General features: G+C 40.2%; 5 protein-coding genes and 3 pseudogenes across 7 annotated transcripts; 3 read left to right on the top strand and 5 right to left on the bottom strand.

The window, feature by feature from the left end:
- Positions 1 to 30,845: 30,845 nt before the first annotated feature.
- LOC130884342 (F-box only protein 9-like) lies at positions 30,846 to 33,041 on the bottom strand (annotated as a pseudogene).
- Positions 33,042 to 46,885: 13,844 nt separating this feature from the next.
- Positions 46,886 to 87,711, bottom strand: C11H1orf185 (chromosome 11 C1orf185 homolog). Its single transcript, XM_057785444.1, has 6 exons — positions 87,677 to 87,711; positions 84,370 to 84,614; positions 58,116 to 58,221; positions 56,689 to 56,818; positions 52,422 to 52,458; positions 46,886 to 47,271 (listed from the first exon to the last, which is right to left on the bottom strand). Exons 1-6 carry the CDS (start codon positions 87,709 to 87,711, stop codon positions 46,886 to 46,888), a joined length of 939 nt encoding a protein of 312 aa, XP_057641427.1.
- A 3,022-nt stretch (positions 87,712 to 90,733) lies between these two features.
- Positions 90,734 to 91,384, bottom strand: LOC130883882 (nucleoside diphosphate kinase B). Its single transcript, XM_057784697.1, has one exon. The coding sequence runs from the start codon at positions 91,287 to 91,289 to the stop codon at positions 90,831 to 90,833; it is 459 nt and encodes a 152-aa protein (XP_057640680.1). The 5' UTR covers positions 91,290 to 91,384; the 3' UTR covers positions 90,734 to 90,830.
- Positions 91,385 to 99,896: 8,512 nt separating this feature from the next.
- LOC130884542 (U2 spliceosomal RNA) lies at positions 99,897 to 99,992 on the top strand (annotated as a pseudogene).
- A 40,996-nt stretch (positions 99,993 to 140,988) lies between these two features.
- Positions 140,989 to 141,270, bottom strand: LOC130884399 (NADH dehydrogenase [ubiquinone] 1 alpha subcomplex subunit 2-like; annotated as a pseudogene).
- A 29,255-nt stretch (positions 141,271 to 170,525) lies between these two features.
- Positions 170,526 to 175,814, bottom strand: Cdkn2c (cyclin dependent kinase inhibitor 2C). Its single transcript, XM_057783468.1, has 3 exons — positions 175,179 to 175,814; positions 174,587 to 174,726; positions 170,526 to 171,277 (listed from the first exon to the last, which is right to left on the bottom strand). Exons 2-3 carry the CDS (start codon positions 174,713 to 174,715, stop codon positions 170,900 to 170,902), a joined length of 507 nt encoding a protein of 168 aa, XP_057639451.1. The 5' UTR covers positions 174,716 to 174,726; positions 175,179 to 175,814; the 3' UTR covers positions 170,526 to 170,899.
- A 10,966-nt stretch (positions 175,815 to 186,780) lies between these two features.
- Faf1 (Fas associated factor 1) lies at positions 186,781 to 497,525 on the top strand. 3 transcript variants are annotated; one of them, XM_057784435.1, is made up of 19 exons: positions 186,781 to 187,264; positions 227,637 to 227,705; positions 250,483 to 250,529; positions 266,380 to 266,582; positions 274,993 to 275,084; positions 281,521 to 281,612; positions 297,235 to 297,340; positions 335,820 to 335,906; positions 374,537 to 374,632; positions 386,464 to 386,590; positions 387,504 to 387,567; positions 388,470 to 388,551; positions 405,740 to 405,894; positions 426,764 to 426,900; positions 435,495 to 435,583; positions 464,525 to 464,605; positions 466,143 to 466,220; positions 474,643 to 474,858; positions 495,388 to 497,525. In XM_057784435.1, the coding sequence occupies exons 1-19, from the start codon at positions 187,220 to 187,222 to the stop codon at positions 495,469 to 495,471; spliced, it is 1,950 nt and encodes a 649-aa protein (XP_057640418.1). In that variant the 5' UTR covers positions 186,781 to 187,219; the 3' UTR covers positions 495,472 to 497,525. The 3 variants fall into 3 exon arrangements, with proteins under 3 accessions (XP_057640418.1, XP_057640417.1, XP_057640419.1); XM_057784434.1 differs by having other exon boundaries at positions 464,495 to 464,605; XM_057784436.1 differs by lacking the exon at positions 266,380 to 266,582 and having other exon boundaries at positions 464,495 to 464,605.
- A 15,330-nt stretch (positions 497,526 to 512,855) lies between these two features.
- Positions 512,856 to 515,676, top strand: Dmrta2 (DMRT like family A2). The gene is made up of 2 exons (XM_057785049.1): positions 512,856 to 513,411; positions 514,613 to 515,676. The coding sequence occupies exons 1-2, from the start codon at positions 512,856 to 512,858 to the stop codon at positions 515,665 to 515,667; spliced, it is 1,611 nt and encodes a 536-aa protein (XP_057641032.1). The 3' UTR covers positions 515,668 to 515,676.
- Positions 515,677 to 566,415: the final 50,739 nt, after the last annotated feature.

The following is a 566,415-nucleotide window of genomic DNA, read 5'->3' as shown; positions in this document are numbered from 1 at the left end:
GAGGCAGGCGGATCTCTGTGAGTTCTAAGGCCAGCTTGGTTTACAGAGCAAGTTTGAGGACTGACTCCATAGCTACTGAGAAACCCTGTCTCGAAAAAAATAGCTTCTCCTTTATCCTTTCAGAATAAAGTCCACACTCATTAATGACACACCCGACCTTTCCAATCTTTTATCCTCCCAGCATCACACAGCCAAGAGATTCTCCGATTGTTCCGTTTCTTCCCCATCCCACCACCCTAATCTGAGCTACCCCAACACTTCTGTTTCCCCGCATTCATCATTGCTCCCACCCCACCCTTTGAACGTTTGAGGTGGTTTTTGTTTTTTAATGCCATATAATTGCATTTGAAATATACAATCTTGCGGGGCAGTGGTGGCGCAGTCCTTTAATCCCAGCACTCGGGAGGCAAAAGCAGGTGGATCTTTGTGAGTTTGAGGCCAGCCTGGTCTACAAGAGCTACTTCCAGGACAGCTAGGGCTGTTACACAAAGAAACCCTGTCTTGAAAAAAATAAAGTAAAATGATAAAATCTCCGATGGCTTCTCAGTACTGCCCACAGAATAATCTCAAGAAATCTCTATCAACCCAGGCAGTGGTGGCACAGGTCTTTAATCCCAGCATTTAGGAAGTAGAGGGAGGTAGATCTCTTGAGTTCAAAGACCCAGGCCAGCCTGGACTACAGAGTGAGCTCCAGGACAGCCAGGGCTACACAAGAGAAACCCTGTCTTGAAAACAAACAAATGAACAAAGAAATATCTATCTCATTAGCAGTATTGCCCCCTCTTTGATAAATTCCAAATGGCCAACGTGCTTTTAATTATACCAAAGACTGCTCCCTCTGGCTGGGGTTTCCACAGATAAACTACTCCTGACCACCTACCTCTCAGTGGGCTAATCATTATTCTCATACATGCTTCCCGAACTCAATTTCATTTCCCTTGGGAAGCTTTTTCTGACCCTCCAGTCTGGGTTAGTTGTCTCCTGAGTTCGCAGTCTGTGCTTTTTGTTAGGTGGATCAAGCGGAATTATCTGTCCCTTCCCTGGGTAAGGCCTGGCTTGTTGCCTCTGCAGACTCTTCAGCATATGCAAAGAAGACCGATGAGGGTGTTCTCCACAGTCCTTCTTTCAACAAGAAGGCAAGGGTTGACCTTGACCTGTTTCAATTCACCTTTATTGATTTATTATTATTCTTTTTGTCAGGCCCTAAGCCAGCACAACTGATTTGTAAAACCTGGCTCGTGCCTGGTAAAGCCAGGTTTATCAAGAACAACAAATAAATCCCTCCCCTGAGGTTTGAAGGGAAGTCTGTCCAATGATGTCATTTGGGCGAGCAAAGGTCAGAAAGGATTTTGCGAGATAGTACTGTGTTTAATGGGTAAGTCCCAAACCCTTTTACTTTCAATCCTAACTCTACAAAATCACTAACTCAAAGTGCACACAGATTCTATGTTAACAGCAAGGGGTGTTGAATGCCTGTAATTCAAGCATTCAGAGGGATAAGGCAGGAGGATGGACAATTCAAGGCTAACCAGTGCTACTTAACAAGAAAATCTTGCCTCAAAAAAAAATTTCTGTATTCATTTTTTAATGTGGAGACAGAGTCTCACTATGTAGCTCTGGCTGTCCTGGATCTCCCTACTTAGACCAGGCTGCCCTGGAACCCAGAGATCCACCTGTTTCTGCCTCCCAAGTGCTAGGCTTAAAGGTCTGCATGACCACACCTGGCTTCTGACCAGTTTGTTTTAAAGACGGAACCATGAGCTGGGCATGATGACACATGCCTGTAATTCCAGCACTTGAGAGATGGAAATAGATTCAAGCTCACCTTCTAATTCATAATGAATCCCAGGACAGACTGGGCTACAATGAGAACCTTTGGTCAGTAACTCATCCCAACCAAAAGATAGTCTCACTAAGTAAGTAGCTCAGGCTGGCCTGAAATTTCACATTGTTTTGCCTTTTAGCCTCCCCAAATCCCAAATCCTGGGATTATAGATGTGTGTCCTTACATCCAACACTCTTTGTCTTTAGTATATGTTTTTCTTACCTTGTTCCTACAAGTTTATGTGTGTGTTTGTATATATATATATATATATATATATATATATATATATATGCATCATATGCCATATATGTGATCTATAAATATATACTCACTTCATAAAGGTACAGTCTTAGGCCCATGTGTCTGGTGAGAAAACTGGTGTGTGTTTCCTTTAGCCTACTACCATTTCAATTAGAGAACAGTACTAAAATATTAGTCACCCTCTCGCTTGGCAGAAGTTCAAGACAGGTGTTAGTTACTAGTAAACCACCACAGAGAAGATGATTTTGCAACAGCAACAGCACCTATAGGAAAAGGAAAAAGAAATGTAAGCCTGGTGTATGGTGCAGACCTAAATCCCAATAGTCGGGATTGCCATGAGTTCATGGCAAGCCTGGGCTACATAAGGATACCCAATCTCAGAAAGGGAAGAAAGAAGGGGGATAGGGAGAAAGTGCTAGCTTCGCAAGCTTGACAACCCAAGTTCTATCTCTGGAATCCACATAAAAGTCAGATGCAGAGATTCAGTGATGTAAACCCAGCACTCCTCCAATGAGATGAGCAGCAGAAACAGGATAACAAGGAAGCTGGGGTATGCAGCCTGGCAGCCGTGAAAAGGAGGAACCTGCCTCAGCAAGGTGGGAAGCAAGACCGGACTCCCGAAACTTGTCCTCTGGTTTCTGCAGGCTCGCTGTGGCGTGTCTCACATGTCAGACACAGACACGATTTTTTTCCCCCCAAGACAGGGTTTCTCTGTTTAGCCTTGGCTATACTGAAATGCTCTCTGTAGTCCAGGTTGGCCTCAAACTCCCAGAGATTTTTCTTCCTCGGCCTCCTGAATGCTGGGATTAAAGGTGTGTGCCAGCACCACTTGGTAACAATCTCATCTTTTACTTCAAGTGTACAGCCTTTCAGAGTGCCTCTTCAACAGCGCATATATACAGCTTAAAAATGAAAAATCTTTTAAAAAAAAAAAAAAACAACTGAGTGGTTATTGATGTTGGTAATAAACCGCATATTCCACTTAAGACCAGAGCGGGGTTGGAAATTCCTTTCACCTACATGATGTCACAGCCATGGTAAGGTGACAGCACATTTGTGATGATGCTGTGTATTATCACCTGCTGTGTGGTCCGTCCTCTAGTGCAGGGTCATGCACTCTACATGGTACTTCAAACTAGCAGCTAGGTTATGGGTGGGTCTTTGCATCTCTTATATTTTTTCTTCTTTTTGCTATTTTAGAAAATACTGCCAGGCAGTGGTGGAACACACCTTTAATCCCAGCACTCAGGAGGCAGAGGCAGGTGGATCTCTGTGAGTTCGAGGCATGCCTTTAATCCCAGCCTGGTTTACAGAGCGAGTTCCAGGACAGCCTACCTAGTGTCTGCCCTAATGTGTTAAACTCCCAATGTGCATAGCCTCCAGGTAGGGTGGGACAATGGGATTAACTCCCTAAATTGGTGTTTTATATCCTATCTAAACTCCCTTCACTAATCTGCTAAATTTAGAGATACTACCTTCTCCTCTACATAGATGGATCAAAACCAGCTTACAAAGAATGAAATGGAGACTTATTACTTATTATTAATTATGAAAGTTTGGCCTTAGCTTAGGCTTGTTTCTAACTAACTTTTTTTTTTTTTTTTGGATTTTCGAGACAGGGTTTCTCCGTAGCTTTTGGTTCCTGTCCTGGAACTAGCTCTTGTAGACCAGGCTGGACTCGAACTCACAGAGATCCGCCTGCCTCTGCCTTCCGAGTGCTGGGATTAAAGGCGTGCGCCAAGACAGGGTTTCTCTGTAGCTTTGGAGCCTGTCCTAGAACTAGCTCTTGTAGACCAGGCTGGCCTCAAACCCACAGAGATCTGCCTGTCTCTGCCTCGCCTCTAGAGTGCTGGAATTAAAGGCATGTGCCACCACTGCCCTGGCCAGGTTAGCTTTTTATTAACCCAATCACAGTGTAAAGGAATGTTCCACAACACTTCTTTTTCCAGATTTATTTATTTATTATGTATACAGTGTTCTGCCTGCAGGCCAGAAGAGGGTTCCAGATCTTATTTTATAGGTGGTTGTGAGCCACCATGTGGTTGCTGGGAATTGAACTCAGGACCTCTGGATGAACAATCAGTGCTCTTAACCGCTGAGCCATCTCTCTAGTTCTCCACCACACTTCTAAACTCAGAAAACACTACCCTCTAAAGTCTGTAAATACAGAGTTTCCTTGTTCTACGGGTGGCTTGTGGTCAGATCTCCTCTCCCAGCTTCCTCCTCTTCCAGTGTTGGCTTTACTAAGGATCCATCCAGAGCATCTCTACCAGATCTGTGACCTTTATTATTCAAAACAGTCGGCCTGTGAGATGGTTCAGCTGGTAAGGTGCTTGCCACCAAAACAGATCCCCAGAGCCCATGTGTTAGAAAGAGAAAATGAACCCCCACAGGCTGTCCTCTGACCTCCACCTCCACCATAGCGTGTACAAACACACACACACACACACACACACACACACACACACACACCAGGCTAATGTGCTGTACCCCACAGGCTGGCCTCTGACCTCCACCTCCACCATAGCGTGTACAAACACACACACACACACACCAGGCTAATGTACTGTACCCCACAGGCTGGCCTCTGACCTCCACTTCCACGATAGCGTGTACAAACACACACACACACACCAGGCTAATGTGCTGTACCCCACAGGCTGGCCTCTGACCTCCACCTCCACCATAGCGTGTACAAACACACACACACACACCAGGCTAATGTGCGGTACCACACCAGCTACAGCCTCATACAGCTCATGATTTCATGATTACTACATCTCTCGATTTCATAATTTTCTCTCCCTCTTGCCTTAATCTCCTGTTGTTCAAGCACACAAAACCCATCCCAAATGTTACCAGCCATCACCGAGTGACCTAGAAATGAGTGCGCTCTGATTGAGAGGCTGGGCATGCACAAGTGACGCACACCTTAGTCCTAGCTATTGGGAAAGCTGAGTCAAGAGAGCTGCTCCGGCTTAGGAAATCCTGGTCAGCCTAGCAAACTCAGCAAGGCTTCCATTTAAAACATGACCGAGGACTGCAAAGGTGCAAAAGTCAAAGACAGCTACTGCTTACTAATCAGGTCAGTCCTGTTTCTGCATAGCTGCCAGGACAGCTGTGATCTTGGAGTAGAACAAAGGGGTGGAAATCAATTAAAGATCTGCTTCACTGAAGGCAATGACACTTAACAAAACCAAGAAAAAAAAAGACCCTATGTTAGCTATAGAAAACGTTTCTTTGCAGAACTATGGATTAAACCTAGGGTCTTATGTATGCTGGGCAAGCACTCCACCATTGAGCTACATCTTTAGACTTTTAAAATTATATTTATTTTCTCCACCTGCACTCAGGAGGCAGAGGCAGGTGGATCTTTGTGAGTTCGAGGCCAGCCTGGTCTACAAGAACTAGTTCCAGGACAGGCTCCAAAGCTACAGAGAAACCCTCTCTTAAAAAACCAAAACCAAAAAAAAAGAATTTGGAGACCATCCTGGAAAGCATTGGGACTCTACCTTGACAAACAAATGCCAGGTGTGGCACTTAGGAGGCTTACAGGACATTCCAGCTTCATAGTGAACATGAGGCCTTCCTGGGCTATTTGAGACCTCCGTCTCAAGCAAAACAACCCAAGTGAATTGTTTTGGTTCATACCTACAATCTCAGTACTCATGAGGCTGTGGTAAAAGACAAATTTTGGCCTACCTGGGCTACATAGTAAGTTCTAGGCAAACCTGGGATACAGCGTGAGATCTTGTTTCCTCAAAAACCAAATAACAACAAAAACAAAATGACAAAAAACAGCCAGTCTTAACGGGCTATGTGAAAACAGCAGGGCCATCTGGGGAAGCTCCACGTGAGCTGACTGAGGAAGAAAATCACCCACCAGAGCGAATCTTCAGTATGGGGAAGCATTCCTGTTCTGGAAGCAAACAGGTGTCAGGGCTGAGTTTCGAGGCTTTTAAGGATGGAGCTGCAGGCTTGCTTGGGAGCAGTGTTGCAGTTGCATGTGGAAACTCTGAGAACTGCTTAGAGAAAACCCCAGGGTCTCCAAGCATATCGATGAGTACTCAATGCCCAGGCACATCAGGAGCCACAAGAAGTCTCGAGCCAGCTCCTCCGATATCTTCTGAATTGCTATGCTTGTGAGAAGGAGGGACTGTTGTTTAAAATGCACATTTCAAGAGCTTGGTTATTAGCTGGGTCTGTTGGAGCAGCCGTGTGAGTCTAGTTACTCAGTGGCTGAGGCAGGAGGATTACAAGTTGAAGCCCCGTCTGTGCTGTGACAGTGAGTTCAAGGATAGCCTGACCAAGGCTCTGAAAGAAAGCCCATCTAAAAATAATCAAGTCTGGGGCAACCCACTTTGAGATTGGGTCCCTGTGGCACTCTCTCTGGCCTCAGGAAGCTGCTTCTCTTCCTCCGTAAACTCTGCTTTCCTACCTTAAAACAAAACAAAACAACAAAACAAACAACAAGCCAGATGTGTGATGTACACACTAGGAAGTGGAGACAGGACCGATGGAAGTTCAAGGTCATCCTCAGCTATACAGCCTGGGCTACATAAGATCCTACCTCAAACAAGGCAGCTGGAGGTACAGCTCAGAGGGGGGTTAGCAGGTATTAGAACCCCCCCACCACAGTCACATACTTTTTGCTTTTTATTGAGACTATTCTAATAAATTCTTCTATGAGTGATGTTTATTCCAGTACCAAAGCTGCTGTTTCTACACCCAGCCTACCTCTTTTATCTAACCATAGATCAGGAGTTGTGTTAGCTTTTAGAGAGGCCTGTGGCTCAAGGAGGACCCTTGCCCGGGCTTTTGCTGCAGTGGAGGGGGATGCTGGAAAGACGCTGATGCAATTCTGGAAGCATTGTGACATCTCTGACTGTATCCGGAACTTTGTCTGTGGCCGGGTGAGGTCACCGAGGTATGAATGCATGGTATCTGGAATAAGACACTCAAGAGGTTCATCCAGTACAGAGGACTCACCGAGGTGAGGAGGCAGCAGTGTTTGTAAACTATGGATGAGGATGATGCTGAGCTCCCAGGAGAGGTTTCTTAGCAACTGGCATGGGAGTTGACGGGAACAGGAACACAGCCACAGATGGGAAGGGGAAAAGTGAATGTCTGAAAAAGACAAGTCCCAAGAAAACTCAGAGAAGAGTTGAGAGGAAGCCTTGTAGACTTGAGTGATCTCCTCAAGAATTGCTTCAAAATGAAGACTGTGGGTGTAGCCTGGTCGTAAAACACTTGTCTAGCGTGCCTAAGGTTCTGTCTCCAGCCCCGCAGGAACAACAAAGTAATATGGACCCTGATATGGAAAGATTTTTTCTTTTATTGTTGAGATTATAATTACAGCAATTCTCACTTCCCCTGTCCCTGCCCAAGTCCTCCCATATGCCCCTTCTTTTCCTCTTCCTAATTCATGACCTCTTTTTTCATTAATTGTAGTTAGACAGTATATGTATATACACATATATTTCTAAATGTAACCTGCTTGGTTTGTATCATGTTATTCATGTATGTTTGCAGGGTTGACCACTAATTGGTGTGCTCTTCCCCATTTTGCCCACTCTCAGCATTCCTTAGTTGCTCGTAGCTCTTTGTGTAGGGTTGAGGACTCATGGGCTCCCCATCACACCCCACCCACTTTGGAATGTCTATTGTTGTCCTGGTTCAGCTCATGTTTAGGCAGTCATGTTGGTGATACTTTGAGTATAGTGTCGGACATTCCTAGGAGACACAGACTCACAGCAAATTCTCTTAAACCCCCGCCTCTGGCAGTCTTTCCCACCGCTGTTCTACAATGTTCCCTGAGCCTTAGACGTATAAGAGTATATCCATTGGGACTGGGCTCTGTAACATTATAATTTGACTGGGCAAGGGCTTTGACTTATTCACTACTCTGTCTTCAGCCTTGCAAATAGTGTCTAGCATCGTTATAACTATGGATATTGTTATGTATAAACAAAACAAAAATATCTTGGGATGTGTTTATTAAATTTTATTATGTTTTATGTGTATGAGTATTTTCCTGTATGTATATCTGTGCACCACTTGTGTGCCTGGTGCCTATAGAGGCCAGAAGAGGACACTGGATCTCCTGGAACTGGAGTTACAGAATACCGTGAGCTGGCACGTAGGTTCTGGGAACTGAACTTGAGTCCTCTGGAAGAGTAGCCGGTTAACCTCTAAGCCATCTCTCCAGCCCTAGGATGTACTTATTCGAAGAATTCAGAAAAGGAAATGCTATGTGTTCTTTCTCTCATTGAAACATTAAGGAAAGGACACATACATGTCCACAGAGACTGGGATTTAAGAACTTACAGAGAATAGTCAACAAAATAATGGAAAGAAACAAAAAAGGCTCATCTGATAGGGAGCAGAATTGCTAGCACTGTGAACCTTCCTCCCAAGGATTATGGGTTCAAAATGTGTTGTGCAATGACAAAAACATTAAAAAGTCATGATGCAGGTATGGGTGGAACATTATGTTTGTTTGCCAAACTCGTTCCTGACAAATGGAGCTCTGTATTCCAAGACGGGAAGCAACAGTCCTCGAAGCTTTCAGACAAGATATAAGCTCAAGATGTAGAATGATTTGCTTAGTGTTTGAGCAGTAAGTAACAAAACACATTAGAAAGACAGGATGTGGGGAGAAGAAATGGAAAATAGCCTCCTGCCTGCGTCCACAGGCTCTGCTCTGAGTTTATTAATGGAACACTAACAATGAGGCACGCCAGCACATTGAGCTACACAGTTTATATGTGCTGTAAAGGTGCCTGGCTCAGGGAACGAGAGGCAACTGCAATTCAGAAGTTATTCTCCAGACTCCTGAGACTACCCAGAGGGCAGAGTCTGCCCATGTGCCCGCTGCACGCTGTTCCTGTTTCTACAAAGGCATTGTAGAATATGGCAGAGGTCCTGCCGTGGGTAATAGAGCAGGCTGCTCATTAGTGTGTTGGGGTCTAACCCCTTAGCTGCCACAGAACCACATGAAAAGCTATGACTAATATATGTCATACACAGCCCATTTTCTAGCCTTGCTCATATTGTTGAAAGATAGTACTTTGGGTGTTGGTACACACACAGGACAGTTCATGATTTGATTGTAGAAGTAGCTGTGGGCGCTTTCTGCCACTCAGCTCCCAGCCACCTGCCCCGAAATAACAACACACAAATTGTATTCATTTAAACACTGCTTGGCCCATTAGCTCTAGTCTCTTACTGGCTAACTCTCATATCTTGCTTTAACCCATTTCTAATAATCTGAGTAGCACTATGAGGTGGTGGCTTACCGGGAAAGATTCAGCATGTCTGACCTGGCGGCTGGCTCCATGGCATCTGACCCAGAGAGGAGAGGAAGGTTGTTTTCTAATTTTCTGAGAAATCGCCACACTGACATCCAAAGGGGTTGTATCAGCTTGCATTCCCACTAGCAATGCAGAAGTGTTCCCTTTTCCCTACAACCTCTCCAGCATAAGTTGTCATCAGTGTTTTTGATGTTGGCCATTCTTACAGTTGTTAGATGGAATCTCAGAGTTGTTTTGATTTGCATTTCTCTGATGACTAAGGATGTTGAATATTTCCTTAAGTGTCTTTCAGCCATTTTCAATTCCTCTGTTGAGAGTTCTCTGTTTAGTTATGTACTCCATTTTTTTTATTGCATTATGTGATCTTTTGGTGTCCAATTTCTTGAGTTCTTTGTATATTTTGGAGATCAGACCTCTGTCTGATGTGGGATTAGTAAAGATCTTTTCCCATTCTATAGGCTGTCGTTTTGTCTTGTTGACCGTGTCCTTTGCTTTACAGAGCTTTTCAGTTTCAGGAGGTCCCATTTATTAATTGTTTCTCTCAGTGTCTGTGCTGCTGGGGTTCTATTTAGGAAGTGGTTCCCTGTGCCAATGCATTCAAGTGTACTTCCTACTTTCTCTTCTATATGGTTCAGTGTGGCTGGATTTATGTTGAGGTCTTTGATCCATTTGGATTTGAGTTTTTATACATGTTGCTATCCAGTTATGCCAGCACCACTTGTTAAATATGCTTTCTTTTTTCCATTTGATATTTTTTGCTTCTTTATCAAATATCAGGTGTTCGAAGATGTGTGGATTGGTATCCAGGTCTGTATTTCCTGCTTACTGAGGTGAAATTTCTTCTTCTCAGGTCTCTGATGGTGTTGATGACCAGGCGAATGGTAGCTTTGTCAGTTTGACAGCAGCAGCCGAGGCTTCAGCTGCCTTCTCATTCTCTTCATGGGTAAGAATCAGGGCTCAAGTCTCACTTTCTTAGACCTCCAGCTGAGAAAGACACAGTTTACCTTGCTACCTGACTCTAAAAATAGATAAACTCACAAAATTGGTTTCAGAATAGCTCTTTACTATTCATTTAGAGGAATTTGCTTTACTGTGGCTGCTGTCAGTGATCAGCCACCTCTGTCTCGTGGTAAATAATAACTGGAATAGAAAAAGGTTAAAGTTTATGTAATTCTAAAGGTATAAGAAAGTGACTTAAGGTATATAAAAAAGGAAAAGTGTAGCCGGGCAGTGGTGGGTGCACGCCTTCAATCCCAACACTCAGGAGGCAGAGGCAGGCGGATCTCTGTGAGTTTGAGGCTAGCCTGGGCTACAAGAGCTAGTTCCAGGACAGGCTCCAAAGCTACAGAGAAACCCTGTCTCAAAAAACAAAACAAAACAAAACAAAACAAATTCCTGTAAGGTTCAGGGAATTGGCTTGAATCCATCTCTCACAGATCAAATGGACTCCAGATAAGTACTGTCTATCAACAACAGCCTGTCTCCTACCTACCTGTTCCCAAGGGTGGGATCTCCTTCCTTAGTTTTAGGACTTCCCTCTTCAACTACCAGGAACATGGGCTAAAAGTTTCAAATGTGCACCTAAGAAACTATTCCCCTAAGCTCCTCAACTTTACTTCCTGTCCCTAACAGATGTTCCGGCAGATTTCCAATCAATCGAAGACTACAAACTGCTCCGACTGCTGCCTGAATATCCCTAGCCCCAGATGGTCCTGCAGAGCCTGAACAGCAAGAGAAACAGCCTGCTTTTCCTGGACTCCACCATCATTCCAGCTTTTTGGTTTCCTAACAACGACATCCCAGTGCCAGCAAGGAAGTAGTCACAGACGATCAAACCCCTTGTCATTTATTATTGTTAAGTTTATTTATTCAAACCTGGGACAAACAGCTGAGGTAACTACTTAACATATCAAAGCGTACCTGGCTGCCAGGTTCTCCCAGCACCCCTCAGTCCTAACTGTTACTGGTGTGGCTGCAAATCCCTTCTCTACCACAAACTCTCCAGCTCAGGGGCTCTTCCCTATATAATCCAGATCTTGGTTTCCTACCCCTTTTTGTACCTTTGGCCTCCAGGCTGCTGTACCTGGTTCCCTTCTCTCTCTTCTCCTTTCCTCTCTCTGTCTCCGCAATGGCCCTGCTCAGCCTGGTCACGTCCCCTTTCGACTCCCAGATGTCCCTGTGTCTATTTCTGTTCTCCCTTTATAAAGCCACAATAAACTTCCTCCTCCACCATACCTAGGGGCAGTCATGTCCTTTACTTTTTTTTCATTCAAGACCCCGTTTCAAACACACACACACACACACACACACACACACACACCAATCAAGCAAAAGAAAACCTCCTAAGACCTTAGGGGTACTAAAAGCAAAGCTGAAGACTGTGACTTGTGCCCGTGATGCCTCCACAGGGGGATCACTGTTAAGTGTGAGACCATCCTGAGCTATAGAGTAAGATCCAGTCCCCAAACAAGTAAAGATCATTTCTAAACCAATTCCAAGGAAATAGTGTAAGGTTTTATGTGCCTTAGAGACCCCTCCTGCTAAGCGACCTGGCATCTCCTCGGTGTGTCCCCACATCAGCTCACAGGGCCCATATTGAGACTGTAAAAGACATTGATGTTTTTTCACCCCCTAAGTTAGTGGAGTGGAGTATATTGATATGCAGAAACTCCCCGATTTTTAAAAAGAACTCATTAGTTCCCTCTGAGACCCACAGACACAATACAAAACAAAGAGGTTTCTGGACCCCCACCTACAGTGGCCAAAACAGACTGTAGAAGTACTCAGTGACAAAAACCGGGCTGTTTCTTAAGGGAATGGTGAGCGACTCACAGAGCCAAGTCCAGTCACAAAGGCTTATTCTTAGAGAGCAGAGAGCCGCTGTAATTAAAGAGCCAGCCGGCAGATCTGGCCAGACTTCAGAATGTCTTGTTTCTTTGTTTAAATTTACTTAATTTGTTTCCATCTTTTCAGTGCCCAGGACTAAACCCAGGATCTTGTGCCTTCTAGGCCAGCTCTACCAGTAAGCTAACTCCCCAACCCCTATTTTTTTTAAAATAATAATAAAAAAATTGTTTTTTTTAAAAAAAGCAGTGTGTGTGTGTGTGTGTGTGTGTGTGTGTGTTCAGAAGACAACTTGCAGGAGCTGGTTCTCTTTCCACCATGTGGGTTCTGAGGATTGAACTCAGGTCATCAAGCTTGGCAGCAACACCCGCTGAGTCATCTTGTTGTTTGCCTAAGTTTGCTTTGGAAGCAGGCTATCAGTGTAGAACTCACTAGGCAGGTCAGAAGGCCTTTGAACTTTTTGAACTTGATGAAATCCTCCTGACACCCTCTCCCTTGTGCTGAGATTGTCGGTGTGTATCACCATGTCTAGCAATAGATTAAGGAAAGTCTGCTGAGTGTTAATGTACTTTAAATTTTAAAAAATTTTTTTAGTGTGTGTGTGTGTGTGTGCACTCACGCGTTTGCAGGGGTTCACGGAGCCAGAAGAGGGCATTAGTCAGACCATCTGGAGCTGGAGTTATGAGCGGCTGTGAGCCACCACGCATGGCTGTTGGGAAGAGCAGCAAGTACTCTTTACTAGTTAAAGTTTGTGTTTTCTCCCACTACCCTCCTGAACCGGAGTGTGTTAATTACTCTTTATCTTACCTCTCTCTCAGAACTGTAGTTTGGTGTGCAAAGAGAGGTAGCATCTCTTTAGTTCAGTCTTGTAGCTGAAAGGGAACATACTCACCAAGTACGATTTTAGGAGCTGTGTCTGGACCCTAGCCCACATGGTAAGCTACAGACCTCCGTCCTGAGTCTTCTGCTGTAGCTGACTGTTCTGGGTCTTACTGGGCTGGCCTTCTGAGCGGAGTGAGCTTTGCTTGTGAAAGATAAATAACGTGATAGTGTGTGGGGAGAGGGTGGAAGTGGCGAGACATGAAAGATAGCAGGACGCTGGGCAAGTTGGGACCGTGTATCTTCTCCCCCTCCCCCCACTTTTTTTCTGTTTTTGACCGAGTCTCATGTAACCCAGGTTAGCCTCTCACTTGCTATGGGGCCAAGGCTAGCTTTTAACTGTAGATGCTCTTGCCTTCATCTCCCAAGTGCTGAGATTAAAGGCATGGGCCACCACATAGAGTTTTGTCTCCTACCCTTGAGTCTGGGTGGTTATGCATGGCTGAACAGTCCAATCTCAAATAATCCAGGGACTGGCAACTTCTACTTCCTGAGAGCCCTGAACCATGCACTCTGCTGCAGATCCCGTTAAAACTACATGTATGGAGAGGAGGTGGTCAAATAAAACCGGTTTCCTAGTTATTTCTGCTTCCGTGCAAAGCAAGGAGATACTATGGAATAAATGACACTGAGTGACCCCATAACATCTTGACTGTTTTGGAGGGAACAGCATATGGAGCACACGGGGAGAGAGCGGTGGGTTGTTGTTGGGTCTCTTTAAGAGGACTCCCTGTATCCCCATTGACTTCATAGTTGATTGGCCTAATTCATTGAATTCCTGACCCACCCCCAAGCTCAGAGAGCCCACTACCTTCTAAACTCCATAAAGAACAGTCCGTGTTCCGAAGGTTCCCATAGATCTGTCTCAGCTTCCCCTGGTGAGAACGGCCAGTTTTAGAGGAGCTGATCACTGGAAATCTGTCTGAGCACATCAGTCTATCAAACTTAAGAATCTTTGTTGCTTAAGAACCCTGGGTCTGTTTCCACTCTAGGACTATTTCCCCAGATAGGGCACGATAAAGGGAAGTTGGTGAACTTGTGGGTCATCTTATCTTGTTTTTGATATAGGTTACCATGGTGTAGCTAGCCCAGGCAAGCCTGTAGCTCATTCGGTAGCCCTCTTCTGCCTCTGCCTCCAGGCTGAGCACAGCACCTACCTTCTGAGGGATTTCCTAACTTTGATCTACAGCTCAGTGCATCTGGACATTTCTCAGATGACAGGAATATGCATAACTAAGAACTCAGTTTTATTTATTTATTTATTTTTTTGAGACAGGATCTCACTCCATAGCTAAGGCTGATCTCAAACTTGGTACTCCTCTGCCTCTTTTCCCAAAGCATTGAGATAGCAGGTATGTGCTTCCAGGTCCAATTGCAATGCATGTTTCTGAAATAGGTCATGTGGTTCAGCTTTACATCTAGTTCCTCCTTTATGTGAAGAATTTGTTTCTCAGCTTTTGGCCCGATCTAGCAGAGTGTGTGTGTGTGTGTGTGTGTGTGTGTGTGTGTGTGTGTGTGTATATATATATATATATTCATTCTCATCAGTTTACTAAATATAAAAAAAAGCCTGGTTTATACTGTTGAGGTATAAAATAATAATACATGAGACACTCAGAACAATGTCAGGCAGACACTGAATTGGAGCTCAGTGTCTCTTTAAGAGGACTCCCTGTGGGGCTGGAGAGATGGCTCAACAGTTAAGAGCATTGCCTGCTCTTCCAAAGGTCCTGAGTTCAATTCCCAGCAACCACATGGTGGCCCACAACCATCTGTAATGAGGTCTGGTTCCCCCTTCTGGCCTGCAGGCATACACACAGACAGAACATTGTAATTTTTTTTTTTTCTTTTTGCTTTTTCAAGACAGGGTTTCTCTGTGGTTTTGGAGCCAGTCCTGGAACTAGCTCTTGTATACCAGGCTGGTCTCGAACTCACAGAGATCCGCCTGCCTCTGCCTCCCAAGTGCTGGGATTAAAGGTGTGCGCCACCACCGCCCGGCGCAGACAGAACATTGTATACATAATAAATAAATATTTTTTTTTTAAAAAGAGAGGACTCCCTGTGTCCCCGTTGACTTCAATTGGAGATTGAATATATATTCAATCTCTGGCTGTCCTGGAACTCTCTATGTAGACCAGACTGGCCTGGAACCCACAGAGATCCACCTGCCTCTGCCTCTCAAGTCCTAGGATCAAAAGTGTGTGCCACTATACCCCGCATTTTAAAAATATTTAATTTTTAAATTTTATGTGTATGGGTGTTTTGCTTACACGTTTGTCTATGCACGTGTGTGTGCAGTGCCTACTGAGGTGAAAGTCAGATCCCCTGTAACGAGATAAAGACAGGTGTGAGCATCCAGGTAGGTCCTGGGAATCAAGTCTGGGTCCTCTAGAAAAACACACCATGCTCTTAATTGCTGAGCCTTCGCTTCTGCCCCATAAAATATTCTGATTTCTGGGCAAATGGAAGATTGAGTTGACACATTTGCATCCAGTGTTTCCCATAGTCAAAGGTAAAACAAAACCCTTAACTATGTATCCTTGTCTGCCCACAGGCGAGTTTTTGCTACCTTTTTGGTCTTCTCTGTTTATGCCTCCTCGGGTGTCCCTTTCCTTTGCTCCTACTTTCTTAGCTTTGAGTCATATTTCTTTTCTCTCTCTCTCTCTCTCTCTCTCTCTCTCTCTCTCTCTCTCTCTCTTTCTCTCTCTCTTTTTGAGATAGGGTTTCTCTGTAGCTTTGGAGCCTTTCCTAGAACTAGCTTTCATAGATCAGGCTGGCCTCAAACTCACAGAGATCTTCCTGCCTCTGCCTCACAAGTGTTGGGATTAAAGGCATGCGCCACCACCACCAGGCTATATTTTAAAACTTTGTTGTTTCTTTTGTAAGCTTTGATTCATATTTCAAACTCATTAAAAACATTTATTCAAATAGCTTGAAGTAGTGCTGGCCTCTAAGTCTAGTTCTGTGGGAGGTGGAAGCAGGAGAATCAGAGTTCAAGGTCATCCTTAGTGACTAGCAAATTCAACCCTGGTCCGGGCTACCAGAAGCCCTGTGGCGAAAAGGCCAAACAACAAACAAAACTAAACCTCAAAGGAGGAGGTGAAGGGCCTGGGTAATTTGTTTGAGGTGACTCCTTAATTTAGCAAAGCTTAATTGGACCCAGTTAGACTAGATGTCATGATTTTTAGGCATAAGCAGAGACAGTCAAACTGGTTCTATAAGAAAGATCTGAAAAAAAAAAGATCTGTAGTTGGGAGGTGGTAGGTAGTGCACACCTTTAATCCCAGCCCTCTAGAGGCAGAGACAGATGGATCTCTAAATTCGAGGCCAGCCTGGTCTACAGAGCGAGTTCCAGGACATTCAGGGCTACACAGAGAAACCCTGTCTTGAAAAACAAAAATAAAAATGTAGGCCAAAGGCCATTTTTAAGGGAAAACCAGAACAAACCCTATATGCAAATGTTGGAGGATTTGAGAGTTCCCTGTGCTCTAAGAATAGCATTCAGAGAAGCTAGAATCTAGGGAGCCTTGTGTGAGTGGGTGCAGGGGGTGGTGGTAGGGCAAGAGGGGGAGAGATGACGATAGTCGTGGGGTGCTGGACATGCAGTTCAGGGCCAAGGACCCGAGAACCCTGAATGCTGGGAAACGTAGTTTGGACTTGGCCCAGGTGACAGTGGGGAGCCACCGAAGCAGGTTTCCTTTTCCTCTGTGTTTTTCATCAGGAGTGACACAGGTGTGTGTACTGAAAAGGACCATCTGGTGGCAAGGGAAAACAGATCAGTGGAAGAGATCAGAGGCAGAGACAAGGTAGTTAGAACTGGGCCACAGGGACTTCGTAGGGAGGCTTGGACAGGGATGCTGATGGCCAGGATGGGGAAACGTGAGCCAAGGACTACAGGATTCAAGCTTGTTTTCATACCTAATATCTATTTCTTCTTTCTTTCTTTCTTTCTTTCTTTCTTTCTTTCTTTCTTTCTTTCTTTCTTTCTTTCTTCCTGTCTGTCTCTCTTCCTCTCTCTCTTACTCTCTTTCTTTCGTTCTTTCTTTTTATGGTTTTTGAGACAGGGTTTCTCTGTAGCTATAGAGCCAGCCTTGGAATTTGCTTTGTAGACCAGGCTGGCCTTGAACTCACAGAGAGCCATCTGCCTGCCTCTACCTCCATGAGTGCTAGTATTAAAAGCGTGTACCACTACCACCCAGCCCAATATCTGTTTTTTTTTTTTTTTTTTTTTTTCGATTGTTTTTCAAGACAAGGTTTCTCAGTAGTTATGGATCCTGTCCTGGAACTCGCTCTGTAGACCAGGCTGGCTTCGAAATCACAGAGATCCGCCTGCCTCTGCCTCCCAAGTGCTGGGATTAAAAGGCATGGACCACCACTGCTGGCCCAAAATCTATTTTTGAAGTGTGAACCTAATTAGTCTTATCAATAAAAAACAAGACTCAGACGGATATCAGAGTAAAAACCTGAAAGATTAAAGAACTAAAGAACCAGGAGCAACCACCAGTTGCTTCCTTCCTCGTTCCTGAGTTGGAAAGGCCTCAGATCCTGTCTCTGTCCACCTTATCACTTCCTCTCTCCATCTCCCAAGTGCTGGGATTAAAGGCATGAGCCACCACCGCCCACCTTCTAAGGTTAACTCACTCTCTGATCTCCAGTAAGCTTTATTTGTCAGAACGCAAACAAAATATCATATAACATAATTTCTATAGTATTTTTTTTGGACAGCGTCTTTGTATGTGCCCCACGTAAGCCTTTACCCTTTGATCTTTCTGCCTCCATCTCCTTAATGTTGGATTTACAGATACCAACTAAAGTCCCTGGAAGGAGACAACACCTTACACGAAACACCTTCTGAAGACTGAGTAACTTATTAAAAGCTCAATGACCTGGAACTCACTGTGTTAGCCCAGGGTGGCCTTAACTATCTGTCGTCTTCAAAACTTTCAGCCTCCTGCATTCTGGGATTCCAGGCCTGGCTCAAAAGGCTCAATTTCCTCAGCTGGGAAGTCAGACTTCCTGCCTGTAACTCAGTATTCTCACAGAGCATCCCAGTTTGCTTTCTGTTACTGTGATAAAACACCGTGACCAAAAGCACCTGGGGAAGAAAGTATCTTTGGCTTACAGGTTGAAGTCCATCATAAAGGAAAGCCGAGGCAGGAACTCAAGCAAGGCAGGCCCATGGCACAGAGACCACAGAAGAGTGTTGCTTACTGGCTTGTTCAGTCCACTTTTTCTTCTTTCTTTCTTTCTTTCTTTCTTTCTTTCTTTCTTTCTTTCTTTCTTTCCTTTTGGTTTTTTTTTTTTTTGTTTTTTGTTTTTTGTTTTTTGTTTTTTTTTTTTTTTTTTTTTTTAACAGAACTTGCCTCAAGTTTATTTGTAAAAACAGCATAAGGTCCTGAACATCTGCAAATACTGTGTAGGTGTTCACACCAGTCCATCTGTTTTCACATTGGCAGACTGAGACCTTTTTTATGGGGCCTTCACAGGGGCCTGAGCACCTTTGGGAGCCTGAGCTGCAGCTGAGGCCTCTGCCTTGGCTTGAACCTTGGGCTTTGTTTTTTGGAGCCTACGACCCCTGGCCATGTAGCTTCTAATCCGCTTCCCAAGCTTGGGGTGAGCAATTAAAGCCAGGCGGGTGAGTTTGCGGGTGGGGCCCTTTGGCACCTTGGGCTTCACCACCTGGGGCTTCACCAGGGCCTTGATGGCCTCCGCACGTGCGCTCATGGCCTTTGCATTATTTGCCTGCATCTTCTTCAGGCCTTTCTTGTTGTGCTTCTTGGCAAAGCGCATGTTCCTCAGGAACTTGGGGTCAACCCCCTTGAGAGATTCATATCTTTGTGACCGGGGTTTCTTGATGCCATTTCTGTGCCATTTCCGGGACTGATTATGTGTGGTGTGGTTCTTGGACTTGGCCATGGCTGGACTGTAATCGGCGGCTCTCCTTTTGGTTTTTTGAGACAGGGTTTCTTTGTAGCTTTTGGAGCCTGTCTTGGAACTCACTCTGTGGATCAGGCTGGCCTTGAACTCACAGAGATCCTCCTGCCTCTGCCTCCTGAGTACTGGGGTTAAAGGCGTGCGCTCCCACAGCCCGGCTCAGTCTGCTTTCTCATCCCACCCAGGACCACCTGCTCAGGAGCAAGTACCACTGTGCTCAGTGGGCTGGGTTCTCCCATCAGTCATTAACCAAGAAAATGCCTTACAGACATTATGATGGAGGCTTTTGCTCAGCCAAAAGTTGTCTTCTCAAATAACTCTAGCTTGGCTGGGTCAAGTTGACAACAACAACAACTAACCAGGATATGAGGAAAATCAGACACAGTAAGGCCAGTAAAAAAATATACTTACGGGACTGGAGAGATGGCTCAGAGTTTAAGAGCATTGCCTGTTCTTCCAGAGGTCCTGAGTTCAATTCCCAGCACCCACATGGTGGCTCACAACCATCTGTAATGAGGTCTGGTGACCTCTTCTGGCCTGCAGGCATACACACAGACAGAATATTGTATACATAATAAATAAATATTTTTAAAAAAAGAAACATACTTACTAGTTTTAATCCTTCTGTGTTTTCATAGCCTTATATTTGTCATAAGGGGCCTTCCGTAGGCAATTCCATTATTTCTAAATCAAAGCCAGACTCCAGCTGTGTTTAAAAGCTCTTTTTAGATTTATTTACTTTATGTAGATGAGTCTTTTGCCTGCCCGTATATATACATGTGTCACATGCAGGCATGGTGTCTACAAAGGTCAGAAGAGATACCAGACCCTCTGGAGCCACAGGTGGTTGTGAGTCACCATATTAGGATAGGGAATTGAGCCTGGATCCTCTGTAAGAGCAACAGATGCTCTTACCACTGCGTGATCCATCTCTCCAGAGCCCTCCCAGCTTTGTTTTCAAAATGGATTTGTTTTAAGGTTCAGAGATCAGGTGTCTTGATACCAACTTGTAGTTCCAACTACTCTGGAGGCTGAGACAGGAGGATCACTGGAGTGCAGAATTTCTAGGCCAGCTGGGGCAGCATGACAAGACCCTGTCTCTGAAAAATTTTTTTTTTTTTCGAGACAGGGTTTCTCTCTAGCTTTGGAGCCTGGCCTGGAACTAGCTCTTGTAGACCAGGCTGGCCTCGAACTCCCAGAGATCCACCTGCCTCTGCCTCCCTAGTGCTGTGATTAAAGGCGTGCGCCACCACCGCCCGGCTCTGAAAATAAATTTTAAAAGAAGTCCATGGGAGACCAGAAAATAGAGCCTGACCCAAATAGAACAGAGCAAAGGCTAAGACAAACTATGTTAGCCGTTAAGCAGATCCCTGGGTTGACACACCGTTAGAGTAGCCCTCCTTATTCACAGCTGTAATTTTATCGTGCAGTCAGAGCATGCCCAGAGGTATGTCTGCCCATCACTCTACTCTCCACGACTGTAAACAGACAAGTTTGGGAGTGGGCTAACCCCTATATGAATTTATGGGGTTCCCGAATAAAAGGCCCATGCTTCCTTTGTTAGGGAGAGCATTGCTTTGGAAACGATTCCCCGGCTCTCCTTGTCTGCTCTTGGAAGCACATTTCTGCACTCTCAAGTCTTGGCTCTCCTCACTTTGACTTTGCCTTTTCAGGCTGTGAACCTGTTGTATTTGCTTCTAATCCCATATCACATGGTTTCGAGCTTCAAAATCAAACCAGACCGGAGAAAAAGAAACTTGCTGACATCTTCAAACTGTTTACATGAAATCAATTTCCCTAGAAACTCTCTGAAAGAGTTGTTTAGAGGCTGAGCTAACCACCCCTTTCTCCAGGAGACAGACCTATCAGATCTACCTCAAGGGAAAGCCGACAGGCCCACCTTTTGCCACTGTCTTCCCATCCTCTCTGTTTGAGTAGTTGACAACTCTTCAGTAACTACTTGGTTGCTAGTTTTTCTCTCCTGCAGATGATGCGAATTATTTTAAGGGTAAAGATTCACTGTTTCTCAGCTGGAAGTTGTAGAACTCATGTGTGATCGATCCCGGCACTTGGAAGGATGAAGCAAGAGGGATGGAGGCCAGCCTGGGCTGCATAGAGAATTTGGGGCCAACCTGACAACTTGTTTAAAAAAAAATCTGACAAAGTTTATAAATATCATTAGGGGCTGGAAAGATGGCTTAGTCCTGGTCATTCTTCCAGAGGATCTGAGTTCAATTCCCAGTTGGTGGCTCACAAACATCTGTAACTCAGTCCCAAGTGACCCAATGCCCTCTTTGACTTCTGCAGGCTCCACAAATACATGTAGTGCACAGACACACATGTAGACAAAACACCCATACACATAAAATATATCCTTAAAATTAAAAAGTAAATATCACAGTAACATTTTCACATATAATAATACTTAAGATAAAAGCTGAATCCTGGGGCTAACGAGATAGCTCAGCTATTAAGCGCACATGATCTTGAAGAGGACTGGAGTGTTCTGATCCCAGTACTCATGTCTGGTGGCTGCCAACAGCCAACAGCCCGTAACTTCCAGTCCCAGGGCATTTGATGTCTTCTGACCTCCTAGGGCACTGCATTCATGCACACAAATCTCCTCAACAGACACACACCTAAATTAAGATGAGACAGGGCACGTTGGTGTACATCTCAAAATGAAATATAGAACATGGGCATGGTGCTGAACTTTAATCCTAGTACTTAGGAGGACAAGGCAGTAGTATGCTGTGAGTTCAAGGCCAGCTTTGGCTATATAGTATGTTCTAGGACAGTCTAGGCTGCAGAATAAGATGCTCTCCGAACAAACAATAAACAAATACAAGACGGCTGGGCTATAGCTCACTGGTAGAGTGCTTGCCTAGCTTGGGAGACTCCCAGTTCAAACTCCAGTATTAGAAATAAGAAGTTGTGGTAGAACCTTCTGTGGGAAGCCGTACAATGTCAGATCCAGTAGACACTAGTATAATCCTTCTGGAATGTAGAAATCTTAATTGAGACATAAAAATGCTTTCATTCTTAACTGGATGCTCAATTAAATTTTTTAAAAGAATTTTTATGATTTATTTAACTTTATTTTATGTGCGTTGGTGTGAAGGTGTCAGATCCCCTGGAACTGGATTTACAGACAGTTGTGAGCTACCATGTGGGTTCTGGGAATTGAACCCTGGTCCTCTTATCCGCCAAGCCATCTCTCCAGCCCCTCAAATAAATTATTTGGAGGGAAATATCAATAAACAAAATCTATTATTCATTTTATAAAAAAAATTAGTTACAAAGCAACAACCCCAAATTGCTGAACTTAGATTCTAGCATATCCAGTTAGGGATATTATACGGTAATTATTTTAGAATGTGCAATGCTTTAAAAATAAAATATAACAATTGGTGCAATGGAAAGGGCATGAACACACTAACACATGTTCACTGTGGGTTAGCAATGTTAGCTTTACTTGCTTATAAAGTACGCAAAAGGAAAACCAGTTGTGTCAGAGAGATAAAGTTAAATTATTTTTGCTTTTCTTTAAAAAAAATTCTTTTATGTTGTCAGAAGAAATGTTTTTATAATTAAGAGAGAAAGAAAGAAAAGAGACCCCTCAAGCCTAAATCTGACAAAGATCATAGCGGTTATGTCTCCCAGGCCCCTTAGATGAAGATGAGAACATCTGAGAGCCCAGGAACAGCCTCGCTTTGATGTCCGGGTAGACTAAACAACCAGATGTTCCACTGAAGTTTTCCATTTCCCTCTGAAAGGCTGACATTCTGTAGCTATAGCCTGAGTGTATAACCCATGTCAGTTTCCATAAGGTTCAACGACTCGCTAGCATGGTCCCACACAGCTGCCCTGGCCTTTTTCTTAATGCTCACAACAGCCGTCTAGAATTCGCTTTTAGCCATGAGTGTACCTAAGTCTTTGATTGTTCTTCATTACCTAGAGGATGAAGGTTCGATTTAATCCTTTGTCCTGTGGCTCCTGCTGACTTTTCATTGCTTCTCTTCCCCACAAAGTCTTCCTATTGTAGACGCTAGGAACATTCTCTGACCATAAGACACATGGTTCCATTAGTACTGGTAGTCACGGCTCCCGCTCTTTAGGGGATGGCATTCCCACGATTCTCCGAGCTATTGGAGGTCAGAGGGCCTGGGCTTTGTGTCCATTGGCTCTACTCCCGGTGGCATTTTGAGCTCCATTTCTCCACCGAAGAAAGGGAGAAATTACATATCTTGTCTCAAGTCACAAACAGGAAGAACAGAGGCAGGGTTTAACCCTGTCGATCCCAACGTCTGACCTTGGTGTGGTGGCACGTGGCTGTAATCCCAGCATTGGGGAGCTGAGGAAGGAGGAACACTCAAATTGGAGGCCAGCCTGGTCTGTAGATAAGACATCATCTCAAAAAAAAAAAAATTGTAGGTATAGTTATGCCTGACTTTTGCCTCTCTACTTTCTCCTTTAAAAAGGGACATGTTTTTTAAAATTTTATTTATTTAGTCATTAATGTGTATGAGTGTTTTGCCTGTGTGTATGTCGTATGTGCACCTGTGTTTGCCTAGTATCTGCAGAAGTCACAAGAACTGAACTGAACTGAAGTTATTTTGGTTGTGAGCCATCATATGGGTGCTGGAAACTCGGGTCTTCCCAGCCAGTGCTTTTAACCATTGAGCCACTTTTCCAGCCTCCTAAATCTTTCAAAAGAAAAAGAAAAGAAAAGAAAAGAATATAAGCTATGAATGGTAGAGTTTTATTCACAGTACTGGGGAGGCAGAGGCAGGTAGATCTCTGAGTTTAAGGCCTTGAACTCACATAGATCTGCCTGCCTCTGCCCCTCCCAAGTGCTGGGGTTAAACGGTACAAAACCACACCTGACTCAAAGTTTAATTTTTATTTCTACTTGGAGAATTATATTGTGCATAAAAGTTTACAAGTAATAGCTTTTATTTAAACTTTTTCCAGGCCGGGCGATAGTGGCGCACGCCTTTAATCCCAGCACTCGGGAGGCAGAGGCAGGCGGATCTCTGTGAGTTCGAGACCAGCCTGGTCTACAGAGCTAGTTCCAGAACAGGCTCCAAAGCCATAGAGAAACCCTGTCTCGAAAAACCAAAAAAAAAAACCAAACAAACCAAAAAACTAAACTTTTTCCAGTATTGAAGAAAAGTTGCCTTGATGGCGTATTAAATGTAAAGCTGGCAGACAGGCTGGGTGTGCCTTTAACCTCGGCACTCCAGTGAGGGAACAGGCAGCTCTTGTGGGTTGGAGATCCCTGATCCCCAGAGTGAGTTCCAGACTGGTCAGGGCTACGTTTTGCAACTCTCTCTTAAAAAAAAAAAAAAAAAAAAAAGACTAACTAAAAAAAATGACTAATACTAATTGCTTGGAAGGTAGTTAAATGTTCCTAATTGAAACCTAACCTTTAGTTGCTGCCTTACAGATGTGAACCAGTGCTCACTTAACCAGTATTTTGTATTTTGTTTCATTTGGCACTGCAAGCAAAAAGTCATGAAATCAACATACCTGTGTTTTGTATGGTATTTCAAAAAAAGAAAAAAAAGCCACAAATCAAAGACTGGTCATATAGCTCAGCTAGTAAGGACACCTGTCTTGGAACCTGACAGCTGGGTTTGATCCTGGGACCCACAAGGGGGAAGGAGGGAGAGGATGTTATAAGTTGTTTCTTATAAGTTGTTTCTGGCCTTCATGTGTGCATAATAATAAATTTTAAAAAACAGAAACTGGTGGCTAGAAAGATGGCTCAGTGGTTGAGAGCACCGAATCCTCTTTCTGAGGACCAAGGTTCGGTTCTCAGGCCCCACACGGCAGCTCCAGGGCTATCCAACATCACTTTTTGAACTTCTTGGGCATCAGACACCCTCATGGTACACACACAGACACACATACGGGTAAAACACCCATACATATAAAATAAGTATATGAAAACACCCACAAACAAAGTATGATATATTATCAATAAAGTATAATCTGCTTTTTAAAACTATACTTTTATTATGAATGTATGTGTGTGGGGCAACTGGAGGCCAGAAGAGAATTCCTTGGAACTGGAATTACAGGGGGTTGTGAGCCACCTGATATGGAGGCTGGTAACTGAAACCCAGTCCTCTGCAAGAGCAACCTTCTCTATTAGCTGCTGAGTCATTTCTCCAGCTCAAGACTGGGACCTTTATCCTCTGATTTTGAGAAATGCTGCTTTATTCCCAGACGTGCAAACGAGAAAGTACGTGGCTCTCTTATCTGCTAGCAGATAGTATGTGCCCCCTGGGAAGGCAGCTCAAGGATACAGTCAATATTTATAGAGAGGCACACCTGAGGAGCAGTAGAGAAGCCCTGATTGAACTGCTCTAGGGTTCATGCTTTCAATTGCATTTGCCAAAAGAGTCTTTCCTTGACTAACCTAATTCGAATTCATTTTCTATTACTTGCAACAGAATGGATCCTAATTTGAAATACAGATGTATACAATGTTTCAACTTCCGTTTTCCCTTCTGTTCCCCCTTTCCAGAAAGTGAGGTGGAGCTAAGACCTGTGTTCAAGGAGACAAACAAATTTATTTATGTATTTGTTTGTTTGTTTGTTTTTGTTTTTTTTCGAGACAGGGTTTCTCTGTTGTTTTTTGGAGCCTGTCCTGGAACTAACTCTTGTAGACCGGGCTGGTCTCGAACTCACAGAGATCCACCTGCCTCTGCCTCGCGAGTGCTGGGATTAAAGGCGTGCGCCACCACCGCCCGGCTGAGACAAACAAATTTAAAGAGAATCTTGACAGTAGATGGAATAAACAAGCTGGTGACCTCAGGGCATGATTTCACTAGGCTAAGTTTCCAACTCATGAAAAGGAATTAAAGAAAAGCTTAGAGGTTGGTGTGATGGTGCACGCCTTTAATCCCAGCACTCCAGATGCACAGGCAGGCAGACCTCCAAGTTCCATGCCAGCCGGATCTGAAGATCCAGTTCTGGGACAACCAAACTTAGGCAGTGAACCATTGAAAACAGAAAGCTTGTGAAAATGTATATGAATAAGGGGCCATGTTCCAACCCCAGTAAGCAGTCTAACTTGGCAGCTTTGTCCACATGGTTCTGAGTTTAGAGTCAATAATAGAAGAAAGGTTTTATGGAATCTCCCTTGAGAATAAGGAAAGCCACTAAGACCGGGCACACATGTATCAGGGGTGCCCCTGCATGGAGGCCAAGAGAGGCCGCTGTGTGAGGGTGAAGTCTGAATTGCCTTGGAGAAGGGAAAATGTCAGGGATGTCAGAGCCCTCGGACACCTGCTGAGGAGAGCTGCTAACAAGGAGTGGAACCAGCCCAAGAGAAAGAAGTGTGTTAGAGTCAACAAGGCTGGAAGGAGTTGGAGATCTGAAGAGTTGACATCAGACATGGGGACGCAGAGTTTGGAGTTTGCTTTGGTTTTCGGTCCTGCTTTGGTCCAGTATTTCCTCACTATGCTCCCTTTCTTATGCTTTGGAACGGCAGTGCCATTATATATTGGAAGTATGTGATCTGTTTTTTTTTCATTTTGATTTTACAGAGGATTACAGTTAAAAGATTGCATGAATCACAGAAGAGACTTTGAATTTTAGACTTTTAAACAAGTTTGAGACTGTTATAGACTATGGGGACTTTTAAAGTTGGACTAAATGCATTTTTGCATTATGGTATGGATTCAAGCCTGTGGGGGCCAAGGAGTGGGGCCTGGAGCTTTGAATAAAATGCTCCCCATAGGCCCGTAGGGAGTGGGGAGTGGCACTATTAGCAGGTGGGGTCTTGTTAGAGAACATGTGTCACTAGGGGGGTGGGCTTGGAGGTCTCAGAAGCTCAAGCCAGTGTGTCAGTGTGCCACAGTCACTTCCTGCCACCTGTAGATCCAGATGTGGAACTCTCAGCTACCTCTCCAGCACCACGCATGCCGCCATGCTTACTGCCATGCTGATAATGGACTAAACCTCTGAATTGTAAGACATTACAATTAAATGTTTTCCTTTGTAAGAGATGCTGTGATCATGGTGTCTTTTTACAGCAATAGAACCCTAACTAAAGCACCCTCCCTCTCTTGCTTCCTCCTTTTCTTTCTATGGTGCTAGAATTGTACCAAGGGCGTTGAGCATTCTAGCCATTGGGTTTTATCTTCAACCATTTAAATTTTTCACTTACATTTATTTATTTATTAGTGTGGATCAGGGGATGGGTGTGCTACAGTGCACATGTGTAGGTCACAGAACAACTTGTGGGAGTTGGTTCTCTCCATCATGAGTTTTGGGGATCAAATTCAGACCATCAAATTGGTGGCAAGTGACTTTACCTACTGAGCTAATTGAACAGCCCCCCTTTTAAGGTTTTTGATTAATTTGTTGCAGTTTGAGACAAGATTTATCTGTACCCAGGACTAACCTCAAACTTGTGGTAATTCCCCTGCCTCCTTAGCTTCCTGATTGTTGGGGTTACAAGCAAGTACCACTATGCCTGACTTGTTTAATTTGTATATATATATATATATATATATATATATATATATATATATACATAATATCTATAGATTAGGTCTTGCCAATGTTGTCCTTGAACTAACTCTGTCACCCATGCAGGTAGGCTTTGAATTTGAAATCCTCCTGCCTCAGCCTTCCTAGTAGCTTGTTATAGTTCTATACTGCCAGGTTCCTTTTCAAAATACTTTAATTTTTTTTGAGACAGGGTCTCTCTTTGTATCCCTACAGTCCTGAAATTCACTCTGCAGATTAAAATATTATTTTACTTTAGAATATGTTTATCTGTGTTTCTTTGCAGGTGCCTTCAGAGGTCAGAGGCATTGGAGTCCCCTAGAACTGGAGTTATAGGTGCTTGTGAGCCCCCTGGCATGGTACTGGGAATGGAACTTGAGTCCAAGGAGGAGCAGAAAGTGCTCTTAAGCACTGAGGATCTCTCCACTCCCACCAGAGCCCTTCCTTATTTTTTAACTTTTGAAACCGGCTCTCACTCTGTAGTCCTAGATGGCTTAGAACTCACAATGTAGATCAGGCTATCCTTGAACCCATAGAAATCTTCAGGCCTCTGCTTCCAAACTGTTGGGATTAAAGGTGTGTGCCAACATTCCCAGACATCAGGCCCATTTTTATTTTTATTATTTATTTACTTTTTAATTGATTTGGTTTTGTTTTGTTTTTTTTTTTTTTTTAAAAACACACAATTCTTTCTCATTTTACATACCACTCCCTTTTGGAGTGGGGTCTACAGTCACAAGGAGAAGCTGCACAAGGGGGAAAACATGTTTTTCCCACGGAGGCCTATGGATAACAGCTGGAGTAAACTCACTTCTATCTCATACACCCGGGAGAAACAGGAAAACACATTCCAAGGACAACTCTGTGCTTTTGAGGAAACTGAGGTCATAAGATTCTTGTTTTCTTGGAGTTTTCTGACAAGCATTCATAATTGTTCTCACATGATTCTGTTCTTGAACCATGTCCCAACTACTAACTAGGGACAAATAGTACTTTCCTGCAGACGTCTGCCCGAATATGATCTCAATAAATCTAAATAAATAAATAAACAAATGATCTCAATTGCATTTAAAATTCCTTTGGCTTGCCGGGCGGTGGTGGCGCACGCCTTTAATCCCAGCACTCGGGAGGCAGAGGCAGGCGGATCTCTGTGAGTTCGAGACCAGCCTGGTCTACAAGAGCTAGTTTCAGGACAGGCTCCAAAGCCACAGAGAAACCCTGTCTCGAAAAACCAAAAAAAAAAAAAAAAAAATTCCTTTGGCTTTTGTGGCATGTTGTAGCACTGTAATTACATTTATTTTATCTTCAGCAACATAGACATCTCAGGTGTCAATATCTCCCCCACTAAACTACCAGGCTTTTGGCTTTAGGAGATGATGTGTTGGCCATCTTTCTCCAGAGAGAGCAGGTTAGAGAAGAGCCAGGAGGTGACTTGTCAGAGCCCATAGCTGTGAATCTGGTCAGAGTTCGAGCCTGTTCTCACTCCTGCAAGGTTACAACAGGAGATTTGACCCAGGGTGTGGCTGCCTATAAGACACTTGGCCTAGGGTGTGGTTGCTGCACATCCTGCCTAAACAATGGAATACTCAACTCAAGATATTTTAGGTATCAAAGAGATAATTTCTGTGTTTGTTCTTTGTATCTGGTAAAGAAGTCTTTAGCCTCCCCACTCCTCTTTTGGAGTGGGGTATATAAAGTGATTTCTTAATTCACTGGGTTGCGATCCTGACTATTCTGTGCCTCTGTTTATCTTTTGTATCTCTGTTTGGTCTGTCGAACGTTTCTAATCCACTTGCCTTTACCCTGGACCGTACCAACCCATTGAGGCTGGACCCTGACAGATGGTGCCGGATGTGTGGTCAGGGATACAATGGTGGGGAATATGATGGATCCGGCGCATGAATATCTCACCGCAGGTGTAGAGGTGAGAAGTGAGCGCTCAAATAGATAATCAAAGTAGAAAAGCAGAGAGAAATATCAGGAGTAAAAAAATTTGTAAATAAAAATTTGTAGATATGGGACAAGGAAAGAGCAGAAAACTGTATGTACACTTACTTGGGTATATTTTGATAGCCAGAGGAACGGGGGTGGAGCCGAAACAAAGGCAGAGATTTTTAGATTTTGTAGATTTTGTCAATCTCCCTCCCCCACGCTGGCGGCGCAGCTGTGGCTATTTTCAGGCTGCTCCTGGGCTCAGAGAAGGTAGAGTGGTGTGCCCGCGCTGTGGCTGACTTTCCAAGCAGCTGCCACCACCGCTGGCCTTCAGTGAGACTTCCGAGGTCTCCGAGAGCTGCCGCACAGCTGCAGTCAGTCTTCAGTCTGCAACCGTACCGCTGAGCTGCAGAGAGTGGACGGCGCCCCGCGCGGCCCAGCAGACAGCTGCTGGCCAAGATCTCTGGTTCTTGGCAGGATGGCCTAGAAGTGGAGAATGCAGCTACCTGCCCTAGCCTAGCAGACAGCTGTGGGCCACAGCTTCAGGGAGAAGGTGGGCTGCAGGGCTGTCTGGAAGCTGCCTTAGGTGTGGTTTTAGGGGACCTCAGATCAGGCAGTGTCCAGATAGAGCAAGCCCAGGGAAGAGGAAGGAACTGGCATTATGCTAGAAATGCAGAAGAGTGAAACGTTGGACTAATGAATGCAGATCAAAGAGAGATGCCCAAGGGAATCCCCTGCTGGGAAAGGAGCAGAGGGGCCCAAGTGGGGCGACCCAGCAGTCTGTTCCCCTACAAGAAAATCTGTTCAGGACCTTTGCAGAGCACCCCAAGGCCATGCGGGCTCTTCTCAGCTCTTCCACCTACACAGTTTTAATTCTTGGCTCTCCCCACTGGGGTTTATGGACCTTTACCAGAAGGCACTACAGGATTTTTTTTTTTTTAAAGAAACATCTTTATTGAACAGTTTCAAACAAATCCAGACCAGGCTTCACATTCTGAGTCTGATCCAAGGATACAGGTCATGTGGGAATAAGTACTCTCCAGGGTGCTCCCTGACATATGTGTGTGTGCGGGTGTACATGGCAGATCTGCTCGGAAACCTGCTGAAAAACCCGATTTTAAACCCCACACTACGGTTTACTACAACATAAATGTACTTAACAACTTCTAATTTCAAAACAAATTACTCCAGGAATCAACGACCCTTTAAATAAAAAAAAATAATTTATGCTCTTCTTAAAGGAATTCCAACAACTTAAAATAGTTCCAACTCCATGTATGTACCTATAACTCCGTATGTGTACATATAACTCCATGTATGTACATTATAACTTAGGGATTCTGGCGCCCGGCTTTGCCCATGCAGCGGCGGCATGCTGGCGAGGCTCTACAGGGGCCTTTCAGAGAACGCACTCTGGCGAAGGACAAGGGGGTGTACATCTTGTCAATCGCAGAAGCACTGACTGCAGTCTCACCAGTTGATTTGTATGGAACGTGACAAGAGTGGTGAATCCAGATGAGTTTGTTGAACCTCTGGTGGCCACTGGAACACAGTGCAGCCCCACATGAAAACTGTGATCTTCTTGTACAGGAACACGACGAAAATGTCTGTACTTATAGTCAAGTGGTTCATCTTCTTTTTTCTTAGTTACTACAGCGAATACTTTGGTCTGATTGCCTGCATCTTGTGACAAGCGATAATGACCCAGCAAAATTGCATCTGTTCTGCTGTTTGTTCCTAGTTCTTAACCGGGAACAATGGACTGTGGCTCCTCGGGGGTTGCCAATATCAACCCATGGCCATCCGGAAAGAATCTTATGTACCTGTAGTCTTCCACTTGGTGCCAGGCTCTATAGAAACCATCCAGAGACTGCTCTCCCTGGCGGATATATGTGGTTTTACTGATGTACACGCCATCAAAGCGAACATGAGGCCAGTCTAAAAACATCTCTCTCCAGGAAGAGTACAGGACGAGTTTACACAGCCTCTGCCCCATACTTTCAAGCAACCCAGACGCCGTATTTCAGGGTCTCTGGCACAGATACAGAATCCCCTGCACACCAGTGACAACTGTTCTAACGCTCTGAGGTCCAAGTCACTTGAAATCACCCATCGGAAGATATACATCACGACCTCCATAGGCAGGACTGATATGTGAGTCTGACTGGTCTCCAGCTCAGGCTGACACAGTTTGAACACAGACTCCTGGAATGTGAGCTGCTGCTGGAAGTCCGACAAGAGACCCACCATCTTGCTGCCAGAGTCATTGTCTTCTATGTAGCTGTTTCCAGCACCATCACCATCTGGAGACCCGGTGTAAGTAATCTTGAACTCAGTATCAGGTACAAGTTGCATAGCTCTATGGTAGAACTTGATGGCTTTATAGAGAGCTCCATTTTGTTCTTTTTTTTTTTTGGTTTTTTTTTTTTTTTTTTTTTTTTTTTTTTCGAGACAGGGTTTCTCTGTGGCTTTGGAGCCTGTCCTGGAACTAGCTCTGTAGACCAGGCTGGTCTCGAACTCACAGAGATCCGCCTGCCTCTGCCTCCCGAGTGCTGGGATTAAAGGCGTGCGCCACCACCGCCCGGCTCCATTTTGTTCTTGTACTGCTTTCAGGAAGAGTTCTCGAGCCTTTTCTTCCTTTGCCAGTTCCTGCCTTCCTTTTGGTGTCTGCAGCTGCTTTCAGTATGGAGCCTCTTCCTGCTCTGCAAGGCCGAGTTTCTAAATTACTAGAACCGACACCTGGGGCAAGTTCAAACATCCACTGAGCTCTGAACATCTGGAGCTGGGCCTGCAGGTCTCCCTCTGCAGGCCTCTCATTTTCATCATCAGCCACGCTGACGGCATCAGAATGACAATCTTCCTCCGCTTCTGCCTGCTGATCTGCTCTGTTCTCTTCCTCAGGGTTTACAGCTTGCCAATCCTAGGGTTTTCCTTGTTCTTGAGCTTCTGTTTGTGTTCATATTTAAGTTCTTTTATTAATGACTCTGCTTGTGGCACTGTAGGATTTTTACTGGGGAGAAGCAGCAACACTTTGCAAGGGATCTTTGCTGCTCTTGGAGAGACTGACACTGATTTTGAAGGAGAAATCAAGGTTATGACTGACTCACCTAATAGAATTTCTGGGGTAAAAAACAGGCCAGAGACTTGTACAATTAATTTTACTTCCTCAAGTGCAAACTAGAAATCAAGTTAAGAGAGATGAGAGAGGATGGGTTGGATTTGATTCATTGATGCCTATTGGCTACAAGTCATAGGTCCACAGCGACCGGAATACGCTTGTTTATAAATGGAAAAAGCTTTTCTGGTCTTCTGGATACTGGCGTGGATAGTTCTGTTATAACTACCAGTCAATGGCCTTCAAGGTGTCCTTAAATGGAGACAATTGCATAGTTACAAGAGATTGGTCAAACTCAAAATCCTGAGCAAAGTATTGATGAGCTTTCCTGGAGAGATGGACAGGGTCATGAAGGGACTTTTTGTTCCTATGTAGTTCTTCACTTACCGGTAAATTTGTGGGGCAGAGACATTATGGTCTGAATGGGGGTATATTTATATAGCCCCAATACAGTTACTGCTAATCAAATATTCCAACAAGGATTGTTGCCCATTCAAAGGTTGAGCAAGGAGGATGAGGGAAAGATTGATCCTATCATACTTAGCAAAAGGCCTCCCAGGGCATGATTAGGGTATTTTTAGAAGTCACTGAAAAGCCTGCACTCCATGCAGACCCAATTATTTGGAAAAGTGACAAGCCTGTATAGGTAAATCAGAGGCCTCTAAAAGAAGAAAAATTGCAAGCTGCTCAGCAGTTAGTACAGGAACAGCTGGATAATGGTCACATTACAGGCTCCATTTCCCCTGGAATTCTCCGATTTTTGTGATAAAGCAGAAATCAGGAAAATGGAGATTGATAAAAATTTAAGGGAGGTTAATGATCCCATGTACTTGATGGGAGCTTTACAGCCTGGGCTTCCTTCTCCTACAGCCATACCAAAGGATACCTATACAATTATTTTAGATTTAAAGGATTGTTTCTATACCAACCCTTTGGTACCACAAAACTGTCCAAAGATTTGCATTTAGTATTCCATCAGTTTATTTCAAAGAGCCCATGAGAAGATATCAGAACATCTAGCCTCAGGGTATGGCAAACAGTGCTACTTATGCCGAAAATTTGTGACTCAGGTTATGCAAAATGTTAGAGATCAATTTGTCTGTATTCTGTCATTTATATTTTAAATAAATGCTGATTGGCAAGTATCCAGGCAGGAAGTATAGGGACAGCCAGGCAGGAAGTAGAGGTGGGTAAATGAGAACAGGAGAATTCTGGGAAGAAGGAAGTCCTAGTCTGCAGTCGTGACTCAGCCACAGAAAAAGCAAGATGTGATTGCCTGGCCGAATAAGGTATTGAGCCATGCGGCTAACAGACAAGAATAATGGGCTAATATAAGTTATAAGAGTTAATAAGAAGCCTGAGCTAATGAGCCAGTTTATAATTAATGTAGACCTCTGTGTGATTTCTTTGGGACTTAATGATTGCAGGAGCCAGGCAGGACAGAAACACCGACAACATTGTATTATTCATTATATGGATGATATCTTGCTTGCCCCCAAAATGAAGGTGTTTTGCTTGTAGTATATGGACAGCTTCAGCAGAGTCTTGCCCAGGCAGGGTTAGTTATTGTCTCTGAGAAAGTGCAAAGTCACCTGCCTTTTCAGTATTTAAGAATATGCTGTATGGGGCTGGAGAGATGGCTCAGTGGTTAAGAGCACTGGCTGCTCTTCCAGAGGCCCTGAGTTCAATTCCCAGCAACCACATGGTGGTTCTCAGCCATCTGTAACGAGATCTGGCGCCCTCTTCTGGCATGCGGGCATACACAGAGGCAGAATGTTGTATACATAATAAATAAATAAAATCTGTTTAAAAAAAAAGAATATGCTGTATCCTAAAGAAATTAAACCTCAGAAACTGGAAATTAGGGAAGATAGCTTGCAAACTCGGAATGATTTTCAGAAATTATTAGGACATATTCAGAGGCTGAGATCCTATTTAAAATTTCCTATGGGTGACCTTGAGCCACTCAGTGAGATTCGTAAGGGAAGCAGTAATCCCGGTTCCCCCAAGCACCTCATAGATGCTGGAGCAGATGGAATATGCAATACAGAATATGCAATACAGAATAAACATGTAAATTTTTTTCTCCAGGTTCCACATGAATGGGCATTCAATGTGACAGGCAGGAGGGCGGCTCCCTTTCTGGCCACACCCCATTTCAGACGAATGGCTCTCCGCACCAGACTGGGTCTCGATGCGTGGCGGGGAACCCGCTTGTGGCTACACTGCACCCAGGAGGTGCGATGACAAGCACGTAAATTATATTAATTATGATCAACCTTGGCAAACATATATTTTACCTACAAAACTTAGCTCCATGGCAGTATTATGGCAAAACAGTCCTCTTTTATGGTTCCATTTTCCTGTTTCACCAGTCAAAGTAAACCCTTATTTTGAAGTAGTAACTTGTTTAATACAGAAAAACTGTATGAAATCTAGGCAACATTTTGGTAGAGAACCTAATGTGATCAATGTTCCTTATACTAAGCACTAAATTGATTGGCTATTTCAAAATAATGATCATTGAGCAATTGCATCTGCTCAATTTGTAGGTCAAATTAATAAACTGCTCAATTGCTGCAAATTGCACAAATATATTCCCCCCCCCTCGCCAAATTGTAATGAAAGATCCCTTAAAGGATGCTATGCTAATTTTTACAGATGGTTTCTTTGGTGGAGGAGCAGTCTATGTTGTTGACGGTAAAGAACATGTAGGACAAACAGATCTGGCCTCAGCTCAGCTGAGCTGCCAGCTGTTGCTGGAGTGTTCCATCTTTTTGCAAGTAATGCACCTAATTTATAAACTGACAGTCATTACATTTTTAAAGCTTCTCATGTAATAGAAACAGTTTCCTGCATTGGAACTAGTAATAATTAAGTTAAAATGCTGTTCCAGCAAATTCAAGATACCATTCATCAAGGAAAATCTCCATGTTTTGTGGGTCATTTTAGAGAACATTCAAATCTTCCTGGCCCATTGACTGAAGGTAATGCTTTAGCTGATAAATTTACTCGATTGCTTTATCTCAGCTTGAGCTTGCTCTGCTATCACATGTTTTACATCATCAAAACAGTAAAAGTTTAAGAAAAATGATTTGGATTAGCAAGAAAAATTGCTCGTCTGATTGTTAAGCAGTGTGATACAGACTCATAGTATTTACCTGTACTTCATCTTGGGGTAAATCCTTGAGGCCTGCTTCCTAATTATTTATGGCAAATGGATGTTACTCATATACAAAATTTAGAAAATTAAGATATGTGCATGTGACAATCAATACATATTCAGGTTTCTGGATGGCCTCTGCACAGACTGGAGAAGCCTCTAAGTATGTGATAACTCATTGCTTAAAGTGTTTTTCATATATGGGAATTCCTAAAATCATAAAAGCAGATAGTGTATTTGGATATATTAGCAAAGCATTTCAGCAGTTTTGTTCCTAATGGACTATTCAACATAAAACAGGAATTCCCTATAATCCTCAAGGACAAGAAATTGTGGAGCATGCCTATGGCTCCTTGAAAACCCAACTTCAAAAGATAAAAATGGGGGTATTATACCCTCAGTTACAACATAATGCCTTAAATCATGCCCTTCTTATTCTAAATTTCTTGAATGTGTATTCCTATGAACAATCTTGGCATGAGAGCAAGCACCAGAGCGACCTTCTCTAAAGCAAAATTGAAGGACCCTTGCACTGGAATATGGAAAGAACCCAATCCTGTTTTAATATGGGGTGGAGGGCATGTTTGTGTTTTTTCACAGGAGAATGAAGCTTGGTGGCTTCCTGAACGTCTGGTCTGGCGTGTGAAGCAGAAGAATAGCAGCCCTGATGACCCAGAAGCTACTGAGGCCTTCCCAGAGGAGTTGGAGTGAGATTGCTGAACTCATGCTCCTGACCCTCTGATGTCATCAGCTTCAGTCTGAGAATGAAGATTGTGGTGATGGTCGGTGATTCCCAGCTTCCTGGTGGACCTACTGCATAAACTTCCAGGCCTTAGTGAGTCCTATATACTTTGGAGCCAGTCCAAGAATGCTGACTGAGTGTCTAGCCGTGTATCTACCCCGTATCTTGGGGCATAGAAGTTAACTATGGTGTTCAATCTGCTGAGGACCTGGGAACTGGGACCTCAGAAATTTTCCCTCTGGGGAAAAGAGACTTGTTAAAGCAGTAGAACACTATTATGGAGGCAATGTGTGAAAATGAAGAGGAGTGGCATGTAAGTGTTTGCTGCTACTTAGAGACTGGGACTGAAATTACCTGGCGCGAGTGAGAAGGAAACACGGAACACGCAGCAAACCCGCTTAGGAGTTTATTAGAGGGGGTGTGTACAGGCGTGGGGAAGTCAGTGTGCAGAGAAAGGGGGGGGGGCGTGCATCCAGCTTTTAAAAGCTGCTTAGCGCATACACACAGGGGGTTGACATGACTACGTCATACACAGATGCACACAAGGGCTTAGCTGAGTCCTATGTGGATGATGCAACCACACCACACCTGGGGCCATTAGGCACTTCTGCCTGAGGGCTTGTCCGCACATGCATGGCCCTAGAACTTGGAGGTGTCAGCCTTATTGTGGCTGAAATCATAACAGGGACAGTTTGAACTTATCTTCAAAAGTTAGGAGCAGCAATGCAATTGGACTGTAGGAGAGAAAACATGACTCATAGCTTACCCATCACAGAAACCTTTTCTTGTTTTTTGATTGGAATGAATTTATGAGAATTGTAACTTGACACATTGTGTATTTATTATTAATTTTCATACTAGAATATTATGGTATGGGCCTGTTAATGTTTGTAACTACTTTGGATCACCATGGAGATGTTCCTTGTCAGAAAATGGTTAGAGCTTATCTGAGAAAAATGTCACATGATGTCAATGAGTCCTTACATTTGATATGTTTAATAAGACAAATTTGGATTTTAATGCAGCTAAAAACTGTTAAAGACTCCTAGACCAATTTAAAAAGGCCATCCCATCTCGGTCATCCTCTACTCCCTTATTAGGAGATATTGTGGCCATAGGGACATGTGTATCATTATCTGCTTGCTTATGATTGTCTAGTTATTTGTGAACTCTCTCGATGGAAAGTTGTCTCAGAGGAGCACAGCATCAAGCTATGCACCCTCCTTTAGCCCTTTATTACCAGAATATGGTAATCAATGATGGGTAAGATCTTTTTCCCTCCAGGAAACTGGAGACAGAACCATTTCCAAGGGTGTTCTCTGATTCCATATGCATGCCATTGAGAGTGTGCACCTGCACACACAGCACACACATATACACCACATGCACATAAAACAATGCCTTCATATTAAAATTTATGTTCTTAATGAATAATTTCAACAAATGCCAACAAAGTTTATTTATCTGGCTGCTGGCACAATGAAAAATGAATATCTGAAAAAAAAAACACTCTTATTTTATTGTTTGTTTTTTAATTTTTTAAATTTTTATTTATAATTTTTTTGGTACAAAAGTCCTCTTAAAGATCAAATGGCAGTCCTTGGGAGATGCTTCATAGGTCTGGCTTTCAGTCATTCTCAAGTTCCAGCCATGGGACCAAAATTAGTGTTCTGTGCCATGTAGCACAGGGTCACTGGTTTCATGTCATGGCTTAGGAAAACACTGACATTCTGGTTTCTGTGTAGTAAGCCTTACCTTGAGCATACAAGCAAAAGGGGAAAAAGAATAGCAAAAAGGGGAAGAGGAAGCGCTTTTGTTGTTTTGAAGATAACAGACTGAAGGCAAAAGAACAGAGAGCTTCAGAAAGATCAAGGACCGCACTGCTGGCTGACTGCTGGCTTTTATGCACTATAAAACAACTCTATACATAAAAAGAAATATATATTTCTTAATCATAACCCCATCCAAACCATGTATCTTCTTTCAGTGTCCAAAGTATACCTTAGCATTGACAATTTACCCTAAGGGTCACAACTGCTCTTAAGGACGGAGCTAGGTGTCCTCTCGTCCTCTCTGAGGCAGAGTAGTACACCACAGCACAAGGTATCCAATTTAAAGACTAATTGTAAAGAAAATTCTTTGGGAAAAAAATTGAAAATCCATTAAGCTGAAAATCTAAAGTTAGTTCTACTTTCTAATAAAAAAAATACATAAAAGTACATCATCAGAATGAGGAATTCTTATGCCAGTTTGTATTGCAAATTTTCCAAATAATGCATCACACATAAACCCAATCTGGATGTCAATTATGGATACAAACATAGTTTGAGGGCTTTGTGGGGTTTTTTGTTTGTTTGTTTGTTTTGGTTTTTGTTTTTTGTTTTTTTCCCAGACAGAATTTCTCTGTGGCACTGGAGCCTGTCCCGGAACTAGCTCTTGTAGACCAGGCTGGCCTCAAACTCACAGACATCCGCCTGCCTCTGCCTCCCGAATGCTGGGATTAAAGGTGTGCACCACCACCACCCGGCTTTTTTTTTTCTTCTTAAAGGCAGTAATTTTTCTGAAATAGTTAATGCAACTGTTGCTAACACAATAATAGTAGTACTCCTGGCTTCGCATACTAACCTGGACTTCTGACCAAGTGCTGATGAGCACAGTAAGGGAGGTCACCAAAAACCTAAATCCACTGTCAGTCATGTCTAGTCTTGTACCCTCCATTCTCCTTAAGAACGACTATTGTGCCGGGCGGTGGTGGCACACGCCTTTAATCCCAGCACTCGGGAGGCAGAGGCAGGCGGATCTCTGGGAGTTCGAGGCCAGCCTGGGCTACAAAGGGAGTTCCAGGACAGGCTCCAAAGCTAGAGAAACCCTCTCTCAAAAAACCAAAAAAAAAAAAAAACAAACAAAAACAAAAACAAAACCCCCCAAAAAACAACAACAACAACAAAAAAAAGAGACAACGACTATTGTAAAGATCCAAAGAAATACTCCCATGCCTCCGTGAGCACCAAATGGCTGCTCTGTTGCTGCTGCATTGCCAGCAGAGGGAGCCCTTGCTGCAAACCTAAGGCTGCCCCCACAGACTTGAAGGGCTAACCGCCTGTGGAAGGAGGGAACAGACAGAATAGAAGGGATCAAGTTTCAGGTAGGTTGGATTTACACTGTGTTGGGAATCAGGAATCGTTTCCCTCTTTCTTCTCTTTATTTTTTTTATTTTTACATTTTTTTATTTTCTTATTTTATGTAAAAAAAGTGAGTGTTTTGTGTTTATGTATGTTTGTGTGCCAAATGTGCGCCCAGTGCCCTCAAAGACCAGAAAAGGGTGTGGGAAACCCTGACTAGAGTTACAGACAGCTGGTAGATACCTGCTGGGAACTTAACCTGGGCCCCAAAGAAGAATAGCCAGGGTTCGTAACCACTGAGTCCTCTCTCCAGCCCTGGCATCTGTTTCTTGAAAGATGATGTTAGTTACAAAGGGATAATGTTAAGTTACAGGTATTTTAAAATAGTGTTTGTAAATGAGTGTGTGTGTGTGTATTACATAATTTATAAACATGTAATAATGTGCATATGTATGTGTGAATATATACCACACACACACACATATATAACTAATATAGTTTTTGAAAAGCCCTTACAAGCAACAACACAATAAAAAGCCTTACATGCTGCCGGGCGATGGTGGCGCACGCCTTTAATCCTAGCACTCGGGAGGCAGAGGCAGGCGGATCTCTGTGAATTCGAGACCAGCCTGGTCTACAGAGCTAGTTCCAGGACAGGCTCCAAAGCCACAGAGAAACCCTGTCTCAAAAAACAAACAAACAAACAAACAAACAAACAAACAAAGCCTTACATGCTGACACAGTGATCACCTTCCCTCTCTCCCTCTCTTCCCTTCTTTTCTATGGACAAGAGCTGATCAGACAACCACATAAAATACCAGGACACTCTGGCGATAGCTCTACATTACTCAAAATAGAACTGTCTCTGGTGTGTCCTCTGGCAACTCCAGTTGTAGCTGTGCCCCATGTTTGCATGAGAGCTGATTTGAATTCTCCAGTGACGCGAACATTTGAGAGCATTTAGTAGTCATCGTCACTGGTTCCCAAAGTTGTAATGTAGGTGAGATTTCCCTGGGGAAGCTGCCGAAATGAGATTTCTGGGGTCTGTTCTCAGACACTTGGTGCTGGGTGACGAAGGTCAAGGACCTGTTCTGTTGTCTTTGGTTCTGCGGATTGAACCCAAAGCCTCATTGGTACTATATGTGAAACAAATTACTCTGATACTGTACTGTGGTATAATCCTTTTGTACACTGTGAAGATTTGCCATTGTGATGGGTTTAATAAGCTGACTGGCCAGTAGCTGAACAGGATAAAGTTAGGCAAGAAAGGGAAACTGAGAATGATGGGAAGAAGAAGGGCAGAGTCAGGGGAGACACCAGCAGATGCAGAGAGAAGCAGGATGAGCATGCCATATTGAGAAAAGGTACCAAACCATGTGGCCAAGAATAGATGAGAAATACAGGTTAATTATGGAGCTGAGCCATCTCTCAGTCTGAAATATGGGTTAAGTATCATAGTTAGCTAGTAACAAGACTTAGCTCTTGGCCAATCATTTATAAGTAATCTTATGTCTTCATGTTTGTTATTTGGGAGCAAGTGGTCAGAGCAGGAAAACTCCACCCACAGTATTGAGCCCAGCTGTAGTGCAAGTCATAGTGGCTTTTTTCCCAAAGGGCACAGACCAGAAACTTTGGTGTCAGCAGCCTGACTTCTGAAGGCATGTAGGAGGCATGGGGCTGGGGGGATGTGACTGCCTCCATTTATAAGTTCAAAGAGTCACCAGGAACCCTCAGGAGTCTCAAGGCATGAAGCAGAGCCTAGTAGGAGAGAAGCCAGTCAGGTTCCTGGGTTTAGGGCTGATATTGAAATGACTTAAGACTTCAGGAAATATTGGGATATACTGGATGCACTTTGCATGTAAGAAGGACATGGATCTGGGGGAGCTAGAGGAGGAATGACACTAGCTATGTATTTATGGCCTCAAATTTGAAATCCTCACTGCCAATGTCTTGATGGCTCTGTCCTCATGAATGGGATTAATGAAAAAGACCCCACAGCCAGGCATGGAGGCATACTCTACAATCCTGGGACTCACCAGGTGGAGGCGGGAATAGCAGGAGTCTGAGACCAATCTGGGATACAAAATCTGTTTGTTTTTTAAACAAAGGCTCTAGAGCAATGGTTTGAGTGGAGGTCATGACCCCTTGGGGTCAGACAACCCCTAGGGTCACCAAAGACCATCAGAAAATATATATTTGCATTATGATTAATAACAACAGTAAAATTACGTAGTAGTAATTTTAGTACTTAGTAGCAATGAAATAATGTTATGGTTGGGATCACCACAGCACGAGGAACTGTATTAAAGGGTCGCAGCATTAAGAAGGTTGAGAACCAGTACTCTAGGGGCTTGGGATGTAGGTTGGTGGTAGTGCACTAACTTTGTGTGCCCAAGCCCTAGGTGTAATTCCTAGGACTGGGGAGGAGGAAGCGTCAGCTCTTGAGTCTTCAGCCAAATGCAGATGCAAAAAAAAAAAAAACAAGACCTCTCTCTCTCTCTCTCTCTCCCTTTTCTCTTAGCTTGGTAGTACTGGGCATTGAATCCAAGGCCTCACACATTCTAAATACATACTCTACATTGGGCTACACACCCAAGCCTAAGACAACTTTCTATAAACCAGAAGCATATCCTTACTGGCACCTTCTGCCCATGCCCTGGGAGAACAACATTTATACTCATTGTAACCACACAGTCTACATGGTTTCCTTATGGAAACCTGAATGGACTAAGACAGTCTCTATAATTTTCTTAAAATGTCAGCATGGGCTCGTGGACTCTTTTTTTTTTTAAATTTTTTTTTGTGAGACATGGTCCCACTACACAGCTTGACTTGCCTTGAGCTTGCTAGGTAAATCAGGGTGTTCTTGAACTCATGGAGATCTGCCTGTCTCTACCTTCTGAGTGCTGGGATTAAAGATGTGTACCACCAGGCCCCATCTGGATTCTTCTTCCTCTTCCTCTTCTTTTTTGTTTTGTTGAGACAGGTTTCTCTGTGTAGCTGTGGTAGTCTGAAAGTAACTGCCCCCATAGGGAGTGGCACTATTAGGAGGTGTGGCTTTGTTGGAGTGGGTATAGCCTTGTTGGAGGAAGTGTGTCACTGTGGGGGTGGACTTTGAGGTTTCCTATGCTCAGGATATCGCCCAGCATGTCAGTTGACTTCCTGTTGCCTGTAAGATGTAGGACTCAGCTATTCCTCCAGCACCATGTCTGCCTTCATGCTGCCATGTTTTCCTTCATGATGACAATGGACTGAACCTCTGAAATTATAAGCTGTCATCTCAGTTAAATGTTTTCCTTTATAAGAATTGACATGGTCAATAAAAACCCTAAGATAGACGTTAGTACCAGGGACTGGGGTATTGCTGTGATAGGCTGGACCACGTGCTTGTTTGGAGAAATTGGGACATTGGGACTTTGGGTTAGGAAAGCAGTGGATGCTTTAAGCACTGCTTAATGGGCCATACTAGTAGGAGCATGGAAGACAGAGGCGCTAAGAGTTATTTGAATGACAAGGACTCACTCAAGAGGTTTCAGAGGAGAAGAATTTTAGGATGTTGCCTAGAGATCTTTCTTGTGATATTTTGGTAAAGAAAATGATTGCTTTTTGCTCTTGTCTGAAGACTCTGCTGTAACTGGGTTTTTCTTTGAGTCGCCAGCTCACAAACAGTGACATGGAGACTTCTTTAATTATGAAAACTTGGCCTATAGCTTAGGCTTGTTCCTAACTAACTCTTATAAGTTAAATTAATCCATTTATATGAATCTACATTCTATCACATGACATTAACTCTCTTGCATCTTGCACCTCCTGTTTCTTCTCTGTGTCTCTGGGTGTCACAAGCCTAGATTCCTCCTCCTCTTCCTTTTTCTCCCTGGAAATCCTATACCTTCTGCCTAGCTATTGATCATTCAGCCCTTTATTAAACCAATTAGAAGGTGCCTTGGCAAAGACATATCTTCACAGTGTACAAATATTCTGCAACAGCCTGCCTTAGGCTAAAGTGAAGAATTTTGAATTAATTCCATTGGCAGAGGAAATCTCAAAACAGCCTAGTATAGACTCTGCCATGTAGATATTAGTGGTAACTCTAAAGAAGATTTATAATGAAAAAGAGCAAGCTGAGCATGGTAAATTACAAAATGTAAGTTCTGAGGAGAAAAAGAGCACCAGGAAGTGGAATAGAACTAAATTATGTGTTCAAGGAGATAAATGGATTAAGAAATGGAAAAAAGAGAGTGGTGACCTCAGGGGAAGATCCCACCCAGGTAAGTTTCCAACTTGTGGAAAGGAATTAAAGAAAAGCTTAGAGCTGTATGTGGTGGCACACACCTTTGATCCAAGGACTGGCAAGGCAGAAGCTGATGGATCTCTGAGTTTGAGGCCAGCCTGGTCTGCAGAGCAAGTTTCAGGACGGTCAAGCTTAGGCAGTGAAGGACAGAAGGCTGGTGAAGATGTAACTGAATGAGGGACCATGTTCCAGGACCAGTAAGCGGAAGAGCTTGGCAGCTTTGAATACATGGTTCTGGCTTTAGAGTCAAGGATAGAAGAAATGAGCTATGGAATTTGCCCCATGCCTAAAGCCACCAGGTGTGCCTGAATGGAGGCCTAAGAATGAAAACATTGCATGAAACTGTGAAGTTGAATCCTGGGTTGCTTTAAAGACCCCAAGATGTTGGAGATGCCAGAGTCATGGGAAACCTGCTGAGGAAAGCGGCTAACAGGGAGTGGAACTAGCCTAAAAGAAAGAAATGTGTTGCAGTCAACAAAGAACAACAGAGTTGGAGATCTGAAGAGCGTTTTGACACCAGACATGAAGAGGCAGAGTTTTGAGTTTGCACTGCTGGTTTTTGGTTTTGCTTTGGTCCAGTATTTCCTCACTATGCTCCCTTCCCTATGTTTTCGAATGGTAATGTATACTCTATAAAATATGGACAAGATTTTGGAAGTATGTGATCTGCTTTTTGACTTTGATTTTAATGGGGATTACAGTTGAGATTGCATGAATCTCAGAAGAGACTTTGAACTTTTAAACGTTGTTGAGACTGTTAAAGACTATGGGGACTTTTGAAGTTGGACTAAATGTATTTTGTATTATGATATTGTTACAAGCTTATGGAAGCCAGGGAGTAGAATGTGGTGATTTGAATTTAATTGACCCCCATAATCTCACAGGGAATGGCGCTATTAGGAGGTGTGGATTTAGGACTTTTCTGCTGCCTGCAAGATGTAGGACTCTCAGCTATTATTACAGCACCACATGTGCCTGCATGCCGTCATGCTCCCCGTTGTGATGATAATGGACTGAACCTCTGAAACTGTAAGTCACCACCTCAGTTTGATGGTTTCCTTTGTAAGAGTTGCTGTGGTCATGGTGTGTCTTCACAGCGATAGAAACTCAAACTAAGACAGTAGCCCTGGCTGTCCTGGAACTTGCTCTCTAGACCAGGCTGGTCTTGAACTCAGAGATATGCCTGCCTCTGCCTCTGTTCCCCAAAGGCTGGGATTAAAGTTGTGTACCACCATAGCTCTGCATTTTGGATTCTCTTTTTAAAAGATTTTTAATTATGTGTATGTGTGTGTGGCGGGAGAAGGGCAGGGCTTTGTGTGCCTCAGAGGCCAGAAGATGATGTTGGATTTCCTGAAGCTGGAGATGTGGGATGAGCTGACAGTAGAGCAGCTACAGTATGAATATATAGGTTTCTATACATCAAAGAAAATAAACAAATGTACCATTGTGAGCCACAGGATGTCGGTACTGGGAACCAAACTTAGGTCCTCTGCAGGAACAGGAGAAGTGTTAACTATTGGACCATTTCTCTAGCCCCTCATAGAGTATAATTCAGTATGTTATTATATTATAAACTGCTGCAATGTGCATGATAAGCAATCATTTAAAATTATTATTTCATACATGCCCTAATTTGAACAGAGGAATCTTGTCAAAGTGGCTTAGGTGCCTCTTTGGCTTGGCACGAGCAATTAATAAGCACTTTGCTCAAGAGGAAACATGCTAGGCTTGCTCTCTGCTTTCTTTGGTCTGGCTATGCTAACAGCCATTTCTTAACAGAATGTTGTAGTGGAAACAGTTTTCACCAAGATCTGAGCATTTGCTGTGTTCATGGTCACTGGGATGAATTATCAGTATAATAGATCCAGTATGGATATATGGGTTTATATACAGCAGAGAAAACAAACATTAAACATACATATGCACACACACACACACACACACACACCCTGCTACCTCTAATTCCAGTCCAGTGCCACACAACTGAGTCCTTTTGGATTCTGCTTTGTGTGATGGTCAGTGCAAGTCTCTCTTAGAAACTGATACATGAGATGAACTTGAAATAATATTTAAGAGCCAGCCATGCAAAACTCTAGAAACAGATATTGAGAGTCAGAAGGAAGAGCAAGCCCAAAACCCGAGGCAGAAATAAAAAGCGTTGGAGAAGCAGACCAGCCAATGTGGCCAGACTGTGCTGACTTTCCAAGGAGGATGGTTTGCAATGAAGTCAACCCATCAGGAAGGAAAGGCTGAAAATGAAACTACGTATACAGAGCAAAGACGCTTAGTAGTGCTTTAGTCAACTAGGAAGATGCCGGGTGGTTTTAAGAGGAGGCTGTGGTAACTTTGTTTCAAAATACGACTGTGGTTATTGCATAGAGTAAGCTGTTAAAGAAGCAGAGAGAAGGTGATGAGACCTGCAGTCATCTAGGTAAGAGGGAGGACACAGATGGGAGCAGCAGATGACACAGAAATAGAATAACAAATCGATGTATCCGAGGGTAGAGACGCACCAATTCTGAACCCTCAACGGAATTCTGGATGTATATGTCTATTGTGTGCTGTCCTTGCCTTAAGTTCTGAAGCCGAGACACTGAGGAAAGAAATAAATGGGCAGGAGAGATGGCCCACTGTTAAGAGCACCGGCCGCTCTTCTAGAGGACCCAGTTCAATTCCCAACACCCAGATGGCAGCTCACAACTGCCTGTAACTTATTTCCAGGGGATCTAACACCCTTACACAGACATGCATGCAGGCAAAACACAAATGCATATACAATAAAAATAAATAATAAAAAATAAAAGCCAGTAAGGGCTAAAACCACTTTATGGTAAGAACAAGAAAAGCAAGATTAGTAAGGACTTGGTAGGAGACTAGAAGCTCGTAAGTCAACTTTAACTTCTGATTTCACTGTATAGCAGGCTTCGAGAGAAAAGATTTATTCAGTATCACATGGAAGGTTGTGTATGCCAGCCTCTGTGTTTCTTTGTGAAAACATTTCCTTAGTGTTTTCTTCTTTTTGAACGTCACAAAATGTCACATTCATTGTGTTTCTAGGCCATTCTTCTAATGAGATACTTGACAGGTATGCTAACACCTTTTCTGCTAGAGGTTCCCCAAGTAAAGGCTCTGGGGGAGTCTTGGCTTCTAGAGGGTAATTTGAGAACCACTCATCAGCTGCTTCCATGCTTCGGCTGCAGTAAGAACTAGGGATGGACGTCGACAAGTTCACTGTCACACTACTGCCATTTTCTACTGAGAGCATGTCAGGGGACTCTCCGTCCACAGGGTCCGGAAGGCAGAGTTCATCTTTAGAATTGACTGCTGTTAAGAAAAAAAAAAGTCTGCTGTGAATATTACATATTGACAAGTCAAGTCTTCTGTTTCTTTGAGACAGGGTTTCTTTGTGTAGCCCTGCCTGTCCCAGAACTAGCTCTGTACACCGGGCTGACCTCGAACTCAGAGATTGCCTTTGCCTCTCAGGATCTGGGATTAAAGGTATGGACCACAATGTGTGACTTTTTCAGAATTACTATGCATTTATCTGTTTATCTATTTACTTATTTATTTTGCTTGCTTTTTTTTTTTTTTTTTTTTTTGAGACAGGGTGTCACTGTGTAAATCTGGCTTTCCTGGAACTAGATCTGTAGACCAAGCTGGTCTCAAACTCAGAGCTTCTAGTACTGGGATTATAGGTGTGTGCCACCATGCCCATCAGATAAACCAAGTCTTAATTAAGAGTTTTTTTAGGGCTATCATGGGTAAGACAATGCTGGAAGAGAAAACACAAAATTACTATCATCTTTACAATTTTAAATATATTATACTTAAATATTCTAATCCAGAAACATATTCTAATTAGGTTAGAAATCTCAGTTCTACAATATACTTTTAAAAGTTTCTTGAAGCTGAGTGGTGGTGGCACAAGCTTTTAATCCCAGCGTTTGGGAGGCAGAAGCAGGTGTATCTCCAAGTCTGAGGCCATCCTGGTCTACAGAGTGGGTTCCAGAACAGCCAGAGTAGTTACACAGAGAAACCCTGTCATAAAAAGAAAAAAAGTTTCTTATACCACTGTAGAAAACCAGAGTTGTGGAGCGCAGGCCCAGCGGATACATCTATAAAACTTCCGAACACCGTGGGAAAGGGAATGGAAAGATTGCCAATACCAGAGGAAAGCCCCACAAGGCTTCAACTCTACTAAAGAGCTACTGGAAACCGGGGAAAGCTGGGAGAGGCATCAGGGGTCTTTCCCAGGGAAGAGCACACATTGGTTGTCCAATATCAAATGGTCAGCCCTGGAAACATACATACAAGTAATGTTATAGGGACTGAACAGGCTGTATTTAGGACTATACACGCACACACACACACACACACACACACACACATACATACACACACACACAAATATTTGCTTGCAATAACAAAGAAAAAAGAGGTCATGAATTTGAAGGAAATTGGGGAGAGGTACACAGGAGAATATGGAGAAAGGAAAGGGAGAAATTTAACTACGGCTCAGCGGCTAAGAGCACCCCCTGTTCTTGTAGAGGACCCAAGTCTGTTCAACAACACTCTTGTTATGTGGCTTACCCCCACCTGCAACTCCAGCTCCAGGGCATTTAACACCTTCTGGACTTCTTGGGCAACTGAACTCACTCACATCTCCCTTCCCCTCCCCATTAAATTTTTATTGAGACTGGGTCTCTCTATGTAATTTTGGGTGACTTACTGGACTTTAATTACGTAGACCTTTCTGACCTCTAACTCAGAGAGATCATCTTGTCTTCCTCCCAGGGTAGCTAGGATTAAAGCCATGTGCCACAAGCCTGGCTTATTTATTTATTTGTTTTTTAACTTTATTGATTCTTTGTGGATTTCACCCTATGCCTTCTGATCCTACTCATCTCCCTGTCCCCTCACATTTGCTCTCTGCCCTTGCAACCTCCCCAATCCAAGAACACTAAATTTAAAAGAAAAAACCCCAAACCAAACAAAACAAAGTAACAAAATAAAAACAAAAACAAACAAGGAGAAGAATCTGGTCGTGGAAGCTATATCGTGGCCCCTTGAGACACAGTTACTCTAGTCCATGCATTTTTTCTTGCAAGGGTTCATTGCCACGAGTCATCGGTCTGGCTTGAGGCCTCTGGTTTCTGCTACACTACCTATAATGGGCTCCCACTGGGGCTCCTCTTGGACAGCCTGTTGTCCTGTGTCATGGAAATCCTGCTGTTTTGGATTTGTAGGTCTGTCCCTTTCACATGCTCTGACAGTTCCTGGATTTCAGTGGATGCTGGGTGTAAGCCAACCCATAGCCCTGGGCCTGGGTGGTAGCTGGGTTGGTCAGCCTGCCAGCTTTCTCTTGTCACTACCCAGGTGAGCTCTCCAGCACTGCCCAGGCTGGCTCACCCAATGCAGCCTACAGCAAGGAGCTGGCCCAGTTCTTTTGCTCTTGGGCCCCCAGATCGGGGTCCCCCACATTCACATCACCAGGACCAGATTACTGTTTTGCCCAGGCAAGGTGCAGGGCCCTCTCTCCAGATTGCTGTAGGGGGCATATGAGGGAGGGGTGGGGTCACCTCTAATGCTCTAATGCCCTTAGGGCTGGCTCACCTGCAACAGAATCAGCTCTAATGTGGTGTCCAGGCAGGGTGCAGGGCCTGCTCTCCTGGGTCCTAGCTCTCTCACTCTCGTGACCCAAGCCAGCTCTCTCATGAGAGCCACAGAGAACAAGGGGCAGAGAGGGAGGAGGACATCTTCCCCTCACCCATGCCACTGCATGGAGGGATGGGATCAGCTCCCCGGTTCTCACTTGTGTCCCTAGCAACAGGGCTAGCTCTAGCATGCTGCCCAGACAGGAAACAGAGGCTTCTTTCTCATGCACTGCAACCAAGTGAGGGGCAGGGCTAGCACTCTGACTCCTGTGACCCTAGGACCAGCTCTCTCACCTGCCGTGGGTGGCAGTGGGTGGGTGGGTGGGGAGGGCATCTCTCCTTCACTCTTGCCACCACATGGCAGACAGGGTGTGGTGGGGTCAGCTCTCCTGCTCTTCTGGCCCCAGGGTTGACTCACCTGTGTACCCCAAACCAAAGGGTCAGCTCTAGTGTGCTTCCCTCTAGTGAGGTACAGGCCTACAGTGAGGGGTGGGGCCATCTTTCCAAGTGCAGGTGCGAGCACTTTCCTGAGGGGTTGGACCAGTTCTCCTGCTGCAGTATCCTGTGGAGGTCAGAACCAGCCATCCCAGGACCAGGGAAGGGCAGGGCTGGCTCAGCACATGTGTCCAATGACTCCGTGCTAACACTGGCCATGAATATTACCACAGACCCAGACATGGCCTTGGGCAGCAGCTTGGGTCCAGATGTCATCATGACCTCAGTGGCAGCACGCTCTCTTCCCCCAGCAGCAACATGGTCACTGGGCATTATCATGGTACCAGGTGGCTGGCCAGACTCCAGGCATCCACAGAGTCCTTGGTATCAACTGGAGCCCTGGACACCACCTCAGGACCCAGACATGGCCTTAGGCAGTGGTCCATGCCGGATGTCTCCATGACTCCAGGTAAAAAAACTTTCACAGCTAAAAAATTTTTTTAAATGATTTTTAGTTGAATATTACATTATTTTTAAAAAAATTAACGAGCAGGATCATAAAAAAATAAACAACAACAACAACAAAGCATTTGGTCCACAGAGAGTGGTAAGAGCCCAAGCACAAGATGGTTTTCTGCCAATAACAGTAGAAGGCATTTTTTAATTAATTAATTAATTTATTTATTATGAAACAGAGTCTCTCTACATGGCCGTGACTGTCCTGGATCTCAGTATATAAACCAGGCTGGCCTTAAACTGACAGAGATCCTCCTGCCTTTGCTTCCTGAGACTGGTATTAAAAGAGTCTGCCATTTTTTTTTTTTTTTTTGGTTTTTCAAGACAGGGTTTCTCTGTAACTTTGGAGCCTGTCCTGGAGCTAGCTCTTGTAGACCAGGCTAGCCTTGAACTCACAGAGATTATTATCTCAACAATTCTTCAGGGTAGTTATTGCTGGTGACACTTTATAAACAAGCACACAGCTACACAGAGAACCCCTCCATCAATTAGACACAAGGTGTATTTCAATGGTTAAGAGCACTGCCTGCTCTTCCAAAGGTCCTAGGTTCAATTCCCAGCAAACCACATGGTGTCTCACAATCATCTATGTTGAGGGAGCTGCGGGCTGCATTCCTGCCACCCAGTTCCTGGCCGCCTGGCTAGCTTATGCCCCAAAATAATGACACACAAACTGTATTCATATAAACACTGCTTGGCACATTAGCTCTAGCCTCTTCTCATATCTTGCCTAATCCATATTTAGTAATTTGTGTAGCACCAGTCTTACCGGGAAAGATTCAGCATGTCTGACCTGGTGGCTTGCTTCATCGTGTCTACCCTTGAGAGCAGTGGCATGGCGTCTGCCTCACTTCCTCTTCCTCCCAGCATTCTGTTTTGTTTACTCCACCCACCTATGTTCTAACCTATCAGGCCAAGCATTTTCTTTATTAATTAACCAATGAAAGCAAAAGCTATGTGACACTCCCACATCACATCTGTAATGAGATCTGGTGCCCTCTTGAGGAAGAGACCTGGTCAGTTGTCCCAACAACTTAGACCTTGAAACCCAATATGGACAAGTTCAAGAGAACCGCCATATATGGGCTGCCCATGTGTGTTTCCCTTGCAGGCTTCCCATGCCTGCTTCAGCACTGTCAGGGCATTCATTTCATTTCATTCAGGGAGCTCATGCTTTTCATATTAGACTACATGGTGGACACTTTAAAATGGTGTTTGTTGCCGGGTGTGTTGGTGTATGTTGCAGTCCCTGCCCTTGGGAGGCCAAGGGAGAACAGAGTTTGAGGCCATCACTCCAGGCCAGTGAGGGTTAAATAGTGAGATTCTGTCCCAAAACAAGACAAACAAACCCCAAATGGAAAACAACATAAAAAACAAGTAAAGCCCCTTAAACCAAAAAGTTAGGTTTTTAAAAATGTCACAAAATTCTTAAAATACATTTTATAATACTTTACTTGTTAACTTTTATATTTTACATATTATATTCAAAATTTTATATTCATTTCTAAAACTGTGTAGGACAAGTTTTGAGACATAAGGATATGGCATGCACGTATAAATGGCTACAAAATATTCAAGGTTTTTTCCATTCCCTGACCCATCCCAACCCTTGGTATCACTGCACGGTCACCATTACGATGCCTTTGAATTCAATTAAGAAAAAAATAATTTCATATTTTAAGACAGGTTATTACATTTTCTTCTTAAAAAGATATGCCAATTCACAAACTACTATATTGATATTTCTTTTAAATTTTCATGAAATATAAAATAAATAACATTCTAAGAAAGAATCTCCTTGTTGTTTTAAGATTTAAGAAAATATTTGCTACACAAATACTTCTAACAACTTATTGAAGAGAAAAGTACCTTTCATTTGTGCTCCTTCCCTTTCTCTGTGTTCCACCTACATAAAAAAGTCATTTGCATTATTTAAAAATGAAGGAAATTTGTATAGTTTCTATATTTATACATTTATACTAGTAAGAATTGCAATATTACACGTTTTGATAAAAAATGTTTCTTTCTACAGTATGGGAAAGAAAACCCGAGGGCTGGAGACAGACTTGTCGGTTAAGAGCCTACACTGTTCACTATTTCTTTTCAACTCCTATGGCGCCTGATCCACTCCGAGAGACTGCATCGTCCACTCATGAGGGTGAGGCTCCTGTGGGGGCTCCACCTCCTAAGGCTTCTGCCACCTCAGGGCTGTCCCCGGAGGGCCCGTCTTCCAGCCCATGAGCGTTTGGGAGCAGGCCACATCTAAGCATCGGCAGCGGCTCAACTACATCTCAATTAAGCTGTTACATGCAGAACAAAGATGTTCTGAAAATAAAGCTTTTCAAAGAGAAAGCAGATATGATCCTTGAGCTCTAGTGTTAGGATGGATTTTGGAACATTTTTCTCAACAGTATGGCCCAAGAAATAACAACAGAACTTATGCTTGCCAATATTGAAAACTTTTATAAAACTCTGTTACAAGGGTGAAAAACTCACCAAGTGAGATTTAAAAACTGAAAAGCAGGTCAGGTGTGGTGTACACTTTTAATCCCAGCACTCTGGAGGCAGAGGTAGGTGAATATTTATGAACTCCAAAGTTCAAGGCCAGCCTGGTCTATATAGCGAGTTCCAGAACAGCCAGAGCTACTTAGAAAGACCCTGTCTCAGCCGGGTGGTGGTGGCCCGTGCCTTTAATCCCAGCACTCGGGTGGCAGAGGCAGGCAGATCTCTGAGTTCAAGGCCAGCCTGGTATAAAAGAACTAGTTCCAGGACAGGCTCCAAAGCTGTATAGAAACCTTGTCTTAACCCCCACCCCCAAAGAAAGACCCTGTCTGTCAAAAAAGCAATGAAAACGGAAAAGCACGTAACCAACAAAGGACTTGCATCCACAATATATGAAGAATACTTCATTTCAATGTTAAGAAAACAATCCAATTAGAAAATATAACAGATTTAAAGAGATGTTTTACTAAGAGTATAGATGGTAAATAAAAATATGAAAAGATATGCAAAACCATTTCCTGGGAGATTAAATTGAAACATACTTTGTTGTCTTACACAGAGAAGGACGTAGATCTTGCCTTGGTGCAGATCACTTTTGACTGACCAGGGTGGTGGCTGCCGAAGGCTGGGGTGGCTGTGGAGACTTTTCTCTTTTATTCTTATATTACATTTGTGGTGTGTGTGTGTGTGTGTGTGTGTGTGTGTGTGTGAAACTGTACACCCGTAGAGGACACCTTTTGGGACTTGATTCTCTCCTTTCACTGTGTCTATCCTGGGGATAGACTGGCTTGCAAGCATCATTACCCACTGAGCCATCTTACTGGCCCAAAACTTCTTAGGGTAAGATAATGAAGGGGCAGAGCGGTGGAATGTTTGCCGCGCATGCGCAAGGCGCTAGATCAGCACTGAACACACTCATGCTCGAGCGTGCATGGCCACCCCCTCTACGACCGTGCTGGTCCCTGTAGATTGACTCATCTTTTCATGAACTCTTTCTCTGTAGCATGGAGAACTTTACTTTGTTGCTTCTCTGTCATCTAAGTTTATATAATATTCTGAATTCTTCGTTGTGGTTTCAACAATGTTCATAGCCTCTACATCAGAAGTAATCCCCATCTCAAGAAGCCACTTAGGAGAGATTCTGGATTATAGAGGACTAGAAGCTGCCTCAGCGTGACCAAGTGAAGAAGAATCGTGATGTGTAAACACAGTGTGTTCCAAAGACGGGAGCTGAGGGAAGAGCTTCAGAAACCCACAAGAGATCTAGCACAGCAGTGGAGGTCAGAGAACCAGGAGGAGGAGGCAACAACAAGAAGGCCAAGTCCAACACAGTCATCCAGGGGTCCTGTTGAAAAGCCACTGGCTTCCCTACTCACAGACCACGCCCACAGCGCCCACAAACCTTGAAACTGGAGGCTTCTTTTATGGGATAGGTCAGCAATGGGAAGGCATTTCCCTGCCTTGGAGGGCTGAGGCTGGTGTCATCTTTAGAGAGGACAAATGGTTTAAAACTGAGCTGCCGTGGGGTCTAATTATGTCAGCCAGCCTGAATTCAACCTGTCACAGCCCCAGCCTGAGAGACAACTGTAGAGTGTGGGGGGTATGCACATGGAGAAGCCCCAAGTGCAGGCGTCCGCTAGCTCCACCATTGATCCCTGGGAGCAGGTGTCATTGATATAACTTTGAAGTCAGTGGGTGAACCAACTCCTGGAGTCACCTCTCTGCTGTGAGGGTAACTGCTGTACAGTCGGGGTGCTTTGGAATTCCAGCTACCACTTTTCTAGAGGACTCAGGTTCCCAAGTCAAGCGACTCAGTAACCGCCTGTAATCCAACTTGAATCCTCTGGCTAAGACCTCACACATATGTGTGTCATACACATATGCATGCACGTGTATGCACACACAGACAATTAAAGGTTTAATTTAATTTAAAAATTTGTGTGTTTACCTGTCTGTATGTGTGCAGTATGCACAGAGGCCATAAGAGGGCACTGGGTCCCTGGTCCTCTGCAATAGCATCATGTGCTATGCACCATCTCTCCAACCCTGCTAAAGGGATTTTGAGAAGATGGAGATAGGTTTGCCTGTGTGGAGCTCAGCGCTATGGGTGCTACCCCTACCTCTGATGAAACAGGCAGAAAGAAAGTAGTCAGTTAGAACATTCACCAGTCTAGAGGTTATGAACTGGGGACTCTGGGGATGGTTGCAGACTCTGTGCAGCTCGCAGACTGAGAAAGGAACACTGCTGACGTGCAGACGGCCCTGGTTGACATCAGACATTTGCACAGCACAGGCTCCTCAGCACCAGCATAAATCATGGTAAACAGAAACCAGAGCCCATGGTTTAATGGGCCTCAGTAGACCTAGACACAAATTCAGCGCCATAGGTCCTTAGTGAACTGTGCCGACAGTGAGTGGTCTCTCGGCATCTCTTTCAATGTGAACCTAAACACAGTGACAGCAGCCAGTGCTGAATGTGGATGCGTGGTGAACTAGGCACATGACTGCTGAGTTCAACTTGAATTTAAGTAACGAAGGCCTGCCGTCCTATCTGTCACCAGTCTTTATCTCCGAATGCTGTAAGACCATTGATTAATTGATTTAACTCAGCTATATTTTCAGTTTCTACTAGACTTTGCCATGCTCTACTTTGTCCTTATGATGCTCTTTTGACACATGACATTGTTAATTGTGGTCTGCTTTGCTCATCAATACCATATAAGCACCTTGAAAGAAGGGACAATATCTTAATCTTCCCAACAGGGGAGGGGCAAGATCTTCAAATTGATTTGGATCAGTAGCTCTTTACCAAATTGAATTAAATTACACTTAACTGGTTTGAACCGGCTATCTGGTTATCTGAGCATTTCTTATCTCCAAATTTCTTTTCCTTTTTGTAGTTCTGAGAATTTTGCAGGCACCCCCCCCCAACATGCCATTATCTTCTTCCTTCTTCTAAGCCACTATGGAGAGTGTAGGGTTTTGTTTGCTTGTTTTTTTTTCCCTGAAAGGTATATAAAAGCAACTGGAGACAGAGTTTATTTTCATTTAATTTTTCTGTTCTTTGTTTTAAAATCTATTTATTTATTATGTATATAGTATTCTCTGGATTCTGCCTGCATGTATCCCTGCAGGCCAGAAGAGGGCGCCAGATCTCATTACAGATGGTTGTGAGCCACCATGAGGTTGCTGGGGGACTGAACTCAGGACCTTCGGAAGAACAGGCAGTGCTCTTAACCACTGAGCCATCTCTCCAGCCCAATTTTTCTGTTCTTTTAAAAACTTTATCACCCTTCAAAATATAAAAGAAAACCATCTCTCCTATTGTATGAACTTTTGGTTTGGGTAATTTAAAATTTGGTGCCAGGATTTTTTTTTTTTTTTTTTTTTGGTTTTTGAGACAAGGTTTTCCTGTAGCTTTGGAGCCTGTCCCGGAACTAGCTCTTGTAGACCAGGCTGGCCTCGAACTCACAGAGATCCGCCTGCCTCTGCCTCCTAAGTGCTGGGCTTAAAGGTGTGCGCCACCACCACCCAGCCTCACGCTTTTGTATCTTAAACTAAAACGTAACAGTGGACATATTAGCCTCCTAATAGAAAGATAACTTGCTAGTAAGGATCTTCAGGGAGACTCTACCTGCGGTTGAGATTGGCCAGTGTGAAAGTTTCGGGAAATGAAAACAGACTGAGGTTTAGCCTTCTGTTTGTATAGTCTTTGTTTCAGTTTTTCATCAATTGATTTAATGTTGGGACTTCGAAATAATTCCCTGGAAAACATTGTACAGAAAACATTATAACACAGGAATCAGATTATATGATTATATATGCTTATTGAGATATTGTCTCTAACATTATACATAGGAGTTTGAAATCAGCATGCTGTAGACCTTTAAAAATAGCAGTTTTTTTTCTTTTGTTTTTGTTTTTCGAGACAGGGTTTCTCTGTGGCTTTGGAGCCTGTCCTGGAACTAGCTCTGTAGACCAGGCTGGTCTCGAACTCACAGAGATCCGCCTGCCTCTGCCTCCCGAGTGCTGGGATTAAAGGCGTGCGCCACCATCGCCCGGCAAAAATAGCAGTTTTTACACAACATAGATCTGATTTCATTATGTCTACTTGCCATAAAATATAAACTAGCTAATTATAGAAAGTTAGCATTTACGGTTTGAATATTGCTGAGTTACTTATATACTACCTTTTGGTTATGAGATAATCAACTTCATTGCTAATTAGTCTTTTCTTTCTTTTTTTTTTGTTTTTTCTCTTTCTTTTCTTTCTCTCAATTTTTTTGAGACAGGGTTTCTCTGTGTAGCTGAGGCTCTTCTAGAAGTCTCTTTGTAGATCAGGTTGACCTCAAATTCAGAGATTCACCTGCCTCTGTCTCCCAAGCGCTGGGATGAAAGGTGTGTGCCATCTGCCTGGCTTAATTAGTCTTTTCATAAGTCGGTTTGTAATGAAATAAATGAACTCATTGGTCCCTTTTGACACAAAGAGGACAGAAACTGGATTGAAAATAATGATACGTTGGGAGAGGACCTGTGATCTTTTATTATCCCCACAGTCACAAGCAAGTGGGGGAGGCTTAAAAACCACAAGGTGCTTAGGGAAACCTCAGCAGATCAGAAAGAAATGTCAGGCCAGTTTCTGAGGTGGCAATTGTCATAAAAGGGATCAATCGAGGGCAGAGATGACAAACTAGGAATTGTGGGCTAATGTGAATCTAAAAGCCGATTTAAAGCCCAAAATGGGAATGCCTCGTTACAGTTGCACGTGCTGGCATAAACTAAGTGGCAGAGCGGAAGATTAGCTGTAGAGAGTCTGAAGTCAGATGAGACTAGCCAGGGAGTGGTTGTTGAAAGGTGACCTATGGCAGCCGGGCCATGACTCACGCCTGTGTATTGCTCTAGTCCTTCTTTGGGGCGATTTAATAATGCACATGAAACCTTTTCCAAGCCCCAGATTATAGAATCAATTCCATCATAATGATTTGAATTTAATAGCCGTGGAAAGCCCTTCATTGAATTTTTAACAACAAAGACTTAGACAAACCTTCTAGTAAACCTTACCTTCGTTTGCAGATCAGGAACCACAACGCAGATGACAAAGCTAAGAAACCAATTCCCAGACTAATGGCACCAGCAGCCAGAAAATAGGTTAAGAAGTTAATAAAACCTATACAAATAAATGGTAAAATATCATTTCATGTACACGACTCAATTCTCTAGGTAAATAAATGAGGTGATGTTTACAATGATATAACATATGTAATATTAAGATTGACAAAGAAATCGGGGAACCTGAATTCTAGTCTATACAATCCAAGTAACCTGGAAGACCCAGAGTTAGAAAACAACACAGGACACGTCATAAGTAGAACTGGGAAAGCTTGCAGGGATCTCACTTTAGAGGTGGCAAAATTGAAGCCCATGTAACAGAGGTAATGGAACCAAAGCTGTACAGCAATTGACACCAATGTTCTGATGGTTTTCTATTTTCTTTGCTAGCAAACATCTCCCAGCACTCCCCAGGCAGCTCACAACCATCTGTAAAGCCCAGCTCCAAAGGGTCCTGCGCACCTGGCCTCCAAAGCTATCTGTTGCACCTTCACATACCCACAGGTAGGAACACACATATCTAGATAGAAAAGAGAAAAATAAACCTTGAAAAAAAACATTATTTCTTTTAGGGCTTGGCATGGTGGGACATATCTTTAATCCCAGAACTCAGGAGGATGAGGCAGGCCACTCTCTGTGAGTTTGAGGCCAGCCTGGTTTACATAGTGAGTTCCAGGACAGCCAGCATTATGTACAGACACCCTGTCTCAATAAAATAAAATTTAAAAAATTTGAAGTTTATATGTATTTATTTAGTGGGTTTGGTGATGGGTTCTCAAAGAATAAATTAGAATATTATGATTAAAATAAAAAATAAATAAGGAAAATGAAAAAGATAATATAAACTGTTGACAGGGGAACAGGGATCTGAAGTCTCGTTCACTGCTGGAGGGAATATGATTTAGGGAAGCTCTGGGAAACTGGCTCCATTAGCAAGTTGAACAGGTACACAGCTGGCAATTCAGCATTTCCTCCAATGGGCGCATACACAATTCAAGTCCACATATGTGCCAATAAAATCTGTAGCGGGGTGTTTAGAGCAGGGTGATTTGAGGTAGCCCAACACATTTGGGAAATGCACAAAAAAAAGTCAGTGGCTGAATGGATAAACTTAAAGATAGAATTGATGAACAGAAACAAATATCCCAGGACAATGGGGAAAGAATGAACTATAACTGTGCACAACAGGATAAACTTCACAGGTAAAACTCTGGGCAGCAACAAACATTCAGGCACAGATATCAAGGGAAGCATGGCAATGCTGAGTGTGTTCTGTTTCTTGACTTAGGTATGAGCACACACATGCACACACACACGTGCACATACTCACACACACACCACACATGTATTGAGACTTCAGCAACCTCAGCACTCAATACTTAGCAATATGTCAAATTTATGATGGGCATTATCTGTGGGTGAGCAGGAGAAATACACACTGATTTTTCAGTGTTCTATCCTTCAAATGATACATAGTTGCTATGATAAAAATGTTCATTTAGGAGATTGCATGGGTATTTGTTATTGTCTTTTTTTCTACTTCATTCATTTGATTTTTTTCTCTACTATTTAGAAAGTATAAAAATAGGATGTTATAAATTTTGAAATAAAAACAAAATATTTATATAAGGAAAAATATCAATGGGCTGTTACTGGGAACAGGCTTATAGGAACTTTTCTATACTACTGAATTCCTTCCAGTGGTAGAGGGCTTGACTAGTATAAGTAAGGTCCTGGGACAATCTCCAGCAATAGAAAAAAATTGAGACTCAGGGGAAAAGTAATAAAATTGACAAGTTTATAATAATCTTATAGCCAAGTGAAAAAATTGAAGCATAAATTAATATATTAAAAATGAAGAAAGAAGCCGGGTGGTGGTGGCACACACCTTTAATCCCAGCACTTGGAAGGCAGAGGCAGGTGGATCTCTGTGAGCTCAAGGCCAACCTGGTCTACCAGAGCTAGTTCAAGGACAGGCTCCAAAGCTACAGAGAAACCCTGTCTTGAAATATCAAAAACACAGCAAAAGTGAGAAATAAGAAAATGCTATCAATAATAAACATTAATAAATTTAAAGTTTACTTAAAATACAGAAATATACCCCCAAAAAATGATTTCTACAAAGTGAATGAAGAAGTGACAGAACCTGCTGGTCAGCGCTCCAACAGGGAATGTTCCCGAGTCCTGCGGACTTTCTGATTGAAATGTGGCTAGTACCAGCCCCACAAAAGCGACACAACACCAGAAGGGCGACGATTCTTGTATGCCGCGGGAAAGGCGTTATGATCAGAAACTGAGTGGCTGCGATGGACAGACTAAGACTATGTTCTGCAGAATGGTTAAAACCGCACGAAGATTGTGCTGAGCCCGTCTGCAGGTCTATGAGGGCACTGGCGAGTAAGAGATGCGAGCCCTGTGAACCGGAGGCTAAGAGAAAGGAATCCAGTTCTAAGATGACTTCGTTAGGAAGACAATAAAATCAGGAGCTTTTACTCAAAATAAGAAGAAAGGGAATTAAAAAAGAAAGAAGTCACAGAAAACCCAAGGGAACACAAGTTCATTACATTGACTCAGCAGTTACAAACTTCCCCCAAGGAAACCGGTGGTCCCCAAAAGGTTACAATTTCTACTGTATACCCATGCTAGCATTTCTTATCTTATACAAGTTCTTCCAGAGAACAGAAAGACATTGCTGGCTGTTCCTCCAAACACATTTTCTTCTTTGTTGGTAAAACTAGTTTGTCTCAGCTTCCCATACCATTAGGTGAAACAATATGACAGAGTTCTGACCAATGGAATTCTAGGGCAATGATGTCATAAAAAACCTTCTGCAGCTCCTTCTTGGTGACTATTGTGGACAAGGTGATCTCCAAGGGAACTGTGGAAGTTGCAGGTTGATAGCATCTCCATCAGTCTACTGGATCTGACCACCATCATAGAAAATTCGGCCTCCCAAAATCTCATATTCTTTGCAGGGGCATGTTCTGTGTTCTCCAATATAGAATATAGACAAACAGTTGAAAGCCAATAAAATTTGGAAATGATACATTTTGAAACAACCTATGGGCAACAAGAAATTTTAAGGAGACAAAGAAAATATTTTTAATGAGTATAAAGAAAATATGATGTCAAGCCTGGTGGTGGTGGTACGTACCTTTAATCCCAGTATTCAGGAGGCGGAGGCAGACAGGTCTCTGTGAATTGGACACCAGCCTGGTCTACAAAGTGCAGCCAGGATGTTACACAGAGAAACCCTGTCCTCAAAACCAAAAAAAAAAAAAAAAAAAAAAAAAAAAAAAAGATATCATTCCATTAGTATATTTTATGGGGAAAAAGATTAGAGTTTTATTCTTGGTGAATTATAGAACCATAGTCTAATAATTTATGTGAGACAAACTCGAAAAATAAACCATTAGTTCTTTTTTTTTTTTTTTGATTTTTCGAGACAGGGTTTCTCTGTAGCTTTGGAGCCTATCCTGGAACTCCCTTTGTAGACCAGGCTGGCCTCGAACTCACAGAGATCCGCCTGCCTCTGCCTCCCAAGTGCTGGGATAAAAGGCATGAGCTACCACTGCCCGGCAAACCATTAGTTCTTTGGTGACATTTGCTTTGTCTGTTTTTGTTTTTTTTTTTTCTCCCTTCCTTTTTCTTTTTGAGATAGGCTTTCTCTGTGTAGTCCTAGCTGTTCTGGAACTTGCTCTGTAGAACAGGCTGGCCTTGAACTCAAAGATCTGCCTGCCTCTGCCTCCTGAGTCCTGTGATCAAAGCTGTACACCACCACCACCCAGGCTTCTTTGCCTTTTTTTTAAAGTGAATGAACTCAAATGAATTACATAGCCACTCAGTGAGCTCCTTCTGCTATTTCCTGTGCATATTCTTTTGACTATAAAGTTTTCAATGCCATCTACTTACTATTTCTAATTTCAGAATTATCGCATGCTCCCTAATTATGTGCCTCTGCTTGCATCTGAAAATGCTATCAGTCTCTTTTTCTTTTCTTTTTTCTTTTCTTTCTTTACTTTTTGAGATAGTGTCTCACTGTGAAACTCTAGTTGGCCTGGAACTCTTTCTATGTAGACCAGGCTGGCCTCAAAATCTCAGAGATCTACTTGGACTCCAGAGTGGTGGGACTAAAGGTGTTTTCCATCAAGCCTGGTTAGAAATATTTTTAAAGTAATTTAAAAAATTATGTGAATATTCATGAGACATAATTTACATATGTGTACTGTGGAGGCCCCAAAATGTGAGCCTATTTCCACCCTGTCTGATGGTCAGAGAGTTTGGAGGTTGCTCAAAATGGTTGACAAGCATAACTGCAGGTACAGACTCAGGGTATGATTACCTGGTTCTTTTGACATTAAGATGGCTCATAAAAGGAGATCCATTCCATCTTGACAGATGGTCAGGATATGCAAATGTACTTCTGTTCCTTCTTTTGTAATTATGAGTTCCTGGGAAGTGACTGCCTTCAGGATACTTGGTCTATGGTAGCTTTACTGTCTGAACAACAAAACGCTAATGACTTGATGTCTCTAAGTGTTAAAGCAATTAACTGTTTGAGTTGTCCTTTGAATTATGTTAAAGAAGTCTTTTGTTGCCTTCTTCCCCCTTTGCATTAGGGTATAAAAGTATATGGAAAATTAAACACGGACGATTTCAATATTCACTGGAATGCCCTCCTAGTACTATTCTATGGTTTCTGCTTTATTATTTTTCATGCGTCTCTGTATTCTTTACTTATATTTCTAAATCCCCACAGCCCTACCCTGGCAAGAGTGTTTTTGCTGAGGCTGGTTCTCGACAGTGTACCATGTGTATGTGTTGTGGGATAATGGTCTTGTACCCTGTAAAGATTTCTGTATTTAATAAAATGATGGGCATTTTAATTTGGTTTGATCTGACCTACTTGGGTTTCTTTGTGCCATTGGAACCGCCTGTTTTAGGATTTTTTTCCTAACAAGCTTTACTTGGTTTAATAAAATGCCGATTGGCCAGTAGCCAGGCAGGAAGTATAGGCGGGGTGACCAGGGGCTCAGTCTACAGCTGTCATCTAGACACAGAGGAAGCAGGATGAGAATGCCTTGCTGATAAAAGGTACCAAGCCCATGTGGCTAACACAGAGAAGAACTATGGGCTAATATAAGTTAAAAGAGTTAATAAGAAGCCTGAGCTAATAGGCCAACCAGTTTACAATTAATGTGGACCTCTGTGTGTTTCTTTGGGACTGAATGGCTATGGAACTGGGCAGGACAGAAACCTCTGTCAACATGTGTGCAGGAGCTTACAAGCCAGATAAGGGTGTCAGATTGATTTCCCTGGAGCTGGAGTTACAGGTGGCTGTAGGCCATAGGGTGTGGGTACTGGGAAATTTAGGTCTTCTTGCAAGTGTTCTTACCTCATCTCTCCAGACCCCCAATTCTACAAATCTTATAGTTATATTGGCTGAGTAAACTTATCCTCAAATTATTATAGAAGTAGATATCTGAACCTTCCTTCCCTCTTAAAACAATTCTTCAATAACTTGGGGACAACTGCCTGAACTTATAGGCAACACTAAGATTTTTACAGGGGATGCATCTTTCCAGTTCACCAAATTGTTCCTCAATAAAATTCTTCATGAGGAATGAGTAAAATAATTTTTGAACAAGAAGAATGCGTTGTCTGAACATGATGGTTCAGGCCTTTAGTCCCAGCAGATGTAGTCAGAACTCTGTGAGTTCAAGGCCAGCCTTGTCCACATAGCGAATGAGACCCTGTCTCCAAAGGAGAAGTGGAAGAGGTGGGCAACATGTTTCCTTCCACATTTTGCCTTGTAGGAGACTGAGAGTGAAGTTTTACTTTAAACATCTGTAGATTTTTCTGTCTTATAAATTGTTATGCCTATTATTCATCTTGACTTCTTACTGTATTTTTAAATGTCTTCTTTAAGTTTGGTTACATTCCAGACATAAGAAGTATTGGTGAGTGGGGAGATGGCTCAGTCAGTAAAGTGCTCATTACATAGGGCAGAAGGACCTGGGTTTGGAGTCCAGCAGCCATGACAAAAGCAGAGTTCCACAGTATGCACATGTCATTTCAGCACTGTGGTGGCAGAGGCGGACTCCCTGGGCTTGCTGGCCAGTCGGGTTAGCTAGCAAACAAGCTCCGGGTTTAGTGAGAGACCATACTTCAAAAATTCAGGTGGGTAGTAACTGAGGAAGACTCTTCACATCAACATCTGACCTCTGCATGTGTGCATGTACACACACACGCACGTGCACACACATGCACACACACATGAGTGTGTACACACACATGCACGTGCACACACACACTCATGCATATACACCTAGACTCACATATGCATACATACAACCATGCAAAGAATGTCATATGTGTTAAAGACAATGTGCTACCTTCACCATCATAAACCAGAAAGGAGAGCTCAATATTTATTATGACCAAATTAACATTTATAGTTACAGAAAATACTATCCATTTCCCAAATGGATCATGTAGTAGTTTCTTTCTTTAGACCCATGTTTTCAATTTTAAACTGCATAGCTAACTCATCCTAAGGCATCGATTTGGACTTGGCATTGCATTTCAGTACAAGCAAGTCTTGTAACAGATGTCAAGACCTAACAATAACTCTTTGCCATTAAATGAAAGTCCAGACAAAGACACTACATTCCATATTCAATAACCAAACACTAGCTGCAATAAACAAAACTACAAAGAGAAAGTCCTCTGCTCAAAAGAAAATGTAGCGGTCATTGAAGCGCCTCCAGAGACTCATTTCTTCTCTCCAGAAGAGGCAAATATTAGTGGAATATGTACTGAACTGCATTCTGACTCTGCATCTTGACATCTACCTTGGGGAGATGCTTAGACCTAATGAGTTAAAATAATTAAATCTTGAAAGAGCTATTAAATATTTGTTATTAATCCAGTGAGAATAAAACCCAACTTTCTTAATTCTCAAAATAGAACACCCACTTTATTACCTGTGCATGTTCCATGTAAAATATACTGAGTTCCTTTGAGAAATAAGTGACTTTGTATCCTTGCCAGATCCTTGCCTTAAACGGATGGCTATCCAACCCTTTGAAGTCAGTGCGTGCAAATGAAATCTGAAGTATTAACTGCGCAATAAGTAAACATTACAAGCAGTAAATGCCCCTCTAGAAAGCGTATTAGTATGGCAATAGATTTCTCTTTCTAAAGAAATGACTCTGGGGGTGGGGAGAAGATGGTAGATTAGAGATGCCAGAACTTTCCTAGGTCTCCAGAATCTGAAATAAAATCTCAGGTACGCGACTGCAGCGAGGCAAGGATGGCGTGGAAAGAGGCAGGACAGCAGGAAAACAACAGACAGAGACAGGTGAAATCCAGACATGCCGGGCCCCGCAGCACGGAAGTGGGAAAGTGAGGGGAGCAGATAAACCTCCCTAGGCTCCACAGGGGCACAAGCCGACAGCTCTGCAGAAACGCAGGTCAAGAAAGGACTTCGACCAGGCGCAGCAATAGCAAGCGCTGGAGAGGGAGGCCCTGCATCTCCCAGCTTGCCCACTACTGCCCTGGAAGGCGATCATTCTTACACTCCTGGCTTTTGGTCAGGGAAAGCAGAAGGCCAAAAGGAGTGATCACTCGGAGCCTGGATGCAACCAGTACTCTGATTTACACACATCCCCCGCCCCCCAGACAGATCTACTTGGGCTGAAAATGTGAGTCTTTCTGAAGAGGGAACCTAGGGGTGATTATGTCAGGGCGGCTTTTGTTCAAGTTGTGGCAGAAGGAGGGATGATGGCCGCGTGTACTGCATGGGGCCAGGGCCCGCAGGATTACTCTTGACCCTCTGGTACAGATGGCACCGCCTTGCTACTTTCTATATTCTCAGAGGGCCCGAGAGACTTGGTGGAAAGTAGCTGCTGCTCTGGGTTTTCCGGGGCCAAACACATTCTGGCTGGTGGGAGGGGGCATCCAGGAGGGCCTGGGCAATGTGAGCTTTAGTCTCAGCTGGCCGGAGCAGTGGAGAGGAGCCGTTGTTTGCCCTGCACATGGAGAAACACTCATGAATTTAGCCTAGACACTGGCAGTCGGTGGCATGATCCTGCAGGAGGCCAGGGCTTTCCCTGCAAATATTCCTTAGTGGCATGATCCATTTGGATGGACATCAGAGAGAAAACAGCTGCCCGCTCCGACTCCCAGAAAGTACTTAAGGACAGGACTGGGGTGGAGGCAGAGACAAAACATTTCCACCCCCTTTCTCTTCAGCAAAGAAGAAATAATGACTTTTGTGTTTTCTTTCTGTCTAAATTTGTTTTCTTTCTCATTATTTCTACCATCACCCCATGTTTGTCTCTTTGTCTTTTTTATTATATCCATTTGTTTTATTTAAAATTATTTTTAGATTTATTATAGCGTAGGAGCGTTTTGCCTGCATGTATATATATGTGCACCATGTCCGTGTCTAGTGCCAGGGAAAGTTCGAAGAGGATTTCAAATCCCCTGGGACTGAAGGAACAGAAGGTTTTGAGCTGCCACGTGGGTGCTGGGAACCAAACTTGGCTCCTCTGAAAGAAAACAAGTGCTCTCAACCACGCTGCCTGTTCTCCAGCTCTACATTCATTTATTTTATTTGTGAGGGGTGGGGGAAGGGTTCAGGCACATGCCGTGGTGTGTGACGTGTGTGTGGAGGTCAGGGGACTGGTGTGGGAGGTCCTCTGTCTATGTGTTGCTTTTATTGGTTAGTGAATAAAGAACTGCTCCAAGCCTGCAGCAGTGAAGAACAGAACTTAGGTTGACAGGGAAAGCTAGGCTGTGTGCTGGGAAAAAGAAGGGCAGAGTTAGACACCACGGAGCCGCTGCCTGAGATAGCCATGCTGAAACTTTCCTGGTAGGTCATGACCTGGTGGTGATATACAGATTCATAGAAATGGGTTAAATTAATATGTAAGAGTTAGCCAATAAGAAGCTAGAGCTAGGGGCTGGAGAGATGGCTCAGAGGTTAAGAGCATTGCCTGCTCTTCCAAAGGTCCTGAGTTCAATTCCCAGCAACCACATGGTGGCTCACAACCATCTGTAATGGGGTCTGGTGCCCTCTTCTGGCTTGCAGGCATACAGACAGAATATTGTATACGCAATAAATAAATGAAGAAAGAAAAAAAAAAGAAAGAAAGATTTTAAAAAAAGAAGCTAGAGCTAATGGGCCAAACAGTGATTTAATTAATACAATTTCTGTGTGATTATTTCGGGACTGAGCAGCTGGGAACTAACTAGCAGCTTCCTCCAACAGGACAGCTTGCAGAAGTCAGTTCTTACCTTCTACCACATGGTTCCTGGGTATTTAACCGAGGCTGGCAGGCTTGGCAGCAAGCACCTTTTCCTACTAAGCCATCTCGCTGGTCCCCTCTTTCTTGTTTCTCTTCTCTTTCCCAGCATCTGTTCTTATTAACTATTAACATCTTTAGTTTGAATAATTTTTAAACATTTAGTTTATAAGTATTCTAACTCTTTTCTAACCTTACTGGGGATGAAGTTCATCTTTCTATTTATTTTTTACTACTTTTTACTATCTAGTTTGCTTTTGAATTAGTTTTTATTGCTGATGTGTGCTTTCTTTCCTCTGAGTTGCTGTGAGGATTGTGACTCCAAGAAAATGCTGCCCACTAAGGAGACCCTCCTAAAATAAACTGATATCATCCCAACAGATGGAACCACAATGTGAGATGCAAGGAATGCAAAAGGTAAAGAAATAGGACTCCTCCACAACCTCAGTAACCAAATTAAAAAGACATGTTGAACATTTACACAATGGAGTACTACTCAGTGGTTAAAAAAAGACATCTTGAAATTTGCAGGCAAATGGATGGATCTAGGAAAAAAACATATTGAGTGAGGTAACCCATAATCAGAAAGACAAATATAGTATGTACTCACTTATAAGTGGCTTTTAGACATAAAGCAAAGAAAAACCAGTCTACAGTCTACAGCCCCAGAGAACCTAGACAACAAAGAGGACCCTAAGAGAGACATACATGGATCTACATAGGAAGGAGAAGAAGACAAGTTCTCATGAGTAAATTGGGAGCATGGGGGTCATGGGAGAGGGGAGGGAGAGAGGAGAGTGGAGAAAAAAAGGATAGCTCAATAAAAACAATAAAAAACTATATTATGCAATATTTTATGGGCCATGTTTAAGATGTATAATACAATGTTGTAATATATATACATATTGAGAAAAATAATCACAATTAAAGTCAATTAACATTTTCACTCATCCATTCATTCTTCATATATAAATAATGTATAATAGAAAACCTATCATTGTAACAACTTTAAAGTACAATAAACTTTAATGATTTGAGGGAAAAAAGGAGATGTTGAAATGGTTGGACAAAACAAAGTCTAGATTTTAAAATAATGAAAGGTTATCTCAAAGAGTATTCAAACAGGTAGAGAAATGAGGTAAGGAAGTCTACTTAAAAGTTAAATTAGGCTGGGGCTGGAGAGATGGCTCATCAGTTAAGAGCACTAGCTGTTCTTCCAGAGGACCCAGCACACATAGCATCACACAATCATCTAACTCCTGTTCCAGGAGATCCAGTGTCCTCTTCTGGCCTCCATGGGCACGTCAAGAGCATTGCACATTGTGCAGACAAAATACCCAGACATGTAAAAATAAACAATAAATAAATTAACAAATTAATTAAAAAAAAAGAGTTAGATGAGAGTTACCTAACTGTCTTAGCTAGGTTTCTATTGCTGCAATGAAATACCATAACCAAAAAGTAGGTTGGGAAGGAAAGGGTTTATTTGGATTACACTTTCAAAACATAGTCAGAACAAGAACTCAAGCAGGCCTGGAACCTGGTGGCAGGAGCTGATGCAGAGGCCATGAAAGGGTGCTGCTTACTGACTTGCTCATCATGACTTGCTCAGCCTACCTTCCAAAGAACCCAGAACCGTTAGTCCATGGCACTGCCCACCATGGGCTGGGCCCTCCCCCATTGATCCCTAATTGAGAAAATGCCTTAAGGCTGGATCTCATGGAGGCTTTTCCTCAACTGAGGCTCCTTCCTCTCTTACGCTCACTTGTGTCAAGCTGACACACAGAACCAGCCAGTACAGTGGCAAGATGCTCCGACAGGCAAAGATTCTTGCCTCATGTATGCCCCTCCACATCATACACACACACAACACACACACACACACACACACACACACACACACTGATAATGTTTTTCTTCTAAGAGCCAGATGAGAAATCCAACAACATGGATGAGCAATTCAGTAAGGAAACTGAGATTCTGGGGAACCCCGTCTAAAAATTCTAGAAATAAAAATTCAACAAATTAAAAATTTAAAGGGACAGTAGAAATCACAACATATCATTTTAAGATGAAGAAAGAATAACAAGGGTTGAAGACAAGATCAAATAGTTCTGACAGCAATACAAAGAAAAATATTATACAACTTTCAAGAAATCATGGACACTAACCTAGAAACTTATGAAGTAGAAGCAGGAGTGATATAAATCCTAAAGGCAAGGAAATCTTTTCAATATAATTATAGCAGAAATTTCCCCAAATCTAGGAAAGGACATGGCCATCCAAGTACATGAGACATTTAGAATACTAAATAGATATAACTAGAAAATAACTTCACATCACATTTTAGCTACGCTACCAAGAGTACAGAGCAAAGAAATTCTATTGATAGAAATAACTTTAAAATGCCAAATAAACTACAAAAGGAAAATTCATCAGAATTACAGGAGACTCCCAGAAAAATATCCTAAAAATCATAAACCATAGAATAATATTTTAAGCACAAAGAGTAAATAATTATGAACAAAAGTTACTCTATCCAGTGAAGTTATTCTTCAAATCAACAGGAAAGTAAAGAACTCCTAGGATAATCACAAAATAAATCAATTAATGATATTGTAGAAGATATGTAAAGGAATTCACACAGATGAAGAAGAGAGACAGTCACAAGCAGGTGGCTTCCCTAAAGAATAAATTACACAAGAAGAAAGTATGAATAACTGGGAACTATGAAATAACCGAATTAGGAAGTTCAACACAATAACACAGGAAACTCCTAAGGCAAATAAGGAAGAAAAGAACAAAGTGTTTGAATCAAGCAGAAAACAACAACAAAACACTCTGCACACTTACAGGAATTAGCAAGCCTCTCAATGGCAACTTAAATCTAAACAGCCTTCACTCTCCAATTAAATGACACAGACTGAGTAAATGGAATAGAAAACAAGGGCCAGTCGTTATTTGTTGGCAAGAAATGTATTTCACTTCTTGGCACTGTTTTGGGAGGTTTAGGGAGTGTGGTCTTGCTGGAGGAAGTACATCACTTGGGGCAGGATTTGAAGTTTCATAGCCTTGAATCATTCCCAGTTGATTGGCGGTGTGAGCTCTCGGATCTCAGCTTCCTGCTCCAGCTGCTATGTCTGCTGCCTGCTGCCATGTCATGGTGTCTTTGCCATTATGGACCCCAAGTCTTCTGTCGTCTTCTTCTTCTTCTTCTTCTTCTTCTTCTTCTTCTTCTTCTTCTTCTTCTTCTTCTTCTTCTTCTTCTTCTTCTTCTTCTTTTCTTCTTCTTCTTCAATTAGTTAATTTATTATGTATACACATGCCAGAAGAGGGCACCGGATCTTATTATAGATGGTTGTGAGCCACCATGTGGTTGCTGGAAATAGAGCTCAGGACTTCTGGAAGAACAGTCAGTGCTCTTACCCTCTGAGCCATCTCTCCAGCCCCAGACTCTTCTTCTATATGTTATTGTGGGCATGATGTTTTATTGCAGCAATAGAAATAGTAACTAACACAGACAAGGGAATGCTACATGCTAAGGGTGGAGCCTGGTGCACTGAAGACCAGTCTAAAGGAGAAAAACAACACCACAATCCTACTTCACATGGCACCCAGACACACATGCAGGCAAAACTCCCACACACATAAGATAAAAATAAATAGATCTTTGGAAAAAGGGAAGATTATGGCTGTGTGCCAAAGGAAACATTTTTGTATATGGAAGGGGAGTAGGATAATTGTTAATTTATCCCATAATGAAGTCTCTGCAAGACTGCATCGGAGCACTGGACTGAGCTACCAAAGTCCGATTGAAGAGTAGAAGGAATGAGAATATGAGCAAAGAGGTCAAGACCATGATTGGTTCACCCACTGAAACAGTCTACCTGAGCTAATGGGAGCTCACTAACTCCCGCCCGACTGGGAAGGAACAAGCATAGGACCAAACTAGTCCCTCTGAATGTGGTTGACAGTTGCATGGGGCAGACTGAGGGGCCACTGGCGATGGCACCAGGATTTATCCCTACTGCATGTATTGGTTTTCTGGGATCCTATTCTCTTTGGATGTATACCTTGCTCAGCCTAGATATAGTAGGGAGGGCCTTGGACCTTCCAAGAAGCAATGTGCCTTACCTTCTCTGAGGATTGGAGGGGGTGGGGTTGGAGTGTGTCTGGAGGGAATAGGAGGAGGGGAAGGAGTGGGAACTTGGATTGGTATTTTTAAAAATCTAATAAATTAAAAAAAAAAAAAAGAAGTCTCTGCAGTGCCTGAGGTACATGAGGCCGACAATGAAGAGAGTCCTGGTACATAGTTTCAATGGCACAGTGTTACTGATTACTGCCCTTTACACAGGCTACATGGTCCTGATTCAGTTTGATGTTTTCTGCAGGTTTGTTGTGTATGGCCTTTCTTATGTTGAGGTATTTTCCCAATATTCTGGGTCTCTTCGGGACTTTTATCGTGACAAAGGGATGCTATATTTTGTGAAAGGCTTTTCTTGCATCCATTCAGACGATAGTGAGACTTCTGATTTGCAGATGTCAAGTCATCCCTGTCTGCAGAGATGGGAAAGGGAGTTCCAAGCAAACGAAACTAGGAAATAAGCAGGCATCGCTTTTCTACTCTCTGGCAACATAGACTTCAAGCCAAAAGTACTCAGAAGGTCATCCAATGTAGGGAACAACCCATCAAGAGGACATTACAGTTCTAAATATGTATGCCCTGAACATGGCTGCATCCAATTTACAAACACTACTAAATATAAAGTTACAGATTAACCCCAACACAGCAATAATGGATGACTTTAATTCTCCACTGTTCTCCCCCTTCCCCTTTCTCTACGTTCCCTCCCCTCCTCCCCCCTGCCCCTCCCTATCCCCCTCCTCCAGCCTCTCTATCAGTCTGTCTCTGTCTCTATCTCTCTTCAGCAGGCTCTGGTTATGTAGTCAAGGCTGAGCTTAAACTGGAAACGCTCTGGCCCAGCTGGCTCAACTTTTCAGTTTGGTCACTGTTTACCGAATGGCATCCTTCTAAAATGCCTTCCACCCGGTCCTCCTTCATGAAAGAGCGCCTGTTTTTAAGGTTGTGGTAAAATGCTACCTTCTCTACAAAGCTACCCCAGTTTAAACAGTTGGAATTAATTCAGCCTCTCCCCTTCTCATCTCTACAGTTTATCTAAGGCGCCATCAGCCTATCTCTGAGTACCAGCTACTCACAGTCACAGAAAACCAGAACTGGAACCTGAAAGGCAGTCTGGTCGCTTCTCCCTTAATTTCAGCTGGCCTCCTCTCAAAACCTCCTAAATAAACACACAGTCTACAACTCACGGCACAGCTTGCTCGGTGGACTCGGCTTCAGGGAGAATCCACAAAACCTCACAGCAGTCGGAATGTTTACTCTTACACTCCCTTCCCGTGAGGAAATGAGTTTTCCCAGCCATGATGATCTCGCCCACTGGATGGTAAAGGTGTTCCGAGGTGCGGCTCTGTATCCTCCGCGGTGTCCAGATTGCACCAGAAATGCTGTGTTCAAGGAAAAACAAAATCCCCTCCAGCATAGGAGGAGGCTAGCGTGGACGTGTGCGTGCTAAAGCAGAGTCAGCCAGCGATGGGTTTGCAGTTTATTCGAAAAGCAAGGGAGACAAGCACCATTTTAGCATTGAAAAGGATTTAAAATTTAAAACCCTGCGGAGAAGCCTGTGAGCATGGTCACAAGGCAGATGAGTGTTATTGACAGAAGTTTAACCTTTGCTGTAAGAGCTGATTTAATTTTTTTTCTTAAAATTACATTTGTGTGTGTGTGTGGGGGGGGTCAGTGCATGCTTTAGCGCAGGTGTGGAGGTCAAAGGACCACCTGTAGGGGTCTGTTCTCTCCTGGGTATCAGATTCAAGTCATCTGGCTCAGAAGCAAGCGCTTTTCTCTGCAGAGGCATCTCACTAGGGTTTGTTGATTTTGTTTTGTTTTTATTTTAATATTCAAAAATAAAATAAAAATATACAAGAAAAAAATAAAATTATTTCTTCCTTAGGGCAGGAGAGTCGGTAAAGACTGTGGTTTGATGTCTTTAGGAAACCGTAGTGTACTTGTAGTGGAAACTGTAATTTGACGTGGTGAAGGGGAAGCAGTTACGGCTACTCTGCAATATGATGCCCAAAGGACGACGTGGATGAATCTCACAACGAGAGTCCCTTGCAAGCTGCTTGCTCAAACTCTCACTTCAAGGAGTCTCTACCATTTACAGCCCTGTCATGAATCATGAGTCTAATTGAAGGAGTTTGGGCAGGGGGAAACACTTCCATCACTTTTCCCGCAGGAGAGGCATAAAAGCCTCCAGTGTTCACCTTGTTCTCACAGTGCTCCGGGCTAGGAACGGGAAAGTAATGTCTCTAGAAACCTAGGTGTGTGAGCTAGCTCCAGTCACTGTCGCGGATACTCGAGAGGAAGGAATTGAGGGGGGACTGTGTTTTCACCTCCTTTCAGGGTCCTTGAGTCACAGGGACCATCACTCTAGGCCTGCACCACGCCGGAGCATCAAGGCACCAGGATGTGGTAGAATGAAACTGCCCAGTGGGTGGGAGTCAGGTGGGGGAGGTGGGGAGAGGGAAAGAGGGGTGGTATTTTCACATAGATGCAATGCCAGCTTACATTATTTGAATCTGATATGATAACTTGAATATGATGCTGACCGTAGATCAGATTTATACCTGTGTATTTTGTTTCCTTTTCAATTAAAATCCAGGTATCTCTTTTTGAAACTCCACCAGTTATCAGTTTCAACATTTCACAGGCAACTTCTGATCTTTCCCAGCATTTTGGCTTTAGCAACTATGTTAGGTAGCTAGTTGGCGCGCTTACAAAATGTTCTGGAGTCCATCACACGGCTGAGGTTCAGTCTCATTCTGTGCTGGTTGAAAATCAGGTTCAAAGGCATAAGGCTTGTAGTGTTGCCTGAATAAATTCTGAAGGTGCTGCTTTCTTTCAGTCTCTAAAATAAGTTGAGTAACCATTCCAATGAGCTTACTTTATCCCTAAGTTCTTTACCTACTAACAAGCAAGTCTGCATCTGGTGTAATTTGACTCGAGTTTTTGTTGATGTTTTGTCCATAGAGGTCAGGAGGACTGAAGGACATTCAGTAATATTTGCATTTTGGAAGTCAACTTTGGTAATTTTATTTTTCTGTGACAATTTGTCAGGCGTTTCTTCCATTAAGCTACTTGCAGGGCTCGGCGGCAGAGGGCTGGCTTGGTGCTGGATGAGAAGCGTCCCTTGCAAAGCTGTGTGTATTGAAGGGGATCCCCAGCCCTTGGTGCCAGTGAGGGGTGACTGGATCATTACGCTTCTGTCTTCACCAGTGATTTAATCCATTGATGATCTATTGATGAATTCATAGCTAAATGGACTGCGGTGGAGGAAGCAGGTCACCAGGGTGTGTTCCCCTGATGCTTCCTCTGCCTCTCTGCCACCTTCTTCTGTGGCTTCCCAGTGTCCTGCATCAGGATGCTTGGACACATAAGCCACAGTGCTAAGGGGTGACAGAATGACCACAGACCGACATCTCTGAAGCAGACATCTCCCAGGGGCTTTGTCACAGCAGAAGCAGCAACAGCAGCAAATTGAATACACTCGTGGGGGTGGGACCTTGGGTGACCGTGGTGCGACTCCCATCGCCTCAAACAGTAAAGACCACAGTCCTTCATGACATGTTTATATAAAACACTGTGAGCTTCCCCCTTTATTTCCCCATTTAACACGTATAACGGTTTTGAGGGAAGTGACTGGGTACATCATAAGCTTTTAATGCTCTCAAACACCCCTGAATTTGAGTTAAAAATGTTAGCTGAAAATGAAGCTATTTAGTTTTCACTGTAGGTTTGAAATAATTGTTTCTGACATTCTGGAAAAATTGGCTCCGTGGCTGAAGACAGTTGGTGCCAAACCTGATGAGTCCAGTCTTTTAAAGCCACGTGGTGAACAGAAGAGCCTACTCCCACAAGCTGCCTCTGATCGCCACGCGTGTCTGTGGTATGTTCACACACCTGCCCTCTGACCTCCACGCATGTCTGTGGTATGTTCACACACCTGCCCTCTGACCTCCACGCATGTCTGTGGTATGTTCACACACCTGCTCTCTGACCTCCACGCATGTCTGTGGTATGTTCACACACCTGCCCTCTGACCTCCACACGTGTCCGTGGTATGCCCACACACCTGCACTCAGAGAAAAGAAATAAACGTGATAAAGAACAGAGCCAGCTAAATTTAATGCTGAGAGATTTGCGGATTCCTTTTTATTTGTAAGGACTTTTCTTTCTTTTCTTTTCTTTTTCTTCTTTTTTTTGATTTTTCGAGACAGAACTTCTCTGTAGCTTTGAAGCCTGTCCTGGAACTAGCTCTTGTAGACCAGGCTGGCCTCGAACTCACAGAGATCCTCCTGTCTCTGCCTCCAGAGTGCTGGGATTAAAGGCGTGCGCCACCACCGCCCGGTTGTAAGGACTTTTCTAAATGCATCCACAAGGTCATACTGTCGATATCTATTAAAGTATGTTCAGCAGATATTGTTGTCAACCACTTTTTTTTTTTTTTTTTTTGGTTTTCAGAGATAGGGTTTCTCTGTAGCTTCAGAGCCTGTCCTAGAACTAGCTCTTGTAGACCAGGTTGGCCTCGAACTCACAGAGATCTGCCTGCCTCTCCTCCCGAGTCCCGGGATTAAAGGCATGCACCACCACCACCCGACATCAACCACCTTCTTTTACAAATTCATTATTATTATTATTATTTTTTTTTTTAAGACAGGGTCTCTCTACATAGCCCTGGTTTTCCTGGAACTCACTCTAGTCTAGACTGGCCAGGCTGGATCATCCTGCATCCACCCAGAAACTGCTGTGGTTGCAGGTACACATGACACTGCTTTGTAACATGTAATATGATAACTTTACGTTCTGTCACTTTTTATATTACCTTTTTGTGATTAAAGGAGAATTGAAATTTTTATTGTTTATTTTCTGTATATATACATTTGTTTGTTTCTTTGAGACAGGTCTTCCTACTCAGAGCAGGCTTGCCTTTCATCCTCCTGCCTCAGCCTCCTGAGAGATGGGATCACAGGAGTTCATCATTCCATCTGGCTCTGGAAACAGATGTTTTCATTGGTATTTTCTTTTGCTTGCTTTCCAGTTTCTAAACTATTTCTAAGGAAAGGTTTTGTTAACAATTCTTTACTTCATCTCATATTTTGTGTTGCAATCCCTACCTGTTCTAATAAAATAATCTCCCAATCTTTAAAGAATTTAATCTTCGAATAAAGTAATTCAGCTTAACTCTGATCATTAGTCCCTTTTATTTGTTATGAAAAGTATTATAAAACAGAACCAGAACATAACAAAGCTGATGTTTTAAATCACCTTGCTTTCAATATTAAATAATTAATTATTGTTATATTTTTATTTGAATTTTTAAAATTTTTTTTATTTTGTTTTATGTGTGTGGGTGTTTTGCCTGCATGTGAATCTGTGTAGCACATGTGTACTTCTGTTTGAGACCAGGAGAGGGTGTCAGACTCTCTGGAGTTACAAACTGTACTGAGCCACAGTAGGCATTCTGTATTGCCTACTTAACTATGAACAAGATATAGACATGAAATCAGACTGTCAGGCTGGAGAGAGACTCAGAAGTTAAGAGCACTGGCTGCTCTTCCAGAGGACCCAGTTAGTGCTATCAACCATTGAACCATTTCTCCAGTCCTCCTCCATTTGAAAATGACTTATTTATATAAGTTAAAAATTATATATATATTTGTCTGCATATATGTATTTGCACTACATGCCAACAGAGGCCAGAAGAGTCAGATCCCCTGGAACTGGAGGTACAGATGGTTGTGAGCTACCATGTGAGCTTTGAGAACTGAACTCTGGTCCTATGGAAGAGCAGCATGTGTTCTTAATGGATGATCCATCTCTCTACCCCTCTTTTAGGAAAAGTTTTTTTTTTTTTTTTTTTTTAGATACAGTCTCACTATGCAGCCATGACTATCCTGGAACTTGCTATGTAGATGAGGCCAGCCTCAAACTATAGAGATCCACTTGCCTCTCCCTCCTGGTTGATGGGATTAAAGGTGTGTACCACTGTGCCCAGTTATGATTATTTTTCTTAATCTGAAGAAATAGTAAAAATATTGGGAAAAAATCTAAACAATGTATAAGGAGATTAACTACATGTAAAATTTATCTCTTTTACGAAAGCCTTATTCTGTTAGTTTAATTAGGGAAGGTTGCAAAACACTGTCTCCTCAAATGGAAGCCATGTGAGGCCCTTGCTAAGCCGTGCAGTCTGAGGGGTTGGTGGGACGGTGTGCGTGAGGAGCTGAGGAGCGCTGTGCATGCCGGAGCCATAGCCCCCTCTCCTTCCTGTGCTGTTCTTTTCCCTCCCTCCCTCCCTCCCTCCCTCCCTCCCTCCCTTCCTCACACTGTTTCGCTATATAACAGTCCTGGCTGTCCTGAAACTCGTTCTGTGGACCAGGCTGGCCTCACTGCCTGCCTCTGCCTCCCAAATACTGGGATTGAAGGGGTGTGCTCCACCACCTCCTGGCCTATATTTTTCTTTTTTCCTTTTTGCATTTTCCTCTTAAGACATCTATATAACACAAAATAAAGAGTGAAAAGTTATCTCCCCAAATTATTGCTTGCACATACACACGTGAGCAGCTTGCGTGTGCGCACCCCCTACGCTTAGGTACCGTTTTCCCCGGAAGTGTTTGTTCTCGACTCTCAAGGTCAGCACTGGCCGCCTTCTATTTACTTCTTCCAGACCCTGGGCCGCCTCTGTCATAATAACAAGATATATTTACTATGGTTTGAATGGACCCACCTCCAATCTCACATGTTTGAAATTCAGCCCCTACCTGGTGCTTCTGTTTCCAGAAGGGCGCAGACATTTTTGGCCTGTGTGTGGCCTGGCAGAAATGAGCTCCTGGAGTGGGCATTGAAAGCCCTACCTGCTTCTGGTCCCAGCTCCGCCATTTTGCTCTTCATCTGCTAAGATGTGAGAGCTGCCATCCTGTGTGCCCATGTTACAGACGAGCTCTCAGTGCTGTGCCCCCGTGCCCCCCCGCCCCCCCTCCCCCGGTGGACTGTATCCTCTGGTACTGTGATCCTTCTGTCAGTTATTCTGTCACCGCAATGAGGGAAGTAACTAAGGCTGCACTTTAGGTGTTTAATGTCTTACTTACGCCTGGCCGCAGTTGTGACTATCCCAAATGGGAGATTTCAAGCCAGTCTTTTATATCCCCGGTTTATCAGAGTGCTTCATAGATTTTTCTTTTTTAAAAAGAATAATGTCTGACTATAGTCTATTGGAAACAATAAAAAAAAAAAACCAAAGGGGTCTAGGGCTATTGCTCCGATAAGGTGCCGGCTGAACAAACATGAGGATTGGAGAACAGATCCCCAGAACTTACATAAAGAGTCAGGCCACCTACAATCCTAGAACTCAACATTCAGAGACAGAGGATTCCCGGGACAAGCCAGCTAACCAGATTAGCCTGAACTGGCAAGCTTTGGGTTCAGGAAAAGATCCTGCATCAATAAACTACAGAGCAATTGAGGAAGAAACCCAACCTCGACTTCAGGCTGCACACACATGCATGCACACACACATACACAAAGGAAAGAAAGGAAAGAGGAGAGGAGAAAGAGGAAGGGAGGGAGGGAAGGAGAGAGAGATACAGAGAGAGACAGAGACAGAGAGAGAGACAGAAGCGTTGCATTTGTTAGTTTTTCCAGGAACTCGGGGGAAGAGGAAAGTCACTGACCTCAAAACCCCCAAACCAGTGGACTCATGGAAAGGGAGTTGAGAAAGCGGGAGTGCCAAAGGGTGCCCTGTGGTTACCTTCGACCTGTCAGGAGACCCTGGAGCAGCCAGTCTCCACCATGGAAAAGGAAACAGAGTCTTCCCCGCTCTCCCAGAGAGTTTGAAGTTTTCTAGGCAGCAGAAAAGGAGAAAGAAGGCCGGGAGAGGGCAGGGCGGGGTGCTGGGAAGATAACCAGGACAATCAGAAGGGCCTCAGAGTTGAACACGTTTGTAACTTGGCAGTGCATTCAAGACCGACTGAAAATCAGCCAAGACCGACCGAAAATCAGCCAGAGCCTTGCACCGGAAGCTGGCTGAAGGGGTGAAGATGTAGTCCAGGGAGGAAATGCCAGGGCTAGCAAGAGGCTAAAGCCAGTTCTTGTGGGCCGGAAACCTGGGTTTCAGATCGGAAACTCTTGTTTCTGGGGAATGGTTGGCCACTGTCCCTTGGCTGATGTAGAACGGAGGGAACCAAGACTCCTTCTCTTAGCCCTGTTTCAGTTCGCTCTCTGGGCTCAGGTTCCAGATAACCTTCCTTGGCTGCTCATCAGACCCAGGGGATTGTCCAGTCCTTCCAAGGCCCTGCCCTAGGAACTTCACCCTTGTCTCTCCTAGGTAATTTAATTAATGGCCAGAGTGAGGAGCTCTAGACTGGGTTCCTGGAGCGCAGGCATATTTTAGTCACTGCCATTCACAGAGTATTTTAGACGCATGCAATCACTTTGTGTGTGCATTAAAGTCCTGGGGGAAATAAAGGGTTAAACAGTTGGCTTTGGTCTCATCAACTCTGACATTAATCTCGGTAAGTAATTGTTTTTTTCAACCAACGTGTAACAGTGAACATCCATGTACCAAATCTTGAGAACATTAAATGATGCTTTTTGCCCTCAAGGAGCTCTCAAAGGAGGTAAAATACTCAATCTGAGCAAGTCACTTCACGTATATATTAGATTCCATTCACTAAACACCAACCATGTCTTAGGTTCTAGGCCGGGTGCTGGACATAAAAATGGAATCATTCTTTGTCCTAATGTCTGAGCTCACAGTCTTGGATGGAGGGTAAGACGGAACAAGGCAGACAATTACCCGTACAGGATGGACGCTGTTAAATGCTGCGGCTCAGGTTCAGCACAAGCAGAAACACAGGTACATGTGTTTACGGTTAGAGGGAGCTGGGAAAGCTTTGGGGAGGAGGCAGCGTGTGACGCAGGCCTCAAGGGAATGGGTGAGTTTTCGTGTGGGAACTCTGGCTCCAGTTTTGGTCCTAACAGACTTAGTTGAGAGGCTTTTACATTCTTTATTTTTTATTTTCTATTACTGTCCAGCTTACTTTGTCATCTACCCACCAACCCACTCTTGGCTTATTTTCTTGGAAGCAGCCTTGGCTAAGGTATAACACAAAAGAGAGTTCCTCTTTATTAAGGGGGAAAAACCCTAATTTCTACAGTATTTGTAAAAAAAAAAAAAGGGGGGGTGGAGGAATTTTCACTTTTAAGATTTTGTTTTAGTCAAGTTGACAAAGTACTGTGGCCCCATCCGTTAGAAAAAGTAAGCTCAGTATGTAGAAACAGATGTTTAAAGCTTGCCTCATCAAAATGAGATTCCACCTGCAACAGGAAGCAGAAAGGGATGCAGGAGAAACCCCGTGAGTTGGCAGTCCTCACTGTTGCCTCCCATTTCCTCAGGAATCTGTAGCCATGGGTGAAATCTTGCTAATAGGAATATGTTTCTGGTTTTGTCGTCTAGTGATATGAATTATCAGTACTACTGAAACACAACTACCCCCGGCATCTTTAAGATGGCAGTAGTCACGAGAAAACATTTTTCTCAAGTAGATACCTTAGCAAATAACAGGGTTATCTTAGACAGGGAATTCAGGACTGCCCTGTATTAGGGACAGAAAGGGACAGTCTGATGAACTCTGTTTCAGGTGCTTTACTACACATTTTAAAGGAACCCCGTAAAGGAGTAGCCTCTTTTATCGGTGAGGAAATCAAGGCTGAGCAATAAATAGCTCACCCAGAGTCATAAATAGATGGGCATCCTAAGCCATTTGTTCTTTCCACTGGGTAGCAGTCTTTCCAATAGTAGAAACACATGGTGGTTAAATTGCATGCACTATCAAGTGGGATCTTTCGGATACAAATCCAGGTCTGATTCTGTGGGCCTAGGCCCATGTCCCTTTTCCTTTATTTTTGACCTTTGCCTCTGAATTTACTTAGCCACAGACAATACGTAGGAGAACAGCCTGAATCTGGCATTAATAGCCATTCTGTTAGGAAAACATACAAACTGGTGAAAATACATGAACAGTTTGAATGAATATGGAAGACACATTAACTTTATTGCTTCTTAAATCTTATAATTTCATTCTGGAATCCAACACATTTTTGTTAGTTCCTTCCTTCTGTAAATGGAAGTTCTCATTATGAAGTTTACTTTCTTGTTGGAAAGGGAGATGATTAGGTAAATAACCACCGGTAAGATACATTGCACCTTGGTTGGTAATTGCTGGGTAGAAAAGTAGAACGGGTGTGGGAATTTCTGCAATTTAGAAAAAGGGTGACAAGAGAAAGCTGTAGCTGAGAGAAGTCGGAGACAGAGCCCTGCAGATGTCGCAGGAAGTATAATCCAGTAGAGACGTGGAGAGCTGAGGCTTTAAGGCTGCCTGGCTAGGAAAGAATCTGGGAGAAGGGCTAGTAAGAGGATAATGAGAGTGTCTCTAACCCGAAGAGCCTTGAGAATCTTACTAAGGGCTCTGGCTTTTGCTGTCATTGCTGAGGTGCCGTTGCTGGGCGGGTTGGTAAGGGGCGAGGAGATAAACTGCTGCAGCAACTGTTTCAGGGACTGGCGTCTGCTTTAGCGCACGCAAGCGACCACTTGTACCGCGGACGCCTATTGACTGTGGTTGGTTAGCACATTACCTCGGACTGGATAGTGAGACCCTTGCCGCCAGGTCTCCACGCGGAAGAAGCACATTAAAGGAGACGTGGAGCGTGCAGCCTAGTCCGCAGGCCAGCTACCGGCTGCTCATGCTACTTCAGAACTCCGTGTTCTGACTTCTGTGGCATGGTGTGCCTTGCTTCTTATTTAGAAGTGTGCCAAGTAGGCTGGTCGGCAGATCACGCCTGCATTTTCTCCCATAGACTTTCAGTGTGAGCAAACTGGAAATCATTGGAGAATGTTGAGAGGATAACCTTATCTGCCCTGTGTTTTAATAAGGTCGCCTTAGCTACTGTTTTCGGGACATTGGAAAACAGCATGAGAAGACGCATAGACACCATTAGGAGGTTATTGCATCAAGTAAGCTGGGTGAAAATCAGCAGGAGATTGCAGGGAGACTGAGTTCATGCTAAGACCTGCCTTAGATTGCCCCGTGTCCCCACCTGGATGCATCTCTACAACAACAGGTCATTGTTCTGCCCAATGTCACCAATTCCATCTATTTCTGTCTTTTCAAAACACCTCTCTGGGTCTTTGTGCACAGGATGATGACAGTTTTGCTGCTATTAAATCCAGAACCATCTCTTGTGGTGTCCTTATTCTTCAGCTTATGAGTAAGTATTCCTTGATAATAAGCCCCGTTGAGTTATCGTCTGTCAAATGTACCAGCTGTTTTCTACTGAGACCCTGACTAATAAGGTCAAGTTTTTAGTCTAAGATGCAATCAATGTTTTAAGTACCCCTATTAAGTCAACCTTGCTAATTTAGTCAATCCATGTGTAAATATTTGATATTATTGTATTTTATCAGGAATTTATCAGTTACTGACAAATTACATTAAAGTTTCCTGTTACTCCTGGGAACATCTGCTGTATATTTAGAAACCAGGATTCTCAACAGGAAAGAAAGGAAGTGGAGAAACAATACTGGGGCCTTATAAAAAGCTCGTAAAGATGATCCCTGACTTGTAATGGTTTGACACAATGATTTTTTTTTTCTACAGTGCCCCAAAACTGATTGCATTCATTAGAAACTGTATTTTGATCTTCGCCAGGCTGGTGATAGGAGATGCGATGATCTCATGTATTGGGCAGCAGCCATGAGCTGCAGCTTTCTGTCAGCCAATCCTCTATAGTGTGCTATGTTGCTAAGCTACTGGGTTTGGTGGACTGGATTGAGTATGTTTTGCCAACATCCAATGATTTTTAACAGCCTGTAATCGCCACACATGTTGGGCATATGGGTTCAGTTTGAACTCAGGATACTAGCATGAACTTTGGGCATAACACGTGTATATGTGTGTATCTTAGCTCTGCCCTCCAAAATAAGAATTGGCAGGCACCACAGCCAGATACTCAGACTGTGGTCTTCAACTACATTTGCTGCCTAAAGAAACCAGGGCTTCTAAGTGGTCAGCCCACAGCCCATAACCTGTGCCGTCCTGCCCGTCTGTTTAGCAAGGAAGCTAGCAATGAGTTCTAGAGTTAAAAGGACACAGATCTGGATGTGACATGGTTTTCACTTTCCCACATGTAGTGAACTGCGTTTCAGTGAGGTTTATAATCCCCCAAATCTCAACCCCACTGGATTTCGTGAATTGACAATGATAAAACATGGCCTGTGTTCAATGATAGGAGGCATTTGTGTTGCTTTGGAAGGCAAGAATTATGGTGTCTTTTCTAAACATATTCTGCACCATTGGGCGACCAAGTAACAGATGTGGAGAAGTGTCAATTTACTAAAGCATTTCAACAAGCAAAAATGCAATATTAAAATTAGACTATCAGGCTGGAGAGATGGCTCAGCAGTTAAGAGCACTGGCTGCTCTTCCATAGGACCCAGATTCAATTCCCAGCACCCACAAGGCAGCACACACCTGTCTGTAGTTCCAGTTCCAGAGGACCCGACACCCTTGCACAGACATACAAGCAGGCAAAACACTAATGAACATAAAATAAAAATAAATTATATGCTTATTAATGATAATTATATATGGTGATGCTGATGTGTCCGCTCAGAGAATAACTTTTGGAAGTCAGTTTTTAATATGGTTGATTTTAGTGCCAATTTGCCACAAATTATCATCACCTAAGCCGGGAACCTCACCTGAAGAAGTGTCCCGATTGCCTTGATGGATGCGCAAAGAGCCACCCTGAATGTGGGCAGCGCCTTCTGGTGGTGTCCCGGAATACCAGGACACAGCCAAAGGAAGAGCATCTCGCCTTTGCTCCCTGGCCTTCCCTCTTGCAGCAGATTTGCGCTGGTGCTGCTGATTCTTCGCTGATGTCAGAAACAGTTTCAAAACTCTCGCCAGCGACTCTCCAGGTGCCTTTGGCACCAGGTTGGGACTACTGAGGCACCAGCATGTGGACAAAGCAACTACCAGTTGTCTGTCTGCCCGTCCACTGGGAACAGCCGCTGTGGACTCCAATTGCTGAGACACAGGCCTCAGTGACCAAGCAACTATGGCGTTCTCAGTTCACAGTGGTGATTATGTTGTTACTATCTTAAAGGAGCCCGAAGGGGACAACTTTGATCTGAATTGCTGGAGTTGACTGGAAGGGTGGGTTTGAAGCTGAATATCAGACCAATTTTTTTTTTTTTTTAATGATCCTTAGTGTTTTGTCTGCATGAACGTCTGTGTGAGGGTGTTGGGTCCTCTGGAACTGGAGTTACAGGCAGGTGTGAGCTGCCACGTGGGTGCTGGGAATGGAACTTGGGTTCTCTGGAAGAGCAGTCTGTGCTCTTAACCACTGAACCATCTCTCCAGCCCCCAAGGCCAAATGTTTAACGCATAAATTTTGTAACATTAAGTATCTGAGTGGTGGCGCCAAGGAGGTAATTAGAAAAATAGGTCAAGAGTTGAGAGATCTGACTGGAGTGGAAAAAAAGAGAAGCCGCGAAAGCATGGAATCCTCAAGTTCTTTGTCCATTAGTGTGTTTCTATGAAGAGTATACGTCTTTTTTTGCCTAAAAAGAAATGGCGTTCACGTGAGGGTGTGCAGAGGAAAGAACCACAGGCTGAGTGAGCAGCGAGTGGAGACCCTGGGCTGTAGTAACCGTGTGACCTTATGCAAGTAACTGCTCTGCGTGTGGGCCTGCCCTAGACTGGAATCAGCATTTTCAAACCTAACCCCTGACCTAATATCCTGGAACACCCAGAGCTTGGGGAAACAGTATTAAAAGAGCTGGGTCAGAGGGAAAGCAGACACCAGGGCCACTGCTCTGCAGAGATCATCCACAGCACACAGCTGGAATCTGTAGGGAAATGCAGTGACCTTAGATGTCCCGGCTCAGGTCTGCAACCTTTGGGAAACCAGAGCTGGGAGACATCGTGGGCTTGGGAAGCAGAGGGAGAACTCGCTGTTTCTATTTGAGGGGCTATACACTGAGTTGGTTAACTTTCAACGGAATCCCATGCGTGAACAGTGGAAGTCTGCCTGCTATTTCCGTTCCCCTGGCACACACACTCAGTGTCAGCAGATTCATAGTGTGGCTGCAGCTTTCTGTCACATTTATGATCATAGCTTAGCAGCTTCCAATTCATGAAGATCAAGTCATTTCCAAACTTAGCCAACACAAATGCTGAATAATCTTTTACATATGTCATTCCTAACATGTGAATTACATGTATAGGGGGAAATTTATGTTAAAAATATGTGTACTTGTAAATTTGATAGGTTTCACCAAACTGCCATTGTAGGAGTGTTTATTAGGTGCTGACATCAGCACTGTGAGGGAAGGAACATCTGGCCACATGTTTACCACCTGGGTAAAAGAGTCAACCTTTTCCTTTGCTAGTTTAGGAGAAAACTTTCATCACAGTGTGGTTCTACTTAATTTTTCTCATTTAAGGAAGATTTTTTAAATGTGTATTTCTTTTTACTTGCATTATGTGTGTTCCTTGAACCCTCAAGAAGTGGAGTTAGAGACAGTTCTGCCATGTGGGTGCTAAGACTTGAACCCTAGTCCTTTGGAAAGCAGCCCATGCTCAGGGCTGCTGAACCATCTCTCTAGATCCCAGTAAGATTATTTTTTTAATGTATTTGAAATATTTCAATATTCTTCTTGTGATCTATCTGCTGCTTGAAAACTTTAAAAAAAACTATTTAATTTTATGTATGAGTGCTCTCTGCATGTACACCTGCGTGCCGGAAGAGGGCATAAGATCCCATTGTAGATGGTCGTGAGCCACCATGAAGGTGCTGGGAATTGAACTCAGGACCTCTGGAAGAGCAGGTAGTGCTCTTAAACGCTGAGCCATCTCTCCAGCCCCTGTTTGAAAACTTTTTTGCTTGTGTGTGTGTGTGTGTGCTGTTTGTTTTTTTCTCTCTGTAGCCCTAGCCATCATGGAATTTGATCTGTAGACCAGGCTGGTCTTGAACTCAGAGATCTGCCTGCCTTTGTCTAACCCTGGGAGTTCTGGGATTAAAGGTGTGCACCACCACCACCCAGCACTTGAAGACTTTTTGAAGAGAAAAAAGAGTTTCAAGGCATTTTAAAATGTCATAGACAATAAAATATTTCTATTATTCAAACTCAGGTTTTTTTTATTTTAAGAAAATATTTCAAAGAGAACTTAGGGAAAATTCAAGGACAAAGGTTAAAGTTCTGTAAAATCTTAGTTCAGTGACAATGCCCCTCAGGACCTGCTCAGCAAAGCTGCCATGAGAAGCCACAGAAATGGGTCTTGAAATTGGATAAATCTTTCTGAGGTGTGACCCAGCCTCAGGCATCGCATTGTAACAACACAAAACTGACCAGTATTACAGTCATTGCCAGAGAGTGATTAAACGTTTTTAAAGATTGTTTCTCAAAGCTTTTTCTTTATCTCTTAAATTTTTTTTAACATGTATCAATTCCCCGTGCTTAACAGATTCTACAGTTAAGTCATATGAAAGCAACAATGGCACACACGTAATTTCGTGTAAACTTTTGTCTACTCTGCACACTCAACTGCATTAGGTTATGATATCCATTTGATGTTTCTAGCACCAACTGGCCAGTTTGAGATTTTAAATAAACAGTTAACACAGAAAATACTTTAAAAAAGAAACACACCCCTGCCGAAGCTGGTTGAACCATTTATTTCTTTAGCTGAAGCTCTTTGAAGGAGAATAAGAAGGGTTACTTGCCAACATTATGTTAAGTTAAATGTCATTTTAAAGTTTTGCTTTTTAAAAATAAGTAACTTTCATTTATAGTGTCTCTCTATTAATGTTTGTATAGCCCAGCTATTTGATGAAACATCCACAAGATGGTGCCATGGTTAACATGTTGGCACAGGAATTTGAGAATTAAAAGGGGGAATACTTACACATCATTATTGGAAGATGGCCGTCATCCTCTCATGACTGTACTGTGACACTGCCCATTAGGGCATGTCAGACACTCAGAAGACTCCATTTCCTACCAATAGTTTTTGCTCTTTGCATCAAATTTCTCCATTGGGCCTATTAAGTAATCAAATAATATTCAAGTTGCTAAGAGACAGGAATTGTACTGTTCCTATTTGACAAATAAGTGAGTATATATTGTAATGATTTCTTGCTCAACCTTTAATGTCAGGATTAAAAATAATGTCCAACTGGATTCTTGCTCAGCTTTCTTTTCTCTTTAAAATATTTTTAAGATTTAATTTTATGTATATGAGTGTTCTTCCTGCATTATTTACTTGTGCCATGTGCAGGCCTGGTACCTGAAGAGGTCAGAAGAGGACGTCAGATCCCCAGAACTGGAGTTCCAGGTGGTTGTAAGCCGCCGTGTGGGTGCTGGGAATCAAACCTGGATCATCTGTAAGAGCAGCAAGTGTTCTTAAACTCTGAGCCCTCTCCCCAGCACCTCAGATTGCTTTCTTGTATAGCCCAGGAGCACCTGCCCAAGGGTGGCACCACCCACGGTGGGCTGGGCCCTTCCACATTAGTCATTAATGAAGAGAATGCCCCATAGGCCAATATGATGGAGGCAATCCTCGGTTGAGTTTCCCTCTTCCCAGGTGACCTCATTTTGTGTCAAACTGAAAAGCACTAGCCAGCACAACCACAATAGACAGAACCAGCATAGTTAATAGTGTAAAGCTATCATTTATAATTAATGATATATAATTATTAATCAAACTGAAACTGTTGCCAAGGTAGGTCAACATAGCTGTAGTAAGGATGGTGACATTAGTAAAACATCTACTGTAATTATTCATTATATTTATTGACATTTAATGTGTATGAATGTTATGGCTGAATACATGTCTGTACCATGTGCATTCAGTGCTCACAGAGGCCAGGAGGGCATCAGGTCTCTTGGAATTCGAGTTACAAAAGGTTACTAGCCACTTTGTGAGTGCTGGGAACTGAACCTGGGTCTTCCTCAGCAGTGTGGGCTCTTAACCATTGAGCCATCTCTTCGGCTCCTAATTTAATCAATTTTGTTTGTTTGCTTTTCAAGACAGGGTTTCTCTGTGTGACATCTCTGGCTGTCCTAGAACTCACTTCCAGGCTGTAGACCAGGCTGGCCTCAAACTCTCAGAGACCCACCTACTTCTGTCTCCCAAGTGCTGGGATTAAAGGGATGTACACCACCACCGCCGAGCTAATATAATCATTTTAAGATCATTTGCACGAGGGGAAATTTGGAGGGGATTCTGATTCATAAACAGGGGTCATTTTCAAAACAAGCCAGTGGTGTGCAGTGGGAATAAATTGAAATTTAGGAAGGCACAGAGTGAAAAGCGAGGAAGTGGGCAAAAGTAAAATGAAAATTCTGACGATGATGATGAAGTGTGGAAATGACTCTAAATTTCCGACAAACATTTCAAAGTTATTGCTTTAAAAAATTACTCCTGAGCCCTGATCTCTGCATGGTCCCATTGGAGCACAGTCTTTATTAGCTAACTCTGCTTGAGATCCGCAAGCATTCTTTGATTCTTCAGTTTTTCACCTGTGTGACACTTCATCATAAGATCTTTGCCAGTCCTTCTGTGCAACACTTTTTAAAGTGATTTTATTTTTAATTATGTGTATACGTGTGTGTGTGTGTCTCTGTGTGTGCCTATGTGAGTGCGGAAGCACGCAGAGTCCAGAAGAGAATATCAGATCTAGAGCTGGAGCGGCAGGAAGTTGTGAGCAACGCAGCATGGGTGCTGGGAATCAAAATCAGGTCCTTTGCAAGGGCAGTACATGCTCTCAACTGCCCAGCCATCTCTCCAGTTGGCGTGCGACAGTTGTCATACTTTCTATCTCATTTGTGTGTGTGTGTGTGTGTGTGTGTGTGTTTTAAGACAAGGTCTCACTATGTAGCCTTGGCTGTTCTGGAACTCACGTTGCACACCAGGCTGGCCTCAAACTCACAGAGATCTGTCTCTGCATCCTGAGTGCTGGGATTAAAGGCGTGAGCCACTACATCCAGTGTTTTTAACCTTTCTTGATACACTCTCAGATTTTAACTAGTTGCCTGCTTGCAAAATAATCGATTGTTTAAGAATCATGTTTCATAAATTCTGTTTTGATGAGGCAACTGTTCAGAAATCTTGGTTCCTTTTAGACATAGCCTGAACCCACGACCCTTTAATTACGGCCTCTTGTTCTCTTTCAATGGCTATAACTCCTTAATTATTATCAAATCATTGTTTACTTAACACAGACACAATTTTTGAAAATATAGATGAATTGATAGATAATATTACTTAGTATCCTTTTAAGAACTTTAAAATCTGAAATAATTCTCAAATTTAAAAGAATAGTATAGTCTTATGCACCCTTTATTCAAATTCACTATATGTAAATGTTTTGCTATTTTCATTATCTTTTCTGTTCTATTCCCCTAAAACCCTCCTCTTATGCTTGTGTGCATGTGTGGTGAGAGGGGGCTTAGGAATACACACATATTTGAACACATGTGTATGATGCTCTGAGTCATTTGAAGAATGAGACTTGCAGATATAATATCCTCAAATAGTTCTGTGTGTAATCCACAAGAATAAGAAAACATCCTAATTATACTCACAATTACCGACTTTAAAATAGTCAGTACTGATTCATTTGTATTATCAGTTATTACCTGTTGTTTAGGAATGTTTTCTGGTGTTTGCCATAATTTGGATATGGTGTTTGCTCCCACAGGATTTTTGTGCTGGAGGTTTGTTCCCCAGTGCGGCAGTATTGAGGGGTGGTACAACATAGTTTTTGCCATGCCTGACAACTCCCAAATCGGGGCACAGAGACTTCTTATTAATTATGAAAGCTTGGCCATAGCTTAGGCTTGTTACTAACTAGCTCTTACAACTTCAGTTAACACGTTTCTATTAATCTACATATTTCCATGTGGCTCATGGCTTTACCATCCTCCAGCATATCTTGCTCCCTCTGTGTCTCCTGGTGACCCCACCTTTCCTCTTCCCAGCATCCCCTGTGTCTGGCTATCCGACCTATACATCCCTTCTAACTAATGACTACTTAGCTTTTTTTTTTTTTTTCCAGTTCCAAAGTCTTTATTGTTTTAGAAAAGATGATCCATTCTGTGGAATGAAGAGTTGTGCCCAGGGATCCATCAGTAATGCTGAGAACCGTCCATCTCTACTCATATACCCAGTCATGAGCACAAGACTTGTAGTCAACCAGTTCTTCAGGCTTAAACCATAGACTGATCTCTTTCTCTGCACTTTGCACTGAATCACTGCCATGAATGATGTTCCTGCCAACTTGAATGCAAAAATCCCCTCGAATGGTGCCTGGCTTAGAATCAGCTGGATTGGTCTCTCCCAGCATCATTCGGCCTGTCTTCACCACATTGAGCCCCTCCCAGACCATGGCCACCACGGGCCCCGAGTTCATGTACTTCACCAGCCCTGGGAAGAAAGGACGGTCTTTCAGGTCAATGTAGTGCTGCTTCAGGTGTTCCTCAGAAGCCCGAAGGAACTTCATGGCCACCAGGCGGAACCCCTTCTGCTCGAAGCGCTTGATGATCTCGCCCACCAGGCCGCGCTGCACGCCATCTGGCTTGATGGCAATGAAGGTACGCTCGAGGTTGGCCATGGTCCGAAAGTTAGTTGGCTGGACGGCCAGTGTGAGCCATGAGCGATGGGAAGAAAGAGCAGAGGGACCACCAGGCGGGCGCGGGGCAAGGAAGGAGGGGTCCTACTTAGCTTTTTATTAAACCTATAAGAAGATGCCTTGGTAAAGATATGTCTTCACAGTGTAGAAAAAGACTATTCCACAACATTTCCCTCTTTTGTCTAAATAAAAAAGAAAGGGTTTAATTCTAACACTGTAAAATTATATACAATAAGAACAATTATCAAGTAAGAATTACATTCACAATGTCCAATCCATTTGTATTTTGCAATTTTGGTGAATCCAAAGTTCTGTACCTAGTTTACCTTCTATCATAACTAAGAAGAACTATGACTATCTAATCTTCAACTCCATCAAAGATCCCAGAAAGATATACTATTACCTAATTAAACAGGAAGTACAGAGCAAGCAACTTCCAAAACTAAAAGAAATGACAGAGAGAGCTGACTGCTTGGACAGTCACCCAAGGTTTGTCTGCAATGTTGGGGTATCTTCATCCTGCAGGCCTAGAATATCTGACAAACTTTTCTGTGAAGCAGGAATTTTGGGGGCGGGGGTTCAAGACAGGGTTTCTCTGTAGCTTTGGGGCCTGTCCTGGAACTTGCTCTGTAGACTAGACTGGCCTCGAATTCACAGAGATCCACCTGCCTCTGCCTCCCAAGTGCTGGGATTAAAGGTGTGTGCCACCACTGCCCAGCCATAGCAGGGATTTTTGAAGGACTTCCCCATCCTGTTTTGGTAAAGTCATGTTTCTTTATGTCCTACTGGTCCAGTTTGGACAGCATACTGTCATCAGTTGAAGCAAGGACAGTTTCTTGGGAACAAAAGCATATCCTCTCCCCCAACACAATACATTGTCCAACTTCCATTTTGAAGTTTTTAAAAAGTATTTTAAATTTTAAAGTATTTTAAAAATATATAGGTTGGTTTAATTTGGAAGTTTCCATAATCCAATGTCTCTCAGCAGCTATTTTTATACTAGCGTTTAAAAAATTCAAAGTTAACAAGACACAATATAGGATCCAGATTCCCTGTGTATTTTACATTCTTACATGCCTTATTTTTTATTGCTTTAGTCTCTTTTTATAGACTTTCTATTTACATTATTCATTTTTCTATGACTATAACCACTTTTTTCTTAAGCCTATGCACACTGTTAAACACACTGTAACCTGTTTAGAGGGTTTTCCCATCTGAACCTGTTTTACTGCATATCTGTAAACTTTTCTGTCTGCATGGGCATATCCTCAAACCTGCCACGTGACTTATTTTATGGCATACTGCTGGCTCAAGCATGCCAGCAACTGCTGGGAGACATAGCTTTGCACCACGACCAGCATGAGAGACATGAGACTGGGAAGTGATGCTTGGCTCTGTTTTTGTGTGTTTAGAACCCCTTTTAAAGCTTTCTTAGGTCTTATGTGGATATATGTGGTTGGATGTTGGGCACCATTTTGTAGTTGCATCTTTCTGTTGAGACTGCTAGTTCCCCAATTATGACACAAAGACTTATTATTTATGAAATCTCTATAACTTAGGCTTGTTACTAACTAGCTCTTACAACTTCAGTTAACACGTTTCTATTAATCTACATATTTCCAAGTGGCTCATGGTTTTACCATCCTCCAGCATGTCTTGCTCCCTCAGTGTCTCCTGGTGACTCTGCCTTTCTTCTTCCCAGCATCCTCTGTGTCTGGCTGTCCTACCTATACCTCCTTCCTAGCCAATGGCTGTTTAGCTTTTTGTTAAGCCAATAAGAAAGTGCTTTGGTAAAGGTACCTCTTCACAGTGTACAAAAAGATTATTCCATGACAGTAGAATGTAGGAGGAGGCCGCTTTGTTTGTCCCAGCTGCCCAGAACCAAAATAATCACACAGAAACTGTGTTAATCAAATCACTGCTTGACCCATTAGCTCTAGCTTCTTATTTCCTAACTCTTAAAGATTAATTTAATTCATTCATTTCTACTAATCTGTGCATCACCACAAGGTCGTGGTCTACCAGCAAAGTTTCAGCACATCTATCTCCGCTGGCAGCTCCATGGCGTCCCTCTGGCTCTGCCTTCTTCCTCCCAGAATTTAGTTCTGTCTTCCCCACCTACCTAAGCTCTGCCTTATCAACAGGCCAAGGCAATTTCCTTATTCATTAATTAAAAAAATCAACACACAGACAGAAGGACCTCCCACACCAGTAGAACCATTGGGAGGTGGAGTCTAGTGGAATGTGATTAGGTCATGGGACCAATAACATAGGAAGGGATTAATTCATTTCCCATACGATCCAGTTGGGTCTACAAAATTGAGTGGTTTTTGAAAGACTGAGTTTGACGTATTCTTCTAGTGCACTTTTTTGACAATGGAACACCTGAGGTTTATTTAACTCACAGTTTCAGGGACTAGAAGTCCAGATAGTGCCAACTCTGGCAAAGGTCCTTTGACAGATGGCAGAGTGCGTGCAAGAAGAAATCACACCAGAAAACAGGGAGGAGAGAGACTCCTATAACCCCCTCTAAGGGTACACCTCCACTTCACACAGTCACCCTTTTAGAACTTCTACCACCATCACAATCGACTCCCAGGCATGACACAACAGCTTTTGAATCCATAGCAACTGCCATTGTCTGTCCAAGGTCTTCACAAGGTCCAACCAACAGCACTCTGTCGTGAAAGGGAGAGGGACTCATGGGTTCCCACCCCTTCCAGGTGAGCTGTTGGCAGTTAATGATTGATGGGGAGAGAGGTATTTTCTTCAGTGGTGTGGCCATTGGTAAGGTACCCACGCTCCTATAAATAACCCTAATTAAGGTCATTGGCTCTCTCTGTCCCCCTCCCACCCTCTCTCTCACATACACATACACACAAATGTGAAAGTAGAAAGAAGGGGGCGAGTGGAGGAGAAGAAGGGATTCTTGGGAAAGGGAAGGGAACAAAAGAGGTCATTGGGATGAGGGTGGTAAATATGGTAAAAATATATTACATACATGTATGAAACTGTCTAATGAAGTCAGTTGTTATGTATTAATGAATACATGTTAATTAAATTTTTTAAAAATTTTCATAATTATCTCAATATCACTACTGTAGGACTGAGACTCTGACACAGGGGCTTTTAGGGGGCTCCACACACTTCCAGAAGGTCAAGGATTTGGAAGCTCTTTGTGGTTCTGGCCTGGGATTTCTTATGGAGTTCTGTTGAGATACTGATTTCCTGTATATTTGACTAGATCAACAGCATCTTCTAAGTGCTCATTTGCATGGCCAGCTGACCATTAGGACATTGCGGGGCAATGTTGAGGATCCTCAACCATCAACCATCAACGTTGAGGATAAGTTTACCTTATTTTCTCTCACCAACTCTAAGTAGTAAATTTTATTACTTATTGATTTGTTGGCTTTCCACTTTTCTGTCTATGTGAATCATAATTTATTCAGCTAACCTCCTATGTAATGGTGTGTGGTTATTTTCAGTATTCTGGGATAAGTAAGAATTATCCATCAATTCTCCAATCTCCATCTCTTCCTTCCTTTGCCTTCTGTTCTTTGGGAATTTCCATAGCATGTGTCTCTCAGGGCTGTGAGACTCTGTTCATTTTTGTTCTTTCTGTTTTTCAAAAGAAAACTTTCAATTGAGCATTTTCATATGCATAATGCAATGCAATTGACCCTCTCCAAATCTATACTTTTTGGTTCTGTGTTCTCAAACAACTGCAGACTGATGTCACCTGTACTGTATTTTCTTGGCAGCATTTTTCATTTAATCTCTAAAACAATGGTATAACGATCATTTACAAAGTATTTACATTGGATTAGATGTTACAGGTAACCTGGAAGTGATTTAAAATGTACAAGAAGAGGTACAGAGGATATCTACTAATGATATGGGAAGTCCTTCTGTATATGCGTTGCTTTTATTGGTTAATGAATAAAGAAGCCGCTTGGGCCTATGACAGAATAGAGCTAGGTGGGAAAACTAAACTGAATGTTGGGAGAAAGAAGGCAGAGTCAATGAGACACCATGTAGCTGCCAGAGGAGAAAGATGCAAGCTGCCAGTCAGAACCTTGCCGGTAAGCCACGAGCCTCATGATAAAATATAAAATAATGGAAATGGGTTAATTTAAGATATACGAGTTAGCCAGAAATATGTTTAAGTTATTGGCCAAATAGTATTGTAATTGATATAGTTTCTGTGTGGTTATTTTGAGTCTGGGTGGCCTGGAACAAACAAACAGCCTCTGCCAACATACTAATACTTTGCTGTATTACATAAGGGACTTGACCAGGGATGGAGAGATGACTCAGCAGTTAAGAGCACTAACTGCTCTTCCAGAGGACCCAAGTTCAATTCCCAGTACCCATATGGTGGCTCACAACTATCAGTGATGAGATCTTCTGGCCTTCAGGCAGACATGCAGGCAGAGCATTGTATACATGATAAATAAATCTTTTAAAATATTTATTTATTTATTATGTATACAGTATTCTATCTGTGTGTATGCCTGCAGGCCAGAAGAGGGCACCAGACCTCATTAAGATGGTTGTGAGCCACCATGTGGTTGCTGGGAATTGAATTCAGGACCTTTGGAAGAGCAGGCAATGCTCTTAACCACTGAGCCATCTCTCCAGCCCCCAATAAATATTGAGAGATAGAGAGAGAGAGAGAGAGAGAGAGAGAGAGAGAGAGAGAGAGAGACTTGACCAACTGTGAATTTGATCACCATGTGGGTCCTAGAAACAATTTCTTATAAATACCAAGGGACAACTAGATATGAGTCTTAAATTATTGCATAATTGTGGCCTCAGAAGGAGAAAAGGCAGAAAAATATTTTTAAATTAATGGTCAAGTTTTCCACATGTTTGATTAGAAATATTAATGTCTACATCAAAAAAGTTCAGTGACCCAGAAAACTTCACTGAGGTGGTATGTGCTCACAGACATCCAGGAAAACTTCACTGAGGTGGTGTGTGCTCACAGATGTCCAGAGTCCCAGCAATCTCCATCGAGGTGGTGTGTGCTCACAGACAGTCAGAGTCACAGGCTTCTGCAGCTCAGGCTTAGGTAACATGATTTTCTAAAATATTTTTAAACATTTGTTTCCAGATGGCTGTGTGTGTTGTGTGTGTTACTAATTACACCCAAGGTTGCTTTCTGAAGAGTGCAATATCTGCATATTTTGTGTGTAAGACACCTCTCCCTTGCTGAATGGCTGGTATTTTATTTTATTTATTTTTTTTCTTGAGCTGGGGATCAAACTCAAGGCTTTGTACATGCTCAGCAAGTACACTCTACCACTCATCCACATCCCAGCCCAGAGTCCATTTATGTTAATGAGTGACTTGGATGGGAGGCACCAACTAACTAATCTTTGGATTAGCTGCCTTTTTTTTTTTTTTCTGGCAGAGAAATCTTACTGAGAGAGGTTAAAGAAAAGCCTGGAGAGCTAACTGTCTTGCTTGAAGGAACACACACACATTTCAGTTTGTTTTTAAACTCCTCTGTATGAGTTTAGATTGTGGGCTATAGCCAGAGAGTCTTCTTTAGTGGAATTCTTTCATCTTTGCTTGACAGTTGGCCAGTTCTTGCTGGCACTCATCACGCTCAGTATCTTGCTACAAACGCCAAGCAATTGCTAATCCACATTTCACACTGGCACTTTCTAACCCTTCATGTTGATCTCCACATTCTATCAGCACATGAATCCACTTCCAAGATTTTAGAGGAAACTGTTTACTGAAGTAATTTTCCGTGTGTGATGGCAATCAGCTTTCTCTCATGGAGTTGGATCCTTCCATATACTGCCAGACTACTAAGATAATACTCAATATTTGAGTATTTTTGTTATGCATCACCTTTTTCTAATATTCAAGACTCCATCAATCAGGTTCATTCTTAACACACAAATGGCACTCAACATTTTAAACATGAAGAGATTTTTGTTTGTTTGTTTGGTGATATTTTTTCTTTTATTGAAAATAGATTTGTTTTTCAGATAATATATCCTAATTATGGTTTCCTCTCCCTCTGCTCCTCCAGTTCCTCCCCACCTCTCCTCTCATATGGATCTAATCCCTTCATGTTTCTCATTAGCAAACAAACAAGCTTTTAAGGGCTAATAATAAAACAACATAAGATAAAACAAAAACTAACACATCAGGATTGAACAAAGCAAAGAAACAGAAGGGAAAGAGGCCAAAAGAAGGCATAAGAAACAAAGGCTAACTCTTTCACATTCAGGAATTCCATAAAAACACTGAACTGGAAGCCATGTGTACACAGAGGACCTAGTGCAGACCCACACAGGCTCTGTGCATGCTGCCTCAGTCTCTGTGAGTTTATACGCATGTTGATCCTGTTGCTTTAGGGAGCCTTGTTTCCTCAGTGTCCTCCATCCCTTCTGGCTTCCACACTCCTCTTCTGCCTCCTCTACTATGGGGCTCCTTGAGTTCCTTGTGGGAGGAATTTAGTGGAGACAACCTGTTTCAGGCTGACTGTTCCAAGGTCTCGCATTCTCTGCATAGTATCTGGTAGGTCTCTGGATCAGCTGCAGGAGGAAGCTTCTCTGATGATGGCTGAGCAAGGCCCTGACCTGCTTCCCTGGATGAAGTGCTAAACATGAGAAGATTTAATACAGGGATGAGGCACTTAGAAAATGTCCGGAAGGCCATTGGGTTTCTTGGAATGATGACCAGCCTAAGTCTGAAGTGATAAACTGGGGACGGTTCCCACAAAGATCACCACAGTATCTGTGTTTTAGGTCACAGTGGTTGAGGGGAATCATAGTGGTAGAGCATTTGCCTGATATACCTGAACCCTGGGCTTGATCTTTAACAGTGCAAGTAAGACAGAAAGACAGAAAAATAATTTTTAAATTTTCAAATATCTCCTAATATACAGTGTGAGAGAATCAATCCAAATAATGTATCATAACCCAGTTGTTGTAGTTTAAAAAACAGCAGGAGAGAGAAAGAGAGAGAGATAGATGCTGTCATGTGACAGGGATCAAGTGAAGGTTTTTTGTTGTTGTTGTTGTTGGGAGAAGGGAATGGGAAAGAGGGGGAGGGAGAGACAGGCCTCTGGAGATAAGAGCAGTGGAAGAAAAGAAAAAGGAGGAGGAGAAGGAGGAGGAGGAGGAGGAGAGAGACAGGAGGCAGGCTGGGCTTGTCTTTTATGAGGGGACATAACGCATGTGTTATAGTAATGTAGAAGATTACTTGTCAGGGCCCTGAGCAGGCCAGAGTACTGCCTGAATGCATCCTGCTAGGTTCCCGTCATACTAGGACACACTAGTATAATGCCTGAATGCTAACATTCCTCCCTTCTGTTTATTATAAAAAGTGACTTAGGGATAGCAAGTGAAAGTGGGAAATGAAGGTGCCAGGTTCTTGAGACTGCTTCCTGCTGACCTGGGGGCATCACAATTTGGGGGACCAGAGAACGTTGAAATAGCTAGTTCTTTCACTTTGCTGTCCAGGCTCTATGAGACCATCTGGTGCCTCTTGGACCTGGGAAGATGCTGATAGAACAGAGGATAAAGTTAAAATAAATTTAGAGAAAAATTTGTCCTGGTAATTGAGGGACCAGGGAACGCTGGGGAGGTTTCAGCTACTGATCGCCAGTACTTATCTGGAGAGTGTCTGACAGTGCATCTGACCTATTCAACACGAATCCAAATCGACTCCCCAGAGCTTGCAGAATTCTTTGAGTTTGTGAAAAGATAAGTTTTAGACACATTAACATTCTCACCGTTTATAACCTATACTGAAATTTATATTGTAAAAACGACAGTATACACACGCCAGAAATGATTCTGGTTGAAAGCATTAACACTCTTTCTTCTATCCAGAAAACTGACCGATATTGTTAGCACAATGAAAAACACCTTTTATGTCTATAGTTAGAAAACAACCAAAGGGAATTTAAAATATCAATCTTGTGGCTATGACTGTATAGTGATAGTATGACATTCAGAACTGTGCCAGATCTGGATTAATTGCTTATCAGAATCCCATCGATTACTGTTAAGATCATGAACTTTTTGAGTCTTAACATAATAGTAGCATAGTGAGGGAAGGAAATCTGAAACATTTTGTTCTTTTTGCACATCTCAGATCACTTCCTCCTTATCACCAGTTAAGCCTTCCTATCTTCACAGAAACCAGCCTTATAGCACCTTCTGTCTAATTCCCCAGGAGAGACACCCGGTTCATCAGAGAGCAGTCACTGCGAAGCGAGTTCCTTTAAACAAAGGAATGGGAAGACGTTGCATTGAAATCTGTTTTGTGAGTTTATCTCTTTTCTGAATCTGATAAATTGTGTATTAGCTCTAGGAAGAGCAAGGCCTGTGACCTGAATTTTACTCAGAGAACTGAGAAGGCAGCTTGCCTTGGTTGCTGCTGTTAAACTGACAAAGTTTCCTTTAGCCTAGTCCTCAAACAGCTCAGAGTTCTGAGAAGGAGACGTTTGCCTGAGTTAGTGATTAAAACGACAGAGACTTACTTGCTAACTACCTAGACAGCCACCCTAGGGTCCTCCACAGTCACTGAGGGCAGAGGTCTTAGGGCAACATCAGTCTAGCTGTTCTCGGCCTTTTGGCTAAGACCAAGTGTAGTATCTGTTCTTATCAGCTTAATATCTGATATGTCCTCTGTCCGAGTCACGGAACCAATGTTGTGGTTTAATAAATGTTGGAAAAGAGACAGATGCCATCATGCGACATGGAGGATTTTTTATTAAGGGAAAGGAATGGGAAGGGTGGCAGGGAGACTGACCTCTGGAGACAGGAGCAACAGAAGAGAAGGAGAGAGGAGAAAGTGTGTGGGAGAGAGAGAGGAGAGAGGAGAGAGAGAGAGAGAGAGAGAGAGAGAGAGAGAGAGAGAGAGAGAGAGACAGGTGGGACTGGCCTTTTATGAGCAGGCCAGAGCACTGCCTGAGTGCATCCTGCTAGGTCCCCAAGGGGCAGGCTAGCATAATGCCTGAATGCTAACTTCATTAATGTGAACAATTTCTTTTTTTATGTATTGGCTGGAGCTGCTTTTAAATTATCTTTTCAATTTATTTCTGAGATTGTAATTTAACTACAAGGTTTCTCTTTTTCCCTTCCTCCCTCCAAAGTCTCCCACATACCTAGCTCTCCTTCAAATCTATAGCCTCCTTTTTCATTGTTATTGCATGTATTAATGCCTTTGTACATACATATATAAACAATATCTAACCAGTTGAGTTCAGATGGTACTACTTGTATGTATGTTTCTAGGGCTGACCATTTGGCACGGGACAACCAGTTGGCATGCTCTTCCCTGGGGAGGACTACTTCTCCCTGGGGAGGACTAATTCTCCCGCTCCCAGCTTCTCTCAGTTGCCTGGGGTTCTCTGTGTAGGGTTGAAGCCTCATGGGCTTTTCTGTTTGGCATGTTCATTGGTGTCCTCTTGGTCAGCTCATGATTGTGTGGTCTTGGTGTGAATTTATGAATATAGCTTCTGATGTTACTAGGAGACACAATCTCACAGCAGAGCCCCTGATCCGTTGGCTTTTTTTAATTCATTTTTTAAATATGAACAATTTTAATGCAAGTTTCTTTATACTAATAAGTTTAAATTATTTTTCAATTTATTTCTGAGATTGTAATTTAACTACAAGGTTTCTCTTTTTCCATTCCTCCCTGCAAACTTTAAAAATATGTCATTGGATTTGATTAGTTAATATTTAGAATTTTGCATCTATTTTCTCAGATGATTGGCCTGTAGACATTTATAGTTTACTTAAGATTTTTCTTCTTTTCCTGTGTTTTTTGAATGCTTTTTTCTACATGTGTTTGTATGTGTGTGGGTGTGCTGGCACTAAGAATCTTCTTCCACCATTCTCCATCTCATTCTTTAAGGCAGAGTTTCTCAATCAAGCCCAGAGCTCCCCGATTCAGCTACTCTTCATATACAGCTTGTTCAGAGGATTTGGTTGCTTGTCTTATTGCTGGGACAAAATGCCAGAAACAAACAGCTTAAAAGATGAAGTATTGATTTTGGCTCAAAATTTCCAGGTATAGAGATCATCATAGTGGCTGGGGTCTGTCTAGAAGCTGAACAGTTTTAGAGGATCAGAAAGGAGAGAAAGGAACTGAAGCAGGGCCAGGCTCTGACCTTGAAAATTCACTCCCAGCCTGAAGGTGGTGGTGCAGGCCTTTAATCCCAGCACTCAGGGAGGCTGAGGCAGGTGGATCTCTGTGAGTCTGAGGCCAGCCTGGTCTACAGAGTGAGTTTCAGGACAGCCAGCAATACATAGAGAAATACTGTCTCGAAAAACCAAAAATAAATAAATAAATAAATAATCTTAAAGCTCACTCCAGTTGGCTTATCTCCACCAGAAAAGCCCAACAACCTACCACAATAGCACCACCAGCTGGGTGCCAGGTGTTCAAACATGAGCCTACAAGGGGATGCTGCAGATTCAAATGATAATGGGATGCCAAAATGCCTTGCTGGACTAGCCTCATAAAGTATGTTATCTCAAATGATTCCGATGTTTTCAGTGATGTCTGAGTTCCTTTCAGGTTCTGAAACGAGTGTTTCCGTCTTCGTGTGTACTGTTGCGTCTCTTCGGTTCTACAGCGAGCATCTCTGGCTGCACGGTTGTCTGTTCTATTGTCCCCAACCTTCTCTCTTCACCCACTCATTATTTTTGTCACTATCAGCTTTCCACATTCTTGTTTGCATTTTAATATCTTTACTCACTTAGCCTGATTTCCAGGTTGTGGACTCTCTTCTTTTCAGGCAGCTGTGTTCAGTAAGATGGCATCTCACCCCTTCAACTGGGGTGGGGTTCTTAGAAAGCTATTGCTAAAAGTGGACTTCAATAAACATTTAAAGACAGCAGGGAAGCTCCATTTTGTCATGACTGTTTTAGATAAACACCGAGTATTTCAATCAATTATTACTGCATCAAACTAGAAAGGATAATTTGCTAAAATAAGAGAATCAAACATTTAAAAGCTATCAACACACTGTAACGGTGGTGGGCTGATTTCTGATAAGATGCAGTTTCATAAGGTTAAATAATTTTAAATTTATGTCCAAAAATCAATTCCATCAGTAAATTACAGTTACTAGCTATGGTGTACGATACAGAAAAATACTGGAAACTTCCTTTTATCATGATCTTGGTGTGAGTCTACAAGTTTTTGTTATCTAAAAGATTCAATGTTCATCCATATTTAAAGTATCTATCAGTAAATTATAATATACTCTGATGCGATGAAAAGGCTCCTTGCAGCAGTAAGCGGTCCTATGGCCATACACACAGAGTTAGCGCAAAGTGGAAGTGGCGGATTTTAAAAGGAGCGAGAGCACATGAAGGGGGAGGAGGAGCGGAAGCTTAGAGGGAGAACTGAAGGCGGAGTGGGTCAAACACATCATATGGATGTACGGTAGCCTCAATTAAAGAGAAAGGTCCAAAAATATCCCTTGAATGTAGAATTCCATTAGGACTGGTTTACTCTAAGAAGCAGGACAGACTGGAGCACGACAAGAGAAGAAACGGCTAAAAATTAAGGAAATTCCTTCATGTCCATAACGAAATTTTGACAGAAATAGAATGTTGGCTCGGAGTAGGGGACAACAATTAGGCCTTCTTCACGTTAGAGGGCCAGCGGGGCAAGAGAAAATTAAGGACAATTTTGTGTGGTGATGTAAGACAGAAGAAAAATACTTTAAAATCTTGAAGGAGCAACTCTCAGGAAAAAAAATCATTTCTGAAATAAAATTCATATGCATTCCCTGCCACTGGGAGTGTGAGCATGCAGTCAGCCATCGAGCCCTGAGGTACTTTAAAACTTCACTCAGTTAAAAGTTTCAAATGTATTCCGATAATAGATTACTTTCTGAAATCTTTTACTCCTGCCCCGCCCCCAAGCCCCAGACAGGGTTTCTCTGTATAGCCCTGGCTGTCCTGGACCTCACTCTGTGAACCAGGCTGGCTTAGAACTCACAGAGATCTGCTTGCTTCTGCCGCCCAAGTGCTGGGATTAAAGACGTGCGTCATCACCACCCGTTTCTGAAGTCTTTTTTTGTTTTGTTTTGCTTTTTTTTTGTTTGTTTGTTTTTTGTTTTTTGAGACAGGGTTTCTCTGTAGTTTTGGAGCGTGTCCTGAAACTAACTCTTGTAGGCCAGGGTGGCCTCGAACTGTGTTTGAAGTCTTAATATTGGGCTCTGGGAAGGAGCAGGGTGGGCAAGATCACAGACCCTGAGGCAGTGGGGCTGAGTCCTGGATCTGTCACTTGACAGCTCTGTGACCTTAGCAAACGATTTAATTCCATGTGGAGACTTGCCTTAGCAGAAAGTGTGTTTCCTCATTTGTCAAATAAGGATAATAGTGGTTACCTATGAGATTATTGTGGAAATTTGATGACTCGGTATTTATAAAGTTCTTAGAATATAGACTGGTGTATTGTAAGCAGCGTACAAGTATTCTTTAAAATAATGAGGATATTAGGATTGGAGAGATGGCTCAGCAGTTAAGAGCGTTGGCTGCTCTTCCAGAGGACTCAGGTTTGATTCCCAGAACCCACATGGTGGCTCACAACCATTCGGAACTCCAGAAGGGGATCTGATGCCTTCTTCTGGCCTCTGAGGTAAACCAGGCACACAGGTGGTGCACAGACTTATATGCAGGCAAGACACACAGACATATAAGCAAATAATTTTAAAGGAGTACATAAAGACTTTAAATTTTTTAAGAGCTTCTCGGGACTATATTCTGTATGTTATAAAATATGCTTGGATGTTAAAACACATTTAACTATTTAATATTCTAATTTAGAGTTTTCTTATTTTTAGAGCAAGTCTTGCCACAATTTAAAATGAAGAATAATATCAGTGAATTGATGATCGGGGTTACAGTCATGTTGACACACCAAAATTTTAGTGATACTATATTAGGTCATTGTCCCCCACATTTACTCTGAATCAAGCTCAGATTCCAAAGTATTTCTCCCCTATTTTAGGGCTCATCTTTCATCACTTTCTTTAGCTCTCCCCAATGCAGCAATGCCCTTGCCTAACCAGCTTGTGCATCTGGAATTGCAACATAAAAGTCCCCAAACAACACTTGAGAAACCATGATTTATACTTAATGTGTTACAGGTGGCTTCTTAGGAGAAATGCTTATTTCTTCTGTCATGAACATGATGAATGTCTAAATTCTCAGCTTGCGTTTCTTTTAAAAGTTTACTGTAGTTCATTTTCTTCCAAATTTGGTTTTATATACACAAGAACAAATTTACCATTTATATCCTAATAAAAGTAGGTGAATATTTTAAATTTCAACAAAATGAGTTCCTCCTTTTTAAAAACATCATATGTTTTTTAGACTAAACTGTAGCAGATTTGATTACATATTCTAGAAGTCATCTGGTTTTTAAGAAAAGTACATTAGATCACCAACAAAACCAAAAGAAATGCAATGAACCAGGGGAGCCCAGTGTAAATTACATCCGAGTAAGCAGCTACTGTAAGTTTTTAATTTTTAAATATGTATTGTATTTTATGCACATGAGTGTTTTGCCTGTATATATATGCACCACATGCATGTTTGGTGCCCTTCGAGGTCAGAAGAGGGGTCAGATCCCCTGGAATTGGAGTTACAGGTGGTTATGAGCCACCATGTGGGTGCTGGGAATTGAAGCCGGGTCCTACACAAGAGCAGCCAGTGCTCTTGTCCACTCAGCCAGCTCCCATCTACTGTCGGTTTCAAGATGGGGTCTGATTTCTGAGAAACCAACTGTCAGGCAATTTATAGTCTTTGATTCTAATTTCTTGGGGGGAGGGAGAGAGTTTAAAATGAAATGCAAACGGCAACAATCACGTCTTTAAACTATTGACCATTCTTCCTTTACTAGTTTAAACTTTACTTCAAAAATCAATGCAAAAACCAAGCACTTACAGAATCAGATAGCTTTGGAACGATACTGAGAACATCTCTTGATTTAAAACAAACATACGTTGCTTTACAGTGACAAAAGTAAGCTGAACTTCAGTGTACCTGCATAGGTCGTCAATGGAACACCCATTGTGTAAGTCAATAGTAATTAATTTTATAAATCCTATTGTGAGATCCCAGGGAAATGTTTTATAATAGTTAGATGAAAACAATTGTTTTCAAAGTTTTAGCTGTAATACGAGAACTTTAAACATGCATGAAGTGCTTTGTTGATATCCACGGGAGGCCCACCCTTTTCTGAATAGAAACAGAAAAGAAGTGGACAGGCTGGGGACATAGGGGAGGTGGGAGGAGGACTGGAAGGAGGGATGGGAAACTGCAGACAGGGTGTAAAATAAATAAATTAAACATATATAAACATGCATGAAAGTAGACATTTTTATATTTTTGAATTTCAACGTTATGGAGGTTTGAATATGGTCTCCATGGGCCCCAGGGAGTGGTACTATTAGAAGGTGTGACCTTGTTAGAGAAGCTATGTCACTGAGGGTGGGCACTGAGGTCTCAGATGCTCAAGCCAGGTCCAGTGTGTCTCTCTTTTCCTGCTGCCTGTGGACCCAGATGTGGAACTCTCGGCTACTTCTCCAGCACCGTGTCTGCCTGCATGCTACCATGCTTTCCACCACGACAATAATGGACCAAACCTCTGAACTGTAAGCCAAACCCAATTAAATGTTTTCCTTTATAAAAGTTGCGATGGTCATGGTGTCTCCTCACAGCAATAGAAACCCCTAAGACAAATACTATCATGTTCTTGTCCGCTGACCAAATGAACAATCAGTGCTAGTTTAGAAGACTTGTACATTTTACTGTTTTCATGGCTACCCTTCAGGACAGAGATTAGGGCTGTCCTTATCTTATACAGAATTAGCTATTCATCATTTAAATCAGTTGGTTACTAAAACGGTTTCTGGGGCTATGAATAATTTTCTATATTTGAATGTATTCCTGTAACTGACAAAGTAAAAGAAGTTCCATCTTTTTGGTATTCAAAGCAGGAATTTTGAAGTTGTGCCTTTTGAGTCTGTGAAACACACACATATGCACACACACCTACCAGGATTTTCTCTAACTTATCTAAGTTTCTTATGAAAATGCATACTGTGTCTACTTTAGATCAGACTCTATGTTATGCATTAATAATACTTAAGAAAACAGGATAACTATTTTCAAGACTTTATAATCTAGTGAGACTCAATGACAAAACCATTTGAGGGACTACTGAGATGATGCAATGGGAAAAGCACTTGCTGTTACAGTGTGGGGCCTGGAGCTAGATCTCAGCATCCATACCAAAGCCCGGGCCCAGTGTTCAGGGGCAGAAACCAGGTTCCCGGAGCAAGCGGGGTACACTAGCTGAATCTGCAAGCTGCAGACTCAGCGAGAGACCGTGCCTTGGCCAAGTACAGAGTCATTGAGAAAGATTCTGTGCTGCTTGGTTTTTGTCAACTTGACACAAACTAGACTCATTTGGGAAGAGGGAACCTCAATTGAAGAGTTGCTTCCATCAGATTGGTCTTTAGGAAAGTCTGTTAAGGCTATTTTTAAATTGAGATGGAGGGGTACAACCCACTGTGGGTGTTGCTAGCTCTGGGCAGGTGGTCCTGAGATGTCCATGAAAGCAGGTCAAGCAAGCCCTGGGAAGCAAACCAGTAAGCAGTGTTCCTCATGCTCTCTTGCCTCCAGGTTCCTGCACCGAGATTCTGATTGACTTCCTTCAGTGAGGGACTGTGACCTTTACACTAAAATAAATCCTTTCTTCCCCGAAGTTGCTTTTGGTCGAAGTATTTTATCACAGCAACAGAAAGCAAAGAGAAAGACAGATACCCAACATCAACCATTGGCCTCACATGCCCTCAAACATACGCACATCCATATATCTGCATGTGCACACACACACGCACACACACAACAACAACAACAACAAAACTTATAGTTTATGAATGTCATCTAGGTTGCTATAAAAAAACACATAGAAGTTCTTAATTGTGTTTGAGATGTTCTGGATGCAGTAATAATGATTGAAAGAAGATGTAAAATTTTGTAAAAATTTCTAATGAAAATTGAGGCTAAGTTAAGAGGATAATATAAGTATTCCAAGCTAACAGCATTTGCAAAAATCAAGGTGTAGGAGCATGTGGAGTGCTTTAAAGGACTTCATGTGCTTTGTGCAGCAAGTGCTGAAGAACTTATTCTGGAAAGACAAGGTCCGGTCAAGAAGCGTCTTCAATGAAATCCTATCTTTTACAGTTTTATTCTGGATACGAGCCATTTTCCAACTGTTAGTGCTGGTCACATCACCACTTTCTGTTGAGAAAAATAGAGCAAAATGCAGTAACTTCCCACCTCCGTGAATGGAAGCATGTAAACACACCTGCAGCAACCAGGTTCGGATACAGAACGGCTCTGGCATTCTGGATTCTCTTGTCCTCTTCCTTTCTGCCCCTTTAATATTTATTTATTTGATGTGTATGCCTGTGTCCGAAGAGCTATGCATACTCCACATGTGTGTAGGTACATGTGGCGGTAGGAAGAAGGGATCAGGTCCCCTGGAATTGAAGTTATAGGTGGTGTAAGCCTCCTGATGCGAGTCCTGGGAATGGAACCCAGGTCCTCTTAACTGCTGGACGATCTTGTTGTAATAAGAGCGGCAGGGCTGCGTCCCGGCACCCGGCCGCCCGCATGGCTAGCTTATGCCCCGAAATAATTACACCGGAATTGTATTCTTTTAATCACTGCCTGGCCCATTAGTTCCAGCCTCTTATTGGCTAGCTCTTACATATTGATCTAACCCATTTCTAATATTCTGTGTAGTACCATGAGCTGGCTTACCAGGAAAGATCTTAACCTGCGTCTGTCTGGAGTGGGAGAATCATGGCGACTCCTGACTCGGCTTCTTTCTCCCAGCATTCTGTCTGTTTACTCCACCCACCTAAGGGCTGGCCTATAAATGGGCCAAGGCAGTTTCTTTATTAAATGAAAGTAACTCCTCCATCACGATCTCTCTACTCCTTCATGCCCTTCCTTATCTACAGGAAGGAAGGCCGCCCCTCACCCAGACAGCCACTATTCTAACTTAAGATTGCCATGGTTTAGCTTCATCTAGTCATGTATTCTTTTCTTTTGGAATTAAAAAAAAAGTTCCTAGGTGGGTGCAGTGACTGAACAAGTTAAGGTCCTTGCTGCCAAGCCTGAGGGGTTTGATCGCTTGGATCTACATGGTGAGATGAGAGAGCTGATTATTACAAGTTATCCTCTGATCACCACACAAAGACCATGGTACGCCTGTGCGCACACACACACACACACACACACAGGCACGCACACGCACGCGCACACACACACACGTAAGTCAAGCATTTGTTTCCACATGCAGCCCAGCGTTCATGAGATCTGTACTACTGCTTTGCAGCTGCCCTTGTGATTTTATAGTAGTTTATTTGCCCACCTACTGCCTGGTATTCTTTGTCCTTTCCCGCAAGTAGATCTCCTAGTTTCACTTCTTGTTGCTGTGATTAAAATGTCCTGACAAAGGCAAATTCAGGGAGAAGGCATTTCTTTTTTCTTTTCTTTTTTTTCCAAACATTTTATTTTTATTTATTTTTTGCTTTATAAATAATACCATTCAAAATTTCCACCTCCTCCCCTCCTTCCCCCTCCAGTCCTAAGAGAAGTCAGGGTACCCTGCCCTGTGGGAAGTCCAAGGCCCTTCCCTCTCCATCCAGGCCTAGGAAGGTGTGCATCCAAACAGACTTGGATCCCAAAAAGCCAGAACATGTAGTAGAATCAAATCCCAGTGCCACCAATGATAAAGGCATTTCTTTATTTAGCGCATCAACTCGAGGCTATTGTTCACCACTGCAGGCTCCAGGCTAAGGTTAACCACTGCAGGCTCCAGGCTAAGGTTAACCACTGCAGGCTCCAGGCTATGGTTGGCTAAGATTCACCACTGCGGGGAGTCAAAGCAGCCTGAACCTGAAGCAGCTTTTCGCATTACAGCCACAGTCCAGAGCATAGAGAAGTAAACACACACATACCCATCACTCTCCATTCTTAGACAATCCTCCACAGACATTTCCGCAGGCCAACCAAATATAGATATTCTTTCACAGAGACTCCCTTACCTGTGGTTCTCAACCTGTGGGTCCCGACCCTTTGGGAGGGGATTAGAGCAACCCTTTCACAAGGGTTGCTTAAGATCGCGGGAAAACATAGAGATTTGCGTTACTATTCTTAACAAGAGCAAAATTGCAGTTATAAAGTAGCAACGGAAATAATTTTATGGTTTGGGGTCCCCATAGCATGAGGAACTGTATTAAAGGGTTACAGCATTACGAAGGTTGAGAACTACTGTCCTGGACTGTGACAAGTTGATAATTAAAAGCCTTTCTTTTTTGTTTAAACAGAAAAAGGGGAAATGATGGAGGAGGGTCATATGACTATTGGTTAATAAAGAAACTGCCTTGGCCCTTTTGATAGGACGGCAGCTTAGATAGGAGGAGTGGACAGAACAGAATGCTGGGAGAAAGAAGCAGAGTCAGGCAGTCGCCATGATTCTCCTCTCCGAGGCAGACGCAGGTTAGGATCTTACCGGTAAGCTACCACCTCTTGGTGGTACACAGATTATTAGAAATGGGTTAATCTAGATGTGAGAGCTAGCCAGTAAGAGGCTAAAACTAATGGGCCAAGCAGTGTTTAAAAGAATACATTTTCCGTGTAATTATTTCTGGGCATAAGTTAGCCAGGCGGCCGGGTGGCGGGACACAGCCCGCTGCTCCCCACTACTACAGAGTAGCTATTCTAGTAGATATGAATTATTGTGTCTTGATAGTTATAAACTGTATTTCCATGATGATAATATTGAAAATTATTGTTAATTTAGGTATCTTCCTGTAGGACGACCTGTTCAACTCTTTCATCCATATTAAAGTTTTAAATTGCCTATCAGAACTGGATAGGTGGCTCAGCAGTTGAGAGTACTTGCATTTACAGGGGACTGGAGTTCAGCTCCTAGCGTTCATGACGAGTGAGTCACAACTGCCCATAGCTCCAGCTCCAACAGATCCTCTTCTGTCTCAAGAAGGCAAAATGTTGCATGCTATCTTTCATATGAGGATCTGAATCTGGCATATTTGCTTACTATGATGATCTCTAGTTCCATTTTTTCTTCAGATAACATAATTTCATTATTCTTTACAGCTGAATAAAACAGATGTGTATATATACCACATTTTCTTTATTCTTTTTTATCTCAAATATTATGGAAATGTGAGTTAGGATTGAGTTTCATCATCTCCCATACAGAGATTCAATTCATCTAGAACTTTAAAAAGAACCATCGTACTCAATTGAAGCTATAATTATGTTGTAAATTTGGTGACTATATACAGGGGGACCTATTTTGGAATTCTGTTCTATATCATTAGTGGCTTATATCTCTACTACACCTAAGCCACAATATATCAATTGCTTTCTGAACTTATGGTATAGCATCATATATTGTCAAAAGACATATCATCAATATTGAAATATTGATATGCAACACATAAAAACTTTATGGAAAATCTTGAAGTCCTATTTTTCATAATGATCTTAGCTGTCTTGGGACTTCTGCATTTGCATATAAATTTTAGAATCAGTCTGTCAGTTTCCAAAATCTTCTAGGATTTTGATTGATGTTGTAACAGGGTACCCAACTGGTCCTTTTATAATATTGATTTTTTTCCCTTCTGTGAACATTTTTTTGTTTCCCCTAGAAATTTGTTCATTCAGTCAGCTATGAAGAGTCTTCCTGTGAGAACTGTACTGATAAATGGACCAGGTGTTACAAGCTCATCCATCACTTTACAGCTGGATTTATTTTACATACGTGCTGTCTATCATACGTGGTCATCTGCTGAAACAGGTTTCTCTGTACAGATCTTAGTTTTCAAACGCCATAGACACTGTGAACTCTGAACAGACTGGAGTTAGTTCCCTTGTTTTAACTAATAATCCTCAACTTCGCCACAAAGTAAAACACATAGGCCAAAGAGGGCACAACTAATCACGCATCTGGGACGGTATTGTTTTGTCACTTGGGGCTTTCGGATAGATGGGTTCAGGCCCCATTCAACCGTTTAAAGAGGGCTACACCATGAATATGCTATGTGGAAATTATAAGCTATGCTATTAATTTTAATCATCAGTAGCTTGCACAGACTCACTGTTACTCAGGGTTTAAAACCTGTTTCTGAATCCATAAGGAAGTGGCATGTGGACATTGTCACCTGTACTTGGGAGTGGGTGTCATTGAATACTTCGGCAGAAATGTCTGCTTTATAAAGAGCCACGGAAATTTTTAAATATGGCTTTAGTTGTCTTTTTAAGAATAACAAAGTGTGAAGATTATTAGATGTTTAAATCATCACAGCTTTGAAATTTCTGAGAGTTCCTAGTAGCACCGATTTATTATCCCTGGATCTTAAAGATACCAAGAATTTAAAAAAAAAAATACTGAGAAACTTGCTTTTCACGTTGTATGTCATAACTCAAATGCATCAAATTTTAACGAAAAATGTACTTTAATATTTTTTGAAGAATATGCTTTAATTAAATATACATTGTAGCAACATTCTGATGCTGGCAGGATGGAAGTCATTCCTGTTAAAAAGTCTATGTTTAAAAGATTTATTTTTATTTTATGTGTGTGTTTTGCTTGTGTGTGTGTATGTGCAGCCTGTGTTGGCCTGGTGCCCAAGGAGGTCATAAGAGGACCTCAGAGCCACTGGAACTGGAGTTACAGGTAGTTGTGAGCCATCATGTTGGTGTTGGGAACCCAACATGGGTCCTCTGCAAGAGCAGTAAGTACATCGCTCCAGCTCTCCCTATTGAGAACTATTAAAACTGTCTTAAATATGACAAGATGAGAAGGAAAATCAATCCCTTTGAAACAAAAAATTTAAATTAAAAATGTACTCAGTAGTTTTTTTTATTAACTGTATACATGTTATTACAATAAAATGTACACATTTAAAACACCCTAGGGCTCTTTTACGATAAAACAAGCAATTACATGATTTCTAATTTACGCTAACTTTCTAAAAACCCAGTCTATGGTACTCTCACTCCTCAGACAAGATCAATTCCTCTGGAGTGTGCACTTTCAGCGGCATTATTAGAACGGTTTGCAGATTAAATAACAGAAATGCTTCTTCTTGAGTGCGGAGCCAGTTTCACCTCCTGTTAGAACCAATCATCGCCATTCAGACATAAAAAACGGAATGTGTGGCCCCAAACACAGGTCTACCAGAGCAAGCTGACCGATACACACTGCAGTTTTAAAACTAAAGATTGTGTGCTCTCTATGAGGAGTTCCAAGCAGGCAGTGTCCAACAGAATCTGCTTTTCTGCCTCCTGGATCGTCACGCCCCTTGCTGGTGTTACAGGGTCTTGAGACTTTGGGCCCTTTCCCCTCTGCAGTCTTTAAAATCAGAAAGGGACATACCAGTGTTTCTTCCACACACAGCGCAGCACCTCCATTGTCCAATTCTCCACAACAGTTGGCTGCAGGAATAGGGTGGTCCACTGCCTCTTTGCAAAACTTTCCTATTCATCTTCAGCCATCTCCTGGCCTCTACTCATCATGTGCAAATCACGTTTATGGAGAAATTCCCCTACCTCTTGTGTACCAAATGGGAAAGACACTTCCTATCAATTTCAACCCAGCCTAAGGTTTTCTTGCGGAGATCAGACCACAAGATAGAACAACCAGAACTTGGATTTGGTTCATCAATTGTTTGCACTGCTCACCCAGACTGCTCCATAGGTTGACTATCTGGTGATATCCATGGTAACAGACTATTTTCTCACCTCTAATGGCTGCTGTCAACTTTCCACACAGTTAAATGTTGACTCTTCTTTTACATTCGTCATGAAACCCATAGATTCTGTCCAGTACAGCCATGGCTTTGGGGAGAACAGAATCTCTGGCTGTTTGGTGCTGTCGACTTGTAAGATGCAGTCTCCAGTGACTGTCTACTTTATCCCCAGAAACACATAGTGCTTCTTGAATGGAAGCCAAGCTCCAGGGAGAGAGGCAGACTGAGCAAAACCTCCCGAGACTTTACTCCCAGTCCTCAGATTTCATTCTTCTGGAGTGGAACAGCCTTACCTGGCTTGAACTCTCTCACTTCTTTTAAAATGCTTTAAAATTATATTTTAGTGTGTGTGTGTGTGTGTGTGTGTGTGTACATGCCATGGCATGCATGTGGGAGACAGAGGGCCATTTGTGGGAGTTGGGTTTTCCAGTATGGATCCCAGGGATTTAACTAAGATTCGTTGTGCTGAACCATCTTATAAACTCTGACCCTCTCACTTCTTCAGTGATGCTATCAATGCTGTGTTTGCCTGTGTCTGCCTTGCCTGTCCATAGCAGATACACCCTGAGCCACACCTCTACAGGCTGCTGCCGAAGACTCGGGTCAATACACAGAGATGGTAGTTATAGGTAGCAGGCCACTACTGCTGGGTCCTTGTCCCAGTCACCCTTGTCCCCTGCTTCCTCCTCACACGGGAACTATTAGTATCTTGTTTGGGTTTCTATTGCTGTGAAGAGACACTATGACTATAGCAACTCTTATAAAGGAAAACATTTAATTGGGGCTGGCTTACTGGCTTACTGTTCAGAAGTTCAGTCCATTATCATCAAGGTGGGAGGCATGGTGGCCCACAGGCACACATGGTGCTGGAGCAGGAGCTGAGAGATCTACATCTGGATCAGCAGGCAGCAGGAAAAGAAAGCAACACTGGGCAAGGCTTGAGCACTTGAAACCTCAAAGCCCACCCCCAATGACACACTTCCTCCAACAAGGCCACACCTCCTAATAGTGCCATTCCCTATGAGCCTAGAGGGGCCATTTTTATTCAAACTGCCACAGTAAGCTCTCCAAGGACATTCAGTTAAAGTCTTCAGCTTCTCTCAGCGACTGTTTGTGGATTTCCATGTTGAGATCTGTTTCACTTTTTATTAGATTTGTTCCTAGACAATGACTTTTTAAAAAAAATATTGTTAAGCTACTGTTTTATAAATTTCATTTTCCCATGATTTGCAGAAATATAGTTAATTTTCGTGTGTTAACCTTATCTATATTTGCCTTGCTAGTTTAGTCTTTAGACTTTCGATATCTGCATCATTATCTGTAAATAACATTTCACATCCTTTCCTACTTCCGTACCTTAAAAAACTTTACTATAATGTTGAGTAATGAATTACAGGAAGAAAATATTACCCCTATGACTTAGCTGTAGGCCTGATTACCCCAGCCTAAAAACTCAGGCTGTCAGGCTTGGCGGCAGTCACCTTTGGCTGCTGAGCCTTCTTGCTCTCCTTTAGTTTTCCTGAGACATAGTTTCACGGTGTGGCTCAGGCTGGACTGGAACTCACTACATAGCCCAGGCTTGCCTTGAACTCATGGTAGTCTTCCTTCTTCAGATCCTGAAGTATTAGGATTGCAAGTGTGTGCAACCACACATGACGAATTTCAGATTTAGTTTCTCCCTCCCCATTCCACCCCTTCTCTTGTTAGGGGAGTTTTTATCTTACGTGAGTATTGAACTTTATCATAATGCTTTTACTGTTGCTCTTGATGGTTAATATGAAGAAAACACCAATATAAGAAGAAAGCAAACATGGTTTTCTTCCTACTCGGTTAATAAGGTTAATCAATTGATTTCTAAAATGTTGAATCCACTTTGCTTCCTGAAATAAACCTAAATGGACCATTATGTATTATAAATTTTTCTTATTATTCGAGATAGGGTTTCTCTGTGTAGCAGTCCTAATTGTCCTGGAACTCGCTTTGTAGACCAGGCTGGCCTCGAACTCACAGAGATCCGCATGCCTTTGCCTCCCTAGTGCTGAGATTAAAGGAGTGTGCCACCACTGCCCGGATATGTATTATAAATTTTAAGTGTCACATTGTTAAATTTGTTACTTTATTTAGAATTTCAGCTTCAAGGTTCATGAGAGAAAAATGACCATTAATGTTATTGTCATATATTATCTTCAGCAACTTTAGGATTCCGGCTAATTGTCTACTGTTGGCCAAAGCCGAGCCAGGAAGTGCTTGTTATTCCACGATAGTCTGAAAGAAGTTGTGCTGGTGTAATCTCTCCTTCCTCGGTGTTTGGAGTGAATTTTTAGCAAGGCATTGCTGACCTGGAGATTTCTTTGTGGAAAGGGCTTTCATTGTGAGTGTAATTTCTTTATCCATTAAATATTTTGAAACTCTGCTATAGCGTGATATGAATTCAGGGGTTCTTGTGTGCTCCTTCTGGATTGGCACCTTCATCATCACAAGCTACCACTCTGTATCTATGAATAACACTTTTCGCTTTAAAGTCTCCTTTTTCCCCATATTAGCACAGCCGTGTTAGTTTTCTTTGGGTTGAGGTTTAGTTTCAGCTCTCTCTTTTCTCATCTCTGCACGCATCTTGGAAATACATACAATTACTTCTTGTTTTGCAGTAGTTTGGACAATATTTATCTAATATCAGTACTGACATACTTGGAGCTAATTTACCTAGCTGATTTTTGTGCTTTTGTCTCTGCTAATCTTTGCTTCTTTCTCCTCTCCCTTCCCCCTTCTTGATGAGGATTTTCAGTTGCATGTCTTTTTGGTATTGTTCTCATAAAGATCGCTTCGCAGCCAAATTTCTCAACCTCAGCACTTTGACACTCCGGGGCTACTCCTTTTGTGACACGATGTCCTTTGCATGGTAGGGCCTTAAGCAGCACCGTTGGCCTCTGCCCAGTAGCAGTGTCCTCCTTCCCTTCCTGTTATGCAAACTATCTCCAGATATTGCCACAGAGTGTCTGAACTAGCCAAATCAGCCATGTCTGAGAACCCCTGCTCCGGAGTATTGTCTGATGGTGTCAATCCCACCGGTAGAGAATAAGGCCACTGCCACCATTTAAAGACAGACTTGAAGCAAGCTTCAATTAAACCAGGTTGATAGACTCTTGTCAAGTCCAACTCTGGGTTCCCAGAAGATAGGCACGAGTTATATCCTGGAGAGGCTTCAAAAGGCAACCGCCACAAAGCCATCATATTTCCCATCAGGTCCAATCAGGGGCAAGCGTACACCTGATGTATTTCTTGCCATGTACCTCCCGCCGACATGTGATCAAGCACATGATGGTGGTAGGTTCTAAGGACCCTGTTTAGGGGAATGTAACATGGTTTTTTTTTTTTTTTATCTCCTATTAAACAATAGTCTCCAGCATTTCAGGAAATATCTGTCCTTGGGCAAGGGGCTTACAGGTTAGAGGCATTCTTTTTTCATGGATCTCTCAGACCTGGTAATTAAAATTTAAAATGTAACTTTGGCTCTCACGTTGGCTACACAAGGCAAATTGTATATGTAGTGTTAGTTTTTATGGTGCTCACATAAAAAGTACAAGCATTAAAGTAAACTAATTAGAACAATATTTCTTTTTTTTGACCACGTCTAGCCAAGTCATTATCACTTGAGTATGTAATCAATGTAAAAGTATTATATTTTATATTCTTTTCTTGTTGTATGACTTGGAAATTCTGTGTGTTTCATTCTTATTGTGTGCCTCACTTTGAACTGACCAGAGGGAGCAGCCGGAGGCTTGTGCATTTGAACAGCCAGTCTTTAGCGGTTGGTGCCGCTTTGAAAGGTTTTGAAACCTTCGGGAGATGTTGGCCAACTGGAGAAAAGAGCTTGTTGGGAAGTAGGCATTGAGAGTGACATTCTAGGCCCACCTCCAGCCAACTGTCTGTTTCCAGAGCTCTGACACAATCTAACCAGTCACCTCCCACTAACACTGCTGTCCCTGCAAGCTGTCCCCACTGCTAGGCCTTTCTTCACCTTGATAGACTGACCATAGTTTTCAAACCACGACCTAAAATCACTCCTTTCACCTTTTAAATGGCTTTGTCAGCTATTCTGTCCCAGTGATGACCAAAACAGGAAGATCAAACACAGGAAGTTGGTACTAATCAGTGGGGCTGCTGCTGTGATAAACTCATCCATGAGGTGTACAGGCCTTTGGAACTGGTTCGTGGGGGGAACGGGGCAAAGTTTGGGCTAGAAGATCTCTACAGTGCAAACAGAGCTAATGGTCACTCTGGTAGGAGCACAACAGAATGCTGGCAGAAACTCAGGAAGGACTGTGCTCTTAAGTGTTTTGGGGTGGGGGTAGGGGGTGGACTTTGATCCAGAATTGAGTTAGATGACTGTAGTAGGGGCTGCGGGCCTCTTCCCACAGCCCGGCTCATGGTTGCCTGGCTAGCTTATGCCCCAAAATAACGACACACAAACTCTTTTAAACACTGCTTGGCCCATTTCTGTTCATGTATGTAGCACCCCAAGGTGCGCTTACCGGGAAGATTCTAGCCTATGTCCATCCTGGGTCAGAGCTTCATCGCGTCTGCTCTGGAGAGGAGAGCATGGCGTCTGTCTCTCAGAGGAGCTGCCCTGCATCTTAGCTCACTTCCTCTTCCTTCCAGCATTCTATTCTGTTTACTCCACCCACCTAAAGGCTGGCCAATCAAATGGGCCAAGGCAGTTTCTTTATTAGCCAATGACCTTCCTCCATCAGATGACGTTTGTGTTAATTCCGGTAAAGAATCTGGCTGTGTTAAACCCATGCCCTGAAGATTGTGAATTAGGCTGAATTTTTAAGTGAACTAATTTTTTTTAAGCATTCAGGTTACGGTCTTGTTATCACTTGCTGAATTTAGCTTGGTTTACAGTGAGAGATGGCAGAAAAAGAGCAGAAGGGTGCAGGAAAGGCCCAGTTTGGTGCCTTTGGAAAGAGATGTAAACGATCGGAACTGTAGACAGTGCAGGTGGGAAGGAAACAGCTGTGGCTATAAAGATCTTAGTGCTAGTGAAGGGGTGGTGTTTGTGATATGGGGCGATAGGAAAGACGCCTTTTGCTTCCAATTTTCTGTTTAAGTTTTACCCTAGCAGGGACAGAAACAACTTAGGGAGGAAGGGTTGATTTTAGACCACACTTCAGAGGACACAGCCCACGGTGCTGGAGAAAGCTTGACCACAGAAGTGGTTCATGACCATGGCAATAGGAGTGTGGTTGGCTGGTTATGTCATATCAGAGGTCAGAGTGGAAAGCTTGGGGAAGAACCAGGGCCAGGCTATAACCAGTGGCCACTCCATAGTGACCACTTCCCTCAAAGAGGCTCCAATTCAAAACTTCTCAAAATGGCCTTTACCCGCTGGACAGCGAGTGTTTAAACACAATGGCCTGTGGGGAACAGTTCACACTAAAGCCATAGTATGCATAGCGTGTGGCTGATGGACTGCACAATGCTCGAGAGACTTCTTCATCCTTGATCTATTGTGGTCATTAGTAAATAAGGCCATGCTATAGTTTTGGATTTGAAATTCTCTCTGAAGACCTTGGCGGTGAATGTTCAGGCTCCAGCAGGGCACTCTGGGTGGGTGAACTGGGTTGTAATGCACAGAGTGATGCTGAGGAAACACCTGGGTCTTCAAGTAGCTAGTCTAAATCCTAGAGGGGAACACCTGTGCTGCTTCTAGTTATGGGACCATCAGAGACACCTGTGCCCCCTTTAGTTACGAGACCATCACCTTCTTTTCTACTTGGAAAATTAATGTGTCTGATCGGCCCGCAGGAATTTGAACTGGAATCAGACCCCAAAAATAAATAAATAAACAAACAAAGAGAAAGACAGGAAGGAAGGAAGGAAGGAAGGAAGGAAGGAGGGAGGGAGGGAGGGAGGGAGGGAGGGAGGGAGGGAGGGAGGGAGAGAAAAAAAGGTAGGAAAGAGGAAAGAAGGAAACATCATAAAGGACGTTCATCTGCATCTCCCCAGGGATGCCCTGGAGATGAAGACCTGAACCAGGCCTAGAGCCAGATTGTCCACCCACCATCCCATTAAAAAGAAAAAAAAGGAAATTCTTCTCTTTCTTCTTTCTTTTTATCATCCAAACTTAACATTTATTTATTAAATGAATAAATGAGCATCCTGAGATGAAGAAAAGCCAGAACAACAACAACAGCAAAAATATCTACATGAGAAAAATAAATCTTTTGTTCACCGAGATTTTTACAAGTTTGAAACATACATTTTAAAAATGATCTTTTTCTTCAATTTTGAGGCAATAATATGATTATACCACACACACATCCCACCTCCTGTTGGAGGCTATTTTCACTGAGAGTCACCATGTGTGCTACAAGCAGCAAGGCCATAAAGCCTGGCCTATCTAAACTTTTGGGAGCCTGCGTCCACAACAGTGTCTCCCGGGTCATGGGGCTTTATTTCATCTTGCCCTGGTGAGTTGCAGTCTTGCTTTGGTCCCATCCCTCGTTTCATTATTCCTCATTCTGAAATAGAATATCTAGCCTGTGCGATTCCTGTATCTTAGAAGTACCACTCTTTTTTATTTTTACAAAGGCTCACAGCTAATTTGTTTTGAGTCTTGGAGAAGATTGAAGGCTGTAACTTTTTATATTTTGTTTAACCATTTGAGAATAATTTAGAAATGAGCTAAATGCATTTTGCTCTGTGAGATGGACACCAGCTTGCGGGAAGCACGGAGAAACCCTACAGTTTGTAGCTTCAGTTTCTCCAAAGGCCACATGTAGTTTCAGTCTCTGGCTTGGCACCTTTGGGAAGAGGTACAAACTGGGAGAGGTGGGGCCTGGCAGGTGCGAGTGTCCTTGCAGGTATTTGTGAGGCCTAAAGAAAGTAGAAATGGATGGAACGCATTTCAACATAATGTAGGCAAATGCACAATAATTCTGTTGCCAGCATTATTCCAAATGGCCAAAAAGTCAAAGAATTTTCTCAAAAGCCAGGATAACAGTGCTCCACTCTCTCTGCTCTTATTCAACATGGTGATTGAAATCTTAGTTAGAGTCATACGACAAAAGAAAGAAATAAAGTGGGTAGTGTAAGAAAGGAAGAAGTCAAATGACTCCACTAGACAATTCTTGAATCTTATAAACCTTTCACCAAAGTAGAATACAAAATCAACATCTCAATATCAGTAGCTTTTCTATGTTATGCCAGCAGCAAACTTGCCAAGACACAAATCAGGAAAAAAAAATCCCATGTACAAGGTCTTTAAAGAAAGAAAGAAAGAAAAAAGAAATGAAGAAAAAAGAAAATACCCAACCAAAAAAGGAGAAAATCTCTACAATGAAAAAAGAAATTGAGGCAGATGTTAAGAGTATGAACAGGCCTTCCTTGCTCACGGTTTCACAGAATTGTGTGGAAATGTCTATATTACTCTAAGTAATACACAAACTTAACACAGCCCTCATGAAAATTCTGACATACTTCACATAATCAGAAAAAAAAACAAATTAAAAAACTCTACAGTTTATACAGAAGCACAAAGGCTCCAAAGAGTCCCAGCGAGTAAACAAAGAAGCAATGCTGAAACATCCCTGTACCCCACTCAGCACCGCGGCCAAAACAGACGTGAGGACCAGCAGAACAGAACGGAGGTTCCAGAAGAAAGCCCACGCAACTCCAGCCGTTCCCACACACAGTTTCTTTTTTTGTGTCATCAACCAGCATCCAAATCACAACCCAGAGACTTATTAGTTATGAATGCTCGGCCTACGTTAGGAGAATTTCTGGCTAGCTCTCTTTAACTTAAATTTACCTGTTTCTCTTCATCTACCTTTTGCCTGTAGCCCTCTTACCTTTCTTTCTGTATGTCTCACTTTCCTGCTTCCTCCAGTGTCCAGCTGGCTGACAGCTGCCTGGTTTCTAGCCCTGGGCATGTCCCTCCCTCTCTTTCTCCCTCTTTCTTTCCTCCTTTCTCTAGATTTCTCCTCCAACGTATTCTCTCTGCCCACCAGCACTGCCCATCCTCTCTCTGCCTAGCTATTGGCAGTTCAGCTCTTTATTAGACCAATCAGGTGCCTTAGGGAGGCAGGGTGAAATAAGTGTAACACATCTTTACGTAATTAAACACACATCCGTACATCATGAAACAAATGCAGCATAAATAGAAGCAACACACCTTTACACAGTAAAAGATTCCACAGCACAAACAAATGTAATACATCTGTACATACATAGTTAAAACAATATTCCACAACATGCATACACACATACACACACACACATACACAACCTATTCAAGGTTCGGGGAGATGTCTCAGTGAGTGAAGGCACTTATCACACAAGCCTGATTAACCGAGTTCAGCATAACACCTGAAACACAAATAAAAAACGGGATGCCATGGTACGCATTTGCAGTTCCAGCTTACGGGCCAGCTGGCCTAGAGGACGCCACAGGGCAGCAGCAACAAGAGAGGCTCTTCCTCGGTAAGGTGGGCGGTGAGACTCGACCTCCACACCCATGCTCTGGCAGGCATGGGGTCCCCACCACCACATCCTAATTCAAAATGTATCAAAGGCCTTAACTTAGACCTGGAACTGCTGCAGGCAAACATTGGTGCGCGCCATGACATAGACACAGGTACGGACTCGCTGAAAAGGGACTCCACGAACGCAGGAAATGGCGCCAAGAATTGGCGAATGACATTGAATTGTGTTAAAAGGCTCCTGCACAGTGAACGAACGAGCCAGGAGAAGAAAGAAACAGCCTGCAGAGAGGGAGACATTTGCCAAGCATGTGTGTGACAGGGGATTAATATCGCAAAGAACTTCAAAAATTAAATACCAGTAAAACAAATCATCCAATCAGTGAACTGACTAATTAAATTGAACAAACGACCCTCAAAGGAAGAAATTCAAATAGCCAATAAATATTTGCCAAAGTGTTCAACATACTTAGCTGTCAAGGGAAATACAAATTAAAACTGCCTTGAAATTTCATTTCACCCCAGTTAGAATGGCTATCATCAAGAAAACAAAAGGCAGCCAATACTTGCCAGGGTGTGAGGAAAGAGGAACCCTCTTACGCTGCCGGTAGGAGGATAAAATAGCGCAGCCTCTATGGAAATCAGTGTAGAGAGTCCTCAAAAACCTAAAAAAGAAATGTCCATAAAAATGATTCGGCAACAACAGTTCTGGGCATATACACAGAGGACTCTAAGTCAGCATGCTAGACAGATGCACGTATCTCTGTGCTTATTGCAATCCTATTCAGAATAGCCAAAATACAGAGTTGGCCATCCTGCAGATGGATGTTTGAAGGAAATGTAGAATACATGCACACTGCGATTTATTCAGATACTAAAAACGAATGAGATTATAAAGTCTATAGGAAAATGTATGGAATGGTGTGGGATCGTTCCACACAGTTAAATCGAACGGTACATTAAATGAAATAAGCCAGATTCAGAAAGACAAAGATGATGGGTTTTCTCTCGTATGCGGAACCTTGGTTTTGTATATGTGTATAAAACACAAAGTAGAAAGGGGACTATGAGAAAGATGGAGGTCCGAAGGGAAGGAAGAGGAACAAAAGAGCGGATTGTGATGTATGTGTCCTAATAGCAAAATGGGAGAGTGTTGGAAGAAAGGGGACCAACAAGAGGGAGAGTAGGAGATGGAGAAGGTAGTGGTGGGCAAATAAAGAGCAAAGTTTAGCAATTTATATGTATGAAAAAGTCACATTGAAACCCATTTCTTTGCTCACAAAAATAAAAAGTATAATTAAAATTATAATTTTCTGGAAAAGCAAATTATTAATTTATTAATTCTTTGATATCTCATACAATGTATTTTGATCATATTTACCCCCAGTTGTCGCCTCTAACTCCTTCCGGATTTATCCCATCCTCCTACCTACTCCAAATTTTGTGTCCTTTTGTGTTTTAAGAATTCATTAATTATTAATTGTGTTGCCCATATACTTCTGGGTGGGGGGGCTGTCCACTGGAGTGTGGTTGACCTATTTGGAGCCATATCCTCAAGAAAATCCACTCTTCCTCCCTCAGAAGTCATTCGCTGCCTTTAGTTGCTGGGGGAGGGGGGGCGCTCTAATGGATCCTTCCAGCTCCATGCTAGAATGTTGATCTGTGCGTACATTTGCAGCTGCTGTTGTGATTTTATTCTGGTCTTACCCAACCTCTGACTCATAAGTCTTTTCTCCTCCTCTTCCATGCTGGTTCCTGAGTCCTGGGAGGAGGTGTGATAGACGTTCCATTTGAAGCTGAGCACTTCCGTGACTCTCATTCTCTGCACGTTGACCAGTTGTGAGTTTCACAATGTCCTGCCGATAATTGTTGCAGCAAACTATCAACTTTAATATAACTATAAATGTCACAATACTTGTATCAAATATTTAGCATCTCAGGTTTTGTAACATTTGCACAAATTGTTCAACATTCAATTTTTGTCATTTTAAGTCTAAAATTTAATTGTTTTCTAGTTTTGTTACAATGTATTCTTCTGAAAATGCATAACTTTGATAATGAATTTATTTTTGTTGCAGTAAAATATTATCTATCCTTCCTACTACATCCTATTCAGAAGTGCAACTATTGGACTGGAGGGATGGCTCAGAGCTTCACAGAAGCTCCTCAGTTTCAGGAGGTCCCATTTATTAATTGTTTCCCTCAGTGTCTGTTCTACTGGGGTTCTATTTAGGAAGTGGTCTCCTGTGCCAATGAGTTCAAGTGTACTTCACACTTTCTCTTCTATAAGGTTCAGTGTGGTTGGTTTTACGTTGAGGTCTTTGATCCATTTGGACTTGAGTTTTGTGCATGGTGATAGGCATGGGTATATTTTCCTTCTTCTACATGTTGATATCCAGTTATGCCAGCACCATTTGTTGAATATGCTTTCTTTTTTCCATTTTATATTTTTTGCTTCTTTGTCAAAAATCGGGTGTTTGTAGGTGTGTGGATTGATATCTGGGTCTTCAAATCAGTTCCATTGGTCCTCCTGTCTGTTTTTATGCCAATACCAGACTGTTTTCAGTAGTATAGCTCTGTAGTAGAATTTGAAGTCAGGGATTGTGATGCCTCCAGAAGTTTCTTTATTGTACAGGATTGTTTTGGCTATCCTGAGTTTTTTGGTTTTCTATATGAAGTTGAGTATTGTTCTTTCGAGGTCTGTGAAGAATTTTACTGGAATTTTGATGGGCATTGCATTGAATCAGTAGATTGCTTTTGGTAAGATTGTCATTTTTACTATGTTTATTCTACCTTCCCAAGAGTACTTTCTGGTGTCTTCTTCAATTTCTTTCTTCAAAGATTTAAAGTTCTTGTCATACAGGTCATCCACTTGTTTGGTTAGAGTTATTCCAAGATATTTTCTGTTATTTGTGGCTATTGTGAAAGGTGATGTTTCTCTGATCTCTTTCTCAGCCCGTTTATCATCTATGTTCAGGAGGGATACTGATTTTTTTGAGTTAATTTTGTATTCTGCTACATTACTGAAAGTGTTTATGAATTGTAGAAGTTCCTTGGTAAAATTTTTAGGGTCCCTTATGTGAACTATCATATCATTAGCAAACAGTGAGAGTTTGACTTCTTTTGTCCAATCTGTATCCCTTTGATCTCCTTTTGGTGTCTTATTGCTCTATCTAGAACCTCAAGAACTATATTGAATAGATATGGAAAGACTGAACAACCTTGTCTTGTTCCTGATTTCAGTGGAATTGCTTTGAGTTTCTCTCCAGCTAGTTTGATGTTGGCTGTTGGCTTGCTGTACATTGCCTTTATTATGTTTAGGTATGTTCCTTTTTTCCCTGGTCTCTCTAAGACCTTTACCATGCAGGGGTGTTGTATTTTTGTTGAAAGCCTTTTCAGCGTCTAATGAGATGATCATGTGGGTGTTTTTTTTTTCAGTTTGTTTATATGGTGGATTACATTGACAAATTTTCGTATGTTGAGCCATCCCTGATTCTCTGGGATGAAGTCGATTTGATTATGGTGGATGATTTCTCTGATGTATTCTTGGATTCTGTTTGCCAGTATTTTATTAAGTATTTTTGTATTCATGTTCATGAGGGAAATTGGTCTGTAATTCTCTTTCTTAGTAATATTTTTGTGTGATTTGTGTGTCAGGGTAATTGTAGCCTCATAAAAGAGTCTGACAATGTTCCTTCTGTTTGTTTCTATTGTGTGGAACAATTTCAGGAGTATTGGTATTAATTCTTCTTTGAAAATCTTGTAGAATTCTGTGGTGAAACCATCTGGTCCTGGACTTTTTTTTTGGTTAGGGGACTTTTGATGACAGTTTTTATTTCTTTAGCAGTTATAGGTCTGCTTAATTTGATTATCTGGTCTTGATTTAATTTTGGTAAGTGATATTTATCCAGAAAATTGTCTGCTTCCTTTAAGTTTTTCAGTTTTGTGGAGTACAGGTTTTTTAAATATGGCCTAATGAATCCCTGGATTTCCTCTGTATCTGATGTAATTTCCCCCTTTTTATTTCTGATTTTGTTAATTTGGATATTCTCTCTCTGCCTTTAAGTTAGTTTGGATAAAGGTTTGTCTATTTTGTTGATTTTCTCGACAAACCAGCTCTTTGTCTCATTGATTCTTTGTATTGTTTTCTTTGTTTCTTTTTTGCTGATTTCAGCTCTCAATTTGATTCCTGCCCTCTAGTACTCCTGGGTGAGTTTGTTTCTTTTTCTTCTTGAGTTTTCAGGTGTTCTGTTAACTCATTAATGTGGGATTTTTACAGCTTCTTTATGTAGGCATTTAGTGCTATAAACTTTCCTCTTTACACTGTTTTAATTGTGTCCCATAAATTTGGGTATGTTGTGTGGTCATTTTCATTGAATTTTAGAAGTTTTTGATTCTTCCTTTATTTCTTCCTTGACCCATTGATGATTCAAGTGAGTTTGTGGGCTTTTTGAAATTAGTGTTGCTGTTGAATTCAAATTTTAAGCCATGGTGATCTGATAAAATACAAGGGCTATTCAAATTCTTTTGTATTTGTGGAGGTTTGCTTTGTTACCTAGTATGTGGCCAATTTTTGAGATAGTTCCATGAGTTGCTGAGAAGAAGGTATATTCTTTTATGGAATGTTCTATTATGTCTGTTAAGTCCATTTGAGTCATAACATCTGTTTGTTCTCTTATTTCTCTGCTAATTTTTTGTCTGATAAACCTGTCCAGTGGTGAGAGTGGGGTGTTGAAGTATCCCACTATAAGTGTGTAGGGTTTAATGTATGTTTTAAGCTTTAGTGGTGTTTCTTTTACATATGAGGGTGCCCTTGTATTTGGGGCATAGATGTTCAGTGTTGAGATTTCCTCTTGATGGATTTTTTTCTGTGACTAATATGAAATGTCCTTCTTTGTCTCTTTTGATTGATTTTAGTTTGAAGTCTATTTTGTTAGATATTAGGATAGCTACACCAGCTTGTTTCTTAGGTCCATTTGATTGGAAAAATTTTTTTCCCAACTCTTTACTCTGAGGTCATGTCTGTCTTTGAGGTTGAGGTATCTTTCTTTTTCTTTTTTTTTAAAAGATGTATTTATTTGTTTTATGTATATAGCATGTTTGCCTGCACATCAGAAGAGGGCATCAGATCTCATTACAGATGGTTATGGTGGTTGCTGGCAATTGAACTCAGGACCTCTGGAAAAGCAGTCAATGCTCTTAACCTCTGAGCCATCTCTCCAGCCCCGGGGTGTGTTTCTTGTATGCAACAGAAGGATGGATTCTGTTTTCATATCCAATCTGTTAGCCTGTGTCTTTTTAATAGGTGAGTTGAGTCCATTTATAATGACCAGTGATTCCTAGTTCCTGTTATTTTAGTTTTCGTTGTTGGTGATATTATTGTATGTGTTTTTCCCTTCTTTGGGATTTGCTGCTGTGAGATCATCAATTGTCTGTGTCTTTGTTGATGTAGCCAACTTCCTTGTGTTGGAGTTTTCCTTCTAGTACTTTGTGTAGGGCTGAGTTTGTGAATAGATATTGGTTAAATCTGATTCTGTTATGAAATCTCTTGTTTTGTCTGTCTATGGTGATTGAAAGTTTTGCTGGATATACTAATCTGGGCTGGCATCTGTGGTCTCTTAATATCTGCATAATGCTTGACCGGGACCTTCTAGCTTTTATTGTTTCAATTGAAAAGTCAGGTGTAATTCTGATAGGTCTGTCTTTATATTTACTTGGTCTTTTTCCTTTGCAGCTCTTAATATTATTTCTTTATTCTGTATTTTTAGTGTTTTGATTATTATATGGCAAGGGGACTCTTTCTTTAATCCAGTCTATTTGGTGTTCTGTAAGCTTCTTGTATCTTCATACACATATCTTTCTTTAGGTTAGGATTTTTTTTTCTATGATTTTGTTGAATATATTTTCTGTGCTTTTGAGTTGGACTTCTTCTTCTTCTATCTCTATTATTCTTAGGTTTGGTCTTTTTATGGTGTCCCATATTTCCTGGATATTTTGTATTAAACTTTTGTTAGATTTAATGTCTTCTTTAACTGATGGATCTATTTCCTCTATTGCATCTTTAGCACTCGAGATTCTCTCTTCCATCTCTGGTATTCTGCTGTTCATGCTTGCATTTGTGGTTCCTGATCATTTTCTCATAATTTCTGTTTCTATAATTCCCTCGGTTTGTGTTTTCTTTATTGTCTCTATTTCGGTTTTCAAGTCTTGAATCATTTCTTTCATATGTTTGATTCTTTATGTTGGTTTTCTTTAAGGGATTTGTTGATTTCTTCCAATGTTTTGTTTGTCTTTTCCTCCATTTTTTTGAGAGAATTTTTCATTTTCTCTTTAAGGGTCTCAAACATTCTCCTAAAGTTATTTTTTAGGTCATTTTCTTTTGCTTCATCTATATATGAATGTTCACATTTTGCTGTTGCAGGGCTGCTAGTTTTTGTTGATGTCATGTTGCTCTTTGTGGTATTGAGTATGCTCTTACCTTGTCTACCCATCTTTTCCTCTGATTGGTGTAGTTGGGGCTGTCTCTGGTGATCAATCTTCCAGATGCCAGTGAATCCAAGACTCAGATGGTTATTCCTCATGGTGCAGTCAGGGCCACAGTTCCAGTCACCCCAGAGGTCACTCCGTGTTCCCAAGGGGTACTCTGCAATCCCGGGGGTTGTTTGGCCTTGCTCCCACAGAGGTTGCTGGCTCAGGCCTGCTCTGGCGGAGGTCACTGCTTGGGCCTACTCCCTTGGAGGTTGCTGATTATTACCAGATCCACAGAGGTTTCCAACTTGGGTCTGCTCCATTAGCGGTGGTTCCCTTGTACCTGCTCTTGTGGAGGTCATTGCCTAGAGCCTGCTCCACTTGAGGTCACTGGCTCAGGCTTGTTCCCACAGATATGCCTAGCTTGGGCCTGCTCCCATGGAGATCCCTGGTTTGGGCTCAGTCCCACAGAAGTCTCTGGCATGGGCCTGCTCCCTCGGGGTAATCACTTCCTTGGGCCTTTTCCGGCTGAGGTTACTGGCTTAGGCCTGCTCTGGCAGAGGTCACTGACTCCTCAAAACTATGAATAAGTCTCTCTGTCATGATTTGAGAGTTGGTTGGTGGCCAAAAAGAAAAATCCTGTACAAAGATGTCCTATTTGTCTTTCATTGAGTTAGTGATGACTGTGCTGTCCTCGGCTAGTTTAAACTCGATGTCCAATGGTCAAGAATTTACTGACTACCCCAGGAACCCCTTTTCTTTTCTCTGACTTTGACATGCTCCTATGGCAAAACTAGTTACATCCAGTTCTCATGAAACAGAAAGTGTGGTTGGGAAGCACACAAATGCATTACTGCTTTTCACTTTTAATTTAGGAGCCCTTAGGGGTATCCTGAGTTTATACCACATTGTCGAATGTTTCCACTCTGCCGCTGTTAGAAACCTTTCCATTCCTTCACACTTTTAGTCTCTTGAGGTCCCTGACTTATCCTCTCGCTTCTTTCCTCCTCTGACTCTCGGCTGTGATTGCTGCATGGACTGAGCACACTATCAAGGCATCTAGAGGAATCCATGATAAACATACAGGTTTATCTGAGAAGGACCCAGACAATGCAAGATGAGTCAGAGATGTGGCTGAAGTCAAAGACAGGTTGTGAATACATGATGTGGGTACCCGGGACACCCTAGATGGAATGCCTTTGTAGTAATTACTATGTCAAGTGTGGTGCTATCTAAGAATATGAACAGTTACATTTGGAGTCAATACATTTCAGTGTAGTGATATTTTGCTTGTGTTTTAACAAATAAAGCTTGCCTGAAGATCAGTGTGCAGAACTAAGTCACTAGAGGCCAAAGAGTGGTGGCATCTTCAATCCCAGGACTCAGGAAACAGAGGCAGAGGGTTCTCTGTTAGTTCAAGGCCACCCTAGGCTATACAAGATTGAATCTGTCTAAAGAGAAACAGAGCTCACGCAAAGGTGATCACAGAACTTGGGATTCCACAGCTTTAATCCCAGCACTAGGGAGGTGAAGACAAGAGTGATATGGCTGGGCGGAGAGAGGAATATTAGGCAGGGAGCTCGGGGCAGTCTGAGGTTTGGATGGAGAGAGTGGCAGTCTGAGGATCACTTGGGCAATTTGAGAATACAGTCTGAGGAGACAGTCTGAGGACAGAATCACCCCATCGGTCTGAGCATTGGTAGAGGTAAAAGGTCTTTCTAGCGGCTGGTTGCTCTGCTTCTCTGATCCTTCAGCTTTCACCCCCTAATATCTGACTCTGGGTTTTATTTATTGAGACCAATTAGAATTCGTGCTACATTTCAGTGCTTGTCATTTTTTCTTCTCAAAAACAAATTCAGTTTCTTGTCTAGTTAGGATATGGTGTGAATTTTTATCACCCTATTTACTGCCTTTTGATTATATTTTTATGGAATTTATAGTCTATTTAGAGAGAAGAGGAAACTTACAGTTTCATTAAGTGTACAAATTGGAGAATGATTCAGAATAAAATAGAAAAAAGTCATAAGTTCAGCAATGTCAAGCTTCTAGAGAAAAAAATTAAAAATTACTAAAGTATATTTTCAGAGTACAGTGGTGGACAGCCACAGACTCAGATAGAGTCTGAGGTAGAGGGATCACTTGGACACGAGAGTTCAAAACCAACCTGGCCAACATAGTGAGATCTTGTCTTGAAAAAAACAAGAGTACTTTTTGTGAAAGTGTGTGTGTGTGCGCACGTGCATGTGCACATGTGTACATACATGCTCATATGTGCACCTGTGTGTTGAGGCTGCAGGGCACCCCCATGTGTCATCCTCAAGAACACCAGCCTCCTTTGAGAGAAGTCACCCCTAGATTTGAAGCCCATCAATTAGGCTGGACTGACTGGACAGCAAAACCCAAGGGATCCTCCTGTGTCTGCCTCCCCAACACCAGGATTATGAACACTCACTACCATGCCCAGTATTTTCAGATGTGTGCGTTCTGGGAACTGAATTCAGATGCTTGCAAGCAACAAGCTTCATTGACTGAACCATCTCCCCCAAATCAAGAAATCTTTGTCTTTACTTATGGATAGTTTTTTATCTAATTAAATCAGAATAAGTTTTTAGCTGTTTTAAAATATCTAATTGATCTACAACATTCATATTTAAGAGTTATATTATGATAATCCCAAACATGAATACATTGTATAAGGATCAAATCAAAACAGTAAGCATTTTCCCTTCCTCAAATGGTTCATTCCTATGTGATGGCAAATGTCTAACTCTTTTAGTTACTTTGAAATGTGTAGTAAATTATTGCAGACCACATTCAATTTTACTTTATTGTGTTATAGAATATAAAAGATAGTTATTCCTAATTTTATCTTGATACACATAATCCAACCTTTTTCATACTCCCCACCATTCCTAGCTTACATGCACACTGTTCTACTCTCTGCTTCTAAGTTATCAACTTCTGGGATTAACATATCAGAAAATACAGTGTTTGTCTTGCTGTAGAGGAAGCTTCTTTCATTTAACACATTTCTTGTTTCATCATATTCCTACAAACAACAGAATTACTTTTGTTTCTGTGGCAGAATATTTCGTTATCCATGTAATATGTACCGTTGTCCTGATCTATAAAATCCATTGATGGAAATCTAGGTCGATTCTGTATCTTGACTATTATGATTAGCACTGAAGTAAACATGCTTTCATTTCCTTTGAATGTGAACAGCAGTGGGCACATTATCATCACATAGGTAGATCTATGTTGAATGGTTTTGGTTTTGGTTTTGAGACAGGTTTCTCTGTGTAGCTCTGGATGTTCTGGAACTCATTCTGTAGACCAGACTGACCTCGAACTCAGAGATCTGCTTGGCTCTGTCCCCCAGGTGCTAGGACTAAAGGCATTTAACAACTGGCTGTTTTTCAGGTTTTTTGAGGAGCCTCCATAATGGCTTACTAATTTATACTCCTGAAAACAGTACTGGGGCTTCCTTTACTTGGTAACATTACATGTTGTGAATAATCACTCTAAAGATGGGATATGATATCACGCTGTGGCTTTGACTTGCATTTATTATTTGTTAAAACTTTATCATAAAACATCCCCACTCCCTCATTAATCCTTCAGCTATACATGTAGTACCATGGCAACAAGACCTATTTACTGGAGTCTAGCCAGGCCCTGGATCAGCCATCTCTCACGGTGCTGTACCCATACCCTCTTGACAGGCTTACTCCCATTTATCCAACAGGTTTACACTTAGCTGTGGAGCAGTACAAAGCCTGGGATCTCTGTGACCCTCAGCAGCAGCCAGCAGTGTGCAACCTGGGGCCCATGGTCCTCACTAGAGCAGGAGGCCAGGCAATGGAACTAGTGCATATGAGCCCTCAAGTTACCCATTTGTGTGCTCCCTGCCTTCATATATCTGGGTGGTAGGACACTGTTGTGAACACTTTGCAATATTGCTGATTGAATACACTACTTACAAAAGAAATCAATCAAACCAACCAACAAACAAAAAATCTTGTCTGTATGTGCTCTTAATATCTGTGTCCTTTCTCTAGTCCATAGTTTTGATGTTCTTTATACTGTTCTATTGTGTGTCTCTTTTAATGCTACTAACATGCTGTTTTGGTTACTGTACTATTGGAGCTTTTTATAATCTATTAAAAATTATGTTACTTTGCATATAAAATAATGGACTCCATTGCAATGTTTTAATTTTCACACATATATCATTACAGTTTCTTCCTATTTTGGAGGTTGTAGATGGGCATTACTTGTCCTGACTGCCTGATCCCAAATACCCAGCAGTTGCTTCCTAAATTACCACACAGAGCCTTAATATAAATTATAAATGCTTGGCCAATAGATCAGGCTTATTACTAACTAGCTCTTACATTTTAAGTTAATTCATATTCCTTATTTATACTTTGCCATGGAATGGTACTTTTATTAGCATGGCACGTTCATCTCCTGCTCCCTCTGCATCTGGCTGGTGACTCCTGACTTCGCCCTTCTCCTTCCCATCATCCTTGGTCATGCTGCCTATACTTCCTGCCTGGCTACTGATCAATTAGAGTTTTATTAAACCAATTAGAGTGACAAATTTTTACAGTGTACGAGAGGACTATTCCATAGCATTTCCCCTTTTTGTCTAGTTAAAAAGGAAGGTTTTAACTTTAACATAGTAAGATTATATACAGCAAAGACAGTTATCAAGTAAGAATTACAGTTACAATATCCAGTCTATTTGTATTTGGCAAAATTAGAGAAAATACTCTATTATCTATTTTTGTGAGTCTGAAGTTCTGTATCTAATTTATTGTTTATTGTAGCTAAAGAAAGCTATAACTATCTAATCTTCAACTCCATCAAATAAATCAGGGTGAAATGTTATCTAATGACAAAGACATTTCACTGCCTGGACAGTCACCAAAAGTTCCTCTATAATGTTGGGGCATTCATCTTTGACCTATAGGCCTAGTATATCTGTCATACTTTTCACAGAAGCAGGAAATTTTGAAGGACTGTCCTACCTTGTCTTGGCAAAGCTTGGTAGTCACTTTCTTCTGTGTTCTGCTGCTCCAATTACTGTCTGTCATAAAGAAAGCAAACTCCATATGGAGTTTCATCAATGCCCATCATCTTCTCTGAAGTAGATTGGTGCTGCCAGGAGCAGACATGTCTCACTGTCATGAAAAGTCTTAGATTATTAAACATATAAAATGCCAAATTCTGTAGGTCTTTGAAGTGTTTCAAGATTGTCTACCTAAATATATCTGTGTATGACCTTGAAAATATACCTAACATGACTACAAATTTGCTATTATAGATGACTGTATTTCTTAATTATACATTATATTTTTAAATGAGCTGCATAAACAAAATACCTTAAACAAGAGTAGAAATATACATATAATATAACAAAATTAACTTTAAATTTGTATCAATAAACTAAAATCCATAATATAAAATATTTTGAGATTAACATTTGCTTTTTGGTTTAAAGTAGATTCAATAATCTACCCTTCTACCCCATCATTTCTATATCATATTCCTCTTTGTTCTTTTAGAAAGAGATCACTGAATTTAACTCCTTTGTTTAGCTCTTTTTTTTTAATATAACCAATAACAATTTGTAACCAACTCCCTAAACAAATACACATAATTCATTTTTTGGGAATGTGGGTATATTTTGCTAGACTACTTCCTGTTGATTGGGGGTACTGGTAATCTTTGTGGGGTCCTTAGAAAATTTAGAATAATGGTTAAGTCTTGGCTAGAGTAGTCTGTGAGGCTGGATCAAACAGCCTTGAAGCTGTTCTGAGGCAGAACTCAGAGGAAACTGCAACATATGCACTGTAAAATATTGGATAATCTGGGTCATCCTCTCCTATCAGAGATTTTTCAGGGGTCTTCCTTGATCAACCCTGACTTTTCTTAACCTGGAGTGAATCCACAATCTCTCATGTCCTGTGGAAATAAAAGCAGAACCTCTTTCCCAAAGTAAGATATCTTTTGACTTAAATTTTGAAGTCAAGATATTTTAAAAATATATAAATTGATTTAATCTAGCAACTTTCATAATCAAATGTCTTTACTGTCTATCTCTGTGTTTTGCTGACCACATGAATCTTTCAACTGCTAAGAGACAGGGCTAAGACCAAAGCAGTGACTTTGGAGGTTGGCCCCACCCTATTCCTTGGTTTCTTTAGAGGCTCGTCTTATGGCAAAGGTACATTTACCATCAGCTCTGGAAGCTACGCTTACCTTTCCAACTCTGGGAAGTTTTAAGGCCCATGTTGTCAACAAATAGCATACCTCTGGCTGTCATAAATGCCACGTAAGTGTTTGGTTTTAAGACCTCTTAAAAGAGCTGTCCATTTTTTGCTGTTAGTACTGAGGCAGGAAACTGTCTCTTAAAGGAGCCATACCTCTGCTTGCTGCCAGCAAACAGAGCCCACCTGAGAAAATGCAGCTATCAAGAAGCTGTTCTTCACTCCGTTCTTGTGTGTCTAGAATCCCTTTATAAGCTTTGTCAGATTAATGTGAAAATTTTGGTCCCACATTGGGTGCCCTATGTAAACAGGCGTTACTCATCCCAACTGCCTGTTCCCAAATACCCAGCAGCTCCTTCCCAAATTACCACACAGAGGCTTAATATAAATTATAAATGCTTACTGGTGAAATTAGATTCTTATAAGCAGCATATGATTAATCCTTCATTTTGTGTATGAGTGTGTGTGTGTGTGTGTGCACGGTGTCATGGCACATGTGTGGAGGTCAGAGGACAACTCGTGAAAATTGGTTTTCTTTTTTCACCATGTAGGTCCTTGGGATGAAACTCAGGTTATTAGGCTTGGAAACAAGCACTTTTATTTACTGCGCCACAAACTGTCCAACCCCTCTAGCTCTCCAGTGTATGTGTGTGTGTGTGTATATGTGCGCACGCGCATGCGTTTTTGTGTTGCTTGGGATCAAACCCAAGGGCTTATCCATGTCAGTCAAGATTGTGCTCTATTACTGAATTATGCCTCTAATCCCAGAGGTGAATTTTAATGTTCTTTTAAAAACTTCAAATTGTTGTGTTGGGAAGATGGCTCAATAGGTAATGTGCTTTCTATGCAAGTGTGAGGCCTGAGCTCAAATATCCAGAACCCACACAGAGCTGGGCATGGCAGCATGCATCTACAATCTCTGTCCAGAAGAAAACAGAAGACCCCAGATACAGCTCTATGTTTGATTTTATCCTTTTACTTACTTGCAGAGCTGCAGATCAAACCCAATACATCTTGTCTACTAAACAAGTGTGCTACCACGGAGCTATACCCCAGCCCTGTCTTAAATTTCAAATTTTAAACACAAATAATTTTATGTGTTTATAGAAATGGTAGAATTAAAGCAACTGAAGTTCTAGTTCTTCTTCATTATGTCTATTGTCATTATTTGTATCAAGTTTACTATTCAAATGTGGAAATATATGGCCCCATAGTCATTAGAGACAGGGGATTAGAGTGTCTGTAATGAATGCAGACAATTCTGAACCATTATGAACTTACTCAAAACAAATGTGCAGCTTGGTATGATTGTGTTGGAGCCTGACTCAATTACTTCGATGTAGAATATATTGTTTAAATAATAAAAGGGGATAATTGGAAGTTTATGTATATAGTATTACAGTTCACAATGCACTGCACAATTGTCCAAAACTTAAACGAACAGAATATCTGGGGAGATTGCATATTTTGCTCACTGGTGTATTTTTAAATTATTGGTAGACGGTGTTGATATGAGGGCTCAGCATTAAGAACACTGGCTGCTCTTGCAGAGGACCTAGATTCAGTTCTTAGCACCCACATAGTGGCTCACATCTGTCCATAACTCTAGTTCCAGGGGATTCAATGCCCTCTTCTGACTTTTGTGGGTACCAAGTATACATATGCTATACATTCATACATACATACATACATATGTATATACATACATACATACACAGACAGGCATGCAGGCAAAAATACTCATATATGTCATAAAGATAAATCTTTTTTTAAAAAAAAAACCTATATCTATCTTTATTGGTTTTATTACTGTTTTTGTAGTTCCTATGCTTACATACTTAGAAGAGTTTCTTCCCTTACTGCCTTTATTCAGAACAGACAAAACCATGGTGAGGAGCATGTGACAGAACAAAGCTATCACCTTAGTGAATCAGGAAGCAGAGAAAAAAGAGGCAATCATGGGCATGGTGTTCTTCAAATGCACACCTCAAAGACCTGCTTCCTCCAACTAGGCTCTACCCTCTAACAGGAATCCATCCAAACACTTCCCACAGTCCTACCTCCTGGAGACCAGTCCTTCAGAAACACAGTAGTCTAGATAAAGGATGACGGCCTGGGCGGAGGGGAAACGACGTATCTAAACAGTGACATTCTACTCTTGGACCCTGAATCTCGCCATCTTCCTCTTCCATAATGCAAATTATATTTAGTTCATCTCCAAGAGTTTCCAGGTCCAGTGTTTCTCAAGTTCCAAATTCAAAGTCTCCTCTGAGACCCAAGGCAAAGTTTTAGATGCAATCCTTTGTAAAAACAAAACAAAAAAATTACATACGTATACAATAGTGGAACAGACCTAGGGTAAATACCATTTCAAAAGGAATGCGTAGGAGACTACCAAGGAAGAATCAAACAAAGCAAGACTAAAACCAAACATTAGATCTTACAGATCCATTTCACATAAGTCACATGGTAGTGTGACATAAGCCCCCAAGGGTTTGGGCAGCCCCGCCACTAAGGTCTTGTCTTCTACATGGTTTCTCTCTTGGGCTGACTTTCCTTGCTGCCTGTGGCTTTCCTTGATAAACATCTCAGGTTTCTTGGGGTCTCCATTCAGCTTCAGTTTTACCCTCACACCTTCATGCATTTCCATCTCAAGTGCTGCCCACAAGGCATCCCAACCATGCCACACACTGCCTGGCATCCTAGGCCTGTTTTTGGACTCTTGGTGGCAGCCCCTGCAACCCCACCTCTCAGATTCTGTATGCCTGTACAATCTACATCTCGTGGATGACATCAAGGTCTGCTGCTAAATCAAATGGTAGATGGACTCCCTTGTACCAAGGTTGCTATGGCCTCTGAGTGCCTACACAGCTGGCTCTAGGGAAACAGGTTAGGCTTTCCCACGTGAGGAGGGTGCTCTGGAGTGTTCTTCTCAAAGCTGTGTCTTTCGAGTGAGTTTACACATTTATAATCTTTAGCCTATGATGAATGAGGCCCAAGCAACTCTTAAGACAGCTCCAGAGTATGTTTCTTTTTTTTAATTAATTTATTTATTTATTAAAGATTTCTGCCTCCTCCCCGCCACCGCCTCCCATTTCCCTCCCCCTCCCCCGATCAAGTCCCCCTCCCTCGTCAGCCCTAAGAGCAATCAGGGTTCCCTGCCCTGTGGGAAGTCCAAGGATCACCCACCTCCATCCAGGTCTAGTAAGGTGAGCATCCAAACTGCCTAGGCTCCCACCAAGCCAGTACGTGCAGTAGGATCAAAAACCCATTGCCATTGTTCTTGAGTTCTCTGTAGTCCTCATTGTCCATTATGTTTAGCGAGTCCGGTTTTATCCCATGCTTTTTCAGGCCCAGGCCAGCTGGCCTTGGTGAGTTCCTGATAGAACATCCCCATTGTCTCAGTGTGTGGGTGCACCCTTCGCGGTGCTGAGTTCCTTGCTCGTGCTCTCTCTCTTTTGGCGGTTTCTCAGGAATTTCGGGATCAACCTACCCCTGGACCCAGCAATACCACTCTTGGGAATAGACCCAAGAAATGCCCTATCATACAACAAAAGTATATGCTCAACTATGTTCATAGCAGTATTGTTTGTAATAGCCAGAACCTGGAAACAACCTAGATGCCCTTCAATGGAAGAATGGATGAAGAAAGTATGGAATATATACATATTAGAGTACTACTCAGCAGTAAAAAACAATGACTTCCTGAATTTTGCATGCAAATGGATGGAAATAGAAAACACTATGCTGAGTGAGGTGAGCCAGACCCAAAAAGAGGAACAGGGGATGATGTACTCACTCATATTTGGTTTCTAGCCATAAATAAAGGACATTGAGCCTATAATTTGTGATCCTAGAGAAGCTAAATAAGAAGGTGAACTCAAAGAAAAACATATAGGCATCCTCCTGATTATTAACCTTCATCAGGAGATGAAAGGAGACAGAGACAGAGACCCACATTGGAGCACTGGACTGAAATCTCAAGGTCCAAATCAGGAGCAGAAGGAGAGAGAGCACGAGCAAGGAACTCAGGACCGCGAGGGGGGCCCCCACACAAAGTATGTTTCTTATTGTTTGCACAAAGTGGTGACCTGTTTGAGTGTTGCTGGTGTCTAAAAACTCTGCCTTCCCTAGCCTGACTTTTCATGGGTTCCCTTTTTAGTCAAACTGCAAGTTTTCAAATCCACCAATTCTGCTTTTTGTTCCTGATTCTTGCTGTAAGTCTGCCTGAAATAAGTAAGTAATAACCATGCCAAATCCTGAACACTATACTGCCCTGACATTTTCTGTACCAGTTAAGTAGTTCACAGCTTTAAACTCAATGTCCCACAAATTCTCAGAGAATGAGCAAAATGTGGACCATTTCTTGGCTAGAATGTAACATGATTAGTCCCTCTACCTGCTCCTAATAGAGTGCTCATTTTCCACTCAAAACCTCATTGCCTACATCTGATGAGCATTTAGGTCTCCTGAGATCACAGCAGAATCACTCAGCAAGCTTCACTTTTCAGTACTGTAAACATCTCTAAGCATTTCCAAATTCTTCCCACAAATCAGTCCAAAGGCATCTGAATCACACTGTCGGGAAAGGTCACAGCGATGACCCTACTTCTTAGAAGTAATTTTCAGTATTAGAAAGCAATTTTTCATATAGTGGCATATTATTTGTGTTTTAGTAAATAGACCTTGCCTGAAGATCAGAGTGCAAAGAAGCTACACTAACAGCATACAGGCCAGGGAGTGGTGGCACACACCTTTAATCCCAGCACCCACATACTAGTTAGCCATAGAGGATGGGTGGTGGTGGCGCACGTCTTTAATTTCAGCACGTGAGAGTATAAGATGGGAGGAGACAGGTCTCAGGCTCAACCTCAGTCTGAGAATTCATGGAGGCAGGATCTCCCATTTCGGTCTGAGGTAGAGGTAAGAGCCAGTGGGTGGCCACTTTGCTTTTCTGATCTTCAACTTGAACCCCAATATTTGTCTCTGGGTTTTTATTATTCATGCAACATTGTCACTGTGATGAAATAATGAGAGAGAGCAACGGAAGGAAGGAAAGACTTGTGGCTCAGTTTTAGAGGTTTCAGTCCATTGTCAATTGGCCCCTTTGATATCAACTGGTGATAAGACAGCAAGAGCATCATGGTGGGAAGTATGTGGTGGAAAAAAGCTGCTCGCCTCATCACAGCCAGAAGACAGAGAGAAAATGAGGTCAGGAAGTGTTATGTTCTTCAAGTACACATCCCCTAGAGACCTACTTCCTCTAACGAGCTCCCATCTCCTCAGGATCACCCGGTAAGAATTCACCAATGGATAAGTCCATCGTGAAGTCACTGTCTTTGTCTTACTCTGCTTTCTATTGCTGTGATAAATGCTGGGCAAAAGTAACTGGGGGGACAAAAGGCTTTATTTGGCTCACATGTCCCGATCAGTCTATGATCAAGGGAAGCCACAACCGGAATTGAAGCAGAAGCCATGGAGGAATGTTACTTGCTGGCTTGCTCTCCATAACTTTCTCAGCCTACTTTTTTTTTTTTTTAAATATTTATTTATTTATTATGTATACAATATTCTGTCTGTGTGTATGCCTGAAGGCCAGAAGAGGGTGCCAGACCTCTTTACAGATGGTTGTGAGCCACCATGTGGTTGCTGGGAATTGAACTCAGGACCTTTGGAAGAGCAGGCAATGCTCTTAACCACTGAGCCATCTCTCCAGCCCCCTCAGCCTACTTTTTAATATAACCCATGACTTCCTGCCCAGAAGCGGCACAGCCCACAGTAGGACCCTCCCAGATCAATCATTAATCAAGAAAATGCCCCATAGACTTGCTTTGGGGTCAATTGATGGAGGTGCATTTCTCAATTGTGTTCCCCTTTCCCAAAATAACAAAACAAAAATCAAGAACTAAACACAGAAAATCAACCAGCACAGCCCTCATGTCCCAAACACTTCAATAGCACTACCAGATGGGGACAAAATCGTCGGTACATAAGCCTTTAGGGAGACATTTCATATGTATACTGTAACAGAGAGGCAAACACCTGTCTAAAGTAAGAAAGTCAGTAAAGATGCAGAACCAGGCATTGGCATGTATGCCTGTGCATTGTATATGTGCCTGGCGCCCCCACCCCCAGGGGCCGAAAGATGGCATTGAATCCCCTGGAACTGGACCTATAGATAGTTGTGAGCTGCCAAGTGGATGCTGGGAGCAGAACCTGTGTCCTCTACAACAGCAGCAAGCACTGCTTAAGTGACCACTGGGCCATTCTCCAGCCTATCTTTAATCTTTCTGTTGTTGTTTTGTTTTGTTTTTCGAGACAGAGTTTCACTGTGTAACAGCCGTAGCTGTTCTGAAACTAGCTTTGTAGACCAGGCTGAGATCTGCCTGCTTCTGCCTTCTGAGTGTTTGGGATTAAAGACACGCGCCACCCCTGCCCTGCTCCTCTCTAAATCTTTTTTTTTTTTCTTTCCTTTTTGTACAGCACACGTTTTATACGGAACAGAAGAGCCCTTTCCCCCACATTGCATTCAGTCCGGTAGAGTCCAGGTTCTGGTGCTCTTGCTCACAGTCCTCATTGGAGACACTTCAAGCTTTGCAACTTAGCACATTCTCCAGGGCTCTGGTTACCTCATTAGCACTCAGGTTGTTGGCCAAAAGTGTAGCAGGCCCAGAGCTTGGGCTGTACCTCCAAACATTAGCAGGTTGGAATGGGCAGGCCGGGGTACGCCTTCTTCAGCGCCACATAACCATGCTGGATGCAATCCCTCACACCCTGGCTGCCCGGTGAGCACTGGCTAATTAAGGGATGTGAATCTCACGTAGCCCCAGCTTCTTACCGATCCCTCTATTAGCTGCAGCGGCTGCCATCTTTACTCCTCTCTAAATCTTAAGTGCTTCTTTTCTATGAAATAATGGCTCCCATTTAAAACAGGGAGATTAAATAGGATTGTGACTGTGACTATGAACTGGTACCAATGGAAAATATGCCACTTTATTATTAATGATAACAATAATTATACAGATTGGGCTGGAGAGATGGCTCAGTGGTTAAGAGCACTGATTGCTCTTCCAGAGGACCCGGGTTCAATTCCCAGCACCCACATGGCAGCTCACAACTGTCTGAAGATCCAGTTGCAGGGGATCTGACACCTTCACACCAATGCACATAAAATAAAGTTAAATAAACCATAAAAAATATTTTAAAAAAATAATTATACAGATTATTTGTTGAACACCTTCACATACTAGGCATCATGAAAGGCATTTTTTAAAGTTAATTTTAAATTGGAACAGTTTTAGATTTACAGAAAACTGAGCAAAGAGTAGTACAGAGTTCTTGGTAGAACCAGAACTATCCCTGATATCAAGTCAGACATTGCTACGACATGTTATTACAATTAATGAAGCAGTATGTATATTAATAAAAAGTTGGTAGTATGCTTATGCTTTGTTGTATTTTTTGCCTAATGTCCTTTTCTGTCCCATAAAAACTGGCTCAGCATCTTACATAATTATATTGACTTCCTGGGCTTCTTGGGTGTGAATGTTTTCTTGGATTTTTTTTGTTTGTTTGTTTTGCCCAGGCTCGAAATAACTGCACAGAAACTGTATTAATTAAATCACTGCTTGGCCAATCACTTAAGTGTATTGCTAGCTAGCTCTTACATCTAGAATTAACATATATATATATATTTTTTGGTTTTTCGAGACAGGGTTTCTCCATAGCTTTTGGAGCCTGTCCTGGAACTAGCTCTTGTAGACCAGGCTGGCCTTGAACTCACAGAGATCCGCCTGCCTCTGCCTCCCAAGTGCTGGGATTAAAGACGTGCGCCACCACTGCCCGGCCCCTATTTCTATATTTTATATGTTACAACAAGGCTCATTGCCTACCAGCAAGGTTCCAGCTGGCAGCTCACATCTTTCCCCTCTGGTGGCTACACGGTGTCTCTTTGACTCCACCTACTCTCTCTCTCCCTCCCTTCCCCCCCATCTATCTATATCTATATCTATATATATTTTGTTAAGCCATTGGCTGAAAGCAGCTTCTTTATTAACCAATAAAAGCAACACATATACAGAAAGACTTCCCACACCAATTGCCAGTCAGGTATTGTGGTAGTTTGAATGTAATTGACCCCCATGATCTCATAGGGAATGGCACTATTAGGAGGTGTGGCTTTGTTGAAGTAGGCATGGCCTTATTGGAGGACGTGTGTCACTGTGGAGACAGGCTTTGAGGATTCCTATGCCTGGGATACCGTCCAGTGTCTCAGTCGACTTCCTGCTGACAGTAAGATATAGAACTCCCTGCTACTTCTCTAGTACCAGGTCCGCCAGTACACTGCTACGTCCGCCAGCACACTGCTATGCTCCCCTTCATGATGATAATGGACTGAACCTCTGAAACTATAAGCAAGCCCCTCCACCAATTAGGTGTTTTCCTTATAAGAGTTGCCATGGTTATGGTGTCTCTTTATAGTCAATGGAGACAAAAATAGTATAAAACTTATATGAGAATTTGTCTAATTATTTTGTCAAGACAGAGTTCAAGGGATGCTAGAGAAAGGTCATAAATTTGAAGTCCCATTCTTATCACATCACTGCTGACTCTTGTGCTGATAGCAAGCACCAGCCTGAAGACCTGCTTATCAGCCTTTCTTACCGTTAAGGTCTTCTTTGCTCTTTCAATGTTGGTCTTTGTAAGGAGTGTGAAATTCAGCTCCCCTTCCTGTAAGGAGGACTCTATATCACCTCCCCTTCCTGTAAGGTGGACTCCACATCACATATTTGGAGTTCTGATTGAGAGACTGTCTGTTCCCAGTTACTTACCTACTCATCTATTATATCAATTTAGACTCACACTTATTTTTGGTGTAGGTTTGAAACCTAATACTATTGTATTTATTTTATTGCTCAAGTTGTTCCACTGCTGGTCATTGTCAATTCTTTCAGTTGGTCTGTGTGTTCCTTTGACCAAGTCCACCAGAGTCTGTGTTTCTCTTTGTTCAATAATTTCTTATTTTGTGATTCTGTGGCACAATCTAGACTCATCTGGCACATTTTCTGGTCCAGTCCTAGAATGAGTTACTTGTCCAAGAAGCCCTGGACCCGAGACCTGCTCATGTATGTGTTGAGAGAGGATTTTGTCTTGCCTGGTCCTGCAACCATCCAGTCCCAAAGAAATACACAGAGCCTAACATTAATTATAAACTAGTTGGCCTATTAGCTCAGGCTTCTTATTAACTCTTATAACTTACATTAACCCATAATTCCTTGTCTGTGTTGGCCACATGGCTTGGTACCTTTTATCAATGAGGCATTCTCATCTTGCTCCCTCTGTGTCTGGGTGGCACCTGCAGACTGAGCCTTTCCTGTTCTGGTTGCTCCACTATACTTTCTGCCTGGCTACTGACCAGTCAGCATTTTATTAAGCCAGTACAAGTGACAAATCTTTACAGAGTACACGATCATTGTCCCACAGCACTTGTGTGCTCATTGCTGCTCAGATATCTTTCTGCTAGGAACTCTTAGCGGAGAAAACAAAGGAATACACACACACTAACCCATGCACAGACACATATCTGTAAATGTTTCAATATGTGGCCATCTGTACCTACTTCTAAGTTAAATATGTGTTCTTATTTGTATCTCCCATACTACTGTATGGGTCAGTCTAGCCTGGTCCCCTGGCTAAGGAACTTTATATACATAGCTTTATTTCATTCTATGGGATATCTATATTTTGGGTTGGAGATTTTCCTTTTTTTTTTTTTGAAGACACTGTCATTTAGAGGTAAAACTAGGATCTGCTGGCTCTTTTGCAGATCTTCCTTCATTTGATTTCTATTTTTTTTCCTACTTTGTAAGCGTTCTGTACTGTGTTCAGAGATATGTTTGCACCGTGACAGAAGAGTGTTTACAAGTTAAAATGCAATGGAGGCATGTGTGTATTTCTATCACTGCTGCCTCTGTACCATTACCGCCCTGGAAGCTGGAGAAGGGAGTCACCACACCACTACCACACTGGGAGCTGGAGAAGGGTGCCCACCACACCACTATCACACTGTGGGATCTGGAAAAGGGTGCCTACCACACCCTATCACACTGTGGGAGCTGGAAGAGGGGATGTTTATTCCAGTGGTTTTTCTCTTAGGTGACAGGAGCAGCAAATGCAGATACAGCTGAAGTAGATAGAGTTTCTGCACAGAATTTAATTATCCCAGAGAATTACTTACAACAGCTGATGGGGTGGTGCAGTTGCTACCTTTTGGTAACAGCAGGAGAAAATCCAGTCTCCAAGCAGAGGAGACTATGTATATAGACCTGAACAAAGCCAGTGACCAGACTCTGGTTTCTTGAAGAGTTTAGAAGTAAAATAAACCAATAAAATTATATAGTCAGCACAGAAAAATGCTACCCAGCCCCCAATGGGTTATTCAATAGCAATGGTCAGCTCTAAAAATGTAAACACAAGCAACATTAAATGGATATAGCAGGTTATAATTATACATATATATGTATGTATGCATATAACTGTAATAATTAAAGAAAAAGTAAAAAAAAGAGAGACAGTGGCAAGGTAGGGGGTGGGTCTGGGAACAGTTAGGGGATAGTTGGGGGTATGGAATAAATATGGTCAAAATAAATTTTATGAAGTTCCCAAATTTCATACATAAATAAAAAGATTGCTTTTTTTAGAAAGAAAATTGATGCTCAGTTTTTAATTGATACTATTGACAAAACAATACATTTACGAAAATCAGTGAGAGAGACATTTGACCAGAGAGCCAAACCTGAGAGAGGAAGGTGGTAGTGAGAGGGGCCCTACTACGGTCACAGTGCGCGGCTTCAGGCGTGGACCCCTGACTGAGGCCAGTGCGTGATGACCACTCACCGCGGATCCATGCCACATCCACTCGGCTTTTATTAATAGTGGTCATGAAGCCTCTTTCTCTGTAGATGATTCTCAGATTCGTTCTTGGCATCTGGACGTTACAGAGAGGGATTCTGATACTCGGGCTTCGAGTCTGTTGGCGTGGAAGCGCTCACAGAGGTTATTGTAGCAGTCGACTTCCATCCAAACAGCTGCAACACATCTGGCTGCAGCATCTGCTTTGTGACATGAGGGCATCTGCCCTCCGTGACAGGCATCTTAAACTATTGGGAGAATCCAGTAACAGGTCATTTTGTCCCCTCAGACCAGCTCCTCTCTTTCTGATGTAAAATTCTGTCATCGTAGTCACTGTATGACTAGAGAATATTTGTCAGTCCAAAGTTTGAACTGAAATATGGAAAACAGGCAAGCTTTTAGAAATGTACCAAGTATGTGAATATCTCAGGAGAAAATTTTGCTCTCTGTATGAGAATAACTACCTATTTGTCAAATTTGAATGGTCTTGGGATAGACTTTATAGGGGTTTCATGACCAAACCATATAATAATTGTTTTAGAAATTCTTACTGGAGAACAAGTGAGCTACAACCCCAGAAGCATCATAAGAAAACAGTTAAGTATCATACAGTCTTAAATTTCTAATTACATTTATTTATTTTTATGCATGTATATATGTGTACACACACACACACACCACGGCTCACATGTGGAGGTCCGAAGACAACTTGTGGGAATTGGTTCTCACCTTTCATCCTGTAAATCCCAGGAATTGAACTCTGATTATCAGACTTGGCAGCATGTGCCTTCACCTGCTAAACCACCTCACCAGCCCTTCACACAGTTTAGAAGGCACACCAGGTCCATGCAACAAGCAGTCAAAAGGAAGATGAATGCATTGGTAGACTAGACTTCTGTGAGAAAGCTCTTCACATAGCTGTCACTTTAAGGAAAATAACCATTTTTGCAGGTGTTACACTCTCTATATATTTCAAGAAAAGGTGATAATTAGCATTTCCAGCAGAACAGCATACTTCCTACTTAGCTGAGATAACTGAATCTAACAGTCACACATACAAAAGACAGGTCCAGTAAGGCATCCCTTTCCGGGGTTTGAGAGTGTGCCATTCCACACACATTCTAAAATTAATTTTGTTATGGTAAGGCTTATCATTTTAAATTATTTTTATGTGTGTGAGTCTGTAGGTCTGCACATGATGGTAGATGCCCACAGAGGCCAGGATCACCAGGTGTCCCTGAGCTGGAGTTGTAGGTTGTTGTAAGCTGCCTGATATGGGATGGAACTCTGGTCATCTGAAAGAGCAGCAAACACGCTCAGCCACTGAGCCATCTCTCCAGCCTTCCTGGAGCATTGTCAGAGTGGCGTGAAGAAAGCTGTGTAAATTCACCACCGTGGAATTCTCCACTTCTACTAGACATTTAGGTAAGGGCGTGGCACTTTCACTTAAAAAGACCTCTTGCGCCGTCTTGTCTTTCAGACTAGCCTGAACTGGTCCAGGGGATGTGATGCCCTCTTCTAGCCCCTGCAGGCATTGCAGGCACTGCAGGCACTGCATGCACATGGGGCACACAAGCACACATGAAGGCAAAACACCCAGATCTGTTATTTTGGAGACAGGGTCTGTCTACATAGCTCTAGCTGTCCTGGAACTCTCTGTGTAGACCAGGCCAGCCTCGAACTCACAAAGATCTGCCTGTCTCTTCTTCCCAAGTGCTGGGATTAAAAGTGTGCACCATCCCACCCTTTAAGTTAAAAAAAAAGAAGAAGAAGAAGAAAAGAAAAAGTACATACTGAATAAAATGTGATAAAGCATGAAAGGGGAGGTGGAGTCGTACTACTCCAAGGAGACAAAGAGCACACAGAAGCCACCTGTTCACAATAGGTTGTCTTGTTGAAATGATCCTGAATTAAAGTTTGGAGATTTTGAAGTGACAGTGTTTTGATGTCATGCACACTCCACTAAGGACCAAATTATTTTCTGGAGGTCACTATTAATTGCATATCACCTCACTAGCCTACTAAAAAACTACTTAAATTTCTCTTGCATTCCATAAATGCTCCATAATTTCTTCTTAAATTTATAAAGACTATTAAGTGCTATGTCTTGTTGATGACTGAGCTAGGATCTCACTATGCTGTCTAGGCTAGTCTTGAGCTCACGATCCTCCTGCCTCGACTTCCCAAGTACAGGAATTAGAGTTGTGTATCTGTGTGCCCTATTGAATTTTTTTCTCATGTGTAAGTGTGTGCAATATATGCATCATGTATATGTGTTTGCCTGTGTGCAATTCCTCGATTGCTGTCTGCCTTATTCAATATACATTAACCAGAGAACTAGCCCATGTGGCTAGCCTAGCCGTCTTACTCAGGGATTTCCCTGTCTCCATCTTCCTAGTGCTAGATATCCCCAAGCAAAGCTACCAGCTGGGGACCAAGTGTTCGAACCCACGAACCTATGAATGTACTTTCCATTCATAGCATCACCCGTGGCAAGCTCTTCTACCGCAGAGCTACCTTCCCATCCCATTCATAAGTGGGAGTGCATGAAAAAAATACTTTGTACCTCTTATGAAAATTTTACTTAAACAGTTAAAAATTGGAAAGATCAACCATGCTCTGTTCACAAAACATTATGATCCCTTTGTTCTTTGAAAGGGATAGGGGAGCCGGTGGTTAAGCACTTGGGAGACACTGAATGTACATAAATTTACTCTTTTAAATTTGTGTTTGCTTATTAAGGTAATTGAGAAAGCCTTCAACAAGCATTGGTTCAACTTCTGAGTTTCTCTTCTAGCATGTTCACTTCTTCCTGTGAAAATGCTACTGGTTTTGCATGGGTCTGTGTTTGAAATGCATCATTTTGCCTACCTGGTAAAACAGAGGAGAGCCTTGGTTCATTCTTTCTGTTTCCAGAAGCCGAACTAGAGCCTACAACATGTCAGCTATCCAGTTAATACTTGTTAAGTAAGTAGATGTATATTTACTGGGTGTCCATCAACCTTGGTGTATAACATTGAACAAATAAACTCAATCATTACCCTTGTGTAGCTTTCTGTGTGCTGGGGGGAGGATAACCTTATTTAAGCAAAAAATTAAATTATAGGTAAAAGTTGGGAATCAGTTACTCTTTAGAGTTATGGAAGCAAATAGAAAGTTCAGATGGGGAATAAGGGAATAAAGAAGGAGGGATTGTTGCTCTCAAGGGCAAGCAGCCAGCACTCTGGAGCATTCACACGGCACTCAGCAGTTAAGTAGGGTCTGAATAGTTGGGCATCACCTGCATTCAGATCACACACTGAAGCAGTTTATATTAGCTAAAGCCCTCACACAAAGCTGGTGACGTAACCAGAAGGGTTTACGAGAGCTTATAAGGGGTTCGCTTACAGAGATGTGGAGGTGTGTGAAGATTTTCAAATCCAAACAGGTCTGAAGCCTAATAGTGCGTAGTTCTTAGCACGTGTGAGGTCTTGGGTTTAGTACCTATCACCAAAAACTAAAGATCAAAGACAGCCAATAGCTGTTAATGTCCTATAACCCTGACACATAGGCATGGCTAAAATTAACTGCACTTAAGAAACTTGGTTGTGAGAAGACAGCACAGACCACATGCATGTAATTGACATTCATGTAAGCAAAAATGAAGTCAGTGCTCCTGTCTGTATGGTCAGCCTGGGTTACAAACCTCACATACAATGAGTGGCGTTGCAGATAGTCGGAGGCAGATCATACATGTGTACTAAGGGCAAAAGAAGCACACCACAGATATTCTTTCTTGAACAGCAGTAATAATTTGTGTGTAAGTATAAGGAACCTTTCTGTTTTAAAGAGGTATACTTCTGAAATTTTGCATACAAAATTGTTGTAGTTAGTTAAGCAGTCAGGGTAATATTAAGGTTACTTTTTTTTTTTTTTTTTTTTTTGAGACAGGGCTTCTCTGTGTAACAGCTGTGGCTGTCCTGGAACTCACTCTGTAGACCAGGCTGGTCTCAAACTCACAGAGATCTGCCTGCCTCTACCTCACAAGTGCTGGGATTAAAGGCATGCACCACCACTGCCTGGTTGGTTGCATTTATTTTTAACTGATATCTAAAAGTACAAAATTATACATGCTAATGGGATATTTGTGGTGTTTATTTAAATGTGTAGATTCTGTATTGTTTGGTTCAGGGTGACCATACCTGTCTCCTCAAACATTTCCCTATGGTGAAAAAATTCAATATCTTTTCTCCTAGTCCTCTAAAATAGCTCACTATCATCAGCTACGGTCACCCTGCTCCAGTGCCCCAGACACTCTTGCTCCTTTCTCTGACTAAGAAATCACTGATCAATTTTCCCTATGCCCCCCCTTCCCCACATCCCCACCTTCAGGTAATGACCACTCTACTCTTCACGCTGAGATCAATATTTAGACCCCAGAGGTTAGCGAGATCATGTGACATTTGTCTTTTGTGTCAGGCTTATTTCAACTAATGTAATGACCTCACTTGCATCTGCATCAAGTCAGGGCGATTTTTATAAGACTAGGAACTGTGCCCTATATTTATGTGTTCCGAGTGAAGAAAACTATTCTCCTGGGATCTAGTGATGAAACCAGAGAAATCAGCAATAACTTGAATGGAAATTTAAAACTATATTTGAACAAAGGTGTAAATCAGATCTTGTTCTATGTTTTAAATCCACTAGTAGTAGGTTTCAAAACATCTTAGAAAAGTTAATTATTTCGAAGAATTTTTTATAAATTTGCATATGCCAGTCCATTGTCCTATCCCATGTGAAAAAATATTTAAGAATCTAACTTCTTTAAAAAAAAAAACGAAGTAACTTTAGTCATTAAAAATATCCATGAGAAAAGATTTTTTATTGATTGCATAAAGTAGGTTAGATTTGAAAATATGCTTCCCATGAACATATTCTAGAGCATCAAATGCACTAAACACTGGACTTGCTCCTCACCTTCCCCTTCCCTACCTCATTCCATATATGTATAGAAGTAGTTTGTATTTCTAAGAGAATCTAAGCAATTAAACAGCAATGCTACTACATTACAGAGCACGTCTGTTGTTTCTTTCTGGTATCTATTCAGATAGGCAATTTGGGTTAAATTGACTCAGTGCCTGAAGCTGAGCAGGACTCATGCTCAGCCAGACAAAGCCACAGTGGTTATTTAAGAGATCGTGGCACCTTGGATTAGAACCAGTGATGCTCAGTAACGAAGGTAAGCAGTCACCTGATTCTTAATACCTATATGTGTAACCTATGCACACCTAAAATACAGTCTATTTTCATGATGCAATCGGCAGTATTTGCTATTCTAGCTATAACAAAAAGAGCACACACATGCACACATGCATGCACGCATGCATGCATGACTAGTAAAAAGGTTGATTATCCCGAGCAATGTGTGTGATGGTAGGCTAATTAAGTGAGACAAGAAATGCAGCAGATGAAACAGGTTTTATGGAATAAAAAATTAAGAATTTAGCTTAGGGCATTATCGATTTTTGATGCCTGTTAGAAGCACAAAAAGAGACGTCAAATAAAGAGCTGTCCAAATGAGTTTAAGAAGCACCTACAATTCCTTGGGGTTGATTTCTAGTAGTAGAGTTGCTGGGTCAAAGGTTGTGTGCATGTTTCCAGTGTTGTCCCGGAGCCAGCTGGCTAGGACGGAGGGCACAGCAAATTGAACAGCAATGGAGTGTGCAGCCGTCTGAAGGAAAGCAGTCAGTTGGGAATTAAATGCAGCTTTGCTCCAAGAGTTACCTAAGTGATCTTTTACGATGAAAGAGATTCAAAATATTTTTTAAAATTTAAAAAATTAAAAAAAAACAGTATGAATGGGTATCATGGTTCGGAAAGATTTTTCCCTCTATCTATTAAGATAATCATGTGGCTGTATTCATATGTTTTGTTAATGTAGTGAATTAAAGTGATTGACTATTGAATATTGAACCAACCCTTGACTTTTGTGTAAATTTCACTTGCTCAAACTATGAGCAAGTATATTGCTGATATATATCCTTTTCAAAACAGGGCCTCAAGCTGTAGCCCAGACTGATATTCAGTTCACAGTCTGCCTCAGTCCCTCTCTCTCTTCCTCTCTCTTGCTGTCTGAGACTATGTAGCCCTGGCTGTCCTGGGACTCGCTGTGTAGACCAGACTGGCCTAGAACTCACAGAGATCCACCTGCCTCTGCCTGCTGGGATTAAAGGCACGTGCCATCACACCTGGCTTTGCCTTAGTCTCTCAAGGAATTGTCCACCATAACAGCTTCATAGTGCTGATATTCTATTTACTATTACTTCATTTAAAGCAGTACTTTTGGAAGTATTGTTTCTTTAAAGTTAAATAGTTCTACTATTACTTCTCTCTTTGTTCTGCTAAAGTCCCTGGCTGGCTACAGTAACTTAGAGGCGTCCCTGTTTAGGGGAATAAAGCCCACTACAGCAGAGAAGACATGGTGGCAGGTGCTTTCCTGGCAGAAGGAGTGTGCAGTGGAACACTGTATCTATATCTCAATGAATATGAAGCAGAGATAAGACAGGAAGTGAGCCAGGCTATGAGGCCCTCCCTAAGTGACCTACTTCCTGCAGGTAGGCCCTGCTTCCTGAAGGTTCCACAGCTTCCCCCTGTAGAAGGAGCTGCGGGCTGTGTTCCTGCAGCTCCAGCTCCTGGTCGCCTAGCTAGCTTATGCCCCAAAATAACAACACACAAACTGTATTCTTTTTTTTTTTAAGATTTATTTATTTATTTATACAGTATCCTGCCGATAGGCCAGAAGAATGACCAGATCTCATTATTGATGGTTGTGAGCCACCATGTCGTTGCTGGGAATTGAACTCATGACCTCTGGAAGAGCAGTCAGTGCTCCCAACCGCTGAGCCATCTCCCCAGCCCCACAAACTGTATTCTTTTAAACACTGCTTGGCCCATTAGCTCTAGCCCTTACTGGCTAATTCTCATATCCCGATCAACCCATCTCTAATAATCTGTGTAGCATCAGTCTTACCAGGAAAGATTCAGCATGTCTGACCTGGCGGCTTGCTTCATTGTGTCTGCTCTGGAGAGGAGAGGCATCGCGTCTGCCCCAGAGAGGAGAGCTATGGAGTCTGAGCTCACTTCCTCTTCCTCCCAACATTCTGTTCTGTTTACTCCACCCACCTATTTCTAACCTATCAGGGTCAAGCAGGTTCTTTATTGACCAATGACCTTCCTCCATCATCCCCCAGACAGTACCATCGTCTGGGACTAAGTGAAATACCGTAGGGGACACCGCATGCAAACCATGTGTGCTAGTTTGCTTTCTGTTACAGCTTTGGGAGCAGGGAGTTTATTTCATTTTACAGGTCACAGTCCACTACTGAGGGAAACCAGGGCCAGAGCTTGAAGCAGGAACCGCAGAGGAAAACTGCTTACTGGCCAATTTTCGTTATGTAGTTCAGGCCCACCTGACCAAGCACGACATTGTCAACAGTGGGATAGCCCTTCCTGTGTCAGTTACCAGCTGAGAACCCCACACACAGACGTGCCCAGAGGCCAACCCAATGGGGCGATTCTTCAGTTGTGGTTCTCTCTTCTCAAGTGTGTCAAACTGACAGCTAAAGCTTACTCTGATGCCATTCCACTAATGAAGCCATGTGTAGCCAAACTACTAATTCAATTTATTTAATAGCTATTCAGCAGCTTTGACTTTTTAAAACTTCCTCTTGATTCAGCTTCTACAATTTTTCTTTCAAAAATCAAGTTAAGAGCCGGGTGATGGCGCTGCATGCCTTTAATCCCAGCATTTGGGAAGCAGAGGCAGGTGGATCTCTGAATTTGAGGCCACCCTGGTCTACACAGTGAGTTCCAGGACAGCCAAGGCTACACAGAGAAACCCTGTCTCTAAATAAATAAATAAATAAATAAATAAGAATGGAAGGAAGGAAGAAACTTGTCCTTTTCTTTAGGAAGAATTTACTATTGACCAAGTCTATATTTTCCTTTGAATATCTATAGTGATAAATCTCTAAGCATTTCCACCCTGTATGTGGGGATGAAACTCAGGACCTTTTTCATGCTTGGCAAGAGCTATCCCCTCCCCTGCTCTGCTCTTCCAGATCCTATTTTAATCTATGACAGTTCTGGGCTTTTTCTTTGACAACCCTTTTTTTTGTGTGTAAAGAATTTGGTCAATTGTTTCATAGACTGTCTCACCATCTGTGTTTATCTGATGGCCTTCTCAAGATTACATTATACATTCTTGGTAAGACTATTTCACAAGTGACACAGTGCACTTCCCACTGTGTCACATCAAGAAGCACATGCCAGCAGTCCCAGCAGCTCAGGAACTAGGGCAGGAAGATGGCTTGAGACCAAGAGTCCCAGGCCAGCCTGGGTGACATAGTGAGACTCTGCCTGAAAAGACAAAAATAAAACAAGCACATACACAAAGCAGCTCGTCATGATGATGCTTAGCTTGGCTAGTTATAAGGTGGTATTAAAAAGCTCGCACCATTGTTTGTTTGCTTGTTTGTTTTATAGTGGTCTCACCATGCCGTCTTGACTGGCCCAAGACTCTATATAGAATAGGCTGACCTAGAACTCAGAGAGGTGAGTCCTGCCTCTGCTTCCCAAGAGCTGGTATTAAAGGTGTACACCATAATGCCTAGCTATCTCAATGGTTTGGGTTTTTTTTTTGTTTGTTTGTTTTGTTTAGTTTGGTTTGGTCTTTTGAGACAGGGTATAGCCCTGGTTATTCTGGAACTCACTTTGTACACAAGGCTGACCTTGAACTTAGAGATCCTCCTGCTTCTTCCTCCTGAATGTTGGCACTAAAGGCACATACTAACATACTACCACTCCGGGATGTGTGTGTGTGTGTATGTGTGTGTGTGTTGGTGTTATAGGCATGCTCAACCTAGCCTGGCTGAGGTTGCTCCATTGTAGTGATACATTTATTTTTCTTTGCAATTAATAAGTAACTTTAGGAGTGAGATTTTGAGATTACTTAAGTGCCCTGCTTCCCATCAAACTTTTACACAATGATTTTTAATGAAGCATTACATTGCTTGCTACAAAATAAAGCTGGAGAAGACAACTTTAACACATAATATTGGGAAAGCTGAATTTCCACATGTAGAACACAGAAATTAGATCCATATCTCTGTTTGTATAAAAACTAATTTGAAATAGATCAACAATCAGAATGTGAGATTCTATTCTCAGACACAGAAAAACATAGGGAAATGCTTCAAGACAGGCAATGGCTTTGTGACTGTACTCTCAACAGCTAGTAAAACAGTATCAGGGACTTAGCAAATGGAGGCAGAGGTTAAGGCTTAATGGTAGAGCACCTGCTAGCATGCACAAACTTGGGTCTGATTCCTAGCACATGAAAGAAAAGAGAGGAGGGGGAGAAAAGGGGGAGAGGGAAGTGGGGAGGACAAGACAAGTATGATGTGTGTAAAAAGTTCCTAACGCCAGAGTAGCACACCTGCAATCAGGGTGGCACACCTCTTCAAGTCCAGCATCTTGGGAGCCCGAAATAGAAGGATCACAAGTTCAAGGTCTGTATAGTCTATAGAGAGAAACCCTGCCTTAAAGAAATAATACCAAAATAATAAAACTAAAAGCTTCTGTAAAACACAGAAAATAATTAGAGCAAAGAGACATCCTACATAACGGGGAGAGGAACTGTAGCCAGCTGTATGACAGATTAGTGCCCAGAATGTATTATAAAAACTTAGAAAGCTAAACACAGAGAGAACAGAGAGTCCAGCTGATAAATGAGCAAATGATCTGAACACACAGTTCTTAAGAGAAATACAAGTTACCAGCAAAAACAGGGAAAATGTTCGCTGTCTTTAACTATCAGAGAAGCGCAAATCAAAATACAAGGGGATTCTATCTCACCCCAGTCAGAATGGCTGTCATCGAGAAATGCTCTTAAAGATACAGGAAAACAAAAAACAAAAACACACAAAAACAACTTTTTTTTAAAAAAAAAATCTCACCATGTAGCCCTGTCTGGCCTCAAACTTGCTATGTAGACCATACTGCCCTGGGGTTCACAGAGATCTACCTGCCTCTGCCTCTTGAGTGCTGGCATTAAAGATGCACCATCATGATCAAGAAAAGAAGAAGAAGAAGAAGAAGGAGGAGGAGGAGGAGGAGGAAGAGGAAGAAGAAGAAGAAGAAGAAGAAGAAGAAGAAGAAGAAGAAGAAGAAGAAGAAGAAAGAAAGAAAGAAAGAAAGAAAGAAAGAAAGAAAGAAAGAAAGAAAGAAAGAAAGAAAGAAAGAATATTAATATACTATACTGCTTGTGGGAATGTTGACTAGCAGTCAGTATCTTTTTCTCAGAAAATTAAATTGAACTATCATATGATCTGGTTATATTCCTAAGGTGATTAAAATGAATGCACAATAGTAGTGCCTGCTTACCTTTGCTTATTAGGGCACTATTGACAGTAGCCAAGTTATTAGCCAAGTTACTCTGTCTAGGTGTACATCGATGAATGAGAAAATGCATAAAATGTGGCAAATATACTTAATGGATTATTAATCGGCCACAGAAAGCAAAATCATACCATGTGAGGGAAGTTGAATGCAACCAGAGCTGGAGATCACCCTATTAGATGAAATAAGCCAGACTCAGAAAAATAAACACCATATATTTTTCTCTCTCATGCGTTAAACCAAACACAAAAGTAGATGGAGGACTGTTTTAGATTGCTTTTTGTTGCTATGAGAAAACACTGACCAAAACAAACTTAGAAAGGAAAGGGTGCATTTGGTTTACAGGCTGTAGCCCATCACTGAGGGAGACTGTGCTAGGCATTGAAGCAGAGACCATGTTGGAATGCTGTTTACTTGCTGCCTTCCTCTAGCTTGCTCAGCTACCTTTCTCGTACAGTGGGGTCCACATGCCCATGAATAGGATCACCCACAGTGGGCATGGGTGGGGCCTTCTCACATCAAGTGGCAAGCCCCAACATGCACATGCCCACAACCAAGCTGATGGAGGCAATTCCTCAGTAGAGTTTCTTCTTCTTAGGTGTGTCAAATTGACCCTTGAAACTAACTATGACAGGGATTATTTGGAAAGAGGGAGACCAACAGAAAAAGAAGTGAGGTACAAGCAAAGTGTGTTATGTCACAAGGAAACATTTTATGCAATTACTATATGCTAATGAAAAGCAATTTTTCTTGGTGTTAGGGAGTGAACTCAGGACCTCATGCATGCACGAAGCATCCACTGTACCACGGGGATACACTGCAGCCAAAATCTGTTTGGTCTACCATTCACCACTCGTTAGGCGTTCAAGGTGCATTCCTGAGTACCTACTGTGATGAGAATTACGACAGAAATGGGGGATGGTGAGTTATCCAAAAGGAGCACAAACCCTGCTGCCTGGGGAAAACCAATAAGGAAACAACAGCATCTTCTCAACACCCCAATGCCTCAAGGAGGATATATTAGAGCAGCAGACAACATATATCTGAATTATATATATATATATATATATATATATATATATATATATATATACATACATATATATATAGTGTATGTGTTTATTGAATGTGGTACTGCTATAAAAGGACATCTTTGCAAAAATATGTACATTATACATTGAGCATGTCCCCTCACAGTGTCCCTACCTTCCCTGTCCACTACTCCCTGTCCTGTTAGTCTTCTTTGTTGCCCTAGATAGATCTGCTTCAACTCTCATGTCGTAGTTAGACTCACAGTCTATAAAATCTATATCAAATCTGTGAACTACAGAACAGAGAACACATACCTGTCTTTCTGGGACTTATTTAATTTACTAGATATAACTATCTGTAGGTGCATCCATTCTCCTGCAAATGATAGAACTTCATTCTTCTTTATGACCAAAAAGAATCCCATTGTGTATATATACTCCAATTTCTTTATCGATTCCTCTGCTATTGGACACCTAGGGAAAATCTTCTGTAACTTAGCTGTGATGCTAATGCTCCTAACAAACACTGGTAAGTATCTCTTTGATATGCTGACTTGATGGTGTGTGAGCCTGTCTGGATTCTGTTGTTGCTAATTTCTTTGGTTAATTCCTCCAAATATATATATATATATATATATATATATATATATATATTACAGATAATATATATAATTTATTATGTATACAATATTTTGCCTGTGTATATGTCTGCAGGCCAGATCTCATTACAGATGGTTGCGAGCCACCATGTGGTTGCTGGGAATTGAACTCAGGACCTTTGGAAGAGCAGGCAATGCTCTTAACCACTGAGCCATCTTTCCAGCCCTTTATTCCTTCTTTTAAAGAAATGTCATGTAATACAAACATTTTAAAATTTATCCTCTTAGGCTGTACAAAGGTACTACTGGGATTTGAACTCAGGATCTCCCAAACAATATGGATTATCGATGCTCATAGTTGCCTCTCAGGGGCTGAGGATGGGCCCCAGTTGCTGAAGATGCCGTACACTTAAGATACAGAACTCAGTGATTCTAGCTGGAGCTGACCTGAGAGCCTCTTTCCTGCAGTCTGGCTTCTTTGGTTTCAGAAGATTGTATGCAAGCTATGAAAGGAGGGAAGCAATCAGACAGGCCTGCTTAGCTGCAACACTTTTGAACCTTGGCAACCACCACCATGGCAATATATGCATGGAGATGCAGTAAGTGGCACTCGCACTGGCAAACCTAGCCACCTCTTGAGGCCATGGGCTTTAGAAAAGAATCTACTCCCTCCATTTTGTTAAACCAGCATAATTCTTTACAGTGTTCTAAATCTTACCCTTATACCCAGAGATAAGTGTAGCTATCACCCCTCATCACTTCTTAAGGGGAGACCATCCCTGAAAACCACAATTAGATATAATGCAGAGATCAATAGATCACGGGTAGCCCAACCCCATGGATATATCTATATCACAACTCCTGCCTCCATGGCTCAGAGAACGTTGCAGAAGAGGGGATGGAAAGAAAGATTGTAAGAGCCAGAATACCAGGAAGTCTGTTGTGCAACAGCCTTTCCTGGAAATGGCTGCATAAACGATACTGGGACAATGGTAATAATATCAATGGCTATGCTAATGTGGAAGGGTAAACTTTTCATGGAGTCCCACCACTAGACAAAGAACTACAAACAACTAATAACTGTTGGAATGAGGAGTTATCCATATCTAGAATTAGCCTCTCCCATGCTTGTCCAATAAAGAGTCCTCAACCTTGAAACCATACACATTCCAACAACAGAAAAGTACTCAGCAGGATTGTGTGTATGAGTGTATTTGTGCACATGCATATGTATGTACACGTATTTAGTAACAATAATAATCAAAGAAAAAGAAGCTATCAGTATGAGAGTAGGGAGCATGGGAGGGGATTAAAGGTGGGGTTGGAGGGGAATAATGATGTAATTCTATTTCAATTAAAACAAAAAATATTAATAATGTGTACAATGCAGTGGTCTTAGCATATTCATATAGCTGGGCAGCAACCATTACTATCTAGTTCATTTTCATCACCTCTAAAAGGAACTTGTATCCATTCACAAGTTATTCCTTAAATTCCCTTCCCATAATATAACCATCCACTTACTTTTCTGTCTGTAGATTGCATTTTATGAACATTTAATATATGGGAGCCACACAATATGTGATCTCTTGTGTTGGCTTCTTTCACTTGTCTTTCACTTTTCAGTTGTTTCTCTGAAAACACATAGCGATTAAGGCTCATCCATGTGGTAGCATCTGTCTGTCCTTCATTCCCTTTTGTTACGGAGGATAGTCCATTGTATGGAGATATAGACATCCATTCTTCACTCCTGGTATAACTTTCTACTGATCTTCCTAACTCATGAACTATGTCCAGGCTTCATCAATGCAGCAGGCATTGGGGTTTTCTTCCCTCATGTTTTATATCTGTAGAATTCTTATATTACTTTCTTTCTCTTTTCCTCTCCTCCCCATCTTCCTTTTAGTCCTGAATATCCTGGAACCCAATATGTAGACCAGGCTGGCCTTGAACTCACAGAGATTCCCCTGCTTCTGGTCTCCCAAGTGCCGGAATTAAAAGCATGTATGCACCATCACTGCCTGACCTCTCATATTTTCTTAACAGTCAACTCTACATACAAAAAGTATTTCATATCAGTTTTGTTCTGGGATGATTTTGTGGTTAATCTTCATTTTGGTCCACTTGATTCGTGGAGAGTAATTAACTCTGCAAAAGGAATTTGGTTTCTTTCAGGTCCTTGTCAACTTTGCAAGTCGTTTGTTCATTTGCCTTAACTTTGCTGCTTATTCTATTGTACTCTGTATGTGGCAATTTTACAAAATGCTCAGTTTCTTGAGGGGAGACATGATACCCAGCTCACCATTATATACTCAGAATATAGAGCAATTATTTTAGGGGCTGGAGAGATGGTTCTGTGGTTTAGAGGGATTGCTGCTCTTGAGGAAAATGGGAGTTTGGTACCCAGCACCCACGGTAGGCTGGCTCTTAATTGCCTGTGACTCCAGGATGCCACAGGCTTCCCCATAGCAAACATGCATACATCCACACACAAACAAACACACACACACACACACAAATAAATAAATAAATAAATAAATAAATAAATAAATAAATAAATAAAATCTAGGAGCTATACTTTATACACAATAGCTATTCAATAAGTGTAATTATTAAACTGAAGCATAGACATATTGATCAGATGCATCTTAAGTTACCTGAAGTAGTAATTCTAAGTCTTAATTTAAAGCTTTATTAATTTAATTAGAATATTTGAAATTTGAAATTTTATTTATTTGTTTCTATTGTGTGTGTGTGGTATGCATGTAGGTGCGTGCGTGTATGCCACCGCACCTGTATGGCAGCCGGAGGACAACCTTGTGAAGTTTATTCTTTCCTTTCACCTTTTTGTGGGTTATAGAGATCAATTTAGGTCATCAGGCTTATGTGTCAAGCTATTTACCAACTAAGCCATCTCCCTGGTCCCCTGAATAATTTTTTCTTAGCAAGTGCCTCACTATGGAGCCTCCAACTCTCTGTGTTCCTGTCTCATCCTGTGTGCTGGGAATACATGCCCATACCACCACACACGTCTGTGTTACTTTGAACTGTGGGACTTTCTTTTCTTTCTGGCTATCATAACCAGATTGATGCCTCAGGAAACTTCTTTATTAGTAGATTTTTAGATAACTTTAATAAATACCGCTTAAAATAATTCGAACCCTGAAAAGTAAACAGTATCATGTCCATTTTGCAGATAAGGAAAGTAAAGGTCAGAAAGGCCAAGTAGCTATTTCACAGTGAGACAGGCAACGGATGCCATAATTACAAGTAGAGTTCATTTCACTGCCTGCTACCATGGATTGCATTTTGTAATGATTATAAAACTCTTTCTAGTCCTTGTACGACCAGTATCATAGTTACCTATTTCAAAACAATGAAAGATGCCATCCAAAATATTTGTATGTGATTTATTATAAAATGTCTGTCCATGTAGCCACTGTCATAATTTATCCATTTGTTAGGTCAAGGCACTCTGAGAGATTGCAAGACAATTATTTTGAGGTATCCAATAACAGGATATTTAAATCAGTATCATCAGCTTTCTAATAATATTTTCCCTAGTAAGACCACATTGTCGCACAATCCATACCTTACATTACCATGCACTTGCTTAGGCTTAACTTAGTTCCAGCTATGGCTTGCTTGCCATATAGAAACACTTAACCAAACAGTTTTTAAGTCCCTTGAGGTCAAGAATGGATTTCCTAGTTGTCAATGCTGGCTCATACCTATAACCCTGGCATTTGGGAACTAAGGCAAGAGGATTGTCACAAGTTCAGGCCAACCTGACCTACAAAGTAAGACTCAAAATCAAAACAAAAGCACACAAACAAAAAAGAATGTGTTTTTCTGTTGCTTGTGGTTTATTAATAATAGCTGTGGTTTATAAAGGGCTTGCTGAGGGGCAGGATCCCTGGAGAGTATTCTGTTATTTATGAGAACATGAAAACCTAGGGATTATTTCTTCCATTTTGCAGATGCAGAAAGCCTAAAGTCCCAACAGTGTAAGCCTATCAGGTGACCATGACGATGGGTTTATGATACATAATTATCCACCTGACTGATTTGTGCCAATTTAATGAAATTTTTTATCTGGCCACAGTATAATAGGAAAAAATAAGACACAAGTTTGAATCTTTGTGCTTATTATTAAATTATCAGCTTGTTTCTACAGAGAAGGGCTTACTTTCCATCAATTCTGGTTTTCTGGTTGGTAGAATGAGATTTTTTTTAAAAAAAAGAAGGCCCAACCCTTGTCTTGAAGGAGTTATGAATATTAAATAAGATAAAATAGATGCAAAATAAATATTCATTACTTACTTATGTGTTTCTTTTGTCTCGTTGAAATGTAAACCAAATGAATAAGTGAATAAATTAAGATTTTAAAAAAGCTGGGATGTGGTGGCACACACCTTGAATCCCAGAATTCTGTATGCAAAGGCAGGTAGATCTCTGTGAGTCTGAGACCAGCCTGGTCTAGAGCCTGAGTTCTGGGACAGCCATGGAGGTTACACAGAGAAACCCTGTCTCAAAAGCAAAAAACAAAAAAAGTTTAAAAATAAATCTACCCTGGGGCTGGAGAGATGGCTCAGTGGTCAAGAGCATTGCCTGCTCTTCCAAAGGTCCTGAGTTCAATTCCCAGCAACCACATGGTGGCTCACAACCATCTGTAATGAGGTCTGTCGCCCTCTTCTGGCCTTCAGGCATACACACAGACAGAATATTGTATACATAATAAATAAATAAATAATTAAAAAATAATAAAAAAATAAATCTACCCAAATCTCATATGTGTGTATATGTACATAATATATAACTTAGTAGTCTGCAAATGATGACACAATTCTGTATATCTCAGAATTTTATGGAGTGCTTTTTATTTGCAAATATATGCACAATTACATTGAAACAACCTCGGAGAATTCTTCAGAAAAATTGTTATCAGAGAGACCTAAGTAGAGGCCACTTAGTTTTGGATATTCATGTTGCTTTCCAGTAATCTTTTACTCTAATGGAAGGAGTTTTGAATAGTTCTCCTGAGAAGTCCTTCCCCTCCAAATGACAGATGATTTTTGTGTGAGGTGATTTTTCTGTTAGTTGATTTAATGTCCTTGTCATTCTGTAGCTTGGATTTTATGTCTGGTGCTTTGATTTTATTTTTCTTCAGTATGTTCTGTTGCTAAGTAGAAAATCCTCATTATGTAAAGACATTATGTCTTGTTTAAATTACATATATTTGAATTCAAAACAATGATACAAAATATACTTTGGGATAAAAATGATAAAAAAATTTATATCGATCCTCAGTATAATCTTTTCTGCTGAAAAAAAAGTGCTATTTTCCTTAGGGAGCACTGGTTGTTAAAATTTTTTTGTGTTGGTTATGCTACAAGCTCTTCCAATAGAACCTGATAAACAACAACAACAAAAAAATCAGAGCATTAGTGAGTTAATATTTTTGCAGATAATAGCCACATGTTTGAAGAAGTGTACAATTTCAATATTTAAAACAGGTTAAAATGCTGGCATTTAGTTAGTACTGTTATATACAATTCTCTATTATATTTTCACCTTAGGGTTTTTCCTGTGGATCTCTTATGGATTACTTAGTCTAAAATATTTTTCCTTTTAATCCTCTCTCCATTTGTCTCCTTGCTTTTCTGGCAGATTCATGTTAGATTTCAACAACTGTGGACACACTGGACTAGCTCGGAGCCATTTTGATTACTTTAAACAAATTAGCCAGCTTTAGCCAGTTCAGTGATCTCTCCCATGTGGCCTTATGCTGGCCTCACACACAACAGGCCTCTAAGTCTACTCCAGATGGCCAACTGCAACCACCAGGCCTTTCAGAATGGGGCTGAGCTTGTTAGTTTGGGACAGAATGTATGCTTTTTAGATGTAAGAAAGACACATATACACAGTTTATAGTTATGACTACGAAAAATAGTGTTTCTTTCTAAGGTGCATTGTTAAAGAATTATTCAAATGCAAACAGCAGAAAATCTCATAGGAAATTGAAAAACTGTTCATTTAAGAAAGTTAAAATTGCTTATATTTTTATAGTGATGTAATTTTTAAAAATTGGTGTTTTTTGCCCTGTGTTTTATTCTTGGACAAATATATTTTACTGGTCATCCTTTGTCCTTGATTTCGGATTTTTGTCAAATTTCCCTTTTTGCATAGTTAATATGTAATCTGTTACCATGTCTATCTAAAATATTGAAAATATCTCTTTGTCCTCATGTCAAAATTCTGGTTTTTTTGTACTTGTAATTTCTGAACTGTGAATGTTAAGTGGTTTTTTATATACTTGCCCCAAGACAAGAACTTCAAATAATAGCAGGCAGAACTAGGACTTGTTCAGCATTTCAGTTCTTAGACTTAACTTACACACTTCCCTGGATCAGTAATGAAAATGAACTTACCTGTAATGAAAAAACCAAAACCAAAACCAAAAACGATAAGCTCATACTTGCATGGAATACAATAATATAACTTTTAAATAAGTAATGTGAAGTAAATTGGTATTTTTTGTTCAAAATATCCATCTGCTCAGTGTAGAATTCTGGTAAGAAATATCTCAACATACACACACACATGTAAAAGTACTCATCTAGGACAGAACTAAAAAGTACTGCTTTGATTGTTTGCTCAGTTACCAACTATGTGCTCATAGAGAATATGTAGCTACAAAATATTAAGCATACGATTAAACTCTATAATTTATCTGCAGGGACCATTTATTTTTAAAAGCATCTGGGGCTTGATACTGGTACTTTTTGCGTATTTTCTCAATAATTATTGACAACTTCTTGAGACAGTCTGTAGACAGCCTGATTCTGAGCCAGCAGAGACTGACCTGCACAGCTTACATTGTATCTGTTGAGATAATCAGCGTTTTCCTAATATTAGGAATGTATTAAATTGCTTTGAAGACCACAAATTACATTTAATATATTCCTATATCTTGATTTTATGCTAACAAATTCTTAGCATATGTAAAATATTAACCACCCTTTGCAACCCCACTTACATTCAGGACATAAATACATGATTGCTAACTTAGTGTCCACACTTCTTACTCTTACCTTTTCTTCCAATAAAATACAGACTGAGCCTTTTTAGTCATAGGTCCACGGTAAATTTGGATTAATTGGAATAACAGCTACTTTTTAGCAGTACTAATTATAGTTTTTAAAGCTCAAGTGATTTTTAAGAAAGGGAAAAGAGACAGCCGAGGTAGGAGGAATTTTTAAAAGATAAAAATCTCTACCTACATGCTATTTTTTTGTTCATTACTCAAAATGTGAAGATGAAAGAGAGAGAGAGAGAGAGAGAGAGAGAGAGAGAGAGAGAGAGAGAGAGAGAGGAGAAAGGTTTTAAAGTTAGAAACAAACAAAATCATGATGCTAGTAGAGTAAATGATTTTTAAAAAATACTTTTCCTAATTATGTTTTACTTAACATTGAAGAAGAGACCCTGGGATGATCAATTTTTTTTCTCATGAGGAAAACAACATAAAAAGCTAAAAATACTGTACTACAGCATCTGCTACTGCTTATTTAAACAAAGAGAGAGAGTGAGAGAGCAGAATGTTGTTCACCATCATCAGATGCAGCTCAAATTAATAATTTGAACACTTGTCCTAATACTTGAGGGCTTTTATTTCACTGTGACTCTTCCCCACACTGTGAGATTCCTATTAATCTGAGAACTAACTATTCTAGGTCTTTGAGGTGGTTCTATTTATTAGACCTGTTCCGTACACTGACAAAGGAAGAACTGCATGTCATTTTTAAACAGCACATAAAAGCTGGCCTGCAGTGCCTGTCTGGGTGCTGCTGCATCATTGAAGACATCCACTTTTTGATAAAAACATTAAAGTGACAGGAATTATTTGGGCTCAAAAGGACCCCGCTAGTGCAGTCTGATAGTTCTGCACCTGTAAGGGAAGATACCTGACAGCTGAGCATGAAGTGCCAAAGGTGGGACTATTCCCAGAGAGCAGGGAGCTTGTTTTTCTTTTTTAATTTTGGGAAGTTGTGTTTCCAAAACACATATTCAAGACTCAGAGCAGACCTTTTTCCAGCCAGTGTACAAACCACACTGAGAAGAAACAGGGGAGTGGACAGTATTGTGTTATGGTTGATAATTTGGTTGCATTTCTAAGTTAAAAATCCGACATCAAAAGATGTTGGAATATTCTGCCTTTATATGTAACTTCCACCATTTACATAACTAATTTGAAAACCAAAGGCATAGAAATAAAATCTGTCAACATGACACTGCTCTCTACGTGGTTAAGATAAAGTTCCAGAGTTTTCTAAGAGACTTGCTGTACTGATGAAATATTAAAAGCAGAAGTCACTGGGTACAAATATCTTCAGGAAGAAATCTGAGTTTTTACTTAGCAACTTCAGAAACTGTCCATTATTTTCAGGTTAAGAGACAATATCACTTTAATTATGCCAATTAAATGTTTGTGTTCCCAGTAAATTATTTCTTCCCTGGCCCTGGTTGGAAGTAGAATTTTTTTTTCTGAGTACTCAGAAGAAATGAGGTGTATTTGGCTAGAGATTGGTGGTTTCTGACTTCCTCTCCCAAAGAGCTGCTGTTTTTGGCTGGTTGTTTTGTATTTGTGTGTGTGTGTGGTGGTGGTGGTGGTGGTGGTTGGGGAGTGGGGTGTGAGGGAAGAGAAAAGGGCTGTAGATACAGTTATTAAGTAGGCCTAAGTTAAAATTCTGCCTTGATCAGTGAGACAGAAACACGGAGGTTAGGTGAAACAGTTTTAGTATCTAGTACCTGTGTAATTTTTAAAATATACAAACTCTGTTTTCAGGTCAGGTTCCCCTCCTTCTATGTGCTGTTGTCTCTGGAAGGTTCAGAATCCATTTTAGAACACAGGAAGCAAAATATGTGAATTCCACTTGTGCTTTTGCAGGTGCTCTGGTAGCAGGAATAACCTTTGCTCACTTGCCGGCCATTACCAAGCTGGGCTTTTTTTTTTTTTTCTTAAATGTCTGGTGAGAATTTAAAGACAACACAGAAAATTCCAAATCACATTCAAACACCTAAGGTCCACACACTGTTTCTACACAGATGGCAAAATATTTCGCAGTAGTCTTCCTTTACCAAGACTATATCCAGATATGGAGGTTGGGAGAGAAGGATGATTCTTTTGAGGCATCGCTTAAGACTGAAAGAAAATAAAATTAAGACTCCTAGGTGTTCTTCTGCACACCTTCCCCAACCCTGAAGATCGCTATTCAGGCTGGGGTCTTTCCAAATGAACGTGCGTTTTCGGTTCCGGATGTCTAGTAAAGCACGGAGGAAAAGCAAAACCATGGGGCAATTTTGCGAATAGTCCAAAAGGTTAAGAAGCCAGAGAAGAATTTGCCTCTTAGCCAGGCTGGGAGCAGGGCTGTCCTCAGCTGTCATTGCCAGCTGAGGAGGAAAGCGCTGGCTTTGGTGGCCGTGGGGCACCGAGTGGGTGCAGCCCGTCTGCGGCTCGGGCCACCAGCTCACCTCCGTGGAGAGCCAGGCGCTCACCGGCCTGCTTGCCCCAGCTCGCGCGCCGCCCTCCGGCCGCAGCCCCGGGACCAGCACCATGCAGCCGGGTGGCTGCCCCAGGGCCAGCGCGGGGAGCTGGCTGTCAGGGTCGCCCCCAACTCCCTGGGCGCTGGGGCCGACCGGCTCCCCCTTCCCCGCTCCCAGCTCCCGCCTCCCGCCCAGCGGGGTGAGCCAGCTCGCCACAACCGCCGCGCGCGCACTCTCCAGGGCGCCCTCAAGGTTACCCGCGGCTGGGGGCTGCCGCGGACTGCGGCCACCGGCCTCCTCGCCGCTCTCCTCCCGTCCCTGGCCTTTTGCCGCCGCAGGGCTGTGGACTTTCAAGCCCGGAGCCGGGCAGGCTCCTAAAGTTCGGGGAGGGAAGTTGGGGTGGGAGAACGGCCGGCTCCCGTCCGGGCTGGGGGCGGCCTCGATGGCTCCGGGTGCCTGGGCACCCAGGTCAAGCGAGGTCGCGGTGGACCGGGGCTGTGGCTCGCCCAGGCGCTCTCTGTGCAGCGCGCTGGGCCCGGGGTGATGTGGGGGTTGCAGGAGCCCCAAGGGGCCTGAGGAGCCCCGGGGCCATAGAGGGGCAGAGACCAGCCGGCCTCCAAACCTGCCGAGGAAACTAACTAAATAAAAGGGACTGTTATTTAAGGCGCGGAAATTTGAAATATTTGGACAGGAAGAGAAGAGAAAAGAGACCTTTGCGAGGACCGGGGGGGGGGGGGGGAGGAAAAAAGTGAGCTAACGGTTTTGCAGCTCCCCCACCCCCACCCTCGGGCTTTTCTGCGCGCACAGAAGGAGCGCCCGGCACCAGCTTCTTCCTCAGCCAGAGTCTGAGTCTGGGACACAAAAGATGTGTTTGCAGCCCCTCCACAGATGCTGAGGTTGGCTCTGGGCGAGCTTTACTCCCATCTCAGGCGGAATTTTTGTTTTCTGCCTCTCACTAAGTGTCACCGTGGGACGGTTTGCAGGAAACAGCCGGGTAAAAGCATCAGTCTACACACACTAAGGGCTTTCTCCCCTGTACTCTTTTCATCGAGGTAGCTTAGAACAGCCAGGGAGGTTTTCAAGTATGACGCTTTCTCGTTCTAGCACTGCAATTCCCCTCCCAGTATTTCTTGGACCCTGGTGAAATCCTAAAACGCCATTCCAGCAACTGAAAACTTGAAAGTCCCCTGCCACAAATTCCAGCATCCAATATGAGCAAGATAAAATAAATGTATCATATTGCCAAATAAACTGTTTTCCCAGGAAACAATATTTTATGTATTTGTCAGGTACCCACAGTGGTGTGTGTGCGCGTGCTTGTGTGTGCGCACACTCAAGAGGTCATCACACTACTGCTTGAAGTTCATTAAAAACAAACAAACAAACAACCCTGTTGACTCACCAGAGAAATAAGAGGAAAGAGATCTTAGTGACTCCATTTTTAGAATGTGGACTGAGACCCCGTTAGGGCACAATCCCGCCCTCTTTTTGCAGGTGTAAATGGTTTTAGTTTATTGCACCCAGGCTGGTCCTGAGTTCCCCCCCCCCCCCCCCCGACATGGATTGAGGCACACTGGAGAAAACTCAGCTTGCATCTCTGCTTTATAACCTCTATCTTTGATATAGCAGGGTCCCCTGGGGTTCCGGGCACTCTATTCAATTAGATTTTTCATCCTTACTCTGCGCCTGAATAAATTCAGACTTCTCCCGACCTGAGCGCCATGCAATTTAGACCCCCATTAAGCTCAGTAGTGCCCTTCCCTTCTCTGCTTATTCAAGAGTTCTGAGTACTGTCGAGGTTTTTGAGAGATTGCATAGCTTTTCATATTTCCTAGAGGGGACCACATAACTCATTTCTAAAATACTCAGATTAGCAAAGCTACTTCCTGCGAGGAGTCAGGGTAATGTGGAGATGTTTTAATGCCTAGCAAATCTTAGCCTGATGAAGATAGGGCAGCCTCTCCTTCTGCTGTGCTCAGACCACCCGAGAACAAAGCAATTACAGTCCTTGTCTTTTGCTTTATGGACATCTCGTGCCTTTGTATTTGAAAGCGCGAAAGGTGATTTTACATCATGGGATAAAGTAAATGCTGAGACACAGTACGGGAGTCAATTAAACTGTAAATTTGGAATCACAAACTTTATGGTTGGAATTTGTAAGAAGGGTTTTAAAGCTCGACTTTCAGTAATAGTGCTACTCCTTGGAAAGACTCAGTTTACTAAAACTGTATGTTTTATATATTGAGTCTATTCTTAGAGATACTTTCCTTTTAGATCATCTCTACTTCTACCTTCAAAACTTTCCTAAGTTTAATGTCACCCTGCCACTGAAAATAAAAATAAACTCATGTAAAACTGCAGTTAAACGAGGCAGAAGTAAAAATCTTATTGCACTCAGTTTAGGAAATGCAAATTTTAACCCCACAGTGAAAATGTTTATGCATCTCATCCCAGAGTCTTTAATATTCTGCTAGAAGATATGCTATTTACAACCACTCGCCTGCAGCCCTCGCGGTCCTTGCTGAGGCAGACATCAGAGGCGTGCCCTTCAATAAACCTTCAAGTATTTTGTTCTTTTTGAATTGAGGGCAGAGAGCTTATGAAGCAGAGGAGGGAACTTCCACATAAAACATCTTTGTTTGTGTGGCAAATCATGACTACAGTATTTATAAATGTATAAATGGTGACCGCACTCAAATCCTTTGGAGACTCTCTTTAACTAATAAGGCAGCCTCACTACTAGATGTGAAGAAGATCCTTTTGGAAATTTGAAATGTTTAGTTTCCCCAACAATTTATTTTTCTAAGCTAAAATGCCCCCCCCCCAAAAGATTTTAGACCCATTTAGAAAAGAAGGCTATGTAAAAAGAAATGAAGTACCATACGGAGGAGTTGCTTATTAAGTACGGTCAAAGTCCCCATATTTTCACTCTGCAGACCCTAGGGAGTTATGGTCTTTATATACCTTTTGGTTTTTTTCTGGCTGAGTTTTTTTTAGTCTCCCATCATGAACACCGACATTTGTATTTTAATACTTAAATATTCTGTAGTTTTGCATTTTGAAACTCATGCGGAAAGGCCAGGGTTGGGTTGGTGTACTTGTCGCACAAGTTTGAGAAATGCATTAAGCAATTGCTTCATTTTTTTGACTTTAAAAGCCACCCAAGGGGAAGCGCTTTCGCAGTGGTTGCTTTCAGCACCGACTTTTTAGAGCTGGTGTTTGTTTTCAGATAGCTACTTTTGAAATCTCCCTTTTAGCTGGTTGACTTGATTTTGAGAAAAAAGGGAAAATTGGACATTACAATGAATTCACACAAATAATTTCAAGTCTGTTCTTCAAAAATGCTGTTCATATTCCTTTTTGAAGCCAAAATACTAATAAAAGAGGAATTAGTCAATAAAATATTGGGGGGGGGTGGCGCATGGGGCAGGAAAAAAGGAATAACGTCACTGTGACCACAATATAACTAGATTTCCACTGTGTTCTTTTCTAATGTTAAGACTTAAGAGTATTCTGAACTTTTAACATATTTCTTACAAAGTGGCAAGTTGTGTGCAGGTTATAAAGAAGTAAAAAAAAAAATCACAGGAAAATGTGGTCCTCTTCTGAAAATGTGCTTTAATTAAGCAAAGATGCATCAGGACAAGTAATGTTTACAACAAGGTCTACAGGACAGACGCTGAGACTGGCAAAGGGAAGCAAAGAAAAAAGTCACAGATAAAATATCCAGAAGAAAGGCAAAGCTATTTGCAATTACATGTTAGAAATCAGAATTTTGACAGTGAAAAAGATGTTTAAATATTTCATAAACTTGTAGTGAGATTTCCAATTAGGCAATTTCAAAGGATTTAGCTAGTTGCTCAAAATAAGAAAAAGAAAACAAGACCTTATATTTTAACAAGTGATAGTAAACCAGTCAGGACAGCCAACCAACTAACTGACAAAGTAAAGGCCACGTGCGAAAGCCCTCCCCACACTCACTGTAGATTTGTGGCTCCCCCGACCCCATTTGCCTCCATCAGGTTAATGACCTCATTTCTTCCATAGAACCTGGCCACGTCGAAGGCGGTGTCCCCCTTATGATTCCGATGCCCCACGTTGCTGGCTGTGTGCTTCACCAGGAACTCCACCACAGGGAGGTGGCCTTCTTTGGCAGCCAGGTGCAGGGGCAGGTTTCCATCATTATCTTCTATGTTAACGTCGGCCTGAAACTCCAGCAGAGCCCTTACAGTGTCCAGGAAACCTGCTCTGGCTGCATCATGAATGACAGCGAAGCCAGTTCGGTCTTTCAGATTGGGATTAGCACCTCTGAGTAGAAGTCTCCTGGCAATCTCCGGATTTCCAAGTTTCATAACCTAGGAAAGAAGTTAGAGATGGGAGAATCCCTCCAGCGCTCAAGCTGCAGCGGTCTTTAAAGACATCTATCTGCCCTGTCCTGACTGACGATCCATACCACAGAGTCTGAAGGGGGTGTAGCAGGAAAGTACCAGTTGGTAAAAATAGAAGAAAAATTACCAAAATTCATCTTATTGATGCAATATCCGAATTGAGCCCAGAGGTGGGATAAATTAATCAATAAACAGAATTTTTGCAACATGAATAAATTTGATGGCTAATTTGGTTCTTTATCATTCACGAAAACCTATGTAGCCTTTTTATTATTTTTTTCTTCTTGAATTCCCTAAAAGAAACATAATTTGGTATTTGAGTAAGGAGACTCCTAGTTGCTCATTCATGCCCATACAACAAACCTGCAGTATGGTTCTGGAAGATTAAATGGGGAAGACTTATTTCCTAATAGTTACTGAAAACAGATAATGTTGGGTTTCTTTAAACCCCCAGATAAGTGTCATTTAGTGTAGACCTGATCCTTTAGAATCTCAGAGTTGATATTTTCTTAAATGATTAGTTTTATAAGTTCCTTCCAAATAGGTAATGCCTGAAATTTTCAAGCATTGAGGTTTTTTCCTTACAGACTATAAATATTGGCTACTAGAAACATTCCACGATTAGAATTCATTTCAAATTACATTCCAAATTACAAATTCATTTCAAATTACAGAATATTGCTGAGTTATTAAGGTATTAATTAAACCACTGTGTTTTACGTTGCTTATTACACCAATTTGCTTCAAACTAAGTTGATGGTATGCCTTCTATTAGAGAGGAAATGACTGCATGGCTACCAATCTTGAAAAGAATAAAATAGCCATCCTACCATATCAGTTAGAAATTCTCAAAGATCGAACTAGCCTTCTGATATTCAAGTGAGCAAAAGCAAAAGTAAGACATTTACTGTGTGTGTTGGAACAGACAGCCCTATCTTGTGGTTTGAGTCACTTAATAATCAACTGGTGACCCTGCCGAATTTCCATTTGCACTCATAACATTTAAGAAGAGCTATTTGTAAGCTAACAGTGTTTTGAAAGCCAGAATATACTATCAATACTTTCTGTCAAGGCACAAAATAACTTACGTTATAAAGACTTACTTACTGTTATTTAAATGTATTATATTTTAGAAGATGGCTGTTACAGATCTCTCATCAGTAAAAATTATGCATAACAGCATTTGAGACTATAATATATATATCATTTACTTGTGAAACATTTTATTCTTATTAACATGCCAGAAAATTCCAGCATTTGAACTAGTTTCAGTTATATTTAAGTATATTCATATGAATCCAAGTTATATAATAAAAAGTGAGCTATTTACTAGACATTCAGTATTTATTAGAGTCAAAAAGTAATACCCTTGAAATTATGTACAAAGTTGATTTAATATCTTTAAAAGGTTTTTAAAGAATTGAAAATTAATAAAATATATTTATAATGAATATTTTATAAGTGTAAATTACACACTTTGTCATGATATTAAATTTCCTCTTTAATAAAATCCTTTCACCTTTTCATTTAGGGAAGTAGAAAAATGACCCAAAATTTATTTTTCCAGAACCCTCATGAAATATATTTTCTGGTTATTACAGTCTAATTTAATTTTTTGCCTTAGTCACATCTAAAGAGTAAAGGTGAGCAAAACAAGAAATAGAGACCTTAGATCTCTCAGAGCAGATGTGCGAGAAGAAGGCCTGTGATTATTCTGACTGCAGACAGCAGCGAAGGGGAAAGGCTTCTGCAGATGAGTAAAAAACATAATCACAGGTTAAAGTTTGTCATCCTTGGCAGAAAGTGATAGTAATATTACGAATATTTCTGAAGGAAGTTCTATCTGATGACACTATTTCAGAGTCAGGATTATGTATACTGAAAAAGACTCCTATTTGTGTGTGTATGCCTCATTATCTGTACTGATATTAAGCTATAATAAGTGGGTATTATCTAAGTTTGTTAATACAAACATAAGTGGATAGTTATTTTTAGATGCTTGTCAACATTTAATTATCTTAATTGTCCAACTGTCCTGTTTGTAAAAGATTCTGTACTGTCCTCTTCTGAACATGGATGAAGTGGCTCTTACGTTGTGAAACTGACCACTAATCTTCCGATTTTCAACAGCAAACCTTTCAGGATCTGGAATTTATGGCATTGCTACCATCACCAAACCAGAACACAAGTCTTGGTGAAACAAAAACAAAACCCTTCCTTATTTAATCTACCTGAATCAAGATAAATATTTTAGTATCTCTGCATAAGCTGTCTCTATAGTGAAAACTCTGCAAGGCCAGCTGTACTCTGATCTAAAGCACACAGCCCATGTGAACTTCCACTATGGCATCTCCTGACACTGACATTTCTAATTTTTAAAACAGAAACAAAGCTCTGCTGCCTTTACCCCAGTGGGTTTTCAAAAGCTGCTCGAGATAGGAAAAGCTCCCAGGAGCACCATCAGAACACAATGAAAGCAACCACTGGAGATCACTGTCCCACTTTTGTTTGTTTGTTTCTAAGCCTTTCAGGAAAGTTACATGACAACATTTAGAGGGGGAAAATATTATCAGGTACATCCTTGGCAGCTGGACATGTGTCAGTTGCTGCCTGTAAATCTAATTACTGAAAATTAGAGCATAGCACCGCATGACCACGGGGATAATCAAAACACTACTGCTCGGCTCTGGTTAGAAAATTCAACTTTTCATTTCTCCTCACTCCTGAAGAGTAGGTATGATGTCAACTGTGAAATGTACATCCTGTCCTGGTGCCCAGGCTATCCCATTCCAGACAAGGAAAGGTCGTTTGTTAAGATATAAAGCAGCTGAAGGGAAAACATACTTCCTAGTAGTCAAGGAAATTAACTTTAAAGTCAATTATTGGGTACAAAATAGGTGAAAACCACTATTAGCTGTGTATTCACTTCAAATAATAACCATAATAATGTGTTTAAAGAGCTATCTAAAACAACACAGCACAAAACAAACAGATTTCGACGCTAAGACTACTTTAAAATCTCCAATGTCACAAAAACATTTCAAAAATTATGACCAAACTTATGATTCTCTTCATATTGAGGATGTTATTGGATTTGACGAGTTTCTCCAAAGTACGTCATTTTGGGGAGTTGGATCCACTTAAAAGATATAAAATATGGCAACCAAGTAGGTTTTAAAACGGTGAAGATTTGTACCCCTCGAAACGGGAAAGTTATCACTTTAGAAACCCAGGCAACCTTAGTAACTTGTTTTCCCCACCTCTGTGAATACCAACCTGCAGCGCAGTTCTCCCAAATCCATTTTGAGCGTTGACGTTTACATTATTTTGCAACAAACTAGTAAGTTGCTCTAGGTCCCCCCTGGCAGCTGCGGACGCCAACTCGTTCCCCCAAGGCTCGGCCATTCTTTAGGGTCCTGACGATCGGGAAAAGACGATTAGTTGCTTCTCCTTTTCCCCTTTCCTTGGCTCTTAATCAGGCTACATGATGGCATCGGAGACTGACAGAAGGACTGGGATGGTTAATCTGGAGTAGAGCTTGGTAGTAAATACTAGTAAGGTCGGCCTGCCAAAAGCCCGCCCCTCGATTCACACGTGATTATTCAGCAAAACTGAGCCCATTGGAGAGGGGCTCTTCTCCTAGCTTTTTAGCTTAACCCCTAAGGATTCTGGCGATTCAACAGAGACACATACAGACACACAGGCATTCTTGATTAATTACTCTGGACGTGAGATGTAGGCAGAGCTGTCACGTACCTAAACTTCACAGCTCTGTGAGGAGGATGTGCGGAGACTTTAAGGGACTAGGTCAGCTCAGAAAACACTGCGGAAGAAAAAGTATTGGAGAGAAGAAAAGGTATTAACCCACCCTTGTTCACAATGGTGACTTGAGGCAGAACTTCAGGGGCAGGTCCTCCGCAGGACTCGCTTTCCATCCGTCTCGCTGAAGGGGGTAGTCCCGAGTGCTGCTCGCTAGGAGAGCGCCGCGGTGGCTGGATGCTGACGTGCTGGGGGGGTTAAAAGACGATCGCCCAAGGCAGACCGGAGCAGCAGTTCCGTGGCCCTCAACTCTCGGGTCTCAACGACCCCCCAGCGGGCTCGGCCTCTTCAAAAGAGCCCCCGGAGACCGACCGCCGGGCTGCCGAGCCTCAGAGGCCGTGGGAGCCGGGCAGGGCGCAGGTCTCCGGAGGCTGGTGGGCGCGCAGCAGACCCCCGCCAAGCCCGTCATGCCGGTCCCGCCGGGTCCCGGGGCTCCCGGCAGCCTGAAGAAAGTGCAGGGCGACGAGGGACGCGTCTACCGGGCTCCAGTCGCTGGGGCAGCTCGCCGTAGCATCGCGGCTGTACCGGGCCAGCTCGCCAGTAACTTCCCGCCTACGACCGAGCTAGCTCAGGCTCTCCACTGCAAGCGCTCACTGAGCGGTGGCAGTCGCCTCTACAGCGGTCTTTCCCTCTTGTCCGATTTTCTGGGAGCCTCCGGTGATGGGAAGGGTCCTTAGAAGTATGGGCAGTCGCTACAGTTCCCGGGCGCAGCCAATCCCGCCGATTTCTTGGCGTCCGTCCAGCAGCTGGGGAGCTCGGTGCCACTTGGTCAGTTCTCCGTGGTCCTCCGGCCTGTGTCCCTAGTCTGTGCCGCGGACAAGGCAGCGGCTGCCAGCCAGCTGGGTCCCCGAGCCGAATCAAGCAGCGCCGGTCCCTCGCGAGCCGCGGCTGACAGTTTCTTTTGTAGTCCGACTCCCCAAAATCTCTGATCGCTGCTCCCTTCCCGGCTACAGGCACTTGCGCGTCTTCCCTCTTTAGGATCTTTTCCTTCCCTCCCTCCTTTGCTTCTTTTTCCGCTGAAGCAACTGCTGCTTCGGTTGCCTCTGCAGAGACGGTGCCGGTTTCTTATCCCTTTTTTCCGACCTCATCAGCTTTTTTTGAAAAGAAAAAAATTGAGCGCTTTTTGAGTTGAAAAACCCGCCCCCATTTTAACGGCAGAGTTTTAAGGAGGCTCGGCCGAGTTAGCGCGCCGCGGGAGCGGGAAGGCCCGGCGCCGCCCACGCCCCGCCCTCCGCCCTGGCGGCGCACTAGCCGGCTGCGCGCTCGCTCCGCCCCCGCCCGGCCCGGCGCTCTCCTCGGCCCGCGCTGGGCCTGGGTCTGCGGGTCGGCGCCGCAGCTCCTGCCTGCCGGCTCCGCCTGCCGGCTCCGCCTGCCAACCCTGCCGTAGCGGGATCGGTGCCGCCCGGACGGGCCTGCTGGCTCGGGGCTGGCTGGCCGTCGTCGACGACGCCGAGCCCCTACCGGGAGGCATCCCAATGGTAGCAACCCAGCGCGGGCCGAGGCCCTAGAGGCCCCGCGGCCCTGCGGCTGACGGGCGGAGAGCACTCGGGCGCCGGCGGAGTCTCCTCGGAAGGAGCCGGGCGGCTCCACCGCCTCCGCGCTCCCCGGCCAGGTTCGCCGAGTTCGAGCGGCCTGGCCTGGGGCTTCCGCCTCCTCCGGGAGCGCGCTATGGCTGGACTCCTCTGCTCCAGCACAGGCCTTGGCACCTGTCAGGGCATTGCCAGGGCTGCAGAAGCGACCTGACTGACAGCACCAGACAGTGGAGAAGTCTTGTAGACTGAGTTGTAGGAGAACGGAAAGTATGTTACAAGAAATCATAACGAACTTCGAAGCCTTAAAGTTCTGGGATAGGTGGCGTCTGTTCTTGAGGGAAAGGGAGAACTGCGATTAATTTTAAGCAAAATTTACAATAAGTTAGAAATGTTTTCTAACAATGCTATGCCTTTGTTTTGGAATTTCTTTAACTAGATGGAGGCTTGGTTGTTTTTAGGTGGGGGTGGTGGTCTAAGTGTAAAACAAGTCTACCCCTATTTATTTCACATCCAGCACCAATTTTCTGTACTTTTGAGGTTCTCTTTTAGGTATGTGAGATTGCTGCCCTCTCTTCTTAAAAAGCAAACAAACAAACCAGCATGAATGTATGATGCATCCCGTGATCAAAATGAAACTAAGGAAAAAATGACAAGTTGTCTAATTAGAACCAGTCACGGCACATATATCCTCAAGCAACATCTGTTCCCAGTTCCATGGAGTAAAGTGGAAGTATTAAAAACAAGGCAGAGACATCTGGATAATCATCTCGAAACAGGTTGGCTGTTAGGGAAAGTTGAAACCAGCAAGAATTTGGCAGTGTTTCTTTAAATTGTTAAGGAAAAAAAAATCCGAGCTGTTTCTGGCATAACTAAAGCTGAATATTGTGAATCAGGCAAGAACAAAAAAAAATGAACTCCTTAAAAAAACAGATATTTTTAACATTATAGTATTTAGGATTCCATGCATACTGTACAATCGCTTATTCTGGGAACTGGGATAGGACATTGGCACTGTTAAAGTGATAACTGGCACTAATCCAACTTAGAAATATTACCTTCTAGAATGTAATGGCATCTTGCTTGGGGAAAACATGGTAATAAGAAAGAATAAAATTGTATGCATTCTGTAAAAAAAGGAGTGTACATGTGTTCTGACTTTCATCAAATAAAATATCTTTGCCAAATACCTGAGTAAAGAAAACTTATGGTTTAGGGTGCTTTTATCCAGCCTAGCCTACAGCTCCTTATGCATCTCAGACTGGTTTAGTACTTATAATGGCGCATCAGCCTGGTAAGGTTGGATTACAAGTATGCAACACTACCTTTTTGTATTAAGAGTTTTGTGCTGGGCGGTGGTGGCACACGCCTTTAATCCCAGCACTTGGGAGGTAGAGCCAGGCGGATCTCTGTGATTTCAAGGCCAGCCTGGTCTACAAGAGCTAGTTCCAGGACAGGCTCTAAAACTACAGAGAAACCCTGTCTTAAAAAACCACACACACACACACACACACACACACGGCCTTAAGAAGGAAGATTTTAACATCCCATTGGCCACAGGTAATATGTAAAGAAATAAAAAGCAGTTGGGAGGCCAGGGCCAGCAGAATTCTGGGTTCAAGGCCGGCCTGATCTACACTGTGAGTTCCATGGTAGGGCTACATAGAGATACCCTGTCTCAAAATAAATAAGTACATGAATAATTTAAAAAGGAGTTAAAGCAGTTTGATAAAATTCTGCTCTTCTTATGACTTCAGTTGCCCTTCTTAAAACACTAACTTTTTAGATTCATTTTAAAAACATATGTGGCCTACCATGAGAGGACCAGGAACCAGAAGCGGGTTACAACAGAGACCTAGGAGAGAACCAAATAGGACTGGCAAAAAAAAAAAAAAAAAAAAAAAAAAAATCCCTAACGACATTCTGCTATACTCATTAGACTGTCATCAGAGAGGTGCCACCCAGCAGCTGATAGAAACAGATGCATAGACCCACAGTCACACATTAGGCAGAGCTCTGGAATCCTGTGGAAGAAGGGGAACAAAGATTGTAGGAGCCAGTGAGGTAAAGGACACCACAAGAAAACCCACAGAATCAACTAACCTGGGCTCATAAAGGCTCACAGAGACTGAACTGACATCTGGGGAGCCTGCATGGAACTGACCTACGTCCTCTGCATGCATATTATTACAGTTGTGTAACTTGGTCTTTATGAGAAACTCTACAATGGGAGTAGAGGCTGTCTCTGACTCTCTTGTGTGCTTTTGGAACCCATTCATTCCTCTTTCTGGATTGCTTCATCCAGCCTTAATAGAAGAGGACTTGCCTGGTCTCACTGCAACTTGATATACGGTGACTGGCTGGTATCCATGGGAGGCCCTCTGGTTTCTGAAGAGACAGAGGAGGAGTGGATTGGGGTGGGGGGGAGTTTTGGGGAGGGACTGGGAGAAGAGGAGGGAAGGGGAAATTTTGGGATATAAAAACAACAACAACAACAAAACTTATGTGGCTGAGCAGTAGTAGTGCATGCCTTTAATCCCAGCACTTGGGAGGCAGAGGCAGGTGAATCTCTGAGTTCAAGACCAGCCTGGTCTACAGAGCGAGTTCTAGGACAGCGAGGGCTACAAAAGAAACCTGGTCTTGAAAAATCAAAAATAAAGAATAAATTTAAAAAATTGTGTGTGTGTGTGTGTGTGTGTGTGTGTGTGGACATACCTGAGAAGGCCAGAGGAAGGCAGTGGATCCCCTGATACAGCTGTGAGTTGTCTTACGTGGTTGTTGGTGGAAAACAAACTCTGGTCCTTTGAAAATCAGCAAGTGCTCATAACTGCTAAGCCTTCTCTGCTACCTCCAAACCCAAGATACTGTTTCTTTCTTTCTTTTTTTTAAAGATTATTTATTATATACATAGTGTTCAGCCTCCATGTATGCCTGCAGGCCAGAAGAGGGCACCAGACCTCATTACAAATGGTTGTGAGCCACCATGTGGTTGACTGGGAATTGAACCCAGGACCTTTGGAAGAGCAGGCAATGCTCTTAACCACAGAGCCATCTCTCCAGCCCCGGTTGCTGAGATTTGAACTCAGGACCTCTGGAAGAGCAGTCAGTGATCTTAACCTCTGAGCCATCTCTCCAGCCTCCAAGACACTGTTTCTTAGAAAAAATTGGTTTTGGTATTTTTGGTTTTGTTGATGCTTCAGAGTGTGCTTCCTCTGCCTACTGTGTGAACCAGAACTGGCAGCACAAAGTTAATCTAGGTGAGAGAGCTTAAATAAGCACAATCAATGAGCTGGGCAGTGGTGGCCCAGTGCTTTAATCCCAGCACTCGGGAAGCAGAGGCTGGCAGATCTCTGTGAGTTCAAGGCCAGCCTGGTCTGCTAGAGCTAGTTCCAGAACAGGCTCCAAAGCTGCAGAAAAACCCTGCCTTGAAAAACCAAAATAAATAAGTATGTAAATAAATAAATAAGCACAATCAAGTGCTACTGCTGAAAATCCTTCTTTCCTCCCCTTTCCTCTTCACATCCCTCCCTTTCCCCTTTCTTCCCCCTTTCTTCCTGTGCCTTCTGCCTCAGGCTTCTTAGTCCTTTCTGAGTTTTTTTTAATTTATTTTATTTTATTGTTTTTATTGAACTATACATTTTTCTCTACTTCCCTCCCTTCCTTCCCTCTCCCCTTCTCTCCTCTCCCATGACCTCCACGCTCCCAATTTACTCAGGAGATCTTGTCTTTTTCACCTTCCTATGTAGATCTGTGTTTGTCTCTCTTAGGGTCCTCTTTGTTGTCTAGGTTCTCTGGGGCCTTCCTGAGTTTATAGGCATGTGCTACCACACCCAGTTGCAAAGAAGATTTCTTACTTGGTGCGGGCTAGTTCACTTAGGTAGATTTAAAAGCATCTGTCCATTGTAAGCTCATATTCTAACACGTACTCGGAAGACTCACAGGCGCTCCATTACATCGAAGATTAACAGGTTTTCTTTTAACATAGTTGAGTGCCCCGAATGCTTACAGGTCACCTGCATAGTTGGATATCAAGTACTAAGAGCCATGGGAATCATCTTGCAGGTCGTACAGCAAGCATATGGTTTAGTTAAATTATTTCATGCTTTTCCCACATTGACTCCAGTCAGTGAAGAGTTTCTACATGGCTAGCTTTGAGGAATGTGCATGAGGTAACTATACTTTCTTGGTTTTAAAGTCTTTCTCTTTGTTGAATTTATAGATAACAGAGGTGGTCCCCTAGGGGGCCTTTTAAAACTTGCTTATACTTGTGGCTTTGGCATTTATTTCCGAGAGCCAGCAGGCTTTTCATATGAATACTTGAGGGATTCCTTAAAAAAAAACAAACCCTTTTATTTGAAAAGTAGGAAAAAATGCCAGCAAATAACTTAAAAGCTTAAGTTAGATTATGTATTAATAAGTAATGCTTGCAGTGTTCTGCATTTATTAAATGTGATACACATTTAAAATTTACAACTTTGAGAAGTAAATATAATTCTCTTTTTTAATGAGGGAAATTTGAAATTATGATTTAAAGTCAACAAATATAGGACTTGAATTCATATCTTTGGCTCCAAATCTTAGGCCATTCCCATTACTAAGATGTCCAGAATCAGGCTGGAGAGATGGCTCAGCAGTTAAGAGCATTGCCTGCTCTTCCAAAGGTCCTGAGTTCAATTCCCAGAAACCACATGGTGGCTCACAACCATCTGTAATGAGGTCTGGTGCCCTCTTCTGGCCTTCAGGCATACACGCAGAAAGAATATTGTATACATAATAATAATAATAAAAGACATCCAGAATCAGCCACTAGACTCTTAAGAATCACTGGATAGCCCGGTGGTGGTGGCACACGCCTTTAATCCCAGCACTCGGGAGGCAGAGGCAGGCGGATCTCTGTGAGTTCGAGGCCAGCCTGGTATACAAGAGCTAGTTCCAGGACAGGAACCAAAAACTACAGAGAAACCCTGTCTCGAAAAATTCAAAAAAAAAAAAAAAAAAAAAAAAAGAATCACTGGATAAACTACCTGTTTGATTACTAAGACAGGGATTCAAATTGGTAGTAATATTAGTTTCATGATTTACCTAATAAACAGAAAGCATTCTTTAAAAACTTCAGGTATCTCAATCAAAGAATCAAATTTAACACCACAGTAAGTCATTTGATAATACGAAGACCCCAATATCATGCGATGACAGGGACCTATCGCCTTTGAGTATTCCCACTCAAAATCCACAAACTCAGTATAGTCTCCCCTACCCCCTGCTCCCATGAGGGCTTCCCTTAACTCTGTACCATTCTGTCTCTTCTTCCCAATCCTGGGATTGAAGGCATGTGTCACCATGCCTAGCACACACTCAGGGTAAGTCTGAGGAAACATTAGGCAAAGCCAAGTTGAGGGACAGTTTATAAAGTTCTTGACTCTTCAAAAATATCAGGATCTGGGCATGTTATTGGTATGAATCCAAAATAATTTCAAATAAAAATTTAGTTAAATAGGGGCTGGAGAGATGGCTCAGTGGCTAAGAGTTCAGACTCTTCTTACAGAGGACCCAAGTTTGATTCCCAGCACCTTTGTTGGTTTTCTCATAACCGCCTATTAACTGCAGCTCCAGGGGAATCTGATGCCTCTGTGGATTCCTACACTGATGTCACTAGTAAAATAAGTGTTAATAATAGCAAAATAACTTATAGTTGAAAACTGAAGTTAAAACTCAAAAGAGTTATAGAAAGAGGTAGTACATGAAGTTTTTAGAAGATTGTATTTAAATTAGGCCAAAGTCTACTTTAGTGAAGTATGAAAAATGGGATTAAAAGGATTTTGCATACTGATGGAAAAAGAATTTCTATTCTCTTGATTTTTGGCACTGCAATGAAATTTTCTGAAAATGGAATTTTAGAAAAATGAAAAAGTGATTACTTTCTCATGTTAATTCAATGTTTTCCTTTCAAGTTTTCTGTTGTCGATGTTTATTCTGGATGCTGGTCATCTAATCATAATAGCTAGACCATAGGAAAGAAACAATCTTTTCATTTACTTTATAAACTTGACATCATGGAGGGTGGTACTGTAGGGAGTCACCAGAGAAACTGGGAAGAACATTGGTTTTGACCTAGCCTAGAACCCTAGGCCTTCTGCTTTCTGTGATGAACCTGGGCAAGTTCTTAACCTTTCAAGAGAAACTTTTCATTGGGTCAAATAGTTGCTGTAAAGACTGACTGAAATAAAGTGTATAATATACTTGTATGGAGAAGATTTTGGACAGCTCATTCAGGTTTCTACAGCCAAGTATTGGAAAAATAGTTCTGAAAAGTCGTATAAATATTCAGGCCATTTTTGTGTTCTTACTACACCGTAACATTGTTTTAACTTTCAGATGGAGAGAAGAGACACGGAGGGCAAGAGGGATCTGTGCAGTGTTTGAATGAGTTCTGAGGCAGTCACATGTCTTCCATAGAAAACACAACTTTTTTTTTTTGTTGTTTTTTTTTTCAAGACAGGGTTTCTCTGTGGCTTTGGAGCCTGTCCTGGAACTAGCTCTGTAGACCAGGCTGGTCTCGAACTCCCAGAGATCCGCCTGCCTCTGCCTCCCGAGTGCTTGGATTAAAGGCGTGCGCCACCATCGCCCCGCTCTAGAAAACACAACTTTGCAGCATTGTGTAACGCGAATTCTAATTGTTCTTAATAAAACCTTGGAGTCAGATGTAGGGGGTAATGTTGAAGATCAGAGAAGCAGAGAGGTCAGCCACTAGAGAGTTCTTTTACCTCTACCAATGCTCATACTGATGGGGTGATTCTGTCCTCACACTGTATCTCCAGACTCCATCTGTCTCCACAAAACCTCAGACTGCACTGAGCTCCTGTCTCCTTCAGTGTTATAGTCCTCTCTCCGCCCAGCCATATTGCTCCTGTCTCCATTTCCCCAGTGCTGGGATTAAAGGTGTGTGATCTCAAGTGCTGGGATCACGTTTGTGTGAGCTCTATTTCTCATTCAGACAGATTCAATCTTGTGTGGCCCAGGGTGGCTTTGAATTAACAGAGATCCCTCTGCCTCTGTCTCCTTAGTCCTTGGATTAAAGGTGTGTGTCACCACTCCCTGACCTCTAGAAGTTTAGCTCTGCACTCTGACCTTCAGGCAAGCTTTTGCTATGGAATATTATTTTAAGGTGTGTTACTTTTGCTTATGCTGTGGAAATTTGTTTAATGATGTAAAGATATGTTGCTTTTTTTTATGCTGCATTTGTATAACTCAGTGAAGCTGTGATTCTTTCCTGTCTAAAACGCCTGATGGTTTAATAAAGAGCTAAACAGCCAATAGTGAGGCAGGATCAAGGATAGGAGGGGCTGGCAGGCAGAGACAATAAATAGAAGAGAACAAGGAGAGGAGGATATCAGGAGCCAGCTGCCCAGCTACGTAACAAGTCATGGAGGAAGAAGAAAGGTGTAAAGAACTAAAGATAAACGCCCAGAGGCAAAAGGTAGTCCGTATAATTTAAGAAAAGCTGACAAGAAACAAGCCAAGCTGAGACTGGGCAGTTATAACTAAGAAGAAGCCTATGTGTGTGATTCATTTAAGAGGTGGTGGCAGGCCCCCCAAAAGAGTCCAAAGAATAAAACATTATACAACAAGATTTATTTGTTAAAACCATAAAATATCACTACAGGGTTGCACGAATGCTGGAACAGTTATTCACCTGCCTTTTTTTTTTTAAATTTTATTTACTATTTATTTATTTATTGCTTTTTGAGAGAAGGTTTCTTTGTAGGTTTGGAGCCTGTCATGGAACTAGCTCTTATAGACCAGGCTGGCCTCAAACTCAGAGACATCCACCTGCCTCTGCCTCCTGAATGCTGGGATTAAAGGCATGTGCCACTAATGCCCAGATTCACCTGCCTTGTTCTGAGGGAACACACTGATGGGGTAATTGAATTGCCTCTTTTATTTTGTTGGCATTGTGTTTCACCTCATGATTCCTATATGAAAATTTCAAAATCTCCCCCTTTGGGGATAGCAGCTAAAAAGACTATAGAGGTTTTTTTTTTTTTCTATCTTGTGCGCTCTCTCTCTCTCTCTCTCTCTCTCTCTCTCTCTTTTAAAAACAAGATCTTACCATGTAGCCCAGGCTGGCCTGGAACTCTCTGTGTTCTGCTTACTTCTGTACGCCAAATGCTAGGATTAAAGGCATGTATTGCCACATCAGGCACAAGAATTGTACTTTTTATTTGGGTGACCCTGTACATTAAAATACAGGTTATAGGACTGAAAAGATGGCTCACTGGCTTGGAGCACTTGTTGCTCTTGTAGAGGACCAGGGTTCTATTCCCAGCACCTATACTGTGTAGCTCACAACCATCCATAACTTCAGTTCCAGGGGTTCAGACATCCCCTGCTGGCCTCTAGGGGCACCAGACACTCATATGGTACATATACATACACACAGGCAAAACAGTCATAAAACAATTCTAAAAAATTTTAAAAAAGGATACAAGTTATAGAACTGTAGGCCAAATTATTTTTAGTAAAGAACCATGGAATACAAATCTCGGTGATTTTGGTGACCTAAGAGCTTTGTGCCTGCTGAGGTGCTCTGCTACCGCGCTGAGCCTCCAGCAAATCCAGATCTTCACACGACACAGCACACTTCTTGACATTTGAGGGACTGAATATGTAAGTCGGACTTTCTGTTTTTACTTGGATATATTCCTAGTTTAAGAATCTTAGTCGGTGGTGGCATACGCCTTTAATCCCAGCACTCGGGAGGCAGAGGCAGGCAGATCTCTGTGAGTTCGAGGACAGCCTGATCTACAAGAGCTAGTTCCAGGACAGACTCCAAAGCTACAGAGAAACCCTGTCTCGAAAAACCAAAAAAAAAAAAAAAAAAAAAAAAAAAATCTTATGCGTTAATTCCTTATGGTGACTTCATCAGTCCCTGTTTTTGTTTAACAGTTTTAGAGTTTAACAGACTTTCCAGAGCATGTATGTACCCTTTAAAAGTCTTTTCTTCTCTCTCTCTCTCTCTCTCTCTCTCTCTCTCTCTCTCTCTCTCTCTCTCTCTCTCTCTCTCTTATGTATACAGTATTCTCAGTACTCTGCCTGCAAGCCAGAAGAGAGCACAGATCTCATTACAGATGGTTGTGAGCCACCATGTGGTTGACTGGGAATTGAACTCAGGACCTTTGGAAGAGCAGGCGGTGCTCTTAACCACTGAGTCATCTATCTCTCCAGCGCCCCCCCCCTTTCCCCTTTAAAAGTCTTTAAGCTCCTACTATCTTGCGTCAAGATTGAGTATGTTCTGTCACCCTTCCTTTGTCCTGGATGGCCATTACAAACTGTCAGAGAATTCATAGATTTTTGGCTGTTTTAGGTACAGAGATTGCCAATTTCTGACCATATGTTGAAAATTTCAGTAATTATGAGTACTTACACAGTTTTACTTATCAGAATATTTTAAATAGTTTATATGAAACACTGTATTCGAGTTTTTCCATGTCTAAAGCATATTATAAATGCTCACATTATAGCAGTAGAAATAGTTCCCCTTAAATATCAATTTAAAACGTTCAGCATCCTTTTGAGGTCTGGAATGTCACCTCTCAGTTTCTAAGTTCCTCAGACACAAGGATGGCCCTCTGTATACTTCAGAGTTGGTGCCTGAGGATGCAGACTCAGGAAAAGGTTCCAAATCGGGAATGACAGAATTGTAAAGGGCTTTTGACCAGGGGGTTGAGAGTAAAAGACCGTATACGAGGCTGTATTTTGGTGAAACTGTCCGAGGAAAACATTCATGTTAGAAATTCTGCTTGTCAGGCGGTTTACGGGTGAGTTGGCTGGGCTGCGGCTGGATGTTTTGCTTGTGACTAACCACGTGAGGCGCCGAATCACATTCCGGCCGCGGCCAGGGGCAAGGCGGCACCTCGAGGCCTCAGCGACAACCCAAACCGGAATAACCTGTTGCGGGTCCTCCGGCTCCGGGGGACGCAAATCAGCTTCCCAGCCACCCAGGCCCGCGTCCCCGCCCGATAGCCGGGTGCCTGGCGCTTGACAGGAGGGCAGTCACGTGACAGCCGCAAAGCGCCGCTTTGCGACCTCGATGACAAGCAAAATGTGCGACAGCCCTGGCGTGGGCCAACCAGGGGCGGAGGCGGCGACCGGGGAGGAAGCGGAGGAGGCGGAGGCGGCTGTGGCGTTGGCCCGCCTGCTCGTTCTCTCGCTTTCCCCGCCCCCGCCGGGCTAGCCGTGGCTGAAGGGAGCCGGGCGCGCGCTGTCGCAGCCTGTCCTCCTCCCGGCCGGCGACGGAAGGACCAGCCCGGCATCGAGACCAGCCTCCCCGTCCCGGCGGCTGCAGCCAGGGCTCCGCGGGGCGCAGGCGGGCGCAGGGCGGCTGAAGGTTACCGAGTGCATGAGCACCTAGCCTCCCGCGCCGCCCGCCAGCCGGCCCTCCCGCCGGCTCTCCCGCCAGCCCCTCGCCACCCGGCGGCGGCCGCCTGTGCGGCCGCAGGAGGCGCCGTCTCGCTCCCAGGTGCGCGCTTCGTTCCCGGAGCCGCGGAGCTCGGCGGCCGCCATGGCGTCCAACATGGACCGGGAGATGATCCTGGCGGATTTTCAGGTGAAGTGTCTGGCTCTGCTCGCTTCCCACCTCCAATTTGGCGGCTTCGGGGTGGCGGCGCAGTGGCCTCTTCCTCAGCGTTTGTGTGAACACCGCAATGATTGTAATGTGGGCTTTTCTACCCAGCGTGGCTCAGGGTGTGTGTATATTGTGAACCATGGGGAACATGTATTTCATATGCTGTGTTTTGTGGGTGTGTGTAGAACGTGTTGAGTGAGGTTGAACGAGAATTTTAGGTTTGGGGATGCTATGATTTGGGGGTTACTATGTATGTGGGCTCTTTCTTAGTTTTATGAGGAATGTGTAGAATATGGGGTTAATTATGGGGTGTTTGGGTTGTTCCATGAGGAAGCTGATGTGTGTGTTGCTATGGGTGTGGTGTATTGTATGAAGTGGTGAGTGAACAGGCAGCGTGATGAGGAGGTGATGAGGCTAGCTGGGCTGTGTGGTCCTGTTCAAAGAGGGGTAAACAGTTGAGACTCCGCAGGCCTTGCTGGAATTTTTGGAGGGTGGCAAAAAAAGGAGGCTGCTGTGTAGTGTGTTCTGATGGATCTTTACACTGAACACACGCACTTAATAACCCCTTCATATTTGCAGCTTTCCCTCCCCTACAGACTTGAATCTTTCTTAGACAGTGTCTCCTGTGTAGCCCAGGCTGGCATCTGATTTGTTTGGAGTCCTTTCCTCAGGAGTTAATTTAAACTAAAGATTATTCCCTCACTGAACCCTCTGTAGTGGCACTAGCGTGTAAGTATCTCAGGGAAACCCTTCGAAAGTAGAGCCTTGTGTGCCTGGAAAGATTCGGGGTTATAAACAATAGCTTGTAAATGTTTTCTTTGTCCTTTGATAGTTACTGAAGAAAATATCTTAGTGCCACACACACACCGTTTGGCATTGCATTTGTCAAATATGGGTAGACTTTTTTTTTTTTTTTGCCAACGTTGGCATTACTACACAGTCTCTATGGGTATCACTTTTCTATTTAATGTTCTGATGACCATTTTCCAAGAATTTGCTCCTTTTCCTTCTCTAGTATCTATCTGGTTCACTAGGAATATGCTTGTGTGTACATTTTGACTGTTCTGTAACCTGCAAACTCAGAAAGGATGGTTTTAAAAAGAAGAGATGGTCATGGTATTTTGACATTTGTAGGCTCTAGAGTAGCTTGAGGTCTTTCATCTTTCTTAGACAGTGTCTCCCTGTGTAGCCCAGGCTGGCATTTAATTTAATACAGCCTTCCTACCTCAGCTTCCCGCAGTACTGGGATTAAAATTGTGATCCATCGTGTCCCCTTCTTAGATGTAGTTTTACCCAGTTTGTGTTTTGATGGGAAAGGCTCTGGACAGCAACACATAGTATAATTTACCCTAGCCCTAATGCGATTATAACTTTGTTTTAATTTTAAAAACTTTTAAAACCTCTAATAACTTGTAGCTGTCTTCTGTCATCTGCCAGTCACTATGCTTACTTGATTTTATTTTTGAGGCTGAGTTTCAAGATATGTGTGTGTATATACATATCACACACATCCCATATGATTGACTCTCTGGGGTTGGGATTACAGGAGTGTATGGCACCACACCTGGCTCACTATTAACTCTTTTTTTTTTTTTTTTTTTTTCGAGACAGGGTTTCTCTGTAGCTTTGGAGCCTGTCCTGGAACTCCCTTTGTAGCCCAGGCTGGCCTCAAACTCCCAGAGATTCGCCTGCCTCTGCCTCCCGAGTGCTGGGATTAAAGGCGTGCGCCACCACCGCCCGGCTCACTATTAACTCTTATATTAATTAAAGGATCGAAAATCTAGGGTCCTTGTTCTCAGAGGTAGAGTAATATTTTTGAGTCATCAAGACTTTTGGTTTGGAAATCAAAATGACTATATTGATCATTCTTAAATTTCAATAACATTTTCTTTCTCAGTCTTTCTTTACCTTTGAAAGATGGTTTTTTTTTTATTTTATTATTTTTTAAGGTGGAAAAGTGTATATTTAGAATTAGCAAGCTGGACGCAGTCTAGATGATCCCAGTTTTGTCGGCAAGATCCAGAGCATGATGATCAGGAGCCAGCCAAACATACGCCTTCTCTCCGTCAGGCCTTATGAGGCATTGACGTGGCCACATCAGTGTCGTACAGTCTTCACAGGCTGTTTGGTCCGGTGCTTGTCGGCCTTGACGTCCACGATGAACACAGTTGTGTTGTCGTCTTCTATCTTCTTCGTGGCTGACTCGGTGGTCAGGGGAATTGATGATGGCATAGTGGTCAAGCTTGTTCCTCCGGGAGTATTTAGGCTGCCTTCGTAGCCTCAGGGTCTTGGGCCACCGGAAGGTGGGTGACGTGCTGATCTTTTTGTTGTTGTGACCGCCTTTCAGCACTGCCTTGGCTTTCAAGGCCTTCCCTTTAGCTTTGGCTTTGGGAGGGGCAGGAGCTTCCTTCTTTGCTTTTGGTGCCATCTTGGTTAAAAGGAAAAATGGTTATTGGATTGTACCCAAGGCCTTGTGCATGCTATGCAAGAGCTCTACCACTGGTTTTCATTTCTTAAAAAAAGAATGATATTGGAATGATCTTATAGGCCAGTGATATATGTGCACTTTGGAAAATATAATTGGAAAAAATACTAATGGCATTTGGTGTGAACAATTTTCATATATTAAAAAGTTTACTTAGAAGACTTTGTACTTTAAGCACATTTTAATCCTTTGTGTGTTTAGGACCTAGGATCCTCTTACTAAGTATCACATTATTTTGTTTGTTTAGTCTTTTCTACTGATCATTGTAGTCTTCTGTATTGTAGATCTTTTTAGTATTTAAAAATAAGCAATTTAGCTGGGCAGTGGTGGCGCATGCCTTTAATCCCAGCACTCGGGAGACAGAGGCAGGCGGATCTTTATGAGTTCGAGGCCAGCCTGGTCTACAAGAGCTAGTTCCAGGACAGGCTCCAAAGCTACAGAGAAACCCTGTCTCGAAAAACCAAAAAAAAAAAAAAAAAAAAAAAAAAAGAAAAAAATTATCTATTATGAGAAAATCAAGAAATTTGTTGTAAAGATTATATGTCTAGACTTGGGAAATTAGCGCTGCCTAGCCTAGCTTGTGTAAGGCCCTAGGTTTGATACAAAGACGCCTGTGCATACATATACATGTACACCCAAACATAAGACATGACATATAAATTGTTGGGTAATTTTTGTTTAATTGAATACCTTCCCAAAGTGAATATAGTAAAATTATATTTTATTTCATGTACTTGTGAGAATCACTAGTACTGTGAGAAGCTAGCATGCCTGTGTAGAATGGACACAATTTTGAATTAAATTTGAAGAATATTTGCACTTGCTTGTTTAGTGTTGTTGTTTACAATAGCCAAAATATGGAACCTATAGAGATATTTTATTTGTGTTTTAATAAATAAAGCTTGCCTGAAGATCGGAGTTCAGATCTAAGCCACTAGAGGTCAGGGAGTGGTGATATACCTTAAATCCCAGGACTCAAGGCCACCCTGGGCTGCTGGAGGTTGACTCTCTCTAAAAAGAGAAATAGAAACTCCACAAAGGTATTCCCAGTACTCTGGAGTCACTGCCCTTAATCCCAGTACTAGGGAGGTGGATACAGGAGTGGTGTGGTTGGACGGAAACAGGTGTGTAAGGCCGGAGGAGATGAGAGCCTGGGGCAGTCTGAGGTCTGATGGAGAGCATTGCAGTCTGCAGTCACTGAGGTTAGGATTGCCCCTTTGTCTGAGCCTTGGTAGAGGTAAGAACTCTAGTGGCTTGGCTGCTTTGCTTTTCTGATCTTCAGCTTGGAGTCTAATATCTGTCTCTGGGTTTTATTATTCGTGCTGCAGGGACCAGCCTAGCTGCCCATGAGTGTCTGAAAAGTAAGGAAATGTGGTGTACCAGTGGAGTTTTAGTACCTTTAAAAAGAACGAATTGAAAAAAAGTTAACTCACTTTCAGACTATTATGTTGGACAAAATAAGACAGATTCAAAAATGCAAATATCATCTGTTTTCTCTACTATGGAGAATTTATAGGCATCTATGTTTATGTGCACATGCATACCATGAGATGCAAGAAGGACTATTTATGTGGTGGACAGGGACCTCCATTGAGAAGAGGGAAGGAGGGACAAATGTCTGTTGAGGAGGGAATATAGGCAAAGTCCAGTGCTGACTGTATGAGATTGTCAAGATGAAACCCATTGTTTTATGTGCTAATTGAAAAAATTGGAAAGGTTCTGGAAGAAATTATGATTTCATTAAGTTATATAAAGTTTAGTGAAGTTTTGAGAAAAAAGTCCTTCAATTGAAACTTTTACATGCATTTGAGTATTTTCTTTTTTAATGTTTGTACTTATTTAATTATGATTATATGGCATGAAGAAAGAAATTATATTTTAACAAGTCCAATGAAGAAAGCCTTTCTAAAACTCTTCCATTTTCTTTTGGGAAAAAAAAATCCAGATTTTGATCATTGCTGGATAATAGGTTATAAGTATAATGTCTAACTATGAAAAGCTTTTGGGAAAGGAGTTTTGATCTTTTTTGTTTGTTTGTTTTTGTTTTGGGTTTTTCGAGACAGGGTTTCTCTGTGGCTTTGGAGCCTGTCCTGGAACTAGCTCTTGTAGAACTGGCTGGCCTCAAACTCATAGAGATCCGCCTGCCTCTGCCTCCCGAGTGCTGAGATTAAAGGTGTGCGCCACCACTGCCTGGCTTTGATCATTTTGCTTAAAGAGAAAATGCTTCTTTTGGAATCAGTGAAATATTGCTCAGTAGCGGGTAGAAGATTATAGTTCATACTTACAGGGAGAGGATTGGGACATTATGGATAGGTGAACTTAATACAAAATAAATTGTCTAATTCCCATCCCTTCCCTAGTGCTTAGCTGCCATGAATAAGGCCCTAGGTTTGATCCCCAGCAGTGGAAAACTAGTGGAACAGAATTCCCAGTCCTTTCAACTAAAAAATTTAATCATGGAAAATACGTAACAATTTCCGTATTAATCACTTTCAAGTGTGCCTTTCAGTGGTATTAAGTATTCATAGTGCTGTGCAATCATCACTATTGCTCTTCTATCTCCACTGTTCTTTTTACCTTAAAACTGAAATTCTGTATATTAAATAATATACTCATTTCTCTTTCTTTCTGGCTGTGGCAACCAACATTTTCATTTTCTGTCTATATGGCAGGATAAGGTACCTTATTTAACAAGACTTTTACAGGATTTGCTCTTTTGTCACTGGTTTATTTTACTTAGTGTATATGCTCTCAAGGTTGATCCATGATGTATAGCATGTGTCAGAATTTTATTCCTTTTAACAGCCGAATAATGTTCCATATTTGGAAATGCCATATTTTGCTTACTCATTATCTTCTGTGATTCTGTGACATCATGAATAATGAATAATGCTGTGACAGTGAATGAAATATCTGCTGGAGTCCCTTACTGCCATTTATTTGGGCTATACCTAGAGCTAAAATTGCTGTATCTCATGATAATCTTAAACTGAAATAGAATTTTTAGTCTTTTTGAGGACCTGACATCTTGTTTCCTTAGCAACCATACCACAGTTTTTTTGAGTGGAGGCATCTTACAGGGTCTCCCTGTCCCAGCTGCAGCTAGATTCAAACTTAAGATCTCCCTGCTTCAGTCTCCATAATGCTGGGCTTGTAAATGTGGGTCACAATACCCAGTTCGGTTAGTTAATTTTAAATTTAACTCTGTCTAGTGAATTTAGAATTTGGAATATTTTGTCAAAAATGTTCATTCTGTTTGCATAGTATGAGTCTGTTAAAGTAGTGGTCGGGTAGTGTTTATGCTGTCTTAGCAGGCTGGGGCCACAAGAGGGTGTACAGAAATAGCCCGAGTTAAAAAACATACTCCTATGTTTTTATAACAAAGAGATGCAATCAGATGAAAAGTCCAAATCTTATTCTTTTATTATATGTGGTGTAGAGTTATTTGTTTGTTTTGGAGACAGGTTCTAATTATGTAGCCTTGGCTGTCCTAGAACTCACAGAGATTCGCCGGCTTCTACCTCCTCAGTGCTGGCATTTTACCTACCTGCCTACCTGCCTACCTGCCTACCTCTCTATCTAAAAAGACAGGCTCTTACACCTAACCCAGGCTGGCTTGGAACTCACTGTCACCCATACTGATGTTGAATTCATGTCAATTCTCCTACCTTAGACTTCCAAGTGCTAAGATTGCAAGGGTGAGCCACTGTGTCCTTCTAGTAATCGTAGAATTATTTACTATTTTCTATTGTATTATATTTTATTATTATTTTCTTTGCTTCCTTCACAAAACATCAAACAAACTTGACCCTGCTTGATTTGCTTACAGATGGGAAAATAGTTACTTAAAGCAATTACAATTGCTGTCAAATAATTCTAGTAATATTAGTTACAGCTTACAAAGTTAAAGCAGACAACCTCTATAGCTTTCATTTTATTTTGTTTTATGAGACTGAGTTTCTCAATGTATCTTTGACTGTCCTCGAACCTGCTGTGTTGATCAGTCTAACCTTGAATTCACAGAGATCCTCCTGCCTCTGTCTTTAGACATTAAAGGTGTGTGCCATGATGTTAGCCTTCCAGGTCTTTTAGCTTTTTGATTAATGTCATGTTAGAGTTTGTCTATAAGAAAAAGATTATAACTTTCTTAGAAATAAAAGATTAGTCTCATAAGTTAGTTTTATGTATTTTGGGAACACTGGTCTCATAAGTTGGTTTTCTGCTTATAGTTTTTTTTTTTTTTTTTTTTTTAAATTAGTGACAGAGACAGACATCATTGCTCAAGTGGGAAAAAAGCCAAGGGGCTCTTACTGGTTGTGATGTGTTGTTTCAGACTTTCCCAGAAAACAGATCTCTTCTTCTTGGATAAAATTTTTTTCTGAACTTAGTTGTTTTGATCAAAGATTTAGGGTTTTTTCTTTCTGTCAACTTTAACATTTATTTTGATGTTATATCTCTTATAGCATGACTTCTATTGCTTTATAAGTTTTCTCATTTTGGGACTCATATTTAATCTTTGATTTGCTTACATATTTCGAGTCTAGTGTTCTATGACACTACTCTATGGTGAGTCACACACGTGTTGTTACCACTTGGCCTTTCTAAATAGTATTTTGATCCTTATTTCTTTTTCAGTTTGACACAGATAACTTCTGCAAAAGAGGATGATATTCCTTGTGATGATGTAGATGAGGGTTTAAGCTAAGTATATAGGGGACATAGTTAATGCTGGAGGGATTACCTTGGGTGGGAGATTGAGTACTGTGGTGCAGGGTGTCTAGTTAACTTCTGTCCTTTGTTTCCTTTCTCTTTGTCCTTTGTCCTTTAGGGCTAGACCATACTGTTCTAGTGTTTGGGTTGTAGATTGTTGAGAAGATAAAGTTTTGGCATAGAGAATAAAATTTATTAGCGTGTAGTTAGAATATGACTTCGAGGTTCAAACTACTTGAATTTAAGTCATAGTGCTGCCACTCATCCATCTTGTGATCTTTGATGAGTTGTTTTATACATCTGCCTCAGTTTCCCAATATGAAAAATGAATTAACACGTGTAACACTATTAGGTGTCTGAAATAGAAAGTGTTTACATTCTGTTATTTTCATTTTGATAATTAAGTTTTGTGTGATAAAAAATGGCATTTATTAAATAGGGAATTTATTGGGTAAAGTACTACATACCCAAGAGTTTACACACACACACGTGTGTGTGTGTGTGTGTGTGTGTGTGTGTGTGTATGATGTATGCCACATTGTTTACAGAGGTCAGAGGATAACTTTCAGGAGTTCTCTCCTACCATGTGGGTCCCAGGGCTCCAACTTAGGCTGTCAGGCTTTGTGGTGTCTTTACCCACTGAGCCATCTCACTGAAATTCTTTTTCTGTAGTATAAGTCGGGATCCCTGAAACCAAATAGCGATGTCTGAGAAAGAACTCCTTGGGAGTCATAGCTGGAATTGTTGAGTTGTATTTTGGAGCTCTCATTTAGGATTCCCTGAAGCATTAATACTTCAATAGCTCCACAGTAAAATGAAGGTCCTGTATGGCTGCTAGACCATCAGAATTGGATGGGTTAACAAGAGGCCAGGATCACTAAAGTGAATCCCAGGTGTTGAGCATTGATCTTTTTATACTGTTAAAGTTTAATTTTGCTTTGATTTGATTGTGACTATGCCCTGGCTCTCTTTTTTTTTCCCTATTAATAAGAAAATGTCCTGATTATAATGTTTTAGTACAGCAGTAGAAACCCTAACTAAGACAGAAATTTATGTCTGAGGGAATTAATTTTTTATTGTCTATGGAACCCTCATTGATTTTTCCTTGAAGGAGATACCAGGCATGGCAATACTGATGCCCCTCTGCACCCATCCATAGCTCTAGACCTATAACCAGACTTAAGGCTAAGCAGGCTCCTAGAGGGGAGATAGAGAGCATAGTCCACGAGGAGGTTGTAGTCACAATGGAAAGTGTAGTCACAATCAAGGATTAGTGCTTCCTACCATATCTGTCTCTTTAACTCCCCTATATGGTCTGGACAGAAGGTGGATGGATCATGGAGAATGATAGTTGACTAACACAGACTTGATTAAGTAATACCTCTGATTGAGCTGCTGTATCAGATGTGGTGTCCTTACTTGAGTATGTTTAACATAGCTCCTGGTACATAGAATGCAGTTACAGATTTAGAAAATACTTCTTCTCAATATCTGTCCATAACAACCCCAGAAATTATTTGCTCTCAGCTGACAGGGCCAACAGAATAATTTCACAGTTTACCTCAAGGGTATATTAACTCTCCAGCCCTGTATCATAACTTAGTCCAAAGGGATCTTGGTTATCTGTCTCATGTACAAAATGTCATACTGGTTCACTATATTGACGACATTGTGCTGATTGGACAAGGTAAACAGGAGGTAGCAACTGCTTTGAATTTGTTGGTAACCTATATTTACGTCAGAGAATGAGAAATAAATCCAACCTCAATTCAAGGGCCTCAGTGAAATTTCTAGTAGTCCAGGGGTGTGGGGCATTCAGAGAGATTCCTTTGAAGGTGAAGGATAAGTTATTGCATCTATCCTTTCCCGGCACCAAGAAAGAAGCACAGTGTTGTGGGCCTGTTTGGATTCTGGAGATAGCACATTCTTCACTTGGGTGTGTTTCTTCCCTAAACAGCAAGGGTCTTGGAAAGCCGCCAGCTTTGTTTGGGTCCTGGATCAGAAGGCTCTAAAACAGGTTCAGGATGCTGTGGATACTGCTCTACCACTTAGACCATATGATCCTGGAGACCTGATGGTACTTGAGGTGTCATTGGCAGAAAGGGATGCTGTATGGAGCCTTTGGCAGGTCGTCATAAGTGAATAAAAAAGGAGACCTTTGGGATATTGGAGCAAGGCCCTACCATTATTTGTAGACAACAGTTTTCCCTTTGAGGAACAGCTCTCTTGACCCCTGCTTTAGTGACTGAATGTTTGACAGTAGACCACCAAGTTACTATGCACACTGAGCTGCCCACCGTGAGTTGGGTATTGTATGCTCCATCAAGCCATAAAGTAGGACATGTGCAGCAGAAATCCATTATCAAATGGAAGTGGTATATAGGTGATCAGGCCCGAGCAAGTCCTGAGTGCACAAAAAGTTACATGAAGGAGTTCTCCCAAATACCTATTGTTTAATGCTGTTAAAGGGCTTTCCAAACTTGGATCTATAGCCTCACAGGCTGTGTCCTATGATTGGTTGACTGAGGAAGAGAAGATTAGGACCTGGCTTGCATGATTTTTTTGCATGATTTGCAGGCACTACCAGCTGCAACATTAAAACTGCTTTCTGGGACAGCCCTGAAAGACACTGTTCTGTTGGGTAGAACTTTAGCAGTACACATGACTATACATTTGCTTGGAAGGAGAAATAATCAGATGCGGGATTGTTTACTGATTGATGGGCTATATATATAGCCAATCGTTTGACTGAATGGGCAGGGACTTGGAAAGAGCATGATTGGAAAATTATTGAGAAAGACATTTGGAGAAGTATGGATAGATATGAAGAGATTTGTGACCCATGTAAATGCTCATCAAAAGGTGCCCTCAGCAGGGAAGGAATTCAGTAATCAAGTAGATAGGATGACTCATTCTGTGTACAGTGAGCCTTTTCCCCTGGCCTTTTCTGTTATTGCCCCATGAACAAAGTGGCCATCCGGGAATTATTTTCTTTCTTTCTTTTTTAAGATATGTATTTATTTATTATGTATACAGTATTTTTATTTATATATTTACTATTTATTTATTGTGTATACAGTATTCTGTCTGTGTATAGGCCTGTAGGCCAGAAGAGGGCACCAGACCTCAATACAGATGGTTGTGAGCCACTATATGGTTGCTAGGAATTGAACTCAGGACCTTTGGAAGAACATCTCTCCAGCCTGGAATTATTTTCTCATAAAGTTTGCCCATAAGAGAAATGATTCCCTTTAAAAGAAAACCATTGCTACTGTCTTCAATAAAACAATACTTTTCTTTGTATGTTTTAGTATCTTTATAATATAAAATATTTGAGTGTTTCTTAGATAGTAATATATGGTTATACCTCTATAGAGTATAGTTGTCAGAGGGTGCATTTAGGTAGACCAGCTGGAGTTAGTATTTTGATTATTGTTCTCTGAGAAAGACAGTTAACCTTTAATGGAGATCTGTTTAGACTCCTGTCTGGGTTAAAAGTAGACTAGATGAAGTCAGATATGCGTCTAGTCAATTACTTGGTAGCAGTAGTTGAAAACATTTAGTTACAATGCATGTAGTCTATATTAGGAGTCAACAAACTATATCCTGAAAGCCAGATTACCACCTGGTTCCAAAGATACGATCCTGTTGGTACATACAGTCACTCATTTTTGTTTGTGTCTCTGTCCACTTTTACCTTCAGTAGAAGGGTGGAGCTAATTATATGACCTACAGTACCTGAAATATTTACTAAGTGGCTTACGGGAAAGTTTCCTGATGTAGATTAGTGGTGATTTCTTTCCCCGAGGGGACATTAAACACTGTCTGGAGATGTGTTTCTGGCATTTAGAGTATAGAGGCCAAAGATATTGTTAATTGTCTGTAAAGCTTGGGATATTCACCCACAATGAATTATTAGGTCTTAAATGTTGGTAGTGCTAAGAACTGATCTAAATCAATGGATCTCAATCTTTAGTGTGTACCAGAGTAACTTAGAGGGTTTGCTAACCCACGGGTTATTCAGTGAATCTGGGGTTGAATCTGCAAATTTCATTTGTATTTGATTCCTGGAACTTAAGAATCACTTGATCAAGGAAGACTTTTGAAATTGCATCCATGCTTTTCATTCTTTGATTTTATGATCCATTTCTATGATTTAGGAAAAAGGTGTATTCCTGTGGAGACTTGATACTACTTGATACTCTTCCTTTTGAAACGTTTCTATTTATCTCTTCTTTAAGAACCCATGTCGTGCCTCTGCATGTAACATTCACAACCTATACACCTACTGAGGCCTAGTAATTTATTCTGTATCTTGCTCATGTTTTTCTCTGTTAATTTTTTAAATGGTTAATGAAAACTTTACATATTTTAACCCATACTCTCTTCTTTGGGGGATTAACTATTTAGTTCTGCCTGTTACTATAGAAACTAGTAAGAGATATTTAGTGAATATTTATTAGAATAAGACTGCTATGAAAAAACAGTGTAGAACTTAAATTTTGTGTGTGTGTGTGTACTGTTACATATGTGTAGGTGTGTGGGCATGTGTGCATGTGGAGACTGCAGGACAACCTCAGATGTTGTCCCTCAGGTGCTGTCCATCCTTTTATTTATTTACTTTTGGGGACAAGTTTTCTCACTGGCTTGGAGTTGATCAACTCATTGGGCTGGTTGGCCATTGAGCCCCAAGAACCTCCTGTCTTCTCTCCAATGTGTGTGGCACTATTCCATGTTTTTTTTTTTTTTTTTTTTTTTTGATCTGGGATTGGACTCAGATTATTGCCTCATTAACAAATTATATTTATTAATTTTATTTTATATGTGTATGTGTCTTACATGTATGTATGCATATGTACCATGTGTGGAGGCCAGAAAGGGCAAAGGATCGCCTGCAATTGGAGTTACAGATGGTTCTGAGCCTCAATGTAGGAGGTGATAATTGAATTGGGTTCTTTGCCAGAGCAACAAGTGCTCTAAACCGCTGAGCCAGCTCTAAAACCCAAGCCACATATTATTTTGGTATATTTTAAGGATCAACTACTCATTAACATTTTATATAATAAAAATTTGAAAGGTAAAAATCGACCATATTTGAATGTGTTACATTGAAGGTTATAACTTCACGGTGACTCATATAGAAGTACAAAATAACTCACCTTTGGTTTAGCTTAATTTTTTCCCCATTTTTGCCTGTCTGCCTGCCTATCTCTCTCTCTCTCTCTCTCTCTCTCTCTCTCTCTCTCTCTCTCTCTCTCTCTCTCTCTCTCTTTGTGTGTGTGTGAGCCTACACATGCAGTAGCCATGTATATGGAGGTGAGAGGATGGATGACTTAAGGAGTCTGTTCTCTCCTTCTACTATTTAGGTCCTGGGCATTGAGCTCAGTTGTTAGGGTTGGTGGTAGAGCTTTACCCATTGAGCTCCTCTTGCTGACTTAGCTTTTTTTTTTTTTCTTTTTTAAATAAATAGGGGCTTGTAATAAGTATGGCAAAAATATCAGACGAGTCTCATAATTTTGAAAAACTTGAATTACTAAATTGCTGTGTCAGTTATTCTTGATTATAGTATCACTATGTAATTTTTTGTTTGGTACTATGCTTTGAGACTGTTGCCTGTGCATCCCAAGCAAAACTATTACTGGGTTGCATTTCTGGCACCAAGACTTTAAGGAAAATTCTTATGGCTGGGTGGTGGTAGCACACGCCTTTAATCCCAGCACTTGGGAGGCAGAGACAGGCAGATTTCTGTGAGTTTGAGGTCAGCTTGGTCAAAAGAGCTAGTTCCAGGACAGGCTCCAAAGCTACAGAGAAACCCTGTCTTGAAAAACCAAAAACAAACAACCAACCAACCAAACAAACAAACAAACAAAATCCTTATTTTGTATGATGTGTGCATGTATGTGTGTGTGCAAGTGTGTGTGCATAGTACATTTGCTCAGGCTTGTATGTGTGACCCCATATATGTGGAGGTCAGAGGATGCCTATAGGGAGTTGATTCTCCTATTATGGTAAGGCAGGGTCTTTCTTGATTTTTTTACATGCAGTGAACTTTAAGCTAGCTGGCTGTAGTGATATTCTGTTTGTAATCTAACAAATAAAGTTTGCCTGAAGATCAGAATGCAGAGCTAAATCACTAGTTAGGCATAGAGGCCTGGCAATGGTGGTGCACACCATTCCATGTACTCGGGAGACAGAGGCGCACTGATCTTTGTGAGTTCAAGGTCACCATGGGCTACACAAGATTGAATCTGTCTAAAAGAGAAACAGCTCACACAAAGGTGATCTCAGCACTTGGGATCATGTGCCTTTAATCCCAGCACTAGGAAGATGGACACAGGAGTGACATGACTGGGTAGAGAGAGGATGTAAGGCAGGAGACAGGAGCTCAGATGCAGCCTGAGGATTCAGTCTAAGAGGCAGTTTGAGGATTCAGTCTGAGGTTTCAGAGAGAGAGAGAGAGAGAGAGAGAGAGAGAGAGAGAGAGAGAGAGAGAGAGAGAGAGAGAGAGAGATTAATTATTAAGACCAATTAGAATTGTGCTATAGCTGGCCCATTATCTTTTGGCTTATTCTCCTGTCTCCTCCACACATGTTGCCATAGGAGTGCTGAGATCTGGTATACACATCATCATATCAGGCTTTTCTACTTGGGTTTAGGGGATTGAACTCAGTTCTGAGCCATCTCCTGGACTTCCCTTAAACTTTTTAAAGGTAACATTTTCTTTTTTGTGCTTTGTTTTTGGTATATGTTATGTATGCTTGTGAGTGCATACACATGCATATTTATTGTGAATGCCGAAGCATGCATGCTATGGCCCATGTGAAGGCTAGGGAACAGTATTCTTGCCCTCTACCTGTTGGAGACAGAATTACTTGTTTTGTATTTTCATACACCAGGCCACCTGGCCCTTGAGCTTCTGCCTCCACCTTCAATCTTGCCACGGGTATGCTGGAATTATAGGTGTATGGTTTGGTTTTCAGCTATATATGGGTTCAGGGGCTCCAAACTCAGATCCTCAAACTTGCATGGCAAGCATTGTAGCTACTTAATTATTTCCTGATCTCTAAAGTAGACTTATTTATTTTTTTTTTTTGAAATTTTGATTTTTAAATCAGAATTGTTCATCATGTTAAATATTAATCATTGACATTAAAGTGAGGTTGGCAGATAATTTCAAAAGGTAGTCTGGCTGAATTAACATAATAATTGCACCTGCCTTCTTATTTATTTGCGATTATAGAGGAATTTTTGAGCTGGAAAGAATAAGTGTAAATTGAGGTAAAGGAAGAAGGAAGAGTTTTAGGTTATATGTACCTGAATGGCTTTAGAGTTAGATTTCAGTCAATTTTAACCTCTTCTTTGCTACTCTCTGAATTATTTAATTGTTGAATTGTCAGTCAGAAGTGTTAGTGAGAGAACATTTAAAAGTTTTTCTTTTTGTCTTTGAGATTATAATATACCATCTTTTTTCCCTTTCTCCAAGCCATCTTATATATCCCTCGTTCATTTTCAGATTCATGACCTCTTTTTTCATTAATTGCTTTTTTATGTATATATGTTTATACATGTATATTTCTAAATGAAGTCTGCTCAGTCTGTGTAATATTCCTGTCATTTATGTTTTCAGAGCTGACACATTTGGTGTTGGGTAACCAATTGCTGTGCTCTTTCCTGGAGAAGACTATTTCACCAATTCTCAGCATTCCTTAGTTGCCTGTAGTTTTTTGTGTAGGGTTGAGGTCTCGTGGGCCGCCTTCTGTCTACTTTGACATGTCTGTTGGTGTTATCCTTGTTCAACATAGTTAGGGATTCATGTTGATGAGATTTTATGGGTGTAGCTTCTAACATTAGTAATGAGACACACTCTCATAGCAAACTCTCTAATTCTCTGTCTCTTACAGTATTTCAGTGTCCTCTTGCACAATGTTCCCTGAGCCTCAGGCATGAGAGTGTTTTGTAGATGTATCCATTGGGACTGGGCTCTATAACTCTGCATTTTGACAGGTTATAGTTTTCTGTAATGGACTCCATCTGTTACATGGAGAAATTTTCTTGGAGGGAATGAAGACTATACTTATGGGCATAAAAGGGCAAGTGTTTAAATTATTGTTATGAATTATGTTGGTTTGATAAAGTGATGGTTGAAGGTTTTCCTCCAAGATCCATGACTACATTGACATTTAGTAATTGGCTAGGTTTCCAGTTCCAGGTGTGGTTTCCCTCTTGTTGAGCTGGTTGAAAATCCTATTGAAGAACTGTTGATTACAACCAAGGCATACAAGGTAGTTTGAAAGTAAATGACCCTCAAAGGGAGTGGCACTTTTAGGAGATCTGGCCTTTTTGGAGTAGCTGTGGTCTTATTGAAGAAAGTGTGTTACTGTCAAGATGGGCCTTGAGAGCTCATATATGCTCAAGATACCTTCCAGTGTCTCAACTCACTTCTGGTTACCTGCAAGGTGTAGGACTTTCAGCTCCAGCATCATGTCTGCCTGCATGGCTGCCTTGCTTCTTGCCATGCCATATTGGACTAAACCTCTGTACTGTAAGCGAGCCACCAAAAATGTTTTCCTTTATAGGAGTTGCCATGGTCATACTGTCTCTTCACAGCAATAGAAACCCTAAGACAGCATGTGTGCCACTATTGCTGCTTTAGCGTTATTGTGCAGTGCTGGTCATTGTTATGGTTCAGAGGCATCCTAGCTAAGTAGGACCATTAGTTGCTTTTCTGCTTCAGACAACTTCATTGTGCCTTAAGATACCATGAAAGCTAGTCCTCAGGGAGGAGGCATTCATGTCAGTTCGTGCTCAGGGGACCCTGGGTCCTGTCTCTGAAGGGCACAATGTCTTTAGCAGTAGGGACTTACCTTCCACCTCTAGGGGGCAAAAGCAATGACCAATGTGTTTTAGGAGTTCCTTGGATAACCCTGACCAAACAGTTCAAAAGAGGGCTTCTTATGTCTGGTACTAGTATTTTTGTTAGGTGGTCTTTGATTCTTAGAGGGAGCCTTGTCAATCTTACGAGAAAAGTTCATTTAAACAATATGAACTGTTTATACACAGAATTAGGTGCATTATGTTTTTAAATAGTTAATACTATGACTCCTTATTGCTTTTTTCAGACTCCTTTTTGTTGTTTTACCCTCCTTCCTCCAGTATTTACGTTTGTTCTTTCTAAAGAGCCCCTCTTACCATTCCCCAATCAGATCATTTGTATCCCGCTAGTCTCTGTATTGCTCCCCAACTCTTTACTCTGACAGTGGTTCCTTTAAAGAGGAAAGTTTTCTTCTTTATCTTGTGTAGTCTTTGTTCCTGACCCAGTTTTTTTCCCTACTGAAAAGCAGTGGGTGAATTTGGTTTTATTTATTTTTTTGTGTGTGCACGTATGCATGTGAAAGTCCATGTGTGCCCATGCTCACACATGGGGAGGCCAGAAAAGGACATCAGGTATCCTCTTCTATCTTCTTCATTTTGTGCTTGAAACATAATCTTTTATTGAATCTAGAACTTAAGGTTTCAGCTAGAATGGCTGTCAGCAAGCCCCAGAACTCCTCCTGTCTCCATCCCCCTTACCCTAGCACTGTGGTTCAAGTGCATTTGGCCATGCCTATATACATACATACATACATTTCATGAAATTTTTTATTATTTATTTATTTATTTATTTATTTATTTATTTATTTATATATATTTTGAGATAGGGTTTCTCTGTAGCTTTGGAGCCTGTCCTGGAACTAGCTCTTGTAGACCAGGTCTTGAACTCACAGAGATCTGCCTGCCTCTACCCCTCGAGTGTTGGGATTAAAGGTGTGCGCCACCATTGCCTGGCATGAATAAATATTTTTAAACATGAATTCTGGGGATCTAAAACACCAAATATTCTTACCTTAAAGCATACTCCAATTTAGGTGTAGCCTTTTTTTTTTTTTTCTTTCCGAGACAGGGTTTCTCTGTATACAGCCGTAGTTATCCTGGAACTAGCTTTTGTGGACCAGGCTGGCCTCGAACTCACAGAGATCCGCCTGCCTCTGCCTCCCAAGTGCTGGGATTAAAGGCGTGCACCACCATCGCCTGGCTTACCCTTTGATTTTTTAAAATGAGGTGAAAATAAATTTAAATAATCTTTTAAGTTGTCAGTGGAGAATTATAACTTTAACTTCTAGCTTTGGACTGCTTTGAATGTACCTGATACGATGTTAGGCTCTTAATGTGTAATTTTTATAACAAATTTTCCCTGTGGTTCAGTGTTACAGTTCTCTGTGCTAGCCCAGTTTGCTTTTGTCTCTCTTTTCAAAGATCTCAACATAGTGAAAAGCTTTTAGAAAACAGATAATGGCTCCCACTGGAGTGAAGCCTCTTATGTGTATTACATGTGTATTTTCTACTGTAAGATACTTGCGTTCTCTTGGTTCTGAATTCTTTTCTGTAATGTAGTTCACTGCATGTGCAGATGGTCTACTTTATGTGGAAAGTAGTATACAAGAAAATGCTGATTCTCTGACCACTGGTATTGCTGTGGTTCATTGTTGATGTCGGAGTCAGTATTTTCTGCCAGTACCCATGGAATTGGGTGCTAAGATGTTACCTTGCAGGTAGGATAATTATTAGACCTTACAGTTCTTAAACTTGTGCCATTAAAAATGAAATTTTGACAGACAGATGACTTTCTGAAAGAAGAAATAGTTATAGTGTGTTTAGTTAACGGAATTTGGGGAAGCCCATGGGAATTAGTAGAGACATGCTTGACCAAATTATTAGGTTATTATCTAATTTGTTGACGAATGAGGATTTGTAGAGTTCTAGGAAGTAGATTCAAAAGCAGCTAGCTGTCTAAACATTCCTCTGGTTGTTGCTCACTCTTTTGAGTAGTGAATTTTTTTTTTTTTTTTTTAAACTCAGGGTAAGAGTAACAGCCAGTATAAAATTGTGTTTTGACCAGGCAAAGTGTTCTGTACCTATTCACCCGGAGTTCTAGATGTGTGTGTACTTACACTTGACTGTGAAAGGAGGTGGATTTACAACTTTTGTGGGCAGAGAGCAAATTTGGTAGAACTTTGGTTTGCCTGAGAGATGGAGTATAAAATACTTTGTTTCAGCATTTCTTTGGGGGAATATCTGACACTGTTGTATGACAATGTGGTCTGTGAATGTGCTGGGCCATATTCACAGTTGTTGTGGGGTGCGTGTATCCTGTGGGCTGCAGGTTGTACTTGCCTGGCTTAAAGCAAAGCCACTGGCTTAGTGGGGTCTTCCGTTGCAAAAGTCTTACCTTAAACCTGGGCCGGTTTCACTGATGGTGTATGAGGGCTGGAAATCGACAGTGCCTGCTTAGCTTCTGGATCTGCTGAGGTTGCATCAGCCATATAGATTAGTAATAGATGTAGTTGCTTTTCGATTGGATAGAACTCAAAGCTGTAGGTACTATAGTTACTTTGAAAAACTTAGTCTATTTCTGTTGACCGTTGCCTACTGCTAATGGTCTAACTACCTACTGGCTACTTGGAAAGCTATAGACTGGCAGATTAAAGGAGGTAGAGGCAGGAAGATCAGAAGTTTAAGGCTAGCCTCAGCTACAGAGTGACTTAGAAGCCATCCTGGACTATGAGACTTTGTAAAAAACAAAACGTAATAGAGCAAAGCAAAACTAAATAAAACAAACCATTTGTAAAGTTGTGGTAGGATTATAGGTTTGCCACCACACCTCCTGTTTCTTTTTCCTGAGATGGAGTCTTAATATTTTGCTCAAGCTAACCTCATATTCTTAGCTTCAAATGAACCCCTGCCTCAGCCTTACCAGTGGTGTGTCTGAACTGACGAGTCCTAAGATGATGAATGCTGTCTCCAGACAAGTGACAATGCTTGTATTGCTTTATGTGTTTTCTTATCTTTCCCTTACAGATCCACGAGGGCTTTATGCCATCTAAGCACTACAGCTTGATTAACTTTACACCCTCTTATTCCCTCATGATGGAGATTAAACTCCAGTATGACTTTCGGAGAGAACAAACAGTATTCAAACAGTTGCAGCATACTTTGCTCATCTCTAATCTTTTGAACTGTTCTAATTCAGTGAACTTCGTTAGCTTTCGTCCTCTACTTAAGTCATCTCTATAGAAATGTGCTCCATCGTATTTCCTTGGATTTCTGTATGCTTCTTTTCCTCTGACTCCTTTTTCTGAACTTTTTTCCAGTTTTAACTGCAGTCTTCTCCACTTTAAAATATTACCCACTGATCTTGTGTTCTGTTTTAGATGATTCCACATTTCTGTCCTTTTTTTCTTGTGAAAGTGCTAATGTACCTTTGTCTATTTGTCTTGTCCATTTCCCCTTCATTCCATCTATTTCGTATGGTTTTTAGGTAATCCTCTTTTCTTTTTTTTATTATTATTTTAGTTTTTGTTTTTTTGAGATATGATTTCTCTGTGTATTCCTGGCTGTTGTGGAACTCCTGTGTAGATCAGACTGGCCTCGAACTCAGAGATCTTCCTGCCTCCACCTCCCATGTGCTGGGATTAAAGGTACGCACAACCACTACCCAGTTTATGTATGTTTCTGGTTTCCAGAGGAGGAGAGCCTCATTTTCCACCCCTTACCCCTTGTTTTTTTTATTTTTGAGTTGGTATCCAAGCCCAGATGAAGGTTTAGGTTGTTGTAGAACTCTATATAACAGACCATCCTAAAACTCATACTCTTTTCTCTAGATGAGCACAGCCCCATTCAGCTCCTGTCTCATCTTTTAACCTCATACTAAAATGCCTATATAAAATAAAACAATATTTTTGGCTCTGATAATGCCAGTTATTTTGTTATTTGGCCTTCTATAGCCTATACATTTTTTGTAGTATATACTGTATGTATGTACTTTAGTAATATTTTGATGCTTGTTACAGATAATAGTAAGAACCTGGAAACAACCTAGATACCCCTCAACCAAAGAATGGATAAAGAAAATGTGGTACATTTGCACAATGGAGTACTACTCAGTGGTTAAAAAAAAATGACATCATGAAATTTGTAGGCAAATGGATGGGAGTAGTAAAAAGCATCCTGAATGAGGTAATCCAGACCCAGAAAGACATGCACAGTATGTATTCACTCATAAATGGATATTAGACACAAAGAAAAGCATAATCAGGCTACAATCCACAACCCTGGAGAAGCTAGGTAAAAAGGAAGACCCTAAGAGGGTCATACATGGAGTGCCCCAGGAATTGTAAATAGTTAAGATCTCCTGGGTAAACTGGGAGGGGGGTTAGAAGGGAGAGGATGGGGGATGGGAACATGAGGGATTTAGTTGGCCAAGTAGGGGGAAGGATGGAGAGGGAGAGCAATAAAAGATTTCTTGCTGGAGGGAGCCATTATGGGGTTAGGGAGAAACCTGGTGCTAGGAAAATTCCCAGGAATCTACAAGGATGACCCCAGCAAAGACTGAACTGGCCTTCCCCTGTAATCAGATTAGTGACTACACTAATTGTCATCATAGAACCTTCATTGAGTAACTGATAGAAGCAGATGCAATGACCCACAGCCAAGCACTGGGCTGAGTTTCTGGACTTCAGCTGAAGAGAGGGAGGAGGGATCATATGAGCAAGGGGGGTAAAGATCATGATGGGGAAAACCACAGAGACAGCTGATTTGAGTTAGTGGGAGCTCATGGACTTTGAACTGTCAGCTGGGGAACCTGCATGGGACTGAACTAGGCCCTCTGAATGTGGGTGACAGGTATGTGGCTTGATCTGTTTAAGAGGGGTCCTGGGAGTGGGACCAGGACTTATTCTGGGTGCATGAACTCATTTTTAGGAGCCCATTTCTTATGGTGGGATACCTTGCTTTGTCTTGAGACAGCAGTGAGGGTCTTGGTCCTGCCTCAACTTGGTATGTCAGACTTGGTTGACTCCCCAAGGGAGGGAGGCCTCCCCCCCCCAGGAGTGGATGGGGGAAGGAGATAGGGGTGTGGAAGGAGGGGAGGGAGGGAAACTGTGCTTGGTATACAAAATGAAAAAGTTTTTTAAATAAAAAAATATTTTGGTGCTTGTAATTTTCTTGAACTTACATCACTTCAAAATTTAGAGGCAGATTTTTCTAGCCCTCTTTGTCAGCTCCCAAATCACAACATGGAGATTTATTATTAATTATGAAAGCTTGACCTATAGCTTAGTCTTGTTTCTAACTAGTTCTTTTAACTTATATTAACCCATTTTTGTTAATTTACTTTCTGCCTCGTGGCTTTATTACCTTTACTCTGTACAGCCCATGCTGCTTTTCTGCTTCCTTCATGACTGACTGGCCATTCTTCACATCTCCACCCTTTCCAGCATCCACTCTTCCATGAAAATCCTGCCTAGCTGTTGGCCATAAAGCTTTTTATTAAACCAATTCGAGTGACAAATCTTCACAGTGTATACAAAGATTATCCCACAAAAAACTTTTGTATTTGTCAGGCGTTTATTATCTGCCTGTCTATCTTCACAGATTTCTGCATAGACATTGTCCGCGCATAGTCCTTTCTCATGTGTTTGTTTCCTTCTCTGTGTTTTTTATTTGTATATACACATTCTTTAATGTAGCTATCACATTACCTGGAAAATACTGGTTTGTCTTTCTTACTAATCTTTGAGTTACATACAGTGTAGAACTAGATCCATATTCATTTTGGCATATTCTTAGTGCCTAATGGTCTTTTTTTTTTTTTTTGTAAACACAGGGCATATTTTTACTGAATGTTCATTTGAACTCTAGTTAAGTGAGCTTGAATTAAGAATCAGTTAATTACTTGAAAGAAATGAACGATTTTTTTCAAATCCTGATTTTGTCATTAGCATGTAGCAATTTTAAGATGGGTTTGGTGGAATGTGCATACAGTCCTGATATTAGGAGGCTGAAGCAGGAGAACTATGAGTTCAAAGGCCAGCTTTCCCCACATAGCAAGTTTGAAGCCAGCTTGTGTTATGTCAGACTCTTTCTCAATAAAAGCAAAAAGTCAGAGCTAGAGATGTAGTTTAGTTGGTAGAGTGATTGACTAGGTTCCATCCCAGCACTGCAGGACGCCAGGTTGTGTAGTAGGTAGCACATACCTGTTAGACCCAGCACTTGGGAGGTAAAAGCAGGGGAATCAGAAGTTCAATGTCATTCTTAGCTACTTAGCTAGTAGCCTGGATTACTTGAGATTATGTCCCAAGAAAACAAGAAATAGATTGTGATGGTTAATATTGATTGTCAACTAGATAATGATTTAGAATTAACTAGGAGACAAGCCTCCTAGCACATCTAGAAAAAAATGATCTTAATTTAGTTAGCTTCTGGGCCTGCCTATGGGATATTATTATCATCTCAACTAAATTAGTTGATGTGGGAGGACTCTTTAATTGTGGGTGGTACAATTCCGTGGGCCGGGAGTCCTGGAATTCATTAAAACGAGAAAGTAAGTAGAGTGCCAGCACTCACCACACTGTGCTTCCTGTGATCCTGCATGCATGTAACCAGCTCCCTCTTCAAGATCCTGCAGCCATGACAGACTCTCCTGGTACTCTGTGCTAAAATTAGCTCTTCCTAAAGTTGATTCTTGTCATTTATTTTGTTATAGTAAAAAGACAAGGATCAACACAAACACAAAAAGCAAAGCCAGATAAATAAAATCAAACCAACAGACTAGCCAACCAAATAAACTTAAAACCCCCAGACAAGCTAGTAATGGTGGCACATACTTGTAATTCTAATACTGAGAAGGTAGAGGCTTGATAATTCCTACAAGGTCACAACCAGTCTGGTATGTATAATATTGATTTTAAGATAGCCAGGATATATAGGGAAGCCATCTCAAACAATAACAACAACAAAAACATAAGCACCCAAGAAACAAACAAAAGATGTGGCAGCGTTAAATTTGTGTCATTTGTATATGGAAATAAACATCAATTTGTTAGTTATTATTGAATGCTTTGAGACTTAGAGCTCTGTCATGTTCATCTCCATGTTGCTAGTACCTAATCTCTTACCTCAAAAATATTAAATTGAAGCCAGGCGGTGGTGGTGCACGCCTTTAATCCCAGCACTCGGGAGGCAGAGGCGGACAGATCACTGTTAGTTTGAGGTCAGCCTGTTCTACAGAGCAAATTCTAGGGCAGCCAGGGCTAGACAGGGAAATCCTGTCTTGGAAAACCAAAGGTGGGGGGTGGGAGAAGGAAAAATACATAAATAAAATAAAACTTGAGAAATTGTTGCTAACAGACCTGGATATCATAAAAATGTGAAAAGACCCTCTTTGTGCGGTAAAGAAATGATACTAGATGGAAATAGGATCTACAGAAGAAATGAAGATTATGGGAAATACCATAATGATAGATGGCAACAGTAGCAAAGGGGAAGGGCAAGTGGGTTTCTTGTATAGATTAGATAAAGGGTGTGGGACTATTAATTCAGGGTAGGCTGATAAGTTATGGGGGAATACTGTACTCATTTCAACAACTGCTTATAAGTAGAGATAGTTAAAAACTGGCCTGAAGAATGCAGATGAGAAATAGTTAAAAACAATGGATACCGTTCGAACATAGAAATACAAGATAGTAGAATTAAAATCAGCTATTTCATAATTGCATTAAATGTAAATAGACTAAATAGTACCAAAAAGATGAAAACAAAAGACATATCTTTACTGTTCACAAGGATTTGAAATATAAAAATCATTTTAGTTGAAGTAAAAAGATGGTAAAAGGTATACCCTATGGACGCTATTGTTAACGAGTTGGTGTGATTAATGTCAGACAAGGTAGCTTCAAGATAAGGAAGACTGCTAGATCTAAAGAAGTTCTGCCTTACTGTACCCCCCATGTCATACGATTGCTTCATTTTTATTACTTATAAAATGCAGTTAATATTTGAGCTATCATATTCAGTACTTAACAGGATTATAAAGTGGTTACTATTACCAGTGTATGGGTGAAGCTCAGAGAGTTTAATAGTTTTCTTAAAGTCGCGGAGCTAGTCAACTTGGTAAATTGCTTTTGAAGTCAGTTTCACTGTGATTCAAACTTTTTTTCTTTCTTTCTGAGACGGTTTATGGAAGTTAGGTTGGTGTTGTGTGACACTTTCTAGGGAGATGCTAAAAAACTTGTTTACATCAGATAGGGCACTGATGACAGACTAAAGCAGTTTTTCCACTCAAGTGTAGACCAGGGGGTTTCCTGGGGTTACTTACAGGAGTGTGGGTGAGGGGTTACTTACGGCAGTATGAATGACTTAAAAGGCAGTTGTCATTGAAAAACTCACCCTAGCTTAGTCAGTGACTCATGGAAGCTGCATCCCTGGAGCTCCTTGCATGACTTATAGGCAGATTGACATGGCAGAGTCTATACTCTCCAGCAGTTGTTATGGCTTATATAATCTTCAGGGAGGGCCTTGTGAATCTTTTTTTTTTTTTTTTTTTTTTTTTGAGACAGGGTTTCTCTGTAGTTCTGGGGCCTGCCTGCCACTGCCTTCCAAGTGCTGGGATTAAAGGCGTGCACCACCACTGCCTGGCAAATCTTGTATGTTTCAAGAACTTTCTGAAACTTGTGACTTTCTGAACCTCCTAAGTTTCCTTTGCTTCTAGGTCCCGAAAGCAGAATATATTGTGCGGCAGCCAGCTGGCCTCAAACTGTGCACCCTGTCTGTACCTGTAGAGTGCTATATAGGTTTTTGTTTGTTTGCTTGTTTTTAAACCTATACTTTAGCTGGGCTGTACCTTAGATGGGTGGTGGCAGTGCACTGCACGCCTTTATTACCAGCACTTAGGAGGCAGAGGCAGGCGGATCTCTGAGTTTGAGGCCAGCCTGGTCTACAGAATGAGTTCCAGGACAGCCAGGGTTACATAGAGAAACCCTGTCTTGAAAAAACGACCAACCCAACCCAAACCAAAACTATACCTTGTTTTTCTGAGAATATTCCTTGAATTATATTGCATTCCCTGCATTGCGTCTATATAAACACACCTAATTTGAGGAGCTTTTTTTGAAGTCACCTATCTAGTTCCTTATTCCCTTTTGGAGCTCTCTCCCACTTCTTGTATTCTCTCCTTCCCTCCCTCTCTCTGACAAGGCCTTATTCTGTGGAAGGTTGACTTTAGATTCTTAGATCCTCCTGCGTCTGTCTCTTGAGTCCTTGAATTATAGGTATACATCACTATGCCTTGTTGGAATCTATCCTTTCTATGCAAAAAACCAAAGAACTGTATTCATATGTCATTAATGAACATAATTTTAATTTTCAGTATTAGCATTTATGTTTTATTATTGCTAGTACATTTTGAAGATGTCCCTTTCCTAAATGCGGGAAATGCTGTTAATAACTACAGTTGCAATTTTCAGAGATAAATGTTAATTTGCTAACATTGTATTTAAAGTAAATTAAAGAAAAAGGCAGGTGGTTTAGATTGTTGGAGTTAACTCTGAATAAAGAAGATAGTAATATAGTAATATCCACAGCCTTCTGCAATCTTAATGAAATGTTGCTTAGCACAGTAGCACAGTTTTAGGGGAGTTTTTGAATACAGGGTCTCACTGTATAGTTTGGGATGATCTTGAACTTGCTATGTTACCACTGCTGGCTTTGAACCTCTTCAGCCTCCCAAGTGCCACCACATCCTCTACCTGTAAAGTTTTAGTTTATAAATTAGATTATGACAGTTTATTTACTCTGTACATTATGTTTTTAGTTTCTGTTTACAGTGAATACTTATAAGTTGTAATCTACAGTAGGTTATAAAAATGAGGTGTGTTGGCATTCGTGTAAGGAATCAGTAGATTAAAAGACCTGTGAAACCCCAGGACAGCAGCTTTCATTTCACCCTCTCATTTTAGCTCCTCTCAGTGTGCCTGACCATGGTGGACTTTCCTACCTTTTTATTACTATTTTTTGAAAGTCTTATGTGAAAACAAGTGTTTAATGAAATTTCCAAGAATTGTTAAATACTTGCTCCCTCTTGTGGATAGAAATGAGAATGTAAGCTTACTAAGATCCATTCTCTCTCTGTTGCTAAAAGATGTACAATCAGCGGTTTGTAAAACTTACCAAAACATTCCTGTTTTTGAGAATTATTAGTACAATTTTACCAACCTAATAATATTTTAGTTCACATAAACTAGTTGTTGCTCAAGTACTTTTTCTTTTAAAGAAAGGAAAGACTTTATAGTTTTCCAGAATAAAGTTTGTATAATAGTATAGTCACAAACCACATAGTGGTGTTTTGGCCAAGAACTAATTGTATACAATGATGATCCCATAAGAGTATAATGGAGCTGAAGAATGTGAAGCCAGATTTGCCCTGTTGGCCCGAACTTGTCAATCATGATTTGTTACTGTTTCAAATATTACTTAAGTTGCTGATACTTTCTTGGAGAATTTTATATCTTTGTTTATGAGGATGATTGCTATGGCTCTGGAGCAGTTCTAGGCCTGTCTTGTGCTGAATGCCACTGAGGTGAGACAGTGTACTACCAGAGCTGCTTGGTAGTACACCTAGACTCATTGCTCTTCTTTTTGGAGACATGACCCTGCTAATGGCTTCAGGCTGGTCTTGGACTTTCTTTGTAGCATTGGCTGGCCTCCGCCTGCTCATCTTCTTCTATTTCATAAGTGCTAGGATTACACATGTGTACTACCATGTGTGGTTTATGCTGTGGGAGGGATTGGTCCCAGGGCCTTATGTATGCTAGGCAAGCACTCTACCAATTGAGCTACGTCCCAGTCCCTGAGCAGACTTTGGAGAGTACTAATGTTAGCTATTTCTTCACTGCCTTCCAAATTTTGTACAAAATTTTCTAGTAGCGTTTCCTAACTTGAAAATGCCCAGGAAAAGAATTTTAAAAAATGTCCTCTTGGGGATGGGGAGATGACTCAGCAGTTAAGAGCACTTGTTACTCTTCCAGAGGATTGGGATTTGATTCCTAGTACCCATATGGTGATTGACAACCCTCTGTAACTCCAGTTCTAGGGGATCTGATCCCTGTGGGCACCAGGTATACATATGGTACACATACATGTGTGTGGGCAAAACACCCATACATAAAAACAGTGAATAAATTAATAAATAAATGAAAAAAATTACTCTCAGCTAAGTTCGTACAGTATAAGATCTCATTTTTCTAATTCACCCCATTATTGGTTAAGCCGTACCTCAGTTGCTTCTCTTATCACCCATAGCAGAGGCCGTGAAACTGCCATTGGGACTTGATTACAGTCTTATGATTCCATAAGGCCTACTCTCAGGGACTACATGCATCTACTGGTCCTTCAGCCACATTGTGGACTCTTTTAATCAGGGAAGTTTTTTTTTAATTTATTTTTTTTATTAATTAATTTATTTAATTATTAAAGATCTCTGCCTCTTCCCCGCCACCACCTCCCATTACCCCCCCTCCCCCAATCAACTCTTCCTCCCTCCTCAGCCCAAAGAGCAAGCAGGTTTCCCTGCCCTGTGGGAGGTCCAAGGACCACCCACCTCCATCCAGGTCTATTAAGGTGAGCATCCAAACTACCTAGGCTCCCACAAAGCCATTACGTGCAATAGGAACAAGAACCCATTGCCATTGTTCTTCAGTTCTCAATAGTCCTCATTGTCCGTTATGTTCAGCAAGACCGGTTTTGTCCCATGCTTTTTCAGACCCCGGCCAGTTGGCCTTGGTGAGTTCCCGATAGAACATCCCCATTGCCTCAGTGTGTGGGTGCACCCCTCGCGGTCCTGAGTTCCTTGCTCGTGCTCTCTCTCCTTCTGCTCCTCCTTTGGATCGTGAGACTTCAGTCCAGTGCTCCAATGTTGGTCTCTGTCTCTGTCTTCTTTTATCGCCTGATGAAGGTTAATATTCAGGAGGATGCTTATATGTTTTTCTTTGGGTTCACCTTCTTATTTAGCTTCTCTAGAATCACGAATTATAGTCTCAATGTCCTTTATTTATGGCTAGAAACCAAATATGAGTGAGTACATCCCATGTTCCTCTTTTTGGGTCTGGCTTACCTCACTCAGGATAGTGTTTTCAATTTTCATCCATTTGTATGCAAAATTCAAGAAGTCATTGTTTTTTACTGCTGAGTAGTACTCTAATATGTATATATTCCATACTTTCTTCATCCATTCTTAATCAGGGAAGTTTTTATTGTAGTCAATACTCCATAGAAGAGGGTTGCCTAGGGAGCTACTTCCTACTTCCATATGTCTTAGCTTTATTTTGAATGTTTTCTTACCCTTGGAAGAACGGGTATATTGGGATTGTCCTTATTGCGCCACTCTCAGATGCCTTAGTTGCATGTCTTAGAACGGGTCAAAGGTGATATGCTAAACTCCTCTTTGGTTCTGATTGTCCTTATTTGGGGACACTTGTGTTGCACAACTTTTCCTAGGGAGCTATGAGAAGTTAAGAATAGATCTGGAACTGACAGCAGATCAAGGAAATGATTCTGCTTAAGTCTCGCTTGGTAACTCAGTGGGTTTAATGGGGTTCTGGGAGCATGGGGACTCTTCAGTAGAGCTGCCTACAAGTTACACAGACGCTGTAACTTCCCAGTGTAATCAATCATTCAGTGATGCAGCTTCCATGAGTCATAGGAGATGAAGCTTCTTTGTGGCACAAAAAGCTGCTCTAGAGTCATCCATGCTGCTGTAAGTAGCTCCAGTGAACTGCTGGTTCATCAGCTAGACTTGGGTGGGTGTTGTCAGCGCTCTACTGACACGAACTTTGTTATGACCACCCAGGAGAAAGGTCGTGTAACGAGAGAAATATAAGTCTAATATCTGCCTCTCTCTTTTAGCTCATTTAGGAGGTCAGGAATGGAGAAATAAAAAGCTAGGTAACTTTATGAAGCAAACAATAAGGTAGAAAGAAGTTGTTACAGACAACCGCACTGGAGAAAGAGGGAAGGACTTGCCAGGAATTTCATGTATTTGTTTTGTGCACTTACCTGAGATTCTTGAAACTAGTAATTCATGTGTTTGTAGTTTTACAGAGTTTGGAGTATTTAAATAGATTGTCCTGGTTGAGTGTCCCTGACTCAAACAATCTACAATCTGATGTTCCACAATGTAAAATGTTTTGAGTGTCTGATGCTGAAGAGATTTCAGCTTTGGGACATACTGGGTTCTCAGAATAGGGATATTCAACGAATAAAGGACTTCAAGTATTAAAAAGTATTAAAGTAATCCTTTTCTCTTTTTCCTCCTCTTTTTGTCATTTGGCAAAATGAAGTGTGGTTAAATGTGGCTTAAATGTAGTAAATCTTTGAGATTTTTTTGTTTTGTTTTGTTTTGTTTTGATGCAGAAAGTCCAGTAGTTTTGGAGAAACGGTTTGATAGTAGGCTAGGTGTGAAGACATTAAGACTTATTGGTTTTAATCATATATTTTTGTTTAGAGGAGAAGGTAGTGTATATGAAAAAATGCATTTGATTGGCCTGTATGATTTTTGTGTTCTTATTTATATGCACGTGGTATCATAAGCAAAAGTTCCTCTTTGATGTATTTGAAAATAAATAAAAAGTCTAACTTTAAGATACTGCTAGAATTTAACCACAATTGTTAATATTTGGCTTTGATATTTCTGTGAAATGCATTTCAAGTAATGAAAAAGGTAGACACCTCATCAGAAATTCATAGTTTGAGCCTTTGCTTTCTAGACTTAGTTTATTTTTTATTTCAGTGATAATGTTCTGGGTAATTGACTTAGAATAACAGCTGCATAGGAAACAGATTTTCAAAAAAGATTTATTTTTATTTTATGTTTTGTCTGTATGCCTCTATCTGTACCATGTGTGTACATGATACTCACAGAGGCCTGAAGAAGGTATCAGGTTCTTGGGAACTGGAGTTACAAATGATTGTCAGGCACCATGTGGGTGCTGAGAATTGAACTATTCTTAATTGTTCAACCAGCTCTCTAACCCTGAGATGGATTTATTAACCAGAATTGTGTGTGTGAGAGAGACGAGGTGGGGTGTATGTTTGGGTATACAACTTCTTGTGTAGCCCACGCTGTCCTTGAACAGCCTATGTACTAGTCTTAAACTCTGACCCTTTGGTCTTGAACTACTGACCTTGAACTCCTGATTTCCTGCATCTACCTCCCTAGTGCTGTGATTACTTATTAACCAGAATATTACAAAGGAGTGGATACTTTTAGTTGAGCATATATTCATGATGCCTTTTTCCTGGTATTAACATACCAGAGAAACCAGTTTGGTCATCAGTATTTGAATTTGGTAAGCACTGAAGCAGAGTAAATTATCTGAATTGTTTTGGCAGATGGCTTACTCAGTCTGTGCTAAGTCTAGAAATTCCTCCTCCATTTCTAGTATTTGAATATTCATGCCATTCTTTGTTTAGTAATTTTTTTAGGGAGTTTTGTGCATGTGTGTGTGTGTGTGTGTGTGTTTGAGTGAGACTGGGGAGGGGGGTTGGGGGAAAGGGAAAGGAGAAAGGGAAGGGGAGAGAGGGAGTCTCATATAACCATATATATATATATATATATATATATATATATATATATATATATATATATATATATATATATATATATATATATAGCTTCTGGCCTGGAACTCTATATGGAGACTAGGTTCACTTTGAACTCAAAGAAATCCACCTGCCTCTGCTTCCAAGGTACTGGAGCTGAAGGCATGTGCCATCACACCCGGCTCTTTCTTAGCATTTCTAAGAAAGCTTCATAGTGATTATTTTGGAAAACAATAGACAATTTCTAATTTTATAATACCCTTCTCCTTTCCCTCCCTTTCTCTCCCTCCCCCCTTCCCCATTTCCTCCTCGGGTCCTGCCCCTAGCTTGTTATAAAGCAGAGAATTACTTCTGGTCCTCAGCCTTTACTTCTCTGGCACTGAGATTATAGGCATGTTTTTATTAAGAACGTTTAGAACTCGTGTTACAGTTCCTTCCTTCCTTCCTTCCTTCCTTCCTTCCTTCCTTCCTTCCTTCCTTCCTTCCTTCCTTCCTTCTTTCCTTCCTTCCATCTTTTTCCCTATACATTGCCAGTGCAGTATATTAGAAGATTGATGTGGAAATGAGCAGTGACACACTAAGCTGGGTAAAATTCCTACTGGTATAATTAATAATTTCTTTTAACAAGAAAACTTTTTCACTGAATTAAAAAAAGATAGTTACTTGAGAGTATGTACATAAAGTTGCCAGATATATGTACATACTGCCTCACTCTACTTGTTCTCAGACTTAAGTTAATGTAACTTAAGTATGCCTAATAAAATGTGGAGTTTAGAATTCTACTTGCTAGAAGGTAGGTGATACAGTTGTCTGAGATAAAGGATAAAAGCTGGAGTAATCTACTGTTGGAAGATGAGGGTCCCACAGTAAATGATACTGTGCTGCTCCACGTTGCCTCTTGTGCTCACTTGATAGTGACTTGGTTAACACAGGCCCAGCCCCTCTGCCTGCCTTTTCCGAGTTATCTTTTGAAATCATGTTCCCCTCTGTGATGGAAGCACTGACAGTCACATTCTTTTTGTACTGCATATACACTTAACTTCTCAGTATTTGGTATCCCTTGCCTATGTCTGAGTTTTTCTGTAATGTGGAAATTGCTAGCCTCCTTCTCTTTCTTTTTCCTTAATTTTTTTCAACTTTAATTTTTTGTTTTTGTCAATATGCTTTTTCTTTTTTGAAAGAGGGTCTTTCTATGTAGCCCTTGCTGGTCTAGATCTCTCTGTATTGACTAGGCTGGCCTTGAACTCACAGAAATCCCTGCTTCTGATTCCCAAGTGTTGGGATTAAAGGCGTGCCCCATTATGCCTGGCCCTCATGTACATTTATACTTTAACAAAACTGTATAGTTTTTAGTTTTCTAAGATGAATGCTTGTTGTCTTTTTTTTCGCCTTTTCTTTCTTGTCCCTATCTTTCCGAGCCACTTTTTTCCTCCTGTCTTTCTTGTTGTTTTTAGAATTCAAAATTGGTATTTGCCAATTATTATTTATGAGTGTTTCACCTGCATGCATGTCTGTGCACCATGTTTGTTTCTTGGAGGTCAGAAGAGGACACTGAACTCTCTGGGACTGGAGTTAGAAACGGTTGTTAGCTAACATGTAGGTGGTGGGAATTGAACCTCAGCCCTCTGGAAGATTAGCAAGTGTTCTTAATCAATGAACTATTTTTCCAGCCCCAACTATTATTATTATCAATTATGAGTATATGTGTATCTATGTGTGAGTGTGTGCAAGTGAGTGCAAGTGCCCTCAGAGGCAAGAACCATTGACTACTGTAGCAGGAGTTACAAGTGGTTTGTGAGGCATCTGCTGTGGAAGAGCAGTAAGTGGTCTTAATCATTGAGCTATCTCTACAAAACTCATGTTTTTATTTTTTTGATGAGAAATTGTTTTTAATGAATATGCTTTTAAAATCCTGTATTTGTACAAAAAAAATACTGCAGACTGTCCCACTGCATTTGACAGCAAATATAGTGTAATCTTTGGTTAACCAATTCTAGGAGAATGCTTCTAGAAGGCATTTATTCCACATGATAACCTTTTGGAGAAGCCAAGCACAATTAATTTTCATTTTTAAATATCTACAAAGTTTTAATTCTCCATTACACAAATAATTCCTCAAAATCTAGAGATTATTTAAATGTATGTCAGTTATTGTACAAATAGAATACACAAAAGGATCAAAAATATACATATTCTCTCAGCAAATTTTGTTACATAAATAAGAAAAATATATATAGCCGGATTTTCAAAGTACAATTTTCCTAACACTGTGTACAGAAAGTGCTCATGTTTGTTTAATCATAAAATTATGAGTCTTTCCTATCAAGAAATATAAGAAATAGTAAACATAATGAATATGTAATTATCTAGGTGTGTATTTTCTTTATATATTATTAGTCAAATGTAATTACTATTGCTGTTATCCTGTTCATGAAAAGAATGTAAATTAGGTACTTTGAACATTCATAAACAAAAACTATATAGAAATGATATGGTTTGCAATTGTAAGAATTCTTGAAGTTGTGTTCTAAAAGATCTTATAACACTTAAAACTATGTAGTTGTTAATTGACAGTAGCAACTAGTTTTAAAGAGGTACACTTTGTTTTGGGAAGCTGTGCATTATTTGTAATGCTCATAATTAAATTAACTAGATGGGCTTGGTGGCTCAGGCCAGTAATCCCCCCACTCAGGAGGCAAGAGGATTTCTTCAAGTTCCAGGTCTGTCTGACCTCAAAAAATCGATGTTTTATTTTTTTATTTTTTCCTCTTTTTTCATTCAGTGGCCTTGGTACATTTCTTTTTCTGTGATGGTTTCTTTTGCCTTTTCCTGTGAACAATAATTTCATTGTATTTTTCACTTAAAAATTTCTTTATTCTTTCCTTCTTTTCCTTCCCCCACCTCCCTGCTTTGTCTCTCTCTGTATGTGTGCGTGTGCATACATGTGTATTTGTGTGTGTGTATGTGAATGTATGGATGCATGGCACATTTCATGTGTGATGGTCAGAACCCCTTATGGGTGTTGGTTCTCTTTTTCTACTTCGTGAGTCCTGAAATCAAACTCAGATTATCAAGATTGGTGCCAAGCTGAAATATTTTACCATCTTGAGAACATACATTTTAGGTTACAGATGAAATTATATCCATATCAAGCAGGGTTTTTCTTTTCAGGAGGAGCTAATTAGTTAGATTATAGCAATATAGGTTCAGATTATTTTTTATAAAGATACTGTAACATAAACAAAAAGAGACAAATGCTACATGCTAGCTTTCTAAATCAGTGGTTCTCAACCCATGGATTTCGACCTCTGGGGCAGAATGCCTCTTTCACAGGAGTTGCCCAAGAGCATTGGGAAACATATTGACATTATGATTCATAACAGTAGCAAAATTATAGTTATAAAGTAGCAACTAAAATAATTTTATGGTCAAGAGTCATAACAAAATGAGGAATTGTAGTAAAGGGTTGCAGTACTAGGAATGTTGAGAACCACTGCTCTAAATACTTCCTTATTCTTCTGTTCACTTGTTTTCAGTGTTTTAAAGTTTTCTGTTTTAGGAAGATCAGATCTTTATTTAATTTTTCTCTTCTGGTTGTAGGGATCAAATCTAAAGCCTTGCACATAGTAGGCAAGCACTCCATTACTGAACTACATCCCCAGCCTCAAACTAAATAGTACATATGATAAATTATTTTAGTTTTATTAGAATATGCACATTCTCATAATTGTAAATACTTCCATAGACTTTGACTTACAGTGGATTTACCTAATAGGTTTTCAGCTTTTCCTTGGGTGATTTTCAACAGAAACTCTAGTTTGAATTTTGATCTTTTCTCATGCTATCTTTACATGGTTAGATACTTTTTCATGTTGTTGGGCAGCAAGCTGAAACTCCCAGTCAGCTATGTGGTTGAGTTATAACTAACTGACACTGTACCAAACACGGTCTTGCTAAGCTATAATATGTTGTAGATTATAGACGCATTTTGACATGGCATTTGCAGTGGGTATACAGGAATATAATCTCACTAATAAGTCTAGGAGCTTCTGTACATACACGTGTACATAGAATTTACCAAGTAAAGCACATATTAGTCATACTAATGATTTATCATATTAGTAAATAATACTTATAAATTTAGCTTACATAAAAAATGAGGAAAGTACTTGTCTTAGTTTGGGTTACTAGTGTTATGGTGAAACATCATGATGAAAGGCAACTTGGAGAGGAAAGGATTTATTTGGCTTATACTTCCACATTTGTAGCCCATCACTGAAGGAAGTCAGGACAGGAACTCAAACTCCATAGGCAGTAACTGATGCAGAGACCATAGAGGGGTGCTGCTTATTGGCTTGTGCATCATGACTTGCTCAGTATGCTTTTTTTTTTTTAAGATTTATTTATTTATTATATATACAACATTCTGCCTCCATGTATGCCCACATGCCAGAAGAGGGCATCAGATCTCATTACAGACGGTCGTGAGCCACCATGTGGTTATTGGAAATTGAACTCATGACCTCTAGAAGAGCAGTCAGTGCCCTTAACCACTAAGCCATCTCTCCAGCTCCTCAGTATGCTTTCTTATAGAAACCAGGACCGTCAGCCCAGGGGTGGTACTGCCCATAGTGAGCTGGGCCGTTCCATATCAATCATCAATTAAGAAAATGTCCACAGACTTGCTCACAGCTCATTATGGTGGTACTGTTTTGTCAACTGAGGTTTCTTCTTCTAGATCAACTCTAGCTTGTGTAAAATTGACATAAAACTAGCCAGCACAGTAGTCATAAGGAAGATATTATTTTTCACTGTAGGTAATATTCAAAGAAATAGAATAATTTGCTTAGGTTGACTGTTACACATTCCAAATCTTTATTTGTAGACAGAAGTTTCTGTCCCACAGCCATTCAGTCCCAAAGAAACACACAGATGCTTATATTAATTATAAACTGGCCTACTAGCTCAAGCTTATCATTAACTAACTCTTACAACTGAAATTAACCCATAATTCTTGTCTATATTTAGCCATGTACCTTGGTACCTTTTCTCAGTGAGACATTCTCATCTTGCTTCCTCTGCATCTGACTGGTGACTGACTCTCTGCCTTTCCTCTTCACAGAAATTTTCCTAGTCTGGTTGCCCCTTCTATATTTCCTGCCTTGCTTTTGGCCAATCAGTGTTTTATTAAACCAATACAAGGACAAATTTTTACAGTGTGCAAGAACATTATCCTACAGCATATATTTTTTCTACTGTGATAAAATAAAAATATCCCCTATTTACCTGCCACACATCCATCTATGATTACCATTTAACTCAGAAGATTACAAAGTAAAAAGAAACAAATCCCTTTAATTTCATACTTTAACATAAAGATGACATTAACTTAGAAAGCAAAATTAGTAATCCGAGTGAAAAAGAAACTGGTATTTCTCAAGATTGTGAGATGCAATTCTTTTTTAAATGTGAAATGAAGTCTTTAGTTTTCATTAAGTTAGTTTAGAGCCTTTTGGGTTTAAAAAGTTGGAAGACTTTTTCCCAGAGTATTTTTTTAGAGGCTTTATTATGCTGAAATACATTATAACTTTTCCAGAAATGAATCATTTGCCCTGAAACTTGTTTTTCCATGCATTTCTCAAATACTTAAAATTCTTTGACAAGTGTTGGAACTGTTCATAAGAAAGAATAAAATAAAACAAAATGGAAAATGTTAATGAAATAAAGTATCTCTGTAGACCATATTTGTTCCTGCCAGGTGCATGAGGCTTTCATAGAAAGTGGAACATCTTAAATATATATTTAATGTATATTTTTATATACTGAGGTATCCCAGAGTACTCAGAAGGAAAGCAGAACTTTTTTTTCTTATGTATATAATTATATACTGAGGTATCCCAGAGTACTCAGAAGGAAAGCAGAACTTTTTTTTTCTTATGTATATAATTATATACTGAGGTATCCCAGAGTACTCAGAAGGAAAGCAGAACTTTTTTTTTTTCCTTCCAAGCCAGGGTTTCTCTCAACTTTGGTGCCTGTCCCAGAACTAGCTCTTGTAGCCTAGGTTGGCCTCAAACTGACAGAGATCTGCTTGCCTTCACCTTCTAAGGGCTGGGATTAAAGATGTGCACCACCACTGCGTGGCCCAAGCAGAACTTTTAAGGAAGCTTCAAAAGCTTTCAGGTGCTCCTGAACAAGGCTCAAGAATATTTAGAGATATCCAGCATTCAAAATATGAAAAGGTCCAAATATTTGGACATAATCACAAGTTATCAAGCATACAAAGAATCAGGAAAGTATTAATCCATAATCCAAGAAATTCCCAATCAATATAAATAGGCCTATAATTATAAATAGACCTATAAATGATAGATTTAGTAGAAATGGTCATTGAATGGTACTGTATATATTGTTCGAGAAGGAAGAAAAAGTGGACCAGGAATATAAGTCTGGTAGAAATTGTGCAGTGTTTTGGATTTGAACCTAGAGGTAAGGATCAGGAGGAGATATGTATCATGAGAAATCGTGTTGTATGAACAAACTGACTTGATTTAACATTCTACACATATGGTATAGCACTGTCATATAGATGGTCTGTCATTGGCCAAAACACTGTTATGTGGTTAGTTAGTTTGTGTATATATGTATGTGTGTATGTATATATATGATCAGGCCATTTCTTAGGTATCTACATTGTGCTATAGTATTTTTATTTTATTTATATAAATTAATTGTTATATATTCATTATTCATAGTACTATACTTCATAGACAGTTTAATAGTGAAAACTGTTATTGAAAATATACTTTTTAAAAGCCCATTATATACTTTGGCCATATTTGCCACCCTCTCATTCCCTACCCTTAATCCTCCTTTCCTTTCTCCACCTTGCTAGTCTCCTCTCTTCCCCTTGTTCCCTTCTACTTTCATGTCATATATATAATATATAGATAGATATTTATATAAAGATATTTATATGACTTTATGTATCTGTAAAGAATTTTTGAACCAAAAAATGAGATAAAAATATGGCAGTTGTCTTTCTGTATCAAATTTAGTTCACTTATTGTTATAATCTCTAGATCCATTCTCCAGCAAAGAACATAATTTCATCATTTATGGCTGATGCAAACGCCATTGTATATACACACACCATCATTATATATCTACGCCACAGTTTTTTTAACCATTCATCGGTTGCCTTATATAGTCCTTCAGGTGTATACCCAGAAGTGGTATGGCTAGGTAATATGGTTTCACTTATTACTTATTACTTCTAGCATTATGAGTTGTCTCAGACACAGTATTTCACTCAAAACTAATGCTATTTCTGTGTGACAGCTCTGTAACTCAGTGGCCAGAAACCATAGGGATATTGAGGCGTTTCTCTGTGGTGGTTGATCCTGTTTAGAGTCTTTGTTTTGAAGTTGCATATGTATTTGGGATTGACTCCTCAATATTTGGTCTCATGTGTGAGTCATGTGTATTTATTTTACATCTTCTCATAGGATCTTAGAGATGCCTCCCCCCAGTCTATATGATGGCATGTAGAAGTGTAAGTAGAAACTCATGCTTTTGAAGACATGGTCAGAGTTACTATACCACCACATGCTTATTATAGTTTTCATAGGAAAGAGATCAAGTCATATATTCAAACTCAGTGTCAATGGAAAATAATCCTTAGTGAAAGGAACTAGAGAGTTCTATGGTCCTTATTTGTGGAAAGTTAAAGAACTGGGTTTAGTATCACATCTCTTTTGTCTTGTGTTCACTAGCTTCAGCCATTTGAGCATGGTGTGGTGTTTTAAATTATGTCCTCTTCTGAGCCTCTATTCAAAATGGATGTTGAGGTTACATAAAATTAAGAACTCACCACATTTTCATATTAAATGTTCATATTTTTTGACCCTGGACTGTATAAGATAAAGAAAACTGGCTGAGTACTAAGCATGCACACATTCCTTCTCTCTGCTCTTGACTATGGATGTGATGTGTGAGCTGCTCTGTGATCCTGGTTACTTTTCTGTCAGCTTGGCACAAGTTAGTGTCAAATGGGAAGAGGAACTTCAGCTGAGAAAGGGTCTCCACCAGATCCCCTCAGACAAGTCCGTGGGGGCATTTTCTTGACTGATGGATAGGTGATAGAGGAGGACCCAACCTACTGGTGGTAGTGCCCTCTGGACAGTCTTGGTTTGTATAAGAAAGGCTGAGCAAGCCCTGTAGCAAACCAGTAAGCAGTGTTCTCCATGGCCTCTGCTTTAGTTCCTGCCTCCAGGGACCTTGCCTGCTTGAGTTCCTGACTTTCCTTCATGCAAGGCAAAATAAACCATTTCCTTCTTTAAGTTACTTTTGGTCATGATATCTTTATCTCAACAATAGAAACAAACTACAGTATGTCTTAAATGTTTTCTCCCATGACTTTTCCTGAAGTGATGGATTGAGATTTAGGATTGTGATTAAAAATAAACTTTCCCCTAAGTCGCTTTTGTCTGAGTATTTTGTCACACCAACAGAAATGAAACCAGGACAGTATCTTTGAAACATTGATTTCTCTTTGTTAAAATGGGCATAATAGCTACTTCAAAAGGTTGTAAAAGGATTGAATGAAACGTAAGTTACTTGGCTCATATTGATTTGTTGACTTTTTATGTATAAGAATTCTAATGGAGCCGGGCGGTGGTGGCGCACGCCTTTAATCCCAGCACTTGGGAGGCAGAGGCAGGAGGATCTTTGTGAGTTCGAGACCAGCCTGGTCTACAAGAGCTAGTTCCAGGACAGGCTCCAAAACCACAGAGAAACCCTGTCTCGAAAAACCAAAAAAAAAAAAAAAAAAAAAAAAAAAGAATTCTAATGGACATATGTTTCATTTCTGTGATTATTGAGAGGATCAAAGGATAGTGTAAATTGACTTATGATAAATAACGTGCTAGTTAATTCCAAATATCTAAGTTTTATGCTGATGGTAACAGATTGTTTTTGAATGTTCTTTATGGCTTCATTTTCATAATTTGAGAATTGTATTACTTGAGTGTTCAGTATTGTGTTTGGATAGTTAAATTCTGTCATTTTGTTTTTAAGTCTTAGGGGAAAATAAAAAGGTCGATCTCCAGCAGCTGTTTCTGTGTTTGCTTCATGTGCTGTTCTTGGCTTTCACAGGGTGTTTCTGTTTTCATAGTTGGGGAGGGAGACAAGGTCTCATTGGGTAGTCTTGGCTGGCTTGGAACTCATTATTCAGGCCATGCTGGCCTAGAACTCAACAGAGATCTACCTACCTCTGCCTCCCAAATGCTAGGTTTAAAGGCATGCGCCACCATTCCTGGTCAAAATCTGCATTTATTTGTTCATTTGTGTGTGTTTGCGTTTTCTCACGCTGTGGCATACATGTGGAGTTGGAGGACAACTTACAAGAGTTGATTTTCTTTCCATAATGTGGGTCCCAGGAATTGAGCTCAGGTTGCCAGGGTTGACACCTTTACTGACTGGGTCATCTCTTCCCATCCCTGTAATTGTTAATATTTGCAAGTAAGACTTTTCAAACTCTTATGTATTAACTACTGAGAAGTATGAGCCACTTAATATCTTGACTTCATTCAGATTATATGCAGTTTAAATTATGTTTTATACCATTTATATTTTAAGTCTGACCTAATTTCTAAAATCCTAAAAAATGCATATGTATTTGGTTTTTAGGCATGTACTGGCATTGAAAACATCGATGAAGCTATTACATTGCTTGAACAAAATAACTGGGACTTGGTGGTAAGTACTTTATTCTTTGACCCGAGTTTTAACTTTATGAATTCTTGAATGGCCTTAATGTTTATGTATATTTATTGCAAGTTGTTTTTGTAATTATATCACTAAACTTTTATGTTAAAACTCTTTTATAGTAACATTTTTATAATTTATATTTACTGTATTAACATATTTCTATCTTACTAAATATAGCTACTCGTTTTTAAAATGTTTGCGTAATATTTCATGTTGTTGTAGTATAATAGTTTTACCATCCTTATTCTGGTGGGCATTTAATAGTGTTGCAGTAGTTTACAATATTGTAAACATTACTGTGGAGAACGTTCTTATATATGTGTATTATATATTTTAGTATTTTTTCTAGAAGAAACTGAATATATTCAATTTATGACTGAATTTTTGGGTCATATTGAATACTTTTAGGGATTCGGATACTTAAAGCCTAATGGACTTCTGGTTTTATTCATTTATGTTTTTGTCAACTCTGTGGAGATGACTTTTTTTTTTCTTAAATCATTGATCCTGCTGTCTCCTCCCTTCTATCTCTGTCTTTGTCTTTATTTCTTGGTCTTATCTCTCACTTTGTTTTTTATTTTGGTACAGGAAAATTGAGAAATATTTCTCCTGCCTGACCTGAATTCATGCTTTATAATTCCTGTTTTATATAGAAGGCATGGTAGAGATGACAGTGCCGTGATGGGGATAGGGATGAGGGGCAGCAGCATATTTGGAGTGATGCTTCTGGGCTACTTGTCTTGAAACCTTTTGCAATAACAAATATATTGTTTAATTTACATATATTTGAGATAGTCTTTTGGTCAAGCTGATAAAAATCACTGGGGAGGTTACAAAGCCCACTGAGTCCTCTTGGCTTTACCAAAGGGAATAAAGGAGAACCAAAAGGAAGACCAAGAGAGTGGGCTATATCAACCCTGTCGCGGTCCCCCTCGGCCAGCAAGAAGGACACGCAACACCGGAGCTCTTCTTGCTAAGCAGTTTATTCAGGACCTTGTTAACAATTGTAAAATCTCTCTCACTCACTCACTCTCCCCCTCTCTCCTCGGGCAAAACCTCCCAGCCATTAAGTAGGCATGGGCAACCAACCCCGGATTGCCAGGTGGGCACTGCCCATAAGATCCATGCATATGCAAGCAGCTGACAATCATTGCGTGATCAGTCAGGCCTAGTTGATATTAGGAGTTGATTATCACAGAGAGCACTTGCTTTCGGGATCGCGGAGGGCGGGAGCCAGCATCATCAGGTGCAGCTCCACGCAGCTCTCTACACATAGCCATCAGGTGTGACTCCACACGGCTCTCTACAGTTCCCCCTTTTTGTTTTGCAAAGCAACAGGCAAGAGTAGAGGTCTGATCTGTTAAAAATGGAACATGTACTAGTGTATGTCCAGGTGTCATCCACCCAGAGAACACTAGACCTGTCCGGTGTCTTTTTACAGAGGTGGGAGTTAGACACCAACCCACATGCAATCAGACTTGCTCTTCTTGAGGTTGATGTATGCTTACCTCAAGTGCAGTGCGCAAGCCTCTCATCCTGTGCTCAAATATAACCAAGCTTGAGGGGACTGTCCTGCTTCAATAGCCGTGAAGGCCTGAATGATCATAACTGCATTGCAATGCTATGAAACCCTTATGTGACAGACGCACCACAGGCATACCAGGGAGGCAAGCACCATTAAGCCTGCTAGGGCTCCTACTCCCGCCCACTCCTTCAGATGATCTATGGAGTGATCCAGGAGGATAGTCCTTCTGCCAGGCTGGTATCCATGTGTGTGGAGTTCACAGTCACTATCGCCACTCGTAGCTTCTCCAGTTGTTCGAATTCACCAGACCAATTACCTAAAAGATATCTAGACAATTCTTTAGACAGATTAGCTGCATGAGTCATATTGAATGCTGGTCACACACAGCCCCGGATGGATAGAAATGTCTGACAGACTAGGGTATGGACTTGCCTCTCTTAACATACCCCAGCTGCCATACCCCCGTGGCACATTCATTCTTGTCTGCTGAGTGCATGGAAGACACCTTCTCCCTCGTGCACCTCTTTGGCTTCCCTAGCAGCTCAGCTGATCCTGCTTCTGCTAAGTGACCATATGCTGTATTCTCATGGGTTGTCTGATCTTACACAGGATTTAAAGATAAATGCCCATGACAACAGGTGTTGAGATTGCCAGCAGTAGGGTTCCCAATTACCACTAGACCCAACCTCCCATTTGGGCTATGGTATTCTACCAACCCTTTGGCTAAAACAGTACACACAGGTACCTGCTCCTACAATAGGGCAGTCTCTTGATTTAAATTCGCTCTGTCGCAGACTCTTCAGCGGTGTGCAGAGCCTGAAACTGCCATTGCCTTTTCCTTTCCCTGCAGCTATGCTGCGTTCTCGGGCAGCCCTGTGGGGTCTGTGCTCCAGCTTGTCTCAGCTCCAGTACTTGTTGCATACTTCTGGCACTGCTGTGGCATCCGCCAGGCTGGACACCGACTGCTGAGGCAATGTGCCTTCCACCACAGCCACCTAGCAAAGCTCTGCTCCAGCTCTGCTCCAGTTGCCTTTCTGCCCCAACTGCATTCGTTCTGGGTCCAGACTGGTGCATGGAGTGGAGCGGAACTCAGGAAAGCAGGCTTGCTACTCTGAAGGGACCCCGCTTAAATTATCTTATGGGGAATTTGGACATTGTCAATCTCTCTGGCTACTTCCTGCTGAGCGGGGAAGTTGCATTCTTACTGCCATTTTCAGCCGCGCTGCTTGGAGGCAGGTCACAGCAGCGACTGGTGAGAGGCGGAGACTCTACCACCGAGCTGGAAGGTGGAGGCGTGGCAGCGCAGAGCCCAGCTGACCCCATCAGGGTGGGACAGATCCCGTCTCAGCCTGTTGCCTGGGGCAGGGACGGAGGTCCTGGCCAACAGATCTTATCATGGTTGTGCTGCCCTGCGCTTCACGCCCTCAGTCACACTCTGGGAGTGGCCTAGCGTTCTGGCCTTGTCAGTCCTCAAGGCAGGTCCTGGGTGTTTGCAGACCCTCCGCGCTGCCACAGCTGCTCACACTCCACTGCAAACTCAGGAGGTCTCGGTAATTCAAACCACATGAATCTAACTCCCTTCCTTAGCGTACCTTGTTCAGTGGCAAAATTCAGATCTCTACCAAGCTTGTCCCAGGATGACACACTAAGATTGCCAGAGACGGCAAACCAAGGAGCAATTGTGTCACATTCAGTCAAAAACCTTTCCAGTGCGCTCCATAACAGCTCGTTAAGAGCCAGAAAAATCAGGTGTGATGTTGAAGCGCCCATTCTAAAATCCCATTCTTTTATTTTCATTATAAACCGTCCACTATGGTCGTGGCCCTCACTTTAATCCATCTGCCTAATGTGTTTTCCCCCACTCAATTCAGGGGTTTATAAGATGTTTGGAGAATAAAGAGTGATTCTGGCTTTTTCCAGGATGACCGTGTAAGCTGTGTTAGTTTTATTCCTCGCAACTCCGTTCCAGCTGGGTTAGGGAATCTGTGTTGGACCCACATGAGCACCGACAGCGGCCCTATTACCCCCACTCTCCCTTCTACCGGCGAGAGCGGAAAACCCGCTTTTTTCGTGGATCCCCAGTCTTTACCTGAGGATTATACGGTGCACCCCGACTGCAAGTTCTGGGCTCCACGGAGAGAGGTTTGGAGGTTCCCCATACGCGGCACCACTTGTATTGTCCCCGTACGGGCCACCACTTGTCGCGGTCTTCTTGACCAGCAAGAAGGACACGCAACACCGGAGCTCTTCTTGCTAAGCAGTTTATTCAGGACCTTGTTAACAATTGTAAAATCTCTCTCACTCACTCACTCACTCACTCACTCACTCACTCACTCACTCACTCACTCACTCTCTCCCTCTCTCCTCGGGCAAAACCTCCCAGCCATTAAGTAGGCATGGGCAACCAACCCCGGATTGCCAGGTGGGCACTGCCCATAAGATCCACGCATATGCAAGCAGCTGACAATCATTGCATGATCAGTCAGGCTTAGTTGATATTAGGAGTTGATTATCACAGAGAGCACTTGCTTTCGGGATCGCGGAGGGCGGGAGCCAGCATCATCAGGTGCAGCTCCACGCAGCTCTCTACACATAGCCATCAGGTGTGACTCCACATGGCTCTCTACACAATCCTTGATATTGGAATTTACAGTTAGTTGGTACTATGTAATGCCGTAGGGACCTAAGTTTTTGTTCATCTCCTTTTCTATTGCCTACATTCATTAGTTTTAAAGTTTAAGATGTTTATTGGCTGTATGAATATTGTGTGTGAATATTGTCTTGACCCAGCCTTTCTAAAATACTGCACAAGAATTTTCCCAGATAACTCTGAATACATGAGAGGTGAGGTGCTGTCCATGTATTTCTGCCTTGCTTGATTTTGGAAAATATTATCAAATACTCTCTTTATCCTTCTCCTTCCTTCTCTCTCCCTTCTTTTCCTTCCTCCTCCCCTTTCTGCTCTCTGTTCTTTATTTTTTCTCAGGTTTTTGGTATGTTGAAACTAGGTCTTATACATAGCAGGCAAATTTCTTACCACTAAGTTAGGCCTACAGTCCTTTATTGTGTCTTTTACAATTTAAACTTTTTCATTTGAAATTATCTTTTAGCTGGCAATATGTCTTCCACTTTATTTTTATTGAAAGTTGCTGTACTTCTTTCTTTGGCTTGGTATATTTTTTTGTTTCTGCCATTTTTATACAGCATTCACTTATATATTGTGTGTATGCGTTAGATGAACCTTAAGAGTATGAAATAGCAATGGAACTTTTAATATGTCATACTCCATTTTCTGCATTTATTTTGTGTCTGAATTATGACTGCATTGGTTTACATTTCATGAATCTTATAGAACATTGCACATAATTTAAGTTTTTAACTTAGGATGTCAGTGTTTTAAATTTCATCTATCTGTCTGTCTATCTATATCTATCTATCTCTTATACAGTTTCTTCATTTCTGTGCATAATTACTAGAGAACTGTAAAGAAACATGCATTTGGCACTGTAATCAGGAATTGTGGTGAAATGGAAAACTATTATAATGAAAAACTTATGTATTGAAGGACCATTGAGTGAATGTCATGGATCTAGCTTTTTACTAGCTAATGATGATTTTTAAAAAATGTAACAAACTGGGTGTGGTGGCATATACCCTTAATCCCTTCTCTCAGGAGGCAGAGGCAGGCTGATTTCTGTGAGTTCAAGGACAACCTGCTCTAGGTAGTGAGTTCAGGACCAGCCAGGACAGGACAGTGAGACCCCCCCCCCATCTCTAACATGCAAGGGAAAAAAAATGTATGATCTCTAATAGACTTACTTTGTTTTCTTTGCTGTATTAGAATATTCACAACTGGTTATCTTATGAAGAATAGAAGATGAGTTAGTCCCCTTTGCAGTGCTGTGTCACACCTGAGACAGTCGACTGAAAAAGAAGACAGGTTTACTTGGCTAGCAATTCTGGAGGTTTTAGTCCTTGGTTGATCACCCTGTTGATTTTAGGTTTGTGATAAGGCAGTATACCATGTCAGGAGCACATTGCAAAAGAAGTGTTGTTTTTAATAGAATCTCAGTTGTTCAGTTTTTTCAATAAAGACTTGGAAGCCAGATGCTGGGATAAAAGTCTGCTAGCCCAGAGAGGCAGAGAAAGCACCCAGCTGAACTTCTCCTCAGTCCAAGAAACCTCATTCTCTCATGCTGCTTCAAACAAAAATCTCTGCCAACTCAGTGTCCCTCCCTTCTACTTCTGTGTATGTCTCTGGTCATCCTCATTTCTTTTTTTTTCTTTTTTTTTTTTTAATATTTATTTATTTATTATGTATACAATGTTCTGTCTGTGTGTATGCCTGCAGGCCAGAAGAGGGCACCAGACCTCATTACAGATGGTTGTGAGCCACCATGTGGTTGCTGGGAATTGAACTCAGGACCTTTGGAAGAGCAGGCAATGCTCTTAACTGCTGAGCCATCTCTCCAGCCCCCATCCTCATTTCTTATTCTCTGTTTTTTTCTTAATAATCCTATGTTCATTTTCTGTCAACTGGTTTCTTGCTTCACCTCTTGACCTATGGTTGACTTTATTTAATCCTGTTTATAATATTCAAGCAGAAGGCTCTTGGATTAAAGGTATGTGCTTGGACTGAGCCACATCACACAATCTTGGTGTTCACAGTGTTATCAAATGCCCTGCAACAATGAAGTGACTACCTTGTGTCATCTAAGGAATAAGGGGTGGTGGGCTGGATTCCCCATATCTCCTTCAAAGGTATATCTTCAACCATGTATCTTCCTTCTGTTGTGCTTCATTTTGTATAGGTTTCATGATATGCCACTAGCATCTTGGCCACCCTGGACTACACAAGATGGATCCAGTCTAAAAGAGAATTAGAGCCAGGTGGTGGTGGCTCATACCTTTAATCCTAGTACTTGGGAGTCAGACACTCTTAATCTAGCACTAGGGAGGTGGAGACTGGAAGGGATATGGCTGGGAGAGAGCAATATAAGGTAGGAGGAGGCCGGAGCTCAGTGCAGTCTAGGTGTGGTGGAGACAGATGCAGTCTGAGGGTTCTGTCTGAGGATTCAGAGACAGGATCAACCCTTTAGTCTGAGGATTCACTAGAGGTAAAAGGTCTCTCTAGTGGCTGACTACATGTCTTCTTTGATCTCTCAGCTTTTACCCCTAATATCTGACTCCAGGTTTTTATTAAAACCAATTAGAGTTTGTGCTACAAGATGCTCCCCGCCATGATGTTTAAGAGTTGCTTAGTTATGGTTTCTCTTCACAGTGATAGAAACCCTAAGATAGAAATTGACACCAGAGACTGGGGTATTGCTGTGATAGGCCTGACCATGATTTTGTTTGGAGGAATTTGGGTTAGGCAAACAGTGGAATGCTTTAAGCACTACTTTATGGGACATACTAGTAGGAACGTGGAAGACAGTGGTGCTCTTTAAGAGTTACTTTGCAGTAAGGAGCGGTGGGCTGTGTTCCCGCCCAGCTCCGCATGGCTAGCTTTACCAGAAATAATTACACTGAAACTGTATTCTTTTAAACACTGCCTGGCCTATTAGTTTTAACCTCTTATTGGCTAGCTCTTACATATTGATCTAAGCCATTTCTAATATTCTGTGTAGCACCACGAGCTGGCTTACCAGGAAAGATCTTAACCTGCGTCTGTCTGGAGTGGGAGAATCATGGTGACTGCCTGACTCGGCTTTCTTTCTCCCAGAATTCTGTTCTGTCTACTCCGCCTACCTAATTTTCTGTCCTATTAGAGGCCAAGCAGTTTCTTTATTGATTAACCAATGAAAGCAACAGATAGATACAGACACTCCCACATCATTACTTGACCTGTTGGGGGCTAGCCCAAGAGGTATCGGAGGAGAAGAATTTTAGTATGTTGTCTAGAGATTGTACTTATGCTACTTTGGTAACACAAAAAAGAATGTGGCTGCTTTTTGCCCTTGCCAAAGAGTCTGCCTGAGGCTATGGTAACGAGGAGGTTTGGATTCATTCCATTGGCAGAGGAAATCTCAAACAGCCTTCTATAGACTCTTGTATGGTTACTAGTGGTAACTCTAATGAAGATTTTTGTTGCGGGAGGTCCTTCCGCTCCTCCAGCCAATAGCCGCCGAGATACCAGCCCATTGGGGCGTGGTATCTTTCCCTTTAAAAAAAGCGGCTACTTCCCTCCTCTCTCTCTTTACTTCCTGCTCCGGTTCCGGCGACTAGACTTCTTCCTAATTGCGTGCGCAGAGGGCTGTTGTCTGGGACGGTGATCTGTAAGTTTATTCCCTTTTAAATAAATACCACCCTATTAATCACAATTCCAAACTGGTGTGGGATTGTTTATGACTTGCGCCTTCAGATTTTTGAAAAGGAGCATACTCAGCAAGTAAAAATACAAAATGTACAAATTGAATAAGGGAGCACCAGGAAGAGGAATAGAGCTAAATCCTGTGTTCAAGGAGCAGATTAAGAAATGGGATTAAGAGAGTGGTTGACCTCAGGGCAAGATCCCATCCAACTAACTTTCTAGTTTGTGAAAAGGAACCAATGAGAAGCTTAGAGCTGGATGTTATGGTGTACACCTTTAATTCCAGCACTGGAAAGGCAGATCCTGGTGGATCTCTGAGTTTGAGGCCAGCCTGGTCTGCAGAGCAAGTTCAAGGACAGTCAAGCTTAGGCAGTGAAGGTAACAATCAAACACAGAGAGCTGGTGAAGATGTAATTGAATGAGGGGACCATGTTCCAGCCCCAGCAAACAGCAGAACTTGGCAGCTTTGGCCATGTGGTTCTGGCTTTAGAGTTAAGGATAGAAGAAACGGCTTATGGAATTTGCCCCCTCAACTAAGGAAAGCTGCTGAGGACAGGCATGTGCCAGGGGTGTTGTGAATGGAGGCCCAGAGAGGCCATTGTGTAAAAGGTGTGAAGTTGGAACCTGGATTGTCTTGACTGCCCCAAAGTGTTGGAGATGCCAGAGCTGTAGGGTACCTGCTGAGAAAAGCTGCTAACAGCAAGTGGAACCAGCCCAAGAGGAAGAAGTGTATTGCAGTCAACAAAGTTGAAAGGAGTTGGAGATCTGAAGAGTGTTTTGACACCAGACATGGAGTTGGAGTTTGCCCATCTGGTTTTCAGTCTTGATTTGGTCCAGTATTTCCTCACTGTGCTCCCTTCCCTATGTTTTGGAATGGTAATGTAAATCCTATGCCATTATAGTCTTGAAGTATGTGATCTGCTTTTTCATTTTGATTTCACAATATTTGTAAAATATTTGTATTTTGCATTATGATATTGTTAAAGCACATGGAGGCCAGGGAGTGGAATGTGGTTGTTTGAATGTAATTGACCCCTATAAGCTCATAGTGTGTGGCACTATTAGGAATTATGGCTTTGTTTGAATAAGTATTGCCTTGTTGGAAGAAGTGTGTCACTGTGGAGGTGGTCTTTGAGGTCTCCTATATACTCAAGTCATGCCCGATGTCTCAGACCATTTCCTGTTGCCTTTTGATCAAGATGTAGCCAGCACAGTGTCTGCCTGCATGCCACCATGCTCCCCACCATGATGAGAATGGACTGAATGTCTGGAACTGTAAACCACCACCTCAAATAAATATTTTCTTTATAAGAGTTGCCATGGTCATGGTGTCTCTTCCCAGCAATAGAAACCCTAAGACATTACCATTCTAAAGGGAAGGAATCAGTGTATAGTAAAGAAATATTAGACCAAGGCAAAACTGAAACCTAGAGAGACAAACTCCAAATTCTGTAGCTCCATGTCTGATACTAAAAGGTGTAGGCAGCTCTGGACTTTTAGTTTTGTAGCCTGTAATATAATTCTCTCTCTAGGCTTGGATCCACTCCCTTTGTGCAACTCTCCTTGATAGATGTCTCCTGTCTCTGGCATATACAACATCTTGGGAGTCTCCATTGCAATCTAAGCTTCACTTCCACAGCTTTATGGAGCTGTATATCCAGGCTTCAGATAGGGACTCTCCTGTCATGCATTGCCCAGCCCCGTTGGCTCTTTGAAATCATGGTGGAAGATTTCACAGCTCTTTTACACATGCATTCTTACCAAGTGGATGACACTACCAATTTCAGCTGCCAGCTTGGGTTGGACTCTCACTCTCCTGAACCACAGTAGTAGTAGCTTTTTATTGCAATGCCTTCCAGGAGTTTTATGTTCTTTTTCTCAGGTTGGAAACCTAGCTAAGTACAGTCTTGCCCTGAGGGTACCTTTCTCTTCATTCCAATGCAGATCTAGCCTAAGTGGGAGCTTTTTATAACAAAGCCATTCTGTTATTATCCCATTAATTTGTTGTTCATCTAATAATGAATGGATCCACTAACAAGTACAGAGCCTTTAAGTCCCAGTCTCCCCTCTGTAGACCAGGCTGGTCTTGAACTCAACAGAGATCTACCCGCCTCTGCTTTCCAAATTGTCCTGAGCAGTTTGTAGTCCAAAGCTGATCTTTAGGTGATATTTTTCAGCTTAGTGGTATTATAGTCCTGGAGGAATCGTTGTTGTGGGATCCTTTCCTCCTTTTGAGACTTCAGAGGTAGCTTTTAGACAGTCTTGTTTCACTACAGAAAGCTTAAACATTTTAAATGTCATATGCAGCAGATCTCAAAGAGGTTAAAGGATCAATATTTGTTATGTACATCAAGAGTACAAAAACCTAATTCCTAGTTACCTGATAGACATCCAAACCCGAAATCATATACAGGAAGCTAGATGAAACTTTTTTCTAGAATTAGTTAGTACTCTATATGACCATTAATATGACAGAAAGTTTCATACACACACATATGTATGTATATATAAAAAAATCTTATAAATTTTGAGATAATTTATCTTAAGAAAAGCTTTAAGGAGCCGGATGGTGGTGGTGCATGCCTTTAATCCCAGCACTTGGGAGGCAGAGGCAGGTGGATCTCTGTGAGTTCGAGGCCAGCCTGGTCTACAAGAGCTATCTCCAGGACAGGCTCCAAAGCTACGGAGAAACCCTGTGTCGAAAAACAAACAAACAAACAAACAAACAAACAAACAAACAAAAAGGGCGGGGGGAGAAAAACTTTGAAGAATCAAAATAAAATCAAAGGATGATGATATTAGTGACACTGTATTAGTCCTTCCTTAAATATCTGTTTTTCTTCTGTTCCATATCAGGTGGCTCTTCTGACATGAGACAGAGTTGGGATTTCACTTTAATAAGCATGCTTGGGTTCAGAGAAGGAGAACCACACTCCAACTCCAAAGACAGCTTTAATCTTTAACTGGACTAGGAGTACTAAAAGACCATTTACATTTTATGTCTGGAGAGAACAGCATAAACAAACATTTCTTGGTTCATTATTTTCTGGATGATTTGTTAATTTTCTTCAGATTTCTCATTCAGTAATCTTCATATTCTTTTGGCAAGACAAAACAAAACCTTTCCCAAACCCTAATTTTGGGGAGTTTCCCTTTTAGCAAGTTATATCTGATCAAATGAAAAGCATTTTTTTAGTCACATCGGTTAGTGTTAGATTGAATGAATGGCCATGCTGTTTGATGAACCTCTTCTAATCAAGAGGGTGCTCTTGTTCAAATCGAACCTTTATCAACTTTGATGGTATCCATAGCCTTTCTTCTCCTGTGGAAACAAAAGCAAAACTCCTTTCCCAATGTAACACCTGTCCTGGTTTCAATTCTGAGGTTAATACATTTTTAAAGTAAACAGGATGATTTAATTCCATAGTCTGAATGTAATTTGTCCCCATAATATCACTATGAGGCACTATTAGGTGGTGTGGCTTTGTTGGAGTGGGTATAGTTGTATTGGAGGAAGTGTGTCACTGTGGGGTCAGGGTTTGAGGATTCTTATGCTCAGGATACCACCCAGTGTCTCAGTTAACTTCCTGTTGCCTGTAAAATGTAGCACTCTCAGTTCCAGCATCACAACTTCCTATATGCAACAATATTCCCCATCATAATGGTAATGGACTGAACCTCTGAAACTGTAAGCAAGCTTCTGATTTAAATGTTTTCTTTATAAGAGTTGCTGTATTCATGGTGTCTCTGCACAGAAATGGAAACTATAAGACCAGGGTCTGTGTGTAAAAAGTATGCCATGTTATTTATATAAGGCATTTGGGCTGGAAATGGGTGTCCTCCTGGAACCAAATCCCCACTCATACAAAGGGAGAGTTATATTTAATGTTATTTTATTTTATTTATTTTTTAGCACTACTTATTTAAGTTATACTTTAGAACACAGTTAAAAAACTTAAATGAAATAGCGGTTCAGTTCAGTGCAAGGAAATTAAGGACATTATGTTAATTCTTAAAGAGCTAGTATTAGTATGTATTGCTTTGTGACCTAAATATCTAAAAGAAAACAAAACTTTCAGTTGCTTATAAAATTGCTCATATCCATCAAATGCTGTGTAAATGATACATTTTAAAGCTTGTCAGCCTACACATTAGCTTGATTTTAAAAGTAGGCTTATATTTTCAGCTTGCCTTATGATATTCAATTTATTTCTGTTACTGCAAGTGATTTAAATAAAATATCAGTGCAGCAAAAAAGCCCCTGGTAGCCGGGCGGTGGTGGCGCACGCCTTTAATCCCAGCACTTGGGAGGCAGAGGCAGGTGGATCTCTGTGAGTTTGAGACCAGCCTGGTCTACAGAGCTAGTTCCAGGACAGGCTCCAAAACCACAGAGAAACCCTGTCTCGGAAAAAAAAAAAAAAAAAAAAAAAAGCCCCTGGTTCAGCAACACCTGTAAATGTGATGACTGGACAATTCTTTCTGTTGGTTCCAAAGATCAACTGATATGCACCAGAGTGTGCTTGGAGAAGAAAATAATATGTGGCAGTTAAAATTTCTATATAATTTTTTGTATTTATTGTCACCAATGTTTAAAAATACAGTGCTGCTAAATAATAATAAAATTTTAAATAACGTTTTAGCTTATAGTTCTTTATCTTTAAGTAAGATGTTAATATATAAATTCATATACATTGATATTTCTTAATATCTTGTTAGGTTCTGCTATGTTCATTTTTTTCAATTTTTTTTTGTTTGTTTTTTTTTTTGTTTTGTTTTTCGAGACAGGGTTTCTCTGTGTAGCCCTGGCTGTCCTGGAACTTGCTCTGTAGAGCAGGCTGGCCTTGAACTCACAAAGATCCATCTGCTCATGCCTTTCGAGTGCTGGGATTAAAAATGTGCAATACTGTTTGACTAATAGCTTAAGTGTATTTCTGGCTAACTCATATCTTAAATTAACCCATCTTCGTTAATCACCAGGAGGCAGTGGCTTACAGGGTAAGGTTCCGGCGTCTGTCAGGGCTACATGGCATCTCTAGATCTCCACTTCCATTCTCCCAGCATTTAGTTTAGTTTTCTCCGCTGAGTTCTACTCTGCCCTATCAACCTGCCAAGGCAGTTTCTTTATTAACCAATGGCATTCACAGCATACAGAGGGGAATCCCACATGAAGACAGGGTTTCTCTGTGTATCCCAGGCTGTCCTGGAACTTGCTCTGTAGACCAGGCTGGTCTTGAACTCAACAGAGATCTACCCGCCTCTGCTTTCCAAGTTCTGGGATTAAAGGTGTGTGCCACCACTGCCTGACTTGCAGTTTTGTTCTTACCCTTATTTTGTAGTTTTTTTTCTTTTTGAGAGACTATACATGCAAAAAATAGTCCCCCCTTACATAAATTTTATTTAAATTTCCTCAGTAAACAGCATGTAGAGATGTTGTAATCAGTTTTATGCTTTCATAATAAAGCTTAGGAAACGAGCTTAAAAAAGTGAATTGATCTGCTCTAAGTTGTAGAGGTTATTCTGAAATTTGAAGTTAGGTTAGCTTTCTATAGTCTGCTGCATTCCCTTTCTCCCTAAGCAGTATTTCTCTTACTCTCCAAGATACTACTATTTCATAAGTCACAGTTTGTATTGCTGAAAGAATCTACTTAATCTGTCTATTCTGTTACCTTTAGGCACATCTCACTATTGACTGAGTGATCTTTTAAAAAAAGCAGTCTTTTCATTAATAGTATAAAAATGGCAAAGAAAGTACTTTTAATGATGTATTTATCTTTTCTCTTATTTAAGTGCTTTGTATCTATGCTGCTCGCTAATCACATTGCAAAATCAAATTGGCAGCTGTAGTCTGTCATAACTGCATGTCCCAATACTTCTTGCTACCTGCCATAGTTTGGATACCTGTATTCCAGAGGGTTGTTCAAGGCTTAGCGACAATCATGGGGTTATTGGGAAGTGGTAGAACTCTTAGGTCATTAAAATCCTTTCCCTGGAAGGAGTTTGAACAGTATCTCCTTTTCCTCTTCAGGTCCTAATGACAAACCAGAGGATGATTGTATGAATTCATCCTCGGAGAAATCAGCTCAAGCCATTGGGCTTCCTTATAGAGCATGGTGAGGACAAGAACATTGGTGATTCCAAAGTAGCTGCATGTAAATCTTTGCCCAGCACGAACGATGACCTCCCCATAGCCACATAGTGCCTCTTCCCCTGGCTTTCCTCAGCCTATATTTTCTGGCCCTGTCCACAGGGTCCCAAAGGCCAGCAAATGGATGAGAGAAGTGGCTGGATACTCAGGTTAAAGGCCAGTGATTCCCCCAGCTTCCATCCAGGGAGGGAATGTCTGCTTGTGATGTACCCTCGCAAGTAAGCATCATCGGTTCGTTGTGATGGCACACCCTAAGAGCAGGGTGCCAAAGTCTCATAACTGTGAAGCTATTTGTAATTGCCACCTACTGGGTGGGAGAGGAAAAGCCAGTTTTTTCCAATGGGTGTATAAACACTGGGTATATAAACCACACTCTTAAGGCAGACCCCATGCTCAGGAGTACTCTGTGTTTGGTCTTGGTTCCCTGCCCCACTACCCATTATGTTTTGGCCTTTGTTTTTTCCCCTTGAGAGAGAAAGAACAAAAATTAAGTCGGGTGAGTAGGGAGATATAGAATGTCTAGGAGTTGGGGGAAAAAGAAATGAACAAAATATATTTTATAAAAAATGTAAACACCAGTATATTTAAAACAAAATAGAGCGAAGTGCCTAGTGGGAGGAAGTTAGGTCACTGGGAACATGTCCTTGAGCATGATATGTAGAACTACCCCTCCCTGTTTGCTTTACTTTTCTGGTGGCCATGAGTCCTTTTGAGACCCCAAAGCAGAAATCTTGCTAAGACCTTCCCTGGATGAGTGTGTGCTTGCACACTTCTGTTACAGAGCTGCATTTAAACCTTGCCTGCTATTTTCACGTCTTTTGCTCTAATGCCATGGAATCAGTTTACCCATAGAGGTCGTGATTATATTTGATTTACTCTCAGAATTGGGTTGGAAGTGAAGGACCAGATTTTTAGTTTTGGCAAAGCTGTTTATTTGCTGCGCTCTTTCAGGCAAGTCACTGCATCTTTCTGGGCCTTTATGATCTTGTCTATTTAGTAAAAATACTACTTTTTTTTGACTCCTTATTCTTATTTTGCAGAAACTCTGATTTTTGTGATTTCACGTATAAGGTTTTTGAAAGGATAGGTCATACATTGGTAGTGATGTTACAGGGTTTCACTTTGATAAAATAATACTTGGTTTTGATCCTTGATTTGTTTCACAGAACTCCCCAAATCCTTGAAATTTCCTCAGTCGTGAAGATAGGAGGTGATCTCTAGTCTCAGGTGATTCTCATCTAGCTTCAGGATCGACTTTGGCACAGTGTTGGAGGTTCTAGTCCACAATCAATTGGTCTTTTTCGTTTTGGATCTGAACGAGCAGTGCCTAATTGTTGGCTGAAGCACTTGGTAGAGGTATATTAGTTATGGAGCAAGAGAGAAAGAGTAAGTGGTTTGGTCTCACATCTTCCTCAGGGGTGTGCCCTTTGTGACCTTAGTACCTTCCTGCCGAGTTTTGATCCTCAGTGATTCTACTATTTCCCAGTAAAAGCTGTGTGGGACCAAGCCTTTAACACGTGGGAACATCCAGTATGCAAACTATGGTATAGTCTTTGTTTTGTAACCTTGTGATTCCTTTCTAGCTACTGATAATGCTCTTTGTTTCAGGCCTGCACTTGGATTGTTTTAGCAAAAGCGGTTTGACTCCTGAGTTTTAAACTACTGAAATGCTGGCTCTTAGTAAGGGAGTTGGCAGCTCAGTAACAGGATGCACTTGAGCTGCCCAGCATTAGATGGAACAAGTGGAATAGGAAAAATGAGAAGGCATGTGGGTAGTTCTTGGTTTATTGATGTTTCCTCTCAGCAGCACAGACTGCTCTGGAAGAGAAACACGCCTTTCCGAAGGGGTGTTGCCTTTGAAAGCCTTTAATCCCGAGCAGCAGTTTCCTACTCTGACAGATGTGCCTGCTTTCCTCTTGTGGACCATGTGGAGGAAGGCAACAGATGGGTGCTAGCAGTGTTGAGGTTAAACGCCAATGCTTAGTTAGAGGTTGAATCAACTTACCGTTAACAGTCAGCACATTTGTTAGTAATTCATGGGAGGTAATGCTGTGAGAGCAAAACTGCACGATCTCGTGGAACAAACAGAGAATGCGCTCTCCTGTTTAAGCAAACCTGAGCTGTTTTGTGGTCTGGTTTCATTATGCATTTTGATTTCAGGATAGAGCCTCTTGTAGTAACATTCTCTCCTTAAAGCCCTGCACCCACTGCTGTCACACCACATGACATCTCACAGAAGTGATGATCAGTACAACCTTTCTTATTATCTTAGTTTGCTTTCTGTCGCTGTGATAAACACTGTGACCAAAAGCAACTTGGGGACGCATTTGAACGCATTTGGCTTACACATCCCCTTCGCAGTCCATTGTTGAGGGAAGCAAGGCAGGAACTGGAGCAGAGACAGATAAAAATGCTGCTTACTGGCTTGCTTAGCCTGCTTTCTTATGTAGCCGAAGATCTCCTGCCCAGGGATGGTACTATCCACAATGGACTAGGGCTCCTACATCAATTATTAGTTAAGAAAATGCACCAATGACTTGTCTACAGGCCAGTCTCAATAGAGGTTTTTCACTTCTTAGAGGACCTTAGTTTGTGTCAAGTTGACAAAAAACACAGAAACCTAAATGGACAAAAAAACTAAACAGCACACCAGCAGAATGAGTTCCAGATACCCATATATTCTTGCTGTACTTGCCAGTCATTTTATTTTTTTCTATTCCTATAAGTTATAGAATCATTTTGTTGGGGTTTTAATTTCTACTTCAGAAAAAATTATACTTTTCTTGTTAATAATGGGCATTTGATGATGCTTTCTTCTAAGTGCCCATTCAGTTTTTTTGTTGTTGTTTTTCTATTTTTTTTCTATTCGACTTAGGTGTTTTCCTGTTTGTTCACAAGAGTTATTTTATATTTTCTGGATAAGAGCTCTTTGTTGTATGATGCAAAGATCTTCTATTCTGTGTTCCGCTTTTTTGCTCTTTTAATGAAAATCTTTAATGAACAAAAATGAGTTCATTTGTAACTTTTGCTTCTATTGATTTTGAAGTTTGGATTGTGTTATGAATGAAATCTGTCTATTCTATGCACATGGAGATGATTTAAATTTTTTAGAAGCCTTATTGCTTTGCCTTTTATATTTAGAGTTGTAATTAATTGGTATTGATTAAACATTTTGTTAGATTTATTTATTTTATTTATGTGTATGAGTGCTTTGCCTGTGTTTATGGTGCACCATGTGTTTGGCAGGTGCTAGCAGAGGTCAGAAGAGGGCATCAGATTTCCTGGAACTGGAGTTAAGTGTAGTTGTGAGTCACCATGTGGGTTCTGGGAACTGAATGCAGGTCCTTGCAAGAGTAACAAGTGCTCTTAACCACTGAATTATCTCTTTAGGCACAGAGATTGATTTTGAGTGTGGTATGGGATTGGCTGAAGTTTCTTATTCTTGTTTTTCTACTTATAGAATATCAATTTCATTTGCCTTCACTGTTGAAAAGACAGTTTTACTTCTCTTCAGCAACATCTTTGTTATAAATCCAGAATCCTTATATGTGTGTTTATGTTTCAATTCTGCTCTTTTTTAATGGTTTGAGTATCATTGCTTCAATACTGTCATGTTTCAGTTACTGTAGATTTAGAAATACCCTTGGTAACCTTTATTATTTTTAAGGTGTTCTTGGCTTTTTTTGCATATTTATTTATATTTACTATTAGGTTATTAGTTTCCACAAAACGTATAGTAGAATAATAATCAACATTGTTTCTAAAGAGGCTTAACTGAGGAGTGGAGGCCCTTCGAAGCAGTGGGTGGCATCATGCCATGGCTTGAATAAACAGGGATACAGGAAGCCAGCTGAACATCACCAGTCATTTCCCTCTGCGTCTTGACTTAGACGTACAATGTGACTTTTCTAACTTTCCTGCTGCCACCATTCCTTCCCCGTCATGAAGAACTGTGTCTCCAATCTGTGAGCCAAAATAAACCCTTCCTTTGAAGCTTCAATTGCTTTTGTCATAGTAACAAGAAAAATAATAGTTTCTAAAACCAAGCTGTCAGCAGTCTTATTTCTTTACAATGGCCATTTTTTGCCTTCCAACATTTTGATTACAGGCTACAAATACTATTATTAACCCCATTTTATGGATGGGAAAATTGAAGCAGAGAGGAATTAAGTAATTCTTAAAATCACATAGCTAGTTAGTGATGGAGCTGGAATACAATGCATTTCTGGCTGCAGTGAGAGTATATTTAAACCAGGGATTTATGAAAGATCTATGCATTTAGACATGAAGTAACTTTGGAAGTAATAAGGAGCTTAGAAAAAATATTCTGTATGGTAAGGTGTAGTAAAATTTTTTTTATTGGTACCTAATATGTATCTTAAAAACTATACTTTTCTTTAACACTGATTGCATCAGAATCACTTGAACTTGTAAGAATGATTTCTGGGCTTCATTCCAGATAACCTCATTGGGATCAGAACTTGATATAGGATACATATCTAGCTTAGTGTGACGCAGACATTATGTACCTCTACATTATTACAACAAAATAGATAATTTAAAAACTAATTGAAAATGAATAATTATCATTGCTAACTTTCCTAAGTATTCTGCCAGATGTCATTTAATTCTTAATCCAGTTAGTCTCAACAAACTTCCATGTTCCTAATAACGTTATTCACATTAGTCAGGATATCGAAGACCTGACACACACACACACACACACACACACACACACACACCACACAGCAACTAATTATATAGTAATGGTATTTTAATACAGTTTTGCTTATCATTATAATATGTGTGTATGTCAAGCTATAACATGTACAGCCTGAATATTTCATTTTGTCAGTTATACTTAACACATGACCAATGATCAGTCATATGGTAATATATATTTTATAGGATTTTGGTTACTTTGCCTTTTGCTGCTGTGAATAATGGGACTGAGCATGGGTGTGCGTATATCTCTTTGATTTGGCAATCTACCTAAAGTAGGATTGCTGTTTATCCCCCAAATACTTTAAAGTGGATGACTTACAGCTGTGTGGCAGAGTATTATTGCACTTTTGAGAGAAGAAAGGGTTTTATTTGACTCAGCATTTATGTTGACTGCCATGTGGAGAAATGAGATGTATGGGCCAAGGGTGGGAGCTGGAGATCATTTCGAAACTATGATTTAGTATGATTGATAAAAACTCAGAGACAGAAATTGGGGTTCAACCTGAAGGTCAGAAAAGCAAAACAGTCTAAAATGGCGATCCTGCCTCCAGGAATCTCAGAATGAGCCTGTGTCTGAGAGTTGTTTCCTCCCGTCTTATATTCCTCTCTAGTGCTGGGATTAAAGGCGTGCACCACTACTGCCCAGTATCTATAGCAAACTAGTATGGTTATTGGGTGGGTCTGAAGGTGTGAGTCACCACTGTCTGGTCTGTAAGGCTGACCAGTGGGACTCTTTTACTCTGATCTTCAGGCAAGCTTTGCTAATTAAATACAAATGAAATATCACTACACTGTGGACATACAGTTTCAGAGGGATTGTATGGTGGTTTGGACCATTGTACGTAGAGGGTTAGTCAGAGTTTAAATTTTGGAGATAAAGAATTTGTTGTTAGATTTTAAATATATGAGAAAGAAGTGAATTGAGAAGGGCTGGCTTTTAATTGAGAAGGGCTGTTTTTTTTTTTTTTTTTTTTTTTGACTTTGGAATTATTAGAACAGCTTAGCATTTGCCATGATTGTGAGTTTCCAAGGCAGATGCCTGAGATCTTTCTTAGTCCTCTCCAATTTCCGTCTCATAGTACTGACCAAATATATGTTCTTAAAGGGAAGGTGTAAGTTTGAAGAGTCATCTTCTCATTGTGTTTAGACTAAATGAAAATTTGTTCTTTTGTTATTTTGAGACAGAAAGCATAGGCTTGACTCAAACTTGGGAATCTTACTGTCTCAGCCTCTTGAACACTGGGGTTATGGGCGTAAGCCGCATACCCAGCTTATGTAAACTCTTAATGACTTTATGTCTTATAATCTAATTTATATGTATTTCCAGTCTTTCACTGCTACTTGACCCAAGTCTTTGCTAAAGTCACACAAAAACTTGTTTCCTGAATATTCTAAAAACAATGTTTATGCTTTTACAATTGAAAAATAAATTCCAGATGTGATGGCACACACTTTTAATGCCAGCACTGGGAGGCAGGGAGGCAGAAAAATCTCTTTGAGCTCAAGGCCAGCCTGGCCTACAGAATGACAGCCAAGACTACAGAGACTCTGTCTTCAAAAATGCAGAACCAAAACCAAAAACTAACCAAAGCCCAAACAAACCAAAGCAAGAAAACGAATACAAATAGACACAGAATGCTCTCCTGATGCTCTTAGCCTTATCTCTTCCCACAGAAGCCCTGCCTTTTAATGTGGTTAGGGTTCGGGTTCTTTCTTTCTAGTGACATTGAGGGTACTTATACTGTTTGTCTTAATTACTACATCCTTTATGTTCCTCTACTAAGACTTCAATAAAGGGAAGAAAAAGTTATCAGCTTTGAAGTAATAGAGAATAATCCTGAAGAAATTCTAGAGAAAGATATCATATTAAAATATTTGAAAAGTAGGGGCTGGAGTGATGGCGTAGCAATTTCTAGTGTGCATGTTTTTACGAAGGACCCAAGGTCAGTTCCTAGCACCCACACTGGGTAGCTTATAACTGCCTGTAACTCCAATTTCAGGGAAACTGGCATCTCTGGCCTCCGTCGGTACCTACAATCATATGCACACATGCATATAAGCAATTAAAAATAATAAAAGATCTTTAGAAATGTATTTGAAAAATAGTAATTTAGAAGAAAAGTTTATTAGAACGAATTTAAATAGTTGGTTGTTACCAATAACCTGCTATAGTTCTGAAAATTTAAAATTACTCAAGAAAAATGATTTTATTTTCATTTTGAAAGGATAAAATGTTACTAGGAGTCTTTTTGAGGACACATTGACTCATTTAAAATTTATTTAATTTTTCTTAAGTGTACATGTATGTGCTTGCTTGTCTATATGTGTACCACATGTGTTCAACACCTTCTGAGGCCAGATGAAGCTATTGGGTCTCCTGGAACTGGAGTTACAAGGGGTTGTGAGCCTCCTGATGTTATGTGTTGAAAGTGAACTTGGTTCTTTCCAAGACCATCAAGGACTCTTAATCACTTCGCTATCTCTTCAGCTCTCATACTAGTTTATAACTATATTATCATATTTTGTTTTAGACCTCTCCATTTTAGTGTGGACATTTATATCTACTCTTTTTTTTGGGGGGGGGGTTGTTTTGTTTTTCAAAGGAGGGTTTCTCTATGTAGATTTGGGGCCTGTCCTGGAACTAGCTCTTGTAGACCAGGCTGACCTCGAACTCACAGAGATCCACCTGCCTCTGCCTCCCGAGTGCTGGGATTAAAGCCACTGCCTTTATATCTATTCTTATTTCTTTATCTTACCATTATGTAAGTAGGGAAATTTTCATCTTAATTTCTTTCTTACAGCTCAATAGACTTACAGTATAAATGAGGTAGAAGTTAGAAATTACCTACTTCATAAGTATTGAGAGATAGACTTCTTTAGAAGCTCTCATTGATATAAGTGATAATGTTATAATGAGGATAAGATTGTAATAAGATACCTTTCTACTTAGGGTACAATCTATGAAAATATAGGATTGCCTTGCTCACAAGTGCTGTCTTAGTGTCCAGACAGTTCTGGGTTAGCAACTCAAAAATTGTTGGCTAGGTTGATGCTAGATATTGTATAAGGGGTCAGTATAAATGAATGAAAGAATATCTTGTTGTGTTGGAAGAGCTGACATGATGCAGAATCGGAATTGTGAATGCTACAATACAAATATCCTGTGTATTAACTACCTGTCACTTAGGGGGTCTGAAGTTATTTTAATTCTGACATATTGCATGGAAACAACTTGAACAAAAATGCACTGATTTCTATAGTCTAGTATTTTCCATAAATGGAAAAAAGTGGATAGTTGATGAAACTTTCCAAATATGGAATTTGCAAGATTTAGTTATACCATTTAATTTGATCTGCTAATAATGTATATTGTTAAATAGAAATACATTTATCATTTTTATTTCCAATAAATGTTTGAATTTCTTTTCTATTTGTATTAACTGCATTCTTAAAATGTATTGGTTTTAGTAATTATTTTCATTTTTATTCAATCCAACTAGAGACTCACCTTTTAAAAATCTCAGATTATATACTTGAATCTTTGGATATAAAGTAGAATGTGTAGCAAGCAGAAATTATCAGAAGTGTGAAGAGAAGATGCTACAGGTTTGAAAGAACATTTGAATAATCAGGCTATTAGGGAAGCCAGTAAAACATTTTGTCCAACAGTTGACTCAGAAAAAAATGACCTCTTTAGTAGTTTTGTGGAAGAATATAGTATTGTTTGGTCAATTTCAATTCACTTAAGGTCCATACTCCTTGGAGAGTCTGATTGGTCTATGTAGGGCCGTCATTGACATAGTTCCAACAGTATATGGAATGGAGCTTAATAATTTCCCAAAGGAAAAACAAGAGTCTTAATCAAAAGCTTTCTAAATACTATATTTTATTATGGTAAAGTAGAAAGCACTTAAAAGAAGATTATTTTTACCATTCAGTATTTTGTTTAAGTAAATATTTCAAGATATATTTGCTTCCTTTTATGACATTCTTCATTCCGCTAGTTCAGTTATCTATTTTGTTAAAATTCTGAACCCCCCTTATTTTTCCTTTGCAGGCAGCTATCAATGGTGTAATACCCCAGGAAAATGGCATTCTACAAAGGTATGTTACAAAGTACTTAATGGTTTGATGACAATTTATCAGAATGAAGAAGAAAATTTTACCAATTTTGGGGGTTCATTCTTTAAAAAAAATATATTTTTGGTATATATATACATATACATATATACACACACACACACACACACACACACATATATATATATACATACAGTGGTTTTTTGCTTGCATGTATGTAAGTACAGCATTTGCATGCAATGCCTGCAGAAGCAGTCCAGAAGACAGCATTGGGTACTGTGGAACAGGAACTGAAGTTTCATGTGGTTGTAAGTTGTTATGTGAGTACTGGGAACCAAATCCAGTTCTTCTGAAATAGCAGCCATCTTTTAAGTGTTGAACCAACTCCATATTCCCAGTTTCTCTGTTCTGTTCACCTTTTAGTGGAGCTATTGACTTTTGGTCAGTAAGTTCATTAATACAGGCATTGTTTTTTGGGTTTTTTTTTTGTTTGTTTGTTTTGAGACAGGGTTTCTCTGTAGCTTTGGAGCCTGTCCTGTAAACTAGCTCTTATAGATCAGGCTGGCCTGGAGCTCACAGAGATCCTCCAGCCTTTGCCTCCCTAGTGCTGGGATTAAAGGCATGCACTACCACTATCCGGCCAGACATTGTTCTTTTATAGTATTTGTTAATTAGTTCTCTGAAGTTGGTTAGTTCTATAAGATTTCCAGCCAGCCCCCCCCGCCCCCGCCCCCGCGCACTTCTTTTTTGGAGCAGGGTTTTGTGTGTTCCTATCCTGTCTTGAGCTCCCTGTATCGCTCCATCTGGTCTTAGATCTCTCTCTGTCTACTTCTGTTTCCCAGGTGCGGAGTCTTATTTTTACTATAAAATCTTTATTTTATTTTTTGCCAGTTGGATAATACAAACTTTTAGAGTGAAATTTAAATAAGAGTGATTTTAAATAAGACATGGCACAATATCCACACAGTATGGTTGTCACCTGACAATTCAGGCTTTCTCTTCAAGCTGACAACACAGTCTTTCCCCCTTCCCCAGTTGCTTTCAAACTCTGGAAATTTGTAACAATTTCACTAACTTTTTAATAATGACACATCCCAGAGCACAGGACTATGACCCTGTCTGATGAAATAGTCTCAGTTAACATGTGAATTAGTTTTATTTACTTTGTGTCTTTGTTACAGGTAAAATTGGAAGATGATCCTAAGAGAGAACTATAATGTTTAAAACATCCTTAAAAAGGAGTGGGCAATTTTTGTTTTTTAAATTTCCTTTTGAAAGTGAGAGATTTTGGTTCTGGATTAAAATAACTCAGTTTAAAGTCAGAGGAAATAAAACAGTTTTTCCTTCTAAACGTAGTTTATTTTTTTGATACTTGCCCCTTCAATAGAGTACTTTTAGTTCCGACTGTTGGTTTGAGTTTTGGTGGCTGGTACTTGTAAGTCATGGAGCGTGATCTGCTACGTATAGATGAGCAGGCAGAGACGGGGAGAGGAAGAAAAGTGCTGTCACAGCAGAAAACATTCAACCTGGATTGCACAATTGTGCTATATTTGGTAGGAAACTATGTATTTAGGATAGAGGCAAAAAACTATTGCTGCCTGTACCACTTTTAATGATTTAATGGAAAGCTATTTTCCAGTTCCCCCTTAAAATTTGTCACATTTGATCCTGAGTAAATATGGCTGATGTCCAAAGTCTGTAGCTTTTTTGGTTTTGCTTGGAAGGGTGTTCAGTTAGTTCTACTGAAGCTCTTGTCCAGAAAAGGAAACCAGGTAATTACAGGAACTTCATGGTCATTTTATAAACTTGGGTTTAGAAAGTTTTAGAGTACTAAATAGCACTCCATTTTCATCTTAATGAGTTCTGTTACCACATTCTGTGCCTTCATTTCCTTTGGGGCTTTTCATTGTAATACTGAAGACATTGGACTCCATAGCATTTGCTGTGGTACCCGCAGAAGCTTGTATTCCCTGGAAATATCCCATCTTTCTTAGTATAGATGATATCTTTTGCCTTTTTTTAAATGATAAATTTAGTATCCTCTAGTAAATACTATAGTATTTACGGTCTAAATTTGAACAGAGTGAGTTTTTTTTTTTGTTGTTTTTTTTTTTTTTTTTTGTTTTTTAAGCTTTCTTTGCTTCTTTCTGAGGAACAAATCATGCCTGTGAAGGAAAATAAGTTGTATCTAGTAAATTTCTCAACTGTTTTCTTCCTCTATTCTTTAGTTTTTAAAATCACTGTGAATTTCCATAACTGGGAATGGCTGTTTGCCAACTAAGGAAAATAAAAGAGCTCTCTTTGACTTCTTTCATAGTTGGCACTGAAAGCAGAAGTCAGCGCTAGATGTCTATGTAGTCATTGCTTTGTATCTTTGATTTAAGTTAGCAATAGTTTATAAAGAACTGACTTTTACTTTATACTTTAACAGAAGAGCAGAAAGAATCAAATGTATTTTTGTGTGTCTCAGGTTTATTTCTCTTGCTGAGGTAAAATATCCAAAACAACTTCTGGGAGAAAGGGCTTATTTTATCTCACCGTTCCAGGTTATGGTCTGTCATAGCAGGGACGTGAAGGCAGTTGGAACTTAGAGCAACAGTTACATTACATCACAGTCAAACATAGAGAGGATTGACACATTCCTGTTTACTATTCAGCTTCTTCTGTCTACAGCCCTGGACCCTTGAAATGCTGCTGCCCACTTTTAGGCTGGATCCTCTCACATCAGTTAACATAATCAAGATAGTCCCTCACAGCAATATCCACATGCCAGCCTGACAATCTCTTAATTAGCATTTTTTTCTAAGTGGTTCTAGAGTGTGTCAAGTTGGTAATTAAAGATCACATTATTTATCCTATTTATATATTTTGACATTTGTATAAGATACTATCATGAGATACAGATGTTTTGATAGTAAATAGTTGCTGGGCACTGGTAGATATAATTCTTTTGGCCAGAGGTTATAAAACCTTTTGGAGTTTGATTCTTGGAACCCTCATAGTAGAAAGAGAAGACCAGCTCCCACAGTTTGTTCACTGACCTCCACTTGATTATGTTGGGTGTACTTTGGTCAATAACATTTAAAAGTTAGAAAGGGAAATTTAAAAAAAGTTATGCCCTTTCTTTATTGTTATTTTTCTGGAAGATTAGTAAACATGAGATCATAACTTTTTTTAAAAGATATTTTCCTTTGGGTAAGAAAGTTGAAATTCAGCACATGTATATAATATTTTTGTTTTCCAAATTTATTTTTACAGTCATTTTAGTTACATATTTTTGTTAGACATTAATAAAGACAGATAATTTTATCCCTGATTTATTATTAAGGATAATAAGGCATGAAGTGGCTTGACCCAAATGCCACCGCATGATGTTGCTGGAGTAGGGAATATCTTCTGGTTCAGCACATCCTCTGGCCTTCCTCCTAGGACTGTTTCATTAGGCGACATACAGATACCACAATATGTTTTTAATGGCTGACTTACGTAGTATTCATTCACTTGTAAGCAAACATCAAGTTTATACACAGAATTTGGGCATTCTTAATAGTTAATATTAAGAACGTTGTGCAGTACCTCACATACTATCTTCAGAGATAATTTTTTAGAAGTATTATTTAATTACTTGCACTAAGGGAGAGCAGATGCTATGTTTAAAAATGAGCTTTATAAATTAATAGTGTAACTTTACTTATTCACTAAATGGGTGATTTTTATCAATTACTTATTTTATGACCCAGAAGAGTATGTAGCATACTCATTTGTTTATTGCTTAGCATAATTACACTTAGGAAAGACATGTTTATTTTCAAATCTTGAGTGTTATACTTTTAGGATATATAATGTTAAACCTTCAGAATGTGTAAGGGCCCGGGCATTCTGGTTTAGTAAAATGTCCATTAAAACAATCTGAATTGATTTATAAATTTGCTTTGAAAGCAGATGTGGTTTTATTGGATAGGTGTACCCAGAGACTTTGCCATGGAATGAACTTCTGTAAGTTGAAATAATAAACAAGTGTCCAGTTCCTGTTCACTTAGGAAAAGTCCTTATTACCTCCTGGAACCTGAGTGAGTGCTCTGTTGAGAAACCTAAGCACTCGCTGGCCATGAATTAGACCTGAGGTAGATTTCTGTATAGACACCCCCCCCCCCCCCGCGCATCAATGCCTCTTAAAAAATGATGTTCTTTGCTACAGGCCACAGGATTATACAGTGAGGATTCAACTGATAAAATCATAAGGCTGACCCATCAGGATCACTCATTCTGATGGAGGACACCCAAATTGCAGGGTGTTGAGGACATTTGCCTTTTGAATAGTTGCTGTCATTTCTGTAAAACTTTTGTGAAGCCACAGTGCTCCCTTTTCCATAGTGGGATTTGTCCCCCAAACCCTCAGCAGTGTATTAATCAATTATTGGACATAAGTCCTTCATGTACCTGTATAATGTATGACCTTTGCTCACACTGTGGGGCCCTGAGATGGAAGTATTCACACAGTCTAGAAACTGTGGTTCTCATAGTCAAATCTATGGTCATTCTCTGATACAAACTTAGAACTAGCTCCCCATAATTATCCTTTATGGCAGGATATTCAGCCAGGACGAGGAACCTTGCAAATGGACCACATTTGGAGCCTCAAAGAACAGGTACTGAGAAAGGAGGATACAGCTTGTCTGCCTTTATGATAAGGAGAACTGGGCACCTGATTTCTCTAACACCCGATTTAGGTGTGTGAAACTTCAGCTGGCCCCTGCTCTGTCCTAACAAGCTGTTACTATTCTGTACTTACCTTCAGCTTGGTTTATTGATACTGGATCTTAGTCTAGGAAATTAACTGTTTGTGCCTATACCCCTAGAGGTACAGGAAAAAGCTAACCAGCCCCAGAGAAAGAAATTCCTTCTAATTTGGGCATCAGTGGGGACAAGTACTCTGCTGCTTAGCCTGAGGCTGGAAGTATCAGCCTCAGGATTTTACACTACATAGACATAGTTTTTCCATTTGCTCTAGCCACTTTAGATGTAATCTCTAGGGCTGAGACATCCTCTGTAATCAGCTACATTTGGTGAAAATGCTAATAGGGATCAAACACAACCCATTTTTCTTCCATAGCTCACTTCGGTTGTCATAGTTACCACAAAGCTGTATTCCTAGCCACTGTGGAAGTGGAAGAAAGTGCTTAGAAAGTGCACAGCACTGCCTCATTTTCTTCCCCTTTTCCACATTTATCTGATTACAAGCTCCTAGCTTAACTACACACAAATGTAGTTTAACACACAATCACCCCTTCTCCCCTGTTAGAGATCATAGCTCCTTCCTCTATCGACCCTTTTCCCCTCTTTAGATATGCACAAATCATGCTCCCTAAGCTGATAAGTAAGATACAGGTGCCCTTTTTATTAGTCTTTGTCTGTTTTCATTGCCCTGAGAAATGCATGCCTGGTATCCTTGCTATTGCTAGAGAATTGCTGATTTTGTCTGCATGAGTATTTAAATTGAAACCTTTGAAGGATGGCAGAACGATAACAAAACTGATGTGGAAAAGTATGTAGTGGAGAGTTTTCACCCTCAGATCTTTCTTTCTTTCTTTCTTTCTTTCTTTCTTTCTTTCTTTCTTTCTTTCTTTCTTTCTTTATTTTTTGGTCAGTTTATCAGACTTTATTTGATCACTTTTTTTTATTTTTTTATTTTTTTTTATTAATTAATTTATTTAATTATTAAAGATTTCTGCCTCTTCCCCGCCACCACCTCCCATTCCCTCCCCCTCCCCCAATCAAGTCTTCCTTCCTCCTCAGCCCAAAGAGCAAGCAGGTTTCTCTGCCCTGTGGGAGGTCCAAGGACCACCCACCTCCATCCAGGTCTATTAAGGTGAGCATCCAAACTACCTGGGCTCCCACAAAGCCATTACGTGCAATAGGATCAAGAACCCATTGCCATTGTTCTTCAGTTCTCAGTAGTCCTCATTGTCCATTATGTTCAGCGAGACCGGTTTTGTCCCATGACCCTGACTTTAGCCCACAAACCTATGAACACCTGATTTTCGATAAAGGAGCTAAAAGTATACAATGGAAAAAAAGAGAGCATCTTCAACAAATTGTGCTGGCAGAACTGGAAGTCAATCTGTAGAAGAATGAAAATAGATCCATATCTATCACCATGCACAAAACTCAAGTCCAAATGGATTAAAGACCTCAATATCAGTCCAAACACACTGAACCTGATAGAAGAGAAAGTGGGAAGTACTCTACAACACATGGGCACAGGAGAACACTTCCTACGTATAACCCCAGCAGCACAAACACTAAGGACATCATTGAATAAATGGGACCTCCTGAGACTGAGAAGCTTCTGTAAAGCAAAGGACACTGTCACTAAGACAGAAAGGCAACCCACTGACTGGGAGAAGATCTTCACCAACCCCGCAACTGACAAAGGTCTGATATCCAAAATATACAAAGAACTCAAGAAATTAGACCGTAAAAGGCTAATCAATCCAATTATAAAATGGGGCACTGAGCTGAACAGAGACTTTTCAACAGAAGAAGTTCAAATGGCCAAAAGACACTTAAGATCGTGCTCAACTTCCTTAGCAATCAGGGAAATGCAAATCAAGACAACATTAAGATACCATCTTACACCTGTCAGAATGGCTAAAATCATAAACACCAATGATAGCCTCTGCTGGAGAGGTTGTGGAGAAAGGGGCACTCTCATCCATTGCTGGTGGGAATGCAAACTTGTGCAACCACTTTGGAAAGCAGTGTGGCGGTTTCTCAGGAAAGTCGGGTTCAACCTACCTCTCGACCCAGCAACACCCTCAGATCTTTAGTTCCCTTGCTTGGCCATTGTGTCTTGGCTGGACGCTGAGAACCTGAGCTAGAACCTGAAGGGTCTCAATAGTTCTTTGTTTTTAACCACATTTTATTTTATATATAACTATATTTTACATAATTAGTATGTAAAATACTATAACACAATGATTGATATAGTTGTAAGCAATAGAATGAGGGGGAAATATTCAGGTTACAAAACCTCTCCCCCAAGAACACAGTAAAAAGGAGACCTTTTTCTAAATAGATCAGTGTGATAAACATACTCAGTGACTGGTCCTGTCTAATTCCTGTTGTACTGTTGATCAATGATGTTAAAAAAGAAAGCCCCGCTTTCACATTTCCTACCTCAAAAGCATATCCCATTCTTTTGTGAGGCAAGACAGTTCTTACTTTTTGAATACACAACTGAATTTGCCTATCAACCTTAAAAAAACAAAACTATGATGGAGTTGAAACTAGAAAAAATATTAGCTTTTTATCCTTCCATGATTCATAGTCTTTCCTCCTATTCTCCTTCTTCCTCATTATCTAATATTATCTTTTTTTTTTCAAAATTTTTAGGTTTTACCCACACTTCCACCCTTTCCCAGTGCCTTTGTTTTTTCTTAAATAATTTTTGATTAGAAAAGTATAGTGGTCTCAAAAAAACCAACTAAGCCACCAACTCAACCAACCAAGCAAACAAAATCCCCCAAACTAAAAAAACCCAAAAAAGAAAAGTATAGTGGAGGAAGTCAAATGATATGTTGGTCATTTTAAAAATAAAAAAATTAAAATTTGAGACTTTTTTGTTAAGGATCAATAACCAAAATATCGGGTATGAATTTCAACCATGTAAAATGGAAGGAGTTTCATGTAGGGAATTAATTGTGAAGATGGGAAGGAGGTTAAAAGAGCAAACTGTAGATACTAAGACAGAACAGATAAAATGAAAAAATAGTGTGAGTGAAAAGAAGCACAGGGAGCTTGGGAGATGGCCAGGAGCCCACCTGAAGGTGGGGAGAGAACTGAGTTCAAGAGTGTCTTCTGACCTCCACACTGGCACTTTGGCATGCATGTCTACAGAAACACAGGCACGCTGTGCGCTGTGGTGGTTAATATTCTTTGCTGACCTGACACCTGGAAAGCAAGCCTCTGGGTATACATTTGACTATCTCCCCTGAGGTTAGCCTCTGAGAATTTCTGTAGAATGTTGATTATGCTAAATGATCTGAGAAGATCCAGTCTAAAAGTGGGCAGTGCTGTTCTTAGGAGGAGGGTTCTGAGTTGTCTGTTCCGGATTATGGGTGTGATAGGACTAGTTCTCTCAGGCTCTGCTGCCCGGACTTCCTTACTGTGATAGCCTGCTGCTTGGACCTCTGGGCTAAACTAAGACCTTTCTCCCTTAATTGTGCTTGTCAGGGTATTTTATCACAGTACTGATAAACTAATCTACACACTGACATTCACACACAATTTAAAAAATTTAGAACACACACACACACAAAACTGTCTTTAGTGAATGATACTAAAATAAAGTCAATACTGTTGTTGGTATGCTTGCTGCTGGTAGGTTCTGATCGAGATAGCGTTAATGTTCAGGCTGAAAGAAATGTGTGTGTATGTGCGCACATGTACATGGGCTACTAAGCCCTGGTTTCTTTTAATGGTCGTAAAACTGTAGTTGATATTATTATTTTTTCTTTCCTATTAGTCCATGTTCTTTGTCTTTAGTCAATGCCACTAGTCATTAAATTTTTTTTTACCTTGTAGAACATTACAAACCTTTGTTTTGGAAAATCAGTATCCCTAATGAATCTGTTTTTTATTAATTGCAAATTTCCAGTAACTTACTGGACATAGTTCACAAAGTCTTTTAGCTTACAAACAGAGTCAACTGTGTCATAATAACCCCAAAATTTTTCCCTTGGTAATCAGGATTGATAATAGTGATGAACTCTAGCTAATACCTCTCTTTTGCTGGGTGTTCCATACCAACTGATATTCTAAATTTCTGATTCAGAAGTGTTGTGAAAACATTATATACCACATCTCTGATTCATTTTAGTCCAAATTACACACAAACAAACAAACCAAAAATGTGATGTTACTGGGCATAAACAATCTACTACCACTGCTCAGCTCCTACAACACATTTTCTGGTAGTTTGATAAATATGGTATTTTTGTCACTAGTGTAAAGAATATGCCATATTCTTTAAGAGGGAGCCTTTAGTTTAAAGGCCATATTTTGCAACCTCTATCAACTGAGTATTTAGAAAGTCACTGTTCTTTTAAGCTAACTCAGAGAGGACAATCACATCCATACATGAGCCCATTGCTGCAGTTCCTCTACTGTGGAAATGAGTTCCTCAGGCACACTGTGTGTGAGAAACCATGGAAGATACTGTGTTTGATAAACTTATGAATGGTGATACTGGAAGTATCATTGATGTCCAGAGAAGACAATATATATTCCAAAGAGTCTTTTTCATTGAAGACAGATGTTACCCATTACTAATCATTCTTGTGTATTGTGGCCTCAATATTAGTCTCTTTCTATTCAGGTTCAACTTTCTCTGTGCCCACGCCTTCTGACCCTTCTGTAGGTGGAGACTGCTCACTTGTTTCCCGGCCACTCAGACGTGAATAATCACACAGAACTATATTGATTACAGCACTCTTTGGCTAATAGCTTATGCATATTTCTAGCTAACTCTAACCTATTTCTATTAATCTTAAATCACCATGAGACTGTGAGGTTCTGGCTGGTGGCTGACATATTTTCTCCTTTGGCAGCTACATGGCGTCTCTCTTACTCTGCCTACTTTCTTTCTATATCTCTGTTCAGATTTCCCATCTGGCTTTACTAAGCCATGGGCCGAAATAGTTTCTTTAATAACCAATGGTAATAAAACATATTCATAGCATACAGAGGGGAATCCCACATTATCTCCCCTTTTCTTTCTAAATAAAAAGGAAGGTTTTAACTTTAACATAGTAAAATTACATATAACAAAACAGTATCAAGCAATAATTACAGTCACAATATTTGTATCTACTTTATCTTTTATGATAACTAAGGAAAACTATAATTATAACTATCTATTCTTCAGCTCTATCAAATACCCCAGAAGAATTTTTTTTTTTTCCGAGATAAGGTTTCTCTGTAGCTTTGGTGCCTGTTCTGATACTAGTTCTTGTAGACCAGGCTGGCTTCAAACTCACAGAGATCCACCTGCCTCTGTCTCCTAAGTGCTGAGATTAAAGGCGTGCACCACCACTGCCCAGCTTCCCCAGAAGGATTTTTATCATTTATCATAACTAAGGAAAACTATAATTATAACTAATTATTCTTCAACTCCATCAAAGACCCCAAAAGGATATATTACCTAAGTTAACAGGAAGTGCATTGTAAACAACTTCTAAAACTCCAGAATTGACAGAGACTTCTAGCTGCCTGGACAGTCACCCAAAGGTTTTCTGTAACATTGGGGCATCCATCTTCAGCCTACAGGCCCATAGTATCTGGCAGACTTTTCCATGAAGCAGGAAATTTGAAAGACTGTTTGACTTCTATTGGCAGTTTATCAGTTATTTTCTTCTGTTTCCTACAGAATGTCTGGCAGATTCTTTCATGAAGCAGGAACCCTGAAGGACTGTATCACATTTAGGCAAATTTAGCAAGCTCTCTTTTTTCTGTGGGTCCTGCATATCCAGTTCATACAGCATACCATCAAGTGGTCCAGGCAAGAGCAGTTTCTCGCCCAAATGGATAACAAACTCTATAAGGAACCCCTTCACTGCCCATCATCCTCATATAGTAGATTGGTGCTGCCAGGAGCAGATGTATCTCATTGTCATGAAAGGTCTTATGTTCTTAAAATATTTTAAATGCCATATTCTGTAAATCTTTGAAGGGTTTGAAGATTACATATCCATCTGAAATATATCTCTGTACATCTAGAAAACCTAACTAACATGACTACAAGCTTGACTATTATAGATGACTATTAACCTGTATTTTTTGATTATACATTACATTTTTAAATGAGCTGCACAAACACAATACCTTAATCAAGAACAGAAATGTACATATAACAAAATTGACCTCAAATTTGTATCAACAAACCAAGATCCATGCAAAGTGTTCATCTCTATGGCATATCCCCCTTTAAATGTAAACAAATATTTATAAACAGTCATTTAGGAAATTTGGGTGTTGTTCTCTAGACTACTTCCTGCTGCTTGAGGGTGCTGTTAATCAGGTCTTTCATGGGGTATTTTGTGTGGTAGGTCCATTTCAGCCAGCAGTTTTGAAGGTGTCATGGATTTTGGACCACCTAGGCCATTACTTCAGGGAGTCTTGTTTGATCAGACAATATTAGCTGGTTAGGAATCCACAGCTTTCTGTTCTCAGTGGAAACAAAAGCAGAACCCCTTTTCCAAAGCAACATATCCTTAGACTCAAATTTTGAAGTCAAGATACCTTTAAAATATATATGTTGGTTTAGCTTAGCGACCCGTACAATGAAATATCTCTCTGTAAGTAGCTCATTCACAGTCAAAAAATTCAAAGAAAGCACAATAATATATATATAATTCAGACTCTGGGTGTATTTTCCATTTTTACATGGCTTATTTCTTTTACCTCCTTTAGTATATTCTGTTTCTTTAAAGACTTTGTTTTGTTCTTTAAAACTATTCTTTTTATAAATGTACTATTTTTCTTCTCTCTCTTAAGCCCATGCACATTTTAAAAACATATTGTGACCCATTTAGAGGTTTATTTTGGTCTGACTCTGTCTTTATTGCGTAGCTGTAATCATTTTCTGACCAGGAACACTTTTAAAATGCTAAGCAACTTGGTCATAGTGGCCCTGGATGCTGGGTCCGCTTCTCTCCGTCTTTCAATATGATGGAGGTACATTTACTTGCCAGCTCTGCTACTGCCGGCTGGGAGCTATGCTTACACCTCAGCTCTGGGAAGGAGTTGGCCCATGCTGCCACCAAGTACTTGCAGCACACTGCTCACAAACCCCATTCAAATATTCGCTACCCGAAAGAGCCAGAACTGTTCATGGAACTATCACGAACCAGGAAGCCTTAAAGGAGCTCTGCAGCTGTGCAGGAAGCCTTCTGGTTGCTTCTAGCAAACAGAGCCCAGCTGAGAAAATGCGGCTACCATTAAGTCACCCTTAACACACACACTCTCTCTCTCCCTCTCTCTCTTTGGTGTGTGTGTCTAGAATTTCTTCCCAAGCTCTCTGGTTTTTGTTTTGAATTTTTTGCTTGTTTGTTTTTGTGTTTTTGGTTTTTTGAGACAGTGTTTCTCTGTAGCTTTGAAGCTTATCCTGGAACTAGCTCTTGTAGACCAGGCTAGCCTTGAACTTACAGAGATCTGCCTACCTCAGCCTCCTGAATACAGGGATTATAGGGTGCTCTACCATCTCCCGGCTTGTCTCAGTTTTTATGTGGATATGGCCACCCCACGTTGGTGCACCATTTTGTAAGTGGAGACTACTCCTTCGTTTCCCTGTCAACCAGGCACGAATAATCACACAGAAACTATGTTAATTACAACATTGTTTGGTCAATAGTTTATACATATTTCTAGTTAACTCTTATATCTAAAATTAACCCATTTCTAGTAATCTATGAATCGCCATGAGACTGTGGCCTACTGGTAAGGTTCTGGCTGGCATCTTTTTCTTTCCACAGCTACATGGCATGTCTCTGATTCTGCCTACTTTCTTTCTATATCTCTTTTTGGATTTTCTGCCTTTACTCTACTAAGCCATTGGCCAAAAGAACTTCTTTAATACCCAAGGATAATAGAACATATTCATAGCATACAGAGGAGAATCCCACTTCACCCTTGGTATGACCTCATTGTATCAGTAACCCCTGACAGAATGTGAAAAAGAACTTATTAACCTGTGTCTTGTCACTGTAGTAAAAATCTTTTCTTCAATGTGTAGGATGTGGAGAAATTCACCTCACATCAAATATTTTCATGTTATTAACAAAATGTCAACCTCATATTGCTCCTAATTCATTGAAGATTTGTATGTTAGGCTATCTCTGAGTGGCTAGCCAGTGAGCAGCCTCAACTATTCCACAAAGGGATGCCTTCTGTCACTGCTGCTTCTCACATGTATCTTTTATTGAGAGTGTAGTGTTAGAGCAATCTGGTTTTGTTTTGTTCCAGTGTACTTTATGTATTTAGTTTTTTTCTTCCAATCTAAGTGATTTCTTTCCCAGTTAATTAGTTATTGACAGGAAAGCCGTTGGTTTTCTTTTTTTTTATTGTACTCTAGAAGCATCACCAAGGTGGAAGGACTGTGATTTTTTCCCCCCTTTTCTCAAATACTGGGCTTTGAACCCAGGGTATCTTGCATGAGACACGTGCTCCATCACTGAGCTGTCTATATGTGTTCTTGCCTCCTCCTTCAGTTTTGGAATGCCAGTGTTTGTTGGTCTCCAGCACCTGGCTGTCGAATCAAATTTTGTGAGTTAATTGCAGTTTTGTTCTTTTGGTCATTCATCACTGCTACTAATGCAGTGCTGTTCTGTATAATGTTTAGGTTACTAGGATCTCTTCAGACAACACTGTTATGACAGTGAGTGGGATAATTGACCTAAATTTTAAGAAAACAAAATACAGATACTGTGTACTCTATACTTGGTGCTTTGCAAATTAATCATAGAGAATAAAAATATGTGTATAATTATTTAGTAGCTCTAGGGTGTCTACAAGTTACACACACTCTTTTATCCTCTCTCTCTCTCTCTCTCTCTCTCTCTCTCTCTCTCTCTCTCTCTCTCTCTCTCCCTCTCTCTTTTGGACTTATTAGACTTTTAAGAGCAAAACAACAGTATAGGTTAGCAAGCTGACCAGAGGAGGGTGAGAAGAAGAGATAAAGCTGTGAGTTTTGTAATGGAGATTATCAGGTGGTTCATCTACCCTTTTTACTTGGTGGAAGTGGAGGGGGTCTTTAGAGAAAAAGTAAGAAAACCAGAGTTATCTCTACCCTCTTATGTCCATTGTAGCTTTCTTATTTCTTTCATTATTTGAGCATCTTCTGTAGTATGCTAGGCAGATTTGGACATCACACCCTTACTATGTGCACACTATTTTGAGATGGTATTTTTTTCCAATCTGTGAGCAGACAATTAGAGGAACTTACAGCTGCTCAAACTAAATTGGAGTTTTCCTTATGCAAATTATTTGGGTTAAACATACTTAATATTATTTCTGTCCACAGGATATAGCTCATATAATTTTCATAGTTACAGTTGCTTTGATATAAAGAATGTCTCAGTTAAAACCCTTTACTTTTTCCTTACAGTTAGTATAGACTTGACTTTAGAGGCCTCAAGGGACACTAAAGCTTTTGTTAAAAATAGGACTTCCTTTTCAAGATAGCTACTCCAAAGAAGAGACTTATAAGAAGTTCCAAGCAGTTGGAAGTTATTTGGTGTCCTGTGTTGTGGTGGGGTGTCCAGGAAGAATCCTAATTGGGGCCCAGCATCAAATGTGTAGTAGAGACCTGAGGCCTCAAACGAGACCAATGAGTGCAGTGAACACTTGCAAGCAGAGACGCATGGGACAAGGGGCATATGACTTGACTTTTCCGACCGCACTGCAGCTTTCATGATGAGATAGTTAATGTATTTCCTTTAACATTTTTTATCATTTTATTTTCATTTTTTCTCTTGAATTTTATTTATTTGGGAGGGGTGGCAGTGACAGAGGGCAGATGTGAAGGGGTGGGAAATAAACGGGATCAAGATACACAAATAGAATAGAATAAATCAATTAATAAAAAAGAAGTTATTTGACTTTCTTAGTCATGAGTATGAGCATAAAAGAGACTCAGAGATTTCAGGGTTTAAGATTCTTTTATATGAGTCTCAGGTTACTTTTTGGGTTCTCAATCCTTCTAAAATAGCACCTTAATTTTCACAAGAGACTTTGGAAGTATGCATGTTCAGCTTCCACGGTAATTCTGTAGGTTCCAACATTAATTGAATTCATTCCCAGCAAGGTCTTACCTGTTATTAGAAGAAATAACAAACTCTTTATAAAGGCCATATTCAGAACTTTGTACTTTTGTGCCTTCAGCTGGACACTAAAAACTGGGGCTGCTGTTTTCCTCTGTATTCTCCATCAGAGTCAGGAGCTGTCTTACAGCCATTTCATTAGCTCTTCCAGAGCTAGTCATCTGATTCAGCACTCTAGTCAGCTTTTATTAAGAAAACAAAGTTTGAACAAATTAAAATTGTATACTGAGTGACAAAGATATTATAAAGGAAATGGGGGTGGTAATGTCTAGGGTAAAACTGAGTAGATTTTACACATATAGGGAGAAAGATGTCCCCTCTATTTTATAAGGGAAATGAGAGCAAACACATGTGGGTTAGATTGGGGATTTAGTATTAAGAAAAGTTTCTTTGGCTTCTATTTTCTTAACAGAATCCATCTTTATAAACTAAGAGTTAAATGAAAGAGAATTAAAATTTAAAGAAGTTTTAAAGCAGTTTTTTTTTTTTTTTGAAAATAGAAGTAGCAGGTCAAATAATGATTAACTGAGCATGACTGGAAAGTACACCTAAAGTTTTGAAAATTGTGTGCGTGTTTGTGTGTCTGTGTGTGTAGGTCAATGGATAACTTGGAAGAGTTAGTTCTCTCCTTCCACTATATGTTCTTGGGATGAAGCAGTTCATCAGGTTTAATATCAAGAGCTTCTACCAACTGAGCCATCTCACCATCCTCAGAACCTTTTTAATTCTCATTTTAAAATGATGTTTTGCTCACATGGCCACATACATCCAAGTGTAAATAATATCATAGTAGTAGTTAGAATAGACAGGTAAGGATGGGAGAGAAATTCATGTGACTCCTGGCCATTGTTATAGATTTAGTAGAAGAAAGAGAACATGGTCTTACCACAAGTGGTAGGCAAATTGATAGGAAGGCCTGCAAGCCAGTAGAGAAGAACTTTGATGATATTGTGTAATGAAGTAGTTATACTTTTTCTTTTTTATCAACATTTTAGTGACTTTGGAGGTGAAACCATGCCAGGACCCACATTTGATCCAGCAAGTCACCCTGCTCCAGCTCCAACCCCCTCCTCTTCAGCGTTCCGCCCTGTGATGCCATCCAGGCAGATTGTAGAAAGGCAGCCTCGAATGCTGGACTTCAGAGTTGAGTACAGAGACAGAAATGTTGATGTGGTACTTGAAGACAGCTGTACTGTTGGTAAGAATTACCTCCATAAAGCCTTCATAAGTGAATGGTTTGCTAGGCATACATTGTTCTTTTCCTTTGAGTTGACTATCAACAAGAAGGGAACAAAGCACATTGTATTGGATACTTTCTCATACAGGTTATTGTCCTCTAATTTGAATATATATTGTGGTGAGCTTAAAGTAAGTTGAAGAATAATTTTTGATATACAGTTTTTATCCACTTTCATTGTTGTGTGCTTTTGTCAATACAAAGCATCACTCTAAGGCACTGTACATACTTGACAAGAACTTGACTGCCAAGCTACAGTCACAGTTCTATAAATACACTCTTTTAAGATTGTTGTAAACTAAACACCTAGGAACTTAAAAAAAAATACTGTAATTATTGAGTATGTTATATACCAACCCTGTAACTAAAGCATACTCATTTTTATAATGTAGTGTTTGTTTGTGCTGCTACAATTACATAAATATGACCAATTTTTATGGAGAAATTAAAATTTTCTTATATTTCTGCTAAGAAGTTTTATGATTAAGGCACTGGTGGGTCATAGTTTAGTGATGCCTCTGTCTGCTTTTAGGATGGAACTTGATGTATTCCTTGGATGTGATGAGTGCCATGGCCTTACATGACAAAAGGCAGAAAAGGCAAAAGGAATGGATTTTCTTTGTTAAGCACTTTAATAATTATCTCTTTCACAGAAGTGGGGCCCTTGTTAACTAAATTATCCCTTAGAACTTCTGCTTCTTAGTAATATTTTCTTAATTAAGAAAGTTATATTGTAGAGAATTTCATACATTAGTACTTTGCCTATGGCATTTTTAAAACCTTTTCTCCAGCTCTTCCTATGTTCCCTCTGCTTTCTCTTTTAGTTCTTGATCTTATTTATTAATTACTATTATATATTCACCTACTACAACTCATTCGAACTGCATTGTAAGCCACTATTGTTCCTCCGTGACGTGTCTCCCGCGTCTCTGCACAGCCTGCTTATATTTGTGCTGTGTCGCAGTCCTCCTCTCACAGTGAAATAGATGCCGTCGGGATCGTGTGGGAGCCTTCTTTTTGTCTACTTGGGCGCAAATATGCAGGGCGTACTAGTAAATGGGACTTGTTTTTCTTTCACCGCATTTGATTTGTTAAATTCTACAAATTCTGTCACTCAGTGTTTGATTCTCTATTTTCATCTCCTTTGTACAGTTCAGGAATTGTTTTTTTTCATGTGTAACTAAAATAATTTCTCAATGTTATTTACATATGTTATTCTTTCCTCTCTTTATTTTCCATATTCAGACTGGTATGCATTTTCTAAATCATAGTCTCTTGGTGTGTATTCAAGTTACTTCCTGTCCCTCACATTGTATTTGTTTCGCTTTTCTGGAAACTTCCTACTTAGGCTTCAGGATCTCGTGTGAAATATCCTTCTGTGATCCAACTCTAGCTTCCATGGATGTGGTAATCTGAATGCTGTAAAAAAATGGATCTTAAAGAGCAATTCTTTGTGTTTAAGATTCCCTACTAAATGCTAACTTCTTAATTTTAGAAGACAAGGTCTTATTTTAAAATTTCTTTCTCTATTCAGAGCATGGCACAGTCATACCTATTGAGGAAATGGATTGGCTGCATAAAAAGAGTGTAGGGGTGTGTGTTTATATAGATTAGTTTACCCATAATAGGGCACTGGAAAAGAAACACTAATTTTTGTGACCTGCAATATAATTGTTATAGACTATCTTACTGTTTTCAGGAAGTGAATAAATGTTAATTTTCTATAGGAAAGAGATGCTCAGTAAGATGATGCTTTTTAATTTTTTATGTTTATTTATTTTATTTTTTGGCATTATTACCAGATAAATAGACCAAGATATAAAAGTAAGGCTGAGCCAGTTAAGAAAGTTATACCAGAGTGACACCTAGTGGTAGCTCCACTGGCTGGTTAATGGTTTTCCCGTCCTATTATTCAGTTTCATACCTAAAACTTCTGGTTTTATTTTCTAATCTTGAATAATTTAAAGTTATGTTAAAGGACTCATCCTTTATAAAGAACTTCTTGCGTAAAATAATGTGATCATCTTGAGGACAGGTGTTTTAATGTATTATTGTGTTGCAAGGATATAGCAAAGGATTTTATGCCAGTTATTTGTTTAATAAAATTTATTCTGTCAGTGCTGTGAACAAACTTGTTCCATTCAACATGGCCTTAGTTATATTTCTGGAATGTATTGAAAATAATAGATCTATTATCATTTGAGTCATTTGTCTCTCCTGCCCACCCACTTTTAATAATAAATACTTTTAAAATGAATTATTTATTTTTGTTTAATCTGTGAACTTCACTTTTTATCTTGACCCCTGAGTTAGATTAGTGAGGCAACCTTTGGCAAATGCCTTCACCACTCCAGAGCTGCAGACATGTTTTGTGAGCAGTAAGCTCCAAGTGGGGATTTGGGAGGAAAAGGACATTGTTGTTACTGGTAATCACGAAAGGGAAGCATGGTTGTCTTATTTGCCTTGCAGAGATATTGTGAGGGAGGGTTACATGGCTGTAGAGTGTATAGAGCATACAGTTACAGATTTTACTTTTGAGGAGTATAGGCAGTGAATTTTGTATGTTGGTCTCTACGCAAGTTGTGAACTCTGTCAGCTGTTGTGTACTACCAATGCACAGAGTCATTTTGGAACCTAAGTTAGCAGCACACTGAATATAAATTGAACTGTATTCTTAATATGCATAGTGTTTATGTATATAATTGAAATATATCTTTAACCTAGCTTCATGCTCTGGACTGACATTTTATATCTGTGTGAGGTATAATGGGATATTTATGTTCATATATACATTGTAGAATGAGCAAATCAGGTTAATTAGCATCAGCCTCATGTACCTACCATCAATTTGTGCTAAGAAAATTTAATTCACTTTTAAAAACAATTTTGAAATGTGAAATACATTATTAACTATATTCACCTTAACATGCAATAGATTATTTGGAACTATTATTCTCACTTGGACTGTCAGTTCCCCTGTCCTTATTCTGACTCTCTGCTCAACCTTAATTTTCTCCTATAGTAGTACTATAGACCATTCCACTGTCTATTTCTTTGTGTTTTCATTCTTAGATTTTACACAAAGCAAGATTATGCATAATTGTCATTTTGTGACTTGCTTACTTTATATTTAGCATATGTATCTTCTATATTCATTTTTTAGTTGCAAATGACAGGATTTAGTTCTTAAGGATGAGTAGTGTTCTGTTACATACATATATCACATTAACGATACCCATTCATCTCCTGATTGGCATTTAGGTTACTTTCATTCATTTGCTACCGTGAGAGATGCTACAGTGAGCAGTATGTATATACATCTTTCAGTGTAATGCTTTCAACTTTTTTGGGTTTTTGCTCAGATATGATATTTTTTCTATTTAGATTCACATTTTAAAATACTTTGTTTGCCGGGCGGTGGTGGCGCACGCCTTTAATCCCAGCACTCGGGAGGCAGAGGCAGGCGGATCTCTGTGAGTTCGAGACCAGCCTGGTCTACAAGAGCTAGTTCCAGGACAGGCTCCAAAACCACAGAGAAACCCTGTTCCGAAAAAAAAACCAAAAATAAATAAATAAATAAATAAATAAATAAATAAATAAATAAATAAAATACTTTGTTTATTTTAAATAGGGAAATATGTGAAGAAATGTGTCTTCCTCTTTCCTCATTCTTAACTCCCCACTGTTAACAGTTTGATGTTTTGTTAGAAGTCTTTAAATTTTACTTTATTTAACATTATTCTTTCAAGAATTTTACCTATCGTTTTAACATTTGTTTATCTTTCAAGTAAGACAGCAAGCAGAAGAGTAGATATTTTTCCCCCTAATATCTTTATTTTCTTCTATTTTTCAACGCCTTTTCTTTTGTTAATATTTGCTTATTTTCTTCCATGACAGATTTTCCCCTTTAAACGAGTAAGCATGTGTAATTGCATAGGCAAGGAATCAAGGAAATCTTTTGTTAAAGAGGGTATAATAATGTGGCAATATGTTCAAAGCCATTAGCCATTGGGGGAAATATAAAGCACAATGAGATATATTTATGTACAAATCAGGATGGGTAAAATATAAACTGAATACCAACGACTGCAGAGAATGCACAGAATGGAAGACTTATACATTGCTGACAAGAATGCAAAATGACCAAACACTTCTCAAGTAATTTGGTAATCTTATAACTTAAAACATGTTCTTGCTATATGACCAAATAGTTGTATTCCTAGGTATTTATTAAAGAGATGAAAACATAGACATACAAATAACTTACAGGTAGAAGTCCATAGTATCTCTATTTGTAATACTCCCCAAGTAGAAACACCTCAATCATCTTTCCAGCAGACGTGTAGGCAGCTACGGTACAACTGTGTAAGGAACACTACTTCGCATCAAGGAGAACAGAGTGGATGCAAACACAGGACATTATATTTAGTAAAGTACAGAAAGATAAAGTTCATATGTTCTTATACATGGACACTAACAAAGTTGATCTCATAGAAAAAGGAAGCAGAATAGTGAGAATTCTAACAGAATTATTTAGGGACTATAAAAAACAGGGAAGAGTGTTGTCTGAGGTTTCTGTCCTGCCCCATTCCTACAGTCGTTAAGTCCCAAAGAAATTACACAGTGGTCTACATTAACTATAATCTGATTGACCCATTAGCTCAGGCTTCCCCATTATTCTTGTCTATGTTAGTCATGTGGCTCAGTACCTTTTTGGGTGAGGCAGTCACATCCTGCTTTCTCTGAGGCTGGGTCACAACTGAAGAATCTGTTTCCTTCTTCCCAGAATTCTCATTGTCCCGCCTATACTTCCTGTCTGGCTACTGGCCAATCAGCATTTTGTTAAAATACAATTGACAGGGTACAAACCATTGTCCCACATTAGAAGAGGAGAAAAGTTGATTAACTGGTTTTATTTTCTGTTCTGCTATGCACGTGGAACAAAGGCATTTAGTTTCATTTTGGTCTTATCCAGACTTTCTTCAAAGACTTTAAGACTTTATTTATTTATTTTTTTTCTATTAAGAACTTCTTTTAACTCAGTAAAGCTGAATGTTTTCAAAAGTGTAAGAAAGAAGTGTCTGGTGAAGATGATTTAAGAGGACAGCACTGGGCAGCCTGCAGATACATATGCCTAGACTAGTGCCCAGGAAAGGCAAGGCTGTCTTTGTATGTGTCTGGGTAACAAATAGACTCTTTGTCAGCAGTCACATTTTTGAAAGCCAAAATTGATTTGTGTTCTACAGATACAATGTTGAGCCAGACTTTCTGGATTTTTGTTTGTTTATTTTAAATGGGTAGTTACCACCTAGAGTGCACAAAAGGACTTAAATTGTAAAAAACTGCATTTTGTGTGTGTGTGTTTGTAGTGGGTTGTGTGTGTGTGTGTGTGGGGTGTGATGTCAAAATGGCATGGCATGTGTAGGCCAGAAGACAACTTTTCAGAGCCGTTTCTCTCCTTCTACCACATGGATCCCAGGCATCAAATTCTGGTCTTCCATCTTGACAGCAAGTACCGTTACTCATGGAGCCATCTTACTTCTCTATTCTTTTTTGTTTGTTTGTTTTGTTTTGTTTTGTTTTGTTCTGCTTTTTCCAGACAGGGTTTCTCTGTGTGACAGCCCTAGCTGTCCTGGAGCTATCCCTTGTAGACCAGGCTGGCCTCAAACTCACAGAGATCCGCCTGCCTCTGCTTCTTGAGTGCTGAGATTAAAGGTGTACATGCATCACCAATGCCACCATCACCCTGCTCATCTTTTCTTAAAGAAAGTTAAAAAAAAAATCCCCGAGGCCATGAATGACTCTGTTGTGTTGTTGCTGATTAAGCCGCTGTGTTTCTATAGAACTTATATAGCATAAAATTCTTTCTCATCTTTCATCTTCTCATCATGGGTTTGTTTTCCTAGTTATAACATTCAATCGTTTTTGTATTTAATATAAAAACAATTGGATTATGTCTTATTTTAAATCATAGAGTAGCAGCAACCCATCATAGACAGATAAATATAAGAAAGATTTGCAAATTCAAATCAACATAAAGCAGCGGAGTGCCTGAAACCAGCACAAACATTCCTACAGAAGAACTTATGAGTTAATGGGAAAATTATACTTCCTTGACACGTGTCATCAGTATTTTCTCCTTTATTTTAATTTAATTTAATTTTAGTCTTTTAGTCTTTTGTTTTCACTAAATGGAGTTCTGGCCTATTTTGATTTGGCTGTCCTATGCAGCCCAACTATGCTTTGGTCTGGTTTTGGTTACTCTGTAACAGGAGACTGTGCATTGGTTTTCCTCCTGCCCAGACCCAAATAATCACACAGAAACTATGTTAATTACAATATTTTTTTGGCCGATGGCTCAGGCATATTTCTAGCGAGCTCTTACATCTTAAAATAGCCCATTATTAATCTATGCATCACCACAAGACTGTGTCCTACTGGTAAGGTTCTGGTGTCTTTCTCTTTTGGCAGTTAAGTGACATCTGCCTGGCTCCACCTTCTTTCTCCCTACATTCAGTTTAGTTTTCCTACCTACCTATATTCTGCCCTGCCATAGGGCAAAGCAGCTTCTTTATTAACCAATGGTAATAAAACATATTCATGGCATACAAAGGAGAATACCACATCATACTTCATACTAGATTTACGTTTTGTCTGCCTTATAGCTATTTGATAGTTTCCCCCTTCCCTCTTCTGAAACTATGATGTTTCAACACATTTTAAATTGTCTTCTAGATTGTCAATATTGCCTTCAGTTTTTTCAGTTATTTTAAAGTATGTCTTCTTGTTTCATCCTATATGTTTTCATTAACATATCATGTGGTTAGATGAACTAGATAAAGTTATCCTCTATTTTATAGATGCTGCAGTAAGAACAAGCAAGTGACTGCATTTCCCCTAAGCAAAATGTTAATCCAAATTTTTATTGCAAAATATGCTTCACTTACATTGAAGTACTTTACCTGTTGTACTCTCTACTATTCCTGTCATGTGCTGAGCACATGGTAGGCATTCGTGCAGAACAGATCTGGTGGCCTGTAAGGCATTTGGCAGCTAGAATATCCACATGAGATTTGCCTTTTGAATATGTTCTGTTCATTCACAGAAATGTTCCTTTCAGTTTCTTGATATTATACAGATTAAGGTAGTCTCATGTAAACAGACATTTTTCTAAGGGGAATGGTATGAACAGGAAATGCTGCAGGCTTCCACTGGGGAACCCACTCTAGGTGAGGGTGCTTCAGGAGCGAGCTTGAGACCTGAGACCAGTGTCTGTGCTTAAGCTCAGAAGATAACACTGTTGGAAGTTCCAGAAGGTCCTTGAAAGCCTTGGCCAACAGCTAGTGCTGACAGGCAGGCATGTGTGAATTCATCAGTGGTCTAGGAAACTTGAAGGTCACCTGAGCCATGTGTAGGCAATATCGAAGTTTCCTTGCTCAAGGGAATCATTACAGAAGCTTGAGATGTTGTTTTGGGGACTTTGCAGTGAGATCTTGGGGGCCATCTTCAGTTTACCAGGGCTCACAGCTTAGGATCGGATCATTAGCATATTAGAACCTGCCTAAGGCTCGTTCTAGATATAAGTATAAGAACTTATATCGTTCTGATATAAGTATCAGAGCTGCCTTGAAGCTGGCTCTTATCTTGCAAGCATTATTCCAAATCACACAATATGGTTTCACTTATGTTCCTAACAGTATTGTTTATTGGTTTGTTTTCTGTTCACATTCTTAACCACTGATATCTGTGCCTTTTAGAAAGCTATGCTTTTATAAAAGTGAAGTGCATAATTATCTATTTAATAATTGTGAAATATTTTTGTCATTAATTTTGAAGCCTAAGTTCTTCAATGAAACAGCATATTGTTTGGTCAAGAAGATTTTAAATTTGGAGTACTGTGTAAACGGAGACTGCTCGTTCATTTCCCAGCCGCCCAGATCCGAATAATCACATAAAACTATATTAATTACAACACTGTTTGACTATCTCTTACATCTTAAATTAACCCATTTCTGTTAGTCTGTGTATCACGACAAGGCTGTGGTGATACCGTTAAGGTTCTGGCATTTTTCTCCTTCGGCAGCTACATGATATCTCTCTGACTCTGCCTACTCTCTATCTATATCTCTATTTGGATTTCCTGCCTGGCTTTATTCTGCCATGCCATAGGTCAGAGTAGCTTCTTTATTAACCAATAGTAATAAAACATATTCACAGCATACAGAGGGGCATCCCACATCAGTATTGAGTTTTTAAACATTTATTCATCGGTCAAATGTTGTTGTATACTGGATATTAATGTTGTCCTGGTGGTCAATGATTGACTTGTGTTTACTCATTAGTTATATTTGATCTCTTCTTATTTGTACAGGAGAGATTAAACAGATTCTAGAAAACGAACTTCAGATACCTGTGCCTAAAATGCTGTTAAAAGGCTGGAAGACTGGAGATGTGGAAGACAGTGTAAGTTTCCTAATTGACTAGACATAAAAGATAACTGAGTTTTATGATTAGCTAAGTAATGCTTAAAAGCTGTTTAGTTTGTATGCTTGCTTGCTTGTTTTATGAGACAGGTTCTCATGTAGAGCAGGCTGATCTTAAACACTCTTGTTTAGCTGAGGATGGGCTTGAACTCCTGATCCTCCTGCCTTTACTTCCCCTAAATGGTGATATTTTAGGCAAACACCACCATATTCATCCTAAAGATTAGTTTTAGATAATTTATGTATATCAGAAGTAAATTTGGTAGTATTTATTTAGTTTAATTCCCAAATAATGTTTTTCAAGTTAAATAATTAAATATAAACCAATAATGGTTTTAAATGAGTTTAGGTATGCAAATAAAAACACTATGTGGCATGTTTTTTTTTTTTTATTTCTAAGTATTTTTTTTAGAAGGTTGGTACCTTTTTGAGAGCATTTACCTTTTTCTCAAACCTCTTAGGGTATCAGTGAGTGCCCTGGAATAATAATTTACTGACCAATTACTTACTGGCCTGAAAGAAGTCACACACACTGTGTACATTTATGCCAAGTATTGCATATGGAGCAAAGATAATAGGAAACTTTTAAAACTTGGAAAATTTAAATGGTAAGAATATTTCTTCATTTCCTTGGTTAGTGGCAGGTGCATGAAATGAATTAATATCTTGAGAATTTACAGAAGGTACAGTAGTTTTCAGGTAATAGTGGCTATGGTTTTGGACCCCTTAAAGTCAGCCTAATGTATAAAATATTTCACTTTTCTTTTTTAAGAGGTTAGAGGAATGGAGAAAGAAATGAATTAGCACTAAAGTTTTATATTTTTAAGACAGAAGCATTTAAGAATCTTACACTATTACTGAGTTTATATTGCTTAGCCAGGCATAAATAAAATCCTTTGGTTCATTATTTTATGAATGTTTTGTGGTCAGTTGTGCTTATAAATTATATCTATCTATCTATCTATCTATCTATCTATCTATCTATCTATATTATTAGAATTGATCTACTGAGTTGGTCCTGTGTTTCATTGAGATATTTACTAGAATTCCAGATAGGCAAGGATAGGCAAGTACTTTAAGTTTTGATATAGTTAATGATAATACTGTATGATGTTACAGTTAATATTAGGGGTCAGCAAGCCTCTTCAGTATAGTCAGTTAATAATATTAAATATAAGAATAGTAAAAATAAAATTAATAAAATAATAATAAATATTTAGGTTTTATCTTGCCTGTGTTACTACTACTCTGCTCTATTCCCAAAGAGCAAGAACATCCCTACAATATGAAATTTCATGTCATGAAATGTTCTTTTGATTTATTCCCAATCATAAAATTTAAAAGCTATTTTAAGTCACATCCCATATAAAAACAGCTAGGTTTATCCCATGTCCTTAGTTTGTTGCTTCTTGGTGCTGTGTAGTCCTCAGGTTGGAACCCAGGGCTGTTGAAATGCTAAGGAAGCTCCATTCACTCCTGACTCTTGTCTGTTCTGATACCCAGGGTTCTAAAAGGGTACGGATGAGTAATTCAACAACCTTGATAGAAATAAACATCAAGAATGAAATCATTTTTACAGTTTGTTTTTAAATTGAGAAACCTCTATTAATAAGATAATACTACATCCATTTTCACTAATTTGTTAAAAGAAGGCGGCCATTTTGAAAATATTCTTAAGACATTCTAGTATCTGGACAGACTTTTGGGAAGACACAATACTTCTAGTTACTTATTTATATATTCTACTATGTGGGATTCCTATTATTCTCAAGCCATTAATTTTTTGATTGCTTCCAAATATACATTTCCATACCACACCTCAATGAATTGTCACAAAACATGTGCATTCGAATTAAACAAAGTTGACAATTAACTCTTGTATTTGCATATCTTCTTTCATTCCTCTTTCTCTTCCTCCTTTCCCTTTTCTTCTTTCTTTGCTTCGTGGTTATTTGAGACATGATCTCATGTAGCTCAGGCTCGTCTCAGACTCACTAAGCTGCTAAAGCTGTCTTTGAACTTTGGATCTTTCTGTCATCACTTCTGTTCTATATAGTCTGGAGAATGATCTACAGTAGCATATTTTCAGTTTGCATGAATGACTGTATTACAGTTCATAGCAAACCAAAGTAAAAGAATAAATAGCAAATGATAGATAGAAAGCAAAACATTATCAAATTGGGTACTCAAAACATCCAATGGGAATGGAATTGGGAAGCCCAATGGGAGTTCTCCATCCAGCGTGTCCCCTAGGTGAGACTTACAAGTAAAAGGACAAATAGTAACTTTTAGAGATAACATCATCAAATTGATTTTTTAAAACATCTAGCAAAAATTGGTCAGGGAAGCTGAGGCAGTCATCTGAAGCTCACTACAGTTGAGCTCTTTCTACCCGACTGAGCTTTCCAGAGGTGAGCTTTATGCTTGTCTTCTTCACTACAGGCATTTTGATGCCACGGATAAATAATAGTAGCATCTGTTGGAAATGTTTTGCCTTCTAGCTGTTTTCAGGGATAAAATATTTTTACTCTTGGTCTGTTTTGCTATTTTCTTCTCTTCCTAACAGTGTTAGGGGAGCAGCCTATTTTCAGACATTGAAAGATGCTGGGTTTGAAGTGGTGAAGGACAGCCCTGCTTCCTGAGCCAGCCTCTTAAATGAGCTCAACACCTGACAGTTTACCACATAATGTGTTCCCCCTTCTCACTTGCTGGGATTATGGATGTGCAATCACCATATCCTACTCTGGTCTTTCATATTTTATTGGCATCTTAAACATGCTTTAATGAGAACCCCTAATTCTCTCCTATGTTGTTTTTTCACCAGTTTTTCTCAATAAATGGCAACTTTGTATAGCTAATAGTAGAGCAGAAATTGTGGCCGTGAGACTTTTATCTCACAGCACTTCACGGAATAGCACAAAGGATACTTTTGTAAATTTTATTGGTTATACTTCTAAAATATATCTCAACTAAGGCTACTTTTCAGTATTTTTGTTACAATTGACTAATCCAGACTGTCATTATCTCTACCTGGACTAATAGAACTTCACTATTAGCTCCCCCCACCCCCCTCCCAGGGTTTCTCTGTAGCTTTGGAGCCTTTCCTGGAACCAGCTCTTGTAGACCAGGATGTTGTCAAACTCACAGAGATCCGCCTGCCTCTGCCTCCTAAGTGCTGGGATTAAAGGTGTGCACCACTACCTTCCAGCTTCTTAGCTCCTTTTCGTGGATACTTCTAGTTCCATTCCCTGCTTAGCAGCCATACGATCTTTTACAAACAGAAATTATATTGCTCTTTTGTTGAAACATAGTTTTATCCCTTTTCTCAGTTTTACAGTACCTCCTGAGTTTTCTTACCCTCACTTTCTATGCTATAGCTCATTTTGAAATCTTTTTTTTTTTTTTTTTTTTAATTTAGGATTGAGCTTTATTGACCCAATCCTTGACAGATAACATCTAATTCTCTGGAATCATTATTACCTCCAAATATTTTTTTAAATGATTATTTTCTATCTTTTGAGTTTTAGCTTTATACTAGTTCTGTAACAAACATTTCTCATTTGGTTCTTGTCCTATGATTCTCCACCATAACATTATAAAAAGAGGGGCCATATCTGTTCTATCACAAGTGTTTATAGAATTCTTGATATATCAGTATCAAATAAAGGTTCATGGATTAGTGCATGAATAATGACGGAAAGAAAAGGGTCATTTTATTTAATCATGCCATGAATGTTTTGATGGGAAAGATTTAGTGGAGAATCATAGAGTAGAATATAGATAAAAGTACGACCATGACTTGATTGAGTGCTAAGAGTATTTTTCTGTAGTCCACAAAGTAATAGGATAAAAGATGAAGGTAACTCTCCTGTGTATAGATGTATGCACTTTGTTTGCGTGCTAGAATTATTGAGAGAACACATCAATTTCAAAAAGGTGTTACATATTTGACATAAAATATGTGTCCTGGTAGGTTGTACTCTTATAGGTGATTATGTATTGTGGTTTTTTAAACCATGCACCATAACCCATTACTAGGTTGATAAGTTAATTGTACAGGTAATAGACAACATAAAGAGGAAGGAAGGGCAGAGAAGTAAAATACAACAGAAATGTCATTCTAATGTAAATAATTAGGGTATTTATTTTTATTTAAGAGTGCACTTAGTAAGATGGGCCCTCTCATGGAGCAGTTAAAAGTTCTTCCAGTGGCCTGCTTGGGTAAGATAACCTTTCTCCAGGTGTCTTTTTCTCCATCTGCAGAATTAAGGAATCCTTGTTTAAGGATTCCTTAAACACTCCTCGCTTCTTAACCCTTAGAGCCTTGCCATTATTACCTGTTTTGACTCTGCCAGGATCGACTTTGCTACCCTTCACCTGTTTATACCAATCATTGTAAGGTGTTTGAGATTTCCGAATCACTCCTCTTGAATCTTTATAGACTGTATATCTAAAACCTGGCTTGTTTCTCCTTCCTCTACAGTGCTACAAGGCTTTATGCTATGTGCTGTGGAACTAATCCATCATTAGTCAATTTACTTTTATTAAATTCTTCCATGTACATTTCCTTTACTGTCTTCCACTGAGTGACAGCCATCTTCTTCAAGAAGTTTGTTCCTTTGTAGTCTTCTTAGTGTTAATTTTATTTTGGCAGTCCTCATACAATTGAAATAAATTGTAAAATATATTTATATCTTGATTTGTACTTCTAGGTCATTATCAGTCATTCCTATCAGAATTTATTTAGCTTTGAATTTATGTCAAAAGGTTATATCACCTTTGATAACTTACTGAAGTTATCGTCCCTATTTCCTTATGATTGTTAACTTCTGACTTATAATTACTCTGTCTTCAATTTAATTCTTTAATTAATAAGAATTAATTTAATTCCATTAGATTTAGACATTTTTTAAAAAATTTATTTTTTGCGTATGTGTATGCATTTGTAAATGTATTTGTATATGCATTTGTGGGTGTAGCTGCCTCCAAAGGCCAAAAGAGGGTGTTGGATCTCAGGAGCTGTAGTTACAGATGGTTGTGAACAGCCTGGCCAAGCTATTGAGAACCAAAATGGTTCTCTGCAAGAACAGCAAGCACACTTAACTGCTGAGCAGTTTCCAAGTCCTCTTATTAATCTCAGCACCTTGTAAGTTGTCCTTTCTTTGGTCACCTAGTTACTTGGACCTTTGCCTACAAAACTCTTTCACTGTTCTTTGCCTTACTGTCTCTCCATGCTCTTAACATTTTACTAACAATGGCAGAAGCTTTCATCTGAATTTCAAGTTTCTGTTGTTTGTTTTTTGCTTAAAAGTTCTCACTTTTTAATTCATCTCTTTTTATATTATAACTCCCAACAATCCTCCAACTCATGTCTTCAATCCATTATTTCTGCCATCTTTTTTAACTTTAAAATTACATTTTTAAACACTTATAGTGATTGTTTTTGTCTGAAGTGGTCTTCCTCTCTATATTTTTATTTGTTACCTTGTTCCCTTCAACTCTATGCTCAATGAACAGACTCCTGACTATCCAGTTTAAAATTGCAAAGTTCCCCTAACCTATATTCTTCATCCCTGCTTCCTGCCATATCTTTAGTTAAACCCCAAGACAAAAAAAGCTATCACCTTCTAATTTTTAACTATATAGATTACTTTAATCCTGCTAAAGCATTGCTCCCTCATATCCCTTCCCAGTCAGAACTCCTAGGTTTTTCTAGCCACTCTTGTGATTAGGGTGGTCCGGCTCAGAGGTGTCATGCAGTAAGATTCTGTGAGTGAAGAGCATGCCCTGGGTACATGATGTGGAATGAATAGCCTAGTGAGTATATCTACCAGAAAGCACGTTAGCAAGTGTTTAACTTCAGATTAAACGGTTGAAATGTATGAGTTTTGTGATAGTGAAATTTAAAAGTTTGTATATACGTGTGACTCAACAGATCATTTTAATAAAAGAAGATCTTTAGAGTCAGAAAAAAGTGATATAGGTAACTCTTATTAGAGTCCACATCCAGGTTACACAACCGCTTAGGCTACAGCTCCTCACCCTTAAAGATCCTTGGTTTGAGGTGCTTTCTATAATTTTTTTCTAGGTCTTAAAATTTTCTGAAAACCTGCTTTACTAATTTTTGCTATAACATGATTACACGTCGGTGGAGAAATTAACTACTCTTAACTGTGCTCTTTAAGCATCTCCAATGAGCTAGAAGTTTGTATTGTCCTGTAATGCTCAGATTTGTATTTATTTGCCATAAAAACAGCAGAAACAAGATGGTTTGGATTTAGCTGCTCTATTGTTATATTTAGGAAATTACCAAAAGATGAGAAACCAACCTTAAAGTTGCCAAATATGCAAAAGTTATAAAAATTAATAATGTACAAATTGAACATTTATTTTTGTTTTCTTTTTTTCTATTTCAGACGGTCTTAAAATCATTACACTTGCCAAAAAACAACAGTCTTTATGTCCTTACACCAGACCTGCCACCACCTTCATCATCTAGTCATGCTGGGTAAGGGATTTGCTTTTCTTGGAAATCTGAAAGGAAAAATTGGATGGGAAATTTTTTATATGTTGTGTATAAGTATAATAAATAAAAATTTTATGGAAGCTTTAACTGACTACCAAGTGTATCAGTTTCCATATTATTTGGTTTAGATTATTCATTTGACTTACTAGTAGAATCCTCTTTCAAAGAAAAATCTATTGGAAAATGCATGCATATTAAAAATAATCAAAACAGAATAGAGCTATTGCTCAGTACTACCTACTGTATTCAGGGTTCCTGAGTAGGTAGTACTGAGCACTTAAAAGGGGGTAGAGGGAAGAGAGCCAAAATGACCCTTCTTTGATTGAAGGAGAAGGATTAGAGGGAAGAGAAAAAATAAATACAACCCCAGTCTGTTATTGCCAAAGAAGATACAAGTTTGAAGAAAATACAGTAACTTCTACAGGATAAAGCTAGAAAAACACCTACTTAGGTTCTCAAAGAACTCTTTCTTAAGATAGACTCATTGTTGCTTTTAATTCTCATAGAACTCAATGCATGTATTTACAGTATTTATATTATGTTTGTATACATAATACAATATTTAGTTGCAAATTAAATTTAGCAGTAATAAATAAAGCAAATGGCCTGCATATACTGATTGTACTAGTGACAAAATAATGGTCTTTCTAAGTCTTTATATTACCTCAAAACTAGTTTCATGCTGACTTTGGAGTTTCACAGACTTTATGTTCATCTACTGATTTTATTGTCATCAGAATATCATGCTGGGTTCATGGAAATTGTCTTCTTTGCCATGTAGCTGACCTCTCATTTTTATAGGTACTTATTCAATTTTATCAAAAACTTTAAATTTTTCCCTCAATGACATTATATTGTAAGTTATTTATTAAAGCAGATATAAAGTAACATGTTTTAAATGGCAAATGATTTTCTTCAAGTTTTGCTCAGAATTATAAAGAAAATTCTACCTCCATGTTTTACTTTCCTGTCTTGATTTTACTGCCACTAGGGGGTGCCTGGTAATTGCATCTTTGTATGGACAGTTTCTTTTCTGGTACCCAAAATTATAACATAAATTACATCACATCTACAATTAACTTAAGAATTATTTTAATGTAAAGTTGATTTTTTTAAAAAATAAAATTTCAAGATGAAATTAAGAGTGAAGATGTTGCTCAAATCTTTGTAATAATTAAGAAACATTTTAACCCCTTTTAGAATTCAGTAATGAATTGAATGAATGAAGCGTTATACCTATGGCACAATTTCAAATCAAATCATAATTTATAATAAAATTAGAAAAGGGGAAATGTTATTATATTATTATAGGAATGATTTATTTCATCAGTGTGTTTTTATTAATTAGTAGATAAAAGGCAAGCTCTATTCCCAGTGAGCTTTTAACCTATTCATTAAAGATATTGGGCCTTTAAAAATATCTTTCCTTTCCTGATAATTATCTTTCATTACTTGTCCTAACCCTAAAATCCAGACTGTTCCATCCAGTCTCCTTTGTGGTGTTTTTTCCTGCCCCTCATTTGCTCTAAATGTTGAGATTCTTGAGAGTTTTTCTCAGAAATTTCTTACATTACTTTCTCTTAGCATCTGCTTTCAACCTTTCCATTTTTAAAAGATGCTTTCTATAGCTTAGAAATTTCTCTTTATAAGCTTGTACCCAGCATGTCTTCTTAGTGCAGAGTCAGATGTTTAGAACTGACTCATCGTTTTCCTGGGAGAGCTGTGTTGTCTCAGAGAAAACAGTATGAAATGAGGAGGCCTGGACTAGCTAGCAGGATGATTGCTGAAAGGTCGTTCAGTTGGGAATTTAAGTAATTGACTTTGTTAATTTGGTTGAGGAATAGAACTAAGTATTCGATTTTAGTACATTTTAAAGAATAAGAAATGAAATCAAATAACATTCACAGAAAATTTGATTCTAAAGGGAAGTAGGTGTAAGAGACAGAATTACTTGAAATAGGAGAACAGGACAGTAAATAGGAGCAATGGGAACAAGTAAAACAAACAAATCCTGGTGGCCGTAGGGGTGTGGGAATGTTAGACTGCAGGAGCATCTGTAACAGAATAGCATACATTGGGCAGCTTAACGACACAATTTTAATTCTCCAGATTTGTAGTTCAAGATAGAAATGCAGGCCAGGTCAGTATGTGATGAAGGCATTTTCCTGACCTGTAGATTGCCAACTTCTCATAGTATCCCTGCTTGAAAGGGAAAGAAAACGTGATCAGTTTTTTTCTTTTTTATAAAAACACCAGTCACATTGGATTAAGGCTTCAACCTTATGACCTGAATTACCTCTTTAAGACCGTATTTCAGATAGCATCAAATTGGAGTTTAGGCCTTCTGCATATGAATTCTAAGGGTAATTCCAAGGGTCAGTTCTGAGTAGGGAGACAGGATTGAAATGTAGGATAAAGTATTGAAATGAAAGTAGCTGGCAGAGTTAGAAGCAGTAGGAAAGGTAGAGAGCCGATTGGTGCCAAATGGAGGCTAGTTCTGAGTTCTAGATCTTAATAGTTGTAGCAATGACAAAGTCCAAGACATAGAAAATACTGAAAGAAAGCTCAAAGATGAATAAGAATATATATTATTTAAAGGTGAATAATGATATCAAGAAAGTATTTGATAAGTGATTTGTCATTCATGGAGGATGGCTTTCTGCCAAGCCCTTTGTACACATTATTTTTCTTAAATCATAACAGTAAACCAGGAGTAGATTTTACCCACATTTTCCCCCGAGGAACCTGACGTGAAAGGTGAGGTAAGGACAGATATATATATAGTTGCTTTTTAAAATAAGGCTGTAGACTTTCTGATTATCTTTAGTCCATATTTAAAAAGCATAAGCCTAGGTATCAATATAACTGATGGTGGTAAACACTCAAGAAAGTAACCTAAATTTATCTAAGAGAAAGAAATGTTTCAGTAGCTAGAAATTCAAAAAGAAGACTAGGAGAACAGCGGTAGAAGAAAACAACATGCAGTGACCGAACAAATCAAGTATATTAACAACATCTATAAATGAGATAGAATTACATTTCTTTACTAAAAACAGATTTCTTGGCCAGGTGTGGTAGTGTATGCCTGCAATCTTTTTAGCTCATGTCTTAGGAGCAGAGATGGAAGACTTCATAGCAACAAAACAGCAACAACAAACCAAAAAACTAAAACAGAAATTTTAAATTTGGATCTTCAAAAATTGTTTTAAGGTAATCAGAGAAAATAGAAAATAAAGGAAGAGGAAAATATGTCTTAAGTTTTCCAGGCTAATATTACCTAAAAGAATGTAGCTTAATAATGTTAATAATACTTTAGCTTCATTTTAAGGCAGATACACGGAGGAACAATTTTCCAAGAATATGCATTGATTGTGGACTGTGTGTTCAATTCAGCAAATTTTGGCAAAATAGTAAAGAAAGATATTTATAATTATCAGATTTCTTTACTGATTTTATAAGCTGTAGATTTGAACAACTCAATCAAACACATATGAAACTGTTAAGAAAATAGACCAAAATGCCAGTTTCAAAGAATCAGTCATATTGATCACATTCCTCGACCTTTGCTTTCACAGATGATGTTTTAGGAAATATTTTAAGAAATTAGTGTTACAGTCAGAATAATGCATGATTTGATATGATTTTTAAAATAGCTTGTCACTCCTTAGGAATAAATCGATTTTATTTATGTATAAATAAATAAATGTATTTTAAGAACATAAGTTTAATTTTAATTAACATTATTATTATACTTTTTAAAGTAATATTTTAAAGTATTGGATTGGTAAATATTTTTGATAAGAAGTCCTTTAAAAGTGGTTCATTTTCAGCAGTTGACAATCTTGATGAGAAACAAACTTGTTCCCAATTAAAGCATCAATGGTGATCCCAGCACATCTAATTGGGGTGATGTACCAAATCCATTTAGACAGTTTACTGCCTATTGATAGGTTGGTGACTACAGAGATTTGCTTGTTAGCATCACACTTTGAGAAAGAGCTGCAGGTCTAAAGTCTTTGTGACGGGAACTTATTTAATAGACATTCAGAATGTTGCTTACTGATTAACAAAGCAAGAAAATCAATACACTGCAAATTTTTTCTTTATGTTTTTCCTTAACTAATGGAATTATAGTTATACAATTTTGCTATTTTGTCCTTGGTGTAGATCACAGTATATCAATATCACCACTAATTACCATGTTTTGATTAATCTTATATATTTTGATTGAGACATTTTGTAGAACCCAATATATTACTGTATTGATAAACAGTAATTATAGGCATAAGGCTATCTGGACTTTGAAATTATCTTGAAAAATGTTATTAGGAATTATGTAAAATGAAATGTTTGTTTATCTAGACGTATTTAATTGCCGACAAAGAAAGCAATTAAAAGTAGCTGCAGACTAAGAGGCCAAGCTCTGTTAAACATGGTTTTGAGATTGTTGCAGAGCTTGTGGTGATGATAGCATGGTGTCTTTGAGATGTTAACAACTGTAGCAGAGTGCTAATTAAGAATGATGTCATCTTCGGCTCAGAATTGTTAGTATCATGTTAGTTTAGCTGGACAGAAGCAAAACCTAGTTTTGGTTATGATAATAGCTCAAGTCATATTTATAGTGGAAAGATTAACATTTTATTTTTTATGCTCTTCCCAAGACAATTTTAAAATCCTCAATGAAATACAATCATATGTAAACATCAAGGCCTTAGCTCATTTACATATGTGCCAGATTTTCAAACTGATTGCTATTTGAACCTAATCTGTCATTGCTGGCTGCATTAGCTACAACAAACATTACATTTACATATTGATTTCTTATTTTGTTTTAGTGTAAATAATCCATAATTATAGTAAATTTGGTCTTTTGTTGACAAGAGCTCATATGACTCTTAAGTTTAGAATGGAAATTTAAATTGCCATGTGTTTGTCTTTTTAATTCAAAATCTGATGTATCTCAAATGAAAAGAAGTAATTGTAGATCACAAAATATTAAAAAGACAAAAGAAAAATCTTAATGTTTAGAAAGATACAAATTATATTTCTCTAAAATGATAAACATTGTATTATAAAAATTCATGGTAAATTAGATAAGTTACTGTTCCTGATTCAGTCATTAGATCATGTTTAAAAAACAAAATTTAATGTAAATGGATACAAAGCTTTTATATACACACATACACATATGTCTGCCTGTGTATATGTATTTAAATATTCAGCTCAAGAAAAGATATACCCTGTTTACACAACAGAACCTTCAGTGTCTGTATTGGTGTCAATACTTATCCTAATAACATACACAACTAATGTAGAAAGTATACTTTTCCTACTATCAGTGTAGAGGTGTTGTTAGACATATAATATTTTAAGCAGAAATGACAACAAACTCCGAATTTTCATGTAGACTGATTAGAAGTATATTGCATTTTTTCTCTGAGTACATTTGGTTGGAAAAATGGTGGCTACAATATTACACAAGCACTGGTAAGATGGTTAAACTTGATACAGAAACTGTGAAGATTTCACCTTACCAACTGGGGTGTTGTCACAGAGTGTGACTCACTGGGTGACTTAAGCACGAATGGATACTTTTTGTCCTCATGGAGGTTGGGAGAAGTCCAAGATGAAGGCACCAACAGACTCACTTCCTAGTGAGGGCTTCATCTTGGCTTGACAAGACATTCTTGCAATGTCTTAATGATAGAAAAGAAATAGAGCTCTACTTTCTTAGTTACCTTGTAAGAATGCTAGTCCAATCATGGTACCCTCATAGCTTCATCTAAATGTAATTATGCCAGATAGCACCCATCTTCAAATACTATGTATCATACTAGAAGTTAAAGTTTCAACCTGAATGTTGGGGGAGGACATGAACATTTAATTCTAAAAGCCCTGAAGTGAAATTATCTTTTCTAGTTTGATTTTGGTGGATTTATAACTTAAAACGGCAAGTGTTTTTCTTTCGATCTTTTCACACTCGATAGGCAGGCTATGATTTAGAATAACTGAATAACTTTGCATACTGAAGACTTTCAGAGGGGATTCTGGAAGGAAGGGATTACTGAGAGGATCCTTTGATGACTGATACTATTCTTGATTGACGACATGGTGCCTACTAATGGCAACCTAAGACATGACACTGTTACTGATTGGTAGGAAAGAAGTCATTCTTTTCTTTAGCAATTAATAACTGCTTTGTAGCTGTCTGGTGATTAAATGATGGTTCTTTAAAGGGGATGGAAATAGAGTCACTTTTGTATACCTGTCTGTGCATATTTAACGTAGCTCACACATGTGGTGGTCGGAGGACCACTTTCAGGAGTTGGTTTTCTTTTCAGTGGTTTGGGACATGAGAAATCAGATTCAGAATTGTCAAAGCAATTGTCTGCAGAAAGATCTCACCCTCAAATGTTGTTTTTATATTAAAATGCACCCTTTAGTTAACCTTGAAAAAAAATCACTGTTTAAGTATCCTTGAACTTATTTTCTGACTTGTGGATGTGCTCTCTGAATGTAAAAGAAATTAGCAAGACAGTAAGGACTATCATCAATTCATTCATTCATTCATTCATTCATTCATTCATTCATTCATTTTTTGCCGGTTTTAGTTTTATTAGTAATTACCAACAATACATGGCATTCTATGTTTACCTGTATAAAATGCCTGTATTAGAGCCTCAGATTTATTATAGGGGTTTGTGTACTAAAATTTATTTTTGCATGATTTTCTTCTTGAAAAAAAAGTGAAGAAGAGTGTAACAATGTTTAAATTAAGTCAGTGTATTAACATGATATTAGCATTCATTAAAAGGCAGTTATCTTAAGGTAACTTTCTGTCTCCTGCAGTGTAATTATGTTGGAATGAGCTCATTCTAGAAATAATCTTGTATTGAAAGAAGAAGCTGGAGAGTTTTGGACCAAGAAGAGTAAATAGATTTTGACAAAATTGTTCTGACACCTATATTACTAACTTAGATACTGATGCTTAGTTATAACACTGAGACTTTGGGGGGAATTGGTTACCATGTTTGTAGAGTTTCCTCTTATACACTACTCTCTTCTCCCGAGTATTAAAGTAGTTGGGTGCAGTTACTTCTTCCTTTAACCCCAACTATTAGATAGGCTGAGGCAGGGGGATCACTTGAGCCTAGGAGTTTTGAGCTAAACCCAGACAATGTAGTGATGCTGGCTCTTAAAGGAAAGTTAATTAATGAATTAAGTAATTATAATAGGATATATAAAAACATGTTTATTATGTTGCCTATTAGGTGTTTAATATGATTAGCTCTCATTTAATTTTACTGTTTTGATCTTTGGAAACAGTCACTACCTCCGACAGATACTGACCGTTCTGACTACATGGTAAGCAATTTTAGTCTGTCAGCTAGAGCAAAGACTAATAGTTTTAGTTGTAAAAATCAAAACCTGTCTTTCTTGATAAGTACAGATAGCCCAACTGAAAGAAAAATCAAAATGGGGAAACCCAATAAATAGAGAATATATGATTTCATTTCTTTCATTGAGCTCACATTTGTACTGTTCTTGAAAAGTTTGCCTGTTGGGAGGCTAGTTAGATAGCTTAGTAGGCAAAGAGCTTGATTGAGGACCGGAGTTTACTCCCTGGACCCTCATGGTGGAAGGAAAGAGCCCATTTCTTCAGATTGTTCTCTGAACTAGATGTATGTGTCATGGTACATACATTCCCCTCATAAATTGACTATATTTTAAAATAATTCCTTTTATTTTTAAGATTATAATATAATTAGTTATTTCTCCCAACCTTTCCTCCTCCCAAACCCTCCATATACTCCTTTTTGCATTCTTTCAAATTCATAGCCCCCCTTTTATTATTATTACATATATGTGGTTGTATGCACATAAGTATTCCTAAATAAAACCTGCTTTGTCCCCCTGCCCCTTTCTGTGAGAGTGAGCATGTGACTGTGCATATAAATTTTCCCTAAACCCCTGCTCAGCCTGTATAATGCAGCTTATATTTATGTATTGGATGATCAATTAGTGTGCTCTTTTTTTCCTCCCAACATTCCTAAGTTGCCTGTAGTTCTTTGTGTAGGGTTAAAGTCTCTTGGGCTTTCTTGCATGGTATCTTCTGGGACCGTACATAAAATATTTTTAAATAAAAATAAAGTTTACCTATTTGCTTTTACCTTTTAAATTGAAGAGAAAACATACTAATTAAAACCATTGCATTATTTTATACTGTTCGTTTTGGTTGACAATCTTCCTTAGAATTTAATGGTCCAGAGTTGAAGTGAATAACTTGGTATCTTAAAGAGTGACTGCTAGAGTCTGCATAGACCTAATTATGACTGACTCATCTACCTATTACAAGACACTGGTAAGGGGATAATTGTTCCTAGATGCAGTGACTGAGGTTCCAACTTATTTTGCTGGATTTATCAGTTAAATAGAGTTTTGCTCAGGTAACACTTTCAGATTATTTAAACCTGACAATACATTCTTTACAACTTTTCCACCCTGTTTTAAAACAGACAAACACAACAAAACAAAAACCTAAAAACCTCTCCAAATACAAAACACTCTTAGTTCATATGTTAGCTTCTGTTGAAAGCATCTATGGTCAATTTAAGTGTTTTTTTTTTGTTTTTATTCTTTTTTAATTAAAATTTCCACCTGCTCCCCATTTCCCATTTCCCTCCCCTCCTCCCAAATATTGCCCCCTCCCCCCACTTCCCTCCCCCTATCCCCACTCCTCTTCTCCTCCCCCCACACCATTCCCCCTCCCTCTCGATACTGAAGAGCAGTCCAAATTCCCTGCCCTGCGGGAAGACGAAGGTCTTCTATCTACATCCAGGAAGTTGAGTGTCTAAACAGGCTAAGCTCCCACAAAGCCAGTTCATGTATTAGGATCTAAACCTAGTGCCATTGTCCTTGGCGTCTCATCAGCCTTCATTGTCCGCCATGCTCAGAGAGTCCAGTTTCAACTGCTTATTCAGTCCCAGACCAGCTGGCCTTGGTGGGCTCCCAATTAATCAGTTCCACTGTCACAGTGGGTGGGTGCATCCCTCGTGGTCCTGATTTCCTTGCTCATGTTCTCCCTCCTTCTGCTCCTCATTTGGACCTTAAGAGCTCAGACCGTTGCTCCAAATTGAGTCTCTGTCTCTAACTCAATCCATCGCCAGATGAAGGTTCTAAGGTGATATGTAAGATATTCATCAGTATAGGATAGGGTCATTTCAGGTTCCCTCTCCTCAGTTGCCCAAGGTACCAGCTGGGGACATCTCCCTGGACACCTGCGAACCCCTCTAGAGTCAAGTCTCTTGCCAACCCTAAGATGGCTCCCTTAGTTAGGATATATACTTCGCTGCTCCCGTATCCACCCTTCCTATATCCCAACCATCCCAATCCCCCAAGCGCCTCCCATCCTCCCCTTCTCACGTTTCTCATCCCATTTCCCCTTTGCCCCATGCCACCTCACCCGCAAGTTCCCAGTTTTTGCCCTGCAATCTTGTCTACTTCCCCTCTCCAGGCAGATGACTATACGATTTTCTTTGGGTTCACTTTCTTATTTAGCTTCTCTAGGATCACAAATTATATGCTCAATGTTCTTTATTTATGGCTAGAAACCGATTATGAGTGAGTACATCCCATGTTCCTCTTTTTGGGTCTGGGATACCTCACTCAGGATAGTGTTTTCTATTTCCATCCATTTGCACGCAAAATTCGAGAAGTCATTGTTTTTTACCGCTGAGTAGTACTCTAATATGTATATATTCCACACTTTCTTCATCCATTCCTCCATTGAAGGGCATCTAGGTTGTTTCCAGGTTTTGGCTATTACAAACAATGCTGCTATGAACATAGTTGAACAGATACTTTTGTCATTTGATAGGGCATCTCTTGGGTATATTCCCAATAGTGGTATTACTGGATCTTGGGGTAGGTTGATCCCAAATTTCCTGAGAAATCGCCACACTGATTTCCAAAGTGGTTGCACAAGTTTGCATTCCCACCAGCAATGAATGAGTGTGCCCCTTTCTCCACAACCTCTCCAGCAAAGGCTATCATTGGTGTTTTTGATTTTAGCCATTCTGACAGGTGTAAGATGGTATCTCAAAGTTGTTTTAATTTGCATTTCCCTTATCGCTAAGGAGGTTGAGCATGACCTTAAGTGTCTTTTGGCCATTTGAATTTCTTCTGTTGAGAATTCTCTGTTCAGTTCAGTGCCCCATTTTTTTTTACTGGGTTAATTAGCATTTTAAAGTCTAGCTTCTTGAGTTCTTTATATATTTTGAAGATCAGACCTTTGTCTGTTGCAGGGTTGGTGAAGATCTTCTCCCAGTCAGTGGGGTTGCCTTTTTGTCTTAGTGACAGTGTCCTTTGCTTTATAGAAGCTACTCAGTTTTAGGAGGTCCCATTTATTCAATGTTGTCCTTAATGTCTGTGCTGCTGGGGATAAACGTAGGAAGTGATCTCCTGTACCCATATGTTGTAGAGTACTTCCCACTTTTTCTTCTATCGGGTTCAGTGTGTTCAGACTAATATTGAGGTCTTTAATCCATTTGGACTTGAGTTTTGTATATGGCGATAGATATGGATCTATTTTTATTCTTCTACAGGTTGCCAACCAATTCTGCCAGCACCATTTGTTGAAGATGCTCTCTTTTTTCCATTGAATACTTTTAGCTCCTTTATCAAAAATTAGGTGTTCATATGTTTGTGGGTTAAAATCAGGGTCTTCTACTCGGTTCCATTGATCGACTTCTCTGTTTTTATGCCAATACCAAGCTGTTTTCAATACTGAAGCTCTGTAATAGAGTTTGAAGTCAGGGATGGTAATGCCTCCAGACGATCCTTTATTATATAAGATTGTTTTGGCTATCCTGGGTTTTTTGTTTCTCCATATAAAGTTGATTATTGTCCTCTCAAGATCTGTGAAGAATTTTGATAGGATTTTAATGGGGATTGCATTGAAACTATAAATTGCCCTTGGTAGAATTGCCATTTTTACTATGTTGATCCTCCCAATCCAAGAGCAAGGGAGATCCTTCCATTTTCTGGTATCCTCCTCAATTTCCTTCTTCAAAGACTTAAAGTTCTTGTCAAATAGATCCTTCACTTCCTTGGTTAGAGTTACCCCAAGATATTTTATGCTATTTGTGGCTATCGTGAAGGGTGATGCTTCTCTGATTTCCATCTCTGCTTCCTTATCCTTTGTGTATAGGAGGGCAACTGATTTTTTGGAATTGATCTTGTATCCTGCAACACTACTAAAAGTGTTTATCAGCTGAAGGAGTTCTTTGCTGGAGTTTTTAGGGTCGCTTATGTACACTATCATATCGTCTGCAAATAATGAAAGTTTAACTTCTTCCTTTCCAATTTGAATCCCTTTGATACCTTTATGTTGTCTTATTGCTATTGCTAGAATTTCAAGCACTATATTAAAGAGGTATGGAGAGAGTGGACAACCTTGTCGTGTTCCTGATTTTAGTGGAATAGCTTTGAGTTTCTCTCCATTTAATTTGATGTTAGCTGACGGCTTGCTATAAATAGCTTTTATTATACTTAGGTACGACCCTTGTATTCCTAATCTCTCTAAGACCTTTATCATAAAGGGATGTTGAATTTTGTCAAATGCTTTTTCAGCATCTAATGAAATGATCATATGGTTTTTTTCTTTCAGTTTATTTATATGGTGGATTACATTGATAGATTTTCGTATGTTGAACCAGCCCTGCATCTCTGGGATGAAGCCTACTTGATCATAATGGATAATTTTTCTAATGTGTTCTTGGATTCAGTTTGCCAGTATTTTATTGAGTATTTTTGCGTCGATGTTCATGAGTGAGATTGGCCTGTAGTTCTCTTTCTTGGTTGTGTCTTTGTGTGGTTTTGGTATCAGAGTAACTGCAGCTTCATAAAAGGAATTTGGCAATGACTTCTCTGTTTCTATATTGTGAAATACATTAAGGAGTATAGGTATTAGGTCTTCTTGGAAGTTCTGGTAGAATTCTGCATTGAAGCCGTCTGGACCTGGGCATTTTTGGTGGGGAGGTTTTTTATAACAACTTCTAATTCTTCGCGACTAACAGGTCTATTTAGATTGTTCACCTGGTCCTGGTTTAACTTTGGTATATGGTACTTATCTAAAAAAGTGTCCATTTCTTTTACATTTTCCAATTTTGTGGCATACAGGTTTTTGTAGTAAGATCTAATGATTCTCTGAATTTCCTCTGTGTCTGTGGTTATGTCTCCCTTTTCGTTTCTGATTTTGTTAATTTGCGTATTCTCTCTCCGCCGTTTGATTACTTTGGATAGGGGTTTATCAATCTTTTTGATTTTCTCCAAGAACCAGCTTTTTGTTTCATTGATTCTTTGGATTGTTTTCTGTGTTTCTATTTTGTTGATTTCAGCCCTCAATTTGATTATTTCCAGTCTTCTACTTCTCCTAGGTGAGTCTGCTTCTTTTTTTTCTAAAGCTTTCAGGTGGGCTATTAAGTCTCCAATGTGTGCTTTCTCCGTTTTCTTTAAGTGGGCACTTAATGCTATGAACTTTCCTCTTAGCACTGCTTTCATAGTGTCCCATAGGTTTGAGTATGTTGAGTCTTCGTTTTCATTGAATTCAAGAAAGACTTTAATTTCTTTCTTTATTTCTTCCTTGATCCAGGTGTGGTTTAGTAGTTGACTGTCCAGTTTCCATGAGTTCATAGGCTTTCTGGGGATAGCATTGTTGTTGAATTCTAACTTTAATCCATGGTGATCTGATAAGACACAGGTGGTTACCGATATTTTTTTGTAACTGTGTAAGTTTGCTTTGTTACCGAGTATGTGGTCTATTTTCGAGAAGGTTCCATGAGCTGCAGAGAAGAAGGTATATTCTTTCCTATTTGAGTGGAATGTTCAGATGTCTGTCTCTGCATGACTGAAGCCACTTTTCTGCTGAAACAGTTACTTTATTTGCTGTTTTATACTGGTCTTTATTGATTTTTCTTTATCATTAATCTTCTTTAAGCTTTGATTTAGTTGTTGGAATATTCTAGGGTTCCATCTTGATTTTTCTGTTTTTCTCTTAGTATCTTCTTCACATGATGTCATTTGGCACAAAGCCACATGTCTCCCATATGCCTGCATGCTTTTGACTTTTCAGCTCTTAACTGGCCATTTTGTGTCTATTGTCTTAGTTTTTTGTTTTATTTTCTGAGAGAGAGTGGAGCCACCCATAGCCCTGGCTGGCTTCAGACTTGCCTTGTTACTGAGGATGACTTTGAGCTCTGATATTTATACCTCCACTGTGTAAGTTCTGCGCTCACCTTTTACCTGGCTTTGGGGTTTACATTCAGTTGTATTGTATGTAACACTGAAATTTCTTTTTGTGTGTCTAATATGCAGTCAAGCTTAATCTATCTAAAACTTCACTCTCAATTTTTTCCTACCTGTTTGTTTTTTTTTCACATAAAATTCCATCCTATTATTTGCTGAGACTGGAAATCTTAGGGTTGTATTTTTTCTCTTCATCAGTAAATTGTCCATCTTCTTCGACCTCTAACCTGTATTCTGTATTTAACATTCTTGCCATTTCTCCTTTCCTCACTTCTGCCATGAATTAATCTATTCCTCATCCCCCCATCTCTAGTCTTTCTCTCCATAGTTAGAGCACAGAAAGAAATCTTGCAAAGACAGAACTAGAAGTCATCTCTTAGTAGTTTCCTCTTTAACACCCCCCATCCAGTGACTTTCCTGTACAGTTAACTATGAGAATCTGTGTGATTGAACCTTTGCTGATCGCCTTTGTATTGTGCTAACCTCAGTGTCTATGCTTTTTCCTTGGAGATGCCTTTCCCAGCTGTTCTGTTTATGAATTCTCCTACCCTCTGTTAACTTGTGTCTTCTGATCTGTTTCATTTTCTTAATGGGACATAGCACTCTCTAAGATTACATTACATTTACTTGATCTTTGCCCCGTTTACCAGAAATATAAGTTTCATGGAAACAAGGACCATATTTTTTTGTTTTTTCCCTTATTATTTATCTAGAAACTAGAATATTTTAATTATAGATTGGTATACAACAAACTATGTCAAAAGTTGTGTGTTGACCCCACCCCCACAATTGTGTATTCTGAGTGTTTAGTTCTAAGATCCTATTTGAATTTTAACTTGTGTGTGTCTTCTTGGTATGGATCACTTTTTCTCCTCATGGATTTTTTTACTCCTCAACCAAGGGCAAAGTTAAGTACATTGGTCTCAGTTTTCATTGAACTTTTATTTCAGTTCTACTGTCAGTGATGTATGTGTATCCTTATTAGACTAAGTTTTCAAAGAACTGTGTATTTTTATTTAGATTGAATTCCTTTGCAAGGCATTGCCTAATGCTGCTTTTATATAAATGAATGAATGCTCTAGCTAGATTAATAGTCATGTGACCTTGTTGGTTGAAAGACAAAGATGGATAGATACGACTCTTACCTTGTGCAAATTCACAACTTGTTTATTAGTAAGCAAATATCTGCAGTGTACCTGGTGTTTTGCTTAAGTGCTAAAGATATAGTAACAAATATCCTTGCGTCAACAAATGTATTTTAGTTGAGTATAAGTTTTTTTTTAAATTTATTAGTAATATTTTATGATATTTTTGCTTCCTTTGTATTTTTTTTCTGCTAATATTCCCAGAACTCTTTGGCTGACAATAGGGTGGGCAGATTAAATGCCTAATCCTAATCTTTATTTTGTGTGTGTTTATCAAAGATTGTCAGAGAAGTCACGTAGGCCAGAGCAATGGAGCATACTCAGAATATTTTCTGAGGCCCTAAGTAAGCCATGGCAAAATTACAGCTAGAATAGGCAGTGCAGATGATTTGAACTTTATAGCAATAGATTTTTATTAAATTATTGATAAAGATCATGTTTCTTAATATTGACATAAAATAGAATCATTTATATTTCTTAATTTATATAGCTGATTACACATATTTTTGTGCATTTTACACTTTTCTAATGTTTGGGAACTTTACCTAGGATTTTGAGTGTGTTGCTTTGAAGTCTCATTTTCCTGAATTCTATATAGCTGATTCCTATGTGAAAGTATGATTATTTTGAAAGAATTTTGGTGTAGCAATTACAATTCTGTAGATTTCAGTACCTTCTGAATTTTTGCTGAAAACACATTTTCTATTTTTATACAATATTTGTAAGTATAAACAATAGTTTTATAGTTCTGTTCTAGACAGCTTTTTCATTATAATTGAATCAGTCTTTCAGTACATTTAAATGAATATTTTAATAGATATTGAATATCATTTGACAATTAGACAATTGATTCTCTTGGAGAAATAAGAAAATAGACAACAATGTTTGTAGAAAGTGTGCAGTATTTGAAGTCTTTACAATAGAAGTTTTGAAAAACCTTGGTAGAGAAGGAGTTAACAGGTTAGCTCCCCTTGGTTGTTCTCAGCATGCTCTCTTGCCTTTAGGAGTGAGAAGATGATAACATTGGGCCCGGACATGCCTATGTGGAGGTTAGGATCCTCCTGGGGTTTTTGCAGCTAGCTGTGAAGCAAGCTAGAACATGTTCATCTCTGAGTTCCTTGATTTTTTTTCTTTTTTTTTTTCAACCCTTTCAGTGCCCTGCAGGAATCATTAAATCAAAACTTCATGCTGATCATCACCCACCGAGAAGTCCAGCGGGAGTACAACCTGAACTTCTCAGGAAGCAGTACCGTTCAAGAGGTGAGTTCTGTCTCACAGCTATGGAATAAAGGTAGCTCATTATAGCTAATGTTGACCCTGTTAGAGAGGGCTTATCTGTTCTGGTAGAAACTCTCTGTATGTTTCATTATTGGGTTTTTTTAATTTTAATTAACTGGAGTATCAATGCTTACTGTAGATACACTAAATGCCTTGACCTAGAAATATGAATGTTGTAAGTGGGACTCTTGATAATTGTTAAAACATCTGCTTCAAACTCTGCCTGCAAGCAGTCCAGTGTTACCCGAAATAGTTCATGGTTTTATAGTGATTATTAAAACTATTAATTTGGAAATTGTTGCCAGCATTCATTGTTGAATGTGTTTCTGTTTGCTTGAAAGGTCCCTCTCAAATGTGTCCTGCATTTATATCATATGCTTCTGTTTTAAACAGGAATTTGAAGAGGCTTTTCTTAAGCAGCTCAGTTCTAGCTTTGGGCAGTATTCCAAAGGAGTCTGTTAATTTTGTCTATTTTCTTCAGTTTGGCTCAAAGGGCCACTGTTTGGGGGTGGGGGGGAGAGAGAGAGAGAGAGAGAGAGAGAGAGAGAGAGAGAGAGAGAGAGAGAGAGAGAGAGAGAGAGAGAGAGAGAGAGAGAAGATACCTATGAGAGAAAGGCACCTTCTTGATATTTCTTTGGCCCCACCCATCTAAATGCCAATGATTTCTCTCCTTAGGGGAGTGAAGAGGCTTTGACAGGATTTTCATGCTTAGAAACATTAAAATAGTGACTATTTCATATTACCCTTCATAGTTTATAAAACTTACACTTTTTTTACTACTGAATTTTAAAAGACTAGATCATACTAGATCTTGAATTGCTACATAGAAATTTAAGACCATAGTGTTTAAAATAATTAAAATTTATCTTGAAAAAACAAATAATTTTTTAGAATTAGGCAAAATGTTTTGGTAATGGCTAGACTACCAAATTCCCTTTTTTACATGTTTGATTAATGAATTTTATCTTTTGAATTTGTCACAGAGCCCCTTTTTCTGTTTATTTTCTTCATTAATCACTTGAATAGCTATTATATAACTAAGCATTAACATTCAACCTTTTATCTGATTTCTAAATTCATCTATTTTATTTTTGAATTTTCTGGAATTTCGTGCTCATATGTTGCAGTTCATTTTTAGTCTTTATAATGGGTATTCTAAGCTCTACATTTAAAATTTTAATTTCTTGAGAAGTCGTTTTTGCTCTAAAATTGAAATATAGCTCTATGTCAGAGTTATTATAGAATCTTTGACAATAAAATCTAAATTGCATATGTGAACATTTAATTAAACAAGGAAATTTAGCTTCAGAGTAACTCCACTTAAGTAATAAAGCAAGATAAGAGGTAAATTTCACTGTTGGTTTATTTATTTATTTTTTATTTGAAGAGGAGCATAATGTATGATAAGTATAGGAATCACTTTCTTTTTGGATAAAAAACCCTCTTTACATTGCTAGTTTAACTAACTTGAGTGTGTTTCCACTTTTTCCCACAAGAGGGCAGAAAGTTCTATGAAGCTGATAACCTAAAAATGCCACTCAGTGTTTTCAAATTAGCTTCTCTTATATTAACAAAAAGGAGCATAATGGCCAAGTTATTGTTTGATTTACAGATAATTGGCATATTGCAGTGAGGAGACTTAATTTCACCCTTTTAAATTAAACAGGGAGATTTAAAAAGACATAAAATATTCATTAATGTTCGGTGATTATAAAGTAGTGGCATATATTTATTTTGCCTTTATTACTGTTTCGATGGGAAAATACTGCAAATATTTCCGAAATCGAGTTGGCCATACTGACAAGTTGAAATGTTTAAGCAGTGTTAATGCAATCTGCTCACACCTGATATCCTATGCAGAATGATTCAAAATGACTACATCAATTATTAAAAGAAAATTTAAGATTCTGTAAATGTGCCATTGCGTGCCACAGTTGGCTGAAACTGTTCTCTGGCATATTATTTAGATTATCAAATACATTTTAAGTGTCAAGGACTTGAACACATTGAAATTTTTTTCTTATCATGTTTTAAATATCTTAAAAAAAATGTTCCAGAAACATTTTTAATGACAAATCTTATGTATTAAGGATAATAGTTTTTCTTCCTTTTCTTTTTTTTAATTTTAAAAATGAATTTAAAATAATATTTTGAAACACTGGTTTTTAAGAAAAAATGTTGCGCCTAATGAATATTGCTTTTTCGTAGTAGACAATTGCACACAGGCTGCTTTATTTTGTGTAACTTTGAGCAAGACTGTGGAGTACTGGCTGCGCATAGCTCCCTGGCTTTTTTTGAGTCCTGTGGGAACTGGTGCTGAGGCTGGTGTCAGGAAGGAAAGTGCTCTTGTGGACGCTGGCAAACCACCATGCCTTTCCTGCTCAGCTTACTATAAAGCAGTTCAGTTGTAAGAGAGAAGTACAGTCCTGAAATAGTTCGTAGCTCTGTGTTAAGACTAGTAGTTTGTTTTTAATGAGAAAGCTTATTGATGTTATATATTCTAAATTTTAAATTAATCTCTGTCACCAATTTCAGGAATCTTCTTTCAGTAGTAAGCCACAAAATAAATCGTGAGCACTATAATTTATAAAGTTGAAAGGATAGATTGAAAATATCTGATCTGATCATTTTTCTAATAGAATAAATAATTTTTATTTTCTATCTAAAAACACTCTTAATGTTTTGAAAGTCTTGAATTTTTTAAAAAGAAAGCTTTTACAATTTTTTTTTACTTAGAAAAATTATTAAATGATTAAGACTTAAATGGGCACTAATTGTGACTATTAACTGAACAAAATACATTTTGCAATCACTGCTTTGGAGACTAGTGCTAAGACGCAGTCAGAATCCTGGGGGCTGGTGGCGATGCACTGACAAGTGTTTGCCCGGCCTGCCTCCCAGCCTCCAAGCCGTTGCATCCCTCACAGTAGTGTCATGCTTTCCTCTGGATGCCAGGTGAGGGGTTGGGTTTTGATTTCATTTTTGTTTTAAGATCTTTTCAAATCTTTCCACTCACATATTCTACATTAGGATATAGCAGTAGCCTCTAAAGATAGGTTAAGATGGAAAGAGTTGTAAGTGGTTATAAGTAAAATTCTTATTTTTTATGGTAACATAATACCTCATAGTTATCAATATTCTAATGACATTTGACAGCCCCTATTCTCTATCAATTTGCACCTTAAATTGGATACTAATTGCACTTTAAAATACTAAAATTCCTTAAAAATTTAAGCAAGCCTGTCTTTTAACCAGTTTCCTACTCTTGAGAATGGCAGTTTTAAACAAGTCATTGTAACGATTCTAGGAATTTAAAAATCTGGTTTAAAATGCACTTGGGGTGGGCTAAACCAAGGGGAGAAAAAGACTGATTTGCCTCTGCAGATCCTAAGCCCAGGTGTGGAAAAGGATATAAAGTCCCTGAAATCAAGCCAACTCTTTCTTGGAAACTGATTCTTTGTTGTCTGCCTTATTATTGCAAAAGCTTCTGTTAGGCAAATATCTACTTTTTTTTTTAAGGTGTCATACAAATTTAAGAAACAGACACCTGACCTGAAATAACAAAGATAAGAAATCTAAGTCTTTTTAGTGTATAATCATGCAGTATGACTTATCTATTACAGCAAGAAGTGTGATGAATAGCTATTGGAATTATTTAAATCCTCTTCCAAGTTTCACTTTACCCCAGAATTCTCACTATTCTTATTAATGTTGATTTAGTTCTTAATGGGAATGAAAGGGGAAAATTGACAGCCTACAGAGCCATATCTTACAGGAGCAAGTAGCACATTTCACCACTGGCACCATGTTATACAAACTGAGGATTAAGTGGGAAGCCAATTGAGGTAAAATTGTTATCAAGAAGGGATCTAAATAAACCATACCAATTCTTAAAAATAATTGTGAAGTCAGGATGTTAATTTTGATTCTGAAAATGTAAACCGTATGCTATTTGTGTGTGTATTTGGTCTGTTCTACTTGGTGCTTTCTCATCTTGACTAATGTGTGCCTTGGGCTGTTGTTTAAGGCTGGTGGCCAGTTACTGTTTTGAAATTTGTCGTTATTCACAAATTATATTAGTGAATACTTTTCTAGTAGTAAATAGATTATAACTTAACTGTTGTGTCTTTTCATCAAATGTTTTGAGGTATTAGGTGCCTTTTTGGGGGGTTTGTTTGTTTTCCAGTATGGGGAGGGGGATTCGTGGCAAAGAATTGAAGAAACAGTGAGGTAGCTGAGAATGTTCATATGCGAGAGAGTAAATTAAGTTGTGTGCTTACTTAATTAAAAAGTTTAAGTGGTTTGTTTTTACTGCAAGATAAGTGGCATATATTAGCTCAATTAGAATGAGCAGTTTAATTAGCATATATCATTTTTAAACAAACTTAAAAAAATGATATCTTATTAAGAATGAAAGATACAATTTTTAACAACCAGGCATTATTCAGCTTTCAAAAAATGGAGAATAAGATGTACATATATTTGATTTCAGGTTGCATTTTAAAACAGGTTTGTTGAATTATACTTCTTCAAATGGTCAAATAAACAGTGATTATCTTAATGAAATTTTCTGTGTTTCTGTTGTGTCCCTTAGGAAATAAATTTAAGAAATATGGTGTAACTATTTGGAAATGGTATTTTTCTTTATCTAGAAATATTTTAGAATAATTTGAAAGTTATTTAAAAACGTATTTTCCTCTGTATCTTAAATAAAAATGTAGTCTTGTTAAAAATTAAGAGCATTGCTTTAGCCCTTTGTTACTTAAGGTATTTGTATTCTAATATCTTAGTCTAGCATACTCATAATCTAAGGTTCGTGTGTTGATAGTTTTGCAATGCCTGAGTTAAGAGAAATTACATTCACTTATCAGAAACTAATAAACATAAGACATTTTTTATATGCAAGAAAAGGCAGAGAGTAAATAATTGCACTGGTGACCAATACTGTAATAATCCTGTTTTACAATATGCACTTGACAGGTTGTAATAGTGCTAATTGAAGAGACTAATTCACACTTGCTTCATTCTATTCAAAGGCAAAATCAGCAGCTTGTTTTGCTTTTGACCAGATGGTCCTCATGAACACCTACTGTGCACTTTAAGTGCTTTACTAGAATTACAAAGACTGGGGGCTGCGTTCGACTCCAAATGATTTGAGAAGGGGGGGGGGGGGGACTTCTGTGCTCAATGGATTTGGTGCAAGTAAATTAATTCTAGTGGACCCATTACACACAGAGCCCCCTTTTCAAAGCTGTGAGCCTCCTCGCCTGCTCTGTAGCAATGAGAAAGAGAAAGAGAAAGGCAGATTACTGCAAACAGAAATAAAAAAAAGGGTATGAAAAGGAGAAAAGAGGCCTTGAAGCCTTTCATATCATTTGAGTTTTTCAAGTGCGTTATTTTTGGGGAGGGTGGATGTATGAAAAGCCAATTGGAGGTTTTTTTGTTTTAAAGTGCGCTATTTAAGCACCATGAATATAAGCGCAAGAGCAACAGTTGACTGAGTTTGCTGTGGTGAAGCTTTGTGTCCGAGGATGAATCAAATTCATTATATTCAACTCTTTGTGCTTTAACATGAATGGAGGGTTAGTTTCACAAGACTGTGTCTGTTTAGGATAATTATAATTTAATATTTTCCTTTCATAAAGTTATCACTGTAGATGTCTAAAATTTTAATCAAAGCAGATTTTGTACATTGACTTTGAAGCACCCTGACAGTTTAAAATTCAAAGGAAAGCTTTTTTAGTTTTCAAAAGAAAAGAAAGGCTCTTTCTAATGGCATTGAAGCAGAGATTATTATAACTAATTAGAAGTCACACATCTGTTAGCTTTTGGTTTGTGATTTATTTATGTATTTGTGAGTAAAACATATACTTTTAAAATACATTGTCATTATAGTGAACCAAAATGATAAAATGCACTTAAAAAGGAACTATTGAGTTAACTATTTTTTTTTTACAAATTTCTACAGTTGCATAAAATATATAATGAAATAAAGGTGTATTGAGTATGACTTAATATCATACAATTAATAAGTTTAATCTGAAGTGCATTTTCAAACAAAATACATCTACAGTTTTGTTAGTATAATTCTGGCTATTAAATAATCATTATGAAATATTAGCAAATGTAGTTTGTTCAAATTTATAGTTATTCCTTAACTTTAAAGGTGTTTATATATAATACTGTAATTTGGAATGCTATCACTCTAAATGTTTTCTTATGACAAAGTATGTAGGTACTATACAGATGATCACATTTAAAAATACATTTCCTTTTTCCCTTTTACGAGAGAGTCTCATAAACATCTTTAAACTTAAACATTTCAGTCGTTTTTTCATAGTATATTTTAGTGGCATGGATTATCTTTGATAACTCCATACTACTGACATTCTTATTTAAACTTTTTCTAATAATAGTTATTAACAAAGACAACAAAATTGTATCAAGAGTATAATCGTAAATGTCTTTTAGTCTTTTTAAGTTTGTAGTGCTTTTATAATGCTGGAATTTATATTTGTATAGTCAGAATATGCTGGTAAGTATGCCTTTTATGTGTGTTTTAATTGTATGCTCAGAAAATAAAACAAAAATGTAAAACTAATCATAGAAATTGTTTTACTTTTCAGAACTAAAAAATTGTTATTTTTCGACTTTCAAATGAAGAGTGTAACATGATTTCTTTGGTATTTAAAATAAACCTTATTACTCTGGACATTACTTTTGGATTTTATATAGAAATTATATTTGGAGGATGGAGAAAGATAAAAGGAAATTCCTCCAAATCTTCAACCACAAACATCCAGTGAAATTTATAAACAATAAGGTGTTAATGAATTGGTATCCTTGGGGAGTAAATATTTCAGGGGAAAAATGGATTAAGGAGAAAAAGGAACAAAATTAAAGTGAATAAATGTAGTTACTGAACTTTTTTCTTTTTTATTTTAGATAAAGAACTGGTGTTAAACCCAGAGCCTCAATTAGCAGAAGTGATTTGATCATTTCTCTCTCTCTCTCTCTCTCTCTCTCTCTCTCTCTCTCTCTCTCCCTCTCCCTCTCCCTCTCCCTCTCCCTCTCCATAGACTACATTTGCTAATATTTCATAATGATTATTTAATAACTAGAATCATACAACACTGAATTATTTTGGTTAAAAATGCAGTTCAGCTTAAAGTCATTAATTGTATTATATTGAGTCATACTCAGTACACCTTTATTTTATTAAATATTTTATGCAGCTTAAAAATTTGTAAAAACAAGTTCCTTTTAAGTGATTTTATCATTTAAGTTCACTATTTTATTTATATATATATACATATATATACACATATATATATGTATATATATATATTGAGAGAGAGTCATTTGTTTAGGTGGAGCTAATTCTCTTACTTAACCAGAGACAGTGGCTGGATAAATAAATAAATAAATAAACAAGTTAATTAATTAATTTATTTATTATTGAACTGTTACCCCTAGATTCAGTATTTTTAGTATTAAAGATATTTCAGTATATTTTAGTATTAAACTAGAATGTCACATACATGATTACTTTGAGTTGGGAAAGCCTGCAGATTTCATCATGGACCTCTGTAGTACCATGTTATTCAAGACGTTCATTCTTTTAACATTCAAGTATCCTTTAACCATGTAGCAAGTAACATCCTATTCTTTGGTATCCCTTCTGCAAAAACAAAGAACCAAATAAACAATAAGTAAAGGATAAATGAATATAAAATGTTCATAAACACAGATGTGCTAAGATTAGGTATATTAAGGTAAGTTTTACTTGTAGAAAGTCACTTACATATTTATCATTATATGCCAAAAAATTATTTGGACAGAACCTACTAATGTCAGGTTATGATATTTTCCTTTCATGTACTATGACTCAGTACTATGTAGTCAGCGAATTATTCTTTTCAAACATTATCAGTCTGAATATACTTTGAAAAAAATTCTGTAACTTAGTTTGGAATTTTATTTCTCTCAATTTATCTATCCCCCCGCCTTTTTTTTTTTAAAGGAAAAAAAAAAAGACTAAAAGCTCACAGCAAACATTGTATAAATGACAAAATGTATTCCTTGCTTTGTGGTCATTGCGTGACCAGACAGTAGAGCACTGGATTGTTCTGAGGTTTTACAGCTGCAAGGCAAAAGCATCTGTTCATTGCAAAGCCGTCATTGTTTAATTTTGACACTGACTTTTCCATGCATCTTGTACCAAGCACTGGATTAGATGCCACTAAGATGAAATTTGTTTTAAGTTGTTCCTAAAGTGCAGCTGTCCCTGTATGTGGCCTTGTAGCTTAACCAAAATAGACAGACGTAGGATCAATCAGAATCTTTGTACAAGGTCACTTGACCAGGCTAAGAGAAGCTCAGCGGAAGAATAGGAATGCTCTTATTTGTTGTGAATAACTGTAAAAACTACTTTACAGGCCTGTTTAGTTTGTGTCTAAGTTTCCAGACTCTATTTAAAGCAATACAACCTTTATTAAATATTGAACTTTTAAAAGTGGATTATAATGTTTAAGTCTTACAGTACTCTGTATTCATTAGCCATTATTCTCCCGTTATAATTTACAAGGGAAAGGATTCAGTTTATTGGTCTCTTAAGTAGTAATTGATTGAAAATAAAATTCATTCTAAAATCACTCACCTAAATTATTGAAAAGAGGACATTTTTATAGAATGATAATTTTTCTTTAATGTTTCAAGTGAATGAAAAATGAAAGAGAACTCCACTTCCCAAGTTTCCTGGGATTGTGTGAATTTCTACCCAGCTGGTCCAAATTGATTGATACAGGGCCAAATATTTGTCTGCCTACATTTCAAAGTCTATAATTTGCTAATGAATTGTGGTAATAATCTTTCATCATACATGAAAGATTTAGCCAAACAATTTGCTAAGTATGTATTTTGATCATAAGATTTTTGGACGTACACCAAGCTTTACATCTATTTTACAGCTAATGCATGGGGGTAGAGGGAGGGCAATTGGAAAAATAATACTGAACATGGACATTGATGGGAAGGGATGAAGGAACAAGAAAAGAAGGTACCTTAGAAAAGAATAATGCAGAGAAAATCCTGTGAATGACAGAGAAAACATTATATTTGCACCAACACTACAAAATTGAATTTCAAAAAATGCAAACATATCTTTAACCTCCAGTGTTCAGAAATGTTGTATCCAATGTATATCAAGACAAGACATTCTCATGGTGTTATGGTTATAGCTATTCCACTCATTATGAATAATTTCCTAGCAATTTGGTGTTAAAAATGTTAAATGTCCACAGATATTGAATCATTGAAGACATAATACTTAAAACCAAGGAATTGTAATGGTAAATTAATTTTTTAAAAAGTGATTTGACCAACTTCGTAAGAAGCAATGACTACAGGCATTAGGAGAATATATTCCCCTTCAGAGCAAACATCGTGCAGAGGACAATTAGACTTAGCTCTCTGGTAGGAAATTGTGGCATTAAGTAACTTCTCACAAAAAAGCAGACCATACCTAAGTATTTTGATAGATGAGCATAAGATGTACTGTTGAGAAAGTCCAGGATTGCTTTATGAAGTAAGAAGGCAAGAAGTTGAACAGAAGTCTATTACATGCATAAAGTTTCCCTTTCATTGTCAGCAGTCATTGGGGCTAAAGTAATGTCATTCTGTCTATGAGGAGAGTATTACATAACAATATATTTCCCTTGCCAGTCCTTTGTTTCTTTTTCAAAACTTCTTACCATTGTAGGTAGTTCTTAAAAACTAAATGAGAAACAAGAAAATAACTAGCACATGTTGTCTTGTAGAGAGAAAGTATCTATCTTAAAAGAGAAGATGGACTTTGATTTTTATAGATTTTAAAAACAAGCACCAGAAATTTTTATATATGAGTTGCTAGAGTTATAGGTTATATTAAATGCAAACTTTGTTATTGGTATTGACAATAGTGTTTTAGGCATTATTATCTAAAGTACTTAAAGTTGCACACCTGCACTTACATATTGAAAACATACCTCAAAAAAGATATGTTTATTATGTTACACAATTATCATCTTCATCATCATCATAATTTAAATATTCACTCATTTTATTTTGAGGTAAGTCTTCTTTCCCTTTATCCATCATATTTTAATTAAGTACATTTTATTTTCTTTCTCATCAAATTATCTATTTATAATAGCACACATGTACATACACATAGGTCACCTCAAAATGTGAAGTACCAGAAATATAGTAAAGTATCTTAAGAATCCTGTTTTAGGCTAATTTAAATTTTAAATGTGACTTTTTATATAAAGTATATTTGCAAAATGAATATAATTTTTAAGTTAGCTGGCATACGTGGCATAACTCAAAATAATGTTGGTTTAACATTAGTTGTCTTTCTTTGTGATACACATCCTTTATTGCCCAAATGTAGTTTGGATGTTTAGGAACTGGTTTTGGAGTTGTTTTTACTTTATTCTTTTTAGTGACTTCACTTATTCTTTGTTCTCTGAACGGGCACATTGATTTGTTGAAATTCCCAAAAGTAATTTGAAACCTCTATTGTGGGCCAGGTAGTTACTCATTCTGGGTATTTAATTCTGTGTTATTTAGTTTATATGTCTCTTTTTTGAGTGCTCTCTTTGTATATATATATCAGATATACCCCGTTCATTTGCAGTTATTTTGTTATTTACTTATTTCCCTTATTAGATTGTGTATGCCCTAAACTAGGAAAAGTGTAAATGTTCATCTCTTAGTGTCAGAGCCTCCCAATGGGTGAGATGGTCATGAATAGATGTGCTTAAAGTATAACTACATTGGAAGAGAAAGATCTGTTAAACAATTTAATTTTGCTTAGTATGGGTTTCATCGTGATGTTTTCATCTACATATGTCATCATACTCGGTACTCACTGGCTTTGCGCCTTGGACACTGCCGTTCTTCATCCTCTCACTACTCTCCTTCCTCCTCAGATAGCTACCCTTCTATCTGCATTGCCTGTATACTTTATTAACCCCTTGTTTCTCCTACCTCTCTAGGGACCTTTCCTCACCTCTCATAGTCCCTGATCTACTTTCCTATTCTAAACTGCGACATGCATACGTACACACAGATACACATATGAATATATTTAAATATATATTTAAATCTGTATTTCTCTTATAAGAGAAAACATGCAATATTTGTCTTTCTGAGTATGGCTTATATTGGCTAGTATAGTAATCTCCAGTACCTCCTATTTTTCTTCAGATATCACTATTCATTCTACTTTGCAGCTAAAAAAATAAAAAATAAATGAAAGTCTTATTTATATGTACCATATTCTCATTTATTCATGCTGTCTGTATGTTCCTGGGCATCTAGGTTAGCACCATAGCTTATGAATAGAGCAGCAGTAAACTTGGATGTTGCAGCATCCCTATAGAATGCTGACTTAGAATCCTTCAGTTATATGCCCAGGAATTTGTCCAGATATATATAGTTATTCTTGTTTTGCTTTTTCGAGGAACCTCTATATGAACTTCTATTGTGACTACATGAGTTTGTATTGCAATAAACACTATGATCTGTGGAACCAGACCACTGTTCCTCATGCCACTAATAGGTTACGTAATGGCCATCTCTTCTTACATGTCCTGGCTTTCACTTTACATGTTTGCAGTTTTCATATCTAAAATGAAAAACCTATTTTTGCTGCCAATAATAGGTTTCTAAACCTTTACATGTGTGTACAGATTTTTTGCTTCATTGAACTTTGTTAAATCTCAGCATTTCTCTTCTTTTGTTTTCTACTTTCCCTTCTCATTAGCTTTGGCAAATATTTTTTTTTTTGAATATGGGCCAGTTAATGCTCACACATTGTAAGTTTGGTCACTAGTGTGTTCAATGTAAAAGGTTAGTGTAAGGTGATTAAGATATTACGCTTGCTGCACTTGGAAGGAATTGATCTAGTTCTTGCAAGGTGAGAGGGTATGGAGAGAAGCATTAATCCATAGGCTGTTGCTGTATGGAAACGGGTTAATATATATCACTGTGCTTGATTTAATCCTTGAGTTGGTATTAAAGGGATCCAGTGCTGAAATAGAATCTAAATCAATGTTTTCTTCTCATCAAATAACAAATAATATTGTTTTTATATTAAAATGGATTTTTCCTTTTTTATATTCATATACCAACTCCATCAAGATTTTATAACTGATTTTACATATATAAAAAGTCTGCAAAGATTTTGTGAAACTGAGATTTATACTAAATTCAAATTCTATGTGGGTATCAAGATTGTGGTTTCTACATCAGGACTGATGTATAGATCAGAAGAATTAGTTTAAAAAGCTCAGAAATGTAACTTTTCATTTATGGTCAATTATTTTCATCAAATATAACTTAATGATCTTTTCCGTATGTATTAAGGTATAGGATGTCTGTATGCAGAAGAATCAGCTTAAAGTAACCCATCATCCCTTAGAGAAAAATTAATTCTAATTTGATCTATGCACACAAGTAGGGGATGTATGTAGAAGCTGGAGGTCAACATTACATGTCCTTTTCAACTATCTCTACCTTAGTTTTTGAAAAAGGGTCTAGCTGTAAAATTGCCCAATTAACTAACTGGGCGGTCGGATGGACACACAAACAGTTTTTTAAATTTTTATTTAGATACATGTAACAAAATTCCTCTTTTTCATTATTTTTATTCATTTCAGTGGTATCAAGCAATAAATCACATTGAGGGTAACCATCACTCACAGCCATCTCAGAACTGTGTCTTCCTGAAGTGAAACTCCATCTCCATTCAAAGCTAAATAAATCCTCATTACTTTCTTCCCACAACCCCTAGCAAACCAGCCTCGTTTCCTTTCCTACGAATTCAATACTATATATATCACAAGGGCTCTTTTGTTTTTTGGCTTATTTCACTTAGCTTAGATTCATTTATTTTGGTTTTTCGAGACAGGGTTTCTCTGTGGCTTTGGAGCCTGTCCTGGAACTAGCTCTGTAGACCAGGCTGGTCTCAAACTCCCAGAGATCCGCCTGCCTCTGCCTCCCGAGTGCTGGGATTAAAGGCGTGCGCCACCATCGCCCGGCTGATTCATTCATTTTGTAGCATATGTTAGAATCTATTCTTTTTTGAGGCTGAAAATATCTTGTTATGTAAATATAATGTTTATTTATTTATTGATGGAAAATCGGGTTTATTCTGCAAACATGGTGTACATCTCTGAGACCTCATTTCCAAGTTTTGAGAGAATATACTGAAAAGCAGAACTGCTAGATCAGGAAATTCTGTATTTTAAGTTTTTGATGAACCATTTCTTGTAACAGTGGTTGTCTGTATTGTAATGAATAAATGTTTTAGTTTTTCCAATTCTTGCCAATACTCATTTTCTGTGTTTAAAGAATAATAGCTAGATCTGAAGAGATGCTTTAATGATTAGAAGCCCCAGATGCTCTTGCAGAGGACCCAGATTAGATTTAACTCTCATTCACATGAGTTTGATTAGCATTCACATGGCAGTTCACAACCACCTGTAACTTTAGCTCCAGGGGATCTGCAGCCCTTTTCTGGCCTCCTTAGGTACCAGGCACATGTGGTGTGCATACGTACATGTAGACAAACCCTTATACACATAAAAACATTCTTTACAGTTAGCCATTCTTCTGGGCACAAAAGTGGTATTTTGTTGTGATTTTTGGCTTGCGTTTTTCTAGTGGCTTATAATTGGAAGAACATTGTTTGTTATGTTTGGACTTTTAGGGGGAATATCCATTTAAGTTCTATGCCTTTAGGTGAGGGAATGCTTTCTGGAGCGAGGAAAATGATCTTGAATTAGGGATGGTTAACAAGAACCTTGTGAGTGTACTAAAAATAGCCAAATTGTTCACTTAAATGTAGAAAGTGAATGTGGAATAGCAAGGGCTTACAAGAGAGCTACACTAAGAAAAATGTAAATTGTGCCAAAAAGGAAGATTATTACAAACGCTTAAATGGTGACATGCAGATAAAGGAATAGGATCACCAAGTTTCAGTTTGCTAAGTGTTTAAGTAAAGATAGTCTGTTGTAGCACGAATTCTAATAGGTATTAAAAAAATTCAGTCAGATATTAAGTGGGTGAAAGGTGAGAGATCAGAGAAGCCCTGCAGCCCTGCAGCAGCCACTAGAGAGACCTTTTACCTTCACCGAATCCTCAAAAAAAGGGGGGGCGGCGATCTTGTCCACAGACTGCATCTTCAGACTGCAACTGAGCTCATGTCTCCTCCAGCCTTATATTCCTCTTTCAACCCAGCCATATTCCTCCCTGTCTCCACCTTCCTAGTGCTGGGGTTAAAGGTGTGCGTCTCCCAAGTACTGGAATTAAAAGTGTGAGCTACAACCACCTGGCTTCTAGTGGCTTAGCTCTGCACTCTGGTCTTCAGGCAAGCCTCATTTGTTAAAACACAAATGAAATAACAGTGCAGTCTGTTTTTCCTTTCATTGAAGTAAGCCAGGAGAATTCTTTAACTTGAAGTTATTATTATTGTTGTTGTTGTCGTTTTTGAGACAGGGTTTCTCTCTGTAACTACTCTAGCTGTCCTGGGACTAGCTCTTGTAGACCAGAGTGGTCTAGAACTCACAAAGATCCACCTGCCTCTGCCTCTCAAGTGCTGGGATTAAAGGCATGTGCCACCACCGTCCAGGTTTAACTTGAAATTTTTAAGCATTACAAAGTTTTTTGGAACCACATTTTATAAGCATTTGGGCTAAATATATGAAAGGTTACCTTTATTACTTGATCTTTATTTTATGGCATCTACTGCACTAGGAGCTGCATTTCAAGAGGATTGGTGCTAGCTTTTGTGTGTAGCAGAGGTACATGCAGACAAACGCTTATATACATAAACCCTTATACACCCTTATACACATTGGTACTAGCTTTTGTGTGTAGCAGAGGTACTATCATGAGAGACTATTTACATCACTGTGGAGTTTCTGTGACTGATTTTGCATGGTGTTTCCATCAATATTTTTGTCATGTTGTAGTAGATATATATTTGACAATATATATTTGATGTACAGTGAACACTTTGTGTGAAGGATAAAGGTATTGATTAGTCTATTTTAAAAAATAAAACAAAACAAAACAAAACAAAAAAACAGTGGTACATGCCTGTAGTCCTAGTACTTGAGTGGGAAGTAAGGCAGAAGGATCTTTTGAGCCTGGGAGTTCAATCAAGGTCAAGTTGGGCAATGTAGGACGGTCTTGTATTGAAAAACAAGCAAGCAGCTGCTTTATTCCTCTGCTGTCTGAATCCTGCCACAGGGACTGACCATCCAGACCTAGTGTTGCTTATCTGGATGCAGAGATATGCAGTCCCAGCTTTAGAAGTTTCCTCCTGTTTGGTTGTTCTTCATCAATGGAATATAGTGGCAGACGTTTTTGGTGGCGTTATTAATTGTATTAACTATTCGAATCTGAGTTTCATATTCTACTAAAGTAAATGCACAGATATGTTACTTTAGCATTTGCATTCTTAATGTTGGTGGCATTGCAGATACATACAAATATATAGCAATTGTTAATTTTCTCATTTTACATTTGTCACTGTGTACTTACATTTTAGCTACACTGTGTTATGCTTTTATAATAAGTCATATAAGTATTTGAGTAGTTTTGAATTGAAATACAATCAAAAAAAGAATTTATTGAAAATAGCTTTTTTTAACCCATATATGTTATGTAAATAGTAAATCCTTAATGATAGTAGATTAAAGCTGCAATATTGGGGTGGCAATGAAGTTGTGAATGCATTTCAGGTACTTGAATTTGTAGAGAGAATTCTTGGCTACTTTATTTTCAAGAGCAAATTGTAACCCAGTACTTACAATCACAATCTTCAACTGTGGCCTTAATGCAGATGTGATCCAGTACTTAAAATCCAGTTTACTCACCCGTGGCTTTAATGCAGAATTATAAACGTGAAATTCTCCAATTTGAATTTAGAAATTAAAATGTTCTTTTTGGAAGCAAATATTTAATCTCTGTGGCTCACCACTGAGGAAACATTTGTACAGTTTGGAAAGAGTTCTGCCAGTTCTTGTATTCTGACAGTCTGACTTTAGAATCCACACTTTGCCTACACTGAGAAAGAGTGAGACGGTGAAAAAAAAAAAAAAACCTTAATTACTTAACTCTGAACTTGTGTACTACCAAATGGTGTGTGTCAGGACCAGAGATACAATGAGTTCTGCTTTTTTATGTCTTTCACTGTACTTAAATTGTTTCTTCTCCTCTTCCCTTTGCTCCCTCTAACCCCTTATAATTGTGGAAGAGGAAGCAGAATGAGTGTAAAAGCCAGAATTTATTCACTTTAAAAGTCTAGCTTTCTAGCCAAGATGTTAAACCTGCACATTAAAGAAAAAAAAAAACAAACAAACCTGTACATCACCTAATTATTTTTTGTTTTTTGATTTCTTATTTATTTATTTATTTATTTATTTATTTATTTATTTATTTATTTATTTATTAAAGATTTCTGTCTCCTCCCTACCATCGCCTCACATTTTCCTCCCCCTTCGCCAATCAAGTCTCCCTCCCTCGTCAGCCCTAAGAGCAATCAGGGTTCCCTGCCTTGTGGGAAGTCCAAGGACCACCCACCTCCATCCAGGTCTAGTAAGGTGAGCATCCAAACTGCCTAGGCTCCCACAAAGCCAGTACGTGCAGTAGGATCAAAAACCCATTGCCATTGTTCTTGAGTTCTCAGTAGTCCTCATTGTCCGCTATGTTCAGCGAGTCCAGTTTTATCTCATGCTTTTTCAGACCCAGGCCAGCTGGCCTTGGTGAGTTCCTGATAGAACATCCCCATTGTCTCAGTGTGTGGGTGCACCCCTCGCGGTCCTGAGTTCCTTGCTCGTGCTCTCTCTCCTTCTGCTCCTGATTTGGACCTTGAGATTTCAGTCCGGTGCTCCAATGTGGGCCTCTGTCTCTGTCTCCTTTCATCGCCTGATGAAGGTTAATATTCAGGAGGATGCCTATATGTTTTTCTTTGGGTTCACCTTCTTATTTAGCTTCTCTAGGATCACGAATTATAGGCTCAAAGCCCTTTATTTATGGCTAGAAACCAAATATGAGTGAGTACATCCCATGTTCCTCTTTTTGGGTCTGGCTTACCTCACTCAGGATAGTGTTTTCTATTTCCGTCCATTTTCATGCAAAATTCAAGAAGTCATTGTTTTTTACTGCTGAGTAGTACTCTAATATGTATATATTCCATGCTTTCTTCATCCATTCTTCCACTGAAGGGCATCTAGGTTGTTTCCAGGTTCTGGCTATTACAAACAATGCTGCTATGAACATAGTTGAGCATATACTTTTGTTGTATGATGGGGCATCTCTTGGGTATATTCCCGAGAGTGGTATTGCTGGGTCCAGGGGTAGGTTGATTCCGAATTTCCTGAGAAACCACCACACTGCTTTCCAAAGTGGTTGCACAAGTTTGCATTCCCACCAGGAATGGATGAGTGTACCCCTTTCTCCACAACCTCTCCAGCAGCAGCTATCATTGGTGTTTTTGATTTTAGCCATTCTGACAGGTGTAAGATGGTATCTTAATGTTGTCTTGATTTGCATTTCCCTGATCACTAAGGAAGTTGAACATGACCTTAAGTGTCTTTTGGCCATTTGAACTTCTTCTGTTGAGAATTCTCTGTTCATCTCAGTGCCCCATTTTATAATTGGGTTGATTAACCTTTTATGGTCTAGTTTCTTGAGTTCTTTATATATTTTGGAGATCAGACCTTTTGTCAGTTGCGGGATTGGTGAAGATCTTCTCCCAGTCAGTGGGTTCCCTTTTTGTCTTAGTGACAGTGTTCTTTGCTTTACAGAAGCTTCTCAGTCTTAGGAGGTCCTATTTATTCAATGTACATCACCTAATTTAAATTCATTCTTCATTCTTCACACCACTTTTCACCATAACTCCAGCAGTATTCCATTACTGAGTCTTCCTTAATTTGGGTCTTACATTTCTAACCCAGTTTCATCTTCACATAGCAACTTGAGTAATATTCTTAAAACATGTTAGGCTGGAAATGTAGCTGAGCAATCGAGTACTTGCCTAGCAGGTGCAAGGCCTCAAGTTTAATCCTTAACACTGTTAGAAAACAAAATGTGTTTACCCACTTTTAAAGCCACTGTACTATCTCAACTGAAACAAAACTCAAATTCTTTAACATACTCTACAGAGATTTTCATATGAGCTAATGATTTTACATGGTCTGGTCTCTTTCTGGCATATTTTGTTGTTGGATTTGTTTGGCTCTCCCCCCACGCCCCTTCACTTAACCACCATAAGATATTACATTGGCTCCTTTATCTAATGTTCAGGTCTCTGTGTCTCATCATCTTTATTCTGGATGCTCTTTCTACCTGGGGCGTTTATATGACTGACTCCTCAGTTTTCAGATTTCTTTCTTTATCATCATCTGTCCCAGTCTAAGTAGGTTTCCATTCCTTGTTAGCTTTTTTTCATTAAACATAGTTTATATCTGTCATAGAGAAAGGATCACAAATTATATGTTTACATATGAACAAGACTGTCTCATTTTTTGGCACATCCTTAGCACCCATATGGCATTTCATTTGCATTTTAATAAATAAAGCTTGCCTGAAGATCAGAGAGTAAAACACATGCACTGATCAGCCTTATAGACCAGGCAGTGGTAACACACACCTTTAATTCCAGCAGCCACACTAATTGCCATAGAAACCAGGTAGTACATGCTTTTAATCCCAGCGGTACAGGCCTTTAATCCTATCCCTAGAGAGGATTATAAAACGGGAGGAAACAGCTTTCAGACACAGTCTCATTCTGAGATTCCTGGAGGCAGGATCGCCAATTTTGGGCTGATATTGAGGTAAGAACCAGTGGCTGACTGTTTTACATTTCTTTTTTTTTTAGGGCTTTGTAAATTTTTTTTTTTAATTGAAAAAAAAAATTTTCCGCCTCCTCCCCGCCTCCCATTTCCCTCCCCCTCCTCCCACCCCCCTCCCCCCACTCCTTTTCGCCTCCCTCTCCAGTCCCAGGAGCAGTCAGGGTTCCCTGCCCTGTGGAAAGTCCAAGGTCCTCCCCCCTCCATCCAGATCTAGGAAGTTGAACATCCAAACTGTCTAGGCTTCCACAAAGCCAGAACCTGAAGTAGGATCAACACCCCGTGCCATTGTCCTTGGCCTCTTGTCAGCTCTCATTGTCCGCCATGTTCAGAGAGTCCGGTTTTATCCCATGCTTTTTCAGTCACAGTCCAGCTGGCCTTGGTGAGCTCCCAATAGATCGGTCCGACTGTCTCGGTGGGTGCACCCCTCGTGGTCCTGACTTCGTTGTACATGTTCTCCCTCCTTCTGCTCCTCATTAGGACCTTGGGAGCTCAGTAATTTATCTCTCTGAGTTTTTATTAATCATGCTTCAAGCACCTGCTTGAACTGCTGCAATAAAATGATACTGACTTTAAGAACCTCTTGAGTAAACTCACTCTTCCTCTCTTTTGATCTAGCACTTTATACTCTCTCTGTAACCTGCTAACTGATCTTGAAAAAGTTATTCAGCTCCCCTAGCCTCAGTTTTTCATCTTTGATGTAGTGACGTAGCTCGGAATAATATTTTATAAATAATTCTATCAGTGCAATTAAAACTCCACACAGTCCTTGAAAAATAAAGCACTCACAATTTATTAAGAAAATCTTTTAGTGCAGACTTGAGCAGAGAAAGGAAGATGAAGAAAATAGGGAGGAAAGAAAAAAGGAGAGGGAAAGAAAAGGGCAAGTTCAGGAAGGACAGTTGGTATGGATGGCTTCAAGAGAAGGTCTTCAGCACTGCTTGGACCCTTGTTCTGGCCTCCTCCATCTATAAAACAACCATGATTGTTCTCTTTGTATCTGAGTATTGTATGTGCTTCTTCGTTTCAGCCGCTTTTATCCTCCATGTTCGTATCTAAGAAGTTCTTAAGACTTTTCTCAAAGGCTGTTCCATCCAGAGAAAAAGATGACTTTCTTTTTCCTCTAAGCTGTTACCGCAGGAGCCTGACTGTATAAAGGAAACATTCAGTACTGAAGGTCTTCCTGCTATGTGCTAAGCACCTGGCTAGTAGCTTACAGCAAATAGATAATTTACATGCAGAAATTTTATCTGAGGTTGTAAATATGTTAAAGATGAGTTATTAAGTGTCTCTCTCTGACTTTTCATTATGACAATAGCCTTAGAAAATAACTGAAAAAAGGGAAAGATTGATGTTGGACCATGGTTCCAGAGGTTTCAGTCCATTGTCTCCTTGTTTCTAAGGTTATGGGAAGCAGAACACCGTGATGGGGAAGACATTGCAGATCAAAACTGCTCACCTTGTGGAGCCTGGGAAACAAACTGGGCCAGGGCAGGCAATTCTTCTAAGACACTTTCTTGGATGGATTCTTCAAAATTTTTACTGCCCACAGTTCCGGTACCTTCCAGAAGTCTATTTAAATTTGACTTCATCACAGGATTAATCCATTGGTGAAGGTAGAACCCTCATGATTGAGTCCTTCTGGACCCGATTGTCAAGTACAAGACTTTCCATACATGAGCCTTTGGAAGGGTACTTTAAATCTAAAAGCAGTCTGTAACAACAATCTAGCTGTAGATAACATGGACGGAGGTTAGTTTTACCTATATGACTGAGGGAAGACTTTTTTGGGTCCATCTGTTATAGAGTGGTTGACACATGATAGTCTAGTGCTAAGCAGCATAAGCTGTTTTGATTATCTGATTTCTTCTGAGCTAGTTTTCTTGTTAGTGAGATGCAGTAGCAGCTCATACAGTAGGAATAGTGTCCATCTTCTGCTGGTCTGTAATATTAGTAGTGCCTTTTAAAATTTGCATCTTCCATTGCAGGAAAATTAACTGAAGCATCTTTAAATAAATAGCTGGTGGTGAGAGAGGATAACAATGTTATTGATTTTGAAAGATGGCGTGAGTCAGATCTTTCGAAGTGTAGTAGAATGTCTTCAGAGATTTTAAGTCGGGAAATCACACTATCCTTTTTTTTTTTTTTTATGCTGTTGTATATAGATTGCAGGAGGCAAAAGTGAGTGACAGAGATCACCGAGACAGTGTTGTTATATTCCAACTGGGAGATGATAGTGGTCTTGTTATGGATGAAAATAGGTAGATGAGAAATACAAGGGGGGATGACAATGATTTATAGATTTTTGATTTAAGTTATTAAGCAAGTGGTAGTATTCTATTTCTGAAATGAAAGAAGACTAAGTATGGTGATAGTTTCATTTGCGTTATATTATCTTTGCATTGTCTGTTAAATACCCAAGTGGAAAAGTAGGAACATCATTTGCACAAATCTGTAGGTGCTGCTTTTATCTTCTGTAATGTGTGGGGAAATTGCCATCTCTTTAAATGGGTTACTAGGGTGTGTGTTAGTGTAAGAGTGTGTGGGACTGGATGATTAGTTAAATCAATAAAGCAGTGAATGAGGGTGATCATTTGAATCTAATATCTACACCTTGTAAATAATCAGAACTGATTTATCATGTAGCAGCCACATGTAGCGGCCAATACCATGTATTGATTGTCATATTGTTAATATAAAGGATTTAATATAGAAAAATGTATTTCATAAATCTTAACTAATTTTGCTTTAGATTGTTCAGTTCTTGCCCTCTTCCATGTGGTTTGCTCATAAAAATTGTGGGTTTTATGAAGTACATAGGCTGTAGAAGAAAGGGATTCTCTATAGAACTCTAGTTAGTGAATTTGCCCTTGATATGTGCTTACCATTGACATATTGAGCTTGTTCCTCAAAACATGCTTGATATAATCTGATCCCTTCTGGCTTCCTTAGAATAAAATTACTTTGTTACCTAGGCACTATATACTTGTTTATGAGGCTAACACTCTTTGGACTTAAGAATGACTAGTAAAATTCCTGATGTAGTTTTAGGTTCTGTCTGTGGGGTAGTTTTTAGGTTAAGAGGAAGGGGGATTAAAAGAAGTTATGCTGTCAGAACTGATCAATGAAAGGCTTGAAGTCAATTGTAGTTTTGAATGGATAACAGCTTTATTAAATAGACTTAAACTATAAAAATGTAAGTTGGTATTTTCTCTTTTAGTTTACATATTTGGTTGAATTTGTTCCACAGTGCACACTGTTCTAAATTTATTATAAAGAGAAATAAGGACATTATCATATACATTTTGATGACAAAAAGCTTAACAACAAAATTTCCATCACAGTAGTTTTTAAAATTTATTCCAGAAATATAAGAATAGCATTTTTACTGTAGATGACTCAGAAATGTGTAAATCTTAAAAAGTAAAATACAAAATTTTCTGGCTTGTATAGATATTTAAAAGATAAGTACCTGGAAATGGAATGGTAGGTTGAAGGGCACATGTATATCATTTTGATACTGCCTAATTGTTCCTCAAAGAAAGTTTGCCTAGTTCTTTATCCTCCAGCCTTATTGTAGCAGGCTTTTTATATGTACTATAGTATTCTCACCAACAGCAGACCATATAAATATATTTGTGTTTTGTTTAGTTGAAAAGAGAGAGTGGTATATTGTTTTAATTTTCTTAATTACAAGTGAAATTGAATGGGGTGACTTAATAATAGTTTTTTCAGCTTTTGATAAGTTTTATACTCTTTCATGTTTTAGATGCTTCATCTATAAATGGCATGGAAGTAGTTGTTTAATCTGTAAATCGCTTAGAAGACTACTTAGAAATAGTGTTACTTAAATGCCTGATAAACTAGAAACTAGTTAATAAGTTTTAATTGGTTATATGCAACTATTTAACCCTATAGGATCTGAACTGTAATTCAAACAATAATATCTAAAGTTGCATATTAAGTAGTCTGTTAGAGACTATGAAATATTTTTTCTGAAATAAGCTGAATAAAAAGGACTTATTTTCATTTTCAAATGTTTCTATGACTGAACTTTAGACAACTAGCACTTATTTGGAGTGTTGGGGTGGTATTGTGATATATAAGGGGAAACAGATTGTTGAGGCTGGAGAGAATAAAGTTCAAGTCAGGGTTGTCACACAGTAAGCCAGGTTGTTTTTTATCCCTCCAAGATTGATGTGAGCATGAAATGTGCAAAGTACCTGGATCGATGCCCTGGCACTCAATAAACGGGAGCTGCAGTCATTATAGTTGCTCTTCTTTGTGCCTCCTAATGCTTTATCGATATCTTTAGCATCCTAACTGTCACACTCTAGCATACGTGCTTGGTTCTGGGTATAATTTTTAGAGGGCTGTGAGCTCCTGTGAGATCAAGAGAGCACATCTTTATTTGTTTTTATGTCTTTCCTACAGGGCTTTGCAAACTGTTAATACAAGATTATTGTTTGCCACTGCTTGGAGATAAATTTGAACTATTGCCAATATTTAAAAGCTTGACTTTTTCACTTTTAAAACAAAACCAACTAACAGAAACTAGATCTCTTGACTTATCTGAAAGAACCAAAAATTTCTCGTGGTTCCAGAGCTTTTATAGCAGCAGCTGGCTGGCCTCAAGTGGTCTTGGGTAGTACATGTCCATCAATTGATAATAGCCCCTAACAAACCAATATGTTCCTTTAAAGTAATACTGGCTATTTTCCTGTCACGTTTCTCTGTATTTGCTACTTGCCTATGGTAATTCTAGACACTCACATTTGAGACTGGTGCACTGGTGAATGTAAGAGAATCTAGAACTTAGGAAATTGTTGAGGAATGTTCTGTAGATGAAGGAAGGAACCATATCCATACAGAAGCATAGAAAGTGCACATGTGTTTCACCCTGAAATGCACAAGCTCAGAGGTCAAGCTTTCTGTACTGTGGCAATAGTAATGTCTGTTCCCATCATCTTTGACAGTCTACAGCATAAAGAATGAGTTGTAATGTTGAGGTGTCAGTGCTCAGAGTCACATGGCTTTCATTGGATATGATTGCCAGGTTGCCACCCTTTGCGAGAATGGACATAATTGAAGTTACTCAGTACTGGCATAATGTGGTGAAACATGACAAAAATATAACATGATCAGATGGACTTTCCATTTATTTTGGAATGCATGACAATATCTATTCACTTGAGGAAAAACATACAAACAACACCCAACTGTGTATGAAGACAAGATATCTTTGATCAGAAGCTCTGAAATATCCCTTTGAGTTAGCTATTACTAGAGTAAACTTTATTAATTTGTACATGACAGTAATTTGGAATTTATGATTATTTAGTCTCATTGAACTAAAGCATGCCCCAAATCTATGAAGGGAGAGTTTGCCAAGGAAGAGAACAGGATGAATAACATTTCTTTTGTAGGGAGTGTGGTTAGGTTGGGTCTGGAAGACGAAAAGATGATTACAGAAAAAAAATTTTCTGGTTTTAGTTTTCAGGGAGTTGTTATGATACCATAAAATAGAAAATGCCTCACTGTCCTGTAGATTGACTTTTGGATCCTAATTCTGCTACTTAACTTGGCATTTGTGTGTGTCCTCAGTTTATATTGTAAAGACAGAATAAAGGCTACGTTGATCTTAATTATCAGATAATACATAAATGTATGTAAATCACTTGACAGATCCTTTGCATTTCATGTTTTCTCTGCCTGCTTTGTACATTTTATCAAGATTTCAACCCATCTTACATAGAAAACAACTAGAAGGAACCTATTACCATTCTTTGTAGCACTTACCTCTCCAATTACTTCGCTCCACCCACTCCCACTTGTCCTTCCTTAATAACATACACTTACAGAATGAGTATAAGCTCCATGAAGGCAGAGACTCTGCGTAGTCTCTTAGTCACTATTATAGATTAATCCCTTTCTTACATTAGATATGCAATACACGTTTGTTGTCTGGCTGGACAACTGAATGAATGCACATGAATTATTAACACTCAAGTGAATGTGCTTGATAAAGCTGCAACTGAGTGTTCAGTTTTTAAGTCCAAGGGGGAAATTCTCTTTGCACTTGTCAGTAGTATCTGTATTATTCCTAATAAATACAAATTAATTTACTGATATATGGTAACCTTTCTAATTTATGTGTTTTTAAGATTAATAAAGTGATGATCTACTTTATGTAAGGAGGCATATTTTTTCTGAAAGATTTGTTTGGTTTTTAATTTATATGTATGTGTATGGGAGTGTGCACACGAGAGCAGGTGCTTCTCGAGACCAGAGGTGTGGGGTCCTTCGGAACTGGAATTGTAGGCAGTTGGTAGCTGTCTGATACGGATTTTGCCTTCAAAAGCAGAAGTTTGATACTAATTCTTAAGTATTGCTATTGTCCCATTTATACTTTTCTCCATTTTCTTCTTTTAAAAATTTACCTATTTAAAAAATCCATTGTCCTGTGTATGCATATTGTAAGCAACTATTTACATATTTTTGTTCTAACTACATTAAGTTCCTTATTGGACTATAAGAGATTTGCTCCTCAAACACCCTTGCATTTTCTTTGCTATACTGAAGGTACTTAGGTAAGAGGTGTTCAATAAGTATTTCCTGAATAAGGCAGGGCTTGAATTTGAGGCTGGTGGTGACTACAGTATCCCTTACACCTTCTGTATCTTCTAACTAGCAATGCGTATCTTAAGGATTCTGCTCTCCTTCCTGTCCTACAATAATATTTTGATTATAACTCTTTAAAATAAAAATCCTTCCAGGAATACACATTTTATTTATTTTAGTAGTATCTAAATTATTCTATAGTCATTCTCAGGTAACCATTTTTTTATTTTGAGTGAAGAAATGATGAATACTTAGTCTCTAGGCTAAATAATGTGGCAGTTACCTAAGTCACTGTTTAATTTAATGATCATAGTCTAGCTCATTGTTGCTCAAAGTTATTTTCATTTTCAAATTTCTCTTCAATTTTGGAGTGCTAAATGCTTCCCATTGATAGTTCTTAGATACCTTAAATTAACATTATTAGAACAATAAAACTGTCACTATGAAAATAATTCAGCTATATGATTTATACTTTTTAAAAAATGTATTTATTATGTATATGTATTCTGCCTGCATGTATGCCTACAGACAAGAACAGGGCATCAGATCTCATTGTAGATGGTTGTGAGCCACCATGTGGGTGCTGGAAATTGAACCTGGGTCCCCTGGAAGAGCAGCCAGTGCTCCTAACCTCCAAACCATCTCTCCAGCCCCTGATTTATACTTTTAAAGATACATCAAAGACTATAAAGAAATAAAAATGAGGTAAAGCATGTCAATCTCTTCCAGATATAATTTTATGTTTCCTTAGATGATCTACTTCCTTGCGTCATTTTAATATGTAGTACAATAGGAAAGCTACTTGCCATCAGTAGCAATTTAAGTTTAAATTAATTAAAAAGTTTGAAAAATTAAGAATTATATCCTGCAATCATATTTCAAGTGCTCAGTAGCCACATGTGACTTGTGGCCATTTCCTTGGTCAGCACAATTAAAACGACTTATGTAATCACAGAAAGTTCTCTCAGTTTTAGTATACGATCATATATATAACTCTACCCTTTGTACTATCTCATTGTCATTAAAGGTTTTTGTTTATACTTTAAATGGGTTTTATCCTTAAAATACTAACTTTTCTTAAAGTGTCATTTCCCATATGTATTTATCAAGTATGTATTTATATCAACATTTCTTCCCTTCTTTTTGCTTTATCACTTATCAAGATGGTCAACCCCTGAAAATTTCACCATTATTTAAAACTCTGGATATGGTTGAAGTAATGCTGTACTTATAAGACAGCTTGACAATGTCTCCTGTCCTTGTGCCTCTTCTGTCACATACAGTGAAAAAATAATAAGTTGTGATTTTCTTCCTTTATCTTATTAAGTAAATTATATGGTCATTTTTTATGGAGCTTCCATAGTTAGAGATGTAAAACAGCAATTTCTTGGTTCTATAGCATGACATAGTTCAGAGCTGAGATTAGAGAAACCCCGTAGAGTTGTTAATACTTGAGGGCATCCCCAACTAGAAAAGTATGTGAATTTAGGCATGGGAGGAAGGAAGGATCTGCTTTAAATTTAGTGTAGGGTCACTGAATCTTAATGATAGATTAAACAAGGGAGGTAGAATAATGAATAGGGGTTTGCTGTGTGTAGCACTAATACCAGAAGTCCATGGTTTGTGGCGGTTTTTTATGTCCTTTCCCATATGGTTTTTGAATAGAGCAGGTTATGGCAGGGATGAGCTAAGGAATAGCTTTGTTAATGAATAAATAGGAGTAATTTTTTTTTTAAACAGGAGACCAGACAGTTTGTTTAGAATGTGTACTTATTTAATGAATCATGTCGTTAATTTTTTCCCATCTTAATAATACATCAAGTGATAATGCTAAAGTGTTCCTAGTATTTTCTTTCTAAATAAGTTATATCTACATTTTCGATCCAACCTTAACAGTGAAACCCTCGGGTTAGGATTTTTAACTGCCTTAATTAAAAGCCAGTTAACTGGAGCTTCTGAGCACTGGCAGCCGCATTCCTTGAAGTCGGACGCGCACTAAGCTTTCGTTTACAGTGTCCGTTCGCTTGGCGTTGGGAGCCAGCTTCCAACCCTGTTTCATTCAACCAAAGTTAACTCGGTGTGTAATTATGTCCTTATCCTTTTGTAACTTTGCTCTTGGCCAATGCAGCTACTTTTCTGAAGATGATCTCTTTACTCTCTCACCTACATCTCTCTTACAATAATTATGAAATTTGATCATGAAAATTGACAAGTTAGAATTTTAAAATCTGATCAAATGCACTATTAAATATTGTGGGGGCTTTTCTTTGGAAAAACTTGGTTTACATTTCCCAAAGGAGAGATTAAATATGTTGTCTCTGGTGCCCAAGTTAAGCAGAGTCAAGGGAAAAGCAACTCTCCTGACTCCAGAGCTTCAAATGCAAACACTGGCCTAGTTGTTCCCAAACTTTCTTCTTGATGTGGGTGACTTGAATGGTTTATTTTCACTTGATGAACCACACCCCCAGGCCACTTTAGTATTCATGGCAGACCTCAACACTAAGTCCCTTTGTTGTCTTTGTTATTTGCATTTTTTTGTTAAAAAGAAAAGATAAAATTATTAGGGACCTGATTATAGACTGAAGTTCTATTGCTGATGGTTCCCACCACTTTTTTTCACGTCCCAGAGAAAGCAAAGGCTAGGATGGGCAGTAGAATACAGAAAAGCAAACATAAACATCATGTCTGAGCTTCAGTGTGATGCTGCCAGAGTAAGAAAGGGTTTTCTTTAAGGGGGGGGGTTGTTGTTTTTCCCACAAAAATTGTTATTTGCCAAAAACATAATCAACATTTAACTTTTTGAAATACTTATTCAACTGTCTTCTTTAGTTAAGAATGTTTAAAGTCTTTTATCATTGTAATTTAGGTAATAACTAAATGTAGGATATTTAAGCATGTAGCTTAATCTGTTTGTATCTATACATAGCACAAGCATATGCTTTGACTCACCTGAAATAAAAAAGAAATTCAATTCTATTTTAAAAAAATTAAGATGTGCCACGTAGTTTAAAATCATTGCCCACATTCTCTTCCCATACAATTTCATTTTAGAACTCACAGAGGTTGCAAATATAACATAGCTATTTCTATAAATTTCTCAGAATTTCCAAGATTTCACTTAGTCAAATCAAAGGCATGGAAAAAGAGTTGGCAAGAGTGTCCATGGTGGGGAGGGGGGATGAACAGAGAGAGAGAGAGAGGGAGGGAGAGGGCAGAGGGAGAGGAAGAGGGAGGGAGGGAGGGAGGGAGGGAGGGGAGTGTTTGCTGACAGTCCTATGATAAAGCTTCCTTAGTATTATCTTAATATCCTTTTCTTCTTCTGCTTTGGTTTAATTATTTTGACGATGATTATGATGATGATTGTCAGTCTTGCTGTTTCTTTCTCAGGTGTCTGTGACCTCTTGGAAGCAGCTGTCGGTTATGTAATAATAACTAGTTGCTATTTGCTCTGGTAGTTTTTCTTTCTAAACAGCACTTAATAGTGCAAGAGTTGAGAATCAGCCACTTTACTTTATTGCTTGTTCAGTATGACAGATGTGTAAAGGACAGATGTGTAAAGGTTTTCTTGCTTTTGTGATGGAGACTGCCTGTAGTTGGTCACTCTCACTTGTTACTACTTGATGACCACTGTTTAGCATATGTTTGAATGGTCCTATGGAAAAGTCATAAATGTGTCTATGTGGTAATACATGACAGTAATCCCAGTACTCTCAAAGTTAGGCTAAGCACGGACGACCAGGCCCGACTGGATTAGGTAGTGAGGCCCTCTCTCTTGAAGAAGATAAGAAAGAATTTCCTTATTTACAGTTATAAAAGTGTCAGGTAGAAAGAATTTTAAAATAACTTACCACAACCTTTTATTTTACAAAATGCAGGTTAAGAAATCTTTTGTAATTATGAAAGAATCTTAACCTTAGAGTTTTATAGGGCTACATTAGACTCTGTACTCACATCTACTAAGTGGAGGAAGCTTGAATCAATTATTTTATGTGAGCTCAGTTTCTGTATTTGTAAAATAAAGATAGTAATTTTAAAAAAGGAAAGGATATGAAGTGCTCTGGCCTCTGTACCTGTTTTACAACATTATAGAGAAAGTTTATTGAAATTGGATAATTTTGAGTGGTATTGTATAATATGTACTCAAGAATATGGAGAATGTATGACATTGTATCACCAAATCTTGTGTGTAAATTATTTGGTAGAAAATTACAAAATAAGAGAATCACTGGAAAAATCAAAAGAACAATAAAGGACAGACGCAAAAAAAAATAATACAAGTAAAGGTTATTGTTGGCATGATACATTAATATAAACTAGGAACTTCTTGCTGTTAGTGCTTGGTCAGTTTCCTGCCCCACTTCTATACTAAGAAACATCCAGTAATTAACAGGACTACTGAAATAAAAGCCCAGGTTATTCTGGTACAAGTTTCTTTACTTTGAATAAAAACATTTTAAAAACTCCTCATTAAAGATGAAAAAGATAAAAGTATACAAAATATGAAATGAGTCATAATCTCATGACATAGAGAGGATAAAATTGTTGTATGTCTTTATGGTTTTCTATGAATAATAGAGTATGGATATGTGTATGCATATATGTATATATTTAAGTAAGCAACAAGAACATTTTTTAATTTTTTCTTTTTTTTTTGTGGTACTGGAAATTAAACGTGGGGCATTGTGTATAATAGGCAAGCACTCTACAACTGGGCTGTATCCTTAGCCCCTAGCTCTTAAAAATATTAGCATTTATTAATTGCACATAATAATGAGTTTGATCATGACATTTTCATACATATGTATAATGTATTTCCACCATATTCATTCCTTGCTAGCCTCCCTTGTCCTTTGTCTCCCTCTCTTTCCCACTAAGCTCTTTTATCTTTCCAGCTAGTCCCTCATCTTTTTTTGTATCTTGTTTTTGATCGATTTTTTTAAAACCAGTGAGTTTCATTAGGATCTTTTGCAGGGACAAGTATTTTATACCATTGGCTACACCACAGAAGAAAATTTCCCAGGGAGGGGTGAAACCTTCTCCCTTCCATGACAGTGTGTGTTGTTAGTCCCAATCTTGAGCTATTCTGCAGGTAATTATACCTGCTGTGAGTGCCAGAGTGCTGTATCTCTGTTATGTCCCGAAGTCAGCCTTCCATACCTCTGCCCTGCTTCTATGGCTCTTACACCCCATCGCCCCCACATTCCTTAATGTTTCCTGAGCTTTGGAGGAGGTGATAGATGTCTTGTTTATGGCTGTAACCCCCATTTTTTTTTAACATCTTAAAAAGTTAGCAGTATTATCTTCTACATCAAGAAGTAGCTTTTTTCCACATGAAAAGGGTGAGATAATATTATTTTAAAATTTTCAAAATATTATAGCGTATTGGATCTACTCTGCTAACCTGGCAGTACAGAAGCAGTCAGAAACCATATGAAAACAAATAGGAATCATGATTCCCTAGCGCGATTTGCTGGTAGAAACAAGCAGCACAGGTTTACTGGCCTTTGGGATACACTTGGGCCCTACTTCAATGTAATAAAAAGTGGGGTCTTTGAAGTCGATGGAGCCCTTTTCTCTTACTTCACTGGACTTTAACTCAGTATTTAAGGTGCTGGAATCTCACAGCCACAGGAAATAGTCGCTGAGTGAGTGGCTCCAGTTTCTTTTCCTGTAAATTCAAAGAGGGAAATGTATGGACGATAGATGTCCGAGTCTTAGAAATTTTATTCTAGAAAGCCTAAGTGAGAAAGAAGACAGTTGGTAGATGAGGCAGAAATGGTCCCTAAAGCTGCTGGATAGCTCTGTAGGTCTGAAACTGGCTGGGGAGAGCACATCCACCATGTGTTCAGGCGCTCTTAGTTTGGGGCAAGTTCTCCTTGCTCTAAAACTGCCTGACTAGTTGCTCTCTTCTCTCAGCAGGTCACTTTAGCGTTGCATATTTCATTCATTTAGCTATCTTCTGGATTAGGTTGTGCCAATTTTGTGTTTGGTGGTCAAGGCTAAAGTGAATATGCTCGCAGACACATATTTGGTAGCACATATACTATCCTTGAAATTAACCAGTGCATTGCTTCTGTCACATCTTGTTTTACCCATTGAAATTAAAATTTAAAATGAAAACATTTCTGACTTACAAGTTCTTTCTGGTTCATGCACAGTCTTTTGTCTTGTCTTTTTTGTTGCCCTCTGTTCTCTTGGGGATCTGACCCAGAGCTTTGCCTATGCTGGACCCGTGCTCTGCCAGTAGTAGACCAGAGCAAAGTTGAACCAGTGGGACTTTATAGAATGTATGTCATCTAACATGAGACTCCTGGAAATGTTCTTATATTGCGGCAGCTATTTCTAGGTTTTACTTAATTGATATTTTACTTCTGATGGTACAAATTTATTAATTTACTTCATTTTATGTGGGGGGAAATTTTAAGAGAATTTATTGAGTCCCTGCTGTTTTATTCACTATAAGCAATACACCACCCATTTTCTAGCATGAGCTCACTATGACAGAAATAGGTGGAAATACTTGTTACTTTCCACAATGTCAGAATTTATTGAAGGATAGTAAATTTATAAGGTTCAGGGATTTCAGTGATAGCAGTTTGCTATCTAATCCCAGCTACCTTACGGCATTTCTAGAAATTTATTCATTCTTAAAAAGGATAGGACCCCTTAAACATAGACTTTGAAAGGTTTAGAAATCAGTTAACTAAAGAGGTATGGCTGCCTGGAGGACCCTGTATATAAAATCTCTAATTCTTAAACTTCAGGACATGTTCTGACTCATCGTGCAAGGCCCCAGAGTGTCCAGCTCACTGGGATGCGCAGGGCCCAGGAGTATGCATCTCTAATTCCTTCAAGTTGATATCACTACTGCTTTGAGAAATAGTGTCATAGAAAAGTCATTGACCTCATTTGTTTATGATATCATTATTTTCAACTTCACAATTTCTCTAGAATCTCTTTTAATCCACTAAATTTTTAATATTTGTGCTGTATAGTTTGTTTTCTCATCTATTATGGATTTTTATAAGTCTTTCAGAATTATGTTTTGAGAGCTAGGGATGTAATTCAGTCGGTAAAGTGATTGCATAACATGCATGAAGCCATGGATGATTTCCATGGCACCACATAAGCCTCTTGTGGTGGTATATACCTGGTAGTGGAGGCAGAAGGATCACAGTATTTGAAGTCAGCCTGTTCTATATAGTTCTAGGCCAGCTTGGTATACCAAGACTTAAGAAAAAAAGTCTTTTGTCTTTAAACGTAGACTTAACTTTTAAGTAGAGATATAAACTTAGGTTATGGATTTACCACAACTTAAGTTAGTTTGGTTTACATGTAATGTAGTTTTTGTAGTTTTTACAGTATTTTTATTCAAACCAATGTTTCAGTATAATTATCATGTTTCTAGTAGAAATGCTTAACCTTATATTCATCAGTTTTTCATGATGGCCAAAATCCATTTCAAATATATGTGTTTAAGCTAGATTCTGTACTCGATTCTTTTCATTACCATCCCAGTAATCTCGTAAAATGCCTGCTGCCCTGCTCCTTTATAGGGAAGAGGCAAAATACGTTTTGTAAGTATGGTAAAAGCAGGACTAAGGTATAGTTGTTAAAATGAGGAATTCATTTAGAATCAAAAGATGTTTTTTAAAAGTGCAGAATACAGTTTGTTCAAGCCTCGTTGAAAAGCACTTGAATTTTATAGGCCTCTTCATTGTTTTCTGGAAAGGTGGTATTTGAGAAAAAGAAATTCTTGCGTTACTGTTTTTATGAGGAGAAAATTGCTTGGTCTTTTAATGGTTAATGAGAAGAAGTAATAGTTAAACACTTGGAGCATTGATTTCTGATTTGAATTCTCTAACACAGGCCAGCCCTGGGGGAAGGGGAAGCTTGCTAATTAACATTTGATTACTGATGCCACCTTCTCATTCCCCTTGCACCATCCGGTTTCAAACGTTTTTTTGTTCAGGAAGGATTTTTAGACTTGCATCTTAGTAAAACAAATCCATGTGCAACTGCAGTGCATGTGCAGTATGTTGAAAAGAAGAAAAAAAGAAAGGCATTAGATATGTAGTATGTGTTCAAAGCCCATTCGCTCTGAATCAGCAGTGATTGGTTTCCTAACTACCCAGTCTTTCAGAAAACCAGAGATTGCCAGGAAACTGGGTCTCAGCCTGGTTGTTGCCTTGTTTTGATTTAAACAGACCACAGCAAACACTTCCTTGTTCCATGCAGTTGCAGCTCATAGTTCCATATATTTCAAATTTGCATAAGCTCTGATTCTGCTGGGTCTTGTAACAGTGGCAGAAAAATCACACTGGACGCCTGCCATTTCATGATTCTTTTTGTAAAGATGATTATGTTTGCTCGCTAGTATCTTAATTCAGAAAACCCAGAACCCATTTAAAACTCTTCTGAACATTATTAGTTAAGTATATTTTCCCTACTTTAAGTGTTAAATAAAAATTAAAGGGTCCACCTTTTTAGTGAAGAGAATTAAAAAAAAAACTTTATAACTGTTAACACATAGGTAGTAGTTTTCTGTCCAGGACATTATCTCACTGATGAGAAGGAATAGTTACTTCAAAAACTGTGTGATGGGCTTTATTTTAAAATGGCATCTTGTGAGGGGAAAATAGGTTTTTATTGAAGTGTAAGAGAATAAGGACTTGATTTTCTTTATCCAAGAAAAATGATTTGAAATGCTTCTATATCTTTCTCATCTGGGATTATTTGTATTTTTCTCTTTGATGTCTGTTATATTTATTGACTCTACTTTAATTCTTCCATTTTAGAGAATTAAGACTAGATCCTGAATGGTTGTAAACACCCTCATTACGTCCTTGTCCTACATATATTTAGTTCTTCTTTTTCTGCACCCAGGATTAACTCTGGTATCTTCATGAATTCCTAGGATTTTATAGCATTGAAAAGCAGAAATGATCAAGTTTTATTCTCATGTAAGGATGAGTGAACTAAATCTCAAAAAGGCCCCACCATTTGGCCCACAGTAATTGCTGTGGGGTTAGAATTCGAACTCGAGTTCTGCTTTTGTTTATGCTACAGCACATACATGGGCGACGTTTAAAGTTCCCTGAAAAAAGTGTTGATAGTTTTATCAGTATTTAGTTCGCAAGAGGTGGCTTTATTAGAGCTGACAGTGTTCTTTACTAAACTTTAGAGGCCTATTAGTTTCAGTTGTAATAATTAAGAACAACTCATTTGAGGTTAATTTCACTTGAGTCTAAATTTTAAAGTTTACCATTCAGTAGGGTAACTTTCCTAAGAATTTTTCTCTAAGAAGTTCTAATGAAATTTCATTCAAAGAAAAGCTCTTTGAAATTTTAAGTGAATTTAAAAGAAAACTTGGGGGAAAGATGAGTTCTTATGAATACTTTTATTGAGCATGTCATCATAAAGTTGTCCTTCCAGTACTAGGTTTAATGTTATAATCTCCATAAATATTGAGGCACTATGATTTTGAAGTAGAGAAAATTAGCATTTTAAAAAATATTGTAATATTTAAATACATGTCACCAATGAAAGTAAGAAATCAAAACCATATTCTACACTTTCTCAAGTTTTTCTGGTGTGTGTGTTCCTATACTCATATGAAGTAGTGGAGAAAAATTCTCTTAAAATCTAGAAAGCAAATTGCAGAAAAATGTATGGTTAATCTAGAACTTGAAATTCAAATTCGTTTTAATGTTGGACTGGCAACCATAGTACTTATTGTATTCATTCAGAACTAAATGAGGCATTTGCATGGCTTAGCAGCCAAAAATCTCATCGATACATAGCTTAACACAAAGCAAGAATTGAAAGGATTTTGAAGGTTCAGCCTGATTTTGAGCCACTGCTAATCAAAGAAAATAAGTCAGACAAAAAAGTCCCTTAGGAAATGTTATCCAGTAAAGTGTCACTTGTTCTTACTTAACTGGAACTTAACAGTCTGTAAAGATGAAACTGCATCAGAAATGGCACAGTATCCACCAGCTGAGGATGTCAGCTGCAGTGTACCAACTCCACATCTTCCTTCTCCTTTCTCAGACACTCACAGATCCCTCAGTTACTTTCTTTCTTCTTTTTTCTCACCTCAGGCCATTTCTATCTTTTTTTCTTCCATTTTCTTTTAACTGTTCTCTCTGTCATCCCTGTCCCTTATTCTTGCCCATCCCCTTGTTACTCCCCACTTCTTTTCTCTTTAGTCTCCCTCCCAGAGGAGAACTGTGTGTCTTTGATCTGCTTCATAGGAACTTCAAATTCATCTGCATCATTATATATATACACAGTTGTATTTTGTCATTCAAATTCCTCAAAGACTACTTAAAAATAATTTCTGGTACATTTGCTTTGGGTACTTGTTAATTTTTCCTTTACTGCACAATTGTGATTTAAACTTTTAATTGAATACACATCAGTAAAGACAATGGAATTTTTTTTTTTTTTTGGTGTCTTACCACTTTGTTTTGTAATGGTAAAGTCTGCCTATGCTTACAGCATGAACTTAATTCTGAAAAGCCAATTTGTTTTCACTTAAATTGCTGTTTAATGATTGTAGTTTAGCATAAGATGTTTTTGTCACAATCTGAGAGTACTTTTTGAATATAGCCTTTGCTTTGGAATAATCAAACATTAGCCTAATATCCTTTACATGGTACTCTCGCAGCTAAGTTCTCTCTGCATTAACTAGTTTATTCTATGACAAGTAGCTTAACAGATGTCTTTCTTGGAAGGACAATGAAGCCAAATACTTGTGCAATGGCTAACATGAATTTAACTTTGATCACTTTTGTTCAGCACATCAGTCTGGCGTTGCGCTTTATACCAACATAGCACCATAGCCAGAACTTGCTTTTCAGGCTTAGGACAGCAAAGGAATGTCACTCAGTTCAGTGAACTATATATGAGTAAGGAAACATGAAATACTGTTTATTTCATAATAGCCTATTATTGTTTCTGTGCCCATTATGTTTGTGTAAGTTTCCAATGATTGGGTAACCTCTCCACCTTTCCAACACATACACATTTTTCTTCTACTTTTGTTTGAAAATAGCTGATGAACTCTGGTTTATTTGGGCACTCCAAACATAAGTTTAAAGAAAGAAATTTTGTCTTGAAGTCTACAGATTCCTCCTGCTTTCTCTGCTGCCTTTTTTATGAATGTAATGCTTTTGATTATTGAAGCACCTTTGTCCCCAAGAGCAGTAATACATAAGTGCGACTAAATAGACTCAGTTAACCAAAGTGCTTACGTCAGGTCCAGTTGCTTTTGGCCAAGTTGTCAGATTGGCCAGGACCAATCAGGATTTCCAAACTTGATGTGGCAGCTATAAGAAAAACGCTGCATGTTTGTTCGCTGTGGAGAAAAACCGCCTGTTTCAATTGAGTGTGTGTGTGTGTGTGGGGGGGTCAAACTGTGTCCCAGGTGCCTCAGATCTCAGTTCCTGATTCTTTTCTCCCACAGGTATATGTTAAAGATAAAAATAGATTGAATTCCATGTTTATTTTTTCCCCTTAGTTTGTGCATATCTCTGTTTCACTGGAAGGATAACTTAGATCTGTTAGTGTGTAATAAAGATACAGTGCTGCTGCTGCTGCTGCTGCTGATAGCAAAATGCTATAGCTAAACAGCATGGCACTCACTCTACAGTTCTGCCCTTTAGAAGCTTGCTTGAGTGCTGCTTGTTGAGCAGCCATCTTAAAACGTTAAAAGATAGTGCAACGTCTCAAAATCAGCCTGGATGAAGAGTATACTATCAGATGGACTGTCTCTTCATTATTATAATTAGCTAATTATCTTAATTGTAAATGAAGAATGAAATAGAATTCCGATATGTTTTTTAGAAAAATACTAAGAAATTAAAGAAAGATATGATCCTTTGGGGGATTAAGCTTTGCAGAGTCCTTCTAAATTGTCTAAGTTGGTCCCTTGCTGGAGTTCCTCCTGCCTTGCAATGGAGTACAGGAGTTGCAGGTTTTGACCAGCACCCCCAGCAAGGTATGACCCTTCCTAAGTCACTGGACAGCAGATAGGTAGTTGAACTCCCCACAGCCTTGTTTTGATGATTTGACTCTTCTCCCTTTAAAGTGAAAGGTACAATATTGCTAGCAGGCAAAAATTTTAGTGTTGTTATTTATTTATTTATTTATTTATTTATTTATTTATTTATTTTTGTTTGCTTGTTTTGAGACAAGATCTCACTAAGTCTTTTTAATGACTGTCCTGGAACTCACTTTGTAGCAATTATTTTGTCTTTAGGAGAGGCTAAAATATGATATTAATAGAAACCTCAGCTTAGTTTTTAACTTGGGGTGATGTCAAATAAATCATCTAACCTGCTTTATATTGTTCTGTGCCTTTCAAATTAAAAATTACGTCCCTTACTCCGTTTTAACCAAAATTCACTTTCTTCTCATAAATGAATACTTGAAGGGTACTTTTTTGCTTGAATCATAAAGTTTTCAGATTAAATTACTTTCAAGCATATATAGATGTAGTCAGGTTTCAGTGCACGATTACCTAAAGTCAGCAGTGATGAGAACTCAGCTTGAGAGTGTGCACTGCCCTTGCAGAGACCCTAGCTAACTTCTTGTAACTCCAGCTCAGGGACTCCCATGCCTCTGGGCTTCTGAGTGCACCCTTCCTCACATGCACATATTCATCTACACACCGTGCATATACCCCCCAAAAATCAATCATTATCAAAAGAAAGTTATTTCTTGAAATACTACTTCACCTAGCCTTCATTGAAATTTTGCTCTTTTATTGTATTTTTAGCCTTTTGTAAAATTTTTCTGACTTGTAGTCTAAATTATTGTTTTGAAGCTAAAAGAAAACATAAAACATGTTTTATGTTAAATGAATTAAAGCTACCATGATTAAAATAATGTCAAAATCCTGTTGTAATTCTATTGCTTTCTTTTTCTAGGTAAAGAGAAATGTGTATGACCTTACGAGTATACCTGTTCGACATCAGTTATGGGAGGGCTGGCCAGCTTCTGCCACTGATGACTCAGTAAGTTCCTGCCCAGTTTATAGCCTCCCTTTTCAATATAGTTGGCTGTTAGAAACGGAATCAAATGCTCTTGAATTTTCCACTGAAAGAACTTTTTATTTACATCACATCATGTCAAAAATTTTGAAAAATTGTAATAATTTGAACAGATTTATAGAAAAAATGTCATAAGCCAAGCACAGTAATATTTTGGTAATGATATGTATTAGTGTCAAGAATATAGTATTGCTTGATTTGACATAAATTTTTCTTTGAGAATATATGTGGTTAATAATAATAAGATGTTCAAGGTGAAGAAAAAATTTCCTATATTATAGATATTTCAAAATGAAATGCATACATACATTTATATACATATTCATGTGTGCACGTGTGTTATGTGAAGGGTCTGTAGCTTTAAAAATTATTAAATTCAAAAGAATTTCCCCTTTTTATACTTGACATAAATAGCACATATCTTTAATATAATAAATAAATACATTTATTACCATGAAAAATTTTAAAAATTAGTGTGTTATCTGACAGTGATATCATTTTTTAAATACTTTCTATTATAAATTTGGAAACCTTTTCCATCTCTGCCAATTTTCAATAATTAACTCTTTTCCTAAAGAAGAAATCTTTTCATCACAGGAAGTCTACTGACTTGAAGTTTTGTTCGATCTCTCCCCATATTTACTAACTTACCTGTTCTAAACAGATAACTGCCTTGTTTTAGGGTTGTTTTTGCTTGTCCAAAACGTTTTATTTATCTTTAGAGAATTTCATGTAATATATTGAAGTCTGATTCGTGTTGGCTAGCTCTTCCTGAACATAAGGCCCATAATGGAGTTGGTTGATAGATCCATTTTCACTCCATTGGAGAAAACTGATTTTTTTTCCCCTTCTACCAGCTGTTGATTTCAAATAACTTAGCTATGGGTATGAGTTTGTGCCCACTTTTCCTTCTCTATACTAGGATTTTGTTTTAGATTTGCTCACAAGGTAGTATTCAAAGTCCACGCGTTTGTATGCACATCAGTCCTCTTGTATAACTTTTTCCCTCGATGTTGTCCACCACTTCTGGCTCATGTAATAATTCTGTTCCCTCTTTTGCAAAAATTCTTGAGTCTTGAAGGTAGGAGCATGATGCAGACATTCTCATTAGGGCTGAGTGCTCCAAAGCATCTCAAGCTCTGCTCATTGTCCAGCTGTGCCTCAATGCTAATTACCATCTACTCCAAGTAGTAGCTTGTCTGATGAGGGCTTCATGATGCATGCCCTCTTCTTGGTATAGCAATATGTCATTAGAATCAGTCACTTTTTATTTTTATTTTATTTATATGTGTCTGTTGGTAGTGGAGGACAGAAAGGGGGTGTCATATCCTCTGTGTGTGCTGGGAATTGAACTCCATTCCTCTGGAAGAACAGGAAGTGCTCATGACCACTAAGCAATCTCTCTAGACCATAAGATTTTAAAATGCAAATAGGAGAATTCTAAGTTAAAATCTAATTTTTAAAGATAAACAATGCTAAAAAGAATCAAGGCCTTTGCAAACACTGTGTAATACTAAACTCATGGTTGTAGCTAAGAATTGAATTAGCTTCTCATATTTTTCTAATAAATACTATACCTGTCTGGCCAATTTCTGTTCTTCTGTCAATGCTACCTAACATTTAAAAAAAAAATTCTTTTTGGAAGACAAAATAATTCTAAGACAGTTTATTGATGAAGATGCTATTTAAGTCTAGTTATAAACTGTGTGCCTTTGGGAAAATGCTTGGGTTTCAAAAATTTAAAAAAGATTTAGAAAACAGTAGGACTCTTTGCTATCACTTGTATAATAGTATTATACTAGAATTATTGATCACTGGCTACTGCCAAAAAAAAAAAAAAAGACTGTAGTTGTTGGCTTTTTGGTAAATTTTGTTTGCTTACTTTAGAGTTTCTCATTTGATTGGTTTTTTATTTCTTGTTAGGATCTAAGAAGACACACACACAAAAATAAAATAAAAATGTTCTTAGTGTCGTTTAAAACTCATTATAAGACATAAATACCATTAGTAAACAGTACATAATTTAAGATTCAAGCACATCACTAGAATTCTCTAAAGCTTGGCCTCTTTCCACCATTTTTATGAAGATTAATGATAACATATTTAAACTGAGTGTCTTACAGTAGACAGGAAAGACATCAGCGATAGCTCAATGTGATAGACAAGGATTGACTGATACGAGCATATGAAATTCTATCTGCAGTTTGCTACAAAATTACCTGTGGGGCCAGGAATGCGCGAGAGTAGAAGCGATCCAGATTATCCATCTTCTATTGGGCAGTATTGAATCTGAGTGATATACATGGTTGATATATTTGAAATTTCCTGTAATTTAAAGTCAGTAGTAACTGACTAAAGTGACAATAAAGACAGAAAATGATGGGGAAATTTTTTAAATGCAAGGCTGCACAGGCTTAAGAGTAGATCTACATGCTCTGATTTTAGGTAAAAATGGTTTTGACACCACAGTTGCAGAAACCAGGAAATAAGCTGATAATGTACAAACTCAAAAATAACAGGAAAAGTAAGTAAAATAGGACCTATTCCTCTGCACTAAAGTACCTTATACATTATGTGTCCTATTTTATTGACTTAGTTTGATACAGTATTTTGTGAGACCCATGTTTTAATATTTGTGTAAGATTTTACTTTTAACAAAGAGTTGCAGTGTGATTCCATTTCTTGAGGAAGCTATAAGAAGCAGACTAAGCTGAGTGTGTCCAAAACTGTAACACTACCTGGTGCTGTATGAATCACGGCAAGCAGGAGAGGGAATCCCCAGTAAGCTTCATCCTGTCGCCTCATTATTCATATATTTGCACCTTTTCCCAAGACCTGTGAAGTAGTGCCTGCCCACACTTCCCCAGAGCAAATGTTGCCACATTGGCAGGATGTGCCTTGAACTGCATGATTTGACACAACGAAGATGTGTAGGGCCAGGCGGCGGCTTTTAACTAGTGCCACAGCAGATCTTCTAGCTCCAGTGCTTGAGTTGAGGCCAAAAAAGACGTAACTATGGTTTTTGGAGAGAGTCTAGCCAAATCTTAGAAAATTGTTTCATTGGGACCTTGAAAACATGTAATGCTAGTGCTTTGCGAGTAATTTGTTGCAGGTGTTGTTGTTTTTATACTTACTGAAAACACTTAAGTGGAGGCATCTGCTACAAAACAAGCTAGTCCTCACAGCTTCGGGCATGAATTGAGGACAGCTGAGAAATGTCAGCTGTGTAAACAGTCTGAAATGTGTTACCAACAGAAATAGAATTAATTTCTTTCCAGGACAGTAGCCATAACTTAATAGTTAGGAGAGCTTAGCCTTCAGTGGCGAGTACCTGAATACTTGCTTCTCACTGCCACGCTAGAAGATGAACTACGGAGGTCACTAACAGTGAACTCTCTTTATACTTTGGCTGCTCAGTTGCAGGATTTTTTTTTTATGTGACTTTGATTATATAAGAGCATGCATAGAGTGGCTTCCTCCATGAATTTATGGGAATACCACAGATCAAAAAACTAATCAGTTCGGGGTGATGGAAAATGTTATAAACTTAAATTGTAAATTAAGCTAAACATTTAAAATGAATAAGTAGCATAACAGTTTACATGCAGATAGCTTTTCTTTTTCTCTTTAGGAATGTAAGTGTTATTTTATAACACTTCATTTATTTTTTATACTGTATAAAAATCACTTGGGAGCAACAAAGAAAGTGTTTTCTTCTGTACAGTTGTCATTATTTTTTTGACTTAGAAAACAGGAAAAAGGAATAGACTTTGTGTAATTACATTCCTGTACTATAAAGGACCTCGGAACCTGATAGACTTCAGTCTTCTGCTGTTTTCCAGCTATATGTGACATCAGCAATTCCTCACAACATCGTTGCCATCTCTTCAGACTTAAAACATTTCTTTGCTTATAGCTATGTTCTAATGGGGCATGAGATCCTGTATGTTGTCCACAGCTCTTTTAGTTTCCTTTCCACTCTGTCCCCAGGGAAATAGGTGTCCAGAGCTTCAGCAGTCAGGGGATGTTTTCATGCAGCCAGACAAGGAGATGTAAGTAGGTGAAATCTCATCTAACACATGAGCGATGGCACTGTTGGCTTCCATAGAGTAGAAATAAGTTTAACACTATGAACGATGCATAGATACTTAATTATAATGCAATATGTTCATTTAAAGTAATGCTTATAAAGTAGGAGAATCATGTAGTTTTTCCCAATTTGATAGTAAAATTTATTTTCCTTTTTATTATATATCTTTTCTCTTCATTTTTTAAAACAATCTTTTCTCATTTTACATACCAATCCCAGTTCCCACTTTCCCCCCTCCTCCCCCAAAAGGGTGAGGCTTCCCTTGGGGAGTCAGCAAAGTCTGGCACATCACTTTGAGGCAGGACCAAGGCCCTCTCTCCATTATCTAGACTGAGCAAGGCATCCCTCCAAAGAGAATGGATTTCAAAAACCCAGATCAAGCACCAGGGATAAGTCCTGGTCTCACTGCCATTGGTCCCACAGACTACTCAGGCTACACAAGTGTCACCATATTCTGAGGGCCTAACTTGGTCCTGTGAGTCCAGAGTCAGTGAGCTCTCACTAGCTCAGGTCAGCTGTTTCTGTGAGTATCCCCATCATGATCTTGACCCCTTTGCTCATAATATTGCTCATCCCTCTCTTTGACTGTACTCTGGGAGCTCAGCCCAGTGCCCAGCTGTGGATCTCTACATCTGCTTCCAACCTTGATGGATAAAGGTTCTGTGATGACAGTTAAGGTAGTCATCAATCGGATTACGGGGAAGGTCAGTTCAGGCACCCTTTCCTCCATTGCTCAGTGTCTTAGCTGGGGTCATCCTTGTGGATTACTGAGAATTTTCCTAGTGCCAGGTTTCTTGCTAGCCACATAATGGTTCCTTCAATCAAGATATCTCTTTCCTTGTTCTCCGTCTCCCTCCTTTCCCCATCTCAACCATCCCGTTCCCTCATGTTCTCCCCTGTCCTCCCCGCCTCCACTTCTAGTTTTCTCAGGACATCTCGTCTACTTCACTTCTCTGGGGGATCCATGTATGTCTCTTTTAGGGTTCTTCTTCTTACCTAGCTTCTCTGGGGTCATGAACTATAGGCTGGTAATGCTTTATTTTATATCTGATATCCACTTATGAGTGAGTACATACTGTGTTTGTTGTTCTGGGTTTGGGTTGTTTTTTTCTAGTTCCATCCATTTGCCTGCAGATTTCAAGATGTAATTGTATTTTACCGCTGAAGAGTACTCCATTGTGTAAATGTACCACATTTTCTTTATCCATTCTTTGGTTGAGGGGCATCTAGGTTGTTTCCAGATTCTGACTATTACAAATACTGCTATGAACACAGTTGAGCAAATGTCCTTGTGGTATTGTGTATCCTTTAGGTATATGGCCAAATGTGGTATTGCTGGGTCTTGAGGTAGAATGATTCCCAATTTTCTGAGAAACCACCATACTGATTTCCAAAGTGGCCATACAAGTGTGTACTCCCATCAGCAGTGGAGGAGTGTTCTCCTACTCTGCATCCTCTCTAGTATAAGCTATCCATCAGTGTTTTTGATCTTAGCCATTCTAACTGGTGTGAGACATGCAGTTTTAATATTTTATTTTAATACTTTTCTTTTTTGTGATTACTAGTGAGCCTTCATAGTTCTATCATTGTCTAAATTACAGTTTAGAATCAGAGATTAGAGGACTTGTGTATGGGGGGGGGGGTCAGGAAACAACTCTTTAAGCATTTTTCCATCAGTAATTCAAGATAACCCAAGCAAATCCAGTACACTGGCATCTCTATAAAAACAAAGCAAAAATACCACACACACACACACACACACACACACACACACAAGTCAACTCACACACCTTTTTAATGGTGAAAACAAAAATCTGCATGAGGGAATGCCCCGTGGTTTGATCTTTCTTATAGGGACTATTTTCTTCTGCAATTTCTTCCTTGTAGGTGGGTGTCAAGTTAGAGCCATATTTTTGAGCAGGTGCTTTTGCCCATTTCTCACAGAAGCTCTGTTCCAGTGCAGACTCCTCCAGCCTCCATGTATTTACCACTTTAGCTAAGTAAATTTATAAGCTTCTATGCAGCCACCCTAATCCACTTCTGTAAGGTTAATATTTCTGAAGTATATCATGGAATGAGATTCAGCTTATCTTATCTTCAACAGCAATCTAATGTCTTCTTTTATGTACAGTTTTTATGCTGGCATTCATTTGTTGTTCTGAAAACTTTCCATCCAGGTTTGTTTTTCCGTGCAGGCCAAGATTAAATGGTGTGAGAGAGAGGTGGAAGAAAGTATACATTAATGAATCAAAACACAAGTGAGCAAACCAATCTGAGTTCATTGAATTTCAACATTGCTATTATTTGGATAAGTTGTATAAGGTAATTTATCATCTACAAAGTGGTGGCAATATACACATCTTTGAAAGTCTATTGTGAAGATTCAGTGGTTTAGTACATTCGGTCACATAATGTGGAGGTTCCAGTTTTCCTTGCTTTGTATTCTAAAATAGGATCTTCTTCAGCTTAGTCTTACTTTGACTTTATGAACGTCCTGATTCAGCCTCCAAAGTGCTGAAAATGTTGGTGTCTTCCACAGTGTCCTAGTATAATGCAGTCATTTTTATAGGACCGATTAGTTACATATATGTAAATATCTAATGTAAAAGACACACATGATACAATGCAGAGGTTGGCAGTTAGGACTGTCAGTCTAAATTGTTCTACCGTCTGTTTTTGTCAGTAATGTTTTAGTAGGACACGCCCGTGCCATTTATTTATACATTGTACATAATTACTTTCCTGCTATGTTAGCAGGGATGTAGTTGCAACAACAACAAAAAAAAAAATCCACACAAACTTGAGGCTCAAAGAACCTAAAATATCTACTGTAAGACACTTTACAGTTTTTCAACCCCTGGTGTAATGTCTGGCATTTAGTAGGTATTCAACAAACATTACGTCCCTTTCCCTTGAGTAAACATCGTCTTTATATCACTTGTACACTCAGATTCAAAAGCATTCTTTGAGTAGCTTCAGGGTCATCTTATGCTGTTTAAATTACTTTGTTAACCTGTCTGAGGGCAGCTGGATTCAGGCAATCTTTGGACATTTTCACTGACTTTGCTTTATTTGGCAAGGTCATGGATAATGTTGCTTCTGAATGGTAGTGAGACTCAGTAGCTTCGGGAGTTCGTTGCAAAAAACAGGGTTTTTTTCCAAATAACACGGACAAAAGCTAAAAAGAAAGGGAGAAAGAAAAAGTTCGGCTTTAAAAGGCAAGAAAAGTTGTGAAATTGATTCCATCCTGTACAGAGTAGAACAAGAAGTTAGTAGTATAGTGAGCATACTCACTGCAAACATTTCCTGAGTAAGTAGAGCACAAAGAAACAAGCTCCCCAAAGGAGCTTCATAGGCACTTACGTCAAATTCTGGGAGTCTTCATTTGGCCTGCTAGTGTTTCTTCTTCCTATGAAGTTGTAACTGCTCTGAGAATTTTCTTCTTGTGCAAACAAATAGAAGAAGAGTAAAATAAGAAACAACTGTTTCTCAGGGCTGTTTTGTTTTGTTTCATGTGGAGCTCAGTCTGGCTTTAAGCTGTGCTTCCCCCCCACCTCAGCTTCCTAAGTCCTGAGGTTACCTACTGGTGTTGGCCACCGCAGAAGCTTCAGGTGTGAGGCATCTCACAGCACAGGTGGTTGAAGCCTTGGAAGAAGGAACAAATTAGTTCTGGGATAGTCTTGCATTGTTCTAGGAAACTTCTGAGTCCCAACAGCTAAATTTGTAAGAATTCTAGCCAAAAACGTTTGTGTAGAGTTTTCCAAGTCTTCAACCTCAAGGTGCATTCATTGAGTGATGTTCCAAAGGTCCAGGAAAGAAGAGCTGCGAGGAGAAAGAACTGCAGACAGTTGTGAGTGCCTACCAACCATAGCATTTCCCCCAATGAATACAGATGGCTTTCAGCAGATCCCACCAAGAGTTACACTTTAGTGGAATAGACTAGCTCAATATTGAAGACCTCTTGAATTCCACTTGTTAAAGCTTAAAAATAAAACTCAAAAGGTCAGTGGTGAAGCCTAGTCTAATATTCAGTCCAAAGTTATTAGACATATGACAAGGAAGACAGTCTGACCCATCGTCAGGACAGACCAGTCAGAAGTCATGTGCATAGAAGACTTTGATAATGGAATCAGCAAGTGTGAACTTTAAACAGCTATTATACATGCTATGAATTTGCCCAAGGTTTTAAATGAAAATACGTAAAAAAGTTAACAAGGAGAAAAGAAATATAAAAATAAAATATACTTGTAGAGATAACAGTACAGATTTGGAAATGAAAAAATGCCATTACATAGGTTAAGTGGCAAGACAGGAATAGAGAGTGTTAGTGGTATAGCCACTGTGGAAAACAGTCATACTATGGTCGTACTCTCTACATAAAGATGATTTTGCAGACATTAAAATTTAAGTGTCTAGCTGCATGCCTTTAATCCTAGCACTCAGGAGGCAGAGGCAGGTGGATCTCTGAATTCAAGCCATCCTGGTCTCCTGTCTCAAAAATAAAAACAAACAAACAAACTGCAAATTTTAAAGGTTTACGAAGCTTGCTCTAAAGTTCTATAAAACACCAAAGCCAGGCAGCTTATCGCAGAGTGCTTTTCCTTCATGGATTTCCTGAGTGGGCACTGCATGAAGCCTGGATTGCATGTCTGAGTTAGCGTTCCTGTTACTGTGACAAAACACTGTGAGCAAAGTCACATGGGGAGGAAAGGGCTTTTCAGCTTACGCTCAGGTCATAGTCCATTACTGAGGGTTAGTAGAGTGGGAAATCAAGGCAGGAGCTGAAGCAGAGGCCACAGAGGAAGAACTCTACTTACTGTCTTGCTCCCTAAGGCTTGCTTAGTTTGCTTTCTTCCTTACTTTCTTTTTGTTTTCTTGTGTTTCAAGACAGGGTTTCTCTATGTAACCCTAGTCATCCTGAAACTAGCTCTGTAGATGAGTAACAGTCCTGGCTTCCTGGAACTAGCTTTGTAAACAAGGCTGGCCTCGAACTCACCGAGATCTGCTTGTCTCTGCCTTCCAAGTGCTGGGATTAAAGGTGTTTGCCACCACCACTTGGCCAGATTACCTTTTCTTTTAACTAGCAAGCAAAAACCAAAACAAGACAAAACAAAGAAAAACATACTGATGAAGCTTTCTTTTATGAGACTGTGAGGTATTTGTGGACAAAAAATAATTCAGATTAATTTTCTTTTAGTCTAAACTTTTCAGTTTAGCCGTGGCACAAAATAACAGTGAATACTGCTCACGTTCATACTGAATACATCACTGAGTAGCAAAAAATAACTGCTGGATGAGTATTTTCTGTTTATAAAATTTCTAGTTTTAGAAATGTATCCCTTTTTGTTTAGAAACAAGGGATTTTTCATCTGTTCCTGAGAAAGGTAGTTTTTGCAACCTGTTCCTGATCCTGTTCTAGAAGGTTGTTTCTAGTACATATGTGTGGCACTTAATCTTTGGCATTTGTGTTTGCAAGTTAACACGCTGTCTATTGCATTTGAACAGGTGTAACGCGTGTGATAAGATTTCTTAACAAGTCATTTTCTTGAGCAGTGGAAATATGAATGTGAAGAGTGATGGTCTATTACATTGTACTTTTAGACCCATGGGTCTTAGATATTATCAAATGCCTGTACTTCTGTGTTTGAAAAGTATAGTGAAAAACAGAATCATAACCAGTTTGGAATCTAAAAAATTCTATGGGATTTTGTGATGTGATGAGAAGGAGACATATATGTAGTTTGTTTTTTTGACTGTAAATTCTTAGAAATTTTCTCCTCTGAAAAGAAATCTTAAAGGTAGCACCTGGGCATAGAAAGGGTCTTTGAGTTCAAACTGAGTTTATGGCAGTCAAATCAATTGTTGTTTTATGCCATGGCATTGTTTAATATTTTACATGTAGAAAATAGTTTTTTAAAGATAAGTATCTATAAGCAATTATTGGTACTGATTCTTCCCAAAGCCAATGGGAGCCTTTTTGCTCATTTATTGCATGTTTGTTGACAGTTATGATCAACATGGAACAAACTTCTTTTGCAGTTTATTACTTTCAAAGTACAAATTTGAATGATGTGGATTCAGATGTATAAAAGAGATAAAATTACAGACGTCTTTGAGTGGCAGTTACATATCAAACCTCATGGGAGTTTGACAGGCAACGAATATCGTTATTAGACGCTTTTTCCATAATTGCTGACATTTATCCAGTGTTTCACAGTATTTGCTAATGTATTAATGCAGTCAATCTCTGAGAGGCTGCACATGCCTTTTTAGCCCTGGCTTTTATGGGATTCTGAAATTCATAGACCCACAGATACTTATTCCCTGCTGGTTGCCGTAGTGACAGAGCTCAGAGATAAGCCAAGACAGAGCCCTTTTGTGATTGCTTTTCAGGTGACATTCAGCGGCAGCTTGAGTAGAGTGTCCTTTTATAGTTCCTGTAATTCAGAAAATGATAACAGCTTTTTGCTGCTTAGAGGAGAAGTCTGTGCACTGCTCCCAGTGGGATTTCGGTTTGCTGTGGCACTTCATACCAACACCAGCCTGATAAAGTTCTTATTATTGTGGAGATTTCAAAGTGCAAGAGGACTGAATTAATTATGACAGGTTAGAAATATAGGACTTACATTACAAATAAACTTTGAAGAGCCATTACTTGTTCCTCAAGCATACGTAACAAGTTGATTTAGGTACTAATAGTAAGACAGTAAGCCGCTTGCATCACAAATATGCTGCCAAGTTGCTGGCTAATCACACTCACTGTTTTGTCCCAGTGTGTAGGTGTTATGTATCACTTTTGTATGTTACTTATTTTGAAATCAGTTGCTTTGATTTAGAGTCAGATAGCTTAATTTGTATGCTTTCTTAGTCAAGATTGTAATCTTACTATTCTCCGGAGTAGAATAATCAAAATAAACATGTTTTAAAAAGTAGTTTACATGAATTGCTTCAAATTCAGAAGAAATGCCTGTGGTGAGTGAGGAGAACAATAACAGAAGTAACTGAAGAAAATGGAGTTATACCTGCAAAGATTATTGAGGTCATGTGAAGCCATTATTTCCCCCCTATACTTTGAAAGTGGGCAAGCTAATTGTCTTGTGGGGAAGAACCCCAGTCACAATGAATAAGTAGGAGAAACTTGGAGAGCTAGAAATCATGTCTGTTTAGTTGATGACTATGGAAAGGAGCCCCATCCCTGCAAGGAAAAGAGGAATACTAACTCCAAGTTCAATTTGTAACTCTAACCAGAAATACAAAACTCTTAAATGTCATCTCTAAATTTAGAAGTAACTCAGTTAAATAGGAAGCAAATAGAGTGGAGTAAATAGAGATTTTGTGGCTCTGAAGAGATGAAAAACCCTGAAGCTGTGCCCCTAACTTCTCAATTACTAGTGAAGCACTATAGATAAATGAACAGGTGGATAAGACAAAAGTGAGGGCTCAGAAGAGCGATTGGACCTAACCAAAGCTGATTGGTTCTTACCTTGAATTGCTGTGCAGTTGGCATGTAGAGGTCTGGTTCTTTATTTTTAACCTGTCAGCCTCATTTAGATCACTCCATAATATTCAAATTTTTGTAATTTGGATGAAAAAGAAAGATAACCTGCACATCAGTGACAAAAAAACACATCATTTTAAAACAATACGTAGCTGACTTTTATTAGCACTGTGTTAACTTGTAGTGTTCATTGGTTTTCCTATTTATGGCTTATGTTACCAGCTTTGATATATTAAGCAAAACAAATGAGTTGTATTACTGTACTAAGTGATGTCTTTTTCAGGCTGTGATTATCCTCTTAATCATCTCTGAAAATTTTGTTATCCATTACCATGTCTTTAAGAGCATCTCATTTCCAGGATTTTAAAACTAATAGATATCAGATTGAATTTTTTATTGCTACTAAAACAAAACAATGCAAACAAGATCCAGCCAGGGGCGGTGGTGGCTCAGTGTGTTCGAGTGCTTGCTGTGCAAACATGAAGATCTGTGCTGGATACCCACACTAAAGCACCAGGCATGGATGCTCGTGCCTTCACCTCAAGCATCCAGGGGCGCACTGGCCAGCCATCCTAGCTGAAATGCTGAACTTCAAATTTATTGAAGGACCCTGTTTTAGAGGAATAAAGGAGGGGGTAATTTAATAAAACACACATCCTCTTCTGTCATCCACATGGGCAGATAAAATACATAGTTTCTCTCAAAAAAGAAATTGAGACTCTACATTAAAAGTTACTGTATCTATATCCAGGGAGTTGGTGGCCAGGGATATAATTTGGTGGTAACACTTGCCTATCATGCATGAACCCCCACCCCACTGTGTTCACTTACCCTGCATCAACAAAGCAAAACAAAATAAAGCACACTAAACTCCTTGTGAAATTATACTTTCTGAAAAACACAATGAAATTCATGAATGTTTAAGTTGATGAACCTTCATGAATATTCCTATACAACCAGCATTCTGGTTAGCAAAGAAAACATTCTTCGTTCCAGAAGCCCCATTCATGACTCATTTATCCAAGAGATGGAACTACAGAATATCATCCTGGCTTTGAACATTAGGGAATGGAATTTTGCAGTATACAGTATTTGTTTAGTCCATGACTCTCTTGACTCCTTCCTTTGGTTTAACTTCAGATTTGTGAAATAGATCTGTATTCTAATGTATTTGCCATTTGTTGTCATGCTATATAACATTGTGTTTAGATATTACATAACGTTTATCTGTTCTCTTGATGCGGAGAAGGGACAGCCATTTTGGTAGTTTTCATTTCTGCAGTGTTTGACTCTTTTGAAAGCTCCTTCTTGAAATACTCTTCCCTTATTCAGAAGTACCTTACCATCACTGTTTAGATATCTCAAAGGACATTAAATCCAAAATAACAGAATTGAATTCAACATAATAAAAATTGAATTCCTGTGCTACTTGGCCTTATCTAACCCTCTTCTGATGTTCCCTAGTTTCATAAATGGTACCACTATCCATCCTAATTCTGTTTGTAACATAGAAGTTATCCTTGATGCGTGTTTAAATTCCCATCATGCTTGACTCCTATATATTCTTCAGTTGTCTCAATTTCTGCTGTTTTTCCTAGTGTACACTACTAACTGATTATTGAGTCTGTATTTTTTTATTTTTGTAGAAGCCTTCAAACTAATCTTTTGTGTCATTCTTGCTTCCTTTCAGTTAGTTCTTCACACAACATTAGAATAATATTTTTTTAAAAAAGATAAAACTCTATCCAATCTATCTCCCTGTTGAATCCTCACAAGTAAGGGCCAAATTTTTTTAACTTGTTGACTGCAGTTTTCATCCTCTGATTTTTGCTTTAGGTCATTGTACTATTCCTCTACTCTCTGTTCTCTACTCTCTGTCATCTCCATTTTGGGGGTGCTGTTTCTTCAAATGCCCCATCATTCATGAGCCTTTTATTTTTCTCCATAATATTTCCTGTGTAATTTGTATTAGTTCTTCCAACTCAGCTATTTCTTCATTGAAATTATTATTTCATTGTTTTTAATATAGTTGTGATTTTATATTTAATATTTGATTTTTTCGTATTTTGAAATAATCTGTGACATTTTTGTCCTTTTTAGAGTGCATCCCTCACATGTGCTGTAAATAAAACCCAGGGTTTTGTGCATGCTAAACAACTGTACAGCTGAACTATATAGCTCCAGCCTTAACAAAAAAATGTTTTTGAAATGGTATCACTGTGGTACTCAGACTGCCTTTTAGATAGTAGGGACATAATACATGCCTTTAATAAATAAATGCCCACAAACCCTGACTTTCCATTTTTTAAAACTAGTTAATATATATTTCAAATAAGTTAATACTTGCAGAAATGTGCTTCAGAATATAACAGATCATGAAAATGGAGAAAATTTCCGCAATTAATCTACTAAGGTAGAATCTTTCTAGTGCAGATTATGCATCTCTGAATTTTACTTTGATCTCAGAATGATGCAAACAGATGCTGGAAGTATTTTGACTTCAGTTCCAGCCCTTCCAGTCTCTTGATCTGACTCCCTTGTAGTTTTTTTTATTTCCTTGATAGTTGCAGCTCTCACCACTCTCTCCTGTTTTCATCTCTCCCATTCTTGCTCACTCTGTTTATCAGTTTTTGTGAAATATGAAATGTTTTTGTTAAATGTATTAATAACGTTAATCACCTGTTTCAAATCATTAGTGTTTCTCTACTGCCTACATTATAAGCACCTAAACTCCTATGGAGCTCTGAAGTTCAGAGGTATATAAGTAGAACATTGTAAAGTTGCATCTCCGTTTAAGATCCATCTCCAACTTGTCTACCAAAACGTCTCTTTGGTGGTTTGGTTCAGTTACACCAGCCCATTGCTGTGTGTCCTTTCTTCAATGAGGAATTTTTAAATCTAATCCAAAATTCCTGAAAATTTCCAACTACAAAATGCCACAGTAGCAGTGAACGGATCTAATCCAGCAGAGCCCTCCCATGCTGTCCACTCAGCAGTGCTGCTTCAAGCTTAATAGATGTTTTGAGTTATTTGGTACTCGAGGTTCTGAAGAGATGAAACTCAATAAAAGTAAGGATCCATAAAGCTGGGAGCTGGTAAAAATAGCATCAGGTTTTAGAAGAACATGATATGTCATAATATAGAAGATATTAAGGGACCCTACTGTACCAAGGTGGTATTTATTGATAGAGAAAGCTAGACCTTCAAGCAAGTCTAGAAGAAACTCCAAATTGCCTGTCACTTGTGCACAGTTGTGCCCACCACTCTTTCCCATAAGCACAGTTATACAATTAACTGTGTCCCTAGGAAACCAAATTCTTAAGAGTATCCCCTGAGGATATCCCATTTGAGTAGAAATTAGCTCATTGTTGTTTGCTACTGCATTTTTATATGCCATGTAATCTTTTTTAAGCCCTAAGTAGCTAAGTTTTGTGAGCTTCTTGAATTCATAAAGCTAAAAGATATTTTATCCAGCATGACCCATGACTGACCATGTGGTTATTGCTTTGTATTGTTTACAATAATGCATGGTAAGTGTCCTTCAAACAAATTGAGTAAAAACTAAGGTTAGGAAATTGGAAAAAGGTCAGTTTGGATAATGTCAATTTAGCTGAGGAAGAGTTCATATGGTACCGGTAATTTAGGAGGTCTTTGGATTATGTGATGGTAATCATTGTGTTTGAGCATCTTGAATGACAGAATGTAGAATAGGGGTATATGGTACTTTGAATCCTGAAGATTCATGGAGCCCTTCTGTAATTCATGACCAAGTCTTCCTAATTCTCTGGACTTTTGTTTCATTAGTAGACAAATGAATTGTATTAGAGAATATGCTTATCCCAGGCACAGTGGAGCACACCTTTAATCCCAGCCCTTTGGAGACAGAGGTACACAGATGTCTTTGAGTTCCAGACCACCTGGTCTACATAGTGAGTTACAGGCCAGACAAAGCAATGTAGGGAAACCCTACCCAAATTAATGAATTTATTATTATTATTATTTAAAGAAAATGATTATAACCACAACTTTAAAAGAGTTAAAGTACCTTCAGACTTTCTAGTTTGCTAAATCTGCGTTTATCTGTCATACAGGGTATATTAACTTTAGGATTAAATGAGATAACGAATATAAATTGCTTAACTATTAAATAAGAAAATTTCTTCCATATGGGTGAAGGGGTATAGACTATGGAATCAGAACCACTTGAATTAAAATTAAATTTCAGGTCTACTATGAACAATCTCTCTCAGAACTTATGTTTTCTTGGAAGTGGTGATACCTCATAGAGCTCTTCTATTAATGAACAGTAGGAGAATGAATTTTAAATGTACAGTAAAGAGTAGATTTCTAATAAATGTTAAATCCAAAGTGTCCCCTAATTCTAAAATAAATGATTCTCTACAATATTAATGTATAATTTTTTGGTAAGTGAGGTAGAATAGCTAAAATTAAAACAGATTTCAATTAGTAAAATATTCTAGAATGTCAACTGCAATATCATCTTTTAAAAAATACATTACTGCTCAAATCATCTTTTATTTTACTTATAAATTTTAGTCCATTTTCTAAAGAAGATATATATCATTGTTACTACATGTTGCTAAAAATAATATATAAAATTATCCATTCCAGCCCTGAAAAAGTTGTTCAGTGTTTTGTTAGATTCACTATTTTCATTTTTCTTTAACTGTGCATTTTCCAGTAAATTTATTCAACTCAAATTTAAATTTTTTTTTTCCTTAAGTGTGAGCTTAGGAGTATTTCTTTTGACTCAAGGCCATGTGAAAACTTAGAAAATAGTCAGTCTTGTCCAATTATATAAGTAAGTATTGAAAGGGAGTAGAAGTATTCTTCCCTCAGTAGGTAATTTTTTCTTTGCTATTTTAAAATTTAAATTTTCTTTTGAGAATTTCATAGAACTTATAATTAGTGCTCCCATATGATATCTGTCTGTTAAGAATTAACTTTATAAACACTTTTTATTTTATATTCAGTTTGCAACATTCAGCTACACAAATACTTCAGGAGCTAGACATAATGGAACATACCTGTAATCTTAGAATTAGGAGGCAAAGGAAGGAGTGTTGTCATAAATCTAAGGCTATCCTGGTCAACACAGTAAATCCCTGGCCAGCCAGGGCTATATAGTGAGACTCAATCTAACATGCGCACACACATACACACACACACAAATTCAGGATTGAGTGCCTAATAGAAGTAATACCTGATTTAGGAATAAAGTTCTATTTTTATCATATATCAAAATGCTTTTTAAAATACGATTAGCTGTAAGAATTTTGCTCTCTGTTCGTTTGCTCACTATAAAGGCCTATTGTATACATGTGTGTGTACAGATAATCAGAAAAGCAACAGGTAAGCAGGTGCACATAAGTATGTAGAGGAATGACCTTCTGGTTCCTCAGATTAAAAGTAAATGTAAAATAGTGCCAGGAATACTGTTCTTGAGTTTATTGTCTGAGACATCTAGAGGATGATCGTAGAAGGTTGGATGTCAAGGGAGGAGATGGTTTTATTAGTCATAGGCAGAATACTATTTAGGGCCCTACACTAAAAATACAGACAGTGCTTCAGTTTACTAAGAAGTGTTAAGGATCAAATGCACATAATATTTTAGTGGTTTCAGAATATACAAAAGTTTACAGAACTACCAGGGGGTAAAAAGCAAGTTTAACATGTTTCATCCCTTCTTATATATGACTGCACCAGATAGAGCATAGGCCACTACATCTTTATACCTCTAGTCAACATTTGGGTAAGACTGTAGCACTTCTAGATGGCATTTTCCAATTGTATTACATTTTTAATTGTGCTAGAGTGTTATTTATGCCCAGTACATGGTTATATAGTTTCTATACCAATTCAAAGTTTTTTCAATTATTTTTTTTTATTATTTTTTTTTTTTTTTTGGTTTTTCGAGACAGGGTTTCTCTGTGGTTTTGGAGCCTGTCCTGGAACTAGCTCTTGTAGACCAGGCTGGTCTCGAACTCACAGAGATCCACCTGCCTCTGCCTCCCGAGTGCTGGGATTAAAGGCGTGCGCCCGGCTTCAATTAATTTTTAAAAATATTTCTTACATAAGTGGTTTTATGTAATTTTCACTCTCCTCCCAACTCCTCCTGTGTTCTTCATACTTCCCTCTTAATCATGCCTTTTCTTTTATTGTCACATATAGATATTACATTATTACATATACTATTAATTATATTACATATAACTCTAGTATTTTGTGTATATATGTATATATACACCCTGCTGAGTTCGTTTAGTGTCATTCATACATATATGCATTTAGAACCGATCATTTGTGATTGGGTCACCTATCAGGGAACTTATCTCTGAGAAGACCGATTTCCCCATTTAATCCTTACAAGTCTTCATCTAGGGATAGGCTCTGTTGATATGTCAGTTGGTGCTATCATTGTGCAAGTCTTGTTTAGATGATCATATATTTGAGATACCATGAGTATAGCTTTCCTGTCATATATAGAAGATACTGCCTCACAGTAGACATCTTAATCTTCTGGTTCATACATTTCCCACCATCACCAGCAATGTTTCCTGAGGCTTAAGTGTAGAGGCTGTTTTATAGATGTATCCAGTTGTCAGTGGGCACCATACTGTCAATTGTTCTCTGCATTTTGACCAGTTCTGGATTTCTGTAATTTCTGTCTGCTGCAGAAAGAAACTTCCTTAATGAGGGATAAAAGTTAGACTCATCTGTGGTAGTTATAAAGTATTTAGAACACAGTTAGAAATTATACTGGTCAGTAGTAGTAGTATGATTTATTTTAGGATATATGACTCACCAGCTTTGAGTAGTTACTAAGTTTATAGTACTTCTTTTATATAGTGGGTCTTAAGTCCAAGTAGATGACTGTTGGTTACCACCAAGATAAAAGTGCCGCTATGCACCCTTATGGACATCTTGACATTCTGGCCTTTGTTGTTGTTCTTTATAGCCGGGTTCAGACCATTGATTGCTTTTTCTCCCTTTGAGTTTGCATAGCACCCTTGATCATTGTGAGAACCAGACCTCAGGTAGGGGGCTTCCAGATCACTTGCAATTCAGTTGCTTCAAGACCTGTGTCTGAACTGTGTGGATTCTTCAGATATGGTCTTATCTTCAAGTTCAAGAGGCATCAAAGGGCAATGACAAGGCTCTTCCACTCCCCTGGCCAGTGACTCGAATCCAAGTTTCCCATGCCCAACTCTTGGGTTTTCTTTGATGGTCTATGACTCTTGGGGAAAGCTTTATTGCTTCCTGTAAGTTGTATGTATTTTTTATCAGCTATATTATTTACCCTTATAAACTTGTGAGTCATGCCTACCAAAAACTAGTTGAAATAGTGTTTGAATTATGCTGATTTTCATGATGCCCATAAAATAACTGTCTTATTGTAAAAAGATATTAAATAATAATATTAAATATAAAACTACTAGTACACCTTTATTGAAATGTTTAAACCACATTTATTTTGAACTTGAGTAGTTTATATTGGTTTAGTTTATTGACTTGCCATCTCCTGTTAAACACTTTTCACTTAGACTTAGTTATTTGAACTTCAATAATAGTTTTTAGTACTTATCTCACGTAGAATACTTTCTAGGCTCTGAATTGTATAACTAGGTAAGCTTTGTATTTCTTGTAAAATTAGAAGTCTTTTCTATTTTATCTTAGCAAGGAAAGTGGACAGACTTACTATATTAGTAGGTTGTAAAAAGCAACCTGTTTGACCTGTGATACTAGAAATGCTGTCCTTAAGGGCTCTAGAATGTGGTATCTGAGTATAGATACATCCAACCCTGTGGCTCTTTCAGACTAACATGCATGCACACACACACGCACACACACCCATGCTAAAGTTTAAATCTTCGTGTCTTGTGCATGCCAAGCAAACACTCTACCAGTGAGGTATATGGTCTTAGAAACCAGAAATGTTAGAGATTTACAAACAAGGGTTAGGGGTAAGCAGAGGGAAAAAATCATACTTGGCTGAAATGGGCTGTGAATGAATAATTAGCAAGGTGAAGTTAGTTTTTCTCATTTCTAACTAGTACCCGTTTTTGTTGGTGTTTCTAACTTAGTGTAGCTAATCTAGACTGTTTTTCTTAGATGTAAAAGCCAGGAGTTGAGACCTAGCAGAACTCTGTCCATATGTCTAGTCAAAGTTATTAGCATAAATGCCTGAGTTTTGCCAAGAAATTAGATACTGCTGAAAAAATATCGGAAGCTCCTATATTTGCTATCCAAAGATTTCCACAGTGTTTGAGGGGTAAATGGCATCTTCTGTTGACGAGATGTGTGCCAGCCAGCCGGCTGGTACTCTCCGTGCATGTAAAGCAGGGGAAGTTTTATCTTTGACTGTATGAAAGGCTGTGTTCTTAGGGTGAGCTGAAGTGGCCACAAATTAATACAGTAGCTTTCTAACATTAGGAGGCTCTTAGATTAATACAATCTCTTCATCAAAAAATTGAAGAACCATTTGGTTCAATTCCCTATGAATATATTGACTGTAGAATAAGGCAAAGGGCCCATTTTTCTAAGATCCTTGACTCATAATTAAGATTTCCTATGTTGATTTTATTAAGATTTTATTCATAAGTGACTATAAATGTTAGAAAACAAAATTTTTCTTTTAGAAATATTAAACACTTCTGTGTATTTTCATATATATAATGGTATTAAAAATTTGTCAAACTGTTAACGATGCTAAAATTTTGCATCAATCTTGCCGTATCACGATTGCCATAAAGTAGGCATGATTTTTTTTTTTTTTGCAGACTATTTCTTTTACTGAATTTTCAGTTCAGTGTTATTATTTTTCTCTTTGGCTTTTCATGCATATTTAGTTTTTAGAATCTGTTACAAAGCCAGATTCCATTAACTCTGGCTGGCATCCTCCAGCCTTCGTGTGTGTGTGGGGGGGTGTTAGTGGGTGATGAGTATCGAATTCCTTTTACCTTTGAGCATGTAATAAACAATGGACCTTGGGCATTTGTGAATAATATTGTACACATTGTGGCAAATATAAATCTGCTCACAGTTATTTTGCTAGTGCATATTAGCATTGGTTATGATGTAAACAAATATTTCAGAATTTTGGATCATCATTTAAATAGCAAATAATGAAGTATCTTGAGCATAGCCTTTATTATTCTGTGTTTTTTTTAGTTCAAATTGAAGAAAAAATGGAATAAAAGACTATTTTATTTGTTTTTTAAATCCCTATCAGCAGAAAGTAATTAGCTGAAGATCCACAATTAGCCTCTCAGCAGTCCACATTAACCGTCTCCTCCATCCCAGGTCTTTTCAGACCTCGGGTAATTCTGTGAATATTTTGTGTTTGAAACAGAGGATTATAATAACTAGCTTTAAATATATTTTAAAATATGAATATTTCTTTTAGGTTAATGTCTACTCTCCAATAATAACTTTCTATTTTGCAAGTTTAAAGGCATAAAAAAATGCTTGTTGCCTCTCTAGATCATATAAAACTATGCCTTTCCCTTGATAAGCTTAGATATAGCTGCTTTACTTTGACTAGATATTCCATTATTGATTCTAAGTGTCTTGCTACAAAAGAATTAACAAAATTAACCACACATTCAAGTAAAGATGATGAAAATTTAAAAGAGCCACTCATTACCATTGCCGCATAGTAAAATGTTATTGCTGACTGCTCTGTGGTGTGTGTGTGCGCGCGCGATTGTGCACGCGCAGGCACGTTTGCATATGGGTGTGCATGTAGAAACCAGAGGTTGAAATCTGAATGTTGTTCTCGATCACTTTTCCCATTTGTTTTGAGACAAGGTTTCTCACTGAACTTGGAGCTCACTATTTCAGCTAGCTTGGCTAGTGAGCCCCTGGGATTTGCTTGTCTTCCCTCCCAGCACTTCACTTCTATGTGTGGGCCAACAAGTCTATATTTTATGTGGGTGCTAGAGATCTGGGGTTTTCAGGATTGCACAGCAGGCATTTTACCCACTGAGCCAGCCCCTTTTGTTTACCTTTTTGCTTTGGTTTCCTTTAGAAGGAAATGTTTTCAGTTGTGTAGCATTCTTGCATAATTCAAATCCTTCATAAAGCTAACCCTGGGAACCTATTCTGGAACTCTCTGGATGTTTTTATGCAACCTGCTCTTGTAGGTTTAAATTACATTTTGGGACACTGTTTTTGTGGTTGAATTAGAAACTTTTTTTTTTTTTTTTACATTAAACCTGTGATAAGTAATTGTCACAGTTAGCGCCCTGGTACAATGCTAATTTGAACTGACATGTCCACACTGGCCCTCAGTAACATGAAGAAGCCTAACAGGTGTGAGGGGTGTGGCTTCCCATGGGTTCTGCTGAACTTCTAACCAGAGAAAAATAGCAGAAAAAGTGAAATGAACCTTGAATAAAGCTGTCAGCAGTAATTATCTCAGCGACACTTTGTGCAGAGATAAAATAAGCACTGCGGCTTTTAGAACCTGAGCACACTGCGACCGAGATGGAGTGCGCTCACCCACTTAACAGAGATTGCTAATACCTTTCAGGAGATGCTTATCCTAGAACATAATTAAGAATTGCAGTATCATTATAAAGTATAAATTATTAGGTGCTTACACATTTTAAATTTTAATACAAGTTTTATTTTTATTGTTTGCAGTAAGTTTTAGTGACAGAATTTTTGTTTTCTCATACTTTCTATTTAGTCACCCACTGTGGTATGAAATCTCTGGGAAAGGATACTTCTACAATCAGAAAAATATTTTCAAGTTTGCTTTTCAGTTAGAGAAATGTTCCGTGTGCTGGAGTGGTCCTTATGAACAGGAAATGTATGTGATAAATTGAATAACCTGAGGTCATCATGCAAGTGCTGTTGCATTTGAATTGATTATGAACCAGATAAACTGAATAAATCTTTCAGTTTGTTCTCCAAGCACAATTCAGTGTTTTTTTTTATAGTGGCATTTTTAAAGTATAATTTGTACAACAAAATAATTCAAATGATAAATAATGTTTTCTTTGTCTGAGAAGTATATAGAAGTCAAAATGAGATTTTCCTTTAAGAATTTTCTGCCTATAGAACCTATTTTTTAAAAAATAATATTTTCTACAAAAATTGTTCCTGTCCTCAGCCATATCACTCTGAATATCTCCCATCTGTTCTGATCCTGGAAGTTCAGCAGGATTGATACTTGGATGAGAGAACTAACCTCCTTCCTTCCTTCCCTCCTTCCCTCCTTCCCTCCTTCCCTCCTTCCCTCCCTCCCTCCCTCCCTCCCTCCCTCCCTCCCTCCCTCCCTCCCTCCCTCCCTCCCCCTCCCTCCCCCCCTCCCTCCCTCCCTCCCTCCCTCCTTCCCTCCCTCCCTCCTTCCCTCCCTCCCGCCCGCCCTCCTTCCTTCTTTCCTTCCTTCCTTCCTTCCTTCCTTCCTTCCTTCCTTCCTTCCTTCCTTCCTTCCTTCCTGCCTGCCTGCCTGCCTGCCTGCCTGCCTGCCTGCCTGCCTTCCTTCCTTCCTTTTAATGCCTTAAAATACAATTCTGTATTTCTAGTAATCAAATGAGACCTAGAGAGCTAACTTTTTTTCCTTCATAATTTAGCTTTATCATTTTCCACAGGTAGCTAGGATGGTTCACATTGCATGTGAAAATGACATCTTTCAGGAAAGGCTAGGAATCAACTTATATTATGAGTCCACTCTGGTGTTTACTAGCTTTGTGGTCTTGGGAGTTCTGAGTTGCCATTTCCTGTGAAATGGTAATATGTCCAGTCAGACTGTGTCCATTATTCCTAAGCAGTGAAAATGAGAATTGGTGTAGTGAAATACAAAAGAACTAGCACTGTATAAACTTTGTTAAAATTCTTGCCCTAGTAAACCATTAAGCAGAAACTATTCAGCTTTGGCTGTATCTCTTTCACTTAGCTGAGTTCTTAGCACAATGTGGTCACCTATTTAGTTAAGCAGATGAATAATAATATTTTCATCTACTTAAAATATGTTTAATATCTAGGATAGGTAGGTTAGAAGATAGATAGGCATATAGATGTCCTGGCAGACAAATTTGTTGAACCATTTTAAACCTCACAGCAGTATTATGACTTACAGATAAATTAAGAAAGTAGAAGGCTTGTTCAGTGTCACATAGTTGTTAGCAGACACAAGACTTCAAACTCTGGCCTATAGCTTTGAAGCGCATGTTCATAATCACTCTGCTCTAGCTCCTCTCAAGGGAGCATATTGACTTCTCCTTTCCAAAGACATTGCCTTATATCGACACATATTTCCCATGACTTCCTTGTCACAGTTAAACATGATTTGGAAGACATGGAGGAGAATTTATGGTTGAGCTCCTCATTATTTGGTTTGACACACTTTTCCCCTTCTCAAACAGCCGGTCCATCTCAATCACCAAAGCAGTGCGGCTGTCTTTCCTAAGGATACCTCTTCTCCAGTGTCAGAATTCTCATATAAGTCTGTTGCCTCAGAAGATCTAGAGACTTGATTTCCCCTCTGTTCTAGCTCCTCAGCCCACCCACGTAAAACCTTGGCCTCTGACATTGCCCATGCCTCCATCTTTTCAGCTCCCACCTATGCTACTTGTCCTCTCCTAGGAACTAATTGAATAAAAGGCACCTATTCTTGAGAGATCTGTCCAAATGCCACAGGCTGAGGTCACACCAAATGATACCGTGCACTTTAGAAGGCAGGGGTAGTTGTAGTTGTTTAAGAGTATTAGTGTGAGTTGTGAAGTACATTCACTCCTATCTTTTCAAATGCCTTGCACATAACAATAAACTAGACAATAAGTAACATTTTGTCAGCTGTTATATAATAAGTAGACAATGAACTGGGTAATAGACTAGAGTGGGCAAAAGCCTAGGGGTAGGAAGGCACAAAGGACTCTTGGATCAGCGTGTAAACAAACCTAAATAGAGATTCGAAGGAGTAGTAGCTAGTGATGACCAAAGATGATCCAGGTTATTGTCTTGAACACCAAACCAGTGTGTTTGGGGGAAGTTGTTTAGGACAAGTGAAAAAGCTTAAAGTCATCTAGTTCAGTTTTTTTCCCACTTTCTTTTTAAGAAAACAAAACAAATGAACAAAAAAGTGAGAATTTTTCTAGATCTGTGAATGTAACCCAGATACAGTGGTGTGTATTGCAGAGTGTTCTTTTCATGTTAATCCACCAGTGTTTTAAACACAGAATCCTATTACAGGCAGCTTTAATTGTGGCAAAGGGATAGGTGTGTGTATATGCTCGTACGCACGTGCACATGCCTGCCTTATAGGTTGTTAAAAGTATTTCAGCTAGATGTTCTCAGTAGACTTACTTGATCTCCTAAAGTTATTGCTTTTTATCTCATAGTAATTAAATGGGATGACTATAGCAAATTCTGCTTTGTGGTGTTTAGGATTCAACCTGTAGGGCCTCACCCATGCTAGACAAGGATTCTACCACTAAGCCATATTCCTAGCCCCAGTAGGTTCTCCTTTTGCATTTCAGACTCTTTCTTTTCTTCTTCTCTATCTGTCCACCCCACACTGTGTGTGTGTTTGTGTGTGTGCGCGCACACACATACGTGCCAGCCCATGTGTGGAGGCTAGAGAACCACAGTCAGTGTCAGTGAAGAACTATTGTAAAGCAGCTCTCTCATCAAGTGAGTTCCAGAGATTGAACTCAGACTGTGCTCTTGGGTGCATTACCTGCTGGGCCATTTTGCAAGCTTCTGGATCAACTGTCTGATAATGTGTTGTAACATAAACTTCTTAAAATGTTGCTAATAAGCAGGTACTAAATGATATTAGAGATAGGCTCTTAGAAGTACTCAGAGCCACAATATATTTAAACCAAACACGGTCCATTGGGTATAGCATTTATAATAATGTTATAAAACAGAGGAAATAAGCCTTTAAATAATTTAGACTTCTTTTGTTCACTTAGGAAAATCTATTTAATGACATTGGTTAGCATATTTTGAATATCTTGGGCATGGAAAGATTAAGTAGTTTATTAGGGTGCTTTATGTATCTTTCAGTACACATGCTAATTAGCCTAAGTGTAGTTATATTAGCTTGTGTAAAAACACTTACATTGTCTCTTAGGGTTAGACTATTAAAGAAAGGAACAGGCCTTGTAACTGAAAACATGTAAGGTGACCCTGCTGTCTCTCAAGGAGTTGAGCCAAAGACAAAATGTGTGTGTGTGTGTGTGTGTTTTACAAAGTTATCTGTACTATGTACTATGCTAGGCACTTTTTCAGGCGTCATCTTTTTATTGCTGTCAACAGAGATCATTCTCCTGTCTCAGATGAGCAAACTGAGATCTCATGAGATCAAACAGCTTTCCCAGGAAATATCATTAATATCAAAGCCAGGTTATCTATATACTATTTTGATGTATAGTATAAACATAAGTGTTAATTGAATGACTAAATTATAGACTGTAAATAACTATATGGTTAATGCATATCATCAACTAGCTCTAAATGATTGAGTAATATGGAGAGTCAAGAAAAATCTGCACACATTCCAGATCTCCCCTCCCCCCCTTACCAACATTTGGATTAGAAGCCATACATTTGTGAGAGTTATTCTCTCTTCTGCCCTCCACCAGAGGGTGCTCAGAAGCAATGAAATGACAAAAGTGATTGTGACAGGCATTTGGAAACAAAGAGGCATTTTCCTTCATAGCTGGGCTATTGGCCTTTCTGGGAAAGAGTAGAGTTAGAATCCTCCCTTCAGCTCAAGTGGCTTCTGTGATTTGCAGTTCCTCGTCAATAATAACTTACCCACTTTCTACAGGTAACACTGACTGTTCTCTCTAAGCAGATGTAGAGAGATGCTGCCCCTGGGTAGACTCAGACTGATCTGCTTTTAGGGCTGCAGTTTTTATTGTATAATTTAATGCCCATGGCAAGTAGTCTGATATTCTGAAATGATTCAAAACGTCTAAAGCACTCAACTGAATCATTAAAATTTCCAAGTCCAAAATATTGTGGTTTCATATTTACTAATAAGAGTTCTTATTCTATTCTTCATGTTCCCATGGTGTAATCTGATTTTGGGAGCTTAAACAGATTTTAAATGACAAAATTTAAAACCTTTTTGTGTTGGTCAACCTGTTTTGGTAACCAAAAACTAAAATTTACGTTGAACCAGTATGAAGAATCCTAAAAGTAGACAATTGTAATGTGGGGGAAAAAAAAAACCACCAGAGGAGGTAAGAGGAAGCTTTTTTTTTTATTTTAAACAAAATGGCATTTTAGAAAACATTTAAATATTTATTTGAATTTTGCAACTATTTAGAAAAGTTTACATTAGGCTCCAAGATAACATGTTAATTATTACAAGATAAGCCTCAGGTAGAGAGCTTTATCATCTGTAGCTGATGCCTCCGTGTAAATGAGAGGCAGGGAATGAATGTCCTCTCATTTTGGAATCTTTTTTGTGATGTGTAGAACAACTAGTAGGCATCTGGGAGTGGGCATACTGATAGCTTCTCTCTGAAGAGTGTCAGCAAAGGTTATCAATGCTGAGGACATGATGAAGTCTAAGGATCTCTTGATGGTAATAATAACTGATGGATCTAAAGGGAAGCCCTTTAGCAGCTATTCGTTTTCTTCCAACTCTGATTCCTCATTTGTTATCAGCATATGAGATTATGTTTATAGCAAACACCTCAAGACTTGTTACTGTTGCTCTTTATTTTAATTTATTTTATTAAGTCTTACCAACTTGCTGGATCAATTGATAGCATAGCCTGGTGACAAATAGTTTTTAAAGCTATTTTCACGGGGTTTCATAGATAATTGATCTTGACATACATATCTCTTTTTAATATTCCAGTGGTTCCAGAATATTATTAGTAATTTCCTTTTTAACAGTGCGCTTTCTTGTGAGGTGACTAAACTGCTATTTAACCCTGCTACAAGAATGTGGCAGTGGGCTAGCCCAGACAAGTCGATGTACACTTGGTAGCTAGTTTTCTTAATAAGCTTGCGTCAACCTGCTGCAAATTAAAGCTCTGTGATTTCTACCACACAAGTGATTTAAAAGGGAGAAAAAAAATCCCTTGGTTTTTTTGAATAAAAAATAAACTTTTTGATGTATACTCTGGTTGGCAGTAAGTGAAATTTCAAATTCATGACTAAGTTTGACTTTATAACTGCTTCATTGATTTTTCTAGCCGAACTATGCATTTAGCAGTCTCTCTCTCTCATACACACACACACACACACACACACACACACACGGCCCTTGAGAAGACAAGGTTTCTCTGGGTAGCCCTGACCATTCTGGACTTGGCTATGTATAGCAGTCTGGCCCCAAACACAGAGATCCGCCTGCCTCTGCCTCCTGAGTGCTGTGATTAGAGGTATGTGTCAGCACCATCAGACTATACTCGAAATTTTAGAGTGACAAGTTAGTCATCTTCAGGGCTTCTTGTATTTCAATGACTTATTTTAGAACAAGGATGTAGTAGAAAGTTTCCTAGTCATTGGAGGCCAATCCACTTCCACTTGGATAAATTGCTCTGTCTCTTGAAACTTGGCTTGTGATCTATGCAACCATAATCCTAAATTTGCAGAGTTTTGTATGTTAAATGAAGAAGCACTTGCTATAAAGTACCTATAAGTGTGATGGAGAAATTACTTTCATTTAATAAATAAACTGCCTTGGCCCATTTATAGGCCAGCCCTTAGGTGGGTGGAGTAAACAGAAAAAATGCTGGGAAAAAGAAGCCGAGTCAGGGAGTCGCCATGATTCTCCCACTCCAGACAGACGCAGGTTAAGATCCTCCCTGGTAAGCCAGCTCGTGGTACTACACAAAATATTAAAAATGGGTTAGATCAATATGTAAGAGCTAGCCAATAAGAGGCCGGAACTAATGGGCCAGGCAGTGATTAAAAAATACAGTTTCCATGTAATTATTTCGGGGCATAAGCCATGCGGGCGGCCGGGTGCCGGGGACCTAGCCCTGCCGCTCGTATTACAACATAAGTGAAGGTTAATAGGTGTGGTTATTTTAATGAAGCCAAAGAAAATTGTTATTGTCTATTAGACCACAAAACAAGCTATATATATAGTAAGGCACTACAGTTGTCTATAACATAAACTGTCCTGTGCTAATTTTATCTTCCCCTGTGTAGTTTACCTGCATGGCTCTGAGCAAGATTCTTCATTTATATAAGCTTAGTGTTCACATCTTTAAAATGTTAATTATGCTGTGTAAAATAACACACACCATCTGTAATCCCAACACTTGAGAGACTGGGTTACGAAAACCTCAATTTGGAGCCAGCCTGGGCTGCACAGTGAAACCCAGTCTTAAAACCCAAAAAGTAATAATTTAATTCTTTAATAACTACCAAGGCTGATTCTTTGCCACAATGTAAGACAAAGAGCCTCTGGTCCGATCCCTGGTAAAGTCCAGCTCCCCTGTTAGTTCTTATGATTGAAGCTCCACTCTGAATCTCTCTTGGCATTTGGTCTTCTGAATTCCCAACAAAATGGGACATTAAGGTCTGCTTAACAACATTTTAGCACTTCTGTAGCTTGAAGTTCTAAATGCCTGCTGACAACCAAATAGGTTCAGAATAGCAACAACTGTAGTCTGTATTCCAGTTCTTATAATGGTTACTGTTGTGGCTGTGAGCAAATAATTGACAAATCACCTTACAGAGGGTGTACGTTGACTCATAGCGGACAGAATAATTGACAAAAGCACCTTACGGAGGGTGTACATTGACTCATAGCGAACAGAATAATTGACAAAAGCACCTTAACAGAGAGGGTGTACGTTGACTCATAGCAGACAGAATGCTCATCATGACAAAGAAGTGAGAAAGGTGGCCACACTCTTCAGGAAGCAAAGACATGAATGCTGGTCAGCTGTAGTGCATTCTTTTCTTCTTCCTCCTGGAACCACAGCCACTAGACTTGTGCTACCCACATTCACAGTGGCTCCTTCCACCTGAGTACCAACTCAGAAACAGCCTTATATACATGCCTAGAAGTTTATCTCCTAGATTCCTGCAGGTCCTATAAAGTTGGCAGTCAGTACAAGTTGGCCATCATGCTACATTTTTAGAAAATATATTTACTGTTTATAAAATTCTAGATATATATTATCTTAATTAAATACTTAACTCCAAAAAATTAATCTGGGCCAAGTGGTGGTAGGTAGCTGACACCTTTAATCCTAGCACTTGGGAGGCAGAGGCGGATAGATGACGGATCTTTGAGTTCAAGATGAGCCTGGTCTACAGAGTGAGTTTCAGGACAACCAGGACTGCACAGAGAAACCCTGTCTCAAGAAAAATAAAATAAAAAGTTAATCTGAGTGCTAAATGCTCATTGATACAACTAAAGTTCTTGAGAGTCTTTGATCAGTATCTTTAAAAGAGAACAAAAAGTTGTTAATTGTTAAACTATGTACTATGTGAAAATACCATTTTACAAATAAAATCATAGTTATTTGAAAGTACTGAAAGATCACAAAAGCACTTTTAGGTCAAATTTTGTAATCTTCTTTATGTTCCTCTCACATAATTATGAAAGCATACAGTGTTTCCTTCATAAACATACTGATAGAAAATATTAACACACTAGAAAGGACACTACCATTCCTGAGAACAAGGCTAATATAGAAACACTAACTTGTTTACAGAGAAGTTTGAAGATGGGATAGCGTTCAGGCTGTGTTCTGGTTGGTTACCGCTTAGAGTTCTTATTGGGTCTATGTTAAGACAAAAAAAAAAGTGGAACAGAAAGATAGGGAAACTGTCTCTTAGCAAGGGAAGGAGGACTTTTAAAGTTGCTGGCAAAGTGAATGCTGAGTAAGTAGCTGTGATTATTGAAGAGATTATCATAGTAAAGAGGAACTTTGTTCTCTTCCCTGGGACAGTCCATCTTAGGGAATTACAGATTCATTGCAAGAAGAAAACCTGAACTTAGAATGCCACTCAAGAGTTCCCTGCTTGAAAACAACCTCCAAGGGAATTGTTTTCCCAGGGTCTGTACACAGTTGATGCAACTGTCTCCTAGGGTTCTCAGGCTCTTTAGCAAGCTTGCAACAGAATGTATCCTACTGAGGCCAGATAATGTGGGGCAGGACCAAAGTCCCTGCAAGGGAGTCACATCAGTCCACTGTGTGAAACTGAAAGTAATCTCAGTTACATTGATCTCCATTTACATTGGAGACCCCAGTGAAGCAGGGGTTTTGTTGTTGTTGTTATTGTTGTTTGTTTTTTACTCTTTGTGGGCTCCCCACCCAACTCCCCAATAAATACATGGAGACTTATTCTTACTTAAGAATATATGGCCCTAGCGTGGCTTGTTTCTAGCCTGCTTTTCTAGCTTGAATTATCCCTTTTCTCTTTAACTATGTTTTGCCTATGGGCTTTTTACCTTTCTTAATTCTGTATATCTTTCTTTTCTTCTTACTCTGTGGCTGGCTGAGTGACTGCTTTCTGGTGTCCTCTTCTCCTCCTTTTCCAGCTCCTCGCTTTTCTTTTTCCAGGATTTCTATTCCTATTTATTCTCTCTGCCTTCCATTCTCACCTGTTCTCTCTCTCCTCCCTAACTATTGAATGTTCGGCTCTTTATTAGACCAATCAGCTGTTTTAGATAGGCCAAATAACACAGTTAAACAAATGCAACATAAAAGAATGCATTGCAGCATTCTTTGTAATAGCCAGAAACTGGAAACAACCTGGATGCCCCTCAACTGAAGAATGGATAAAGAAAATGTGGTATATTTGCACAATGGAGTACTATTCAGTGTTAAAAACAAACAAACAAAAATGACATCTTGAAATTTGCAGGCAAATGGATGGAACTAGAAAAAAACATCCTGAGTGAGGTAACCCAGGCAGAGAAAGACAAACATAGTATGTACTCACTCATAAGTGGATATCAGACATAAAGCAAAGGATAACCAACACACAGTTTATAATCCCAGAGAAGATAGGCAACAAGAAGAACCCTAAGAGAGACATACCTGAACCTCCTTGGAAGGGGAAGTAGACAAGATTTCTTTAGTAAAGTGGCAGCTTCTTTTTTTTTGGGGGGGGGAGTGGTAGTGGAGTGGGGAGAGGATAAGGGGAGAGAAGAGGAGAACATGAGGGATTGGAAGGTCAAGTTGGATGAAGGTCAGAAAGAGAGAACAAGGAAAGAGAGGAGCCATTATGGGGTTAGCGAGAAACCAAGCACTAGGGAAATTCCCAGGAATCCACAAGAATGACCCCAGCTAATATTCTAAGCAATAGTGGAGACATTACCTAAAAATACCCTTCCCCTGTAATCAGAGTGAACCTTCATCTAGTAACTAATGGAAGCAGATGCAGAGATCTACAGCTAAGCACTGGGCCAAACTCCTGGAATCCACTCATTGATATTATGAGCAAAGGGCAAGACCATGATGGGGAAACCCATAGAAACAGCTGACCCAAGCTAGTGGGAGCTGTGGAACCTGTTTAAGACTTAACTAGGCCCACTGAATGTCTGTGTCGGTTGTGTGGTTTGAACAGTTTGTGGGGCCACCAACAGTGGAACCAGTATTTACCTCTAGTGCTTGGAGCCCATTTCCTATGGAGGGATACCTTGCTCAGCCTAGATACAGAAGAGAGAGCCTTGGTTCTACCTCAAGTGATGTGACAGACTTTGTTGACTCCCCATGGAAGGCCTCACCCTCTCTGAGGAGTGGATGGGGGTGGGTTGAGAAGATAGGAGAGTGGGAGGAGTGGAGGGAGAGGGAGCTGGGATTGGTTTGTAAAATGCGATTGTTTTAAAAATATAATAAACATAAAATATAGAAGAATGCAGTGCATCTTTGTATCATTAAACAAATATTCCACAGCATAAATGAATGTAACACATCTTAAATTAATATTCCACAACACTCCAGAATGTTGGAGATACCAGGACTGTGGTTTATCTGCGAAAGAAAAGCTGTAGCCAGAGCAGAGCCATCTCAAGAGAGAGGCTTATGTGTTGCACACAGCAGGAATGGAGGGTGGGCTTACCAAAACTGTTTGGATGATGCTATCATCATCCTATCATCAGCTCCAGATGATGGACATGGAGCTGTAGGATTTGGTGGTTCCCCTGCGAGGTTTCAGTCCTGCTATGATCTAACTATTCATTTCTGTATCTCTCATGTCTGCTTTTTTTCCCTTCTAGAATGAGAATGTTTATTTATATCATTATATATTGGAAATGTGTACCTTAGTTTTGATTTTATTGTAGCTCACAAAATTTTACCTTGAGTTGCAGAAGAGGCTTTCAACTTTGGAGTGTTGAATAGTGTAGGGAGTATTAAGAGTATGCAAACTTCTAGAGATGGACCAAATACATTGTTTTGTTAGAGGCAATGAACTGATGGGGACATGGGTTTCAAGGTTATGACTTAGAAGTGCTAATGTCCCTTTTTGTTGAGAATTTAGAAGACCAAATGCCAAGAGAATTTCAGAGTAGAGCTTCAATCATAAGAACTAACAGGGGAGCTGGAGTATTCACTGTAGTGAGTTCTAGAAATGAATTTGAAGTCAGACACACTGACTTTAAAAGTCTATTCCTGAATGATCAGTGTATAGTGAATCTGTGTGTAAAGCATCACACCAGTTTATATATAAAATTAATAGATATTAACCCAAATAAGTCCGTACTCAGACATCTTCTGCCCCTTTGGCAATCGACTGAAACTTTGAATCCTTATGTTTTCCTTGAATTACTAAAAGTGGTTTCTTTTTAAAATTCAAACATCAAATGATGCTATCCTTGTGTTCCAGTTGTTGTTTGTGGACTGGTATAAACTTGCCTAATACATTCCTTTGTGCTTAGAATTGTGGTCTTATTTTCAAGCTATGACTACTGTTAAGAGAGTCCTTTAGATTATTTTTAAGCAGTATTTGTAACAACTTAAATGAATAAATATTTTGTTGATAGAACATATTTATTTGTAGTTTAAAAAATCTACATAGTAAAATGATGATAATATGTAATATCAGCTTATAGATGTTTCCTTGGTCCACTGTTACATTTCATGAAATAATTTTACTCAAACTTTATATGCATTTTCCTATGTAAATACCATTTTTACTAGTAATATTTGCTAGCATAGCCTCTTTACAGTAGTTTGTGGTTCAGTACCTTTTGACTCAACGTATCATAATGCTCCCATTATATTTATTTTCCCAAGCCACAAGTATTCATTTTCAAAATAATGTATTATTTCTTGGACATCTACTGTGGACTTGACATTTTCTTTCACCTGTTAGTTCAACCTTCTTTCTTTGGGAGAAAATGCTGTGCAATATATTATTAGGACAATTGGCTTCCTTCATTTATTAGTTTCATTTGTCCTATTAAAATGTATTGCCGTCTTTCCAAAATATTTTAAGGTATCTTTACAAGCTTGTTTACAAATACTTTCTGTCTAGAGATTGTGAAGCTAAATATCTGTGAGCAGGCATAAAATTGGCATTGCTGTCTTTTTCTTCTTGGTCATTCTTCATGTGTAGTCTCTAAGCTCTTGAAACGTGAATGACTGGGGTTACTGTAGGATAATCTGCCTCACACGCAGTGCATTATAGAGCGAAGTAGAATGTTTGAACAGACAGCCTGTAGTAGGACAGACAGTCTTTGTAAGTACTCAAGATAAAGCAGCTTCTTATCTTCTGATGGACACTTCAGGGCAAGCCTGTATTTATGTCTGAAATAGTTCTGATATTTTTACAATTTCACAAATTCCACAATTTGTAAAATTGTATTACTGTTAATATGTTATTGGCATATATATATATATATATAATTATTAGAATTATTTATTTTAACCTCAGATATGTGTTATTCATCTATAGGAATTCTCTAACAATTTTCTTAGTGATAAAGTTGGAAGTATTAAACAGAATGACTTTCTGCTTGTACAGTTCTTACAGTTAAAGCTTACAGGGACTTTGTCCTTTCTGCCTATGAGTTGCAAATATGATCTCTGTCTCGTTGATTATATAGTTATGTCTCATGATTATTTTAAGTATAACTTCAGGCTCAGTCTGATGGTATTCACTCATAAGATATGAAGGCTCTATTGAGTATTTTTTTTCTTCCCAGGGATTACCATTTTGCAAATTATTTTATGTTGTAAAATATTATTTTAACTTGGAAAATGTGTTACATTTGTTTATGCTGCATTTGTTTAATTACCTAAAGATGTGTTGCTGTTTAACCTTGCCTGCCAAAGACACCTTATTGGTCTAATAAAAAACTAAATGGCCAATGGCTAGGCAGTAGAGGGATAGACAGGGCTGGCAGGCAGAGAGAATAGGTGGGAGGAGAAATCTAGGGGAAAGAAGGGAGATGCCTGGGGCCAGAAGCCAGGCAGCTGCCAGCCAGATAGACAGACAGGGAGGAAGAAAGGTGAAAAGCCTCGAGGCAAAGCATAGATAAAAAGAAACTGATTAAAGAAGGCTAAGATAAAGCTGAGCATTCAGAACTAGTAACCCCTTTCCACATCATGATTTGCCTTCTAGTTGGTGGCTCAAAAGAGCCTACTGCAATCATTCCTAAGTAATAAGTTTAAGAATGAAAGTTCATCTTGACTAAAGAATATAAATAACAGTATTATCTTTGGAGAAATTGAATACCATGATATCCTTTTAAAACCAACACTACTGTGTCTTTACAGTAAGGTTTTTTTTGTTGTTGTTTTTTTTTTGGTTTTTTTTGTCTTCTGGGTTTTAGACTGTATTCCGAGTTTTACTTAGATACTTCACTCCCTGTAATAAATTGATCTGTGCTTATTAATGAGAAGGCAGAAATGAAGAACTCCTACTTATGACTAACCTCTCTATGAACTAGTAAATAATCTTCAGTAGTTCTATGTGTAATATTTTTGTCTAGGAAAACAATCAGTATGTCATGGTCTTTCTGAATTACTAGATTCTAAATAATAATTGTTTTGACGATTTGTCAAACATGGGCAAAATAAGGATTAAACTAAGTACCAGAAGGCCCTTGGAGTGCAAAAGATCCTGTCCATATGTCTAAGAGGAAATGAGACACACACTAAAAGATAGATACAAAATACCGTGGATGCAAAGGATGTGAAAACACAGAGAAAGCTGTTTTTCCTGTTTACCCCATCTTTAACAGTGCTTTAAAGACTTACAATTCTCAGATTCCAATGTAGTGGGTTATGCTGTGTAATGGGAGTTCATTTAGCATAATTAGCCAGTGAGCTATAGGCATGAAATTATACTCCTTCCAACTTTCCCAGCTCTAGAAGATTTCATTCTTGTTGTTTTGTTCATCTCTCTTCTCACCTGGTATACATGTTCCCTTAAGACAGACACTATATTTTATATCTAATCAAAAAATTAATCTCTCATTTATTTAGGCAGCATTTATTAAGCAATGTGGGAATGAATTATGATATAACAGAATCTTTGAATTAAGTTGATTTTGGTTTTTGTTGTTTAAGTCTCTCTATTCCAAGACTAGCCTCAAGTTCTTTGTATGACCAAGGGTTATTGTATTCTAATGACCCTCTGGTTTTAACTTTCCAGGTCTGCGTGACAGGTGCACACTGAGTTTGTGTGGAGCTAGAGATCCAGCCCCATCGTACTCTGCAAATACTCTGCCAGCCATGCTGTATTCCTAAACCCCTTGGGTTGATCTTTTACTGGGGAACCTATTTAAGTCTTTTCACCTGTGATGTGGAAAACACAAGCTTCCCTCAAACACACAGCATATACCTGCCTTTGCCTCCCAAGTACTGATATTAAAAGTGTGTGTCATCACACCTGGCTAAACACGTGACTTTTTTCAGCACATTTTATGTGTCAGCACACATCACATGTGATTGAGCATACTTAGGTGTTTATGTGAAGCTGGTATTTTTCATTACAGTATTTGATTTAAAATTATTAGGCTTAAAACATATATGAATTCTTTTTGCCTCACCCACTGTTGTCTGCTGCCTGTGAATTTATTAATTTGTAGATATTGGTATTTCTTCACTTTATGTCACATTAATTCGCACCTCCCAAAGTTACCAAAGGATATTTTCAGTGTGCCAAGAATACCATATTTTATTTCTGTTAATAAGAGAAAGTTTGACTTATGTAATTACATTAAATACAAAAAAAAAAGTATGCCTTTTGCTTTGCCTGGGATACCCACACATTTTTTTTTTATTTTTTAGAAACTTTTAATTTATTTTACATACCAACCAATTTTCCCTCGCCCCTTTCCTCCCTTACTTTTCCTTCCCCTTTGTTCTACCCATCCCCATCCAATCCATTCTTCAGTAAGGCTAAGGCCTCCTATCAGAAGTCAACAAAGCCTGGAATATCAAGTTGAGGCAGGACCAAGCTCCTCTTTCCCTGCATCAAGGGTGAGCAAGGTATCCCACCATAGGGAGTGAGTTCCCCACACATTTTTTTTGGTTATTTAACAGTTTTGTTGATTTGAGTGATGGAAATCAAGCATGCTGAGCATGTGCCCTTCCACTAAGCTCCACCTCCAACCTTAAGCATTGTTTTGTTTTTAAGAATAATTATTTTAAATTTATTTATTTATTATGTGTACAACATTCTGCTTCCCACACACCAGAAAAGAGCGCCAGATCTCATTACAGATGGTTGTGAGCCATCATGTGGTTGCTGGGAATTGAACTCAGGACCTCTGGAAGAGCAGTCAGTGCTCTTAACCTCTGAGCCATCTCGCCAGCCCAGAATAATTTATTTTTATTTTATGTGTATGTGTGTTTTTCCTGCAGGTAAGTATACCATGTGCATACGTAGCACACAGAAGCCTGAAGAAGATATTGCCCCTCCAAACCCCGCCCCCCCCAGAACTTGAGTTACAATGTGTGCCACCATGTTTTACTTCTACGTAGTTAGAATGACGTGAAATGTAAGTAGTCTGTAGACACAGGAGTTCACTGAGATAATATGAGAATAAAATACCATTACATAATAAATCATATTTAGCATGCACTATAATGCTATAAAAATGTTACTGATAATCACCACAAACTATTGGCATTCAAAATTGCTTTGTTAAGTATATTTGAAGTTACCCTTTTCCATTGTATTGTCTTCATACTAAATCTGAAACAGATTTAAATTTTTAAGTGTATTTTCTTTGAATCCATTTCCTTAAAAGTTAATTGATACTTATGATGAAACTCAAACTTCAGTCATTTTTTTTTTTTTATGTTTGGCCAATTTCAATTTTAACCTCAATTTATTTTATTTACTATCAAATATACTGTAAGTTTTAGTAGGCAAAAATATGTTACTTAATTGTTTTTGCTAAGCAGGATAGATTCTTTGGATAGTGTTCTTGATTACAAGGGTAATAAGGATTGTAAACAGAATGTAAACCATGTAAGTTCTTCATGTGTATTTTAGCTTCATAAGCCCTTATAATCTTTACAATTGTGTGTTAGTATTGATGTATAAATAGCATCGTAACTGTGTAGTAAAATAAAGACATCATTGCCATTGGCAGCTACTCTTCCTCATGTACCCTGGAAACTAGGAAACTGGGATTTTATTCTGAGTGAATGTGGTAGGAAAACAATAGGAATTGGTATTCAAACCAACTGTATAATTTGGTTTTATGTACAATTTCTGGTTTCTCCTATCTGTTCTGTTTTCTAATGAGACTTAGTCCTGACCACCACAGTGCTCCCCACCCCCTTTTAAGACAGGGTCTATGCAGTTCCATCTATTCTGGAGCTCACAGAGATCCGCCCACCTCTGCCTCCCAACTGCTGGGATCAAAGGTGTGCGCCACCATGCCTGGTTTATCATAATATCTTAGGTGTGGAAAAGTTTCAGAGTTTTAAAGCCTTGGTAATGTAATGCCCAGGCTAATAGAGTAAGCTTTCTTTCTAACCTAGCTCCAGAAATTATAGGAATAATAGAAATAGAAAATTCATCTATGGAAGATAACTGCGCTTTGCTTAAAATGATACATTCTACTTCCTGCAGATGTGTCTTGCGGAATCAGGACTCTCTTATCCCTGCCATCGACTTACTGTGGGAAGAAGAACTTCACCTGTGCAGACCCGTGAGCAATCAGAAGAGGTAAGCCTGTTTGCCGGCTCTTCACTGAACTGAAGGCTCATATCCTCCGCTCACCTGCCCACTTCCTATTCTTTTTTATTCTCTCCCTTAGCTATGCATTGATAAAGTTAATGTACCGTGAATGATGTCTCAGTGAAACTTTAAAGGCAGAAACTCTCCATGCAAGATTATTATTATTACTGAAGTGTTCCTTGTTCTGCTAGTTTCACATTTCAACATACAGAAGTCAAACAGATTGTTGTTTGGATGAGTTTTACACAGAGCTGTTTATTTAACAAAGGGTTTTTTTTTTTTTGCATTATTGAGTGTATTTTATTGAGAATGAGCCTCCAGGTTCTGTAACTTATAAGTTGACAGTATATACTTTACACCAAGATACTCAGAGCTAATAATCCTAATTCATTAATAGCAGTATACACGGACCCTGTAGAACAATATCAAGGAGCAAAGAAGATGGATTATCTTTGTTTTAATTTGTTTCTGTGTACCCGTATGGCCTATATATATATATTAAAAGGCATTGTCTTAATTCTGTACCATGTTTATAGATAACATTTCTGTGCCTAACTTTGATCTTGGTTAAAAGGATAGGAAAGAAAGCATAATTACTATGACTTAATGTTTTAAGCTAATCAGTAGCCTCCTATTTCATACTGTGAAGTCATTGTGACTTTAAAAGGACACACACACACACACAACCAATATTGGAATGCTAAAGGTATAAAGAAGACTTTTTCACAAAATCAAAGAGAAACAAACTGCAATGTAGCAGTTTTAGGGACATCTTAATGGACAGATTATCCAGACCTAAAGTCCTTGAGGAGGCACCAAATTTGAAAGCTTTAAACTTTTTTCCATTCTTTTTATTCTCTGTTTATGGGTGTTGTCTATATGCATGTCTGTGCACCATGTGCATTCAGTGGCTGTGGAGGCCGGGAGAGGGTGTCTGATCCACGGGGACTGGAATTACAGGAAGTCATAAGCTGCCATGTAACTGCTGAGAGTCAAACGTAGTTCCCCTGGTCTTCCAGCTAGTGTCTGAGCCATCTCTCTAGCTCCCGAGAGGCAATGAATTTGTACTACATCTTAAATCAAACTGAACCAACAGAACAAAAGAAACACTGTAGTGATTTCTTTATGATAGTGGTTCTCAGCCTCTGGGTCTAGACCCTGGCCACGGAGGAGAAGGGAATGTCAGATGACCCTTTCACAGAGGTCATCTAAGATCATCTACATATCAGATATTTACATAACAATTCATAACAGTAGCAACATTACAGTGATGAAGTAGCACTGAAATAATTTTATGGTTGTGGGTCACCATAACGTGAGGAACTGTATTAAAGGGCCTCAGATTAGAAAGATTGAGAACCACTGCTTTAGGGGAAAAGGTAAAAACTTAGAAACCACAGCATAAAATCTATATAGTTTATAATATATAACACAACAACTATATAGACTTTATGCTGTGGTTTCTAAGATCTACAATGGGAATGGATCTTCTTTTCACAAAACCATGAAAGGAATAATAGAAATTTATTCAATTTGGCTACTGTGCTTTGGTCCACAAAAATTATGGCTATAATAATATAGCCCATGATAAATGCTTAATTAAGTTGAAAATGACATTAAATTTATGTATTGCTATGGGGGGGGCATCAATATATATGTCTGATACAATTTGAGAGTTTAGGCATCCCCTGGGGATCCCGCAACACATCCTCACAGATCAGCTTAGGACCATGGTCCTTTGAACATGTATATCCAAACAGATTGTGTAGTCTACAGGAAATAGTTCAATTTCTAGAAATGCGATTCTACCGAGACTGAATAATAAAGAAAAGGAAATCTGAACAGACTAATAATTAATAAGGAGATTGAATTTTAAAGAAAGTTTCATGATCAAAAAGCTCAAATCTCAGTGGTTTTACTACCAAATTATACCAAACATGTAATGAACTAATAATACCTATGTCTTTTAAGCTTTAAGAGTATTAAAAAAGCTGGGCAACAGTGGCACACGCCTTTAATATCAGCACTTGGGAGGCAGAGGCAGGCATATCCCTGTCAGTTCAAGGCCAACATGGTCTACAGAGTGAGTTACAGGACAGCAAAGGCTACACAGAGAACCCTTGTCTCAAAAAACCTTAAAAGAAAAAAAAGAATATTAAAGAAAAAAGAATACTCCAAGCTTATTTTATTAGACTAACATTATTATTATGCAAAAAAAGGACAAGTCAAGAAAATTGTAGGCCAATGCTCTTGATACCTGCAGATGCAAAAATCCTAGAATACCAAATTTATCAGCACATTAGAAGGGTTGTCTACCTTTATTGAGTAGAATTTATACTTGGGATGACACCATCAGGTCAATAATTGTGATACACCTAATTAAAAAAACTAAAAGACATATCTTGTAATTATTTCAGTTGACTCTTATGTACAGAAAAAATAACCTCAGCATGAACATGCAGCCAACATTATAATGGTGGTTAAAATGTAGCAGAATTTTCATTTATGCTTAAGACTCATGTTACCTCTCTGGTCAACTTAGAACTAGAATATTATCAGAACAATTAATGAAAATAAACAAATAAAAGTTGTCCAAATAGGAAGGAAATAAATTGTCTGAGTTTGCCAAAGACATGACCTTATAAAAGGAAATTTTCAAAGATTTCACTCTCTTCCCCAAAGAAGAAACAACAACAAAAATGTGAGAGCAGATAAATTCAGTAAAACTGCAGCATATCCAATCCACTTCCACAATGAATTTCTCAAAACAAAAGTCATGAAAATGACTTTTTACATTTACAGCAGCTATAAATTTATTTAATTATATGTAGAAACAAATATGTAATTCTTAAAAATAAAGGAATTGAAAAATCTGTACATCTAAAACTTTGAAAGAAATTGAAAATACCAATAATGGTAAAAATATTTCATGTTTATAGAATCTAAAGTTAATGTTAAAATGGCCGTATTACCCAGAATGATATAAACTTAAAGCAATTTCTACCAAAATGTTGGTTGTGATACACACACACTCACACACACTAATTTAGATGTCCCTAAATAGTCAAGTAATGTTGCACAAAGAGTACAGAGCTTACTAAGTCATACAACATGATTTCAAGATGATGTAATAATGCTAATATATAACAGTTGGCTTGGAATGTTCATGCCTTTCATCCTGTCACTTGGAAAATGGAAGCAGGAGATCAGTACTTCAAGGGCAGTCCCACCTACATAGCTAGTTCATAGCCAGCTTAGGCTGTATGATACTTCCTCCTTCACTAAAAGATAAATTCAAATCAGTCTTGTCCTGGCATTACAACGGACATATACTATCTGGATACAGTCAAGCACCTGGAAGGATCTCCTGAGTATACCAGTTCTGTTATTTCCAACAATGAGCACAATGCCATGCAGTGGGGGAAAGGACTGTGTCTTCTAAATGAAGTCTGAAATTACACACTTGTCTCAAACTATCTATAGAAATCAATCAGAAAAGGATGTAAATGTTTGACTATTATACACTTATCATCCCAGTATTTAGGAGGAAGAGGTAGGAAGATTTCAAATTTGAGACCGATCCAGGGCTATATAGCAAGCTATAGGCCATTCTGGATTTTTAATAGACCCTGTCTTAGAATTCTCCCAAAATAAAAAATATAAACATCAAGAAGAAGAAACCTTAAACATATGACCCCCAAAATAGAAAACTGCAAAAAAAAAAAATAATGGGGCAAATCTTCCCAAGTTGATCTGGACAGTCTTCCCAAGTTGGTCTGGACTGTATTTTGAATTAGACCTGAATAGTATAGGCTGCAAATGTGAAAATAGCCTGGTAATAGTGCATCAAACGAAAAAGCTTCTGCACCTGTCATAAAGTTTCTGCCATTCTTCAGTAGGCCCAAGCATTTGACACACGGGCTTTAGGAAAATGTTTTGCTACTAAGTTCTAGTAGTAGTACTACGAAGTATTACTAAAAATGTGGAGAAAGGGAAATTCTGCACAGTGGCTGTAGGACTAGGAATTGATACTGTGATTATGGAAAACAGTGAGGAGTTTAAAGAAGGAAACTGCCATGTGCTCCAGCAGTCCAACTTCTAGATATTTATGCAGAACAGATGAGATCAGTACATCAAAGAGATACATTCCCAATAGCCAAGACAGGAAATAACACAAGCATCTGTCTATAAATGAAGGGCTGAAGGAAAATGTGGTGTGCATGTTTGTATGTGTGTAAGTGTAAAACACATACTAGAATACTGTGTGTGTGTGTAAGTGAAAACACATACTAGAATACTGTTTGGCCTTTATTTTTTTTAAAAGCAATCTTTTTATACATTACATACCAATCCCAGTCCCCTTCCCTCCTCTGAATGAAATACTCTCATTTTCCACACAAGTGTACAATGAAGAACATTTATTGAGAGAAGTAAACAAGTAAGTCATATATAAATGCTTTGTAATCACATTTGCATATTATAACAAGGAAACTCAAGGTCATTAAAATATAGCTTCTGGAGCCTAGGTAAGTTGGTAGGAGAATGATGACATTTTGGTTAAAGTGTATAATGTTCAGTTAGGAGAGACATTGTTTCACAACATATTGTCTGTAACTAATAATAATGATTTTCTAGGGATGTAATGGTTATTCTTAGCCACGTTTGCTCATAAATTTAATGCAGTTCAACCTAAGAGCCAACAAAGTGTAAAAGGCAAAATAATAACTGTCCAGATGTGAAGAATGAGAGAGTTGATGGATTAAATGTATAGTAAAAATCCCTAAATGAGGAAAGAAGTAAGGAGCTCCTGAACTAGAAATTGGTAGTGAAAGGGAACAGATTTAATATTTTAGAGTGAACAATTGATGTTAATGGTAAGGATCTGTTGGGCATGATACGTGCAAGAGTTTATTTAGAATGATGCATCTTGAGGAAGAGTTACTCAGTATTTATTCCTGACAACTGATAACACACTTACTATAACCCATCTACAAATCTGTTTGCTAGGAATATGGCAGTGAAAACTGTTTTACTCCACGTTTGAGGGTGGGTATGTCTAGTTTTAAAACTTGATAAAAAGAGTATAAGGTGAGAGGCAGGAGGCTGGAGTACATGGTGTGGCACCACAGGTAAACATGCCTTTGAGTTAGCTGTCTCTTAATCATCTTGCTTTCAGTGTTCACTCAGAAAATTGGATTCGCCATGCTCTCCAGTGCCCTATTTCCTTACACACACTAATTCCCATCATTGCCCAGTGAACATAATACCTGTTGTAGTGGACACTGGTTAAATGGTCCTTTGAAAGTACCCCAGTTGATGTGATTTGTAAGGATTTTTATGAATTCTTCTTTTTGCTCATTTATTTATTTATTTATTTATTTATTTATTTATTTATTTATTTTGGATTTTTCGAGACAGGGTTTCTCCATAGCTTTTGGTTCCTGTCCTGGAACTAGCTCTTGTAGACCAGGCTGGCCTCAAACTAACAGAGATCCGCCTGCCTCTGCCTCCCGAGTGCTGGGATTAAAGGCGTGCGCCACCACCACCCGGCCTTTTTGCTCTTTTAAAAGAAGTATTTTTATATCAGTATTAAACTTGCTATTTCCATCTACGGCCATACCACCCTGAACGTGCCTGATCTCGTCTAAACTTGCTATTTGCTTTGGTTAGTTGAGAAGCTTATTCACTATTAGAGGTTTTATTCTATCCATTACTTTGATTCCACTCCTGCTAACCTTTCTGTAATACTGATCTAGCAGGCATGGGTTTCTCTTGGATTTTTTTCATCTCTATCTCTATTAGTCTTTTCTCTCATCTTAAAATAAAACTAAACAAAATCAATAACAGAAAACTCTTACAGATGGCTCAACAAGTAAAGGTTCTTGCTGCCAAGACTGACAACCTGAATTCTGTCCCTGGATCCAACTCCCACAAATTGTCTTATGACCTCTGTGTGTGTACTGTGGCACACATGGCTTGCCATGCATGTGTGTATACAACACACATTCACCAAATTAAATAAACCCTGCAAGCCTAGCTCCTCTCAAATGGAATGTTTTTCTTTCTCAGTATGTTCCACTAGAAGCCTGTAACCTTACCTTCTGTTGACTTCATTCACCATTGGCTTCTTACCTTGTGACCAAAATTGAATTCAACTTTTAAAGTTAGTTTATATTATTAATTTTTGTAAGATGTCATGTCTTTGAATTTTCACGGAATTTTAGGGTTTTATATTAGTCACATTTTACAATTACAGTGTGAAGACACTCATACAAAGTCATTTGCAACATGATATGGTATCATATCATATGATAATATGATAAAGCCCCAATTCTTCTGATTTTAAATTCTAGCTTTTTCAGTTGGTCGTGGTTTATTCTTCCTTTCCATAGTTATAGTTTTAAGGTAAATGTAACTTTTAAAAGTTAACATTTTTGTTTGTTTATTTGATTGATTTTTTTTTTTTTTTTGGAGACAGGGTTCCTATATGTATCCCTAGCTGTCCTGGAACTCACTTTGTAGACCAGGCTGGCCTTGAGCTCACAGAGACCCACCTGCCTCTGCCTCCTAAGTGCTGGAATTAAAGGTGTGTGCCATCGTGGCTTGACTTTAAAGTTGCCCTTTAAAAATAAGTGCATACACCTAATTCTAGATCTCACCTCATCCAAAAATCACAGAAACAAACAACAACAGAAATTCCTTGAAACAGATGAAAAGGAGACCATTACAGCAAACCACAACAGATGAAAATATGGAGAAGTGTCCTGATGGAGCCCACTCCAGCAGGACTGCTGCAGTTTAGGGACCATAGTGGAAGTCAGGTTGAAAGATTGTGAGAGTTAAAGCAACAGGGAAATTGCTATGACATTTTTTTCTCCTTGAAATGTCAGAAAAGTTACACCAATGAAGTCTCCCTAACATGGCTGCCTAAACAAACCTGATCCACGCTGGCCCCAAGTGACATGCTAACATGAAAAGGGGAAATCCCATGGGACCTCAACAAGGAACTGTTAGGCAACTAAAGAATGCTGAGAGTTGGAAAAATAGTCTTCCAGGGAAGAGCACATTAATTGGTTGCCGAATATGTACCTGGAAAGTTATGTTGACTGCTCAGATTTATTTATGTACATATATTTATGTGTGTGTGTGTGTGTGTGTGTGTGTGTGTGTGTAACAACAAGTAAAGAAACAGAGGCCTGGGAGGGAGAGAGGAAGAGAGAAAGAAAAGCCAGGGAGGAGATAGATAGGAAAAGTTAGAGGAAAGAAAGGGAATGGGGAAAATGATGTAATTATTTTAATTTCAAATAAGTTTTCTTTTTAAAAAATTTCCCATATTCTAATTAGTTACCCATCCCAAGTTATTCCTAGATCTTTCCCACCCACTAAACTCCACTCTTCCTTTCTCTCTCTCTCTCTCTTTAAAAAACAAGCAGACAAACAAACAATAACCCAGCGAAACAAAAATAAGAAACACACACGCACACACACACACAAACCCTCATACACAAACTCATGAAAATGGAAGACAGAGTATATAAACAAAGAACCATAAGTCAGAGATTCCCAAACAAAGTAATTTGAGACGAAAACTTTACAAAAATACCATCAAATTCGTTTTGTGTTAGCCGTCTACTGCTGGCTATGAGGCTTACCCTGAAGTGTGGTTAATACACCCAGTGAGGCTCTATTGGAGAAACCTCATTTTTTTTTTTCTTTTCAAGTGAGTTTCAGTTGCAGATAGTGACTTAGTTGGAGTGAGAGCCTATGTCCATTTACCCGCCACAGTGCTGAGACCCTTCCTGGCTTGACCATGTTCAGACACTGTGCATGCTGCCTAAGTCTTTGTGAATGAGTTTGTCCAGAAGTCCTGTTGCATCTGAAGGACACTGTTTCCTTTATAATCATCTGTCATCTCTTTGTCTTCTACTCTCTATTCTTCCATGTCCTCTCTGGAATAGATTCCTCATTACAGAGGAGAGGGTTTGATGAAGACATCCCATTCATAACAGTGTTCCACGGGCTCTCACTCTGTACATTGTCCATTTGTCTATCTCTGTTTTAATTCACATCCACTGCAAAATGAAGTTTCTCTGATGATGACTGAGTGAAACACCGATCTCTAGGTGTAGCAGAATGTTTTTTAGGAGTCATTTTATTATTTTATTGTGGTGTTTCTTTAGCAGAACAATGGTATTTGATTTTCCCCTAGGCCAATGGCCTATTTGGTCCTAGGCTCTTGGCCACTCAAGCAGTATCAGACATGAGTTCCAACTCATGAAGTGGGCCTTAAATCTAATTTCTGCTGTCCAACTGATAATTCAATTTGCATTCCTGAATTCTATATTTTAAATACCTAGTTATTTGTTTGAGATTTTCCCCATGTATTGTACCATTGTTCCCAAACAGATTCTGCAGCAGTGAAATCTGTATTCGAGGTCTGCATTAAGGGTATGCACTGTATGGAGCTTTGCTCTCTATATCACATACGTGGTTCATACTTGTCTGCTAAAAGGAACGGCAGATCCAGATCTTTTTGTTTTAATGATAAGCATTAGTTCTCAATTTTTATTTCAAACTGTTTTACTATCATCTCCTCCAGGAGGTTTTTCTTGATCCAGGTACTTGTCTTATAATGTATGTGTTATAAAATTTAGTGGTCAGCATTATAATTGTCTGCATAAATCATACAGTGCTGCTGGAAGATCATAGCCTATTATCTTTTAAATAAGTCCAGATTTAAAAGTGGGGATTTGCAAAATGAACAAATGATTGGAGCAGCCAAACAGAGTATCAGGTTTTCTTAACTGGCTCAAAAATCAATTCAGTGATTCTCAAGATTCAAAGAATTTTAGTGCAACCATAATGGATACCAAAAGATTATCTATTCTTATCAACAAATATTAATGGGGGAAAAGATTGTTTATCTCATTTTTATAAAAAAGCTTTTCCTAACCTGTTAGGTAGCTGCTAAGAAAATGTGGAGAGATTGGTAGTTCCTTATACATAATTAAGTAGCTCATTCTTGCAGATACTTCAATAATTCATATTTGAAATATATTTTTTAATAAAATTGGCTTTTAGATACCTCTATTCGAAGAGGTTGTAGTTGTACGATTTTATTTTCTGAGATTCTAAGGGAATTTCATGCTTTGTATAAAAGCTAAGTACTGTGTCATAGAGAAAGTTAAAACCATTGTTTATGATGTGAGGCTCTGTTATAGGAAGTGTAGTATTTGAAAACTCTGTTTGGAGAAACATTGTGGATACAGAACAACAAGAGAAAGAAGGGGGGGAGAGAGGGGGGGGGAGAGAGAGAGAGAGAGAGAGAGAGAGAGAGAGAGAGAGAGAGAGAGAGAGAGAGAGAGAGAGAGAACAGTATATATGGGATATTCTCTACCCCCATTTTTCTGCCCAGTGTTTCTCAACCTCCATTCTTTCTCTGCTGCTCTGGAAGTGTTAAATACTCAGTGGATACTAAGATGGTAGCCTAGTCGATGGAATTTGTGAGGTTTTCAGTGTGGTTCTTGGTGTCTTTCTACTTGTTGTACTTGTTGTGAACCTGACTAGACACTGGGAAGAAACATGCAGTGAATCTTACAGATATTGAGCCCTTGCTCTTCAAGCCTCAGAGTTAACGGCACCATCATGTTACAGATAGTTGACTGAATCTTATACAGCTCAAACTTCCTAATGCTGCTACCCTCTAATACAGCTCCTCATGTGGCGAGCTCCAATCATGAAATTATTTTTGTTGTTACTTTGTAACTGTAATTTTACTATTGCTATGAAACGTAATGTAAAATATGATATGCAGATGGTGTTAGGTGACCCCCGTAAAAGGGTCATTTGATCCTCTCCAAAGGGGTTGCAACTCAGAGGTTGAAAACTGCTGATCTTATACTAGATGTTCATCTTAGTGTATTTTTCGATGAGGAACCCTACCATAGCTTTTCAGTGGGCAAGAGGGTCAGAGTATACAGGCTCTTGAAACCAAGTCTGAGAACTTGGATTCTATGTGTAGAACCCACATGGTAGAGGGAGGTACTTCCAGTTTGTTCTATGACCTCCACATGTGCACCAAAGCACATGCATGTGCATACACACAAATAAATAGATAAAAAGTAAATGAATAAGATTTTTTGAGGTGAGAAAGGGTTTTGAATTTTTTTAAAATGTGGAATATTTAAACCAGGAGGATATCTTGACTCTGTAGAACAAAATTCTAAGGTTAAGATTAGAATTATATGTAAAACTAAGGCTTTTATAATACATAGTAGAATCCTAAGATGTTTCAGCAGTACCCAGCTATCAAATGGATGCAAAGAGGAAGAGGCAGGGTGGCAGCATTATACAGTGGACAAATGTGCTTGCTGCCACACATGATGACCCGAGTTTGATGTCTGGAACCCACACAGTGGAAGGAGGCCTCACTCCTAAAATTTGTTCTCTGGCCTCCACACACATGCATGAACACACACACACACAAAACACTGAAAAACAAATTTACTCTTTTTTCTGTTAAATGATTATTTTTAAGTTATGCTCTTCTACACAGACTAAATGGTCAAATAGTTTCTATGTTTTTATAACTTATGTACATAGAACCATATTTTAGAAAGTAAAATAATTCATTTACTTCCAGGTGTGGTGGTACACACCTTTAATACCAATACTGAGGAGATTGAGGCCGGTGAATCTCTAAGTTTGAGATCAGCCTGGTCTACAAAGTGAGTTCCAGGGCAGCCAAGACTGTTACACAAAGAAACCCTCCTTGAAAAAATAATTCATTTACAAAGTAGTGTTTATGGGCCATTTGTTGTATATAGGATTGCCATTTAGCCAGATATTTTGCCTTGGACCCTCATCTCAGCCAAGGCTTGAACACTTATTGGTACTCATAACCCAGTTCAAATGTTTTAAATATTTTTTTAAGATTCATTTATTATGTATACAGTATTCTATCAGCATGTATGTCTGCAGGCCAGAAGAGGGCACCAGATCTTATTACAGATGGTTGTGAGCCACCATGTGGTTGCTGGGAATTGAACTCAGGACCTTTGGAAGAGCAGGCAGTACTCTTAACCGCTGAGCCATCTCTCCAGCCCCAAATCTTTTAAATCTTAACACTGTATAATACTCTCTTAATCTAGGGAATAGAAGTCAAATTTGTATTTTGAAACTGGTATTTTTAATACCTTAAATGTCACCATGTTGCTAATAAAGAATAAGTAGGGTAAGTTTATCGGTGCCAACCACATAGTAAATTCTCAATACGAGCTTATTGAATGAAAACATGCTATTATAGTTTGTATCTAGTATGATACTACAATGGAATTTCATAGAGGTGTGTTTTATGTATCGCCTAACGTCACTGTGAGGATAACTCACTGATGTCTGACTTACTGTGGGTTACTGCAGTAAGACAATGACAAGTTTGAATGCGATCGCGTTCCTTCTTGCCAGATATAGACAGTGTGAGATTTTTGAGAGACTTGTGGCTTCCATTTGTCTCTTGACTTTTCTAGTTGTATCTGTTTCCTAGTTTGAGGGCACTTACTTGCATACTGCACACTAGAGCTATCACAAGAATCTCTGTCCTTGGTGAGCTTATAACTCCCCTTCATTTTGTCAGTCTCCGATGTTTGGACTGCAGGTTTCATAACAAATTTAGTAATATTTGTGAGCTTTAAAATGGAGAATATTAAATTTAATACTAAGAAATTATTTCTTATTAAAGTTTTTATCTTACTACAGTAATGTAACTTTATAATTTGATATGTTAAGGCAATGTGAATCTAACCGGGACTTTTCTTAAATAGCAAAGCACGGATGTTCATATGGTTAGTGATAGTGATGGAGATGACTTTGAAGATGCTTCAGAATTTGGAGTGGATGATGGAGAAGTGTTTGGCATGCCATCCTCTGCCCTGAGAAAATCTCCAATGAGTGAGTATTTGTAACTTTTTGGAACCAACATTGCAATTCTCCCTTCTAGATCTAAACTTAGCAACAACAGGGATTTAAAATCCCTTCCTGACCTTTAGTTTAGAGAGGTGAGATGTAAGAGGTAGACATGCTTTATTAGAACCATAGTCTTGTGTTTTGGTTTCCAGATTTCCAACACACTAGTAAGAATGTCCAAAAGTATATGTAGTAAAATGTTTCAGTGTATTAGTTCCAATTCTATTGACTTTTACCTTAAAAGTGGATTGGCAAACACCTGTACTTTCTGTTGCTAGTACTTGTTTCCCGCTTGTCAGCGACGTCAGTGTGAAGAATACTAACAATACTTTTTATTCATTGTTGGTATCCATTTGAAGAAGGAAAAAAGTAGAATATATGTGCCATCTTCCTCATTTTCGCTTTTGAGATGTATGGTAGAGAATAATAAAGGATGCTATATGCAAAATGACTTCCAAAGTAAATCCTTAGGTGGCCTATTCATTCTGTAAAATTAGGGGTTCCTTTTGACAAAATTGATAGAGTTACATAAAGTTGGCAATTTTCCAATTAGTTCCTCTAAAATATTTTCAAATATTTATTTAATTTAATCACAAGGTATCTATTTCAAGAAAACATTAAAATCCTAATTGATGATGACACATAATTTAGATGCTTAACAGAACTGTATCTATTCACTAAGATTTTTTAAAAAAGATTCTTTTTATTCTGCTTGATAAAATTGTCTGATGTATGTTAAAATATCCCATCAGATATATCACAGAAGCTACACTTAATTTTATTTCCTCTTTATTGATTAAATATATTTCTTATATGTGGGATTAGATGTTATGTGGTTTGTTTTTTGTGTCTATTTGTTTTGTTTTTTTGTTTTTGTTTTTCTTTTGTTTGTTTTTAGTGCCAGAAAACGCAGAGAATGGAGGAGATGCCTTATCACAGTTTACAGCAGAGTTTTCCTCAAGGTAGGGTTAGGACATTAACTATAAAATTGATGTTCTCTTTTATTACTGTGATTTTTTTGGTGCAATTTTAATTTTAAATAATAAATTAGAGTATTCAAAGGATCTATTTATCTATCATACAGTATTGATAGAGGAATACATGCTATTCAGTGTGGTGTAACTAATAAACCATTTGTGGCCATGCAGAAATGTATTCCATTTAATAGATGGGTCACTCCTCTACTGACTTATGTTTCTCAAAGGACTAGGATATATCATACTAGTTTTTAGTATATCCTAGGGGAAACAAAAATCACTTACACAATACTAAATTCAGAGATAATTAAAATTTAATTGTAAGTGAATTTTTCTTTTAATTTTTGTTTTTGGATTCTTTAGCATTTCTTTTAAGAGTTTTAGTAAGTTCTTTATATATTTTGGAGTTTATTGAGGTGTTTTAAGAGACTTCTTACTATTTAATTTTCAATTTGACATAAATGATATTGTTCTTTTAGTGTTATTTTTTCTGGCAATACTATAATATGGAAACTTTATAATAATCATTTTTCTATGGTAGAATTCCCAAATAAATGAATGAGCTAAAATGAGAAAAAGTTATTGTAACTCCAAAATCTGATGAAATTAAGTAGCCAAGAAGTACTTCTTGTGATACAGATTCATGATATTTATTAAACCTGTTTACTTACTGCTAAAAATTCCAGTGTTCTAATATATTAGTACAGACCAAGAAGAATTTTTAAAATTTACATATATCATTCAGGCATTAAAAGAAGTTATTTAATATTTGGTTTGTTCTAGATATTAGCTGCAACATTTGCTTACCAGTCATTGATTCAGTTTGTGTGAGGCTTTGGTATGAATTTCAAACATTTCTTTATTAATATTCATAATTTTTCCTATAGATATGGTGACTGCCATCCTGTATTTTTTATTGGCTCATTAGAAGCTGCTTTCCAAGAGGCCTTCTATGTGAAAGCCCGAGACGTAAGTCCAGCTTTCCAGATTCTGATTAAGATTGTACTGTATTGTTTACCACTTGGTGTGAGGCAGTGTTTCCTCTTTCTTACAGTGTTGAGATTGAAGTCTTGATTTTTTCCATTCATCTACCAACCTAATCTTCACCAAGATGCCCATATCCATTGGTACATTATATTAATATCACCAGTAGCTTTGCAGAAGGACTTACGAGGGTTGGTGGACATATTTACAAGGAACTATATGTTTATATTGTTTTCAGTTATATGATAGAAATTTGTCTTCAGTCATTCCCAAAATGCTTATTCCTGTAAGTAGTCTAAATTTACCTGTAAAACTGCATTCTAAGCCCCCAGTGCATGACGGAACCTTATAGGACCAAGTGTGCAGATTCAGCATCCCTAAGCTAGAAATCATAGTCTAGATTGCTCCAAAGTACAAAACTGTTGCAGCTGCATGATCCTCAGAAGCTGTGAATTTCCAGTATTTGAATTAGGGACAATCACACCCATCCCTTTAACTTTTAACTTGAAGGGTCTCACTGAATTACAAACTGCCCTCAATGTACTTCTGTGGCCCAGGCCTTAAACCTGTTTCTACCACCTCCGTTACTTATAACTTATAAAAACTTGAGGATGCTAAGAGATTAAGACAGCTAATTAGGAATTTGAGAGATAGCTCCACACTTAGTGTACACTGCTCTTGCAGAGTAGAGTTTGGTTCCCAGAACTCATACTAGATGCATTTCAGCTAATGACAAAATAAAACAATTACAGCAATAGTCTGCAACAACAGTTAGATAAATGTAGGTTTTTCTCTCTCAAAATATTTTTATGTGTTCACCTTTCCACACTTCACAGCACATTTGTACAAGCAGCATCTTCACTGTTTCTCTTTAGGGGTCATAATGAAATATAATGAGGCTTACTTGAAGACAAGCACTGAAGTGCAATGACAGCCCAGCTTCTAACAAGATAACGCTGAATTACCAGTGGTTAGGCACTATGTGTAATACTATATATATAAGGATACTCGGGACAAAGAGATGATCCAGAGGGCCGTCTCTTTGCTTTTCTGTCACAGGAACTCCAGATTATCTGAGTGCCCAGTGTTTTTACATGGTGCCAGGGATCAAACTCATTTGAACAGCCATATCCTCAGGTTCAATCAGTACATTTTTATGATTAATTTTTATTTTAATTACTCAGATTCAGACTGGGAAATATTAACTGGAACAGAAAATAATTAAAACTGCATTATTTAGAACTAAGGATGTAACTTACTGGTAGAGTTTGTGCTTAGCATATGTGAGGTCCTGGTTTTGATTCCCAGCCCATACATACATACAAAACATTATTTTTAATCAATAAATAATTAAAATTTCATGCTTACTTTTAATGTGTATAGCAACTAAGCTTTTAGAGTTAAAAATTTAAACTTCACAGAAACATTAGAATATCTTATATGTTTGTTAGGTTTTGATGAGACCGTTTCAAACCAAATTATTACCCCTAATAATTTGCAAAACAAATTAATTTTGCAAAACAGTGAAATCTCCTACTTAACCACAATATGGTTGTTACTTAAAATAAGACTAATAATAATTCCAAACATAGATGCTTTCTCAATTTCATTTCAAAAGTTTCTATGTATACCTCACATGTTACAGCTTTAAATGCAGATGCTTAAATATGGTATTTATTGCCAACAAAAGAACTTTTATTAAATTGTCGTGGAGATTTATTCAGACTGATAATCTCCAGAGGAATATAAGCTCTTGTTTATTAACTCCTGGATATTTCTAATGAAACAATTGATCATATGCTCATATTAGTGTCTAGGTGTTTTAGCAGTGGCAAACTGCTGAAACATATACTTACATGTTTTGTTTATTAGAATCCTATCAAAATTTACTCACCTCTTAGGACTGCTAAATTGTCTTTATTCTTTCCTCAACCAGGTCATTTTTCTTCATTCATTTCCCATTTCCAATTTGTAGTTAATGGATAGTTTATAATATTTTTCTGTGCTAAAGAAAAACCACATGGTGGTCATATTGTTGAAAATCATCTAAGTCAATATACTTTTTACAATCATCAAGGTTTTTTTCCACTATTTTTTGGGATGACAGGAAACTGAGACTTGTTTTGAACTCTATGTCCTCCTGCCTCCACCTCCCAAGTGCTAAGAGCTCCAGCATATACCAGCATGTCCTATTGAGTAAATAGTAATACATATTTATATTTATATGATAAAACGTGAAAACCAAATCATTTCCTGAACCCTATAATTAGTGAGATAGGGACACTTAGACTATATATTTCCATTGTAGAGACAAGGAAACTCAGATAAGTGCTCTGACCTCCAGAGTTATAACAGTAGTAGATAGTAGAAGTGAAGTGACCGTTCATGCGCTCCACCACAAGCAGGTAGGGTTTGGGCTCCAGCACACATGCACGTCTGCTGTCCACTGCATTGTAGGACGTAGTGTGAAAGTCCTTCTGTTTCTAGGTTCCACACCTCCAAGTTAGCACAAATCACTTATTTTAATTAAAAAATGATTTTAAGAAAACAATTTGCCAATGTTCAGACATTTTAAAGCAAGTGTGACTGTTAGTTACTGTGGCACTTTGCCTAAATTTCTTTCATCTTAAATATCATGTTTAATTTAAACTTTAGAAGGCACATTAATTTTACCAGGGCAACAGATGAGCCTCAAGCACCAGCTTTCTTCACTAGAATTGAGAAATTGAGTTCCAAGAGTAAATAAAAACAAGATTGAAGGTTTAAATCCTCTACTAGGCTTTTTGAACTTATATACTCATTAAATGTTTATTGGAGTGGTGGGATTACAAAGGATTTAGGGAGCTTCATCAACTGGTATATAGTTAATCACTAAGTAAAACACTACATTTGATAAAGTGTTTCTCACGATGCCACATTCAATCCATCTTAATGAAAACTGCTTCCAGCTGATTTCATTTGAGAGCACTTGTCGGAGAGAGTGTTCACGGTTCCTCTGTTCCTGAAGTCTTTAGTACTGGCTAAAGCAGATCCAACATATTATGGATTCTTACATACTTCTGACTTTTGATAACACCTTCTTCAGCTTTATATACAATCTTTCTTGCTCCTTACTATAAAGGATGGTCATTCAATTAAGAGTTATAAATATTTATCACATGTTTACTTAGCGTGTGGTATACAGAGATTTCCTTATTCTGACAATTCAGAGTTTAGCCAGTAAAATAAGGCAATATTAACAGATCCGTATAGTACAATGTAACATAGAAGCAATGAGAACAGTTATCTTGTCTACAAATAAGAGGAGATAAATCTAATCTGATTCTTAAGAGGTAGTGAAATGGGAATCTCACATTGTAACCCACTCAGATCTCACACTTCAGAGCCTCCTACTTTAGCTGAGATTGAGGTCATGTGGCAGTATACCCAGCTCTGATGAGAACCTTAGAATAAGAATACTTGGGCAAATGACAGTATTCTGGAAAGTTATGCCAACCAGGTGGTACGTCATACTTTTAATCCTAGCACTTGGGAGGCAGAGGCAGAAGGATCTCAGTGAGTTCGAGGACAACTTGATCTACGGCGTGAGTTCCAGGAGAGCCAGGGCTACACAGAGAAACCCTGTCTTATTTAAAAAAACAAACAAACAAAAAAAAAAGTTATGCCAATAGAAGATGAAAATTAGGAAAGTATAACCACCTTGATGTTACTTGGACAAAAAATAAACAAAGTCCAAGTTAGAGTTACATTGCAGGTATAAAACTGGGAAGATCAATGGACTGAGTTTTCCCAAGAGTTACCACTGACCGCTCCTTAATTATTTGAGAGTTTTTGATAATTCTCCTGATAACTCGCTTTCTTTCCTGCTGCTGCCCCTGATGAGTTTTCTTATACTAGAAAGTGTGCCCTGAGGAATGGCCGGAGACAGCGGTCAAACCCCTGCCAGAGTTGTCTCACAAGTGGGAATTGTGTCTTTCCCAGGCTTCCCCGAGAGACTGGGCTTTGATACCAGTGATATTGTTGCAAGCCTCTAAATCTGACTTCACACCTAGGGCTTTTTCTAAATATTATTCCTCATTTAAGGAACCCAGTGCTCAAGTCCCTGTTTTCACCTAGTGTTCTATTGACCCAAAGAACAGATTTGAGCTTGCCTCTAAACTGAAGAGCCGCAGAATGAAGATGATGGCCATATCTGCTGTTTGTAGTGGCTTGAGAATTAATTGGATAACTACTTAGGGCCATGAGTAAGCAGTTTATGATAAATTTGAAAAAAGTTTATACAATAACAAACCAATTTTCTCATTGACTCTGAAATATCTCTGAAGGTAACTTCAGGGCTTTGAGAGTTCCTGTGAAAACCCAATCTCAAGTTGAATATTTCCCATTAACAGGATCTTTTTTATTATATTTAATTTTAAAAATTAACTAATCTTTAGGTGCTACCATTTCTACTGTCTCAGTCTGAAAAAAATCTAAATGACATCATTAATAAGTACTGTTTAAGAAAAATTCTGCCCAGATCTGAAATTACAGCTTTAGTTAGTGAGTCCTTCACATCCCATTGTGAGAAAACCAAGCAAACGGACTTCTTAATGCTTTGAAAAATATGTCTAGTCTGCCTATTTTTTAGGGTTTTTTTTCTATTGTATTTTTTAAATTACTATTGACTTTTTTGAAGGCAGACGGTGTTCTAGATGTCAGTTTTAAATGAGACGATAACATCCCACACACTTATAATGCTAATATTTTTTAGAAAAAATTATTTTCTCATTATATAAGTGCTTTTGGTATATATAATAATATAGATTCATTTTAATTAGAAATAAAAATTACTATGTAATTATGAACCTAGAAGTAGCAACTATTAAATATGCTTACTTTTAAAAAGAGATGGTTTAAGAATCTATAAACCTGTATGAAGGCTGAAAAGATGTTATTAAGTTCTTGCTGAAAAAGTATTGGGAACTGAGGTCTCATCTCAGGCACTGACAGAAACACTAAGCACTACAGTGCACATCTGTTATCCCAGCCATGAGCAGATGGTAACAGGTAGATCCCTGGAGCTGATTAGACAGCTAGCCTTACTGAGTCAGTGAGCTCCAGGGTAACTGAGAGTCTGTGTCCTGAGAATTAAGGTGGGGAGTGATTGTCATTGACACCAACCATATAGAAGACACTGACTCTGGTTTCTATAAACATGTGTGTATGTCCATAAATAAAAATACATGGACAGGCGACACACACACCAAAATTTGTTTGCTGGGCATGGTGGCACATGCTATTAATCCCAGCACTCCAGAGGCAAAGACAGAAGCAGGCAGATCTCTTTGAGCTCAAGGCTAGCTGGACCTACATATTGGATTGCAGGCCATGATGAATGTGGTTCTAAAGGCAAGTTCATTGAAAGTATTTGCAAAAAGAAAAAAATGAGGTCTCATACTAGTAACTTAATAGCACAATTGAAAGTTTTAGAATAAAAAGAAGAAATCACATGCACAAGGAGTAGGAAGCAAGAAATTTTCAAACTCAGGGCTAAAATCAATAAAAGTCGAAACAAAAATACAAAGAACCAATGAAATAAAGAAAATCAAAAATACTGACCAAATCCTTTTTCAAGTTAACTAAAAGATGGAGAGAGAATATCTACACTAACAAAATTAACAACAAAAGGAAGACATAACAAGAGACACTTGTTATGTTTTAAAATAGTTTAAAAACTTGTGTTCCACCAAATTGGAAAATCTAAAATAAATGTGTAATTTTCAATACTTATCACTTACCAAAGTTAAATGAAGATCAGATAAACATTTTAAATAGACCTGTAACCCCTAGTGACAAAGAAATGAAAAGTCTGTTAACTAAAAGCCCAGAGCCAGACGGTTTTAGCGCAGAATTCTACCAGATTTTCAAAAAAAAAGAATTGATAACAATACTCCTCAAGAGTATTTCACAAGCCGGGCAATGGTGGCGCACGCCTTTAATCCCAGCACTCGGGAGGCAGAGGCAGGCGGATCTCTGTGAGTTCGAGACCAGCCTGGTCTACAGAGCTAGTTCCAGGACAGGCTCCAAAGCCACACAGAAACCCTGTCTCGAAAAACAAAAACAAAAACAAAACAAAAAAAAAAAAAAGAGTATTTCACAAGATAGAAACAGAAGGAGCATTGTTGTATTTGTTTTATGAGGCCACAGTTACCCTGATACCCAAACCACATAAAGACCCAACAAAGAGAGTTATAGAAATTGTTATTTTATAAACGTAGATGCAAAAATATTCAATAAAAACTTGGAAACCAAATACAACAACACATCAAAAAGATCATCCACCATGATCAAGGAGGCTTCATTCCAGAGATGCAGGGATGGTTCAACATACATAAATAGATTCATGTAATCTTCTATATAAATGTACTGAAGGATAAAAATGCATGATCATCTCATTATATATAGAAAAGACCTTTGACAAGATCCAATTTTCTTTTATGATTACAGTGGTGGTGGGGGAGGTTTTCGTGTTTAAGTTCTGGCACTGTAGTGCATGTCTGTAATCCTAGTTCTTGGGAGGGGGAGACAGGAAGATTAGGAGTTCAGGATCTTACTAAAATACATAGTAAATTAAATTAAAAAATTGCCTTACATACATGAGACTTTAATTTTTAAAAAATAGCAGAAGATAAAAACAAACACAAAAGCTAGCATGTTTCATATAAACACAGCCCTACCAACTAAATATGCTGTTCTATAATTAGCTGTTTTTGCTAAACAGAATGTTAGCACCATTTAGAATATGCATTATTTCTTCTACTTAGTTATCACAGTGCTCATATTATAGTTAGTGTTTAAATTAGTCAAAACTACATTAGCTTTATGATATGCTTGTTTAAAGCTTTCTTCCTAGTTTATTTTGATTTCATCATCTTTGATTTAGTAGTTTGCTTTTAGTAGCTAGACATTAAAGATATCAGGCAGATTTAGATTCGAAACTAATGTATATACCATCCTTTTATTTTCTTTGAATTTCATGCTGAAAATATTTTGGTAATGACCCTACCTTCATATTATGAATCTGTTTCCTAAATAATGAACAAATTGTCCTAATACGATGTTAGTGAAGATGTTTTGACTTGTTCAATTAGTCATAGGTAGAAGTAACAGAGCCGTGGGGCTAAGACATGTTTAGGTAGATATGTCATGAAATTCATGAACACCAGCAAAAACCTTTCTTTACTGTTGTTACTGTTGTTAAACAGTGGTTAGTTTTTGGAAGGTTTTGAAGAGGAGGGTATCACTTTCAGAGCTATAACACAGGAATGTGTGATGTAGTAGCAGTTTGTAGGAGAGGAGACAGAGACAGAGAGATCTGTGTGTGTTTATATATGTTCAGCGATTTAAAACCATGGTACAGTATAGTGCCATATAGTTCACAAACTTTCTGGCTCTAAATTTAACAGCCTGTTCTCTTCTGTGTCGCTCCATGTATGTGTATCTTAAAATAGCCACAGATTGCTGATTACTTTGAAATGTATACTTTTGAAGAAATCAAAAAATTAAACAAAAGAAAATTGTAATATAGACGAGCAATATAAATCAAAAGGCATTTTACAGAAGATAAAAGATAACCTATAAAATATAAAAATATATTTTTTCATATTTGAATAATATAAGAAACAGGTTAAAATCATTCTACTATGTCATTTTCTCAAAAATATTTTGATGCATATACTTACAAAAAAGAAGTTAAAAATGCTTATTATAGCAATACTTGAATAGCAAAAAAGAAAATATCTGAAATGTCCATCAATTAAAAACTAATTTTACATTCCTATAGTGAAATATTGAATAAAGCTCATTCATAGATATTGATGTAAGAGGATGTTCAAAATACATTAAGTGAAAAAAAGCAAGGAGCATGATAGTGTGTTTGTTGTGGCTGTTTTATTTTCTAAAAATTAAAATTGTGCATAATTGGTAGGTAAATAGATGAAAAATGTTCAAAAGAAAGAGAACTGGTTCACCTACTGATTCTGAAGTGTAACTCCAGCACCCTTGGCATTTTCTTAGATACACACTTCACTGTTATTATTCCAAACCCCAGTGGACAGTCTTCTCTGGATAAATTGACTGGCTCACATGCTAGTAAGAAAAATTTCTCCTACCTCATTGCTTGGGAAATAAATGCTCAAGCCATCCCAAGCAATAACCTCCATGCTTTCTTTTGTGTTCCTACTTGACCTTCTAAGAGCGGACTCCTTTTTACTAACTAGCTATACAGTGGAGCTTCCTGAATTAGCAGTCAGCCCATTCCCTAAGTGTAAAACACACACTAGCATATTTTGAGTCTTTCTGCTAGACAAAGAACTAACCCAAATATGTGTAACTTGTCTCATATTTCATGGGTTAATAATATAGTTCCATAGACTGGTCATTTTCCCCAATGACTTAAGTAGGTAAAAAATTACGATTGGCCTTTGTTATTTGTAACTGAAAGATAAACGTTAACAACAAAATAGCATCTGGATTTCTCTTTCTTTCTCTAAGTCTACAGGTCGTCTGTTTGGTTCTGGTGTGGCACATGACAGAATTTGAAACTCAGTTCTTTATCTTCCTTTACTACCAAGATTCAGGTTATGTCATCATTTGGGATGACTGCTGGAACGCCAACTAACACTTCTGCTGGAATTGTCTGGAGTTTAAAGAACCATGTGCTAGAAAAATAAGGAAAACTTAACTATTTCATTATCAATCATTGATTTACTTTCAAACAACAAACAAACGAAAACAAGAGATTCTTCCCTAAGAAAAGATGGAAACATTTAGGCCCTACTAACAGTCTCTACCATGAATATTAAGTGTGTGACTAAGAGTTATAGTGTGCCAGGTGCTTCGGTGGACATCAGGGGCAGAAGATTCATGAGTTCAAGTCCAGCCTGAGCTACATGGTCTGTCTTACAAAGCAAAATAAAAGGGGGATTAGGGGCTGGAGGCCTGGGGATTCAACTTGCCCGCTAGAGCACTTACTTAGCATGCATGAGGACCTAGGCTTAACTGATATGGAATCTCCCTCTGTATACTATGAATATGCTTTGTTGCCATCGGTTAATAAAGAAGCTGCTTTCAGCCAATGGCTTAACAGAATATAGCCAAGCTGGAAAAGACATATATAGAGATTAGGCGGAGTCAGTGAGACGCCGCCATGTAGCTGCCAGAGGAGAAAGACATGAGCCACCAGGTGGAACCTTACCATTAGGCCACAAGCCTCATGGTGAAATATAAAATAATAGAAATGGGTTAATTTAAGATATAACAGCTAGCTATTAATATGCTTAAGTCGTTGGCCAAGCAATGATTTAATTAATACAGTTTCTGACTGATTATTTTGGGTCTGGGTGGCCGGGAAATGAACAAGCAGCCACCAACAACACTTAACCCTTTCTGTACTGAAAAAAGTTATTACAGTTCTCTGTACTTGTCTTTATAATTCTCATCACCTTTTGAAATCTCTCTGCCAAACAATGCCTGATGGTGTCGTAGTTTAAAATCAGCTGAACATATTTGCACACAAATCATTGTAATTCCTTTGATTTTCGGCAATAATACATTATTGATATATTTTAATGAGAAATTAATTGTTAATTTATCTTTAGTTCTTCACTGCTGTAGTTTGTCCATCCCTTTGAATGTTGAAATAAATGAAATTAGTAGACTATGGACTATGAGTTCTCTGCCTTTCTACCCACCCCTGTGACAGAGGCAGGAGATGTTTGTTACTACCTTTGAAAGTATATATGTCATATTCTTATTATACTGACTATTCAACAAGCCAGTCTTTATTAGAGATATTGTTAACCCTCTCCAAAGATAATAGCAGATCAGAAAAATCCTGCTTTCCTTATGAGTGTGGTGTGTAAGTAGTGTTTGTATCAATCAGGGTCTCATTAGTGCCCACAGACACTACCACAGAGCTGTAACTTCAGTACTTTTAGAGGTTCTTTTCCCAGTCCTTGGTACTGTTTCCTAGTGTTCATCTTATAATACTGATGAGATAAGTTCTTTATTGTGGCCTGAGCGTATTCCTTGCCTCTGTGCTTCCTCCCCTAACCTGGCATGCTCCCTGAAGCATACCTACCTCTCTAGTTTGCTGTTAAGAGCCAGACATTTGAGCCCCTAATTTCTTTATTTAAAATACTTCAGTCACATGTTGGCCTTAAGCCAAGGCAATTCATGGCCTAAGTATTAAGTGTGAGCAATGAAAAGTGATGAAAGTCTACACCTGATGAACATTTGTCAGCTTACTTTGTGAAGAAAATTTGGGTTTACTTTACCCCTACTCTTCATCCCTCCCCTGTTTTCTGACTTCCCTATGGCAGCTTTCCTGTGTGAAATTCAAAAGCGCCTGTCTTTAGCATTTCAGAATGCTATTTTAACATCTGCTGCAAGGGTTGAGAAGACGGCATCATTCTGTCATTTCTTCATCGTAGGTGTCTGTTTCCTTTTGAAACATGTAAGAGTTTGGTTCCTGCCTATTGGTTTCTGAAATCATCTTTGAAAATTAAGCAAGGAAATCTGTTTCATAATACGACCTGCCCGTGGCTCTTTAATCTTTATGTACTTGCTTGCTTAGTTGTTTGTTGGCATTTTGTGACAGGGTTTCATGTAGCTGACCTTAAACTTGCTGTATAGTTAGGACTGGCTTTGAACTCTGGTCCTCCGCCCTTCAAATCCCAAGTGTTGGGCTTATAGTCCTTCACCACCATGCCTAGCTGATTGTCAGAGTTGGAGGGAAGGAATTTGGGAGGAGCTTGAGGAAGGAAAGTGAATGGAGAAAATGATTTAATTATACTTTAATTTAAAATATGTGAATAATAATAAAATTTAAGCTCTATGAGGGTTTAAATTGTTGTCATTAATACCCAAATCAAAACAGAGCATATAAGTATCCAAAAAATACTTGATGAATAAATAATTGAATGTGACTAAAAAAAACTACCTAAGAGTTCTGGGATTTGGCAAACGGATTTAGCACCAATAGTCATTTGTCAAATTTCTTCTTTGATTTTTCTTTTAATTTTTGTTCCATTTTTCTTCTTGACCCAGTTTTAAACATCAGCTTTCATAGTTTCAGCTCAAGTGTCACCATGGTGATGTAGCAGCTAGTCTGATGTTTATGGTCTAAACTACTCAGTTGGCCTCATAGCCATTGATCTGCTAGATTATGTACTGTGATAGATGGTCTGTGCCGTTGCTGTCTAGAGTCACCTAAGACACAGCTTCTTGGCACACCTGTGAGGTGTTATTTAGATTTGGTTATTGAGGAAGAACCACAGCACTTCCATGGGCTAACGTCCTGGACTGAAGAAACAGAGAAAGTGAGCTGAGCATGAATATTCTTCAGTTTTCTGGTAGTGGATGATTGTTTCCTGCTGCCATGTCTTCCCACATGAGGAACTCTATGTATTCTCTAGAACTGCAAGCTGAAGTGAACCCTGCTTCCCTTGTGCTGCTGCTTTTCAGCTCAGAGTAACAACACAAGCACTGCACTTCCTTGCCGTTAACAGAGGGGAAGAAGTGGGTGTGAGGACTTTAGAGATATGGCACCTAAAAGAGAAAAAATAATTTTTCTAAGATCCACACAGCTGGGAAGTAGCAAAGCAGGAATTTTAATCCAGTTTGACTCATTACCTTTCGCCTGCTTTTACCATGTACTTAATTAGTATTGGGTCAATTTATCTCATTACTTTGTGTATGTGTGTTTAAGAAGTGCATATATTCTACAACCTAACTCACAATTAGGCCTGTGAGCATCCACATACAAGAATACCACCATGGTTTGGGCTAGTGGCACACACACGTAACCCAAGTACTCTTGGTAGGAGAGTCATGACTTCAAGATCATCCTCCACTATGTAGCAAGTTCAAGGCTGACCTGACCTACATGAAGCTGTCTCGAAATATGAGAAAGTGGTGCTCAGTGAGCACTTTTGTATAGGCTTCAATCACAAGCTGAATTAAGCCTTTGAATCAGTAAGTGGAAGGAAAGAACTGACACCTGAGAATTGTCCTCTTGCCTCCAATTAAGGGAGTAGAACATAAGCACCTCATAGGCACACACACACAAAGTAAGGAGATATATTAAGTAATTAAGAAGCCAAGTACTAAAATAAGACATCTACAAAAGAACATTTTGGAAATAATTGAGAAATTTTGAATATGTATTCTATCTTGAATAATAGTATAGCAATATTAAATTATTTGGTGTAATGAAGATATAAGCAGATGTTTTATTCTGTCAGTTATGTCAATAAATTACCCATCAACTTAAAAGAGCTCATGAGAGCAATAATAATAATTCAGAAACTGGAGGGAAACAAAGTCAAATACCACATTCCACAAAGAAAATTATTTTACACTGGAAAAAAAGCCAATATCTCTCCATATATTTGCCATATCAAACATTAACATCACTGAGAGAACACAGATTATGTCTGCTATGCTACTTGAAAACAAGCTCTTCAACTAGTCTATTAGCATATTCCTCCTCTTCCTGAATGTCTGCTCTCTTCTGCCTTTTCAGATATAGCTTGCTACTTCTCTTTTTCTTCTTTAAGTCACGGTCTCATAACCCAGCCTGGCCTTGTGCTTGATATGTAGTTGAGGATCATTTTGACTTCTACCTCCTCTTGTCTCTACTTTCTAAGTGTTAGGATTACAGACCTGCAGCACCATACCTGGTTTATCCAGTACTCAGGACTGAACTCAGAACTTCAGTCTGGGGGGAAAAAAAAGTCAACAGATGAGCCACATCCCAGTTTCTTCTTCTTTTCATCCTAAGGTTCTGTAGTTCTGTGACACTAAGTGTTAAAATTTGGTAGCCACTGTAGACCATGGTCAAGTCACATAGGTTACTGTTGGCTGGATAATTTCTGAGCATCAGCCTAATCCCTTAGTTTCTGGATTTGAAGATGCTTGACACTGAAGGCACAATTAGCATCCCAGATTCTATTGCCAGAAGGAAAACTCCAAAAAGTTGTTTAATCTATAGACAGTTTTCATGGCTATCATGTTCCTAGGAATTGCTTTAAATATTGTATTGATAGTTCTGAAATCTTTATCATAATAGTACCTTTTTATTTAGTAGATTCTACGGATCCAGTACAGTAAATAAGTACTTAATGTGCTTTATTTAGAATCTTCACTATTTGTCTTGCCTTATGATTAGAAGGCTGGTAGGAGACAGAGCTAGGATTAGACCAGAGTGTTCTGCTGTTTTAAGCCTTGTGGACTTCCTTACACTGTTACCAAAACAGACCACAAATTGATAGTCAAGGCTTAACACAACCACAGTTGCATGTTTATCTCACCCATATGTCCTCTCCTCCCCCAATTCTGTAAGGCAAGGGAATTTTGTGGTATGCATTTTATATTCTCAGTGTCTAACACTTGGCACTCTATAAATGTTATTGGGCCAAATTATGAATGGGCTAAAGGAAAAACAGGTTATAGTCAATGGAAGAATGCAACTTTTTTTAGGTTTTTTTCTGGTTACTAGATGCCCTTTCTTCACAAATGTATTTTCTGAATACTTTGAAGCTCCTTCTCTCTTAAGTTGGTTGATTTGCTAAACTCAGTTCTCTCTGTTTGGACCTGTGTTCAATTAAACTCAGCAGGAGAATCAGAAGTCTGAGCCTGTAGTTTATCTTGGCCTATAATTTGATCTGATTTTTATGTGCCACATTAAAAGTAGGTTCTTCTTACTTATTGTCATTGTAGCAGGAAATAAAAAGTTTGCATTGAAATTTTACCATGTAAGAGGAGCAAGGCTGTGATTGTTCAGCTTCCTCTTTTAAGACTGCTCTGGGAGTGCCCTGGCCTGAAGATTCTCTGTAGCTACTCTTTTTAATCATCGTTCTCACATTCCACTTAAAGTGGGAATTTTAAAGTGTGTTTTCCTGGCATCTTGTGTTTAACAGTGTCAGGGGTTTGTGTCCCTCAAACGAAAACTGTTTCTACAGAGCCTTTTTTTCTCCCAGCTTCCAGTGAAAAGAGGAGCACAGTGAGCCAGTGGCTTTCCACAAAGCAGCGCCACCACAAAGGAAAGATTAAGGGTTTAGAGAGAGGTCAATGTGGGTTTTCTCTAACTAAACACTTTCCTAAAGTTTCCTTGTGGAAAAATAATGAAGTCATCTCAGAGTTTTTAAAGAATTTTTATTTCTTTTTCACCGTCTGCATTCGCTTGTCTTCTCAGCATGGATGTTTAATCTTCCTAGGCTTTGTGAATTGGCCCAAATGAATAAGTGGTGAGCTGTCTCTCTAGGAGCTGGAGGCTTATTCTAAGGGCCTAATCACTGAGTAAACACATCTTTGCCCTCCCTCTCACAACTGCGATATAATAGTCGAGATTCTAGCACAGTAACCTGGATATTGCAGGGACCCATGCTTTGAAATGCAGAATTCCTGATCCTCCAAAACAGACAGTGCCTGGTTTCTGCCTGCGTCTTTCTTCTTTTTAAAATTAAATATTGCCAAAGAGATGCTTTTTTTATTGCTTGATATTGTGCATTTGTGCCCTGGATTTCCAAGTTTAGTTTCAGTCAACACTATCAGCTGCACTTATGGGGAACTCTGCATGTTGGGTGTCTTAGTAACCTCTTGGGCACATATGTATTTGATTTGGGAGAGCATTTAAATTAAATCAGTGAGATAGCGATGCAAATCACTAATCTCTTTCCCAAAGTCCAAATGTTCCCTTGTAGTATTCTTGAGAGAAATAAGCATTTTAAAGATTTAGCTATTTCTATTGTTTGATTAGAAATTTGCTGATTTTAAAAGTGGACAGCTCTCTTGTTCCCACTCTCATTAAATGTAGCTGCTGAGATATAATCAAGACAAATTAGAGGTTGACATCCCTCTGTCTATTCAACTAGAAAGCTAAGAAGAGTAGCCCTAAATTTGTTAATGCAGCCAGGTTCACCTTTCTATCTCTAAAGCCAAGTATTCTTGATTCGCTTAATAAAAAACAGATTTAGCATTTATCTCTGACATTTGGTGTCTTTTTTGCCAGAGGGCTGTTGTTAAGATCACTATTGAGTTCATTTCATCTAACAGGCTGAGACCTACGATAGTCTAAGGATGCAAAAAAGACTGAGAGACCCAGTCCTGGCCCTTGAGAGACTTTGTCTATAGGGGAAACTTGTAAACATTTATAATACTAATGGGAAGAGCTAGACGCCAGCCAGAAAAGGAAGCTTTTAAGACTGAGGGAATTAAGGAGGGTTTCATAGAAACATTTGCCTTGAGCCTTTAAGGATGAGTGGAATTTGCCTGATAAGTATCTCTCCAACAATGTGTCTGATTACAAACTTCCTAGAAGCCCTGGGACTGTTGTTATCTGTAGTCCTTTACAAAGGTGAAGAATCCCTTAGTCTTTCCTGTTGATCATTTATGGTCTATTTTTTCCTTCTTGGTTTGACATAATGGGAATTTCAACAAATGCTTATTGAATGAAAGAATCAACGAATTAACACCTAGAATCATGATGGAATCAGCCAAGCCATTCATAGCCAGGAGTCCTGTCCTCATTCCAGTTGCATGCTGTCTCAGACTCCACTCACCTCACTTGCATTCAGCCTTCTCTGTATTAATGAATGAGTACCCCACATGCTTTTGATTACAGAGTGTGCCCAACTTCCTGCTACTACTCTAGTAGTAGAAAGAGCACTAGACTTGGATTAAGACAATCTAGGTTCCCATCCCAGCTGAATTTCTTATTGACAAGCTGGAAGTTCAGATAAGTCATTTCTAAACTTGATTTCCCTCATATGCAAATGAGGATATGAATACCCACTTTACAGATACACTCCAGAGATTTGTATAAATAACAGTTGCAAAAGTAAGAGTGTATTCTTCACACAATAGATGATTTTGGAATCTTACTCTATGTACTCTACTTATTTTCACCTGGTACAAAATTTTGCTTTGATTTTCATGATTACTTTTCTATTACTTTTATAATCTGGGTTTTTAATCAATTTTGTTCCAAGCATCAGACTTTGTTATCCTTTCTCCAGCCTGAGCCTTACATTTAGAGGCTTCCTTTTGTAGAGAATTCCAAACAGCACGTTCTCATTTACCATCATTACATCCTTATTTAATAGGAAAAGAAAGAGTCCCAAGCATCTTTGAAATCTTTCTTTGGCAGAATTTCACCCAAAAGTTTATTTCCTTATGAATGTCTTCCTTATTATATGTATTCCCTGTCATAAATGTTATCTTTCCTTTCCTTGATAGTGTGGTAGTTCTTGAGCTTAGCTGCTCTATAAGGTAGTACTAAGAAGTTACTGAACAAACACTCAGGTCCTTTGGTTGCTGTTATTAGTTAATGTTAGCATGCTATAAATTGTCTTGTCAAATTTTACTTTTTAGTTTCAGATATGTTATTGACTGTCTAGCTGCTATAGAAGACCCTTTTAAGAGAGTGGGTTCATTTCTTCTCAAATGACAGTTAAATGTTACACTCTTTTTTTTTAATGGTTTATTTAGCTTTATTTTATGTGCATTGGTGTGAAGGTGTCAGATCCCCTGGAACTGGATTTTCAGACAGTTGTGAGCTGGGCGCTGGGATTTGAACCCAGGTCCTCAGGAAGAACATTCAGTGCTCTTAACCGCTGAGCCATCTCTCCAGCCCCTCAATATTACACTCAACTAAGGACTTTACTGGAGGCTCGTGTAATAAGTTTCAAATTATCAGTTTAACTAAAGTAAAAATCCAGTTTAGACTTTTTCCAAGTAAAACACTTTTCAGAGATTTTGCTATTTTAGTGAATAGTTTAGAGTTAATACAGTGTACATACACTAAATGTGAAGAATGTTAAGTCCATTTTTTTTAAAGTACAGTTCTGTGGCAATTTCTGGTCAAATTAGGCTTGCACATGTTAATATAAACCCAAGATTGTGGTCTCTGAAACTATATACAATCATTCTAATCTCTTTAGAGTATAAGAAAAAAAATGGATTAATGCTTGTGGTTGTTCTGAAAACTCTGACGATAAGGTGCTCTTTCAGGGGATAGCATTTAGATTTGACTTTACTGTTCATATGCATTGATTGAGCCTCTCTTGAATTCAAGAAATCTTATTTTAGTGAATATTTTAACTGATTGATATTTTGTCCTCTTTTTCAGAGAAAGCTTCTTGCTATCTACCTCCACCATGACGAAAGTGTACTAACCAACGTGTTCTGCTCACAAATGCTCTGTGCTGAATCCATTGTTTCTTACCTGAGTCAAAATTTCATAACCTGGGCTTGGGATCTGACAAAGGACGCCAACAGAGCAAGGTAATAATATTTTTCACAAGCTATAAGTTGAGCTTTTATTTAAAAAACAAAAATATTAAGTCCTCGGTGCATTTGACTTATTTTCATCGTGAATGTTTTATAGCCTTGACATTAAATTCTCTTTAATTTTACTTTGTGAGATAAATTGTATTATAGCTAAAACATGTAGTTATTACAAATGTGGAAATATACTTTCACTTATAAAACCCTTCTTAAATTAAAAAGTAACAGGAAAATTTTAAAAAAGGATTTTGCCCTGTCTCGAACAAAAAAAAAAAATGAATAAAAACAAAAAATAAAACTCACAAAAATTTATTTTTGTCTTCTGTCTACAATAAGGCAGAGTACATTTCTGTAAGTTGTTGATTATTTAAAGAAAATCTGTGTTTTTATTATGTTCATAAAAAGCAAAGCAAATCTAATTGTTATCTTAGTGATAAGATTTTTTTTTTTTTTTTAAAATAACATCAGTGAAGAAGGCAGGACATTCTGGACTACTTCAGTGAAGTTGGTAATAGCTTTACTCTAGCATATGCTAATTGATCTAATCGCTTTATTGCACACATTCTTTTGCACATAGCCAGCAGGACATCTATATTCTCCATAGGAGGAAAAAAAGCCTTTCCTAGTTGTCAGCGTAAAACAGAGTTTGCTGATCATGATATCTGTGATAAGTAATTCTTCATTATCTGCCTCTTGCAATATCCTTTCTGAAACACATTTTCATCATGTTTAATTACACATGTGGCCATAACATTCCATCATGCTACTTTGGGTGTGTTAACACAGTCAGAATCGCAGACTTTTAAACAGAGAGGAAGGTTAAATAAATTCACTTGAACGCAAATTCACTTGAACACAAACCTATCGTGGTTACTTAACAAGCAATTGTAGAACAATTAGAAATAATTTAATTTGTCTTTTTATTATTTTATGGCTGGCTAAAGGTTTGGTCATTATTCAGACTTAATTTTATGTAATCTGAACCTGAAAAGAAAGATGATTCTTCCCGTAATCAGGAGGCATACGAGTGGTGGAGCAATTTCTTCACCTAATACTTCATTTCTTTAAGCAAATGGTTAGGAAATTTCCTAAGATGACTTGGTTCTGCCTTGGAAATGTTCCCTGTTATACATAAATAAAGAACCTTTGGTTCTGCCTTGGAAATGTTCCCTGTTATACATAAATAAAGAACCTTTGTCACCTGTATTTGTTTAAATTAAATCAGATTATTATTCACACTCAGTTAAAGGTGATAAAAAGCAGTGCCAAAAACAGATAAAAAATGCAGCATCTAAGGTCTTTCATGAGGCAAAATACAGAGATTGAAGACTTGGCTAAATCTTTTGCCATTCACTGGCAGTAAGGAATCTCCTCCTTTTCTTTTATCCACAGCTTGTTGGAGAAGGAAACACTATTTCTGAACCATCTGTAGTGGCTAAGTTCAGCTGGCTACCTGCTGTCATTTTGTTCTATCCTCCATTTAATTCTTTAGTTCCTTTTATTTTACAATGACAAAAAATTGTGGTGTAGTTTCTTTTGAAAAACAGTGTTTGAGGGTTTTTTTTTTATGATAGCAATCAACAGCCATGTAATTGCTTTGTTATGTTTTACTAAAGAAGCCTGTTAAGTAGCACAACTTTGATACACTAGTAATAAGAGTTTGCAGGTTACAGAGACACCTGTGGTGACCAAAGCGACAGAAGCTGCTTATTAGAAAGAGCCAGTACAGCTGTGTCCTATTAACTCCTCATGACACTTAAAAAAAAAAAAATAAATAAAGGCTCTGTTTAACTATTTCACAGTGAATTGCAGATGTGACTATGAAGTATGATAGGCAGTTTCAATCCACATTTTAAAAAATATGGAGTCTATTATTAATTGTGATAAAAGTAAGAAATGATACTAAAGACTGAACATAGAAACATCTGGAAATCAGCTTAATAAACATTGATAGAAACTACAAGTGGGAAATTGCAATGAAAAAGAATGAATAATTTGTGGAATTTAAAATAATGTATTTTTTCAAAAAGCTATTTCTATTCATATTACATATTAAAATGAATGTTAAATGTAGGTGTTCCGTTCCTCTATATGAAGTACTGAGTAGACTGTTGTAGCTACAGTTGATGAACAGCCCCATCATTACTGCTGAAGCAAATAGGAAAATACATATTTTATAAATACTAGATTAAAGTTCATTAAAATAGCATATCTCACAAACAGCAAAATTGGATTTCTTTTGATCTATAAAACTGTAAGGTAATTAGGTTGATTTATTTCCACAGATTTCTTATTACCTATCATAGATTCATTTAAAGAAAATAGTTTAATTGAATTTCCTGCTGCATGAGCTTTCTTGGATATTTTATATCACATTTATCCAAAGGAAAAATGATTGCATCAGTCATTTGATTCTTTTAACTTTGACTGTCAAATTGCCTATCTTGCATTCTCAGTTCAGTTAAATACTGCTTATACTATTATTTATTGACCACTGGGCTACATTTTAAAAGGGCATCATTTGTGTATTACTAGAGATCTGAATTGAGACATTAACATACGCAAAGACAAAGGATTTCCCCATGAAGTGAGATTCCTGCTATATGTTTCCTTTTGAGATTTATATTTGCCTATGCACCTGTCAGTCTTCCTTCCTTTCTCCTTTCTTCCCTCCCTCCTTCCTTCCTTTCTTCCTATCTTCCTGCTTACTTGACTTCTACCTTACTTAAAGCAGGCTGACCCCAAACTCAGTGTGTCGTGCTGGGGGTTGAACCCAGAGCTTCAGACACACTTGCCAAGCATGTTACCAACTGAAGCCAGTCCTAAACTGTGATCTCTTCATAATAGATAGAGAATATTTGCTAATAGATTCATAGTAGTTTTTTCTGGTCTCGTGTCTAGCTGTCCTATTTAGACAAATCCTGCAGCGACTTCTGGGACTAAAATCAATGTTACACCTCTTGATATTGATGTCCAGGATGAGAATGAACTTGCTGATTAAATACTTTCTTACTTAAATAGTGTAATTAAGTTCCTTAGAAGGTCCTCTAGTCACAATTTACTATGAACCTTAGATTATATAGAAGTCAAGTGAAGGTTATTTATTAAGCTAACTGAATACTTTGTTTTTGTTTAAGAGATATGTGCACCACATACTAATATAAATTAAATTTCCTGATTTTTCTATCCTTTGCCTTTTGGGTACTGGGATTAATAGTATACAGCACCACATCTAGCCAAGAAATGAATTATTAAACATTTTTCTAAAATGTTTTGTGTTGATTTGGATTTTCAATTCTAAAGTGATTCAAATAACTGCCTAAGTTGAATAAGTAGGTAGAGCAATCTATGTCAATATAAAATTGTAATAAGTTGTATAAAATTGTAATTGAGATAAATTCTATATTGACCATGGGACATTCCAAATCTAAACTGAGACACCAAACTTTAGTGTTATTGATTATTATCTGCCTTCTCCCGTATTGAAGGTGATCTCCTAGGAAAGCTTGTTTTATTAAGCAAAGCACTTTTTAAATTTTTGAGAGAAATTCAGTAAGTATTTAGTAAGTATTGGTTATAATTTCAAGGGCTCTTATTTAAATATGCTTTCTTACTTAGAAAAGTCTGTAGTGTTGTTATAGTCTGGTTGGAGTTTTAGAACCATTCTTTCTTACAGGAATAAACAAAAAGCCCTTGGCAGTCTTCAGAAGTGCTAGAAGGCATTGTTTCCTCACCTTCCGTTCGACCAGTATTCCTGGGAGAAATATAAGATATACTATAAGTGAAAGAATTAAAAAGGACCAGACTAATTAAGTAAGCTCTATAAATAAGTTCCAGATAGATCTAAAACTTTTTTTTTATTAAATTTATGTGCTTGGATATTTTGCTTACATGTCTGTACCAACAGTATGACTAGTGGCCATGGAAGTCAGAAGATAGTGTAGGGTCATCTGGAAGTGAAGTTAGGGATGGCTGTGAGCCCATTCGAGTGGTGGGAGTGAAACTTGGGTCCTCTGTAAGAGCACTTAACCGCTGAGCCGGTTAAGTCACTGAGTGAATGTCATGTCTAGTCACTGAGTGAATATCTACTGAGTGTTTAGTATGAACCAGAATTGATGCTGAAAAACTGAAGATGAAATATTAAACAGCATACCATACCACACCTCAAAATAGTTAATAAAATAGAAAAATACATAATTTGTAACTTAGAGTGTGCACAGCATTTAAAAGTGAAACTCATTGTGAGTTGCTGTACCTCAGTAGGTCCCAGAAGGACTTGAAAGAGATGATACACAGAAAGATAAAGTAAAATTCCAAATTTTACTGATTCTATTAAAGATATGCATATTAGTAGCAATCCTAGCTTTATTGGCTTGCAAATGTACAAAAGTGTACTACTGTTTAAAACATCAAAACTAAGTGTTGCAATGGAGTCAGTGGCTGAGATAATTGTAGACATAGAGATGACGTTACCAGCGTGCTTACGTAAACCTGTATGGTATGAATTAGGCTGAGAATTAACTTCACCCATCTGGGATAGACAGATCCAGAGACGTTTTTATTAGTGACTTGATCCAATATTAGCATATACTTAGTAGAGCAGAGGTTGTCTCTTGAGATGTGTAACAACTGAAAAATATCATGGAGTCAGCTAATACAATAAAAAAACTTTTTAGTATAATGTATTCTTAGTAAATTAAATTATAATTAGTAAATTATTCTTAATAAATGCTTGGCTGTAGACGAATGATTACTTCAAGTCTAAAACAGATGTTCCCATTAAGAAGTCTTACATCTCCCCACTCCATTCCTATATCCTCAGTCTGTGTTAATGCTCTTTCTATATGTTCCCATAATATCCCTAGGCTTTCTAACATTACTAGTGTTTATTCCATTGCATGGTGTTTCCTTGATAGGTTGTCATCTCTCTGGGGTGATGTGTCTATAATCTCATTGCTTTGCACAATGCCCTTTTAAAAAGTAAGTACTATATTGCTAATAAGTAAATAATCTCTCGTAGGCTTGTTAAAAAATGAATAATGGCAAGAAAATTAGAAATACTGCTGTGTCTCTAATTGTGTCATCTTCCTCTGAAACCATTAATAGGAATCATGAGACTAAAATTAAAATCTTCCTTTCCCTTACAAAATAAACAATAAGAACAACAAAAATGCCCTAACTTAGCACTGTTTTCTACTGGCCCCAGAATGTCATACACTATGCTCATATGCCTCACGTGTCTCTGGGCCATCTGGAGAAAGGCTTGATTCCCAACCTAGATGAATTCATCTAGTGGTTCCAGAATTTTTCCTCATCTTTTACCAAATCTCTAATATCCCAGAAGCAATTGGTCATTCAAAATGGGCCTTTCTAAGATTGCACTGAATCTCCTGCAGTGGTGGTAGCACTAATGAAAGTAAAACTCTATGGGACGAGAGTATTAGACTGTCCATACGGTGATATATATAGATAGATAGATATTGATATTGATATATATCAAAAATATGTACTGGGGCCAAGTACATTTCATTTGAGCACTATCCAATTACCATGAATAATGCTTTATAAAGTACCAGCACAGTAATTATTAGTTTTCCTTACTTCTGTTAAATCTGCTTGAATACTTATTTGGTACATGGGGACAGTAACATGGATATCTACTTTGAGTAGGTTCTAGACTGAAGTTGCCTCATTAAGGAAGATCACATCACAACTGTGGCATACGCAAAGCACAGTATTAACCAGGAATCTGTGTCTGTTAATGGGTATCTCTTGTTTTTATCAGTACTCAAAATGCAAGTGTAGATGGTGGTATACAAAATCTCATTGTAACAAAACTAAAATTAAACACTGAGCTTAACTAGTGTAGTACCAATTAAATAGTCTGACAGCTATGAATATTAAAAAATTGGTTGTGTAATTTTTTTCTAATGTTTTTGCACAAAGGGGTAAATCAGGCATTGTACAGTATTTTCTAAAGAGTGTTGAAAGTAACTACAAAAAGTTACCTAGGAATGTCTGATAGTGCCCACGATATACAGATTGCATGTAACACACAGAGCATTGTATTAAATTTCATATGCACAGTTAATACAAGTGTTCATGGACATGATTCCATTGCCTGGGGATATTAGCTTTTGAACTTCTGCCCTTGGGTTTGTTATTTCAAGTTCTGCTGTTAGGATGACAGGTACTTGTTAGCCTTAATACTCAGGTGATAGTTTTCCACATTACTTAATCTTGGCAAGAGTTAATTGACTTAAAGCACTCATCGTCAGTGGGTTGTCTTCATCTGTATTTTCCATCTCAGTAATTAGTCATATTCACAGTGGCTTATCCTTAATTCCAAACTCCTCAGTGGTTCATGCCTGGCTGAAGCCTAACTGACGATGTTACTCTAACTCTATACTTCCATTTAATCCAACAAATATGGCCCAGGTGCCAGGACTGCGTGAAAGACAAGAGGAGTGTTAATCTCCAGCTGACACCCTAGGAGCAAATAAGGGTTCTGCAGAGTTGTCTGATAAAACAGATGAATGTGTTGTGTTCTGGGTACTAAGACTTCCAGAGAGAAGGCATGCCGGACTTCCAAATAATTTTTCCTAAACAGCTTTATTGCCTTTGTGCAACATTTTCCTTCCAGTACCTTTAAAGGAAGTGTATTGCCATCCTAAACATCCCAGGTCAGGGGCTTAATTAATGCTTTAAAATAAAGGTTCCAAAACACCAGGAGAGTTTGTCATTTTCTCCCTGGTTTGTTTTGTGAAGAGGGAGGAGAGAAGGTGAGGAGGAACCCCTCCTGTTCCATGATTACATCCTGCCCACTCATTTTCTCCTTTTCTCCTCTGCTTTTGATTTTTAGTGGCGGTCTTAACAGAATGTCAAGATCAATTTGCAGCATGGTTTAACTCAAGGTTTGCGTTCTGCCAGCAGCAATTGTCCCTGCAAACAATGCCGTGTGTTCTTGTAACTTCAGAAGCTTTTAGAAGGATCATGGCAAGGGCAGCATCTAATGACTTTATTAGTGTAGGGTTTCAAAATGGGCTCCGTAATTGTTCATATCTCTTTGTCAGCAAGTCATAATTACTGCTCAACATTGCCCAGGAGTGCACTTGTGAGTATTTTCCTAATAGTACTGAAAGGAAGGGACAGGGCAGTGGGTGAAAGGTGATGGCCTTGTGCTATTATTAGAGTAAGCCGGTCTCTATGCAGATGATGGTTAGCCCATGTGTAGTACATTCTTTATCCTATAAAAATTTATTATCTTTTAAAATATCCTTTGAAGTAATTTAAAATTACCAGTGTATAAGTCGTTCCTAATTCCAGTTTCAGTACTTCCCACACCACATCCTAGTCCTGCAGTTACAACTGCCTGATGGTACATGATTGCATTGGACTAAAAGCATTTGTGGTAGGAAAGCCCATCTTTCCTCCATATTGATCTAATTAATATTATCCAGGGAGTGTGTATTTAATTTCTAGTTGTCAGTGGGCAGTCTATGTGAGATTAGCTAGAAAGGAGAAGTACAGAAGTAATACTATTGAAATGCTAGTATGAAGACATATCACTGTAAATTTATATTTTGTATCAAATCCTTTTTTATCATGCAACTAAGTTGTTCTGTGTGCTTTCTCTTAAGTACTATGTGCTTTGAATGATTTAGATGTACAGAATTGAAAGCATCTTCACCTTTTCAAGATACATGAAGACTGAGTGTAATACCAAGTCTTGGCACCTTTGTAATCTGTGGCTAAATCTTTTTCTGATCTCTGGCTACTTCTAGTGTACTTATGTGTAGTTGTATGTAAGTACTCACCTCCAGTGGCTCACTTTCCTATATTTTAGGATATATAAAGTAATAAAATATTTCTGTCAGTTACTTGACCCAGTGTTTATTTTAAAAACATGAATCACCAACTGAAACAAATTCTAAAAGATATTTAAGATTAAATATTTGAAACACATATAATCCATCATGTTCTTTGCTTTCCTTCTTGTTTGAAGTTGAAAAGGTATAAATTCTTTTCATAACTTCTCTGTCATTGTTAATCTTTTTGTTGTTTTTGCTGTTAAATTTATTTTTAATGATTTTTTATTCTTGAAATTATATTTACATGATCTTCTCCCTCCTTTCCACCTTCCACTGTTCTTTCTCTAATTCAGGATCTCTTTTTCTTTAATTATTGTTACATGTGCACACACGTGCACACGTGCACACACACATATACTGAATACATACATACAGCTTGCTCGTGTTCCCTATGTTCTCTATGTGAATATGATCTCAGGGCTGACCATTGATATTATACAACCAGTTGAGGGCTGCTCAACATTCCCCAGTTGCTTGTAGTTCTTTGTCTGTGGTTGATGCCTTATGAACTTTCCCCCTTCCATGTTGGTATGCCTGCTGGTGTAATCATGACTAATCAAAATGAAAAAAAAAAAAAAAAGTTGTTTGGTTCTCAATTCTAAGCTGCTCTGGTCTACTACATAATTCCTGCACTTAAGGTTCAAGGATCTTTAAAAAAAGAGGTTGCAAATGATTGTAAGAACCAGGGGAACATGAAATTTTCATCTCTTAGAAATGTCAGAGAGGCTACATCCATGAAACCTTTTTTTTATTATTATTATTATTTTTTATTCATTTTATATCCCAAGCAGAGTTCCCCCTCCCTTCCCTCGGCGTGCTCTCTACCACCTCCCCGCAACCCATCCCCATCCACTACTCAGTAAGGGTAAGGCCATCCATGGGGAGTCAACAAAGCCACACATTTCAGGTGAGGCAGGACCATGCCCCTCCCAGACAGGGTCTTACTATGTAGCCTTTGTAGGCCAGGAAGTTGCTATATAGATTACCAGGTAGACCTGGAACTCACTCCCGAGTGCTGAGATTGAAAGCATTTGCCGTCATACCTGGCATTATTATTAGTCAACTCTTATTTATAGTTGTTTCTGAAGTATTTTTACTAATCAAAGGTTCTATATCATTTAAATCATAACACATGTCACCTCTTCCATAAATGCTGATAAGTCAACCAAAGTTATAAAAGAATCATGTTAATTCAACCATATAAAATTATGTGAAAATTGGTTTCTCTGATGGTTTGTGTAGCATTTGCTAGTCAGTCTGCATAGACAAATGTTAATGAATAACAATTTTAACAACCTAAATTACCAAATAGTACCCTTATCCATGGAAAAGTTCTAATGCTCTTGAATGTGCTTAGGTAACTCATTTATGGAACAAGTTTTGTTTCCTTTCCTCAAACACATGCCTATATTTCTGAAATTGTTAGCATTAGAATGCCAGGAAAAATGATAAATTTTTATTGTTTACTTTTTTAAAAGCGACCTACTGTTTTCATTTGCTTTGGCTCAGTCTGTAGTCAAAATTTAGAGAATCCTGAGTAGATTGTTTTCCTTTCCTTGGCATATTCTCAGCACTAAATTAATGTTTTGTTTTTTAATTTAAGACAGGGTTTCACTAGGTAGTCCCAGCTATCCGTGAAGCTTACTATGTACACTGGCTGGTCTTGTTCAAATCAGAGTTCACCTGCCTTTGCCTCCTGAGTGCTGAGATCTAAGGTGCGCACAGCATACCTGACCTAAAGTAGTCATCTTTTAGCTATATTGTCTACACACCAAGATTTCTTTGACCTGGGTCAGATATGTATTCATATTCTTCATTAACTAAACACATGCACTGCGCACTACTCCCCATCCCAGTCACTTAAGAAGACAGAAGCCATCAAAAAGACAAGTAATCCTGTTTTTCTATACTTGCTGTCTCATCTTAAATGTTCCCTGTTCAAAAAGGTCTCAGAAACCTGTCTAGAAAAGGCCTTCCTGTCCAGCATTGTCTTTGATTGCACTCTCATTTCCATTTCAAGCCATTACTTATGGACATTTTAATGGTTATTCTCCTGCTAGAGTATAAGCTTAATAAGAGCCAGTGGTTTATGAATTTTTTTTCACTTTTTTCTTGTTGTGAGGCTCAGTAAAATTTGTTGGTTTTTCTAAGAGTGAAGGATAATTGAGAATATGGATGAGTTTTGAATTTAATCCAAACCAAAATTCAAATTCTAACTATACTACAAGGTAACTATGATGATCTTGAGCAACTTATGTAAACCTTTATTATGATGCAGTTTCCATATTGTAAAATGGAGATGAAATCACATACCTCAGAGTTGTTATTAGAATTAAAAGAAATAATAGGTAAAAATAAATAAAAAGTTTAGTATAATAGTAACCAAAATGGCATGGCACTAGCATAGAAGACTGAGATACAAACCCACACAGCTGGGCCTGTGAGATGGCGCAGTGGGTAAGGCTATTGGGTATGCAAACCTGGAATCAGAAGTTCAATTCGCAGAATCTACATAAAAGTAGAAGAGAATCAACCCTACTAACTTGTCCTCTGACCCCACACATGTGGATACCACACATACCCACCACCACCTTGCAAGCATGCACATGCAATAATAATAAAAATAGTAATAATAATAATTTAACTAATCCAAACAACCTCTTGATTTTGACAAAGAAGCCAAATTTACTAGAGAAAAGATTGCCTCTTCAAAAAGTTGTGAGAGATAACTGAATATTCACACGTAAAGAATGAAATGAGATTCCTATCTCTGACCCTGCACAAAAATCCAACTCCGAATGGATCAAAATGACCTTAATCGAAGACATGAAACTCTGAAACTCAAAGATAAAATACTTCAAGCTACAGACATGGACAAGGACTCTTAATGAATGGCATTCAGGTAGCTCAGGAAATAGGGCTAACAGTCATCACACAGAGAACTTCATGAAATGTAAAAATTGCTATATGGAAAAGGAAACGTCAGTCTAGTGAAGAGATAGCCTATGGGAGACAAAATCTGCCAGCTTCACATCTGTCAGGATTGTTAGCTAGACTACGCAGAGGACACTAAACAGCCCAGTCAATAAATAGAACAATAAACAGTTGTCCAAGCATGGCGTTGAAGTGGGCAGTGAATATTTGAGGGCCAGTGGGATAACTCAGCAGGTAAAGGATACTTAAGTTTGGTGGCCTGAGTTTGGACCGCAGAACACATGTAAAGGTGGAAGCAAAGAGCTGACTTCACAGTGTGTCCTCTGACCTCCACAGATTATCATAAGCTGAGCATCTTAAAATAGTCTCTTTATTATTTCACACATTGAGCAGCTAAGAACACTGGTATGTTTGGAAAAACAGGAAGAAAAGCATTCAGTAAACAATCCACACAGCATGGCTTGCCCCCCCCCCACAGACACAGAGGAAGAAAAATAATATGAAAAAATGTTTAACGTTACTACCCATCAGAGAAAGAGAAATTGAAAGTACATTGAGATTTCATCCTATTCAAGTCAGAATAACAATAATTAAGAAAACAACAAATGCTGACCATGATGTGGACAAAAGTGAAACCATCTATCTATATTGTTGCTAGAAATATAAACTAGTCTAGGCACTACAAACATCAGCATGGAGTTTTTTCATAATCTGAATAGATCCCACCATATGATCCATTTCTACCTTCCTTAGCTTTTTATCAGCAGACTCCAAGTCAGTTCATCATGGGGATACTATCACATCACTGGCTATGGAAGCACTTTTCGCCTTAGCAGAGTTAGGTGTCCAACATCAAAGGAATGGATAAAGATAATGTGGCATTGTATATATAATGAAAGTTTTTCAGCCTTAAAAAAAAGCAGTTACGTTTCTTGCAGGAAATTGAATGCAACTAATGGTAATCATATTGAGTGAGATAAGCCACTCCAGAAAGACAAATGCCATGGTTTGTCTCATTTGTGATTCCTAGGTTAAAAATAGAGTATCATATGACATGGTAGTAGAAGTGAACCTGGAGAACAAAGGGAGTTAACAGTAAGTGAAGGCAAGAAGGAAAAGATGAGGGTATGAGAAGGCATATGCTCAATGTGAAACTTTTAAATTAAAATGTATTTTTAAATAATTTTTGAATGCCGTAGGCCGGTGAGATGACTCAGGAAGTGGCATGCCTGTTGTAGGACACAAGCAGTGGAAGGAGAGAACTGACTCCACACCATGTGCACCCCAAAATAAATCATTTTAAATGTCTGATAGATAATGCTTAATGCATTTGATCATACATATGTATTTGATTTTTGTCTGAGACACATGAAAATGTTCCGAAGACAAAGGCAGGTAGTTAAGTGTTTGAGACCGCTCTCCCCAGTGACAGATGAACTTACTCAGCTTAGCCTGTGTTTCTGAATCTTATCCTAAACGATCCCTGAAAGCATCTCCCTGTTTGTCCTTCAGAAGTCCACAGATTGTCCAGCTTAGCGTGCTCATGGTCTTGGCAGCCTACCAGCATTCACTCACCTTTCCTGTAAGCATCTGTTCTAGACTTCGCAGGGAACTGAGAGTCAGTCTGCTGGTATTATTTTTTAAAATCAAACTTTTTACACTCTTGTCTTCAGATTATAATTATTTCCTTACCATCCCTTTACTATCCTAGTTATTCTATCCATTTGTTTATCATTAAGTAACAGATGGCTATTTTCTACTCTTGTTTTCCCCCCAAAATGTCACTTCTCAGTCTCTTTGTTATTTATAAACCAAGTCTTAGTTAAAGAGGCTTTGAGACCTGACAGTTTAATAACTGGGGAGTCGTTAAGCTATGGAGGACTAATTTGCAATTTTGGGGCGAGGGGAACAAAAATTTTACATCAGTAGCCAGCTCTTTCTTACCATTTTAGCTGGAACCTTCCTAATCTAGAAATCCAAAACCTGTAGTGTTGGCAACCCAAAAAATTCTAGATTTTTGAATATTTTGAATTCTTAGACAACTCAACTGGTTGTCTATGCAAAAATTCCCAAATACAGAAGTATTGTGAAATCAAACACTTTTCTTCCCCAGATATTTGCAATAAGCACTGCTTATCTAAGCCAGGCATGGCAATGCATGGCTTTAGTCCCAGTACTCAAGAGACAGAGACAAGTAGATGTCTGAGTTCGAGGCCAGCCTGATCTACATACAGAGTGAGTTCCAAGATAGTTAGGGCTACACAGAGAAACCCTGTCTTGACCTTCCCTCAGTGCCTTGAAAGAAAGGACGACAGAAAGAAGTACTGTTTACCTGTAGTAAGAGATAAGCTTAATTTTTCTTAAATGTAGATCACAGAATCCTAGATGAAAGGAACAATAGAGAAGGCTTCTCCAGGGGCTGTACAAGAGAGCAATGGGCATTAAATCTACGTAACATTTCCTCTGAGCAGTTTGCACTTTACCAGTCAGCAAACAGAGAGCTACTGGATATGTGACGGGACAGTGACTTGTTCTAAGGACACACACTGTTCTGGCTTCCACTATTCAAAGTCTCCAAACAACAGTCTGCTCTGTGACTGGAGTTTGTATTTAATAGTTTAGATTATGTGCTAGGGGAAATTAAAAATAAATAGGATTTAACTCATAAGTTAATTTTAGCACTGTTAATGTATGTCTTTAACTTATCTTTTACTTAATAGTTTATAAAAATTCTTTGTATATTAAGCCTTGTAATGAGCTTTGAAATTCAGAGGCCTTTTTTCATTTATATCTTGATTTTTGTTAAAATAGTTTTTACCATGTAGTTACAGCTGTCTATCTTGTCTTTATGCTTTGTTTTGCTCTACCCATACTTTTCTATTTGTGAACTTTAAATTTTTCAGAATTTCACACATAAGTAATATATTTATGTAATTTTCATTCCTCCTTTCTCCCTCCAATTCTTCCCATATCCCCTTATCCACTTTTTCTCAAGTTTATGACTTCTGTTTCTGCAGTTACTTTTCTTTGGCTTACACACACACACACACACACACACACACACACACACACTTTACCTCCTTAGCCCATTTAGTGTTGCTTTTATTATGTCCGTGTATTCAGGACTGAGCACTTGGGACTGGATAGTGGATAGCCTGTCAGGTGATTCACCTCTGGAGAAAACTGATTCTCCTTTTCTCTGCAGCCACTGATTGCCTTTAGCTCTTCGCCTGGGCTAAGGTCTTGTGTATGTTCCTATCCACATTGGTGAGTTGTTTAGTGTTGTTGCTATTCAGGTCTTATGTCAGCAACCATATTGTTGTGGTTTCACGAGTGCAGAATCCCAGATATGTCCAGAAGATACTATCTGGCAGCAGGTGTGTGACTCTTACACTCTTTCCACACCCTCTTCCCTGTGATCCCTGAGCCTTACGTATAAGGGTTGTATTACAGATGTACCTGTTGGAACTGGGTACCTAATACTCTGCATTGTAACCAGCTGTAGATTTCTGTAAAAATCTCTTGTCTTTACAAAAAGAATGTTCTTTTTGTACTTATCTGTGAGTATAAAGCTGTACTTCCCCATTAGTATAAAGATAAGTATTTAGAATGCATTTAAGAATTACATCTTAAGGGAATGGCATTAGAGGGTTCTTGTCTAAGATAGTTAGCCGCAGTATCTGGCTAGGTTTATACTACTGGACATGGAATCCCTCCTGTGGAATGGCTTTAGATCCAATCAGGCAGTTGTTTGTAGCCTCCAAGGTAATAGTCTGACACTGTTGTAATTATTGGGGATATCCTGCCAGTCCTGTCATTGTAATTTATAGGTTATACAAGTATGGACTACTTTAGGACTGCTGATTGCTCTTCTTCCTTAGCAACTTGCATAGCGCCTTTGGATACTGTGAGGATTAGTCCTCAAGGAGGCTTTCATCCTAGCTCCGCTTGACTCCTCCGCATGCTGAGTCTGACGCGTGTGCTCTCCTTTGCAGTAGGGTCTTTCCTTCAGGTTTGCAGGCAAGCAAAGGGAATGGTAGTGGACTCTATTGCTTGGAGTTTATTGGAATCCTCTGACTAACACGTCAAAGGGAACTTTCCCATGCCTGACGCTGGGGTTTTTGTTAGAAAGTCTGTGGTTCTTGGGGAGCAGTGTCGCCCTGTGTGGCATAGCTCCATGTAAACTATTTGCATGTGTGCTCTTAAGTTAGCTCATAAAATAATGTTTCCATATGGTGTTTCCTAACATTCGTAGTGTTATTTCCTTCTTCCCTCTTGCTCTCTTGCAGTCCTTCCTCCCATCACGTGTAGAGGATACACGCACGCATGCACGCAGTACCTCCCTCCCTCCCCTTCCTGTTCTTTCATCATCCTTTTCTACTTTTCTGGCTTCTGTGATTGCTTCAGGTCATTTACTCAAGTCTAAAGATTCAGAGCTAGGATCAACATCCTTAGCAATTAGGAAATATAAAATAAGCTATTTTGAGATTTCCTTTTACCTCAGTCGGAATGACTAAAATCCAGTGACAACAAATACTGATGAGATTTCAGGAAAGAGGAATCCTGATTTGCTGTTGGTGGCTTTACAAACCAGTGTGGCCACTATGGAAATCATTGTGGAGAATTCTTACAAAGCTAAAAATAGATATGCTGTAAGACCTAGCTCTCCACCTGTTGGCATATGCCAGGCAGAATCAGTGTCCTCTTGCATAGATGCTTATCCAGTTGTTTCATTCATGCTCTATTCATAAGAGCTAAGAAATGGAAACAATCTAGATGTCCTTCAATGGATGAATGGATAATGAAAATGTCATACATACACACAGTGAAATTCTATTTAGCTGTAAAGCAAAAGGAAATAGTGAAAATGTCAGGTAACTGAGTGGAACTGAAAACTACTGAATGACAGTAACCTCGGTCCTCATTACCTTAAATGTATGGACTCTTTGATTCAAATGTCTCTGTGTTTACTGTTCTCTGCTTGCTCTTGACTTCATCTTTCAGCTCTTTTGAACCTTTGATCACATGTCTACTTTTCAGTGAGATCTTCCCTAAATATTTTATTTTTTTGCTGTAACCTCCCACTCTTTTTTTTTTCTGTCTATGAAGATGTCTCATAGTTTTACTTATGTGTGCCACATCAGGTTGGAGCTCTCCAATACTAAGGAAGCTAGTAGGAATTAACATTTTTTGTGTGGTTACCTAAGGAAACAGTTAAATGGTTCAGTAAAGCTACGGTCTTTAAGAACTGCCTTTAGAAACAACCAAAAGCCCTAAAGGGGAAACATTCTGGTTTCTTGAAAGATGCTTGTAAAGGGAACATCATCTGGAATGAGACTTCTATTAGAGACGCTGCTTCCTATGCCTCATCCCAGTTCTGCCAAGTCAGAATCTCTGGGGAAACTTGCCTTTTTAAAGAAACTCCCTGGGTGATTCCTGGGACACTGAAAGTTGAGGATCATTGGGTATATAGTCTCTGCAGCTCTTCTTTGTACTTGTTTACCTATCTCAGTGTGGACCTAAGACTTAAGACTACAAAACTCAAAGCCACCCCAAAGGGCAGGGGGTATCCCAGCAGTACTGAAGAGCATTTCCAAGAGGAACTCCAGAGAAGAGCTGGATAATGGATGGGAGGCAGAGTTACAGGAAAAACGTTGTAATCGGAAGCATAACTCTTTGGCTTGCCTGTGTTTGGTGTGCTTGACAAATCACACTCAAGCCAAAGGAGTTTCCCTGTGAAAAGGAAAAGGCAAGGAAAGAAGAGTTAGTTATGTGTTGGTGACGTTGGGTTTGGCCTCAAAGTTCTTTTTGTCTATCACTGAATACTGAACAAACCCTGAACGTGTACGTATATGTTAACCAAATGGCTTATCCTTGGTAGAAAACTGCCTTGAAGCTTTTTTAAAGGCAAGAGCTTTCTTAAACCAAAATGGCTTCAAAGAAATGGATGAGCATCTGAAGCTGAAACATGGTGTATAAAGGCTTAACTCAAAATATTAGGGAATATTAGAGCAGACCATCATTAGACACAAGTTTTATCTGCTAAGTAACCTCTCACTAAAGGGGTTCATGGGGCTGCTAAGTGTGTGTATATATCTCCTATTTTGCACGTGCATGGAGAGGCCAGAGGTTAGCATCAGATATTCCTCAGGAGCTACCCTGTTCTATGAAGCATGGTTCTTCTTAGAGATGTGGACTTGCTATTTAGGCTTGGCTGGCTGGCCTGAGATCTCTGGACATCTTCCTATATCTCCATCTCCTTGGATTATGATTACAAGCACTGCCACCACCACCAACTGAACTCAGAATTTCATAATGTATGGCAAGCACTGTACTGACTGAGCTGTCTGCCCAACTCTGCGCTTTCATTTTCCAAATGACGGTAAAACCATTAACTGCTTATGTTTAGTTAACAACTCACTGACTTGTTTTGTTGTACAAAAAGATTTTTAAATATTGGCATGAACATACCATTTTAATCATGAAATTAATGATGAAGATGTTAAATAGTGGATGGCTCATTTGGTAAAGGCAGTTGCCACCAAACCTGAGTTCAGTTCCTTTCCCACGACCCATGAGGTGGAAGAGCATGGACTCTGGCAAGGTTTCCTCTTACTTCCACATGCATACACAGGCAGTCAGTCAGTCAGACAGACAGACAGACAGATACACACACACACACATACACACAATTTTTTATGTTAAATATCATTAAACATTTACAACATAAGTACCAGTTTTGAGGGCCTACCATATACTAAGAACAAGTTTGAATGTCTTGTATATCTTACTCCATTTCCTCCTTGTAAGAAGATTGGTGTGTTAGAGATAGGTTCCCTCTACTTTATGTTGGAGTCACCTTTAAACTTATGGAAATCACATTGAAGAATTATAGTCACCTTAAATAGAATAGTGTCAGTTTTTTTTTTATCCTCCATTTTATTTTAATCAAAAATAGTACCTATCATACATACTAGGTAAAAAGTAAGTTTACAGACTTTAATCTCCTTGAGCCAAGTGTGGTAGCACACACTTGAAATCCCAGCCCTTGCAAGGTGGACGTGGAAGGATCAGGAGCAGTCTAGGCGGCATAAAAACCTGTCTCAAAAAAATTAAGGAAGAGAATGTAGGTTTTTCATCTCTCTCCCACTAAATAGCTAGGTTCCCTGTAATGGAGTACAGTTTTATAATATCAGTGAATATTGTAATTATGACTTGGATTGAAAGAAGTTAAAGTAATTCACACTCTGAATTAAATTAATCCTGATTTGCATTGACAAGAGAGATCTACACCTTATCTACTGAAATTTAATAGTAAATGCTAACCATCTGCTATTCTGCTTGTTTTTCTTTCCAAATCTGAAATTGAAACCTTTTAACTCATCTTCCCTCTCTTAAGTTTTCTAGCAGTTCTAGTAGACTTAGTAGATATAAAGTACACTTGATGGCAACTTTCGTCATTTTCTCAGCCTGTCCCTCTGTCTTCTAGCTCTTATTTCTTTATTTTGCTCCCATAGATGTTATCACCTTTTGTCTTTCCAATTTTGTTGTTTTAGGTTTTGGTTTCAGTGAGTTGATTTGGCATCTTTCTTCTTACTTTATTTTGGAGGGGTGTGAGTCTGTGTGTCTGTGTGCGTGCATGCATATGTGTGTGTGAAGAAGATCTTGGTGTTTTGCTTAATCAACCCTTACCTTATTCCATTAAGACAGGGTCTCTCACTGACCCTGGCTCTAGTCTCGAGGACAGGAAGCCTTGTCAGTCCTCTAGTCTCCACCTGCTTAGTGCTGAGGTCACTGATGTGTGACCACCCTGACTTTCCTTTTTTTCATCATGGATGATGGGGATCTATACTCAGGTGCCTATGCTTCCATAGCAAGTGCCCTTTCCCACTGAGCCACCTCTCTGACCCTTCTTCAGATAAAACAGTGGTTGATAGGTCATTGGTCCTTAAGTGTCCTCAGCAGTTATAACAGGAAAGAAGATGGTTATTGTTTCCCTCTTTGAGGTGGAAATTACTGGAATCTAATGGTGGTAGCAACCATTTATTCACTCCTCCATGACATCTGACTGAAGAATGTAGAGTAAGATGCAGCTGTGTGGACAATTTTAACCCTCCCCATCAGGTTCTGTTCAAAGGGAACAAAATACCACAAATTTTTTTTAATATTACAGAAATAAGATACCTTTTTTCTTAAAACAGTTTGTTTTTCCATGTTCATTTTTCTGGTTTTAGATGAATTTGGCTAATGTGATCTTGCCTTCCCTTCTCCCTCCCAACCATTCGCCTCCTTCATGTCTCCTTCTCGCTTTCTGTATCCTCCTTTCTGCCCCTTCAGTAGCTTACTCCGTTTCTTCTTTCTTTTCTCTTTCCTCTCAAGGGCTGGGGAGCATCCTGTTTAGTAGTGAGGCTGGTGCTGTGATGGCACCTACTGTGTGATAGCCACGCAATCCATTGGTGTGAAAGCAACAAGGAATTATTTTCTCCCTTTGGTAGGAAATAGCATTCCAACTGTTTTTTGACATCTTTAATTTTAGAGGTTGCCAATGATCAGCTCAGGGTCAAGTCTGCCTTCAAATATTTTAGTAAGACACAGAAAGAAAACTGAGACACTAACTTGCTAGTCTCCTAATCTACACATTCCTGTTGATGAGTTCAACCTTTATGAGTGTGAAATTTGGTATGGAAGCTGAGTCTGCTTGAGAACCTTTTATCCCATAATAGTTGTGGAATGTGAAGATTTGAATTTTCATGGGGGCACTGATATTTCTTGGCCGACAATGGATTTCTTAAGGCCTTGTCATTTCAAATTGCCATGAGGTCTGGTTATTGCTGCACTAAACGTGTATATGAACCTGCCTCCCAATGAACTTACTGCAGTGGTGCTAACTTGTCTTGACACTCTGGCTGACAGTTCTAGTTGCCCTTAACAAGATCTACTTTCTGTAGTCACAGCACGGGTTTTACAAAAGATCCAGCCTAAATTTCTGAAATGAATTTCTATTGACAGAAAATGTATTGGCTTTAAAAATTAAGAGGTTTGATTCTGTTTTGAATTGGTTATCAAATGAATCTGAGCACATGACATTTTAATACCGTTTGTCTTTTCAAATAGATTTACCTTCTAATGCATGTGACGACAGGACTTTGCACATCAGCTAGAACATACATTTCAGAGGAGTTGTTACCTAAAATATTATCATAAGGCATAAGAAAACACACGATTTAAGTTGCCTTTCATGAACATAATTAAGAATTAATAAGCTAGTACCAGTGGCTAGTCTCCAGAATTTCCACTGTTTTGCCTTTTGTGACCTGTGTTATTAAAAGTCCATTATTTTTACAGACTTTATTAAATTGGATCTTATTAAAGCATTCTATATTTGCATTTGGTCTTTCATAATTCATTATTATTATGACATTTACTTTTTACCATCAGATCTGAAAACATATCATAAGCTACCCTTTTCTCTTGAAAGAAATGCTAATTTCAAACAGTCCTCTAATAGAAGAGAAAAGCTTTATCAGTTTTTTCATTTATTCCAGATCGTGTTAAGAATACTAATGCTAGACTTCGGTATGCTAATATCTCTGAGCTTTTTTGGCCAAAAGCTTAGAATTGTTGTTTTTGTTCCCCATTAAGTACAAACTAGAAGACCTACTACTTCTAGAGGAGACATGCTCCCACCTAGCACTTGATCCTAAGGACTTAGGAAAATGTTGCTAACTTTAGTTTTAAATGATGCTAGTTGGTTTACCTGTTTACCACACTTTATTATTTATTCTAGTTAAGAAATTCTTTCCTGAAAATTTTTTTGTTTTCTCAGGATTTAGGTAGTATATCTTAAAATATTTGAAACTTAAGAACCCCATGCTGTCATCCCTGACAGCAATTAGCGTGTGCTTCCTTCTTTTCTATACCATTAAAGATTTAGTCAAAACTCAACATAGTAAAATTTGCCATCCTGATGTAAGTCAAGCTACCTAATCTTTACATGATTATTAATGGCATCTCAGATGTACTGGTTTGTTTGAAACTTATTTGGTTTTGTTTTGTTTCAGATTTCTGACAATGTGCAACAGACACTTTGGCAGTGTTATTGCACAGACCATTCGGACTCAAAAAACAGATCAGTTTCCACTTTTCCTGATTATCATGGGAAAGCGGTCATCTAATGAAGTGTTAAATGTGATACAAGGTAAAGTACATGTCACGGTGGGAGTTTTATCTATGTGATAACCTTATCATTTTTCCCATCAGAGCTGACTATATTTCTTACTGTTGAGAAATGTCTTGCATTTTAAAATATAAAACATCCTGAAGAGTATCTTCAGGTACTATGAAAAAAATCAAATATGCTGTGTTTAAAAATCTATCAGAAATACATCAATAAAATTGCATAGCCCTTTGGACATAGAATAGTCAAGTTAATGTTCAGAAATGCTTAATTCTCTAAAACTAGCAATTAGGGTATAATCATTTGTCAAGTGTGACATTTATTTCTGTTGATTTATAGCTGCAATGTTGAAAGAATTGCTTATCTTTAATTATCTAGAAAATCCAGTGACTATACATTGCAAATTGAATTTTTCACGTGTCAGTTGTCCCTCCTTATTTGTGTGACTTCATCCTAAGATGCAACCCTGAGGCAAACAGCTGTGGAGTTCCTATAAATTCAACCATAGTTTACATTTTACTGTAAATGGAACCATACTTTACATTGTTTCTAAAAAAAAAACAAAGGTGAAAGAATGGTTTTGTTGGTCCTGCTAATACAAAAGCTAAAGTAAAAAAAACTATTGTGTTCATGGGGAATCTTAAATAAAAACAGTCCATCCTCTCTGCTGGTTTTTTTTTTTTTTTTTTTTCCTGGTGCTGCCAGGAAAAAGATTGTTCAAGTGCTCCAAGCTAAAGCTTGAGTCTGGGGTACTTCATTTCTGCCCCATTTAAGTCTGATAGGGGAGGGGGATTTGTGCATTCCAGCGCCTTCAAAGCCTAAACAAAACAAAAGCTCAGGTATTTTGTTTTCTCTTTAACGGAGCATTTTCTGGGCAGTCTTTTGAAAAGGCCTGCTGAGGGAGCTGATTCCCATGGGGTAGGTAGAAAGTGAAGACATTTCTTTCCAGCTTTCTTCATCAGAGGAAAGAAATTGTGATTGCTTGTATTTTGCAAGCTGTGGGCCATGGGCTCCAGAAGCCCAGGTTTCAGGAAATCCGCAAGGTCACAATTGCTGTCATTATTATAATGGATGGGGATTTTGTTTTACTTTGTGTTTTTTTTGTAGATTAGTTGTGTTTTGCCCTTTTTGCTAAGTTAACACTTAGCAAAAAGGTGACTCAAAAGCAAAGATTTCTAAGCTGTTAACGTCTCAGCGTGAATCAGGTCTGACATGAATCATCATCGTATGTTAGTCACGGCCTTCTTATAAGTAGAAAAGGAAAGACTCCTTAGCAATATCCTTGAAGAAGAAAACATTTCTTTTTTAGAATTTTAGCCCTTTTGTTAGGTGATATGAACCAATATACTCTAGTTGCCTCAAAGAGAAGCATTTGTGTGGATTATTGAGCTAAACTAGTTGCTTCTCTCCACTTTCCCTGAAATCATTTTTACTGCCTGACAGACAAATGCTTATGTAGATTGGGCATTTGTTAAACATTTTCTATTAAATAAACAAAGTGAGTCTGTCACTTTCAAGTAAAAGAACTGGATATATTTGTTGCCAGTGGGAAAATTTGAGTTTTCAAAAAAAAAAAAATTATATCTACTAGAAGACTGACAGCATAAATACTTTCTGGTAACATTAGTAGTGATGTTAACAAATGTGACTTTTTATATTATATAATACATCAACATTCATATAATATATATGAATTATAATATATATAACATAATGTATCAACATTCAGAAGAAATGCATAAATTAATGAAGTAATGTGTTCCAAAGGCATGGATTCATAATGGAATAAAATTATACATGGAAAACAAAGATCATTTCAGAGATGATGGAGCTGGGTACTGTAGGGTACACCTAGAATCTCAGCTGTTGTAGTGGCAGAGGCTGGCAGATCAAGAGTTTGAGGTCAGCACGAATAATATAGGAAAGCAGTGGAGTTCTGAGGGGAAAACTGAAACGGATTGTAGTGTAACAAAGTACAAAAGTGTATCTTTTGTTTTTTTTGCTGTATTATGTGAGGAAAAAGTCTATTTTTTTAATTTATTTATTTTTTATTAAAAATTTCCGCCTCCTCCCCTTCTCCCTTTTCCGTTCCCCTCCCCCCACTCCCCACACCCTACTCCCCTCCTCCTTCCTCTCCAGTCCAAAGAACAGTCAGGGTTCCCTGCCCTGTGGGAAGTCCAAGGTCCTCACCCCTCCATCCAGGTCTAGGAAGGTGAGCATCCAAACTGTCTAGGCTCCCACTTTTGATACTTTGACGTTCTATATGCCTCTAATTTGAAGAAACTTCTCTTGTCAATTGAGTATAGTAGCAAAGAATTGTAACTGCAGATGCCTGTTAAAGGGTTTCTTCATTTTCTGACTACATATCTGCAGAAAGTCACATAGTCTTCATAAATTTCAACCAATAGAGCACATTCTCACTAGTTTAATATAGAAATAGATATAAAGCTGTACTTATTTTCTGTTGAGCCCGATAGTACAGAACATGTTACAAGCATGCCACTCTTCTCACTAGCCTTGTCTTATAGAATGTTTTTTTTTAAAAATACATATATAACATTTATTTTAGTTTATAATGGGCACTGTTACTTTGTTTTAAATATTTTTCTTTTAATTTCTTTCTTAAGTTTTGTATTACATTTATTTGTTGTTCTTCACTATATAGGTTTTATGGGCTGAACTCAAGTTATCTGGCATGGCACTAGCACCTTACCAACTGGACCATTTTGCTTGTCCCCTTTTTTAAAGTTTCTAAGAAAGTTTGAGTGAAAACTGCCTCTCACAGGTTCAGGTATTGGAAGATGGTGTCCAGTTGGTACTATTTCAGGAGGCTGTAGAGCCCTAAAGGGGCATGGCCTTGATGGAATTAAGTGTGTCATTGGAGGCAGACTTTGAGAATATAAAGCCTTTCTACACTCTCATTTGCTTTTAATATCTTGTGTGATGTTATCAGCCTGCTCTGCCTCTGGGCCACGCCTTCCCACCTCTGCTGCTATGCCATGCTTTCTTGGCATAATGGACTCCATGCCTCTGAAACTATAAGTCAAAATTAAACTCAAGGTTACTTTTGGTTATGGTATTTTATTACAGCAACAGAAGAGCTATAACACACATAAACTAACATTATTTTGAGAATTTGAATAAGAGTACAAAGGCTCCTGAGTCCAAGTTTGGAAACTGATACTATAGGGTATAAATTTTCCCTAAACTGCAATTACTGGTGCCCTTTTCAATCTCTGACCATTAAGGACTCAGGTATGAAATACCTATAATATAAGCTCAGTTTATCAGTGGGTCTCTGTTAGGACTGAACATGACGAGTGAGCAGTAGCTTAAGCCTGAACATTGATATATGTTAGCACTCATAAAACTATAGTATTTTCTCACTTATAATTTGAATATTTCGGCCTATGGTTCCAGAGGGAAGTCCATAACAATGAAGAAGACATGGCAGCAGGCATTCACCATAGCAAACTAGCTGATAAAATATGATCACACATGAAACAGAGCAGACTGGGAGAGGGTCAAAGTTATAAACTCCCAAAGCATGCCCCTTGGACATATTTGCTTCATCAAGGCTCCACATCCTAAAAGTTCCATAACCCCTGTTTACAGCACCACCAGCTGGGGACCGAGCTTTCAAACACGTGGGCCTATGGAGATAGTTCTCATTCAGACCACTACCAGTGCATGCCAGAAAGTACTCTTCTCTTCCTTAGACTCCTAGTCACTGTTACTTCAAAGGAGATACGGAAACTCAGTCTTGTCCAATAACAATATCTACCGAGTGTTTAGAGCTTTCTTTTTTGCTCTTTGTCATATCTATTAGTAATAACTGCCAATGACTGTATATTGTGTACCAGGCAGGCGATACATTATCTCTACTACTCCAAAAACCCTTACAGGGGAGTATTGCCTTCCTTTTGAGAGTAAGAAAATTGGTCCTTAGCTATAACCTACTCATTTTTTAATTCATTCTTTTTTTAAAGATTTAGTTTTTATTTTATGTGTATGAGCACATGTATGTCTGTGCGTCACATGTGTCCCTCCTTTCCTAAAGACTGGAAGTGTGTGGCAGAGTCTCCTGAAACTGGAGTTACAGACTGTTGGGAACTGCCATGTGGGTTCTGGGAGTTAAGCCTAGGTCATCTGGAAAAACAGCAAGTTCTCTTAACCACTGACTGAGCCATCCTTCTGGCCCCTCCATTTCCTTATCAAGCAGATACTTATGAAGCCCAAGCAGATACTTATAAGCTAGTCAGTTTTTACGAACTAGATCAAATAGGTTGTGACTAGCAAAATTTTAGTGTAGCTTGTAGTACAAGGCCAATTCTGTTTTCTGAGTACCCAGATAGCCTGTGTCCTGTAACTTATTTGAGAGAACAAACTATGAACTGGGTCATTCTTTTCACTGAGTACCACAGAAACTCCCTAATTCATAGAAATTGGGATAAAGGCCGTTGAAAAATTTTATTAGCCATGTCTTTTATATGCTAAAAAACACCATCAAGGGTGCTTGTTCTCTGTCATCCTGATGTCATTTTATTAATGTGAGAAGACATCATAGGCCCTGGAGAAACTGTTTGTTGATGGAGGATGCTCATTCATTTCCCTGCAACTCAGACCCGAAATAATCACACAAAAACTGTACTGGATACAATACTCTTTGACCTATAAGTTTATGCATACTTCTAGCTAGCTTTTTTATCTTAAATTAACCCATCTCTATTAATCTATGCATGGCCTACCAGCAAGGTACCTGCAAGCATCTTTCTCCTTCGACAGGTACATACATGGCTTCTCTCTGACTCTGCCTTCTTTCTCCCAACATTCAGTTAAGTTTTCCTGCCTAGTTCTATTCTGCCTTGCCATAGACCAAAGCAGTTTCTTTATTAACCAATGATAGCAAAACACATTCACAGCATACAGAGGGGAATTCCATATCACCTCCCTTTTCTGTCTTTAAAAAAAAGAAGGCTATAACTCTAACATAGTAAAATTACATATAACAAAACAGGTATCAAGCAAGAATTACAGTTATCAAATTTATATCTTTTTATCTTTTATCATAACTAAGGAAAACTAATTATAGCTGTCTATTCTTCAACTCTATTAAAGACCCCAGAAGGATATAATATTCCCTAAGTTAGCAGGAAGTGCTTTGTAAGCAACTTCCAAATGCCTAGAAATTGACAGAGACATCTCTTTGCCTAAAGAGTCACCCAAAATTCTGTAAAGTTGGGGCATCCATCTTCAACCTTCAGGCCCATAATATCTAACAGACTTTTTCAAATTTGAAAGACTGTTTTGCCTCTATTGACAGTTTGTCAGTCACTTTCTTCTGTATCCTGCAGAATGTCTGGCAGACTCTTTTATGAAACAGGTATCCTGAAGGACTGTCTCACCTTTAGGCAAGTTCAGCAGTCATTTTTCTGTGGGCCCTGCATGTCCAGTTCATATAGCATACCGTCAATCAGTTCAGCCAAGAGCAGTTTTGCCTAGTGACTAACAAACTTTATGATGAGCCTCTTTGATGCCCATCATCCTCATATAGTAGATTGGTGCTGCCAGGAGCAGATGAGTCTCATTGTCATGAAAAGTCCTAAGTTCTTAAAACATTTTAAATACCATATCTGCTAGTCTTTGAAAGGTTTGAAGAATACCTATCTATCTGAAATATATCTTTGTACATCTTGAAAAGCTAACTAACATGACTATAAGCTTGACTATTATAGATGACTATCTATTAACCTGTATTTCTTAATTATACATTACATTTTTAAATGAGCCGCACAAAGACAATATATTAATCAAGAGCAAATATATATATATATAAAACTATAACGAAATTTACCTTAAATTTGTATCAATAGACCAAGATCCATACCAATGAAAAGTATTCAGTATTCATCTCTATATCATATCCCCCTTTAAATGAAAACAAACATTTATAAACAATATTTGGAAATTTGGGTGTAGTTCTCTCCAAACTGCTTCCTTCCTTTTGTTGGGTAAAGTATTTTTAGGAGTTCATGGAGACCTTTTGAGGGGTGTTGGTCCATCAAACCACATTAGTCTAGAATGAATCCACAGGTTCTCATCCTCTGTGGAAATAAAAGCAGAACTTCTTTACCAAAGCGACATATCTTTATACCCAAATTCTTAAGTCCAGATACCTTTAAAGTATATATGTTGATTTAGCTTAGCAGTCTGTACAATGAAATGTCTCTCTGTACTTAGTTCATTCACAATCAAAAAATTCAAAGAAAACATAATAATATACGTAATCCAGACCCTCTGTGTATTTTTCATCTTTACTGGCTTATTTTTCTTTACTCCTTTAACCTATGACTGTCTTTACTCTGTCTCTTTAAAGACTTTTATTTTTTTCTAATGATTTACTTCTTTCTATAACTCCCTATACTCTTTTCCTTCTCTGTCCCAAGGCTATGTACATTTATCTAACACTGTGACCCACTTAGAGGTCTTTTCCATCTGAATTTGTCTTTATTGCATGAGTATCTGTAATTTTTTTTTAACCAGGAGTGCTTTTTTTTTTTTTTAATGCTAAGCGGGCGTGGCTAGGACAAACTCTGCAGCCCTGCCTGTTGATTCTGCCCAGTCCAGTTTGGCAGAGGCATGTTCAGCTATGCGTGCTGACCCAGCTCCAGGGTCACAGTGGGTCTGTATAATATGCTTCTCACAGATCCCATTTATGTTCTCAGCATCCTGAAAGAGCTAGAGCTGTTTGTGTAACTTGTGCAAACCAGGAAACCCTCCTCCTATAGAAGCCATGTAGCCTTCACTCTCAGTGCTGGGTCAGGAAGACCTATCTTAATGGAGCCATGGTGCCCCTGCTCACCGCCAGCAAACAGAGCCCATTTGAGAAAAAAATGCAGCTACCAAGAAGCTGCACTGAACTCTGTTCTTTTGTGTCTAGAATTCCTTTCGAAACTCTCTCAGGTTTTATGTGGATGTAGTTGCACCACATTGGGTGCCAACTGTCTTTCTTCCTAAAGGTTTGAGAGGAGAGAAATCTCACTCTTGGATTCTCATAAATTTCTCTATTGTAGGTCGCCCAAAGCAAAATTTTAGGTATTTAGGAGGTGTTATTTAAACATGTTATGTTTCTTTTAGATTTAAGGAGTAAAATAACATTAAGGAAAAATCAAGCATCTTTTAAACCCCTCCTTATAAAGATCATAATCTAATCTTTCTTTTGAAAACATACAAAGGGAAAATATTAATTGAGGAAAATATTTTTTCAAACATTAAATTCCTGTTTGTTTTGCCAGAGAAATTTTTAACAGTGATTCCAAGTATAGACAATGACTGGGGTGAGGCAGACTTTGAGGATTGAGAACATAGCTTAGTGGTTGTATAGAATGTCAATCTCCAGTTCCATATTACCAAGCGAAGGGAATGTACCCAGGACAGGAAGAAATGCAGGGCATGGGAATAAGCACTGGCTCCTGAATTAGACTAACCTGGTTCAAGTCCTGACCCTGTTATTGTTGCCTTGATTGTGTTTGGGTGGATTTCTTGAGCACTTTAAACCTGGTTTCCTTCTCTTGAAAATCTGAATTATACTGTCTACTTCATAGCATTGCTGTGCAGATTAATTGAGGTGAAAACAAAACAATTTAGCCTAGTCATAGACAAGTGAGCAATTGGTGGCTGTGACTAGTGTTATGACTGCCATTGAGTTTATAAATTGAAAGGGCCTTTGAGCTTCACAGCTTTGGACATTCTTTCTGGTGCTAAAAATTGCTAATTAAATATGGTTTTTCTAACATTGCAACTGCCACAGTGTTACTTTACTGTTACTTATTGAACATATGAAAGGTTTTTGTGGTGGTTGTGGTGGTGGTGGTTTGGTTGGTTGGTTGGTTGGTTTTCGTTTTTCCAGACACAGTTTCTCTGTGTAATCCTGGCTTTCCTGGAACTTGTTATGTAGACCAGGCTGGCCTGGAACTCATGTAGGTCAGGCTGGCCTCAAACTCAGAAATAAACCTGCATCTGTTTCCTGAGTGCTGGGACTAATGATATGTGCCACCACTGCTCAGCATATTAAGTAAAGTATTGTCAATACTAGCATTCTAGTCTGTCAGTTTTTTTCTGCTTCCTGTTTTGGTTTTTCGAGGCAGGGTTTCTCTGTGTAACCCTGACTGTCCTGGAACTCACTCTGTAGATCAGGCTGGTCTCGAAATCACAGAGATGCACCTGCCTCCGCCTCCCAAGTGCTGAGATTAAAGGTGTGCGCCACCACTGCCCGACTCCAGTCTGTATTTTTATTTTATTTTATTTTATTTTATTTTATTTTATTTTATTTTATTTTTGGTTTTTCAAGACATGGTTTCTCTGTAGCTTTTGGAGCCTGTCCTGGAACTAGCTCTTGTAGACCAGGTTGGCCTCGAACTCACAGAGATCCACCTGCCTCTGCCTCCTGAGAGCTGGGATTAAAGGCTTGTGCCACCACCGCCCAGCCATTCTGTAATTTCTAATGCTGATAATTTCTTTATTGTTATTGTTATAACTTTTCATTTCTAATAATTTTAGTAACTTGGAGTTATATACATTTTACATAAAACTTTGACTCCCTTACATCTCATTAGGTAATACAACTGTGGATGAGTTAATGATGAGACTCATGGCTGCAATGGAGATTTTCTCAGCTCAACAACAGGAAGACATAAAGGATGAGGTAAGATAAGAGGTGAAGTAGAGTTTTCATGTTTTGATGTGCTGATTTGTCAGTGGTGATAAGTGACTGTATCATGACTGATAGGTAAGAATGTAAATATGCCATTCTAGATTTGCCAGTGTCATCAGTGTGACTCTTTGGTCTTTTCTTACCATGACTTCAAGTTCTAAAGATTTATTTAAATTTATGAATCATTTACATTTTACTAGATTTAGGGTGATAGACATTTCACTTTGCCAGAAAATAATTCAGTGTTTTGTTTGAAAACCTTGGTCCAGAAAATTCTGCTTACTATATAGAATTTTATCATTCCTTTCTATATAGGCTTTGTAGGAGGCACTATGCTGAGGACTGGTTTTGATAGACGTATTACCAACTTTAGGATTTGATATGGAGTATATAAAGAAATAGTTTCATTTTCCCTCATTACTATGGTTTCCTGCTGGCACCATTGATCCAGTCCAGTCAAAAGCTTTGTAGAACATGGAAACTGAGGGTCAAATACAAGACAGTCCAGCCTAGGTGAGGGTGATTATTTTTAATGAGAAAACTTAGGGGGAGAGTTAAGCAAATTCACCCAGGTCACCTAGCCAATAGATGTTTTAGCAATTCCTTAATCATTAACACTTAGTTAATCAAGAAATGTCTGGATTTAGAAAAGAGATCCATTAAAAATGAATCAGATATTAACATTTGTTAATTTGAAGTGCTATGCTTATGGGTATTTGTAAACTTATGCTTTAGTTTTTGTATCTAGTTTTCTGTGAACCTATACTAGTACACTGTGCTAGTGGATTTTGCTTTGTTTATTTATTTCTGTCTTCCACTCAGTTAACTGGGATTGTTTTTGTTTATTTTGCTTTGGTTTGGGGTGGGGAAGCAATTTATTCTGTTTTGTTTGAGTGTTTATTTGAGATGGGATCTTCCTATATAGCCTTGGTTTCCTGGAACTCGCGATGTAGACCAGGCTGAATTGGAACTCACTAAGTAGACCAGGCTGATCTTTAACTCACTCTGTACACCAGACTGACCTAGAACTCACAGAGATCTGCCTGCTTCTGCCTCCGAGGTTTGGGCTTAAAGGTGTGTGCCACCACACCGGGCCCAGTTATGTTTGTTTGTTTGTTTGTTTGTTTTATAAGTAGGGGTCATCTCTTTGTACCTAGGATAAATTCAGTACTCAATAGATGTTTGTTAATTGATTGTGTAAGTGAATGTTTGGAAGAATTTACATGAAACAGTTATTTTGAAAAAGCAGTGTTTGATTATGCGCCCCCCCCCCGTAATAGATTAACAGAGTGCTCTGACTGGTTTTGCTCTCTTCTGTTCTGCTTTCTGAGACAGGATCTCCCCAGCCCTCATGTGTCTCAGGCCTCCATTGAGACAGGACCCCATGTGTCTTTGGCAAATGTAGCCAGAGCTTGTATTACTCCTCCTCCATCTCCTAAGTACTGCATTATAAGTATGCTACACTTGTGATTTACCAAGTGAGCCACATCTTTAGCTACTGGTTCAGCTCTTTAATGCTCATTGGGTTTCTTTTATTCCCACAAAAATATTCAGGTTGTAATTTTTCTGTATCATTAGTGTGCTGTACTTTGAAGGAAAGATAGCCAGGTATATGGTAGAAAGATATGTGTAATGTTACTCTCTAAATTGACATTTTGAAATAATGAAGTACCGTACTTAGAAATTTGTAATAATAAATATATTGCCATTCAGGATTACATTTCTCCTGGAACAGAGGCATTGATTGGCAGCAATTCACTAAACGCATTCCTCAGCCATTTAAATCTTGAGTCTCATTAGTACCAGATTTACAGATTATGCTGAATGATAAATAACATAATGTGAATGTTTGTAAGCATATTTTTACTTCATTCCTATTTTAATTTGTGTTTCTTGTAGTTTATTGATAAACAAATTGATATTAGTTCATCTAATATTGAGCACAAAATTTATCTTAAGGATAACATGAAAAATACAAGTCTCCTATAAAAGGAAAATATTTTTATGTTTTTAGTGTCTTTGTGAATTTGTTATGATATGGACTATATACAAAGTTTCCAAGAATTTTTGTTTATTTATTTATTTATTTATTTGTTTTTTTGAGACAGGGTTTCTCTGTGTGACAGTCCTGGCTGTCCTGGAACTAGCTCTTGTAGAACAGGCTGAACTTGAATTCACAGAGATCCACCTGTCTCTGCCCCATGTAGTGCTGGAATTAAAGGTGTGCATCACTGCTGCCTGGCACAATCTTGGCTTTTAAAATGATTCGAGTAAGATTGTGTTAAATATATAATTAAATCAGTGATAGAAGGGATAGGTTAACTGGCCTGAATTTACTTGAACTCTGCATTTATGGATAAGTATAATGGCTCATGCCTTAACCCTAGAATTTGGAATACTAATGAGTTATGAGCTCAAAGCCAGGTAGTCTCTGGTTCTTTCTTTCTGGTTTTTTGGTTTTTGTGGTTTTTTTTTTTCCAAACCTTTAGAAGTACTTGCATGATAGAATACTCACCTTGCTTTCTTGCATCTTTGGTTACACTCCGAGAATTATCTCACTCCCTCTATTATATGGGTACACCAATGGATAGCCAATATGCAAATAGAAAACTTTCACTATATTCAAACCTGAAACATATTTGTATTCTTGAATCATTCCTTGATGGTCCAGGAAAAGCTTGATCTAATGAATGTTTATTGTGCCTCCACTAAGGGCACATCACAGGCGAGATCCTCTGCAGAGAATGTTGTTGACAGCAGTCATGTTCTAGGATCTTTGGATATTTGTTTCCTTCTTTAGAATTTATTTTGGTAAAATCTTGCCTACAAACGAAATCTTGCCTAATGAGTTCTAACAGTAAATATGTTAAATTTTCATTAGCACTGTTTTTTAGCTATAGGTGAACTAGAAACCTTTTAAGGCTTACTCCCTTCCAACTTAACCTCTGATTAACTTGTATCAGTGGTGGACACAATCCAGATAAAGATCAAAGACTAAAAGAGCAGTTACACTGTATATTCATTTTGCGTGTGTGTGTGGGGGGGGGGGGGGGGATTTTAAAAATCCCTTCGTGGAACCTGGGTAAATTGGCCACTGGAGTATTGTAGACATGTTTTAAGAGTACATATGTTTTAGAAGTACATATGATATTTGTCTTTCTGGGTCTGGGTTACCTCACTCAATATGATGTTTTCTAGATCCATCCATTTGCCTCCAAATTTCAAGATGTCATTTGTTTTTGCTTCTGTGTAGTACTCCGTTGTGTAAATATACCACATTTTCCTTATCCATTCATTGAAGTCCTTGTTTTGTACTTGCTTAAGCTGTGTTACATTTCTACTGTAGTAGCGTTGCTGGGTTCTTGTGAATGGTATTGTCCCAGCTGTTATTGTTTGTAGTTTTACACTGGTGTCTCTGCATCTGGGTTTGAGCTGATTGTAACTCAAGATGTTGTTATGTGGTCTTACCTCTGTTGTATGACAGTTCCCTTCCTTGATTTTTGTTCTCTAAATCTTGGAGCATGGTGGCTGTGGATTGCCCAGTAGGGAGTACTTTTGAGTCTCTGCCTGGTGTGGCACTGTGGGTTCAGAGAAACACATGTTTCTAGTTATTAGGGGCTGACAGGAAGGAATTGGGATGGGCTAGAAGGGAGGGAGCTAAATGAGAGAGTTTCTAGGAAGGAGGAAAGCTGGGTCTTCCTGTAAGTATCTGCAGATTCTTCAAGCAGTGGAGTTAGAGGAGGACAGGAGGATTTGCAGTGGAGGACAGGAAGGGAGAATGGAAGTTTGCCTGCCTGACTCCCATGCTGGCATGGCTAGCCGATCATGACTTAGTTTTATTCATACTTATTTCACATTTCATAGAAACAATTGATTTTGACATCTTAACTTTCTTATTTTCACATTATTGTTAAAACACATTTTTTTCTTACTTGAATTAGTTGGATTCCTAGTTACCTAAAATTGATTATGACCCAAATGTGGCTTATTGAAACACAAAAGTATAAATACTACAAAACTAGTTCACCATTAATATAAACATTATATAAGAACAATTTTGCTAGTATAAAAGATGCTAGTGCAGCTAACTTCATACTAGTTTCTATAAAAGGTTGATTAATAAGTGAATTATGAAAATTGATTATATAAAAGTACCAATGTATTTAACAATGTATTATGTAAAAGTAACAATGTATTTTCTTATTAAAGGACAAATTATTAAAAAATTATTTTTATATTTAGGAAAGTTTAGTTATTTACCTCTTTGTTAGATGTATTTTTTACAGCAAAAGAGAAAATCATATCTTTTTTAAAAAATTACTGCTAAAAGCAGGGAAAATAGCAAGCACCAAGAGGGAAATTGTCTACAATAATTCCTTGAGATAAAAATACATGTAAGTCTTTGTATTGCCAGTGAAACATTGTTTTTGAATACACAGTTTGCAAGCCTAGTTCCCTAAAGAGATTAGCTCAGTAGTTCATTAACTTAACCATTCAGTTAATTCATTGATTAATTCATCATTGAATGGACTCTTGGGAGTAAGAGAACATCGATTGTCATGTGCATACCTTTAAAGAATTTATCTGGTCCCTGACTCTGGTCTCTGTTTCTCTCTGCCTCTGACTTGCAATGAGAAGAGCCACTATCCTATGCATGCCCCTGCCATGATGTTCTGCCTTATTGTACAACAGCCCAAAGACAATTAAGACCAAGTAGCTGCAGACTGAACCCATGAGCCTAAAAGATTTCTTCCTCCATTATGTTGTTTCTCAGGTGTTTTGTGACACCAGTGTAAAACTACCACAAAAAAAATAGTACTGAGAAATTAGATCATGAATGACTATGTATGACTGTGGTTCAAAAGTCTTTGGAACTAGTTATGGGAGGAATTTGGAGAAGTTGGGAGAAACAGGCTAGAAAAGCCAGAACATTGTAAGTAAAGCTTAATGGATGATTATCATAAGAGCTCAGAACACCAGAATACTGATAGAAATTCAGTTAGTAGAGGCTGTACTAATGAGATTACCAATACAAATGAGGAGTTTATTGGAAATTAGACTGAAGGCAGCTTGTATTTACATTCTGACAAAGAACTTGTACGCATGTTGCCCATGCCTAAGACTGTGCTAGGTTGACTTGGGTGCCAAACTAATTAACCTGGTGTAGGAAACCTCAGGGCACCCCACCATCCCAACCACGGGCATGGGTATTGCTGGCTTCTTTAGACAAATCTATATTAAAAACCATGAGGGAAAGCAGAGCAGAAGGATTTGAAAAACTTCCATTTTGGCTAGAAAAGGAACATGTTTGAAGTTGGTGCCAAAGAAGGTGTGGTTGCTTAAAAAGATTAGTGTCTCTGAGAAGATGCCAAGGATGTTGCATCTGACAATAGCAAAGATGCCTTGAAGGCATCTCAGGCATTGGCCATAATCCACCCACAGCAACTCAAGAATGTAAGGGTGCAAACTTACTTGAAAAACTTTGCTTTAGAGAAAACTCCAGAGTTTCCTGGAATCTTCAAGATGTTTCCCAGTATTAAGCCGTCCAGGTACTCAGAGAGTGATACTCCCAGAACCACAGTGCCCAGTTACTGCTCAAGCTGACAGCAGACCTAATTTCACTTTGCTGGTGGTGGTCTTTCAGACCAGAGAATGCAAGGGTTGTAGGGTACTGTGGGACAGAGTTGGAATCTCTGCAGGTACTTCCTGAAAGGGTGATGTGTAAAGCTGGGAGAGAGGAAACGTTTCAGGGGAAACCTCGGGAAATGAGAAATGTTGAGTGTGGACTGTTTGCGGAGGACTGCTAGGAGCAGTAAAGAGCGAGCTCAGGGAAGAGCCCATGTGGACTGTAGCCAGCCACACCAAAGGCGGAGCTGCTCAGACCCTTGTAGCACTGACTGGACAGGGAGATGCAGGATTGAATGTTTTCCTTGCTGGGTCCGAGGGCTTTTTGTTGTTGTTGTTGTTTGTTTGTGATGGGTCTGGTCCTTCCTTAACATGCCTACATTCGTACATAATTGGAATGCTTATGCTGGGCTATTTTATTTGGAAATATATAACTTGTGCTTGGTTTTATCTATGTCATGAGTCTCAGAAGTAATTCTGGACTTGGACTTTTGAACAGAGTGTAAACTATTAAGAACTGGGGGTTCTTCTTGGAGATAGACTAATTGTATTTTGCAATATGAAGTGGATATGCACCTTTGTAGGTCATGAATTAAATCTCATTGTTTGGATATGAAATGTCTCCCCCAAAAGATTTACTGTTGTTGGAGGCTTAGTCCACAGAATGTATGGCTGTTGGGAAATGATTAGATCATAAATTCTCTAACTTCTCCAATCAATGAGTATTCCATTAATAAGTTCATAACTGAATGAGCTATTAGGAAGTGAAGTTTTACTGAAGGAAGGAAGACTTTGGAAGCATGCCTAAATGGGAATGGCCTTCATAGGCTCATGTTTGAATTGCAGCTGATGGAACTGTTAGGGAAGGGTGAGGGAGTGTGGACTTATTGTAAGAGTTGTGTCACTGGGTGCTGGATTGAGCTTTCAAAAGACTCACACACCATTCCCAGTAGCGCTCACTGCCTCGTGCTTGTGGGCAAGATGTAAGCTCCCAGTACCACCGCAGCACTGTGCCTCCCTACCTGCCTCCATGCTCACAGACATGATGAACTCTAATCCCTTGACACTGTAAACCCACAACAAACTTTTCTGTAAGTTTCCTTGATTATGGCATCTTATCACAGCAATAAAAGAGACTAAGACAAGTTGTTTCCTTGGGTGTTTTGTTAACAGCAACAAAACTAAAACAAAAATACCAAGTTAGCAATAAAAAAATCCAGCAACAAACTTAATTTTTTTCGTTTTATTTAAAAATGTTTTAATTTTACATACTAGCCCCAGTTCCGCCTCCCTCCCCTTCTCCTGCCCCCTATCTAATCCCCTTCCATCCACTCCTCAGAGGAAGTAAGGCTCCCTTGGGGAGTCAATAAAGGCTGTTTTACCAAGTAAAGGCAGGATCAAGCCCCTCTCCCCTGTATCAAGGCTGAGCCAGGTATCCCACCATAGGGAATGGGCTCCATAAAACCAGTTTATGCACCGAAGTCCTGATTTCACTGCCAGCCTTCTCCAACAGATCAATCCATATAACTGTCACCCACATTCAGAGGGCTTAGTTCAGTCTTATGCAGAATCCCCAGCTGTCAGTTCAGAGTCCTTGAGCTCCCACTAGCTTGGGTCAATTGTCTCTGTGGTTTTTCGCTCATGATCTTGCCCCCCACCTTGTTCATATGATTCCCTCCTCCCTCTTTTCAACTAAGCTCCAATTTTCTAAAAGAACAATGGAAAGAATATTGATTATTCTAACATTATTCACAATAGCCCTCAAAATGGAAACAATTCAGGTGTCCATCACTGTAAATGAGTAGACAAAATGTGATATACATATCCAATAAATATCAATATCAATTGGCCATTAAAAAGTCACTATTCTCAAAATATGTGATGGATAAATATTAAAATATGCTAAGTAAAATAAGCCAGATACAATTGAGTTCACCTTGAGTCTCAGAAGAAACTTTAGCTTTGAACTTGAGCACTGCTTAGATTTGAGTGATTCCATTCATGTGAAAGTCTACAGTAAGGAAGTCTATAGACATAGAAAGTAAGTGTATTAGTTACTTTGCTGTTGCAATGGTGAAACACCGTGAGCCAGGCAACATGTAGAAGGAAGAGTTTATTTTGGCTTACCCTTCCAGAGGTGTAAGAGTCCATCATGGCAGGAAGGTACAGCAGTCCCAAGAAAAGGCAGAAGGAGCCAGAAACTGAAAGATCACATCTTCGGCCACAATCAAGAAGTAAAGAGAGCAAACTAGAAAAAGGCTGAGCTTATGAAATCTTAAAACCTACTCCCAGTGACCAACTCCCTCAAGTGAGACTTTCCCCCTAAGCCACCCTAAACAGCACCACCAGCTGTGGGTCAAGTGTTGAGATGTACAAGCCTGTGGAGGACCTTTCTGGAGACCAGTGCAGTGGGTTAGCCAGAGCTCAGGACAGTGGATGACCTTTCTAGAGACCAGTACAGTGGGTTAGCCAGAACTCAGGACTGTGGAGGAAGTTAGGTGTGAATTGGGCAGATGAGAGGGTGCTCGCTGAAAGACATGTGAGTTCTTTTTCAGGTGATAGAAATGAGTGTGATAGTGATAGGAAATATCTGTGAATATATCAAAAAACATAGAAGTGTACATTCTAAGTGGATGGGTTGTATAGTATGTGAATTACATATTAATAAAAACTATTTTCAAATAGTACGTTTAGGAAGATTTCTGAGGAAAGTTTGTAACTATTCAAATGAAAAATATTGTACCTGAATATGAATCCTTTCTCTACTTAAATTAATAGCTAGCAATTAATAATATTCTCCTTGAGTTGGAACATACTATTGAATAAAATAATGAAAAACTCTTGGACAACTTGGAGCATTTATCTTTCTAGCAGACCATTTACAAAAGTAGGCAGAGTCGGTAAGCATCCCTTCTCAGCTAAGTGTGCTAATTACCAAAGGCACGGTCTTAAAGGGTCACTTGATACTCCCCTATAGTCTGAGTGTAGAACCCAGCAATCTCTTATTTAAACAAGCTTTTCATGTGGTTCTGATGCCACTTACAGTTTTGCTGGCTCACTAATCTAAGAGAAGTGTGTGTGCTTAGGCCTGTGATGACAGCATGAAATATACGTCCTTTCCAACACACTTAAATATATGGGTGACTTCACATCTCATGTCTCATCAGTGTATTCTGGAGTTTCTAAGACTTTAAAGCTGAAAACATAGTTGTAATTTTTTTAGAGTAAAATATAAAGAGTTCTTGCAACAAATTAAACTGGTGAACATAGCTTTCATGATACAGAGCTTGATATCCAAAACTTTGAAAAATTTTGTCTATTCTTCATTGAAAGAAATGAATACTGTGTGGTAAGATATGCTTTAAATTCCCACACAAGTATAACCTCGTATAAAGAAATGCTTTATTCTGTAAGAACAACTAAAGAATAAAGTCAGTAATCTACTCACCACCATCTCCCATGGCTAAACAGCCTTTCATTTTGAGTGATAAACTCATTGATATGGGATGTGACAGAATTTACAGTGGCATTTTGTGAGAAATCTCCTTAATTATGCCCTTGTTTGATTAGAAATTTATGTCTCAAAAGACTAACAGGCATTCACTTCAGTTCTTCATATTCTCTGAGACTTTCTGACTTACTTGAAATAAAGAAGAGAGAATATAAAAGCCAACCATCAGGTCAAAGCAGAACTTATCATATAAATACACTTTGAGAAATACTATAAATACTGCCAATGTTATTGTAAACTATTACTATCGCTTAAAACAAGAACGTAAATTAAAGGATAGGAGCTGGGAGATGAGCTCTTTCCAAGAACCTGGATTTTATTCCCTCCAAGGTGACTCACAAGCACTGTAACTACAGTTCCAGGGCATCTGGCATCCTCTTCTGGTTTCCATAGGCACCAGGCCTGCACATGGCACACAGGCTTACATGCACTTAAGACACCCATACCAAGAAAATAAAAATAATCTTTTTTTTTTTTTACAGAAGATAAAGGATGGACTGTGTCAGTGGTTCTCAACCTGTGAGTCATGACCCTTTGGGGTTGCATATTAGATATTTACATTGTAGTGCATAATAGCAGCAAAATTACAGTTATGAAGCAAAATGAAATAATTTTATGGTTGGGGATCACCACGACATAAGGAACTGCATTAAAGAATTGCGGCATCAGGAAGGTTAAGAACCACTGGACTATGGCTGTATCTATAAGTGGTTTGTATTCATTGAAGTATGCAGTATAATCTGTAATATATAGCAAAGAAGAGTCAGGTGATTACATTTTTTTTAAATAAGGTAAAGTACCATTTCTTGAAATAAAAGGGTACTTTCTGACTGTAGCAACGGACATCTATGAGAAAAACCTGTGTAACAACATGCACAGCGTTGGAACAAGTGGATGAATCAGCATTGAACAAGATGAAGTCAACACATGAAAACCTGCTACGATTCTGTACACTTGCAATAATCTAAAAACTAATTAAGAAAAGTTTCATCTAGATTAGCCTGAAAAAGAATAAAATACTGAAGAATGAATTTATCAGTGAAGACCAAACCTTTTACACTAAGATCTACAAACAATAAAAAAAGAAATTAGGAGAATATAAATAATTGGGAAATATATTTTTCCTATAGAGTAGAATGGAATAAGAAATGTATTGATGTAATTTAAATTGATACCTATATCCATCGCAGATTCAGTGCAGTTCTTATATCGACCTTAAAGGTGTTTTTACAGAAATAGAAAATTTTGTCAGACTTTCATATTGAGTTTAAAGGACCTCCAGTAGCCAAGCAGTCTTGAAAGTGATCAAGATGTGAAGAGTTATACTTCCTAAGTTCAAGCTGTAGCTTCAGAGTGCATATCAAGACAGTGCATTGCTGTTAAGAGTAGCCCAATACCAGTGGAAGAAAGCAGAACAAAATGAATCCTCAGGAGAGCCAGTTGATCTCCAAGGATGCCAAGGATGCAGAATCATTCACTGGGAAAGGAGCAATCGAGTCAGCCTTGGTCCTGGGGAAACCAGATATCCAGATGCCAAAGAAGCTTGATTCATATTTTTTTCTATACAAGAATGAAATTTAAGAACTAAAGCATTGCACTTAGAAGAATGAGTAAGGAAGTAGCTTCATGACCTTGGATTTCTTCAATATTTCTTAGAAATTATACCAAAAACATGGGAAATGGAAGAAAAATAGATTGGACTACCACTAGTAAATGTTAAAGCACATATAACCTTAAAATTTGGGAAACAGGCAAGAGGACTACCAGAAATTTGAGGCCAGCCTGGGCTCTAACAAGATTGAGTGCTTTTCTCTCACACAGTTCAGGATCGCCTACTTAAGGAATGGGAGGCCTGTCAGTGGGTCTTCCCACCTCCTTCAGCTCAGTCAAGATAGTTCCCAAAGGCTTAAAAGCCCACAGGCCAGCCGGATCTGGACAGTGCCTCACTAAGAATCTCTTCCCAGGTGATTCTAGACTCTGTCAAGTTGACAATTAACGCTAGCCCTCACTCCTGAAGTTTGAGTCGATACAGCACATGCTGGACACTCTTGTAACCCAACAAATCAGAAAATAGTCACGCTTTGTCTTCATGAGCTTTAATCCTGAGCAGCTGAGCAGTCTACTACTTGATGTTAGAGTCTAAACTTTCACCTTTTACTGAAGCAAGGGTGTCGGAACTACCTTAAAGAAGGGACTGAATGTGTGCCTTTGGGTTTGATTTGGTTTGTTTTCAGAGATGAGGTCTCACTGTGTTGCCAAGGCTGGCTTCAAACCCATAGTCCTTCTGCTTTGGCCTCTCATGTGGCTGGAATCACAAGGTTATACCACCGTACCCAGTTATGAATGCATTTAGCATCTGCTTTTCCAAGTATTATATATTTTCTACAAATAGTCTCTTCTAGCTATCACATTGATAAGAAGTAATTATTGTCACTATTTTTACTGAAGGAAGCACTGATGTATATTATAGAGGTTAAGTAATTTGCCAGATGTCTAGAGCTGCGTCACAGCCACAGTCCGCATTTGCTTTGCCTTCATTATCTTCTCTTGTGACACTAGTAAACCCTTTTATTCATGAACTAAATTGAGTCAGTGCTCTTACCAAGATTAAATAAAGTCAGCACAGACTAACCTGAAGAGCAGACCAGACATTCCTAGATTCCCAAGATTCCTAGATTCCTAGATTCAGTTGAGCAGAATAAAATAAAACCTTGTCTTAACGGTCTACTTTCTGTGCATGAAATAACACTCACTTAAAAAAAAAATACATCCACACCCTCTTTATTTACACTTGTTGCTCTTAAAATGCCTGCTGATGATGGATCAGTTCATCCGTTCCTGACATCTCAGAATAGTGTAAAGAGATTAGTGAGTCAACACTGGCATCACACTTGAACACACCTGTTCAGAACAGTCCTCCAGATTTTCCCCTCTGCTGCCTGAGGTGGAGTCTTCCTCATGGATTACAGTAACACTTTTTGACAAGTTTAGACTGGGTGGAACTATGTGTAATGACAGAACACAATTGATAATATCTCAGTAATGCATTCTTTTTTTATTTAGGCTGTCACCATCTATCACCATAAAAGCATTCATTGCTAAATTGCTGGCCCAACCTGTCCACTTTTTTTCTTTCAGTAACAGTAAGGCCAAATGAAGTGTAAGTAAGTGTGTGTGTGTGTGTGTGTGTGTGTGTGTGTGTGTTGTGGTTATGAGATGGGAACTGGCTGTGGGACAGTGTGTTCGTTTACTTCCCTTTATATTGCATTTTTTTTTGGTTTGGATTATTTTGGAGATTTATTTTTCTTATTTTTAATTGTGTGTATAGGTGTGTGCCTGCATATGAATATAGACACACGAGTACAGGTGCTTACTGAGGCCGAAGATGTGGTATCTCTTGGAGCTAATGTTACAGGAGGTTATGTGTGCTTTTCACCACTAAACAAGGCCCTATATAACACTGTTTTAAAACCCAGAATAAAAAATTAAAACTGAAATCCTTCTTTTACATGGGTCTTTTGATCTTCCCAATGTCAAACCTGATTGATACTTTAAAGAAATGTTAATGGAAACATTTTCTAAATTGTTCTTTTCTTAAATATTGTATACTAACCTAAACCTTTTCTTGGAGATATTCATATCCCCTAAGAATCCTTTATGTCCTTATATGACCATGCTTATGAAAAGGAATTTGGGGGCAGAAATACTTATAACCCCAACACTTGAGCAGAGCAGGAGAATCCTCAGTTTGAAGCCATGGCCTGAGTTACAAAGCAAAATCCTGTTTCAAAAACTAAACAAGCAAATAGATAAATTACCACTGTAGTCAGGAGGAATTTCTCTAAAGAGGCAGGTACCTTTTGGTTCAGTTCCAAAAAGATATGACAAGCATAGGTAAACAGAGTACTTTCAATATTTGGGAAAGCGTGAGAAAAAACAAAAAGAAGAGTTTGAATTCATTAAAAGCTAAGAATTTGTGTAGTAAGCAAGTCAAATAACAGATTCAGTAGCTTGCTACTACAGTTTTTATTAAGTTACCTTCTACAAGCTTTTCTCTGCTTTTTTTTTTTTTTTAAAGACACAGACCCTGGATGTCCCAGAACTCTCTTGTAGACTAGGCAAGTCTTGAACTCATAGAATGCTGCCTGCCTCTGCCTCTCTCTGGCCCTCTCTGCCCCTCTCCCTTTGCCATGCTGGAATTAAAGGGATGTGACTTTTCTCTGCTTTTTACCTACTAATTTTTATTCGCAAAGTTGCTTTATCCAATTAACTGTATTTCCTGGAAACAGGTATTTGTACTATATTATTGAAAGCACAGCAATACTCGTAAGCATAAGACATAGGAGAGACAAAAAACATCTTCTTAGTTTCAAAGGATGTTTCAGAGATTTCCAGCTGGTGAGCAAGCATTAATTTGTTTTGAGCACTAAACTTCTCAGGGACCTGCTTGCTTTGTGCCCACAATATGCTCAACACTGGTACCAATAAGGTTGATACAGTCCTTTAGATATTAATGATATATAGATACTTCTAGTAAAAACAACGACATAATTTCCATGATGCATGTATATGTAGAACATTAATATAGAAATAGTGCTTATGATTACACGACTATACACATGTATTAGGATTCACATGTACCATATAATCTATTTGAAAATAAATTTTTGAAGAGGAAAATAAACATAGAATAGACTTTAAAATCAGTTTATCTTTTATTAAATAACTTTGGTGGCACCTATTAAAACATTAGCATTGTAGTCATAAGCCTGGGTCATTTGTATATTCTTTAAGGCATGTGTTTTATGCCCATTTTACAGCAGAGGAAAGTACTAGAATTTTTAATGACTTTCCCAATGACTAACTGGAACAGGTCATTTTTATAGGCAACAGTAGGATTGTGCAGGGTTTACAGATACAGACCCTAGCTGTTGAAACAGCAGTTCTCAAAAGTATAATGCATTCACTGCTAGTTCTATAGCTGCCGCGGGGGGGGGGGGGGGGACTGTTTATTATTTTTATTCTAGATGGAACTGAATTCATGTAGTCTTATTTCATTGCTCTACAGTTGAAGAAAGTCATTATGTTTCTAACCCAAGATCACGTACAGTCAGCCTTGTTATGTGTTTCTTTAGTGTTATTTTCTCTTAAATTAAATATTTGCCTTGTGGTGGGATGGGTAATGAGTAAAGAGAATTTGAAAAGAAGACTTTTCAGATGATTTTGTATTCTGTCCCACCCCTTTCTTAAAATGTATTTTACATCCTGACTACAGTTTCCCCTCCCTCCTCTCCCCCTAGTCCCTCCCCACAACCTCCTCTCTGCCTCCCTTCCCCTATTCCAATCCTCCTTTCTTTCTATTCAGCAAAGGGCAGGGCTCCCATGGAGCCTACAAAACATGGCATTCTCTCCTTTTTATTTTAATATTTTTTTAAAAAAACAAAGCAGGGTCTCAAGAGTCCCAGGTTGGCTTCAAACTTGCTATGTAGCCAAGGATGACCTTGCTCTACCTCCTGAGTGCAGGCATGCATAATCACACATGGTTTAGGCAGTGCTGGGAGACTCAAACCAGGGCTTTTTGCCTGTGAAATAGCACTCTACCAGCTAAACTACATTCTCAACCCTGGTTTTAAGATTTTGGATGATTGGTTTTGGCTTTGGTTTTCTGTGCTACCCAAGCCACACACATAATAGACAAATAAGTAATCTACCACTAAGTTTCTCACCAGTCCATATCATTTTGGTTTTCAGTAACATTTTGCCTAGATTTGATTATACTATCTTAGCCTGTATGAAAAATTTATTCTGAGGGGAAAAATAGACTAAAACAATAAAATGCAAAGAATACAGTGTGTGGCATTTCTTTACTGCAAATACTCCAGGGATATTTGAAACAAGGAACATGGATTTTGTTTTCTTAACTCGTTTATTCACATAAAGCAATAGATTGGTGAGCATCTCTTCTCTAGGAAGTTATAAAGCCTTCTAAACAAGTTTTAATCCAGTGATCAATTGGAGTGTATACCTATGAGTATCCTGTTACTGTTTACTGGAAGATTGAACTGTAGAATTTCAGTTTGTAAGTGAAGACCAGCCAACCATGTAGAACAAACCATCATGTGGTTGAGAGCACTTTTACATTTGCTTTTCAAAATGACATCTTTCTGTCAAGGAAATGTCTAACATATACCTGCCTGGTGACTCCTTTATTCTTCACTTTGGAGAAACTACCCATCACAGACTTATGTGTTTTCTTTCTGTATTTCAGTCCAGGAAAATTGTTCCAATGCTTTTCATGTGATAAGACCAGGCCAAGCTAGCTAGGATAACAGCATATCTGTTATCGGGAAACTTGCCATTTGTTTGTAAAAATGAAATCTCAGTGGCGGAAGCAGTTGAGGGTGATACAAATGAAGAGAAACGGGCCATGTTCAAGTGGGCTAGAAGGAGGTTTAGAAGAGTAGGAAATGCACATTGGCCAGAAGAACCGAAAGCAATGCAGTTTGACATGAAGTCTGGGTTAAGAGAAGCTTTTTGTCTCATGAGACATCGCTGAAGGGTACTTAGTTAGAGCTGTGCTATCAAATATCCTGCATTCAAACCCTAAAAGTGTCCATTAGCAAACCCTGAATCTTGAGAAAACCACATCAACTTTTTATGCCTCCATTTTGTTTTAAAAAGACATATTTTACTTTATATGTTTGAATGGTTTTTTTTTTTTTTGCAAATTTATGTATGCATGCCAGAGGCAGGTGGTGGCATCAGATCTATTGGAACTGGGGTCACAAATGGTTGTGAGCCACCAAGTAGGTGCTAAGAACTGAATCTGGGGCCTCTGGAAGAGCAGTGAGGAGTCTTAACCTCCAAGCCATCTTCAATCCCTGTGCCCCCATTTAAAACTTTATTCTGTGTGTATATGTGCCTGATCTGCATAAGTCTGTGTACCACGTGCCTGCCTGCTGCTCATAAAGACTGGAAGAGGGTATCCCATCCCCTACGACTAGAGTTACAGATGGTGGTAAGCCACTATGTAAGTGCTTGGGAATCAAATCCAGGACCACTGAAAGGACAACCTTTTCTTAACTATAGAGCCATCTCTTCAGCCCCTTCTTTTATCTTTAATGTAAGTTTGTATCTACTTATAGGATTGTTGTGACGGTTATATTAGTTAATACTTGTAAGTACTTAGATTGGTATCTGTTAAGTACCCAGGAACTACATTCTGTAGTAATGATACTATAAAATGATTTTGAAAGAATGAGTGTGAAATAACAATTTGGATTGAAGGAGAGGACATTGCAAAAATCTGAAAATAATATGTAGCTTTATAGTTTTTGCACAGCTGATGCAGATGGAAAAGAAGTATTATTGATTCAGTAAGACAATAAGCAGTTGTTTATAGAAAGGACTGGGAAAGCTAGAAATGTGTGGCAGGTACATTTTTTCATAGGGTGTACATCCGTATTCTGGTAGAATTTGAACTTTAAACTGTGCATAGTAAATACTATTTTTTAAGTAGGAAATTTACACCATTTGGATATAGGGAACTGTAATGTCTATAGCATTTTCACACTCTGTGTTCAATCTTTACAATAATGTTGTTATAATTTATCTGCTTTGTTTGCTTTTTAAAGTACATTGATTTTTGAAATGTAGTTCATAAGTACGTTTGTTGAAAGTACAAATTTCTAGACCTTTGTGTTGGAAATTCTGCTAGTGGACCAGAGAGTGTTCTGTTCTTTATTAGTTTTCCTATTCAAGAAGTGATTTCTGTGTGTCTTAAAATTTGAAGTTAGTGGAGTTAATGGCAAGAACAAGTGTTTGGAATAGACAAGCACAACTCCTCAATAGGATACACCCTGGGCAAACTACATAGGCAGTTTCTGTCTTGGTTTATCTGTCAGAAAGCAATAATATTCTTTTGTGGTGTTGTGGGAATGAAAAGAAATATTTGTAAACTGACTAGCCTATAATTGGCATTCATGTATGTTGCCTCCTTTCTAAGCTTATAGTCTATCTCCCACAAGTAAAAAGGAGCATGTTTTAGCAGTCTTGTCTCCAGTTTCTAACAAAAGGCTAATGTCAATTAGGTGTGCACTAAGTTTTTTATAAATGACTAAATGATGAGATAAGTTTTATAGGGAGGAACAGGAAACTGTGAGAGCCGTGAGGAATGCAAAGGTCAAATCTGAGCAATTTGAATGGAGGTGCTTGGAAATATGTTCCAGGTCACAAGGCAGCTAAGTAGACTGTCTTTGGCTTGGTACGCCCTTATACAGACACTCACAAGCTATCTAGCCTTCTCTAAGGTAGACATTGAGACAGTTCTTTAAGTCCCTCAACTAAGAAATGAGCAAACCTCTCCTAGATTTAGCTTTTTCAACTTACTGCCATATACCACCTCTACTCAAATGAAAAAATATCTTCTAAACACCGCTACCGGAAATTCCAGAAACATTCTAGCAAGGCAACTTCACGATTAAAACTTGGCAGTTCCTTGTAATGTGTTAATTCATCTCTGTTTTCATGATCATACAATGGGCTATTTTTAAGTTATTCTGTTTAAAACTGTTGTTAACTAGTATGTCTTTAATTAGTTTTTATGTAATACTTAGGCTCAATCTTTACATAATGAGAATCTAAAAAAAATACTGAGTGTTAGATTTTTCCATAGTCCTCACTACATTGTTTTTGAGTGCTAACAATTCATTAATGATTTTGTAAACAAATCATTTTAGCGTATATAAATTTAAATGCAAAGGGTTTATTTCTCACTTGTAGACTCCTTGCCTAGCATGTGTGAGATTCAGAGTTCTATCCCAACATTGTATGTATGAATATCTGCTTACTATGTTTTTGTTTTATAGAATGCAGACAAGCATGGGTACATGCGTATGTGTTTGGGATGTGGGAATTGGGTATGTGTACTTGATACATGCAGGTAAGTATGCTGGTATTTTTGTGCTCATGTGAAGGACAGAGCAAAACATTGTCTTTATCACTCTCTGATATTACCTTGAAACAAGATCTCTAACTAAACCATTTCTCCTTTTGGCCAAGTTGACCAGCCAGCAAGCTCTCAGGATCCTCTTGTCTCTGCCCCTATTGCCTGGATTATAGAGATAGATAGATATAGATAGACAGATGAGATAGATAGATAGATAGATAGATAGACAGACAGACAGACAGACAGACAGACAGACAGACAGACAGTATAGCTAAGTGTTCATTTGTTGTTCCTTGGTAGTTTTAGAATCTACCAGTTATCAGACACTGTGTAGGACTAAAGACACAGATGAAAAAAACAAAGTCTCTTCAGTTTGTTTATAGTCTGATGAAAGACATAATCAGTATTACTAGATGAGAGAAATTATTAAGCTGGAGCTAAACATCCCTACATTATCTCTATGGGGAGTCCATTAGTAATCAAATGAACAAAGTCCATACTTGGTATTCCTGTTAATTTGTGAAGCAAGTGGAAACAGATTCTTCTACCCAGAAAAATAATTCTCCAACTGTCCTTTATGCCAACTTAAGGAATATATTTACATCTTTTTAGAAAAAGAACATGGATTCAGGAGAAGTAAAGCAGAAAGACCTCTTAGGTGCTAGCATTCTAACCAGCTGTGGGAGCCTGGAAAAATCACTTTCTTTTCTAAATTTCAATTGCTTCATCTCTAATAGGTCTCTTTTTGGCCACCTCGTTGTTGAGAACACATGTGGAAGTACTCTGTAAACTTTGAGATAGAAAGTGTGAGAGGGTAAAAATATAGAAAGGCTATTCATTGATACTTCACATATTCCTCTATTAAATAGTTAATGATAGATTTGATTAGATAGAAACAGGAAATGAGAACATTTTACAGAATGGAAACCATAGAGATAAACTTTCCCTCCCACCCTCACTCCAGAACATTTAGCTAGACTTACTATGTTAATAGCCGTGTTGGAAAGAAAATGCATTTTTGACTGCAGCTCTTGCTTTCCTTTCTTTCTTAGAATGTGTGCCCTCAGTAGATATGATCTGAGATTAATTTACATGGTTACTGGGAACCCTTTTAATGGGATCTATTTGAAAGCACATGTTTTTGTCAGAATTATTCTTGCTTTCTATAGACCAATAAGAGTCCCTGGTCATGATCTTAAGTGATGTTTGTGTGAGATAGGATTCACGTAGACATCATTTTAAAATTCATGTTCTGACTCATTCAGGCTAGAGTAGGACCCACTTGTTGGCACACTATAAATTGATGTGCATGTTGTATGTTCCAAGAGTCTCTTCTGGTTTCAGTTGGGAACAAGGCCATGAGTCTCGTTTATCCTGCATTTCAGTGCTTTCTTCTTGGGCCTTAGTCTTTTGTGTTGACTTTCTTCAGTAAAAGTCACTCGGTTCTAAGTCAACTTCTTCAAGTTTCTAAATCAATGGAGTCTGTAAACACAAGTACCCAGTCATGATTGGCTTAAAATTATGTAAATATTCTGATAAAAGGCTATGTATACCCACTCTCTAAAATTGTAAGAAAAATTGTCATGTAGTGTCGTGAGCGGTTCCAGTAACTGTTCTGAGCAAGAAATGTTTTGACAAAAGCCCCTGCTGCTGCTTTTAATAATGTTCGATTTTCCATGGCTTGATTTATTTTATTAATGTTAGTTGGTGAGGGGGTCTCTAAGACTAACAGTTTATTGGGGAATAGAATGACGTCACAGTGAGAATGGGAATGCACAGGGAACTGTAAGTGCATGCTGATAGGCCAAGGCTCAGAGTAAGTTTTAAAGGCTAAAATCACAAATGAAACAATAATTTTTAGCCACAAAGATTAATAACAAATTATACTAGTCCTGTGTCAAACTGGTTGGATATCTTTACAAGGCTTATTATTTGATTTTTGTTTTACTTTTTAAATAGAGTCATTCACTGTATAACCTGGATGACGTTGAATGCACCACCCTCCTGCCTCTGCCTCCAAGTACTTGAAGGTTGTGGATAGATCCACTCACCAGGCTTGCAGTATTTTGTGTTTAAGGCTGAAGTAGACTCTGAGCAAGGCTGTGGTTCTGGCAGGGTTTTCTTTTGTGATAATTACTATCACTCAGTTGTGTGAGAACCTTTCCTTTATAGTCACCCAGCTTTATTTATTATGGTTCTCTTGGGCTTTATATTTTTACTCTGTAACATTAAATGATAGAATTTAGGGGTTCTTATTTGGGAACTATCAAAAATAAAATTTCTATGAAAGTTTGTGTGCATGTTTATGTATGTACACCTCTCATTTGTCTTGGAGAAGTACTTAGTTAGGGCTGGCAACCTTGAGTCATGTGGTATATGTGTGATGAACATTTTCAGAAATTGCCAAATGTTTTGCAGAGCAGGTAGACCATTTTGGATTCCCGCCAACAGGGTACAAGAATGTCAATACCTCCACATTCTTGTTAGCACTCAGTATAATGTTTTTCATTTTAGACATACAAATGACTGTGTAGTGCTGTCTCCTGATTTTAGCTTGCATTTACTGTTTACTAATGAGATGGAGAGTCTTTTCATGTGGCTCATTTGTTTTACATATGCCTTTAATTGGTGAAAGGTTTGAAAATCTTTCCCATTTTTAAAGTTGGGTCTTTTCATTACTTATTTATTTTGAGCGTCCTTTATATATCTAAGGTACAAAGTGCTTTATTTGACATGACGTGTAAAGATTTTTCTCCCTGTCTGTAGCTTGTCTTTCATTCTCTTTTATAAAGTAAGTTTTGGTTGTCTTTAAGAGAACAAAAGTTTTTAGTTTTTCTATTTAAATTCAACTTAAACATTTTTTTCTTTCATGTATCTGTGCTTTTGAATCAAATCTAATTGTCTCCTAACACATGGTCACTGTGCTTTCCTGTGTTCCTGTGGTAGTATTGATGCAGATCTTACATTGAGGTCTGTGTGATCTGTTTGTTTGGTAGATAAGCATATGCACTGAAATTCTTGGTATATGGATATTTTGTAGTTCCAGCACTATTTTTGGAGCATCACCCTTTTCCATGCAATATTCATAGTGCTTGTGTGGAAAAGCATTTGCTTATAGAACATAGGTCCGTATCTGAACTCTGCCTTTTCCTTTGTTCTCTGTCTTCATCCTGATGTCATATCCTTAATCCAGCATCATGACAAAACTGGAGGTAGTCACAGGAGTCCTCTGGCTGTTCTCAAAGTTTTTGTTCTTGTTCCTGTTCATGAACTTGCCAATTTCTTTGAGTATTTTGCTTGGAATTATGTTGAATCCATAGATCTTTTAGAGAGAATTGTCACTGAAACAATTATTTTTATCCCTAATCCATGAAAGTGATTTCTTTCCATTTGCTTAGCTCTTTAGTGTCTTATTACCTTTGGTGTATAGATCATTTCTATGTTTTTTAAAGTATTTCATGTATTTTATGTTTTTATTGCTATCCTTCCTTTCTTCCTTTTTTCTTTGTTTCTTTTTTCTCTTTGGGGCCCTGCCACCCAGCTTTCAAAGTCATGAAGACTTATTCTTACTTATGAATGCCCAGCCTTCATTTGGCTTGTTTTTAGCCAGATTTTCTAAATTAAAAATCCCTTTTTTACGTTTTGCCTCTGGGCTTTTTACCTTTTTTTATTCTATATATCTTTCCTTCTTACTCCATAGCTGGCTGCATAGCTAGGTTGTCTGCCCCTGGTGTCCTCTCCTCCTTTTCTAGCTCCTTGTTCATCTTTTTCCAGGATTTCTATTTCTATTCTGTCTGCCTTCCAACCCCACCTATCCTTTCTCTCCTGCCTAACTATTGGCTGTTCAGCTCTTTATTAGACCAATCAGATGTTTTAGGCAGGTAAAGTAACACAACTTTAAACAGATGCAATTGCTGTTTCCTGTCTTACATCCTGCTAACTCACTTATTGATTTTGATAGAAATCATAAATTTTCCACATCTTATTAGTTTTCTTTTGAATAAAGGGGGTTCTACTTCTCCTTTCCATTATGGATAATTTTTATTTCTTTTTTGTCATACGTTATAATCAGTGTCTTCAATGCCAGACCTCTGAAGTTTATTAAGATGAAAGACAGGCATATCTGCCTTTGACATAGGAAGGATGGTGAAAGAATTCAAGTGGGGGGCTAGTCAATATAGATAAAGAAGTTATCGTTAAAATGATGGCTTTTAAACAGACAATCAAAATTTAGCCAGTGTGGTTCACATTATGATCTTCCCAGTGGATACAGATAACAGCTAATCTATTTCTGATACCGAGAACACTTTGAGTATAAGATTTAGAGCAGAATGTCCTAAGCCTAGTAAAGAGTAGTTATAGATACCAACCTACAGTTGATAGATAGATAGATAGATAGATAGATAGATAGATAGATAGATAGATAGATGATAGATATAAATATATTTTTAAATTAGTTAAAATATAATTACATCCTTTCTCCTTTTTAACCACCCCTTCCATTTACCACCCTGTGCTCCCTCTCAAATTCTTAGTATCTTTTTCTTGTTACTTTTTTAAATTTTTTACATTTTATTTTTTATGTGCATTGGTGTTTTGCCTGCATGTCTGTCTGTGTGGAGGTATAGGATTCCTGAAGTTACAGGTAATTGTGAATGGGCATGTAGGTACTGGGAATTAAACCCAGGTCATTTAGAAAAGAGGTCAATACTATTAACTGCTGAACCATCTCTCCAGCCCTAAGTGTTATTATTACATATATAATTAAGTGTACAGATATATAAATACAGCCTACTGAGTCCATTTAATGTTGCTTCTTATGTATGTGACTTAGGGCTGACCGCTTCGTTCTAGATAACCAATTAGAGGGCTCATCCCTGAGGAGAACTACTTCTCCCTCTCTTAGCAGTCATTAGTTTTTTGTCTAGGGATAGGGCCCTGTGCGAATACCCCGTCCACAATAGCATGTCTATTTGGTGTTGTCATTGTTCAGGTCCTGTTTAGGCAACCATATTGTTGGGGTATCATGGTATAGCTTCCCTGTCATTGTAAAGAGACAAAATTTCATAGCAGATTTCCTGGCGATAAGCTCTTACGTCTTTTCACCCTCTCTTCCTCTATGTTCCTTGAGCTATAGGTGCAGCACTTGTGTATTGGTGGGGTATGGGCACCCTACCATCAGTTGTTGTTTGGTTTTTTTTGATCAGTTGTCTTTGGGGGGATCAAAGAGACCCCCAAAACAATATAGATTGTCGATGTTGCCATTGGTTGCCTCCCAGAGTTTGAAGGTAGGACTCTTGCTAAAGATAGTGTACACTTCAGAAACAGGACTGGGAGGATGTGAGCTGGACGTGACCTGAAAGCTCCTCTCTGAGAACTAGCTTTCGTAGTACCAGAAGGTGCTATACAAGCTGCCAAGGAAGGGAAGCAATCTATAGTGCCACCCAGCTGTGTTGCCTGTGAGCCACCACAGTGATCAGCATGACCAGATACCCCAGTGTGATAGTGGCACACATCCCTTAGCAGTTAACTAACAGCTCTCTAATTGAACTTAAAGACTACTCAAAAAATAGAGAATTCATGTCTGGTACTGGAAACCTACCCAACTTCTCCTGGCTATTGAGGTCATGGATCTTAGAGGAAAACCTTCTAATCTGCTACTTTCCTAACTGCATCCTAAATACTTATCCTTGTACCAACAAATAAGTGCAGTTTATCAGTCCTCATTAAAGAAGCTTCTCTGCTGCAAATGGAGACTGTCCAAAAATACAGCTGACTTCTTACAGTGAAAGGCTGGCTTTTCTGCTAATCTCAGGAAGAGGGCAGGGTGCCTGTTCAGATCTCTGATCCACCACTGAACTAGCATTTCTGGCCAGTCTAATAAGCTAATAGCACTGTTCCCCACAGAAGTCTCTCACCTGTATTCTCTGTATGCGGTTTCCTGCTCTAAGTACCTGTGTAAACAGAAACATGGTAGTTATCCTCTCTATCATAGTGTCCTTAAGTTTTATCTATATTGTAGTATCTTATCTTTTTATGGCTGAATAGTACTCCATTTGTGTGTTCATATGTGTATACTACATTTGTATGTTCACCTTTTTGTTAGTGAATTCCTTGGTTATTTTTACCTCCTGGTTATTGTGAATACTGCTATAAATACACGCTTAATGAACATTTATGGTCTTATTTAAAAATGTCTATTTGAGTCTTTTGCTCTTTTTTTCTTTTGATTTGTAAATATTAATTACATTTGTACATTGTCCTTTCTCTTACTGGCATCCCCTTGATGCACAGAAGTTTTTTAATTCTTATAAGTCTTTCATATCTGTCTGTTGTCTTTTTTTCATATTTTTGAGGCAAGGTCTCACTCTGTAACCCAAGCTAGCCTAGATTTCACTCTACAAGGACATATTTGTAGGCCACAGGAGTAGTGCCAAGAGCGCTTCAGGTTATAAAACTAGATTTGTAGATTAAGTTTAACCCCAACCCCTGGGATATTTTTTAACTGTAACAATATAGTATAATATGTGTGTGTCAGGGGGTACCTGTTACCTCTAACCCCCCAAATTGGAGATAACTTTGAATATAACAGTTGGAGAAGTAGGTATAAAACCTAGAGAAAGGATAAGAACAAATATAGCCATATACAAATAATCATAAACACATGGAAGACCATAATAAATTTGTGAAATTTCATTCCAAACCACATGCCTTCAAGCAGTCGCTCTGCCATGATGGTCAGGAGGGGTATAAGCAAGGAAAAGACTGTGACACATTCAGGAGTCCTGGGTTCCCATCTAAGCTCTGCCAATAGCTTTGTTAGAGAGGCCTATAACACTTTATCTGTCCTCATTCCCCGTCTCTAAAGTGGCTCCTTTGGCCATATTGGTCCTCCTGTGCTTATAAAAGTATATGAAAAACAGGTGGGATTTTGAGCAATAGAGCTGATGGAACAGAAAGCAACATTTAAGGATGAGGAGAGTAACCTAACCCTGATCAGTACACTCTTTAACAAAATGACGATGATATCACATATGAATTATCTGGCCTTCTTTGTATCCCCAGTGCTATTGTCATAGCAAATGTAAAATTGATACTTAATGAATATTTGTGACAAAAAGAAAAGAGAAAAACAGAGCAGACAGGATGGTGAGTCGCTGGTTTAGGAAGTCCTCTCCAACAGATGTGTATTTAATGGTCTTTTGAATTTCCAAGTCTGTTTTAGAACAGAACTGTTTGCTTAGAGTAGGTGTATTGTGAACTATAGTTGTACTTAAATGGCTTCCAGCTGATACAGCATGTCCCTGTGTAGAATGTACATAGTATCATAACAAGTCAGTCCTGCCCAACCAGTTGACTACATTGACCAGGCTGGGTTGCTTTGTAGAAGAGCTATACCCTTTTTCCTGTTTTCACTGCAAACAATTGATGCTTTGTGCCTGAAAAGATGATTGTTTATCCAGCGTATACTTGGAGCTGCGAATGTAGCCCAGTGGTAGATCCCGTGCTTAGCATGTGCAAAGCCCTAAGTCTAATCTAATAAATAAATAAATGGAAAAAAAATCCAAGCCTGGTGGCACATGCCTATAATCTTAGCATTCAAATGGTGGGGACAATAAAATCAGTTGTTCAAGGCCAGCCTGGGCTGCATGAAGCCAATACCAAAATAAAAACAAAAAATTAAAAATCCAAGCATGGTGGCTCATGCCCTTAATACCAGCATTTAGAAAGCAGAAGCAGGCATATCCAGACATATCTCTATGAGTTTGAGGCTAGCTAGCCTGGTCTATATCCAGGCTAGCCAGAGCTACATAGTGAGAACATGTAAAAGAAAGGGGGGCGGGGAGTGGAGATATAACTCTGTAGATAAAGTATTTGCTGTGCACGTGGATTTCAAATTAGATAGATTTCCAGCGCTCATATAGAAAGCCAGTCCTAGCAGTGCATACGTATAACCCCAGGACTATGGGAAGAAGCAGGTAGTTCCTAAGGGCTTCTGGCCAGCGAGCCTAGCCAAATCAGCGAACCCAGATTTTGACATACTTTCTCTTCAAAACTAATCGAGGACACCAGGCAACACGACCCACAGAATCAACTAAGCAGGACTTTTAGGGACTCACAGAGACTGAAGCGGCAATCACAGACCCTGTATGGGTCTGCCCTAGGTCCTCTGCCGATATGTTATAGTTGTTTAGCTTGAGGGTTTTCTGGGACTCCTAACAGTGGGAGTGGGGGTGTCTCTGACTCTTTTGCCTGTTCTTGGAACTTTTTTCCTCCTACTGGGTTGCTTCATCCAGCTTTAATATGAGGGTTTGTGCCTAGTCTTGTTGCATCTTGTTATGTCATATTTGGTTGATATCCCTGGGAGGCCTACTCTTTTCTGAAGGGAAACAGGAGCAGAGGGAGATGGAAAGAGTGGGGGAGAGGAACCTGAAGACGATGCAGTGTATGAGAGAAGAGTAAATAAAGAGAAACAAAACACTAAGGTTTAGCACAATAATGAAAGACACTTCCCATCAACTTTTGGCCTCTACATGTGCATACACACACTCCACACACACACAAAGTGCACATGTGCGCACACACACACAAACCGTTGCATAGATTTATTTAGTCTGTACTTACTAAACACCTTTCAGAAAGTATCAGCAGCATGTAAAATATAGCAGCATATAATATAGACAAGCTCTCTACTTTGTGGTGCTTAGTATTATGAGAAGGATAATATATTAAATAAATAACTGTGACATATAATTGCAACTTAATGCTTTAAAGGAAAAACAAGATATTCTGAAATTGGAGCTAATTTCAAAGAGGTGAGGTCAGAAAAATAAGGTCAATTTAAAATTTTAAGCATCCTAAATATTTTCATAGCACATATTCCCATAGATATAGAAAGGGGCATGATTATTCTTTTATAACTTGTTGATTTCATTCTAGAGATAGATAATTTTGAAAATATATTTATCCACAGGCACACAGGATCCATAAGAGTTCAATGCTTTAATTGATGTCTGAAAAGGAAAATATTTACCCATTCATGTAGCGTGCCATCAGAAGCACCAGGACGTGTGCACAAGTATGCTGGCCCACCCATTGCCCTCCTCAGTTATGATGAGAAACTGTAAATTAAATATCTCAGTCCCATTCTGCATAAACTTGTGTCTGCGTTAAGGAGAGATGTTTACAGAGTAGTCAGTTCATTGAAGGAACATGTAGACAGAAACAAGAATATTCTTTGATGGGTGGGTCAAATAACCATAAAACCTTTTAGTAGAATGGGATAAAAGAGCCTCAGCTGGAGTTAGTGAAAATATAAAGGAAAGTGTAGTTAAGAGTATACTGCTAAATATGGCTCTGGTGGGTTTTAAGGCCCATTTTTATTTATGGTTTATATTTACTTATTCCTGTGTCTATTTTTTGCTTTATAATTATCTAAATATTGGAATTAGAAGGCCTAGGCACTAGAGAGAGCACCTAAAAGGATGCTGGAGATAAACTCTGTCTCGAGTAAACATATAGTGAATTAGAAAGGGAAAGAAAGTATTAAGCCTTTTGAGATTTCTGTAGCAAATCAGAAATGGGCAAATATTTGTGGCTGTGTAGTTTCAGCTTAATGCAAGAGTGACTGAAAGAGAGACTTAGACTCCTGGGTGCAGTTATTTGTTAAATTGAAGTACTTAGCCAAGGCTGGTAGTGCACATCTCTAATCCCAGGCAAAAGCAGGCTATACACTGAAACCATCTCAAAAAATAATAATTTTAATAATAATAATAAAATGCATGTATTTCAGATATTCTGATGGATATAAATTCTGATGTGCAAATAAAAATGTTAGTGAAATAATTTTTAATTTCATCTAAAATCAAGAGTTAATGTAGGTGGATAGTGTATGCTCACTTTAGAAACTAAAGGTATTCTAGAAGAGGACCTGGAAATGGTTCTGTCAGGCAAGTGCCACACAACCACGAGGACCTAAGTTCAGGTCCCCAGCACTCATTAAAAGCCAGGCTCATCAGTATAGTGTGTAACTCCAGTGCTGGGAGAATGAAGGAGGGGTCTCTAAGCTCATTGGCCAGCCAGCCTCTTAGGTTTAGCCTTTCTGGTTCCCTTTTTCCATGTTTTACTGCACTATGTGTATGTACATTATTGGCTAAGTTCTACATATGAGAGAGAACATGTGGTTTATTTCTTTCTGAGATTGTGTGATCTCACTTAATATTCTACATTAATTTTGTCACATGCAAAATATGTAAAATAATTTTGACACAGATAACTTCTATTAGCTACATGCTTTAATAGTAAGGAGCTACTTAATAATCAAAAGAAGAAAAATTTTGTCTTAATAACTGAAATTTTAGGCATGTGTGAAATGAGGTTAACAAGAGTATTTTGCTTTGAGCCTTTTTAAAAATTTCCTCCCAGTTCTTAGTGCCAGTGCAGAAATCTCCAAATCAGGAGAAAGGGGTAGAAGAACTCATAATTATGCAAATAAATTAAGCATTCCATGCTTTGCTACAGTTAATATGCTACTGCATTTAATTCTCAAAATAGCCATATCAGAAAAATAGTATTTCAATTTGCCATAGAGGAGATGGAAGATTTCTAGAGATGTTAAGTAGCTTAGGTCACATGGTTAGTTTATAAACAGGGCTAGGATTCAGATATTCTCATATTTTGCTATGTATTAGGTTGCTTATCTTGCTTGTTTGCTTAATCTGTATACTTTAAAAGCTCCTTATTTAATTGTAATGAGTTCATTTAGAAATAAAACAAGACGCTTTTCTTTTTTCTCTTTTTTTTTTTAAAAAAAAAAAAGATGAAACTTTACCTGAACCTTTCATTTAAGGATGAACGTGAAGCCAGAGAGAACGTGAAGAGAGAGCAAGATGAGGCCTATCGCCTTTCCCTGGAAGCTGATAGGGCAAAGGTAGGTTTGGTCCAGTGTCTACTGGAATGTAGGACTGAGTCCTAAATAGTCTTTGGTTGTCTGAATGCCCCCCCCCCCCAATCATTTGACACTCTAAAAATTGTTAAATTTTCTTTAGGAAAAGCTAGGTTCGTTAATACAGAAAATAATTCTATCCATAATTCTCATTTATTTTGACGAAGTAAGTTGTGTCAGAATAATAAAAATGATAACAAAATGAGCCTAGTATCTATTTTATAATTAGTGTTTGGTAGAACCCAACAGCGCTTTTTACATTTACTTTCTACCGTGTTTGGGTGACGGTGTTGTGTCTGTGGAGGTCAGAGGATGCCTTGAAGGAGTCAATTTTCTCCTTCCACCATGCAGGTTCCAGGAACCTAACTCAGGGTGCTAGGTGTGGTGGCAGGCACCCTTCCTGCTGCATCACTCACCTGCCCAGATGTTCCGTTGAGTTCTGTGAGTGACTACTGTGCTGTTGGGTTTGGAAACGATGACTTGGTCTGTGCTTCGTGAGCCACATGCTGCCGTTTTGGGTACAAAGAAGCCTTGTTTGTGTCCTCAGACAAAGACTGATAACTTGGTAAAATGGCTTCAGTCAAGACCATGACCTGTTTTCCCCTTAGGCAAGTCCTCACAAGGCATCAGAGAAGCACTGAATTTATGAGTGTTCATGAACTGGGTGTTCAGTGGGAAAAAAAATATCTTTCTAGCTTTTTTGAAGAGCCAGCACATGGGAACGTGCTGGGAAAGCTTTCCTCTAGGTGATCTGGTGAACTACAGAGGGGAGGGAGAAGGGCAAGCTCTTGTCCAGAACGTGGGGGGTGTAACGACACACTGTTGTGACCAAAACTTGAGATTTGTGCCAGAGTATAAGCAGAAAAGATCAAAATTTATGGACAAGAGAAATGTTTGGGGGTGGGGTTGGTGGTGGTTTGATTTGGTTTGGTTTCGTTTGGTTTTAGAGACAGACTGTCTTTTTGACTGACCTTTAACTTGCTATATAGCCAGGAACCACCCTAAACTTCTGATCCTTCTGCTGCCGCCTCAGAGTACTTGGATCACACATGTGCCACCACGCTCAGTTCATGCTTTGTGGTGCCTGGGTTTAAACCAGAACTTCATATATACTAGGCAAGCATGCTGCCAACTCGGCTATATATGCCTAGCCTCTGAAGGCTCTTAAATGCCTCCTTACACAGAGCCAGCTATGTTGTTTGACCAAGAATCCAGCATATCAGAAAACTTCTTTCTGTAGTTTTCCATTTCCATTTTTAGTCTAGAAAGAAATATTGCCATTACCACACTTCCCGTGAATATTATGTTGAATAAGCTCTTTAGATATAACTTGTTTCCTCCTTTTCCCTTTTTCCCCCAGAGTAGAAGCCACCCAATAATACATATAATACAATTAAAATTCCTTATACTGGAATTCAGTACTATTAAACATTTATCACAATCCTATATGAGCTTGATTCCTTTGTTTTATTACTTTTGTTTAAGTGTTTACTAATATTTGTTCTTGTCTAAATATCAACAGAGAGAAGCTCATGAGAGAGAGATGGCAGAACAGTTTCGTTTGGAGCAGATTCGCAAAGAGCAAGAAGAGGAACGAGAGGTAGGACATGATTTCAGAAGAAAATTCTGTTGTATTTGATAGTGAGGCTATTAGTATTTTTTAAAACACATTTGTGCTCTGCATCTCAGCGTTGCTAGGATAGTAAACGTGGTAGATGACTGTCTAAGAAGAGTAGGAGTAAGGAGCAGCATCAGGTGATTCTTTCACTGCAGGGGAATTAGGATGCTTTTCTAGGCATGAGGTCAATAACGTGATTCACTTGTTAAAAAGAAGAAGTTATCTGACAAGTTCTGAAAAGCCTAGAGGTCTGAGAAATTGTGTTACTTATCATTCTTGGTAAAAGGTACCAGACTTTTTTTGTTCACGTATTTCACCCTTGTTTTACTCTGGACGTGCCTACACTGCTAGTGGCCAGCAGATAGCCTGCCTATTTTTACTTACTTATCTTTTTCTTGTTTTGTTTTCTTTTTTCTTTTTTTTTTTCAAGCTAGTACTCTGCCCCCAAATTAAAAAATAACAACAATGACAACAACAAGAATTTATAGAACACAGCAAGGGAAACAAATGATAATAAAATGTTTTCTACCTACAACAACAAATTAAATCTTAGGGCTATATCACATGTCTGCAAATAAGAGGAAATCAACATGGAAAAGAATGTAGTAAGTGGCATAGGATGAATAAAAGCAAAATAACTAACAGAAAAACGCCTTTCATAGCTTTAATAATCAGAAAATATATGAAGAGGTAGTATTTGAGTCAGGTCTTGAATGATGTGTAAAATTCATTATCATCCATGCTCTGATACTTCCTGAGTATCTGCTACCTACACAAACCCTGATTCTCATTGTACTGCATCTGTCCCGTACAACTCTGCTAGCTGCTTTGAATGTGCTTATTCAGTAATCATGAGAGCAAGGCAGAAGGTTAGAGATTTCTCTTTACAAGAGAAATGAAAATGAAAGAAAAGTAAGAAAAATGAAGCTCAGTGGGTCATGTGTAGAACTAGAAACAGCTGAGATTCTCATCTAGATCCTTGTGACTATGGAACTCATGCCCTCCCACATACTCCATTCTAGTCTAAACCATGTGTCGTTGTATGTGTCTGTAGTAGTCATATATTAGAAATTTGCTAGACTCTAGATACAGAGAATTCTCCACTGTCCTTTTAAACTAGTTCAAGGAATGCTAATGCTGAGATGAGTCATCAAGGAAAGGTACCCGCCCCCAAGCCTGACCACTTGAATTTGGTCCTTGCACCTACATGGTGGAAGTAGAGAACTGACTCCCACAAGTTGTCCTCTGACTGCCACATATGACACACACACACACACACACACACAAACACAATTAATTAATGTAAAAAAATGTAATTTAAAAAATTTTAAATACAGTTTAAAACTTGAGATTCCTGCTCTTTTACACCCTCTTTCACACATGTACTTTCTGTCCCCTCCCTCACCCCATATTTAGGTTTGTTTTGTTTTTTAGTTAAGGTCATATTACATAGCTCTGGCTCGAACTTACAGTATAGACTAAACTGATCTTGAACTCAGAGATCTACCTGCCTCTGCCTTTTAAGTACTGAGATTACAGGTATGAGCCACCATGCCCTCCCTTTTTTTTAGGATATTGTCAACCGTACTAGCTTGCTCACATGTCAAGAGTGTATGACTTGGGCAGTGGTTAAGAGGCTGCCCTACTAGAGGGCCTAGGTTCAATTCCAAGTGTCCACATAGTGGCTCGTAACGATCTTTAACTCTAGTCTTAGGGAATCCAATGCCCTCTTTTGAGTTCTGCAGACACTGGACACTCATGTGATACACATGGAGGTATAACATTCATATAAAATAAAATTTATTTTTAAAAAAATTCAAGTACATAAAAATTCACTACATATTCTGTATTATAGCATGATAGTAGTATCTATTATACTTTCTTCTAATAATTTGTATAATTTACCCTGAACTAAAATTTTCTTTTTTAATATTTATAAGGTCTATAGAAGATCCCACATATGTATAAATATCTCCAAACCAGAAACTTCTGAAATCTAAAGCATTTCTGGCCCCAAGCATTTCAGATAAGAAATAATTCTGCCTGTATATGTATTCCAGTCATTAACATGTAAAAGGATAGAAATCAGGGAAGGGGTACAGGTTACATTGCAGTGGTCATTCCTTGCATTTTTCCCATTGATGTTTTCCCACAAAATACAAGCTTTGGCAATGCTGTGTTCTCAAACTTCCTTCATCATCTGTTACAGAGGTTGGTCTTTTGTGAAGACTCTATTCCAGCTTTACCCTCATTTTCTGTTGTTTGTTTTCATAAAATGTCTGTTAACCAATTGCAGCACGCTAGTATGCCACAAACCACAGTGCTAGAACTATCTGCTGGTGGTACAGCCTCTGAGACCCAGAAAGGTTATGGCTTGCCTGTTGTCACCAAAGTGGTTGAACATACAGTCTTGATCAGAAGTTAGGTCACCTGACTTTCCATAGTAACACTGGCGGCCTTCTAAATAGAAATCACAGTCCATATTATTACATTGAGAAACAAGAGGAGTTTTGTTATTTCTATTGTCTCTGGTATTTCAAGACCCTTTACAAACATGAACAGTAAAATCACCTTATTCACAAGGAAATTCCCAAGTAGTTGATCTCATTTTTCTCTAAGCAACTGTTAGAATGAAATTAGTGAAATATATAAAGATATATTGATCCAGCCCTTGACCATAATAAAAAAAAAGTAATGGATATTCTGAAGGAAAAAAACAAATATTACAACAGAAACCTTTCCATTTTACTAATTTATATGTACCCTTTTTTTAAAAAAAAATATTTTCTCTCATACAGTACATCCCAACTACAGATTCCCCTCCCTCCACCCCTCCCAGTCTAAAATCAATTTTAAGTGGTATGTATAAATACTTGTAATTCAAAGAATTTTAAAAAGAGTGGTAGATGTAAAATTATGGACAACTGGAAGAAGATGAACAAAAGGTGATATGGGCATGTCGACAAGAAACTCAAGAGGGGACCCAGTACATGTAATCAGAGTCTGTACATTTGCTCAAAGGGAGCCGTGCCGTCTGTATTTCTCTTGAGCTAAAACAAAGAAAGATATGATCGTTTCAAAGTCCCACTTTGACATGAGGTTTAACATGAGGTAATATAACTAGTATCTCTAAGGATACCGTAGATTTTCCTACCCCAGAGCCTTAGAGTAGTGATTCCTCTAGTCCTCTAAGAGGAATCTGTGTGGCAAACATGTGGTCCACCAGAGCAATGATAGCAAGTCATTGTGACATCACCTGACAGATGTTTTCATGTAATTCAAGTCATAAAGCCAAAGTGTACTATATTTCACATATTTCTAGCAGTACAGTTTTAGGGGTGAGTCTTACAGTGCCTATCGAATGTATAAACTATTGTTATCCATGAAATCTTTCCTTGCCATTAAGTTTTTGGCAAGTAGAGAAAAGATTCGTTTGAAGTTTTTAATCTGTTGAGCAGATGTTTATCAAATTTTTTTTTTGTTTTTTTGTTCTGTTTTGTTTTGTTTTTGTTTTCAAGACAGGGTTTCTATGTGTAGCCCTGACTGTCCTGAAACTAGCTCTGTAAACCACACTGGCTTCGAACTCATAAAGATCCACCAGCCTCTGCCTACGAGTGCTGGGATTAAAGGTGTGTTCCGGCACTGCCCAGCTTATCAGTATTATTTTAAGTCATTTATAATTATAAATAGGTTGCTATGATTACTTACATAACTTACTATGTTGTATTTGTAAAATATAGTCCATCCCTCAAGGAGCTTATTATTTAGTGCAAGAAATGAACAAATATAAATAAGTAGAAGAAAAGATAGTGTATATTATAAAATTATTAAAGCAAGAGGACTGAAAATGTGTAGAGGCAGGAGATGGGTCCTAAAGGTAAAAGGGCACAAGAAAGACTTCACTGAGGGGCAGGGTAGCCAGGTATCCATCTTTATATGAAGCAGAGTAACACTCTGATTGAGTTAATGATTGGATGGCGGGCCAGGAGCAGGCTTTCATTGTGAACAAATGGAGAAGGCACATTTTACTAAAGAACTACTAACTACGTAGACAAACTTAGACAACAGTTCACTTTTGGAACTTATGCTTAAAGGGCCACATTTTGAAGAATTGATGATGAAAAAGAATTGACAAAATTATTGAGTTTTATTAGTTTTTTCAAAGTTATACTTTTTCCCAACTACCTAAAATTGTTTTCTTTAAAGCTTTGATGTCTCCTGTAGTAGAAAACATTAAATAATGTTAAAGGCAAGAAAACAGAAATTATATTAGAAGCCTTGACAAGTTCACTTAAGATTTTTATTGCCACCCCATCATCTCCACTTGCATTGCTACTAAATATCACAGACTTCGTCTGTCTAAAATCTTAAAACTGATCTCACCCTTCCCACCCAAACCTGCCTTCTATACTTTCTGGCCTTGCTTAGTCAATGGAAAATCTTTCAGTATTTTGAGCACAAACCTTGGTATCTTCCTTGACTTCTTTCACATTCATATTAATAGTTATATGTTTTGACCTACTTTAAAAATACTTCCCAAACTCAAATGTTTCTCCATTGACTGCTACTACCAAACTTACCCAACGACCACCTAACTTGAGTCCATGCTTCTATTTTTACCTTCCACAGTCTTAATGAATCCTTTAAAAAACGATCGTTGTGTTGTGCTTCTTAACTTCACACTTCTATATAAGAGCTAACATCTTACATTGATCTCAGTTGTTTCTCTGTAGAATTTTGCCTAGAAACTGACAAACTGTTCCTGAAGTGTATATGAAGAAAAAATAGAACTGGAGTGGTCAAAACTGATGAAAAAAAAAAAAAAACAAAATTAGAGGGCATGCTATCAGAATTCAAGACTTTATAAAACACAGGAGAAAAGGTCTTCAAGACCTCAGGTTAGGCAAAGATAGTTTAGCTCTGACACCAAAGTCATGATCCATAAAATAACAAGTCTCAGGGCTGGAGAGATGACTCAGTGGTTAAGAGTACAGTCTATTGTTCAGAGGACCTGAGCTCAGTTCCCAGGTCCCATGGTAGGCAGTTCTCAAGTACCTGTAAGTCTGGCTTAAAGAGGGTCCGATGCCCTTCTGGCCTCTGTGGGCAGCTCCACTCATATGCTCATACCTAAACACAGACGTAAAATATAACCTTTTTTATTTTAAGAAAACTGCCATGGGATAATGCTGTTGTACACTGTAAAAACATGTCACTTGTATTGGTTTAATAAAACGCTGATTGGCCAGGAACCAGCCAGGAAGTATAGGCAGGGTGATCAGACTAGGAGAATTCTGAGAAGGGGAAAGGCAGAGATGCAGTCACCAGTCAGTTGCAGAGGGAGCAAGATGAGAATGCCTCACTGATAAAAACTAACAAACCATGGGACTAAACTTAGATAAGAATTATGGGTTAATTTAAGTTGTAAGAGCTAGTTAATAATAAGCCTGAGCTAATAGGCCAAACAATTTATAATTAATATAAGCCTCTGTGTGTTCCTTTGGGACTGAATGGCTGTGGGACCGGGTGGGACAGAGGCTTCTGTGTACAGAAGGCTAACTAAGACTTTATTAGAATTAAAATTCTGTGCATTGGGGATATGGATAAACGGTAAGGTGTTTCCCTCTCAAATACAAAGCTCTGGGTTAAGTGCCCAGTACCACACATATGCCCAAACTTTCTCAAGCTGAATATATTCAAAATGTACATTTGTTTCCCCTCTACCCTTCCACATTCTGCTCCAGTCACATTGCTGTTGTGCTGTTCTTTAGCATACCAGTTCCAGAGTCTTGATGTTTGTTCACTGTGCCTCCTACCTGTAATCAGACCCAAATGCTGATGTGGCTTCCACTCTTGTTAGGCTTTTTCTTACTGTGGCTTACAGTGTTTTAAACTGTGGCCTTCCTCTATTGTTCCAGCATTACCCCTCTCTGTGTAATTAATATATTGTGTAATTAATAGGCACATGTTTTCTTGCCTTGGTGTTTGTCTTCACCCTACTGAAAGGTGAAGCTCCATTTAAGCAGAATTTTTTTGTGCTTTTTTTTCCTTTGCTCTTTTTCAGTCATCTAAAACAGTGCCTAACATAGGAAAATACTCAGCAAAAATTCATGGAATTAATGTTAGCTTTAGACTGTTTAACATTGCAAATTATTATTTGCTACATACTTACTAATAAAAGGCTAAAATATAATGTACATATATTTTCATGCATGTGTGTATGCAAATGTATTAAGCCAGTCTTTGAGTATGGTTATAAAGGTTTGGTGAAAGAATATATTTTGTTTCCTTTTTTTTTAATAATATTTTTGGTCTTTAGAGACAGGGTTTCTCTGTCTATCACTGGCTGTCCTGAAGCTCACTCTATAGGCCAGACTGGCCTCAAATTCACAGAGATTTGCCTGTCTCTGCCTCGCAAGTGCTGGGATCAACTGTGTGCACCACTACCCATGAAATTGTGTTTTTTATGAGTATCTGTTTTCAGTGCCTAATTTTACTTCATAAAATGTCTCCATTTCTCATTGTTCAGATATAAATGCTTTAAGTAAAAAGATATTTTTAACTGTTCTTAAGAATAGTTCATATTTCTTAAACCAGCTTTATTTTGTCACAAACCTAAAATAATGCAAATAAAGAAAACCCCTATATTTATTGAGCAAACTAAATGAAGTTCAACAGTGCTGTTTACAATGACTGTTTGAGTTTAGGTGTCCTTTATGTCATTGTTTTAAAACAGTGTTTGCTTATACAAGTCCTTTGGATTTAGTATATTTGAGACTGGGCTACTGCTGTATTTTTGTTCTTTTTGCCAATGAAACTGTTGGTTATTCAGAAGCAGGGCAGTAGTGAACTTACCTATTATTTCTTCATTGTTTTCCACATTGGTCCACTAGTGTGGGATATCTGAGGTTTGCTTTCATTGTGCAGAAAAGCCATGGAGACTGCTTACATTGAAGAGCAGATACAGTCTGCTCAATGACTAAACTAATGGGCTCCTGTTGTCTGTTCTTCTAGTATAATCCCTGAGTTCAGACAGTAATGTAACATCTGTTGCTTCACAGGGAAATGTCAAAAGAAAGCAAGCTGGCAGGTGGGTAAAGAGAAAGCAGGAAACACTGAATTATGTTCTGATTTGATGTAAAAGGAATAATTGTAACATCAGTAGTAGCAACTGTCCTCAATTGTTCACACTGTTAGGTTCAACCTGAGACACTTGTCACCAGCTAAGTGCTGGCTAGGTAGCAGCACTAAGCATTTTTTTAAATACAACTGTGTTTTATACAAGGACTTTGTAAGGAAGATGTAACTTTGGGAATCAAACTCAGGCAGTGTGCATGGTGGGCAGGTGCTCGACCACTAAGCTATGATACCCTTGGCCCTGACGATTTTTCTTACACATGTAGTCAGAAAGGCTGTTACTTATATTTCCTTCTCTGTCTGTCATAATAGGAAGCCTGCATTCCTGATGATGCTATAGCCTTTTTAATGTATTTATTTTGTTAGGTGGCACATGTGGAAGTCAAAGGACAACACACAGAAGTCAGTGCTTTCCTTCAACCATGTAGGTTCCAGGGATCGAACTCAGGTCATCAAACTTGGGCAGCAAGTGCCTTTCCCTATTGAGTCATCTCATTTGCTCAGAATAATGGTTTTTAAAATTAGGTCTTGGAAGTCAGGATAGTGACAGCCTTTGAAGACCAGGAGCATGTGGGAAAAGGACATAGTTCTAAGATACTTGATCGGTGCAAGTTTTATAGCTATATCGATGCTCTGAAAATTTACCAAGTTACACATAATGCTTAGGCAGTTTTACTTATGTATGCTACTTTAATAAAATATATGAGCAGTTTCACATACATTGCTAAACAAAAATATAAAGCTTAATATAACACCTGTTCACATATTGTAAAAAAAATTAAATGCATGCTTTTCTAAAGACATGCATAAAATTAATAGAGATTATCTAGGGTGAAGAAGTTCTTGGAAATAGTACTAGCTACTACATAAGATTGTGAATGTACTTAATGCCACTGAAGTATACACTTAAAAACAATTTAAATAAGGGCAGGCCAGATGGCTCAGCAGGTAAAGGCACATGCCACCAAACTTTATAACCTGAGCTCAATTCCCCCAGAACCTACATACTGAAGGGAGAGGACCAGTTCCTGCAAGTTGTTTTTTGGTATCCACATACATACAATGGTACTCAGGCACCCACATATACATGCATAACATACAAAATAAATATATAAGTCTTGTTTTTTAAAAGTTGAAATGTTTTAATAAATTGATTTAAGCACTCACATATCATAATTAGTTTTCAGTTTTAGTTTTTCTACTTTCTCCCTCATCCACTCTCCATAATTCTATCTATGCCGTTTTAACACTCAATTTTTAATCTGCTTAGGCCATCCGACTCTCCTTAGAACAAGCCCTGCCTCCAGAGCCAAAGGAAGAAAATGCTGAGCCTGTTAGCAAGTTGCGAATCCGAACCCCCAGTGGCGAGTTCCTGGAGCGGCGTTTCCTGGCCAGCAGTAAGCTCCAGATTGTCTTTGATTTCGTGGCTTCCAAAGGATTTCCATGGGACGAATTCAAGTTACTGAGCACCTTTCCTAGGAGAGATGTAAGTTCCCTTCCTATCTCAAAGAGTGCTTTCAGCTCATGGGGGCCAGAAGGAGGCTGTGAAAAGCCAAATGATAAGGGCTACTTACTGTAAAATACCCGAAGTCTTTCTTGGTTCTGTACACTTCCCTCCTCAGCCTATGGAGCGTGGGTTTCCTAGGCCAGCAGATGTATCTAGAGACTTATATTTAAAAAAAAAAAAAAAATAGATGTTAGATCTTTCTTCTGTTGCTTTTTAGGTGTATACTTATCCTAACAGGCTATCCTAAGGTCTCATTTATATATCTCAGGGTATGACTATGAATTGTGCTTAATAGATTCATTATTAGAACAGGATCAGCACAAGTACAGGTTCACTAAGAATGCATTATGTTAAGCAAAGATTTCTCTGTTATTTGATAGTCTTACCAGCCTTGAGGACGGTCATCTGTAGTCATAGTATGTCTGTATTATAGCAAGATCCTTAATAATATTATTTTATTCTGGGGCAAAGTAATTAATTAAATTCACTGATGATTAAGTGGTTGTGAACAGAAGATGTTGTCTATCGTCTCCATGGAGGGAACTGACAAACTGTGTATTTTTCCTTTCCTATATACCATATTATTTAACAATATAAATTAATATGAGATTTTTAGATTATGAAAAATAATATCAAAACAACTTGAAAATATTGAAACTATAGATAAAGTAAAGCTACTGGATTTTATGGAAATGCATAGAGGTGCATACTTTTAGCAGTTGTGATTGAATTAAGATAAATATATACTAGCAGTGTGCTATGAATGCTAACAGAAAAGGTAGCTGCATTTTTAGAGGTATAAGCCCAGCTAGATACTAAATGGTCCTCTTCAACAGTACAATAAAATAAACTGAACTCTATGCTAAAGTAAACTACCCTAGTGTACTGTAGGCCCCTTGGAGAAGTTAAAAATTCTTAACAGTCTAGTCCCTTACTTTAGTTCCAACCTTACTTCCATCAGTAGGAGATGGGAGATTGCTCACCCTTGTGATGCTGTGCTTCATATACTCTTAACGTCTCCTATTTGAACTCACGTTTTAATGCCGAGCTCAAACGCCAATCTCTGTGAAGCCCTCCCTTTCCTTGCAAGCTAGGTATCATTACAGCTTGTACATTCTTTCCTCGATAGCACTTGCCTTGTTGTTTGATAATGACTAGAGACAGTCATATCCCAGCCACATCCCTCGCGGCTACAGTTCTTACCACAGTGCCTCATCTGTGAACTTCAGTAACTGTTGTCAAATATAGGTAGCCTCAGACTCTCCTAAGTCTCTCGTTCCTTAGTAACACAGGCTATTCCAGTTCAGAACAGATGCTCTAGGCCCACCCAGATTCCAATCCTAAACCCAGAAAGCCCAGGACTCTAGGCCGCCTAGAGTCATAGATGATCTGAGAGTTAATGGCACTTCATCCCTCTCTGAAAGCTCTTTCAAGTCGAATGACTAGTGTTTTTACAAAGCTGCTCTGTAATAGCCATCTGTGTCTGCAAGGATTAGGATCTAATTTGTAAAAGTCATCTTAAATTACAGCCAAACTAAAGACTGTTAAAAAGCACATCTTAAGTCCTTGCCTCTTTAATAACAAATAATGTGAGACTTAACTATAGCAGTCTTATTGTGTCTTGAGCCCTTTCTCCACAAAGCAGAGGCTGATTTCTCACCAGAGGATCTATTAAATGCTCTTCTGTGCCCTTGTCTCCCCCCACAATGAAAACATTACTTCATATTAAGATTTCCCAGCTGTCCAAGTATTTGCTGAATGTCTGCCGGCTATTATACTTCTGAACTGAGTACTGTGGGATAACCAAAGTAGCAGCAGGCATCAGGCCTTCCCCAGTACAGCCGGTTGTCAAAATAGTTTCAGAGTGGGTTCTGTTTGCGTTTTTGTTAGTGAAAGTCACTAGGAAAAAGGAAATATTTCCTTCCAGAGCTTAAGTCAGTGCCGCAGACTTCACTGTCCCGTTTGCCCTGTGAATATGAGTCCTAAAAGGTGAGTAATGGCACTGAGCCTAGTTCCCATCTGGATCTGTAGTGGCCCAGACGCAGGTCTTTGCTAGACAACTCTGTCACTCATGCTGCTTGGTGTAAGGTTATCAGTATCGCTCTCCCTTCCTTTCCTCTGCCACTCCCTATGCTCTTGCTCTTTCTTCCTTTCCCGTTCTCACCTTTCAGTTCCTAGTTTACATTTGGCACCTCCTTCCCTTTCCTTCTATTCTTTCTATTTTTGTTACTTTATCCCACATCTCTTGCCTTCTCTGGTCTTCTTCTATTGTCAGCTCTTAATCACATTACTTGGAAGAATTCTACCTACAAATGGTAGGTTTGTTTCAATTTTACAGTGACTAGAAGAAGGTTCTAGGAAAAGACTGTGGGAAATTGCAAGCAAACTCCAGCACCTGTGTCCAACTTGCGCTCTCTCGCTCTCTCTCTCTCTCTCTCTCTCTCTCTCTCTCTCTAGACAAGGCTGCCCCGGAACTCACAGATCCACCTGTCTCTGCCTCCCGGGGGCTGTGATTAAAGGTGTGCATTATAACTGCCCACCGCTTGCTTTCTCAAAAGACAAAATTGCAACAAATTTCCATATAAATTTAAATAGTTTTTGTTTGTGATTAATAAATCAGAGGAGCCTCCACTCTACAAAATAGAATGTGAGAATCCACTGAGCAGTAACAGGACTGTGGGTTCCATAAATTGGAAATGAGGAAACAGGATAATCAGGAGAGAGAGTGTGGAAAATGCTTGACTGTGTTACTTTTTTGTCAGGGTTAAAGCAGAGAGCACATCCCTTATCCTGACTCAGTTAGACTGGGATTCAGGGAAAGCATCTATTTAGTGATCTGTTTGTTTCCTTAAAAGTTTAGTTTGATTATGGATCATGGAACATGGGTGACTCCCCTTCAGTTTGTTGTACCCTGTAGGAGCTTAGTCACTTAGTGAGCAAGAACACATGGATCCCTGGGCTTCCTGTGCCCGCCTAGCCTACTGGGCAAACTCCAGGCCAGTGAGAGGGCCCATCTCAGAAGACGAGGTAGATAGTTCCTGAGGCACTGTGCTGGCTTTGTCAACTCGATACATCTGGAGTCATCTAGGAAAGGGGAACATCAGGTAAGGAACTGCCTCCATCAGATTGGCCTCTAGACAAGCAGGTGGGGAATTTTCTTAATTAATGGTTGATGTGTGGCAGACAATGAGGATAGTATCAGCTCTGGACAGGTGGTCCTGGGTTGTGAAGGAAAGCAGTCTAAATAGAGAAGGGGAGCAAGCAACAGTCCTCCCTAGCTTCTGCTTCAGTTCCTGCCTTTGAATTCCTGCCCTGGCTTGCCTTCATTACAGACTGTAAGCTGTCAGGTGAAGTAAACCCATTCCTCCCCAAGTTGCTGTTGGTCATGGTCTTCATAACAGCAACAGGGAATAAGAGTAGGACAGGAGCCAGCGTTGCCTTCTGGCCCACACATACACAATACACACATATGCACGCACAAAAACAAAAATCCGGAAAACAGAAAAGTTTGAAGGTAGTGTTTCAAGATGTGTTTTAAGACTGTAAAAACCTGTACTTCTTTATCCATTCGCTGAGTCCTAGACAATTAATTCTGTTCTGCTTGGTTCTTACTCTTACCACTTTCACACACCTCAGTTTCTTCAGTGCAGGTCTGGAAAGTTTCATCCACGCTAGTGGTGTAATCTCCAAGTTACTATAAACCTGCATTTGCTAGTTTCCGTCACATGTAGCATCTTACTGTGATAACTGAAATGTTCACTGATAATATTTCAGATTTTTTTGGCACTTCATTCAACTTTTAGAACACAGTAATAACATGTATGCAAATATGCTATCTTTGATTAAATATTATCACTGTTTCTTGACAGTGTTTTCCATATACTTAACATTTTAAAAATCTGGAAAATACCAGACTAGACCTTCATATATAGTTAGTATATAAATATAGACCATCTTATTAAGGAAATGCTATAGTTTGGGGGGGCTTTTTGGCTATTAAATGTTTTTTAGTTGCTGAAAGTGCTATTAAAAATGGTGCCTCATTTGGATACCTCAAATTAAACCTAGCCAAAACTTATAGTTCCTATCCTCTCCAAAGCCTACACCTCCTGTATACTTCCTTGTGTCATTACACCTTAGCTTCATTTGCTGTAGTCATTTAAGACCAAAATCGTATCGTCATCCCTCATCTTCCTTTCTCTCAGTTCTCCAAACCACTCAGAAGTGCAATCTGTTGATTTAGCCTTCAGCATCTAATTTTTATTGCCTTCACAATTATTGCTCATGCCCTTACTTGCAGACAGCTACTTTACTGCTAACAGAGAACATCTCCCTCAAATTAGCTACCTAAAATGAAGTGGGGATAACTGGTGTTTATGTTTCCTTGCTTGTTATATAAACAACATGCGGGACCTGTATATGTATATTCGTGTGGAGGTTAGGTGACTGTTTTCAGGGGTTGATTCTTTCCTTCCACCTTGTCAGTTCTAAGGATCAAACTCAGTCATGAGACTTGTCCAAAAGCACCCTTACCTACTGAGCCATCTCAGCAGCCATCCACCCTTACCCACTGAACCATCTCAGCAGCCGTCCACCCTTACCCAACTGAGCCATCTCAGCGGCTGTCCACCCTTACCCACTGAGCCATCTCAGCGGCCGTCCACCTTATTTTTAAGGCAGGGTCTCTATTGAACCTGATGCTCGACACTGAGTCTAGACTGTCTAGCCCGCAAGCACTTCAGGGCTTGTCCTCTCTTTAAACTGCCCTTTCTGTGATTATAAGATGTTCAGGGCCTCGTACTTGTCTAACAAAGTTTACCCCACTGTAACAGGGCCTGCTTGTTGGGGTTTCTATCCTGCCCGGTTCCTACAGTCGTTATGTCCAAAAGAAAATCACACAGAGGTTTATATTAATGATTAACCGATTGGCCCATTAGCTCAGGCTTTTTACTAACTCTTATAACTTATATTAACCCATTATTCTTATCTATGTTAGCCACATGGCTCAGTACCTTTTTCAGCAGGGCAAGTCACATCCTGCTTCTTCAGTGTCTGGACAGGACTGCAGAAAGAACTTCCTTCTTCCCAGAATACTCCTGTTCTTCTTGCCCTGCCTCTACTTCCTGTCTGGTTGTCCCGCCTATACTTCCTGCCTGGCTACTGACCAGTCAGCGTTTATTTAAAACATAATTGACAGAATACAGAATTGTCCCACACCACTTCCCCCTCTTTTTTTTTTTTTTTAAACAAAGGAAAATATCCATAGTCCATTTTTTGGAAATGTGGGCGTAGTATTCCAGGCTACTTCCTGCTGGTGGAGGGGGCTAATAATCTTATGGGGACCTAAAGAAAATTTTGAATTATGATCAAGTCCTGACTGGAGTATCCTGTGAGCCTTGATCATCTCAGGCAGCAGTCTTGAGTCTATTCTGGATATAGAACTCAGACATCCAGACAATCAGTTACTACCAGAGATTTCTCAGGTGGTCTTCCTTGATCAAACCTGATTTTTCTTAACTCAGAATGAATCTACAGCCTCCCATTTCCTGTGGAAACAAAAGCAAAATCTCTTCTCCAAAGTAACATATCTTTTGACTTCAATTTTGAAATCACGGTATTTTCAAAATACTTATCTTGGATTAATTCAGCAGCATTTATAAGCAATTATCTTTTAGCAGCTGTTGCTCCTTCCTCAGCTTTCGAACAATTCAAAGAGAGCATAATAATATACAGTATCCAGATTCTCTATGTGTTTTCCATCTTTATGTGGCTTTATTTTAATCTCTATTTCTTATATTTTTACTTTTACATTTTGAGACTGGATATCTTTGGCTGTCCTGGAACTCCCTCTGTAGACCAGGCTATCTTTGAACTCACAGAGATCTACCTGCCACTGCCTCCCAAGCTTTGGGATTAAAGGCGTGTACCACCAGGCTGGGCTTGAACTCACAAAGATCTACCTGCCTTTGCCTCCCAAGTGCTGGGATTAAAGGCGTACACCACTTTGCCTTTAAACACATGCACACACACACACACACACACACACACACAGTTCAGAGGTATTATAGACTGAATCAAGGCCCTGGGTTCAAATGGGGACCTGGCCTTAATTTTTGTATCATTTCTTCACTGAGAGATCTAAAATAGGGTATTTAGTTTCTTGGTAAGATGAGAGAAATTAGCTCCTTCAGGGCATTATGAGAATTGAAAACACATGTAAAGTTTCATATGGACACGCGTGTAGCAGTTAACCCAGGAAGCGTCTGATTGTGGTTGCTGGCACAGCAGCAACACCAATTGTTCCTCTCCTTAGTTTCATTCTCCCTTACGTGAACAAAGAGGTTTTGTAGTAGTATTAACTATTTTCAAATGACCATCTTTTAAATAAAAATACCAGAGTATGCTTTACATGCCTAATAACCAAAGATCAAAAATGGTGTTCAAGTACAAGTATCTAGAATTTGATGTCTTCTGTTTTACCAGGCTAGCAGGATTTCTCGTGGTTAAAAACATTTCCTAAACTATTTTATTTCCTGTCATGACAGACAGGCTTGTTTCTTTATAGATATTTTTGCTTATGTCTGAGTACTATAGGGACTGCTCTGTGTAAGCTTGCTCTTAATATTAGCTGTGTTGATGACCGACCCCACATCCACCACAGTGCCTACATAGGCCTCCCAGAGATCAAGAACTCAGTGAGTTAGTCAGTGCTTGGTCATTACTCCTAGAATATGGGATTACATTGCTCCAAGTGTTTTCTAATCACATCTTCTTTTTTTCTTTGTAATTCTGGAGATTGAACTCAGGGCCTCAAGCACACTGGGTAAGCGGCTCTGAGAGCTATATCCCAGCCCTCCTGATCACTTCTTCATCAACCATGTGATCCTTAGCCTTGACTTATATATTAGACAAGACAATGGGAGGTAGGGGACTACAAAAATGGCAGAGGTGGGAGTAAAGAACAGGCAGCAGAACCTGAGGAAGATCGTGGGAGTTGGAGACTATTAGACCAGATTAAGAGAAGGACGGAAAGAAGCAGTTGTCAGAGGTGGTTCTGAAGTTCTTTCTGAATAACCAGGAAAGCAGTGTTCCTTGGGAGAGCTCCCAGAACAGGTGGAGAAGCAAGTTCCCTGTAGCTGTGTTGAGTCTGAGGGACAGGAAGTCTAGGTGGTTTTCTCAGCAGATTATAAGGAGATTTAAATGTGAGACCAGATCAGCGTCAGAAAGTACCCCAGGTAGTGGCCAGAGCAGACTGAAGCTGATGAGGCCAAAGAGACAATATTGGTAGTAATTTCAGGACTAGAGTACCTGCCCAAACCACAGCTCTGCCATTGCCTAGCTTTTTAATCTTGGATACATTAATTTAGGTTCTAGGTAGCTCACAGTCCCCTCATCTGTAAAGTCATGCTAATAAAATAAGTCACTTGACTGTTATGAAAGTAAAGCAAAATGTTTTAAAGAGCATACAGAGAATAAACATTTACTGTGCCTACACTGCCATGATAAAGAATCTTACCAACAAACAGATGCATTGAGGGGATGAGTCAGTGGTATATGAGAAAAGTCCTCAATGTGTACATTTGACCAACCAAAGAATGTGCAAAGGGATCTTAAAAATGAGTGTCAGGTAAAGATGATGATTTCAGGAGAGCTGAGTAGAGTGCGAGCCTTGGAAAATCTGCTTTTGTTTCTTCAAACTTATTTAAAATACAATGACTTGGAATGACAGAGGATGATAGCCAATAAATGTAACTCTGTCCTGTGTGCTTGCTATATGCCATGAGCTTCAATTTATCAGTTATCTAAAAAATGCTGCATTTATTTTATAGATTAAAAATACAGAAACTTAAAGATTTCTCTGGGTTGCACAATACTAGCACCTGTATTTGATTCTTACATCCAGATCCTCTGCTCATGCTGTGCTAGCATGTTGGTGTATTTAAACACTTCCAAAGTTGTTTACTCTGCCTTGGAACTTAATTTTTCAAGGTGTTTGTAAAGCACTGTAGCATTCAAATTTGCTGTTATTCAGAAATAAATAGAATTTGAAGGCTGGACGTGTAATTCAGTCTGGCTCTTCAGCCATGAATAAAAGAATCACTAGTTCTGTGCTCAGTTTACAAGGGTCTCTGCAGGCATGCAAGTATTGTGATAACGCCACTGTAAACACAAACAACTGCTAACGTATGTATGCTCAGATTAACCTTTTTTAGATACTCACTGTAATTTTCAAATTCGGTGCTGGAGTTCCAGAGTACATTAGCACATGCGCTTAACATGCCAGTCCTCAGGCCTCACTGCAGCTCTAGGCCCAGCCTCAAAGAACTTTACCAAAGCCACATCCTGCTCTTCACCCAACATCTGGACATCACATCTTTGGGTTTAATGTCTGGGGTCTCAAACCTGAACACTGTTTTGCTGTTTCCTAGTTTATTTCAGTTTTGTAGTTGGTCTTCTGTGAGGCCTGGTGTGAAGAGACTTTCATACATGCCTTCTGTGAGGCTTTGTGTGAACAGACCTTCATACAGCTCTTCTGTGAGGCCTTGTGTGAACAGACCTTTATATAGGCCGCTTAGACTATGAAAAGCTACAAAAAGCCCTTCTAGTTGAAAAACTGAGACACAGAGAAAGCCTAGAGCTAAGACACTAAAGGCAGAAATGGTTAGATCAAGTTGATAATCAATTACAAAATTAAGGATATGGTTTTTAAGCAAAAAAAGATACATATAAAAGTTGAAGTTACTTGGAATTATATCTAATTAACCATTGTTCCCTAGCAAGGTACCTGACACATATGAAAAATAATAACTGGCCGGGCGGTGGTGGTGCACGCCTTTAATCCCAGCACTCGGGAGGCAGAGGCAGGCGAATCTCTGTGAGTTCAAGACCAGCCTGGTCTACAAGAGCTAGTTCCAGGACAGGCTCCAAAACCACAGAGAAACCCTGTCTCGAAAAACCAAAATAATAATAATAATAATAACAACTGGCTTAGTGTATATAAATATCTAAGAGGAATGGATAATTAGATTGTAGCAAATAGCTATACGTATTGTACTAGAAGGAGGGGGATAAACATGATGACACTCTAGGACAGTGGCATTCATCTTCCTTGTATTCCCTAGGGGCCATCTTCTTGTGGTAACTCTTACCCCTGTGAGCTTTAATGGGCTCTGAACTGCAATGGGCCTTTTTCATGTCTATATGTTACTCTAGGCATTGCTTAAAGGCAGAGATAGTGTCTTGTTTATTGCTGTCAAGTTTCTTAAATGTCATAAACACTAAAGAAATACTTGTTTAGCTGGGCAGTGGTGGCGCATGCCTTTAATCCCAACACTCAGGACGCACCCAGAGCTCTTACCCAGAAAAACCCTGTCTCGAAAAGCCAAAAATGAATACTTGTTTAGTTAATAACTGGGGAAAAATAAAGTGTTTGTACATCTACTGTAATTGTTTGGTTTTGTACTTTCCTAGTACCACGCAAATTCATGAATTTATCATGCCTTCATGGTTTGAGGCTAGACATATTAAGGACTATAATATAGTAGCATTTACCCTGACTTATTCTTCCCTCTCTTCACCCTCTTGGTGCATAACCATGAAAGTATACCTTGTAGGCCTGTAGAGAAGAACATGGTGTATTTGGAACTCAGATGCCAGAAGTGAGCCATCCAGTGAAAGCTTTCGGGTGTCTTAACTGACAATTGTCTTCCTCTCATTCTGCCCTCTCTAGTAGCATCTGAGTGTGCGCTCTGGAAAGGGGACTAAGCCAGGAGCAGACATCTCAAGTCTAAATGTTTATTTTTGCAGCTACTTGTCTGACCCCAAGCTAGCATGTACTTTCTCTGGGTTAGATTTTCCTCTTCTGAAACACAGATTTAAATACTTTCTTTCTTAATCTTCTTTAGACTCTGATACTATCTGATTCTATGATTATATTACCTAGATATTAATACTGTTTAGCCCATTAGCAGCCATCTTCTGCAAAGTGTAACAAAACCACTGACTTCCTGGTCTTCACAGCCTTAAGATCATCTTCTGTCTTTTTATATGAGGATATTTCCCCCTGGGCGGTTTATAGACACTTAAGTTTCTATTTGCTGTAGCTGGATGCTCCTATAGCTGAGGCTTTGACCGTATTTCATATTTATTTATCTGTGCCAGAGCTTAGGATCAGGTAGCAGCTAAGTCATTTAAGGTTATTCAAATGCATTGAAAGTGTTGCTTAATAATTCAGAACCAGTTTTCTCTGTTTAGAGTGTTAAGAGTTTTTAAATCCTCTAATTAGTCAATTCCAACACTTTAAACAGAGAAGGGGAAAGCTGTCCCTTCGAAAAGGGCAACTGCTACAAACTTCTTGTGAGCTCTCTATATCTGGGTGCTAGGATGTCTGAGGCTAGAGCACAGTGTCCGAGCAAAGGGCCCTGATGGAGGCAGCAACTGACGATGTCCCTGCCGAGCTCTGCCTGCTAGGCTGAGAGGTGAGGAGAGCTAGGTGCAGGAGTGCAGCTTCCGGGTTCTATGTCTTTGGATTGGGGTGGCTGTGTGAAGAGTGGAGAAACTGCATGCAGTCATTCTGTAGGCCAGTCTTTCTGCAACATTTCTGGAACTGAAACCATTTCTACCAGTAAACTAGGCCCTGGGAATAGAAAGTCAATAAAAGTTCATATATGCCCTGAGAATTCAGCTTAACTGGAGTCATAAACAATTGTAAAATGACTTGAGAGCCATAACGTAACTCACTATGCTATAGATCTTCTGCGCTTCATTCTTCAGAATCCCTCACCTCGTTAAAGAATAAGAGGTGAATGCGACATGAACAAAGAGCAGTATTGGTGTTGCCAGGACCTACATTCCAGAACAGATCCTAACCTTGCATCTGCAGCAAACTTCGGCAGCCACCGTGTCCAAAGACCCTACGAGTCAGCAAATGGGACATAGAGTAGATGAGGGAAACCACAGTGAATGTATCATTTGCTGTGTCTCAGGCCTGTGACCTGATCAATGATACTGGAAGCCAGGTGTGATTAGCTCTGTTCTGGGAAGAGGAAGGGGGATTTAGGCTCTGTCAGAGGCCCAGTTTTGTAGGGGAAGTGGCATTGTAGTGCTGTAGTCCAGGAGTTTGGGAAGTCTCTCATAAAGGTTTGGTGTTGCACAGGCCTTCTGGATCAGCCTTCAAAGAATGTTCCTGCTCTGTTCATGGTTCTTGCTGTCCAGTTTCATAAGCTTTTGGGCAGATGAAGTGTAATATCAAAATAGCTCAGAGAAAGCCTTGGTAACATTTAAGATATTGAACGTGCTGCATCTGGTAACTAGAAATTTTAATGATCTCCTGCTGTTTTGGTAATTGGATAAGTAAATACATCAGAATAAATCACACCAGCAAGTCTTTTGTATGTCGTTAGGGACTCAACTCTTTTAACTCCTGTTCAAAGCTCCAGCTCTTGAACGGTGCTTGTGTGCAGAACTAGGAGTACATTGGCTTGTATAGCCCTACTTGAGTATCAAAATGAATTCAAAACATTCCCTCTCTCCCAAGCTACTCTGCTGCTGAAGAGGCATTGAGCACACCACTAAATGGCTTCTCTGCAACCAGAGGGAAAGTATTTTTCTAAAGTTTATGCTTCCTAGAAATTTATATTCTTCATGTTCTATCTCCAAACTGCCTTCTCAGCTATGCCTACCATCAAAGACCCCAAGAACCTTGTCAATAACACCATCACCCATTTACAAATTGGGAGCAGAAAGAGACTGCCCTATTATAGTAAGACATCCTTTAAGAGCTGTACGTAGAAGAGTGGTAGTGTGGGACTTTTTGTGCAGCTCTCTTCCATGTGGAAATGTGAGAGAGAGAGCCCGAGAGACATGGATTTTGAAAGATTGTTGGGTAATGCTGACCTGCTTACAGCTGAGAAACGTGAGGTTCATCTCATATGAAGTTAGCACTTGTGCAAAAGATGCAGTGCCAGGATTTAAAGTCTACTTGTTTCTTAATCTATGCCTAGTGGTGAAGTTCTGGGGTAAACAATGATCAAGATTTCACAGACTGTTAAGCCGAGTTCACAGTTCTCAACCTAACCAGTCGGCTGTTATCTTTCCCGTTTCTCAGTGCTCTGCCACAGTTTGTGTGTGGTCCAGTCTTGACACAGACATCTTAGAGACCTGTTGTAATGACCTGGCTGTGTGGTGTGGTGTTGGCCTCTGAGAAGAGGCCTGTCCCCTAGATCGCTGTTTCCCTACCTCCTTCAAACCTCTACATACATCCCACCGAGGTAACCTTGCTGCCTTGAGCAGGCTCAGAATCAATCCCGCCCTGAGCCTTCTGGAGCTCCTGGTGGAGGCAGAGACTAGCACTTATCTCTAAGCTGGGCATGAGCTGGGTATGCCTCTGAAGCTGATCTGTGCTGCATTTCTATTACTGTGCTATTGGATCTCCATCTGTGAATTTATCTATGTAGTTTATGCTTCAGTAGACCACAACTTTTAAACTGCTCTGTAAAGCAGGACTGTGTTTATTTGACATTGTGCCTTCAGGGGCCCGTGATGAACTAATCTTAGGAACTGACTTCTCAGAGAAAGGATACATGACTATTCTCCTTCTTAGATTTTTTACATTTTCTTTAATTTTTTGTTATTTTTTTTTATGCTTGCTCTGTATACTTGGAATTTCTCCTGCTTTTAAAGAACATCTTTTCCTCTTACCCTACCCTTCCTAGTATGCCCCTTTCTTACCTCTGGACTTTTCCATTAACATTGCCACTTAATAGTGTGGTGACCAAAGCAAAGGAATACAAAGGCAAGGGAAGGTGACCAAGGCATCCCTAACAAGATGCCAAGTTTTGAAGACATTTTAACACTAAAAAACATTTTAGTTTAAAAAAAATAAATAAATAAAAAGAAAAAAATTTAGTTTTACCCCGTCTATAAGATGGAATACTTAAAGAATTACAATAATCACTTAATTAGATAATAAGGAGGTAATTAACTTAGTATGTGGCATTTAGAAAATGCCAAGTAAAGAGGACTGCCTTTCATGCATAGGCTGTAGGCTCAGTGTCCCGGGTAAAGGAGAGAAGGAAGCTGAAGAGGGAGAAGCAGGCTAGATGTGGTATAAAGCAGGCGGATACTCAGTTGTAGCTGCTCAAAATGGTGGAATGGGAGGGTCACTTGAGCCCAGAAGTTCACAACCAGTTTAGGCAATATCTCACCTCCACACAAAAAAAAAAAAAAAGTAAGAAATGTTAACTTTTGTGAATGGCAATCATTACTATGCCATGAGATGATATCTCCTAAGAAGGCACAGAATCCGTTTCCATATGACACTATCAGTGATGGCTACTTTTATCCCTACAATAACCCTTTCACCAAGCAGAGAAGGATACTGGAACCACAAGCTGAATTGGCTGACATTGTGTTTGAGCCTAAATGTTTAGATCTCCAAAGCTCAACTGTAGTACCATTGATTTCCTATTAATCACTAACCCCTACATTTTTTAAAATAAAAGCCTAAAGAAGAAAGGTGTCTTGTGTAAAGTTATGCTTTGAGAACCAGGGATGGACTCATTGATATTTATGCCCTTTACCCTCTGGCAAGATTTGATGGCATACAGCCTGTATGGGGTTTAGAGAAGAGGCCATACACTGAGGTTACTGAGGGCTGAAAACAAGGAAGAACACTCAGAAGTAGGTAGCCTGAAACTCAGTAATTCAACCTCCTAATATTGCAACCTTTTTATATGGTTTCTCGTGTTGTGGTGACCCCAACCATAAAATTACCTCTTAACTGCAATTTTGCTACTGTTATGAATCATAATGTAAACATCTGATATGCAGGATGGTGTTAAGCGACCCCTGTGGATGGGTCATTCAACCCCAAAGGTGTCAAGACCCACAGGTTGAGCACCACTGATGTACCTGAAAGTGCAAACACCCTTAAACTTGGAAGTCTATCTGTGTCACATGGAATGGCCGTTTTTCTCACTGCTGGGAGGGGAGAAAGGGTTGGATAACGCACTGGTGCTAATTCTCCATGTTGACATGATTGTCTATCAGTTTGGTAAAGGTTTGCTCCTGGAGTTCTGGCTCTCTCTGCTCAAAGGGCTGCCAGTACTCAGCCTAGAAAATGGAAGTTGTTGCTCATCGGAGACAAGCAGAACCATCTGACGGTGGATCATTCTTCCTTGAAGATGCTATGATTTTTTTCTAAAGTGCACTTTTTATCTAAAAACAGGAAATATGTTTGAAAAACATTATTGCTTTCCATTCCTGCTCATTGGACCCAAAGAGTGAGAAAGAACTCTTGTCATCTAGGGACTTAGGAAAGTTCTAAGGAACAGCACAGAAGGCTAGGGTTTAAGCTGATGCTCCCTGGCAGCTCCGCTATGTAAGATATTAGATCCAGACTTTCCTGTATTTGGTTACAAACTAAAAGCAAACCTAAGTTTAAAAAAAAAAAAATCAAGTAAAACAGAGGCTGATCATATTACCAAACCTATGTGAATGAGCTGTTTGTGTCAATACCTCACGAACTGTAAAGTACCTTGCAAGTATCCTTGATGCTCTTTTTAGTATTATGCTCCCCTTTGAATAGTGTCTAGTAGTAACATTATGTTTACAGTGTCGTGTCTTTACTACAGTTGAGAGGCAGGGTAGTGCAGCTATGAAAAAATCTGTAATGGCCCATGTCCCATCTGTGCTAACATAAACATTTTACAAAGCCAGTTTGCTAAACTGTTGTGTTAATGAGAAAATTTGCCCATTCAGGTTTCCCAGGTACAATGAAGGAAATGTCAGGATGGTTGAGTTCCCTCTTCTAACTATAAAGACAAACTACCTCTTCTCCAAGAACACCCCTCCTCCCCCAAGGAATCCCAACGTGTTCGTTCTCTGTTGATTTAGAGAGTCAATAATTCAGTAAAGTCCCAGGTAAATGGCAGGAGACAGACCTAGATTGGGTTTTTGTATTCGTATTTTATAAACATTTCAGGATTTTTTAGTGACCTCTGACCTTCTGCCATTCTTAAAGTGAAGGTCTTGTATCCTGGAAGCTTGAATTGAAAGAAACTCTTCCAACTTCTTTCTCCATATGGATACTCTCAGGAACATCTCTAGCCATGGAATCTAATAACTGGGTAGATTCCAAAACTAGATCGCCTTGATTCCCTCTCTTGCTCTGCCCTTAATAGTTTTTTTTACTTTAGACAAACTACCTAATCTGCTGTGTGACTCAGTTTCCTCATAAAATGGGAATAATCATTTTGCCCATATTGGAGAGCTATTATAAAAATATTTTTATAGATGCAAAGTGTGTCAAAATTTACTGTTTTGAAATAAATGTTCAGAAAATTGTTAGCTGGTACCATCCCCAGCAAATATGCCTGTATTTAGATGCCTCCAAGTGCAGCAGACTCCCTCTCCCCAAGTCAGCCTGTTCATTAGTTGGTTTGCCAGAGCATTTTGATCGTAGTGAGCTTTGGAATCAGACAGACCTGACTCTGAAACCCTAGTCTCTACATCAGTGGACAAGGTAGCCTTGGTGTACTTATCTCTAAGATGGCTCTAGTACTAATTTCACTAGGCCATCTTCAGCACTAGTTAAGAGGTGACATAAATGCAGGCTGCCTGAACCCAACTCATGGGAGGCACTCACTAAGTGATACCTGCTACTACTATGATAATGACTATGAGGACAAGAAGATAAATTTCTGAAGGCGGAAGAAGAAAAGCAACAAAATCAGGAGAAAGAACCATTAATAGCTGTGTTAGTTCCTGCTGCTTCCCTAAAGAGTTCTCCCTCCCATGATCTTTACCTCCACCGTCTTGGCTCTCTTCTGCTTGCCAGTCTTGAGAAATTCCAGCCGGAAGAGCACAGCTCTGCCCCGCAGCAGCAGCTCCACTTCCTTGTACCCTCTGTCCACAGTTCTCTTGTCCTCTGCTGTTTCTCAGGAGACCCCCTGACGTAATCCATGCCCTTCTCCCTGCGTTCCCCTCGTTCTCTCTCGCTTACAAACTACAGTGGATGCAGAGTTTTCAGTCTTTGTCCTGAATTTGAGAGAGTGGAAGGAACATGGAGAGGTTGGAGGGTAGAAATAATGTAGATACAGTGCTCGTGTGTGGAATTCTCAAAGACAGAAACACACCTAAGGAAAATGAGTTTATTAGGAGTGGATCCCCTAAACATTAGGGTTGTAGGGCTATTCTTAGAGAGTCCATTGTGAGTTTTGATATATGCATACATCATAATAATCAAAATTAGAATTCTTAGCATACCCATCACCCCATCAATATTTCCTTATAATGAGATCTTTTAAAATCTCTCTTCTGAATCACGTACTTGAGTCAGTGATCATGGGGAATCCAGGTGGTGCTCACTGGAAGCTTCCTCCCTGCTGGTGGCTTTTAGAGCACTAGTGAGTACTGTGCACTCAGCTGGAAGAGAAAAGTAACTATCAGTCTCACCTAGTAGTAAACCCCACAATCTGCATTAACAGCCCATCTGGCGAGGTATGCCTACTGGTGCAGTAGTGCCACAAATGTTCTGGCAATCCCCCCAAGTCTCAGGGATCTATGAGGGAGATGGCGGATGACTCGAAAGACTCAGTGCTCTCTGGATACAACAGTGCAGATGCACATATAAACTCACAGTGATCGTGACAGTGTGCACAGGACTGGAGCCAAATCAAGACAGACAAAAATCCCAGCATGGAGGAGGGGAGACAGGCACCAAGTCCTACTCCTACTGACTACTGGCATTGGGTTGCTGCTGGTTTTCTTTAATGGGGTGACACCTGATGTATGGAGCACACTCCACAGCAGTGCCGTGCAGGAGTAGTCAGCCCCACAAGCTGGACTAGGGGAGTTGAACGGGAATGAGAGGGAAATGGTGAGAGTCTGGGAAAGTTAAGGAAGAAGATCATATGATCAAAATACATCTCGTGACATGCTCAAAGAATTAATAAAAAAAAAAACAGTATTTTAAAAAGCCAAATGTGAAAAAATAATGTCTCTTCTGATTATTTAGAACTAAATAATGCATTATTGTTAACTATAGTTATACTACTGGGCAATAAAACACCAAAAGACTATTTTTATTTTTAAAATTTTAATTCAGGAACAGCAGGATTTAACTTAATCTCTTTTTTGGTTACTTGAGACAGGTTTTCTCTGTGCCCTAGCTGTCCTGGAACTAACTTTGTAGTCCAGGCTGGCCTCAAACTCATAAAGATCCACTTGCCTCTGCCTTTCAAGTGCTGGGATTAAAGGTGTGCACCACCACCACCACCCTGCACTTAATTTAATCTCTTAGTCTTATGTTTTCATTTGTAAAATAGAAATAACACTAGTTAAAAGACTAGCATTTAGAGCAAATGATATTTTAAAAACTTTGTATGGTTTACAATGTATTCTTCTTTATCATGCTATCTGTATACTCATTAACACCAACTCAAGAGTATTGCTGAGTTCAGGCACTCCTATACAGGGTAGGTTGGGTGGCAACTGCAGTATTAAAAGCATGATGCCAGCTGTGGTGGCACAACCCTTAATCTCAGCACTTGGGCTCTGGAGAGATGGCTTAGTGGTTAAGAGCACTGGTTGCTCTTCCAGGGAACCCTAGTTCGCTTCCCAGCACCCACATGGCAATTCACAACTGTCTGTAACTCCAGTTCTGTGGGATCTGGACTCGGTAGGCACAGCATACACATGCTGCACAGACATACATATAGGCGAAGCTCCCATCTGCACAAAATAAATGAATAGATTGATAGAGAGAGAGAGAGAATGGCTCTGAATACAAATGTAATTCCTGGCTTACTAGCTGTGTGGCCTTGAGCAAAATCTCAGCCTTTCTAAACGTGTTTCCTGGCCTGCCAAATAGAAATAACAGTATCTAGCTCAAGAGCCGTTATAAGGATTAAATGAGTTAATGTATTTGATGTATAATGAAAAATTATAAGCTATTGGCTATTGTTGTCAACAGTTACACTACTGTTTTAATAATCTGTATTACAAAGCAAATGGATTAAAAAGAAAAATAAATAAAAGACTAGATAGTAAAAAACACATTAAGCATAAATAAATGAAATAAGCTTCAAAATGGGGTAATCTGAAATGCCTCTTATGGGACTTCTGAGAGGGTATGCCTCAACAGACCCGTGTTTACTTCAAACCAGCCCACTGTCTGTAGGGCCTCCCTGAAGCTCGAGATCTCCAGAACTGAAGGAATTACCTAAGGAAAAGGTTAACATTCTTTCCGGGCAGTGGGGCAGAAACAAAGACAACCAGAACAACTTAGAAAGAGTTTAAGACTGCTAGCCAAGAAACACCTCAGCCAATGGGGCCGTCTCCTGGGCACTTACTGGCTCTATGGTCCCAGAGGCATCACTAACATTATTTCACCTGACTATCACACTCCCTACCAAGGAGCAACTGACTCCCCTGTCAGAGAGGTCATGTAGATAGAGTGTAGCTTTGCTTCTCTCTTTGTGATCACAGCACTGTGAACAGACTCTTGACCATAAGGCCTTGAACAAGCAACAACGACATTGAAACTCAGCTGTCTCACTCTGCAGCCTTGCACGGTGGTTGTAATATGGACTAGTTGAGAAATATGTTTGAAGTCCCTGGCTCATAATTGATGTCCAAGAAATGTTTGTTTCTGCCTTTCTCAGATCCCAACACATCGAATAACTAGAGAAAAATCATTTAGTATTTCTTGGACACTGTGTTATTAGTGACAACTGTAATTTTAACTAAGAGTTTATGAATCTCTTACCTTGCATGTCTACCACCCCAGTAGGGTGCCACATAGGCCTGATACTCCAGCCTTCCAGCCTGTTTTGCCTGCCATTACGTCTTTCTGCCTGCTCTCACAGCTCTGGCACTAGTATGATTTTGGTGTCTCACAATAAGCATCATATTTACAAACCACAAATAACAAAGTAGAAGATGCCGGAAGAGCTCTGGCATGTTAATTAAGAACAATAGCAGAAGCAGCTGGGCAGAAAATGCCAGAGTCTGAAGCAGAGGCAGCATAGCTGTTTGTTGACAGAAGCCAGTGCAGTATTGTACGTTAATTGAGGAAGTAGGTAAACATTTGCCAGCAGCCTGCCCTCCCAGTGCATTGGAAGGCAGACAGCAAGCTAGGATCTCCCTTCCACCTTGCCTGCCCATCTGCCCAGCACCCAAGAGATACTAGTAGGGCAAGATTCACCCTGGGTTCCTTATAAGCAGAAAGGATTCTAGGGTTAGATGTGTGTCTTTAATGACCCTCCTGAGCATACCAAGTCTCCTGGATACGATGAGGTCAGTGTTTCCCCCATTACCTTACCAGTCTGTCTTTGACACTCAGGGGCTCCCCTTCTTGCTGGAAGAGGAAAACAGAGTCATCACATTAGGAGTGGCTTGAGTTGAACAGACAAATTGCCTGCCTGGGGTATTTGCCCAAGGCTCCAAAGCTCATGCAAATAGCAGAGCAGCAGCTTCAGGTTAGCTAGAGATTACCTAACCACTGCACACTCAGAGCAGCCCATTGCCCACATGTCCATCTCCCTTTATAGTTGTTCTCGTACGTAGCATGCTTTGTTGATCTGCTCTATGCCAGACACTGTGCTAATTATGTTTTTCCCATTTAATTTTGATCAGTCTGACAAGAACCACAAAGACGATAGCCAACACCACTGTGATTTAAACTGCAGTCTTCCTGTTTTCAAAGCCTTTATGCTTTCCACTAACCTTGCATTTTTCAGCCTTGCAGAACTCATGATCCCTTTTGATAAATATGTTTCTTTCTCTTAGGTTTTTAAAGCCTTCACCTGCCATCTTTGCCATGGCTTAGGGAGGGCAGAGATCTAATAGAAATTTAGTTTATGTTCAGTAGTTGGGGTGTTTTTGGTTTTGGTTTTTTGAAGCAAGGTTTCTCTGTGGAGAAAACTCAGAGATCCACCTGCCTCTGCCTCCTGAGTGCTGGAATTAAAGGCATGCACCACCACTGCCCAGCATGTTTTTAATTTCCAAAATATAGCCGTATTATGTGGTTGCCTCATTTTTCCAAATTAGACATCCTCTCAATGATTGTGCTTAGGGAGCTCCCCGGGATAATGGCATCCTCTCTGGATACAGTAGAATGGCCAGTCTGTAGTTTGCTACATGGAATGTTAATGGAAGTGCCTAGCCCTTGTCCCTCCAAAGGTTTAGTTGCTGTCCCAGCCAGCAGAGCAGGCCTCCATGCTAACAGCAGTTTACCAAGTCCAGGTCTCAGGCTTGCCATTCCTCTGTTTAACCAGCTGAATGTATCCAGTATCAAGACTATCCAGTAGCCTTGTGGTTAGTACTAATTCCTCTTCTAGATGGGACTGTAGAATATGATATTTCGGGGAGCCCTGGAAGAACCCCACCACCGCACAGAATTGTTGTGATCCAATAAGACACTGCACAGCTCATGCCAACGTGTGGAATGCTGAAAGTCAGAGTGCTTGCTCCAGATTTCTAAATGTATGTTCTCTTTCTTTCCAGGTAACTCAGCTAGACCCCAATAAGTCATTATTGGAGGTAAAGTTGTTCCCTCAAGAAACCCTTTTCCTTGAAGCAAAAGAATAAACATGACTCAGCGGTGGAACGAGCCACTTCTGACAAGCCAGTGGCACACATCAAGAGATGGGCTCCTCGCCAACCCACCCACATGCTCGTCTCAATTCAATGTCACACTTCTGCCTCTTGCAAGATTGCTGGAAAAAAGTAATAAACATAGCTACTTAAAATTTCCCATCCATGAGTATATGTTCCCCAGCCCTCACGATGGAGCACTACGACTCCATTGCCCTCCCCTGATTGATACCTGCTCTTCACCCTTGTTTAACACCCTTGTTTACTGTTGAGTGCCAGTGAGCCCTGGTAGAACCTCTCCAGTTCCTGTCTTTCCCCTTCAGTGTCCAGGACAGTTCTTTTTGTCCTTGACATCAAGAAGCTGTGTGTTTGATATGTGTCATTGGGCCAGGGCTCAGACCTCTGCTTTTTTATGTCCATAACTGGATTTTAAGTTTATCACCTAATTTTAAAAAGCAGAGAGAAAAACATCAAGTAGGACATTCTTGGCCTGGAAGTTAGACATTTTGGGGTAGAGAAGTATGTAGTATAAATGACTCCTTTACGAAGATGTGAGATGTTGCTGGAGGACTGATGTGACATATATGCAGGGTGTTTATATACTACTGCCATGGGCTCCATAGTCCATCTTGGAGGAATTCTTTTGTTTCATTGCAGCTTGGAGAACTAGTCAAGTACACGGTATGTTGAGGTAGTGTGTAGAGTGCCAGGACTAAGTCTTGCTACTGACCAGCTGTGGGAAGCTGTTATCCGGCTTGCAGAGAGGCATTTAGAACTTCCCAGGCACCCGCTACCAAGTTGCTGGGCCATCAGTGTACACCGCACTCAGTTCTGCTTCTGCTTCTCCCCCTTTACTACTTATACATCTGGGACCTTGTCACTTGGGGGAGTGTTTGTTTCCTTTTTTTTTTTTCCTTTTTTTTTTTTTTTCTTTTGGAGACCAGCTCTCACTATGTAGCTCCGGCCTCAAACTTGCAGTCATCTGCTTTAGCCTCCCAAGTGCTAGGATTACCCCACAATACCTGGCTGTCACTTGATGTTTTAAACACCTCCTCTATTGCCAAAAGCTGATCAGCTGCCCTGTGGGCTCTCCTGCAATAACGGACCTGCTCTATAATTTTAGTTTCTGAATGTTTTAATATTAGATATTGAATTTATATCCCAAATAAAAGGGATCTCATTCTTTGGCTAAAAATTCAGATGTCATATATTTAAGAGAACAAATTTGGAGGCTTAGCCTAAAATTCATGTGTTGCCTGAATTGATATGTAGTAATCTGGGGTTTGATTTGTAGATGTGGACTTTGTTAATCTATGGGTTTGGGGTTTGGGGTAGTTCATAAGAATATTTATATCTTCACAGCCAATTAATTTCCTTTTAGTCTTGAAATGTTCTCTGTGGCTATTTTTGTGTCATCTCTGGTCTTTATCTTTAGAGTTGACTTCCCAGTTTGGTTATTTTGTAAGTGTGTTAGGTGTATTTCCCTGGTTCCACTATGAGGTTCTGACAAGACTTAACCAAAGCTGAAGATAATTCTGGTCACTTTTCCCTCTACTCAAAAAATATCGGCCAGAAAAATTCACCTGTTTTCCTCTGATGCTCGACCAAGAACGTCAAAACTCTTCTAAATGATGTTGCTAATCCTCTTCGTCTGTCAGCTGACTGAAGAGAAGGGAGCGCACTGTCAGGGGAGTTCCACCTGAGCACTTCCTCTCCAGCTCTGCTCCTTCCTTCCTAATCAAGTGGCACCACAAGATGTCATTTCCGAAGCTGCAGCTGTACTAGGGCACAGCTCTTCTTTGTCCAGCTAGACCTTGTTCTGTAGCTGCTGGGAGAAGCCACCACCCTGAACTCAAGCCATACTCAGAAACAGCAGCCAGGGTATGGGCAGGGGTTGAGCAAGGTCTCTGAACTCACTCTTAACCTGTTCCATCTGATCTGGATTTGACTTCATTATATGGTTCCCTGCCATTCCCGTTTACTTCTGTATACCAACATAATACTCTGAAACCAATTTCATAAACGTTATTAAATGTGACTTGAATGTGTGTGAAGTTGACAAACCCTTTTTCAGTCCTACCTTGGAAAGCTCTGTCTAACTGGCTCAGCCTCCTGAACTCCTGTCCTTACGTCCTGTTAGTGTTCACTCCAGAGAGCATTTGGTACCCTCTCATAAGCACAGCACTAAAGTGACTTGCTACCGCCACAAAATCAACAGTGTCTTTTACGGTCTTCTTACCCTTAGACTTCCTTGAGCTCTACATCCCAGCCTCCAGGCCCCGAGTGAGGCCGGCAGTATATTCCCTCCATATTCTTGATCTGCTGCTTACGGTTGTTCCCCATCTAGATTACTGCCCTGTGTTCTTGGAGCACCACTTGTCTTTGAAGAATTGGTTTAAAGGGCTGCGGAAGCAATGTGAGTTTGCTGTTGCCTTTTCATAGTTGCAGGTTCTTTGAAAGGCTTCTGGTTTAGAAGGCCACTGTGATCTGACCCTGTGAGTTTTATGAGGCATACAGGTAGGTGTTCATTCACAGCCTGAGTTGGATGGGAACATTCTTGTGGAGTCTTTCTAATGCAAGGGGTTAAGATTTTGTAGTTTTTGTTCAGCCAGTGGAATTAAAAAACATCACCTCTGTAGTTGTGTTAAAGCTAGAGGTACTGGCCTGGGTATGCCAGGCAGCAGGCTAGAGTTTAGAGACTGCAGAGCTCTGGCACATTTCCTCATAGGATACCAGAGAGAATCTTACCTGTCTCCATTGGCAGCATCGCTGACTGACACACTTCTGCCCATCTCATTCAGCTCCCCAGTTCTAGATCCCACAGGGACACAGTGCTAAATTCAGTCCAGAAATAACTAAGTTAAGGCATTGCATTTACATCTGTGTAATCCTCCACACCCGTTTCTCACATGATCATCTTAAAATCCTTGGGAGTGGGAGGTCTTCCCATGTGTGTGCACTTGAGAGGCTTCTTCCCATTTTGGCCCTAGTTCTGCTGTGTATGACCAGGTGAGGAAATTCTCCCAGCCTCTATATTCTGACAACATTCAGCTAGCACTTCGCAGTTCACCTCACCTCGCAGTTGTCAACAGTCCACTGCTGTGAGTGAGCCAGGGATGATCATTCCGGTTTTATATAAGGTGCTGAAAAAGGGTTGCGACTTGCCTATGTCCCCTCATCTTAGCAAAAGACTCAAAGCCTGGCCACCTGCTTTCCGTTGTTCTGTAGCTTGTCTACCTTCTCCCCAGGAGCAGCTTTTAGAATCCTCTTTCTTATGCAAAAGTTATGTGTTCTTCCGGAAAGGGAGTCTGTGTTCCTCAGACTCTTAATGGGATCTGTTAACAAAAAAGAAATCAGAGCCACCGTTTACATCAAGCAAACAATATCAGACTATTTGGGATGTTGAAATTGTGTGATTTTTCTATTATCAAGTCACATTTTTGTATCTAAAAGCTCCCAAAGATGGTTAAATGTTACCAGTCAGTTCTCTTGCCTTAAACCTCCCTCTGCATTTGAGAAAGCTCTAGCTTTTTTTCTTTTCTTTTTTTTCTTTTTCTTTTCTTTTCTTTTTTTTTTTTTTATTTTTCGAGACAGGGTTTCTCCGTAGCTTTTGGTTCCTGTCCTGGAACTAGCTCTTGTAGACCAAACTGGCCTCGAACTCACAGAGATCCGCCTGTCTCTGCCTCCCGAGTGCTGGGATTAAAGGCGTGCGCCACCACCGCCCATCCGGCTCTAGCTTTCTTAAATACTCAGCTTTGAAAGACAATAAGAGTTCTTACCACTCATACTGTAGCCCTCCAATGAAAATTTTGAGACAGGGTTTTAGTGCTTAACCATGACTGGCCTGGAACTCATAGAGATCTGCCTGCCTCTGCTTCTGTGCTGAGATAAAGGTGTGCACCCAGCTTCCACTACATTTTGAAAGCTTATCTGACAGGAATCACGATTAAAAGGAACATGGTCTTTTTTTTTTTTTTTTTTTTTTTTTTTTTAACCCCCTTAACTCTTTTTCACAATTTGTTAGTTCTTGGTTTTGCCAAGTAGTATTACGTGCTTAAGAGTCCATCTTCTGAAGCCATATGGCCTGGGTGCAGGGTGCAGGCATCAGCTCCATTCACTCACTAGTACTCTGCCTTGGGGAAGTCACCTCAGCTTCCTGCACCACAGCTTTTAAGCTTTAAAAAAAAAAAAAAAAGGTGTGTCTTGGGGGAGGGGGAATTGCTAACAGTAACTTGTTGATAAAACCTTAGGAAATTTCACTAAAGCAGTTGGAAGAGCTATTGTCCACCTGTAAACCCAGAGGATTAGAATAGTGTGTGGTGGCCAGGAGAAGTGACAGTTTTTGGGGAATGACACAGACGACCCAAAGAAAGGCAGTCCAGGAGCTCAGAGCAATTATCTCAAATCCCATCTGCATCAAGGGGCAAGGCTGAGTTCTTCATCTATCCCTTTGGCTCTGAACCCCTGGAGGTCAGCAACAAGGCAGCGCTGCCTTTGATGGAAGCACAGCCACACTACCAAGACTTTCTGATAGTAAAATGGTGGATGCTAGAATGAGGAAAGCCGTGTTTAATAAACAACATGGCTCCCATGTGACTCATTCCTAAAGTTCCTAGTGCTACCAATTACATGAAAATGTGTCAGGAGCCAGGATTTCAGCAACATTTAATGCGTGTGGGACTCCCAGATCCATTCCCTGATCCTTTATCCCACTCCAGTATCTTCCCTTCAGAGTTTCATCATCTCGTTAAGGTTATAAAATCACATCCCAGTTGGTCTCCATTCTCCACACTCCTGCCAGGAAGTTCTCTCGCTTGCCTTACCTTGTCATGTTCCTTGCCTCAATCCTCTCAGAAGCTTCCCTGTGCCTCCCAAACAAAACCCTAATCCTTGGTTTGGATTTAAGCCCCGTCACTTACCCTACCTCCTTTCCCATCTGTATCTCCATCCATGCCCTCAGCACACACTGAGTTAAGCAATTTTCCCAAATGTGTAGCTTTCTGTCATCTTTGGCCTCGCAGGGTACCGCCTTCACAGATTCTGCCAGCCTCCATTCCTCACCTCCCCGTGTAGACCGTGCTTCCTCTCACCTGTGTTCTCAACCATATCCTACCTCACACCACAGCTCAAATGCCTGTGCTGTGAGTCTTTTCACTGTGCTGAGTCTTCCCAAACTGTACTTTAGTTCATGACCTTCTTCACCCCAGTTGTGAGCCCCCAGAAGACCAGAATCACTTCATATCCTCAAGACCTAACAACATGACCGGCGTGCAACAAGCACATTGTAGCTCAATCTATTGACTGAATTTAAACAGAGATACTGGCAGAAAAGGACTAAAAGATAGTCACTTCTATCTCTGACCTCCAACTCACCTAATAACGTTGAAAGGCCAAGAAATTATATCTTGATCTTTGTTTCCAGAGCCAGCCCAGGGTCTAGCTCATGGCAGGCGTGTACCCAGTGGTTGCTGAAGCAAAACCAACCGTTTATTAGTGAAAGAAAAAAAAGGAATTGGTGTTGAGTTCCTAGGTCATCCCACTGTGAGGCTGCACCGTTCTTCCATAGCATCCTTGGGCTCACCCTGTGAACAGTTTTGGAAGCAGGTTTGGGGACACATAACTAACGGAGAGGAATGGGCTTTGGTGGGTCGACATGTGCCCTGAGCTTTCTGCCATTGGTGGTTGGTGAGCGCCCTCCCTGACTACTTCAGCCCCACAGGTAGGTTAACCTTAGTCTCTGAAGGCTGTGTCTGGCTCTCAAGTTTATCTGTCCTGCATGCCCTCAGAGTTAGAAGTTCCTTACTCAGGCTACAAACGCCTTCCAAATTCTTCCTGGATAAGAAAAGTGCAGTCACTTGTTTTATTGCCCAGCAGAAAGGCCTGTTACTGTGCAGGTGTTTCCGAAACAACTGTGGATAGTAAAAGGACTACTTAAACATTGTCCGTTATACACCAGACATTGTGAGGTGTAGTAACACCAACTCCTTTGTTCTTTGTATGCTTTCTTTGCTTCACTGATGCTCAAACTAAGGCCCAAGAGGTTAGGTCATTTGTTCAAGGTCACACAACCAGTAAACCAAGGGTCCAGATCAAACACAGACCATTCTGCTTCTGAGCTTAGGCCAGTATTGCCCTTCTTCCCCAGGAAGTTCCTGGAACCCACAGCACAAGGCGGGCCTCGTCTAATCCCCGTGTTTCACTGGCAGAGCGGGTATCACATATTACAGTTATTTGCACAGAAGTCTTTCCACTGGACTCTTAACAGGTCCACACCTATGGAATCTGGCGCAGGGCACTGATAGTAGATGTTACGAACGAACACAAACTGCCCTTTGAGGAGTAACACACAGTCCCTACTCCATGCACTGATAAAAGGAGGGGCAGAACAGCAGACTTTATGCCTCTGCTATCCACCGCTGTCCTATGCTCAGCCTGCCTCCACAGCAAGTGTTCCCAAATGTTTCACCAAACCAGCATTTGTCCTGTGGGAATGAAGTTAGCCTTGGCTTGCCCACTCACTGAAACCCTCTTACAAACTTGATTCTCAGCCTCTGCCCTTAACCTAGAATGTCCAGACAGGAGTGGTATGGAACCACCAATTTTAGTGCCAGAGAATTCCCGAAATCTCCCCTTTCCCCATGATGGAAAGTCAAAAACTTCTTGGGTAAGTCTCATCGGGGAGTATGGTGAACCTGGCAGTCTGAGATCCCAAAATTAGCCAAGGGAGCTATCTCCAGCATAAGGATAGAGCCTGCCTTCTGGATACAGGTGTCCAGGCCTTGCAAATGTTACCTGTCTCCCAAGGGCACACACTAGTAACATTTGCATAAGGCTTTTCTGAGAAGTTAGCAACAAACAGCAAGCCTTGCTGAAACTTTTCTCTATATTTTGGGGTTCAGAAGAAGTGGCCAGGAACTTGCTTTCCAGAGGTGAATGCCAAGGACTCTGCTGAACATCCATTGAGAAACTAGTCTTCCTAGCCATGACATTATAGTCCTTAGAACATTATGCTATAGATAGAGAAACTGAGGACCAGAGCAATGAACTGGCTAATGTAAAGTCTCCATTATGACATGACTTTTTACCTATAGCAAGTGCCCGTAGGAACTGGCATGTTTAGCTATCACTTGACGATTCAATTTCTTCATGAGTTTCTTCCGTGCTATGGGAAGAACATGCTTTCTTCAACAAAAGCGGTACACCATGGAGGAGGCTTGTAAAGAATCAACTCTGGCGTGAGTCTCCAAATAGAAGCCGTGAGGGCACATAAGGGTGAGATTATGCTTCCCAGGGTACTTGGAGTGGCCCTGGGCTGTTGTGCTCCTTCCTTGCTTATGTGGGCAGGGTGCTTTGTGTTTCGTATTCTGGTCAATGTAATGTCCAGAACATGGTATGTGAAGCATGGGCAGAGAGAGACAGTCATGAGTCCCTCTTGGATCTTGAACTACCAGGGTATGCTGGGAGGTTGTTCAGCTATGCCAATCCTTCTGAATTTGGGTTCTGGGGAAGGAGGGAATTTTCAGATTAGGATTCAAAATCAAAGGCACTTGAGAGCAAGTTCTTTCTGTCTCCAGCTTCCAGATGCCTGGTTTTCCTTCTCATGGAGATAAGCAGGGTGCTGAGAAGGAGTCTTAGTTTGGGTTTCTACTGCTGTGAAGAGATATTGTGTCCATGGCAACTCTTACAAAGGAAGACATTTCATTGAGGCTGGTTTACAGTTCAGAGGTTTAGTCCATTATTATCATGGCGGCACACAGGCAGAGATGGTGCTGGAGAGGTAGCTGAGAGTTCTACATCTGAATCAGCACGCAGCAGGGAGAGACAGTGACACACTGGCCAGGCTTGAGCATCTGAGACCTCAAAGCCTGCCCCACTGGCACACTTCCTCCATCAAGGCCACACCTCCTAATAGTGCCACTCCCTGTGGGCCTGTGGAGCCATTTTCAGTACCACAGGAATGAAGAGTCCACTGAAGAAAGTTTCCCTTCCTCCAAGTCCAGCAGGCTAGCCCAGGAAACTGGTAGTGAAGAGCCATTCTCTAATTGTAAGCAAGCATTCTCAGCAGTTCCCACGCCAGTCCCCGGGGGGGGGGGGGGGCATTTGTCTAATTCTTTCTGATAGTTCCTTTTCATTCCTTCCATAAGAGTAGAAAATGTGTGATTGGTTTCAGAGAGGACAACACAGAGGCCCATGGGAACCCTCTGCATCCCAGAATCAGCGTGTGCCCCTTTTGCCCCTGACAAGACACAGTTGAGGCATCTCAGAGGCTGGATCAGAAGGAATCCTGGGGGGTGGAAAGAGCAACATGTTGGAATCTGGACCAACTAATACAGGACATCTCCAATTGGAGATGGATGGACCTAGCAGGTCCTGAAGAAGTCAGGAAATTTGGAACTGCCTAGTCCAATTAGTAGCTTACTGTGTGACAAAACAGTAAATGGGAGTGGGGGGGGGGTCAGAGTTAAAAAAATACAGAAGGGATGAACTCTGACAGAGAGGTGACCTGGACATGCATTCGGCTTCTCCTTTCCAAATCCCTCCCTCCCTCTTCAGTTTGGTCTGTGTCCTGGATGCTACAGGCTGAGAGTTCATTGCAACTAGCAATTCCTTGCTACACTCTCGAAAATCTGAGCAGATCTGCCCCAGGAGCCGGCCCTATTCCCTGTCCTCTCCTTATGGTGGCCTGGCTGCTGCTGCCCTCCAATCAATCTGCCATGGCAGTTGGGAAGCAAGCCCAGAGAGAGCTGGCAACTCCCGCAAGGTCAGGAGGTGCCAGTGTCAGCGAAGTAGGCAACCTTTATGCCCAGAATCCTTGACTCAGCTGGTAAAAGACTTCAACTAGAGACACTTGGACTGGACTGTAGGTCCAGAGGCTCCTCTCTGTGCTTAGGCCCCCTTAAATTCCCCTTCCTTTCCTGCCTCAACACCACAGCCAAGACTCTTGCAACATCACTCTGGGAGCTAATTCCTGAAGTCACCAATCTGTTGATTGGTCCCCAAAGTCCAGGAGGACCTGCAAATCACCTGGTCTTTCTACCTCTGATCTCCTCCCTTCTGTCTGGTTCCTTCAGGGCCAAAAGAGAGAGGAGAGAGAGAGGAGAGAGAGAGAGAGAGAGAGAGAGAGAGAGAGAGAGAGAGAGAGAGAGAGAGAGAGAGAGCACGCTTTTGAGGAGTGAGGCTAGTCCCAAGGTTAAGACAGTCTAATTTTCTTAAGCTCCATGTCATTAGCAGTTAGGTGTAACAGGAGAAAAGATTCTGTTCTAAATAGCTACACACTATACCAAGGATATCTGTTAAACAGTATGGAGGGGGAGGATGGTGTTTACAAAAGTGTCCCCCTAGGAATAAGGTCGATGTTTTGGATAAAAACACCCCACCTTGTAAAGACGCACTGTCTCTCTCAAAGTAATTTATAAAAATGGCCCCTGCCTGGCCATGTGGCACACACCTTTAATCCCAGCATTTGGGAGGCAGAGAGAGGCAGATCTCTTGAGTCTACAGAGTGAGTTCCAGGAGACAGGACTATACAGAAAACCCTGTCTTGGAAGAAAGGGGGAGGGGATCCAATTATTATTTTATTTTTAACAAGATTTGAAATTCATAAAATGTTAATTCAGCTTTCTGAAGAAGAGCCATGCACAGCAGTTCCTAGTCCAGAGAAAAAGAAGAAAAAGAAAAAAGGAAAAAAAGAAAGAAGCTGAGGACTAATGGAAAGAAACCATAATTTTGTCACCTGAACAAATCATGCTTAAGATTGGGTTGGGAGCTTGTCAGATGCTCTGTAAAATAATGAAGGGAGATTGAATCCAATAATGATTATCTGTAGCTTCTCAAACCCTTTTTGTGTTTTGTCAACAACTGTTAACCTTAGAATCTTTGATAAAGAAATAAAAGTATTTTCTTTGTATTATAAAAATGTTAATTCAGATTAGTGTATTTTGAAAAGAGCATGAGAAGTTTGAAAAAGAATTGGGAATCAGCTGAATGACCCACCCTCCCGAATATTACACAGGTACACTTAGAGCACTGAGGCTGGGAAAACACGTGCTGAGACCAATAAAGGGCACTGAGATCTGGTGTGTGGGCGGTGGAGAAACGGACAGGTCATGCAGCATAGTCCTGTGATAGATAACCTACTAATCATTTGAGGGAAAGTTACAGACTTCACATCTTTCATAAAAATTAATTTCAGCCGAACTAAATGTATAAAGGTAGAAAATGAAAACAGCTAATAAATGTATTTATCAGCTAAATAAATGTAAAAATATAGGTAAATGATTTTAGAAGTTTAAAACTGAAAAATTTTTAAGCAAGACACTGTAAATATTCACTATTTATAGAGGCAAGTAACAAGTATGATTACCTTTAAAAGGAAAGTTTAAAGCCCCAGGGTGGTACTAGTAGGACCAGTAACCCAAAGAATGGAGAAATGTAGCCCATTGGGCAGGAAGGAGGGCGTTGTTGCCTTGAGTGTGTAGCGACCTAAGTGAGAGCAGAGCGGGTTCTAATGTCTTAAAGGATGCATGCAGGTTATTTTAAAAAAGACAGCAACGACTAAGACATAAAGAAAAAACTAAGGAAATGTAAAGTGCAGTGCCTGAGAGATACCGCTTTCCTTGCTTGAATTAGCAAAGATTAAAAAGATCCCAAGATGCATCTGTTGAGCACTTTGCCTGTCATAGCCTTTTTCTGAGGGCTGTTTGACAGGTAGCTGTCAAATGCCTTTAAAGGGGAAGGCTTCTGATGGCTGGACCGCATGTCTAGTCATTTACCCTAAGGAAATAATTGGTCACATTCACACAGGATGCTCGTGGTACCAATGCTATCAGAGCAAAAATTGGAGACTAAGAATTGGCTAAATAAAATACATCTATATAACTGAATATTTTAAAACCGGTTTTGAAGATTATGTGTGTTGATTAATATGAAAAATGCTTATACTTATAAACAAAATGCATATTTTCGTAAATGAACACACAGAAACAGTCTACAAAAATACGTATCAAATATACTCTACTAAATTTTCCAAAATGTTTATGTTTACTTTATGAGAACAAGCATTGGCAGCTTCCTTGTGCCTAGTTGACCAGTGAGTTCTGTAAGGATACATTACAAGTAATTGTTCTCTGGTCCTCAGAGCCTGGCACATCCTAGGGACTCAACATGAGTGGCCAGATTTTCGTTTTTTCTGTGAATAACTGGCAAATTTAGTGAAATCAAACCTAAAAGAAACCCCTAAGCCCCACATTATGCTCAGAATTGAAGTGAGGAGACAAAGGCCTAAGACTGAGCATTGGATCTGGGTTTCTTTTTTAAGGTTATGCAGTATGGTGGCCCCAGGCAAGTTACCTCGCTGCCTGAGCCACTTGGGTCTGAAGTGGGCTGTTGAAATTCCCATTAGCGTTCTGTGCTAAGCAAGCATGCCACACCTACAGTTTAGTGGAGCGTTGATCGCAGGAGACACTTCAAAACAGAAAGCTTTGAAACCTTGTGCAACCCCTACTTGTCCAGTGACTGTGGCTGTGGCTATGACTGGAGGTTGGTGTTGGTGCCTCCTGCATGTCCTGCCTCAGTTGACCCTTCACCTGCTCTTTGAGTAAGATGCCCAGGGTTCTTTCCTCAAAGAAGCTAAGTCCCAGCGATTGGACCGCAGGTGCAGAGGAGAGCCTCGGGTGGAACCCAGAACTCTGCAGCCCACCAGCTAGGGATGAAATTTGTACTCCTCGGTTTTGCCTTCCTGCTTGGAATGGATTTCTCACCTGACAAGTGAGATAATAGAGCCCAATAGAGGAAGGTGGGACAGGGCAAGTGAAGGCACTGGACCCCTCACAGGAAGAACATGCAAAAGCCCAGAGCCACCGTGGGCAGTGTGGTTTGTTGTTTCGTTTTGTTTTGTTTCCTAATTCCAAAGTCGTGTCTTTACCTTGGTTCTAGCTTAGACCAGATCAAGGGCCATTTCAAAAGAAACAGAGACAGCAAGCAAGGCGCCTTTCTCCCCGTTTGCGCCGGCACGCATGACTGAGGGTCTTAAACAGCAAGACTGGAGGAAAATGTCTTATGTGCTGGCGTCCACGCCTGCGTCCACGCAGGAACAGGAGCCACACTGGAGCGCAAAACGCGTGTCAGGCATGCCTGCCTTCGGGACGCTGTCTCCCACGGCGCCTTCTTCCTCCAGCCCCTTCCCAGGTGAAGAATTTCAGCCAAACTAACGGAATCCAGAGCGGTGGGAAAGGGGTCTGTGCGGGAGGGGCGAATCCGTCCCAGAGCCACCGGTTTGGGGATAATTACTTTTAATGTCAGAAAGATTTAGTTTAATATCATCTCTATTAGGCTGCCGGGAGGGTAATTAAACGGGACGCGTCGCAGCCGGCAAACAGATGGCGTCTGCTTGCTCCGAGGCCGCGGGCAAACAGCGCAAAAGTCAACGCTTCCCAGGTCCCCCATTGATGCCCCCCAGCCCTTCTCCTAGTCAGTGGTACAGAATCCTCGTTCTCGGCGTCCAACACCACATCACCCCAGGTCCCCACCCGGGCCTTCCCTCTGGGCCTCTGCTGTGGAGTGACTCAGAGAGATGGATGGGGTTGAAATGAGGGTGTGGAGGATTTCTGGGCTGGGTGCACACGCCCCCTCCCCACCGGCGGGGCAGACCAGGCAGCCAATGATTCTGAGCTGAGGACAGACTGAAAGTGTGAGTTGGGCCCTCGCTGTCAACCACTTCATCTGGAGTGGAGGTCTTGGGCTTCCTCTGCCACGGTCCCAGGAGACGGACTAGGTTCTGTGCCTGAGACAGATGTGCTCAACGTTGAGGGTGCACACTCACGACGTGTCTGGGTTTGAGGTCATTTACGAAATGGTGCCTGCAGGCAAACATGCTTATGAGAGCACACTGTGAGGCCAAACTTTTTGAAAAGGTCCTTTGGGTGGGTGGGTGGGGGCAACGTCAGAGGTGAGCGCGCTGCCCGTCTGTCCAAACCTGCAGTGAGTTCACGAGTGTGGAGGTGTGTGTGTGTGTGTGTGTGTGTGTGTGTGTGTGTGTTGGGGGGCTCATCTAGTTGCCTCAACCTGGGCATACTCTCCCTAAGGCTAGGGGCTCAGTCCATCCTTCCAGTTCTCTCTCTTCTGGGCAGCTGCTCACATCAGCAGAGGCTAGCTGCAAGAGTGGCCTAGGAAGCTGCGCAGAGGCATCCTACCGGTGTGAGCATGGTTTTCTCAGCCCAGAACGTTTTTTGTTTTGTTCTTCTTCCCTCTGTAACATTCTTTACATGAACAACGCCAACCCAGGCGTGTGAAAAGAGAGCTTGGCGTCTCAGACCTGTGGAGGTACCAGCTTAGAAAGAGCACCAGAAGAGGGGAGACATCCTGTGGTTTGGCCTGGGCTGGGTTCCAGGATGCGATACCTCCTATTCTTAAGAAAAGAAGGTTCGATCCAGGTCCAGGCAAGAGCTCGGGTTCCCGAAACCGTTGGCTCTCGTGAGTTCGCCAAGTGGTGATCCGGCCCCAAGCGCGAGAAAGGGTATTTAGGCCACGGCTTCCCAGAAAACTATGTAGATCTGGATAGGTTATTTCGTTTTGGGGTTTAAAAAAATTTCTGCAAAACCTTCAAAAAAAAAAAAGAGTTCTTTGAAGCAGGCGGGCGCGTGGAATCCCATCCCGCAGCGCACGGAGCCTTCCCGCCCCTCCCTCCGGCAGGCCAGCGTCAGGCATAGCTAGAGTTACTCTACCGTCTGACCCCTGGGAATTTAAGAGAGATGGGGGGGGTGTCCTGAGGGCACCCTCACTCTGCCTCTTGAGACTCTTAGCTCCCTACCAAATCTTTTCTCCGGTTCCAGAGAAAGAACTTTCTCGGTAGTTTGCAACCAGGTTGCTACTCTGTACTATTCGGGTTCAAGATCCCTTGAGATCGGCCTGGCGAACTTTCTGGAAGTTGCCCGCCAGATTCTGGGACTCATCACTCCCTCAGGTCTTGGATCCTCAGTTGACTTCTTGAACAGGGCGCATCCTGGACCCTCGCAGGCGGGTGGTCCTGCTATGGGATTCTGCTTACCTAGCCTTCCTCCCGCCCCAGCTGCGGGTCCGCCTAGCAGGAGGGGCTGCGGACCGAGACCGGCTCCATGAGCCTAACAGGTGTGCGTCTGCGTTGGCATAGCCCCGACTCCCGAGGCCCAGGGCCTTCTAAAAAGCAATGCAAAATCGCAGGGTAGAGAGCGGAGAGGAAATGAGGGGATGGCTTCACTTTTCATTTAAACGAATTTTCTTTACTCTGAAGAAGAGAGAAAAGTAGAAAACAAAAATAAAATTGAGAGTAACAGAATGTTAGCCGCAAAGGCAGAGTGGAGAGTCGGAGCTAGAGAATCCTAGGGCGAAGGTCTTCAAGATCTGTTCCCGAATGGGAATAACTACGGAAGGATACAAAATTCGAACCTGCTACCTTCTCCGCTGACCGAAGGGGTCCTGGGGCCGTGACGTCAGCACAGGGCGCTGAAGGCCAAGTCATCGTTGGTCCAGGGCCCCCGCCCTCTGCGGCAGCCTTGTGGCCTGGTGGCCCGACCCACTGGCCAGTGCCTCCAGCGTCCGAGAGGATCTGGGGAGGCGCAAAGGCTGCTTTTTACTTTCGTTTAAAAAAACTTACAAGTAAACTTCGTTAATTTCAAACAACAACAAAAAGAATTCCACCACCACCCCCACAAACGGGAGCGAGATGCGGAGAAATGAAGAAAGGCAAGGGCACAGGGGGCCGAGGGACAGGGCTGGGGCGCGGGGAGAGAAGAGGCTGCGGCGCGGGGACCCTCGTTTCTCTGGGTTCCTCGCTTAAAAACGCAAATCCTTACCAGTCACACTTACCCTCCGTGCGGCCCGTGGTGTCAGGACTTTGCGAACGAAGGAACTAAGCGTTAAAGGTGGCAGGGGGAGGGAGGGAGGGGGAGGAGCAAACCAGCTTTCTACTACCTCGGAGCCCGTCGGACTTGCGAGCACCCCGACCCCGTCAGAAGGAAGCCGGCAGAACGGTCTTGGCAGGTCGGCGGTGAACGCCCTCCCTCCTCCACCCCGGCCCCCGGGTTCCACTCCCATTCCGACAGCGGTAATTGAATTGTCACCTGCCCCCGTCCCGCCCCAGGCCTCCAGGGCCACTTGGGAAGCTCTGCCTTGCCAAGCGCCCCCGGCCAAGGCGGAGTGGCGCTGCGGAGCCGGCGCCCCCAGAAGTAGAGGGGTTACACACGTCTAGGCGGAGAGGCGCACCGGACACGGTAATTAGGAGCAATTCACACGCTCCCGGGCGCACGGAAACTTCTTGTCACGACATTCGCAACGCTCCTCCTCGCGCGCTCCTTCCCTGGCGCCCCCTCCCCTCCCGCAGGCGCTCAGCCGAGCTTTCCGAGTTTCGAATCTTTCGGACACTGTAGAATGAGGGGCTCCCCGGGCGCGGGCCCGGCCAATCAGAGCGCCGGCTGCCTCCCCTGGCCAATGGCAGGCGCCACATTGTTGTCCAATTCGGTCTAATGGAGCCCTGAGGAGCAACAATAGAGCGGGCGAGCGGCTCATTGAGAGCTGGCAGCGCCGGGCTACCCAGGCCCGGATTGAGTGCTGCGTCCAGAGCGCACCGAGGGGACGCGGGTTCCAACCAGTCGGCCCCCGGACGGGTCCCCGGCCCCAAGTCCCTTCCGGAGTGTTGGACTGCGTGTTCCGAGTGGTGGTGGGGGGAGTGGTCCGGAAGTTCGGATATGGTGGCAGGAGGAGGGTGACGTGGTCAGAGAAGGGGCCGGGAGCGAGGGGAAGAGGCCGAGAGAGCGGCGGCACGAGCGGAGCTGGGCGGTGCGTGCGGCGCCAGCGGAGGAGGAGCCCGGAGGCCGAGGCAGGTAGCAGAGGGCTGGCCGCAGAGCGGGGGAGGCAACCCGGCTGGCGGCCCCCGAGGGCGAGGCCTAGGCCCCCAGGGCCTTAGGGACTGCATGCCTGAGGGTTTGGGCGAAGAGGCCCCGCGCGCGCGCTGAGGTCTGACCTTCCCAGACGGAGACCCCGGTAGCGGGGCCCTGGCTCTGGCGGGGCCCCGGGCGGGGTGGCGGGTAGTGAAGGCCGCAGCGGAAGCCAGGAGCTGGGCCTGCTGGGCCTTCTGCAGCTGCGGCGCAGGTGGGACTCTCCTGTCCCTTTGGGGTCAGTTTCCGAGGCGACTCCCTGGCCTCGCTGAGGCCTGCTGGGGAGTACAGGTCCCCAAACCCTGGCCTGAAGACCAAAACTCTGGAACCTGCGCAGGAGCGGGGTCCCAAGGGGTCCCAGGATGAGGAGGGTGTGTCTGAGGACTTGGTCCCCAAACTGGGAGGGGTGGGGGTTGGGTAGGAGGAGTTGAGGGAAAAGGAGGTTTTGCAAAGCCTAACTTTTCGAAGACATGCCTTCTTCCTCGACTACTCCAGACTAAAGGGCTAAACCCCACGCCACAGGCCACTCCACCTGTTTCAGTAGTTTTTTCTATTTATCACCGTCGCTCCCCGTGGACTGTTCCCAGATCACCCGTGTCAGCTCTTTGGGGATGTTTTCCTCGCTATTTTAACTAATCTTGGAGCTAGATGGCCTGTCCAAAGATAGCTTTATTTAAAAATGGGTTTTCTCTTTAATCCCCTTCAGCTCTCCTAAACTTCGGTTCCACGTCTATTTTCCCTCCTATCCTTTAGAGACTCAGACCACAGCATGCCCCGAACTCTTTTTTTTAAATGGGTCCCAAGGCCATAAGACGAACTTTGCCTCCAAGTTTGTCTTCTAGTTCTCGCTCTACTTTTAAGAGGAAGAAGTTCTTCAGGTCTTCGCTCCAATTCCTCTGCCCCACATTGAAAGCAAGAAACAAGAGCCCAACCCAGCCTACACAACCCCGCTCCTCACCTCCACATCTCTCTCCCCTTTACCCTTCCGCCAAGACGGAACGGTTTTTGCTTTTTACTTTGCTTTTGACACCAGCCTGTTGGTGCCAAGTTTTCTCTGTAATCCGAGTCCATTTCAGGTACACATTTCTTCTTTCTCGCTTCACCCCAATCAACCTAAGCGTTGGGCATAATATTTTCTTTTCAAATCCTCCTTACATTCAACTGAACCAATCCAAACTTTGCCTTTTTTTTTTTTTTTTGGAGGATTCAAGGGAATCCTGATTCAAAGCTGGCAAGTAAATTGGTTGTAAGAGCATCGATGAGAGGAGCTGGGGGTATACTGTTTGGGGGGGGGGGTCGTCGTATTTACAAGGAGGTTCCAAACGACCTTCCCAGCAACTTGCCAGCTTCTAACCAAACTTGTACAACCAAAGTTTTCCTAAATTTGGGTTTCCGCAGGCCGTGCTTAAGTCTGACGTGTTGTACTGTTCTCACTCAGGTGTCCCCACTTTTCCCACGCCAGGTTCAGCCATGGAGCTGCGCTCGGAGCTGCCCAGCGTGCCCAGTGCGGCGACAGCAGCAGCGACAGCGACGGGACCTCCCGTGGCATCAGTGGCGTCTGTGGCCGCGGCAGCAGCCGCCGCAGCATCGCTACCAGTGAGCGTGGCCGGGGGCTTGCTGCGGGCGCCGCCCTTGCTGCTGAGGGCAGCGGAGAAGTACCCGCGGACCCCCAAATGCGCGCGCTGCCGCAACCACGGAGTGGTGTCCGCGCTCAAGGGCCACAAGCGCTACTGCCGCTGGAAGGACTGCCTGTGTGCCAAGTGCACGCTCATCGCCGAGCGCCAGCGCGTCATGGCGGCACAGGTGGCGCTGCGCAGGCAGCAGGCGCAGGAGGAGAACGAGGCGCGCGAGTTGCAACTGCTGTATGGCACTGCCGAGGGCCTGGCGCTGGCCGCCGCCAACGGCATCATCCCACCGCGACCCGCCTATGAAGTCTTTGGTTCAGTGTGCGCCACCGACACCGGGGGCCCCGGAGCTGGAGCACCCGCGGGGAGTGCTGGGGGCGCAGGGGGCACAGGGGGCGCAGGTGAGAGCGCGGTCGTGCCGCGGGTGGGGGGAGGAGAGGGATGGGGTCTGGAAGGAGGAGCCCGGAACCCAGGGCTGCTGTCCACGGCCTGTTTCCTTAATGACAGAGTACACAACTCCCTTCCATAGAAGTTGTGGCTCATCACCCACCCAGCTTCTGCCCGTCCATAAACCCTGTCTGCAGTTTTTACACGTTATTCCTTCCCCTCACCTCCAGCCCCCAGGCAACTCTTTAGCCTTAGTCTTGCTAAGGAGGCAGGTCCTTAGTTACTGCCCAACTCATTTTGCTGGGTCTCCTCCCCCGGCAGGTAGCCGGAAGCCGCAGAGCCCCTCTTGCTTCCTTCCCAAGGCTTCTGAAAGGACCCTCTGCGATCCTCTAATCCGCAGGCTTCCCTAAGCACTGGAGACGCCCTCTTTCACCGCTCAGCGAGACTCCTTTCCTCCCGTTCCTAAAGCATTCTGGATAAACATTCGCCGCGTCCCCTAGATTCTGTCTTCTTTCCCCACAGCGCACGCCGGTTCTCTCGTGGTTGGAACTTTTCCCTGGACCCCTTTCCCTTGCTTCTGTCTTCTGTCTTCTGCCAGCATAAACCTACCGCTTTCTGGACTCTAGAAAGTTTTTCTGTGAGGGAGGCAGTTAGGCTCAGACCATGGAATGGGCTCGGCTCTCAGATCGGAAGAAGGGAATTTCTCAGGACTTAATTTTGAAAAGTGTGGACTAGAAACAGGATGGAACCTATTTTGTCTGTAGAGAGGCTTAATACCTAGTTCCCCAAGGCACCCTCTCTTCGAGGCGGCGGTGTAGCTAAGGTAGGGTTGGCTTTGGCAACCTGAGTGGGGTAGTGGCATCCACACACAGTGAGGCACAGCCAGAGGTTCTCTTTGCTCTGGTTTGAACCTTGGCCAGGCCTCGTCTCTAGGGCGGGGCGGAAATGGGAAGGGAGTAGAGGTGCTGGGCACACGTGTGGGAAGAGTGCACTGAACATTAAGTTTTCAGGGTGCCAGGTGGTTGGGGTTCTGGGTACAGAAAAAAAAGAGAGCGAGCAAGCACTGTGGGGTTTTAGAAAAGTAAAACCGCGGCGCTGGAGCCCAGTCGAGGACAGTTTGGAAGATGGGAATGAGAGGAAACTTGCATTCAACGCGCCTGAGCGGGATGGTTCCAGTGTTCTTAACCTCTCCCCACATCTCCGTTTTCCCCTCAGAAGCCAAGCTGCAGAAGTTTGATCTGTTTCCCAAGACGCTGCTTCAGGCCGGCCGCCCCGACAGTCCGCAGCCGCAGCCAGGGAAGCCCTTGTCGCCCGACGGCGCGGACTCGGGTCCCGGGACCTCGTCCCCAGAGGTGCGGCCCGGCTCAGGCTCGGAGAACGGCGACGGCGAGTCCTTTTCGGGGTCGCCTCTGGCCCGGGCCTCCAAAGAGGCAGGAGGCAGCTGTCCTGGTAGCGCGGGCCCTGGCGGTGGTGGCGAGGAGGACAGCCCCGGCTCCTCCAGCCCCCTGGGTTCCGAATCGGGGTCGGAAGCTGACAAAGAAGAGGCAGAGGCCGCACCGACTCCGGGGCTGGGCGGCGGCCCCGGTCCGCGGCAGCGGACGCCGCTGGACATCTTGACGCGCGTCTTCCCGGGCCACCGGAGAGGCGTCCTGGAGCTGGTGCTGCAGGGCTGCGGCGGCGACGTGGTGCAGGCCATCGAGCAGGTGCTGAACCACCACCGCGGAGGTTTGGCGGCCGGCCTGGGCCCCGGCGCGCCTCTGGATAAGGCCACGGTGAGCGCGGCCGTCGCGGTGGAGGACGCGTGGCCCGGGCGCGTGGACGCCGCAGCCGCCGGGGGTCCCGGGCTGCCCGCTCCACTGCAGACCGGGCCCGCCGCGCCCCCGCACCACAGACCCTTGCTGGCCGGGGCCATGACGCCGGGCGCACTGGGTTCGCTCAGCAGCCGCTCGGCCTTCTCGCCGCTGCAGCCCAACGCCAGCCACTTCGGTGCCGACGCGGGCGCCTATCCTCTGGGCGCGCCGCTCGGCCTGAGCCCGCTGCGCCTGGCCTACTCGGCGGCGGCGGCCCACAGCCGAGGCCTGGCCTTCATGGCGCCCTACTCCACCGCCGGCCTGGTGCCCACGCTCGGCTTCCGGCCGCCCATGGACTACGCCTTCAGCGACCTCATGCGCGACCGCTCGGCCGCCGCTGCCGCCGCGGTGCACAAGGAGCCGGGCTACGGGAGCGGGCTGTACGGGCCCATGGTCAACGGCACCCCCGAGAAGCAGTAGGACACGGGGCCCCGCGGCCGCAGACACTGACCCAGCCAGCTCCCCAGCCGCCCGTCCCTCCTCGCCCTGCCCGCGCCCTCCGCTCATAGTTGGCTGGGGGGAGTGGTTCGGCTAACCGCGCAGATGTCCTCAGAGGGGCATTGTGGTCTGTGTGCTGGTCCAGCCTCGGCCACCTTTCCCCAGGCCTGCTCGCCCTGTTGTCAAAAGGCCGGGGGTCTCTAAGAATCTCGAGGGCGGCTGTGGCCGCGCCTACCCCTGCTGTTCCCTCTGCTTTGCTCGCCTTGCCAGCCTTGCTCAGGTGGATGGCAGGACAAATCAACCTCTTGTGTGTCCTCCAGAACCTATTCCCCTTTCATTAAAAAAAAAAAAAAAAAAAGAATCCTCTCTAACAAATATAAATTTAGGATGTATACATCTCTTGGCACTGAATTGAGTCTTTGGGACACGCATATATATCGATATCAATTGTAAAAAAAAAAAAAAGGAAACGTTCTAAGGTGCACTTTCCTCGTTGCGGTATTTGTCGCTCTCTTTGTTGCTTATGCCGATAAGCATGGGTTTCCTTGGTGCAGTGTGAGTTTTTATATATGTATAAATCTATATATAATCTATACATATATATATATACAAGCCAGTGTATAATGTTATAAAATGGAATTCTAAGTTATTAATTGTAATCTGTAGGTGACCTCGGTATTAACGTGAAAAACATTCAAAATCAAAGCAAAAAAAGAGAAAAGGACAAAATGGGAAAACTAGACTATTCGCGCATTGTACGTATCGGGTTTTATAGACGCTGGGGAGGAACCCTGCCCACCCCTTGCCCCCGGCCTGCGGCTTGTTCCCTGGAGCGGTCCAAGCCTTGCTGGAGCACGAATAGAGCGTCGGGTGACAGACCCAGAAGCTCCGGGACTCGCCAGCGAGCGACGCTGCGGAGAACTGCTCACTTTGTGCTTTCCTTTGCATAGGTATGAGCTAGAAATAAATGTTATTTTCTAAATAAAGCAACGCTGGAATCCCGTTCCGCTCTGCAGGCGGCTGGGAAGAAAAGCTTTTGATTTCCCACTGGGGGTTGAGGTGCCTGGAGCTGTGCCCCGACCCCGGAGGGACCGAGACAGGAAACTGCGGGTGGCACCTGGTCAGCGCGCGAGGGGTGGGGAGGGTCGCGTCTGGGAACTTCGGAAGAGGCTCCACGAGGGCATGGTGAGCTTGCTAACCTGGTGCCCAGGCCCTGAGTAGGTCGCTTGGCCAGGCGCAGGTTCCTGCTACGCCTGGGGATCTTCCCCCGCTGGTGTCCGCACCGCAGGTGTAGCCTCAGGCTCTTTCCCTGCAGGTTCCAGCACCGCAGGGAGGGTCTCTGGCTCCCCCACCTCCCAACCCCGCAGGTTCCTGGCCGGGTCTTTTGCTCTCTCCACCTCCCACTCCCGTGCACAGATGACCTAGATGCAGCCCGGGTCGCAAGTGCACTCTTGGCTCTGGAAGCCAGAGCGCTGGACCGGGCGGCGGGGAGGCAGCCTCCGACACTTCTCTTGCCTGGACCTGCGGCCTGCGAGTTATTGGGTGGCGTGGACTACTACCACCTTCTTCCAAAGCAGTGTATTGAGAGTGGCAGCGAGGACGACCCTTTGGGCCAGGCTACCGCTCACTCCTTTTGTGAACTAGATGCCCCTCTGCCGACCTCCCGTCTCTGACCTCACATCCCTCCCTCCTGCTCTCTGCAGGGTCACTCCTCCACTCCAGGAAATAGGGTGCCCCCTCCCCTAGACTGGGCCCGGAGACATCCCAAGGTAAACTTCTGGGGCCGGCTCGAGTTCCGCCAGGCGGTGAAACTTAATAGCAGGACAAGAAAACGGTTTAATAAAGAAGGGCTTTAATAGGGAACTAATTTGATTGAGTTGCCTAATTCCACTTTAATTGGAAAGGGGGTTTGGCTGTTTGGTTATAAAGTGTGCGGGTGACGATGAGACGGAAGGAGGGGGAGTGAGAGAACAGAGATGCGGGCAATAAAGAGATGAGTCCAGAGAAAGAACGAAGGTGGAGGGGTTAAACGAAAAGGGGAAGTTAGGAACACAGAGGAACGAGGGAGAAAGTGCGCAGGAGGCCCCGGCAAACTGCCGCTGGTGCCGCCCTTACCCTGTGTCCTCTCCACTCCTACTTTCTCAAGGCCTAGGTCAGCCCGGCAGCTCCCACCGCCACCCTAGGTGTCTGCCGGGAGGAGAAACTAAGATCTGCAGGCTCCCTTGGTTTCAAGAGTGACCTACACCGGGTCCCCTGAAGCTCAGGATTGCTGTGGGTGCTCAGGTCAAATTCAAGCAGGGACCCCGTTCGTTCCCAGTGAAGTTTGTCCTATTGCCCCATTTTACGGAGGAAGAAACATGTCCTGAAGACTAGTGTTAGGAACACACACACACACACACACACACACACACACACGATCCCCATGGCTCTGCTTTTCTCTTAGATCCTCGCAAAGAGCTGACTTTGCTGGCATACGGTGTGTGGGGGAGATTGTTGGAACATCCCTCTTGTGTTCCTTGTGTTCACTCCTACGTGGCATGTCGGGAAGCACAGGGTCCGGTGCCCTCAGCTGGGGCCGCCAGCACCCAGTTAGAGCTCCGGCCTGGGCCTTGGGCAGAGGAAATCGGAGCGGTGGGTACTGAAGACTCCCTGGTGTGGTTCATCTTGGTGGCTCAGGCCGGCCGGTTGAGGAACAACTCCTCCCACTGTGCAGTCTGGAAGAGAAATACCAAGACCCGCGTCCAAAGGCCTGGAGGAGCCCGGTTCAGAGGCCAGGTCACTCCCACTGGGGTGTCTCCTGGCAGAGGAGTGGGTGGCAGGGCAAGCCAGCGACTAGTCTTCTCTGCTCTTTCTAGTGTCTGCTGCAGCTGGTACACACCGCACCGGCACCGGCACCGTGCGGAGGACGCGGGTCCCTAGGCCCTCGCCTGTTTGACAAGGCAGCGGAGCCATCTCTAACAGAGGAGAAAGTGGCATTGGACTCCCTTTCCTGATTTCTGTTGTCCACGTTTATTCTCAAATTCTCAGCAAGCCTGCTGGTACCGGCCCTGGCCTGGGCTCCAGGAAGACTCAGACTCCGGCCACTGCGGCTAGCTTAGGCTGGTGAGGACACAGCTTCAGGGAAAATAGGGGTTTTACAATTCTCATCTTCCTCCTCCTCCTCCACCACCACTACTCGGTGCCTAAGGTGTGCCGGTTGGGTGCTGAACATGACCCACACTACTGACAGAGAAGGTGTCAAGAGCTGGCATCCATGTTCTACCACTGGCGGGGGTTATTCAACACCCATACAAAGTATGCAGTATAGCTGTCTGCTAGATCCAGTTACAGAACCGAGTTTACAAGTGTGTGCGCAGTTGGCGATGAAGCTACAGTTGTAACTGAAGCTATGAGGAGAGGCACTTCACTCTGCTGAGAGGGCCTCAGGAGAGGCTGCTCCAGGGAGGCAAGAGAGGCCAGGTGCTTAACCTGGCTGCCACCTCTATTAAATGGTGAGAATAGTATAGGCTGTTTCACTGGGCACCGTGAGGAGTAAATAATGTGTAAAAAGCTCTTAGCTTGGTGCTTGCTCACTGGGTGTTTACTATTATGACGCTCATATCCCTTGGTGTGGACATTGTCCTGTTGAAAAGAAAAGCAAGCTCCTCAGAAGGACTAGATGACAGGGGCAAGTTGGTTTCTAAACCCTCAGTGCCATGTATTATGGAAGACAGTTGGCCCAGATCCACGGGACCACGGGCTCCCCGACTCTGAGGGGAGAGGCACCTGGGTAGCGCATCACGGGGTAGCGGGGTAGTGTTGGAACCTGGTGAAGGATTTAGGATTATGCTGAGGGGCAATAGCGACTAAACCAAGGTCAGACATTAGATTAGATCGTCAAATCTCAGAGAACCAGTGAGTCCCTGCTTGAGGAATGTGAGGGTTAGAGTGAGGTGCAGAAAGCTGCCGGCATCTGGGAGGGGGATACACGTGCCTTTGGTAGATTGTCTGGAGGATGGACAAACCTTTCTGAGGAGGAGACATGAAAACTGACAGTGCTGGAAAATGCTCAGTGGGGTAGAAGGTGGCTGCTGAGAGGCAGCTGTCACTCCTGGTCGAGCTTGTGTGTGTGTGTGGGGGGGGACTTCCAGGAGGATTACCAGGTATGCGGACTGGGAATGGCAGTTAGTGGTATGAGTCCCCCACACTTTGAAAGACTTGCAGATCATCTGGGAATGGAAATGTAGAAGAAGTCAACACGTGGCCTGCAGCAGGGACTGGCGGGATGAAGAGACCAAGACTCCATAGAGAAATATTTTCTGGGGGCTACGGACCTGGGATAGGTGTGGAGGTCAGGGTACCACCTCCAAGGATCTCTGTTCATGCTGAGAGAAACAGCTTCTTCTCCAAACGCTTTGCACCCTATGGAGGCTGCCTGTTCTGTGAGGATGCTGGGCTGCCCTCCCTGGTCTTACCATGAAGCTCCAATGTCAGGGCTACCCACATGACCCGCTACCCATGTTTGTCCCCACGAGTCGCTCTGCTTGGAAAGTACTTCCAAGTCCCCTTTATTCTGAGGACTTTCCCCAACTTCAGTTTCCCTGCTGGTAGATTCTCGGGGAAACTAGTGATGGTTAAGCTTTGGGGCTCCTCACCTAGGCAGGCCCCTCTCAAAGTCTTAGCTGTATACGTGCCAAATGACTTCTTTTTCTTTAGGCTTCAAGTCCCACTAAGCTATTTCAGTCGCTGCCCAGTTTAGTGCAGTTGGGAAGATCTGTTCTGTCTTTCCCTTTGTTGCATAATAAATGTCCCCAAGTTTAATAACTTAAAACAAAAAATCTTATCATCTTATGATTTTTTGAGTATGGATTTCGGTCTGGTGGCAGATGGGCCATTTTTTTTTTTTTTGCTCCATATATTGCAGGTTGATATATCCTGGTGGCATTAGGCTGCTTGTTGTGTTGTCCTGCAGGCTCTGAGACAGTGACAGTCACAATTCTGATGCCTTGGTGTGGATGACTTGAGACTGGGCATCAGTATGTAGTCCTTTGCTCATGGTGGCCTCAGGGTATCAGACCTGTCACATGGTTCTGAGGTAGGTGCTCCTCAGCAAAGGGAAGGCTGTGTGGCCTTTCATAACCTAACGTTTACAGGTCAGAAATATAACAAGATTGTTATCTGTGAGTGGCATGTCACCAAGGCCACACTGAGTTGAAATGATGTACCCTTTCTTTTCCTTTTTCTCTTCCTCCTTCTTTGTGCAATTGTAAAACTAAATGTCCCAAGTGCATTTTAGGGACACGAGCCAGCTGCTCACATGCTGGCTGTTGAGCCGTTGCTTGCACATCCCAGAGCAGTTATACTCCGGGGTATCAGGCAGCCTTTCCCCAAATGAAGAGAGAAAGGCTTGTCATGGCTGCCAGGGGCTTCAGGCTCACGTTCAATTTCGCCCTCACACATTTGAATAAACCATCCTGGAGCCGATTCATTGTGAATCTATCTTCTCCAGAGCCAGTCTCATGACTGTAAGTTTGGGGCTAATCCACGGTGTCACCTCTGAAGAGGGACGGGGTGCCAATTTGCCCTAACCCAACCACAGAAGCCAATAGATAGAATAAATGGTTCTTCAGGAAAAAAAAAAAAACAAAACCTTTGTAGGAGCGGGCCAATAGATGTTACATGGACCAGTGCAAGTAGAGCTCAAGCAGGGGAGGGAACCTGCTGGAAACACAAGCCTTCGGGATAGGTGAATATCTACTCGTGCCAGCCCAAACTGTCCTTTTTTAAGCACAGTATTCTCAACCTTCCTAGTGCCACAATCCTTTAATACAGTTCCTGATGCTGTGGTGACCTCCAACCATAAAATTATTTCAGAGACCCCCCAACTATAAAATTATTTCGTTGCTACTTCATAACTGTAACTTTGCTACTGTTATGACTTGTAATGTCAATATCTGATATGCAGGGTACCTCACATGTGACCCCTGGGAAAGGGTGAATGGTGTTTGTTTGTTGCTTGTTTTTTGTTTGTTTGTTTGTTTGAGACAGTGTTTCTCTGTGTAACAGCCCTCGCTGTCTTAGAACTTGCTTTGAAGACCAGGCTGGCCTTAAACTCACAGAGAGTACCTGCCTCTCTGCCTCCTGAGTACTGGGATTAAAGGTGTGCACCTCCACTGCCCCCCAGGGTGAAGTTTTAAAAATGTGTCACTTGCCTTTCCAGATAGGCTTTGTTTGGTGGTGGTGAGCAGAGGTACGGCTCCTTTAAGAGAAGGCTTCCTGACTCAGCATTAGCAATAAAAATTGCATGGCTTCTTTAAAAGATGACTTCCTGGTTCGTGCTGGCAACATGAACTCTGGCTATTTTGGGAGGTCCTGAACTTAAATGGGGTTTGTGAGCAGCATGTTGCAAATTGTTTAATGGTGACATAGACCCACTGCATCCCTGGAACTGGGGTGGTGAGTATGGCTCACAGAAGTGGTGAACATGCCTTTGCCATGTTGGACTGGGGGGAGCAAACAGGTAGGGCTGTGGAGTTGGTCTGAGCCACACCCACTTAGCATTTTTTAAAAAGTGCTCCTGGTCAGAAAATGATTACAGATACACGATAAAGACAGACTCAGACAAAAAAAAAAAAAAAAAAAAAACCTCTGGATGGGTCACAATGTTGGATAAATGTACATGGGCTTCAGAGAGAGAGAGAGAAGAAAGAGTACAGACAGTCATAGGGTAAAGGAGAAAATATAATAAAGTAAATATTAAAAAGTAATAGAGTATAAAAAGCCGCATAAAGATGGAAAATTCACAGAGAGTCTGTATTATGCATATTATTGTGTTTTCTTTATTTTTTTGACTGTTAATGAGCTAACTACAGAGAGACATTTGATTGTGGGGGCTGCTAAGCCAACATATATATTTTAAAAATATCTTGACTTCAAAATTTGAGTCTAAGGATATTAATTTAGAAAAGAGGTTCTGCTTTTGTTTCCACAGAAGATGAGAACCTGTGGTTTCTGTCTAGGCTAATGTGGTTTGGTAAAACAAGAGCCCCTGAAAGGTATCTGTGAACCCTAAAAATACTTCATCCAACAAACAGCAGGAAGTAGTTTGAAGAAAACTAAGTCCAAATTTCCAAAATGATTGTTTATAAATATTTGTTTTTATTTAGAGAGGGATTGATATAGAAATGAATACTTGACATTGCTATGGACTTTGGTTTATTGATACAAATTTAAGGTCAATTTTGTTAAATGTATATTTCTACTCTTGTTTAAGGTATTGTGTTTGTGCAGCTCATTTAAAATGTGATGTATAGTTAGTTAAGAAATACAGATTAATAGTCATCTGTAATAATCAACTTTTAATTACGTTAGGTTTTCTAGATATAGAGATATATTTCAGTTAGATTGATAATCTTCAACACTTTGAAGACCTACAGAATATGTTACTTAAAAGGTTTTAAGAACTTAGACTTTTCTCAACAGTGAGACATGTCTGCTTCTGGCAGCACCAATTACTTCAAGAGGATGATGGACATTGAATAGGGTCCTTATGGAGTTTGCTAGCCATTTGGGCAAGAAATTGCTCTTGCCTGGACTGCTTGATGGCATGCTGTATGAACTGGATGTGTATGACCCACAGAAAAAAGACTGCTGAGGGGTGGAGAGATGGCTCAGTGGTTAAGAGCATTGCCTGCTATTCCAGAGGTCCTGAGTTCAATTCCCAGCAACCACATGGTGGCTCACAACCATCTGTAGTGATGTCTGGTGCCCTCTTCTGGCCTGTAGGCATACACACAGACAGAATATTGTATACATAATAAATAAATAAATAAATAAATAAATATTAAAAAAAGAAGACTGCTGAACTTGCCAAAAGAGGTGAGATGGTCCTTCAGGGTTCCTGCTTCATAAAAGAGTCTGCCAGACATTCTTCAGGATACAGAAGAAAGTGACTGACCAACTGCCAATAGAGAGGCAAAACAATCTTTCAAATTTCCTGCTTCATGGAAAAGTCTGCTAGATACTATGGGTGGGCTTGCAGGCTAAAGATGGATGCTCCAATGTTACAGAAGAACTTTGGGTGACTGTCCAGGCAGCAAACGTCTCTGCCAATTCTAGAGTTTTAGAAGTTGCTTACAGTGCACTTCCTGTTTGCTTAGGCAATGTTATATCCTTCTGGAGTCTTTGATGGAGTTGAATACAAATAGTTATAGCTTTCCTTAGTTATGATAAAAGATAAATTAGATATAATACTTTAGACTCAGAAAAATAAAATAGATGATAGAATATTTTCTTTAATTTTGCCAGATATAAATATACTAACTATTGTAACTATAATTCTTTCTTGATATCTGTTTTGCTATATGTAATTTTACTATGTTAAAGTTAAAAACCATCCTTTTTAATTAGACAAAAAAGGGGACATGGTGTGGGATATCCTTCTGTATATGTGTTGCTTTTATTGGTTAATAAATAAAGGTATTTTGGCCAATGATTTAGCAGAGTAAAGTCAAGTAGGAAATACAGACAGAAATAGAGAGAGAGTAGACAGAGTCAAAGAGATGTCATTGTAACTGCCAAAGGTGAAAGTTGCTGCCAGAACCTTACTGGTAAACCACAGCTTCAATTAATAGAAATGGGTTAATTTAAGATATAAAAACTAGCTGGGTATACTACTAAGCTATTGGCCAAACAGTGTTGGAATTAATATAGTTTCTGTGTGATTATTCATGCCTGGGTGACCAGGAAACAAACGAGCAGTCTCTGGTTACAAAGAACCCCAATATGTCTGGGCTTTTCTGATGATATGTGTGCACCACCATGCCTGGCTTGCAATTTGTTTTTACACACCCCAAAATTAGGTGAAACAGAGATGATGAATGTTAATAAAGTTTTGAGAGAATTTATTGTATTTTTTCTCTATTTTCCCATATATTTGAAAATTTCACAAGAAGTTTTTGAAATTTAGAAACACATAAAAACCCCTCCCGTCTGCTTTCTGAATCTCCCTGCCTCCCACATCTGACCTTATACTCCCACCCACAGTGTTTCCCCTTTTGCTTTCTCATTGAATGTGTTCCCCACTCCTTCTTTTCCCACCACCTCATTAGCTCTTTTCTAGTTTCCTGGTCTCTACCCACACTAACCCTCACCTAAATATATATATTTATTTAATAATTAGAAGCTAGGATTCAAGTAAGAGAGAGAACCTGTCTCTCTGAGCCATGCTATTTCAGTTAATATATTTTCCAGCTCTACCCATTTTCCTGCAAATTTTGTAATTCACTTTTCCTGTTTTCTTTCCCCCCACCCCCGAGACAGGGTTTCTCTGTGTAACAGCCTTAGCTGTCCTGGAACTCACTGTGTAGACCAGGCTGGCCTCAAACTCACAGAGATCCACCTTTAAATTCAGCACTTGGGATTAAAGGCATGCACTACCACACTGGGATCTAAATTTTCTTTTTTATGGAAATAAAAAGAAATAAAATAAAGTTTCAGGGTGTTTGTGTACCTATTTTCATTACCCCCTCATCAGCTGATAGGCAGTCAGGCTGACTCCATTTCCCAGAGAAAGAGTGGCGTAAACACGGGCAAAGACTCCTGGGTAGGAAGTAGGGTCCTTTGCAAGGTTCGGGCTGTGACTCTGCTTTCAGTGTCTTGAGATGCCTCTACACTGACTGCCACACTGGCTACACCAGTTCACATTCCCACTAACACTGGGTGGAAGTTGTCACCATTTGATATCTTGATGATAGCCATTCCCACCAGAGTGAGCTGGAACCTCAAAATAGTTTTAAAAATAGTTATTTTTATTAATGTGTGTGAATGCTTGTCTACATGTGTGTCTATGCAACGAGTGCACGCAAAGGCCCAAAACCCCGGAAATGGAGCTGGGAAAGGTTGTGAGCTGCTGGGTGGGAAGCTGGGAACCCGGCCTTGGTCCTCTGTAAGCCTAGCACATGCTCTTGACCACTGAGCCATCTCTCCAGCTCCTCAAAATAGTTTCAGTTTACATGTCCCTGATGCTAAAGGATGGTCAACACTTTAAAAAATATTTGTTAGCCATTTGTATTTCTTCTTTTGAAAACTGTTTGTTCAGTACTTTGGCCAGTTTGTTTATTGATTGATGGGTTGTAGTTTAGGGTACATGTATGTGTGAGTTTAATTTTTTAGCCTTAAAATTTTTAAATATATTGTACATATGAACTGAACTACTTATCTGACCTATAACTGACCAGAATCTTCTCCAATTCTCTCTATTCACTTTGTTGATAGTTTCTTTTGCTATGCAGAAATTTTTAAATTTCATTGTAATTTAATTTCAAAAAAGGCCCCATTTCTTATGTTATTGGGATTCTACTCAGAAAATTCTTGCTATACTAAATCCTGATGTGTTTTTCTCATTTTTTTAAATTTATTTTTATTTATTTATTTTTACTTTCTTTCCTTTTTAACATTTTATTTTTTTTCATTTTTTTATTATTTTTATTCTTTTTTAATTAAAATTTCCACCTGTCCCCGTTTCCCATTTCCCTCCCCCTTGTATTTTTCTTATTATTTCCTTCAGCAGTTACAGCATTCCAGGTTTTAAATTAAGATCTTTGATTTTTTAAAATTCAGTTTGAATTAATTTTTATACAAGGTGAGAGCTATGGATCTAATTCCATCCATCTACAGGTGGATATCCAGTTCCACCAGCACCATTTATTGAAGAGCTTGTCTTTCTCTAGTTGCCTGGTGGAGTCTGTAGGGTCTTGTAAATAATTATGTTATCTGCAAATAGAAATAGTTAAAATTTTTCCATTTCAATTTGTATTTCCTTAACATCCTCTCTTACTGCAATAACCAATACTTTGAGCCATACACTGAATAAAGGGGAAGGAAGGGAACACCCTTGTCTCACTCTCGACTTTGAAGAGAAGCTTTTGAAATTTCCCCATTTGCTGTAACATTGACTCTAGGTTTGTTCGACACAGCCCTCATTATGTGTATTGCTTTCTACTTTCTTTAGGACTTTTATCATGAAGACATGTTGAACTTTGTCAAACACCTTTCCTATAGCTATCAAGATTATATGAATTCTGTATTTAAGTCTCATTATTACTGTGTATTAAATATAGTGATTTGTGTATGTTGAACAAACTTCGCATTCCTGGTATGGAACCAGTTTGGAGATGATGTGTAGTTTCTTAATGAGATATTGAATTTTGTTTGTATTTTTGGGTTTATGTTTCATTAGGGATATTGGTCTGTAGTTTTTTCTTATTGTCTTCTTATCTGGTTTTGATTTCAGGGTCATACTGTTTTGACCCCATTTGATTATGTTTCTTGTCTTTCTCTTTTCTCAGATAATTAGAGAAGTGCTGGATGATCTTGGAAGTCTTGGTAGAACTCAGCAACGTCCCTGCTGAGCATTCTCCTTGGGGAGACTTAGCTTCTGCTTCTGCCACACCCATGTCACAGGTCTCTTTGAACTCTTTGTATCTCTTCGCTTTAAATGCATTTAGGGATTTATCCATTTTGGAATGCACATCTCCAGAGCATTTTCTGATATCTTTTGGATTTTAATGATTTCTGTGGTAGTAATTCTATATTCATTTCTAATTTTATTAATTTGAGTTTCCTTTTGATTTTGTTAGTTTGGCTAGGGATTTGTCAATCATGTTTATATTTTCAAAGAACTAATTCTTCACATACATCTGTATTTTGCTCTTTTAGTCTCCAACTAATTGATTTCTGACCTAATCTTTATTCCTTGCCATCTGCTTTGTTTGGCTTCCTGTTTTCCTTGTCTTCAGGTGCATGGTTGGATTATCTGTTTACGATCTCTCTCTCTCTCTCTCTCTCTCTCTCTCTCTCAATGTGAGCACTTACAGACATAAACTCTCCTCAGGACAGTTTGGTTGTATTACAGAGGCTATGGAAGGTTATGTTCTCATTTAATTTGATTAAGTTTCTAAAAAATTTTCTCCCTGATTTCATCATTAGCCCCACTGTTCATTCAGCAGTGTGTTGTTGGGTTGGGAGTTTATCCCGGTGGTAGAGTGCTAACCTGGAGTATATATGCCAAGTCCTACATTCCATTTCCAGCGAACTGTCCAATCTCAGTGTCTGCGTATTTCCTGAGGTCAGTCTTGCCATTGGTTTCTAATTTCATTTCACTGTGTTCTGATATGGTTATAAGAATTCATCCCCCTCCCTTTTGTATTTATTAGGACTTGCTTTTTCGCCCCATAATGTGATCAATTTTAGAGATGGTGCCACGTGACACTGTAAAGAATGTATATTCTCTGTCTATTGGGTGTAATTGTCTATATGTATCTGCTGAATCAGGTGATATATGGTGTAATTTAACTCTCAGCTGATTTTTATTTTATGTGTATGGGTGTTTGTCTGCAAGTGTGTTTGTATCTTATTTGTGTGCCTGGTACTTGCTGAGTCCAGGAAAGGGCACTGGATCCATTGGAGCTGGATTTACAGATGATAGTGCACTGTCCTGTGAGTGCTGGGAATGGAACCCAGGTTCTCTGGAAGAGTAATCAGTGCTCCTAACTGCTGAGCCATCTCTCCAGTCCTTCTACTAATTTTTTTTTTTAATTTAGAAGACCTATCTAGATATGAGAAGGAGTATTGAAGTTTCCCCCAATTATTGTGTCAGGACATTTTTTTCTTTTTGGTATCTTTTTGAGTTGTATTTTTTTTAAAAAAAGATTTATTTATTTATTTATTTATACAGTATCCTGCCTGTAAGCCAGAAGAGGGCACCAGATCTCATTATAGGTGGTTGTGAGCCACCATGTGGTTGCTGGGGATTGAACTCAGGACCTCTGGAAGAGCAGTCAGTGCTCTTAATCACTGAGCCATCTCTCCAGCCCCCTTGTGTTGTATTTTTATAAAGTCAAAGCCCCCAAGATTTATTGCATAGATATTTACAATAGTTTTTTGTGTTTTTGTGTGTTGGGGGGGGTTGTTTGTTTGCTTTGTTGTTGCTTTTTGTTTGTTTGCTTTCGAGACAGGGTTTCTCTCAGTTCTGAAGACTGTCCTGCAATTCGCTCTACAGACCAGGCTAGTCTTAAACTCACAGAGATCTACCTGTCTCTGCCTCCCAAGTGCTGGGATTAAAGGCGTGCGCCACCAGCGCCAAGCTAGTTATGTCATCTTAATGAGTGGTTTCTTTGATTAATAGGTAGTGGCCCTTGTCTTAGCTGCTTGTCCTGTTGTATATGATAAAACACTTTTGAAAAAAGATTTGTTTATTCTGCAGTGTTCTGCCTGAATGTATGACTACTTGCCACTAGAGGGCACCAGATCTCATTACCGATGGTTGTGCGTCAACACATAGTTGCGGGGGTGGGGGGGTGGGGGGGGTGGATGGGATTGAATTCAAGACCTCTGGTCTTCAGTGCTCTTAACTTCTTGAGCTATCTCTCCAGTCCTAGTAAAACACCCTTACTTAAGGGAGAAAAAGGGGTTGTTTTGGCTCCTGGTTCGTGGGTGTAGTTCATTATGATTTGGAAGTCCTGGTGGCAGCAACTTGCGGCTGTTCTTTAGTTGAGGTTCCTTTTTACCAAGTGTAATGATTGTTCTGTCTCTTTAAGAGACAAGCCACACCCACTCCCTCCTCCATCCGCTGAGGCAGGCTGATCTTTAGCTTCCAGCCTGAGTTCTCCCCAGCAGAGGCAATTTCTGTCTCTCCCTTCTCTCCTCTCTCTTCCTCCCACCCTCTCTCCCTCTCTGCCCTTCTCACCTTCTCTCTTCCCTTCCATAACCACTAAATAAATATTCAACCTCACTCTGCAACTCTGCATGGAGTGCCTATCCGTCTGTCTCTAGCCTGCTGCCACGTGATTGCTGCCACATGACTCGTCTCCGGGGAACCGCTGCCCCCTGCCTGCCACCACTTGGGGACCTGCAGCGTTTCTTCTGCCTGCCGTTGTCAGGGATCCTGCAGCATTTTTAGTAATCCATTACATCAAGCAGCTCTAGTTTGTGTCAAGTTGACAAAAATGAACCAGCACAATAGACCCATTGCCGATTTGACACAGGAAACCATCACGATTAAACAACAATCTTTCCTTTATTGCTTAACCCCAAATTTTCATGTTAATATTACAACATAAAGTACGTTCCAACTTTAAAGTTACCAGTCTTTGAACTTTTCAACACTTTGAAAGTCCAAGGTCTCTTTAGAAATCCAAAGTCTCAAGCTGGGTGGGTGTGGTGGCACAGGTGGCAAGGGGATCTGAGTTCGAGGCCAGCCTGGTCTATGTAGTGAGTTCCAGGAAAGCCAGGGCTACACAGGGAAACCCTGCCTTGAAAAACAAAAACAAAACAAACAATCCAAAGTCTCTTAACTGTGGATTCCTATAAAATACAAAGTTATATATGTTCTTATTTTATCAAGGGCGAACGAGAGCACAATTACAATCAGATCAAAGCAAAAACCACGCAAACTCTCAGTGTCCACCAGTTTGGACTCTGTTTGTTTTTGGCTTTTTGAGGGGGCCCACCACTCAGCTCCCAAATAAACCGCACACGGAGACTTATTCTTAGTTATAAAAAAGTCCGGCCTTAGCACAGCTTGTTAATTAACCAGCTTTTCTTAACTGGGTTAGCCTGACGACTACTTTTTGCCTCTGGGCTTTTTCCTTCTGACTTCTTTTTTTTTTTTTTTTTTTTTTTTTTTGGTTTTTCGAGACAGGATTTCTCTGTGGTTTTGGAGCCTGTCCTGGAATTTGCTCTGTAGACCAGGCTGGTCTCAAACTCACAGAGATCCGCCTGCCTCTGCCTTCCGAGTGCTGGGATTAAAGGCATGCACCACTATCGCCCGGCTTCCTTCTGACTTCTTTATGTCTTATTTTCCTTCTGGCTGCCTGGCTGCATGAGAGACTGCGTGGTTGCGTGGTTGCGTGGCTGACTCCTGATGTCCTCCTCTCCTTGCTCTCTTGTTCCTTCTTTGCTCCTCCTCTTCCTCATTTCTCCTTCTATTTATCCTCTGCCTGCCAGCCCCGCCTATCCTTGCTCCTGCCGTGCTAGTGGTCATTCAGCTCTTTATTAGACCAATCAGGTATTTTAGACAGGCAAAGAATCATAGCTTTACAGAGTTAAACAAAAGTCACACACCTGAAAACAATTTTCCCCGACAGGACTCACTCAGTCTTCCGGGCTCCAAAAGCTTGGGCAGTCAGCAGCTCTGTCATCCACATCACAGACAGCTATCTGGCAGGCTCTGGCTAGGTATTCTGTGCACCTGCCACTGTCCTTGGTGGTCATTCCTGGCACTGAAGGTTTTACTTGGTGGCATAAGGTGTCTAGTTGGGGCATTGTCTCTCCCACTGTACAGAGGCTCCGTTTAAATTCTTTTCACACATGCTTGTATTTTAGGACACTTCTACAGCAGTAGGCTTCCGTATGACTCCTCAAAAGGCCATAAGTGTTAGCAAGTCCTTTCTCATACTCCCTCCTGTTCTCCTATTCCGTTCCCCGTTCAATCCCCTCAGAAGTCCTTTGAACTCACGGCAAGAGGGCGAGAGACAGCTGGGTGAGAGGCCAAGCCAGAAAAGAAGGTAGGGGAGGCAGCAATTGCAAGTTCCCCGTCTCTTTTAGCTCCATCTCAATTCCTCTGAAAGAGCATGCATATCTCACCAATAGAGGTGGGTGAGGAATACTATCATGTGATGCTGTCTTTGACCCAACAGTCTGGAAGGAACTTTTCTGTTTCTGGTGGGTGAGGGCAGAAGGTTTACTATTTTTCCCATCCTGAACAGAAAGGGGAGTAAGGGGAATATCAGCCAGAGAGTTCAGCCACGCTGATCTTGGCTGGGGGGCGCCCCTGTTCCCAGAAGCTAAGAGAGATGCTTCAGTGATCACAACCGTTCTCATGGCTTGGCTGGGCATATAATGAGGCTAATGAGCATGTGTGTGCATGTGCGCATGCGTGCATACACACATATATGTGTGTGTGCATGTGTGTATGGGGTAGGGTAAAATCTTGGCTGAACCCTCACAATAACACTGTCTATGGGAGCAGGAACAGGGTTGTTTTCTCTACGGATTCAAGAAGTCAAAGGCAGGGAAAGTTTAAAAGGGAAACAAAGTCAAGCCTGTTCAAAGAAGGCAACTTTCTTAGCAACTTCATCGGCTTTCACAAGGAGAAAGGGGGCAGCTGTGGCTCTCAGCAGCTGATGGGGAAGAAGATGCAGATGAGAAGAGAAAAGATGACATTGGTGTTAAGCCAGCATGGAGGACAGCCACACGTCTGACCAGCAGCCACATGGCAGGGAGGAGGGCTTTGGAGAAAGAGCAGGGAATCCTAAAAAGCACCAGAAAAAGCTTAGGTGGGTACTGACCACTCCCGTGAGAAATAGACAAAAGAAGTAAGAAGAAATAATTCTAACTTTCTGAGTCAAGGTGGACGGAACCAGGTGGAGGCTCAAAGGGACTTCTGGAGGATTTTGTTTCTGCTTTGTTTTTTAAAATGTGTGTCATTCCTCCCCAAATTTGCAGACTAACAAAAAGTAACCCCCTCCCTGACCCAAACCCCCAAATTCTGCTGGGTGTGGTGGCATATCCCTTTAATCCCCAGCACTCTGGAGGCTGAGGCAGGCAGATCTCTGAGTTTGGGGCCAACCTGGTATAAATTGGAAGCTCTAAGCCCACCAAGGTCACATAGTGAGACCTTGTTTCAAACAAATAGACACACAGACAGAATTCATTCTTTAAATTTCAGTTTATCTATTAAAATAAACAAACCTGTAGTTATCACCCATGCCACGCAGCTCACAGCCGTCACCCCTGCCACGCAGCTCACAGCCATCAACCCTGCCACGCAGCTCACAGCCGTCACTCATCCCACGCAGCTCACAGCCATCACCCATGCCATGCAGCTCACAGCCATCACCCCTGACATGCAGCTCACAGCCGTCACCCCTGCCACGCAGCTCACAGCCGTCACTCATCCCACGCAGCTCACAGCCGTCACCCCTGCCACGCAGCTCACAGCCGTCACCCCTGCCACACAGCTCACAGCCGTCACTCATCCCACGCAGCTCACAGCCATCACCCCTGCCACGCAGCTCACAGCCGTCACCCCTGCCACGCAGCTCACAGCCGTCACTCAACCCACGCAGCTCACAGCCGTCACCCCTGCCACGCAGCTCACAGCCGTCACTCATCCCACGCAGCTCACAGCCGTCATCCCTGCCACGCAGCTCACAGCCGTCACCCCTGCCACGCAGCTCACAGCCGTCACCCATGCCACGCAGCTCACAGCCGTCACCCCTGCCACGCAGCTCACAGCCGTCACCCCTGCCACGCAGCTTGGAGCTATCAACTTGTAACTCCAGAGCTGACACCCTCTGGCCTCCATGGGCACCTGCATACACATGGTGCATATAAATTCATGTAAGCACATACATATCCACATACATAAATATAATAAACTTTAAAAAATACTGAAGCTGTGGCTGGCAGCGTCTCTCAGTGGCAGACTATGTGCCTAGCATGCCTGAGGCCTCGGCCTGGAAACCCAGCACTAGAAAACAAAGAGGAGGGAAAAGGCTGTGAATGTAGGCGTAGCCATGACGTGATTGTCCCAGCAGATGAACGAGACTTAAACTGTTCTATTAGTAAATAAAGCTCAGGAGTCAGATATTGGGGTAAAAACCTGTTAGAGTCAAAGAGCAACAGAGGAACAATCAGCTGACCCTGCTTCTCCACACTTCCAGATGGAAAAGGCCCGAGAATCGTTCTAAGTCCCTCCCTATTCCTTCGTGTGTCTCTCTGTCCTGATCTGGGTTCATGCTATAGTTAATTCTGGCCAGCTGAATGTTGACCCCGCCCTGTGATTCAAGGTTTAGCTTTGTTGGCAGTCTCGGGAGTGTTAGAATGCAATCAAAATATCCCACAATAAATGAAGCTCTGCGTACAGGCGAGCACTATTTGAACAGTTGCTGTTAACTTTGGGAAAAGTGCACACCTTAAAGTAGACAGGACTTCGCACTCATAATTTGTTCTTCATTCCACATGATCTGCTTTCAGAATCATATTTTATTATTTGGCTTGAAATTTTAAGTGGAGTTAATAAAACACAAGGATCTTTATAAAGAGCTGAAATCAGCATTGGAGAACGTATAGAGAAATTCCCGTTTTAATATCAGAAAGCTACAGTTGTGACGAAGGCTATTCTAGTCTTTCTGGTGCTGTGACAAACACCATGACCAGAAGGGGCGCTTACACTTCCAGGTCACAGTCGGTCACTGAGGGGAGCCAGCGCGGGAGCTGGCGCAGAAAGCTTGGAGGAATGCTGCTTACTGGCTGGCTCCCTGTCTCATGCTCAGCCGGCTTTCTTACACAGCTTATGCCCACCTGCCTAGGGGTTGAGCCAACCACAGTGGACTGGGCTCTCACACATGAATCATGAAACAAGACAATCTGTCACAGATATGACTGCAGGCCAATCTGATTGGGGCAATTCTTCAGTTTCTTTTTTAAAATCGGGTCAAGTGGACGTCAAAACTACAGCAAAGCTGTCAGCTACGTACCATAAAGGGGAAGGAACACAAGGAGGAAAAGGATCAACATTCGAAGGAGACTGCCAGGATTTCAGGATGAATCAAAAGAATGTTTGCATCTACAAAGAAAATTTGATTCCTCCCGTGTGTGTCCCTGTCACTTCTGGAATTGTTGTAAAATGGTTTTTGAGAATTTCTACCAAATGCCTGGCAAAGATGGTTCAGAGAGTAAGCACACTAGCTACGTAGCCTGAATTTAGTCCCTGGGGCCCACAGGGTGAAAGAAGAGGACCAACTCCCACAAGTTAGCCTCTGACCTCCATATACATGCTTTGGCATGGCTGTACACACAACACACACACACACACGAGTGTAAAAACTTAAAAGAATTTCTATCAAAGTATTTATGCAGCTATTTAATGTAAAAGAAACTTTGAAAATTTTAGATTAGTAGAAAGAAGTAAAGGCGATGGGTAGGCCACACTGTCCACTTAACATGGGTGTGTTACATGAGTAAGTGATACTGGTCATTTAATGATGTCATTGACAAACTCACAAAAGTGAGATTTATGAAGACTGCAGTGGTAGAGGTTCCTACCGTGAAGGAGTCACAGGAGCAGCCGCTCCTAAAATCTATGTGGGTGTTTAGAAAGCATTTATCTTTACTTTTTCCTTTGGAACTGAATCTTTGAGTTTTGTTTGTTTTTGTTTTTTTGAGATAGAGTTTCCATATGTAACAGTCCTGGCTGTCTTGGAACTTGCTTTGTAGACCAGGCCTCAAACTCACAGAGATATACTTGCCTCTGCCTCCTGAGTGCTGGAATTAAAGGAGTGCACCTCCACCGCCCAGCTGGAATTGAACCTTTCATCATCATCATCATCATCATCATCATCATCATCATCATCACCATCATCATCACCATCATCATCATCACCACCACCATCATCATCATCATCATCACCATCATCATCATCACCATCATCACCATCATCATCATCATCACCATCATCACCATCATCATCATCATCATCACCATCATCATCATCACCATCATCATCATCACCATCATCACCATCATCATCACCATCATCATCATCATCATCATCATCATCATCATCATCATTTAATAGCATGGTTAAACATCCAAATTCAACAAAAGAAAGCTCACTGTGTCTGTCTTCTATTTATTTAACTATTTCTATTACTTTTCTTTATATTTCATAATAATTACCAAAGATAATTACTGCTAATAGGGAAGGACTTTTAACATTGAAACTGTCTGCAGGCATCACGTGTATAAAATATAGGTGATGGGGAATGTGCCCCTCACTTATAGACAAACCCAGCGTGCCAAACCACCAGCCCCAGGAGCCAGTCCTCACTTGTGACTTTTACAAACTCTCCAGCTCTCTTGCTCTTTTGGTGGGATAATCCCGAGTCTCGTATTTTGTGCCACTTCCCTGGGGTTTCCCCTTCGGGACTGAGGTTCCAATGGTTCATGGTGACAGCTGTCTTAGCAACAAGCCCAGCAATGGCTCTTTCTCTTCCCTGGAGTACTGCCCCACTCCCTGCTGGATTCACTGGTCCTCTCCCAAGTAGACACAGATGCAGACATCTCAGCGGGCTTCCCAGGGAAGCAGTACCATTTAGTCTAATGGAGCTCAGCACTTCAGCATTCATCTGAATGCTGTTTCTTCATGATAGGAGACTGTGAGTTTGAGGCCAGTCTGGAGTACACATCAGGTTCACACGGGGATCAGGAGTTGCATAGCGGAGCAATTTGGGTCAAAGGATTTTTCAGCCACGAAGAAGAATAAAGCTATACCGTTTGCAGGAAAGTAAATGCAACTGGAAACAGTTCTTTTCAGGGAGTTACATCAGTCTGGGAAGGACAAATGCTTACCCTCATCTGTAGGCCCTATACTTTACAGATACAAAACCACGTATGTGCTGACGACATAAAGCCGCGCTGAAACTGGGGGACAAATGGGACTCATAGGAAGGAAGAAGGGTGGGAAGGGGAGGGCATTGTGATGCTGGGGGATGTGCTCAAAGAACATGCGTATGCGCATGAAACTGGCCTTTATATAATCTGGTGTAACTACAAATATATTTAAAATATTATATAACACACAGTTTACAGTATTCTCCCTAATGGAGGAAAGATTGGTACAAGTTTGTAACCACTTCTGCATTCAGTACTGAACAGTGGAAGAGCTAAAGGACCATCAAGATTGACAAGAGAGGAGCGAACGGGCTGTCTGCAGCTGACGCCATCGTGTGTAAAGAAGGCCCTGAACACTCAGTGAAAAGACTGTGAGAACTAACAAATAACCTCAGAAAGTTCTGGAATACAGCAGCAGAGTACAAGCCTCAGTGGTCTCGCTGTCTTTTCTTTTTGGTGGAATGGGAACTTGGACCCAGGGCCTTGCTTGTTCTAGGCAAGCAGTCTACCGCATTCTACAGCCCCAGCTCCTGTTGCAATTTTATATGCAATGGACGAGATGCAAAGAAAATTAAGAGAGTAATTGATTCATAATATCAACAAAAAAGGTAAAATACTTAGGGTCTGGGTGGTGTAGCTCACTGTGGAGAGAATAATAGGGAAGAATATGTAGGAGAAACACATGCAAAAAGACTTGTGTGCTGAAGATAAAAATATGCAAGAAAGAAATGAAAGAAGACAAAGATGAGTCGAAAGACAGTTTATGTTCATGAATTGGGAAAATTAATATTGTTTAAAGGGATTTTCAGGTAAAATGCAATTCCAATCGAAATCTCCAATGGCAATCTTTACAGGAATCCACACGAAAGCTTGTAGCCCATGTGGAGCCACAAAATCCTCAAAGAGCTAAAGCAGCCTTGACCTAGAGCTGCCTCACCTCCAAAATTTAAAATATATTATAAGACACAGTAAAATAAAAACATAAAAATCAAAGCAGGACAGTAATGAAATAGAGATAGCTGTTTAGGTCAATAGACCAACAGAGGCATCTGAAAACAGTTAATCCATCACCTGATTCAACTGATTGCCACAGGCGTGCCAAGAACACAGAGTGGGAAAGAACGTCTCTTCAACACATGGCTTACAGAAACCGAGTATCTATATGCAGAAAAAAATGAAATCAGATCCTATCTTACTCCACTCATAAAATTCAACTCAAAATGGAATGAAGATTAAAACAGAACCCATACAACCAGTAGTCTACACAATGATGCTTTTGTGGTCTACACCAGAATTGCAGGTAACACATGCAAGAAGAGACATGGAGACTGCATCAAACTGCAAAGATCCACACAACAAGAGCTGTTTGCCCAACAGAGTGCAAAGATAACCCACAGAATGGGAAACATATTTGCAAACCAAACATCTGACTTGGGGCTTAAATACCCCAAATACCCGAGGAACCAAAACTCAATAATAAATGAATGCTCAAATTATCCCTTAAAAGCTAGCGAAGGGTCTGAGCAGACATTTCTCAAAATAAGATATACAAACGGTCAGCTAGCACATGAACAGACATTCAGTGTCACTAAGCATCAGGAAAATGCCAAACCCCGTGAGAGAGGCCTCACACCTGTTAGCGTGCCTGTTCCCAAGAGATAAAAGACAGCAAGTGCTGGCCAAGAGTGTGGAGGGGGCCCTTATACACTGTGGGGGAGGGGAGATGTAGATTGGCACAGGCTTCATGGGAAACAGTGTGGAGGCGCTTCTAAGAGTTTAACATAGAACTGCCATGTATTCCAGCAACCCCACTTCTGGGTATATATCTCAGAGAGATGGCTTCACCTCCGTGTTCATTTCAGCATCATTTACATTAGCCAAGGGACAGTCAACCGGCAATTGGGTGGATAAAGAAACCATGGCGGAATGTTATTTAACATTCAATGAAAGGAATTCTACCATTTGGTCCAACGTGGTTGTGACGTAATAAAATTGGCTAAATACTCACAACCTCACTTACCCTAGCTTCTGAAACACTGACCAGAGTAGAAGTGTGAATTAGGAAACAATGTTTTAAATATGTGTTTGCATGTCATGTTCACCCAAATGAGGCTGGGAAAAAAACATCAAGCTTGGCAGCCCTTCTTCCTCCTATCTGCAACGAGCTTGGTAATTTGTTGTAGGGCTTTGGGGAAAAGGAAATACCATGCCCTAAACAGACTTGGCTATGTCTCTGTAGAGTTCTTCCTGAGGGGCCCTCAGGGCCTTAATCACCGGCTCTGGATCTGAGAATTGGCTCAAGCCTGGTTCTGATTGCCCATTGAGGCAGCTGGTTGTTGGTCCCCCTCTTCTATACTCTTGATAAATTTTGGTTTAGAAGTCAGCCCTGAGCTGGCTAGCCAAAGGGCTCCTCTCTAGAAACACAGTGACATATCAGAGCTCTAAGGCAAGGTCTCAGGTTACCATTCTGGTGCCCTCCCTGGTCTCTTACAGCTCAGAATTCTGCCTTTTCATTGCTACTGAGCAGCCTGACTTCACAGCCGCATGACTTCCAGAGACCCACTACCCAGTTCCTCAGAGTGTGTCCTGTTCATAGTGCACAGAGAAAAACGGAGGTCTTGAGCCCCTTGAGGACCTAGGTCCTGTCTGGTCATAAGTTTGAGACCATTCTGGTCTGCAGAGCAAGACCTTGCCTCAAAACAACAAAACCTAGGAAAAGACAGTTTCACACATGGGCTCCTAGTTCCTAGTCTGTTAGCATCAACACAGAGACAGCGCTTCATCAGGCTGTGCTGAGATGAGACCTCAGGTCATGGGCAGCGGAGGGAGGCGTGTGACGGGGAAAGCAAGAGGACAGCTTCATTTGGAAGACATTTGTGTCCAGTGAAGACCTGACCTCCAGAAGATGGGAAGCTATTCTGTAAAATCCAGGGAGGGGCTTTATCAACCTATAGACGTAGGGAAATGTGGGATTGTTAGGTTCTCAAACCTGAGCCCCAAATCTCAGAGTCCTATTTCTTTTGGGAGGGAGCCTTGAATTGTTGGGGATTGTGGATCCAGTCTTCTAGGCAATTTAATTATGTTTACAATCAAATACTGATCTCCAACTTCTTTTAGAAGTTCTTTTTTTTTTAAAATTTTAACTTATTTTTTAAATTTCATTTTTCATCCCATGCACAGTTCTCTCCCCCACCCCTCCCCCTGTACCATGCCCCCCAGCCCACTCCCCATCCACTCCTCCCAACAGGGAAGCGCTCCCATGGGAAGTCAACAAAGTCTGGCACATTAAGTTGGGGCAGGACTAAGCCCCTCCCCACTACATTAAGGCTGATCATGGCATCCTGCCATAGGGAACGGGCTCCAGCAAGCTAGCTCATGCACCAGGGATAGATCCTGGTCCCACTGCAAGGGACCCCTCAGATAGTCCAAGCTTCACCACTGTCTCCCACAAATGGAGGGTCTAGTTCAGTCCCATGGAGACTCCACAGCTGTCAGAGAGTTCATGAGTTTCCATGAGCTTGGTTCAGCTGTCTCTGTAGATTTCTCCATCATGATCTTGACCTCCCTTGCTCGTATATTCCCTCCTGCCTCTCTTCGATGGGATTCCCGGAGTTCAGATGGTGCTGGATGTGGATCTCTGCATCTGGTTCCATCAGTTGCTGGATGAAGGATCTATGATGGTAGCTGGAGCGTTCACCAATCTGGTTATAGGGGAAGGCCAGCTTGGGTTCTCTTTCCGCTACTGCTAGGAGTCTTAGCTGGGTCACTGTTGTGGATTCTTGGGAATTTCCTAGCACCAAGTTTTTCCCTAAGCCCATAGTAGCTGTCTCTATCAAGATCTCTCTTTCAGGGCTCTCCCCCTCGGTCTCTCTTCCCTGCCCCCGACCATCCCGTTCCCTCATGTTCTCATCTCCTATCCCCTCCCCTTTACCTCTCTCCCTTCACTTTCAGTTTACCCAGGAGATCTCATCTAGTTCCTTTCCCAGGGTGATCCTTGTGACCCAGCTTCTCTGGAGCTGTGGATTGTAGTCTGGTTATCCTTTGCTTTACATCTGATATCCACTTATGAGTGAGTACATATCGGGTTTGTCTTTTTGAGTATGGGTTACCTCACTCAGGATGGTTTTTTTTTTTTTCTAATTCTATGCATTTGCCTGCAAATTTCATGATGTCTTGTTTTCTTACAGCTGAGTAGTACTCCATTGTGTAAATGTACCACATTTTCTTTATCCGGTCTTCAGTTGAGGGGCATCTAGGTTGTTTCCAGATTCTGGCTATTACAAATAATGCTGCTATGAACATAGTTGAGCAAGTGTCCTTGTGGTATGATTGAGAATCCTTTGGGTATATGCCCAAGAGTGGTATTGCTGGGTCTTGCAGTAGGTTGATTCCCAATTTTCTGAGAAGCTGCCATACTGGTTTCCAAAGAGGCTGTACAAGTTTACATTCCCACCAGCAGTGAAGGAGTGATCCCCTGACTCCATATCCTTGCTAACATTAAGTGTCCTCTCTATTTTTTACCTTAGACATTCTAACAGGTGTAAGATGGCATCTCAGAGTCATTTTGATTTGCATTTCCCTGATGATTAAGGATGTTGAGCTATTTCTTAAATGTCTTTTGGCTGTTTTAAAGATTCTTCTGCTAAGAATTCTCTATTTAGCTCTGTATCTCATTTTTAATTGGATTATTTTGTGTTTCTATGTCTAGTTCCTGAGTTCTTTATATATTTTGGAGATCAGACCCTTGTCAGATATAACACCAGTAGCACAGACACTGAGAGCAACAATCAATAAATGGGACCTCCTGAAACTGAAAAGCCTCTGTAAGACAAAGGACACAGTAAATAAGACAAAACGACAGCCTACAGAATAGAAAAGATCCCCAACTTTTTTTTTTTTTTTTTTTTTTTTTTTTGTCTCTGTGTAGCTTTGATGCCTGTCTTGGAACGTGCTCTGTAGACCAGGATGGCCTCAGACTCACAGAGATCCACCTGCTTCAGCCTCCCGAGTGCTGGGATTAAAGATGTGTGTCACCACTGCCGGACCAAAAGCTCAGTGTGTCTTCTAGCCACAAGCAGGAGATGAATGTTCCATGGAGACCTTCCAGGTCTCCAGTGAATATCCTAACCTGAGCCAGACATGGTCCTTGCCATTCTTTTTTTTTTTTTTTTTCCCGAGACAGGGTTTCTCTGTAGCTTTGGAGCCTGTCCTGGAACTAGCTCTTGTAGACCAGGCTGGCCTCGAACTCACAGAGATCTGCCTGCCTCTGCCTCCCGAGTGCTGGGATTAAAGGCGTGCGCCACCACCGCCCGGCCGGTCCTTGCCATTCTTATAATCACCAATGCCACCACCTTTTTCTTACTGGCACTTCTGTTGAGTCTTTGATTCCTTTTCCGCTGTGTGTCTGCCCCGCCCATGACAGGCAGGGGGCTCCTTGGTGGGATGCTGTGAACACCAGGCAGAGCAGTCCTCAGGATCACCCCCTGCTAGGATTTGGTCAGCACTGCACGTGACTGAGGAATAAGTTGTCACAGGCACAAGAAGCTGTTGGCAAGGCATGAGCTGCTGTGACCTCTGGGTAGGCCGAGGGGCTATGGGCTGGCTACAGCCAATATCTGATCACAGTAGCCCTCGCCAGTGTCCCCGGGCCGCACACCAACTGAGCCACATGCTTCTTAAAACCCTGTGATTCTCAGAACAAGGAAACCCCTGCTCCCCACAGGGCCCACAAAGCGCCAAACAGTGCAGAGGTCTCCTGCACAAGCATGTTTTACCAGGAGAAAACGGAGTCTTCAAGAGACCCAAAAGTCTCAGGTTGTTGCAAGAGTCCTGTGCGGCCCACTTCTCCCTTCTGGGTCCTCTGCCCTGTCTGGCCACACCCACTCACTCTTTGCTTCCCGAGCAGACCCGTTTTGTCTTCCCCCCTTCCTCCCTCTGCAGTTTCCTTTGGTGGGATGATTTCCCTTTTTGCTGCGTGCTCGAAGGCAGCTCAAGTGACCCTTGCCCCCTCCAAGCACCGCCTCCCACCCTGTGCTCGCTGTGGGACCGCAGCTCTCGTGGTGGTCTGTTTGCAGTTCACACATCTGTGTCCACGTCAGGAGGCTGGAGCAAGTGCTGGGGGATATTTGCCGAGTGGATAAACGGCAGCTCATCCACTGTGGTTTTCTCTCTTTATTAGACTGGGCTCTTCTTGCCTTCTTAATATTCCAAAGATTTTTCAGGGTCATGTTGTAGGGTTCCAGCGGCAGTTGGTCTTCCCAGACTGTGAGGCTTTAGGATACAAAAGCATGGGGAACTCCTCACCGCATCCCAGCACCTGCCCCAGGCCTGGGCTGGAGAGGAGCCGCTCCATGCAACATTAATTAGTATTTCCTCCCTCCCTCCCTCCCTCCCTCCCTCCCTCCCTCCCTCCCTCCCTCCCTCCCTCCCTCCCTCCCTCCCTCCCTCCCTCCCTCCCTTTCTTTTTGTACACCCTCCCTCCCTCCCTCCCTTCCTTTCTTTTTGTACATGCTAGGTGAGCATTCCACCAAGGAGCCATACCTCCATCCTAATAGCGGAATAAATTACTGACTAATTAATATTCTTTCCGTGGGTTCACTCATCACTCCTATGTTCTGCAGCCTGTGGAGAGGAATACCACAAGCAGGTCAGGCCTGGGACTTCAGATTTGGTTTCTTCCTGAAGCCTGTCCTGAGACATTAACCTGATGGTTCCACCACAGAGAACAGTGAGGCAGGAGGTAAATATATATACAGAAAAAGCCAACCCATATGAATGCGGATTCGACCCTATAAGCTCGGCCCCGTCTGAGAGCCAATGGGAGCATGAGTGGCTGGAGCGCCCCCTGTTGGGGAACTGCAGCGACCTGTGAGAAGGTACCTGTTGTGTTGGCTGGGGTTGAGAACCTGTACAGGGTGGCAGAGATGGATTCTGGTGTCCTTAGAGCATTGTGGATGATGGTATTTGAAAGGTGGACAGGCACACTCAAGAAAGATGAAGACACTGAGGTGTGTGGGTGGGGGGGCAGAGCAGTAGACAGACGAACGCACGGACAGTGTCACATAGAGTCAAATACGTCATTAGATCGGATGAAGACTCCTGTAGGAACTAGGCAGATAACATAAGAGAACTGTGATGAGTTGACAGTGGGAGGACCTCTGTTCTGCTACTTCCTCCTGCTCACAGTGACCAGCAGCTTTCAGGAGACTGAGTTTGCCTGAGACTGCATTTGTTGGAATCCTTAAGGAAGGGGCTGTCCTGAGCAGAGAGCCGAGAGCCTTGTTATGGCTTTGAGAAGACTGCTTCCCAGCTTATGGCCATGCGGGAATCTGAGATGAGGATGGCATGGGGGCAGATCTGGGCTCTGTCTGTCTATCTGTCTGTCTATCTATCTATCTATCTATCTATCTATCTATCTATCTATCTATCTATAATCTATTATCTATCTATCTATCATCTATCTATCTATCATCTATCTATCATCTATCTATCTATCTATCTATCTATCATCTATCTATCTATCTATCCTTCTCTTATATTCTTATATATTATATCCTGACCATAGTTTCCCCTCCCTTCTGTCCCCCGGTTTCTTCCCCCCTTTCCTATCCATCAGATCCACTCTTTCTTCATCTCCCATTAGAAAAAACCAGACCTTCCAGTGTTGTGAAATATTACTTTAACCATGTAAAGGTGTGTTGTATTTATTTAACTATGTAAAGATGTCTTGCATTTGTTTTAGTATATAAAGATGCATTACCTTTATTTATTCTGCATTTGTTTAACTAGTAAAGACAAAGTGCTTTGCCTGTCTAAGGCACCTGATTGGTCTAATAAAAAGCTGACCGGCCAATAGTTAGGCAGCACAGGGATAGACAGGGCTGGTGGATGTTGACAGGGGTTTCTGTCCTACCAGGTCCCACAGCCATTTAGTCCTATATAAACACACAGAGGTCCACATTAATCATAAACTGACTGGTCCATTATCTCAGGCTTCTTATTAACTCTTATAACTTATATTAGCCCATAATTCTTGTGTGTGTTAGCCACATGGCTTGGTACCTTTTTCGGCAAGGCAGTCACATCTTGCTTCCTCTGTGCCAGGGTGACGACTGCAGACTGAATCTTTCCACTTCCCAAAATTCTCGTTGCCCCACCTCTACTTCCTGCCTGGTCGCTCCATCTATACTTCCTGTCTGGCTATTGGCCAACCATCATTTATTTAAAATATAAGTGACAGGGTATAGACCATTGTCCCACAGCAGGTGGACAGAGAGATTAAGTGGGAGGAGGCATCTAGACTTGGGGGAAAGAAAAAAATGAGGAAGAAAAAGAGGGGACGCCTGGGGCCAGCCAGACACAGAGGAAGCAGGAAAGTAGGGCATACAGAATGAAAGAAAGGTAGAAAGCCCTATGGCAAATGCAGATGAAGAGAAACAGGTTAAATTAAGTTCTAAGAGTCAGTGGGACAAGCATAAGATAAGGCTGAGAATTCATAATTGATAAGAAGTCTCCGTGTCTTGATTGGGAGCTGGTTGGTGGTCCACGAAAGCCTGCTACGTCCCAGGAGCAACAACCAAACACGGCACAGCAAGTTGCAGTAAGACCAGGCACATGCCATCACATCAAGCCTGAATGAGGCAACCCAGTAGGAGGAAAAGGGTCCCACAAGTAGGCAAAAGAGTCAGAGACAGTCCCCGCTTTCACTGTTGGGGGTCCCACAAGAATACCAAGCTACTCAGCCATAACATAAATGCAGAAGACCTAGGTCAGACTCCTACAGACCCCCTGATCTCTGTGAGCCCCCATGAGTCCCGTTGATTCTGTGGGCCATGTTCTTGTGGTATCCCTGACTCCCTTGGTTCCTCCAATCCTTCCTCCACTTCCTCCCTAGGACTCCCTGAGGTCTGCCTAACGTTTGGCTGTGGGACACTGCGTCTGCTCCCATCAGTTGCTAGATGAAGTCTATTTGGTCTCTGATGAGGATTCTGCTAGGCTCCAGTCCCAGAATACTCTGCAGACAGGACAAACTGTAGGTCGAAGGTTTTGCGGTTGGGTTGGTGGCCCAATCCTTCCATGTGAGGCCTCGCCTTGTTATAGAAGATGGAGGGTTCAGGATTCGTGCCCTCCAGTGCTTTGCTGGGGTCACTTTCACAGATGCCACGGAGTTTCCATTGCACTGGGAGGCGTCCTTGGGAGCAGAGCCATTCCAGGGAGGGGGACCCATGCTCAGATATTAGGGACAGAGACATAACAAAGGAACCAGGGGAAGCTAGGAAGGTGCTTCCCTGCAGCCTTGGCAGGAAGCATGGCTGTGAAGGCCTTGACTTCAGCCCTTCCCAGCCTCCCTGCCACCCTGCTCCGGCTCCAGGAGTGCCAGAGGATAAACTATTGTTTGTGACTTTTTGCAGCAAAGCCTTAGGGAGCTCATGCAGCTGGTAGTGAATCATTTAAAAACCACGTGGTCTCCACAACCCCACAGCTCTATATCTGCATCTGCAGGCTGCTGGGATGTCGGTTGTCAGTGAACAAGCATGTGTGTGTGATCTGCTGGGTGCAGAGGGCAGCGAGAGCGAGAGGGAACCTCTTAGAGTGTCTGGGGCAAGCGGAGAGACTTCTGAGCAGGGCCCTGCAGGAATGTGGTGTTGAGTGCCCTCTGCTGATGGAGAACTGTCTCCTGAGCTTGTTTTGGAGGGCGGAATGAGAACAGCCCCGAGTCACGCTGACCCTTAAGGCTCGGTTGACTGAGTATTGGGACTACAAAGGGCCGGAGCAGCGAATCTGCTCAGTTTGCATTTTGAGCCGGAAGGCTCTGTGAGACACGGGTGTAGAAATGGAGAGGGGTCAGTTGGTGTGTGGGGTCTACACTCAGCACAGAGAGGTCTGGAAGTATCTGCAGAGACGCATAATCTATGGAGGAGGAGAAGGGAGACCAGGAGACTGGTGTCTAAAGAGTACGGGTATAGAAGGTTCTGGAATGAGGGAAAGTCGGCATGCTTCAGGCTGCTGCAAGTTGAGCAATTAGAAAGGCTTCTCTGGTTCATTTAGGAAATTCCCAGTGCTCCGAGAAAAAGGGGCTTGAGTGGGTGTGGCTTTTCATTTCAGAGGACTGGGGTAGAGGTAGGAATCAGAGCCAAGGGGAGAGCCATGTGCGGTAGAGACTGGGCAGCATCTGTGAGGGTGAGAGGCGTGGGTTGTGCTGCTGAGGAAGTGGGAGGGGCCGATAAACAAAGAGGTGCACGAGTGAGGAGTCGCTTTCTGCAGGAGGAAACCTCCCCCCATTTTCAGAGACAGACAGGGACACAAAAGTAAGGTCGGTGGAGACGGATGAGATGGCTGGCGGGAGGTTTAGGGGACACGGTTGACTCTGTGAGATAAAATCTGGGGTCATCTGTTAGGGACGGGCACAGCCTCCCCCAAAGCTGACCCCAAGGCTCCTTGAAGTCAGCTTTGGAGCTCACTCCCCTTCCATAGTTAGGTTAGAGTCCCGTGCCTGCCTTCTTGAGCGCATGCTTGGCATAAGGGGCTCTGTCCCCACGTCACTATTTTTGACTGAAAAAGCTAACTGTTTTCAGTGCTGTGAATATTTAAGGACACAGCAAAGCAAGAAGTAGATTTTATTGGAGGTGCAGACACGACTGAAGACCTGCTCCATTACAGCACAGGACCCAGGGATCTTGTTCTTTGTCCTTCCAGGCCTTAACCAAGTCCCTGCTGGACTATCCGTGTGCATGGCTGGGCTCCTCATTCTAGCCTGCCGAGGAAGGCAGGCTCCTACAAGTGAGACGGCCTGTGTGGTAGTGAGTACCTGAGCCAGGACTGTCCAGTTGTACTTGAGTGGATCCTGGGGATCAAATGCAGCTCGTTGTACCAACAGACACCCTTGTCACCTGAGTGGTGGGCTCAGCCCCATGCCCGCCGCCGCCTACACTGGACAGGAAGTGAAGAACTTGGGAAGGACATCTTGGCACGAGCAGGCACTTTCCGTCCCCTGCTATGTGGGAGGGTATAGTGGAAGAAAGGACAAAGTGGACTGACCCTGGCATTTCCCTGGCGTTTAATTCGGGTGCTAAGTCCTTCAGTCACTCAGGCCTCAGTCGCTCCATCTGTAATATGAGGGAAATGCTCCCCCTTCATCAGTAGCAGTTTAAAACCTGAAACCCAGGGGCCCTTCTTGTGAAATTTTAGAAAAGGGCATCGGTGACATCATCACCAAGATGGCAGTTGGTGTGCCCTGTCCTAAGACACTGGGTATGTTATCCCATTTCCTTGCAGCAACCCTGTGAGGGGAGGAAGAGAAGCAAGGCCAGAGAAGCCAAAGGACTCGACCACTAAACATCTCGTGGTCCTAACGTCTGGACAGCTCATCCTCGGTTTGCTTAACTCCCTATATGATAAATCGAGTGCACAGCAACTTACAGGTTGTGATTGTTCGTTCACACATGAGGGATCACTGTGGTTAGTCTTCCGCTAATCATTCTGTCTTTTCCCGCAGTGTTTTTTTGGCGCTCCCCTGGTCCGCCCCATCGTCCAGGCTCTCTCCTTGTCCTCTGCTGCCGCCTTGTGGCCTACGGTGGAAACGCCGTTCCTAGCGGGCTTCTACCGGCCCGGTGCCTCTGAGGCTGCGGCTGGAGGCGAGCGCGGGTGGGTTCTCATTGGGGTAGGTTTGGCACTTGGCCCTTGAACCTGCCTTGTACCCTGCAGGTGTTTTTCATTTTTTAAAGTCTCTCTTCTGGAGCGAGGCCGTGGCCCTGTTCTGAGCACCAATCTGTAAAGAGGACGTTGCCTTGAACACTTGACTTTCCAGAATTTGTGTGACTCGCCCCTCAGCTAGGCCTCTCAAGGGGCTGCTGTTGTAACTCAGGGTTTTAAAAAAAAAAATTAAAGAAAATAAGGGGTGTCGGTGCATTATTTCCTGCTCAGGGCTAATGATGTCATGAGGTCAAGGGGTTTGAACCAAGAATGTCCTTGGGAGGGTTTCCCACTTCATCCAGGTTCTTTTCAACTGCCCGGCCCGCTTATCTTCTTACTGCTGCGTTGTGTACGTTCATGGCATTTAACTCCTGCAGTTAAGTATAAATATTCTTAATTGCACGAGGGGCACTCGTCACCATGAAGAGAAAGCCCAGCGAGGCCTTGGCATGGAGCTATGGCGGCAGAACACCTGGGACCATTAAAACGGCAACCAATCGGGGCTGGCGAGATGGCTCAGGGGTTAAGAGCATTGCCTGCTCTTCCAAAGGTCCTGAGTTCAATTCCCAGCAACCACATGGTGGCTCACAACCATCTGTAATGAGATCTGGCCCTCTTCTGGCCTGCAGGCATATATGCAGACAGAATATTGTATACTTAATAAATAAATATTTAAAAAAAAAAACAAAAAACAAAAACGGCAACCAATCTTACTGAAGTATTTAAAGCTGTAAGGACAAGCAGAATAGGAAGCGGTGGGATTAACTTTTCCACAGCTTTATTGAGGCATGATTGACAAAACTGTATATATTTAAGGCTTACAAATTAATGCTTTGAGGCTTTATATTGTGCAATGATTGCAGCAGTCGAACTAACGAACATATCCGTCCCTCCCCTAGAATGCTGATCTTCTGTGGCTGCTGCATGCAGTATTGAGTCCCATAATCCCCCCCTCCCCCTTTCTGGCCTCAGGGGCTGCGAGTCCAAGGCAGGGGAGGGGGAAGGAACGGAAGGTGGGCATTGGACATGTCAGGGGACACCTAATGATGTAATGAAGGTAGTTCATCCGGCCTCCCCAGGAGCCCCCCCCCTTGTGTGTGTGTGTGTGCTGTTTCCTTAAAAACAAAAAACAAAACAAAACTCTAATTTTTGGAGGCAGGTTGGGGTGGATCTCAGTAGTAGAGTTAGTGTGGCTGAGGCCTTGGGTTTTGAGGTTTTTTTTTTTTTTTTTTTTTTTGATTTTAGAGACAGGGTTTCTCTGTAGCTTTTTGGTTCCTGTCCTGGAACTAGCTCTTGTAGACCAGGCTGGCCTCGAACTCACAGAGATCCGCCAGCCTCTGCCTCCCGAGTGCTGGGATTAAAGGCGTGCGCCACCACCGCCCGGCTGAGGCCTTGGGTTTTGAGCTCCAGCACAGGGCCTAGTCTGTGTGGTCTCAAATCAAGGACAATTTATGTGAACCGTGTTGTGTGTGAGCCCAGGGCCTGTAGAAGCCATAAGAGGGGGAGTTGAATCCTCTGGAACTTGAGTTACACAGGTACATATGGTTGTGAGCCGCCACGTGGGTGCTGGCTACCACACCCAGGCCCCTCTGCAAGAGCCATTTCTCCAGGCACTTAGAGCATATATCTCCTAACGTGTTGGGGGCTTTTGTTCTTGTTTTTGTTTGTTTGTTTTGTGAGTCAGGGTTTCTCTGTGTAGCCCTGGCTGTCCTGGAACTCACTCTGTAGACCAGGCTGGTCTAGAGCTCAGAGATGCACTTTCCTCTGCTGGGGTTAAAGGTCTAAGCCACGACTGCTGGGCTTCTGTGATGTTCTTTTTAATGTTGAAATCAACATGGATTCAGGGCTGTTGTCTATAGATCACATGTACAAGTTGTTCCAATAAAGTCCTTGAGAGCAGCAAAGATCTCCAGGCTGTGTACAGTATCTGTTGTTTTCTTTCCCTCCCCTCTTCCTGCCTGCCTGCCTGCCTGTCTGTCTTTCTGTCTGTCTCTGCGTGTGTTCATGTGTATACATGTCCACATCTGTGTGAGTGGGTGTGCAGGTCAGAGATCAACTGTGGGCATCTTCCTCGATGACTCCACCTTTTATTTGTGAGGCTGAGCCACTTGCAGTCAGAGCCTGCTCAATGCAGCCAGTCTAACTAGCTAGCTTGCCCTCAGGGGTTCCCTGCCTCTGTCTACCAAGCCCTGGGGTTACAGACAGGTCCTGCAGGCCAGCGCTTTATCCACTGAACATCTGCAATGCACAGATGCTGTATTGCTAACTTCTTAGAACCGGAATAGAAAAAAGTATCTAATAACCATCTCACACATGCACATGGACACAGTGTGCATACAGGTACACACATACACACATACACACACATCTAACACACAGACAAAAGAACGAGAAAAATGCCCCTAGGTCAAAACATAAACACGTTTTTAACACTTGCTAATTTCTCATCCAGATAATAAAGTTGGGACATCTTAAGACTCAAGCCTGACCTGGAAGCATTTGCCAATGTCCGTGGCTCCTTCCAAGGCTGATCTTGAACTTCTGATGCAGTGTTCAGAGGCAGGGAACGTGCTGTAGGTCACGTGTGCAGGTCTGCACCAGGCAGGCACAGGAGAACTGTCCCCTCAAGGAGCACAGAAAGTGAACGCATCACGGTAAACAAGCGTGGAATCACGCGTTTTGAGGAATCACATAATACCTTTTTTCTACACGTCAGTTTATATCGTTTAACTTTTAGGAGAGTAATGCTTGACAACTGGTTTTAAAACTTTAACACGTGGCCCCTTTGCCGTGCTGTGAGTTGACGTCATCAAACCACAGCTGTTAAGAGAGGACTGTGAGGTGCGGAAGGAAGGACTTCCAAGGGAGAGCTTGCTGGTGCCCAACGCCTGAAAACCCTCTGTTGTTGAACACCATGGAATCTCTAGAATATTCCCCTCTAGTGCCCTTCACCTCTAGGTACAGGAGTGTCAGCCCCTGTTCCTCATGAGGTCGGGTGTGCCTTTCTCTAGCCCATCTTTCTTTGGAGCAAATGTCGTCTCAGGGGCTTAGTGGGTTCTGATTTTTACAAGCAGAAGTCTGAGCTGACCTACACATAGCTGAAATCACTTGGGGGAAAAGGAGGCAGGAGAAGAGGAGGGAGCCTAGGAGGGCCACCAGCGTGGTATCCTCCCTTCCCCATGGGCAGGGTAAGGAAGTAGGGGAGGAGGGAGGAGGTGGTTGTGCCAGAATCACAAATAATGGAAGGTATGTGTGGCAACATGGGATGCTTGAGGCCCTTAGGAGAATGGTACCCAGAGGGGGAGGCAGAGACCTGGAGACAGGTGATGCAGAGCAAGTGCTGATGAGGAAGAGTGCCTGTGAGTGTGGGCACCGCTCCCTATCCCCCCTCCCACCCCCATGAAGAGCAGGCTGGTGCTAGCTCAGGATCAGGGTCCGGGGAAGCCAGCTCTTTTTGTTGGGTGGGAGAGACTTGCGGGCACTTGTGAATTGAGGGGTGTTAATGCCTAATAGAGAAGGGTGGACTTGAGTTCCCCCAGGTCCTGGTGCTGAGCACAGGCTGGACATGAGCAGGACTCCTCTAAGAAGAAAGGGGGAGCAGCAGGAGGTTGTGTTGTGAGGGGACAGTGAGCTCACGGAAGTGGAAGGAGAGCTTTCGAGGTGGTGTCTGGAAAGGACGGGGGGGCAGGTAGTGACATCTTAGTCCAGAGTCCGAGTCCAATGTGGAGATGTCCTGCCGAGGACCAGGACACTGTGGCCAGTACTGCCTTCGTCAGCCTGCTCAGAACCCTGGAGGAACAGGGGTACAGGGCATTGAGAAGCCAAAGATTCCGGGGGCTCATAGAAATCAACTAAGGGCCACTCTGGAGAGGGCAGCATGGAACCCAGTGAAATAAGGTCCCCTGGACGTCTAGGGTACTGTGCTACAGGTCTCTAGGGAGCCGGCACAGCAATGGTGGTTATGTGGTTGGTCAGTCTGTGATGTCTCCATCGATGTTTTTGCAAAACTCAAAACAACAATTAAGTTTGGAGCTGACATTTTGATCTGTGAGAGACAGATTGTCCTTCATTGTGCTCCCCCAACTCTGGAACCTCAAATCCAGCTCGGGTTTCCCAGTCCCCTGGCAGCTCACAGGTCCTGTTTGTTTCTCTGAGGCCTTGTCTCCGGTCATCTCTATAACAACCACTAGAGGGCAGCAGAGACCTGACTAAGAAAATGTCAACATATTCCCCCCAGCCAGCAAGGGGTCCAGGCTAGTACAGGCTAGGTGGTGTTGATCACCTCAGCCTGCACCGCCATCTGTTTCCAGGCACAGCCTTTTCGCTGAGGCTCAGCTCTGAGTGTCCGAGGGCCAGAATCTGGAATGCCGACTGGTCCAGATCCCAAACTATCTCTGACCCTTACCTGCCTCAGTGCTAGTGGGTCCCTCTGCCAGGTCATTGCTCCTGGAGGCTGGGCTGATTGCATTTGTCCCCAGTTCCGGGTGGGCGATTAGGAAATGTTCACTGAACCAGCGCTTGGAGGTTGAGGAAGTGCAGTGTGTTGTAAGTAGCCTGACTTCAGAACCGCCTAGCTGTGGATCTTGTTATGTGATCTAGAGCAAGCTATGTCATTTCCTGGCCATCTAATTTACTATTCCCTGGGAGATAACAGTGCTCAACTCTAAGGGGTGCAGTGAGGATCATACAGAATGACACAGAGACGCATGGGGTGCCAGAGGGCACTGTTCAATAAAGGGTCAAGTGCTATGGTGCAGAGTGGAGGGTGGCAAGCAATTGGACAGAGGAGTGGGTGGGAGATAGGGATGTGTCCGCAAAGATGCTTCTTTTTGCAGTAGATGGTGATTAATATAGAGACCTGCAACCGGTTAGCGTGCAGAGACTAAGAGACTGCGGCGTGCTTACCCTTAAATAAGATGTCATACTTCATCCCTCAAGGTAGAGGGACCATCTTGGAAGATGAAGTGGAAGGATTGGAAAAGGTAGGGGTGACTGCAGACAAACTGTTTTCGAGGCAGGGAAGGACAGAATGGCTGTACTCAGGAGCTGCCAGCAGCTGGGATTGTGTGCACAAGATCAAGCCAGTCAAAATCCTAATACAGATGGGGGAGGGGCCCATGAGGCCCTGTCCCTGACTGAGGGGCTTTTGGCAATTGATGGCTATTGGGAGAAAGGCAGGTTTCTTCAGGGATGCTGCCCCGGGAGGGTGCCCAGGCTGTAGCAGGTGTTCCTCACCCATGCACATACAGACAGCACACAGTAGACTCAGGGGGGGGCGGGGTCTAGAGAAAAACCACAGGAAGTCGAGAGGAAAGAGCAGCGGCGGAAACAGGAAGGAACTGGAGGGGAGGGAACGGGGTAGGTCTGATGGAGACACATTTTAGGCATGTGTGAAATTATCGAACAATGAGAACTTCTGTTTAATGACGTGATTGTCAGAGGGGAGGGTGGATCTCACGGAGGAGCCAGACGCCATCCCTGAATGTGGGTTTCCTCTGTCTGTCAGAGGAGCTCTAGGGAGCTCTTCACAAGAACCCCTTCTTCCTTATCCTTGAGCAACCTCCAGTGGAGACAGCCCCCCACAATTTGGAAATCAACTTGTATTTACAGAAAAGTTCAAGGGGGGAGTATCTACATGTATTGTTATTCTCTGCACATAAGCACCTATGGTATTGCACTGCTTCTGCCTTAGCGTTACCACATATAGCACACACAAATCATAATCCACGACCTGGCCGAGAGGAAGGTCCCACACATCACACTTCTTCACCTCGAAACACTTTAGCGCATGCATTCTAAGGGGAAGGGCATACACAAGCCAGCTGACGCAACATTAGTTTCAACACACTTATCATACATTGAACGGATTCAACACTTTCCTCAATTATTGACTGTTACACACCGAATAACAGCCTCTCGGGGGAGTCCCTGTTGTAAATAAACGATGTTTTTGAGGCACTAAATCTGGAGGAATTGGTTAGTTGAAGAAGACACTACTTCCAGAACGTTCATGAGGTCCACAAGTTCCATGTCGTTTCAGTTGTCACGCCTCTTTAGCTTCCGTTGACTTGGATCAGGTCCTTAGCATTTCTCTGTCTTCTCTGACAGTGACATTTCTGGAGACACAGTGTGCCCACTCCCTGCACCTCTCCCTCCTCCAGCTCCATTTCCCGCAGATTCGTTTCTCACTTTGGGCTGTCTCATGTTTCCTGTGATTCGCGTGGCTGGCTAGACTCCTGTGGAAGCTCTGTGTCCTCCTCAGGATAACATCTGGAACTTCTCGTGGCCAGCTGCTTCTCCTCGGAGATGCTGATTTCAACCTCCTGGTGGAGGGGGGCTTTTCGTCTTCCCTTTTTTCTTTTCTTTTAATTTGGGACCACCAAGAAGCCTCTTGCCCACCCCCGCTCATCTGCATTGCACGTGGTGGGAACTAACACCGTTTGCATCATGGCTGCCATTGCTCTGCTGAGCAATGGACACCAGAGGACCACGTAGCCTCCTGAGCAGCTCCTAGGCCTGGGGGGTGGCAGCTGAGTAGCCTCCTTCATTCGCTTGTGTGTCCAGTCTCTGCACAGATGTTATTGAGTTCCTAGTGGGCTGGGGGTGATGCACAGATGTTATTGAGCTCCTAGTGGGCTGGGGGTGATTTGTAATTCAGACGGGAGAGAACCAGTGCTTCTGTTCATGGTGCTTGCAGTCTAAGGATGAACTGATGAATCAAGGCACCGCCACACAGCCAGCACCCCGGCCTGGGCTCTCATGTGACAATTGCTCAGTAAGTAGGGCTTGGCTAGGTGACTGAATCACTGCCCATTATGACAGCATCGGTTCTCTCTTGAGGCATTGCTTTGCCTCTGCTCCCGGAACAGGTGAAGAACTGAGTCCCAGAAAGAAGGAATGGCTCTCTGTCCTTAACCAGGTGGCCTTGGGAGATGTCACTCCAAATCCTTCCCAGCAGAAGTAGGGCACTAAGTTGGTTTGCCGCCATGGGCAGCTGGAGGCTGGACATTTTGGGAGCAGCCTGTTCTCCCACCTTCCATGGGCTGGGCTGCCTTCTTCCCCCATCCTGCTCTGGGCCCTGGGGCCCCCTGATTAGGCCTGTGGTTATTTAGTCAGCGATAATATTGGATTTACTTTCATCTCTGAATTGCATCAAATGTCGCCAGTGACATTTAGCTGACACACAAGGAGGAGGCTGGCATTTTTCGGCTGTCAGCCTGTTACAGATGTAGAAGCGGATTGTGTTGGGGCATCTGGTTTATTGTTAATTAGATGGAGCCAGGGAGGTCTCTTCAGTGAATGTGTAGATAAACCCCTCCATGGTGCTTGCTTCAGACCGACTTTAACCCCCTCCTAGAAATCGGCACAGCCTTGCCAGTTTTCCTGTTGTGATGGGAACAGCATGTAAGAAGTTTGGGGAGCAAGTGACAAAATGTGTAATCTTCCATCTGCAGGAATAGTCATACCTCAGCCATGCCCAGATGCCTGCCGTCTTTCTCTTTTGGCTAGAGGGTGAAGGGTAACGGATTAGGCTAGCCACTTGCCTGATTTTAACATTTCTGTATCTGCAAATGTCTGTGAATGCTAGCTGTCTCAACCCAATATACTTCCTCAGTCTCTTGCCTTTGCTTTCTCCATCTGTTAACTGTGGGCATCAACAAAGTCCTATCCTATGGAGTTGTTATGAGGAGTAAGTGAACTAAATACTCAAGATGCTTTGGGGCATGCCTGGAACTCAGTGGGCACCATTTACCCTTCTCCAGCCCTGACTGGCACAGCTATGATGAACAGGACCTGGTGTGCAGGGACATATGAGGTGGCAGAAGATACCTGCTTTCCCTCAAGTAATTCTAAACCCAACAGAGAGGATGGGCATCTCCATTAACACTGACCAGAGTCTAGGGGAGGATTATTATTATCTGGCATGTGGGACTTGAGAGTTCTCTGAGTGCATGCTTAAACATTCTCTGAATTCATTATGCTTACATTCAATGGCCTTTAGTTCTGTGTGATTCTAAATTCCCATAGGTGATTTACAGTGGCAAAGGCTTTCCTTTTCATCAAACTTGTCCCCCTTCCAAGGGCACAGAGATTATTCTTCAACTTTTCAGGCAGTTAGGTGGGCAGAAATGATAGAGGCCATTGTTAAGTTTGTGTCTTAAGTCCTTCTTGCCCCATTTCTCCAGCTGTGGCTGATGGAGAGCATCCTAAAGCCCTCTTGGGAAGCAGAGCCACAATGTGGAAGGAACCTGGGTCCCTGAAAGAAAAGCTGTCCATCCAGGAATGATAGCAAGGAATAAACTTCCATTGTCTCGAGTCATTGAGATCTCAGGATTTTCCTGATTAACCAGGTGTCAAAATGTTTACAGATTCAATTGCTTTGGGGGAAGATGTACAGAATTGATGGGCAGGCCATTGGATCCTTCTCCAACAGAGCTCCCTTCCCATCATTATCCCATCACCCTTCCTATGGACCAGATCCTTTTCCCAGCTTTCCTAGACCTCCAGCCTTCCAAATGTAGGTCTAGGCTAGAGCCCCACCATGGGTTAAGTATGGCCTGGAGAGGAGGGGACAGAATGCTGCCTGCTGAGGTCACACCCAGTGTCCCTGACTGTTCCTACCCTGTAACAACATGGAAACTTGACTGGAGTCCGTGCTCTTGTGGACCCTATTCTGAGCAGCTTGGGGCTCTCACAGTAGCCCCATCTCCTTCTCTCTGGAGAAGCCTCCCAGGATGACCCTTCCCTCCACACTTGCCTGACCCTGGTGTACTGTTGGAACAATCTACTTTTCCCAAGGGAAACTGTAACATACTTTTGCTGACCTGGAAAGGCTGTGGTTTCAGCTGGAGCTAGGTCAAAAAGCAAAGGACCCAGGCCTAGGAAATGTTGCCTCTGCTTGGATCTGGCTGGGCTCTGAACATATAGGAATCTCGATTTTGAAAACAACCTTGGGCACTTGGGCCACAGGGTAGGGGTGGGGGGCAAAGGTGCTGGGAGTAGGGGAAGCACTGAAAACCCTGGTCTTTCTGTGGGAAGGGACCTCCCCTTCCCTTTCTTGTGTTCCTTCCTCTGGGATGTCTTTCTGGTTTCTACAGAATTGTTGCTTCTTTCTCTTGGCCTTAATTTTTTCACCTGTAGAAGGCAGATGGCCTTCCAGAAGGTGGTGCTAAGGCTACATTGGACAACATAGGCTGTGACTAGGGTGGCAGCAGCAGTGAATACTGGCATTGGTGTGAGGAGACTCCCCAGGATTCTGGTTTACAGGGTGGTGCAGTGGCCTTGGCCTCGGAACACCAATATTAAGACTTGGAAAGCAAGCTGGGCAGTGGTGGCGCATGCCTTTAATCCCAGCACTCGGGAGGCAGAGGCAGGCGGATCTCTGTGAGTTCGAGGCCAGCCTGGTTTACAAGAGCTAGTTCCAGGACAGGCACCAAAGCTACAGAGAAACCCTGCCTCGAAAAACCAAAAAAAAAAAAAAAAAAAAAAAAAAAAAGACTTGGAAAGCAGCTGTGCTCACCACTGTCCCACCAAGGCACTATATCAAGACCTGGACTGAGGACAGCAGGGCGTGGTCTGTCCCTAGGAGAGACAAGGGCTGAGTAAAGTCATTTGTCTTCTGAGGGGAAACTCCTTGAGTGGCAGCTCTGAGCCCTCTCTCAGTACAAGCTTCCAGCAAACACTCGCAAGTTTAAAGAGGACAGGATAAGGGAACAGGGAGCTGGTTGGTGAAGTGCTGACCATGCAATCATGGCGACTTGAGTTTGGGGAGGGAGAGATGGCTCAGCGGAGTTAAGAGCACTGGTTGCTCTTCCAGAAGACCTGGCCTTGATTCCCAGCACTCATCACATGGCTGGTCATAAGCATCTGTAACTCCAGTCTTCTGGGATCTGACATACTCTTCTGGCCTCTGTGGGCACATGTGTGGTGCACACACATGCAGGCAAAACATACATACACATACAATAGATTAATAAGATGTTAAAATGTCGGGTGTGGTGGTGTGCTCTTGTAATCTCATCCCTGGAGAAGCAGAGACAAATTCCTAGGGTTTACTGATTCCCAAATGGTGAGCCTCGGGTCCCAGTGTGAGAAATATTTCAGAAAAAAAGGTGGACAGCAACTGAGAAAAAATATCTGAAGTTGACCTTGGGTCTCTATATACATGTGTACATGCTCCTGTATATACTTCATACAAATGTATGTGTTCAACACATGCACACACACAGATGCAGACAACACACACAGACACACAGGTATAGACATACAGACACAAACATATAAAAAGACACACAGACACACAGATACAGACATACAGACACAAACATATACAAAGACACACGGACACACAGATACAGATATACAGACACAAACATATACAGAGACACACAGACACACAGATACAGATATACAGACATAAACATATACAGAGACACGTGCACACACACACACAGAGACATACACAGAGACACACCCAGACACCCAGACACACACCCAGACACAGACATACACAGAGACACACACAGACAAACACCCAGACATAGACACACACAGAGACACACAGACACAGAGACACGCACACACACAGACACACACAGACACACAGACACACACACAAACACACACAGACGCAGACATATACAGAGACACACACACAGATACACACAGACACAGACATACACAGAGACACAGACACAGACATACACAGAGACACAGAAACATACACACACACATACACATACAAACACACAGAAGGATGGTAGATAAATGTTTATGCAAGCTCCATCATGAGAACTGGTGTACTCTGGTGGCCTCCACCTCTAAAGATGTTGAGGTTCTGAGAGGCAAGTCAGCTGCCTAAGTCACAGAACTGTCAGACTGGTTGGAACCCCAGTCTGAGGGATCCAGTTGTTCCAGGTCATTCCTTTTGTTGGGTCAGCACCTGCATGGGCAGGGGCAGCAGCTGCTGAGAACCAAGAGTGGCCTCCTGGTCGGCAGTGCTGGCGAGGACAGCTGGAAAGCTCTGAATGTCACTTTGCAGAAATCACGAGCCTCCTCCTGGCCAAGAGAAGGGAGCGGGGGTCTATGGACTTGTCATTCTCCACCCCAGAGATGGCTGTCCCTTCCAGCTGGCAGGGCAGGGAAGCCAGCAAGATGGCAACGATGCCTGCTCCCAGCAGATTACCGCTTGTTTGTGAGCACCACGCACACGGTGCCTCTGCTCTATGCAAATAACAAACGGAAAGGCATGGCGCAGTTCCACAGTCCCAGCGAAATCCCGCTGTCCCTGGGAGCAGGCCGAAAGCTGCTGCTGGACTAATGGAGTCCACCTGCCTTGCATCAAAACAAGAACGCCTCTGCAGCCACATCCCACCTTTCCCATGCCAGGTGGGGCTGGTGGAGGTGGTTCTCAGGGCTGCTATTTTTAGGAGATGGAGGAAGGCCTCTGAGATTCGGGCTGCCGTGGATATTACAGAGGGAGGTTTTTCATGTTGGATATGATCTCTAAAATTGGAAAGAGACTAAAAGAGGTGGTGATTCTTTAATGGCAAAGCCCAAGATAAAAGACTGAAATATTTATGCCACCTCTAAAACCTGCCTTTTCTAGGGATGGAAATGTAGCCTCCAGCTTCTGTCATTCTGGGCTGTCCATCTTAAGGTTGCGCTGTGAGAAGCGTAGAAGTGTGGCTTCTCCTGTTCCCCAGTGGCATCTGACTGAGGCCCCGTGTGCGAATTCATTCCAATACCTGCGGTCTCAGTGACACAGAGCGTGACATACACTGGAGGTCTTATCTTTGTGCCTCTCTGTGCTGTTGCTGAGTCAGAGGGTTTGTAGATGCCCAGTCTCTGCCCAGTCCACAGTGGGGAGGCGGGGAGCTGGATGGCCCCTATCACATATGAAGGAAGCCATGAAGAGCAGGGCAGGCCCAGGTATTGCAGAGAGAAGTTGTCAGGGGCCATGCGAGAGGAACAGCAAGCAGCTTTGGAACTAACTCATGGAAAACGGCTCATAGGTTAACATAACCACGGTGGGTGTGTCCTGGAGAGGCAGAGTCCTGAAGACCTCGTGTTGTTATTGATCGTAGCTCTGCTTATTTACCCTCATGGCCACCACATCCCTCATAATCTGTGAGCTGTAAGGAAAGTCTCAGGGGGTTTCTAGTCCTTCACTGGGCAGGGCCACAGATACATACAATAATAGAGATTGATTTTTTTCCCCCAAGCATTGCTGCTGGAGCAGATGGATGATTTAACCACCATTCTTGGAGATGTAGATGGTTGGTAAAGTTAGCTTGAGATGTTTTTGTGAATGACTTTGGTGTAGAAAATCTTGGGGAACAATTTGAAGTTTAGAAAGGCACACTTTTAATAGTTGAGCAGGGGACTCATTGAGATCAAGGAACAGAACAAAGGTAGTCTGGTCATTAGTAGCTGACAAACCTTTCTTGCTAAAGTGAGTTGGACCAAAGATGATGATGAATTCCTTGTGCCCATTTTTGCCCGCAGCTTCCTGGTATGGTTTAGTAAAAAACTGTTGATAAGTAGGTGTGTGCTTTGGGGACTTAAGATAGAAATGACTGATTGTTTTTTATATGCAAAGGTTTAGATTTGTGATTCTTTTAAGATGTTTTTATAAGATTACCTTTTGAGATAAATGAAATTATTGATCCTTTTTTTGTAACCACAAAATGGTGCCTGCCAGTAAATGAACTGGTTGAGAAAAATACCTTGCTTGCTTATACTTCGTTAATAAATTATAAAAGAATCATTGTGTTGGGGTGAAGACATTATGCTGGGAAAATTAACACAAGTAAAAGTGTTTAACTGCTTGTGGGCTTCTAAGAAAACATGCAACTTGCGATCATAACGTGATTTCTTCCAGTGAAAAGATTTTAATTTATTTTGGAAAATATGTAACTTGTGGTTGTGAGGTAATCTTTTCTTATGTAGAAATTTTTGTATTAGGAGGTTTAAAAGGGATAAGAGAAAAATAAGAGAAGGAGAAGGAAAACATCAGGGAAGATAGAGAAGGAGAGTGTCAGGGAAGGAGGAGGAGGAAGACATCAGGGTAGAAAAACAAAAGAGAAAGAACAGAGTAAGAACAATCATCATAAAGAGAATAATAAGTGGAGAATTAAGTTTTGACTCTCAGACAAAGTTCCCATGTGTGTCTGTGTGTCTGTCCAATAGCTTGCTGACTCCCTGCTTCCTTTTCAGTACCTGCTGAGGGTGGGTGCCTTGGCAAGAAATGAACTGCACTCTCCCATCTCCAGAACACTGGCTCTTGTATCTATGGGCAGATAATAGTTGCTACCATATGGGGAGTAAGAGGGAACAAGGAAGGTGAAGTTTCGGCCAATGGGCTGCACAAAGGCTGTCTTTTGGTCCTTTCGGTTCAGTTGCCTTAATCTGTCTTTGGTTTGTTCTATTTCTTGTCTTTTTTGTGTGTGTTCATATGTGTTGTGTGTGGAGTGGTGGTGATGGTGTATGTGTGTGGAGGTGTGGAGTGTGTGTGTGTGGTGGTATGGTGTATATAATGATAATGTGTGTGTATGTGAGGTTGTGCTTACTGTGGTATGTGCTTGTGTGGTGTGGTGTGTGATGGGGTATGGTCTGGTGTATAGTATTGGTATATAGTGTGGTGTGTGTGGGGAGTATGGAACATGATGTAAAGTTCATTGCTGTGTGAACTCCTTCAGCCAGTAGCCATTAAGATACCAGCCCACTTTGGGTGTGGTCTCATGACTATGCAGACAAAAAGCTTGCAGGCCCTCTTGGCTGTTGGATTCAGTTCCAGTTCCCAGTGCATGCAGAGGACTGTGGATCCATACCCTTACTGTGAGTTTATCCCCAGATAAATAAATCTTTGCTATAGTCCATTCCAGACTATTATGGAACTCTTTTGTACGCCAACAAATTGGTGCCCAAAGTGCCCATGTGGCCTGCCTGAGTCCACACTGTTGTTGGGCCCTGCTCAGACCCCTGCCTGTGGCTTTCTTCCACCCCACGCAGCTGAACTACCCCTCTGGTACACAGCTGTGCACAGCTTAGCTCCACTGGCTTGCTGTGGTGACTTGGTAATTTCCCGCCAGCCCACGCCTGCATGGCTTGGTCCTGAACTGAGCATCTGAGTTACTGCCGTCCAGGGCTCTCTGCTGCAATTCCTCTGTGGCTTCTCTGGCTTCTGCCAGGCCTGCTCTGATCAGGCTAAGCCCTGACACCGGGAGCAGGGGCTCTGACCATGCACATGGAAGACAAGCTTGCATTCCCAGTTCCCAGTTTGGATCCACGAATTCCTGGCCCGACCTCTGGCCAGTAACCTCGTGGCTCACGACTGCCTGCAAACTCTGGGATCTTTAATATTCTGACCAATTCAAACCTTCTCTGTATGCTGACATGCTGCTCTTAATTAACTAAACTTGTTAGTAATCTAAGTCTCAGGTAATTCAGGTACTGATCTAGGACCTGCCTTATTGCCCAAATTGTAACACCTACTGGCCAATCAAGATTATTACACCTACAACAATTTTCTGAAAATTGTAACAGAGGTAAATTAATTTGATTAATAAATAAATTTGAAAATTGTAAACCAACCCCAAGATAATTAGAGACAATATCACCCTCCAGGAATTTAACAACAGTTTTTGTTTCTACTATGGATGGAATACTGCAAGAGCTATATGACCTACCTGGTACACATATTTTTGTGGCCTTGTCGGCTATTAGCTTTGTTCTTCATATATATACCTAAAGAAATTACTTGATAACAGAGTCAAGAATGAGAAACATTTAGGAAGAATATAGTCTCTAGCTGAAAATATTCATACTATTGAAAATGATAACCTTACTTTGACAGGCAAAATTCAATCCATGTGAATGGGTTATGAAACCTTGCAAAAGGGTACTGAGAGATTATCTGAAATGATTCATACTGTTGAAATTGACAATCAAAACCTGTTAAAAAGTTAGGATAAGCTAGCAGATAGAACATCCCTCCAGGAAGGCAATCTACACACCATCCAGATAATATCTAAGGATGAAAGATATCATTAATGGAAAAATATAAAACCTTAGAATCACATGTGCAGAATGAGAACCAGAAATTAATTGATTTGATGAAATCATTAGAAATATTCACAGGTTAAGAGATTCAGGCTTTACAAAAAACAGTGATAAAAAGGTTTGACTTGATTGAAGAACTTGTCAGAACTGATAAACAAGGAGAGGGGGTACAGGCAAAGGATTTAGCATCACCAGCTTCTCTCAGAGTCAGAGATGACTTACCAAGAGTTTTGGATACTTATCCTGTTATTACCTCTGAAAAGCCAGCAAATACTCAATACCTAAATGAATATACAAAATTTAAATGGGAACCTATAGGTATGAAAGATCTAAAAGATATTAAGCAATCAATAGTATCTTATGGCATGCATTTATCATTTGTTAGGGAAATGATAAAGACATGGGCTTCAAGCAATAGGGTTCCTCCACATGATTGGCTTTAATTAGTCCCAGTGGTGCTAGAAGATGGACCATGGTTACAGTGGAAGTCTTATTGTAGAGAGGATGCTAAAGTCTTGGAACATCAAGGTGTAGTCAAAGGATTTGAGGCTTCCCAAGATTAAATTCTTGGCGAGGGCTGCTATGCTGACCCACAAAGTCAAGCTTGTTGTAAAGAACCATATTTTCCTAGATGATAGAATAAACACGGAGGGTGAGTCAAAAATGCCAGTAAAAAAATAGGAAACATATTTTGGCAGACTTCTATAAATTATCAAAGACCAAAGCTGAGAGTATGAATAAACAACATTGTAATTGAAAGATTACTGGACATGGGTACAGATGTGACTATTATTACTACAGAATCTTGGTATCTGAATTGGTCTCTTCAGGAGGCAGATGCTCAATTCATAGGAACTGGAACCCTATCTTGAATAAAACAAAATGAGTTGAATGCATAGGACAAGAAGGGCAGAGAAGAAGGCTGAGGCCATATGTGGCTAATATAGCAGTGAATCTATAGAGTTGTGATCTCTTTCAACAATGGAATACCAAGATTAACATTCCTGCAGTTTCAGAAACAGACAATAAAACAACTCATGCTTCTGGGAAGGATATTATAAGGTACTATAAAAAACAGTCACTGACCATTCAGTCTGTATAAAAACACAGAGCAAGTGGCAAACTCTCAGAGGTACCAGTGGCCCTACCTTTAAAATGGTTAACTAAGAAACCTATATGGGTTAAACAATGGTCTTTAACAATAGAAAAACTGCAGGCTTTAGAACAGCTGGTACAGGAACAACTAGATGCTCACCATATTGAAGAATCATCCAATCATTGGAATTCTCCTGTATTTGTTGTTAACAAGAAATCTGGAAAATAGAGAATGGTGACAGATCTAAGAGATGTTAATAAGGTTATCCAGCCTATGATCCCTCTATAATCTGGAATTCCTTTGCCTTCCCTACTGCCTAAAGAATGGCCTCTTATAGTTATTGATTTAAAAGATTCTTTCTTCACTATACTGTTACAAGAAAAAGACAAAGAATAATTTGCCTTCGCAGTGCCTACTCATAATAATTTTCAGTCAACTAAAAGATATCAATGGAGGGTCCTCCCACAGGGAATGTTAAATAGCCACACCCTCTGCCAATATTTTGTAAGTAGCCATTGGAAATAATACATATTCAATTTTCTGAATCTATAGTTTACCATTACATGGATGATGTTTTGCTATCTGATTCAAATGTAGATCTTTTAGAAAGAATATTTGAAGACATGAAGAAAGTTTTACCTAGTTGGGGATTACAAATTGCTCCTGAAAAAATATAGAGAGGAGATTTTTTCAATTATCTAGGTTATAAAATAGTTTTACAGAAAATTAGAACACAGAAAGTGCAAATTAGGAGAGAGTGATTGTAGATTTTTAATGACTTCCAAAGATTGCTAGGAGACAATTCCAATCTATGGCCCACTTCTGGGATAAGACCTGACCAAATAATTCATTTAAAAAAAACTTAGATGGTGACCAAGACCTAAATAGTCTCAGGGAATTAGCAGCTGAAGCTGAGAAAGAATTGACTTTGATTAAAAAGAAATTACAGGAGGTACATGTGGTTCTTATGGATCTGAATCTAAAATTAAAACCTTATCTGGTCGGGAGGCAGAGGCAGGCGGATCTCTGTGAGTTTGAGACCAACCTGGTCTACAGAGCTAGTTCCAGGACAGGCTCCAAAGCCACAGAGAAACCCTGTCTCGAAAAACAAACAAAAAAAAAACAAAAAAAAATTAAACCTTATCTGGAAAAGGTCTCTGAATTAATTATAAAAGGACAATTGAGAAAAAAAAGCTTTGGATACCATCAAAATTAATAAAGATTTGGTTTGAAAAGGAGAAATCTCTTAATAAAGAGAAATGACAGCTCATTCACAGAGATGACAATATTGCAGGTTGTAAGAAAACCTTATAAGGGTTGGGGGCAGGATTCTGTTCTTGTCTTTGCAGGAAAATACCAATCTTCAAAAACTCAAGGGATCTTGGACATCTAGACACTTAAAGAAGAAAAGATAAATATCCAGAAAGAATCACCAAGCAAAGAGAAATCTGACTCATGATATCAATATCCTCTGTAGGTAAACTTTGATGTTTCCAGGAAGAAGATAGGGCCCCACAACAATGACTCCACTTGGTTGATACGATGTCATTATGTTGATAGCACCATTTAAGATCAGTTTTGGGTTACAAACTGCTCAAGATGATTCCAACTTGGCTAGCTGAGATGGTGCACTTTCTTATAATGTTCTGGCCATAGCTTTGAATAAGAACTTCAGAAAAAAACCTACCAATTACTCAAATACTATCTGTAATTATACCAGATAGCAATCTTGAAACTTAACCATCATTTTAGTTTTTGAGGATTCCATAGAAATAACATCACCCCATAACAGCTGGAAGTAATTCTAGAAGAGTCATCTCCCCTCTCCCAACAAAGTTTATCCTCAGGGCTAGGGATATTATTAGGGCTTGGCTATAACTGGTATAGGGTTGGGGGTGGAAACGAAGTAGGCTCAAGGATCTCTCTTGCAAAATAAAGGGAATGGATGGGATGGGATAATAGGTAGATTAGTGTGAGCATCCTCACAGTAATAATAGCGAGTAATAGATTACTTGTGAGCTATTATTTATAGACCATTTATATTGGCATAGAATTTTGTCTATTGATACAAATTCAAATTATATTTGTTATATTGAATATGTTCCTATTTCTGTTTACAATATTTGTGTACTTATGGAAAGTTATTTTGGCATATTGTATGCATGTGTGTTTCTATCTCTGCTTAAGATATTTTGTATATTGATGCAACCTTAGGATATATTTTTCATATTGTACTATACATTTCTACCTCTGATCAAGATACTTATATAGTTTACATTTTGAGGTCATTGTCCTCATTTGCTACATGTTTGTTTAAGGATTGTTTGATTTTTTAATATGAAGCCTTAGTCTTTAAGCTATATAGGTATTAAGAACTATAGGTCAGTAGTCACCCATGTTTGTCATACTTGTAGTTAGATTAATCAAGGTTCTTTAGATGCAT

This window comes from Chionomys nivalis, chromosome 11, assembly GCF_950005125.1.
Source record: "Chionomys nivalis chromosome 11, mChiNiv1.1, whole genome shotgun sequence".
Lineage (NCBI taxonomy): Eukaryota > Metazoa > Chordata > Mammalia > Rodentia > Cricetidae > Chionomys > Chionomys nivalis.
Note: the sequence above shows the minus strand (reverse complement) of the source record. Positions and strands in the feature narration are given on the sequence as shown.

What these genes read in the sequence shown, in the direction of transcription:
- C11H1orf185 (XM_057785444.1), bottom strand. Translation starts at nt 87,711, where the DNA reads ATGGAGAAATTTGATGCAAAGAGCAAAAACTATTG. An exon ending in GCAAAGAGCAAAAACTATTG is followed by an intron (nt 84,615 to 87,676) that starts GTAGGAAATGGA and finishes CTGGTGCCTCAG; the next exon opens with TAGTCCCAACCTGGTGCCAA. An exon ending in CTGGCCAATCTCAACCGCAG is followed by an intron (nt 52,459 to 56,688) that starts GTAGAGTCTCCC and finishes TTTTTTATGTAG; the next exon opens with GTGGAACACAGAGAAAGGGA.
- Faf1 (XM_057784434.1), top strand. Translation starts at nt 187,220, where the DNA reads ATGGCGTCCAACATGGACCGGGAGATGATCCTGGCGGATTTTCAG. An exon ending in TGATCCTGGCGGATTTTCAG is followed by an intron (nt 187,265 to 227,636) that starts GTGAAGTGTCTG and finishes TTTGGTTTTTAG; the next exon opens with GCATGTACTGGCATTGAAAA. An exon ending in TGAAGACAGCTGTACTGTTG is followed by an intron (nt 266,583 to 274,992) that starts GTAAGAATTACC and finishes TTATTTGTACAG; the next exon opens with GAGAGATTAAACAGATTCTA.
- Dmrta2 (XM_057785049.1), top strand. Translation starts at nt 512,856, where the DNA reads ATGGAGCTGCGCTCGGAGCTGCCCAGCGTGCCCAGTGCGGCGACAGCA. An exon ending in AGGGGGCACAGGGGGCGCAG is followed by an intron (nt 513,412 to 514,612) that starts GTGAGAGCGCGG and finishes TTTTCCCCTCAG; the next exon opens with AAGCCAAGCTGCAGAAGTTT.
- Cdkn2c (XM_057783468.1), bottom strand. Translation starts at nt 174,715, where the DNA reads ATGGCCGAGCCTTGGGGGAACGAGTTGGCGTCCGCAGCTGCCAGGGGG. An exon ending in TTGGGAGAACTGCGCTGCAG is followed by an intron (nt 171,278 to 174,586) that starts GTTGGTATTCAC and finishes CTTCTTTCCTAG; the next exon opens with GTTATGAAACTTGGAAATCC.
- LOC130883882 (XM_057784697.1), bottom strand. Translation starts at nt 91,289, where the DNA reads ATGGCCAACCTCGAGCGTACCTTCATTGCCATCAAGCCAGATGGCGTG.